The 526,187-nt window shown below is 40.6% G+C and overlaps 4 protein-coding genes and 2 pseudogenes across 58 annotated transcripts, besides 48 other annotated features; 5 read left to right on the top strand and 1 right to left on the bottom strand.

Annotated features, from left to right (window-relative positions):
* Nucleotides 33,236–33,736: an enhancer, noted in NCBI's record as "H3K4me1 hESC enhancer chr7:25098668-25099168 (GRCh37/hg19 assembly coordinates)". NCBI's record gives its function as "activates a minimal SCP1, AML or CMV promoter by ChIP-STARR-seq in naive H9 embryonic stem cells {active_cell/tissue: H9 hESC(naive)}" and the evidence as "EXISTENCE:reporter gene assay evidence [ECO:0000049][PMID:30033119]".
* Nucleotides 63,466–63,967: an enhancer, noted in NCBI's record as "H3K4me1 hESC enhancer chr7:25068437-25068938 (GRCh37/hg19 assembly coordinates)". NCBI's record gives its function as "activates a minimal SCP1, AML or CMV promoter by ChIP-STARR-seq in naive and primed H9 embryonic stem cells {active_cell/tissue: H9 hESC(naive and primed)}" and the evidence as "EXISTENCE:reporter gene assay evidence [ECO:0000049][PMID:30033119]".
* Nucleotides 110,940–296,248, top strand: OSBPL3 (oxysterol binding protein like 3). 43 transcript variants are annotated; one of them, XM_047420133.1, is made up of 25 exons: nt 174,648–174,828; nt 175,529–176,751; nt 200,164–200,408; nt 220,716–220,832; nt 220,990–221,043; nt 221,940–222,053; nt 226,548–226,715; nt 227,320–227,443; nt 229,186–229,289; nt 229,493–229,585; nt 231,016–231,172; nt 240,151–240,281; nt 243,609–243,716; nt 250,372–250,506; nt 252,002–252,095; nt 258,049–258,299; nt 260,150–260,215; nt 261,880–262,017; nt 272,547–272,610; nt 276,097–276,175; nt 277,582–277,726; nt 282,834–282,978; nt 285,883–286,009; nt 288,348–288,470; nt 292,506–296,248. In XM_047420133.1, exons 3-25 carry the CDS (start codon nt 200,313–200,315, stop codon nt 292,600–292,602), a joined length of 2,730 nt encoding a protein of 909 aa, XP_047276089.1. In that variant the 5' UTR covers nt 174,648–174,828; nt 175,529–176,751; nt 200,164–200,312; the 3' UTR covers nt 292,603–296,248. The 43 variants fall into 43 exon arrangements, 34 of the variants coding, with proteins under 34 accessions (XP_047276087.1, XP_047276090.1, XP_047276093.1 ...); XM_047420131.1 differs by lacking the exons at nt 174,648–174,828; nt 175,529–176,751 and adding an exon at nt 110,940–111,255; XM_047420129.1 differs by lacking the exons at nt 174,648–174,828; nt 175,529–176,751 and adding an exon at nt 112,607–112,899.
* Nucleotides 111,138–111,307: an enhancer, noted in NCBI's record as "active region_25762". NCBI's record gives its function as "activates an Ori minimal core promoter by ATAC-STARR-seq in GM12878 lymphoblastoid cells {active_cell/tissue: GM12878}" and the evidence as "EXISTENCE:reporter gene assay evidence [ECO:0000049][PMID:35858748]".
* Nucleotides 112,448–112,957: a silencer, noted in NCBI's record as "silent region_18022". NCBI's record gives its function as "represses an Ori minimal core promoter by ATAC-STARR-seq in GM12878 lymphoblastoid cells {active_cell/tissue: GM12878}" and the evidence as "EXISTENCE:reporter gene assay evidence [ECO:0000049][PMID:35858748]".
* Nucleotides 113,008–113,217: a silencer, noted in NCBI's record as "silent region_18021". NCBI's record gives its function as "represses an Ori minimal core promoter by ATAC-STARR-seq in GM12878 lymphoblastoid cells {active_cell/tissue: GM12878}" and the evidence as "EXISTENCE:reporter gene assay evidence [ECO:0000049][PMID:35858748]".
* Nucleotides 120,774–121,429: an enhancer, noted in NCBI's record as "H3K27ac-H3K4me1 hESC enhancer chr7:25010975-25011630 (GRCh37/hg19 assembly coordinates)". NCBI's record gives its function as "activates a minimal SCP1, AML or CMV promoter by ChIP-STARR-seq in naive H9 embryonic stem cells {active_cell/tissue: H9 hESC(naive)}" and the evidence as "EXISTENCE:reporter gene assay evidence [ECO:0000049][PMID:30033119]".
* Nucleotides 126,449–126,608: an enhancer, noted in NCBI's record as "active region_25761". NCBI's record gives its function as "activates an Ori minimal core promoter by ATAC-STARR-seq in GM12878 lymphoblastoid cells {active_cell/tissue: GM12878}" and the evidence as "EXISTENCE:reporter gene assay evidence [ECO:0000049][PMID:35858748]".
* Nucleotides 141,680–142,179: an enhancer, noted in NCBI's record as "H3K4me1 hESC enhancer chr7:24990225-24990724 (GRCh37/hg19 assembly coordinates)". NCBI's record gives its function as "activates a minimal SCP1, AML or CMV promoter by ChIP-STARR-seq in naive H9 embryonic stem cells {active_cell/tissue: H9 hESC(naive)}" and the evidence as "EXISTENCE:reporter gene assay evidence [ECO:0000049][PMID:30033119]".
* Nucleotides 177,985–178,134: an enhancer, noted in NCBI's record as "active region_25760". NCBI's record gives its function as "activates an Ori minimal core promoter by ATAC-STARR-seq in GM12878 lymphoblastoid cells {active_cell/tissue: GM12878}" and the evidence as "EXISTENCE:reporter gene assay evidence [ECO:0000049][PMID:35858748]".
* Nucleotides 181,956–182,105: an enhancer, noted in NCBI's record as "active region_25759". NCBI's record gives its function as "activates an Ori minimal core promoter by ATAC-STARR-seq in GM12878 lymphoblastoid cells {active_cell/tissue: GM12878}" and the evidence as "EXISTENCE:reporter gene assay evidence [ECO:0000049][PMID:35858748]".
* Nucleotides 186,161–186,753, top strand: SNRPCP19 (small nuclear ribonucleoprotein polypeptide C pseudogene 19; annotated as a pseudogene).
* Nucleotides 249,616–249,685: an enhancer, noted in NCBI's record as "active region_25758". NCBI's record gives its function as "activates an Ori minimal core promoter by ATAC-STARR-seq in GM12878 lymphoblastoid cells {active_cell/tissue: GM12878}" and the evidence as "EXISTENCE:reporter gene assay evidence [ECO:0000049][PMID:35858748]".
* Nucleotides 258,201–258,310: an enhancer, noted in NCBI's record as "active region_25757". NCBI's record gives its function as "activates an Ori minimal core promoter by ATAC-STARR-seq in GM12878 lymphoblastoid cells {active_cell/tissue: GM12878}" and the evidence as "EXISTENCE:reporter gene assay evidence [ECO:0000049][PMID:35858748]".
* Nucleotides 265,534–266,733: an enhancer, noted in NCBI's record as "CDK7 strongly-dependent group 2 enhancer chr7:24865671-24866870 (GRCh37/hg19 assembly coordinates)". NCBI's record gives its function as "activates an origin of replication core promoter dependent on BRD2, BRD4, P300/CBP, MED14 and CDK7 cofactors, with strong dependence on CDK7, by STARR-seq in HCT116 cells {active_cell/tissue: HCT116}" and the evidence as "EXISTENCE:reporter gene assay evidence [ECO:0000049][PMID:35650434]".
* Nucleotides 266,142–266,647: an enhancer, noted in NCBI's record as "NANOG-H3K27ac hESC enhancer chr7:24865757-24866262 (GRCh37/hg19 assembly coordinates)". NCBI's record gives its function as "activates a minimal SCP1, AML or CMV promoter by ChIP-STARR-seq in primed H9 embryonic stem cells {active_cell/tissue: H9 hESC(primed)}" and the evidence as "EXISTENCE:reporter gene assay evidence [ECO:0000049][PMID:30033119]".
* Nucleotides 290,000–290,501: an enhancer, noted in NCBI's record as "NANOG hESC enhancer chr7:24841903-24842404 (GRCh37/hg19 assembly coordinates)". NCBI's record gives its function as "activates a minimal SCP1, AML or CMV promoter by ChIP-STARR-seq in naive H9 embryonic stem cells {active_cell/tissue: H9 hESC(naive)}" and the evidence as "EXISTENCE:reporter gene assay evidence [ECO:0000049][PMID:30033119]".
* Nucleotides 297,032–297,537: an enhancer, noted in NCBI's record as "H3K27ac-H3K4me1 hESC enhancer chr7:24834867-24835372 (GRCh37/hg19 assembly coordinates)". NCBI's record gives its function as "activates a minimal SCP1, AML or CMV promoter by ChIP-STARR-seq in naive H9 embryonic stem cells {active_cell/tissue: H9 hESC(naive)}" and the evidence as "EXISTENCE:reporter gene assay evidence [ECO:0000049][PMID:30033119]".
* On the top strand, nt 297,246–394,430 carry GSDME (gasdermin E). 5 transcript variants are annotated; one of them, XM_024446670.2, is made up of 13 exons: nt 297,246–297,695; nt 308,252–308,464; nt 330,545–330,656; nt 331,346–331,454; nt 342,992–343,221; nt 348,031–348,223; nt 373,567–373,738; nt 375,411–375,531; nt 382,397–382,561; nt 384,531–384,658; nt 386,409–386,601; nt 389,952–390,025; nt 393,526–394,430. In XM_024446670.2, the coding sequence occupies exons 5-13, from the start codon at nt 343,011–343,013 to the stop codon at nt 393,757–393,759; spliced, it is 1,491 nt and encodes a 496-aa protein (XP_024302438.1). In that variant the 5' UTR covers nt 297,246–297,695; nt 308,252–308,464; nt 330,545–330,656; nt 331,346–331,454; nt 342,992–343,010; the 3' UTR covers nt 393,760–394,430. The 5 variants fall into 5 exon arrangements, with proteins under 5 accessions (XP_024302438.1, NP_004394.1, NP_001120926.1 ...); NM_004403.3 differs by lacking the exons at nt 297,246–297,695; nt 308,252–308,464; nt 330,545–330,656; nt 331,346–331,454 and adding an exon at nt 334,846–335,078; NM_001127453.2 differs by lacking the exons at nt 297,246–297,695; nt 308,252–308,464; nt 330,545–330,656; nt 331,346–331,454 and adding an exon at nt 335,321–335,389.
* Nucleotides 297,538–298,043: an enhancer, noted in NCBI's record as "H3K27ac-H3K4me1 hESC enhancer chr7:24834361-24834866 (GRCh37/hg19 assembly coordinates)". NCBI's record gives its function as "activates a minimal SCP1, AML or CMV promoter by ChIP-STARR-seq in naive H9 embryonic stem cells {active_cell/tissue: H9 hESC(naive)}" and the evidence as "EXISTENCE:reporter gene assay evidence [ECO:0000049][PMID:30033119]".
* Nucleotides 303,009–303,209: a silencer, noted in NCBI's record as "peak6442 fragment used in MPRA reporter construct". NCBI's record gives its function as "represses an SCP1 promoter by STARR-seq MPRAs in K562 erythroleukemia cells {active_cell/tissue: K562}" and the evidence as "EXISTENCE:reporter gene assay evidence [ECO:0000049][PMID:32103011]".
* On the top strand, nt 318,600–336,461 carry LOC124901820 (translation initiation factor IF-2-like). The gene is made up of 3 exons (XM_047421177.1): nt 318,600–318,767; nt 334,848–335,123; nt 335,216–336,461. Exons 1-3 carry the CDS (start codon nt 318,600–318,602, stop codon nt 335,927–335,929), a joined length of 1,158 nt encoding a protein of 385 aa, XP_047277133.1. The 3' UTR covers nt 335,930–336,461.
* Nucleotides 323,211–323,400: an enhancer, noted in NCBI's record as "active region_25756". NCBI's record gives its function as "activates an Ori minimal core promoter by ATAC-STARR-seq in GM12878 lymphoblastoid cells {active_cell/tissue: GM12878}" and the evidence as "EXISTENCE:reporter gene assay evidence [ECO:0000049][PMID:35858748]".
* Nucleotides 323,421–323,550: an enhancer, noted in NCBI's record as "active region_25755". NCBI's record gives its function as "activates an Ori minimal core promoter by ATAC-STARR-seq in GM12878 lymphoblastoid cells {active_cell/tissue: GM12878}" and the evidence as "EXISTENCE:reporter gene assay evidence [ECO:0000049][PMID:35858748]".
* Nucleotides 329,161–329,455: an enhancer, noted in NCBI's record as "tiled region #12520; K562 Activating DNase matched - State 5:Enh, and HepG2 Activating non-DNase unmatched - State 23:Low". NCBI's record gives its function as "activates a minimal TATA promoter and a strong SV40 promoter by Sharpr-MPRA in K562 cells, with weaker activity in HepG2 cells {active_cell/tissue: K562 | HepG2}" and the evidence as "EXISTENCE:reporter gene assay evidence [ECO:0000049][PMID:27701403]".
* Nucleotides 334,172–334,321: a silencer, noted in NCBI's record as "silent region_18020". NCBI's record gives its function as "represses an Ori minimal core promoter by ATAC-STARR-seq in GM12878 lymphoblastoid cells {active_cell/tissue: GM12878}" and the evidence as "EXISTENCE:reporter gene assay evidence [ECO:0000049][PMID:35858748]".
* Nucleotides 334,822–335,051: an enhancer, noted in NCBI's record as "active region_25754". NCBI's record gives its function as "activates an Ori minimal core promoter by ATAC-STARR-seq in GM12878 lymphoblastoid cells {active_cell/tissue: GM12878}" and the evidence as "EXISTENCE:reporter gene assay evidence [ECO:0000049][PMID:35858748]".
* Nucleotides 335,132–335,711: a silencer, noted in NCBI's record as "silent region_18019". NCBI's record gives its function as "represses an Ori minimal core promoter by ATAC-STARR-seq in GM12878 lymphoblastoid cells {active_cell/tissue: GM12878}" and the evidence as "EXISTENCE:reporter gene assay evidence [ECO:0000049][PMID:35858748]".
* Nucleotides 335,722–335,771: a silencer, noted in NCBI's record as "silent region_18018". NCBI's record gives its function as "represses an Ori minimal core promoter by ATAC-STARR-seq in GM12878 lymphoblastoid cells {active_cell/tissue: GM12878}" and the evidence as "EXISTENCE:reporter gene assay evidence [ECO:0000049][PMID:35858748]".
* Nucleotides 350,901–351,195: a silencer, noted in NCBI's record as "tiled region #13058; HepG2 Repressive non-DNase unmatched - State 10:DNaseD". NCBI's record gives its function as "represses a minimal TATA promoter and a strong SV40 promoter by Sharpr-MPRA in HepG2 cells {active_cell/tissue: HepG2}" and the evidence as "EXISTENCE:reporter gene assay evidence [ECO:0000049][PMID:27701403]".
* Nucleotides 364,148–364,257: an enhancer, noted in NCBI's record as "active region_25753". NCBI's record gives its function as "activates an Ori minimal core promoter by ATAC-STARR-seq in GM12878 lymphoblastoid cells {active_cell/tissue: GM12878}" and the evidence as "EXISTENCE:reporter gene assay evidence [ECO:0000049][PMID:35858748]".
* Nucleotides 365,128–365,347: an enhancer, noted in NCBI's record as "active region_25752". NCBI's record gives its function as "activates an Ori minimal core promoter by ATAC-STARR-seq in GM12878 lymphoblastoid cells {active_cell/tissue: GM12878}" and the evidence as "EXISTENCE:reporter gene assay evidence [ECO:0000049][PMID:35858748]".
* Nucleotides 365,668–366,349: an enhancer, noted in NCBI's record as "OCT4-NANOG-H3K27ac-H3K4me1 hESC enhancer chr7:24766055-24766736 (GRCh37/hg19 assembly coordinates)". NCBI's record gives its function as "activates a minimal SCP1, AML or CMV promoter by ChIP-STARR-seq in primed H9 embryonic stem cells {active_cell/tissue: H9 hESC(primed)}" and the evidence as "EXISTENCE:reporter gene assay evidence [ECO:0000049][PMID:30033119]".
* Nucleotides 366,350–367,033: an enhancer, noted in NCBI's record as "OCT4-NANOG-H3K27ac-H3K4me1 hESC enhancer chr7:24765371-24766054 (GRCh37/hg19 assembly coordinates)". NCBI's record gives its function as "activates a minimal SCP1, AML or CMV promoter by ChIP-STARR-seq in naive and primed H9 embryonic stem cells {active_cell/tissue: H9 hESC(naive and primed)}" and the evidence as "EXISTENCE:reporter gene assay evidence [ECO:0000049][PMID:30033119]".
* Nucleotides 367,718–368,401: an enhancer, noted in NCBI's record as "H3K27ac-H3K4me1 hESC enhancer chr7:24764003-24764686 (GRCh37/hg19 assembly coordinates)". NCBI's record gives its function as "activates a minimal SCP1, AML or CMV promoter by ChIP-STARR-seq in naive H9 embryonic stem cells {active_cell/tissue: H9 hESC(naive)}" and the evidence as "EXISTENCE:reporter gene assay evidence [ECO:0000049][PMID:30033119]".
* Nucleotides 372,125–372,224: an enhancer, noted in NCBI's record as "active region_25751". NCBI's record gives its function as "activates an Ori minimal core promoter by ATAC-STARR-seq in GM12878 lymphoblastoid cells {active_cell/tissue: GM12878}" and the evidence as "EXISTENCE:reporter gene assay evidence [ECO:0000049][PMID:35858748]".
* Nucleotides 373,722–373,911: an enhancer, noted in NCBI's record as "active region_25750". NCBI's record gives its function as "activates an Ori minimal core promoter by ATAC-STARR-seq in GM12878 lymphoblastoid cells {active_cell/tissue: GM12878}" and the evidence as "EXISTENCE:reporter gene assay evidence [ECO:0000049][PMID:35858748]".
* Nucleotides 374,032–374,231: an enhancer, noted in NCBI's record as "active region_25749". NCBI's record gives its function as "activates an Ori minimal core promoter by ATAC-STARR-seq in GM12878 lymphoblastoid cells {active_cell/tissue: GM12878}" and the evidence as "EXISTENCE:reporter gene assay evidence [ECO:0000049][PMID:35858748]".
* Nucleotides 374,518–375,105: an enhancer, noted in NCBI's record as "H3K4me1 hESC enhancer chr7:24757299-24757886 (GRCh37/hg19 assembly coordinates)". NCBI's record gives its function as "activates a minimal SCP1, AML or CMV promoter by ChIP-STARR-seq in primed H9 embryonic stem cells {active_cell/tissue: H9 hESC(primed)}" and the evidence as "EXISTENCE:reporter gene assay evidence [ECO:0000049][PMID:30033119]".
* Nucleotides 387,697–387,866: a silencer, noted in NCBI's record as "fragment chr7:24744538-24744707 (GRCh37/hg19 assembly coordinates)". NCBI's record gives its function as "represses an EF-1alpha promoter that drives an FKBP-Casp9 reporter gene in an ReSE screen in HepG2 liver carcinoma cells {active_cell/tissue: HepG2}" and the evidence as "EXISTENCE:reporter gene assay evidence [ECO:0000049][PMID:32094911]".
* Nucleotides 390,701–390,995: a silencer, noted in NCBI's record as "tiled region #3197; HepG2 Repressive DNase matched - State 8:EnhW, and K562 Repressive non-DNase unmatched - State 23:Low". NCBI's record gives its function as "represses a minimal TATA promoter and a strong SV40 promoter by Sharpr-MPRA in HepG2 and K562 cells {active_cell/tissue: HepG2 | K562}" and the evidence as "EXISTENCE:reporter gene assay evidence [ECO:0000049][PMID:27701403]".
* On the bottom strand, nt 398,592–519,333 carry PALS2 (protein associated with LIN7 2, MAGUK p55 family member). 9 transcript variants are annotated; one of them, NM_016447.4, is made up of 13 exons: nt 519,192–519,333; nt 472,565–472,733; nt 469,001–469,119; nt 450,917–451,069; nt 443,021–443,173; nt 442,073–442,300; nt 429,064–429,195; nt 427,098–427,197; nt 426,696–426,764; nt 424,125–424,286; nt 413,452–413,654; nt 412,265–412,393; nt 398,592–405,347 (listed from the first exon to the last, which is right to left on the bottom strand). In NM_016447.4, the coding sequence occupies exons 3-13, from the start codon at nt 469,115–469,117 to the stop codon at nt 405,171–405,173; spliced, it is 1,623 nt and encodes a 540-aa protein (NP_057531.2). In that variant the 5' UTR covers nt 469,118–469,119; nt 472,565–472,733; nt 519,192–519,333; the 3' UTR covers nt 398,592–405,170. The 9 variants fall into 9 exon arrangements, with proteins under 9 accessions (NP_057531.2, XP_011513727.1, NP_001289966.1 ...); XM_011515425.3 differs by lacking the exon at nt 472,565–472,733 and having other exon boundaries at nt 469,001–469,122; NM_001303037.2 differs by lacking the exon at nt 472,565–472,733.
* Nucleotides 406,585–407,181: an enhancer, noted in NCBI's record as "OCT4-NANOG hESC enhancer chr7:24725223-24725819 (GRCh37/hg19 assembly coordinates)". NCBI's record gives its function as "activates a minimal SCP1, AML or CMV promoter by ChIP-STARR-seq in naive H9 embryonic stem cells {active_cell/tissue: H9 hESC(naive)}" and the evidence as "EXISTENCE:reporter gene assay evidence [ECO:0000049][PMID:30033119]".
* Nucleotides 496,698–496,757: an enhancer, noted in NCBI's record as "active region_25748". NCBI's record gives its function as "activates an Ori minimal core promoter by ATAC-STARR-seq in GM12878 lymphoblastoid cells {active_cell/tissue: GM12878}" and the evidence as "EXISTENCE:reporter gene assay evidence [ECO:0000049][PMID:35858748]".
* Nucleotides 496,818–497,127: an enhancer, noted in NCBI's record as "active region_25747". NCBI's record gives its function as "activates an Ori minimal core promoter by ATAC-STARR-seq in GM12878 lymphoblastoid cells {active_cell/tissue: GM12878}" and the evidence as "EXISTENCE:reporter gene assay evidence [ECO:0000049][PMID:35858748]".
* SUMO2P14 (SUMO2 pseudogene 14) lies at nt 503,378–503,670 on the top strand (annotated as a pseudogene).
* Nucleotides 516,132–516,633: an enhancer, noted in NCBI's record as "NANOG hESC enhancer chr7:24615771-24616272 (GRCh37/hg19 assembly coordinates)". NCBI's record gives its function as "activates a minimal SCP1, AML or CMV promoter by ChIP-STARR-seq in naive H9 embryonic stem cells {active_cell/tissue: H9 hESC(naive)}" and the evidence as "EXISTENCE:reporter gene assay evidence [ECO:0000049][PMID:30033119]".
* Nucleotides 518,465–518,584: an enhancer, noted in NCBI's record as "active region_25746". NCBI's record gives its function as "activates an Ori minimal core promoter by ATAC-STARR-seq in GM12878 lymphoblastoid cells {active_cell/tissue: GM12878}" and the evidence as "EXISTENCE:reporter gene assay evidence [ECO:0000049][PMID:35858748]".
* Nucleotides 518,630–519,129: an enhancer, noted in NCBI's record as "H3K27ac hESC enhancer chr7:24613275-24613774 (GRCh37/hg19 assembly coordinates)". NCBI's record gives its function as "activates a minimal SCP1, AML or CMV promoter by ChIP-STARR-seq in primed H9 embryonic stem cells {active_cell/tissue: H9 hESC(primed)}" and the evidence as "EXISTENCE:reporter gene assay evidence [ECO:0000049][PMID:30033119]".
* Nucleotides 518,630–519,854: a biological region, named in NCBI's record as "H3K27ac hESC enhancer GRCh37_chr7:24613275-24613774".
* Nucleotides 518,635–518,684: an enhancer, noted in NCBI's record as "active region_25745". NCBI's record gives its function as "activates an Ori minimal core promoter by ATAC-STARR-seq in GM12878 lymphoblastoid cells {active_cell/tissue: GM12878}" and the evidence as "EXISTENCE:reporter gene assay evidence [ECO:0000049][PMID:35858748]".
* Nucleotides 518,785–519,854: a silencer, noted in NCBI's record as "silent region_18017". NCBI's record gives its function as "represses an Ori minimal core promoter by ATAC-STARR-seq in GM12878 lymphoblastoid cells {active_cell/tissue: GM12878}" and the evidence as "EXISTENCE:reporter gene assay evidence [ECO:0000049][PMID:35858748]".
* Nucleotides 519,995–520,094: an enhancer, noted in NCBI's record as "active region_25744". NCBI's record gives its function as "activates an Ori minimal core promoter by ATAC-STARR-seq in GM12878 lymphoblastoid cells {active_cell/tissue: GM12878}" and the evidence as "EXISTENCE:reporter gene assay evidence [ECO:0000049][PMID:35858748]".
* Nucleotides 520,115–520,184: an enhancer, noted in NCBI's record as "active region_25743". NCBI's record gives its function as "activates an Ori minimal core promoter by ATAC-STARR-seq in GM12878 lymphoblastoid cells {active_cell/tissue: GM12878}" and the evidence as "EXISTENCE:reporter gene assay evidence [ECO:0000049][PMID:35858748]".

Below are 526,187 nucleotides of genomic sequence, written 5' to 3'. Positions count from 1 at the left end.
AAAAAAAAAAGCAAGCCACATGAGCATGAATGGAAGAAGACTAAACATGGGAAGATGGTAATAGGATCTAGGTCACTGGTTTTCAAAGCACGTTCCTTGGATCAGCTTCTCTACTAAGAACTTGAATATGGTATCTCTCACCCTTCACAGCATCCCTATCGGCTGGACATCATCACCCACACTTACCAATGAGGAATGGAGGTTAGAGGGGGTAAAGTGCTCAGCGCCTGAGGTCCCTCCCAGAGTTTCTAAGTGGCAGCACCAGGGTTCAAATACAGCTCTGCTTGACTCCAAAGCTATATTTTTCCTACCAAACAAGGCTGCCTCCCAATTTTAATAGGATGTGGTAAAAATAATTTCGTAGATGGTAAAGAGCTACAGAATCGAATCCTGATTAAGTACAGCATGCTCTACTCCCCTGCTCCTGAATGCCAAGAAGCCCTAGGCACTTCCACACGTCTTATGTGTGTCACTTTCTTTGGGTTTCTATTAGCACAAGTTTAGATCACAACATTTTCAGAGCTGGTAAATCAACTGATTTGCTTGCATTTGAGCAGGAAACGTAGGCTGAGTACCTTATGGCCAATCGGTTCTCACTGCAAAAGGGCAAACCAAATTGCATCACTGGCTACACTGGAACCAGAGGAAGAAGACGACTTCAATGAAGAACTCAGACCATTGTCTGAGTGGGCTCACATGCTGGCTCCATTCAAACAAACCTGTTCTAGCACAGCTCAAATTGGCCCCTCTCTGTCCTTAGCAAAGCATAGGAGAGAGGATGTATTTCACCTTGGTAGCCACATCAGGTGACAGATTTTAATCCCCTGGGGAAAATACTCAAGATTAATGTGGCCAGTTGGGTGACAGTGCTGAATTACCTCACGCTCAGATTTCTTTCACAGATCAAGTGCTAATTAACATGATATAGACCAGTGACATATTGTAGCTATGGTAATTTCCAGGAAAAAGTCCATGCCTATGTATATACGTATATATATGTACGTTCCTACATATATATAAAAGTACATATATATAATTTTCTTTTTAAAAATTTACCCTTTTAACATTTGTTTTAAAAATTATCTTAAGCAGAATCATATGAGTTTACTAATATTATATTCTGTATTTCAGCTTTTAAAAATCCTGGGTCTTCCGTTTAACAAAATTTAACAAGATTTGCCAATCTTGCCTTTGTTCACGACCAATATTCCCCAAAGCCCCTGGTTTCACTAACACTAATTATAAATGGGCTTTTGATGGTTCAACTGTTCCCTATGGCAAGATGAAAAGGCTTCCAGAGAGAAGGCAAATCTCAGATTCTTTGTCCTTGTATCCTTTTTCTTCTCTCAGAAGTGCTTTTACCTGACATCTCAAGAGTTAGAAATTCACAATCTAGTAGAAAAAGTAACACCCACTACCAGATTAACAATTAATTCAGCACTGCCCACGGAGTGAATCACAGGATTTCCAGTAGTGCACAGAATACTCAATGGGACTTCACTGCTGGCTGTAGCTAATATAGCTGGGGAGAAGTCCAGGAACAGAATTAAGAAAAGGAAGGAAGTTTCTCTTGTGAGGACAGTCAAGCAGGTTTAATGCATCCTTAAAATTACACATTTTAAATGATTAGTATTTAAAGAGAAAATGTATATGATTCTCTCTTTCATAATTCTAAGATTTTCAGTCTTCATTTTCTTATCTGTCTCCTTTTTGATCTGTAAAAAACCACATTTTATCCAGAGAAGCCTGGGAGATGGGTCAAAGGTTTGTGCCCTGCCTCAGAAATTTTCAACATCAGCTCACAGTCACATATGTCAGCAGCTGTTGCACCTTGCACTTGAGTTAGGGGGCCGTCTTCTAAATCAGGACTTCCCTAGGGCACATGAGAAGCCAAGGGCAAGAAGAGCTCATTTTTCAGGCGTCTTTCTGATCATATTAGAAATGTTTAAAATAAGGACAGGCTCTGATATCATTAGATTTAAGGCCCGAATGTCATTTCAGTCTCAAGAGGACTCTTAAAAATAGGCCATTATATGGAGAGCACTTGCAAGGCTCCAGGGGAAAAGGTGCTCAGAGTAAAAAGGATTATGATATTTAACAGGCACATTTTGCACATTCTAAGAAGTTGGGGGCGAGGGAGAAGCATTACCAAGTCCATCATTGTGCATATATTACAGCATATAAAGGTTGCCATTGTACTTGAGTTTGAGTTTCCGTCTGTCAAGGTTACATTGACACACGTACATTTGCTATCAGGAATGTCTGGACTCCCTTGACAATGAGAAAAGAAAACACTTCTGTGCTTATGGTTGTTGGTAACAATAATGGGGTTGAAATCTGTCAAAGCTGGGGGTGAATGGTGAGGAGGGCCCTTGCACTAAGTCACATATAGTTAAGCTGTGAGTGGCGCACTTGGGAGGGTGTGTTATCCTATCCCACAAAAGAGGAGGGCTGACTTGTGTACCTAGCATTCAGCAGCTTCAGGGTCTTTTCCTGTCACTGCAATTTTCTATACGTGATCTTTAGAGTTTTCACTATTACAGCTTTTCTATCTCTAATAATGGAGCAATCTAGCTTCTTCACATTTGTGTTGATAGTGTGTTATGTGTACTTGTTCTGGCCTGATCTAGCAAATGAAGTTTGCTAGCTGTCCTCTAGCAAACACACTGAAATGCAACATTCACCTCAAGACCTTTGCTAAAGATGTTTTTCTTCCTTGAGACAAAGTGTTGCTCTGTCCCCCAGGCTAGAGTGCAGTGGTGCGATCTCTGCTCACTGCAGCCTCTGCCTCCCAGGTTCATGCTATTCTCCTGCCTCAGCCTCTCAAGTAGCTGGGATTATAGGCGTGTGCCACTATACCTGGCTATAATTTTTGTATTTTTTAGTAGAGACGGAGTTTCACCATATTGACCTGGCTGGTCTTGAACTCCTGACCTCAAGTGATGCACCCACCTCAGCCTCCCAAAGTGCTGGGATTATAGGACAGGTATGAGCCACTGCTTCTGGCCTAAAGATTTGATCAAAAAGACAGAAAGCTCTGTGACTTTGGTGAGCCTTTGAGCCTCTGTTTACTTGTGAGAATGATATTCATAATATCCACTTCTTATGGTTGTGATAACATGATAGGACTGTAGTTTGGATTATCTGGGTCTTTTTTAAAGCTAGAAAAAAAAGTCTGGCTAGGCACGGTGGCTCATGCCTATAATCCCAGTACTTTGGGAGGCCAAGGTGGGCGGATCGCCTGAGGTCAGGAGTTCAAGACCAGCCTGGCCAACATGGTAAAACCCCGTCACTACTAAAAATACAAAAATTAGCCCAGCATGGTAGCAGGCGCCTGTAATCCCAGCTACTCAGGAGGCTGAGGCAGGAGAATTGCTTGACCCTGGGAGGCGGAGGTTGCAGTGAGCTGAGGTCGCACCATTGCACTCCAGCCTGAGCGACAGAGCAAGACTCCATCTTAAAAAAAAAAAAAGAAAAAGAAAAAAAAATTCCTCTGAAAGTTCCTGGCAGTCTTTTGTCTCTAGAAGTAGAGGAGCTATCGATCCACCTTTGGAGGAGTCTTGCTTTATTTTGAAAAGAAAAAAACACCAGAAGGGACAATTTTACTTTAAAAACAGCAAATCTCCGGTATAAGTGCGTTTGTATATACAGTGATGCGCCACTTAACGATGGGAATATGTTCTGAGAAATGCATAGTTAGGTGATTTCATCATTGTATGAACATCATACAGTGTACTTACACAAACCTAGGTAGTGTAGGTTTAGTAAAGGCTACTGCACACCCAGGCTAGATGCTATAGCCTATTGCTCCTAGGCTACAAACCTGTATGGCATGGTACTCTACTGAATTCTGTAGGCAATTATAACACAACAGCAAGTATTTGTGTATCTGAACATATCCAAACATAGAAAGGGTACAGTAAAAATATGGTATTACGATCTTATGGAACCATAGTTGTATAGGTGGCTCGCCATTGGCCAAAATGTCATGCAGCATATGACTGTACTAATGCATTTAATCTTTCCAACATTTAGAATTGTTATATTTATTTGATTTAACAAGTATTTAGTTGCACTTATATGCCAGTTATTGATCTAAGTGCTTTGCAAATTTTAACCCATTCGATCTTCATAGCAACTCATATTACAGGTATGAAGTAAAATCACTTGCTCAAGGCTGCATAGCTAATAGGGAACAGGCCAGGATTCACACTCAGGTAGGCTAGCAGCAGAGCCCGTGCACTTAGCCACTCTGCCACACCCCAGACGCTCTGAGTGTAGTGTCTGCCCTGTTTACCACCATATCCTAGCCCCTAGAAAAGTAACTGGACTCTAGCAGGCACTCCAATATTGATTGAGCCTGGCTGCCTGGCACCATTCTAAAACACTTTATCCGTAACAACTAGCCTAATTGTTTTAACAACCCTGTAATACATAGCTACTGTTATTAGACTGAGCACAACATTTATCACCCTAACCAGGATATTATTAATAATCATAGTGGAAGAACAAGGGTAAGCCAGGACTGTCCCAAGCGAGCCAGGACATATACCAACCTGTATTATTATTACTGTGACTATACAGATGATGAAAGGGAAGCAAAGGGAGGTTAGTTCACTTGCCAAGATCACATATTGGTGAGTGATGGCATCAGGATTGGAAACCAGATAGTTGGACACCAGAGGCTTCAGTGGTGACCCTTCAATGGGGAAGTGAAACTTAGAGAGGTGGAGCATCTTCTTCAATGTTACACAACCAGGTAGCCCCAAATCCCGTGCTATTTCTGTTATACATACTTCCCCTTCTAAGGCATTTATACCACAGAGATCATTCATGAACCTCTTAGTCTTCCAAACCACCTTTGAAGAAAGAAGTGCTCTGAAGGAAATAAGCACTCTCCATACATGGGAATGGGTTTTGCTAAAACCTGTGGGAAAATATTCAGGCAATATTTATTACATATTAACTCACAAATATTTGGGATTTCCAGATATCTTTCTGTTATTGATTACTAGTTTAATTATCTCCTGATCAGAGAACACACTTTGTGTGATTTCAATTCTTCTCAATGTGTTGATTGTTTTATGAACCAGAAAATGGTTTATCTTGGTGAACGTTTCACGTGCACTTGAAAAGAGTGTGTGTCCTGCTAAGGTTGGGTAGAGAGTTCTAGAAATGGCAGTTAGATCCAGTTACTTGACAGTGTTGTTCAGGTGTTCTCTTTCTTTGATCAGTTTCTGTCTACTTATTCTAACAATTACTGAGAGGAGTGTTAAAGACAATTATAATTGTGAATTTGTCTCTTCTTCCTTGCTGTTTCATTGGTTTTTGCTCCTGCAATTTGAAACTCTGCTATTAGGTGTGTACACAGTTACGATTGTTATGTGGTCCTGGAGAATTCTCCTTTATCATGATGTAATCTCACTCTTAACTTGTTAAATTTTAATTTAATTTTATATTTTAGGGACAGGCTCTCGTCCTGTTGCCCAGGCTAGAATTCAGTGGTGCAATCATAGCTCACTGCAGCCTCGAGTTGGGCTCGTATGTTTCTCCCACCTCAGCCTCCCAAAGTGTTGGGAATATAGGCATGAGCCTCTGTGCCCAGTTTATAATTGGGTCTTGTTTTTCATGCAGTATGACAATATCTTTTAATTGGTATATTCAGATCATTTATATTTAATGTAATGATTGATGTGGTAGGATTTTTGTCCACAATTATTATTTTGTTATTTGTTTGTTGCTCTGTTTTTTGTTTCTCTGTTCTCCCTGTGCTGCCTTCTTCTGCGTTCTTGGAATACTTTTTGGTATTTCATTTTAATGTATCTTTTGAATTTTTGTCTATATCTCTGCATTTTTTTCTTTTAGTGATTACTCTAGGGCTTATAATTACATTTCTAAGCTTTCATAGTTTATTTAGCATAATTTTTTTTTTTTGAGACAGAGTCTTGCTCTGTTGCCCAGGCTGGAGTGCAGTGGCACGATCTTGGCTCACTGCAAGCTCCGCCTCCCAGGTTCACGCCATTCTCCTGTCTCAGCCTCCTGAGTAGCTGGGACTACAAGCACCTGCCACCACGCCCGGCTAATTTTTGTATTTTTAGTAGAGACGGGGTTTCACCGTGTTAGCCAGGATGGTCTCGATCTCCTGACCTTGTGATCCACCCGCCTCAGCCTCCCAAAGTGCTGGAATTACAGGCATGTGCCACCGTGCCCGGCCAGCATTAATATTTACAAGGCCAAGTAAAATGTAGAAGGCTTGCAATTGTATATAGACTTCTTTGAACCACCTCCCCCTAGAATTTTGTGTTATAGTTGTCACATATATTACATGCATTACATTGAAAATCCCACCACATAATTTTATAATTTTTTGTTTTCAGTAGTCATAAATATTTTAAAAGGCTTAAGAGGAAAAAATAATTATATATATACACACACATATATACATACATATACATATGTACATATACAGATTCATACATATATATAAATATATATATATAAATATATATATATGACAAAACAGACAGCTCTCATTCCTGTTACTTTGTCTTCACTCTTGAAGATACAGATTTCTCTCTGGTATTATTTCCCTTTCCCCTGAAGGACTTGCTTTAGCATTTCTTTTAGAGGAGGTCTGCTGGAGACACATTTCTTTAGTTTTCCTCCTCTTAGAATGTCTTTATTTCACCTTCATTCTGAAAAGCTATTTTTTCAGGATATAAAATCCTAAGTTGACAATTCTTTTCCCTCATCACTTAAAAAATATGTTGTGGTTCCATAGTTTCTGATGAGAATTCATGATGATTCCCCTGTGTGTAACATGTCATTTTTCTATAGCTGCTTTTCGATTTTTTTTTTTTTTTTTTTTTTGAGACAGAGTTTCACTCTTGTTGCCCAGGCTGGAGTGCACCATCTCAGCTCACTGCAGCCTCCACCTCCTGGGTTCAAGCAATTCTCCTGCCCTCAGCCTCCCGAGTAGCTGGGACTATAGGCGTGCACCACTACCCCTGGCTAATTTTCTTTTATTTTCTTTTTTTTTTTTTATTTTGAGACGGAGTCTTGCTCTGTCGCCAAGCTGGAGTGCAGTGGCATGATCTTGGCTCACTGCAACCTCTGCCTCCCAGGTTTAAGTGATCCTCCTGCCTCAGCCTCCCAAGTAGCTGGGACTACGGGCATGTGCCACTATGCCCAGCTAATTTTTGTATTTTTAGTAGAGACAGGGTTTCACCATGTTGGCCAGGATGGTCTCGATCTCTTGACCTTGTGATCCACCCACCTTGGCCTCCCAAAGTGCTGGGATTACAGGTGTGAGCCACTGCACCCAGCCCAGATTTTTTTTTTTTAATTTCAGAAATTTCATTATGGTGTGTTTAGACATGGTTTCCTTTCCATTCATTCTGTTTGGGGATGACCAAGATATTTGAATCTGTAAGTGTATGTTTTTCATCAGATTTGAGAAGTTTTCAGCCATTTTCTTTTTAATATCTTTTTCTCCCCCCAGTTTTTTAACTTCTTCTGGGATCCTAATGATAAGTATTTGACCTTTCAATAATGCCTGTATTAGTCAGTGTTCTCCAAAGAAACAGAATCAATTGAATCTATCTATCTATCTATCTATCTATCTATCTATCTATCTATCTAATCAGAGATTTAGTACAAGAATTGGCTTACATGGTTATGAAGGCTGAGAAGTCTCATGATCTGTTGTCTGCAAGCTGCAGAAGCAGGAAAGCTGGTGATGTAATTCATCTGAGTACAAAGGCCTGAGAACTAAGGGAGCCAATGGGATAAGCTCAGATCAAGTCCAAAGGCCCAAGAAGCAGCAGCAATATCTGAGGGCCAGAGAAGATGGATATCTCAGTTCAAACAGCAGTGAATCAGCCTTTCCTCAGCATTTTTGTTCTATTCATGCCCTTAATGGATTGGATGACGTTCACCCATATCGGTGAGGGTAATCTTCTTTACTCAGTCTACCGATTCAAATGTTAATCTCTTCCAGAATCACACCTTCACAAACACACCCAGAAATGTTTTAGTAACTATCTGGGCATCCATTAACTCAGTCAAGTTGACATATTGAAATTAATCATCACAGTGCATACATATCCGAGAGTCTCGGTTTATTTTTTTCAGTCTTTTTACTTTCTGCTCTTTATATTAAAACATTTTCATTGACCTATCTTTAAGTTCACTGATTCTTTTCTCCATCCTGTTATTGAGCATATTCAGTGTACTTTTTATTCCATAAATTGTAGTTTTCAGTTCTAAAATAATTGGTTTTTTCTATAGCTTCTGCATCTCCCCTGAAGAGTTCTATCTCTCGAGATAGAACTGTTTCAGGTGTGTTTGCTTTTACTTCAGATGCATGCTCGTGTAGCAGTCACATGGCTGCTTTAAAGTCGTCTTTGGGCCGGGCGCGGTGGCCTGTAATCCCAGCACTTTGGGAGGCCGAGGCGGGAGGATCACGAGGTCAGGAGATCGAGACCATCCTGGCTAACATGGTGAAACCCTGTCTCTACTGAAAATACAAAAATTTAGCCGGGTGTGGTGGCAGGTGCCTGTAGTCCCAGCTACTCCGGAGGCTGAGGCAGGAGAACGGCTGCCTGAACCCAGGACGCGGAGCTTGCAGTGAGATGGCTCTACTGAGCTCCAGCCTGGGCAACAGAGCAAGACTCCATCTCAAAAAAAAAAAAAAAAAAAAAGCGTCTTTGGGACAGGTACAGTGGCTCACGCCTGTAATCCCAGCACTTTGGGAGGCCAAGGTGGGTGGATCACCTGAGGTCAGGAGTTTGAGACCAGCCTGGCCAACATGACGAAACCCCATCTCTACTAAAAATATAAAAATTAGCTGGGCATGATGGCGGGCGCCTGTAATCCCAGCTACTTGGGAGGCTGAGGCAGGGAGAATCGCTTGAACCCAGGAGGCAGAGGTTGCAGTGAGCTGAGATCATGCCACTGCACTCCAGCGTGGGCAACAGAGCAAGGCTCTGTGTCAAAAAAAAAATAAAAATAAAAATAAAAAAATTAAGTCATCTTTGGCAATCTTGGTGTTGGCATCTATTGTCTTTTGAGAACTGGTCACATTTACCTGGTTCTGTGTCTGTCAAGTAATTTTGCTGCTAGATATTGTTAATGTTGTATTGGGTAGACTCTGAGTCCTGTTATAATCCTCTGGATTCCCGGGCAGAAATAAAAAAAAAAAAAAAGAAAAAAATCATTTGGAAATTACTTTTTTTCCTGTTCGTTTTAGCAGACAACCTAACTGGTTACTTTCAGACTTTAAGTTCTGTAGACAACGGCTTCAATGTCAGTTCAGTTTTCTAAACCTTTGTTGTACTTCTATGGGTATGTCTGATTCATCTACGACTCAGGGAGAGCCTGAGGTTTGTGCAGGTTGATGCACAGATTTGGAGAATCCGTATCTCCAATTCTCTTCTCTCTTGTTCCCTCCCACTCTCTCCACAGCCCACAGAGACCCCTCCCACTCCTTTGGTCAGAAAGATGAGTTTCCTGTGGGAATTTTAACCATCCAAGCTGCTGCTCTACCATGCAGCTTTATGATTGGAATCTCCTCTCTGGGCAAAGCTATGAAAGAAAAGAGAAAAAAATGGGAAACTCATTCCCTTACAGGTTGCTTCTTCAAGTTTTGACTCCTTTTCATAATCTGCTGCTGTTGTTTACTTTTCAGAACTTTTGGGTAGTTGCTTTTTATGTTTTGGACAGTGTCTTGTAATCAGCAGAAGAAAGAGACTGTACAGGGCTTATGGGGTGGACCAAGCCAGGATCAGAACACTCTATAAAATCTTAAAATACATTTATACTTTGACCCACTAATCCCATTTCAGGAACTCTGTCACTAAGAGAAAATCACCTGTACATAAGGATATATATATATTAATGGTTACTGCAGTATTTTTTGCAATGGCAAAATTAAATTAGAAGCAAACTGAATGATCATCAACAGGAATGGTTGAATATTCCTGCACTGTGGAATATTTTGTAGCTATTGAAATGAATGAGTTGAATCTATATCCACATGACAGATGATTGCTAGTTGTCCCTCAATATCAATTCCCCTCTTCTTACATAATATTAGATTTTTTTCCCCCAGTGAAAGACTACATTTCCTAGCCTTCCAGATATGGTTTGGATTTGCGTCCCTGCCCAAATCTCATGTCAAATTGTAATCCCCAGTGTTGGAGGAGGGGCCTGATGGGAGGTGATTGAATCATGGGGCTGACTTCCCCCTTGCTGTTCTCCTGTTAGAGTTCTCCTGAGATCTGCTTGTTTAAAAGTGTGTAGCACCTCCCCCATCTCTCTTCCTCCTGCCTCCTCCCTCTTCACCTTCTGCCATGATTGTAAGTTTCCTGAGGCCTTCTCAGCCATGCTGTACAGCCTGTGGAACGTATGCCAATTAAACCTCTATTCTTTATAAATTACCCAGTCTCAGGTAATTCTTTTTAACAATGTGAGAACGGACTAATACACTTCCTTGGCTAGGCGGTGTTATGTGACTAAGTTCCAGCCAATAGGATGTGAGTGGAAGGAATATATGCAAATTTTTGTCTTGCTCTTTTTTTTGTTGTTGCTAAGACAGATGGTCTGGCTCTGTCTCCCAGGCTGGAGTGCAGTGGCGTAATCATGGCTCACTGCAGCCTCAAACTCCTGGGCTCAGGTGATCCTCCTGCCTTGGCCTCCCAAAGTTCTGGGATTACAGGCATGAGCCAAAGTGCCCAGGCTGCCTTGCTCTTAAAGGGAAGGAGCTTGTCCTCCTTTCCATCTTTCTTCCAACTGACTGAAATGGGACATGATAGAAGGAGTTGGAGTAACTGTCTTGAATAATGAGATGGAAGCTTTTTGTTGAGCCACAATATGAAAGGACATAGGTCTCCAGCATAGTCAAACTACTATACCAGTCCTGAATCACTGATCCACATTTTCAACTGGGAGATATATAAACTTATATCTCATATAAGTTTCTGTATTTTGTTATCTCTTTAATGTAGCAACCAAATTTATATCCTAAAAAATGTATCTATTGGCCTGAAAAGACATACATGAAATATTGAGAAAAGCAAATTGCAAGTAATGTGTACATTATGATTCTATATTTGTAAATATCAAATGTAACCCATAAATATTTGTGTGTGTATATAAATGTGTATATATGTATATATATGCACACACAAATATATATACATATGTATATATGTATGTGTGTATGTATATGTATATATATACACATAAGGTTATACATCAACTATTAGCTTTGGTTACCTCAAGTGTGAAGAATGGAGAGATGTTGGAGAATATTTAATATTTGCAATTAATATATGTATTTGGATTATATCATTTATGAGCAAATATTACTTTTTTCACAGCAATCGAAGTCTTTTATTGTTTTTTAAATTAACTAATTATTTTACAAAAACTATAGAATAAACGAATGAAGTAAGATTTATTTAGGATTCCCCTGGTGCCATCTCTCCGCACTTATAAGAGTTGTGTCCAGTTAAGAAAATTTATATCCTGGCCAGGCATGGTGGCTGATGCCTGTAATCTCAGCACTTTGGGAGGCTGAGGCGGGTGGATCACCAGAGGTTAGGAATTCAAGACCAGCCTGGGCAACATGGTGAAACCCCGTCTCTACTAAAAATACAAAAATCGACTGGGAGCTGTGGTATGCACTTGTAATCCCAGCTACTTGGGAGGCTGAGGCAGGAGAATCACTTGACCCCAGGAGGCAGAGGTTGTAGTGAGCTGAGATCGAGCCACTGCACTCCAGCCTGGGTGACAGAGTGAGACTCTGTCTCAAAAAAAAAAAAAAAGAAAGAAAGAAAGATAGAAGAAAGAAAACAAAATTTATATCCCTTCTTTAGATGAAACAGGGAGAAGAAAAAGAGCCATTCCTCTGCTTGCTACTTCTTCATTGCTTTTAGCTGAAAATATTTGTGTCAAAGAGGCATAATCTGGAATGTCCCTTCCTGACTCCTTTCATGGCTAGTTTTGTTTAAGAAGCAATTCAAGCATAATTGCTAAAAACAAGTAAACTAGGTGAATGTAAATGGCTTCCAAGTTTATAAATCAAGTTTTCAATGACAATTGTTTTATAAACTATGTCTACTTAAAATTACGCCCAAAAAATTTGGGGGGGAAACTTGAAGTCTTAAAATGAAATTAAATAATAGATATTCATAAAACAATTATTTTAGTTGACAAAAATTATATATACTTATTGTGTACAACATGATGTCTTAAAATATGTATACCTTGTGGAATGGCTACATCAAGTTAATTAACATATGTATTATCTCACTTTTTTTGTGTGATGAGAACACTTAAAATCTTCTCTCAGCAATTTTCAAGAATACAATATAGTATTATTAACTATAGTAAATATGTTGTAGAATAGAGTTCTTGAACTTATTTCTCCTATCCAACTATAATTTTTTATACTACTCAGGAGGCTGAGGCAGGAGAATCACTTGAACCTGCAAAGCAGAGGTTGTAGTGAGCCGAGATCATGCCACTTCACTCCAGCCTGGACGACGGAGTGAGACTCCTTCTCAAAAAAAAAAAAAAAAAGAAAGAAAGAAAGAAAGAAAGTGATTTATGCAAGAAAGATGGCAGTACACGAGTCAACAGATGACATTGAAGATGAAACTTTGTTTGGCTCTGCCTCAGATGACTGGCAAAATAAATGTGCATTTATATGTTACATGATAAGATATTGAAGATATGTACATACCTATTTTAATGATCCTCCTCTTTAACTGAAATTTTTGATCAGCTGATCAACTGTAGATCTTGATATGTTAATAGAATATTAGTTATATTACTATAACTTAAATAGAAAATATGTTGGATATCAATCATGTATAAATATAATAAATATAAAATAATTAAATATATTAATATGAAATATTACATAATACATATGTAATATATATTATAGGTCAGACAAGAAGTTTCTTCAGTATGATGTCATTTTCTCAAGGGAAGCATTGCCAATGTCTGTGTGTACCTTCCCAGGACACAGATTACAAGATTGTTGTTACACAGAAGAGTGCTTGTGATATTTGCAATTTTCCTGTGAAAAATTTCTCTACAAATATTGTGATGCTCATTTTAAAAATACTTCTATTAGGCCAGGTGCGGAGGCTCACGTCTGTGATCCCAGCACTCTGGGTGCTGGGCGGATCACGAGATCAGGAGTTCGAGACCATCCTGGCCAACATGGTGAAACCCCGACTCTACTAAAAATACAAAAATTAGCTGGGCACGGTGGCACGAGCCTGTAATCCCAGCTACTCGGGAGGCTGAGGCAGGAGAATCGCTTGAACCCAGGAGGCGGAGGTTGCAGTGAGCCGCGATCATGCCATTGCACTCCAGCCAGGATGACAGTACAAGCCTCCGATTCAAAAAACAAACAAACACTTCTACTAAAGAAAACAATCATGCCCATCATTGTCTGCAAGAGAAATGACTGGATATCTCATTTAGCTCACATTTTCTGCCCTGAAGAAGCAATAAAAAGGAATCAAAATACTCTTCCTTTTTTGGAATAGTCACCTGCTCACACTGGCAGAGTCTCAGGAGCCTAGAGTGGGGACAGACCTCACCACCATCCTATGTGCCCAGGTTCTGGTGCTTTGGGCTATTTGGGAAATGAAGACTCGCTCCTTCAGGCAGAGGCCAGGAGCAGGGCCTGTAACATCCAGTTAATACTTGACTCTGCATTTGGTTGGAAAGAAAGGGATTGGAGCCTCCTTTCAGCCAGTCTCTGTCTCAGTCCCATTTCAACAACAATGATAACAATGATAACAACAATGACAAGAGGTTCGACCTGGAGAGAGAAAGCTTCTCCCAATTTTCACAGATCATAAAATAGAGCCTTGGGGTCAGATGGCAGTTTCAGTTTTCCACTTAGTTAATTTTATTTGTTACAGCTGTGCTTGCCTCTAAGGCAAGATTATGATTTGGAAAAAAAAATTATAACAGCAACAAAAATGTTATTATGGTTGGCTCTTGACAAGTAAGATTTTATTTTATTAGTAATTTTTGCACTGAGAGAAACTTTGGTTGACAGTTTCATTTTGTAAGATCTCCCTCTCTTAGACAGCCGTAGATTTCTTCTCCTTGATCGGAAAATCTTTAATCCAATAAACATAAAAGACACTCTGCATTATAGTCGTCGCTTGCAAAATGTTTTGTTTTCACAAACATCATATTTCACATAAAATTTTGTGAAAGATTTAGCAGAGGGAGTTCAAGGTTGCCTTAGAAAATGGCACTTCCTAAAACTGCTCCCACAAATCAGATTTTTCTTCCCCTGTTGAAATCTCTGTGGTCTTGGCATTGTGAACATCCTTCTTTAAACATCTTCCCTTGCTTCTTTTTCTTCCGTGCCTGCTTCTCTAATCACTCCAAGGGTTTTTTCACCGCCCTCTTTCTCATCCCAATCCTTAGCCATGGAAAATCCCTGAAATTCCTTTTCTTGCCTCTTAGTAATCCCCAAACCCTTCCCATCTGTCCACTCAACTCTCCTATCTAACTGATGCTTCACACATAGTAAATGCTCATCAAGTTTTGAATGAATGAATGACTGCTAAATCTCACTCAATCCCAAGCTCCAGTCCCTCTGCAACTTCACACTCAGCACATCTGACCTACACAATAGGTCCTGCTCCTCCCTACCTAGCCAGTTGGTTTTTTATCTTCCAGTTCCTGTGAAAGACAGAAATGTTCTTTGTTTTTCCTTTGTTTCGGCTTGCCCAAAGCCACACAAACTCATTAGTACCTGGCCCGGGATCTTCTGACTCCAGGTCTGGTGGGGCTCTTGGCTTCTACTTTCAATCATCCAAACTCGGAACTTTAAAGCCAGTGTTGGTTCATCTCCATTACTCCTCCCTCAGAACCATCTAGTCACCAAGGCATGGTGCTTCTGTTCTTAAAATGTCTCTCTCTTTTTTTTTTTTTTTGAGACAGAGTCTCACTCTGTCACCAGGCTGGAGTGCAGTGGCACGATCTTGGCTCACTGCAACCTCCACCTCCTGCGTTCAAGTGATTCTTCTGCCTCAGCCTCCCGAGTAGCTGGGACTACAGGCACGTGCCACCACATCTGGCTAATTTTTGTATTTTTAGTAGAGACGGAGTTTCACCATGTTGGCCAGGATTGTCTTGATCTCTTGACCTCCTGATCCACCTGCCTCAGCCTTCCAAAGTGCTGGGATTGCAGGCGTGAGCCACCACGCCTGGCCAAAATGTCTCTTATATATCTTTTCTTTCTTCTCCATCTTTCTGGCCACCACCTCCATCCAGTCCTAACACCATCCCCTGGTGACTGGCCTCCTATGACAATCTTTATCAGCGCTCTATAACTCTGGCTGTCCTTAATCCATCCTGCACACTGCCACCCTCCCTTTGCCACCTCCTTTCTCTTCAACAAATTGAGTTTTAGGCCCAAGAGAGTCTTTATAGATTAGAAAGCTCAACCCATTAATTAAGAAATGAGAAAGTGAAGGTCCCGGGAATTAAAACAACGTGTTCAGGGAGTCACACAGCTAATCATTCATTTCCTACACAAGAGCTTTCCATGGCTCCCTAGTCTCTGCTTCGTGGATGTTCAGCTCTATATTCCATTCCTTTTTTTTTTTTTTTTTTTTGAGACAGAGTCTCTCTCTGTGGCCCAGGCTGGAGTACAGTGGCGCGATCTTGGCTCACTATGACCTCCACCTCCTGGGTTTAAGCGATTCTCCTGCCTCAGCCTCCTGAGTAGCTGGGATTACAGGCATATACCACCATGCCCAGGTAATTTTTTTGTAGTTTTAGTACAGACAGGGTTTTGCCATATTAGCCAGGCTGGTTTCAAACTCCTGACCTCAAGTGATCCACCTGCCTTGGCCTCCCAAAGTGCTGGGATTACAAGCATGAGCCACGCTCCCAGCTTGTATTCCATTCCTTTTCCCTCTTCTGCCTCATTTTTTTCCCCAGAACAAGCCCACAATGGGGCAGATATAAAATTCAAAAAATCTACCCGTCTCAGTACTAGAAAAAGATTCATTTTTTGGAGAGAAAGGTGCAGGGCAAGATTCTTACTTCCAGGAGACCAGATTAAAATGGCCTGGGGAAGGGAAGAGAGAATAACTCAGAAGCCCAGGGGAGAAATGAGAAATATTCAACACAAAGGTGGAAGGTAGAAGAGACGCTGCTATCACAGGGCAGAAGAGAGGCTAGGAACCAACTTCCTGGAGCTGCTCCTGTCCTGTTCCCCATATCACACACCTCTGTGCCTTGCTTCACACAAAAAATAAGCCATTTTCCTGCAAGCTTTTGTCTTGGGCTCTGCTTCTTGGAAATTCAGACTAAGACAACCTCTCACCACAGGCCACTCATCACCTGTGAAAATCTGCAATTTAACAGTCTGAACATATATAAATTCCACAGAGGAGTGAGGGCCTAATGACTAAGGTGGACAAACAGAGGCAGAGGAAGGATTTTCCTATGAGTGGGACAGCAGTGGGCTGTCCCACCGATAAGAGTGTTTTAAAATAGCCAGGCGTGGTGGCACATGCCTGTGGTCTCAGCTACTCTGGAGGCTGAGGTGGGAGGATCACTTGAGCTCAGGAGACGGAGGTTGCAATGAGCCGAGATCGTGCCACTGCACGCTAGCCTGGGTAACAGAGAGAAACCCTCTCTCAAATTAAAAATAATTTTTGAAAAAGGGTGTTTTTGTTTACCTGGGAGACTTGAGTCACATCAGAGTGTCTAACAATGTGATTTATGGCAGGGGCTTTGGGCCACCTGGTATCTGTTCTACCTCCAGAGCGGCTGGAAAATAAAGGACAGCCTTTAGTCTATGACACACCGTCTGTGTGATCCAGCCCCAGTAAGAACTCTGGACATGAAGACTCAGGTGAGCTTCCCTGGTTGGCAATACTCCGTGTATATTTCAAACATCATTGCCAGGAAAGGTAGTGATGTCCATGACTCCACTGAGAGTAGACAACTGGGAGCTCCATGTTTGAAACTTTCTAGGTGATATGGTTTGGCTGTGACCCCACCCAAATCTCATCTTGAATCATAGCTCTCATAATCCCCACGTGTCCTGGGAAAGACCCAGTAGGAGGTAATTGAATCATGAGGGCGGGGTTTTCCCATACTGTTCTCGTGACTGTGAATAAGTCTCACGAGATCTGATGGTTTTATAAAGGGCAGTTCCCTTGCACACACTCTTTCGTGCCTCCACGTAAGACATGGCTTTGCTTCTCCTTCACCTTCCTCCATGATTGTGAGGCCTCCCCAGCCATGTGGAACCGTGAGTCCACTGAACCTCTTTTTCTTTATAAATTCCCCAGTCTCGGGTATGTCTTTATTAGGAGCATGAGAACAGACTGATACACCTGGACTCTGCCCCATGTGTCTCTTCTTTTCACTGATTCTAATCTGTATCTTTTCACCATAGTAAACCAAAACAGTGGGCATAACAGTTTTGGTGCATTCTGTGAGTGCTTCCAGTGAATTGTCAAACCCAAGGATAGTCTTGGGGACCCCCTGAACTTACAAGTGCTATCAGAATAAAAAATGATCCTCTACGCTGTCAAATAGGACAGACTAGGGAAGCCAACCTGTTGTAGGAAAAAGGGGAAGATGAGTAAACGATATTCTTCTGTCAGATCTAGTTGTACATTTCTTTCTGTGTTTGTTTCAGCTAGATGCCACCAGGCTTGTCACAGAATTCAGAGATTCGTTGTACCTATGACGAGGCCAAAGCATTAGAGATAGATCAGGGAGGTCTCTGTCCTCAATGCGTCTTCACCCCATTGTGGGGTGAAGCTGGGAATCTCTCTTAGGAAAAGGTGAGTTGGGAGGTAGGTGAGTGAAATGGACACTTGGAAGTTTTGACAACTTTTTCTCCATGTGAAAATTGTTCCTCGTTAATCAAACTTGAAAAATCTGAGTAAGCTAACAGGTTTCCTTATTAAACTCCTTTAGGCTGAGGACTCTGTCTTAGTATTTCTGCGTTCATAGCACCAAGTACAATATACAGCATAGGGTAAATTCACGGTCATTCTAATTTTTAAATTAATCATTTGGTATGTAATTTCATATAAGGTAAAAAAGAGGACTTCTGAACTTAATCTGAAAAGATGTCTCAATGTATTCTTACAAGCTCACCTTTGTTTGATGCTAATTTTAATTTTTCTGATTTGATTGAAAAAAACATTTTGAAGAAAAAAGCACCCATAATATCCTCTTATTATGAAAATTTTCTATATTATTATGTAGCCTCCATATTATCTGAAATCCCTGCTGAATATTCTGTATCGTTCATAAATATTCTGTATAGTTTGTAATCAAAGTATGCCTAAAGAAGATAACGCTGGTGCTGTGCAGAAGACAGTTTAGACAGTTGCACTGTTGATCAGGACCCAGTAATAGAGCCAGCAGACAGAAGAACCTGAGTCCTTTAGTCATCCATGGAGGAGAGCCCCACCATCCTGGAATACCCTGCTGGACTGATATAAGCATCAGAAACTCGATTTTTTTTTTTTTTTTGGCTGTTACATCTTGGTTCTGTTTATTATAGTAGTTGAATCTACTCTAATAATGCAAAAATTGATACCATGCTAGCCAGGTGTGGTGCCATGAAGAAGGGTACTGCCATAAGAAAGACCAAAAATATGTGATATCGTTCAGGTGCAGTAGCTCACGCCTGTAATCCCAACAATTCAGGAGGCCGAAGCAGGCGGATCACGAGGTCAAGAGATCGAGACCATCCTGGCCAATATGGTGAAACACCATCTCTACTAAAAATATAAAACTTAACCAGGCGTGGTGGCGGGTGCCTGTAATCTCAGCTACTTGGGAGGTCGAGGCAGGAGAATCACTTGAACCTGGGAGGCGGAGGTTGCAGTGAGCCGAGATCATGTCACTGCACTCCAGCCTGATGACAGAGCAAGACTCCATCTCAAAAAAAAAAAAAAATGTGCCATTGGCTTCACAGTTGAGCAGCAGGAAAGGAAAAAATAGTATGCTATAAATCTGAACATTCTAAAGTCTATGCTGTCAACCACACTGCAGAGCCAAAATAGGGCTTCCTGACTCACTCGCTGTGAATGGTTACAAGTGTGCTGATACTTTGATGCCCTCTGCTTTCCAAGGGAACTCAGAGTTCAAGGTGGCCAAGCTCCCCAGCCTGGCTGCCTCCAGCCAAGAGCAGCCTCGTGTTTACCACTAGTGAGCCATTTAAATACTAAATAAATATAAAGCATTTTTTTCATTCCTTTTGACTGAAAAAGAAAGCAACCTCTGTAAACTCTCTTATAAAACCACTCAGACTTTTTTCTGTCTTGAGTTATATAAATGATTAAAAACCCTAGCCAATTTCAAACTAGTTTCTTCTCCCCCTTTTTCCCCAACTTCCTAAATCAAAGACTGTCAAAGTCAGCATATATCATGAGTCTCCTGTATTAAGTAGATTACTTTTTTTTTCTGCCCTGCTTAACTATAATCACAGGTAGCATGAGAATTACAAGGAATTTCATCACTGAATTTCCTTTTCAAAAATTTACTTAAATCAAGAATTTGTGGTTACCAAGAGTGACAGTAGGAAGTGGGGTAATCCATGCTGTCTATACAAGTAGGGCATATTATTAATGCGCTTTGTTCCAAATTGTGAAAACAGGCCAGCTGGTGAAGACCCAACAACAAACTAAGGCCCAGGTGGGTCAAATTCCAAACTTGAGACATGGCTAAGACATCGATTTTTCTTGGTTCAGTTGTATATTCTCAAGGAGCTCTCATATTATACCTTTTTAAAAAGTGTATGCCTTAAAAAGGATTAAAATGGCAAACTTTGTTATGTATATTTTACCACAATTTTTAAAAAGGTATATGAGACAAGAAGCTTTACTTCTGACCTGCCTATTCCCAGATGCATAGAATATCATAGACTATCAATGTGAGAACCTTAGAGATTGCCTAGACATTTTGATTATTAAGCACTGGATATTTACTCATTTATACCTCAACTTATTTCAGGAAGTTCAAGGCAACTTAAAAGCTATATAAAATATAGTGAGACAGGCCGGGCACGGTGGCTCACGCCTGTAATCCCAGCAGAATTTTATTTTGGGAGGGCTGAGGTGGGGGGAATCACTTGAGGCCAGGAGTTCGAGACCAGCCTGGCCAACATGGTGAAACCCTGTCTCTACTAAAAATACAAAAATTAGCCGGGCATGGTGGCACATGCTTGTAATCCCAGCTACTTGGGAAGTTGAGGCAGGAGAATCACTTGAACCTGGGAGGTAGAGGTTGCAGTGAGCCGAGAACATGCCACTGCACTCCAGCCTGGGCGACAGAGCAAGACTCTGTCTCAAAAAAAAAAAAAAATATATATATATATATGTGTGTGTGTGTGTGTGTGTGTGTGTGTATAGTGTGTATATATATGTGTGTATATGTGTGTGTGTGTACATATGTGTGTGTATATATGTATATATAGTGAGGCAATATAAAATAGAAGTAGTAGGTAAGAACTTTATAATTATTTTGATACTTTCAAAAATTACCATTTTTAAAAGATAATTTTCAAAGTAGGATAGAATCACAACATAAATTCATATGTAAAAATTAAACTGTATATTAATGGGGAAACTGGTACAGAGATTGTAAGCAGTTTAAGGGAGAAGTTGAAAAACAGACATATTTACAGATCAGGAATATTGAAATGACTGTTCAGATGGAAGTAAAACTGTCCTCTTCCTCTGTGGAAGAAGGAAGCCAGTTGAACCTCTACTATACAGGACAGAATTTGCTTGTCCATAGATAAGAAGTATTCTGCGTTGCTACCAATACCAATAATCTACAATGTACAGAGTTACAAAATGGCTTCCACATACTCGAAATCAGATAACCCTCAGAGGGGTGTCCTATAGAGCCTAGACAATGCACAGTTTCCAAAGGGAAGAACAAATATTTCCCTGTATATTAAACATGCCAAGAATAAAGCTAATATAAAACTACATACCAGGTTAGAATAGGATATAATTATATTTTCACAAACACAAATCCAAACTACTGCAAATCTAGAAATTTACTCGCTCTTTTCTTCATGCTTTATTTGTATCAGAATCCAACTGGAAAATTGATTTGCAAGTCTAACCCATGAACTTTATTCGTCTTCTTTTCGTTTTGAGATAGGGTCTCACTTCCATTTCCCAGGCTGGAGTGCAGTGGTGCAATCTTGGCTCACAGTAGCCTCGACCTCCTGGGCTCAAGTGATCCTCCTGCCTCAGCCTCCCAAGTAGCTGGGACAACAGGTGCACACCACCATGCCCACCTAATTTTTTTGTATTTTTTGTAGAGATGGGATTTTGCCATGTTGCCCAGGCTGGTCTTGAACTCCTGGGCTCAAGCAATCTGCCTGCCTTAGCCTTCCAAAGTGCTGGGATTACAGGTATGAGCGACCATGCCCAGCCTATTTATCTTCTAATCCCTGTAATATTCTCATATGTATGAAAATGTTTTATTATATTATTTTGGATAATACTTCAAGAAAGAAACTTTTTTTTCAGCTGTGTGAGCTTCCTCCTCTATTATTTTGGATGTTTTCATCTATTTGTATGGTTTATTCTTTTCATTTTTTAAAATAAAGACTGAGAATATGATGTGCCTGACACTAATGGGATTGGATTAGTTGTCACATCTGGGGAATTGCAGATTTTTGAGAACCCTCTGTAGCATCAAGCTATTGTCAGAAAAGGTGAAATTTAGAGGTACCTTTAAAATTGACTGCGGCACCTCTTTTTTTTTTTTTTTTTTGAGACAGAGTCCTCACTCTGTCACCCAGGCTGTAGTGCAATGGTGCGACCTTGGCTCACTGCAACCTCCACCTCCCGGGTTCAAGCAGTTCTCCTGCCTCAGCCTCCTGAGTAGCTGGGATTACAGGCGCCCACGACCACACCCGGCTAATTTTTGTATTTTTAGTAGAGTCGGGATTTCGCCATGTTGGCCAGGCTGGTCTTGAACTCTTGACCTCAGGTTATCCACCCGCCTCGGCCTCCCAAGGTGCTGGGATTACAGGCGTGAGCCACCGCCCCCGGCCTCGACTGTGGCACCTCTTTATGGGTCTTGGGAGCGGCTATAAATTAAGAGCCAGCCAAAATCATTGGAACTGAACGTCTGCTACTGCCCATTGTTCAAAGCCATAAGGTGAGACCCTGTTGGCCAGAGTTCATTCTGACCTCCGTCTGAGTTCGTATAGCAAAAGAAATGTGTGTAACAGCACAAATCGCTCCTCGGAAAATTCAGGTCAGGGGAGAACCCAACCCTCCAGATTACCAGAAGAGCAATTCAACTCTGAAGATGAATTCAGTTTATCCTTCTGACTCAATTTAAACCCTGGGCTCACATCCAGTCCACCAGGAAAATGGTTTTTTCCCCCTCTCTGGGGACCTCCCTCCTCAGATGACTCCAAGCACCATTAGGGATGTTTATTCAGTACAAAATGGGTGGGTCCTGGATACTACTCCTGAGGGGAGAAAAAAAAGAAAAAAGAGAACAAAAAAAACCTCAGGCTGTCAGGAATTCAATTCTTTTCAGCTACTGCTGATCACTGCCACTAGGTGTCGCTATTGAAAGCTAAGTTATCCACCCGACCCTTGTCCAATTCAATTCTTTTCCTGCTGTTTTCGATTTTTTTTTTTCTTTTTTCTTTTTTAAGACGGAGTCTCACTCTGTCACCCAGGCGGAAGTGCAGTGGTGCAATCTCGGCTCACTGCAACCCCTGCCTCCCAGGTTCAAACGATTCTCCTGCCTTAGTCTCCCAAGTAGCTGGGATTACAGGCGCCCGCCACTACGCCCGGCTAATTTTTGTATTTTTAGTAGAGACGGGGTTTCACCATGTTGGCCAGGCTGGTCTTGACCTCCTGGCATTAAATGATCCACCCGCCTCAGCCTCCCAAAGTACTGGGATTACAAGTGTGAGCCACTGCGACCGGCCCATTTTCTGTTTGTTTTTTGTTTAAGGGACGGATTGAAGAAAGTAAACAATTAAATCTAAAATCCTGTCGCTAAATGTCACGATGTAATAAGGTAATAATTTACAAGAGAAACTTGGACATTTGAGTACATGCTTTGCCTGTTGTGGCCACCTACCTGCTCTAATCTCGGACCCTTACCTATAATTTTGTATATCCCAGGTTTTCATGAAGCAGATGGGGAAGATTGGGAGCACCCATGCTGGGATCCAAGATATTTGACACACTGAGTTATTTGTTCTGAAATTTTCTTTGACTGTCTTGCATCATTCCTTTTTTCAATTCTACTGACTCCTTCCCATAGGCAAGCAAAACATGCTACAATATTTCCCACTTGCAAAAGGGTCTTCCTTTGACTCTGCATCACCTGCAGTTTCTGCCTAATTTCTCGGACTCTATTCACAGAAGAGTTCAAGCGTTGACTATTCTCACTGTCCCCACATCCTCTCCTCCCATTTGCTTTCCAATCAGGCTTTTATGTCCTTTGAAAAACACTTGTTACCAGATCCAATGTTCAGTTGATCACAATCCTCATCCATATTGGTTGTCATTGCCATGGTTGGCCACATATTCCTTCCTTCTGAAACACTCTCATCTGGCTGCACGCTGCTGACTTATTTGTAGCCTCCCTGGGCTCTCTTTCTTAGTCTTGGCTGCATCCTTCTCACCCTCATGATCTCTTGCAGTGGGCGCTCCAGGTCTGGGCCAATGTCTCTAGACAGGCCACGCCCTAAGTGACCTCATCCAGCCCTGTGACTTTCTACCATCTATACACTGTGACTCCCAAATTAATGTCTCATCCCTGACCTCCCCCCCCATTCCAGCCTCCGCATTCAGCTGCCTGTTTGACATCTCTACGTGGTTGTCTAACAGGTGTCTTGAATTTACTATCAGCAATCTAACTCTTGCTTTTTCCCTCAAAACCTGTTCCTCCTTGAGTCTCACCCATTTCAGTAAATAGTGTTCCTAATTCACCCAGTTGCTCAGACCAAACACTGTGGAGCCATCTCAGACTCCTCTCAGACTCCATCCCCAAATCCAATCCAACAGCAACTCCCATTGGCTCCAGCTTCAAAATGCGTTTTTGGTTGTTATTGTTGTTTGAGACGGAGTCTCATTCTGTCACCCAGGCTGGAGTGCAGTGGTGTTATCGCGGCTCACTGCAACCTCTGCCTCCCGGGTTCAAGGGATTCTCCTGCCTCAGTCTCCTGAGTAGCTGGGATTACAAGAACACACCACCACGCCCAGCTAATTTTTGTTTTGTTTTGTTTTGTTTTGTCTTGAGTGGTTCGGTTTCTTAATTATTTTAAGCAGTTGTTTTTTGTATTAAAATACTGCAACTCATATCTTTGGCAAAGTTTCCACTTTCTTATCAGAGACAAAAGCCAGAATAATACAAAAAGTGTTCCTTTCCCCAGTTCCTCAAGCATCACGTCCAACAATTTGGCAGCTGGAAGCTGTTTTTGACAGTTGTGACTTGTATTTGGTGATATAAACAAGATTATAGAGGCACTAAATCATAAATATAGTTTCTTTTTTTTTGGTCATTACTATCATTTTACAAAATATTTAACTTCTATTTTGAACATTAAAATGTCGTCCAGCTTTTTAAAGCTACAATTAACCACCACATTTTTTACAGGACCAAAAAGTTTGTGCTTTAAAAAATGATCATTTAGAATCAATTAATTAGAATTAGGAATGCTTAATGCCTACCTTAAGTGGATACCTAATTGATTGCCCCCCCAAAAATTGTAGTCTCTTTAATGATGTTCAAGTTGCAACATTGAAGCTGCTTTGGTGGTGCTATCTAAATGATAATGTGTTTGCAAATGCCAAATGAAAACTCTTTGTTGGCAGATTGAGCTGTGTGCTGAATTAAACACAAATCAGTTTAGGCATCTTCACTTATCTTATGTCATTGGAAATTATACATAATGTAAACAGTAGAACCCGATTCGCTGATTTTTTTTCCTTAGTTTAATACAAGTGTGCCTCACTTTAAGCAAAATATACAAAATGATTTCTGAAACAGGAGTTTCCTTACTTTTTCAGTTAAAAATATTTGCTTACAGAATTTCTTTAAATAACAAGGCTTCTTTGGCCTGTTTGGAGTATTCAGATTACAGAAATTCATTTCACACACAACTTCTTTGAAATACCTACATTGCATAAAATGAGGCACACAGATACATGTGCCCATTCCATCAAGATTACCTCATTATTTTGTGGTTATTTTATATTTTTCATTTTGTCACTATTAACACTTTAGTATGCCAGGTTCATTCGCTCCCTATTTTAGTTGAGATGAGCTAGTGTTTCTAAGGAGTGTTTCATAATCTCTTGTCCCAAACTAGGTTGGTTTGGGAATCCAGTGAGAGTGACTGAAAACTGAAATTCAAGTCCTGAACATCCTTCCAGAACACAGCCTATCACCTGTGGAGATAACACACAAACTATCTCAGAGGACCCCCACCTGTGGCAGTGAAAATCATGTGAGAGTAATAGTTCAAAAGAAAAAAGTGCTGGGCACCGTGGCTCATGCCTGTAATCTCAGCACTTTGGGAGGCTGAGGTGGGAGGATCACTTGAGCCCAGGTGTTTGAGACCAGTCTGGGCAACATAGGGAGACCCCGTCTCTACAGAAAAATTGGCCAGGCATGGTGGCTCATGCCTGTAATCCCAGCACTTTGGGAGGCTGAAGTGGACAGATCAGCTGAGGTCAGAGTTTCGAGACCAGCCTGGCCAACATGGCAAAACCCCATCTCTACTAAAAAAAGCAAAAATCAGCCAGTTGTGGTGGCACACACCTGTAATCCCAGCTACTCGGGAGGCCGAGTCAGGGGAGAATTGCTTGAACCTGGGAGACTGAGGTTGCAGTGAGCTGAGATCATGCCACTGCACTCCAGCCTGGGAGACAGAGCAAGGATCCATCAAAAACACAAAAACAAAAACCTGGGCCTGGTGGCGCATGCCTGTATTCCCTGCTACTCGGGAGGCTGAGGTGGGAGGATCACGTGAGCCTGGGAGGTCTAGGCTGCAGGGGGCTGTGATCCTGCCCCTGCTCTGCAGCCTGGGCTATACAGCAAGACAAAAGAAAAAAGTTAGTGGTAACAGGATAAACTGCACAACCATATATTATTCCTTCACATTCATGAAGCAGGTCAATCTGAAGCTTGAGGATGACTTCCATTCCTCTAGGTGAATCTATCAAGAAATGCCTTGGTAGAACTAAGAGTGCCAATGGTATCAGCAAGGCCAGTCTGGTTCCCTGTGATTCATGGTAATTCTCAGTATGAATTTGACATGGTCTTCCTACACAGTGCCTATCAACACTTGCAGACACACTGTATAAGCATTTGTTACATTTACTTTTCCTTTTGTCATTAGGTCTTTTATTACAGAGGCCACTCTGCACTCCACAATCACACACTTATACAGCTCCGCCTTGCCAAGCAGTGTAGACCCTCACAGATTTTGGATAGCTATCCTTGCATCGTTCTCCACACCGTGTCCCCAGTGTTGAACTGAAGCAGCTCCTTCCACGTTCCCTGCCCGTTAATTAGCCAGGCCACTGTCCACATTGTCACAAACATTATATTAACAGAAAAACTGGCCCATGCCATATTCCATTATGAGCGATTATTTTTAATTCGATTAAATTCCAATGTTGATTGAGAGAACCTGGTAGAGATTGAATTGCTATATGTACTTTCTTAGTCTTCTTCTTCATATCATATTCTGACCATTTATCTTCTACACCTGGCTGACCTGCATGTTCCTTGTGGTGTAACTTCTACTTGGTGTTTGTGCTTAGCTTCGTTTTCCAATTTAAATTGTGAGATACATTTTTAAACCTATCTAAGAAATAGCCCTGATATTGAAATGGCTTCTGTGGAATCGGTTTGACAGATGTAAGTCTGTGATTCTTTGGCTTTGGTTTTTGTGCCTGTTACAGTTTTACACACATTCATTCAGAGGAAGACATTACCATCAATGTGTTGTTTCTTTTTTCAAATTCCAGTGTGTTTTTAAAGACCTATATTTCACTAAGCAGTGTACTTGTTGAAACTGATGCGAGTGACTTTGTTTCCACATGTGATAGAGCATCAGATACTGGAGTTTGCCAGGGATAGAATGGTTGGATTCAGGAATGTTTAGCTGACTCATTGCAGGAAGTTATCCTGTAATCCCAGCTACTCAGGAGGCTAAGGTGAGAGGATCACTTGAGCACAGGAGGCTACAGTGAGCTATGATCATACCACTCCACTCCAGCCTGGATGACAGAGCGAGACCTGCTAATGAAAGATTTATGTTCCAAAAGCCAGCTAAGCATTTGTTTGAATGAGAAGAGTTTGTGTTTCATGGCAGCTTCAAAGAGGGGGAAACATGAAGAGGAAATAAATGAAGATTATCTCGGTTTATTAAGGACATCGAAAAGGATTCTGATGAACACCCGGTGGAGAAGATGCATAGGGCAATGCTGTGGGGAGGGGCACGGAGTCTCCATCCCCTCTCTGGGCACACCACCTGCCAGTCACCTCCACATGTTCAGCTGCATCCTAATTTTTGTATTTTTAGTAGAGATGGGGTTTCGCCATGTTGGCCAGGCTGGTCTCGAACTCCTGACCTCAGGTGATCTGCCCACCTTGGCCTCCCTAAGTGCTGGGATTACGGGAGTGATTCACAGTGCCCAGCCCAAAACACGTTTTGAACAGACCTTTCTCACCACTTCCACCACAGTTCAAGTCACTAGTCTCCTTTGGTACTGCCCCCAGCTCCGACCCTGGCCACCACTCACAATCCAATCTTCACATGGCACACAGAGTCAACCTTTAACAAAGCAAATCAGAATGGGTCGCTCTCCTGCTGGGAACACTCCAGTGGCTTCCATTTCTATATCATGAAAATGACCTACACATGTCTCACTGTGGCCTGCTTAGGTCTTGTCTGACTCGGCTCCTGATTATCTCTCCTACTTTATCTTGTATGACTCTTTGACCCACTCACTTGACTCCAGCCACAGAGGCTTCCTGACTGTTCCCTGAACCACCATGGAGCCTGTCCCTAGCCACTCCCTCTGCTCAGAATTCTCTCTTCCTTCAGGGCCTGGCCCACATGTGGTCTCATCAGGAGGGCCTCCCTGACCACACTCTCTAAGGTGACATTTTTCCCTCCCCTTCCCTGCTTTATTTATCTTTTGTTTGTTTGTTTGTTTGAGATGGAGTCTCGCTCTGTCGCCCAGGCTGGAGTGCAGTGGCACAATCTCAGCTCACTGCAAGCTCCGCCTCCCGGGTTCACGCCATTCTCCTGCCTCAGCCTCTTAAGTGGCTGGGACTGCAGGTGCCCGCCACCACGCCCGGCTAATTTTTTGTAGTTTTAGTAGAGACAGGGGTTTCACCATGTTAGCCAGGATGGTCTCGATCTCCTGACCTCGTGATCCACCCGCCTTGGCCTCCCAAAGTGCAGGCATTACAGGCGTGAGCTACTGTGCCCAGCCCTGCTTTATTTATTTTTGTGGTACCCATCACCACCTGACATTAGGCTGTATGTTAACATGTTTGTTGTTTTTCTTCTGCTATAAATATATGTTTCATGAGGACAAGACTTTGATGAATGCTGTATCCCCATCACCTGACCAATAGCTGAGATATAAAGGACAGTCAGTAGGAATGAATGAATGAAAAGGCAATATTTCAGCCGGGCGCGGTGGCTCATGCCTGTAATTCCAGCACTTTGAGAGGCTGAGGCGGGCAGATCATGAGGTCAGGAGATCGAGACCATCCTGGCTAACACGGAGAAACCCCGTCTTCTACTAAAAATACAAAAACAATTAGCTGGGCGTGGTGGCGGGCGCCTATAGTCCCAGCTACTCAGGAGGCTGAGGCAGGAGAATGGCTTGAACCTGGGAGGCGGAGCTTGCAGTGAGCCAAGATTGGCCACTGCACTCTAGCCTGGGTGACAGAGCAAGACTCCGTCTCAAAAAAAAAAAAAAAAGAAAAGGCAATATTTCTTTTGGAGATAGCTGGCTGTGGCTGGAGATAGACTCTGGGAACTGGAAGTTAAGACTTCCTCAGGATATTCTGACCTGCTTTCAGTGTTGCTGTGTGTTAAACAGAGCATTACCTTGTACTGACCAGGAATTTTGTTCCTGAGCCTCTAAAGCAGCGGTCCCCAAACTTTTTGGCACCAGGAGCCGGTTTTGTGGAAGACAATTTTTCCATGGACCAGGGATGGGGGGATGGTTTCGTGATGATTCAAACACATTATGTTTATTATGCACTTTATTACTATTATTATTACACTGTAATATATAGTGAAATAATTATACAATTCACCATAATATAGAATCAGTGGAGCCCTGAGCTTGTTTTCCTGCAACTGGATGGTCCAGTCTCAGGCTGACAGTGACAGATCATCAGGCATTAGATTCTCATAAGGAGCTCGCAACCTAGATCCCTTGCATGTGCAGTTCACAATAGGGTTCATGCTCCTATGAGAATCTAATGCTGCCACTGATCTGGCAGAAGGCAGAGCTTAGGCAGTAATGTGAGCAGTGGGGAGCGGCTGTAAATACAAATGAAGCTTCGCTCGCTTGCTCACCCGCAGCTCACCTCCTGCTGTCCAGCCGGGTTCCTAACAGGCCACAGACCAATACCAGTCTGTGGTCCCAGGGCTGGGGACCTCTGGTCCAAAGCCAGCCAATCACTTTCACATATTTCCCACATACTCTCATCACCTACATGCAGATGCTTCCAACATTCTAACCTTCTCAGTCTAACACTTTCAACAATAAACCAACACCAACAGTTACAACATCATCTTACAAAAGCTTTCTCAAAAAACATCCATTAAATGTATTGCATTTAAATATTTAGTTCTTGTTACCAGCCAATTGAAAACAATTCAAAATTACTTTGTTAGAAATTCACAACAGCATTGTTATGATTTCCAAGCTCACTAGTCATTTTTCTAAACTATCACCCCAATTATTTTCAAAGCTTCCTTCCAGGGGCAAATTGATTCTTACAAGAGACTTTCCACCATTCTCCCCAGCACCCTCATGAAGCCATAATGAAATACGGGCCATCTGGTATCCTCTTTCTAGCCACTGTCAGGGCACCTGTGGTGCCCTGGGCAGAGATATCTCCACTGATAACTTGTAACCTTGTAATCTGATAAGATCTCTGCCCATCCACATAAAAAGTTTGATGACCTAGAACCACTGCTAAGATCACAGTCGCTGGTCTGCCATTGCTCTTCTACCACTATGTCACACAGAAAAGGGACTCTCTGTCCCTTGGCTCAGGGATGGGTGCTCTCGGCCAGCGCTGTAACCATCTAATGACATTATTCTTTGAGTATAAGCCCCTTTAAAGGAGTCCTTTACCCTCAAGACACCCCCTCAGGGCTGGGGGAGCTGGATGCACAAAAGGTTTCTAGCTGCACCCCAAGGAGTCCTAAGGAACCGCCCCTCCCCCAACCTATGCATCTGGAGGTTAACGGTAGAGGGATCGATCCCTTTCTCTCTTCTCACCCTAGAGCCGGATCCCATTTCCTATCTCAGGATCTGACATTCTTTGGGAGAGGGAAAACCTGCTTCTTGTTATATAACCATAAGTTGCTTTTAAGCAATAATCAAATAAGCCAGAAAACAAAGTGACAAAAAGTGCAAGCTGCCTCTCCTTGTTTAAAGAGAGAGAGTCAACCACTAACCTGCCAATTTGTAACTGTAAGGTAAGGTGGGATTCACTCAGCCAGAAGACAGACAGCAAAAATTAACTACTGAACCTGGCTTGTTCTTTTGGAAAACAAGTAAATAAAAATGTAGGTGGTTTTCAACATTTTGGATTATGCGCTAATTATCATAGTTGTTAAAAGGATAGGGGGAAAATCTCTTGGGTACAGTTTCCTGCCAGGGGGTGAGATGATATGAGGTGTGGGGAAAGGGGGTCTCCCCAGGAGAAGCATGAGTCTGAATATCAGCTAAAAGGTCAAGAAAAAAAAAAACAGTGTCACAAAATGACTTTGTGAAGGAGTTAGTGCCATTAAATGTTACTATTGCACGCTTTGTTCCTGCCTTAAGAACCTGTTCTAAGGCTTTTCTATCCACTTGTTTTGAAACCTCTGCTCGACTCCGTTAAGTTTAGCACAGCGACATTTTTTAGAAACAGAACAATTTAGGGGTGGGGGAGACTGATGCTAACAGATTTTTATGGTGGCTTATTTATGGTGCAAGCTAATCACCTAAGGCTATTTTCCTTTAGAACACTACCAGGATGACTGGTTGGTATTTAATTATTTACAAAGCTCTTTGCCATTGCTATTTGTTTTTCTTCACGGTCCCCTTATATTGATAGCTTCATATGGGATAATGTACGGGGGATAACGGATGGTTACAGCGTTGGCCTAGAGCACCCATCCCTGAGTCAAGGGACAGAGAGTTCCTTTTCTGTGTGACATAGTGGTAGAAGAACATGAAGTACATAAAGTCAGATGATATTATGTCATTATATTATTATTATACTTCTTTTCTATATCACTGTTATAGCTATTAATCTTTACAGAGAGCAATGTGACTCAAACTATAACTGAGACTTACTCCATGTCCAAAAACCCCCCTAAGAAATGGGGTATCTTCTTAAAACTACTCTCTGACAACACGGTCTAGGACACAAGACCGAAGGGTCTCATAGGATCCCCGCTGGTGCGGAGCGTGTGTTTGTGCATACACATTTGTGAGCACATGCACGTCTTCATCAACTCAAAGTCTTGAGAGAAAGAGGGAAGGGAGTCTGGAAGGTTTCGCCATTACAGGAATGTCTTTGCTGTTTGCTGAGTTGCCACTCATGGCCAGCTGGAAACGTCATCATTAATGTCTTTGACAGTCACTAACCAGCTCATTCCCCACAGACTGTGTTCTTCACAGAAATCGTCTCTCTCTGCTGTCACCTGTTCCACTAATCCACGCGGCTACTAATTGACCTAATGAGCGACTGACAACTCGTTCTCTCTGAGGTGACAGTCTCACCATTCTCCTGGTGGCCTGAGCCTTCATGGTCGGTGGCTCCCTGCCACACCACACAGCGCAGCCTCCTGGGGGCGGTGAGTGACAGTTAAGCTGTCACAGTGCTCCGGGCTGCGCGCTTGAATATTTCACAGTCTTTGCTCAGTGGGACTCAGTCTATAAAAACAAGCAGGCTAGGCATGGTGGCTCATACCTGTAATCACAACACTTTGGGAGGCAGAGGTGGGTGGATCACTTGAGGTCAGGAGTTCAAGACCAGCCTGGCCAATGTGGTGAAACCCCATCTCTACTAAAAATACAAAAAGATTAGCTGGGCATGGTGGCACACGCTTGTAGTCCCAGCTTCTCAGGAGGCTGAGGCAGGAGAATCACTTGAACCCAGGAGGCAGAGGTTGCAGTGAGCCGAGATCACACCACTGCATTCCAGCCTGGGCAATAGAGCAAGACTCCGTCTAAAAAAAAAAAAGAGGCAGTCTGAGCTTTCTCATGCCTCCTGTGTCATTCTGAGTACATTCAAGGCCATGCAGCAGACCCTTGCCTGTTGCTCTCCAAGGCCTGTGAGGGCTCCCCTTGACTGCAGTGCCTTCTGGAGCCATGGAGCCAGAAAAGGATCTTTTACTACCTGAGAAAATGACACCAATCCCTGATCCAAATCAGTGACGGGGGTGGGGCAGGCAGGGGGGCTGGGAGGTTTCTTCCCTCATGTGGCACAGTGAGACAGAGAACTTCTCTAGCAGGTGCCATGCAAGGGACAAAAAGGAGGGATAGGGACTTGGGGGCGGGGACAGCACAGCAGGGGCATGTCCTTCCTTCGTGGGAGGGATGCCGGGCATCTTTGTGCTGGTCAGTGTTTGTACCTTCTCCCTGGGTCCCCTGTGTTTGAGATGACATCCGGAGTAGACAGCATGGGTCCTCAAGGCTGACTCGGCCTCACGCATTCCAGGAGAGAGGTAGTAAGCTCTCATGCCGCCCTCCTTGGCTGGGACCCTGCTGCTAGCCCTAATGGCATCTTTTTGTGAATTAGAAAAGGCTCTGTTTCCCCAAGGCTCTAGACTGTCATCTACTGGAAAGTGGTTTTAGTAAATACACACACAATACAGCCACTAGGATGCAAATGGCACCTTGAGTATTGTGCAGTGTGGTCGGAGCAGGTGGCGGAGGGGACGATCATGAGGCCTGGCTTTGGCGACTTTGGTCAAGATGAGGCCAGGCCAGGTCCCACAGTCCTGCAGAACTAGCATAGGGGCCATGGTGGTAAAGATGTCACCTGGGGCCCAGAGTAGGTAACAGAAGTGGTGGCCTGGAGAGGGTTACGTGTGCAGGGGTCTGATGGTGGCTGGGCTCAGGACCTGGCCACAGTGTCACAGGCTTCTCTGAGGCTGTCAGCATGTCAGCAGAGGAGGAAGGAAGCTGCCTTGCATGTGACAGAGAGCACAGGTGGGGCCGACTTTGGGGGAGCAGCAGTTAGAAATGTGGATTCTGGATCAGGTGCGGTGGCTCATGCCTGTAATCCCAGCACTTTGGGAGGCTGAGGCAGGCGGATCGCCTGAGGTCAGGAGTTAGAGACCAGCCTGGCCAACGTGGTGAAACCCTGTCTCTAGTAAAAATGCAAAAATTAGCTGGGCATGGCGGTGGGTGCCTATAATCCCAGCTACTCGGGAGGCTGAGGTAGGAGAATTGCTTGAACCCAGGAAATGGAGGTTGCAGTGAGCTGAGATCATACCACTGCACTCCAGCCTGGGCAACAGAGTGAGACTCTGTCTCAGAACAAAACAAAAAAATCCAAAAACAAAATTAGTCGGGCGTGGTGGTACATGCCTGTAATCCCAGCTACTCAGGAGGCTGAGGCAGGAGAATCACTTGAACCCAGGAGGCGGAGGTTTTGTTGAGCTGAGATCACACCATTGCACTCCAGCCTGGGTGACAAGAGCGAAACTCCATCTCAAAAAAAAGAGAAAAAAAGTGGATTCTGCAGTGCAAGCAGGGAGAGCTTGTTCATTGCCCCAGAACTTGCTGGGATCAGAAGGGGTGAGGGTTAGGGGTCCCACAAGTCTGCAGGTTGGGCCTCAAGCCAGAGAAAGCCTGTTTGATTGCTGTTGCCATGGTCAGGTGTACCCTCAGGAGGACATGCTAATGCCTGGCACGCCCTTCACTGCTCATCATCATCGCCAAGCTAAAAGGGTTTGACTGCTTTTCTCCTCCTCCTCCAGAACTCTGCTACTCCCCATCTGGACCCTCTCCTCTGCCAGTGTTGCCATACTGATGTAAACAGAGGAAAGACTGGCAAGAAAATAAGAGGCAAGAGACCCCTGTTCTCCAGACCCTTCCAAGGGAGGAAGGGAAGGGAACGGTAGTTGCTGAGCTCCACTCACCTTATAATATCAGTATCTATTTCTTGAACTGTCTCTACGAGCCAGGTCCTTTATATTTCTTTACTTTTAATCCTCACAACAACCTTACAAAGTGGTTCACACAATAATAAGAATGCTCCCCAAAGGTATCTGCATTTTGATCCCCAGAACCTGTGAATATGTTACCTTACATGACAAAAGGGACTTTGCAGATACGATTAAGTGAAAGACCTTGAGATGGAAAGATTTTCTGGATTATCCAGATGGGCCCACAGTCATCACAAGTGCCCTTACAGATGAAAGTGTGAGGGGGGCCGGGCACGGTGGCTCACACCTGTAATCCCAGCACTTTGGGAGGCCAAGGCGGGTGGATCACGAGGTCAGGAGTTCAAGACCAGCCTGGCCAAGATAGTGAAACCCCGTCTCTACTAAAAGTACAAAAATTAGCTGGGCGTGTTGGCAGGTGCCTGTAATCCCAACTACTCGGGAGGCTGAGGCAGAGACTTGCTTGAACCCAGGAGGCAGAGGTTGCAGTGAGCCGAGATCGCACCACTGCCCTCCAGCTTGGAAGACAGAGTGAGACTCTGTCTTAAAAAAAAAAAAAAGAAAAAAGAAAGAAAAAGAAAATGCGAGGCAGGAGAGTCAGGGCCAGACAAAGAACTATGACCACGGAAGCAAAGGCAGAGTGATGTGTGGTGAGAAAGACTCCATCTGCCATGACTGGGTTTGAAGATGTAATGGGGGGCCATTAGCCAAGGAGTGTGGGCAGCCTCTGGAAGCCGGAGAAGGCAAGGAAATACAGAAGGAACATAGCCCCACCACCATCTTGAATTTATCCCAGAGGGACCCGTTTTGGACTTTTGAATTCTGGAACCATAAGACAATACATTCGTTTCTTTTAAGTCAACAGGCTGGTGGTAACTTGTTAGAGCATCAATAAGGAACTGATATAAGAGGTATCCTTGTCTCCATTTTATAGGCAAGAAAGTGAAAACTTGTAAATTTCTGGTAAGCCAGGATTCAAGTCTAATTGTATGTGGCTTCAAAGCCTATACCTTCCCCACACTTTATTGCTGCCTCTTTTAAATTTTTATAACTAATGTCCTTACTGAAATCATCAAATATTTAATTGCACAGCAACTACTTTAGAAAGAATCACTAATGCATACTTCTAAATATCTCTGCTTGCCACAAGTAATTTGTTGATAGAAAAGAAAATATCAGCTGAGCTTGGCCTGGAGAGCTATGAAAAGAAAACTAGAATATCCCAACTTCCCTGCAGAAGCACTTTAATCTGAGAAGACTAGTAAAACCATCACTCTTTAGCTTGCTATTCATTTGGTTAAATTAATAAATTATCCTATGTGCTTTTAATAAAGCATTGGTCATCAAAAGATGCACAACTGTCTTAATCATCAGGGAAACAGAAATTAAAGTCATAATGAAATAACACTCCACACCCACTAGAAGGGTCACAATTAAAAAGACTGGGAAAACAAATGTTAGTGAGGATGTGGAGAAAGTGGACTCTCATAAATTGTTGGTGGATTGTGAAAGAGCACAGCTACTTTGAAAAACTGTTTGGCAGTTCTTAATAAAATTAAATATGCACCTACCCTAATACCCAGAAATTTTATAGACATTTACGTATGAGAAATGAAATAGAGGTCCATAAAAAGATTTATACAAAAATGTTCCGACCAACTTTATTCGTAATAACTGATACTGGAAACAATCCAAGTGTTTATCAACAAGTAAGTGTGATGTCTATACAACGGAATACTACTCAGCAATGAAAAAGGATAATTGTTTTTAAAAAGAATGCACTACTGATAAGTGCAAAAACATGGATGAATCTTAAAATCATGTGGAGTGAAAGAAACCCAGACTGAATGGGCTATATACTGTATGATTCCACTTATATGAAGTTCTACATGGGGGCAGAAACCTTTCATGGTAGAAAGCAGGATAGTTGTTGCCTCTGGTCAGGTGGGGGAATGGGGAATGATTGCTGGGGAGTCATGGGGGAACTCTCTGGGGTGATGGAAATGTTCTATATCTCAATTAAGGTGGTAGTTACATAGGTGTATACATTTGTGAAGACTCATCAACCAGTTTGCTTAAAATCTCTGAATATAATTTGTATCTCGAGTTCTGAAAAAAGAATCAGGAATGGAAACAAAATAACAGCAACATTGAGGTCCTTCAAATAATTGGGATGTGTCAAATTAGGACTTTTGTAAGGCAGGGGAGTGGAGTGGTGGAAAGAGCACCAGGCAGGAACCAGAGGCTTCCTCGGGTCTCAGTTCCTTCACTGCCTTGGAGACATGTATGACTTTGCAGGATTTGCCTCACCTCTCTGGCTCTTGCAGGGCTTAACTGCAAAATAAATGAGTTGCATTAGATGACCTCAAAGTTTCCTTCCAGCTCTAAAACTCCATTATCTACTATTTTAAGTGGTAAATCAAATGACTTGAGAAGTTTCTAGTTGGTACAGCACTGCTTTTCCAACATGCTCTGATTCTAATCTATGATTCAATTGATACTCGGTCCCCAGTTAGCAACATAATTCTCGGAGATTGCATTTTTCTATGGGAAACTTGGATCCACTTTATCAGATAGTTTCCAGGAATACATCTTAGAGAAGAGCAAATGTGGGCTGCGTACATTGAGATTATGGGCATTTTCCATATTCAGATAGAGCAGATATGTGCATATTCATGGAGTTATGAAAGTTACTGAGAACATGCACTTTAAAAAGCTTTGGACAAAAGGGTAATATACTTCAGTAAAAATACCACTGAATGTATAGACTTTGTGACCTCGGACAAGCCACTTATGTGTTCAGATGACATATCAGTCTCCTCACCGTTTGCTTCCTCAGTGTTGTTTAAAGATGAAATGAGGTCTTGTAAAATAAGTGAACACATGTTTTAACTTGCAAAATGTTGTGCAAACATAAACGTGACTTTTTAAAATGTGATTGGGGAGAGGGATGGGCCGGGTATCTGTGAGAGGACCGTTCTACAAACTAGGTCTGGTCAGTACCAATCATTAGGAAGAAACAATCCCCTCTACAATGTTGGTGACTCAGATGCAGGAGACAATGAGAGTGAGGCTGGCTTTTTGGACACAGAGGTAATAATATTTTAGAAGGATTTCCTGGGTTGCACTGAACTCATCCAGATTTCTGCTGCTTCCTGTGATCTCTCAGCTCTGTTCCATACATTGTTCCAGCCCCACCTCATGTGCAAGGTGACTGACCTTTGATTTACCAGACCAGACTGAAAACAACTCAGGAGAGTCAAATGTCCATGACTAGGGGAGCCATGGAGGGTGCCTGGGGAAACTGATTGCATAAGACTGTGGAGGCTGCCCAGCGTGGAGCCTGCGGGTGGGTGGTGCACTCAGAGAGAGAGAGAATCCAAAGAAAGCTTTATGGCAGATGGGGGAGTGTATGTTGAAGGAAGCAGGGCCCAGGAGAAGGAGGGATGGGGAATGGCTGTCTTCCACAGAGCACTAACTCTCTGAAAAAACTGTGGCTATTTGATGGTGATGTTTCCCCACTGCTACATTCCCAAGACCTAAAACACCATTAGCCATGCAGTAGGTGTTTAATAAATAGTGGTTGAATGAACTAAATGAATGGAAAGGAAAAGAGGGTCGCAAAGGGAGTATTGGCAGTGCCCACCCACCCCTACTGTGCCCAGAGGAAGAGCATCCTGGCCCATCCATCTCTCTAGACTTGGAGGCCGGGACAGAGGAGTCAGCAGGTGATTGCCCAGATACCTAAACCGTGCAAATCATGCAGCATTAATATCCTTTTTTTTGAATATCCGAGCCCAAGAGGCATACCTGATCTTTTCCTTTCCTCTACATCCAATCAAGGAGCCCCGTCAGCAGAACCTCAAAATGTTTTTTGAGTCTTTCTGTCTTCACTGTGGTGCTTTTTTTGAGACAGAATCTCACTCTGTTGCCCAGGCTGGAGTGCAGTGGCATGATCTCAACTCACTGCAACCTCCACCTCCTGGGTTCAAGTGATTCTCCTGCCTCAACCTCCCAAGTAGCTGGGATTACAGGCACGTGGCTCCATGCCCGGCTGATTTTTTGTATTTTTAGTAGAGACGGGGTTTCACTGTGTTAGCCAGGAGGGTCTTGATCTCCTGACCTCGTGATCCACCCGCCTCGGGCTCCCACAGTGCTGGGATTACCGGCATGAGCCACCACACCTGGCCTTCACTGTGGCTTTTTAATGCAAACCCTGTCATCTCCCATTTGGACCACTTCAATGGCCTTCTAACTGCTCTACCTGCCTCCACGCTGCCTTCCCGTTCTCTCTCTATGTATCATTTATATATATATTATAAATCATTTATAGATATTTATATATCATTTAGACAGACATCTATATAATTTACATATATATTCATATATATATCATCTCTATAGTGACTCCTCTGCCTGAAATCATCCAATTGCTTCCAATTACACACAGAACAGTGTCCTAACTCTGACTGATAGCCCTTGAGGTCCTGTGAGGTCTGACCTACGTTTTTCTTCTCTACTTTGTCACCTACCACTCCGCCCTTCCCTCACTTTCCCATAACTCCGGTTTTCCCTCTTTCCTCAAACTTGCCAAAGTCTGCCTGCCTCAGGACCTTTGATCTGCTATTTCCCCAGCCCCAGCTCATGTGGAATGAATGACAAGCTTGTCCTAGTCACTCAGACAGCCTTTCCTCATGAATGTGCCTTGCCCTTGTCACCCAGTGGTCCCTATCTCCTTATCTTACTTTATTTTCTTTGTAGAACTTAATCTTAATTTGAAGATAGTTTTTTTAATTGTTGTTTATGTATTTCTTGATTCTTCTTGAGATTTGTAAATACTATTGGCTGCTGAATTCCTTGCTTCCAAATGTTGTCTGATACATAGTAAGCACTAAATAAAAATTTCTGAATGAATGCCTGCTTACCAAGTGATGTGATTCAGCCAGAGGACAGGGATGTCCTGCCTCCCTAACAGCCTCCTGCCTCCCTAACAGCTCGATTTCTCATGTAAGTAAATACATGTATGCTTGAGTTTGTATACTTCAGCATCTGTGAGTTTGGTTAATGTGAGTCTGTCCCTAAAGACGGATTCCCTTTTGGAGCACTAATAAATCAGGTATCTGAGCCTGCTCACCTTAAAGCCATATTTCACCGAGGAATGGCACCTTATGATGCCTTCCCTGGGTGAGCTCATGACCTTCAGAGCCTTACCGTGAGTGTCCTGTGGGCTTCTTTTTGGAAATTTTCAAGGAATAAGCAGAGGAGAGCTCCTGATGGGAAAATCCCCAAAAAGGAAGGATAGGCTGTGTAAGTCTTCAACAGCTCTTTTATCTTGAGCTTTTATGCTTTGTGGAATCTTTCCATTCTATCCCAACTGCCTCACCACATGGCATTCTCCTTTTTCCTATTTGGCATGACTAAGACAAGTTTACCCTCTTCTGAAGAACAAGAAAAAGGAAAACCCATTAGCTATTGAGTGCTGACTGCCAAGCACTATCAAGCACTAAGGACTCACAAATATTATCTCACTTGAAGCAATGTTTCTAAAGACTAAGGGAAATAGAATATAAACTACCTTGAATAGTCCAATATTCAACATGAGGTAACACCTTTGAGCCAAATCAGACTCTCAGCAATCAGAGACCGTACCCAGTAACAAGCATTACTGATAATTTCAAGGATACAGGTAATTGTGGGGTACAGGTGGATCCTGGACACCTTGGTCTATCAAAGCTGCTCCCTGGTCCTTTCTTGCCAAATTAGGATGTGCTCTGGCCCAGGTATTACACATGAGGCCTCTAAGCAATGCATATCATCATCACTAAAGCAAAGGAACAGCCTGGGTCATGAAACGTCTTTTTTTTTTTTTCCCATGGCCATCTTATTTATTTATTTATTTATTTTTATTTTAGTTTTTATTCTTTTGAGATGAAGTCTCACTCTGTCACCCAGGCTGGAGTGCAGTGGCACGATCTCGGCTCACTGCAACCTCTGTCTCCCAGGTTCAAGCGATTCTCCTGCCTCAGCCTCCTGAGTAGCTGGGATTATAGATACCTGCTGCCATACCCAGCTAGTTTTTGTATTTTTAGTAGAGACGTGGTTTCACTATGTTGGCCAGGCTGGTCTTGAACTCCTGATCTCAAGTGATCCACCCGCCTTGGCCTCTCAAAGTGCTGGAATTACAGGTGTGAGCCACTGCACCCGGCCTATTTATTTTTATTTCAATAGGTTTTTGGTGGACAGGTGGTGTTTGGTTACATGAATAAGTTCTTTAGCAGTGATTTCTGAGATTTCAGTGCACCTGTCACACAAGCAATGTACACCGTACCCAATGTGTAGTCTTTTATCCCTTACGCTTCTCCCACACTTTCCCCCAAGTCCCCAGAGTCTACTGCATCATTCTTATGCCTTTGCATCCTCATAGCTTAGCTCCCACTTATGAGAGACATCTCATTTTTATACTGATATATTAATAGTTACATAGTTTATTTGGCATTTTCCAATGAGCTGTGCCTTATAAACCCATAGATTCTAGGTGAATTTATCATAAGCCATCCTAGACTGACCAGGTACATTCTGCTAAAAGTTGTTGCTTTTTGTTTTTTTTGTTTTTTTTTTTTTTTGATAGATAAAAACTCTCACTAGTAAATACCGCTAGTTTCCTTTCAAGGAGGTCTGTATTAGTATGTTTAGAAAGAGATTTGATCAGATCAACTAACACACACACTTTCTCTCTTCCTCTCTTTCTAGTAGCTTCCCAGGAAGGTTAGCCAGCTACTCACTTTTTTTCTTCCTCTGAGGACTACGTTTCTGACCCTAAGAATTCCCCTAAATCAATGCAGTGCTTCTGTCTCCAAAGCCTCTCACTTTAGATTAACTCAGCCTCTGTCCAGGAAGAGCAAGCATAAATTCACAAACCTTCTCCTTAGCCAGCCTCCCACTAAGTTAATATTGGATTATCTTTCCATATAGGTGTTTTTTTTTTTGTTTTGTTTTGTTTTGTTTTTTGAGTCAGAGTCTCACTCCATCACCCAAGCTGGCATGCAGTGCTGTGATCATAGCTTACTGCAGGCTTGAACTCCCTGGGCTCAAGTGATCCTCCTGCCTCAGCCTCCCAAGTAACTGGGTTTACAGGTGTACACCAACACACCCCACTAATTTTTTTATTTTATGTAGAGATGAGGTCTTGCCGTGTTGCCCAAGCTGGTCTTGAACTCTGGGCTCAAGTTATCCTTCTGCCTTGGCCTCCCAAAGTGCCGGGATTATAGGCATGAGCCACTACACCCAGCCAGTTCTTTATTATTTAAAAAATAATTTGTCTTTCAAACAGCTTTTAATAGTAATGTTTTGTTTCTTTTGTTCCACTGACTGGCATCTACCACCACTCACCAGTGGGATTAAGGTGATATAACAGTGCTAGTACTTGGAGTCCAAATTCCATTCAAATTAAAAGCCTACCACATGCCTACTAGGTACTGAGGATGGAGGGGACATAATTCCTGCTCTCAGGGAACTCACAGTCCATTGGGCAATAACATTGTGTCTATCCCAAGTCCTCCACTGTATGGAGTCACCCTGCCTGTATTATTTAACTAAAAATGACTCGTAAAAGAGGACATAAACATAGTTATCTTCCTAATGGTGTTCTAGAACCAATTTAAAACAAGCATTTTGGTCTTTTGAACACACCAGTAAATAAGTAACAGCAATGGGATATGTTCCGTGCCACAATATAAGAACAAATATAAAACACATAGGAAGTAAATAGTAAATTCTAACTGGGGGTGTGGAAGAAGACTCAGAGGAGCGGCTGGCTAAGCTGGGTCAGAAAAAGGATAAGGCCTCTATCAAGTGAAGGAAGGGCAGTTCAGGCAGCATATTTGTATAAACACAAAATATGCGCACAAAGAAGCAAAGAATATTTAGGGACCTCTGATGGTTTCGTATGACTAAAGCATTCAGTGAAAGGGTGAGTGAATAATGGTGAGGACGGTATAATATACAAAAGGCAGCTACTGTCCTCAGCATTTTGCCAACATAAGAACTAGTCTGAGATAATTATCCTAAACAACCCAGGAGTACCCCAGGCAGGGCCAATAGTACGGTTAGGCAAGTGAGATACTTACCTCCGGTGCAAAATTTAAGGGGGTGCCAAAAGGCTTAGACGGCAAGATACATAATTATTTTAATACAAAATTTTAAATAAAAGACAGGATCAGTATTACGAAGTTTTCTTTTTGCTTCAGGGTCCAATATAGCTCAGCAAAGCACTGCTATATTTAAAATTTTGGCACTAGTTCATGATAATTTTTTGTTCTGATTTTGATATTTTAAAATATTGCATGAAAATATTCCTTATCTTTTTGACTGGGTTTTTTTGGCACCCCTGTAAAAACTCTGCACCCAAGATGAGTGCCTGGCTCATTGCACCCTAGTCCTGGCGTTGATCCTGCCAAGCCTTATTTGTTAGCATGTGTGGAAGGACAAGTGTGTCACCCTAACAAAAAGACATAGATAGGAAAGGATAAAATTCACAGCACTGGTTGCTGATGGGATATGGAGAATTAGAGAAAAGGAGTCAGTATGGCAGTTCCACAAAAAATCAGAAATAGATCTACCATACCATCCAGTAATTCCACTTCTGGGTGATATCCAAATGAATTGAAAGCAGGGCCTTGAAAATATATTTGCACATTGAAAATTCAATGAACGTGGGTCACAATAGCCAAGAGGCAGAAGCAACCCAAATGTCTCTCAATAGATAAGTGGATAAACAAAATGTGATGTATACACACAATGGAGTATTATTCAGACTTAAAAAGAAAGGGAAGCCTGTCATATGTGACAACATGGATGAACCCCGAGGACACTATATTAAGTGAAATAAGTCATCAAAAAACAATTATTGTATTATTTCACTTATATGAGGTACTTAGAGTAGACAATATTATAGAGACAGAAAGTCAAATTGTGGTTATTAAGGGCTGAGAGAAGGGGGAGAGGGGAAGTTGTTCAGTGTAGAGTTTCTATTTGGAAGAAGAAAATATTCTGGAGATCTGTTTCACAACAATGTGAATGCCCTTAACACTCCTAAGCTGCATTTTAGAATGATTGATAAAATAGCGACTCAAAGTACTATAAAACGTAAAAGGATGGTTGAGATGATAAATTTTATGTTATGGGTGGGTTTTGTTGTTGTTTTGTTTTGAGACCGAGTCTCTCTCTGTCACCCAGGCTGGAGTGCAGTGGCACCATCTCAGCTCATTACAACCTCCGTCTCCTGGGTTCAAGCGATTCTTGTGCCTCAGCCTCCCAAGTAGCTTGGATTACAGGCACACGCCACCATGCCCTGCTAATTTTTTTTTTTTTTTTGGTAGAGACGGAGTTTTGCCATGTTGGCCAGGCTGGTCTGGAACTCCTGATCTCAGATGATCTGTCCCCTTCAGCCTCCCAAAGTGCTGGGATTACAGGCATGAGCCACCACACTAGGTCTGTGTGTGGATTTAAAATTCTGTCTTGAGTGACTAGACAGTATAATACCAAAAAAACCCTCCAGTATATCTGGAGGGAAGATTGTAGGCTTAGTTTTATGCATGAGTTTGTAGTGTTGAGGGACATCTAAGCAGAGATGGGAGGTGCAGTAATGCAGTGATTAAGAGCATGGGCTCTGGAGCCAGCCTGCTGCAGTTCAGGCCTGGCTCACTCACTCACTGTCTGTGTGAGCTGGGCCTCATTTCTTCCTCTGTAAAATGGGGAAAATAAAAGCACATACGTCAAGTATTGCTATCAGGATTAATGAGACAATCCATATAAAGCATGTCATGTCATGCCTGGCCCACAGTAAGTTCTTAATAACTTTACCTATTATCATAATTTTGTGTTTAATAGGCAGTAGAAACCAGTTAGAGGTTGGAAAACGAATATAGATCTGGTATTTATTAACTGCATCATGATATGCCAATCAAGCAGCCAGACAAAGTGACACACAACTGCAGTCCCAGCTGCCTGGGAGGCTGAGGCTAGGGGATCACTTGAGCTCAGAAGTTTGAGGCTATAGTGCACTATGATCTCTCCTATGAATAGCCACTGCACACCAGCCTCAGCAGCATAGTGAGACCTTGTCTCTAAAAACAACGATACACCAGCCAAAATCAATTATGACACTGGACATTTTCATGAGCCCAAGTGTCCCTGTCATAGTTAAATACATAGTTTGTATTTCAGTTTTTGGAAGTATTGGAAACTAACTGGAGTACACTCACATCTGCCTTTGCGGATACTCAATAGTCCAGAACAATTGACCTCCTTAACCATTATTCCCATTTGAAGGACAGATGGTAACTTTCGAACAGCTTCTTCTCCCACATCTTCCCTCTGAGTTTCAGTTTCCAGGGAGAGGGACACTGAGTTTATAAAAAAGTTTGAGTTGGGGGAGGAGCCAAGATGGCCGAATAGGAACAGCTCCGGTCTACAGCTCCCAGGGTGAGCGACGCAGAAGACGGGTGATTTCTGCATTTCCATCTGAGGTACCGGGTTCATCTCACTAGGGAGCGCCAGACAGTGGGCGCAGGCCAGTGTGTGTGCGCACCGTGCGCGAGCCGAAGCAGGGCGAGGCATTGCCTCACCTGGGAAGCGCAAGGGGTCAGGGAGTTCCCTTTCCGAGTCAAAGAAAGGGGTGACGGACGCACCTGGAAAATCGGGTCACTCCCACCCGAATATTGCGCTTTTCAGACCGGCTTAAGAAACGGCGCACCACGAGACTATATCCCACACCTGGCTCAGAGGGTCCTACGCCCACGGAGTCTCGCTGATTGCTAGCACAGCAGTCTGAGATCAAACTGCAAGGCGGCAGCGAGGCTGGGGGAGGGGCGCCCGCCATTGCCCAGGCTTGCTTAGGTAAACAAAGCAGCCGGGAAGCTCGAACTGGGTGGAGCCCACCACAGCTCAAGGAGGCCTGCCTGCCTCTGTAGGCTCCACCTCTGGGGGCAGGGCACAGACAGACAAAAAGGCAGCAGTAACCTCTGCAGACCTAAATGTCCCTGTCTGACAGCTTTGAAGAGAGCAGTGGTTCTCCCAGCACCCAGCTGGAGATCTGAGAACAGGCAGACTGCCTCCTCAAGTGGGTCCCTGACTCCTGACCCCCGAGCAGCCTAACTGGGAGGCACCCCCCAGCAGGGGCACACTGACACCTCACACGGCAGGGTATTCCAACAGACCTGCAGCTGAGGGTCCTGTCTGTTAGAAGGAAAACTAACAACCAGAAAGGACATCTACACCGAAAACCCATCTGTACATCACCATCATCAAAGACCAAAAGTAGATAAAACCACAAAGATGGGGAAAAAACAGAACAGAAAAACTGGAAACTCTAAAACGCAGAGCGCCTCTCCTCCTCCAAAGGAACGCAGTTCCTCACCAGCAACAGAACAAAGCTGGATGGAGAATGATTTTGACGAGCTGAGAGAAGAAGGCTTCAGACGATCAAATTACTCTGAGCTACGGGAGGACATTCAAACCAAAGGCAAAGAAGTTGAAAACTTTGAAAAAAATTTAGAAGAATGTATAACTAGAATAACCAATACAGAGAAGTGCTTAAAGGAGCTGATGGAGCTGAAAACCAAGGCTCGAGAACTACGTGAAGAATGCAGAAGCCTCAGGAGCCGATGCGATCAACTGGAAGAAAGGGTATCAGCAATGGAAGATGAAATGAATGAAATGAAGCGAGAAGGGAAGTTTAGAGAAAAAAGAATAAAAAGAAATGAGCAAAGCCTCCAAGAAATATGGGACTATGTGAAAAGACCAAATCTACGTCTGATTGGTGTACCTGAAAGTGATGTGGAGAATGGAACCAAGTTGGAAAACACTCTGCAGGATATTATCCAGGAGAACTTCCCCAATCTAGCAAGGCAGGCCAACGTTCAGATTCAGGAAATACAGAGAATGCCACAAAGATACTCCTCGAGAAGAGCAACTCCAAGACACATAATTGTCAGATTCACCAAAGTTGAAATGAAGGAAAAAATGTTAAGGGCAGCCAGAGAGAAAGGTCGGGTTACCCTCAAAGGGAAGCCCATCAGACTAACAGCGGATCTCTCGGCAGAAACCCTACAAGCCAGAAGAGAGTGGGGGCCAATATTCAACATTCTTAAAGAAAAGAATTTTCAACCCAGAATTTCATATCCAGCCAAACTAAGCTTCATAAGTGAAGGAGAAATAAAATACTTTATAGACAAGCAAATGCTGAGAGATTTTGTCACCACCAGGCCTGCCCTAAAAGAGCTCCTGAAGGAAGCGCTAAACATGGAAAGGAACAACCGGTACCAGCCGCTGCAAAATCATGCCAAAATGTAAAGACCATCGAGACTAGGAAGAAACTGCATCAACTAATGAGGAAAATCACCAGCTAACATCATAATGACAGGATCAAATTCACACATAACAATACTAACTTTAAATATAAATGGACTAAATTCTGCAATTAAAAGACACAGACTGGCAAGTTGGATAAAGAGTCAAGACCCATCAGTGTGCTGTATTCAGGAAACCCATCTCACGTGCAGAGACACACATAGGCTCAAAATAAAAGGATGGAGGAAGATCTACCAAGCCAATGGAAAACAAAAAAAGGCAGGGGTTGCAATCCTAGTCTCTGATAAAACAGACTTTAAACCAACAAAGATCAAAAGAGACAAAGAAGGCCATTACATAATGGTAAAGGGATCAATTCAACAAGAGGAGCTAACTATCCTAAATATTTATGCACCCAATACAGGAGCACCCAGATTCATAAAGCAAGTCCTCAGTGACCTACAAAGAGACTTAGACTCCCACACATTAATAATGGGAGACTTGAACACCCCACTGTCAACATTAGACAGATCAACGAGACAGAAAGTCAACAAGGATACCCAGGAATTGAACTCAGCTCTGCACCAAGCAGACCTAATAGACATCTACAGAACTCTCCACCCCAAATCAACAGAATATACATTTTTTTCAGCACCACACCACACCTATTCCAAAATTGACCACATACTTGGAAGTAAAGCTCTCCTCAGCAAATGTAAAAGAACACAAATTATAACAAACTATCTCTCAGACCACAGTGCAATCAAACTAGAACTCAGGATTAAGAATCTCACTCAAAGCCGCTCAACTACATGGAAACTGAACAACCTGCTCCTGAATGACTACTGGGTACATAACGAAATGAAGGCAGACATAAAGATGTTCTTTGAAACCAACGAGAACAAAGACACCACATACCAGAATCTCTGGGACGCATTCAAAGCAGTGTGTAGAGGGAAATTTATAGCACTAAATGCCTACAAGAGAAAGCAGGAAAGATCCAAAATTGACACCCTAACATCACAATTAAAAGAACTAGAAAAGCAAGAGCAAACACATTCAAAAGCTAGCAGAAGGCAAGAAATAACTAAAATCAGAGCAGAACTGAAGGAAATAGAGACACAAAAAACCCTTCAAAAAATCAATGAATCCAGGAGCTGGTTTTTTGAAAGGATCAACAAAATTGATAGACCGCTAGCAAGACTAATAAAGAAAAAAAGAGAGAAGAATCAAATAGACACAATAAAAAATGATAAAGGGGATATCACCACCAATCCCACAGAAATACAAACTACCATCAGAGAATACTACAAACACCTCTACGCAAATAAACTAGAAAATCTAGAAGAAATGGATACATTCCTCGACACATACACTCTCCCAAGACTAAACCAGGAAGAAGTTGAATCTCTGAATAGACGAATAACAGGCTCTGAAATTGTGGCAATAATCAATAGTTTACCAACCAAAAAGAGTCCAGGACCAGATGGATTCACAGCCGAATTCTACCAGAGGTACATGGAGGAACTGGTACCATTCCTTCTGAAACTATTCCAATCAATAGAAAAAGAGGGAATCCTCCCTAACTCATTTTATGAGGCCAGCATCATTCTGATACCAAAGCCGGGCAGAGACACAACCAAAAAAGAGAATTTTAGACCAATATCCTTGATGAACATTGATGCAAAAATCCTCAATAAAATACTGGCAAACCGAATCCAGCAGCACATCAAAAAGCTTATCCACCATGATCAAGTGGGCTTCATCCCTGGGATGCAAGGCTGGTTCAATATACGCAAATCAATAAATGTAATCCAGCATATAAACAGAACCAAAGACAAAAACCACATGATTATCTCAATAGATGCAGAAAAAGCCTTTGACAAAATTCAACAACCCTTCATGCTAAAAACTCTCAATAAATTAGGTATTGATGGGACGTATTTCAAAATAATAAGAGCTATCTATGACAAACCCACAGCCAATATCATACTGAATGGGCAAAAACTGGAAGCATTCCCTTTGAAAACTGGCACAAGACAGGGATGCCCTCTCTCACCACTCCTATTCAACATAGTGTTGGAAGTTCTGGCCAGGGCAATCAGGCAGGAGAAGGAAATAAAGGGTATTCAATTAGGAAAAGAGGAAGTCAAATTGTCCCTGTTTGCAGACGACATGATTGTTTATCTAGAAAACCCCATCGTCTCAGCCCAAAATCTCCTTAAGCTGATAAGCAACTTCAGCAAAGTCTCAGGATACAAAATCAATGCATAAAAATCACAAGCATTCTTATACACCAACAACAGACAAACAGAGAGCCAAATCATGGGTGAACTCCCATTCACAATTGCTTCAAAGAGAATAAAATACCTAGGAATCCAACTTACAAGGGATGTGAAGGACCTCTTCAAGGAGAACTACAAACCACTGCTCAAGGAAATAAAAGAGGAGACAAACAAATGGAAGAACATTCCATGCTCATGGGTAGGAAGAATCAATATCGTGAAAATGGCCATACTGCCCAAGGTAATTTACAGATTCAATTCCATCCCCATCAAGCTACCAATGACTTTCTTCACAGAATTGGAAAAAACTACTTTAAAGTTCATATGGAACCAAAAAAGAGCCCGCATCGCCAAGTCAATCCTAAGCCAAAAGAACAAAGCTGGAGGCATCACACTACCTGACTTCAAACTATACTACAAGGCTACAGTAACCAAAACAGCATGGTACTGCTACCAAAACAGAGATATAGATCAATGGAACAGAACAGAGCCCTCAGAAATAACGCCGCATATCTACAACTATCTGATCTTTGACAAACCTGAGAAAAACAAGCAATGGGGAAAGGATTCCCTATTTAATAAATGGTGCTGGGAAAACTGGCTAGCCATATGTAGAAAGCTGAAACTGGATCCCTTCCTTACACCTTATACAAAAATCAATTCAAGATGGATTAAAGATTTAAACGTTAAACCTAAAACCATAAAAACCCTAGAAGAAAACCTAGGCATTACCATTCAGGACATAGGTGTGGGCAAGGACTTCATGTCCAAAACACCAAAAGCAATGGCAACAAAAGACAAAATTGACAAATGGGATCTAATTAAACTAAAGAGCTTCTGCACAGCAAAAGAAACTACCATCAGAGTGAACAGGCAACCTACAACATGGGAGAAAATTTTCGCAACCTACTCATCTGACAAAGGGCTAATATCCAGAATCTACAATGAACTCAGACAAATTTACAAGAAAAAAACAAACAACCCCATCAAAAAGTGGGCGAAGGACATGAACAGACACTTCTCAAAAGAAGACATTTATGCAGCCAAAAAACACATGAAGAAATGCTCATCATCACTGGCCATCAGAGAAATGCAAATCAAAACCACTATGAGATATCATCTCACACCAGTTAGAATGGCAATCATTAAAAAGTCAGGAAACAACAGGTGCTGGAGAGGATGCGGAGAAATAGGAACACTTTTACACTGTTGGTGGGACTGTAAACTAGTTCAACCATTGTGGAAGTCAGTGTGGCGATTCCTCAGGGATCTAGAACTAGAAATACCATTTGACCCAGCCATCCCATTACTGGGTATATACCCAAATGAGTATAAATCATACTGCTATAAAGACACATGCACACGTATGTTTATTGCGGCACTATTCACAATAGCAAAGACTTGGAACCAACCCAAATGTCCAACAATGATAGACTGGATTAAGAAAATGTGGCACATATACACCATGGAATACTATGCAGCCATAAAAAATGATGAGTTCATATCCTTTGTAGGGACATGGATGAAATTGGAAACCATCATTCTCAGTAAACTATCGCAAGAACAAAAAACCAAACACCGCATATTCTCACTCATAGGTGGGAATTGAACAATGAGATCACATGGACACAGGAAGGGGAATATCACACTCTGGGGACTGTGGTGGGGTGGGGGGAGGGGGGAGGGATAGCATTGGGAGATATACCTAATGCTAGATGACACATTAGTGGGTGCAGCGCACCAGCATGGCACATGTATACATATGTAACTAACCTGCACAATGTGCACATGTACCCTAAAACTTAGAGTATAATAAAAAAAAAAAAGAAAAAAAAAAAGTTTGAGTCATAGTGTTTGATACCTCTTGTTTCCATTGAAAGATCAGGGGCCACCTTAGCTAAGGTTATTAATTTCCCTATTTCTGAAGTAGTCTGTGAAGATTTACCTAGAACTTATACATCAAAATCAGCAGAAATATTCTTGGAATAGTGAATTAACAATATACCAATATATCATTTCATAAAACAATCTAATATCTCCATTATAAAATAACATAAATATAGTCATAAGAGGGTTGTTCTCCCATAGAGGTAGTCTTTTTTTTTTTTTTTTTTTTTTTTGAGACAGAGTCTCACTCTGTCACCCAGGCTGGAGTGCAGTGGCGTGAGCTCAGCTCACTGCAACCTCTGCCTCCTGGGTTTAAGCGATTCTCCTATCTCAGCCTCCAGAGTAGCTGGGATTACAAGCACATGCCACCATGTCCAGCTAATTTTTGTATTTTTAGTAGAGATGGGGTTTCACCCATCTTGGCAAGGCTGGTCTCAAACTCCTGATCTCAAGTGATCTGCCCACTTCGGCCTCCCAAAGTGCTGGGATTACAGGGGTGAGCCACCGCACCTGGCCCCATAGAGGTAGTCTGTCTAAAAATTCTTAATGATGTAGATAGTTAGAGCTAAGTTAGAAGTTACAAATACAGAAAAGGATAAGACTGGAATGAACCCACTGGTGGTGTGTTGAAATCAGATGTATCTTGATAGAAACCCATAGTTTAAAATGCATACACACACACAAAGCCATACATAGATATATAGATGTAGAAATAAATGCAGATGTGTGGGTGTATACATGGGTTAGTACACAAACATGGATTTCCTATCTCTGCTGAGACAGTCTAGGGGCAATGGCACTTCAGTAAGCAAAAAAGGATGAAGAATCAGTTGCTGTCAAGGTTGAGAGCCTTATACATCTCAGTAATTCTTGAGGTCATCATGGTATCACTTCAATAACTGTTAAAGAAATAGTGACACTGAATCATAAGGAAAAGGCTAAAATTTAGTCTACTGTCACCATTTTCTGGAGAAAGCATAAACACTTTGAGAGGCCAAGGCAGGATGATCGCTTGAGCCCAGGAATTTGAGACCAGCCTGGGCAACATGGTAAAACACATCTCTACAAGAAATATAAAAATTAGCCGGGAGTGGTGGGACATGCCTGTGGTTCCAGCTACTTGGGAGGCTGAGGTGGGAGGATTGCTTGAGCCCAGGAGGTTGAAGCTTCAGTAAGCCATGATCATGCCACTGTACTCCAGCCTGGGTGACAGAGGGAGACCCGTCTCAAAACCAATAAATAAATAAATAAATAAGCATGCATGCAAAAGCATGCAAAAGCCTGTGAGGACTGGGGACCCTACTGAGTATTGCTGCTTTAAGCCTCACATCTCACCCATCCCCCAGTGATGCCCCTCACTCCTGCATCTTCAACCTCTTCCCCTCTTCTGGCTCCTTCCCTCATGCTGCCAACATGTAGCCATGCCAGACCTGGTTCCATCAAAACTTAGCAACCAGGTCTTGGTTTCTCAATAACCATTTTCCAATGTAAGGAGCCAGGGCTTCTTGGAGAAGTGGTTTATTCCAGGGTAGGAAAAATTCAAAATGAACTTGGAACATTTTATGATGCGAAAATATAAGGAAGTGCTTGACAAAAAGATGGGGCTTGTCAAAAGAACACAAAAGCCAGTGAGAGGAGGCTCCCAGAAAGCAAAGATGAAACAATTTGAGGAACAAAGTAAATAATGATAGAATTGATTATACTCAATAAAATAAGAGTATCCATGAGTCCTTGCTAATGAAATAACTAGTTAGTTAATTGGTTAACTTTTAAAAGGAAGAGAAGGAACAATTCTTTCTTACAGAAGAATTCTAATTTAGAAATGAAGAAAAAATGAGGGAAATAGAAAGTTATCATTAGGCAAGCGATGACCATAATACTATAGTCATCACTATTGCAAGCAAAAGCCACCAATCAATGCTAAAATCTGTGGGTAAATGCTTGAGGAAAAACAGTTTATAAGCATAGTCTGAAAGTATCTAACCCGATATTAGATTAATGATGAAGAAATCCAACAGACACCATCTGAACTAAGCAATCAAGGTTAACATCATCTGGCATAAGAGACACGGGCATTATATGCCCCTGATACTGTACACCGAGAAGATTACAATATCACTTCCATGGTATTCCTCCCAAAAATAGATAACCTCAATCTAATCACTTTTAAACATCAGGCAAACCCAAAAGATGGACAATCTATAAAATCACTGACCACTACTCTTCAAAAATGTCAAGGTCATGAAAGACAAGAAAACATTAAGGAACCATCAGATTGAAAAAGACTAAGGAGACATAACCACCAAATGCAGTGTGGGATCCTGGACTAGATCTTACCACAGGAATAAGACATGAGGAGGGTAAACAGGCAGAATTCAAATACTGTGCATAATTTAGTTAATAGTGTTACACTCATGTTAATTTCTTGGTTTTTCATAATGGTACTATGGCTAGGTAAGATGTTGACATTTGGGGAAACAAGTTGAATGCTAGGTGTGAACACTCTGTGCTGTTTTTGCAACGTTGCTGTATGCTTAAATTTTGTTCAAAATAAAAAGTTTTAAAAATTCTTTTTTTTTTTTTTGAGACAGTGTTGCCCAGGCTAACGCATAGTTGCACAACTACGTTCACCACAGCCTTGACCTCCTAGGTTCCAGCAGTCCTCCCACCTCAACCTCCTGAGTAGCTGGGACTATAGGCACACACCGCTACCCCCAGCTAATTTTAAAATTTTTTGTAGAGATGGGGTCTTACTATGCTGCCAGCGCTGGTCTTGAACTCTTGGGCTCAGGCAATCCTCCTGTTTCAGCTTCCCAAAGTGCTGGGATTACAAGTGTGAGAAAAATTCTTAATAAATACAACTTCACTGGGAAAAACCCCACAACATATTTCATTGTTTATGAATTAACTCCAAACGCACTTCTGACATTTTGTTAAAATACACATTTCTCAATATATAGTTACAACCAGTATGTATATACTGGTGTTCACCTCCCCCTGGAATATAATTTCACTCATTCATCGAATAATTCATTCATTGAATATTTTAATTTTTATTTTTTATGTATTTATTTATTTTGAGATGAAAACTCACTCTGTCACCCAGGCTAGAGTGCAGTGGTGCAATCTCGGCTCACTGCCTCCCGGATTCAAGCAATTCTCCTGCCTCAGCCTCCCGGGTCACTGGGATTACAAACACATGCCACCAGGCCCAGCTCTTTTTTTTTCCTTTTTGTATTTTTGGTAGAGATGGGGTTTCACCATGTTGGTCAGGTCTCGATCTCCTGACCTCAGGTGATCCACCTGCCTCGGCCTCCCAAAGTGCTGGGATTACAGGCTTGAACCACCGTGCCTGGCCTCATTCATTGAATAATTAGTACTTGGTCTTTGCTCTTGAAAAATTTACAGTACTATGAGGATAATAAAAATGAAAAAAGAAATCAGTATAATATGATAAGCTTCATAACAGATAGATGAGCAAAGGGCTGTGGGATATAGAGAAGCTACTGTCTTTCTCTTTTTAAAATGAATTCGGAGTCTAACAAATTGTTATAATCTGCATAATTATGTATAAAGAGCATACACTCTTCCACAGTGTAATACACTGCAGCTGACAGAGCTATTCTTTAACCAGAACAGAAGCATTGGGTTTTTTAGCTCTTCTCACTTTTGGGAGACAAGAACATTTACCCAAGTTGTGCTTGGGGTCAGCAAGCAAGACCAGTAAGAGGAGGTAGAGAGACTTTCCTTTTCAGAGAGGGAAGATGACTCCCCAATTCCCACCTCTGCAATTGTACATTTGCTGTTGAGAGCCCATCGATTGCAATTTAAATCAATTAACCTAAAAGAAGGTGAGTTATGGGATGAACAGAGCTCACTTAATAAGGGGTGAGGTCAATCAGATTCTCATCAAAGAGCTCAACTAATTCATCTCATTTCTGAGATGCAGCCTCCCCGGAGAACCACCTATCACACCACTTTTCATAATTGCAGGTAATTGAATAATTGGCACAATTCATTTCCCCAGCAAGGCTTCCCTGTCAATTCTGCCCCTAGATAACCATGAGGACTGGGGACCCTACTGAGTATTACTGCTTTAAGCCTCCCATCTCACCCATCCCCCAGTGATGCCCCTCACTCCTGCATCTTCAACCTCTTCTCTTCTGGCTCCTTCCATCATGCTGCCAACATGTAGCCATGCCAGACCAATCTGGTTCAACTTTTATGTAACAAAGTTATGAGTTGTTTTTCAGTTGCCATGGACTCAGGTTGCATAACCTAAGCGTGCTCAGATGAACCAAGCATACAAGCACAGGGGGAACCTAAGTGCTTGGACAGAGGAGGGGGACTGAATTAAGATGTGAGCACCACAAGGCAGGATTCAGGATCCAATCAGATCATGCCTCATTACCCTATGCTTATAAAACCCAACCCAGCCAGCTTGGGGAGGCACTGCATCAGGAAATATCCCAGGTATTTTACTTACTTGTTGCAAGCAATAAAATCCCCTTGCTAAATCCTCCTTGGTTGTGACCATTGGGTTGATACCCACCAAGTGACCTAACCCACCCACTGTCTGGGTAACAAACATGTCCAGGTCTCTCTCCCTTACTTCCTGGGACCCATCTGGAGTTGACTCAGATCTCTTTGAACAAAAGACAGATGGCTAGGAAGACTAAAAAAATATTTTGCTCTGCCCAAAGAAATAAATAAAGGTAGTAAATAAATAAATGAACAAATAGAAACAATTCCTCCCTTGGACCTTTACCCATCTATAGCCACTTCCCTATCCATCTCCTTCCCTTCTCCAAGTCTTTGGTGCCTCAAAGTCATTGGGTCAAACACTGAGCTCATAGTTTATCTCCACACTAATGAGCAAACAACCCTCCCAAGCCACAGTTTCCTTCTATTCCATGATCTTGGTTGGTGGCTCTTCTATCACCCAAGTCACCCAAGCTAGACCCTGTATGTGGTCGTAGACACTTGCCTATCTCTTTCTTCTCATATCTCAGTGTTCATCAATTTCCACCAGTTCTACCACCGTTCTTCCAAACTCATTCTTTACCACTGACTCCCAATCCCTACTGCCATTGCCTGGACTCAGGCTTCCTCATTTTTGCCCAGACTATTGAGATAGCCGTCCCTCTGCTCTCCTTGCCCTCTCTCTTACCTGACCTTCCATCTGTCCTCCATATGTTATCCAGGTACAGCTACCTCCCCAAGCCCTGGAATGAAACATTTCAGGTTTCTCTTAGTGTGGCCTGCACAGCCTTTCTTAATCTGGCCCTTCTCCACTTCAAATCCTCGTTTTCTACCTCCATAAGAATTTTTATTGAAGGCCTCCCTCATGCTAGAAAGTGTAATAATGATAGAGGCAGAAGGCAGACAAATGTCTAGGCAGATAGGGGCAGGTGTCTGGTGAAACCCGACCTTCAAGCCAGAAATTGTCCCAAGTAAATCCTTGGACTGTATTGAGAACCTGGCTTCCCATTTGGCACACTTTCCTCTGATTAATTCGCATCCTTCACCTATTTTACATATACCTACCCTTTCCTAATTGATTTTCTCCACTGCCGTACCCACTTTTGAGTGGTATCTTCTCTTTGACCTTTTTGTCTACTGTCAAACCAATCAGCACACACTCCCTATTCTGAGTCCATAAAAAGCCCCAGGCTCAGTCATATTGGGAGAACTTTCCTGTCTTTAGGTAACAGAATCACCCCCCTAGAGTCCCCACATTTTGCTAAGAGCTTTCCTTTCACTTAATAAATTCTACTCCACTCACTCTTTGATGTCCATGTGCCTAATTCTTCCTGGTCATGAGACAAGAACCTGGACCTAGCTGAGCTAAGGAGTAAAAATACTGCATCAATGCTCTGTATTTTATGTGAGTTATTTGATTTAATATTCACAAAAGTCCTTAGGTGATGGCATTATTTTCTCATCCCTTCTCCCCTGTCCTTATAGAAAGATAATTTTTAAAGTGTGGTCAAGAATTGCATTCAATTCTTTCCAAAGGCTTGTGAGAAAAAAATAAAAATGTAAAAAGAATTTTGTTCAAATTTACACAGATTTTTTAAGTGGTAATGCTGAGACTTGAACCCAGGTGTTCTGGCATCAGGGTCTGCTTTTGACCATAAGCGCCCAACCTCCCAAGCCCCCAACCTGGACATGCACACACCAGCAAACCTGAATGGTCATGATTTGCATATACACAAAATACAGTATTATTTCCTGACTTTGCATGTGCTGTTTCCTCTCTTGGAATACACTTCTTCCACTTATTTGCCTGACGAACTCCTATTTAGCCTTCAAAACCCTGCTCTAATATCACTTCTTCTATGAAGATTTCATATTCCCCTTCTCTGTAGACCATTATCCATTTTTGTTATTACCTTTTTCCTTAAATAGATATATATTTTGCAATGCTGAAATTGTTTACTTTTCTTTCTCATCATTTGGTTAGGACACGTTAACAGTCTTATTTGTCTTATTTCCCAGCAACCGGCAAAGAGTCTGCTACACAAAAGGTACATTTTTTTTTTTTTGAGATGGAGTCTCACTGGGTCGCCCAGGCTGGAGTGCAGTGGCGCTATCTTGGCCCACTGCAAGCTCCGCCTCCCAGGTTCACGCCATTCTCCTGCCTCAGCCTCCCGAGTAGCTGGGACTACAGGTGCCCGCCACCATGCCGGGCTAATTTTTTGTATTTTTAGTAGAGACGGGGTTTCACCGCGTTAGCCAGGATGGTCTCGATCTCCTGACCTCGTGATGTGCCCGCCTTGGCCTCCCAAAGTGCTGGGATTACAGGCATGAGCCACCGCGCCCGGCCAAAAGGTACATTTTTAAAACTGTTTTTTAACTGAAAGGATCAGTTTCTATGCAGGTTTTAGTACCTTTGGGTTTTTTGGCCTTCTTCCAGGAAGTAATGTAGCAATAATATTTGACAATTTAAAAGTCAATTACATACAATAGCCCAAAGGTGTAAACAATCCAAATGTCCATCTTGGATGAATAGATAAACAAATCGTGGTGTATACAAACAATAGATTATTAGTCACCTTTAAAAAAGAATAAAAGACATGTTACAATGTGGATATACCTTGAGAACATTATATCAAGTGAAATAAGCCAAACACAAAAGGACAAATACTATATGATGACTTTTATATGAAGTACCTAGAATAGTCAAATTCAGAGACAGAAAGTTGAATGGTGATTGCCAGGGTCTTGGGGAAAGGAAGGATGGGGAGTTAGTATTTAAGGGGTAGAGAGTTTCAGTTTGAGATGATAGAAAAGTTCTGGAGATGGATGGTGATGATGGCTACACAACAGTGTGAATGTACTAATGCTGCTGAACTGTACAACTTAAAATGGTGAAAATTTTAAATTTTATGTTATGTATATTTTAACACAATTTTTAAAAATGAACATCAACAACACAAACACAGAAAAAGTATCAAGGTCAGCAAAAACAAGGAAAACCGCCACAGCCAAGAGGAGCCTAAGGAGACACAAGCACTGACTGTAACATGGTGTCCCAGTGAGATCCGGGGACAGAAAAAGGGTATCAGGGAAAAAGGAAAAGTATAGATTTTAGTTAATAATAACATATCCACACTGGTTCATTCATTGTAACAAATGTACTGTACTAAAATAGGTCTAATGTTACTAATTAATTAATGTTAGTAGGGAGAACTGAATGTGAGACATATAAGAATTCTCTGTACTATCTTCATAATTTTCTGTAAATTTAAAACATCCTAAAATTAAAAGCCTATTAAAAAAATCAATTAGATTGCCCCTTTATTAAGGGTATTCCAGTCCAATTAATCAAGAGTATGTATTTTTTAAACAAATAAGAATTTGTATTTAAAAACTCAAATTTCAAATTAATTTTATACATTGTGATCAAGAAGAGATTTAGAAATCTATCTACTCTGCAGCTTTTAGCTACTGACAGTGAATATTTCACGTAAAGGGCATAATTTAAGTGGAAAATATGGAACAGATGACTTTTATGCTGGGTCATGAAAGAGGACTCGATGCACTGACAGGGAGAAAGGACACTTCCAGGGAAAGGTAACAGCACATGCGAAGGCTTGTATGTGTGGAGGAGCTTGGTTGGCCCCGGAAGTGGGGAGCAGCTCTCTTGGCTGGAGCTTAGCATCTGTGGACTTTCAGCGGGAAGGATGGGTTTGGGCTGTTGGGTTCAGGGCCTTGGGGGGCCATGCAGAGGACCTGGATTCCATCCTAAATGCCTCTCTCATGTGTCATGCCTTTCCATCCTCTTCATCCCTGCTGCCATTGTCACAATCCAGCTCTTGCCTGTGGTACGACCACAGCTTGCTAATGGCTCTCTCCCATCTATTCTTGCTCTCCTCTGATCTGTTGTCCACACTGCAGCCTGACAGATCCTTCAGACCCCTTTCTTTAAATCTATAGCAAGCAACAGTTGAATCAGAACAAGGAACAGCAGTTACCAGGGGCCAGGGACTAACTGCAAAGAAGCAGGAGGGAATTTCTGAGTGATGTGCTGTATCTTGGCTGTGGTGGCTACTCAATGAGCCACACACTCAACAAAAGGGCATTTTACTGTTTTTAAATTATACCTCTGTGAAGTTGATTTTAAACCAACAACTTTGTTTGTCTTGGGATGAAGGCCAGTACCCTTGCTGTGACCCCATCAGGCCCTGCATGACCTGCCTCTTTCTCATGCCCCCTTCTGGAGCCCACCCCTGCGCCCTCCACACTCAGCACTCTGCCCTAGCCTTGCCAGGTTTCTTTCTGTTGTGGGACTCCACGTGCCCTGCTTCTCATCAGGAACTGTGCCTATGTGGCTCTTTCTGGCCAGGATGCTCATCCTCTCTCCGCTGTCCACTTCACCAGCTGAGTCCTGCTCATCCTGCGGGTTGCAGCTTAAATCTTAGATCCTGCAGGGGCCGTTCCTGGTTCCTCCGGCTCCTGTTGCCCCCCACTCACACTTCTGTGCAACACTGAGCACATCTGTGAGCAGCTATTCGGCATCTCTCATGCCCTCTACACAGTGTGCTTCATGAGGATTGTTTATTCACCAACTCTTCTTACTACCTAGCCCAGTGCGTGACATGGTAAGGGATTAACAAATATTTGTTGAATGCATAAACCTATTTGAGGGTTTTAAATAGATTTAAGGGAGTTGATTTGTGTGTGTGTGTGTGTGTGTGTGTGTGTGTGTGTGTGTGTGTGTGTTTAATAGAGATTCTCAGCTAAGCGGTCTGAAAATGTCTGGGGCATCTGTTTCTCACAATGACTGAGAGGTGCTATTGCCATCTAGAAGTCCAAGGCCGGGCATGCTAGATGTTCCTCAAGCCTCAAGGCAGCTTCCTTGGGAAATGCTGTTTTAGAAAAACCATGCTACCTGTGCTGGGGTACGTTTGTGCAGGATGGAGGAAGAGGAAGGGGAGGTTGAAATCAGAGTGACTGGCTAGAAAACTATGACAATCATCCAAAACCAGGAGTGGCTGGTGACAGGGGAGGAAGCCTATACTGGGTAAAATAGAAGCAGGATGAAAAGAGCCAAGGGGGCAAATTGAGGAGTATTTAGGAAATAGAACCAACAAACCTGGTGATCAATGGGATGAGAGAGTCACCCTTTGAGGAAAGAGAAGCGATGTAAACATGAAGGTGGGTGAACAGGTAGATATAAGATGTGTGGCCTTAAGCAGTTGACTTAGCCTCCATGTGTCTAGTTTCCTTCCTTGGAAAATGAGAGAATACCCACATCACAGGGCCGTTGTAAGGACTACATTAATTGAGTTCATCAACATAAAGCACTTGGAGCACTGCCTGACACATAGTAAGCACTAGATAAGTATTTGATGTTAATAGCTGTAGATATAGGAATACATAGGTACAGAGAATAGCAAGAGATATATGAAGGGAGGGAGGGATGGTGAAGAGATGGACAAATGCCTCCTAGATGTGGGAGATGAAGGTAGGAGCATGGTTCCCAGAATGTCTTTGCAAAAGCAGTCACACATTTGAGTAAATCTAGCCACACTCTCCCCCTTCTCCTCTGTCCAGTGTCCAGGATAACAGGTGCTCTTTGTTTTGTGGGACAGACCACAATGACTAATCAACACCAGACCACTGCCCCACATGAGGCAGACAGCAGGCAAAGGGCTGATGTGACAGAACTGTGCTATGGCACCCCCTGCAGATGGCCCTGTAAGGCCCATTGGGCAGAACAGTCAGAAAGGGCTCCAGCCACCTTGGTTCAGGGCACTCACAGGGACTGCCAAACAGCTTCATACTTCTCAACTCTCTCACCTTTCTTGTTCCGTAAACATTTTGTCATATGCCCACTTTCTCCATTCTGTTGTAACATTTATCCACACATGATAAATGTAGGAGTCCATGAATATTACCTAAATCAACACTGACCTGGGAATCAGACCTGTGCTCCAGTGTGGACTACGAAACTAATTGTTAAGCCTTGAGCTGGTTATTTCATCTCTCTGCCTTCAGTATTTGCATTTGTAACCACACAGGGCAATGCCTTTTTGCCTGCAGATTACGCCTGAAGCTCCGTGCAGCCCTCAAGTGCATGGGTCTTTGACTTAGCACCTGCAACCTGGGCAGTGTCTTCTCTCAAGTTTCAGTGTGAGTCATTCCTCGGCTTCCTTGAGTTTAGGCGCTCACTCCTCTATGCTCCCAGTGCACCGGCTATGTACCTGAAAGTGCATTACCCTCATAGATTTGTTCACATGTCTATCTCCCCAAAAGGCTGTAATACCTTTAATGCAGGAATTACATTTGGTAAGTTTCAGAGAACAGAATCCACTCTAACCGGTTTAAGCAGGAATGGATATTAAATGGCTTGTAGCGTCATTGGGAGGGGAAAAGAAAGACTCAAGATGAAGCTTTCAGGAACCACTCACGGAGCTACACTGCTGAACTGGGCCACTAAAGGAGAGCTGCTAAATCTTTTGGTATCAGGAAGTCTCCAGCTTGACAATTGCCCCACCATTAACACAATGAGGAATTAAATTCTTTCTACACATATCTCACAGTCAAATTCTCAAAAGGAGCTAGAGTCTGTTTAGCTCCCTCGTCTCTGTATGGATGGTATTTCTTGCACCAGGCCACTCCCTAAATTTCGGACCAATTTAGAGATTGTTTGCTCTTGGGTTAGATGCTAAGTGTGTCCAAAGAGCTTCAGCCAAAGAAAGTCAATTTCATCTGGTACAAACATGGTGAAGGGTCATTGGGGATGAGAGTGTGGCCAACACATTTCCTCCTTCCTACTGTTAAGGAGATTAATTTTCCCATTATCAATACAGTTCTTCAGTGGCGATTGGTGACAAGTCGATCATCTGGTTGGATATCAATTAAATTAAAATCTGCTCTTAACCCTAATAGTCTCTTCACCTAATGCCCGACACAGAACCACAACCGCTTTAACGAAACAGGCCAAGATCGTAGAATCTTAGGACTAGGAAGAAATTCAGGGGTCATAAAATCCAGTGCTTACCGAATACCACTTTGTAACACATAGAGAAAAATAGGACAATGTAATGAGTTTTATTTTATCTAAATGAATTCAACGTAAAGACCTGGCTTTATTCTGGGATTTTTTTTTTTGTTGTTGTTCTCCTATTTCTTCAGCGATATATAGCTTTTGTTTGTTTAGGCTTTTCTTGGCAAAATAAAAATTGGGTTTTCCTTTGGGAATCCTCTCTTCAAGTTTCCTGTTGCTTTTTGATCTTATTCTGTTCATGCCCTCAAAGGCCTATACCACAGCTTTACTGTGACCTCGTGTCACTGTTTCTTTGTCAATTTCATCCTTTATTCCCCATCACCTATCAGGACATGGACTCCAGCCTCTCAGCACACCGAATTTGTGCCTGAGTGTGTGGTAAGACCTCAAGATAAAGGTTTGTCTTCTGTGATTCTTTGTCACTGCTTCGTCCCATGTCACATCTCACAGGGAATTATTTTGACACTCTCCCCTTATAAATGAGGTCCAACTCATTTGTGAGAACTTGAGCTGTAATTTGCAGTTTGTCGTGGCATGTTTTATCTACTTTGACTCGGGTTGTTTCTCTCCGTCTTATCATTTAACAAGTACATAGTCTATTTTTACTTCTCCTAACTCTAGCTTTTATTCCACCTATCCTTCGCCTGATATATTTTCCAGGACTTCTTTTTCTGGAATGATTTCTCGTTATCTCACTTATCTTAAATCCAAACTTAGTCTTTAGGTACAAGAATCTGTGACTTTTTCTATCCATTCACAAACATTTACTTATTGATGATTTCTTTTTAGGTTGCTTCCTTGGGCCGGTGAGCTCTTGGATCCATTTCTTGCCCTCCCCCAGTTCTGCCTTATGTCACAGGGCTGTGTGACCCCATGCAGGCTGGGCTTTTCAGGGCCCTGAGTCCCTTGGTTTCCAGCTGGGTTTGTGCAATGGGAGACTGGCTAGGGGGGCGGGGAGAAGCTCAGGCTCCAGCAGCCATGTCTCTCCCCACTGGTCTCACCACTGCCAGGCAGGCCCATCAAGGTCCCAGCTCTGATGACACCACCTGTCACCCAGGTCCCCTCAGCCCAGCAGCTAGAGGGCTTCTTGGTGGTGCTCAGCTCTGGGGTGCACCCCTTACCCTAGCAACCACTTCCCTGCATTGATCTCTGCTCTGAACACTCAGAGAGCTTTCTCTTTTCCAGGTTAGACCCTGACTGACATAAAGGTAAATTCTCAGAAGTTTAATTGCTGCATCACAAACTTTAAGACTTTAAAAGGAAGGTTAAAGAGATGTCTTTATGCTTTCTTACTCTCCCCAAGGCCTTTCTTCCACCTGTAACTTTCTGAGCAAGCTCAGGGCCCTTCCCTTCTACCATCTTCTCTGTTTACACATCTCAGCCCCTGGGCATTGGAATATCTGTCTGATCACAGTTCATTTTTTAAAATGATAAACAAAGCAAAGAGGTGAGATGGAAAGTCACCACTTCCTGTGGTAATTGTTATCTAGGCTTTCAGAACACGCCTAGGCAAGTGGAAAGAATAAGCAATTATCTGCGTAATTCAAGCAAACATTGACTCCCCTTATTTGACATGAGTGGCTAGTGGAAGGAAGGGAGAAGTGGAATTAATTACTAATGCCTTTGAAATCTCAGGAATTAGCTAGGGAGTTGCTGAACTCACGACGTCATTTTTTCACGACGTCATTTTCTATCGGGAGTCTGGTGAAGGAATGGCATCTGGCTGGCCATTTCAACGATTTCACCAAGTTTTGAATTTTGGCAGGACTAAGTCAAAGAACAAAGTGACTTTTGTGGTTTCTGGAGCAGAAAGACTTAGTGACTTTGACTCAGCAAGCCAGATGAGAAGGCTCCAGGCACTGCCTCCCCAGGCATGGAGATGGCTGCCTATAAATCTGAGTTACTGCATTTTTCACTTGCATCAGACAGGGCCCTCATTAGAAACAAGGCTACCATCAAATTTGGGTCAAGGTCTGGCTTCGTGTTGTGATTTACCAAATAAAGACTATCAACTGTCTTTTTCAGGCTGCTGATTTATCTTTAGCTTTCTCTGAATTTGTGACTCTAAAAGACCGTGCTTATTTGGCAATGTAACATAATCACGAAAATAAATTGTATAGCAAGCCATTCTTTGAATGCAGACATAGGGAGGCAGCTGCGGTGGAAAGAGCCCTGATCTTGCAGTCAAGAGATCTGAGTTTGAGTCCAGACCTTACTACTCACTAGCTGAACAACCACACTCAGCCACCAAATCACAGTGAGTTTCTTATCGATTAAAATTAAGTGCTATGAAAGTGAAGAAGTTAACATGAAAGAGTAACATACAAGCACAAATTAATATTATTATTAAATTCTTCAGTTCCATTTTTTCAGTGTTGGTTATGGACTGGTGCTAACTCTCCGGCTACTTGCATCCTTTCATTAGCCCATTGTTAAAAGCAACGGATGAAATAGCAGGCGTGTCAGGGTAGCTAGTCAGGGGCTACCATTGACATGGCTACACGGGGACCAGGGTCTGAAAGCCACAGCTAAAGTAACCCTCTGTTTGATAGTCGGGTTTCAAAATTATAAACTGAGAGATCCTAGTCAGGCTCAGATGGGAGCACATCCCATTTCCTCTGCTTCCTCCCTCAGCTCGCCCTTCCTGACTTCCTGTGAGTGCCACTATTTGGACATTTTGAGGTCCTAGCAGCTCTCCTCCCATACAGCTGTGGGGACAGGCTACTCTCAGCAAGCCAGACCATCTCAGGCCGACTGGACACAGTGAGCATGAACACAGTGAACAATCTTTTAAAACAGACCCAGAAAATAACATGAAGCCAAGAACAAGGTAGATACCATTTGCAATTTAAAGTGTGATATCATAGGAACAAAAGCGTTTTGACTGTCACTGAAGCTTTGTTTTCCCAGGCCAGAAAAACTGTGAAAGAACAACTAGAAATGAATGTACACGTATTTTGTTTTGTTCTGATAAATGCTGGATCAGAGCACATTGCCTCAACTGTCTACATCCTTTCAGTCCAGAAGAATAGCCAGCAGACATCTATCTTCTCTGCAGGATGAGAAACTAAGTTTCACGGACATTCTTCAGAGGTTGTTTTCATTCCTTTTTTTTTCCCTTGAGACAGAGTCTCGCTCTGGCACCCAGGCTAGAGTGCAGTGGCACCATCTTGGCTCATTGCAACCTCCGCCTCCCAGGTTCAGGCAATTCTCATGCTTCAGCCTCCCAAGTAGCTGGGACTACAGGTGTGTGCCACCATGCCCAGCTAATTTTTGTATTTTTAATAGAGACAGGGTTTCCTCATGTTGGCCAGGCTGGTCTCGAACTCCTGGCCTCAAGTGATCCACCCACCTCAGCCTCCCAGACTGCTGAGATTACTCCAGTAGGATTTTTCTGAGTGTTCCTAGGTTTGTGATCAAATATTATAAGGCCATGAAAATGGCATTGATCTAGGCTTAATGAACTGATGAAACAAACACTTATGGATATCTTCCATATGCCAGGTGCAGTTCTAGTCAGTGCACTGAAAATACAGCAATGGATAAGAAAGGTGATCCCAGACCTCAAAGAGCTTATATTCTGGTGGGGACGGGGGGAGGTAGATAAAAAAGTATACAAATAAACATGCAATATAAATTCTAGTAGCAATAAGTTTTAGTAAAAATAAATAAATATGTAAAGCCTAGAAACTTAATATTTATAGTAAGTATACAAGAAAGAATTTAGAGACTATTTTAGATGAGGTTGTCAGGGTAGGTATCTCTGAGTGACATTAGAATTGAGACCTAAATGAGGTGAGGAAGTGGCCTCTAGGGCTGTTTGTGACAGGAGGAGCAAACTCTAATAGGATCAGCATGAGCTCCTGAGGTCGGTGTATTTGCAAAACAATGAGGCAGCCAGGGTGGCCACTCAGAGTGTGATGGAGAGAGCGCTAGGAGATGGGTCTGAACCCAGCTCCTACTGCTAAGTAGCCACAGGACTTGGCTCGATTTACTTAAATTCTAGGTGCTATGGATTTCTTGTAATTATTAAGGTTTTTGATAGCTATTAACAGAACCCAATTTTGAGCTAGGTTAACTAAAAAAGAGAATGTATAATAAGTATACAAGAATGCCTCCCAGAAAGCAAGGGCAGGAGACCATCTAGTCCTCAGGACAGAACTAGAACCAGAACTAGTGGCTAACAAGACATCACCACCACCCACAAAGCAAGACTTTCACTCTTTCTCTCACCTTTATTTCTCTCTTAATGGCATATTTCTTCTTTTCTCTCTACTGTCCAGCTTTATCTGTTCCTCTGCCAAGAGGTACCTCCTATAACATCTGAGTTGGCCCATTTAGCCCAAATGCCAGCCGTTCCCCTGTCCAGCCCCTGTTCTTGTCTCACACAAGCATGGACACAGGGCTCTGCACTCACCAAAACATAAGAGGCCCATCTGACTTTACTGAGGAGTTCGCAGGACAATGCAGGGGTTACCCTACATACTCCCAGGCAAATTCTTCAAACCCATTCTCTGCCTCCAAATCTTCCCAGCAGCACCTCTAATTAGGGTTCTTCTCTTTTGCCCCTACTCTAAATACGTCATCCAGTGTGCTCCTGGGTCACCCCCTTCTGCACCCAATTCCACCAGGCTCCTCAATCTCTCAACCCTTCCATGCAGGGGCACCAACTTTCTCCTGGCTTCTACAGCTGGATGTGAACACTCAGCATTGCCTGTCCTATCTTGGGAGTCAGCAAACAAAGATTCTCCAGACCAGGACCCAGTCTCTCAGAGGGTTAACTCACTCACAAGTTACAGTTCCAGCCCCTGCTATCACTGAACCTTGATTCCAAACTCCTGGAAGAGAATATCTGATTGGCTTACCTCATGCCATATGCACACTGGAGCAAGCTGACTCTGGTTCAGTTCACTCTGACCAGAAAGGAAGGACAGATATACCAAAGGTCACATTACATTCCTCATGAATGAAACAGAGGCAATGATACATTCCTTTCAGCAATGTTGTGCTAGCTCAACAAAATAGTATCTGATAGGGGGCATTCCACAGTAACTTGCACTCAGTGTTACTCTCCTCTTTTCAAGAAACAAACCAAAATCAATGTACACATATCACTAGCACTGCTATAAACCAACAACTGCCAAGCTGAGAATCAAATCAATAACTCAGTCTCTTTTACAACAGCTGCCAAAAAAATAGAATACCTAAGAATATACTTAACCAAGGAAATGAAAGATCTCTACAAGGAAAACTACAAAACACTGCTGAAAGAATACATAGGTGACACAAACAAATGGAAACACACCCCATGCTCATGGATTGGAGGAATCAATATGGTGAATGACCACACTGCCCAAAGCAATCTACAGATTCAATGCAATTCCCATGAAAATACCAACATTATTTTCCACGGTATTAGAAAAAACAATCCTAAAATTCATATGGAATCAAAAAAGAGCCTGAATAGCCAAAGCAATCTTAAGCAAAAAGAACAAATCTGGAAGCATCACGTTACCAGACTTCAAATTATACTACAAGGCTATAGTTGCCAAAACAGCATGGTACTGGTATAAATGTAGACACATAGACCAAAGGAACAGAATAGAGAACCCAGAAATAAAGCCAATTACTTACAACCAACTGATCTTTCACAAAAGCATACAAAAAATGTAAATTGGGGACAGGACAGCCTATTTAATAAATGGTGCTGAGAAAACTAGACAGCCACATGTAGAAGAATGAAACTGAATCTCTATCTCTCACCTTATACAAAAATCAACTCAAGATGGATCAAAAACTTAAATCTAAAACCTGAAACCATAAAAATTCTAATGGCAAACCTAGGAAAAACTATTCTGGACCTCAGCCTAGGCAAAGAATTCATGACTAAGACCCCAAAAGCAAATGCAACTAAAACAAATAAATAAATGGGACCTAATTAAACTGAAAAGCTTCTCTACAGCAAAATAAATAATCGTGAGAATAAACAGACAACCTACGGAATGGGAGAAAATATTTGCAAACCTGTGCATCCAACAAAGGACTAAAATCCAGAATCTACAAGAAGTTCAAACAAATCAGTAAGAAAAAATAAATAATCCCATCAAAAATTGGGCAAGTGACATGAATAAACATTTCTCAAAAGAAGATATACAAATGACTAACAAATATCCTCCTGCCTCAGCCCCTCAAGTAGTTGAGATTACAGATATGCACCACTACACCTGGCTAATTTTTTGTGTTTTTTTGTAGAGACGAGGTTTCGCCATGTTGCCCAAACTGGCATTTAAGTATTTAAAGCTGTATCCCCTAAATATAGTATTTGCGTACATGCATACACATAGGTATATATGAATATACTATATATTACATATATAATATGACATATAATATATATAGTTATGTAATATATAATATTGGATGGGGGCATTTCACAGTAACTTGTGAAGTAATTGCATAAGTAATTATATAGGCAGGAGCAAACAAAAATGCTCAACATCACTAAACATCAGAGAAATGCAAATTAAAACCACAGTGAGATACCACCTTACTCCTGAAAGAGTAGCCATTATTTAAAAAGTCAAAAACAGTAGATATTGGGGTGGATGTGGCACAAAAGGAACACTTATACACAGCTGATGGGAATGTAAATGACTACAACTGGTGAAAAACAGCATGATTTCTTAAACAACTAAAAGTGGATCTACCTCAATCTAGTAATCCCACTACTGGGTATCCACCCAAAGGAAAAGAAGTCACTTTATCAAAAAGACACCTGCATGCATATGTTTATTACAGCACAATTTACAATTGCAAAGATATGGAACCAAATTAAGTGCCCATTAACCAATGAGTGGATAAAGAAAATTTGTTACATATACACCATGAAATACTACTCAGCCATAAAAAAGAACAAAATAATGTCTTTTGCAGCAACTTGAATGGAGCTGAAGGCCATTATTCTAAATGAAGTAACTCAGGAATGGAAAATCAAATACCATATGTTCTCACTTACAAGCGTGAGCTGTGGGTACAAAAGAAGCATACAGAGTGATATAATGAACTTTGGAGACTCTGAAGGGGGAGGGTTGGGGGATGAGGAATAAAAAACTACATATTAGGTACAGTGTCCACTAAAATCTTAAGACTTCACCACTATGCAATTCATCCATGTAACCAAAAGCTACTTGTACCCCACAAGCTATTGAAATAAAAAAAAGTTTTAAAGAAAAAAACCAGTAAACAACCCTCAAAAATCTCTCCCTTGATTTTCCAAAATCCAGCTTTAATATGCTGCCCAGTTCTAGACCTTGTATATAAAAATTCATCTGAAAAATATAGTCTCTGTAGACATATTTAGCAAGTACAAAATATTATGACACAAAAGTGTCTAGATCTTATTCCATCTCTTGTGCCCTTTTCCCTTGTGCTGAGGAGCTCTTGGTGTCTGATAGGATTGTCTCCTTCCATCTCCTGGTCCATCTTCCCGTCTGCCCCCATTCTAGGATCCTAAACTACAGAACCCAGGAAATCCAGTGGGGAAGAACAGAGAAGCAAGGATGGGAATTGACTTTGAAAGGGGAGGGACTCTAGGCTTTGAAAGGGGAGGGACTAGAGTGAGCTATAGGGAGAGAGGCTCTTGGACAGATTTTTGTGGTGAGGGGCAAGAAGAGGAATAAGGAAAGAGCATTTGTTGTTACTATAGGCTATGCATTGGATCCTCTCTAATGATATTTGAGAGATTTGAGAGATGCCAGTAAGATTGGGATTACTTCTAATTACCTTTCACTGCTGGGATCAATCTGCGACACCCTGCTGAGACCAAGCCAGGTGAGTGCCTGGGGGAGTTAATTTGTCTGTGGGTGTGTGTATAAAACCTTTATATATAAAAAATATTAATATATTGTACATTAATATATAACAATAACATGTCATATTATATATGCAATATATAATCTATTCATATATACCTATGTGTATACATATACTATATTTAGGGAATACGGGTTTAAATACTTAAACACCAGCCTGGACAACATGGCAAAACCAAAACCCCGTCTCTACAAAAAATACAGAAAATTAGCTGGGCATAGTAGTGTGCACCTGTAATCCCAACTACTTGAGGGGCTGAGGCAGGAGGATGGCTTGAGCCCAGGAGTTCGAGGCTGCAGTGAGCTATGATTGCACCACTGCACTCCAGCCTGGGTGACAAAGTGAGACTCTGTCTCCAAAAAATAAATAAGTAAATAAGTATTTAAATTAATGAGGCGTGAGATGATTGGAATATACGACAAGACAGAACATAGTAATGTAGTGGAACTGAGTATAATAAAAAATTTAACGTATATCTGGGGGGTAGAGGCAAACCTGATTTACAAAATCTTAAACCAACTGCTGTTTTCTGGGTATGAAGCGTATTTATGAAAACTATGGAAATTCCTTTGACATTTAGACACATAATCCATTCTGTGTGAAAAGCAAGTTTCCTCAGGGGAGTTTCTAAATAATAATTTTGCTTTTCTACTGTACAAACAGGAGTCTTTATTGATGTAGCCATTCAGTATAAGAATGCCTTCCAGATCACCACTGCACCCTTTCACAAACCATCTTTGATGAAAAATTAAACAGAGACTAAGAGACTTCCTGCTTCACAGCTAATGAACAGGCAGGGACACATTCAGGAAACTTGAAGCAATTTGAAAATTTGCATCTAAACCCTTTTAAAATAAATCATGTGTACTTTTCAAAATTCTGATTATAAAAGCAATGTGTACTATTGAATATTATGTAGAAAAGAATACTATGTATAAAAGATCTAGACATATTGACATGCAAACAGCTTATTTGGGGTGTGTGTGGGGGTGTTTTGAAGCATTTCACAAAATATTAAGGAAATCCAAGGTGATAAACACAAAAGCACAGAGGCCAACAGATATGAAAATGTGAAGGGTCAGGCATGTGACAATAGGTGTTAAACAGTTTATTTGGTAGGGAAGTACTACTTGTGTAGCTATGCGACTGTTAAATTATTGTGTGTGTTAAACAAAACACTATACTAGAAGTATATAGCTCCTCTACAGTTTTCTGTAAGCAATAAATTAAAAAAAAAAACTCTGCATATGACTGTTTCCTTACATATGTATGCATGTTTATATATGCAATGTAAAATACCTAAAAAGATAAATCCATAAATTGCTATTGGTGCTTATTTTTGAGAAATCAAACCCACCATGGGGGACTGGTAAGATAAAATGTTAAAGGAGAATTTTTATATTTTGCTCTTTTTTAAATTGCTTGACTTTTACAATGGGGGTGTAGTTATATATTAATGAGTAATTTATGCTTTATAAAGATTAAGATGTAAATCATAAATTTTGTGTTAAATTTGGAAAATGAGAAGGATAGACAAAAATCACTCATAATCTTACAAACTGAGATATAACTAGTGATCAATGTCTTCATCTGCTTGGGCTGCTGTAATAAAATATCATAGACTGTGGTGTAAACAACAAGCATTTGTTTCCCACAGTTCTGGAGGCCAAGAAGTTCAAGATCAGAGTGCCAATAGGGTCTGGTTCTGGTGAAGGCTGTCTTCCAGGCTTGCAGATGGCCACCTTCTTGCTGTGGCTTTACATGGTGAAGAGAGAGAGAGAGCTTTCATCTCTTACAGGGGTACTAATTCTATCATGAGGGCTTCACCCTCAGGACCACATCTAAACTTGATTACTTTGCAAAGGCCTCACCCACTAATACCATCACGTTGGGGGTTAGAGATTCACCACAGGAATTTGCGGGAGACCCAAATGTTGAGCCCATCTGAACGATAAAAGCTTGTTGGATGAACAATCTTTCGTGGTATATTTCCTTCCAGTCTTTTTTTTTTCTAAGTGTATTTAGAATAGTTTCGATTATATTGTATGTACATAGTTTTATACACAGTTTTGTATACTGTCATAACTTCTTTCCTTATTTTATCATTATCACCTTAAGATAGAGTCATGTAGATGGAATTAGTGGGTCAAAGAACATAGACTTTATATATTTCTTTTTTTTTTTAATTTATTTTTTTATTGATAATTCTTGGGTGTTTCTCACAGAGGGGGATTTGGCAGGGTCATGGGACAATAGTGGAGGGAAGGTCAGCAGATAAACAAGTGAACAAAGGTCTCTGGTTTTCCTAGGCAGAGGACCCTGCGGCCTTCCGCAGTGTTTGTGTCCCTGATTACTTGAGATTAGGGATTGGTGATGACTCTTAACGAGCATGCTGCCTTCAAGCATCTGTTTAATAAAGCACATCTTGCACCGCCCTTAATCCATTTAACCCTGAGTGGACACAGCACATGTTTCAGAGAGCACAGGGTTGGGGGTAAGGTCACAGATCAACAGGATCCCAAGGCAGAGGAATTTTTCTTAGTGCAGAACAAAATGAAAAGTCTCCCATGTCTATTTCTTTCTACACAGACACGGCAACCATCCGATTTCTCAATCTTTTCCCCACCTTTCCCGCCTTTCTATTCCGCAAAGCCGCCATTGTCATCCTGGCCTGTTCTCAATGAGCTGTTGGGCACACCTCCCAGACGGGGCGGTGGCCGGGCAGAGGGGCTCCTCACTTCCCAGTAGGGGCGGCCGGGCAGAGGCGCCCCTCACCTCCCGGACGGGGCGGCTGGCCGGGCAGGGGGGCTGACCCCCCCACCTCCCTCCCGGACGGGGCGGCTGGCCGGGCGGGGGGCCGACCCCCCCACCTCCCTCCCGGACGGGGCGGCTGGCCGGGCAGAGGGGCTCCTCACTTCCCAGTAGGGGCGGCTGGGCAGAGGCGCCCCTCACCTCCCGGACAGGGCGGCTGGCTGGGCGGGGGGGCTGACCACCCCCCACCTCCCTCCCGGACGGGGCGGCTGGCCGGGTGGGGGGCTGACCCCCCCACCTCCCTCCCGGATGGGGCGGCTGGCCGGGCAGAGGGGCTCCTCACTTCCCAGTAGGGGCGGCTGGGCAGAGGCGCCCCTCACCTCCCGGACGGGGCGGCTGGCCAGGCAGGGGGGCCGACCCCCCCCAACCTCCCTCCCGGACGGGGCGGCTGGCCGGGCGGGGGGCCGACCACCCCACCTCCCTCCCGGACGGGGCGGCTGGCCGGGCGGGGGGCCGACCCCCCCACCTCCCTCCCGGACGGGGCGGCTGGCCGGGCAGAGGGGCTCCTCACTTCCCAGTAGGGGCGGCTGGGCAGAGGCGCCCCTCACCTCCCAGACGGGGCGGCTGGCCGGGCGGAGGGCTGACCCCCCCCCACCTCCCTCCTGGACAGGGCGGCTGGCCGGGCAGAGGGGCTCCTCACTTCCCAGTAGGGGCGGCTGGGCAGAGGCGCCCCTCACCTCCCAGACGGGGCGGCTGGCCGGGCGGAGGGCTGACCCCCTCACCTCCCTCCCGGACGGGGCGGCTGGCCAGGTGGGGGGCTGACCCCCCTACCTCCCTCCCGGACGGGGCGGCTGGCCGGGTGGGGGGGCTGACCCCCCCATCTCCCTCCCGGACGGGGTGGCTGGCCGGGCTGAGGGGCTCCTCACTTCCCAGTAGGGGCGGCCGGGCAGAGGCGCCCCTCACCTCCCGGACGGGGCGGCTGGCCGGGCGGGGGGCTGACCCCCCCACCTCCCTCCCGGACGGCACGGCTGGCCGGGCGGGGGGGCTGACCCCCCACCTCCCTCCCGGATGGGGCGGCTGGCCGGGTGGGGGGCTGACCCCCCCCCACCTCCCTCCCGGACGGGGTGGCTGCCGGGCGGAGACGCTCCTCACTTCCCAGATGGGGTGGCTGCCGGGCGGAGAGGCTCCTCACTTCTCAGACGGGGCAGCTGCCGGTCGGAGGGGCTCCTCACTTCTCAGACGGGGTGGTTGCCAGGCAGAGGGTCTCCTCACTTCTCAGACGGGGCGGCCGGGCAGAGACGCTCCTCACCTCCCAGACGGGGTCTCGGCCGGGCAGAGGCGCTCCTCACATCCCAGATGGGGCGGCGGGGCAGAGGCGCTCCCCACATCTCAGACGATGGGCGGCCGGGCAGAGACGCTCCTCACTTCCTAGATGTGATCGCGGCTGGGAAGAGGCGCTCCTCACTTCCTAGATGGGATGGCGGCCGGGCGGAGACGCTCCTCACTTTCCAGACTGGGCAGCCAGGCAGAGGGGCTCCTCACATCCCAGACGATGGGCGGCCAGGCAGAGACACTCCTCACTTCCCAGACGGGGTGGCAGCCGGGCAGAGGCTGCAAAGGCTGCAATCTCGGCACTTTGGGAGGCCAAGGCAGGCGGCTGCTCCTTGCCCTCGGGCCCCGCGGGGCCCGTCCGCTCCTCCAGCCGCTGCCTCCCGGGCGGCGCTCGCCGGCGCGGCGGCAAAGACTGAGACAGCTCCGCTGCCCGCTGAACTCCATCCTCCCGGCGGTCGGGCGGCGGCGGCTGCGGTCGGTCGCCGACTTTATATATTTCTTATGCATATTCCTAATTAGCTTTCCAAGAAGGCTGAATAAATTTACAGTTCTGCCAACAGGATATGAAAGTACTTGTTTCCTATAAAATAAGTTTTTGTTATTGATTACTATTAAATGTTTCTATATTATGAAAAATTTTGCATATTTGGGCCTAAATATTTTTTGTAACTTGTTTGCCTTATAACTATTTATAATAGCTATTAAGATTGTCCAATCATATTTTTTGTGACTTTTTTTGCATTTACTTTAGGTTTAAAAAGTCTTTTCTTATCTAGCTGTTGGAAACAATATATTTTCTTCTAATTGTTGTGGCTTTTTATTTTTATTTTGTTTTTTATTTCATTTCATTTTTCTTCTTTACATTTAGCTCTTTGATTCATGTAGGATTTATTTGGATGATATTGTAAGGCAAGAATCTAAGCTGATTTATTTTCTCCTAATACCTTTGATTAAATTTCCTTTTATTAATTGGATGATTCTTCTCTTTTTAATTGATTTATAATGTCTCCTTTATAATAAATTGAATTAGTTTATATGCTATAATTTGCTTCTTAGCTATCTATGCTGATTCTTGATTTGTATGTTAGTTCTCATTTAGAATTTAGTTTTTAAATAGGTTTTTGGTTTTTCATAGGGTTTTTGTCTGTTTGAAGTTTTGTTTGTTTATATTTTTGCTAAGCATGTTTTCCCATAATTATTTAACCTTTTCAAATATTATTTTGACTATATTAGTCTCTTTACTCTTCTGGATCAACTTTAGAATTTTTTTTTTTGAGTTACAAAAAAAGTCCCTTTGGATTTTAGACTAGGATACTTAAAGCTATGAAACAACATATGGATAACTGTTTTTTTCTTTAATATTTAGTCTTCCATACAGGAATGTATTTTTTTATATCTCTTCATTTATTCAAAGCTTACTCTCTCTCTCTCTCTCTAGATATGGAGAAACATATATATGTATATATGTTTCTCCATATCTAGAGAGAGAGAGAGAGAGAGTAAGCTATATATATGTACACACACACACACATTCCATAATAATGGAAATTTGGATACTGTTTGATTGCTGATTGGCTCTTGACCCACCCACTTGTCAAATGTCAGCAAACTGAAGTTCCAGCAGACGGCTCCTTCTTGGGTAGGGAGAAGGCATTGAGTAAGGCTCTGTATTCCCAGTATTTTCCAGCATAGACTCCCTGAATTGGATCAGTGGAATGCATGCCAACTAACGAGGAGATTTCTGGAAACTTCCCTCTGTCCTGGAGTTCTCAGCCAGCCACAGGACCCAGAATTGTCACCATTAATATTTAAGCTAGAGTGGAATTGCTACCAGTCAACATCTATTAAAATCCAAGGAGTGGATACAGATTTGAATAAAGCAGCAAGAGAATCCAAGCCACCCTGCATAGGCTTATTCCAGTCACTTTATTGATCTTGCAGTCATTCAACACGCATTTTATACCGTTGAAATCATTGAACCCCACTTACTGTGCTATGGCAGCATACTACCTATATATGGCGGTATGGTTGACTTCAAATCACTATAATGCATGGCCCTTCACTATTCCAAATATTAAATCCACAGATACAAAGAATATTCTGTATTTGGATTAGGAAGAGACAAAAATATTTACCCCTGATTGTAATTCTGATTTTCTTGCTCTGGAAAAATTATTTGGACCCTTGGGTGGTTCATGAGAGTACTCGCACAGGACTTGGCCTCATGAGCTGATGTAGGATAGCAGCCACTAGCCCTTTACTCCACAAAGGGCTCCACTGAACTCTTCACTATGCCACTCACAGCCACCTGCCATGCACATTATTTCTTCCAATATGCCAGATACAAAGGTAGGATTCCCACGCCTATGCAGCTTCAATGACAGTGTTTTGTAAAGAGGCGGCAAGTACCAGTGGGATAGGTAGTCAACTATTTTGCTCAACTTGAGGGGACTCAGGAAGACCTCTACCCCAGATATCTCCCCCTACTCAGATGCTACAGTTCTCAACACCCACTATTAGAAATTCAGTACTTTTGGGCTAAACATTCTTGTTTCTCTTTAGATGTCATTTAATATGTAAATCTAGTTTTGGAGGTGCAAACTCATTAACACCTTACTTGAAAATAGTTTCTCAAAATTAAAGAAACTGACACTATTTAGAAACGTAAACCCTGGGGGTTGGAGAAATCCTCTGAAAGGGATGTTGGGGAGGAGGAAACGGGAGAAACTGTGGAAGGCAAGTTGACTATTTTGTGATTTTGCCAGGCACAGCCTTAGATACAGAACCATGACTGATTTCATATAAACCATTATACATGTTTATTGGTGTTATTTCCAGACATTTTATACTTTTTTTTTTTTTTGATAAAGAACCTTGCTGTGTTGCCCAGGCTGGAGTGCAGTAGCGCAATCTTGGCTCACTGCAACCTCCACCTCCTGGGTTCAAGCGATTCTCCTGCCTCAGCCTCCCAAGTGGCTGGAACTACAGGTGCCTGCCACCATGCCCAGCTAATTTTTTTTGTATTTTTAGTAGAGGTGGGGTTTCACTATGTTGGCCAGGGTGGTCTTGAACTCCTGACCTTGTGATCTGCCCGCCTCGGCCTCCCAAAGTGCTGGGATTATAGGCGTGAGCCACCGTGCCCGGCCAACATTTTATACTTTAATTAACATTATTAGTACAACTTTAAAAAAATTTATCTCCCCTTTTTTTAATCGCTTCTTCACCAAGGATTTATTGGCTGCTATTGTAAATCCTTTATATTTGAGAAGACTAATGTATTAGTCAGGGTTCCCCAGAGGAACAGAACCAATTAGATGTGTGTATATATCAGGAGAAATAGATTTATTTTAAGGGATTGACTCACACAGTTATGGAGGCTAGCAAATCCCAAATCTGTAGGGTGGGCCAGCAAACTGACTCAGGAAGAGGTGATGTTGCAATTCATGTCTGAAGGCCGTCTGCTGGCAGAATTCCTTCTTATTTGGAGGCAAGCCTTCATGTTATTAAAGCCTTCAACTGATTGGATGAGGTTCACCTACATTTTGGAGGATAATGTGCTTTATTCAGAATTCACCAATTTATATGTTAATCCCACCCACAAAAACACCCTCACACATATATCCAGAATAATGTTTGGCCAGGCCAGGCACGGTGCCTCATGCCTGTAATCCCATCACTTTGGGAGGCCAAGGCAGGAGGATTGCTTGAGCCCAGTGGTTTGAGTCCAGTCTGGGCAACATAGTGAGACTCTGTCCCTTAAAAAAATAACAAATAAATAATAATGTTTGTCCAAATATCTGGGCATCGTGGCCCAGCCAAATTGACACATAAAATTAACTATTACAACAAATTTCCCAAGTCTGTCTCAAATCCTTAAATTTAATATAGTGCAGATACAATTTAAATAAAAACTCCAAAGGTTGCCTTGAGCTAGGGCTCCTGGTAAAGGCCAGACTCACTCACTGGCTAAGTAACATGATGCTGCTTGCTATCAACTCAGAACCACTTGTCTCTCTATTTGTTAGACTAGTAGTTCTCAAAGTTTTTGTTCCAGGACCTCTTCACACTCTAAAAATTATTGAGGACCCCAAAGAACATTTTTTTTGCTCATGTAGGGTAAATTCTATGATATTTACCATATTGTACCATAAAACTAATACATTTTTAAATGTTTACTAATGCATATGCAGACAACCAATAACAAAGTCAGTCAATGTTAACATAAGCAACATTTTTATGTTCAATAACTATATTTCCCAAAACAACAAAAAATACTGAGAAGAGTGACATTGTTTTACATTTTTAGAAATTTGATGCAATGTAAAGTAACTGGATTTTTATAGCTGTTTCTGCATTCAATTTGTTACCATCTATTAAAGTATATGGAAACAATCTGGCTTTGCACAAACATGAAATTGGAAAAGGAGAAGTATTTTATTAGCCTTTTTAGATCCTTGGATATTCTTCTTCTAAACCATATGTTACATACTACCAAATACCCATTGTTTATCAGCCAGTAGTCTTTTTAAGCAAAGATAATGTTCCACGGGGGAAAAAGCGAGCAAATAAAAAACACCTAGCTCAACTCACAACTCCAATACAAGTAGTCTGGAACCACAGATGTAGTCCTGGGCACAAAGGAGAGTGCGGAACAGTGGGGAGCGACTCTGAAGAGGGGAGCAGATGAAACCCAGCCCATCCTCTTTAGAGCTGACGATGAAAAAGGATGGCTGTTTAAAAGGCTTGTCATTCTGGAGGTCATCAGCACATGTCCCGTTTGGTTGATTTGGGGCCCCAGAGTGCTCTCTGAGGCCCCCTGACCATTTTGGCTTCCACCAACTGCTTTGCTCAGATTCTAAGACCTGCGCACCAGGAGCCTGACTTTCACCTTAGCTTCACCATCTGGTTTTGGGGGCTTTGTCCAAGCTCAGAGCACTACCGTGCTGGGCTCAAGCTTGTCCAGCTTCTGACCCCGGACATGTTCTCCACAACCATGTCCCTTTGAGTCTGAAGTGCTGATCCTCCCTTTGGTTGTAGAGCTTTTTATTTTTCCTTGGAATTTATGACCCAGCAATTGCAAGACATGAGCCTGTCTTTTGAATTAAAAAAAGTTCTAAAAATGGATATTTTCTCTTTTTTAAAAATCTCTCAGTGGCTAAACAAATATCTACTACATGATATCTTTGGGGATGGAGAAAAATTTGTATTTCAATAGAAACTATACACTGTCTAGGGCATATCCTTCTAAATGATCAAATGATCAAATCCTTGTTCATTGTCCTTTTTTTTTTTTTTTTTTTTGAAACAGTCTCACTCTGTCACCCAGGCTGTAGTGCAGTGGCATGATCTCAGCTCACTGCAACCTCTGCTTCATGGGTTCAATAGATTCCTGTGGCTCAGCCTCCTAAGTGTCTGGAATTAAAGGCACGCCCCGCCACCACACCCAGCTAATTTTTGTATTTTTAGTAGAGACAAGGTTTCGCCACATTGGGGAGGCTGGTTTCTAACTCCTGACCTCAAGTGATTTGTCCAACTTGGCCACCAGAAGTTCTGGGATTACAGGCATGAGCACCATGCCTGGCCTCATTGTCTTTTAGCCCTATTTATTGTCTTTGTAAGTTGTAGGTAACTGATAGATATGTAAATTCTGTCTTGCCAGTCAGTGATTTTAATTAACTTCCTCCTTATGTGGAAAAACCAGCTTTGTCTTTCTTTGCAATTATTTTGTGAGATAAACAATGTTCCTTATTGCTTAAATTGGGTTTTCTATTACTTGCAGCCAAAAGCCTCCTAAATGACATATCCCCTGTGAATCAGGGTCAGTAATACAGTGCTGCCTGTCCCCACAGGTTTATTGTGTAAAAACTCTGAAAGATGCTTGATGAAACTTATTTTAAATGATGACAGATAGTAAGTGGGAAGGATGACACATGTGTGCCCTTAGGTGGCTGGATGCTTTTTTTTTTTTTTGAGTCCAAGGATTAGAAAAGAAATTATATATACTCACTCTAGGCTTTAACATAGTTGCAGTTGTTATTTTTGATACTAACTTACAAAACCAAGTCTCACTCACATATTTACATTAAACTGGAAGTAGCCATTGGAATTCAAGGAAAAATGGTCAAGTAGAAAAGTCTTCAGTTAATGGAATATTAATAATACAGTGATCAATACTACAAGGTGTAATTTATTGCCATTGCATTTCATTGTCAGCACTTCATCTGTTGATCATTTGTTTCAGTCCTGCAGGTGGCTGAGTTTGTAGCTCACCATAGAACTGAGTGCTAGTTTCTAGCATAATACCCAAGGCCCTTCTGTCATCTTTAAGGGATGATACTTAGTTACAGTTTGGGCAAGCTTTTAGTACATATACAAGAGACCATTTATGGATTCCCTTTGTTGATTACAGTTACCATAAAACTTCTCTCCAACTATAGAAACCACCCCTGCCCCCCAATTTGCAGGCACTTGTAAATTAGAGCCTTTCTTTTTTTTTTTTCTATTTGTCTAAGCATGCCCTGAAAATTGGGTTTCCATTTAGGGTGATAAAAATGCTCTGGAGCTACATGGTTGCTATGTTTGCACAAAGTTGTGACTGTACTAAACATCACTGAATTATACATGGTTGTACATTGGCTGTACATTGTAAATGGTTAAAATGGTAACTTTAATGTATGTATATGCATTTTATCACAATAAAAAAATAGCTTGGGCTGGACTCAGTGGCTCACGCCTGTAATGCTAGCCCTTTGGGAGGCCAAGGCAGGCGGATTACCTGAGGCTGGTCAGGAGTTCAAGACCAGCCGGCCAACATGGTGAAACCCCTGTCTCTACTAAAAATACAAAAACTAGCTGTGTGTGGTGGTGTGTGCCTGTAATCCCAGCTACCCGGGAGGCTGAGGCAGGAGAATCATTGGAACCTGCGAGGTGGAGGCTGCAGTGAGCCGAGATCGTGCCGCTGCACTCCAGCCTGGGTGACAGAACGAGACTCCATCTCAAACAAACAAACAAACAAACAAAAAATTACTTGAAAAAAACTTAAAAAACCCTTTCCAATTATTTTGATGTGAAGCCAGGTTTCAGAAGATCTGCATGAGAAATGGAAGATACACCTAAGAAATAGCTAATTCTAAGAGAAGAGATTTGAGGTACCCAAGCTTGACCTAAGAATAGTCCTCCAGCTCAGAGAGGAGGGTGAGTTGTAGGCACACTTGGTTTCTGTCACCAAGCCCTTATAGGTATGAATGTTCAAGACACCTTCAATAAAAGAGCAAATATTAATTAGAAGATGCAATTCAAAATGGCCGACTGAGCGGGCATTGACTTACCCTTCCTTTCCAATCCCTTTTGACAGAATGAAAATGAAAGCTAGGAGACAAAACAAGACAAACAAAATCTAATCAGCATCAGGACAGAAGAATGGACTCAGTTGAAAATCAAATCAGAGGAAGACTGAGCTGAGGGGTTCTCCCAAAATGATGGAAAATAAGAGAAAAAAATGAGTTATGAAGGATAGATCTAAAGTTTCTAATAACTTTATCATAGGTCATCCAGAGATGTTGAAAAGGTAAAAACAATCAATAGAATATTTCTTTTCTAAATCCCATAGCTGAAGAAACAAGAGTTCAGTTTTAAAAGGGCTCACTAAGTACCTAGCAGAATTAGTGAAAAAATAACTAGTCATTGAAACATCCTACTAAAAAATCTGAACTACAAAAATAAGGAAAAAGTCCTGAAAGCTTATAGTCAGGAAAAAGGAACAGATTACCTATATTGAATCAGAATCACCAAAAATAGATTGTCAGAGAAAATGGAGTAATGCACTACCCTGCCAAAATATAAATCAAGAATGAGAAAAAAATAAAGATATTTTCAGATATGTAAGGACTTGAAAAGTTTATCCTTCACAGACTCTACATTAAGAATTACTCAAAATTGAAGGTATCAAAATGAAAAATAAATCCAGGAAAGAGAAAGACATAGGATACAAGGAAAATGAACAAAGATACTAGTAAAACTTATATTTAAGTCCAAATAATTCTTGATAATATGGATGAAAACCTTAAGGCAATTGTTAGGAATTATTCCTAAGAAAATAAAAGCCTTATGTTAAAAATAAAAACTGCTATCACAATCCACAGTAGTACTGTTCAAGAAAAATATAATGCAACCTATAAATACGGGCCATTTATGTAATTTAAAATTTTCCAGTAGCCATATTAAAAACAGTAAAAAGAAACAGGTAAAATTACTGTTAATAATGTATTTTATTTAGCCCAATATATCAGAAATATTATCATTTCAAAATATCAGTATAAGAATTATTAGCAATAGATTTTACATTTTTTTCATACTATGGTTTTGAAATCTGGTGTATATTTTATTCTTACAGCACATCTCAATGCAGTCTAGCCACATTTCAAGTGCTCCACAGCCACAAGTGTCTGGACCTATCGTACTGGACAGCACAAATAGAGTTAAGAGTTCAGATGATTTTAAGAAAATGAAGATGTAGGTGGGGAGTAAAAGCATGTAAAGAGTCTTTTCTTATTCTCAGAGTAGGCAGCAAGGTAAAAATGCTGACCAAAAAATCTTAAGAATTAATATTAACCAATATAAATATAATGTATAAATTCTAAAATACTGAAGAAAAAAGTAGAAGTCATCAAACAAAAGGCAGAAAGTGAAGACAAAATTAAAAAACCCCAGAAATCATGGCTGATATTTTAAAAATTATAGTCCGTTCAAATTTTGGAATGCTGTGCTGCAGTTAGAAAGAATGAGGTATGCTGTGTATGTGTCATAGCAGTGTTGGACAGCACCCAGTGATTCCTGCTCATTGACGTTTATGCCCTTGTGTAACTGCCTTTCCTTGAGTGTGGGCTGGACTTACTGGCTCTCTTCTTGAACAGAAGTGATGAGATGTCACTTCCATGATTAGGTCATTAAAAGGATTTGGTTTCCATCTTGAGTGTACTCTCTCTCACTCTCTTGCACTCTCTCGGATCACTTACCCTGGAGGAAGCCAGTTGCCGTGTCCCGAGACAACTCTGTGGGGAGGCCTGGGTAGCAAAGGCCTGAGGCCTGGCAACAGCCACGTGAGTGAGCTTAGGAGAAGATTCTCTCGCTCCCAGTCAAGCATTCAGATGAGACCACAGCCTCAGCCAACAGCTTGCCTGCAGTCCCATGAGAGACTTTGAGCCAGGTCACCTAAGTGAGTTATATGTGAAACTTATCCACAGAAACTGTGAGATAATGAATGTTGGTTGCTTTAAACCCCTAAGTTTTTGGGTAATTTTTCTGCAGCAATGGATAACTAATACAGTAGCTATAATTTAACATTAAGTATAAAAACTCAATTACTGTTTAATACATGTAGTAGGATCCCATATATATATATTTCTTTTTCTTTTTTTTTTTTTTTTTGAGACGGAGTCTCGCTCTGTCAACCAGGCTGGAGTGCAGTGTTGCAATCTCGGCTCACTGCAAGCTCTGCCTCCCGGGTTCATGCCATTCTTCTGCCTCAGCCTCCCAAGTAGCTGGGACTACAGGCGCCTGCCACCACGCCCAGCTCATTTTTTCATATTTTTTTAGTAGAGATGGGGTTTCACCGTGTTAGCCAGGATGGTCTCAATCTCCTGACCTCGTGATCCGCCTGCCTCAGCCTCCCAAAGTGCTGGGATTACAGGCATAAGCCACCATGCCCAGCGGTCAGATCCCATATATATTAAAAACACAAAAATAAAAATGTGTGGGAGGTAGACAGAGTAAGATTAATTGATATGTAATTATTCCTGCCTTTCCTCTCCTCCTTATCCTCCCTCTACACACTAAAGTGAGTCTTTGCTCCTCCCACCCTGCTTTTAGATACTGAATTGAGACAAAGCATATAAAAGGATGTGCCTGAAAGTAGGGAGGATTTACTGAGAGGCCAAGCTAGTCTACCCAGTACAGAGCCGAAAATTAGGGAGAAGAGAGAGGAGAAAGACAGGTACAAACTGAGGCTTGAGAAGAGTTTTGTAATTTAGCATGCGAGATCCCTAGAGCAGCTTGAAAAGTGGAGTGTGTGGTGTGAATTGGGGCACCTTTAAGGGTTTTCAAAAGGTCAGTACAGGGGTTGGAAATGCTTTTTAATGAGCATTTCATGCATAGACTATATTTCTTTAAATTTAATTTTGTTTAGAGACTGGACTATGTGGAGAATAGAATTTATTAGAGTTATGTATGTATAGAGGTAAATATTGGCACATAAAAACCTTGTAAGGAAGCAATGAAAATTGTAGTCTATGTTCTTCTTTTAGATTTGAAATTTCATTAGCAAGCGTTTATTGATAAAAATTTGAAGGAGCTGTTTCATTAAAATCTCTGTAAGATGTTGATGGCATAAGAGTCATCAATTATGACATAATTTGCACCAATAGCTATGACACAGACAGGGATGAGTGTTGGTGGCCCCAGTGGTGACATGAGACACAGCAAGAGAGGAAAATGGTGATACCACCAGTAACCAAGAGGCCTTTGCTATAAACACCTGTGAAACACCCAGAATTCATTAAAAGGAACTTTGAGGGGTGCCAAAAAGCTAGCATTTGTGTACTGTGGGAGAGTCAGAGAAATTCTGTTTCCTGACTGACTGGTGATCCAGTTTTAACCCCAGGATTGCGAAGCCTGGAGAAATAACGATGACATTTTCATAAGACTACTGGCACCCCCAATTATCCCCTAAGCAATGCTCCAAAAACTATCAGTAAATGAGGTCAGCTCCAGAGTGCAGAGAAATGGGAACTCTCAAATAGTGTGATGACAGTATAAATTGGGAAAAAAACAACTTAGTAGATGGCAGCTTGGCTTTTAAAATATCTGAAGGAAGGTAATTCTCCATCCATATTCCCATTCCTGCATTCCCTAAACATCTTAATCGTCCTTTTCCTCTGAAAGGTTGCAAACCCCCAGGGCCATTACACTCCTCTGGTGTAATAGCTATGTGTTGCGTGTCTCCCTTGTGCTGAGCATGGTGCTGGAAGCCATGGGATCCAAACATCCTGCAGTGTATGTCCCTGCCCATCAGTTCTTATAATCTGGTCAAGGAGAAAACACACACCCGATGAACAGTCACTGACAGTGTTGGGCGTATAAGACTATCTACTGACTGCCAAGGTACAGAAATACAAGTAAGGAAAAGCTTGCTTTCTTCCTTCCCTACCTCTAGCCATTTAACAAACATTTATTGAGCACTTACTATGTGCCAAGCTCTTTACTAAGTCCTGAGGAAAAAAAGTTAGCAAAAACCTTGGCATTTGAATATGGTGATATAGGTTGGGGAGACAGATGGAATGATCATACAAATAAATATGAAATTATATAAAGTGAGGAAGAAAAACAACATAGTGATTTGAAAATACATATGTATGGATGATAACATGATGTAGTAGAATAACTATGGACTTTGGAGCCTGAAAGACCTGGCTTAAATCATTATTTCTCTACCTGGGGCAAAGGGCCATTTTTGTTCTCTGGGGACACTGGGCAATGTTGAGTACAGTTTTGGTCATCTCAGTTGGAGGTTGGGTTGGGCTGGGGAGATGCTAACAACATCTATTGGGATGCTGCTAAACACCCTACAACGCATACAATGCTGCACTCCCTGACAAAAATTATCTGTCCCAAAATGTCAACAGTGCTAAGATTGAGAAACCTTGGTTTAGACCCTTGAACATGAGATTCAAGTCTAACTTGACTCCAAATTCCCCGCTCCTCTTACCAACCACCCCTTGCCTCCTACTAAGTAACCAAAAGATGATATTGCTCATCTTGCTTCTAAAATTTCCTTTACTTCCTTGAATCTGTTAGGCTAGTTCCCTGGATTTGCATCACAGTTGTCATTGCTGTGGTGTAGCAGCATGAGGTCAGACTTCAGATTTCAAGAGCCCCTGTTTCAAACTTAGTCACTTTCTATCTCTGTAGTATTGGGCAAGTCATTAGACCTCTCTGAGCCTCAGTTTCCTCAACAGTAAGATGAAAATGATGGCACATGTCAAGCATGTGGGCATAATACACCTGTAAGAAATGGCTGCTGTTACGATTATTTATAGCAGAGAATGTCATTGCCTGTAAATATGGACTCCTAGATCCAGGGAAATAGGACAGTTTGTCCAGAATTAGAACCATATCTGACATGTAAATTAGAATTTTATACTTTTGTTCATAAAATCTTTTTGAGATATGAAATAAGTGTTGTAGGTTTGAAGAGAGAAAAGCATTGGAAATACATATCTGTAAAAGAAAAAGACAGGACCTTTGGCGTTTGTGTATACAGAGCCATTGTTTTCTGTTAAAGAAATCTATCTAAGTAAGAAGCTTCCAGCTAAAGCACTTTAGCTGTAACTTTTGGCAGCAGTGGTGTTGGGACTCTTAAACACCCGGTGTTTCTGGAAAGCTGGAGTCAGGGTTTTTGTTCCTGGAAGTGACATTAGATTCTCCATTTACATCCAGTAAGTCTATTAACTACTGATTGTAATGCATCACAGCACTCTGGAGATATTTGGGCATCAATTCTATCACATTCTTTCCTCCTGGCTACCACCCTTTTTGACACTTTATCCAGATGAGCAAGTTGTTGTCAATGATCTGCGTAATTCTGATCAGCTCTGTGCAAGGAGGCCATGGAAGTGCAAGTGACCCCTCCAACTGAATGGTCAAGGGAGCCATACACCCCTCAAGCTGGAGGCTCAGAGGCATGTAAAGGATCATATTTGGACTAGTTTCTAATCCTGCTCAGCCACTCACTAGTGGTAAAACTTGAGTTCACCAACCTTTCTGAACTTCAGTCTCCTTATTTTGGTTTCCTGTGCCTGGCCCATTGTGAGTACTTTCAAAAAGTTTTAGGTATTACCACTGTGACATAAGTATTATTCTCCCCATTTTTATGTGGGAATATTGAGTGATATTCAGAAGGGTAAGCTCAAAGCCATATATTTGGTTAGTGATGCAACCAGTATCTAAACCAAAGTTTCTCTTTTTCTTTTTTTTCTTTTTTTTTTTTTTTTTTTTTTGAGACGGAGTCTCGCTCTGTCGCCCAGGCTGGAGTGCAGTGGCGCAATCTCGGCTCACTGCAAGCTCCGCCTCCCGGGTTCACGCCATTCTCCTGCCTCAGCCTCCCAAGTAGCTGGGACTACAGGCGCCCGCCACTACGCCCGGCTAATTTTTTGTATTTTTAGTAGAGACGGGGTTTCACCGTTTTAGCCGGGATGGTCTCGATCTCCTGACCTCGTGATCCGCCCGCCTCGGCCTCCCAAAGTGCTGGGATTACAGGCGTGAGCCACCGCGCCCGGCCCAAAGTTTCTCAATCTTGAAGTACTATTGACATTTTAAACTGGAATGTCTCATTAATATATTCTCATTGGTTACATGTTGAAACAACATTTTAGGAACATTGTATAAAAGAAAATATGTTTTTTAAAAATAAAACCAGGCTGGATGGGTTGGCTCATGCCTATAATCCCAGCACTTTGGGAGACTGAGGTGGATGGATAACCTGAGGTCAGGAGATCGAGACCAGCCTGGCCAACATAGTGAAACCCCCGTCTCTACTAATAATACAAAAATTAGCCGGGCATGGTGGTGCATGCCTGTAATCCCAGCTACTTGGGAGGCTGAGGCAGGAGAATTGCTTGAACCTAGGAGGCAGAGGTTGCAGTGAGCCAAGATTGCACCGTTGCACTCCAGCCTGGGTGGAAAGAGTGAAACTCCATCTCCAAAATAAATAAATAAATAAATAAAAATAAAACCAAGAACCATAGTGAATACACATACTCATTTTTATTTGACTGGGCCAAGGCCTCACTGACATGTCTTTGACAAATTTTGAGCAGCCCTAGAAAGGTTTCCACACCAGCTCCCTCAGTCCAACTACACATATGTCCCAACAAAACATCGTTTCATTCCTGAAAGAAGCCGTGTGGGTCTTGCCATGAATACACAGCCAAGGCTATAAAGAGGTCCTTGAAAGTGCATCTGCTCAGTCTGCTCTTGAGAAAGAAAGAATGAAATTTGTTAATTCAATGGGGTTAGCATGTAGACAAGCCACAGCTGGAGTGTAGAGAAGAGGTGCAGAACAGATTTAATTACAGACCTAAGATCGCTGTCCTTAGGAAATGCCTGCTTGCAAGGTTAGCCCTGGGCTGGCATCTGGGAACTCAGATGTAGGGAGGGTTCCCACAATTCCTTAACTGGTAAAAGTGGCCTGAAGTGTCTGTGCAAACAGTGTGGTTGATGCTGTACACCAGCCTTCCTCTGGAAGTCTGGTATTTTAGTATATGTTAGGCAAAGGGTGCCTATGTGACCATCCTCCAACAAAAACTCTGGGCGCTTGGCCTTCTTGGTTGGTAGATCTTCACATGTGTTGTCACATCTTGATGCTGGAGAAATCAAGTGTGTCCTGTGTGACGCCACTGGGAGAGGACTCTTAGATGCTTGTGCCTAGTTTCCTTGAGACATCACCCCAGTGTATTTTCTCTTTACTGGTTTTGCTTTGTGTTGTTTTGCTGAAATAAATCATACCCATGCAGATGACTGTACACTGAGTCCTGTGATTCCTCTTAGCAAATCCTCCAACCTGGGGATGGTCTTGGAGATCCTTGATGCAGAAGAGCAGCTGTTAGCAGAAATAAAAGACCTTTTAAGCTAAATACTTAAAAAACTTGACACTTGACATCATTGGTACTTTTAAATTATTCAAGCAATAGCACTCCAGATGGGATTACTATAGCATACAATTGAGTACATAAACAACAATTTTCTGGATTAGAAGCAGCCCAAGGCAATCAAACATGTGGTAGGTTGTTTCTACCTTTTATGTAAGACTCTCCTGAGAAAACCATGAGAGAGCTGGAAGCAGGGACTAACCAGCTGAAAATTAATTAGAAACGTTTTTCTTCCTCCTAAACTGTTAAAAGTCACTCAATCTCAGGACATAACTTACTTGGAAAATTCAAATTTCTCTTGAAGATTTAGATTCAGCCCTTCTTTACTGGAGTAACAGCTACTGAAGAAAATGTATACAAATGTTGTTATCTGAGGCTTGAATGCAGTCTCTGGAAAAAACTTTAGAGTAATATCATTTTAAAGAACAGTCCAAAGCACTTTAAGAAAGGGAAATAAAAATGAATAGTGAATAATGAGTATGCAGGAAACTGAGGATGACTGTCCTGAGGGAATTATTTACTGAATCTCTGATTTTAATGTGTGGTTCTCAGAGATTCTTTAGAATTGAGCGTTCCATCCAGCCTTGGTGTTTTAGGACTTGGAACTCTGCACCAAACCCTGGAATTGCTCAGTGTACTTTCTCACCAGTTAGATCATACTCAGAGTGCTCAGAAGGGATGCAGGAGCCAAATGGTCTGCAGTCAGATATGTTAATGGAGTAGTCCACACTTCACCCATTTCCCCTCTTCTGGTGGGGAGAGCCACATGACACAAAACATGTCAGCTACAGGCACCAAAGATAATTCTCTACTGTCCAGTTTTGGGCATAAAAAGTCCAGGATGTTTCTGATGACTCTTGTGGAGCTGGAATACATGGCTGACAGTTTTTGTGTGCCCCATTTGCTTTCTCTGGAGAACAGAGAGCTGTCTGGAGTTGCACTGGCTAGGAGGGCAGAGCGAACTGTAAGCAATGGGACCACATCGCTGAGAGTCTTAGGTATACACAGCATGACCTGGGGAAGCAGGAACTGATCAAGATAGAGGAACCATTCATGGCCTTAAAGCTGTGTGCAATCTGACATGTGTATCATACCAACAGGATGAAAGGAATTAATCAAGAAGCATGGACTCCTTATTGAAAGATTGGTTATCCAACAATCTCAATTTTCTGGAACCCAGATAAAACTTAGAAATTAAACACAAAATAGAGTCCATTCCAAGATGGCCGAATAGGAACAGCTCTGGTCTGCAGCTTCCAGTGTGATTGATGCAGAAGATGGGTGATTTCTGCATTTCCAACTGAGGTACCTGGTTCATCTCACTGGGACTGGTTGGACAGTGAGTGTAGCCCATGGACGGTGAGCCGAAGCACAGCAGGGCATCGCCTTACCTGGGAAGTGCAAGAGGTCGGGGGGGATTTCCCTTTCCTAGCCAAGGGAAGCCATGACAGACAGTACCTGGAAAAACAGGACACTTTCGCCCAAATACTGCACTTTCCCCACCGTCTTAGCAACTGGCCGACCAGGAGATTCTCTCCCATGCCTGGCTCGGCAGGTCTCATGCCCACAGAGCCTTGCTCACTGCTAGCACAGCAGTATGAGATCAACCTATGAGGCTGCAGCCTGGCAGGGAGAGGGGTGTCCGCGATTGCTGAGGCATGAGTAGGTAAACAAAGTGGCTGGGAAGCTTGAACTGGGAAGAGCCCATCGCAGCTCAGAAAGGCCTACTGCCTCTATAGACTCCGCCTCTGTGGGCAGGGCATAGCTGAACAAAAGGCAGCAGACAACTTCTGCAGACTTAAACATCCCTGTCTGACAGCTCTGAAGAGAGCAGTGGTTCTCCCAGCATGGTGTTTGAGCTCTGAGAACAGACAGACTGCCTCCTCAAGTGGGCCCCTGACCTCTGTGTAGCCTAACTGGGAGACACCTCTCAGTAGGGGCCAACAGATATCTCATACAGGCAGGTGCCCCTCTGGGACGAAGCTTCCAGAGGAAGGATCAGGCAGCAATATTTGCTGTTCTGCCATATTTGCTGTTCTGCAACCTCCACTGGTGATACCCAGGCAAACAGGGTCTGGAGTGGATCTTCAGCAAACTCCAACAGACCTGCAGCTGAGGGACCTGACTGTTAGAAGGAAAATTAACAAACAGAAAGGAAGAGCATCAACATCAACAAAAAGGACATCCACACCAAAACCCCATCTGTAGGTCACCAACATCAAAGACCAAAGGTAGATAAAACCACAAAGATGGGGAGAAACTAGAGCAGGAAAGCTGAAAATTCTAAAAACCAGAGCACCTCTTCTCCTCCAAAGGATTGTACCTCCTCACCAGCAACAGAACAAAGCTAGACAGAGAATAACTTTGACAAGTTGACAGAGGTAGGCTTCAGAAGGTTGGTAATAACAAACTTCTCCAAGCTAAAGGAGCATGTTCTAACCCATCGCAAGGAAGCTAAAAACCTTGAAAAAAGGTTAGACGAATGGCTAACTAGAATAAACAGTGTAGAGAAGACATTAAATGACCTGATGGAGCTGAAAGCCACGGCACAAGAACTTTGTGATACAGGCACAAGCTTCAATAGCCTATTCGATCAAATGGAAGAAAGGATATCAGTGATTGAAGAACAAATTAATGAAATAAAGTGGGAAGACAAGATTAGAGAAAAAAGAGTAAAAAGAAATGAACAAAGCCTCCAAGAAATATGGGACTATGCGAAAAGACCAAATCTACATTTGCTTGGTGTACCTGAAAGTGATGGGGAGAATGGAACCAAGTTAGAAAACACTCTTCAGGATATTATCCAGGAGAACTTCCCCAAACCAGCAAGGTAGGCCAACATTCAAATTAGGAAATACAGAGAACACCACAAAGATACTCCTCGAGAAGAGCAACCCCAAGACACATAATTGCCAGATTCACCAAGGTTGAAATTAAGGAAAAAGTGTTCAGGGGAGCCAGAGAGAAAGGTTGGGATACCCACAAAGGGAAGCCCATCAGACTAACAGCAGATCTCTTGGCAGAAACCCTATAAGCCAGAAGACAGTGAGGGCCAATATTCAACATTCTTAAAGAAAAGAATTTTCAACCCAGAATTTCATATCCAGCCAAACTAACCTTCATAAATGAAGGAGAAATAAAATCCTTTACAGACAAGCAAATGCTGAGAGATTTTGTCACCACCAGGCCTGCCTTACAAGAGCTCCTGAAGGAAGCACTAAACATGGAAAGAAACAACCAGTACCAGCCACTGCAAAAACATGCCAAATTGTAAAGACCATTGATGCTATGAAGAAACTGCATCAATTAACAGGCAAAATAACCAGCTAATATCATACTGACAGGATCAAATTCACACATAACAATATTAACCTTAAATGTAAATGGGCTAAATACTCCAATTAAAAGACACAGACTGGCAAATTGGATAAAGAGTCAAGACCCATCAGTGTGCTGTATTCAGGAGATCCATCTCATGTGCAGAGACACACATAAGCTAAACTAAAGGGATGGAGGAAGGTCTACCAAGCAAATGGAAAGCAAAAAAAAAGCAGGGGTTGCAATCCTAATCTCTGATAAAACAGACTTTAAACCAACAAAGATCAAAAGAGACAAAGAAGGCCATTACATAATGGTAAAGGGATCAATTCAACAAGAAGAGCTAACTATCCTAAATATATATGCACCCAATACAGGAGCACCCAGATTCATAAAGCAAATCCTTAGAGACCTACAAAAAGACTTAGACTCCCACACAATAATAATGGGAGACTTTAACACCTCACTGTCAACATTAGATCAATGAGACAGAAGGTTAACAAGGATATCCAGGACTTGAACTCAGCTCTGCACCAAGTGGACCTAATAGACATATACAGAACTCTCCACCCCAAATCAACAGAATATACATTCTTCTCAGTACCACATCACACTTATTCTAAAATTGACCACATAACTGGAAGTAAAGCACTCCTCAGCAAATGTAAAAGAACAGAAATCACAACAAACTGTCTCTCAGGCCACAGAGCAACCAAATTAGAACTCAGGATTAAGAAACTCACTCAAAGCTGCACAACTACATGGAAACTGAACAACCTGCTCCTGAATGACTTCTGTGTAAATAACGAAATATAGGCAGAAATAAAGATGTTCTTTGAAACCAATGAGAACAAAGACACAATGTACCAGAATCTCTGGAACTCATTTAAAGCAGTGTGTAGAGGGAAATTTATAGCACTAAATGCCCACAAGAGAAAGCAGGAAAGATCTAAAATTGACACCCTAACATCGCAATTAAAAGAACTAGAGAAGCAAGAGCAAACACATTGAAAAGCCAGCAGAAGGCAAGAAATAACTAAGATCAGAGTAGAACTGAAGGAGATAGAGACACAAAAAACCCTTCAAAAAATCAATGAATCCAGGAGCTGGTTTTTTGAAAAGATCAACAAAATTGATAGATTGCTAGCAAGACTAATAGAAAAGAGAGAAGAATCAAATAGACACAATAAAAAATGATAAAGGGGATATCATCACCAATTCCACAGAAATACAAACTACCATCAGAGAATACTATAAACACCTCTATGCAAATAAACTAGAAAATCTAGAAGAAATGGACAAATTCCTGGACACACACACCCTCCCAAGACTAAACCAGGAAGAAGTTGAATCTCTAAATAGACCAATAACAGGCTCTGAAATTGAGGCAATAATTAATAGCTTACCAACTAAAAAAAGCCCAGGACCATATGGATTCACAGCCGAATTCTACCAGAGGTACAAAGAGGAGCTGGTATCATTCCTTCTGAAACTAGGCCAATCAATAGAAAAAGAGGGAATCCTCCCTAACTCATTTTATGAGGCCAGCATCATCCTGTTACCAAAGCCTGGCAGAGAACCAAAAAAATAAGAGAATTTTAGACCAATATCCCTGATGAACATCAATGCAAAAATCCTCAATAAAATACTGGCAAACCGAATCCAGCAGCACATCAAAAAGCTTATCCACCATGATCAAGTGGGCTTCATCCCTGGGATGCAAGGCTGGTTCAACATATGCAAATCAATAAATGTAAAAACAGAACCAACGAAAAAAACCACATGATTATCTCAACAGATGCAGAAAACGCCTTTGACAAAATTCAACAGCGCTTCATGCTAAAAACTCCCAATAAACTAGGTATTGATGGAATGTATCTCAAAATGATAAGAGCTATTTATGACAAACCCACAGCCAATATCATACTGAATGGGCAAAAACTGGAAGCATTCCCTTTGACAACCAGCACAAGACAAGGATGCCCTTTCTCACCACTCCTATTCAATATAGTGTTGGAAGTTCTGGCCAGGGCAATCAGGCAAGAGAAAGAAATAAAGGGTATTCAATTAGGAAAAGAGGAAGTCAAACTGTCCCTGTTTGCAGGTGACATGATTGTATATTTAGAAAACCCATCGTCTCAGCCCAGAATCTCCTTAAGCTGATAAGCAACTTCAGCAAAGTCTCAGGATACAAAATCAATGTGCAAAAATCACAAGCATTCTTATACACCAATAACAGACAAACGAGAGCCAAATAATGAGTGTACTCCCATTCACAATTGCTATAAAGAGAATAAAATACCTAGGAATTCAACTTACAAGGGATGTGAAGGACGTCTGCAAGGAGAACTACAAACCACTACTCAGTGAAATAAAAGAGGACACAAACAAATGAAAGAACATTGCATGCTTATGGATAGGAAGAATCAATATTGTGAAAATGGCCATACTGCCCAAGGTAATTTATAGATTCAATGCCATCCCCATCAAGCTACCAATGACTTTCTTCACAGAATTAGAAAAAAACTACTTTAAAGTTCATATGGCACCAAAAAAGCCTGCATTGCCAAGACAATCCTAAGCCAAAAGCACAAAGCTGGAGGCATCACGCTACCTGACTTCAAACTATACTACAAGGCTACAGTAACCAAAACAGCATGGTTCTGGTACCAAAACAGATACATAGACCAATGGAACAGAACAGAGGCCTCAGAAATAACACCACACATCTACAACCATCTGATCTTTGACAAACCTGACAAAACAAGCAATGGGGAAAGGATTCCCTATTTAATAAATGGTGCTGGGAGAACTGGCTAGCCATATGTAGAAAGGTGAAACTGGATCCCTTCCTTACATCTTATACAAAAATTAACTCAAGATGGAGTAAAGACTTAAATGTTAGACCTAAAACCATAAAAACTCTAGAAGAAAACCTAGGCAATACCATTCAGGACATAGGCATGAGCAAGGACTTCATGATTAAAATACCAAAAGCAATGGCAACAGAAGCCAAAATAGATAAATGGGATCTAATTAAACTAAAGGGCTTCTGCACAGCAAAAGAAATTACCATCAGAGTGAACAGGCAACCTACAGAATGGGAGAAACTTTTTGCAATCTACCTATCTGACAAAGGGCTAATATCCAGAATCTACAAAGAACTTAAACAAATTTACAGGAAAAAAACAAACAACCCCATCAAAAAGTGGGCAAAGGATAGGAACAGACACTTCTCAAAAGAAGACATTTATGCAGCCAACAGACACATGAAAAAATGCTCATCATCACTGGTCATCAGGGAAATGCAAATCAAAACCACAATGAAATACCATCTCATGCCAGTTAGAATGGCGATCATTAAAAAGTCAGGATACAAGAGTGGCTGGAGAGGATGTGGAGAAATAGGAATGCTTTTACACAGTTGGTGGGAGGGTAAATTAGTTCAACCGTTGTGGAAGACAGTGTGGCGATTCCTCAAGGATCTAGAACTAGAAATACCATTTGACCCAGCGACCCCATTACTGGGTATATACCCAAAGGATTATAAATCATGCTACTATAAAGACATGCACGTGTATGTTTATTGTGGCACTATTCACAATAGCAAAGACTTGGAACCAACCCAAATGTTCATCAGTGATAGACTGGATTAAGAAAATGTGGCACATATACACCATGGAATACTAAGCAGCCATAAAAAAGGATGAATTCATGTCCTTTACAGGGGCTTGGATGAAGTTGGAAACCATCATTCTGAGCAAACCATCACAAGGACAGAAAACCAAGCACTGCATGTTCTCACTCACAGGTGGGAATTGAACAATGAGAACACCTGGACGCAGGGCAGGGAACATCACACACCGGGGCCTGTCAGGGGGTGAGGGGCTGGGGGAGGGATAGCATTAGGAGAAATACCTAATGTAATTGACAAGTTGATGGGTGCAGCAAACCAACATGGCTCATGTATACCTATGTAAGAAATCTGCACATTGTGCACATGTACCCTAGAAAAAGTATAATAAAAAACAACAACGACAACAACAACAAAAAAAGGTATTATTTGGAAGCCTTGCATTTTGGATATTAAAATTCTACTTTTACCCTATTTTTCAAGGTATGAGATATCTTATACTTAAGAACTTTCAGTTTATAAAATGGTATAGATAAGAGGAAATCTATACAAGTGACTTAAATGCATGAACTCTACGGGAAGATTTGCAATTACTGATAATTGTGTAATTTTAGATTGATAAATACGTTTGGAATCTAAACATTGTAGAAGCAGAGAAGACACTCTCAAGTAGACGTTCAGGGGCTGGGTGGGGTTTAATAGATAAGGAGAGATCCCATTAGGTCCTACACAGTCACATTTGAGAAAAGCACTTTATTAGGTTTTAGACTTGCCCCTCTTCTGTTAGCTTGTGTTTTTAGTTTATTGAAGTGCATCATAGAACCCAATTAAAAAGAGAATAGAGCCAAAGGAAATTCAATTCTTATTTGACAATTCATTTCTCAGAGAATGAAATCATGTCTTTTTAAGGCAGCACAGATGAAACTGGAGGCCATTATCTTAAGTGAAACAACTCAGAAACAGAAAAAAAATACCACAGGTTCTCACCTATAAGTGGAAGCTTAATAACGTGTACACAAGAACATAGAGTGTGGAATGATAGACAGTGTAGACTCAGAAAGGTGAGGCGTGGGACTTAAGTGGAGGATGAGAAATTACTTAATCGGTACAATTGTACTTTGTTCTGATGATAGATGCCCTAAAAGCCCTGACTTTACCACTACACAATATATCTATGTAACAAAATTACATCTGTATCTCAGACATTTATATAAATAAGATGAAAACATGAAATTCATGTGTAAGCATGATTTCTTATTAAAAAAATGAGACAGCAACCAATATAAGGGCCAATTAAACAAAACAGAAAATTGAAAATATAAACAAAAGCAAAAAACTAAAAAGAGAAACATCTTTCTGAAGACAGAGTAAGAAGACACCTCATAAAATTATTTAATTATTAAATTATGGGTCAGAATATATTATTTGAAAACTCTTCAGCAGTTCAAAGTAAGAAAGTATAAATTCAATAAAGTTAAACAATTTTAAGGCATTAACAACTGAGCTAAAATGTAGCCAGGTAAAATGTATAATGACACAAATGAGATGAATATATGATAATAAACAAAAAAAGCATTAAAGTACTTAACAGAGAAAACAGGATTGAGAGTAAAATAAATCAAATGAAAATGTGAAGGTCAAGTTTATAAAGTTTTCTCAAAATGTATAAGAAAATAACTAGATGAAAATACACAGATAAGATGTTACAATTTAAGAAACCAAATACAAAAATTTTAAAAACCAATCATTAACATGTTCTGCAATATTTAAAACTGAAACTATAAATTAAAAAATAATAGAAATACCAAGTCAGTTGATTAACATTGTTTTCCAAAGAATGCCATTTAAAAATTGAACTGAATCCAATCCACAAATATTTCTTTTCTTTAATCTACTGAAAACTTTTTGCTTACTTTATTTCCATTTTTTCTAATTTTGTTCATGATTTATTATTGTAACATATTTAGAAAATCGAACATATTTATAATAGGTGCTTCTTATATATCTTTGCTTCCTAACTCTAATTTTCTGTCATTTCTGGCTCCTTAAAAACACACATTTTTACAATTCTGGAAGATAATTTCCTGTTTGGGAAAATGTGTATTAATATTTTATTAGATGACAGAATTTGTTTTCATACATAGTTGAATGCAGAATTTTGCTATATTTTAAAAATGATGTTGGACATTCTTTTAATCACAATTTCCAGAGAACAGCTGTAATCTAATGAAATTTTAGGAAATCCTTATTGTGCAAGAGTACATAATAAAGCTGCTAGTTGTAAACTTTTACTTATTTTCAATATTTTCATGTATTTTTAGGACAACAAATAAAATCTTGTGTGGAAATTAAACACAAAATACTTCTTAACAGTCAGAAAGAATGTCAAAAAGTTCATATGCTTTCCTCAAAAGCGTTGCTGCTTTGGTCCTCACCTAGAGTACATTTATTCTTATTTTATGGGAAAAAAAAATCTGACTTCAGCCTCCACTAAAACTGCTGTCAGTGGACATCAGTGCCTTCCTTGAGAAAATAACGTCCTTTCACTTATGAACTAATTCTCTTGGCAGCATTTTTAATGTTGAATCCTTTCTCCCTTTCTTATGACTTTTAATCAATTAAATAATTGGATAAAGAAAATGTGGTACATATACGTCACAGAATACAAAGCTGCCATAAGAAAAGAATGAAATCATGTATTTTGCAGCAACATGGATGAAGCTGGAGGCCATTTTCCTAAGTGAACAAACTCAGAAACAGAAAATCAAATACCGCATGTCCTCACTTACGCATGGGAGCTAAACAATGAGTACACGTGGATATAAAGATGGATATAACAGACACTGGGGACTCCAAAAGGCGAGAGGGTGGCAAGGGGACAAGGGTTGAAAACTTACCTGTTGGGTAATGGTGAACCCAAAGTTCACTATTTGGGTGATGGGTATGCTAGAAGCCCAGACCTCACCATATCTCCATGTGATGTATCCGTGTAATAAGCCTGCACATATACCTCCTAAATCTACAATTTTACAAAAGAAAAATGAATCATAATTAAGGTAAAATTTTAAAAATTAGGCTAGGCACGGTGGCTCACGCCTGTAATCCCAGCACTTTGGGAGGCCGAGGCAGGCGGATTGCCTGAGGTCAGGAGTTGGAGACCAGCCTGGCCAAGATGGTGAAACCCTGTCTCTACTAAAAATACAAAAATTAGCCGGGCGTAGTGGAGCATGCCTGTAGTCCCAGCTACTCGGGAGGCTGAGGCAGGAGAATCGATTGAACCTGGGAGGCAGAGGTTGCAGTGAGCCAAGATTGCGCCACTGCACTCCAGCCTGGGTGACAGAGTGAGACTCTGTCTCAAAAAAACAAAAAAACAAACCAAAACAAACAAAAAAATAAATTACCCATTTTCAAGTGTACAGTTCAGTGGCATTTAGAACATTCACAACGTTGTGCAGTGGCCACCTCTATCTAGTTCTTAAACATTGCTGTCACTCCAGAGTAAAACCCTGAACCCATTATGCAGTTTCCCCCATTCTTAGCCCCACACAGTCACAAATCTCCACTTATCCCTATGGATTTATTTATTCTGGACGTTCTCTATAAATGAAATCATGCAGTATATGGTCTTTTGTATCTGGCTTCTTTCACTTAGCACAAAGTTCTAAGTTTTATTTTTGGGAGGTAGCATGCATCAGTACTTCATTCCATTTTATGGCTATATTTATTATTTATGTATAATGTTCCATTTTATGGATATGCAAAATTGTGTTTATTCATTCTTCACTTGATGTACATTTGAGGTGCTCCCACTTTTTTGCTGTTATGAGCGATGCTGTTGTGCACATTTGTGGGGTTCCTAACTTTTCCACCTCAGTTTTCTCATCTCTAAAACCGAGTTGGTAATGGTAATTAGCTCATGAAATTGTTAGGATTAAATGAGGCTTAAGCACTTAGAATTGTGCCCAGAACATGGGAAAGGCTCAATAAATCTTTATTATTTTCGTAATACGTAAGCACTCAAAGTATCAGAAGTTGGTTTGTGGTAGGACAAATGACTTTAAACATCTCAATTCTTGAAGTCATCATTATCTTACTTTAATAATTAATGTAAGAAATAGTGACCCTGAATTATATGTGAAAGGTTAAAATTTCAACTATGGTCAGCATTTTTGGGAGGTAAAAAGGCAGGGATAAGTATGATACCATCTTGACGGATTTCCATCAAAACCTAGCATTAGACAGGGGAAATAAATAAGGCCTTACAGAGAGTCAAATGCCTTTTTAAAAGTAATAAGCTTTTAGTTTGAAGAGGCGGCATGAAGATTAGCTCATGTTCTAAGGGACTTTGAGTGCCATATCTCAAGCAGTAGAATTATGTGACGAAAATGATAAATGAAGAAGAGCACCCTGGAACTTCTGAGCCCAGTAGATGTGAGATGTGAGTGGAAGTAGGAGGACCAGAATGGATATTTGTACAGAGGTTGGGGGATTGTCCTGGAGAGGCGACTGGCCATATGAAGAAGAAGCAACGTACCTGGCAGCCACCTTGTATGAAAAATTGATAGAAAATGGGAAGAGACCCGCAGGAGAAGGGAAGATTCAGAACAAATGTTCTAAGCTTATGTGAGGGAAGGGCAGGAATGTCACACATGGGAATTAGAGAGTTGGAAAGGGCAGGAAGGACTGCTTTGACACCTCTGTCTTCCCACACGTTTTACTTTCTATTTAGGATTAAAAGGAGATATAGCAACACTCTTGGCTGCATTCGTGAGATCTATTTCCCATTTCCCCCTTGCTGTATCAGTCACAGTGGGTTGAGGTCTCACTGACATGGTTTAGCACCCTTTGAGCAGCCCTAGAAAGGTTTCCACACCAGCTCCCTCAGTCTAACATGCATTTCCTAACGAAACGTCATTTCATTTCCTAAAAGAAGCCATGTGGGTCTTGCCATGAATACACAGCCAAGACCGTAAAGAAATACTTGAAAATGCACTTGCTCAGCCTGCTCTTGAGAAGGAAACAATGAAGTTCTTTCCTTCTTCAATGGGGCTCAAGGGGCTTGGCTTGTGGACAAGCCACACTTCGAATGTAGAAATGTGCAGAAAAAATGAATGGCAGGCCTAAGACTGCTTCCTTAGAAAGGCCTGCTTGCAAGGCTGGCCCCTGACTGGCCTCTGGGAACCTAGATGTAGGGAAGGTTCTCAAAATTCCTTAACTCATAAGAGTGGCCTGAACTGTCTGTGCAAACTGTGTGGTTTATGCTGCACACCTGCCTTCCTTCTACATTTACGAATTGAACTCCAGTTTTTTGTTTTGTTTTTCAGGTATGAACCCTATGGTCTAAATCAGTCATGGCAGAAATTTTGTCTTGCCTAATGTCTGCTTTAAGTATGAATGGGCATGGGCCCCAATTCTGACCAATGATACACAAAGGTAATTCAGCTGGGGGCTTCTAGGAGAGGTTTTTGTACTTATAGAATGTGCTCAAGGAAGGTGTATTCTTTTCTGCCTCTGGACATGAATATTTCCTGACATGATATTGATAACTGCTATGTACATCCAGACTGAGGAGAAAATCCTCATGGTAAACTTGGCAAAGCAGAGATACAGAAAGAACCTGAGTCTTTTGCTGACATGTTTGAACCACTGAATGAACCCAGGCTGAAGTCACCATATCTCCAGACTTCTTGCTGTGTGATAATACATCTTTTTTAAGTGATCTTTAATTGAATTTCTCTTATTTGGAGCTAAAGTATCCTAGCAGACAATTAAAATATAATTCCACTACCTTGTTAAGTGAATTTAGATTGTAGTGTTTTGTTGTTATTTTTGTTGTTTCATAGAGAAGAGGCTCTTGCTATGTTGCCTAGGCTAATCTGAAACTCCTGGGCTCAAGCAGTCCTCCTGCTTTGGCCTTCCAAAGTGCTGGGATCACAGGTGTGAGCCACTGCACCTGGCCTAGATTGTAGTTTTTGAACAAAATGTATTTACGCATTTGTTTAACCAACAGTTTATGGAACGTCTTTTATGTGCTATGTGAATGGAGGACATCCAAGAAGAATAAGAAAAAGAGCTTACAATTCAGAAGGGAATATAAATTCCCACATTTATATGCCCAAATATAAATAAATATACAATTGTTTACCCAAATAAATATATAATAAATATCATATGAGGCATCTGAAGTCACATGAGACACTACAACATAATGCTGGTGTTATGTAAGTTGTTTCATACCAACATTGTTCTGAGTTCATGTTATTCAGGACACAAGTGATTCCAAATCCCTGAGCAGAGCTACCTTCCTGTCTTGCTGTCCAGAATTGGGGCATAAGCCCATTCATGCTTAGAGCAGTCACTGACAAGCGAATGCCCACCATGACAGATTGAGTCTCTGGGAGTGGTGATCAGGACAGAACTTGTAAAGTTGAGGTCTTTTTGGTCTGCTTCCCCCAGTAAGAAGAGTACCCACGTGAGGTACTCCCCGGGGTTCAAGCTCCTTAAAGTGACAGTTGCTTGTGGTTCAAGCACACGCTAGCTAGCCTTCAGCTAAACACAAATGGTCAATGCAGCGAAGAATGTTCAGCCTCCCAGAGCTCAGACTCCTTCATCCTACGGAGCTATTATGATTTTCCATTTCTGTTAGTTGGGAAGAGGTTGCCCAGGTACCATCCTATTCAAGGAATACATGGTTCAGCTTACTGGATAAACAAGCAGTATTTCTGACTCTTATTGGTTCAATGTATACTTATTGTCCACTTCCTTTAGAAATGTGGCTCTATAATGTGGGAGAGGATGGGGTGAGAGCAACAGGCTCCAACATCGCCACAGCAACACCAGCTAGCACAGGCTCGAGGAGAGCAATTTTCAGAGCCATATTCATGGCACATCTTTTAACCCAGTAACTCCACTCTAGAAATTTCCCTAAGAAGGAACTAGTGGGCAAATAGATACTTCACTGTAACATGATTAAAAGAGAGATCAATTAGATTTCTTTGTGAAAGGGAGGTTTATTAAAAGTGAAATTACTAAAAAATAAATTTTTATAAGTATCTTCCTTTCCTTAAGGACCTACCTCAGCTGATCATGTTATTGCTTTCAATCCCTGTAATAAACTGTGAGGCAGCTATTAGGAATTTCATTTTTAAAATGAAGAGGCAAAAATTGAGAAAGGTTAAATTACTTGCCTAAGATGAAAGAACTACTAAATTGAAAAAATAGTACTTAAACCTAGTCTTTTTTGTATTCAAACTTCAGTTATTTCTGTTATGGTACAAGTTAAATTGATATTATACATATTTTTCAGGGCTTTTTGTAGTCTTCATGATGATCATTTGAATGAATATATAATATTGTATTGATAATCATGAAATAACAATTAGGAAAACGTATATAATATCAAATCAGAAATATAACTTAAGTGTGTATTTACTCTAAAAATACAACTACATGAAAAAATATTAGAAGGAAACATTGAACAATAAAAATAGCTTTTTTGTAGGTAGCATTATAGGCAATTTTATTCATTTTCTTTAACTTCTATTACTATTATTATTAATATTATTTTAGAGACAGGGTCTTGTTATATTGCCCAGGCTTGTGTGCAGTGGCTTTTCATAGACATGATCATAGCCCACTATAGCCTTGAGCTTCTAGGCTCAAGTGATCCTCCTACCTCAGACTCCCAAGTAGCTGGGACTACAGGTGTGTGCCACCACGCTTGTCTAACTTCTATTGTTTTTTGTTTTTGCTATTGTTTTGATGTTATTTTGTACACAGTTTCTTTTGCAAGAAATACTGGGGTAAAGCAAACACTGAAAGATCATTCTTTTGGAATCATCAGACTTTCTTCCCCATCTCATAGTCCTAGCAAGTTGCACTCACCTTGAGGAAGGAAAAAAAAAAAAAGGATTATATAGGTATTGATATGTCTCATTCTAAGCATATACTCTTCATAGACAAGTTTATTTTTGGTTACAGGAATTCAGTTTATTATCTTAACAGTCTGTAAGAACAAGAGCAAGATAGTCACAGTTTCTTCCCTGAAGTACCAATTTCATCTGAGTGTGATATTCCAATTGCTGTGGATCAGTAGGGAATTGCGTGTAAGAAATAAGCATCAGGGAACAGGGCACTTTCTTTTGATGAAACCACAGGTTAAAAAAAGTTTTTCACCTTTGTGCTAGCCTTTTTCATATCTCCACAGTGTTGTTTAACCAGCAATATACGGAATGTCTTTTATGTGCTATGTGAAAGGAGGACACCCAAGAAGAATAAGAAAAAGAGCTTATAATTTAGAAAGAAATATAAAATGGGCACCCAAATAAATATATAATAAATATAATATGAGGCATCTTAAGTCACATGAGATACCACAACATAATGCGAAAACACAATTTTCACCTTTGTGAAATACTCTCAAGAATTATCGTGAAATGACTCTTACATACAATTCCCTACTGATCCACAGCAACTGGACTATCACACTCCACAGTGTTGTGGAGTTAAGAAGAGGCTAACACAAAGGTGAAGAATTTACTTCAAGTAAAGGTAACACTATACACAGACATGGAGGATTCCTAGTTTCCATTTCTGTAAATAGGGAAAGGTCTATGTGAACCCGCCTATGGCAGGATGGAGGCAGCCAAACTAAGCCCACTTCTGCCATTTCTTTTGATACATTTGGCAGAGTTGATGTGGACATTTTAAGGAATAAGGAAATATATTGAAAAGGAAAGGGATAAAATAAAAATCAGTTAACTTATGACCTTGGCAAAATAGCAACTTTAAAGGAGGCAGCATCTTTCCGTTGTCAAGTTGCTACAAAATTATCTCTGTGACCTGAACACTAGCACATTAACTCTAATAACATCTCTGCTCACTGGGCCTGGAATGGGCATCCACCTCCCATCTCCCCAGCTCCAGCCACCATTCAAGTTTATTCTTTGGGATTCTGTTTATTCATTCAACGAATATTTGAATGCTTACTAGGTGCTAGGTATTGAGACAGGCACTGAGAGTGTGAAAGTTGTCAGAATCAAAATGGAGTCATTTGTGTTAAAAACTCTGACAAACAGAGGTGGGGAAAGCCATGAAGGGAGAGTTCCCAGGCTTGTATGCCTGATACCCAGAACTGTCCCCAAAGACTCTGCAGAAACCACAACCTTGCACAAAAAAATACCTCTGCAAGGGTGTCTACCCAGCAACTGCCTGTCCAACCTCAAACTGGCACCACCTTTGTTATTGATCCTTGAAGCCAAGGATAATTATCTCAGAAACAATTAATGTAATGCTCTTCACTTTTCCCTTAAAAGCCTTTACCTCCCTGAATACACACATAGGTGACTATGGCACACATACTCCCACTGGAATGCCCTATCCATGAATAAATATCATTTTCTTTTAGAGAGCCTCTCTGTTTGTTATTTAGGTTGGCAGGAGACTAAAAATATACATGATCTTCACGTTGTGGAGCCTACAATCCAGCTAGAAGACAGAAATTAATCAGAAAAATCACAAAAAATAAACATAATTTCAACTGTGATAGGTTCTACCAAAACAAACAACTCCTCCACACCCCTCCAAAAAACACACACAACTTAGTTTCAACCAGAGCAATGATAGGCTGAGTTGACCTGACTGTGAACGTCAAGGAGGACTTCCCAGAGGAACAGATGACTGAAGGAGGTCTGAAGGAAGTCTGCGTTAACTAAATGAAGAGAAAGGAACAGCATATTCCAGCAGAGAGTGGGGCAAGTTTGTCCCAATGCCCCATGCCTGGAAGGAACAAAGTCCTGGAAGCAGATCAATGTGGAGAAAGGGAAAGGAAGAAGGGGGAACTTGACACAGGATGAAGCTGGTTAGATGTCAGACCACGTGGAACGTTGAGAACCATGTAAGTAGTTTAGTCTTTATCCTAAGAGCAATGGGAAACTGTGGAAGATGTTCATGATCAGATTTGGGTTAAAAAAAAATCACTCTGGGCCAGGTATAGTGGCTCATGTCTGTAATCCCAGCATCTTGGGAGGCTCACGTGGGCTGACAGCTTGAGCCCTGGACTTTGAGACCAGCCTAAGCAACATGGTGAAACCCCATCTCTAGCAAAAAATGCAAAAATTAGACAGGCATGGTGGTGTGTGCCTGTAGTCTCAGCTACTCGGGAGGCTGAGGCATGAGTATTGCTTAAGCCTAGGAGTTTGAGGCTGCAGTGAGCCATGATTCTGCCTGCCACTTCACTCCAGTTTGTAGGGTGGAGTGAGACCCAGCTTCAAAAAAAAAAAAAAAAAAAAAATCACTCTGGCTTCAGAGTAGAGAAGGGCTTATAGTAAGAGCAATGGTGGCTCCTGGTCTGTTGCAATTTTCCAGGCAAGAAACGATGGTGGTTTATACTACAGTGGTGATGTTAGTGGATATGGAGATGGGAAATGAGGGGGAATTCACAAAGGTCTTCTGGGTTACTCTATAAAAAAGGAAACATACTCGAAAGCATAACACATAACGACTTTTTCTGCCAACATATTTGTTGGAGATTTGGAGGAAAATATATGGTGAATGCTGTGGCTTGGATCACTCAACTTCTAACCCAATTTCCTTCTAATATGCTTTTCTATAGTGTAGAGGCCAGAGAGATAAAATTGCATTGCAAATCCCCCGCAGTTAGATTTGCAGATGTGGTTTAGAAGGTACCAACCCAATGCACTTACATAAGACATGAATTCAGGAAAGAGGTAATAAAGGAAGAAGCAGGATTCAAAGCACACTTTTTGCTGGTGTGGCTTGTAACAGAAGGAGTAGGGTTCTGGCAATTCTGCCAAATCTTTCTGATTTGACAGGCGGCCTCCTAATGGTGGCAGGAGCTATGGCAATTGGCAGCCCAGTTTGGCAATGCCTGGCACATAAATGCTTAAAACGCATGGGCTATTATTATTACACTTAGGATATACAGCAGATAATAATATAGTATGTCTATGTGCTACAGAGACAGAAACTAAAGGATAATTAAATGCTCACCCCAAATTCTGAGGTAGTTCAGTCGTGAAGGGAATATTGTTTCATGGTTTAATAATGTGTATGACATTGGTGTCCCTAAGCCCATGTTATATTCCTTTTTACAAGTAGCCTATGCTTCACAGTATAACATGCTAACAAACCTGATTCTGTCAAATGCTTGGGAGAAAGCTAGCCTGTTGAAACCAAAGGAGGCCTGGGTGCAGTGGCTCATGCCTGTAATCCCAGTTCTTTGGGAGGCCAAGGCGGGCAGATCACTTGAGCCCTGGAGTTTGAGACTAGCCTGGGCAACATGGTGAAACCCCATCTCTACAAAAAATACAAAAGTTAGCCGGGTGTGGTTAGTGGTGGTGTGTGCCTATAGTGCCAGCTACTGGGGAGGCTGAGGCATGAGAATCACTTGAACCCAGGAGTCAGAGGTTGTGACAAACCAAGATCACACTGTGGCAAGCCAGGTCTCACTAATGCAGGCCTCCATAACAACTGTTTCAGTACTGACTGAGTGGATAATTTAAATATTAAAAGCCAGTGCCCTTATACAAAGGCTGAGGTGTAAGAAAAGCCCACCAAGAGTTTTGCCTAGGCCTTTCCTGGGACTTAAAGCACGACAAAATAATGAAGGAATTCTTAACAGGACTCATTTAGGATTAAACAAGTTTTATTGTGGGTCTGAAGAAACTCCCCAGGCTTCCACAAACAAGCTTATTGGGGGGGTTGGAAGGAACTCCCCAAACTTCCATGCTTTAGCAGGAGACAAGATAAGGGTAATCATTCCAGCACCTGGACCCATTTAGATTAAGTAAATTTACTCAGGCTCCAGAGGAAGGTCTTCAGGACTCAGACCTTAGTTACAGATTAAAAGAAGTTAATTACTTATGTGTTAGATGAATGCATACTTACATGTAGACATATAACTTAGGAAGTATATAAGCTCTGGAAAACTTTGTAATTTGGAGTTGGTCTGGCGATGATCTCCAGGCCTTCTCCCCGTACCCAGTTGCAAAAATAAAAACTCTTTTCCTCCCCAGTTCATCTGCATCTCATTATTGGGCCACGAGAAATAGCAGCCCAACACTTAGTTTGGTCTGGGAACACCACCACGGCACTCCAGCCTAGGCAACAGTGAGATCTTGTCTCAAAAAAAAAAAAACAAAAAAAGAAAAGAAAAGAAAGGAAACTAAAGGTGAGCAATCTTCCTCTAGAATGTCCCAGAAATTGTAAACAGCTGATGAAAAACAATTTAGAATTAGAATAATCTGTGACTTTTAGTTGCACTGATCGTATTGACTTAAACTAAGCAGGAAATATATCTGAACCAGGAAAACTAACAATGTTGCAACTTCCTCTACAAGGATAACTTTACTGTAATAAATACATTTTTGTTCAAAAGTTAAAAACGTTAACAAAGACATGCAGGAAATGGCTCTCTGCTCCTAATTCCCAAAATAATTTCTCTCTGCTCTGAACACATTTTTGGTACCTCTTAGGACATCTTCCATTTTTTAGCTTGTGTTGTAGTTATTTATGTCCACATCTGATCTGCCCAATATAGAAAACTACAAAAGCACTGAAGGGACACTCACTGATTCATTTTTATTCACTTTAAAGTGCTTGCTAAGAATGATCCCTTACACAAAGCAGGCAATCTATATTTAATAAAGGAATTGGTGAATTTTTGAACAATCCTTGTCAAGAATTATACTAACAGTTGTAAAAGAATGCTTACAAGGTGTTCATATGCAACTAAATACTTTGATTCATTTTTCAGATAAAAGTGAAGGAGGAAGAAGATGAGTAGGGCTGTACAGGGTGGAGAGGGTGGCAACTCTGCTTTAGACAAGTGTTTTTCCCACTTTCCATAGGCAGTAGATGTGGCAAAAAGATGGCTCTTTAAGAGGAGACTTAGCCTCTGACCATTCATAGGCTGTATGATTATGGTCAAGACACTAGCAACTTTCTGGGCCTTGCTCCGCCACCCCTTCATAAAAGAAGTTGATGAAGTGATAAACAATAGTTCCTCCTCACTTGTAATCATATCAGAAGACTGACACTATTAGGGATCTTAAAGTTCATCTAGCCCCAGAATGGCAATTCAGCATTATCTTACATGCTGATCTTGGCCTATCAGTGGCAGCTTCTCGCAGTGTTGAGAACGATTCTGAGGCTCTATTTGGACTTAGCGGATAAGGCAGCCTTGACTGCCATAATGATGTCTGCTACAAGGCGGGAGGAAAGTGGCAGCAAATAAGTCAAGATGTGTCATCCCTAATTTAGCCCAATGCCTTCTCTTCACAGGAAAAAAAATGAGACCAGAAGCTTTTGAGTCTTTTGAGTTTACCATGTGCCAGGCACTATGCAAATTGCTTTTACATTCACAATTGTATTTAATCCTTAGACAACTTTAAGAAGTTAGCATTATTATCATTCCTATTTTACAGATGAGGCTTAAGAAAACAAAATTTGCCTGAGGTTCACACCTTAGAAACCCATATCCATAAGCATTTCCCTATATCGCCTCCTGCAGGCACGTACTATGTGTTATGCCAGTGGTTCTCATCAGGGGGGATTTTGCCCTCCAGAGGACTTCTGGCAAAAGTCTGGAGATTTTTTGTTGTTACAACTGGGGAGGACAGGGTGTTCCTTGAATCTAGTAGGTGGAGGCCAGAGATGCTGCTAAATGCACAAGACAGCACCCCCCCAACCTTTACCTCCAGCAGGAAAGAATTATCTCCCTAAAATGTTAATAGAGCTGAGGTTGAGAACTCTGCACTAGACTATGCGGAAATTGTTTGCAAATGGATGATCAAACTCTTCCTGTAGTCCAGCAGCTACATAAATATCTCCATTTTACAGACAAGGAAAGGTGATTGCAGAATCAGGTGGTCATCACAAGACAGGAACTGAGGTAGTCTGATTCTAGAGGCCCTCAGTTTCCTTTACTATCAAAACATGCAAACTCAAGTAGCACCCGCTTACCTATTACCAATTTCAGAAGCTAAGACCACTGTGTCACATGTGAAAAATTCCCACTGTGGTGGGCTTGTCTCCAAAGAGAAAAATTATTTGTTCAACAGTTCAAAGAAGAGGGTCTCTAGGAACTCTTAATATGGAACCACTGGTCTTTATTAGACATTCAAATCGTTATTTTAAAATAAGACGCTGAGGAGAAAGCTGATTTTAGAACATTAACAAACTTTTTCAAGAATAATTAGCTCTGCGTGGGTTTCAACTTTTATTTTTATTTTTTCCTTTTGATTTTAGGAGCTGGAGAGCCTGGAAGTTTATTTAGGAGTAGAAGAGGAAATGAAACTATGAAAAGCCACAGTACGATTCCTCCTTTACTTGGAGACAAGGCACAATGTGAATAATTCTCTCATCCTGTCCAATTAACTGCCTCAAGTACACACACACACACACACACACACACACACACACACACACACACAGAGAGAGAGAGAGAGAGAGAGAATGTACACTCTATTATTATTTGATTAGGAAGACATTAATGAAAAAGCTCGGAACGGGATGCTAAACAACAAAGCCCTATGCAAATCACTTCCTTTCGGATTGAAGGCTTGTCTCCTACAGAAAAACCAATGCTAAAGAAACAGGCGGAGAGGCTGAAGGTGGAGAGCAAAAGAAAAAGAAAGAAAATAGCTTGAACGAGGAAAGGGACTGGCAGGAGGAGGACAGAGCAAGCCTCTCTCAGAGAGAAATTACAGAAAGACGGAAGGAGGTTTGGGAAAACCCAGTCTAAGCTGCTCCGACGGCGGGGCTGGGCGTGGGCAAGGTGCCTCCTTGGACGGTCCGCGCGCCTGCCAGACGCGTCCTTCCACTACCCGTCCAGCCACCTGGCGCTGGTCGGGCTTTGCGAGGTGGTTTAGGAACCGCGGAGTCATTCGATTTGAAATCTTCTCCAATAAGCTTCTCCGTGTGCCGACGTGGGCAGCATGACAGTGGATTTGCTCGGCAGCATCTCTGGCGCCTCCCGCCCTCGCCCGCCGCCTGCCAGATCCGAAACAGACAGTCCCAGACATTTCGCGAGGGGGATGGTTCCAGAAAGCGAAGATCTGAGCGTGGTGAATGAAATGTGAACAGAATAGCTCCGGAAAGAGTCTCAGAAACCTTGAATTGGGGTCAGTTTGGAGACTGAAAATGCGTCGAGCGCTGCAGGTGGTGGTTGGCAGGGGGATTTAACACTGTGGAGCCCTTACTCCGTCCCAGGCGCTGAGCCCAGCGAGCCACGCGCGGTGCCCAGCTCGGTGAGGTCGGTTAGTTGGGTCTTCAGGGAGGCTAAATACCCTGTATTTGCTATTCCCTTCGCCTGGAACGCTCTGTGCGAGACTGGGTGTGGCAGCTCCTTTCCCAGGCTCAGGAATCTGGGTAAAAGCCACCCTCGCCTAGAGGCCCTCAGGGTGAGCGCCCCATCACGCGCTAAACCACTTTCGAAAGTGGACTTGGCCCTCCTCTCAGTACTAACAGTCTGTCAGCCTTTTATTTTTTGCATAGATATGTATTTTCTCTTCTTTATTGTCTGTCTTTCCACAAAAAATGCAAGCCCCGTGAGTACTGGAGCCTGGTGCGCCTTTCTCACAGTTGCAAGCTCGCAACTGCTCCTGGCATATACTAGGTGCTCACTAAATGCTCATGCCCTTCCCACCCGCCACCTGCGGCACTCGACACATTTGCAGTCTGCAAACTGACCCCAAACCATCAGCTGCTTGCATTCGTCCTAGGATCAAAGAAGGCCATTGGGCTAGTGGGAAGTCAAGTCGGGTGGACTTTTCCGTCTTTCAGGGAGATTTAATAGTAACGACGGTGCTCTCCCCACCTCCTACCCCCTTGCACATAAACTGCACAGAACAAAATCACCCCGGCACGAATCTGCACGACTGCCTCTGGAGGTAGGGTCACGGTCTCCGAGCCCCGGGTCTCACACTGATGCTGTCCTTTGTCATCTCGTGCCTAGAGTGCTGCCTCCCTATGTATTTCCTCTGTTCTCGACTCCTCTGCCACAGTCTGACTTTCTCGGGAGGTCGAGTTCTCCTAGCCTGTGCGACCGCAAGGGTCCCCTGGAGCCTTCTCCGTAAACCTGCCCCTCCCGCGCTGCCCTCACTTTTTCCTCCTTCCCTGGCCCGGAAAAGCCACTAGAGGAACATTTACCGAACGCCTACCGCGCGCAGGCACCGAGCTGGGCCACCGGGAGCCCCACCCAGTGCCTCGCCGCAGGACTCGCCTCCCTCCGCCCTCCCAACCCATCCGGAATCCGGGGTCCCTAGTTCCCCCGCCGCGTCATGGAATCCGCTGGCTTCTTCCGAGGACATCGCCCCACCTCCTTCCCGAAAGGCGACTTCTGATTGGTGAGATTGTGCATCACTCTGCCGCCCTCCCGCCCCCTCGGGGCCCCGCCCCTGGGCCTCTCAGGCCCCTCCCCTGCGCTCCCGCCCTTGCGCGGCTCCTCGGGCTAATCGCCGGGCGGCGCGCGCCGAGAAGTTCTGGGCAAAGTACTCAGAACTGGCCGCGTGCTGGTGGCGCCCGCCAGCCGGCCCGGGAGAGGGGACTTGAGCGCTTCGCGGCCGGTGCGCAGCGCGGCTCCGGCCCCGCAGTCTGTCTGCAAGTGGCCATCCCCGCCCCCGACTCCTGCGGCCGGTGCGGGAGCTGTCAGCTGCACGTTGCGGGGGTACCGGAGAAGCCGGGGTTGCCTTCTCCCGGTTCTGTGCGCTAACCCCGGAGCCCGGCCCCGGGGAACTAGGGAGCGTCTCCGGCTGCACAGCGCTCAGGTGAGTGGCGGGGCGCCCGCCTAAATGGGGCCTGGGTGTCGGGGGGCCTGGCGGCGGCGCGGGCTCGGAAGGGCTGCTGTTTGCGGGGCGCCGCGGTTCTCTGCCGGACCGGGGTCTGTCCGAGTCGCCCGGGGAGGCTCCGGCCCTGGGGCAGACCCAAGCCTGGGAGCTTGGGTGCCGGCTGCAGCTCCCGGGGAAGGAGGACCCGGGTCTCACCCACCCCAGGACACCTTCCCTCGAGGGACGGCTCAGAGGATTGACCGCCAGGAGGAGCCGAGCGCAGGGGCCGCGGCGCAGGTGCGGGAGGACGCGGCGCGCGGAGCTGTCCTGGGCAGCGGGGAGGCGCTACGCCGGGGCTAGAGGCTCAGGAAGCCTGGTAAATTGGGGCGAGCGCGAAGCTTTACCACATCCGCGGGATGGGGCGCGCCGGAGAGACTGAGACAACGCTCGCGGGGCAGGCGCTCCGCTCGCCCGCCTTCCCAACCCCGGCTTGCTCAGCTCCCCGGTGCTGGGCTGGAGGCCCAGGGCACATTCCTTTCTTGTCTGAATTTACATATTCATCAGCTTTCTGGCCCCTTCTGGAATTTTTTTTTTTTGTTAGTTTCCAATTACTACTGTTCAGATCACCTTCAGGCTCACCCTAACTCTCGTCTCAGTGTCTCTCACATTGGTCCTTTCCTGGAGGCCCTGCAGCGTCTTAGTTCAGGGTCTTAGGGACTTATGCACTCTGTCTGAACGTTGTCTACAGTTGGGTTTTCCTACCTCTGTCTCTGTTTATTCCGTGGTCAGGTAAATTCTTTAAGTACTGTCATCATAAGCCAGAAACTCCCAGGCAGCCTCTTAGCGCTGCCCAGCTTCCCGGGGAGCGTTTGTGGCCTCTGGAGTCGCTGATGGGCACTGTCGCAGGTCGTCCAGATACTTCTTAAGCAGGGGCGCGCCGCCCTTCCTTCGGCAACGCAACTTGCTTGCTGCCTTCTGCACACTTGTGCTTGTCCTTCTCCGCCTCACAAGCCACCAGTCTCCTCAGTCGGGACTCTTGGAGCTGAGGGGACTGTGAAGTTGTCGGTTTCCATGTGTCTGCGTACTGCGCAGAGGTGCTTGAGACCCCCTAGGTGTTGCTCTGACCCTCAGAGTTTGAGTATTGGGATGAGGGCATTTAGAAATATTTTAAACTACAGCTGCAAAAGAGATACTTCCACAGATGGGTGAAAGCGAAGGCCTGGCTTCTCATCATCTGCACTGTACCCCGCAAGTATCATACAAGGTGAGGTCCTTGGCTAAAGGACTATACTTGGCTAAAGGAGATCAGTCAAGCAGGCCTAGGTTCTTATGCATCCAAGCTAAATGACCATCCCCTCCAGCCAAGCCACATCACCCGTTTGCTGTTGCTCATAGCACTTAAATTTCTCTCTGAAATTGTCTCTTTGGGTTATTGGGTTATCTGCCTTCCCTCATTAGGATGTAAGTACCAGGAATGCAGAGACCTTGTCTGTCTTGTTCATCACTTGATCCCCTGTGTCAAGAACACGCAGTAGGTTTGCAGTAAACATTTATAGAATGAATAAATGAAACCTTCTCTGTAAATATGAGGAATGAGGATTTCATAGCTGATTTTGATTTTCATCTTTATCCTTTTTTTACTGTTGGGAAAATTAACAAATAGCAATACTAGGAACTTTTGTACATTACCGCATTAAACTTACAGAAGTCTGTTAGCTAGGTATTTTTAACCAGATGGGAAATTGAGGGTCCAGCAGGTTAACCTGTGTTGCCAAGGTTATCCTGGCAGAACTAGGATTCCAGCCCATTTTGTCTCTATTGTGCTTGACCTCTTCGAATAAACTAAAATGTGGTTTCCACCATTAGTTAATAGGCATTTAGCTTTATTTGTATCAAAAGCTATGGCTTAGCCAAAAGATTTACTGTTTTATTATTGAGATATATTTTCAGTAATCGTTAATAGTTACATCATAAGCCAGATACTCCCAGGCTGCAGTAAGCTGTAATTTTCTTTTTTCTTTTCTTTTTTTGAGACGTAGTCTCACGCTGTCGCCCAGGCTGGAGTACAGTGGCGCGATCTCGGCTCACTGCAAACTCCGCCTCCCGGGTTCATGCCATTCTCCTGCCTCAGCCTCCCGGGTGGCTGGGACTACAGGCGCCCGTCACCACGACCGGCTAATTTTTTGTATTTTTAGTAGAGACGGGGTTTCACCGTGTTAGCCAGGGTGGTCTCGATCTCCTGACCTTGTGATCTGCCCACCTCGGCCTCCCAAAGTGCTGGGATTACAGGCGTGAGCCACCGCGCCCTGCCCGTAAGCTTAATTTTCACCGTCTTGCTGGGCATTGTTGTGAGGTTATCTCCATTTTTCAGGTGAAGAATTGGAAAACGAGGTTTAGGAACTTGCCTAAGGTCACCAGTAAATTGCTGAGCTAGATTTTTTAATAGTCTGACTTCAATTCTCGCCCCACTAATTAGATGTTAACTCATGATAGAATCCAGTGATACAAATATTAAAACCATCTGAGATTGGGCTGTAAACTTTCTGGTGCTGATATCAAGTGTCTAGATGTACTGTTTTCAGAATCCCTGAGACTCTTACTGCCATTGATTTTTGTGCTTGGGTTTATGGTTTGTGGGCCTGATAGACTGGGGACTTTTAATACAGAAGGAAAGGAAATCCTCCTTTCATCTAAATCTAAAGAGAAATCTGATTTGTTTTACCCATTGTGGTAAATGAACCCTGAACAGTAATGCTTTATACCTCTTAAAGAAAGCGCTGGAAAGCCAGCTAGTTCCTCTGTTCTCTAATGCAGAGTAGAGAGTTAGAAACTGCTACTAATTCCAAAAGCTCCTGCAGTAGGCTTTCAGTAAAACAACTACATTTCAACTCTCTACTCTTACGCTGACACTGAGGGTGAGAAGTTGGGGAAGAGTGGCATGGGTACCACCTAAGGGGCTCATGGCAAAACAGAGGATGGGGAAGGAATTAGTGATTCCTTCTTTCTTCCACTTCATTCCAGTTTGGGTGCTGGTGTAACATTTCCCCCTGCATAAGAGTCTGGATAATGCAGTTTTATTTATAATGTGCTTCTCGGCAGTACTGTATTTTCCTATTTGTTAATTCTATTTCAGTAGTACTCCAGGGAGGGTTGGAGAACCCTGCAACCTAGAATGCCTGAGGAAGAGATTGAGGTGTAGGATACCAGGGAAGATGGAAACTGTTAGGTGGAAAAAGTCTTCCATGCATAATTGAGAGTTGTTTATGGTTCTCTGCACATTCCTTTCCTGTCTAAATTTACACATTCATCAGCTTTCTGGCCCCTTCTGGAATTTTTTTTTTTTGACTTTCCAATTACTACTGTTCAGATCACCTTCAGGCTCACCCTAACTCTTGTCTCAGTGTCTCTCACATTGGTCCTTTCCTGGAGGCCCTGCAGCATCTTAGTTCAGGGTCTTAGGGACTTATGCACTCTGTCCTAACATTGTCTACAGGTGGGTTTTCCTACCTCTGTCTCTGTTTTTTCCATGGTCAGGTAAATTATTTAAGCACTGTCATTATGTTGTTAAAAATTCTTGGGTGGCTTACATAGTGAATAATAACATTAATAACAGTAGTAATAGGTGCTGAACTTGTATGTGCCGGGTGCTGTCAGAAGTTCCTGTACATGCATTATTGCATTTAATCCTCAGGGCAATATCAAAGCAGGCATTGTTATTATATCTCCAGTCTCCAGATGAGGCTAGGAAAAGTTAAGTTCACAACTGCTTTGCAACTAACATATGGTGGATCTCAGACTCAATCCCCAAGTTATTTTCTCTACTTATTTGCATATAGATTCCTTAGCCTAAAGTCACGATCCAGCAGACTGGGCTCAGCTTTGGCCTCATCCTATCATTCCCCACCCCTGTGAGCTGGTAGTCTGAGTTTTATTAATCAACAAAGCGTTTTGCCTTTGTCCATGCACTCCTGTTGCCTAGAAAGCTCTCTGTTCTCTCCGTGTGAAAACCTAAGTCTTTCAAAGCTGAACTCATAAACTGCTTTTGTCAGCATAATCTCTCTAAACCCAATTTCCCAGATCATTTGTTTTTTTAAAATATGAGAAACTTCCCAGTTCAGTTTCTGATCACAAACTCTGTTGCTGATGTCCTTCCTTCCTTCAGCACTTCTTACCTTTTATCTTCCCCTATTCCTCTCACCCTGTTGCCTCCTGTGCTAGTAATGTATTCAAACTTATTGCCTCCCTTACTAGATTTTAAATGCCTTGAAGGCAGGGTGAGTGTGTATTCCTTAGGTTTCTATTCCTCACATCACTAAACATGGTGTCCTATCTATAGTAACTGCTCAATTGAAAAAAGTATTAATTATATTTGCTTAAATTTTGTTAGAGTATTCTGTGAAAAGTTAATTGGAATGTGACATTTTGTTTTCTAGTTTTCTGATTTGTTTTGATCCACAGTATTTTATCATTTTATGATGAAACAACGAATATGCCATCATCATTTTATGATGAAGCAATAGAATATGCCATCATCATTTTATGTCGAAGTAACAGAATTCCTTGTTAAGTCCATGAAAAGCACCTGTTCTGGTTGCTCTCATCTTTGGACCAAGGAGATATTGCAAGGAGATCTCAAATTCACACATGTAGTAATCATTGTCTGTAGAATAAATATTTTGCCTATGTTATGTACTATTTTTTCATATCTACGGTAATGCTGTTACTAAAAATGTACTAAAATTGTTATGGAATTCAAATGGAATTTTTGTGAATATTTTATGGATCAATGAATATTTCACATTTTAAAGCAGATTTGAAAGACCCTTTCTGAATTGGCTCCTGCTTCCCTGTCTAGACTCATAGCTCACCACTCACCATTGAGACACAATTCACATATTATACAAGTCATCCGTTTAAAGGTACAAAATTTAATGGATTTTAGTATATTCAGAGTTGTGCAACCATCACCATAATTTTAAAACATTTATCACCCTCTAAAAAAGTTTGCACCCATTACCAGTCATTCCCCATACTGCCCGTCCATTCCCCTAATCCCCACCCACTAATTTACTTTATGCCTGTATGGATTTGCCTATTCTAGACATTTCATATAAGGGGAGTCATATAGTATGTGGCCTTTCGTGTCTGGCTTCTTTCACCTAGTATGTTGTTTTCAAGGTTAATTTCTGTTGTAGCATGTATCAGTACTTCATTCCTTTTTATTGCCTAGTAATACCCCATTGTATGTATATACCACGGTTTTATTTATCTATTTGCTAGCTGACGGGACTGGCATTTCTAAAAAAGTTTGATTCTAATGTGACCCTAATGTGTAGTCCAGAAGTTCCTTTGGGCCCTGTTCGCTGTTTTATCTTGGGGCTAGAACAGAACCTGGCACAAGATAGATGCGTAATAAACATTCAGATGACTGCAGCATTTTACTAAAAGTGTAACTCCTATTATGTTGCAGTCAGCAAAATGTGTTGTCGTTAAAAAGAGGTCCTCATAGTTGATGGTTTACCTACTGATTTGAACAAACGAACTGTTAAAAAGAGTCAAGGAACTTTGAACATGGCTGCAATGCTACAGTTTTTAGGATTTGCTTTGAAATAATCTGGGGGTGAGGAGGGAGTACAGAGGAAACAAGGCTGTCCGTGAGCTGACGATCGTTGAAACTGGGTGATGAATTCTCTATCTGTGCTGTCTGCCAGGCAGCCGTTGGTCGCATGTGGCTATTCAGCCTTTAAAATGTGGCTAGTCCTTACTGAGAAGCGCCGTAGGATAACACATACACTGAGTTTCAAAGATTTAGTATGAAAAATAATGTAAAAATACCTCAATTTTTAAACATCACGTGTTGAAATGATAATATTTTGAATATATTGTAATACTGTGTAATTAAAACTAACTTGTTTTCTTTTACTCTTTGTCTACTTAAGAAATTAAAATTACATCTATGGCTCCTATTACATTTCAGCTGGGCAGTGCAGTGCTATACTTTTGTACATGTTTGAAATTTTTCATCATAAAAAGTTTAGAAATATCAAAGTCATCTTTTTTAAAGTCTGGAGTATAATATTTTTTATAAAGGATTCCTCTGGTATGAAAGGATTGGGAAATATTGATTTTTTTCAAAGATGCTTCTTTGCAGAAGCTTGTGCAGGCAGGCTGTAGCCTTCCAATATCATTCCTGGGCTTATTTAAGCTATGTGAACATTTAAAAATTCTTTTATAATAATAAATGGAATAGCAGTGTGAAGAATTGCTTCTTTAGTTATTAATCTAAATGATTTTGTTTTGAAGTTGGTGATATATTTCCTTCATCTTGGAAAAATACAGAAGACTCACTGGTAATTTCCTTGTTCTTAGCCACATTGTTTGTACCCCTGAAATTGAATTTTCTCTGGACTTGGTTTATAACTGCCTCTACCTAAGTCTGTTGTTTGAGAGCCAGAATATGGTTGTTTCTAGATGCTCCAAGACCCCTTGAGTATGAGTGGAATATGATTCTTAGGGAATAATAATAATATTGTGTGGGTTTAAAGCCAAGAAGCAAATTTCTTTCATAAAAGTTTCTTTAGATGAAAATTATGTTGCTGTCTATATGTCTGTGTTTACTTATGAAAAAAATATCTGAGGTAATCAGCCCAGTTCTCTGAGTGGGTGTGGGCTGGATGAACAATCTTAGTGGAATTTTCATCTGTGATTTCTGAGATTGTGTGAGAGTAGATCTGAGTTAAAAAAATAGCTTAAATGTAAAGCAGAGCAGAATCAAATTGCAATGAGCAATCCAGTGTGGGATTGGCAGAGGATCTCTGACAGTTACTATAACTAAAGTTTGCTATTTTGTTTACCCTCTACAGTTAAAATACTAAAATCTTTATTTTTAGTATTGTGTGGGTCAGATACTTTCCTCAATGTAACATTTCTCCAAATATGTATTAAAATGTAGTACTTGTAAAGATTCCCACACTGGTTTCCTGTCTTGATATCAAATATTGTAATAGTTACAAGAACTTTAAAATTATAGTTTACATCTTATAAAACAAATATTTCTCCCTCCCCAAGTAATTTGTGGTGGACAGTCATCTGAAATGTTTAGAAGCTAAAGCTAATATATATATTTTAATCTACATATATGTATATATATGTGTGTGTATATTTATGTATGTATATATTTTTTAATCTCAGCAACTCTTATTAAATTTGAAGTAGATGCCTCCCTAGAATTAAAGCATGCGCTAAGATTTTTGCTCATACGTTTCACAAATATTTATTAAGCACATGCCATGTGCCAGACACCAGGCTGGGTGCAGGGGATGTGGCGATGAATTGAACAGATGTGGAACCTCCCTTCAAGGAGCTTACAGACTAGAAGGGGATATAGACATTAAAGAGTTGCAGAGAATTCATTAATTACAGTGGGGAGATGTGGCTCAAAGGGAATGAGTCTGGCTTTTAATTGGGACCCTGGAGAGAAAGGTTCCATTTTTCTGTAGGTTGTGATTCAGGTTGCTGAAGGAAGAGAAAAGAGAATGTGGCTGGGGAATCCTCAAAGGAGGATGAGATGAGCAGAGTCCTGCCCTTTTGTGTCTTTCTGCCATTGCTGGAGGCCATGTAGAACTGAGTGGGAGGAGGCCTTAACTCCTCTTTTGATTTGAGGTTTTGAATTTCTCTCTCTGATGCGACACACAGGTTTGTTTATTTGCTAATGGGAGTTGAATCCAAAGTTGAGTTTTTAACACCTTTATAGCAGAAACGCAATGATATCTAGCAACCTGTCCTCCAGCATAGCCCTGCATGTAGCTTAAAATAACTTGCTGGCTAGATTCTAGTGTAGCTTAGTTGTCTGGCATCTGAGGCAAAGTGGGTTAGGGGTATGTGAAGCCTAAAAGAATACAGGGAAGCCCACTTGGGTTTTTCTCAGGTGTAGGGCTGCTTCATGCAAATTCCTGGCATATATAGAATTAACTGAGGTTTCCTTCGGAGCTTGTTGGAGCTATTAGGGAATGGGAAACCATCCTTCCTTTGAAGGTGGAGGTAATTATGAATAACAGTGATAACAGTGGCAGCCAGTAGCTGTTGGGCGCTCTCCATGTGCCAGGCTAAGTGCTTTACTTACGCTACCTCGTTAGATCTTATCACTTAGGAAGTGGTTACTATCATTCCAGTTTATCACTGATAAAACAGAGGCTAGCGAGCAGTCACTTGCTGTTTGGTTTTTCCAACATCCCTTTACCCTTCCTGATTTCCATTTGAGAAGTCACTTCTTGCCTTTGGATATAGTCTGCTGGGACCAGAAGGAGGGGCCCCATTCCCCTCAGCTGTGGCCCTGTGAGCCAGGTCAGTCACATGCCTCTCTCTGGACTCTGGGTGTGGGAGGGTCATGGAGAGTCTGCTGCGAGATGTGTCATGGCCAGACCATCTGTGCATACAGCTTTGTTGTGGTGTAGCTTTCCATTCCACGGAGCTGTGCCCGGGCTTGCCTCTCCAGCCTCCTCTTAGTTCCTTGAACTGATTTGTTTTCTAATACATTTTCTTTGGCTTCATTTACCAAATTGTTTTCTGTTGCTTCCACCCAAAGAACCCTGGTTATCCAGGCTTAGAGAGGGCGAAGTAGTTTTCCTATGATCACGCACACAGCAAGTGGCAGAACTGGGGTACAGTCAGGTCTTTCGGCCTCTATTGCCAAGCCCTTGATTAGAGACCCCCTCTGTGTGCTGAACAGCACTGGACTGGCAGTCCGAGGATCAGAGGATGGATGTAGTTCCTGTGGTACCTGCCTCTGGGGCCTTGGGCCACTGCCTCTTTGAGCTGGACAGGGTAGACAGGATGAAATCTATACATAACTAGGTGACACCCAGTTTGAGAGGATTTTCTTGTCCATGAGACTTTTGGACACATTTTGCCCCGGTTTTCTAAAGGCTTTTACTTTGAGGTTTGAGGAACGGTCTGAAGCAGTGGTTTTCAAAGTGTGACTCCAGGAGATGTATCAGTGTCATCTAGGAACTTGTTAGCAGAACTTGGGTGGGGCCCAAACCCATGGAATTGGAAACTCTGGGGGTGGAGTCCAGAAAACTGGTTTTAACCCTTCAGGTGATTATGATGCACACTAACGTTTTAAGCCCCAGACATTTTCGTTTTATTAAAAACAATTTATTATGTACAAGGTGCTACCTAGAAGTAGGGAGCAGGCAAATGTTAATTAGCCACAGCCCCGACCTCAAAGAATATTCACTTCAGTTCGGGATATATATGTTTATAGCACTCCTCCTTCTCTCTACAATTGTGTTTTTTATATCTATCTATCTGTATCTATATCTCTATATATTGATCCATCTTTTCTCTACTTATATAAACAAGATATTAAAGTGCTATAGGAGCTCAGGAGGAGTGAGGGAGATGCTTTTGCAGAGAAGTTGAGTGTTTGAGACACATCTTGAAGGGCACATGGGATTGAGATAAAGAAAGGGATGAAGGGGCTGAGTGCGATGGCTCACGCCTATAATCCCAGCACTTTGAGAGACTGAGGCAGGCAGATCACCTGAGGTCAGGAGTTCGAGACCAGCCTGGCCGCGTGGTGAAACCAAGTCTCTACTAAAAATACAAAAATTAGCTGGGCATGATGGTGGGCACCTGTAATCTCAGCTACTCGGAGGCTGAGGCAGAAGAATCGCTTGAACCGGGGAGGTGGAGGTTGCAGTCAGCCAAGATGGTGCCACTGCACTCCCTAGACGACAAGAGCGAGACACCGTCTCAAAAAAAAAAAAAAAAAAAAAAAGAAAGGGACGAAGGGAAAGGTAGGAAGGACATTCTAGGCAGAAGTGGTAGGTTAGCTAGGATGAAACAAGGCATGACATTTTAAGAGTTGGTGGACTATCCGGTTTGATGAAGAGAAGGACTGTGTAATGGGAAAAGTAAATGGAGAGGTAGATTAGGGCCCAAGTGGTATAAGTCCTAAATCCCATAGTAACTCCAAAGACTATGCTGTAAACAGTGAACAAGGAGGTGACACGGTAAGAGCTATCTTAGCAGAAAGTGTTTTGGTGGTGACAGAGAAGGGCAGAGGCTGGGAGTATAGGCACAAAGTGATGAGACCTGAACTGGGATGGTCACAGTGAGAGGAGAAAAAAGACAAATAATATCAAAATACTGGAAAGTTAGAATGATAGCCCCTAGGAACTAGGGGTTGGGAGTAGGGTTGAGGGAGAAGGCAAAGATGATTCCACAAGGGATAATAAATGGTGTTGGTAAAATCAGGCAAAAAATAAAATAAATTCCACATGGATCAAAACTTTAAAACAAATAGAAATACAAAAAAATACAATACACTTTTAATAATAAGATGAAAAATCCTTTCTAGATAGGACACAAAATCCAGATGCTATAAAATAAAAGATTGATTTATTGATTACATATCATTTTTGCGGGGTCAATTTTTAAAAACTATGTCAAAAGGCAATCAACACATTTAGGAAAATAATTGCAATGCATATCACAAAGACCTACTTTTATCAATATATAAAGAACTCCAACAAATCAGTACGAGAAAGGCCAGTTACTGTAAAGGCAAAGAGTTTGAACACATAGTTCACGAAATGGCATACAGATGACTCATAAACATATGAAAACTTTAACTTCACTCATAAAAAGAGAAAATGCAAATGAAAACTTCATTGAGATGCTATTTTTCACCTATCGGGTTGGCAGACATCACAAAATGTGGTAACAGTGTTGGCAAAGTTTTGAAGAAACAGGTATTCATACATCGTGGATGGAAATGTAAATCGGTCCAAACTGTAGCGAGCCATTGGCAGTATCTGTCAAAATTGGAAATGCATGCACTCTTTGAATCAGCAATAACAGTCCTAAGAACTTTATCCTACAGATATGCAAAATTCACAAAATGATATATATGCAAAATTGTTTCTTGGAGTATTTGAATAAATACCAGATTGCAAGTAACTTAATTTTCATCAGTAAGTACTAATTAAAAATAATAGAGCCGTTAAAAATGAGGCAGCTCTACATTTTCTGATATGGAATGATATGTGAGATTTATTGTGAAGTTAAGAAAAAAGTGAAGTATAGAATATCCATATATAATATATATTTTATATGAAAGTATGCATATACACATGGACATATATTCATGCATATATGCACACATGGATAAAATTGGTGGGCTGAGGCTGGCGCCGTGGCTCACACCTGTAATCCTAGCACTTTGGGAGGCCGAGGTGGGCGAATCACCTGAGGTCAGGAGTTCAAGACTAGCCTGGCCAACATGGTGAAACCCTGTCTGTACTAAAAATAAAAAAATTAGCTGGGCGTGGTGGTGTGTGCCTGTAATCCCGGCTACGCAGGAGGTGGAGGCAGGAGAATCGCTGGAACCCGGGAGGCAGTGGCTGCAGTGAGCCAAGATCACGCCACTGCACTCCAGTCTGGGTGACAGAGGGAGACTCCGACTCAAAAAAAACAAAAAAACTGGTGTGCTGAAGCCAGTTTACACCGGCATGTGGGAACCAACTGTGCGTGACTTCCCAAGCCCTTGGCTGATTACTTCATGTTGGTAGTTTGAAGCCAGCCACAGTGGGAGTATTTACACCATGGAAATCAGGAAACATAACACATGAGGACATTTTTGTTTTTGTTTTTCCAGAGAGCTGGTTGATAAACATTTAATTGTACTCACTGTATATATAAAAATATAAAATATCTTTTGAAGATTATACAAGAGGTTGCTATAACATCAGACTGTCCTAGGAAGGGGTAACGGAAGGCAGGATAGGTGTGAAGTTGAAATTATACCTTTTGAATATTATTCCAAGTAAATGTATTACTCCAAGTAAATATATAAAGCAAACCAAAAAGTAACTGCAGAGTTTCAGGCGTATGTGACTGTGTTATTTATGGTGCCATTGACTACTGCTGGGGAAAATAGGAAGATGAGTAGATCTTAGAGAAAGAGAGTGCTTTTGGTTTTGAATATGCTGAGCTTGAAGTGTATGGGTGGTATCAGCACAGACATGTCCAGCAACAGTGCAAGAGAGAGGGCAGAGCTGTTGATCAGTTCTGGGAGTCAGCAGTTTAGTTAAAATTGTGACAGTTAAGGGGGCCTTTACCTATAGAACCTTTGGGGCAGGTCCCAGGAGAGAAAGGGGGAAGCCTGTAGTACCTTGGGGAAGGTAAGCCAAGAGGTAGGTAGGGGAAGGGTAACTAGTCACAAAGATTGGAGGACCATAAAATAATAATAATGGTAGTTTCTTAATGAAGTATTTGCTGGAAGTGAGACACTATTCTCTGTACTTTTTGAAAGAACATCACCTGATTTAATTCTCACAATCATTCTCTGGGGTGGGTACTTTTTCCATGATAACCGTTGAGTTGGGGAGGGTAATGTCAAAGAATAAACCAGGAGAGATCTCATGGGAAGGGTGTTAATAGAGCAGGACCTTGAAGTGTCCTGGTACAATTTCAAAAGGTAGAGAAATGGGAGAGAAGGACATTTCAGGTAGAGGGGAGTGATGAGCAAAGGTGAAAACAGTGTTATCCCTTGCAGCTGTAGGGTAAGAATTCATGGGAACCCAAGGGTGGTGCATGGCTACTTCATCCTCTGGCCATTGGAGAGCCACAGAATGTTTTGAGCAAGGGAATATGTGTTAATCAGTTCAACTGGTAGTCAAATACAAAAATTAAATGTTGTATGATTGGAAGATTTCTGTGTGTACACTGTGGGAAGGAGGGATGATAGGAAACAGGAAAAATTACCATAAAAATTTGAGATAATGTAGATGACCTGTGAATACAGATTTAGAGTGTCTGCAAACAGGCATTGTGATGGCTCATGCAAATTCAGTCTCTTAAGCTGAATTTGCCTGTGTGGCAGTGTATTGCTTATCTTATGTATTAGTCACTTAGGGGATGTTTTTCATATATTTTCCAGAAGACTGTGAATGGGGAATAAGCAAAGTGGCGGTAAATAAAAAAATGATTATTTGTTGACATAAATTTGTATGTATGTGATTTATATATGAATTTTGCCTGGGAAATAATGATCAGCCTCATGAGGCACAACAAGCCCAGCCTCTTTAGAGAGGCGTTGTGTTTGTACTAGCAGTTCTTTTACCTTATAAACATACATATACACAAACATAGTGTAAAACTCCACCCTAATTAGGTTTTCAGCTCAGTCTTTCTCTGGGCCAGTGTCTTCTTTAATTTTGTTTTGTGTGTGTGTCATTAAGGAATGATACCAATAATAGGGTGTCAAAAAGGAAAGACTTTGGCCTAAACATGGCTCAGAAAAAGGACTGCCTGGCCTTCTTCATGCACACCTGCCAATGCATCATACTTCTGACTTGTAATTCCTGTTTTTCTAGTCTTTGATCGCGTGGGGCAAAATAACATTCCAGCTTGTTTGTTACTTTGAGTTCTGCATCATTTGTTCCTTGATTAAGGGCCTGGAAGCCCCACTTGTTTGTGGCATCCAGAGGTCTTATTTTCCTGGGTGTGTGTAGCTAGGTGTAGATAGATCTTTATATTAGATGACTGCCTTTTCTGACCCACAGATAAGACACCTTTGTCTGACAGATGCTAGGGGTCAGAAGGACAGGATGTGGGAGTTTGGTTTCTTTTGTAAAATGTGCAGTGTGTGGTCTCCGCAGGTGCTGGATTTCTCTTCGCGGCTAAGAACTTCCCAGTCTGGGGAAAATACCCATGTTGTAGGAAGCGAGATCTGTGGGTCTTGCTGTAGCTAGTTAACTCAGGCTGAGGTTTAGCAAGTCATGGACCTCCCACATCCTTTTAACAGTACTGTTTCTCCTCTCTCTCAGATGACTTGTGTGAGACTTAGCCAGGTGTCAATGGATGTGAAGGGGGTTTGGAGGAAACAAGGGCAAGACAACATTCTGGCTGGACAGGGAGCCAGCTGGAGGGGTGGGGCCACATGAATGGGACACACCCTTGAGGGAAGTGGTTCTAAACCTCAGCAGTGTCAGAGTGTCCTGGAGGGACTGGTAAAACACTTGAGTTGAGTCCGTCGCAGTGGCTAATGCCTGTAATCCCAACACTTTGGGAGGCTGAGGTGGGAGGATTGCTTGAGGTTAGGAGTTCAAAACCAGCCTGGTTAGAATACTGAGACTCAGTCTCCACAAAAACAAACAAATTAATTATTTAATAAAACAGATTGCTGGGCCCCACCCCCACAGTTTCTGATTTAGTGGGTTTCTGATTTAATGGGACCTGAGATTCTACAATTCTAATAAGTTATTAGGAGATACTGACTCTGGTTCATGGACCCCTTAGCAAATCCAAGCATTGGTTCAGCAGGCAGAAGACCAAGTCTTAACCAGCCTGGAGTCCATTCTGATTCCGAGAAGAACCAGAGAATTCTGGTTATCATTAGATTGTCATAACCCCCTTATTTTATATAACACTTCCACATTTGTAAATCACTTTAATATATGTTTCTTCTCACAACAAAATAACCCTGTGAGGTAGGCAGGGGATTTATTAACCTTGTTGGACGACTAAGGAAAATAAGATTGAAGACAGATGACTGACTTACCCTAGGGGCAAAAATAGTTGAGCTCATACTTATATCTAGATTTTCTTACTGTAGATTTATTGCTCCTTCTACATTGTCTTTTTTCCTTGGAAAATACTACATTTTATTCAAATGATTTTGAGACAAAACAAAATTAGGGAGATGTAGAATCCTTTCGCTCATGCATTAACAGTAAATATTTTTTGAAGACATAATACAGAGCACATACTTATTGTTGAATAAATGAATGAATGGTTTCCATAACTTCCCTAACTACTTCTGAACTCATGCACTTTAGTGGCCCAGTAGTCTCAATTACAAATAATAAGAAAAGCACAATAATTAATTAATACAACATGCCTATTAAAAATACTTCCCAAAACATTGCCTTTAAAGCTAGTAAAAAGCTTAGAGATCATCTGCTTAGGTATTGCTCAATGTTTGTCCAACTTTACTTATTTTAATCACAGCCCCCAACACAAAACAACTTTTAAGTTTAGAATAGTTTTAGAGGTAGAGAAAAGATGTGAAGATAGTACAAAAAATTCCCATATGCCCCAAGTGGTTTTCCCATTGTCAATATCTTACCTTAGTATACTTTTGTCACAATTAATAGACCAGTACTGTTGCAGTATTAATAACTAAAATCTATACTTCATTCAGATTTCCTTAGCTTTTCCTTAGTGTCCTTTTGCCGTTCCAGGACTCCATGTGGGGTTCTACATTATCTTGGTTGCCATGTCTCCTTAGATTCCTCTTGGCTGTAATAGTTTCTCAGGCTTTCCTTGTGTTTGATGACCTCGAGAGCTTTGAGGAGTAGTGGTAAAGTATTTTGTAGAGTATGTCTCCACTGGGATTTGTCTGATGATTTTCTTGTATTGGACTGGGGTTATGGGTTTTGGGGAAGAAGATTACAGAGGTAAAATGCCATTCTCATTACATCATATCAAGAGTATATGTTAGCAGCATGATTTATAGTTTTGGTTATGTTGACCTTGCTCATCTGGTTGAGGTAGTGTTTGTCAGGCTTCTCTACCATATGGTTATTTTTTCTTCGCCTTTCCATACTATACTCTTTGGAAGTAAGTTATTATGCACAGCTCATACTTAAGGAGTGGGGAGTTACACTGCACTTCCTTGAGGGTGGTGTAGCTACATAAATTATTTGACATTCTTCTGTGAGTCGGATTTGTTTCTTCTTCTCCATTTGTTTATTCAATCAGTTTTTTTTAATCAGTGTGGATCCATTGATATTTATTATATACTTTGGATTATAATTTAGTAGTACTTTATTTTGTTTCTGAAGTTCGTCCAGCTTTAGCTATTAGGAGTGCTTTCGGTTGGCTCCTGTATCCCTTTGATGTAAGTCCATCCTTGTGGATTTTTTTTTAGCATGTCCTTTCTTTTCGGCACTACAAGGTACTCAGGCTAATCTTGTATAGTCCTTGTCCCTCCTCTAGAATCATTTTTTTGCATGGGTGATATTGGTCTTGATCCACTAAATTGATTTCATCACCCACTACATGGTTTACTACCCACGGTGAAAAACACTAATCTGTTTCCACTCCTCACATGTTAAAGATAAGAAAATAGACACCTCAAAAGGTGAAATGGTTTATCTAAGGTTACGCCTCTTTGGTAGCAAATCCCAGGCTAGGCCCAGGTCCTCTGAACTTGTAGTCCTGCCCCTTTTTTACCACTCCATGCTATGCTGGCAGATTCCACCACTCAGAGTCTGGTTCAGTGTACTCCCATCTCACCCAGGGTCCTTGTGCATAGGCAGTCAGATGCGCACTCAGCCAGATGTGCTACTGTCTGCCCTGGGCAGATGTCAGCAAAAAAGGGAAAGTGGGTTGGCCGGATTCTTGGTGGAGGCTGCCATGGTGAGTCTGTGTTGCCTGGTTGGAATGGTGTTTTGTCATGGTGAACCAATTACAGACCCACAGAGTGGCACTGCTGACATCAGCATTTTGCAGCTGTGGTTTGACCACATGACTGGCCTCTGTGTTCTGGGGAAGTTGGCAGAAGAGTGGCTTTTAGACTCCAACACCCCCTTCTTTGGTTTCTGTTCCTTTCCATGGGGGAGGATGAATTCAAGAAAGAAGTGAATTCAAGCAGCAAACCCCTCAGATTTCACTTTATCCTGTGAGCTCCTGACATCCACAAAAATAGAACTGAGCAGACAGGTTTTTAGTGCTCTAAAGGCCCAATCAACCTGGTATTAGGATCGGGTGTGAAAAATCAGTTATGCCAAGAAGCTTATTTTCCTTTGTAAGCGGAAATAATTCAGTCATCAAAAAGTTCTGAAGATGCAGGGAATAATAAGGGACAACCTTATTTCATATTCATGTCTCAGAATGTTACATTTCAAAAATATTTAAAAACTTTTTATTATAATTGAGGGTGGGCACTCTGGCTGAAGAATTATTCCTATAAAGGGTTTTAAAAGAATTCAACAATGGTGCTGTATTAGGGCATTTGTTTGCAAGTGACAGAAACTCATCCAGCATAAGGACAGTGTAAAAGAAAATTTATTGGCTTATGTTGCTAAAACGTCCAAAAGTAGTGCTAGCTTCAGGCACGGCTGGACCTAGGGGCAAGTCATGCCATTAAAGACCTGTTTCTTGCCATGTCTTAGCCTGTTTTCACATGACTTCATTCTCAAGCAGGCTTTCTCTGTGTGTCTCTTAGCTACAGGCTTGTTTCCTATATGCCTAGCAAATATTAGTTCTACAGATGATTCTTGGCTCTGGTTGTTCCCACCTGGGTCGTGTGCCTAATCCTGAACCAGCTACTGGGGCCAGAGTTGTCAGGGCTGTTACTGGCCAGGCATGGGCCAAGCGTCTCCTCTGCTCTCCTCCTCTCTCCTCCTCTCTCCTCCTCTCTCCTCCTCTCTCCTCCTCTCTCCTCTCCCCTCCCCTCCCCTCCCTTCTGCCCTCCCCTCCCCCCTCCCCTCTCCTCTCCTTTCTTTTTCTTTTTCTTTCTTTGCTGTCTTTCTTATCTTTCTTGTCTTTCTGTCTTTCTTTCTTTATTTCTGATAGAGTTTCACTCTCGTCGCCCAGGCTGGAGTGTAATGGCATGATCTTGGCTCACTGCAACCTCCGCCTCCCAGGTTCAAGCGATTCTCCTGCCTCAGCCTCCCGAGTAGCTGGGATTACAGGCATGCCCCACCATGCCTGGCTAATTTTTGTATTATTAGTAGAGATGGTGTTTCACCATGTTGGCCAGGCTGGTCTCGAACTCCTGACCTCAAGTGATCCACCCACCTCAGCCTCCCAAAATGCTGGAATTACAGGTGTGAGCCACTGAATGTCTCTTTATTAAACAACAGGAAGGTTGATGTGCTGGTACCAAAATGGGGAGTTGGTTGGGCAGACAAAAATAATGTATGTCTGTCCTTTATGATGTTGTGAACACTGAGGATAAATGCTTGATGAATGAGTAAATGGCCAGCTCGATGCTATCCATGCATTTGTTTATTTAGTCCTTTACCAAGTTATACTCATTTATTGTATGGACTTTTGAGCCCTTCTAGAGAGATCTCCTTGTTTAATGCACTATGCTGACTGCCAGTCCTTGGTGCGCCCTGTCTTAGTGTGTTCAGACTGCTATAATAAAATGCCAGAAATGGGGAAGTTTATGAACAATAGAAATTTGTATCATTCAGTTCTGGAGGCTGGGAAGTCCAATATCAAGGCACCAGCAGATCTGGTGTCTGGTGAGGGCCTGCATTATCATAGAGGGCACCTTCTAGCTGTGTCCTCTAAATGGTGGATGGGGCATGGCAGCTCTCTGGGAGCTTTTTTGTGGGAGCGCTAATGCCATACAGGAGGGCTCCATTCTTAAATCACCTCTCAAAGGCCCCATCTCTGAATACCATCACCTTGGGGGTGAGAATCTCAACATATGGTTTTTGTGGGGTACATAAACATTCAGACCATAGCAGGACCTCAGCAGATGCTTCTTCTTGTTAATTTCAAGGTTAATTTCAACTAGATGTGGCTAGATCATGGTGAGCCTCTCTCCCCTGATCCTAGTCAGATACTGGTCTAATACTAACCAGGTCAGTATTAGACAGTTTATGATTGGTTTTGGCTGAATGGTCAGCCAAAAGACCATCTTTATTAAAGACATAGATGTCCTTAATAAATCTGCTTTGCTGTTGTGGGGAAAGAAGGTATCTTCCTTTTTCCCTTCATGCCATTCTTAGCTTACATTGTTAGTGGTTAATTCTAATCCTTCCTTTTGTAAGGGGGAGAAGAATTTTTTTTAAAAAAATCATTACATGAACAAAGAATTGTTCCAGGTTTAAAAAAATTATTTCGAAGTTTAATTATTCATATCCCTTGCTGGTTTTCCTTGTTGCTACCTGCCTTTTGCAAATTTCACTGCTTATTAGAACCACTTCCCGAAGGTGGGCAAGGTAAGATCGAGGGGTGTAATTAAAACCTTGATAGCATCCTATCTTTTTTCTTATTTCTTTTTGGAGGGACTATGTACTTGGTGATACTTCTGTGCAAAACCAGTTTTGTACATTGACCAAGATGAACTGTGATGGATTATCTATGAAATTCAGTTAATTATCTTTTTGTGTTTCCTTTTACAACAGGAAGTTTAAAGTTGGCTGTGAAGTCACCCCTGGTGACTGGTGGTCACCTAGACTTCACATCTTTTTATTTTTCTTTCCTTTTGAGTTTTGTTGGGATCAAATTAAAAATGAATGAATGCCAGGTTCAGAAGAGGGTAAGTGTTTGGGCCTGTTCATCTGTCTCGGAGTGCCTGTTCTATATTTCACAGCCCAATGGAAAAGATTTTTAAAAATCTGCCTCCATTAGCACAGATAATTGAGTTTTCGATATATTGATTTTGTGTTGTCCAGCTTCCACATTTATTTCTGCTCTGCTTGACTAGCTTAGCACCATCAATTTATTTTCCTATTTTTAATCTCCAAAGTATTTGTACGTGGGTTGTGGTCAAGATTCATAAAAACCATTTTGATTAGGTTTCTCATTCATTTATATACCACACTAGCGGGGCATGCCTTTGTATTATGAGAATATTTTTAGAAGACTAATGAGGTGGAAGGATCTGTGTTTCATTTCTCTTAGTTTCCCTCTATTCAGACACCTGCAGTTGCCATTGATTACTCCTCCTGTGGTACTCTCACACTCTCTTTGTCTGTTGTGCAGTGTTATAAAATAATATTGGGAGGGAAGCTGGGTGCTGAGGCATATATCTGCATTGGAATAAATAATTGGTTTTTTTCTTAGTAGTTCAACAGAAGGTTCATTTAAGAGTAATAGCTATTTTGGTACCATTTAAGGAAATTCTTTTCTTTTATCTTTCTCTGCAATCTTTGCCTACTCTCAGTAGCTGATCTCTGTTGGTCACCTCACTTTATTCTTAATCAAAAAATTTGAATACCATTTGTGACTCATGCATTGTTTCGGAAATAGAAAATTCTTTTTTGTTCAAGTTCGGTTTTCAGTGGTAGGCTCTTTGGTCAAACCAGTCCAGGTCAGCTGGGTTTTACAAGTGGCCGATAAGCATGTCAGCATTTAGAAAAACATTTATTCCTGAATGGCATTTTAAAAGGAATATATTTTCTTTTGGAAGTTTCACCTATTGATTTATTTTAGGAACATTTTTGTTAAAGTATAATATGCCTGCAGAAAAGTATACAAAGCATCAACATATAATCTAATGAGTTTTCAGAAGATAAATAACCTGTGTAACCAGCGTCCAGAACAAGAAACAGGTGATTACCAGCTCTTCCGAAGTCGCTATCCCTACCCGCAATGGGTAATTTCCATCCTGATTTGTAACACCATCAGATTAGCTTTGCTTGTTTTTGTAACTTATGTAAATTGACTCATGTTAACGCTTTAGGTCTGTGAGAGTCACTCATATTTTGATGTGTGGTTTTTAGTTTGTTTATTCCTATTGCTGTTAGAATCGCATTGTGTTAATATGCCAAAATTTATTTATCCATTCTACTATTGATAAACATTTGTTTTTTTTTCTGTTTGGGGTTTTTATGATTAGTGCTGCTGTGAATATTCTCGTACATAACTTTTGGTGAACAAATGTGTGCGTTTTTATTGAGTATATACCAAGGAGTAGAATTGCTGGGTCACAGAGTTAACATATGTTTAGCTTCAGTTGATTCCCCCAAACAGTTTTCCAAAATGGTTGTGCCCATTTACGTTTCTTCCAGCAGTTTATGATAGTTCTAGTTGCTCTACATCTGTACTTGTTCTTTTCTTTTTTATTTTAGCCATTCTAGTGAATGTTTAAAACTTACAATTCATGGATTATAGAAAAGAAGTCTGTAATCCCCTTAATACTTTGATCTTAGTTAGGTCCTTTAGTCATTCAAGTCCCAGCCAGAATTTCAGTGTTAAAACAAACATTAAACAAAAAACTTAGAGAAAAGATGATCAGCATTTAAGTGGTGATATGGATGTCTAGGCCAAAGAACAAGTCTGCAGATCTTCACTTTATTTTATTATCCCCATCACTAGATTTACAATATTGGTTTGGAAGTTGAAAACCACATATGCAGTTAGAAATGCAGTCTTTTTAATTCAGTCTTCCATGCCACATTAATTGAGTGAATGTGCTGAATATCACAGGGAATGCTAAGATGAAGAATATAATCTGGACCTTCAAGAAGTTCATATGTGTACATGGCAGAGTGAAGTGATACTGTTATGAAGTGTTAAAAATGCTCCCTAGGCACTCTTGAGGAAGGAGTGATTAAGTCCTATGAGAGGAGTACAGGAACACTTCATAAACATTGAAATGCCTTTGAACTTGACTGTCAAGAAATTTTGTAAGTGAAGTTGGAAGTAATGGGCATTTCCCAAAATGTAGCCCATTTGGAGAATAGCAAATGGCTCAGAGTAGTTGGATCATAGAATGTGCAGAGTAATACAAAGGAAGAAAGTTAAAGGGCATGAAATAGATTTTCTTAATATTCAAAGAGAGACTATCAATCAAAAAAAGCCAAAAAACCTCATTAGAAAAAGCAATTAAAACACATGGAGATAGCATTTTTTACTATCCTATTGACTGAGATTTAACAACAGTGTTTAATAAGAGATTTATATTGATCAGCATGTGGAGAAATGGTCTTCATTTATGGCTGGCAGGAGAGTAAATTGCTCTAAACCTCTATGGAGGACAATCTGGCAATCTTTTTAAAAATTGAAAACGTGCATACTTTTTGACCCAACAATTCTCCTTTTAGAAGTGTACCTTACAAAAATGCTTATATGTGAGCAAAAGATTATGACAGTAAAAGACTGGAAATAACCTAAATGTGGGAGAATGTTAAGTAAATAATGGCTTATATAGAGAATGGGGGAGCTTCCTCCTTATTGATATGGAACAGTCTCTAAAATTTATTGTTAAATGGAAAAAAGAATGTGTAAAACAGTGTATGATGGCATTTATGCAAAAACTGGGAAATGAACATGTTTCTGATAAAACAAGTACAGAATTGATTATATTAATTGCTTCCTGAGAGAACAAGATCATGGAGGACTTGAATTCTAGTCTGTTTTTTAGGTTTTATTGAATTCATCTGAGTGCCCTCCCTCCTTTTTGGTTGCTGTTCTCACAGTAACCAAGTGAGGAAGCAGTTTTTATTTGTGTTTTACAGATGAGAAAGTTGAGACTCAGGAATTTAAGCAAAATAATTCAGTGGTTGATATTAGAGAACATTAAGTGTATTATTTAAGAAATAACTTACATTTACTATATTTTGTTAGTAAAAGGACAAAAAGCAAAACAAGTTGAAGCGTAGTGATTGGAGACATGTTTATTATCAATTTTATCTGGATCCTTACCTGAGTACCCTATTACCACCATGATCAAATTTCAGCTGTTCAACCTAGATTAAAGCTTGGTTTCATACTCTCTATCCCTAGGTGGAAACGTTGGAATTCATTACGAAAGAAGTAATTGAGGGCTTGATAAGTTTTTGCTTAATGCAACCTGAAGATTTGTTTGTTTGGGGCATTTGGAACTGTAATCCTGTTTTTTGTTTTTTGCTTTTTTAATTGACCGGAAGGCAGGCATTGGATTTGATGGTGAGGTTTTTTTTTTTTTGTCTGTTCTGCCATGTCTCTGCAAAGTGTAGATTAATGTGACTTTAATAGTATTGGCCCCCTTCTTTTAGAGTATTAAATTCCTCTCTTATTGGAAGCAATGGGCCTATTCAAGTACAGAGACTGAAACTTTCAAGAGTGGCTTAAACAGCAGTTCTACCTACTTAGTCTTATACCTGCATAGCACCAGGCAAGGCAGATAGCATGACTTATTCTAGTTATACTGATGAGCAGACAGAACTCATGCTTGTAAAGGGATGTGCCCAAAATCTTACCACTTTAATTGATGGAACAGACAATGAATAAAAAAACTAGAAATTCAGTAGAACAAAGAGAACACATTTTAAAAAGGAATTTCAACAGACTAAAAGAACTCCATGAGAAGAAATTAATAATGGTTGAAGGGTGAAAGAGTTAAAAAAGGATAAAACCTGAATTTTCTTATAAAGAAACAAAACAGTATATCTCCATTGAAAAATAAAATTTTATTAAGGTAACACAAGTATCTAAAAGACAGATGGGAAAAACCTCAAAATGCAGAAAAAGGCCTGTTTTACAAGGAAGAATACAAAGAATCAGAAGTTTGAGGTCTAACAATGAGACTAACTTTATAAACAGAAAATCTTCCTTGATAGATGTATATATGCCTCATGTGCGTAAGACAAAGGAAGATGGCCATTTGATAGTGAAGCTATGAACATGGTAATTCTACTGCTTTACTCTTCCAGTGTTTTACTCTTCAGTTCTTCGTAACAACAAATACATGGAATGGGCAGGTGGGACATAAAGCCAGAGTAGAGAAAACTAATGCAGGATTGGTTTTTAAAAATTAGCTGTATTCTTTTCTGAGTACCCTTATCCCCTAATGAATAAAACAGTTCTATCCACTGGCATCCTTTGCGCATGTGGAAATATCTCAGAACAGGGAAGGGTTGGTTAACTGGGAGCCAGTTGGCACCTTTGAGGCTGAGTCAGGGGCAGGCTTTGCCCTGGGGCAGGCTTTGCAGTATTTCAGTCACAGAGCAGTTTTATTGAAGCTTTCATGGCTAAGTGGGTTTATGCATGATGGGAATCAGCACTGCGTTCACATCCAGATGTTGACTGTGGGTCACTTTCATCCTGGGAGGAGTCAGTGAGTATTTTCCGTGGAGACTGATCCAGGACCTGATGGAAATGGGCATTTTCATTAGTGATCTAGAATATAAAGTGGAAATTATACTCTTAGGGTTTGCATAATCTCATAGCTACAAATGAGAAACTCATAGGGTTTCCTCAGCAGGACCAAGAACTAGTTTGAGTGAAAAAGATCTGAAAGATCAGTGACTAAACTGCACAGCAGTGGCTGTGCTGAAGAAGCTCAATGATTGTATGTTTTTAAAAAACATTCATTCTGTAGATATTTATTGAATGCCTACTAATGCGTCAAGCCCCCTTGTGGGTCCAGGGGATACAACAACAAACAAAGTCCCTGCCCTCATGGAGTTTGCATTATAAGCAAATAAATATGTATGTCAGGTGATAGTAAGTGCTGTGGAGAACATTAAAGCAGGGATAAGTAGGTTAGAGTGTATAGGGGACAGGGGTGCTGCTGTTTGATTTTACATAGAAATGGCCAAAGGCCTCTCTGATAAGGTGACATTTGAGCAGAAACCTGAAAAAAGAGGGGAAGCACAGACTGCACAAACATCTACTTAGAGAAAACAAGAAGTGCAAAGGCCCTGAGGCCACCCCAGTAGCCTCTCCTCCACAGAACAGCCAGGGAGAATCACTAGAATGGAAGCTCTGTGAGAGCAGGAACAACATGTATCTTGTCTACCACTGTATTCCCAGCACTGGAAAAATTCCCAGCGCATTGTAAGTGCTCAGTATATTTTTGTTGTTGGAATAGATTAATTGCTAAATGACATGGTAGCCCCCAAACTCATTATGGGAAAAGTTTGCTTTCTTCCTTGTTGGTGGGGAATTAACTGGTAAATTAACCTGCTACTGGCTTTCAGCAAATTCATGAATGATTGAACTATAACTTTATTAATTCAAAAATAATTTTTTGGAAGTCTGTTATGTGCCAGACACTGTTCAAATGTTGGTAATATGTATAGTAGTGAACAAAAGAAAATCCCTGCTTTCATGAAACTTGAGATAAGGCTAACTCCGTGGCAGAGTTGACAAATGGTCAGATACTGAGAATCAAGAGGTAACCAAGGCACATTATGGATCTTTGAGGCTGTGATTATGGAGGGCATGATCACATTTCCCTTGCCTGCCCTGTTTGCTCACCCTCTACTCCATCCTTAGATCCATTCCTTTAGTACTGTCAGCATGAACCCTTGGCCAGAAGGACCACTTATCAGACCCCATGGGATACTTTTTATGCTCTTTCCAAAAAACCTTTTCAAAGTGTCTTCCACCTTTATGATTTCTAGGTAATGTGGTTTTGTCATCATATTCCTGCTAAAAATTTCCAGGTTTGAAATTAAAGAGAGGGTCAATGCAAAACGACTTTTTGTTTGTTTAGGGTCCACATCTTTAATTCTTTTCAACGTACTGTTGGAAGAACCTAAGTTTATTTGTAGGAGATGGGGTCAGGAGGATTGCAGACTTGCCTTTTTACATCTTGGCCCCCTCTGTCCCCACACCTTTTTTTTTTCTGATTTGTGTGAGAATTGACCAGGCAGCACTGAGTAACATGGTTGGGATAGAGAGAGTGCTGTTTGTCTAAACACTTTGTTTGCAGCAGAAATGCCAAGGTTAACTGGGTCTCTCGTGGATATGATTATATGAATTGAAGCAGTGTAGATGATTCTTGGCATAAGAGTAGCTATAACAACATTCTTAATTATATAGAACTTTTAAAGCTATTTTGGTCTGATACCTTACCTTGGGACTGAAAGATTTTGACATCCTTATGGAGAAAGGATTAAAAAGTAAGCCTCTCTTGGTGCAGAGAATAAATAACTTCACGTCTAAAAATACCTTAATATGCAAAAAGAAAAAAAATTAATCCAAAGTGTTTGGACAGACTTTTCAGCACAGCCAGATGATTCCTGGTGCTCAGGAGAGTACTTTGGCTTGAGTGATTCTGTGTTTGGACATTATTGCTACTTTGTTTGCCTGCATGAAAAAGATAGTTTTGGGAGAAAGTAGAAGAGTGGAATATCATGAAAGAGGAAGGAAGGTCTTGGATGAAGAGCTTCACAGGGCCTGTTTGGAGCTGCCACTTCCAGTGTACCCAGACCCCTTTCTCTCAGTTTGTTCTAAGGTTCATCTGGTGATTGAGAAAGTGTTCCAGACTGTTGATCATCATTGTGATGATTACCATAAGGATTATTTTCTTCATGAGCTGTTTTGTCTCACATTTTGTAGCAAAAGCTATTCCTGGGATACATGCTGCCTGCTTCTAGTTCATGCCGTTGAACATTTAATGGAGAGTCAGGCATTGACCATTTATTAAATGGAGCTCCAGTTGTGCCTTGATCTAAGTGACTTGGAGTTCTATTTTCATTCATTTGTTCAGCGTTTACTGGGCACCTACTGTACCAGGATCTGAAATAGGTAGTGGATACAAATCTGCAGCTTCTGTTTAGAGTAAGCTTCCTTCCCTGTCTGAACTGTTTGATCACTGATACAATCTGACTGCTTCCTAATGTGCCTAATTCTTTTTCTGATGATCTATTTAGTTTTCATACTGAGAGTAATAATGAATGTTCAATTAATAAACTTTTATTTAAGATGATTATTCAAGTCTGATTACAATTCAGCAGATACGTAATACTTTTTTTTTTAACACAATACTTTAATAAGACACATTTAAACTCAACTTCTGAGCAGCCTTTCTGGCAGGGATAGGAAATTAGAACCTGCTGGTATAATTTTTTTTGAAAGAAACCCCAGGGAAGAGTTGCTTGGTTAGGAAAGATGGGGCTTACTCCTTGGCAGAGCTGACAAATGATGGCATATTGAGAATTGAACTATAGATGGGTTGCCAGAATAATTAAAGTGATGAAGCAAAACTACTTAAGTGAAGGCTTTAATCTTTTAAGATAGTATTATTAGCAAAAGCCCAGAGTATGTATTTATTTACCTTTTAGAGACGGGGTCTCACTCTGTCGTCCAGGCTGGAGCACAGTGGTGTGATCATGGCTCACTGCAACCTTGAAATCCTAGGCTCAAGTGACCCTCCTATCCTAGTCTCTCAAGTAGGTGGGACTACAAGCATGCACCACCATGCCTGGCTAATTTTTAGATTTTTTTGTAGAGACAGTGTCTTGCTGTGTTGCCCAGGCTGGTCTTGAACTCCTGGGCTCCAGGGATCCTACCACCTCTGCCCCCTAAAGTGCTGAGATTACAGGCATTGGCCATCCCAGAGTTATTTTAAATGAGATTGGGGAGGGGAAGCGGGGTTGATAGGGAATTGGGTAGGGAAATATTTTAAATCTGGGAACCTTGATGGTACTCTTGTTTATAGATTCAGCTGATGGTTTGCATATTGGTAGGGCAGGCCTAGAATCCTGGAAATAACCTTACCATAATCTCTATAGAGTTGATGTAATGCACAGTTAAGAATGTTGCAGGATTTTGCATGTGAATATACATATGCCTGGCATGAACCGTATTGAGATACATGATAAATTTGAGTACCTAGTCTCCAAAGGTGGCTCATATGAGCATCTTTCCATATTTATAGAGCAACATCTAAAATTTCATCCAATTTCAGGATATTCTTTAAGGGTATTACAAATAATATTTTAGACATGTTAGATTAGACCATACCTTCTGAGGTTTCTGAGGTTTCGGTTTGCTACAGGGCATTGTATTGAATGTCAGGAGACCTAGATAACCGGTATATGATTAGTGATTACATGACATTGGGCAAAACTTGAGCCTTGTGGGCCTCAGTTTCTCTGTCCTTAAAATAAAAAGTTGGACTATTTATGTTGTGCTTAGCTTCTTAATTTTTTTTCTTAATTCTGTTTAGATTACAGATCCTAACCCACATGAAATATCAGCCTATTGAGCAGAATTTTGTGCATCATTTCAGTGTCTGGGTAGTTCAAGTGCCTCCTGCCTATTGCATTCCAAGACTAAGACTTTACTCAAAGTCTGAGCTCCTTTTTTGAAGCTTGAAAGAATGGCCGGTGGGGAGGCCCCTCTACATTCATTCGTGTTCTTCCTTTTAGTTATTAGATGTTATAATCCAGTTAATAATATCCCCAAGAAGTGTTGCTGTCAACAGTACTAGAGCTCTCTACAGTCTCATTCATGTTGGAATAAAATGATTCCTTTTTATGTTTTAAAAAAAAGAAAACATTTGAGGTCTCACTGGAAGTGTTTATTCATTTGAGCTGAAAGATGTACCGTGGGTGTTGTGATTTTGGAGAGCTTCTGCAGCAGGTTTATGTCTAGAATGTTTTGTCCCTGTTTGTGTTTGTTTAGACTGAAATTAATAGTTTTTCTTGCAAGCTATGAGGATCATTAATACAGGTTTCTCCCCCGTGGTGTGTTTGTCAGCCCTTACATGGAAGAACAAAATGAAAGAATATTTCTTGTTTTAAGCTCAAAGCTTACGTCTTTACCATTAAATTGGGGAACTTGGGGGAAGAAAATCCTGTGTGTGTGGGTAGGGGGAAGGGATTTGTGTATATGCACAATAATTAAGTTTAAGTCATAAATACTAATAGTCTTCTGGCTTTTGTAAACCAGATTTCTTTCCTGGATCTAAAAGTGTTTTTATTTTTTGTGCCCACATCTGTAGTCATGGATTTGATGTATATATTTAATAACATTCAGTGATTTATTTTTCGGTTCACCTTTTTCATTTTTCCCCTTTCTTTTTACCAGAAGGAATATGAAGTTACATATAAATTCTGCATAATTGAAAAAGTGATTTTGATTTACTTTTTACTTGAGCAAGGAGTTGCTTTTACTTAAAGGCATTTTTATTTTTAAGAAATTTGAAAAAACCCCACTTAAGGATCCACTTACATTAGGCCACTAGCAAATATTTTTAGATAAGATTTTGATTGATTTCTTTCAGTCTGATTCCATAATCTCAAATTTCTTCGTTTCTTTTCTCCTACTTTCCATCCTCTTGATGCTACAATCAATAATTTGATTTGGGAGATTCTTTCTTTTTGTTGGGGCTGGTGGTGGGGAGGGAGATCGTTGTTTTGAATATTAAATGATCATTTAATGGGGCTTTGACACAATATCATATAAATGCAACTTTAATCCATTCATTCAGATTTAAGGCTTAGCTTTATATAAAATATGAAGCTTAATTTTTTTTTTCAACTCAAGTTCAGTCTCCTCTGATTTTGTAACAGACTTCTAACTGTTGAGCATTGACTTTAAACAGTCCTCTGTGGTGACTTGAGTTCCAAATTACATAACCACTTTAATTCTGCACTAATTTGTTCTGAATGACCCTCTTTCTTTCATTTCACCCTTAACATCTTTGGCTAAGAAATTTTACATGTTTTTGTTTTGTTTTGTTTTGTTTTTTGAGACGGAGTCTCACTCTGTTGCCCAGGCTGGAGTGCAGTGGCACGATCTCCGCTCACTGCAAGCTTCGCCTCTTGGGTTCGTGCCATTCTCCTGCCTCAGCCGCCCAAGTAGCTGGGACTACAGGCACCCGCCACCGCGCCTGGCTAATTTTTTGTATTTTTAGTAGAGACGGGGTTTCACCATGTTAGCCAGGATGGTTTCGATCTCCTGACCTCGTGATCCGCCCGCCTCGGCCTCCCAAAGTGCTGGGATTACAGGCGTGAGCCACCGCGCCCGGCCTACATGTTTTGTGTATTGAACTAAATAGTTTCTGTTTTTCCCTTTTGAGACCTTTGATGAGTTTAACTCTTTCTATATTTCTTGGATTTCAAGTTGTAAGCCCTAGTTATAAGGACTTAAATGAATATTGATACAGGCATTTCGATTCTCTAGAGATCTGCTTTCACCAATATGTGTGTGTGTGTGTTTGTGTGTATTTTTGTATGCACATGTCAACGTGGATGGATATTTGTTCCTGGAGCCTTAATTGCATTACTAATGTTTATTCTGGTAAAGAAAGGCAGTGTGGCAAAATGACATGTTTTCTTAGGAGCTTTTGTGCTGGCACTCCATGCTGTTATGAATACTTTTTATGACCTGGCTTATGAATCTAATCATTTATAATAGCATTTCTGTGGGGAAAACAATGGATTGCAAATTCCAAGCTGTTGACTTATAAACATATTTTTGAAGCATGAAGTATTGATAAATTGGAGACTGTTGAAATAGTCCATAAGGCCTGGGCTTAGTTTGGGGCCCATGAAAGCAGAGCCTGAAGCAAGGAGTTGGGTGCAAATAATTTATTTGGGAGGTGATCTTAGGAAGCAGCGCTGAGGGAGCGGGGAGAGAGGCAGGGAAGGAGAAAGTCAATAATAACAGAGTGTGTTATAGTTAGAGCATTTACACAGCCATCCCTGTACCCCTCTGCTTGAGGTTGTGCACTGGGCCATTTGTACTTCCGCCTTTCTGGGTCACTCTTGCCTTCAGGCTGAGTTGATGCCACCCAGCTTCAAAGAAGGCTCTGGGGACAAAAGAGACACTTATGCTGTCTTTAGTGGGAGCTGTCAGCTTGAGGCCACCCTACTCTGAACTCCCCGCCATGGCAATGGCTGAAATCAGAGGTGGGTGGAGGGAATATGACAAGGGGACATCAAGAGGATCTGCTGCCAACATCCAAAATGGATTGATTATATACAGTTCAGCTAACCTATTTCATTGAATCAAAGACTGTCAATTGTAAGATCCCCCATTAATTTATGTACCACTAAGAAAGAAAATGTCCCACTGAGGAAGGAAAATATGCTGCCAGGTAAACTATGATGGCTGTTAAATGTGAGACACACCCAATGTCAGAGATATTAAAATATGAGAAAGAGTGTGTTCCAGACTTGGTGGAACACAGTATGTGATGAATACTGTGAAGCTATGCTGTAGGTCTGTATGTCATATTATGGAAAGATGTCAGGAATACATTGTTAAATGAAAATGGCAGGTTATACAGTGTGTAAAATGTGGTTCTGTTAACGTGAATAAGCAAATTGATAAATTCTAGGTGAATTTACGCTCAACTACTAATATGAATTCTCCCCAGTGTGGTGAGATTACTCACAATGTTTTCATGGTGAGATACGCCTGGTGTGACACAGTTTACAAAGGAAAAATAAAGAAGTAGAAGTCTAGAGACATCATGATATGCAGACTCTTTTGATAAGTCATTAACATCATAAAAGCCAGATCTAAAACCTCCTCCTGGAAATTGTTTAATTAATTTCTGTTTCTGTTGACTAGGAGCAGTGTTGTTATTACGAACAACTGATTTCCTGTGATGACTCATAATTCAGCCATATACTTTGTATCCACACCTCGGAAGAGCTTGTCCTGAGGGACCTCCATCTACCCTCTCAGTTAAGATACTTCTGATGTCTTTCTTCACTCTTCATGACAGAGGGCTTAGTGAGATTAGCTGGCTTCAGTATTAGCCTAGGTAGACAAATACCAAGTAAAGATGTAGAATTAAGGATCCTGAGATTTTTAATAGATGATTTGGGAATTATTTACTCAAAGAAAAGATGGAGACATCCTCTTCCATAGAATGGATAATAGAATAGGGCTGGAAGAAGGTATTGCATTATCACCCAATCCTATACACCATCTGATTCTGTAATCTACACAACTTTGCTGATGGACATCATTTAGCCTCTGAAAGCTTTTTCAGTGACTCAGTACCATTGCATGAAACCCATTCCAGCTGTGAGCTATCAAATTGTTAGAAGGGTCTTTTTAAAAAAAAAATGAGGTAAATCTGCTTGCTTTGACTTCCACCTGTAAGCCATAGGTCTACCTTCTGAAGTATTAATAGAAAAGTTTAATTCTTTTGTATAGAAGTACTTCAGCTATTTCCTCTGAAGTAGAATAAGTCTGATGTCTTCTGTACAACAATGCTTCAAATATTTGAAAATACTTTTCTGTCTTCTCCTAAGACTTTCTTTTTAGGCTATCATTCCCAGACTTGAAACCACTTGAGAATCTTCTCTCTCTCGCTTTGTCTTCCGTAGCCAAGGGAGACCGTTTCTCTGTGATGTGTCCTTGTTGTTAGCTCCAGCTCAAGGGATTTCTATATAGGTCTGTGAGCTTGCTGTATGGTATATGATAGGTCGTCTTAGTTTGATTTTTTTATTTCTTGAAAAAGATTTAGAAATGAACATTGGATTAAAAAAATCATTCTTAAAGCTTAATCTGTGATATAATCTCTTGCATCTTTGGCACACAGTGAATGGATAGAGCTCTTTGGGGACATTATATTGTTCCCCTGTACAGTGTCAAATTACCAACACCGATCACAGAATCTGGCACATGGGTAGTATGCAATGAGTGTGTGTGTGTGTGTGTGTGTGTGTGTGTGATTTAATTGGATATGTATGTATACATATATACACATGCATATATTACTTGTGTTCAGATTATAGTTTAGTTTGTAGCATATTTCTAATGTTCAAATTTCAATAAATACTGTGCTATCTACTCAGAAATAGTGATTCCTAGATATTTTTGGCAATATTTGGCTTCCTTCTTACCCATATAGATAAGTTGTTGGTATGGTTAGGGATTAAATATTATGCTAAAAATGTTACTTTGAAATTCATTTCTTGATAGGGACTGAGGAAAGGTAGTTTCTGTGAAATAAAAATATGCAGCTTTCAGGGGTAGTCACGTGGGGAGCAAAAGCAGCAGTCAGGAGTGATGCTCTGGAGGCTTCTGGTGCCTGGGTAAAGCCAGGCTGCACACATGCTGTGAGCTGATTCCTTCTGTAGCCATTGAACTCTACCTGGAAGAGCTTTATTCAGAGAATTTCCTAGCTGTCTTTTTTTCTATGTTAATACATTTTTGGCAGGAGGATAGTGAATAGTGACATCCCACACATTTATAGGAACTCAGTTTTGCTTTTATTTTCTAAATCCTTTGTTATGGAATTATAGAAGGCTTTCTTAGAAGGGACCTTAGAATCTTAGAACCTCCATCTGTTGTTTTACTCCTTTCTACAACACCTTGACTTGACCATCATCAAGGATGGGGCACTCCTGACTTTGTTTTTAGACAGCTCTATGCCTTGCTAGAACTCAGCAGTCCAGCCTTCTGTGGTACAGATTGTTTTCTTTGTTGTACAATTTAAAGACATGAAAGCGGCAAGAATAATGAACAATAATGCTTATCCTTTTCGTTTTGAGCACAAGCCAAACAGCAAACCTTTATTGGATTCCTGATGAGTGTTGTGGGAAAGAAAAAGAGTTAAGACAGTTCTTATCCTCACAAAGCAGATGATATAGATGGAGTCAATTTCTCTCTCTCCTCACTCTCCTCTTTCTCTTTCTCCCACACATCCCTGCTACTTCAGCTCATGAATCCAAAGCATATGATAAAAAATGATGTGAGCAGAGGAGGGAGAAATGTTTGCCACATGGAGTGGATAAGATGGACCTGAGCCTGCCCTTCTTAATGGCAGGACTCTGGTGGTGTGGCCTTTTGTTGCTTAGGAGTCCAAAGTCCAAAAGCAGCTTTGTAACCCTCTTGTTAGGCTAATAATTCAGTTAAGCTTAGCGTATTCAACAAAACAAGATACTTGTACTGAGCAAAATAACAGATAATGTCTGTTACTTCCCTCTTAATGTCTCATATCTAAAATATAGTCTTCTACCTAAACACATTTTTTTAACTAATGGAAACTTACCCCTTTAAGCACTGTGGAAGTTTTAAAAACTGACCAGAAGTTCTTTCATTGATAGGTGAGGTCTGTGTACCCTTCTCTTAAATACGAGTTGGTTTGTGTCTGCTCCAACCAATAAAAGTACGGCAAAAATAACGCTATGTGACAACTTAGTAGTCTAGGTTGTAAAAGGCTGTGCAATTTCTGCTTACTTCTCTTGGGACATTAGCTCTGACCATGCTAACTGCCAAGTAGAAGTATGGCTACTCTGAGATTCTATGCTGGAGAAACCATGTGTAGGTGACCCAGCCAGCAGCCCCAGCTGAGCTCCCAGCTGAGCTCCCAGCTGACAGCCGGCATTGACTACCAGCCTTGGGAGGGAGCCACCTAGGACACCTACCCAGCTGAGCCTTCAGATGACTCTAGCCCCACCTAGCTCCAGCCCCACCTGGCATCTGATTGCCATCAAATGAGAGACCCTGAGCCAGAGCTGCCCAGCCCAGCCTTTCCTGAATTCTTCACCATTTAAATTATGAGCCAGATAAAATAGCTGCTATGTTTTGGGGTACTTTGTTACTTAACAATACTAACTGGAACAAGTACTAAGAAATAAAAATGTTTGAAATCAACTGTTTATGCATCACTCTAAAATGTATTCTCCACTGTATTCTTTCTTTGAACAGAGCCTTAACATAATTCGAACCTCTTATGAACGAACAATCAGCATCTTACCTCTTACATTGTGATTAATGTAGTTATGTCCTCAAGCTATAAAATGAGTTGCAAAGGGACTCTAGACTGCTTAGCTTTTCAGGGTCTTACGTGTACTTCTATTTTTTTCCCCTTGCTGCCAGTAATCATTTCACCGTATCAGAGTGTGCCACTTTCAACATGTTCAACCACATTTGGAATCATTGTGTTCAAATTCAGATACTGCCCTTCGTGCAGGATGTTTTCAACAAGTATTTAGTGAGTGCTTACTTTGTGTCTGGCCTTGTTCTAGGTGCTAGATGAGATGTTAAGCTTTAAGATAGCAGTGATTTTTGTCACTGATATATCTCCAATTCCTAGAATAATATCAATACCTGGTGTCACTAAGTCTATGTTGAATGAATAAATATACAGGACACTGTGTTAGGTGGTCAGAGCACATACTCATGATGGATTCTGCCATTAGAAGAGTGAATAGGATGGAGAAAGAACTGGAAACCATGTTGTGGGAGAATGAATGAATTAAATGGAGATGTTTAGCCTGGAAAAAAGAAGGGTTGATTGAAGGAGGGAAGGATTATCATGTGGAAGAGAAATGGTACTAGATTTGAAATGAAGTGTTTTTCTTTTTTATTTGTTCCTTTATTATCAAGTGATAATATTACTTAAGATAATATAGGTGGTAAACTCCACCCAAGACTTGATACTCAAGTAATCAAATTTTGAGTAGGGTTTGCCACCAAAGGACCTGGCAGTGGCGGTTTTGGTTTAAGAATGCTGCTTTCTCAAATACGAGGAAAAATCTAGTCATGGAATCTATCAGGAAAAGAAAATCAGATGTTAACTCCATTGGGCCAGAATTATTGTTTCCTGTTTTCTGGTTTCTAAAATATTTTTTGAGAATGATGTGGTTGTTCATTCATTTAAAATGTCACTATTAAAGCAAATGAGAAGGGCCTTATAGAGGAGTTATGTACTTTGCTAGATAAGAAAAATACAAATACCATATTGTGGTACAAACCTTTGGATAAAATAGCACATACAGAAGAACCTTTGACATTCCTTCTCTTTTGAAAGGGAGAGGATAATTTGGTTTATTGAGATTTTATATTCTTAAACATCACCATGGCATTTTTTTTTTTTTGGAGTCTCGCTCTTTCACCCAAGATGGAGTGCAGTGGCGCAATCTCAGCTCACTGCAACCTCCGCCTCCTGGGTTCAAGTGATTCTCCTGCCTCAGCCTCCTGAGTAGCTGGGATTACAGGTACGTGCCACCATGCCCGGCTAATTTTTTTTGTATTTTTAGTAGAGACGGGGTTTCGCCATGTTGGTTAGGATGGTCTTGAACTCCTGACCTTCCGATCTGCCTGCCTTGGCCTCCCAAAGTGCTGGGATTACAGGCGTGAGCCACCGCGCCCGGCCACCATGGCATTTTTAACACTTGGAGTTTCTTCTTAACATCACCAACTTAGTCCCAGTAATGATCAGGTAAGTTTAAAGCAAATGAGAAAATAGAAGCCTTTGCTCAAAGTCTCACAATAACTTTAGGAGGTGTTACAGCCACTATTGTAACCAGACATCTTATTTTAGAATATGAAGAATCCAGTAATCTCTTCAAGTCAAGATAACTTTTAATCTTTGGTTTCTCCCTAATAAAAATGTTTTCTTAATTTTTTTTTTTTTTTTTTTTTTACTTTAGACTGGAAAATTTTAAATTTCTTCCTTGGTTTTTCTTTGCCGATGAAAGGAAATTATTGACTACTTATAGTCTCCTGTCCATGCCAGGAAGACTGATTAAGTAAAGGATTCTTAATTCAACTATTATTGTCTCTTCCAGTTTGTGTTTAATCTGAAACATAAGTAAATTTCACAAATTGACTTATCTGGTGGAGTACAATGATAAATATCAAGATTCAAAATGGACCAACCGAAGGCATATCTATTTATGATATTTATTCTGGATAATGACATCTTCAGCAGTCCATCCAATTTAGTCATGTCATAGTGAAGATATAGTCAGCACCAGGGAACGTGAAAGCTTTTCTTAGAGTCACATTTCCATTTTAGTAAATTCCACTTGCCTGATCTGTTTCAAAATTGAATCTGTTTCTTAGCATGACTCTAATAGTATATGGGTTTCCTTGGAGATATGTAGAGATACAGAGTTATAGTGTTAACTCTGATCTTATCTAGTTTAACGGAACTCTTCTTAGAAAGGTATGCTGTTATTTCAGTCATTAAAATATCCCACCAAAGCAAATATAGAAACTATGCAGGTAAGATTTGAGGTGATAAACTTCAATTTATGAATGTGGTGCTTGACTGCTTTTTGTATTGGAATGAAATAACTAAATGAACAGACTGAAATGTTTTTTGTCCTTCCTTTAAGCCTTTAAGGTACAAGCACATATGTACAGGCTGCCTCATAGCTTCAGTATTCTTGTCTCATTCACTGTGTCATGATTTGCTGTGGTGTGACCTAGAGTATTGGGGAGTGAGAGGGTCAGATTCGTCAGCATGGATCCAGCCAGTGTACTGGGCATGGCACTGCACCAGGGCAACCATGGAAGGGACATAAATTAGTGAATTCACGAACCCCTGGGCTGCCATAGACAGGACAGACTATAGTAAGGACTTAATGATCTACAGCATAATGTGGGAAAACTTTCTGATGTTCCATTTTACCTGGGCATTTCTTCTAGCCCTGGGTTGGTGTTCTGTTTGGAGCCAGAGAGAGGATGGCCTTTGCAGGTAGGCATTGCCATAGCATCTTACCTTTGCAGAAGAAGCAATAGCACTGCTCAGCTCCTTAATTTCCAGTGTCACACAGTTGTTTGTAATGTAGTTTCTTAATCACCGTTGTGAAATCTGTACAGTGACAGGTTTTGGGCTTTTTGTGGACTTCATTTGATGGCAAAGTTTGCCCTGTCCTGCCATGAGGCTATTCATGATCGTTATCCCACTTAATAGGGATGTTCATACGTGCAAAAATATCAGTGTTTTTGACTGTGAGGTGCTGCTCTAGGCCCTGCTGGAGGTGTTATAAAATATACGACATATGTATTGTATTACCTTAAAAAAGCCATTTTGAATATTCCTAGCCTTGAAGGTTTCAGAAAAGGAACTGAAGGCTTGCACCTAACAGGAAGAAAAATGGCCATCACCATAGAAACACAGAAGCTTTCATACTTTGCATTTGTCCTAATATTTCAGGGACTCTAAATTCTCTATGGTTGAGTAGATGAGACCTGATAGCAGGATTCCCTATTCTGCTGGTGATCAGCGTGGAATGCATGGATTACCATGACAGAGAAGAGGCCCGTGAAGGATCTAAATCCAGGAAACAACAGAAGCAGTGTCTGGAAAGGCACCAGACAGACATGGCTTCAGGCACTCCTGGCTACAAGTGCACTTAGTGCCGTGGTCAGGTGTGGGGGCCCTTAGCTGTATTTAGAACTACCGTTTCATTATATTAGTTGTATAAAAGAATACCTATGTTTAGATTGACTATTTAGTAAATGTGGTTTAGTTCATTCCGTATGGTATGAAATTCATTCTTTTCAAATAGCCCGTTTGTTTTCTTATAAAGTTCTGAGGTTAAAAAAAAAAAAAGCATCTTGAGATATTGTTAAGGGAAGGCTTCTTGAGTCAGCTGGACACAACATACATTTCTGGTGGTGCCCAAAGTACTTGGAGCAGATGGGCAGCAAGCCTCACAGAACAAAGCTTTTTCTTTTCTGTTGCGTTATGTGTTACAAAGAGAGATGTGAGCAAAACACAGCCCTGAGTCCTTAGAATGACACTGAAGTGTGGATACTGGTAACTATACAGCCTGCCTGGCTTGTCTTGCATTTAGGATAAGTGGAGTAAAATGTGAGTGATAAAGGGGGAAAGGAAGGTTGAGTTGGCGCTTAGGAGGCCTTCAATACCACCACTGTATAGTTGTACTTCATTTTATACATCATTTGTTCACAAGTTTTGCATTTAGAATTCCATGCAATGATGTATTACACTTCAGATAACTAAATGTGTTATTTTATGCTAAATCAGAGAGCTCTTCTATTAGGTGTGATTATGGTCAAGTGGGAGAACAGATTGTCATTACTTGATTTTAGTGGTGGGAATACTGTCACCTATCTTACGGGATGCAGGTGCTATAAGAGCTTGAAAGCCAGTGCTCTGGGTGAAGAGGAGTCACTGCAGGTCTTTGCATAGAGAGGAGTATTCAAAGAGATGCTTTAGGAGGATTCATTTGGCAACTGTGTGTGGCATCATTTAGTGGGGAGAGCTCACTACACCTTGGAAAGCTAGGTAGGAGATATTGTAGTCAGGTAGGCGAGAGATGATAATTGCTACCTGAACCTGGCAGGGAGCAGCAGGAGTAGAAAGAGGGGAAATGTTGGGAGTAGAGACTTTAAGAAATATCCTAGATGCATTGGATTCATCTCCACTTTTCTCATTTTATTCCTCCAGGGTTTTTCTAAATTGATAAGAAGTAAGACCCAATTAGGAGGAGTTATCTGATAGTAGACTGGAATTTTTAGGATTTTCCCAGGGTTCAGGGCAACATTTCTTATACATATGTGAAAGGTCATCTACCTGAAACTATTGCTAAGGCAAATAGAATTCTCCTTAAAAGAAAGCAATGTTGGCCGGGTGCGGTGGCTCACGCCTGTAATCCCAGCACTTTGGGAGGCCAAGGCAGGTGGATCACAAGGTCAGGAGATCGAGACAATCCTGGCTAACATGGTGAAACCCCGTCTCTACTAAAAATACAAAAAATTAGCTGGACGCAGTGGCAGGAGCCTGTAGTCCCAGCTACTTGGGAGGCTGGGGCAGGAGAATGGCTTGAACCCGGGAGGCAGAGCTTGCAGTGAGCCGAGATCGCGCCAGTGCACTCCAGCCTGGGCGACAGAGCGAGACTCCGTCACACACACACAAAAAAAAAAAGAAAAAAAAGGAAGAAATGTTAAGAAGAGCGATGTGGGAAGTGTGAGCTTTGGTTTGTAGCTGTCTCCTGTTTGCCTTAGAGTTCCTGGCCTGTTGTTATCCTCTGCTGTGCTTATATTGAGGACTTACCTGACATCTTCATTCACCGTTCCTCATCTCCTTGGTTTTAGGTACCTCCCATACCACCTCAGCCGCCCGCTCCAGTGGCCAAACACTGGTGCTCTCACTTTGAGATGGTTATCTCTGAAATACCCTTTCCTCCATCACGGCCCCTGTCTTTCCCATCTGCTTTCTCTCACTAAACCTTTTCTTCAGACTCATTGTGAATTTATTCCCTGATCTGCACCCTGTTCAGCCTGTCTGGTCTTTACTCTTCCACACTCTTTACTTCTCCCCTGGTGTACCTGGGCTATATAGTCAACCCTTTTGATGATCTGTCATTGGTACCAGTAATTTCTACACCTCCTGATCTTCTATAGGATTCATTTCTTTCTCCAACTGTGTTTCAACACAACAGTCCACTTCTTCTGTCTTTGTACTCAGTTTACCACTCTGCTTATTGGCTTTCTTACAAATTTATGATTTTAATATTAACAGAAGCTTTTGATCTGAAAATATATTTTCAGATCCAAAGTTCAAACCCTTTCCCATTTTTTTTGTAGCAGCTATTTCAAACCTTTATTATGCTCTTCAAGAATATAACTTTCTTTCACAATCTCATTTGCAGCATTTGAACTTGTTTTCATTTCATCTAGAAACAGAAGTCAATAGGAAGAAATTCTCCCAACTTTATTTATTTATGTATTTATTTTTCTTTCTTTCTTTTAGTTCTGGGATACATGTGCAGAACATGCAGGTTTGTTACATAGGTATACATGTGCCATGGTGATTTGCTGCACCTGCCAACCCATCATCTAGGTTTTAAGACCTGCATGCATTAGATATTTGTCCTAATGCTCTCCCTCCTCTTTCCTCCCACCCTCCTAACTTTAGTTATAGCCCCCTGTTACTGATTTTTTCCCCCTTCTCAGTGACTGAACTGGGTCATTCCATTCTAAATCTTCACTGTCTCCCAAGGCCTCTTGATGACATTTTGGCCTGTTAATGTTTGATACTGTTGACTATTAGGGTGATTTTGGCTGCAAGTAATGGAAAACCCAAATAGAAGAAACTACATTTAAAAAGTCTAAAATTAGGGAAGTTCCAGAGTTGCTTAATTCAGTGGGTTGACTGTGTCCTCAAGGACCCAGTTTCTTTAGTCTTTTCTTCCTGCGTGTTTAATTTTTTAAAACATGCAACATGTTAACTTTTTGTTTCCCAAACTTTCCCTAGAGTTCCATTGGCCAGGATTGTTTCAGATGCACTTGCTTAAGCCAATCAATAGCAAGGGGAAATGGGATTTTACCTGATAGGTTTAGAATTGTCAGGATTTACAGCTGGGGTTGGGGAGGAGCCCAAGCTCTCCTCAAGCACATAGCTTCCTAATAGCTGAACAAAATTGGAATTCTTGTCAGCCACAAAGAAGCACAGGAGAATGGCTACTGGGCAGACAATTACCAGTAGCTTACACCTCCTCCATCCTCAGAGACCTTGGTCCTTTGGATTATGGACAGTGTTGTTCTTCCTTCTCTGAATATTCTTGATGTCTTAGTTTTCTTCATTTATCTTTTCTCTTTCTTTCTCTTAAATACTGCATTTCCTGGGATACTTACCTCACCATCTCTTCTTGCTCAGTGCTGATTCCTTGGGCTATCTTAACTGTTCCTATGATTTCATCCAATATCTCTGTGCTAAAAATTCTTTAATCTTTATTTCTACACTGATTCCTACCCCTTGCACTCTGTTTCATTTGTTCTTGTGTTCTGCATCTTAATTAATCACATCATTTACTATGTCAAATAATGTTGCCTCCCATTATATACTTTTTCCTTAATAACAATCTTTTTTTTTTTTCTTTCTTGGCCACATTAGTTTTGCTCTCAAAACACACACACACACACACACACACACACACACACACACACACACACACACACACATCAAAACAAAACCTCATTATTCAGTTTTCCTTGCAGCTAGGTATGGCCGTGTGACTAAGGTCTTGCCTGTGTATGTTATTTAGGAGTATTGTATGGGACTTCCAGGAAGCCTAAAAACAAACAAACAAACAAACAAACAACTTCAGCTGGGAGGTATACCCTTTTGCTCTTCAACTTTTCCTTCTTCTGGCCTTCAAATTTGAGTGATGACTAGAGTTTCAGAAGCCATCTTGGTCCCTAAGGAGACCTTGAAAATTGAAGCTGGGATAGAAGGATCTTTGGTCATTATAACCATGAAGCTGCCATATCAGCTTTGGAATGCCTACCTGTGGATTTTCATGTGGCAATGTAGTAGTTCAGGCTGCTATAACAAATATCATAAACCGGGTAATTTATAAACAATAGAAATGGGTTGCTTACAGTCTGGAGACTGTGAAGTCCACGATCAAGGTGCTGGCAGATTCAGTGTCTGGTGAGGGCTGCCTGCATCATAGATGATGCCTTCTTTGTGTCCTCACGTGGTGGAAGGCAAGACAGCTCTCTGGGCTCTCTTTCATAAGGGTATTAATCCCATGCAAAGGGGGAGCCCTCATGACTTGATCACCGCCCAAAGGCTCCAACTCCTAATACCATCAGGTTGGTGATTAGGTTTCAACATACCAGTTTTGGCGGGACAGAAACTTTCAGCCCATAGCAAATAAGCCCTTGTATATTTAGGCCACCATTTGGAGATAAGGAGGAAGTATCTTATCGGTTGCAGTTAAATGTAGTTCCTAACAGATATTTCTACTTTTGTTACCCAAGCAGAACACTCCATAGTTTTCTTCTCTGTCCTTCACTGTCCACATCCTAATTCATGGATTATACTTTGGAAATACCTTTCGATTCTGGAAGCATAATATAAAACCAGAACAAGAATATCGTTTCTACACTCACAAATTTGTTCAAATTAAATAGTTTGACTACACCAAGTATGGGCAAAGACATGTAAGATGGGAGCTCATGTTTTATTAATGGCAATATCATTTGGAACAACCAGCTTGGAGAATGATTTGGTAATAAGTAATTAGTTAGGTTTAAGGTGTTTCATGTTTTATGCCTGATAGCACCATAAACCTCCAGTTCTATTTCCAGATATGTAAAAGTGTGGCACATGTATTGGGACGTCTCATGTATGCTCTGTTCACTGCTGTATTGTTTGTTAGAGAAAAACATTGGAAGCAACCTAAATGTCCATGAGTAAGATGGATAAATAACTATAATGGACTCAGTAAATTAAATTCTATAAAGCAGAAAGAACTAAAACTATATGTATCCTTATGGGTAAACCTCAAGAATAATGTTGAACATAAAAGTCAAATTGGGGATTATATACAGAATGAGCCCATTCATAATAGTTAAACAATTGAAATAAAAATTTACTGATATGGTTTGGCTGTGTTCCCACCCAAAGCTGCTACAAAACTTGAATTGTAGTTCCCATAATCCCCACGTGTTGTGGGAGGGACCTGGTGGGAGAAAATTGAATTATGGGAGAGGTTCCCTCCATCCTGTTCTCATGATAATAAGTTAGTTCTCACTACATCTGATGGTTTTATAATATAAGGGCCTTTTCCCCCTTTTGCTCGGCATTTCTCCTGCCGCCATGTGAAGAAGGACATGTTTGCTTCCCCTTCTGCCATGATTGTAAGTTTCCTGAGGCTTCCCCAGCCATGCTGAACTGTGAGTCAATTAAACCTCTTTCCTTTATAAATTACCCAGTCTTGGGTATGTCTTTATTAGCAGCACAAGAATGGACTAATACAGTATCCTTTTCTATGACAACTGCTGTTGCTGCCTCTAGTCAGGACCTCATTGTTTTTCACCCGGTATATAGTTTTAAGAGCTCAATAATTTATCTTCCTATTCCATTCTCTCATTCCAACTCACTTTTGATACTGATACCAGTCTAGTCCTCTGTTTAAAAGCCTTTGAGTTTCCTACTGCATATAGGATAATGCAGGCAAACTTTTATCATGTTATTCACGATTGTTTCCAGAATCATATCCCTTCACATCTTCCCTAACTTCTACATACCTGTTCTCCAGCAGGCCCTCAAAGTATTTGTGCCTGCAGGCAGTCTCTGTGACTAGAGTGACTCTTTCCCCTATTTTCATTTTCTCTTTGCCACCTGGCAGAAGCCCAAATAGGAGGTTTCAAGGCCCACAGCTAGGGTCCTTCCTTTCTCAGAGTCATTCTGCTTTCCCACTCCTAGACAGAATTGGCTGTTTACTTCTCCATATACTCCCAGGACTTTATTCTCATTGGTGGTGTTAAGAACTTGGCCCATTGTATTGCATTGCAGTTTTGACCTTGTTAAGAGCAAGATCTTTGTCTTGTGCATGTTGAGGTCTTGGAGAACCTTTGCATAATTTTAGTACATAGTCTGTGGTCATTAAAGGTTATATTGAAAGAACGTATTCATGTTTGTGGATTGTGAGAGGAAAAGTTAGCCCTAAGTAACAGCCTGTATTCACTGTCTCAGCTTCCTTTGAAATATTCGCATATGTTCTTACTTACTCACTCAGCTTCATGGGGAAGAACTTTTCAAGTTTATCTTTTACTGGAACCAGTAACTTAAGGCCCCTTCATTATGAAGTTGATAGAGGTTGTGTTTTAGGGGAGTGATACAAAAGATGGTAGTTTTCAACCAGAAGAAATCTTAAGAATGAATTAAATGGTGATAAAAAAAAAAGATTCCTGGGGAGGGGGGAGGGATAGCTTTAGGAGATATACCTAATGCTAAATGACAAGTTAATGGGTGCAGCACACCAGCATGGCACATGTATACATATGTAACTAACCTGCACATTGTGCACATGTACCCTAAAACTTAAAGTATAATAATAAAAAAAAAAGATTCCTTCTTCGAGAATATACAGAACATACCTTTTTTTTGGTCTTTTTCTCTGCTTTATTAAAGCAACTCATACTCATTGCAAAATAGATGCCAGAATACATAAAATAGAATTTGTAGAAGAAAATTAAATATTGGTGTTCCCCCACCCCACCCCCAGGCACATAGAGACACATGTGAGAATTGAATCATTCTATAAATATTGTTTTGTAACTTTTAAAAAAACCTAATGTGCCATCAATCAATAGAACTTTTCATCATTCTTTTTAGATATAAGCATACTTTATAATCTAAATTGTATAACTGAAGTATATGGCCTAACCACCACCCAGGTCAAGATATAGACCATTTCTAGTAGTGTAAAAAGTTCCCTTGTAGTTTTCTCTGTGGTGATGGACAATTCTGTATCTTGTTTGTGGTGGCGATTACATAAATATATATGAGATAACATTTTATGGAAATATATACAATACATATATACACATACACACAAAGTGAGTACATGTAAAAATTGGTGAGTTTCTGAGTAAGTTCTGTAGCTTACCATAATCTGAGTAAACTGTGTAGCCTAATTGTAGTGTGCCAATATTAATTTCCTGTTTTTGATTGTAGTTATACATAAGATGTTACCATTGGTGGGTGCTGAGTGAAGGGTACACTGGACCACTCTGCAGTATTTTTGCAACTTCTTGTGAATATATATTTCTTCAATTAAAAAGCCTCCCTCATGCCTGTTTTATCATTTTAATGGATGTCTTATAGGTTATTATGTAGTTGTACTACAAATTATTTATCAAATTTTCTATGCATTGAGATGTTTTCCTTTCTTTACTAGTACAAACAACCTTATGATGAGCAACCTTGTACATATTTTTTGAAAGGGGGCTTAAAGGAAAAGCCACTAAAAGTTCTTGTGAGTCATTTTAAATGGCTACATACAATTTTTAAGAAAATGCATTATGTAAAATGAAACAAACCCATGCAGTAGAAATAATTAAGTCCCCCAGAAAGAAGGCATTTCAGCAAAATTATAATTTCTGGCGTTTCCATCTGCCTGTTGCCAAAAGTCCAAGGATGTTGAATCCCAAGCCAAGGAACAGAAGACATAACTGAAAATTGGCCTAATTCAAACCTGTGTCATTATATCACTTCTGAAGGGTGAAATATTTCCAGAAAAGATCCATTCAAAAGTAAGCTGTATGACAAACTCTATTTTACAGCATTTATTTAAAGGATAAAGCCGTCTAAGTAGTTATGCTGAGTTTCCTTGATATGGTTCATCCTGATTTCTAATCCGATTTTGAGAAGATCAGCTTGCATGATAGACTTCTTGAAACCCTAATGTACTTTGTGCTACTCCCTAGTGGTTGGGGGCCAAAAGATAGATATGTTTTTGATAACACATGCAGTATATGAGGGTTGTTTTCCATTTAGGCACAGCAGGTACTCTATTCTCTACCAGTAAATGAAGGTGTTTTGTTTTGTGTTGTTGACACTGTTCATTTCACTTATGTTCTATTCCCGGCTATTATTGTGTCTTTGATCTGAGGAACTCGGTTATCTGTCATTAAAGCTTAAAACTCAGACACAAGAAAGGATTATAATGAAAGGGTTATTGCTTCTGAGACATCCAGCAAAGCAGGCTTACACTTGTCAATAAGATCAGTGTTGAACATGCCATATCTGTGTAATATTTGAATAAAAATTTGTTGAGATGATTGATACTGGTGTTTTTAAAATGAGGCCTGTATTGAAGTGGTGAGATTTAATTTTTCATGTAAAAGACTGCTCCAATATGACCTTATTTTCCATCAGTTACAAGCTTGAACTCTTGGCTCCAGCTGAGAAAATTAACTTCCTATCAGATTCCTATTTTAGAGCTATTACACACATGGTCTATCTGCATTCTTAAACTTTGCTTTTCTAATGTCATCTATAAAGGTATTTATAGACTAAACTGATTTAATGCCAACAAATCTTAGTATTTGTTGTTTTACTCTATTTATGCTAAGTGGCATAGCTCTTGTGTATATATGTTTCGCTGTATATTTGACTGAAATTCCAAACTTTGATAGCAAAAGCAGATAGTAACTTTGGGAATTACCCATTGGTTTGCTTTTCTCATAACTAATTATTTAAATATCAACTTATGATCAGAACTGAGAGCATAGGCAAATACTTGCCTCAACTGGAGTTTAAGATAAATAAATGATAGAAATGCAACATTTCTTTTTTACACAAGCTTAGAGTTTTGCTCAATTACTAGTTTTTCTTGGGAATGGAAGCATAATCGGAAATATTAATGATTTAAGTGTTTTGCATGGTAGGGTGAATCTTGTTTGGGGTTTAGACTAGCTTGAGACTGTTAATAAAGTTTTCTCGATGTTTTTCTGGATTTTTTTTGTTCTCCTGATGTTGGGCATCTTTTTAAATATTCATAAACTTAACATATTGTTATGTCCATGAAATTATTCAGTAACAAATCAGAGTCCATTGAGAGAGAAAATGTTCTAAAGGGTGTATGTTGGCAAGGTTGCTTTTTACCTTCATGGGTTGGTTCTTTTTTTGACTCTAGAGCAGTGTTACTAAATTGTCAAGCTGAAATGCCTCTTATTTGACTGCCTTTTTGGGAGTTTGCAGGTGGTACTCATGATCTTTTCTCCTTTGAACACGTGTAATTGAATGTCCCTGTCCTCTTTATTCCCCATTTTAACCTTGAGCAGCGAACCCCCCTCTCAGCTGGGTCCCAGTTCTGCAGGCGTCTGCGTGCGTGGCCTGTTATTACTCTCTGAATCACTGCTGGCCTTATTAAACTATTTTGGGCAGCAGCCCTTCCATTCTCCTCCTGTGAACCGTGAAGACTGGAGTTGGTGCAGCAGCATCAGGTCCGGTGTGGAATTTGAATATGGAGGAAAGACGGTTCACTGGTTTGTAACATGGCATTCTGCCTTACAGAACAGTGGGGGTCTGTCCCCGGGGACCAGTTGGAGTCTTGAAAGTTTTTGTTTCTTTTAAAAAGTGATCTTAGAAAGATCGTTCCTGAATGCCCAACATTTCAAATGCTTGAATATAAGGCAGTTTGGTCTTTGCCCCTGTCTTAGTCCATTTGGGCTGCTCTAACAAAATAGCATAAACTGGGTGGCTTATAAACATCAGAAATTTACTTCTCGTAGTTCTGGAGGCTGGAAAATGCAAGATCGAAGTACTATTGGATTTGGTGTCTTGGGAGGCTCGTTTTTTGGTTGGTAGACAGTGCCTTTTTGCTGTGTGCTCACAGGGTGGAAGGGACAAGGCAGCTCTGTGGGGAATCTTTAAAAGGGCACTAGTCCCATTCATGAGGGCTCTGCCTTCATGACCTAATCACCTCCCAAAGACCCCACATCCCAATGCCATCAAATTGGTGACTAGGTTTTAATGTATGAATTTCAGGGGGACATCAACATTCTCACCAGAGCACCCCCTTTTCCCTTTCATTTTCTCTAGGATGTTTATGATCCTGGTTTGTGTTGGTGGTGTTCTCTTGCTCTTGCATTCTAACCTATCTCAGACCCCTGGGCGCACAGCTTGAAACTTGACCGGGGAATGCTGCAAGTACACTGGATAAAAAGGTGATCTTCAGTCCGAAATGCCTGCATTCAAATTCCAGTGATGGTGGACAAATATGACCTTGTTAAGCCTCAGTTGCCGAAGCTTTAAAGTGGGACAAATGTGCCCATTCATTTCTTATTAATTAAATAAGACATGGTTTATGGGAACTGGTTTATGGGAAAACTGACCACTGGTTTGAACCAGTCTGTAGGGAAAGCCCTCTGGCCTTTGTTAAGGAGAGATTATCATTCATCTAGTCTACATGTTTTGTTTTACAGATCAGTCACTGAGACCCAAAGGGGTTGTGTTTACGCGATGACACAGCTGTATGTGGGAGAGTGAGGATGAGAGCCCAGGTTTTCTAACTCCTAATGTTTTTCCATTAAGCCTCAGCTTCCCCATATATTGCTGGCTCAGGACCACATTTGAGACAGTATCAGTCTTGTTGATGCAAGTGTTTGTTGTTCATCAGAAAATGCTTTTTCACATGCTGTTTCATACTTCTCTTTATTTCCTTACATCCCCTTCCTTTTTTTTTTCTTTTAGGAAAGACTATATTAGTTGCCTATTACTGCTATAGCAAATTAAGTTGCTTTAAGCTTAAGTTGTTTAAATTTATGACTTAAACTAACACAATTTTATTTTCTTTCAGTTCTGGAGGTCAGAAAACTAAAATCAGGTGTCAACGGGCATTGTTCTTTTGGAGGCTTTTGTGGAGAATTCACTTCCATGCTTTTTCTGTCTTCTAGAGGCTGCTTGCATTCCTTGGCTCATGGCTTCACATCACATCTCCTTTTCTTCCTCTGTTTCCATCATCACATTGCCTTCTACATCTCCTGACGCCCTCTTATAAGGACCCTTGTGGTTAGATCAGACCTCCCAGGACAATCCAGGATAATCTCCCCATCATATCTGAGAAGTCCCTTTTGCCATATAAGGTACATTCAGTGCTTCTGGGGGTTAGAACATGGACATATTTGTGGACCATTATTCTGCCTACCACAGACAGGCACATAACTTATAACCCAGAGTTCCCAAATTATCTCTTTTCACCTATAGTTCTGAATTTTTTTCCAAATTAAATAACACTTTTCAGTCTGCTCACAAACATTTTTGTTAGCCATTCATACTCCTCCCTCTGTGCCCCACAATGAATACCTCCTTTTAGAAAAGACCTATTCTAGAAATGGAAGGAACTGACACCACCCCCTCAAATGACTGTTCAGACTTGTTGGCTTACCTTGATGTTCAGGAAGCAATGGTTGGGAAATGGATGTCTGGGAGCATCTGTCTTCCCACAGCTCACTTTTTGCCTCTGAACACGTACTTCCTGTGAGAATGTTAAATAATTTTTGGAATTAAAAAAGTCATCTTCACATTCTACCATGTATGTATTTGGCATTTGGATTGGAGAGAGGTTTGCCTACTTGTTTTTGGATATAGGTCAAGTTTCAGTGACAAAATCTCATTGATGAATTCATTTAATCAGAAATCCTTCACCTCAACCTAGGTTCTTAAACCCTTAAAGACTCCACAGAAGGCTTTCAGAGAGCCAGACCCTTTGGGACTGTGCAAAACCATATAATCATTTCTGGAAAGACTGGACCATAACTTTCATTAAATTTTTTAAGAGGTTAACCTGGAAAGGTTAATGACCAACTGAATTGATGGCTTTATTCTTCATTTCCCCCTTAGGTAAGAGGCCCTTTGAAGTACACTGCATATGTATTTTTAATATGTGATCTTTTTTTAGCTGCAACTCAGTGTCCCCCATTCCTATTGAAATAGACCTCCCACTGAAACCTGTGTCTTTTTTGCTGTCAGCAATAAAAAGTTTACTTTTTTTTTCTTGGCATATTTTGAGATATCTTTAGAACAAGAGATGGGAAACCTTTGTTAAGTGTAATCTTAATCTTGGATAGGCAGTATAAAATTTGTTTGTTTAGACAGGAATTGACAACAAAAAGTGTTGAGTTTTTCCCATGTATTCCTACAAACACCAGATGTTTTATTTGCACATTTTTTTTATTTTAGTGCATATTTCCTTGGAACTGAAAAAACTAGTTTCCTTCAGTTTTGCCATGCATTTCTGCCTCACCTTTGATCATTAGTTAATTAGAAGAATAAAGCCATCAATTCAGTTGGTCATTAACCTTTCCAGGTTAACCTCTTAAAAAATCATTAGTTACCCTTTCTTCTAACTCCTAAAGTTTTCTCATAAAGAATGTATGATATTTTCCTTCCTTTATCATTAACGATGCCTTCACCTTTACTTTACCCTTACCTTGCTCTATGAGAACCCAGAGAGGTGAAGACTAACTTTGGGGATTTGGTTGGTTTTTTTTACATTGCTAGATATACGAGGCTGAACAATAGTAAAGAGATATTGTATAAGCATACAGCAGATATCAAATGAAATCCAAAGATTTGCCAATTGATTCACTCCACAATTTAAAGCTTAGTGAGCAAAACATACATGACCAAGGATGATTACTTATGCTTTTGGAATCAGAAACGTTTTTTAAAAACAGGTACAATTTGGAATTAAACTCAGATGACTATAAACGGAATGCATTAATGTTCACATCAAAGTTCATGATTTGGCAAATTAGCTTGGAAGCAGCAGGCAAGGAGGGAGCCTTCCATTGAATGGAACTCCTTTCTTGATGAATTCTTATTCCTTAAAAAAAAAGTGTGGTATTTGGGAGAGAATTATAGCATGAAATAGAATATATTAATATACAAATTCTCTTTGAAACCTGTGGGACAGTCTGTAAAAAAAAAAGTGCTAAACTATTATGAAAGTACTGCGATATTTTTGGTAAAACTTATTGATGTTCATTTTTACTTAGTACAAGAATTTAAGCCTCATTTGGCTCAATTAACTATTTTATCAATAGGGAAGAAATGAGGTGGGATAGATGGTCTTTACGGCGTTAGCAACTATTTAATGACAAAGTTGGTGATAAAATTTACGACAACGACCCTGATCCAGCGACCTTTCAGTATACCACATTGCCTGTGTTCCTTAGAAAGAGGAAAAAGTTACACACTGAACGAAACAGATTTCAGACCTTCTAAATTAAACTACAGTGAGGCACACCTGCACACCCATCAGCATGACTAAAATGTAAAAGACTGACAATAGCAAATGTTGGCTAGGATGTGGAGCAACTAGAGCTGTCAGACATGGCTGGTGGGAGTATAAAGAGGTGCAGCTACTTTGGAGAGCAGTTTGGCAATTTCTAAAGCTAAACACGCTTACCCTCTGGCCCGTCGTACTGCTTCTTTGTATTTACCCAAGAGAAAGGCCTGTAATACAAATGTTAATAGCAGCTTGATTGTAACAAGTAAAAACTGGAAACAACTCAAATGTTCATCAGCTGGTGAACAGATAAATTGTGGTGCATTTATACAACAAAATGCTACTCAGCAGCAAAAAAGAAGGGACCACTGATATTAGCAACAACATGGCTGAAACTCAGAAACATCATATTGAGGTGAAGGAGCCATAAAAGAAAAGAGCATATTCTGTATGATTCCATTAATACAAAGTCCTAGAACAGGTAAAACCAGATGGTAGTGATAGAAATCAGAGGCATCAGGGTTAGAGTTGACTGCAAAAGGGCATGAGGGAGCTCTTTGGGTGAGGGAATGTTCTTTGAGGTGTTGATTGAAGCGATGGTTACATAGGCATATACATTTGCTCCAAACTCATCAGTCTGTACACTTAAAAGGGGTGCTGTATTCTCTTACTGCTATACAGAAATACCCTGAGACTGGGTAATTTATAAAGACAAGAGGTGGCCGGGCACGGTGGCTGATGCCTGTAATCCTAGCACTTTGGGAGGCCAAGGTGGGCAGATCACGAGGTCAGGAGATCGAGACCATCCTGGCTAACACGGTGAAACCCCGTCTCTACTAAAAAGACAAAAAAGTAGCCGGGTGTGGTGGCGGGCGCCTATAGTCCCAGCTACTCGGGAGGCTGAGGCAGGAGAATGGCGTGAACCTGGGAGGCGGAGTTTGCAGTGAGCTGAGATCGTGCTGCTGCACTCCAGCCTGGGTGACAGAGCGAGACTCCATCTCAAAAAAAAAAAAAAACAAAAAGGAAGGTTTAATTGGCTCACCATTCTCAGGCTGTACAGGACACATGGTTCGGGAGGCCTCAGGAAACTTACAATCATGGCAGAAGGCGAAGGGGGAGCAGACACATCTTTCATGGCCTGAGCAGGAGGAAGGTAGAGAGGAGGAGGTGCTACACACTTTTGAACAACAAGATCTCACAATACTCACTATCATGAGAACAGCACCAAAGGGGAAATTTATCTCCATGATCCAATCACCTCCCACCAGGCCCTACCTCCAACACTGGAGATTAAAATTTGAGCAGGGACACAGACCCAAACCGTATCAGGTGCATTTTATTGGATATAAATTATACCTCAAGAAGCATTTTTTTTCTTTACAAAAAGAGATAGGGTAGTGAGAAGCTAAGGTGTGGAACAGCAAAGCACAGTTGGTATAAAGTGTAAAATATTTTTATCATGCCATTGAATTTTCTGTAGTCCTATTTTCTCTCTCAAAATGGTAAACCTTCTGTTATTATGCCCTTACCACTTGTCTCAGAACACAGACATAACTACAAGCAAGTGTATCACGGTGAAAAAAACTGAACAATCCACCCATACACATTTTCATCAGCAAGCTTCTTCTGTGCCTGAGGATATTTTGCCAACTTAAGCAGTAATCATGGGAATCATTGAGAGCTTCAGTTATTAATTCTTCTTTAGTCACCAAAATTTTACTAGCATAACTATATATGCAAGTAAAATAATACCCCAAGAAATGCCAAGTGCTATTCTGTTCTCTAGGAGGAAGTTTAGAGGATTTGTAGACTGAGTAGCTTGGATTTATTGCCATATTCTCTGCTAAAAAGTCTAAAAATAAAAACGTTGGCATCACAGTTGGTGTTCTGAGTCATATTTTAAGGCCTGCAAGCTTGTACCTTATAAAAATGCTATTCAGAAAACTCTAAACTGCACATAAAATATATCTTCGTTTTTGTCAATTCCCCTGCTGGCTTCTTTCTTTTGGGTTTTCTTTCAGAGATATCTAGGACTAGAAGTGAAGACATACGAATCCTCTTGAAATGAGTTCCAGACATACAATGGAAGCAGCATTGCTTCTAACTGAGTCAAAGATCCCCAAGCATTTTCTCTTGTAGCATGCTTGAGGATGATTAAGTAACTCTTGGAATCCAAAGCTCACTACAAAAAAATCTATTTGAATAAAAATTCGTGATTATATCCATTCCAATTTTCTTCCATTCAACTCAAAATAATGCCAGCAGTCTGTTTCTTACAACATTGACTACATTGGTTTTATTTACATGGATGCAATTATTAGTTCATCAAGAATTTTTTGAGTACCTATCATATGACAGGTGTTTTGCTAGGCAGCAGGATATAGGAATCATAGAGACCAGGTCCTCCAGGAGCTTACAGTTCAGGTAGGAGAGAAGCATGTAAGTATCTTTATTGTAATAGTGTTGTAATATATATACAAGGTATATGCAAGGGCAGCCTGGTGCATGCCAGCCTGGGGATGTTAGGCAGAAATGGACAAGAAGGCCTCATTTGAGCTGCGACCTTATACAGTGGCCACTCTGCTGTGCCCACAGTAAGGGTGGGCATGGCTGCTACAAAGGTGTGGAGATAGTCTGTAGAGAACTGCAAGTGGATTTGTGTGGCTGGAAGGTGAAATGTCAGCTGAAAAGTGGGGGTAATTGAGCCTTGTATGTAACACAGAGACTTCCTCTTGCAAGCCAGTAGTCCTCAATCGTATGCATTTCAATCATCTGGAAAGCTTTTTTTAAAAAAATGTTTATACCTGGATCCTGGGACCATTGAATTAGAATACTCAGGTAGAGCATGTCCTGAGCATCTGTTTTTCTTTACATTGTCCATGGATGATTCTGATTTGCAGCTAGATGACCTCTTATTTGTTACAGGTAATGAATATCCACTAAAGAAACTTGATCAGGGGCATGGCATAACCCTACACGTTCAAACTGAAAACTGGAAAGCTTTGTATGAAATGGAGTCCATCTTATAAACACTACTTCTATAGGTGCCAGTAGGTCACTATCATCCCCAATTCAGTACACCTGAGGGGTAATTGTTCTAGACACAAAGAAATAGTAGGATCCAATGACCACGGCATACCTAGCCCTGTTATGGGAACTGCCTGATAGTAGCGTCTGCCTCTTCATCACACCATTGCAAAACTGAAGGCTGATAAGATTTCAATCTCTAGCTATTTAAGGATCCTTTTAATGAAACAAGATAAACTTTATATTTCTAATTCCAGTTATATCATCTTGTCTTATAGTGATCCGTGGAAACTAAAACTGCTATTCTGTTCAACCTTTTCCACATCACAAATCTGGGTGAAATAAATAAAGCTAGCCAGCCGACTTTCTTCACTCTAGCAACATTGAGGTTTAAAGGAGAAAGCTTGCTTTGAATACACCATCAGTAGGACCTATCTCTTTATTCCTGGTTTTCTCTTGTATACAATTCAGTGATTCTGTCTGCTACAGTGATAGAGAAAAGCGATGAAACGTTCCAATCAAAATAGGAACTGCTGAATGCATGTTTAGCCCTGAGAAACTAGAGAATGCTCTTGCAGAGAAGGATTTATTCCTCAGGAGTTAAACTTGAAAGGAAAGCCATCTTTGTAGAATTCCTTTGAGACATTTTAGTGCGTCTTGCCTCAAACAGGCCTGTCCACTGGCTGCTTAAAAGGAAGACAGATTTTATTATTAAATAAGAACCAGCAAGGAAAGATGGGGAAACTGTATTGGGTCTTTGAGTATTCCGGCTGGAATTGGGATATTTCTTCTTTTCTTGAAAAGACATCTGGCCACATGTATTATAGGCAGACATCACCCCCCAGTGTTCCAAAAACTCAGACAACAATAACAAAGTCAGATGTGCATGCCCGTGTCAGCCCAGAAGGCTAACCACCCACCCTCTACATGTGCTTCTGGGGTTGATGTTGAAGGGGCTGAGGGAGGTTTGTTATCACAGCGGTAGGCCTGTAAACAGTCTACCAGGATAATTTCTGTTTCAGCTGCTGGCTTTTTAAATCCAACTCTGTGCTAACATACATGGTGTTTAAAACACCTAATTCTGTGGTCATGTCATTTAGAAATCTTTAGTAACGTTTTTTGAATGTTAATTGTATGTATAGTTCCACTGGCTCTTACAAAGAGCAGAACGACATATAAAAATGATGAATTGCTATGCCTTCTCCCTTGTCTTCTTAGTGTATAAACACACAAAAAAGAAATGAAAAAGGGTAACAGCTATATATAGTTGACTCTTATTCTATCTAAAGAAGGGAAGACAAGCAGACCACCTGAGCCGGGACAAATGTGACTGCTAGGCAGAACCGTGAGCAGCTATAGGTCTAAGTATCTCAAGAATAAGGGAAACTTGTTGGGCATCTAACAGCCTTCTGATTACTGTCAGATCAGTGAGCTGCTCATACAGGCCTCAGGACAGCTGATTAAGTTGGAGATAATCAGTGTCACCCAAACACTTAAAAATGGAATTGGCTGTCTCAGAAAGTATGGGTAGCGAGTAGCCCATCAGAGTATCAGCAGCCATTAAACTCAACCTTGTACAAAGTGGGCAGGCATTGAGGAAATGTTTACTAAGTAAATGTCACCATAGCAATACCGGGAAGAAGCTTAGCCAGATGACGGCAATTCTTAGAACCAGTTCTGTGTAGGAATCCGTACTGGGTATCATAGCAATAGGAAAGTCACAAGTACAAAAGTGTATCGGAGTTAGACTCTTACTACTTTTTCGCTCTTTATTCTATTTGTTTTTTACGTAATATATCATCTTGAATATATTCTCATTATAAAAATGTTGAAAATACAGAGAACGTATAGAGGAAGAAAAAATCTCTTAGCGTTGCCACCCAAATGTGGCCTCCTATTATCTCCCTCGGTATTTTCTTGTGGTCTTTATTTTCAGTGTACATTTTTACATAGTTCTATGTACTTTTATATTCAGCATTTTTCTCTTAACCATAAATCTTTTTAGAGGTGATATTATTCACCACATGAAGTAAACGTATTTTGGTCTTAATTTGCTTAACTTTTCTTCTACTGTTGGGCATTGAGGTTGTATACACTTTTTCCTATTATAAACATTGAGTCCAAAGGTATCAATATTTTATAGAATTTTGTTAGTGATAGCCAAGTAGGTTTCCCAGATATTTTAACTTATTTATCCACAATATGTGTCAAAATTGCCAGTGCTGCTTCTCATTAGGTGTTGATATTTGAAATTGTTTTTCTAGATTTCATAAGTGAGAAATAGACTGGATCAGGTAAGAGAGGGTTGATTGGAGTGATGCAAGGGGGCAGCTCTCAGAGCCCCTGGCAGGCAGCAGGAAGCACTGCTGTGACACAGGAGGGCCTCCCACTCAGCAGACAGAGCCCCATGAAGATCTCTCTTCTCCCCACCCGGCCGCCCGCCTGCCCCACTGCAGCTCCGCATCTTCCTGGTCTCCTTTGGGTTTCTATTTGCCTGCCCCTGTCTCATTGCATGTGCGTGCTGTCTGTCTGCCTGTCTCTGTGCCTCACACTCTGTATTTCTCTGGGACTCCTGTCTGTCAATCTCTCTTATCTTTTAGTCTCTCCCTCCCTCTCTCTGCCCTGCCGTCCCATACTCATCCCTGCTTGCCCAGCTCATGGTTAAAAATAGCTGCCCTGGCAGTCCTACCCATCTACTGAGTTCAGTGGTCTTCAGAGTCTGCCTAGGTCCCTGTGTGTCTAACTTCGAAATACTTCCACGTTCTGAGGAAGGGAATCTGGTTGGCTCAGCTAGGTCAGCACAGTGGCTACCCTTTGTTGGGGTTACTCCAGTGGACAGGGAGACATGAGGCACAGACCTGGATGCTGATTCACCCTGAGAGTGGAAGAGGCTGGTTCTAGGAGCAGGTTGCTGAGGAGCAGAGACGCTCTTCTAGCTCTGACTCCCCAGTCCTGAGGAGCTCCACTCTGTAGAGAGAGGTCAACAGGCATGCTTGGGCTCCTCTGTGGGCCTAGTGATGGCCCTTTCTAGATAGATAACCTATTGTGATTGATGGAAACTATCTTCTAGGATTAGATTTGCTGTTCTGAACTGAGGAAGATTCGCTTAATTGGTTCCACCTCTGATTCTGTGTGTGTGTTGGGGCGGGGAAGTATGTAGTGGTTATAGTGTAGAGTATCTCTGATGGTCATGTTTATATGTTTTTTTCTTTTTCTTATTCTTTTCCTTTTTTTCTTCGACTGCCAAAACTGTAAGCAAACTTGCTTTTTTGTTTGTTTGCTGCATCGACCCTAAAGTAATAAGCTTGCTTTGGAATCAGAATTAGCCCTGTGGTTCTCCCTGAGAGGGTGGTCTGTCACTTTCACCAAGAGGGTGAGGGCAGCAGGGACAGGGTTGGACAGAGATCCTTGACCTGAAGCCTGAAGCAGGACTAGGGGATTACGTGCAAAGAACAGAGTTCATAGCAAGGCTGTGAAGCAGGTGGTCAGGCTAGAATGAGGTCAGACTGAGGACCAGGGCAGAGCTGGCAGGTCTGTGGAAGTCACAGGAGAACAAGAAGAGGGCATAAGGAAATGGAGGAAAGGTTAGGGAGAGCAGCCTGGCATTTTACACACTTCCCTTGGGGTTTACTGTAATGATGAATCACATAGTGCATTTTATGTATTTAATTGTTTAATGAGAAAGTCATGTTTCTAGAATCAAACTCTAAAAGCACCACAGTATCCACCGAAAACTTAATTTCCCTCCCACGCTGGTCACTCAGCCATACAATTCCCCTGAGAGGGAATTGTTCCCTGGTTGAGAATATCAAGGCACAAGGAAGCAGATTTGCTCAAGGTCACATTGCTGGTAAGGACAAGCCACCTTTCTAACACGAAAGTTTGTGCTCTCCCCAGTCCCCCTCACTGTGCCCTTCTAGGACTTTTTGTAACACAGTCCAGATAGTACAGTGCTTGTAGTTTGTATTTGTTAACCTTCTATTTTCTGTTTCTCACCTAAATAATGTCTTTTCTGAGGCCAGGCCAATCCTGTTAATCCCCGTCACACTGTATGTAAGTTACTTTACAGTATTTAAAAAGTAAATTGCATTCACAATACTAACAATGTTAGAAGTATAGAGATTCCACAAGCGTTTTTGAGGTGGCTGCTGTGTACCAGCCTCTTGGCTGGACGTGAGACATAAAGGTGGTGAAAAATTGAATCTGTATTGATCATAGATGTTGAGAAGCTGCCAAAAGTCACGAATCTACTTTTCCTAATCTACTTTTCATGTATCTTCCTTACAAAATACATTTTTGAAAAATCCAGCAATTTGGCTCTCTGTAAGAATGGAAGGTTCTTTAAAATCCCATAATGTGAACTCTTGTTTGTTTTCATTTCCAAATTAGCAGAATTGTACTGAGGTTAGAACTCTGGGATAGTACTAGGAAGCCAGGTCCTTCTCTCAGCCTTTAGAGATCCCTTGTTAAGGATTTATATGTCTCAGTGGGAGTAGGATGGGATTCCCAATGTGGACCACGCCCTGTATTTGCTCCTCAGTTTAGGGTAACTGAGAGGTACCCTAGAGGGTACACTGTTTCTACTTCCTGCTGCTGCAGCCAGGATGCTGCCACTTCTGAGCTACATTCTGGAGTTGACCTTGGAAGGCGTGTTTAGCTTTAAGTGCATTGCATAGGCCTCTCTGGGCTGGCCTGGGCACATGACCAAACGTCTATGAAAAAATGTGTTTTGAGTAGTGTCAAAGAGGTGATTTACAATTACCTTTTGGAACTCAGCCTCAAAAGTTGGGATTATCTGTGCTTGCCCTATTCATGTTGTTCTTTTGTCTGCAGACAATGCAGTTCAGGCTTTTCATTAGCCTATGTCATTCTTTGGATTCGTGATGGGTTGGTTTGTGTGAATATGGGTGTACATATGTGTATCTATTTTAGCCTACATCGTGGTATTTCTGAGAATTAGAGTTGTTGTAACTTTTTTTTTAATGTGGGCTTGAGTCACTGCTAAATGTAAAGCAAGCATATAGAGCAAAGATCAACCAATTGTTTCAGAGTTTGAAAGTCATTTTCATGTCACATCCAGATTAGGCTTTTAGTCATTCTGTAAAGATTTTCATTAGACCTTGGATTACACATAAATAAATGCTCAGAGATCTAAGCTGGTGCTGCCTCTTGGGATAGAAGAAAGCCTTTGGGATCTTAGAAGACCCCAGGTTCATTACTGGATATAATTGTCAACAACCTCTCAAGTGAGTTCTAGGATGACTAATGTGGCAGCAGGATTGACAAGTCTTATCATAATTTGTACAGGTGTTTCCATGTGTAGAAGTTGAATTTGACCTCTGACTTTTGCTGTTTAATTCTTTCATTTCCATGAGTTCACTAGATGGTATAGATTCAATAGGCTTTATATAGGCTGATCCGAAATCACAGGGTCCCATGTTGATTTTATTTGGTCATTTGTTTTCAACTGAGCTTGCTATTTTAAAGCAGTCTTGGTGGGGTTTTCATAACTTCCTTGTTGGAGTTTTCAAGGGATTTTTACATTTAGATATAATTCACATACTACAGAATTTACTCTTCTAGAATGTATGTCAGTAATATTTTTTAGTATATTCAGAGTCATGTTACCATCACCACTATCTAATGAATTTCTATCACTCAAAAAGAAACTCCATATTACTTTGTTTCCTTCTGCCTCTAGCCAGCCCCTGGCAAACATTTTTCTATTTTCTGTCTCTATAGATTTGCTTATTCTGGACATTTTATATAAATGGAATCATACAATATATGGCCTTTAAAAAATCTGTCCTCCTTCACTTAGTGTAATGTTTTACATGTTCATACATGTTGTAGCATGACTCACTATTTAATTCCTTTTTATGGCTGAAATAATATTGTGTGGATATTCTACTTTTTATTTATGTATTCAGTTAGTAGATATTTAGCTTTTTCTACTTTTTGACTATTATAAATAATGCTACTATGAACGTTCCTGAATAAGATTTCATGTAGACATACATTTTCATATGTCTGGGTTTATACCTGGGAGTGGAATTGCTGGGTCACATGGTAACTCCATGTTTAACATTTTCAGGAACTGCTAGAAGGTTTTCCAAAGTTTGCATTCCCATCAAACTGTGTAAGGTCCCAGTTTCTCCACATCCTTGATAACACTTGTTATTGTCTGTTAAGTAAATAATTTTATATAAACATTTTAGTGGTACATCATTGTGGTTTTGATTTGCATTTCCTTATGGTTAATGACATTGAGCATCTTTTCATGTGCTTATTGGCCATTTTTTGTGGCTTCTTTGGAGGAGAAATGTCTATTGTAGTTATATGCCTGTTTAAAATATTGGATTATTTGTTTTTTTATTATTGAGTTGTAAGAGTTCTTTATTCTGCATACTAGACCCATATCAGATGATTGGCAAATATTATCTCTCGTTCTGTGGATTGCCTTTTTATTTTCTTGATATTGCCCTTTGAAGTGCAAAATGTTTTAATTTTGATGAAGTCCAATTTATCACTTTTTTCCCCCTTAGTTGCTTGTGTTTTTAAGTGCCGTATATCAGAAACCACCTAATCCAAGGTCAGGAAGAGTTACCCCTATGTTTTCTTCTAAGAGTTTTATAGATTTAGCTCTTACATTTATGCCTTTGGTCCATTTTGAGTTAATTTTTGTATATAGTGTGAGGTAGGGGGCCCAACTTTATTATTTTGCATGTAGATATCAAGTTCCAGCACCAGCACCATTTGTTTTAAAGACCTTTATTTCCCCTTTGGATTATCTAGGCCGTTTTTCCAAAAATGAAGTGACCATAAGTGTGAGGGCTTAATGTCTACATTCTCAATCTTATTCCACTGATCTGTATGTCTGTCTTTATGCTAGGACACGTTGTCTTGGTGCCTGTAGCTTTGTAGTAACTTGAAATCACAAAGTGTGACTCCTCCAACTTCGAAAAGATTATTTTTTGATGTGATGCTGATGTCTGTCCTTCTCCCACACATATTTTGAGATATCTTTTCTTTGTCATTATGAAGTCATATTGGAAATGCTATTTGAAGTGGCCATGAATTCATTTTCAGATCTAAGCTCGGTATTTATATAAAAGGTGTGGATTTGGATGGAATCAGACATATTCCAAAAATTTGGCCACTGGCTCTGTTTCTTAACTATAAAATGAAACTCTACCAAATCAAAGGGTAATTCGGGGAATTAAATAATGTGACGTATGTAAGAGCATCTAGCATTGTACCTGGGAAATGTTAGTTACAAAATTTATGTCTGTTGCCTTTTCTATCCCCTTCTCATGGATGCAGAAGCTTTCTTGGTACCTTGTAATACGATTCTAAATTCTTCCTTAAAATCATTCTTCTTCCATTTAGAAAGTATTTTCTCCAGGGTCATCATAGGAATTGGAATTACTGAATTTTCTAGTCTATGCTGTGATATTTGTATAATGTTTCAGACTAAGTTCACTGCCTTATCTCCAGTGTCTAAAACTGTGCCTGACCAATGGTAAGTGATTAGTGAACATTTGTTAAGTGAGTACTAAATGTTGATCCCATTTTCTTATTTGCTTGGGTAAATATAAAGTTAATTGCTTGTACATATGTTTCTAAGTAAGCCCACATAACAGTTGTGTGAATATTTAATTATGAGGTATTTTCCACAAGATTTTCATGAGTAGTTTATCCAGCTGACTTAGTGTTTTAACTCTCTCGAGTGGCACTTCTTTCTTCCAAATACATACTTCTATCTAGATGTTTTCTCTCTGGGGTAATTCCAGACTGAAATAGGAAGGATTGAGTGTGAGTAGTAAAGTTTAAACAGCAAGTGGAGAGGAGAGTGGGATGTTGGGGATGGCACAGTTATGTGGTCATGAGAACCAAGGAGGGAAACTTAGGGAGGATAGGGTCAAGTAGGAAAGCACACTGCCAGCTTCTGAACATTGCTATGGTGTTTATGTGATGGTCAGTTTCTCATGACTCTCTTGACCTCTCAGGTCTGTACATGAAACTGTAAACAAAGAGTATCCAGGTGTCATTACTGGCTGCTGTGAGCCTGATACACACTGAGAAACAGCACCTGTGCTTGTCATTATGTGCGTCGAGGATAAGCCAACCTTTATAGGTAAGAGTGCTAGTCATTTTATGGACTCATAGGATCACTGAATTTGAAAGCTAGACAGGATCGTCAGGCTGAAGGAATCTTGGTAAATGGGTAAGTGTTGCCTCAGAGAATGGATTCCATTATCAAATAGATTTGGAATGAGTTCAACCAAGTTAACAGGTTCAGGTTTTGTTGTTGCTGCTTTTGTTGTTTAACTTCAGGGTTTCTCAGAGCCTTTAATGTGCCAACATATGTTACATGGTGTCTTTAAGAGTGAATGTTTAAGAGCAGGACTTCCCAAAGATGACTAGTCTCTGGAGTCTCCCCCTAGCCCACAGAGAGCCTTCTGGGACTAGTACTTGCCAGGGCATATTTTGCATAGTTATGGTTCAGGGTAATGCCTTTATTTCTCAGACATGAAGTCTTATTCTTTAGTCTTTTTGAGTTGCTGTTTCTAAGAAAGGTCATGTCTGCTGATACATAACATAGAAGCTGACTGTGTCTGTTCTCTAAGAACTGCCACAAAAGTGAGAGCTTAAATTAGGAGTTACAAAAAAATTGATGAAACTCCCTGTTTAAGTGTGTGTGTGTGTGTGTGTATATATATATATATGTGTGTGTATATATATATATGTTACAAATATATATATATATATATATATATATGTTACAAATATATATATATGTTACAAATATCCTATGCTCCAGGATATCAATATTTGGGTTTTTAAAATCTGTTACTTGTATTGCGCAGTCTGTATGGTGCCTGATAATCCTTGATATAGTGAACTTGAAAATTCAATTTCTGCAGATTTTGCTCTGATGCACACCCCTTAAGATGGAGAACAAGGAAGAGGCAGGAGGATGACCTATGGAAAACATGACCACTGACTTCTGCTATAGAATAAACAAAATATGGACCACTATAATGGTGCTGGGGTAGTAGATAAGCTTGTTGTCACTGGAATGCATTCTTGGAGTTCTGTGGTAGAGCAAATTGTATATAGTTACAAATATGGGTGCAGCCCCCTCTACTCCTGGGAATTCTTTTTCCTTCCCTCTCTCTACCCATATACCCATCCTTCCTTCCTTCTTCTAAGTCATCAAATAGGAGTTATTTATTTAATTTTCTAAAAAGGTTGGGGGGGGTGGAAATGGAAGACGTCTTAGTGGCTGCCAGTAAACCTGGTTTGTGTGTGTTGGTATATGTCACCATTGTGGTGTAACAGCAGCACAGCTGGGAATCCCAGCATGGGAAGTTTCCATTTACATCTCTAGTGAAAATACCCAAGCACCACGTTTTTTTCTTATCTACATTATCGGGAGGTTTCTACACTTCCCTACTAGATGATGGTGTCGGGAGGAATGATATTAGGCAGATTCTTTCACCTTAGAGCATGGCACATAATGTTTCTCCAACAGTTGAGACACAGCCAGAGAAGAGGGTCAGGGAATGAAGAAGACTGATGGAGGTATATGAGTCAGAATCTGAGGTTGGGGAGTGTTGGGGGAAATAAGAGAAACACAGATCAGGTGAACAAATGGAAAAAGAACCATGCAAGCCAGAAAGGTAATTGCTGTTTTATTTTTACTTCACTGATGTTTTCTTAATTAAAAAAAATTAGGCAAAAGAAAAAAAAGTTCAAAGGAGAAAGTAAAATATTACCCAAAAAAGCTCAAGCGGAAGATAACAAATGTTAACATTTATTTCAGCCATGCCTCTGTACATACTGTGAGAGAGGAACAGAAGGATGGGTAGATAAATGATGGGCAGAAATAATTGTGTAAGACTGAGTTCAAACAAAACATGGCTTTAAAAGTAAAACATTCAATTTGATCTTGAATTTAACAAAAGGGAAAGAAATTGTCCATCTTCTGAAAAGTAATTCTGTAGCATAAGAGTATTTGTTCTCTTAGGTTCAGAAGAGAGGTGAAAACCATCACAAGGTTGGGAGTCAGGATGGATTGAGAATAACAGGACAACATGATAAACATCGAGTGCCTTCTCCCTTTGTCCCTGCCTGGCTTTCTGATGTATGCTGCTTGTTTTATTTTTGTTTTGTTAGGCTTTATACTTTTAACACTCTGTAGCTCTAATTTCCCCTGGGTATCCCTCCACCTATTTATTCCTAATCAATGTACTGTTAACCATTGGTCTTTTTACTATGGCTTTTCATTCTTAAAAATTTAATGGGCTGGGCATGGTGGCTCACGCCTGTAATCCTAGCACTTTGGGATGCCGAGGTGGGTGGACCACTAGGTCAGAAGTTCGAGACCAGTCTGGCCAACATCATGGTGAAACCCCATCTCTACTAAAAATACAAAAATCAGCTGGGCATGATGGCAGCTGCCTGTAATTTCAGCTACTTGGGAGGCTGAAGCAGGAGAATAGCTTGAACCCAGGAGGCAGAGGCTGCAGTGAGCCAAGATTGTACCACTGCACTCCAGCCTGGGTGACAGAGTGAGACTGTCTCAAAAAAAAAAAAAAATTAATGTTTGGTGGGCAACATGGTGAATTTTTTTTTTTTAAAGAAAGGGGTTTTGGGTGCCATATTCCTTGAATTTGGAAACATTTCATGTTTGAGGATTATTATGTTTGGAAGATTATTATTTTTGAAAGACAACTTTTCTGTTGCCAAACTGTCTTCTAAAGAGGTTGTTCACATTTCTAGTCTACTAGCAATTTATGAAAATGCCCACCTTCCATGGGGGAATTTTAAAGACTTTGCCTGAAATGATAGAACTCTATTGGGTAGTGGCTGAAGTAAGTTTGAGTTGGTAAATCAGGGGTCAGATTATGGAAAAACTTACATGTTGGAGAATCAGCTATTTTCTTGGTGAGTTTCTTCTTTCTTTGACAGATTAACAACTTTCCAGCAGGCCAAATGAGAATTATTGGGTAGCTTTGTGGAGCTGTGTGGGAACCCTCTTAAAAGATTTCTCATTCTCTCTCCCTGCCCACTGTGAAAAGGCACTTGGCTGACTGATGGTAGGTTTTGGTTGCCATCTGAAGATAGTAGAAAGTGGCAAATACTTTCATCTACCAAAAAATTGGCATCTGATTTTTTTTAACTGATAACTTTTTTGGTTACGAAGTATGATCTTTTGCCTTGCCTGACAGCCTGTTGTCTTGATACTGAGCAGTCCTTATAAACCATTCCTAAACGATTTCCAGTTGAAGTTGTATGAGCTGGAGGGTCTGGTCCTTGTAGGGCAGCTCATCTCTTGTGGTGACACAGTTTGTAGTACCTGTAAGTTTACATTGGGCTTTTTACTAAAAAACCCTGCTGATCTCATGTAGAAAACCAATAGCCTGTTTCATCTTTTGTTTCATTTTATCCAGACAATAGAGGAAATGGGAAAGAAAATTGCCCAGATGTGACTTCACACACTTAAGTTTTGGCCATCTTACTTTGTGGTGACTCAGATATACACCAGCCATCGACTTTTTCAGAGGAGGTGGAGCAGGACACACCTGGAAGATTTCAGGAGGCAGAAATGTGTCTAGGTTTGCCCATTTTGTGCTACAAAAAAAAGGGAGAAAATAAGTGGTTTAGAATGGTATGGTCTAAAACTGGGCTCTCCAGTATAGCAGATGCCAGTCATCTGTGGCTATGTAAATTTCAATAATTTAAAATGAAATAAAATTTAAAATTTAGTTTCTTAGTTGCACTGGCCACATTTCATGTGCTCACTGGGGCAAGTGGCTGGAAGCTACAGTATTGGACAGCATCAAGTTCTACTGGCTAGTAGATGCTACTGGCTGGTAGAACTTGTTGCTGTCCAATACTGGCTCTGCTGTCCAATGGCTGGCTCTGGTCTGGGTGCTGATCTTTTCTTTTCCATGATCCTGTGGGGTTCATTCCAGCCTTAAGAGTTGGGCTCTTGTCTCTTCTCCCTTGTTACCTCTACTTTCAATCATTCTTCTGTTCCTATTCAGATGACAAGCTGCTTTCCATATTGCCTTGTTGGTATCCTGTTGATAACCCTCAGGGAAGCCCATTTGTGGTGGGAACTAGATCTTTGCACTGCAATATTAAAAGAACAACCCTCTGGCCAACACCCAAGAGTCTGCATGTTCTTACCAAAGGATTGAATGGTGCTTGCGATTTTGACTCTTTCGTAATGAATCTGCTCCTTAGGAAAGTTTCAATGCATATATGTAGAACTTTTACTTTACTTTAGCTCTGTTTTCCATTTCTGGGTGTATGTTTTTGATGGGATACGGTCCTTGGTCCTTGTCCTCGTCCTAGTTGTATCCCCACTGACTGACCCTGTTACCTTAGTAAGATATTTAATTTCTCTGTGGCTCAGTTACCACATGACAATGCACTCCCAATCACAGCTTCAACTATTATGAAGATAAATGCCAAATGATAAGGGAGAAATTTTGAGGTCTGGGCTGAAAGGAATGTTTCCAGGGTTTTTAAGGGGTTCATGTGTCTTTTCATCTTTGTGCCCAGTCCTAGATTCCCAGTGTCACTTTGTGATGTGTCTGTCACTATCAGACACATACCGGCCTTTGTCAGCTGATTGGCCCCCACACTAGACCGTGTCTGCTTCTTGTAAGTGACTTTATAAGGGAGTCAGGGTTTGTTGGTCAAGGAGCCCCCTTCTGAGTCTGACCTACCCAGCAGGAGTGGGATGCTCTGGTAGCAGGAGCCTGCTAGCCTGAGGGACAGGAGAAGAGAGTGTTGCTGCTGACTTACCTAGGAGACTTTTTCACCCCATGTTCTCATGCTTCCCACCTGCTGAGTCTGGAGGTCTGCCAGGGCTTCCTGCCTGGGGTTTCAGCGATCTAATGCAGTGTCACAAACAACCCCAAAACTTGGTAAATTGAGACAATGACGATGAACTGGTAGGTTAATGACAATATTTATGTATCCCTGACATCTTTAATTTGGGTGGGACTTGATGAAAAGACATAGTTTCTGCTCTACTCACTGGCAACTGGGACAGCAGGAAGGCTGGAGGCTGGGACATTTGAATCCTTGCTCAGTCACATGTCTGCGGGTTGATGCTGGTTATCGGCTGAGGTGAGGCGGTCGCCATTCTTTTCCGAATGGATCTCTCCATGTGTTCTTTCCATGTTGGCTAGCTTGAGCTTACTCACATCGTGGTGGCTGAGTTGAAGGGCAAGCACCCTGAGACAACAGGACAAGTGGAAGTTACATTGCCATTTCTAATGCAGCCTCAGAAGTCACGAAGCATCATTTCTGCCATAATTAGAAGCCACTCAAATTTGAAGGATGGGAATATAGAAGCCATCTATTGATGAAGAAGTGTCACGGTCACTTTGTTAGAGGAGCATGTGGGATGGGATGTACATTGGTATGGTCGTCTTTGAAAAATACATCTTCCACACCCAGTAATGATGAATCAGAACTGGCATCAGCTTGCTCTAAGCCATAAATAAGCCTTGACGTCTGCCTTGGGTCTGGAGACTGGGTGCTTCTCATTTTCAGGAGCTATGATTGTCATTGTTCTGTGCTGGGGCTGTTCTGTCTTTGGGTGTGAGGATGGGAGAGTTGCCTTTTGCATAGTACTCAGAGTTCTTTGATGAAAAACGGTAAGCACAGAATGGTTTATTAGAATGCCCTTAATGTGCTAAACTCCCTAAATCAATGGATGTCTGCAGTGAATCTGCAACATAGGGGAATATGCAAGGAAGATCAAGGCCCTGGTTGCTGAATTTGATTTTTAAAATTAATTTGATGGAATCCAGCTTAGAGTTTTAACACATTACTTACATCCCACATTTTGACTTACATTTTCTGATTTGTAATTCCTATGAACTATTATTTTTTGGTAACATTCTTACTAGATGTAAACTCCTAAAGAATTAGGATCTATCTTTCCACAAATTTTTAAAGTTTGATAAATGGATACTTGAGAATATTTTCTTACTTCGGAGATAAAATTTAGTAAAAACCTTCTAGTAGCTAGTGTGAAGGGGAGGGAACACAGGTTATCAATTTGATAAACAAATAACCTACTACCTACCGTGTCAATTAAGAAAAAACAAAAACAAGGATGAGACAGTCTTCAAATTGCTTTTGATCTATACACTCTACTGGAGAGAATAAAATAACCATGTCATTGTTAGCATTGGGAACAGAGGTGCTTTTAGGTTTTTCTTGCCTTTTAGCTCTAGTCTACCAGTAACCACCCCACCTTTTTAAAACCTGTTTACTCTGCCTTTTCCTTTTATGTCTCTCTTTTTTCCAGTTTGCACTAGTTTAAAAGTGTCTCAGGTTAAGTTTTTTGCAGTAATCTTTCTTTCCCCTAGAAGTGAGTAAAACTTCCTGTATCCCTTTTTCTCCCCACCTATGTTCCCTAAATTAGTGATTCTCTTACAAGGAATTATTATCGCCCCTGCAGTTTTGGAAGGATACCTCCAAAATATATCTTGGGGACTTCGATTTATAGAATTTGGTTTAAGCTTAGATTCTGAGTCCCAGGGTTATTTTTAGTTAAGTGGACAAACAAACTTGAAGTGTGTACATCTGATACATGACCCACTAGGGTATTTTGTTTCTTGTTATTTGAGAGTGTTCAGTTAGCACTTATAGAGCATTACCCATTGTTAGCTGGCTGTTTACATTTCTGAAAAGATGATAAGTTGATTTTTGTAGGAAATAGGGAAGTTTTAAAACTTCATGCTCACATTTCATAGTAACTCAATTGATAGTCTTTTTAGATAAGTAATGAAATGCTGCCTGTGGTTGCCAATTGTTAAAACTCTACCAAGCTTCCGCAAGCAGTTGTCGGTTAAGGGAGCGTAATAACACCCACTGATAAAATTCAAACCACCAGATGTTATTTTAAGTTCTTGGGTGGTGCTATCTTTTCTTACCCTTTAAACTGCTAAGTCACATCCTGCTTTGCATTTCAATTTGGTATAAATTGGATGCAGCAGACATAGGTCTGGCATAAGATGCTCAAACAAAATTAAATACCAAAATTAAAGAAGGCAGTTCTGTGGAGTAAATCTGTCATTTCTGGATGCAAGATTATGTTAGAGCAGTGGCTCAACCCTTGCTGTGTATCCAAATCACCTGGGAGTGTCTCAGGATGCCCTTGCCCTGGCCTCATCCCCAGTGTCTGGACCAGTTAGTATGAAATGGCACCAGGCTTTGGGATTTTGTAGAAGCTTCCCAGGGTGATCCTGTCACGCAGCCGGGGTTGAGAAATGTTGCAGGAGGTGCCCCTCCCGACCCAGCTCACAGCTTTGTCCTCCATGCTTCTCTCTACCTAGTCAAGCCCTATCCACATCTTCACGGCTCCCTGCAGGCCACCTCTTCCTAAGCTTTTTCTCACAACTCCAGCCCCACTGAGCTCTTCCCTTGTGACTGCCCATAGCACCTACCAGATGGCCCACCCTGGGGTGTGTTCTGGCTTGTTTCATTTGTGACATCTTATCTCCTTGATCACAGTGGTTTCCTCCTTGGATTAAGTTTCTGTCACTTAGTTTCCATCACTGAAGGGTTAGCACAGCAGTGGACACATAGTAGTTACTTTATAGGATATATACTGAATTGAGTTTTCATCAGTGTGCCTGTCTTCTTTTTGCCACCTGTCTTTCCACTGTAGCTTCCTTTATTAGCCCACATTTATTCATAAGTATTTCTTCCTTGTAAGGTGTTGAAGGACAAGTAAGAGTAGCTAAGCTGCAGAAGGAGGAGGAAAACTCAGCCCATTTCTGATTTCTCCATTCAGGAATGGAGGAGTTGTCATAGGACCTATGGACTCATCTCTCTCCATTCAGAACATTGATTCATCCTGATCTGTAGTGACTCTTGGGACCACGTGGGTGATAAATGCAACATGAAAGGGGCTGGCTTGCTGGAGAAGGTGAAAATGATTTGAAGATTGGATGTCTACCATCTATCCTATTTTGAGCATTTGGGATTATTTCAGGCCAGGGTAATACACACCTTCAAATTGAAAATAGTAGCTTTCGGCCAGCCACGGTGGCTCACACCTGTAATCTCAGCACTTTGGGAGGCCGAGGCAGGTGGATCACCTGAGGTCAGAAGTTCGAGACCAGCCTGACCAACATGGCGAAACCCCATCTCTACTAAAAAGTACAAAAATTAGCCGGGCATGGTGGTGTGTGCCTGTAATCCCAGCTACTCATGAGACTGAGGCAGAAGAATTGCTTGAACCTGGGAGGCAGAGGTTGCAGTGAGCTGAGATCTGAGCTGAGATCACGCCACTGCGCTCCAGCCTGGGCGAGAAAAGCAAGACTCTGTCTCCAAAAAAAAAAAAAAAAAAAAAAAAAGAAAGAAAAAAAAAACAGTAGCTTTCCTTATTTTGTCAAATAATGAAAAGGATTCTTACTGCCATAGGTTCCTGTTTCTGGCACAGGAAGCTGGCCAGGACAGAGGTGATTGGCAGCTTTCTGTTAAGACGTACAGAGGTGACCTAAGGTTCCTAATTTGAAGGCATGCCAGCTTCTTAGGGCCAATGTTATTTGTGCTATACCTGTGTAACTGAGAGATTCAAAAATTAGGTAACTTTAACACGATTAAAGTTTATTTCTCTCTCATGTAACTGTTCAGATATTGTTATTCCTTGGCTGGCATGGTGACACTATGGTCTTCAACCAGTGTGTCTTTCATTTCTGGGTCCAGCTATCACCACCTCCCAGCTCTCAGGAATGGGGAAAGGGCAGGGAACATGTGTATCTCTTTTTAGGACCATGACCTGGAAGACAAACAACTCTGCTCACATCTCATTGGCAGCCCTTAGTCACAAGCCCCTACCAAGCGGCAAAGAATGCTAGAAGTGAAAGCCTCTTATTAGATGCCCATGAACCACATTAAAACTCGAGAGTTCTATTATTAAAGAAGGGGAGAGTGGATATTGCTGGATAACAAGCCAAGGCATGCATGCTAACTTACCAAAATATCAGATCTATCAGTTATCACCCCGTTCACTGGTTTGGGTAAAAACACTCTAAATGTCAAAAGAAACCTCAAATGTATCATGAGTTCTGTGAAGTCATGGTAGAAAAGTAGAGAACTTGAGGGGGATGTTTGATGTCTCTACTTTTTGGGGAAAGGTAGACCATGTGCTTGAAAAGGACACGCAAAGTAACTACAGCACAGATAGTGTTGATAAGCCGAGTTTGGTTTGTGGAGCAGGCTCTTGCCATCTTTTGAGGACAAGTGTGTTTGGCAAGAGATTTGCTAACTTGTTTAAGAGAGTTGAACTGAAATTTGATGGGAAGGAAAAAACGTTAAAACTTGATTGGCTAGAGAACAACCGGCAGAGCAAAGATAAAAAGACCAATAACAGAGGAGGAGAACATCAGTAATTTCTTTTTAAAAAAGCCTGGGCAGCTGGTTGGTAAAATACCTGCAGCTCTTTGCCATTGTGCAGCTTATGAGAATGAAGCAAAATAAACTTGAAACATTAAAACTTGGATATAGATAGCATCACTGGATCTGTCTCACCACGGTTAGCGTGGTTCTCGTGACTAGAATATGATTTTAGAAGGGGATGTTTTACTGTAAAGAAGCAGTCTTGGGGAAATCTAGACCTTAATGATGAATCCCTGGGTAAAGAGGGCATGGTAGGGAAGAAAGATTGTAATAGGATCAGTATTATGGATGGCCAGATAGAGGCTATGGAGGGCGCTTTCTTCTCAGAAACTGAAACTTTAGAATGAATACCACATGTGCTGATAAAAAGGAGATTCAATCAGATAATCACCCACTGGATGTTTCATTCGGCTAACTTCTGATAAACTCTTGACTTGTTTTGCCGATCATTTAATTTTTAAGAAGACTGAAAAAATAATGCAGAGAATGATAGCTCTGGGTTTCTTTCTGAGCCAACAAGGAAGCATTAACTAGTGATAGAAAGTGGCAGGAACCAGGAAATGAAATCCCCAAAGAAGGATGCTTTGGGCATAACATCTCTATGGTACTAGAAATATTTGAAACAAGTCAGAGAAAAGAGAGAAATGATGTCTCTTGTGGCCAAAGACTTAAAATGGCAAGGAGATCTCACAAGGAAGGAATAGCTGAAATATTCTGAAATACATAAGTAATCCCAAATGATTCCAGTGAACAGTAAAGACAGAAGTCTCCTATGGGAATAAATAAATGTGCTCACACTGAGAACTCTTTCCTTGGCTCAACAAAGATTGCTACCAGTCTTTGTAAATTACTTTCCACAGAATGTAGAGGTGAATAAAATGCAGTCCCGAGTGAGATATAGACCCAACATCTAGCAGTCAGGATATGAAGAGTGAGTCAGAGTGCAGGAAACGTGACTAATACTTTCAGGTAGCGCAAAAGGAAAGCAGAGTCCAAGAGGAAACAAACGCATTTGGGGTGGGAGAGGGGTTGAGAAAAGGCTTCATGGAAAAGGCAATGCTGAAAGTGATCTTCGGAAGATGGAGGACTTTGCCACAGACGGAAGAGAGAAAGTGGGTTAGGAGGGTGCTCCATAAAGAAGGACTCACTAGGAGAAAGGGAGAGTGCAGAATACAGGGTATGTATATATGAGTTGTTAGAGATGAAGTTTGAGTGATAACAGCCAAAGTGTAACTGAGTGATGTCTGGCAAGGACTATGCTGAGTGTTTTACATGCATTATTTTAGTCAATCTTCACAAAACCCTGTGAGGTTAGTACAGTTATTCATGCCTGCTTTCACATGACGAAGCAACTCAGACATTTAGCCACAGAGTGAGAGGTAGATCCAGAGTCCAAAACCAGTGAAATGCAACTATGTAGTGGAGGGTTTTGCCTGCCAGGCCTTGCTATTTTACTTAAGCTTGTAGGCATTGGGAATTTGGAGCAGGGGAGAGCCTGGCGATAAATTGAACTAGGGAATGGATATAAGGATTGAAGTGCTGGGAGAGAAAATGTGGAGTCAGTTGCAGGGCCTAATGGTGGTCTAAAATGGATAGGTTGTTTTGAGAATAGAAGAATATAAAACACATTGGGGGGTGATGAGGTCAGTGTCAGGGAGAGAGAGAATCTACACTACTGGGGGCTCTGGGAGAGGGAGTTTGGTTGGATTAATAGAGGGTGGGTATCTTAATCAGAGTCAGGGAAGCCAGTGGCAGGTATTAATATCAGCATGAGGGAGTAATGAGCATAGGCTTGCTGTTCCAGTGATGAATCCAGGGGCCAACACCAGGCTGGGGACTGGAGTGTGGGGGTAGGGAGCAGTGTAGAGGCTTTACTAAGGTAAGGGGCCTGTAAAGATGATCAAGAGCTGAAGTGCATAGAGAGAAGTGGATGAGGGACAAAACTTTGGTGACTGCCCATGGAACTGGGAGAGAAAAGGAGACAGTAAGCAACACTTTAAAGTTAAGAGGTATCAGCACTCCTGTGTTCACAGAAGCACTGTTGATGATAGCCAAGATGTGGAAACAACCTAAATGTCCATCAACAGATGAATGTGTGAAGACACTGTGGTAGGAACAGAGTGGCCAATGGCCTGGAGAGCAACATGTCCATGTGTGATTGTGACTACTGCAATAAATACCTCACTCATGACTCTTCATCTGTGCAAAAGATACTCTACAGTGATATCTACAAAGAGAATATGAAAGACTGCTGTCAGAATGGGGTGGAAGAGCAGCTCAGAGCCTGATGGACGAAACAATGGCTGCACTTCAACAAGGAAAGGTTCCTCCTACTCCATTCTCTGCCTCTCCCCAGCAGGGGCAATGATCCCACCTCCTCGCAAGTCTCCCGGCTCCTCTTTGCCCTGGTATGATGCCTGCACCTCCTATAAGTGGCCATCCCATGATGTCAGTGATGGGTTCTCCTCCTCCTGGGATGATGCCAGTGGGACCTGCTCCTGGAATGAGGCTGCCATGGGAGGTCACATGCCAATGATGCCTAGGCCTCCAGTGATGGAACCTCCTACCTGCTCCGTGATGATGCCTGCTGAGCCCAGAATGACTCACTATGCAGATGAGGACAGGAGGGAGGCCTCTTTATATTAGTTTCCTATTACTTGTTCTGCTTCACCAGGAGATCATGGTGCTGTGACTCTGGGTGTTTTCTTTTTTTTTGAGATGGAGTCTGACCCAAGCTGGAGTTCAGTGGTACAATCTCAGCTCACAGCAACATCTGCCTCCCAGATTCAAGCAATTCTCCTGCCTCAGCCTCCCAAATAGCTGGGATTACAGGTCCCCGCCACCACACTTGGCTAACTTTTGTATTTTTAGTAGAGACAGGGTTTCAACCATGTTGGCCAGGCTGGTCTTGAACTGCTGACCTCAAGTGATCCACCCACCTCGGCCTCCCGAAGTGCTGAGATTACAGGCCTGAGCCACCACGCCTGGCCACTGGATGTTTTCTTAACAGCATGGCAAGGAAGACTTACGCCCTCTTCCTATCAAAGAGAATAGTTTTGGAGCCCACACTCATCAGTATGGAGTCATGACTCTTAGCCCTGGACGCGTGTCAGAATGTCCTACGGAGCTTATTCCACTTCAATCATGGACTCTGGGCTGGGGCCTGGGCAGCAGTGTTTTGTAAAAGCTCTTCACTAGTTTGCAGCCAGGGTTGGTAATAATTGATCTAGACTTTTCAGAAATTTCCTGTCTGTTTCTAATAATCTTCACAGAATCTACCCAATTTTCATTTTCTGATACCTATCTCACTCTCCCTCATCCGGCATAGCTTACTGTCAGGTCCCATGAAGACTGAAGTCATTCAGTCCCCTCATCTGTTTGGGCTAAATTGGTATCCAGAACCCATTTAGCAGAGCTGGGTGCACATTTCCTATCTCTTCTCTGTCGTGGGTTTCAAGTTTGTCTTCTCTGTGGTTATTTTATTCTTTCCCGTTAGTACGTCTCCTTGAAGAAAAAAGATGGAAAACAACTGGGATTGGAGCAATCCTCTTGACCCCCGATGCTTTGTGAAGAGTTTCCACACCCAGAAGCTTATCTTCTATTTGTGCATCTGGCTCTGGCTATGTGTCCACAAAGCCCTTTAGTTTTCACCACTGCTGTTTGCAAGCCTTGGGTTGCTCCTGATACCAGTCCTCCAGGCATTATTCCAGCATGGTTGTGCAACACTCCTGATTATGAGCCTGGCAGTACACTGTTCTAGTTCCTCTTAACTTTATTCACACACACACACACACACACACACACACACACACACACACACCTGTATATTATGATCAGAACACTTCACTGAAACTCTGTATCCATTAAACAATAACTGGTATTCTCCCCTCCCCCCAGCCCCTGACAGCCACCATTCTTCTTTCTGTTTCTATGAATTTGATTATTTTAAATATCTCATATAAGTGGAATCATGCCGTATTTGTCCTTCTGTGACTGGCTTATTTCACCTAGCGTAATGTCTTCCAGAGTCATCCATGTTATTGCCCATTGTAAGATTTCTTTAGTTTTTTACAGCTGAATAATACTCTGTTGTATGTACAGCTGTATGGGGTACTGGTTCGGTGATCGCCACAAATACCAAATTTCATGGATGTTCAGGTTCCTGATATAAAATGGCAAAGTATTCGCACGTAACCTATGCACATCCTCCTGTATATTTAAACTATTTCTAGATTACTTACAATACTTAACACAGTGTAAATGCTATGTAAATAGTTGCTGTACTGTGTTGTTTTAAAATCTGTATATTTTCATTGTTGTATTGTTATTGCTGGAATACTTTTGCTCTGTGGTTGGCTAAATCCACGGATGTGAAACCTGCAGATACTGCGGGCTGACTGTATATACCACATTTTCTTTTCACTGAAAGAGTTGACAGTTACATTTTAACATTTCAACTGTACTTTTTCTGTCCCACTTCTCCCCTCCAAAACTACTGTCTTTGTTAGGAAGAGGGAGTAAGTCTTCCTTGTCATGCTGTTAAGAAAACATCCAGTGGCCAGGTGCAGTGACTCACACCTGTAATCCCAGCACTCTGGGAGGCTGAGGTGGATGGATCACTTGAGGTCAGGAGTTTGAGACCAGCCTGGCCAACATGGTGAAACCCCATCTCTACTAAAAATACAAAAATCAGCCAGCTGTGGTGGCATATACCTGCAATCTCCGCTACTCGGGAGGCTGAGACATGAGAATTGCTTGAACCTGGGAGGCAGAGGTTGCAGTGAGCCGAGATCTCACCACTGCACTCCAGCCTGGGTGACAGAGTGAGAGTCTGTCTCAAAAAAAAAAAAAAAAATTGGTGGTGAGAACATGGTAGCCAGTGGGGAGGACACAGCCTGATGAAGTCAACCCTACAGCAAAACCCACTGTCCTGAGTGATGTCTGTGGTCAGGGGTCAGGGGACATGTGCCAATAGTGAGGCCCATGTGACCAGGAGGAGGGACTCAGCATTGGAGCAAAGCCCTCGGCATTCAGGTATTGAGTGTTGGCAGACACAGGGGTGGATGTGTAGCAAACAACTTTCTCTTTTTTTAAGGAAGATGTCAGACTTCTGAAAAGTCCGCTTGAGGTATTCATCAACATATCTATTTGGTGATACCCTTGTGAACAAGGTAGAAAACCAAGATCTGAGTCAATAGCATTTCTTCTGGTGAAGGATAGGGTTACATTTGCATAGAAATCATTTGGAAATTATCTTTCCCTTCTTCTCCCAATCTGCCTGCAAGTGCGCTCTCCCAGGAATCCTATCAGCTTTGAATTGTCTATCGGTGAACTTCAAAAGGCTAGTAGTAAGCAACATTGGCCACTTGGGTCTCTTGATCTCTTCCTTTCTTCACTGGCAAGTATCTTTGATATGTGGCTTTCTGATTCTGTGAGCTAGAGGCTATTATTTGTGAGTGTGAGTCCACGCTTTCCTCATTTTTCACTTGTTCTAAGGATGTCTGTGGCCATAGGAACTGTCAAGTTGAGGCTGGGAGCCACAGGGCTCACCCAGAAGATGAAATGGAAGGCATCCTAGTGTTGGAAGCCAAGTATTAGGTTGGTACACAAGTCATTGTGGTTTTTGCCAGTTAGAAAACCACCAGTACCAGAACATCTTGCCAACAGCCCAGCAGCACCTTGTCTTACTGTCTAACTTAAGAAAAAGTAATTTATTTACACATTGTCTTATTCCACGGAGTTTTTGAAGTGGCCTCCAATAATACACATACTGCACATGGAAAAAGTCCATAGTTGAGAGAATTGGAGCACAGTGACAATAGAGGGAAGCCAAGCACAGAGAAATACTCATCTCTTGCTACTGAAGATTATCAGTGGTGAGCCATCAATTTGACCCTCTGTCCATGCTAGTACCTCAGACAAAGAGGGAGGTGCTCTGTTCACAGTCTCTAAAAGCTAAGAATAAGCCAGTCGTTTAGGTGTGGCATTCAAGAGTCCTTTCTTTATTATTATTATTATTATTATTATTATTATTATTTATTTTCTCTTGTAAATGACCATAGAAGAGACATTTAAAAGAAGCCTCTGTACAGTGTAAGTTGGTGTGGCCGTTTTGAATAGCAATTTGGAATATCTAGTAAAACTAAAACTAGTCCTACCTTAAGATGCAGCAGTTCCACTTGCTTTAGAAAATTATCATCACAGCCTCATGGGGAGCAGATACAAGTTTGTTCATTGCATCAGCATCTTTAGTAGGAAAGAGTCAGAAACAACTGAACGAGGAAGTTCAAGACATAGTCATGTTGCAGGAATGGAACAGAATGTGTGTTTTTGTGTGTGCAATAATTTTCAGTGAAAATAAGCCAGTTGCAGAAAGAAGTTAAGTTTAAAAAAACCCAGAAAAATGGTGGGTATATATGTGTGGAGACCTGTGAATTTTGGATGATAGTAATATGGGTATTTGTATATATCCTTTGTGTTTTTCTGATTAAAAGAGTAAAATACCTATTGTGATGTTGTGCAGGATAGTGACCAGTACATCCTACACTACCTAACTTATAGCAATGTGATTGCCTTCTAAATGGTCTTATATGCATTAGCTCATCTAATCACCTCAACAACCCCTTTCAGGGAGATCCTTTAATTATTCCCATTTTGCAAATGAAAAATTGAGATCTAGAGAGACTAAAAACTTGCCTAAAGCAACTTAGTAAGGCTGGCCTTGAACCCGGGCAGTTTGAGTCCACAGCTTTTAGTCTTTATTATTACTGCTCTACAAAATTTCCCAGTATCGTACAGTGGGTTGGTTATTTATTTATTGGCAGCAATTATCTCATTGTAGGTCATGGTTATACTCCTAGAAGACAATGCAGGGAAAGCAGTTCTTAGTGATCAGAATAGGGTAGTTCCATTATCAGATGATATAGCTTGAGCTTGGTGCACACATTGTCTTGTCTTTTTGGATCATTTAATGGTGGCTCACAGCCCAGAAGCACCTTGTCAACCCTGGTCCTACACCAGAAATACCTGTGGAGGTTTAGGAATACCAAAGCCTGGCCCCACCAGAGATTTCAACATAATAGATCTAGGATAGGGTCTGTTTATCAGCATTTTTGAAAGTGTGTCACGTAGTTTCAGTATGCACTCAGAGTGTGAGCCACTGAATGATAAAGTCTGGACAGTACATAGTTCAAAGTTATAATGTTTGGCAAGAGCCTGGTGCATGGGTGTTTTGTGTTGAGGATCAAAGACAGGTACATATGTGTTGACTTTTATGACCAGATTGCAGCTAATGTCCTATGAAATCATGGCTCTTAATCAGGATAAGGGAATGCATCTTAGCAGGTTAGATCTGTCTTACCAACTCTCTCTCTCTTTTTTTTTTTCTGAGATGGAGTCTTGCTCTGTCACCCAGGCTGGAGTACAGTGGCGCCATCTGGGCTCACTGCAGGCTGGAGTACAGTGGCGCCATCTCAGCTCCACCTCCTGGGTTCAAGCAATTCTCCTGCCTCAGCCTCCCGAGTAGCTGGGATTACAGGCGCCTGCCACTGTGCCCGGCTAATGTTTGTATTTTTAGTAGAGACAGGGTTTCTCTATGTTGGCCAGGCTGTCTCGAACTCTTGACCTCGTGATCCGCCCGCCTCAGCCTCCCAAAGCGCTGGGATTATAAGTGTGAGCCACCACACCTGGCCATCTCTCTCTCTTTTTTTTTTTTTTTCGAGACAAGGTCTGGCTCTGTAGCCCAGGCTGGAGTGCAGTGGCAAAACCTCAGCTCACTGCAACCTCCGCCTCCCAGACTCAAGTCATCCTCCCACTTCAGCCTCCCCAGTAGCTGATACTACAGGTGTGCACTAGCACGCCTAGCTAATTTTTGTATTAGGTTCGTGCCAATGGCAAAATCCGCACTTACTTTCACACCAACCTAATATTTTTTGTAAAGATGGGGGTTTCGCCTTGTTGCCCAGGCTGGTCTTGAACTCGTGAGCTCAAGCGATCCACCTACCTTGGCCTCCCAAAGTGCTGGGATTACAGGCATGAGCCACCACGCCTGGCCAGCCAACTCTGTCTTTTAGTTTTCTGGAGAGCTGATTGAGGAATTTTGCCATGATGACAAAGCTTGGGAGTGGAGACTGGAAGCACATGTGTCTGGTACTTGCCATACCTTGATTAAGGAGTAGCTAAGCAGTGGGACAAAATCTTTCCCAGAAAAGAACTCAGGGTCTACTCTAATCCCTGACAAATGTACACTAAGTCCTCATGTATCTTCATTGATAAGTTCTTGGAAACTGTGACTTCAAGTGAAACGATATATACGAAGCTAATTTTACCGTAGGCTAATTGATAAAAACAATGGCATGTTTCCTGTGGCATATTTCTGGTCACAAAAACATCACCAAACTTCTAAATAACAAAGTTAAATAAAACAACATTACTCGAGGACCTGCTGTATACCAAAGGCCGAAAGATTCTATGCCATGGTTGTAATATTAACCTGTGGCAGTGGTTTTGGACTTGTGCATTCAGGTCACCTGGAGAACTTGTGAAAAACAGATCCCAGGGTCCCCCTCTCAGTTCCTGATTTTGTTGGTCTGTGGTAGGGTCAGAGATTTTGCATTCCTAACAAGGTCCCAGGTGATAATGATGCTGCAAGTCTTAGGGCCCCTCTTTAAAAACCACAGGACTACGATAATAAAAGAGGGTTTTAGCTTCCTACCCTCTGCCACGTCACACATACACAAATAGAAGGATTGGCTTGGAGTCAAATAAGAAAGGTTGAAAGCTACAGGCTAAGTCAGTTACGTTCTCAAACTTTAAGCAAAAATCACCCAGGGCATGTGTTAAACATGCAGATTATCAGGCCCGTCTCTAGATAGAAATTCTGATTCAACTCATCTAAAGTGGAGCAAAATCTGCATCTTAAATAAGAATCCGGAAGACTTTGAAGAAGGTGGATCTGGACACTTTGAGAAATTGTAGGTGATTGTATAGTTATGGGCATTTATAGTGGGTTGTATGCATTTGTATGCAGAAATGCTAATTAACAGACAAATTAATGTCAGGCTGCAGAGACCTCCATGCCCTTGGTGCTCTTCTCGTTACTAAATCTCCAAGTATAATTTACTTGGGTGAGTATAGATTTCATATGCCTGTGCAATCTATGTATGCCGTAACAAAGAAGTCAGCCAGTGACCATTGGTCTCCAGAAATATCTTGACATGGGTCAAAATTAACATGTGATAATTTAATAATGATTATAATGATGGTAATAATAATAGAACAGTCAAGTCCTGAATTTTAGTTAAAGGAAGTAAAGGAGTCCGCTTCAGAAAGAAGGAAGCCCAACTTCTCAGAAATCCCTATGACCTGACAGTCCCAGTAAGAACACTGAGAACTGGAAAGAGATGCAAGTTCCCCCAAAGCTAAGGCAAATCCAGCAGTATTAACAGTTGCAGTGTGGTTGAGGCCAGGAAGATTGTCATTGCCTTCTCTTCTGCTCTGTCCAGACCACACCTAGAGCTTGTCTTTAAATCTGGGCATCACTGTTAGAGAAGCACAAATTGAAGGGTGATCAAAGTTGAACATCTGGGATCACAAGGGCTCTTGATCCATGTCCCATAAGAAATGGATGATGATGACAATGCGGCTGTTTAGTCTGGAGAAGAAAAGATTTGCTGGGTGGGATGTGGGGATGGTGGTGGTTTCAGTGCAGGTTATGGTTAAAAAAAAGTTCTGTCTTGTTCTATGTAGTTACCAAGGGCAAATCTAGGAGCAGCGCATGAAATTATAGTGAGTCATTATTTCAGCTCTAAATGATGACAAACTGTCTAGAATAGATTTTTAAAAAGGTGAAATGAAGTGCCTTGTTTCTGTCACAGGAAGTGGTCAAGCAGTGATGATCTAGCCATGTTATAGAGGGAGTTCTTGCTTTGTTTAAGCCGGAGGTTGGGCTAGAATTCGTTATTAGGCTCCATGATTCTAATGACTGGTGTTATTGCGCTTGTTGTTTTGTTTACTCAGTGATGACAAATAAATGGTTCCAGCCTAAACTGACAGCCAGATACCATTGTCCAGCTTTTTGTCTCATGGAAGCCGCACGCTTCAAATATGCACCAGGTGCATTTCTGTTGCTGGATTGGGCTCTGAGCAATCTGATGTCCCCTGAAGAAGTGGATTGTGAAGGCCATGGATGGAGCAGGGAATAGAAATGGATACTCTATTGTGCCAGAGTAAGCATTTGAGTCTTTAGGCCTCTTGACTCCTGTCTTGCCAAAAGTGAGAATAAGATTTAAAAAAAAAATGGTTTGTGGAGGAATTGTTAGACTTTAAAGAAGGGACTTCTGTGGACACTGAGCCTTAGTACTCATCTCCCAGAAACTTAGTACTCCTCTCCCAGAAACAGTCAGGTATGGGTGCCTTTGGATCAGACCAGCAGTTCAGATAGTTCGGACACATGGACAGCACTTCAGAGGTCCGGGATCACCGATCGGTATCTGAAGTTGTGATTAGAACCTGCTTCCAGAAACTTCTGATGCTGAATCTCTGGTCTGTGGTGCTTAAAGCCAAATAACCAAAGCCCTGCTTTTGACCATGTAACATTTTTGAAATCAGGGTGTTTCAGAGGGTACCATTTGTAAAAAGATGCATAACTTGGATTTGAATAATTTTATTTTATTAAAGACCAGAAATAGATATCCCACTTAAAAAATTTCTAACGTTAATTCAGGACATAATTTCTTTATATATTTTACTGGGAAATTGCAAACTATTTGGAATTATATGCCATCTGGCCTTCATGAAAGTCGTTTCCAACTATGGAAGCAAAATCTGTTTCTCAAGCAAAACATGGCCAAGTGTCTGAGTGCAGACCCCCAGGCCTAATGGATTAATAAGTAGCTGTGTTATATGCCACTTTTTGCAATCTACCAGATAATGTTGCTTTTTTGGAGAGCTAGTGGTGATGAATTCTGTGGCTTTTATCTTTCTGCATTTATGTCTTCTTCCAAAGTAAGCACACTGCTTTAATGCTTTAACACTAGTCTGTTCACACTCGCATTATGGATTTTGGGAGATGTTAATATGTTGAAGGACACACATGTTTTAAGATTCTGCCATCTGGCCGGGCGCGGTGGCTCACGCCTGTAATCCCAGCACTTTGGGAGGCCGAGGCGGGCGGATCACGAGGTCAGGAGATCGAGACCATCCTGGCTAACACGGTGAAACCCCGTCTCTACTAAAAATACAAAAAATTAGCCGGGCGTGGTAGCGGGCGCCTGTAGTCCCAGCTACTCGGGAGGCTGAGGCAGGAGAATGGCGTGAACCCGGGAGGCGGAGCTTGCAGTGAGCCGAGATCGCGCCACTGCACTCCAGCCTGGGCGACAGAGCGAGACTCCGTCTCAAAAAAAAAAAAAAAAAAAAAAAGATTCTGCCATCTTTATTTGTTTGTAGTTGAAGGAGGGGTAGAGCTTCTTATCTTGTGCTGCACCTGCCACTTTCAGGAAGCCAGGAGAGAGGAGGCCATGAGCCTTTACATCTGTGGAGTGTCTATTCTATTCCAAAGCCAGACACTGTATCCTCATTTTCTTATTTAATCCTTCTAATTTTCCTTCCTTCCTTCTTGCCTGCCTGCCTGCCTGCCTTCCTTCCTCCCTCCCTCCCTCTCTTCCCTCCCTCCCTCTCTCCCTCCTTCCCTCTCATGCTGGAGTGCAGTGGTGCAATCTCAGTTCACTGCAACCTCTGCCTCCCAGGTTCAAGCAGTTCTCCTGCCTCAGCCTCCTGAGTAGCTGGGACTACAGGCATGCACCACCATGCTCGGCTAATTTTGGTATTTTTAGTAGAGATGGGGTTTTACCATGTTGGCCAGGCTGGTCTTGAACTCCTGACCTCAAGTAATCCAGTCGCGTCCACCTCCTAAATTGCTGGGATTATAGGCATGAGCCACTCCACCTGGCCAAATCCTTCTAATTTTCTGGGGTGGCTATTATTATTCCCCATTTTATACAGGAAAAAATATAAATCAGAGAGCTTAATACATTTGTCAAGGTGCACAGAGTTTGTAATAAGGAAACACCAATTCAAACCTAGGTCTGACTCCTTCCAGCACACATATATAGTATGTGATGTCACCTTTACATCTTTTCCCAAATTGTGTTATCTTTTCTAAGTGAAACCTACTAACATGAGTCTTAAAATCAGCCTTTGTTGCCAAAATACTTGACAGTGCGTTGGTCATTTATTCTTCCCCATTCTGGGTAGAAATCAGGGTTCTCTTTTCCTAGTGGAAGCCCCAGGACAGCTTATGTTTGCATGTCATGTGTCCATTTGACTTTTAACCAAAACACTAGCGTTTCACACAGTCCTGACCCATCAGCTTCTCAAAGGTGGGTGGCAGTGGTGAGAGACAATGAAGCTCATCTTAGAGGCACAAACGTCATTTTTGAACTGACACAAGTGCATCTGGTGTTTGACACGTGTTGGTTTTGGTGGCCTCTGTGATTTAGAGGAAGGAAAGGGCCATAAGTTCTCTCCTCCTCAACCTCACCACCAGGTGGTTTGTTGAAACAAAAGCAGATCCCAAACCGAATTCTGTCACACATCAAACACTGACATTAGGCAGAATGCACCAAAGTAGCCATAAAACCTGTTCCTGTAAGCTGGGGCAAGTCCTAGCTCTCCATCCTTAAGGCATGTTGACAAGTACTTGCAGGAGAGATTTACTCAGGGACAGCAATCTGCAAAAAGATCAGCTCCAGGGGACCAAGAAGCCTTTTTGGCAGGCCGTAAATGTTCTATTTTTTGATCCAGCTGATGATTATATGAGTATTTGCAAGTGTAACATTCTGTATGTGCACTTAAGATTTGTGCACTTTAGTATACCTGTTATTTCTCAGTACAAAATAAGGTGGAAATAAATGTTTGCCCTTAAATTATTCACAGTCTGTGAGCAGGGAAATTATCATATATTGTTGAAACCCATAAACCCTTTGAATTAGAGGTTTTCCATGGAAGGGTCTCCGGGTGGAGTGAAAGCACTCAGGGGTCTTTCATATGCACCATCCTGCCGAGGCCTCCTCTCTGGTGACCCCAGCCCATCCCTGTGGTGTCCCCTAGAGTGGACACAGTAGTTGCCTCCATCCAAGTGACCATCTTGGCACCTGGGATACCTTAGTCTTGGGCTACAGCTGCCTTCTTTCTTTATTCTTCCCTGTTTTAAGTAGTCATGCGTCGCTTAAGATAGGAAGCACTGTGAGAAATGTGACATCAGGCAATTTCATCGTTGTTGTGGGAACATCATAGAGTATACTTAGCAAACCTGAATAGCAGAGCCTGCTACACACCCGGTCTATGTGGTACAGCCTACTGCTCCCAGGCTACAAACCTGTACAGCATGATACTGTCCTGAATACTGCAGGCAGCAGTAACACAATGTAAGGACTTGTGTAACTAAACACAGAGAAAGTACAGTGAAAATACAGAATTATAGTCTTATGGGACCACCAGCGTATACATGGGCTGTCACTGACTGAAACCCCATGATGTGGCATGCGACTATATATCCTTCTCTTGAAATTTGACTTCCTTTACTTTTTAGGCTGCTTTTGGTGGCTTTAACCAAATTCCTGATGAGGCTAGGCAGGAAGGTTCTAGGGGATGAAATAGATATATTTCCCCGGGCAACAATCCCAAAACTCCACCTTGTGGCTGGGCATGGGAGGGGCTGCGGGTCCCCTCTCTTTCTTTCCCAGAAGGGGAAAGGAGACAGGGGTAGGGGTCACCAGGGGGTCATGCTGGCAGAGCCCTTGGCTCTAAGTGCCAACTTTGATAGCTATTGGATTTGGCCTACTAAGTCCTGGCTGTTGCCTCCCAACTGAAATTCTGCAGGACAAAGAGATAAAGATGACCCTGTATCAGCTGCCTCTAGGACAGGGTTGTGGTGTTTCTGTTTTGGTGGTTTTAGAATTCCTGTAACTTTCATTTATTGCCCACGTTTCTCTCCCTTTACATTGCACACACACCCCTCTCATCCCAGACTCTTGTAGACTCTCGTTTAACAGAACCTCAGCCTTAAAGAAAAAACAAAAGCAAAGCTTGTACACACACACACAAACACTCCGCTGGTATTCCTAATCCACTGTGGAATCTGTTGCCATAGCAGTGGATGCCCCCTCCCCGCCCCAAGCACAGACACACATTTCATCATTTGGGGCTCCCACCAGGTTTTTGATTTTTTTTTTTTCTTTCTCAAACAGCAACAGCCAACACTGCTTTTCCACAAACTATTAATATATCTTTACAGTACTCTCTTGCTACTTTTTAGATTGCATTTGCTTCTAACTTCAGGTACACCTAGTCATGCCCCCATCAGTAAGGCTAATTTTATGAAGAGGCTGGTGCTGGTTTGCTTTTAGTCTTACTTATTATTGGATCCAATACTAAATGAATAAAGAGATTTGGGGAGTTACCTAAGAGTAACATGGGAATTGAGCTCTATGGCTCTGGGCACCTTAATTTCATTTTCTGAGATTTTGTATTTCTTTTCATTGTTTTGATTCTAGCTTATTGCTTTAATGTACTCTTTTTTATTTTTGAAGAACTAAGTGTTAATGAAGGTGTAGGAAAGAGTATATGATAATTAGCCAGGTTTGATATCATAGTTAACTAGCTGGTTCCTAGACAAATATATGATACTCTTCTTTTTATAATTAGACTATGTGAACATTAATAATGGAATGGGTTGGAGATATATATATATATGTATGTATATTTTGATGTTGTTAACCTGCTTAGGAAAGCTGTAGAATTTACTTGAACTTAGTGTGTTAAATAAAGTCCTGGTTTTCTGAAGCCAAAACCAAACATGTTAGTTACTCTTAACCCAGGGCTGTGGGAGAAGCCAGTGATTCTAGGCCCACATTTCCTCTTTGAAAACTAGAAACCCCTCCATCAGGGCAAGACTCCCAAAGAGCTGCAGCCTCCACCCCCCCGTCCCCCCCGCCCCGCCGCCCGGTTTCAAGCGATTCTCCTGCCTCAGCCTCTTGAGTAGCTGGGATTACAGGCACCCACTACCGTGCCTGGCTAATTTTTGTATTTTTAGTAGAGACAGAGTTTCACCATGTTGGCCAGGCTGGTTTCGAAATCCTGACCTCAGGTAATCCTCCCACTTCGGCCTCCCAAAGCGTTAGGATTACAGGCATGAGCCACTGAGCCCAGCCTAGTTCCAGAATATTCTTATCACACCAAAAAGAAACTGTAGCCATTAAGCAGTCACTCTACTCTCCCCTCAGTAACCACTAATTATTGGCCTTCTGTCTCTATGGATTTGCCAACTCTGGATATTTCATATGGAAACATACAATGTTTATTTTTTTGTGTCTGGGTTATTTGACTTAGCCTAATGTTGTCAAGGTTCATTGATGTTATAGCATGTATCAGTACCTCATTCCCTTTAATATCTGAATAATATTCCATTGAATGTATATATGAGATTTTGTTCATCCATTCATCAGTTGATGGACATTTGGGTTCTTTCCACCTTTGACTATTGTGAATAACATTGCTATGAACATTGGTCTGCAACTTTTTGTTTGAGCACCTGTTTTCACTTCTTTTGGATCTATACCTAGGATTGGAATTACTGGATCATATGATAATTCTATGTTTAAATTTTTGAGAAATAGAACAGCTACCAAACTGTTTTCCACCACGGCTATGCCATTTTACAGTTCCACCAGCAATGTCTGAGGGTTCCAATTTCTCCATACTCTTTCCAACACTAGTTATTTCCCATTAAAAAAATTATTATAGCTATCACAGTGGATGTGAAGTAGTGTCTTACTGTGTTTTAAGATTTTTTATAGTACTGATTTTGTATGTGTCTGGACTCAAATTTTTGTATTAATGTTCTTAAGCCTGCTATATTGCAAAGCTACATGAAAAACCACCTATACAAAATTCCCTGTAAGAGAATGGTGTAAAGCTTCTTTTCCTTCTCGGCGCCTGCTATAGCTAAACATCGTGAGTCTGTAATCTGTAGTATGTTTAAGCCACTTGCAGACAATTTGTGGCAAATTAGAGATGATATCTGATGCCTCTGACCTTCTTTCTAATTTCTCTTTTTTAGGTTTTAGGGTTTCCTTTGGGCCACCCAAAATGTTTTTTAAATACTTTGGATAAGAGCTAAACCACCTGCCACTGGGGACTTCCATACTCTCGGCTCCCTTGTCATCTGATGGCATTTTGATTGTCTCGAGGCCAAGTGACTTGCTGTCCATGATGAGTGATGAGAAGAACCTTGGTGTGTCCCAAAAATTGGTATCACCTTCAAGGAGCACAAGTAGCTGCTCTTCCAAGCAAGGAAGTCGACAGGTAAAGTTTAACTCATGCAAATTTTAATATGCAAATGTAAGCCATCAAGTTTGCTGGTTAAAATGCACACATTTACTTGGGAAAGCCTACTTCTCAGTTTAAGAGCATTTACTTTTGGTTATCTCTTGACTGTATGAGGAGAGTAAATTCTGTATAATTTTAATAATGTGTGCCTACCAGGTGGGAAGAACTGCATTTGGTTCTTCGTATAATTTTATTTAATTCTTGCAACTGTCCCCCAATGTAGATTTTAACATCTTCATTTTCCCCATGAGGAAGCTGACTCAGACTGACCAGGTTACTTGCCCAAGGACACACAGCTAATAAGGAGCAAAGAAAGAAGCAAAGCTCAGTCTGTTTGGCTTCAGAGCCCACACTTTCCTTTATATCCTGCTAAGCAAAACAAAAAAACAATCAATCATTTTTCTGGTAATTATAATATCCACCCCAACTTTCTTCCCTTCATCAAACCTTTTATGGCAGCTTGTAACCACAGATTGCCCTGTTAGTAGCTTCGAGACTCACCTGCTTTATATCTATAATGGATGAGGTAACCTAATCTACAGAAAAATGGTCCAAAGAAATTAAGTAGGAGGAAGAAAGAACTGAAACAAAGGAATGAATAATTAACTCCTAAATAACTGTTGAGTAATTATATATTGTTTCTTGGTTTCCTTTCTAATAAATCTTTGTTGGCAGAATTTGCTGGTTTTAGATCAGTGGCAGTAAATGCACATTAATCATTATAATTCTTCCCCCAGCAGTTAGATGGAGAGAGAATGAGCTGTCAGAAAGCTGAATTTATGACCAAAGTGGTCTCTGAGCCTTTTCAGCACCTGCTGCTTCTGTTGGCATTTCCTTTTCCTCATGGGAAGTGCTGGCCTGAGAAATCACCCAGAGTCTTTGGTTCCAGAATTGGAAGCAGCAATTAAGCAACTCCCACCTCAGTCACGTCTACACGTTTATGACACATCATCAGGGGTCTGTCCAACTGAGCGTTGCCTGGGATAAGGAGCTTTGCCACCCATGAATCTGTGATTCCAGGAAATTAGATTTTGCCACAGACCTGACATTTGGGAAGCCCTCCAGGATCTCCCCTGAGGGGTTAAGGAGAATTTTGTCAGCACTGTCATCGGTTCCTTCTGGAATTAAAAAAAAAAAAAATAAGAAAAGACTAAAATTAGTCATTGGCTAATGCATCATGGCTCCCTGCAGTTCTGTTTTCATGAGGGTCACTGTGCTTGTCCTCTTTGTCAGCTTTCCACAGGAGTATTTTTCTCCCTAAGCCAAAACTCTGGTTGGGATTAAAACAGTATGTGGTATATCCCCTACCTGCGCCATCTTCCTTACACCTAGGGGTTGTTATGTCCTTCTTTGATAAAGGGGGAGAACATGATTCATTTAAGTAGCAGGTGGTGATTACACCATAGGAATTGGAACAGTACAATGAAATTCTCAGATCAAATACTACAGAAACTTTTTTCAGTGTGTTATTTGGAATTGATTTGGTTTTCACAAAGCTTTTTTGGAAGTTACATCATGAAGGGTAAGAGGAATGTGCTTGATGCCTCAACTTTTTTCTGACTTGGAATGCTTGGTCAATCAGTCACTCATTCATCAAATGGTCATCTTTTATATTTAGGGTCTCCTGCTTTAATATGCATACACTGTGACTTTATAAATGGAGACACTTATATTTCCTCTGTGGCAGAGAAGGTGGAGAATTTATTAAGTTTATTTTAACTTCAGCCTGAAGTTAGTTATAAAGCCCATGTTTGATTTCCAGAGGTCATTTTCTTGGTCCGTCTGCTTTCTCATCCTTCTGTCGAAGAAAGGTGTTCTGTCCCAGGGTATGCTTAGTGTTTCCATCCACGGGGTCCACCTTGGCCCCCATACCCAATCTGCCTTCACAAACTGGCCCAAGATTGTGCTTCAGTCTTTAAAGGTGCTGCAGAGGTGCAGGAACCTTTGAAGCTTTCCTCACTTAGGGCACAGCCATTTCCGATGGTCTGTCGGTTGCTAAATACAAGGATGACACTGTGTTTCCAGTCACGTCACTGAAGAGTACCAGTTAAACACTTAAAACTTCAAGATTTACATAGTAAGAAATTTAATTAGAGGAATATGAAAATATAACTAAAGATAATCTGTACAAATACCAACTTGTATTTCAAACACCAGTTTAAAGTCATTTTCAAATTGCTTTCTTTCTTTCATCTGGAGGGGATACATCTGATATTGATTTTATTGGTCATTTTTCTTAGTGCTAGTTTTTCTCATGTGCTTTGGAATTGCAGCTTAGAGCTTCATCTAGAGATTGTTTTCCATGTATTCTTTCTCTGCGCTCACCCTGACCCATCTAGGGATTTGCTGTTGCCAACTTCCTACCTCCCAGGACCCCAGTGCAGAGTCAAGTCTAATATTTGCAGCAAGGGCCTTCTGTTCCATGATGATGATGGACCCAGCACCAGGCCCCAGACAGCATAGCCCAGCGCCTGGCTGTGAGGCTGTGTCTCCCTTCTCACCTCTCCCTGGGCAAGCAGATCTTTAAAGCTCTCTTTCATTGTGGTGTGGGGGCTTCCCCCTCCACAGTTTCAGATTTCCAGTAGTGAGCCTGGCTCAGGTCCCAGCCTTTTCCTGATGACATTTTTCTCCTCATTAGCCCTCAGAAACAGGCTAATGGACACCTTTGTCTACAGTATACTTCACATTTCTATTTGGTTCTGATCCATGGAGATACTTAATCTTTTTTTTGCCACATTATTCTTTTTTTTTCAGGTTTGTTGAGCTAATAAATGACAAATGAAAGTTGTATATATTTATGGTGTATAATGTGATGTGTTGATACATGTACACTTTAGGAAGTGATTACCCATTATCAAGCTAATATACCCATCACCCCCCATAGTTATTTGTGTGTGTGTGTGTGGTAAGAACATTTAAGATCTACTTTTATAGCCAATTTCAAGTGAATAATGCAGTATTATGAACTACAGTCAGCATGGTGTTACATTAGATCCCCAGAACTTATCAGACCCTGCTAACTACCATTCCATCCTCTGTTTCTGTAAGTTTGACTTTTTTAGATTCCACATGTAAGTGAAATCATGCAGCATTTTTCTTTCTGTGCTTGGTTTATTTCACTTAACATAATGTCCTCCAGTTCATCCATGTGATTGCAAATGACAAGATGTCTTTCTTTTTTAAGGCTGAATAGTAGTCCACTGCATAAGTATATGCACCACATTTTCTTTGGAAATATTTAATCTTGTTTCTTTATCACACAGACACAAAGGAGCCCTACATGTTTATAACTTTGTATATTTTTGCCATATTTGGAGTGAGGGTGGCATTTTGTATATTTTTGCCATATTTGGAGTGAGAGTGGCAATAGGGAAGGGGCATTAAATGCATGAACTTAAAACACCATCTTAGCTGGAAGACATGGTTTTTTAAAGTCATTTTTACTTAAATTCTCATCCAGTATTGCCAGGTGACCTTGAGAGTATCTGTACTTCAGCCACACTAGTTTTCTTTCACTTTCTGGAGCTGAATTTTCTCTTGTCCTTGTTTCTTGAACTGAACTTAAACTTGAACCTGGTCTTCCTATCTCAGACCTATTCATATAAAATCTCAAGGAGCTATGTGTTTATGTAGAGATACTGTCCTACCTATATACCTATGTTAAAAGAGCTTGCTTCCTTGAAGGAGAAAATGATTGAGACCTAGGTGTTTTCATTTTTACATCTGACCTAAGACAAAATGTACAACTTAGGGCCATGAAAACCCTAGGAGGAGGGTTCTATCATCTTTTAACTTAAATACTGGGGCTCCTGAGATTTTAAAAACAATAAGCCTCACTTTGCCAGTATGAAAACAACCTGTCAATAAAATCTCTTCAAGATAATTTGAGGAGAAAGGTATGCATAGTGATTAGAACATTAACTCTCCAATCTTGGGTCCACCCATTAATTGGTTCTGTGACCTTAAACTCTCCAAACCTCAGTTTTTTCATCAATAAAATTGGAATAATAATAGTTCTTTTCTCATAGCATTGTGGTAAGGATGAAAAATAAGCACTTATTCCAGGGTCAGACTCAGGATAGGTGCTGAGTAAATATAAATGTATGTTTTTATCATTATAATTAACATTAATTTGACCTTCAAGTCTTATTTGTGAAAGTCCTGAATGCCCATAGTGAATAGTTCTAGCTTTTTTTCTCCCAGGAACTTTTACAGTATCATACGTGTATCCACTCATACCTTTTTAGTGTTGTACAAAAGCCCACTAAAATATACACTGTATATGTGAATATATACTTTTAAAATAAAAAATGCCTTACTCTACACATTAATAAAATGCTTTTGTGACGAATACAATAGAATGTTTAATAATTGGGCTACATTTGACATCTTTAGGCATAACCTATACCTAAAACAAGTGAAAAAAGTTGATGAATTCTTACCCCATCCTGCTAAGCCTTGCCCTTGCTTGGGTGGTAAATGATTTTCCCCTCTCGCCCTCTATGCCAGCATCTATCTCTTGGTAGTAGCTGCACAGAGCATTGTGTTAAGAAGGACTTTGCAGCTGAGTCTGCATTCAGGGGAAAGATTGCCGTGTTTTTAGCTGTGACTTCTGGGCATAAGGCAGGGAGAGCACAGCATGGACATTGTGTTTGTCACCCCTTAGTGATAGAGAAGAGTTAAAATCAAGAGCTCTCTGTTGCAATCTTTATATTGTGTTATTGGATGAACTTCAGGCAAGTGTAGGTTGTCTCAGTTCTCCATTCATAAAATGGAGGAAAACTCAACTCCTGCTTTTTCCTGTGGAATGCGGTAAGAGAAAATTGAGTGTTTTCAGTGGCTAAAAGACATTGACAGTCTTTGGAGAAAAGTCCTCTGTAAATTTAAGAAACTGGTATAATTACGGATGAGCTGCTTTTACTTTGGCCAGTTCTGGAAGCAGAACTCACATGACCTTGTTTCAAAAACCGTGACACTCTACAGAATTGGTTCTTTTTGAAGTAGATCACTTTTCAGATATCGTGTCTTCACCATAGAGGAATCTACTTTTCTTGTAGGAACTAAAGGGACCCTGCTTATAAGAAAAAAATAGGTTGTTGGTCCCTCCTGACTGTCTTAATCATACCCTATTATTCTAGAGTTCTAAGTGGATCTTCAGTGTTCTTCCTCATCCCAGGTTTTGGCTCCACTATTCCTTTAGCTAGAATGATCTATGAAACCCTGCTGCCCTTTTGAATTATGTCATTTCCTTAGCAAGAATTTTTATTTATTGCTTAAGCATTTAAAGTGATTTTTATAAAAACAAGATTGCTCATTGTAAATCATTTACATAGTAAATGTGAATTGCTATTCTTTAATTAACTTGTGTTTAAATAGCTGCTGATAGGTCAAATAAAATGCCTGAAAATGACCGTGGTTTGTGCAGGTCATTGGTGTCATTGTCAAATGGTTTCCTTGCAGTCCTGGGGATGAAAGGCTGATTAGAGTTGATTCATGAGAGACAAGGAACAGAGGAATGGAACAGCCCAGTTCTGCCAGGCCCCACGACAGGATTTGAGAGAAGCCTTCACAAATGTTCTGGTTTGGAACCTTGAGCTTGGCTAATACCATGCTTAACACTGCCATCGTCTTTCCTCTTTCAATTGCTTCATTGGTTAAAAAAGTATATGGTTGTTTAAGTACTGGGTCCTGTTTATACATCCTTTTATTTCTCATAGCACCTAGGACAGGGCTTTGCATGTAGAAGATACAAATCGTCGGACTGAATTTATTGAAAACCAGCGACAAATATCCTTCTATTGGGGCAGGTGAGAATGTATGGCCAGGTATACATGGAGAACATGCGGGAGCAAAAAGCCCACAGATTCTTAAGCTCTTCCACTCCAATGACAGTTGTGAGGATCTGTAATAAAATGAAGAAGGGCTTCCCCATTGATTTTATTCTGGCAAATGATGGCATCCATAAATGTTCTTCTATACCTGTGGTCTGTGAAGGAACTACTCTATTGAACGTCTGGAACAAAAGTAAAGACGCAGCTCTAGAAACTGATGCTTGTTCTCACCGGTTTTGCTTTTTGCCTGCTGGATAACCTTGCCATGTTTTTTTTAACACATTCTGGGTCTAAGCTTTTTAGCTGCGAAATTTGGATAATTTTGCTTACTTTTGAGAACTAAATGAAACAGTAAATAAGAAGCATCTAGACTAGCATAGGGGAAACATTCAGTAAGTGTAGATTAAATTAATGAATGAATAAACATGCAGTTGCTTAGTAGAAAGATTACCATTCACAAAGTCTTGTAGATACATTAAGTGGGTTAAGGAATATCTAAGTGGGAGGGAGAATTGCTATTTTAAAATGTGTAAAATATGAGTAATTGCAATTTCCTCTTGTCTTTTTCCCACTGCCCCCTTACATTTCCTTCCTAGAATTTTCAAAGTAACACATTCCAGAGGCCAGATTAGCTTGATAAAGATGACCAAGTATGCTTTGTCTTTATCAAAAGAGTCCTATAGCCTTGAGTTTTATTTCTTCAGCCAATATGTATTGAGAGCCTGTTATTAAAAGGCCCTGAGCAGGGATATACGAAGCTATGAAGGACAGGACAGCTGAACAGTTCATCATAAATAAGAAATCAACTCTGATTGGAAAGAGTATGAGTGGTAAAGAGAGCACAGCCTCTATTCAGTTTTAAAGTGTATTGTTAGCATTTGGCATAGAAGTTAGCAATAGAGAGTAAATCCTGTCAAAATAATTGACAAGTGCTTCACTCATGATTGCAGGGGTTTTGAAATGGAGAGATCTATTGCTAGGTAAGTTTCCATACAATTATGCAATTCACTCTTGTCACCCTGCTGTTTCTGGGCTGAACTACAGTGGCTTGAACTCTCCCAGGGTCACCTGATGAGAGCTTATTTATGCAGGGTATTAGATTATGCCGCACTCCAGAGAGCCCAGCCTGGCTGGGCTCAGGGCCGGAACTCATAAAACAGGTGAGTGGAATGGGGAAGAATTTGCCAAGGAGGGAAAAGTGAATTAACACTTTAATAATGTCCAGGTGTTTATCATTTCAGCTGTCTGGGTATTGAAAATGGTTAGTCCCATTTCTTTCTTTTTTTTTTTTTTTGTTTTTGAGACAGAGTCTCACTCTGTTGCCCAGGCTGAAGTGCAGTGCTGCAATCTTGGCTCACTGCAACCTCTGCCTCCTGGGTTCAAGCGATTCTCCTGCCTCAGCCTCCTGAGTAGCTGGGACTACAGGTGTGCACCTGTAGTACCACCATGCCCTCAGGTGATCCACCCCCTTCGGCCTACCAAAGTGCTGGGATTACAAGTGTGAGCCATCACACCTGGCCCCATTTATTTCTTTCAATTTCATAATGTCTTTAGAGATACTAAGATTTAGCATCTCTAAATTTATTTCAGTATTCAGTATAGGCTGAATAAACACCACAAGAAAGTCCAGTCAAGGAGGAGGGACCTTGGAAACATCGTGGTTGTCTCACACTGTTCTATGATGATCATAGAAGAGGAGAGGCAGCGAGCATGAACTCTGGAGCCAGATGGCCAGTGTTTGAATCTCCGGCTGTTTATAAGTTGTTTGATCTTGGACAAAGTTAATACCCTCTCTCTGCCTTGTTTTCTTATTAGGTGTAGGTTGCTTAGTTTGAAGAGCGCCTGTAGTAGGAAGTGCTATGTAAGTGTTTGACAAATAAACATTCGCCTTTTGTGAGCAGAGGAGTCCCGGGAGCCCTTAAGCAATGTCACAGCTGCTTCCCTGCTTCATCTTTTCAGCTGGGAGGTGGGTGGCACAGTGCAGGGGCAGGCAGCTTGGCTTGTGTCTAGGCTGCTCTCAGGAAGACTCAGCATGGGACACTCGAAGTGAAAACTCTCCGATAGCATCTTCACAGCTCATAATATCCTTTCATGCTACCCTTTGGAGTCTCAGCACAACTCAGTGGGGTCTGTAATGTTTCCCCCACTGTGGAAAGGAAATACAGCCCAAAGATATTAACTGATTTGTTTGGAGTCCCATGGCTAATAAATGGTAGGTGACCCGGCAACCAACTGTTTGGAGAGCACTGGGTTTCTTTAGATGCTAGAAGACTTCTTCAGAAGTTAATTCAAGTTCCATGCCTTATGTACAAATGGTTGTTATTTAAACAAGCCTCCCTCAGCTCACATCTTTATGAATGCAGGGCCAAGAAGAACGTGGATGATTGAAGTAGCCTTAGGATCCCTGTTTGCCTGGAGCTGTTTTTTTTTGTTGTTGCTGTTGTTGTTTGTTTGTTTGTTTTCTAGTGGACCCCACTGAGAAAAATAATTAACTATATAGTTCTTATAGTTTTCTAGATTCTCATTTTCTGGGCCTTTTACTTCTCCTCCTTACTGCTGACCTTTTAGCCACCCCTATGGTTATAACATACCTCAGAGGCAGGAAGGCTGAAGAAATAAGACTGAGCTCTCAATATATTTCCACTCTGAGTAAGTCTTATAAGACACAAACAAACATTTGATATCAGAAGAGGTTAAAGTATCAGCTCAAATGACATATTTGAGTTGTCAGGACTTCTTTGTTCCTCTCCACATCCACAAATGACAGACTGTCAGCTGCATTCCACACTCTGAAGATCACGAGAAACTGAAATCTTAAAACACTTCCAGAAAGTTGCTGAACTGTCTGTATTGTTCTGCAATCCTGGAATAATAATCACAGCAAATATATTTGGGTGAGATTTAGAAATATTACTTTGATGAAAACTGCATGGGATGCCTTAAGAAAATAAATATATTTATTCATGGTTGGCAGTGGGCACATTTAAGATACAGGAAGGCAGAACCCTGGCCCAGATGCTCTGGTTGAGAGCACAGCATAGCAGCTGTACAAGGTAATGGAATGTTCTCAAGAAGCTATTGATGCAAATGTGAACTGAGCTGACCGATTCAATAGCTCTTTCCTGGGGAGGGGAAAGTCTGCTTCAGTAATTTGATAATATTAAAATACTAAAGGTCCAGAAGTGACAGTGCAAGAAGTAGGACAGAGGCACAACAGAAGACTTCCCTAGTGTCATCTGATATCCCTCTAAAACCTACACCCTGGCCCTACCGTCAAGTTCAGCTGTGTTTTCCACTGCATCTGTTCACAAGCCCACATCACCCTAAATCACCTCCTCTCTGTTCCTACTTCAGATGAATCACATTCCTGGCACATCTTGGCCCCGTGGTCCCTGGGGCCCTGTGTAGTGAGCTGAATCATAAAAAGACATGTTCACTTCCTACTTAATTAAACTAAAAAGTTTCTGCACAGCAAAAGGAAAACAGTGAACAGACTACCTGCAAAATGGGAGAAAATATTTGCAAACTATGCTTCCAACAGGGAACTAATATCCAGAATATACAAGGAACTCAAACAGCTCAACCACAACAACAAAAAACAAATAATCTCATTAAAAAACAAGCAAAGGACATGAATAAACATTTTTCAAAAGAAGACATACAAGTGGCCAACAAGTATATGAAAAAATGTTCAACATAATCATCAGGGAAATGCAAATCAAAACCACAATGAGATATCATCTTATATAAGTCAAATGACTATTAATACAAAGACAACAACATGTTGGTGAGGATGCAGAAGAAAGGGAACTCTTTCACACTGTCAATGGGAATGTAAATTAGTACAGCCTCATCAGAAAACAGTCTGGAGATTTCCCAAAGAACTAAAGAACTACCATGTGATCTACTGGGTATCTTGCCAAAGGAAAAGAAATAAATATATCTAAAAGGTACCTGCACTCATATGTTTATTGCATCAGTATTTACAATATCAGAGATATAAAATTAACCTGTTTCCACCAATGATTGCATGGATGACGAAAATATATACACACATGGAATACTGTTGAGCCATCAAAAAGAGTGAAATCATGTATTTTGCAGCAACATGGATGGAACTGGACCAGGTCATTATCTTAAGTGAAATAAGCCAGGCACAGAAAGACAAATATCACATGTTCTCATAAGTGAGTGCTAAAAAATGTATTCAGGTGGACATAGAGAGTGGAATGATCTAGATAATGGAGACTCAGCAGGTGAGGGTGGGGGAGGGAGGAGGGGGAGAAATTAGGTAATGGACACAATGTACGTGGTGATGGATACCCTGAAAGCCCTGACTTGACCACTATGCAAACTGTGTATGTAAGAAAATTGCACAGGTACCCTATAAATATATACACTGTTTTAAAAGAAAAAGATGTATCCACATCCTAATGCTGGAAGCTGTGAATGTTACCACATTTGGAAAAAGGACCTTTACAGATGTAATTAATTTAAGGATTTGAGATGAGTAGGGCAGCTCAGATTATCCAGGTGGGCCCTAAATTCACTGACAAATGTCCTTATAAGAAACACGTTCGGGAGAAGACAGACATAGAGGAAAAGGTGATGTGATGGTGGAGAGAGAGATTGGAGTGATGCAGCTACAAGCCAAGCCATGCCATGGAATGCTGGCAGCCACCAGAGGGAGAAGCAAGGAATGAATCCCCCTGAGATCCTCCAGAGGGAGCGTGGACCTGCCAACACTTTGATTTTGGACCTCTGGCCTCCAGAACGGCTAGAGAATAAATATCTGTTTATTTAAGCCACCAAAGTTTGTGACTGCTCATCAAGTTGGCCTCAGGAATCTAAGACACCCTGCTGCTTACTGTGTGTCATTTTTTCTGGGAGTCCCAGCTCATGTGGATCTAGGCTTTGGAGATTATGCCTGTCTGAACTCCTGCAGCAGGTTTGTGTGAATCTCCCATTTGACAATTTACAAATTTTCAACCTTGTGGTATCCCTTTTATTAACATTTGTAATGTATGTTAGCTTTTTGAGATCCAGCACTTGATTTTACATCTTTGTATCTCTAGTTCCTGATAATGAGCTTTGGACCTTTAAGCAGGGACCCCCCTATTAAAAAGAAGCTCCGTTACAAACTGGACTATAACATACTTGGCACTAAAGTCATTCCTTCTTTGATTTGTAAAGTTCTCTGAGATCTTAACATTGTCACTAGGTTCTCATTATGAGAACCAGTTATTGTGTAGCACTGTGAAAATAATTCACTTCTGATTTGGATCAAGATAAAGAAGAGTTTATTGTGCTAAACTTCTGCCACCTACTCCTGTGATTCTAAGTCATGCATGTGTTGATTAGTCAGAATGTATCTCTGCTTTGATTGCAAATTTCAATTAGCTCTGAAAAAATAGTTTTGAGCACTCTGTAAGAGAGAGCACTGTTCTCAGCTGGTGCTGTCCAGCAAAGCAGTGGGTCTCCTTGAAGAGTCATGAATGCCCTGTAGTTGGCATACAAGAGTATTATATCTGAGTGCAGAGTCTGTGATTCTCTTCTGTGCTCAGACACCAAAGGGCAGGGCTCTGTGACATGTCACTGAAAGGTTTTTTTTAAATTAAAATATAATAAAGGTAAAATATTAAAACAGTCCTGGGTGATATAAAAAGGAAAAATATCTCACCTCAGGCCCCAGTCCCATTCACACAGGAGCCTGTTTTGGAGTTTTTCTCCCCTTCATACAAGGTGTGTGCTCATGAGTTGGAGTCAAAAGACCTGGGTCCTGGTCCTTAAAAGCCCCTCACTCATTTTTCGCAGCCCCAAACAAATCACTCAGCATAGATTCCTCATCTCTAAATGAAAGAGCTGGGTAAATGACTTCTTCATTCTGTGTCACACTCTGAGACTTAAATATTCCATGATGGTACAGGAAAGCCAATCATTATGGTGTACTTTGAAGGCAAGAGAAAAACTCAGAAGAGACCCTTGAGTCACTTGGGTGGACAGAGCTATCTTGTCTTTATTGACTAAGCCACAAGTGTATGGAGGGCAGAAACATGCCCCTGGAACAAAAGACAGACTTGTTCCGCTGGGGGAGAGAGTAGGGGGGTGAGAGGCAGGACTGGTAGGGGAGGGTCAGTAGGTGGCCCTGGATGGGCTCAGCTGAGTGCTAGTTTGCTTCTAGGTGATCTTATCCACAGTGGACACTCAGCTGCGAGGTTCTGCGTGGGATCTCAAGACGCAGTCTGCAAATGGGTTCTGCCTCTTAATAGTTTGTGATCTTGCACAAACTAATTTGGAGCTTCAATTTTCTCATCTGTAAAATGAGGATAATAATGCTTTCATTATAGAATCACCACAAGGTACATATATTAAAAAAATAGTAGTTGTCACTTTTATAACTATAATCACTACCACAATAGCAACTATAAAAACCCCATCACCACCCCAGTGGGCTGCATGGCCAGAGAGGAATGACATTTATGGGCTGGATGTTTTCATCTTTAATAGTCTAAGAGACCCTGCTTACCGAACAGAGCATTAGGAGGAGAGAAAAATGCATAGAAGATGCTGTTTGTAGCTTTAAGGGGCTTGATACAATTAGGGGAATATTTAACAAATATTAATGGCTTCCCAATATATCTGAGGGGCCTAAAAACATGCCAAAGTAATTGTAGCCATAAATGCTGAGTGAGTGATCAACAGCGTGGAAATAGTCATATGTACATTGAAGTGTTTTTATTAATGCTATTTTAATTATAAATCCGTCTGTGGTCAATACAGTTGGAAAGCGTTTTTCTCTTTGGAAACTCAGGATGGGAATGACCTCAGGTGGAGCCACTGACAGAGCTGGCAGCCCACAGGATTTTATCTCCTTGTTGTCAGTATCAGCTGCTGGCAAGGACTGATTTTCCTTCCCTTTCTCAAGGGTTCACCACAAAGACAGCATGAATATTCTCCCATTATCTAAGTAATGAAGGCACCAGTGTTTTTGGTCTGTGGCTAACCAAGTAGTAAGACTTGAAACATTCTGGGGCCTGAATTATCTGGATATTCACTTCCCTAGCTCTGGCCTGAGGTTGGAGAGCTACATCTGTGTGTGAAGGGAAAGAAGGGATGGTGACGGTGGCGGGTGATGACTGCTACTCCCATTTAGTCATCAGAACCCAAGTGGGAGCTTCATTGCTCAGTCTCCTGTTTTCTTTAATCTTCTCACTTAGATCCCAAAGTCAGGGATTGTACTTGAGGTTATAGAGCTAATGCAAATGCTGCTGTTTAGTATGACATGAGTTTATGATAGAAGATTTAGAAAGGATCTCATAGCTCACTTGTTCTAAACTCCCTGCCAGTCTTGGAATCTTCTCTGTGGTGCCTCTGCCAGGTGACCACCAGCCTCTGATGGAGCACTCCAGAGACTTTCATAGATCAGCCATGTTTTTGCCATTTTTCATAGCACTCATTAGATAGTAAGACAACCCATCCTTTAGGCAAAGCTGGAATCCAGGGCCTTGTAGTTCCCACCCGTTAGTCCTGGTTTTGCCTTCAGATTCTGTCAAGTCAAATCCCAATTTTTTGAGACAGCCTGGTCTCCTGGAATGTGGCTACTCAAGTTGGGCTTATGGTCCAGCAGCAGTGATAGCCTCATCTGTGCAGGTGCAGAATCTCAGGCCTCCCCCAGACCTACTGAACTTAAATCTGCATTTTTAACAAGATCTCCAAGTGATTGACATGCAAATTACAGTTTGAGAAGCACTGAGTGAGAGCTCATACACTACCTTTCTCCCAACTAATTTTTTCTTTTCTTAAAAATTGCCATTGCTATCAGGCCTGCTGGTGCTAAACAAACAAACAAAAAACCATAGCTGAGAAACATTTAACAAGAAACAACAACTCCAGTTCTCAGTGATTGAAATGTGAGTACAGTTTTGGTCTAGCATCAGTTAAAGCTGTCATTCTATTAATTGAAAATCTATTGACAAGTATTGTCAGTGTTCATAGAACAATCATAAAAGGTAATATTGATGATCGTTAGCCTTTCTTAATAGGCCGTGGAAGATCTTGAATGCCTTTAAAATCATTAAAGACACATTAAATTACATGATTTAAGGCTGGGTATTGCCTTGTGATTTTTAAAAAACTGATAAACGGATTAAGTGAGTAATCAGGACACCCGTTTTCCAACCATGCCTGATAGAGGCAACCACAAAACTTTCTTCCCCAACACTCTTGAGCTGCAAGAAGAATAAAAGTTTTAATCGTTTTCTATTTCTGACATCACTGCAAGGGTAGTGACTGAGGATTCAGCATTTGAAAGGTGCCTGTGGAAACAGCTGTGCTGGAGGGAAGTGCTTTCAATTCGTGCACTCAGCAATATGGAAATTAACTTGGCCAGCGCATGAGCATGAATAAATGCTTAGCTGCCTTTGCAATCACAAAGCAGCTTTCTATCTTTGGCACTTTTCAGACATTCAGTAAAACAGACTAAATTTAATGCCAGATGACAGCACCAGACTGTCTTCAGTGAAACTCATGCAAAAACCTTAAGAAGCCACATCCCCCAACCCCTCCCATGTTTCTCTCTCCACCTGGTATTCATGGTGACCTTTAAGCTTGACACCCCACAGGATGAGACATCAGTGCAGCCGTGTTGGGCTAAGTCAGCAGGGCCTTGATTTCCCCAAGGGCCCAAGTCTACCCTGTACTGTGTCTCAGGATATGCAGCTCAAGGTGCCTGCCCTACTCTTGGGGTCACCAGGAGATACTCCTAAGTCCTGGTTCCTTTAGCCAAGAGAAACCAACATCCCTCTTGTTTTCTGTCCTGAGTGCCAACTCACTCTAATCCAGCACACATTATTAAAGTCCCATGTCCCGAAGGTTCTGGGGGACTCTTTTGATACCCCCCTTGCTTTGCAGACTCATTCAGTAAACATTTATTTCGGCCCCTATTTCCCAGGTAGTAGGATTGTAATAAATAAGACACAGTCCCTGTCCTCACGGAACCCATGTTCTAGCTAGGGAGGCTGACAGTGCAAGGTGACTGTCATCCAGGGAGGAGGTTTGGGCCTAAATGAGAATTTACCTGGCTAAGAGGTAGATGGGGCAGGCTTTCCAAATATGAAAAAAAATGAATGGCGAAGACTTGGCAGCCTTAAAATGCACAGGCTAATTTCCCTTCCCTGTTTGGTGGGATTACAGTATAGGGAAAACAGTAGCTATCTCTGAGCAGGGTTGAAGACCTTACTTGCCTCCATCCATACTGCACTGTTTCTTAACTCCTTCCAATTGTCTCAAGGTCTTGGCCCACCACTATTCCTCTACCCAATGGGATTTACTCCTTTTTCTTCATCAGAATTTACATACTTAAACTACAGTAAAAATGCAGTATGCTATAATATGTGACAGAATGATTAAAAATGTAAGTTCTGCAGTCAGGTGGCTTCGTCACTTGGTTTTGTAACATCAGGGAAGTTATCTAATTCTCTCTTCCTCAGTTTCCACATGCAAAAAAATAAAGAATACTAATAAATCCAATCTCAAAGGTTGTGCAGGAATTAAACATGATCATGTAAGTATGGTATTTAGCACATTATCTGACATATAGAAGATGCTTAAGTGTTAGCTATTGTAGTTGCTCTATTCTTTCAACATATTTATTAATATCTACTATGCACTATTTTAAGTAGTGAACAAGACAGAAAAGGTTCCTGCTTTCATAGAGCTAGAAAGTGTTCTCCAATTATTTTATATTATTATTGCTTATATAGTTAGGTTTATGTATTATTTCAGCCGACCCCACTGGATAGTATTTCCTGAGGCACTATTCTTTTGTGTTTTAAATGGCATGCTGTACAGAATTGTGGATACAGCTTAATATCTCTTTGTAGGCCAGCTACTCAGTGCCATTTACTTGGTTTGAGAACTTATTTTCTTGGTTTGAGACCCCAACAATGAATAAACCAGGAGAAATCTCTTAGTTCCTACTAAATATATACTTAGTACTTTACTAGGATTCTAAGCAAGTTGAAAAGATGGTCACTGTGATAGCTTGGGAAAAAAAGACCAAAGCACTGGAGATAAAAATGAAAGGGAAGAAAAAAAAAAAACCTTAGAAGTTAATTAATTGCTAAATTATTTGGTAATGGACAGTAATAATAATGTAATTTACAGGAATATGTGACTGATGTGGTTTGGATAATTTAGAAATTTCATGGAAGGAGGTAGAAACCAAACTAAAATCCTGAAGAGTTCACATCGTTGGAAAAGATCAAGAGAAGATTCTGGGAGGCCAAAATATAAGTAAATCGCCAAAGTGGAAATAAAGACAACCATTTTGTCATCCTCATTTTTATATTGCATGAAGGACAGGACACAATGAGGCCCCATAAATGGTTGTTGACTTAAGCACAAGTGAGGAATTAATGGAATGGATGAGAGCCGAGGTTAGGATGGTGGCTGGGCAATAAAGAGGAAGGGAAGTAGAAAATACACATTTTGAAGATGGAACCAACAGGACTTACTTACAAGAAAATATTAAAGCCTTTACAATTTTCAAAGTGATTTCACATACACTGTGTCCTGGGCTAGTATTCTTTCTTACAACAGCACACAGAATTTGTACCAAGTTCATTAGTGGTTCTTACCCTGTCGTCCACGTAACCAATGTCCTCTTATTATGACCAGTGTTTTAGTGATTGCTTTACTCTCCTCCAAAATTTACTCTCCTATAAATTTGTATATATATAAAATTTATATATGTAAATATGTATTATGTATATGATTATATATTAAAAATTACATATATAATTTTTTTAAGAGACTGGGTCTCACTCTTTCACCCAGGCTGGAGAGTGTAGTGGTGTGCTCATAGCACTCTGTAGCCTTACACTCCTGGGCTCAAGTGTTCCTCCTGCTTCAGCCTCCCAAAATCCTGGGATTATAGGCATGAGCCACTATGTCCAAATGATATTCATTATTAATGTAACCTACTTGAATACATAATTTTGAAAATGTCAGCATCATGCTTTACTGTAATATAAAGGAAAATTCAAAGAATGTGGTTAATGTTAAAACATATATTTCAATATGTAAAAGTCCAGGCATGACTACACCAGAAGACATAATGAAGTGATCAGATATACCTATACATAGAAAGTGACAACTGCAAATGGAGAGGATACAGGTGTGCTATATTAATAACTCAAATAGCATGGCCTTCAGCAATATCGTTCTCTAAAATAGTAGGAGACACTTGGTAAAGTTCCAAAAAGAACAAAATACAGTCTTCCCTCAGTTACTCTGCACTTACATCCCAAGAGTGTATAAAAACCATGCGAAAATACTTTGATATATGTGTGAAACAGAGTTTGGTTCCATGCTCAAGTGATTTTAAGCACATTTCACTTACAGAAATGGCTAATGGCACTTTGGGAAGTCTTTGGGGTGTGGGACGGCGTTTTCATTGTGCAAGACCGAGGCATTGTGGGACATCTAACATTCCTGGCTCCCAGCCATTCCATGCCAGAGGCATCTCCCTATCATTGTCACAACCAAAAGTGGCTCCAGGATTCCACAGTGTCCCCGAGGGAGCATTTGCAACCTCACTGAGAAACACTAGGCTGGATGTTGGCCTCACAACTCATGGACGGTGACAGGGAAGTTGGCGATGAGGCAGGGGGCAGATTTGGATGTCCAGTCCAGAAAAGGAGTTGGTTGCACTGCTTTTTTAGTCAAGGAGAGTCTTCACTTTCTTAAATATTTCAAACCTGGCTTTTCCAACCTGGTAACAGTTTCAAGTTCTGACCCCAGGTGGAAGATAAAATGAAGAAAACACAATATTTTGTAGGAAAAAAAAATGCAACTCCTTTTTTTGTTTATTTATGTTAAGGGCCAACAGATGTGCTTTAATTCCCTGCCCTTCTTGGTGGGTCACTGATAGGAATGCACTCTGTCTCAGGAGGAGGAACAGTCCAGTTCTAACAGGAATTTTTGAAATAGTTCTGAGATTTAATTCTTGTTTTCCTTTAAACTTACAGGTATGATCTTATCTACTTTTTCTTCAGTTTTGTAAAGGATGCAATAACGTCTGATTCCTCTTGGTATTTGCATTGTGCACAATCGAATGTTTTGAGCAGATGTGTATGATTATTTAGTATTAGTGCTCTGCAGGTTGCTTCTGCCTGGGAGTCTTAAAACAAACAAATCAAAAGGGCTTGATCCACTTAGAGTACTTTCCAGAGGATTTTAAGTCTTGGATTTTTATTTAACAATGACGATACCCACACCCTCTTCTTTCACAATTGTGGGTGCATTGTATCTAATTTGTAAATAGTCATTTGGCTCAAAGATACTGGGCACATTTCAAATGCACGCTAATTTATGACATTCCAAGAAGATAAATCTGTTTGCAGACTTATTCCAAGACTAAGTTTATTCATTTGCCAATCAGATGCATACTATTCACAGCACAGCAGGTTAGGCATTGTGGGGAAATCAGAAATACTCCGGACCCTTTATACCCTCAAGGAGCCTGCTGTCCAGCAGGGATGATAAAACCGCATGTACATGTTATCATAAGTAAGTGGTGAACCTCCAGAAAAGTAAGATGGAGTACCTATGGAGTCTCTAAGGATGAAATGGTATTTTCCACTGGAGGAGGTGAAATTTGAGGTGGAATTTTTAACTTGACAACCTTAAAGGTTCATTAACATTTAGATGGGTAAAATGTGTTAAATTTTGTGGAATGGCTTTCTGAGCTAAAATAAATTCAAGTAAGTTTTTTTTTTTGGTGTTTTTAAGTAATAGGAAATCTGACTTCCCATCACTTAGTAGTATGCATTTATTGTCTGAGTGTAATTAAGTGACTTGGAATAATTGGTAATAATTTTGTTATGAAGAAATCTCATTCAACATTGCTACCTTCCTTAAAAAAAAAATCCTCTAATTTAAAAGCTGGATCTTTTTTCGAAGCTTTGCTTTTTTCCATTGAAGAAGTCTTTTTCACAACTCCAGATCTTGGGATACCACTGTGATATTTTAAAACTCTGGAATGTACCTTTAATTGGATTCATGGTAAAGTGCCATCAGATAGAAGGCAGACCCATCACGATCATTATGTAAAGAATTCAGTTGCTAACGTAGGAAAGGGTTCTCATTACCAGGTGGGTCCCACGTATTGAACTTGAGGACAACACAGAAACTGAGCCAGAGCCACTCAGGACCCTGTGTGGTTTCTGTGCCCTCCCTGTTAGACCACTTGTGTCCCAGGACTTGAATCTAACTGCCTCCTGCTCCCTGGTGCTGGTTCAGACTCACTGTCCATCTCCCAGTGCCCTTGGCTTCTGCCTGTACCACCTGCCTGTGGGCTGGAGATTTGACTCAAAGCAAGTTAGTCCAGGTGAAATCTTGGCTGAAGTGTCATGCTTGTCAAAACTTACTCTGTGTTGGAAATGTTTTCTGTCGGGTTTGGCTGGCAGTTACTGAGTATATGTATAAATGTAAAAATTTATCATTTTTATCAAGGCATACTCTTAAGATTCATGCATTTCATGTATATTGTACCCCAATAAAAATGTAAAAATAATAATAAAAATAAATTCTCCCAGTCACTGAAGTATTGCTACTTTTGGTTTATCTTGGGGTGATTAGCAATGATGTATTTATTTTTAAGTATTTAAAAGTAAATTTTCAGAACTTTTAGTGTTCTTCTATTTCTTTTAAAATTCTTTTTCAATTAGTTGAAATAACCTAAATAGCCAATAGTGGAAGATTAGTTGTAACAACTATTTGTAATAATTGGCCAAAGAAAGAAAAGTTTTTGAAACAAAGATGGAAAAAACAAATTTCTGGGAAAAAAGTGAAAATTCTTGTTGCAAAAATATACTTTTGATGCTTCCAGATTTCCAGTACATTTAAATACCTAGAATTTGTGGATGCTGATTTTCAACAAAATAATTATTTCAATCAAGTTGTCATATTTACTGATTTGCATTGTCTCATACTGTTCAGCCAATTCTTAAACCAACTTCCTTCCCCCAACACCACACACACACACACACACACACACACACACACACACACTCTCTTTCGGTTAAAATTCAGACTGAAGTCTAGTGCTGAACGAACAGTAATTGCATGGTAATGTCAAACTGAACAAAAATAGAACTTACAGGAAAATCTTTACATTTAGCTGTGCCTATTAAGGTTCAAACACCGAAAGAAACATTCCCTTCTAAAAAAAAAAGAGCTTTAAAAAAACCAAAATTTGATGCCACTAAATTATAGAATTAAATCTGTGAAGCCCAGGGACTGTATGGAAATTAAATTTGGATTTCTTCTCCCCAACAAACCCAGCCAGCCTCCCCATCTTGAATAAATTTACTGACAGGATGCAGTGCTTTTTACCATTATTATTTTTCAAAAAGATAGACATTTAACATGAACTCTTTTGTTGGAACAGGACAGCTGGGAAGTGGTGGAAGGACTGAGGGGGGAGATGAATTACACCCAGGAGCCACCAGTTCAGAAAGGATTTTTGCTGAAAAAGAGGAAGTGGCCCTTAAAAGGCTGGCATAAGGTAAGGTTGGTCTTGGCCTCCCCTTTATTTGCACTCACACTGCCCCACTCAGCACCTGGTTCTTAGGTACTCATATTTAATTTCTAGTTGGAATTTGAGACCAAGAAAAGGGCACCTAAATTGAATGCCTTAATTAATAATACTTTCTTCCCCACAGAGATTCTTCTATCTGGACAAAGGAATCTTGAAATATGCCAAGAGCCAAACCGATGTAAGTCTTTTTGTGGGCCCACTGTGGTATTGAAGAATCCTAAAGGGGTAACCATCAGCTCAGAGATGAGAGTGTGTATAGTTGAGGATAGCTTTTCTCGGAACTGGAAACCATAGAGGGGAAACACTTCTGTCTGAGCTCTGGGTTCCAGGCAGGCTCAGTTCTTCCACCAGGTCAAGGTGCAGGGGCTCCCGCAACACTCTCTGGGCATGCAAAAGTCTGTTCTGGTCTTAAGGTTGTGCTAAGGAGTTCCTGGGGTGGGAGAATACATCCTTGCAGCTAGATAACAGGAACAAAACATAGGGCATCCCTCCCTCTTGCACTGTGACCGAGAGATTCCGGGGAGAAGCCCCTGGGTGAAGAAGTTCCTTTTCAAATTAATCCCAGGCAGTTGGTGTGTGAAGGCTCTGTGTGTGAATGACCATTTGTCCTGTCCCTTGTAGGAGTCCTACTCTTCTCCCTTCTTCCTCTCCTGTCCTCTCTCAGCCTTCTGCTCTCACTTCTTTTATTAATACATCACTTCTAAATGAATTTAGACACCAGAAACTCATTCAGTGGGAGGTGGTACAGTTGACAGGTGAATTCACTGCCATGGGAGTCAACCCACGGTGCTTACTCTTTTGTTTCCTCACATCCTGGCTGTGTAAACTGCTTGTTACTTAACCCCTTTGTACTCCAGTTTCTTCATCTGTAAAATGGGGAGAGTACTTCCTACCTCGGAGATTCAGGAAGACAGTGCATGTCCAGCACGTAACTCAGCACTGGCTCACGCTAAGTGCTTGATGAGTCGCAGTGTTTGTGATTTTACTATCAGGGGATGTGGAAGGGTGTGTCAGGGATGTGACTACTGCTTCTAACACCATGGTCCCCAAGTGACCCTCTTGGTGCCTCTGCAGATAGAGAGAGAGAAGCTGCATGGCTGCATTGATGTCGGGCTCTCAGTGATGTCTGTAAAGAAGTCATCAAAATGCATAGACCTTGACACCGAGGAGCACATCTACCATCTGAAGGTGAGGCTGCTTCCCACTGTGCAGAGTTCACTTATGTTGGGGAAGTATCATCAGTTATTATACTATTGGTAATGCCTTTTGGGTATTCGGCCAACATGTAGAAGACCTTCATTACCAAAGTGTTTCTCATGTACAGTGTTGGTATTTGAATGGGACGTCATTGTGCAGGACTGTCAACACTGCTTGAGGGTTTAGCCTGCTGGTCGCCTCATCCCCTAGATACGAACCTGCCCCCAGTGACTGTGACAACAGTCAACAATGAAAAATTTTGTTTCCAAACCATCTCCACCCAGGCAGTAACATCTTTAGTGAAGAACCATTTACCATAGGTTAAAACGTGTTCCTGAAATATATATGTAACATTTAGGCCATGGAGCCCTGTTTTATCACTTTGGCTAATTTTATAGGAATCCCACTAAAATTCTCATATTGTAGTGAAAAATGTCAGGAATTTTTCCCCTGAAGTGTGGGTTCCCAAATAGTACTTCAAAGCTGCTTACCCTCTTGTGCTGTCTCTCCTACAGGTGGTAGAGATAGTCAAAGCATGAAGCGTGAGATCTAGATCTGGTTCAAATCTTGATGTGGCTACTCACTAGCCATTGAACTTTGGCAAGTTAATCTCTGAAAGTCTCAGTTTTTTCACCTATAACAAAATGAAAATTATTGTAATACTTATCTTGTCGGGTTGCATGTAGAAAACTTGGTATAGTGCCTGGCCCAGTGTAAACTCAGGAAGTTTAGTTATTGTATGTGCTTGTTGGATGGTACCCAAATGTTAGAAATTAATTGAGAAAGTACTAAGACTGTTTTCTTACTTGGGCAAATTACTTGAGATATTGGGAATGGGGCCTGAGGATTAGGAAAATCAAAGCATGAGATCATGAGCTCCTTGTCTTAATGTGTCCCTGTCCTCTCTATGGCATGTGTGTGGTGATTGAGCCGTGTGGGCCACATACCTGTGGTTTGTTGAATGGGCAAGACAGTCAAATCTTCACTATTTCCTAGCCTAACTGTATCTCTGGGTGTAGCTAATTGTGTAAAGCAGGGTTTCTCAGCCTCTGCACCATTGACATTGTGAGCTGGATGTTTTGGTGTGGGAGGCCGACTTTGTACAGCAGGATATTGAGCAGTGTCCCTGCCCCCTGCCCTCTCTCTAGATGCCAGTGGCATCCTTCTCCAGTTATGACAACAAAAATGTCTCCAGACATTGCCAGGTGTTCCCTAGAGGATAAAATCACCCCTGGCTGCAAATGACTGGTGTGAAGTATGGGAGGGAAAAGCCTATATCTTAAGATAAAAAAGAAATTTAAGAAAGAATACTATCGTTTTTTCTGTTTCATTGATCAGTCTCCACTAGAATAGTTTAGGTTATTTCTTCAGGTACTTCCAATGAATCTTAGTTCTGTATTTTGACATGGTCAGGAATTAATAGGTTCTTATTTACCCACTATTCTGGTTAACAAAATAAAAGTAATTATGAATTCATAATTTTTAAAGAATTAGAATACCTGAAAATATATTGAATGCTAATATTGTGATAAATGCAGTTTAATATTTCTCTGTGTGATTTGCTTTAAGTTCTGTTTGGTTTCTTGTTCATTCTTTTGAACATCGGTTATGACTCTTAGTGTAGGTAAGTGTAGTTATCTGAGCGTTCTAGTTATTAGACTCAGTCAGGCAGTTTTTAATTGTGGGCTGTTTGGTCCCATTTATTTTATAGATAAGGGATCCTGAGTAGCAGAGAGATTAAGAGGCTGCTCACCCACGGCCCTAGAACTGCTTGAGAGACTGGAACAGGACCCTGGACAGTTATTTAATAAAGTGCTCTTATTCTTCTACCTTGTTTAACTCATAGAAAAGTGAGTCCAGATGAGTGCTTGGGCACTGACTTATAACGGCCTCTGAGAAGAGATCAGAGGAAAGGATAACACAAGATTCCTGTAAAATTCCTCTTAACCACATCTGGGAAATGAAATACATTTCAAGAACACAATTTAGGGGAGACAAATAGGTGTGAGTCTGTTTGTATTGCTTCTTCCTGTAAATGACACATTAAAAAGCCCCTGCAGGTGCTTCCAGTCTTATAGGTACTTCTAATAATCAACACCAGAGCCAACCTAACAGTTCCTCAGTGAGTGATATTGCTGGCATTTATTTGCATATCCTAGCTCTCATCTCTGGCATTAGTAAAGATTTTCACAGATTGACCTGAACTTTTCATCTTGGAAGTTAACCTACTGTGCATCCTTTTGGATTATCTTAAATTACAGCTTCATAAATCTCGGTGTCCTAATATGTGGGTATCTATCATTTATCTATCATTTTTTTACCTTGAAAATATCAATACACCATCACACACAGACACACACACACACACACACACACACACACACTTTTTTTTTTTTTCTTTTTTTTGAGACGGAGTCTTGCTCCATCACCCAGGCTGGAGTGCAGTGGTGTGATCTCGGCTTATTGCAACCTCCCCCTCCCAGGTTCAAGCGATTCTCCTGCCTCAGACTCCTAAGTAGCTGAGACTACAGGCGCACACCACCACACCCAGCTAATTTTTGTATTTTTAGTAGAGACAGGGTTTCACCATGTTGGCCAGGACAGTCTCGATCTCCTGACCTCATGATCCACCCTCCTCAGCCTCCCGAAGTGCTGGGGTTACAGGCGTGAGCCACTGTGCCCAGCCAAAATTGACTTTTAAGAAATATCTATGGTATATAGGTGCTTGTTATAGTCTTTTTATATATATCACATATTTTTATAAACATTTGAAATATCTTTAAATAAAAACTACTAGTTACAGTATTCTTCATGGAAATTAGAAATCGATAATTGTTCATTTATGGAGAGATGGCTAAAGGTTTGTGAGTGTGATAGTAATAAAAGTTAGAAAAATAATACTATTGCTGTATAGTGCTTTATTTCTGAGAGTGGGAGAAATGTTTTTTTAAATAACTTTCACATTCATTAACATATTGTATTAGTTCGTTTTCACACTGCTGATAAAGACATACCCGAGACTGGGCAATTTACAAAAGAAAGAGGTTTAATAGACTTACAGTTCCACATGGCTGGGGAGGTCTCACAGTCATGGCAGAAGGCAAATAGGAGCAAGTGACATCATCTGTGGATGGTGGCAGGCAAAGAGAAAGAGTTTGTGCAGGGAAACACCACTTTATAATACCACCAGATCTTGCGAGACCCACGCACCACCACGAGAACACCATGGGAATGACTTGCCCCCATGATCCAGTTACCTCTCACTGACCAGGTCCCTCCCACAAAATGTGGGAATTCAGGATGAGATTTGGGTGGGACATGGGACACAGCCAAACCATACCACATATACTCCTCAGCAATGTATTCTTTGTTGGAGAGATGAACAAGTTTAAATATTTTAGGAAGAATTTACTAATTCATTCCAGTTCAGAAAAGATTAATCTGAAAAGTCTGAATTATAAAAGAGTTTAAAAAGAAAAATGGTGCTAATATTTTCAGTAGGGATAGAGAAGCTGGAATTAGAGAACTTGGAAATGCTTTAAGAGACAGATAAATGTAAATTTCAGTTTATTTGTTGCTTAATATAATTGGCACTGTTCTGTTTTCTTAAAAATAGCATAACAGGCCAGGTGTGGTGGCTCACGCCTGTAATCCCAGCACTTTGGGAGGCCGAGGCGGGCAGATCACCAGGTCAGGAGTTCGAGACCAGCCTGGCCAACATGGTGAAACCCCGCCTCTACTAAAGATACAAAAAATTAGCTGGGCATGATGGCGCACACCTGTAATCCCAGCTACTCGGGAGGTTGAGGCAAGAGATCGCTTGAACCTGGGAGGTGGAGGTTGCAGTGAGCCAAGGTTGGGCCATTGCACTGCAGCCTGGGCAACAAGGCAAGACTCCGTCTCAAATAAATAAATAACAGTTGGACTTACTCATAGAAAGCCAAAATACATACTTTATAAAGATCATTTTTACTCTGCATTTCTTTCTCAAACTTGTTCCCATAGACCACATCAATGTAAACAGTCAATGAGAGGCTATTTCTCCATTCCTTTTCTTTTCTTTCTTATTTATGTATTTTTTTTTGAGACAGTCTCCCTCTGCCACCCAGGCTGGAGTGCAGTGGCTCAATCTCGGTTCACTGCAGCCTCAACCTTCCAGGCCCAAGTGATCCTCCCACCTCAGCCTCCCGAGTAGCTCAGATCACAGGCGTGTGCCACCATGTCTGGCTAATTTTTTTGGTATTTTTTGTAGAGACAGGGTTTCACCAGGTTGCCCAGGGTGGTCTCGAACTCCTGGGCTCAAGTGGTCCTCCCTCCGTGGCCTTCCAAATTGCTGGAATTACAGGCATCAGCCACTGCGCCTGGCTGTTGAAATTACGTGCCAACTGAAAAAGAGGATTTTGAGAGTGGCCTCAATTTGATGAGTAATTGTTCCTTCCAGTGAATGATTCTCTTGTTTCCTTTTTTCAATCGAATATATTATAGGTCAAGTCAGAAGAAGTCTTTGATGAGTGGGTATCGAAACTTCGCCACCACAGAATGTATCGTCAGAATGAAATTGCCATGTTTCCACATGAAGTTAACCACTTTTTCTCAGGGTCCACCATCACAGACTCTTCATCTGGGGTGTTTGACTCCATTTCAAGTAGGAAGGTAATGAGTGTTTTGCCAATAATGAATCTGAGAACGGGGTGGCTTTGTTTCATGGAGTCCTGTCTTGGGAGCTGAGTCCGAAGAAGGAAAAGTTTTCGGGGACAAGCAGGGTAGGCTTGGGCTGGTATTTAATTAGTCTGTTTGCCCACTGAGTCAGAACCAAGACCAGACAAGCATCTATTAGTTGGGGCGGGGGCGGACAGTGACTGAAGAATAAGGAGGAATTTAGCATCTCTGAATGAACTAGCTTTATCCTGACTGGTTTGAGTTTGGTTTCCTTTTCTGGTTGTAAACTACAGTAGGTATGCATATAGCTATGCAGGATTGCAAAATATTTCCAAACATTTATATTATTATTTTGATGTTATTAATATTTGATAAAAGAAGAAAATTAGGTCCACCATTCAAGGCATGTCGTATCATAGCACGGTATGGCCAAGCCGGGGTGATAGCCAGAGGTCTTAGTACTTTGCTAGAAGCTTCTTCCTCATTATAGGCAGATGGTGTCCATTAGTGACTAGCCCACTCTGTTATCCTTTGTCTTAACATGTCCCCAATGGGCTCTGTTTCCATTTACAATGTGCTTTTGTCATCCGTGGAACAGCGTAGCAGTATATCAAAGCAGAATTTATTTCAAACTGGAAGCAATGTATCATTTTCTTGTGGTGGTGAGACACGAGTTCCATTATGGTTACAGTCTTCAGAGGACATGGAAAAATGCTCCAAAGGTAGAGTGACTTGAAACGTCTGCTTTCTGTTGTGGCTATTAGATGATACTGGTTTGATGTTTACACTTCAGATTCATTTGTGTCCTTCCCCTATGCTTGTCCACATTCCCTTCCATATTTTGCTTGTAAAGGTTGCACCCATCATCAACAAAAGACACTCTCCTTGCAGATCTTTGCATCTTCACCTGGCTGTACATGCAGACAGGTTTCTTCTTCTGTTCCTTCAGTATTGATGCCTGATACTGATGCCTGATTTCCACATGGGCCTATAAGTCAGTCTCCAAGGGCAGAGTCTGACACACATCCAAGAAAGATTGAGAATCATTGTGCTAGAGGTGAGGGAGTGATCAGATGGAGATCTTCACGATGTAGGTGTTCTGTACCCTGACTGCACATTAGAATCACCCAGAGGGCTTTTAAAATGCAGTAATACCCATTCCCAGTCCTCTGTCTCAAATAATCTCTTTAAATTGGTCTGAGGTAGGGCCCTGATATCACTAATTTTCCAAAGTTCCCCAAGTGATTTTGATAAGGCGCCTGCCATAAGGAAACTCAGCATTCTCAACCTTAATTAGCTAAGACTGACTTAGGGAACTAAAAACCGAAAAGATCCACAGCGGGACTGGGAGTGCTCTGATTGAATTGTCTGGGGGTGGGATTTAGGCATATATAATTTAAAAGATTTCTCCAACTGATTTGAAACTGTAGCCATGATTGAGAACCACTATTAGAGAAAGATACCAGGTGGCAGCCTTGAAAATTGCATTATCTCTTGTTGAATACAGGTAATATCACCCTTGGGACCATGTAGGCTTTACCCCTCTAATAAATATCACTCATGAACTTTACCAAGTGACAGCTTGTCAAAGCAGTCCCTGAAGCCTTGTCTCTGGAGCAGCAGCGTCCACCCGGGAACTTATCAGCAATGCACATTGTCAGGCTCAACCCAGATGTATGGAATAAAAAACTAGGGGTGGAGCCCAACGAGCTGTGGTTTAACAAGGTCTCCAGGTGGTTCTGATGATATCAAAGTGTGAGAGCCTCTAGCCTAAGGCATTTGGGCCTGTATTCTTCAGCAGAAACATCCATCAGCATTCAGTGAACAGCAAATATGGACTATCTTTTGAGTTAGCGACTGGGATCTGGTTGGAGAGTCCTCTTATGTCCTCTCAGGTCCATGTGCAAGAGGCTTATTATGGTCCTCAGGCAGGTCCATGATTGACAAAGTTTTCCTTAGAGACCAGTACAACTTTCATTTTAGTTTTATTAATGTGCATTGGGTCCTGACAAGTGGATGGTGTCAGCATATTACTACAGGATTTAAGTTGGTGATGATGATGATGATGATGGTTGATTTATTTAGTTCTTACTCTGTGCCAAACACTCTTCTAAGAACTGTGCAATATCAACTCATTTAATTCTCACAACTCTCTTGTCATGTGATGTATAATTATCCCCATCTTTCTGATGAGGAAGTTGAGGCATGCAGTTTTGCAATTTTCTCAATAGTTACAGTTCATTAAGTGGATTCAAACTGAAGCAGCCTGGTTCTCAAGATTCATGCCCTTAACCACTAGAGTCTACAGCCTTTCCTGTAAAAAAGGAAGTAAAATTTCCAACCCTTACAGATGAAAAAAAAAATCAACTACAGATAAATAAGGAAAAGTAGCTGGCATGGGGACAGCACAGTGATCCCTCTTGCTAGTGGAGCATTGTGAGCACTGTCCTCTTTTCCCCCACAGACCTGGCGCACTGTCATGCCTACCTGGTAGAAATGAGCCAGCTCCTGCAAAGCATGGACGTCCTGCATCGGACATACTCGGCACCAGCTATCAACGCCATCCAGGTGAGCCGGACTCCTCTTCTGTTGACATTCTGGCCCTCTTCTGCTTTCCTTTCTCCTCCCAGCCTTTCACTAACAGTGGGATGCTGTGGTCAGTTGCTTCAGCCAAAGTCAAGGGGATGGAGGTGGTCACTTTGCTATGCATTTATCCTTGTCGGTTTGGTGGACTTTACTGTCTGTGCTCTCTTTCCTGTTTTGAAACAAAGGGTGGATCTTTTGAAAGTCCCAAAAAGGAAAAAAGATCGCACAGGAGGTGGCGGTCCAGAGCTATTGGCAAAGATGCTAAAGGAACACTGCAGGTAACCATTGCTTCCCCTGACAGACTGGTTTCTTCATTGGCCCTGCTCTGCATGCCGTGTGCCAGCAGCTACCTTGACTCAGCTAGGAGAATAGATGAGTGAATATTCTGTAGTTGTTCTTTCCAGTGTCCTCTGTAGCGAGATGAATTGAATCACTTAGATTATCTGGGTGCTAGGATAAGCACATAATGGATCGTGGGCAAGGGAGAGAATTTTTTCTAAGGGAAAAAGGGTGTGAGGTCGCAGGGACTGCTGCCATTTCTAGGGCTTTTGGTTTCCCCACCTTCACTGTTGAGCCTGCCTGTGCTCTTCCCTGCTTGTGTTTGTGCCTTGTTTTGTGGCTGCAGTTGCTGTGTGCTGTGACCTGTGTCTTCCGCTGATGCTCCATGGATTTGTCATCCCTCTAAGCCCACAGGCCTGATTCTCTGGGCACAGGACATGGTGTAGATTCTCCTTGGCCTCTTATCTCCAAACTCCCAATCCCTCATCCAGGATTCACTGTGTCATGCTAGGAGCTTTCCCAATGCACAGCTAAGCCACAGGCCAAGATTTGCAGCTTAACTGTTGCATATTAATTGCAACAGTTTTAGAATCAACATAAATCTCAAGCTTTTGGTTAGGTCACCTGATACACTTGTGTACACTCTTTGGTTCAAAGTAGTTTATGGACTGAAGATAAGCACTTTGGAAGTAAAGAATGTTCCATGTACAAATGAAGGTCATTTGTTTTGTAGAAGCCCTAGGTGCAAAGAAAAGCATTTTAAACCTATCCATTACTAACCGCCTGGATACATGGATGATTATTGCCAGGAGGAAGGAATTGAGTATAAATGAGAAAGCCTGGCAGCTTTAGCTGTCATTTTCAACCTATAGCTTTAATGCTTCTATCATTTCCAAAAGAATATGTGATTTCTCACCCATTTTTAGCTCACAAGAAGCAAGTTTCTGTGGAAAGTGTTGTCTTGAGTTCTCATTTTTTAAAATAAGTTATCACTCAGTAGAAAGACCTACCTAGGCTGGGCGCGGTGGCTCACGCCTGTAATCCCAGCACTTTGGAAGGCTGAGGCGGGCAGAACACAAGGTCAGGAGATCGAGACCATCCTGGCTAACACGGTGAAACCCCGTCTCTACTAAAAATACAAAAAATTAGCCGGGCGTGGTGGCGGGCGCCTGTAGTCCCAGCTACTTGGGAGGCTGAGGCAGGAGAATGCTGTGAACTCGGGAGGTGGAGCTTGCAGTGAGCGGAGATTGTGCCACTGCACTCCAGCCTGGGTGGCAGAGCGAGACTCCATCCCCCCCAAAAAAAAAAAAAAAAGACCTACCTATAAAATGTTTTGTATTTGTATTACCATGTTTCAATCTTAGAATCAAGTAAATATTCTAAGCAATCTGCATCTGAAAAGAAATATCTCCCTTTGGTGTTACTTCAGGTCCCGAAACCTTTTTCTGGCCCAGTAAGACTACACTCCTCCAATCCTAATTTGTCAACACTAGATTTTGGAGAAGAGAAAAATTATTCTGATGGCTCTGAAACCTCATCAGAGTTTTCTAAAATGCAAGAAGATCTGTGTCATATTGCCCATAAAGGTAAATGAGTTTTCTTTCTTCCTAATGTGTTTGATGAAAATGTTAAGTGCATGTCTGAATGTGAGATGTCCTTAGAGAGAGTATCTTAGTTGGTTCATTTTCTGCTCTATTAAGATTTAGGGAAACCTAATCTTTATTTTATTTCCCTAGTAGTGGAGAATGTATTGGCAAGAACTTTCTTTTTAACCTTGTGGGGGAGACAATGAGAGAGAGTTAGTACTTTAAAAGCTGAGCAATTCATGTGATGTTGGTGGGAGTGTAAATTGGTAATTTTCTGGAGGGCAATATGATATTATTTTCTCACTATTTTTAAAATCTGCCTATCTAGCAATTCCACTTTGAAGAATTCATTGTAGGAATTAACTTAGAATTTATCCAAACAAAGTATCCATTTTGCATTGTCACATCAAAAATTAGAAATAGGTATTCAACATCATTAGCCATTAGGAAAATGCAGATTAAAGCCATGATGAGATATCACTACACACCTATTAGAAGAGCCAAAGTTAAAAGGAAATATAGTATCAAATGCTGGTGAAAATGCATATAAATTTAATCTGTCATACATTGCTTGTAGCTATGTAAAATGGTGTAGCCACTCTGGAAAACAGTTTGGCAGTGTTGTATAAAATTAAACATGCATTTACCATGCAACCCAACACTCATTTCTGAGCATTTGTTCCAGATAAATGAAAATTTATGTCCACACACAAATCTATACCCATGTTCAAAGCAAGTTTATTTGTATTGGCCAAAGACTGGAAACAAACTCAAGTGGTTTTCAACAGATGAATGGTTAAACAAACTGTGGTACATCCATACAATGGAATACTCCTCAGCAATACCAAGGAACAAACTATTGATATACATAGCAACTTGGATGGATCTCAGGGACGTTATGCTGACAGAAAATAACCAATCTCAAAACATTACATAGTATAGGTGTATTACTCCATTTTCATGCTGCTGATAAAGACATACCCGAAACTGGGTAATTTATAAAGAAAAAGAGGTTTAATGGACTCACAGTTCCATGTGGCTGGGGAGGCCTCACAATCATGGCAGATGACGAAAAGCATGTCTTACATGGTGGCAGGCAAGAGAGAATTAAAGCTAAGTGAAAAGGGAAACCCCTTATAAAACCATCAGATCTCATGAGACTTATTTACTACCACAAGAACAGTATTTGGGAAGCCACCCCCGTGATTCAATTATCCTTCACTGAGTCCCTCCCATAACACATGGGAATTATGGGAGCTATAATTCAAGATAAGATTTGGGTGGGGACACAGCCAAACCATATCTGTAGGGTTCCACTTACATAAATGTTTTGAAATGATATAATTATGGAGATGGAGGAAGTAAAGGGGAGTGTGATTATAAAGGGGTAGCACAAGGGATCTTGTAGTGATGAAAAATTCTGTATCCTGATTGTGGTGCTGGTTACAGGAATGTGGACATGTGATAAAATTGCATTTACTTATACCCACACACATACAAACAGATCAGTGAATGTAAATCTGGTGAAATCTGAATAAAATCTGTAGATTATACTAATGTCAACTCCCACGTTTTTATATTGTACCATAGATGTGTAAGATGTAACTACTGGGAGAAACTGGGTATAGGGTATGTGGGACTTTACTATTTTGCAATTACCTGTAAGTCAATAATGATTTCAAAATAAAAGGTTAAAAAAATAGAAATAATCTAAATGCCAAACAATAGGGGATTGAATTTTTTCAAAAACGTAATATAATAGAATACTCACTAATAATAATAATGAGAGCTACTTAACATCGAGCACATAACTGTCACGTCAGGTATTTGCTAATTACTTTACGTGCATTATTTTAATTCTAGCTGCAGCCTGCGAAGTAGGTATCATTATGATCTCTATTGCATAAATAAGAAACTTGAGACTTAGATAAAATAACAGCTTCCTGAGGGTCACATGGTTACAAAGCAGCCAGCATGAGACTTGAATTCTCACCTGTTTGACCCCAGAGTCCATAATCCTTACCTGGTATTTCTCTGCTCTTACAGATGGAGTGGCCAGCGTTATTTTTTATAGTTGTAGAAAGATGTCCTCAGCATAAAATGTAAAGTAAAAATGTAAGGTTACAAAACAATATATAGGTATGATCCTATTTCGGGCATATATAGGTATACTAAAAAGTCTGGAAGGATATATACAAACATTTAAGTGATGGAGGCTGGAGTTCTAAGTGCTTATTTATCTTTCTGCTTAACTTTTTTTTCAATTTTCATATATTATTTCTTAAAGAGAAAATGGATTTAAAATTTTTCAGTGGGAGGGCAGTGTGTAATATGGGAAGAGAGAAGATATTCCCTCTATTGCCTTCCTTTCCTACTTCGTATTTTTGTTTCGTACATTACTGATTCCTTCAGCTCTCTCTTCCCTTACCCTCTAAATTTAAAACATGTTGGATATGAGGTGGGTTATAAGGAAACCATTTCATCCTTTATACAGATTGCTACCTGGAATGCTTGTCCTAATTACCATTAGACTGTTATGAGTGTTTTGTTGTGCAGTTCATCCGTGAAATGGCAAGAGTTACCTGGCCCACCCTTAAAGGATCTTCAAAGAATTTGAAGAATTAAAATAATCAGTTGCAATTAGGGCATCTTAAGTTTTGTGGGAGGAAATTCCTATAAAACATTGTTACTTTTTAATAATACAAACTTTTAAACAATGAGAAGATAATGCCTCCCTACACAGAGGAAATGTCCTGAGTTTCACCTCCATTGAAGAAGCTGCCTCCTCAGCAGGACAAAGGTTGCCATACTGAGTGGATCCATTGATCCAGTCCTCCTGCAGAGGTCTCCACCTTGTTGAAAGTCTGTAATGGGCCCCATCCAGCAGTTCTGTCTTTCCCACTTTGTGAAAACCTGCTGGCTGCAGAGCTGCCACATACCTAGACTGGGCCAAGGTTTGTCCTGGAGAAAGGTCCAATGCACTTATTCAACAGTTGCCTGAGCCCTGTGGGCTTACAGACAACAAATTCCACAGGGAGCCTAACAAGGTGTTTCATTCCTGTGGTTTTACAGTACACTTGCAGAGAGGGAAAGATCTTCCTTTTCCTGGTTCAGGGAGTCTCTTGCACAGATTGTAATTTGGGGGCCTCAGAGAATAAAGACAGCTCTCAGGTTTGTACTAAGTCCTGTGACCTTGCATGCCTTCTCACTTCCATACATTCAAACTCGAAGCATCTTGACCTTTCTTCCTGTGTAAACCTCGTTTTGTTACTGACAGTATCTATTGTACTTTCTCGACTGCATCACTATTCTGTTGACTACAATTCCAAAGCAGCTGAACTAAAGGCAAGAATTCCAGTGATGTAACATAGTCTCTGCGACCTTCACCTTGTTAAATGCATCTGAATTCTCCTGGTTTTGTAGATCAAATGGTAGGGAACCAAAATACACCCATGCTAGTTTTAAAAGTCCTTATTCTATATTATAGACTGTGAGTTTGATTTTTATGGCATATTGTTGAACCAGTTGTTGGCTTATGTTTCTGGCTTTGTGTGGATGTTCACACACATATAAGCAGAGAATGAAATATATTGAAACCTAAAAGTCTTAAGTAATTTTTGTTGCATATATTAGCTTTTACATTTCCCAAAATATGTTTTATGGAACACTTTACCCATAAAGTACTTCTAAAAATGAAACAAAAACTTCATGATTAAAAATGTTTGGAAAACACTGCTGACTATGGTCTCCTTTGGATTTACATAAGAACAGTAAATAGTAAAGGCCCTGAGAAGTCCTGCAGCAAAAAACAACACAAAAATCTGTTGGCTTTGTTTAACTCAGTGACTTTCAATATTATTTGGGAATCTTCCCCCCTATTCCCAACAGCTATTAACATCCTGGAATTTAAGTTTCTGAGAAACATACTTTAAAAAACATTGTAAATAATAAGCCTTTTTGGAGCTCCCTCTGTACTGGCTAAGTAGGCCACCTCTGTTACTGACTAGCTGTGGAAATTTGACTTCATTTATTAACCTCTCTGGCCCTTGATAGCCTGTTAAATGTCGTATAGTAGTTGTCCTGACTCTTTTGGTTCTCAAAATCTGTAGTTATTTTCTTTGATTATTTTACACTGAATAGAAAGAGTCCCTACTATTGCTTATTGTTACAAGAAGGCTTTCTGAGAGAGTGTTCTGTTAGCAGAAACAGAAATGACCAAACTTGGTGAGGAGATTTAGGATGGCAAAGCAAGGAACAAGACAGGGCTAGGGTCAGGTGTTCTGAATGGAAGCGGATATCTGTGTTCTTTGACTTGGAAGGGAAGCAAATGATGTTTTAGGGACACTTTTCCTACAAGTGAAGGAAATCCTCATTCACAAATGTGAAAGCTACATAGAACAAAGTCAAAACTGTATTTACCTATTCTTTTCTTTCTGGATTCTTTCCCTATGTTGAGTAGTAAGTATTGAGTGGTCATTTTCTGAACCATTTTCAGCTTATGGAAGCATTGAATAAAAAGCCAAGTGTGTTACAATGATACCTCTTTCATAGATTAAAAAGCTAAAAGAGATATATGACTGAACAAAAAGCCAAGTCATTTATTGTTCATAAATTAGAATTCAGCATAAATGTGCTGAGCAATTAGATTCATAAGTAGGACCATTTAGTAAAGTTACCTAATGTATCTAAATCAATTTGGATGGAATATGGGTTAAAAAGAATTTTAAAATCATGGGCATCCTGTGAGGTTTGAAACTGCTGCAGATTACAGAAGATCAGAGTGTCCCAGATATATTAGGAATGTTAACATTTCAAAGAAAATTCACCTAAAATTTGGTTTCCAATTAAAAAGGGGGAAAAATGAGTCTCACTGTTTGTTAGGTGCTCTGTGATAGTAGGTTTTCTCATTGCTTAAAGCGCTCCTCAGATGTGCCCATCATCTACATGTACAGATGTAGAAACGTATTTTGGACAAATCCTGAATATAATTGTCCAAAATATAAATGGCAGCTGCAACTAAGTGTTAGAGGTAGAATTTAACTTCAGGCTGGCCTTATTAGAGAATTTCTTTCTCCTGTACCACATTGCTTTCTAGAGCGGTACCCATGGCATTCATAACTACTTTCTCCAAGATCTTATTCTTTCCTGATGCTGAGAAACTGCTAAAGAAGGAGCATGTTAAGAAGTAGAGCTCAGATAAATTGAGATACATTGATAGTGAGAGTATTGACTCTCACTATCCAAACATTCCATCTATTATAGTCTCACTGTACTAACTCAATAAAAGAACAGCATGGAAGCCTTAGAAACAGAAAGGTAGTGACCACCAAGAGTCACTTGTACGACGCTTATGATGTTCCATTCTGTAGATGCAACTTATGACTTCTTACAGTCAAAAACTCAACCTGTGCCTGCCTCTCATAGTCCAGGAAGGGTATCTGAGAAATGGCTAATGACAGTTTGGGAAAGAGATGAATCATCGCAGATGCCACAGTTGCCTTCCGATATTTGAACACTCAATGAAAGAGGAAATACCTCCTCTTTGACAGTGAAGAGACACTGAGGCAAATGTCTTAGCAGCAGGAAGGACTTTCTAAGTCCCAGAGCAGAATGTACCATTTTAGGAGATAGCAAGTGCTCTGACAAGCGTGGGCCAGCAGACCATTTGGCGGGGAAGCTGGAGATGTGAAGAGTTGGTCGTGTTGTGGGGTGGGTGGCTTTGGTAATCTCTGAGCATCTAAGATTTTCTGTGTGGCTTTATTTATTGTCAGGTAACCATAGATGTGATGCACTCATTTGAATCTTCTATTTTTTAAAGCTGTTTATTTGTCTCTAGTAAGCTTAGATTCATGTTAGAAATAAGTAAGAAAGCACTCCTATCACAGAGAGTGTTCCTGACTTTTGGGATCCTGTGTCTTAAACAATTAATATAAATGTGGTCTCTCATGAGCAACCTCTGATCATTGCCCTGTGTGTGGCAGATCATTAGGTGGCTGTGAATGACTATTTTAATGTCCTGAGTGGGCCCTGATAGTCATTTAAGAAATTTAGTACACAGGGATCTAGTCTTCCAAACCCTTTTTTCAGATGATTTAGGAAGCGTTTTATTCCTTACAATAAAATATAATGACTATATGAGTTTCTTTCTGCTTATCTTACACCTATTGCAATCTTGTCAGCTGTACATTTTGAACCAAATATTGTATATTCTGCCAGTTTTTAAAATTTATGTAGGACTCTTCTCATTTGGTGGAAAGCCTTGTTTTTCTGTAGGTCACCTGGAAGCCAGAGGAATTGATTTGGAAAGTGGCGGCTAGCTGAGTGCCACATTTATTTTATTTGGAGCAATAAACAAGACAGTGAGAGGTAGCTCCCCAGGGGACCCACTGAGATGGCCATGGGCATCCTGTGTGTGTGGCAGGCAGGGGAGGGGCATAGTGCCTATCTAATAGGACATAGGATGCAGTCCGTAACTGTGTGGCTTGCTGCTCTCCTCCCAAGGCTGTTCTCCTACAGCTCCATAGATTCTGGCCAACCCCTCATTCCTAGAATTTCTACCCTGTGTGCAGTTATTTACAAGCATTTTCCTGGCAAAAGAGTAAAGCATCATCTAGAGCTGCTGCCAACATTTCAAGAGACTGCAGTCACCATCACTTTCATCCTCATGTGTCTCCTTCATCGGTATCACTATGATATTGCAGTAACATTTGTTATTTATTACATACCACGCATTGTGTTATGTGCTTTACCTGCATTCCCTCTCTCATTCAATCCTCATGACAACCATTTAAAGTAAAAGTTATTATTATCCCCATTTACAAATGTGGAAACCAGGGTTCAGGCACATCATTTACTCATCCAAGGTCATGGAGTTAATAGGTGATGGAGTGGGGAAGAATCCAGGGCTGATGGTGGAGCCCCAGCTGTTGATTACTCTGTTGTCCTGCCCATTATTTTGCTCAATTAAATTGTTTAAAGCAAGGAGCTAAGTGTGTTTCATAGGCGTCGTTAGAAAATTTTAGTTCCATTTGACCCCCATCTTCTGTTGGCAGAGGCAGCACCATTGTGTGTGTTTGTGTGTGTGTGTGTGTGTGTGTGTGTGTGTGTGTGCGTGTGTGTGTGTACAAATTGTTGTGACTTTGTTAAGATGTTTCAGGTCCATCACTAAATGCCACAACCTCAGACAAGTTCAGCAACAACATATAGAGAGGTTTAGTTGTCCTCCTTGCTATTAAATGAAGTAAGTCAATAATGCCTATTTAGTTTCTGTGTTACTAAATAGCCCACTCTTGAATAACAATACCTCTAAAAATGCAGCCCTGTGGAATTCAGTAATGTGCTAGGTCATTTGAGAAGACATGTGTCTGAGTCTCTTCAGTCTTCCTGCTCTTCTAAAACAAAATATTATAAAGGAGATTGGAAAGATAATATTCAAATGTGATAGCCACGATCAGTAATTTAGATAACAGCTTCCTCATCCCTAGGAAGTAATTTGTACATGATGTGATCAAAACCTAATGAATAATGATTTGTGTGTGTGTGTGTGCTGTATGTGTTAATGTTTTTTAAAACTTCAGTTCAGGCATTGGAGGCCATAGTGGCTAAGCCCTCATTGTACCTGAGGGCTCACTAGGGAACAGAGTAGCTGAATGCCAGGGTTAGAGCTGGGGGATTCTGGGTCCTGCAGCTGGAAGGGCTAACAAGCAAGAAGGTAGACAGTAAGACTTTGTTTTGAAACAATTACAAACTTACAGAAAAGTTGCAAGAATTATACAGAGAACTTCTGTATACCCTTTACCCAAATACTTCGTTTTAAATATTTGCCACATTTATTTTATCACTCTCTACACACACACGCTTTCACTTTTTGGAACCATTTGAGAGTAGAATTCATACCTCGTGTTGTTCTTTATGGCTTTATACTTTAGTATATAAAATAGGAATACTCTGTTATATAACCACAGTATAGTAATCAAATTCAGGAAATACAGCATTGAAGCAACTTTTATCTATTCTACCTCCCATATTCAAATGCTGTCAGTTATCCCAATAATGCCTTTAGTACCATGTTGCCCCTTGAGTCAGTTTCATTGTCATTCCTCTTTTGCCTCCTTTAATTGGGAACAGTTCCTCAGCCTTTCTTTCTCTTTCGTCAAATTGACACTTTTGAATAGTATAGGCCAACTTGTAAAAATAAAATGTTTCTCATTCTGGGGTTGTCTGATGTTTGCTCATGATCAAATTCAGATTACATAGCCCTGGCTGGCATACACCAAAGGAGATGTTGTGTCTTTTTCAGCCTATTTTACCTAGAGGCACATGGTCCACCTGACTCTCACCAATAGTTAATTTTGATCACCTGATTAAGGTGCTGTCTAATTTTTCTGCTGTAGTGTTAACATTTTCCCCTGGAAAACCAATAAGCTTTGTTTTTAACCCTTTCCAGTCTTTGGGGATACAAAAACAAAACAAAACACTGATCACTGAGGATCTAGAAGCAAAGTGCAAGTGTCAAAAAATCCTGATGATAAGTCATAAAGTCATGAGACATTACAGTGGATAGGGGCCTTAGAATTGCCAGATGTGTGTGAATGGGAGTTAATTTTAATAGACTTAATTTTTTCTAGCAGTTTTAGGTCCATAGCAAAATTGAACCAAAAGTGCAGAGCTTTTATAAGCCCCCTGCTCCCATGTAGGCACCGTCCCCCCGCCATCAGCATCCCACACCAGAGTACTGCATCTCTTACAGTCAATGAACCTACGTGGACACATCATCATCCAGAGGCCTTAGTTTACATTAGCGTGTTCTACATGGCAAATGTGTTTTTTAAAAGTCAAGGTAGAATGTACATTTGCTATACTCAAAATATTCAGGGCTGTTACTTTGCTTGTTTCTTTTATAAGAGATATGTTTTTTTCTGTATTTTGTTTTTAATTATGCCTCCTTATTCCTTTTTATAATGATTCTATCTCTATAGTTTACTTCACTTTAAGGTCAGCTTTTAATATCATGTCAGCGGAGAGAGAGAAACTGAAGCAGCTGATGGAGCAGGATGCCTCCTCCTCCCCGTCTGCTCAGGTCATTGGTCTGAAGAACGCCCTGTCATCCGTAAGTTACATGTCTGCCTCCAGGAATGCCTGAGATGTGTCCAGGCTCATGAATGGTTTGTAATTTCTATTTCCATGATTATGTTGAAAATTCAGGAGAAAACCAAATTATCCAAATTATATTCTAACCTTTCATCAAATCTGCTTATTTGAAACACCAAAACTTACCTATCCAAGTCTTAATAGCTAGTATTTTATTAAGTGATACCTTCTTTAAGTTTGGTTTCCTCTGACTGATCTTAATTTTTTTGTTTCTCTAACATTTTTATTGTACGTTTTTGTGTGTATGTGTGCGTGTCTTACAGACATTTTTCTGTTAATGCTTACAAAATCTGACAGTTTGGAGGAAATTTTATGGGCATGAGACACCACAAGCTTAGCCTTACTTTCCAAATGACAGGTGGCAGAGTGAAATTTCCAATTCATGCTCTTATCTTCCCTATTGCAAAGCACTGATCCTGTTTACCACTCTTTCAAAGACATGAGAGCTATTTTGTTTGATGGGATAGTACAAGACATTTAGCTTCCCTGCCCTGCCCCCCTACTGTGGCTACAAAGAGATGAGTCACATGAAAGTGCCTGTCAGGCAATCACTATACCTTCATAGTAACAGGAAAATCACTGACAGGGTCCCAAATGATTCTCAGCCATTGTCACTCATTCTCTCTCCTTTTTTCATCAGTTTCAATTAATTCCTCAGAATAGTTAGGCTCCATTAAAGTGCCATGTCCTACCTCTATTTGAATAAAGTTATCTCGTTTTTTTTTTTTTACCCTGAATCTATCAGGAGGCTAGAGAACTTTTGAAATAGCATACTGATTTGCTTTTACTCTTTTCTTGTACTTTGGAATTCCTACTTTAGAAAGAGAAAGAGTGTGTGCACATATGAAATTGCCATCTGAAGCAATACTGAATTTTCTATTTCAGGTCAGGTAGGGGAGATAAATTTTAGGATCTTGTAACCAGAAGCCAACACAGGCATTGAGAGAACTAGAAAATGTTGATTCATATTTTCTATTTATCGTATTGCCAAGAAAAGTGATGCTCTTAATATAATGTTAGTGATAAATCCTCTGCCAGTAGCACATATAGTTGTTGTAGAATATGTAAGGAGTATTCACTGATGGACCATTACAAGTATGCTATCTTCAAAAGAAATTAAAAATAACATTGGCTTGCTCCATATATAAAGAAGAGTCTTAACGTTGTCTTAAGGTCACAGATAGAATCGCCCCCTTTTTATTGTACAAGACAGCCATACACTGGTGCCATTTTGGTTTGAGAGAAGCAGAAGCAAAGTGTTTTTGTTTTTTTTCCCTAACTTTCTTATTGTTCTCATTAAGCTAGCTTTTAGTGCATTTACAAAAGGTATCTCTGATGGGCTTCCAAGGTCCCTCTCCCCATGATCTTCCTCTCCCTGCCTCCTCCCACAGAGGCCTGGCCTCATCTTGTCAATCTGCCTGTTTGGCCACTGAGACCTATTTGGCTGTGGTATCCTAGGCCAAGGCTGTTCTCACCTTCACTAAGGAATTCATTCTCACCCATATTCACGATTTTGGAAACTTCAGATAAAACCGAATGATCCTTTCTTTCCTTTTTGGCTTGGATTCACAATTGGGGTTTAAGACTTGTTTTTTGAAAATAAAATTTTTAGAACCATATCAGAGTTATCAGAATGGGTATGTCGGTGCTGTATGCACAGTGTTGCCATGTTTTCTTCTTCTGCCTGTGGCTTACAAAGGAAAGAAAAACTAATAAAATAGCACAATTTTCAGGCTGTACTAAGATTCTAGCCTCCCTACCTCTGTCATTGGCCAGAATAAAGTTAGTGCTCCAGAGAGACTGTTATATGTGGCTGTGTGATCTTAGCTCTTGTGCAGTTTTTCTTAAGTGGTCCTCAAGGATTTTCAAATAACCCATATGCTCTGCAGGGACTGAAAAACAAAGCCAGCATCCCTGTTGGAGATCCAGGTAGAGGATTAGGCAGTACCACATCCTTCTATGCTTTCAGCAGGTCGGTCCTGCAGGCCCTGGTGGATGCAAAAGGCTCAGAGCTTCTTAGAAAAGAGTCAGAAAGACAGACATATAGGCTGAATCTGCATGCGAGCACCCGTGGAGCTGATCGTGTGAGTGTCTGGGAAGACAGTCAGGAGAACTTGTCCCCCTTCCACAGACAGACCATTGGAGAAGAGTTGGTCATGAAGTGCACAGGAGTATCAGCGTGAAGGAAACAGCTTCCTTTACCTTTCAGCCACTTTCCTCCTAGTTGAGAGGTTGAGATAAGGAATGATCCCTGCCCAGGGAAATATAAAGGAGGCCTGGGGGCATAGTCTCAGATTTGCTTTTCATCTCACATTTACCCATTCCCAGAGCCATGGTCCTTAAGCCCTTATGCAGGTAAGTGAGGCTTACTCATTTCTTTTTTGAAATAGATTGCCTTAGTCCTGAAGAATGAATAGAACAATCAATACCCATATTGGAAAAGAGTAAAATTAATCTTTCACAAAGTCCTACTTCCCAGCACACAGCACACTTTCTTTATTTCTTTTTTTTTTTTTCGTGAGACAGGGTCTCACTCTCACCCAGGCCGCAATCTCAGCTCGCTGCAACATCTGTCAGCCTCCCAGGTTCAAGCAATTCTCCCACCTCAGCCTCCCAAGTAGCTGGGACTACAGGTGTGTGCCACCATGCCCAACTAATTTTTGCATTTTTTGGTAGAGATGGGGTTTCACCATGTTGGCCAGGCTGTTCTCAAACTCCTGACCTCAAGTAATCTGCCCGCCTCCACCTCCCAAAGTGCTGGAATTACAGGTGTGAGCCACCTTGCCCGGCCTCCAGCACACTTTCTAAAATCTGATTCAATGGGTATGATAATTAAGTAACATTGAAATATGTCCAATCATAAGGGATGGGGCCAGCATATTCTTCAAAGCAGATAGAAGCCTGGATTCCTTAGGAAGGGATTTGGCCAAAGAGACTCCAGACAGTTGGGGAGGAGGAGGAGATGCTGTGGAACCACTGGTCTTAACAGAAGCCGACAGTGTCTGTGACTTCCCTCTCTGTTGCACTTACCAACCCTCCCTCCATGTCTGGAATGAGAAAAGAAAAAGAGCATCATTTCCAGAGCCCAGGTTTGTCATCTCCCAGGCATCTCAGAACCAGTATCCTCTTGGAGAGCATTCAAGGAAAAAGTCCAGAAAGTGCGCTGTCAGACCACGTCACTAAGAGTTTCATCAAGCTCTTAGAGATCGCTCCTGCAGGGCCCACTGCTGTGCTTTTCTGAAACATCCATTTATTAACAGAGCCCCACTATTTTAACATGTTCCAGGCCCTAGCACAAAACACAGATCTTAAAGAACGCTTACGCAGAATCCATGCCGAGTCTCTGCTCCTCGACTCCCCCGCTGTCGCCAAGTCGGGTGACAATCTGGCAGAGGTGGGTAGGTTTCTCGTCTGGTAATGTCTCCCCAGCTGCCGCCCGCTCCCGTGATACCATCTGTCCCATTGCACGACCTCCCTGCTTCCCCTCATGGGTGCTGTCCACCTCTCTGCCCTCCTCCTCTGGGTGCTGGCCACAGCTAGGTCATGGACTGGGGTCTCGGGCTCAAACGCTTTCTTGAGCGTATGCTGCTAATTGCATTTTTAAACTGCTTCCTTCCCCAGAACTCTCTTTTTTTTTTATATTTCTGTTTCGCTCCTAAATGTCACCCCTTTCACTAGTGGTACTGGAGTGGGAACTATAGAGAGATAAACATTTTCTCTTGTTACTACTGAAGAAACCTACGTTTCTCTGACCTGCAGTATCTTGGTTCCCTGCCAGCCTCCTTCCCCTCTAACCCTTTCTCTGTGGCTGTTCCCTTCTCCCTTTTCTGTGATTTTCTTTTTCTTTTATAGAATGCGGCTGTACACTCTGAGGGAAAAAAAATACTTCATTACAATTAAAGTGTCTCTTGGTCAGTTAAAAGTATGTTAAAAAAAAGTCTTTCTTCAAGACTAGGGATGTTTATCCAAAATAGTCTTTGCATGTTTAAAATGAGAAATTTCAGAAAAGTACAAGTAGGTTACTCAAAAAATAAGTAGGAAAGAGTAATGAAAGTAAAAACTGTTTTTAAGCTATTTTTTATATTAAATGCCTGCTTCAGATATGCTAAATTTTTATTAACAAATGAATTAGACTGAGTACACTTAAAATAAAAAATGTAAGGCAGGTAATAGACAAGAGGTGTGTGTTTATGTAAGTTTTTAAAAGAAGTTTGTAATGTTTAATCATAGTGTTTCGTCCTTCTTTTTCTGTCCTCAGAGAAAACAAACCCCTCACACACCTTCACTCCTTGGGAAGCCATTGTGCGGGGTGGTGAGGCGAGTTGAGGCTGAAGTCAGTCAGTACATGGACTGTAGGGCTCCGGGCACCGAACCCATTTGGAGACAAGATGGTGCCATGTGTGGACAGGCCCATCCACTCCCATGAGCCTCACCCTCTGTCTGGCAGAAGCTTGTGGGTCTCTTACTACTTCTGAGGCACATGCTAGTGGTTAAGTATGACATTCTTTTATAGAAGCGCTACCCACAAGAGGTCACTTTTCAGTTATGTTAGCCCAGACCTAAACTGTCACCTGCAGCATTGAGCACCTAAACATTACTTACGGCGCCTTGACCTTAGGCCTGGGCAGGCCCTCTTTTGAGTCTGCACATTGGCTAAAAACAGGACCCAGTCATGGCCAGGATCAGCCATTACTGACCAGCTGCCATGTACTATGGTATTATCTGGAGTTTGTGCATGTTTTCAGACAGTATTTACCTTTTAAATAGTATTATCACAATTTACTGATTTAACAGGTAGTTAAATACATAACGTTCATTTATGCTTTTATGAATTTATGCTTGGCATGTCTACTTGGAACTATTTGTGTTTTGGAAAGGAAACCAAAATCACAAGTCTTTTAAAATACATGTTTTTAAACTATATATTTAAAATGCATATTTTAAACTGATCTTAAAAGTAGCATACCTGAAAGCTGAAATGCTATACACTGTCCTTGAGAGGTAACAATAACATCCTTCAAATGCACACCTTCCAAAACAGCCTTCTTGAGTCTTGAATCAGTGATGCAGTTGTCACCTTATCTATTTCCTCTTTCAGAAATTTTCTGTTTCCCTTATTTTATCCCTTTTATCATGGAGTGACTCAGGCTTACTTTCCCAGCAAAGGTAAAGTTATTGTTGCCTTCAGGACATAAGTAGGAAAGTAAGTGAAAATGGCCTCCCAGACTGAAAACTTGACTCCAGTTAATTTTTTTTCGGTAACTCCCGGTTACCTCTGGTACTCTATTGGGAAATGACAGTCTCCACCAATGGGGTCAGCCCAAGGTGCTCTCCTTTTAGAACTCTCACTTTCTTTGCTCACTTCGTTTCCTTTTCTTTCTTTCTTTTTTTTTTTTTTTTTTTGAGACAGAGTCTCGCTCTGTCGCCCAGGCTGGAGTGCAGTGGCACCTTTTCGGCTCACTGCCAGCTCCGCCTCCCGGGTTCACGCCATTCTGCCTCAGCCTTCCCAGCAGCTGGGGCTACAGGCGCCTGCCACCATGCCCAGCTAATTTTTGTATTTTTAGTAGAGACAGGGTTTCACCATGTTAGCCAGGATGGTCTCGATCTCCTGACCTTGTGATCCACCCACCTCGGCCTCCCAAAGTGCTGGGATTAAAGGCATGAGCCACTGCGCCCGGCCTCGTTACCTTTTCTTTAGCCACACGTATTACCCATCTTTGGTGTTGGGCCTGGCTAATTGAATTCTAAAATGCCCACCTTTTTTAATATCAGAAATTACCCCCACAGCCTACCAAGTTCTCCTGTTTTATATTCCTGAATGTGAAGATTTAATATTATCAAGTTATCAGTTCTTTGATTATTTTAGATTCCAAATGAAAGGGCAAGTGACTTTGGGAGGTAACACCATACTACATCCAATGTCCATTTAAGAGACTAAAAAAGGCCAAAACTTTTAAAGAAAAGTCTGAAAGAGAAGGGAACTTAATTCTTTTAATGTCTGTTTGCTATATCGGCATGCATTTGAATACATTACCTCACAAAATCCTAACCATGACTCTATGAAGTAGGTGGTGATAGTTTCATTTGAGAAACAAGAGAACTAAAGCTCAGAGAGGTTAAATAACTTCCTCCAGACATACAGCTTGTAATAGACAGAGCTGAGATTTAAATTCACATCTAACGAGGCCAAAGCAATCCTTTTCTCAATAGTATACACTGCTATATAATGAAGAACGGTATGCCAAGCCAGAAAATAAAACACTCATTCAAGCTCCAGCAGTTAAAATAAGGGATGATGGGTAAGAATGGGACAGAATAACTCTCTCAAGCATAGATGTTATTTTGTATATAAAAGAAATAAAGATTATGGTTCAAAAAGGCATCAAAAGCCAATGGGAAAGGGGTGGATTATTCAATAAATTAGGTTGGCACAGCTCAAAGAAATTTATTACATTATTATAATTAATTACCATTATTTTGGAGACAGTCTTACTATGCTGCCCAGCCTGACCTTGAACTCTTGGGCTCAAGCCATCCTCCTGCTTTGGCCTCCCAAGTAGCTGGGATTATAGGCACTCACTACCCACCATGCCCTGCTGAAAGCAATTTAAAAAGAAGTTTAAATCTTCTCATTGCATGTTAAATGAATCAAAAGCAAATTCAAGTTAAATATAAAAATTCAAACTGAAAAATATTAATGTAAATATTTATCAAACTGCTAGAGTAGGGAAGATTTTCTAAATTGGGTTGCAATAGAAAAAAATTGCAAAAGGAATGTTGATTAGATCTATTTTTTTTTTTTTTTTAGGAAAAAGTGATGTGTGTCAAAACAATAAGGCAAATAATAGACTGGGAAAAATATTTTCAGTGAAATTGACAGACTGAGATAATGCTAAATCAATGATAATGTTTTTCATATGTAACCAATAAACAAATAATATCAAGTAACTTAAAACTTTAACAAGTAAATGGAAAAAGGCCATAATTCACACACACACACATACACACACACACACATACACACAAATACAGATAGGTATGGGTTTTCTTTTTTTTTTTTTTTTTTTTTTTTTTTTTTACTTATTTTGCAATATTTGTAAATTCACAGGAAAGTACAAAGAAATGCAGAGGGAGGTCCCATGCAGCCTTCATCCAGCCTCTCCCTAGAATAACATCTCTACAAGCTTGTTTTTTAAAAAGGAAAAACTATTCAGCCTAATGAAAATTAAAACAATTAGATTAGCTCAAAAGTTTTCTAAATTATGGTATGCAGTACCCTTAATGTAGAAAAAACAGAGGTTTCCTTACTTGTTGGTGTAATTAGGTAATATATATTTTGCCTTGCCTTGAAGGTTATTAATAATTCTTTGAAAAATTGATTCTGAGAAATAACATGATACAAGCAAAGACATATTTACAAACATACTAAACCATTTTCGCAAATCTGTAAACATTCTTAATTTTATTATTACTCTGTGACACTATATAATAAAATATTTATCAATTACAGTTCACTGTCTCAAAGAATTTTGAATGGTCTGGGAAAATATTAACAATATAATGGTTAGTGAATGGAGCAGACAATATGTAGACTGTTTATCCCAGTTTTTCAAAATAAAATTTGTACACAGATATTTTAATATGAAAATACCAGCAAGTTAATAGGGGCCACGTCCACTTCCACATTCATATCGACTTCAATGGGACTTGAAGTGATATTTATTTAATTTGCTTTTTTAAAATTTTCTATTTTGAATACCTATTTTTATTTTCAGAATACAGTTTAATTTTGAAAAAAAACTATCTTGCAATGTTATTTGGGCGAACTTTATAAAATTACATACATAGAGATATGAAAATAGCATGATTACAATTACTGCACAAGAAATGTGTCAGAATGCTTGTAGTGGTTGTTATAGTGTGAGCTATGAATGTTCCTTTCCCTCCCTTTTCTCTGTTTATTTAATTTAGGGGTTTCCAATCTTTTGGCTTCTCTAGGCCACATTGGAAGAAGAAGAATTGTTGTGGGCTACACATAAGATACACTAACACTAATGATAGCTGATGAGCCAGAAAAAAAAAAAATCACAAAAAAAATCTCATAATATTTTAACAAAGTTTACAAATTTGTGTTGGGCCACATTCAAAGCCATCCTGGGCCATATGTGGCGCCCGGGCTGTAGGTTGGCCACGCTTGATTTAACTTTTTGTAATGCAAACAATAGATAAGCAACCAGTCATGCATTACATATGTGAAAGGAAATTACTGAATTGAACTGACTGGGTTAATATTTTAGCAAATGAGGTCCTGAGTTGTTTAAGGCACCATGCTGTAGACTTGGGGTGCAGCAGTGCTGGTGAGTTTACAGTACATATAAGAAGATGCCAGAAAGGGCTAGGGGCTAGGAATATTATTTTCAGTGTTGGTCAGCCAGGAAATCTTTGGACCCATCAGTCTAGGAGGAGGAAGATACAGAGATGGCAGGAGTGACTAGTAATAAATTAATGAGTAGAACAAGTAAATAAATGATGAGCATCTTTTGTGGCAGGAGCACACGGAAGACACAGGACTATTCTCTTGTTTGAGTGAGTGTTGAAGCTATTCCTTACGATGTTTTCAAGCTCAATAGCTTTATGCCTGGCTCTTTTGAGGAGAGAGACCTTTTCCTTGAAGTTAACAGCTGTGATACTTATAGATTCTAAAGTGATCTCTTTGTTAGGGTAGAGAAGAGGCTTGGTTTTCAGAAGGCTACATGGGTATTAAAATGGGTAGGATTGTTAATACCTTGGGCAGATGCCTTATTTAGGAAAGGGATATCTATTTCAACAGTTTGTAGATACATATTAATAAACTGAAGCAAGCAATTTGTAAAGGGACCACTTGCCTTTTATTAATTACGAAAATCTGCTGTGGCCCTCCTGTCATAGCATCCCCTCCCTATGAGACTGAGGGGTATATCCTGAATTCAGACAATTTCTGGGCAAGATATAATCTGCCTTTTCCCCAAATTATTCTGGATGATGTGGAAGCAACTCCTTTGTTAGCCCAATAAAAAATACGAGTGGTTTTACTACTACCTGTCTACTCTGATTGAAAGAAATCAAATCATCCTGTCCTGAATCTGTTCTTTTTCCTCAAGTGCCACTTCTATGAAGCCCTCCTCAAACAAAATCTCCCTAATCAGAATCAGTCTCTCCACTTTGCCAGCACTTTGTCTATTCCACAGGCCTGGTCTGATGTGCGTTGGATGCGTTCTCTCACCATTCATTCAGTCCACAAACCTTGTCTGGTTCATTGTTATATCCTGCCATGGCCAGCTCAGGACTTAAGTCCTCCCCAGAGGGAAAGTCCAGACCCAGTGGAGTGGAGAATGGAGGGTCATGCGAGATAAGAAAACAATGATGTTCTGTTGTGTTATTTGTACAGAGGCTTATAAAGAGGACTGGGGACTTCCTTTCCTTGCAGTCATTGTAGGTGGAAAGAGACAGACAAAGAGAACTTACATCATTCATCCATGAATAGTAAATGATCTGCCACCAGGGTGCTTCTGGACCAAAACACACTGTGTATTTGTCAAGGGACACCTCAAAAGCAGCATATTGTTCCCTCAGAGAGCATAGGGGCAGAAGAAAGCTATGTTGCTCTGAACCAGCCATGCAAGGACATGAATTCAGTGCAATGCAGAGGAGATTTTAGTATAAAAAGAAACATCCAGCAGTGGTAGCGAATAAGAGGATATGATTCAGAGAGCACTGGAATTTTTCCCCTTTTAAATGGAACAAAGAGTGACCTGGACAGTTGTTTTTTGCCTTGTGATTTGTTGCATGTGTGTGAGAAGTGATAGTGCCTGTAAGTGAGGTGCCCATATTGGGGGAGAACTTTTGTGTTTTGCATGAGGCTCGCATCTCAGTGTTGGAGCTGACTTCTGCTTTGAGTTGCTTATTTGCATGGGCCTGTGACCTTGTGTATTGTACAACTAAATCATTTATTTTCTTTCTCTTGAGAATGTTTTTAAATGTATACATTTTTGGTTTTGTTCTTCAAATAGGAAAACTCCAGAGATGAAAACCGAGCTCTAGTTCATCAGCTTTCTAATGAAAGTAGACTCTCCATCACTGACTCCCTTTCTGAGTTTTTTGATGCTCAGGAAGTTCTGTTATCTCCAAGCTCTTCAGAAAACGAGGTTTGAGCAATGTTTACAGTATGGTGCCTCAAAAATCTCTCTTGTTGCTTTGCTGATTAATCTGTTCAGTAAATAATCCATCATCAGAAACACTAAACTCAGTTGCCCTTTGTAGTCATTATGTTCTGAGAGTTCTCCCATAACTCATACCCAAAAAGTATAAAATGATACTATATGTGAGAAGAAAAAGTAAAAGTAGAGAGCATTGGATATTTTCTCATTTCTGTAACTTGATATGTTAAATTTGTTATACTTTTTTTTTTTTTTAAACAGAGCCTCGCTCTGTTGTCCAGGCTGAAGTGCAGTGGTGCAATCTCAGCTCACTGCAACCTCCGGCTCCCAGGTTCAAGTGATTCTCCAGCCTCAGCCTACCAGGTAGCTGGGACTACAGGCACGTGCCACCGTGTCTGGCTAATTTTTGTGTTTTTAGTAGAGACCAGGGTTTCACCATGTTGGCCACGCTGGTCTCAAACTCGTACTCCTGACTTCAGGTGATCCGCCTGCCTCAGCCACCCAAAGTGCTGGGATTACAGGCGTGAGCCACTGTGCCTGGCCTCTTTTTTTTTTTTTTTTTTTTTTTTTTTGAGACATAGTCTCATTCTGTTGGCCAGGCTGGAGTGCAGTGGTGTGATATCTGCTCACTGCAACCTCTGCCTCCCAGGTTCAAGCAATTCTCGTACTTCAGCCTCCCAAGTATCTGGGAATACAGGCGTGCGCCCCATGCCCAGCCAATTTTTGTATTTTTAGTAGAGATGGGCTTCCGCATGTTGGCCAGGCTGACCTCGAACTCCTAGCCTCAAGTGATCCATCCGCCTCAGCCTCTCAAAGTGCTATACTTCTTTTCAAGTACAGGTTAATAGTTTTGACTTCTACCTATTTAATAATGTGTCTACTATAGAGAAGGAAATTAGCATCCCGTATATTTTTTAATCATGGAATTTGACATATTGATTTATAATATATAATTATATTTTTATGATAATATGGTTATTGTAATATTGGTTTATAGCATTATTTGTTTTAAATTGATGCATAAAAATTATCCTTTCCTGAATAAGAGTTATTATAGTTAACAGTGTGTACTAATAATGTTACCCCTTAAATACAGACTTAGTCATTTTGTTTATGTATTAATTCCCATAGAAGATACTTTTTACACAAATAGCTCAAAGACAAATTGTAACTTCTTCTACTCAAACACTAATAAATTCTAAAAATGCAGTCAGAATTAATAAGAATCTTTATAATAACAGTCTTGAGCTTGCTTGCTGTTTTCCTTGTGAGAACTAATTCGGAATGTGTAAGAATTTTAAGAACAGGTGTTTGTTGTGAACACCTCCTTGGCAGATTGGTATATGGACCTTTATGAAAACAGTACCCAAGAGTATTTGTACTGTGAGACTCAACATGTTTGATCATTTAGAGTAAGGGTTTTATGAAAATCTGGCTCTTGTTTATTCTAACTCTAATGAATGTTATTTCTTCTTTCCCATAGATTTCTGATGATGACTCATATGTCAGTGACATAAGTGATAATCTTTCCTTAGATAATCTCAGTAATGATTTAGATAATGAGAGACAGACCTTGGGTAAGATTTACATTATTTAATCTCTGAAAAGTTTGGATTTTCATACAATACTAATAAGTTGTATAGTTGACTCTTGAACAATATGGGGGTTCAAGGTGCTGATACCCCATGCAGATGAAAATCCATGTATAACTTTTGACTCCCCAAAGATGTAACTACTAACATTCGATTAACACATATTTTGTGTGTTATGTGTATTTGAGGCTGTAATCTTACAATAAAGTAAGCTAGAGGAAAGAAAATTTTATTAAAAAAATCATTAGAACAGAAAACATATTTACAATTCGTTAAGGGGATCATCATAAAGGTCATCATCCTGGTCATCTTCATGTTGAGTAGGCTGAGGAGGAGGAAGAAGAGAAGGGGTTGGTCTTGCTATCTCAAGGGTAGCAGAGGCAGAAGAAAACCTGCATACGAGTGGACTGATGCGGTTCAAACCTGTGTTGTTCAAGGGTGAGCTGTGTAGAGGACCCGCTACAAGCAAAGAGCTCTAGCAAGTAGTATGTAAGAAAACTAAGACATGGACCCCACCCCCTAGGATTTTATAATCTAGCACCCACATGTGAAAGATGTGTTAATTCAAATAAATTTGTCTGCTTATGCAAATTTTTATTTTTATAAAGTGAGTGTATGCCAATTATAGGAATATAAAAAATGTAACACATATCTTTTTTTTTTTTTTTTTTTTTTTTTTTTTTGTGAGATGGAGTCTCTTTCTGTCCCCAGGCTGGAGTACAATGGTGCAGTCTTAGCTCACTGCAGCCTCTGCCTCCCGGGTTAAAGCGATTCTCCTGCCTTAGCCTCTGGAGTAACTGGAGAATACAGGCACGCACCACCATGCCCAGCTAAGTTTTGTATTTTTCGGTGGAGACGAGGTTTCACCATATTACCCAGGCTGGTCTTGAACTCCTGACGTCAAGTGATCTACCTGCCTCTGCCTCCCAGAGTGCTGGGATTACAGGCGTGAGCCACCGTGCCTGGGCCAGATATCCCTTTTGCACTCTAATGTTCTCTCTCAGGACATGTTAGAATATGGCTTTTTGCCCTGAGATATCAGGGGGTTTTTATAATTTAGGAATGTGATAGGACTTACATAATAAAAGATATGATCCAGGTGGTCATTTAGCTTCAGAGTCTTCAAAACAACACATTTGAAAGTAACAAATGGCTATCTCTTGGACGGACCCATCAGGGTATCCTAAGATGACCCTTTATTACTGGTTGATCCCAAGATGGGAAATGATGGGCAGGAAAGATATTTCATAATGCTAGTTCGAACTGTGGAATATCTGGAGTGTCTGGCTAGCCCCCCAAACAGCTCTGATTTAGGACTTCAGTAAGCAGACTGGCCTGTTTAGGAAGGTGCCCTTAAAAAGAATCTGCCCACCTGAACAGTTCTCTGCATGGGTCCTCGTAGCATCAAGCACTTATCAGTCTTGGTACTCAGTCTGCCTTGGAGTCTCTAGGTTTGTCTGCACTATGCATTGGATACTCAAAGCACCACCTATTTTCATATCTTCACAAAGGAGAGGGACCATGCCAGGCACCTTTTTGATATTTCAATGTTCCTCAGCTCAGTGTGTATGTGTGAACGGATGAATTGTTATCTGAATGGTTAAGAGCCACCTTTTGGGGGACCGCAGTATAGGGGAAGAAAGCAGGTAATTTTACCATGCTTTGGAAGAGTATCCTTTCAGTATCACACCTGCTAGAAGTAAGATGCTCATCGTGGTTGGTATTTTGTTTGAAATGTTTCTTGGGAGATGAACCCCTTAGTGGAAAGGTCTAAGAACCAGTGGGTTTGAAGAAGAAGGCCAAAAACACTGGAGCAAGTTTGTGTGCTGCTTATTTTTCTAGAAAAACAAGGAGGCAAGTTGAAAGAGAAATGAAGAAACATCACTCCCTTGGCAAACAGCATGCACACTAAAGTGGTGCTCCCACTGTAGATGAGGAGGATTGACAAATGTGGAAGTCCTCCATTTCTTTGAGTCTATGGAGAGGGAGCCATAGGAAGCACAAAGTTAATGGAATGTTCAGAGGTCAAAGGTCAAGAGAGGACATGGTTCAGAACCTAAGTCCACAGCTGTGCTGTGTTGACACCAGCCAGGAAAAGCTTAGAGGTTAGAGCTGGTTCTGTCGTAGTTTACATTCATGTTGCGAGAATGCTAACTAACATTGCCCTTTTTTGTGTATGAAGACAGGGTCTCACTCTGTCGCCCAGGCTGGAGTGCAGTGGTGCGATCTCGGTTTACTGCAACCTCTGTCTCCTGGGTTCAAGCAATTCTCATGCCTCAGCCTCCCGAGTAGCTAGGATTACAGGCACGCACCATCATGCCCAGCTAATTTTTTGTATTTTAATAGAAACAGGGTTTCACCATGTTGGCCAGGCTGGTCTTGAACTCCTGGCCTCAAGTAATCTGCCCGCCTCAGCCTCCGAAATTGCTGGGATTATAGGCATGAGCCACCTTGCCTGGTCTACATTGCCTTTCTTGAACAAACACTGGGCAAAACCCAGTTTTCTTCTTTGTCAGTGTTTGAATACTAGAAATGTGTGTCCCCTAGTTCTTTACAGACATTCCCAGGGGTTGGGGGAGATTATATTTCTAAGCATCAATACTCTACTGAAAAGATTGGATACAGAAATAACCTTTACATTTCATATCATCATTTTGCCTGTGTTAGGACCAAGATCTTGCTACACTGTTATTCTTTGAGTTTATAGTAAACATGAGGTTTTTAGAGTGTTTCCTATTAATTTCTTCCCCACAGTGTTGCTGGGCACATATTAGGACCTGTCTCTATGCTGGGTACTTTGGGGAAGTTAAGTGTTTAAGAATACAGATTAAGGGACCAGACTTCCTTGGTTAGCCCCAGCTCTGCCACTCAGTGGTTGTGTGTTCTGGGACCAGATACTTACTTCCTCTATGCCTCATTTTCTTCATCTGTGAAATGGGGATAATAATACTGTTTACCACAAGTGGTAGTTACATAGGATAAGTAGGAATAATGCATGTGAAATGCTTAGAAGACTGCCTGTCACAGAATAAAATGCAAGATATGTGTTAGCTGTTAGTAGTATTGGTGGTGATGATGGCGGTGGAGTAGCATGCTTTCAAAATTCAGATTAGTGTAATCAAAGAAAATTTTTTGAGACTACATGAAAAATTGTTTTCAAAAATGACTACAGGCAAGGCACAGTGGCTCACACCTATAATCCCAACACTTTGGGAGGCTGAGGCAGGAGGATTGCTTTAGGCCAAGAGTTTGAGACCAGCCTGCGCAACATAGCAAGATCCTGTCTCTAAAAAAGATACAAAAACTAGCCAGGCGTGGTGTAGCATGTCTGTAGTCTGAGCTACTCAGGAGACTGAGGTGGAACAATTGTTTAGGCCCGGGAGTTCGAGGTTACAGTGAGCTATGATCATACCACCGCACTCCAGCCTGAGTGACCCTGTTGAGAAAGACCCTATCTCAATATTTAATTAATTAATTTTAAAACTGCCATTTGCAGCTACTTACCTATGTTGTATTTACCCATATTAAGCAACTAAAACAGGCTGGGCGTGGTGGCTCACGCCTGTAATCCCAGGACTTTGGGAGGCTGAGGTGGGTGGATCACTTGAGCTCAGGAATTTGAGATCAGCCTTGGCAACATAGTAAAATCTCATCTCTACAAAAATACAAAAAATTAGCCAGGCATGTTGGTGTGCATCTGTGGTCCCAGCTACTTGGGAGGCTGAGGCAGGAAGATTGCTTGAGCCGGTGAGGCAGAGGCTGCAGTGACTCCAGATTATGCCACTGTACTCCAGCCTGGGCAACAGACCAAGACTCTGTCTCAAAAAAAATTAATTTTAAAAAAGCAAAACAAATTCAGAAGTTAATTGGATGATTAGATTAACATGAGATGCACAGTGTGGCCCTGTTTTCATGTGTTTCTGTTCATCAGAGCAGCCCCTTTATTCAGTGATTGGCTTTATAATAAGTAAATGTTAAATATATATGTTTAATAAAATATATATCAACAAAGTATGTTTATTGATATATAAATAAAAATAATATGCAAGAGATTTCATTTGAAAACAGGCACAATGGAGGATAGGAATTTCAGAGCATGAAACGAAGGAAAAGATTGATAGATTGGCATACCTAAAATATGTTTCATTCATCAAAATACTCCATGGGCCAAATTTAAAGGTAAATACCAAGTGGGGATTGAATTGTAAAACAAATATAAAACAAGAGAGTATGGTGTTAATACATAAATAGGAAGGCAGACAATTCAGCAAAGAAGAAGTGCTCATGAAAGCACTCCAAACCACACAGGAAATCTTTTAAATGTAAGCTAGAACAAGGTGGTTACACTGTCCACCTGACAATTTGACAGAAATTAAAAATGAAAATGACAAGCCTGAAGAGGCCTCAGGAGATGGATGTTCACATCTGCTGCCGATAAATGGGGAAGTTGGGGGCAGCCTTTTTGAAAAGCAGTCTGATCATGTGAATCAGAAGTCTAACAACATTCAGAGTTGTTGACATAGTAATCCCGCTTCTTCATATCCTAAGAAAATAAAGATATAGGCAAAAAATATTTTACAGTCTTTAAAAATGATTTATTAAACTCTTAGGTTCAGGGGTACATGTGCAGGTTTGTTCTATAGGTAAATTGCATGTCACGGTGGTTGCTGTACAGATTATTTCATCACCAAGGTAATAAGCATAGCACCAAATAGGTAGGTTTTTGATCCTCACCCACTACCCACCCTCCACCCACTCTCCACATTCCAGTAGGCCCTGGTGTCTATGGTTCCCTTCTTTATGTTCATGTGAACTAACGTTTAGTACCCCTTTACAAGTGAGAACATGCATTTGGTTTTCTCTTCCTGTGTTAGTTTGCTTAGTTAACGGCCTCCAGCTCCATCTATGTTGCTGCAAAGGCTATGATCCCATTCTTTTTTATGGCTGCACAGTATTCCATGGTGTATATGTACCACATTTTCTTTATCTAGTCTACTGTTGATGGGCATTTAAATTGATTCCATGTCTTTGCTGTTGGGAATAGTGCTGTGATAAACATACACGTGCATGCGTCTTTATGGTAGAACAATATATATTCCTTTGGGTATATAGTCAGTAATGGGATTGCTGAGTTGAGTGGCAGTTCTGTTTTAAGTTCTTTGAGAAATTGCCAAACTGCTTTCCACAATGGCTGAGCTAATTACATTCCCGCCAGTAGTGTATAAGTATTCCCTTTTCTCTGCAGCCTCACCAGCATGTTATTTTTTGACTTTTTAGTAATTGCTATTCTGATTGGTATGAGATGATATCTCATTGTGGTTTTGATTTGCATTTCTCTAATGATTAGTGATATTGAGCAAAAACTGATGTTTTAGAAAAATTTTAAATAATATGGAAAAATACTCTGTTAGCTGAACAAGCAGAATATAAAATACGTATACAGTATGAACAACACAAATGGAGAAAACACGAAATGAAGATACTCTAATATATAAATGGCTGCTATTTTGGGGTGGTGGAGCAATGAAAAGACCATTATTTCCTTTATAGTTTTCCTGTAATAAACACAATTGTTTTACCAGAATTTAAAGTGATTTTTTAAAAAGTTTACAAGTTTTTATAAACAATAAGCAACTATAGGCATAGAAATCCAATTTCCAGTTTTATTCTAAGTGTGTATGAGCTATGAGGAACTAGGTTTTGAGGAGCAATTCAAGGTCTTCCCTGTGAATAAAGTCGATGGGTTTTAGTGTGTGTCATTTTTGGTATTTAATTGCTCAGAATTCTTTTGCCGGTTTTCTGACTTCAGCCATACTCTGAACAACTGAGTTTAATAGTAACATTGACTACTTGCTACGTAAGGTTTTATTCGTGGATTAAAAATAATAGAATAAAATGAAAAGCTTTATAGAGACAACCAGGCCTCTTTCCCTTTCAGGGCCTGTCCTTGATAGTGGTCGGGAAGCGAAGTCCCGGAGAAGAACGTGCCTGCCGGCGCCCTGCCCGAGCAGCAGTAACATCAGCCTGTGGAACATCCTGAGGAACAACATCGGGAAGGACCTGTCCAAGGTGGCCATGCCGGTGGAGCTGAACGAGCCCCTGAACACGCTGCAGAGGCTCTGCGAGGAGCTGGAGTACAGCGAGCTCCTGGACAAGGCCGCGCAGATTCCCAGCCCCCTGGAAAGGATGGTGAGGAGTCAGCCTTCCCTTGCCACTGTCCAGCCTCGGTCCCCAAGCCACGAGGCCATTCACGGGGCCCATCAGAGAGACAGCCCCTGTTCCCTCCGGTTTCATTTTGATTGTTCCGTAAACAGGTTCATTACTCAGAGCTGTCTGGCTTCCTCCGCCTGGCTGTTTCCAGTCACCTTGTGAGGATTTGGAGACGGGGTTGGGGTGCTTCTCCGTGGCACTTGGTGCCTGGGGTAGTTCTGTTCTGTGGGTTTGTGCTTCCTCTTTCTCCAGAAGCCTTCTGGCTGATTGTTCCGATGTGCCCGGCTGGAAAACATGTCTTTAGGGCTGTCTGCATGTTTATTTTTACTTCCCTGGGTGGACAGAATTTAATTTCTCGAGCTGTTTTTCTCATCCAGGGTAAGTTTCCCCTGAGAATGTTTGTGTTTATTTCTGGAATTGTCCCATCAGCTCCTAGGTTTTTGGAAAATAAAGTTCACAAGAGGAGGTTTTCACATCAGAAATATTCTTTTTTTCTCTCTCCCTCTTATTTTATAGAGTACTTAAAAAAAATCGTAGAAAAGCCTTCTCTTCCCTACTGGGCATCAGCTCCAGTCACAGCATGCTGGCTTTTAAAAGGGCTTCCAAGTATTTCTCATCTTTCCCCCATCTCATGGGTAGGGAGATTGGGAAGGGAGTACCCAAAGGGCAAGACTCTGGGCAGATCAGCCCTCTCTATGACTGTGACTAACTTTGTTCTTGAACGTGGGTGTCTGTACCGCTTTTTGCTTCCTTATATTCAGTGACCTTAGAGCAGTAAGGTCATTGTCTCTATGGGATGCTGGGACAGCAGTGTCCCCCAGATGCAGAGTCTCTCTCCTGGGCATTTGCCAATTGGCTACATTGGAATTGGAGTGCCCCCTCGGCTTCACAGACCTAGCCCTGCCGACACTCCCCATTGATAGAGGATGCTATTATTTTCTACATTCTAAGCATTCTGCAGTTCTAGCGCTCATTAAAACATCATTACTTCAATGATTTGAAGATTAAGGGGGAATCTTAACTGCTGTCTGAGAGGGATAGCCCATAGTCATTCTGCCCAGTCTCCAGGGCCTCCCCATCAAAGAGACTTTCTCTTTTTTTGAGTCAGGGTCTTTGTCACCCAGGCTGGAGTGCAGCGGTGCAGTCCTACCTCACTGCAACCTCGAACTCCTAGACTCAAGCAACCCTCCTGCCCTGGCCTCCCAAAATGCTGGGATTACAGGCATGAGTCACTGTACCTGGCCCAAGAGACTTTCTTTCTTGTTACTGATAATCAGGGTAGGAGACAAAAACAAGCTGTATTTTTTAAACTCTTCTTTGTTACTTGTCCCCAGATAATTTTTGCTGAATAAAAGGAAGGCAAATCTTCTAGAAATAGCTTCTAAGCAAGTGTTAAAAGTCAGCATTTGTGGACAGCTCTTTTCTTTAAAGGAAATGATTGGCTTTGAGGATGAAAGTTTCTTAAAGATGTTTCATGCTGTGGCAATTTAGAGACCCTTAGGATATTCAGCTGATTGATCAGTGTAATTGACCTTGAGCAGAGGTTTGAGGAGAGGCTTCTCATCCCCAACATAACCACTAAGCAGGAGTCTTATCTCATGGGTTTTGTTTACTGTCCTGCACGTCTGCTTATGCCCCTGCCTGGACTCTCCCTCATGCCACCAACCCACAGGGAGAGTGCTTCCTTCTGCCTCCCCTTCGCTCTGTCTTCCCCACAACATCATGAATGGCACTAGGTTCTTTCATCGGTTGTGTTCTATTTTACATGGTGAAGGTGATTAAGGGTTGATTCAGCATTCCATACACAGTGTGGCTGTACTGTTTCACAGGTCACCAATGTGGAGAAGCAGGAAGAGGAACAGACACCCAGGTTTCAAGAACACAGGCAGTCACAAGTAGGACTGACTTGAGTGCAGTTGATTTTTTCTTCTTCTTTTTTTTTTTTTTTTTTCTTTGAGGCAGAGTCTCTCTCTGTCGCCCAGGCTGGAGTGCAGTGGCACAATCTCGGCTCACTGCAACCTCCACCTCCCAGATTCAAGTGATTCTCCTACTTCAGCCTCCTGAGTAGCTGGGATTACAGGCGTGCGCCACCACACCCGGCTAATTTTTGTATTTTTAGTAGAGATGGGGTTTCACCATGTTGATCAGGCTGGTCTCGAACTCCTGACCTCGTGATCTGCCCACCTCGGCCTCCCAAAGTGCTGAGATTACAGGTGTGAGCTACCGTGCCTGGCCCTTCTTTTTTTTTTTTTTTTTTTGAGACAGGGTCTTGCTCTGTCACCCAGGCTGGAATGCAGTGGTGCAATCACGGCTCATTGCAGCCTCGACCTCCTGGGCTCAATCAGTCCTCCCACTTCTGCCTCCCAAGCAGCTGGGACCACAAGCATGTGCCACCACACCCAGCTATGTCTTTTGTATTTTTTTTGTAGAGAAGAGGTTTCGCCATGTTGTCCAGGCTGGTCTTGAACTCTTGGGCTCAAGCAGATCCACCTGCCTCGGTCTCCCAAAGTGCTGGGATTACAGGCGTGAGCCACTGCACCCAGCCGAGTATAGCTGATTTTTATAAGCCATCCAGCTGCTCTAGAGAATTCTATAGCATGAGGTGGTGAGGTGGTCCCTATTACAGGCAACATCAAAAATTTAGCAGAAGGTTATGTGACTAGTGGGCATTTATGAAAGGCACTCAGCTCTTCTTCAGTATAAGAAACTGCACGAAATGTGCTGGGAAGAAGAAATCTTGAGATTGTTACTACCTGACATTAGAAAGGAAAATTGGACATCCCTGCTTAGGCTTAACTGTTGTTACATACATGGAAGAAAAGACAAAGAAGGTAATGTGCCTCCCTGATGCCCTGACGGGGAATTGCTAAAGACGCCAAGACCTCACAGTAAGGGCTGCCCAGAGAGTTTGTTCACTTCGTGTTCACGTAAAGTTTTTCTTCCTTCCTCTCTTTATTTTAATTTTTTTTTTGGATGTTTCACTTTTCCTCCCAAAAAAGCAGAACTTTAAAGTCACTATATCCTGTGGCTTGTTTCCCAGGCTTAGGAAATGACTCACAGATTTTCTTTGGTCAAAATGAATGTTTTGGTTTCTATAATACCACATTTTGAATGGTTAAATTTATGATGCTGATTCCTGAGTTTTGGAGGGATTTTTTAACACTCCTTTTTTAATACTCTTTCCCCACTCCACCCCTGAAGGCTTAGCACCATATTAGGATCCTCAGATACTGTCAGGCTTAAAAGTACTGGACTCAGCTTAACAGTTTCCAGAAACAGTGTAGTCCAGTTTAGAAATGTCATCGTCTTTATAGCATCTCCCAACTTTTAGGCATCAAGATAAATGGACAGCTTTAAAACATTGGGTTAATTTGTTTTGGGGCCCAGATAAACATTATTTAAACCTACAATTTTAAACCTATGTTGTTTAAAAACAACCAAAGACAAATCTTTGGCTTTCTGAAAGAAAATCATAGAGGTTTTATTTTGTTTAGTTCTTTGTGAACAATAAAGCTCTTGGTGACACGGAAATGACAAAGTTCTTTTCTCTTGTCCTTAGGTATATGTGGCAGCCTTTGCCATATCAGCGTATGCATCTAGCTACTACCGAGCTGGAAGCAAGCCATTTAATCCGGTTCTTGGAGAAACATATGAATGTATTCGGGAGGACAAGGGCTTCCAGTTTTTTTCAGAACAGGTAGATGTACACCATTTTTTGCTTGTTGGGAGGGGTTGCTTATGTCTCCCATTAAATGTGCTTCTGAAATATTTATCTTCCACCTTTCACTGGCTTCAAAGCAGCCGAGATAATTACAGTGCTTTTCAACATAAAGGGAGGGATCGATTTCCCTTCCACTGAAGCCAAGCCACCACCCAGGGGCATAAAGTTACCACCCGTAATTCTGCACACTTGCTTGGCTACATGCATTGCCGGTGTCCTTTCTCTTTAAAATCATTAGCACAAGGAATTTTGAAAGGATGAATGTTGGCCCAAACTTCAATTTAGAGGTTTAACATTGCTCCCTAACACACTGACATCATTATTCCAGAGCATGAATGCCCCCAGCAGAGTGGGTAGCGCCAGATAAATGCGTTATTCTCAATTTTGATTTGAGAGGAATCATTCATTCATGTATTTATTCATTCACATCAATAAATTATTTCTAGAACGTATACCATGTGCCTGCCACTGTTCCAGGTGCTAGGATATTGCAGTGGGGTGGGGGGTGAGGGGTCCGGACAGGAGTCCCTGCCCTCATCTGATGGATGCACAACCTTGTACTCATGCAGCCTAAGGTTCCATCACACTCTTGCCATAGAAGTAGCATAGAGTAATACTCAGGCTTCAGACAGCCCAGGATCCGTCCTACCTCAGTTCTACCTCTTACTAGCATGATAACCCAAGGCAAGTTACATAGCTTCTCTGTGCTTTAGTTTGCTCTTGAGAGTGGAGAGGATGACAGTTATATGTACCTCACGTGGTTTTGTGATGATTCAATGAGGCACTGTCTGCAAAGCACTTGGAGCAGCATCTGAGACATGAAGATACATGTTATATGAGTGTTTGCTGTCATTATTGATGCATGCCAGCAGAGTTTATAATGGTGGAGTGTTGGGAACATCTAAAATGCTTGTCAACAGGGGATTATTTACCTAAAATAGAGTGTATACATATTGAAATTTTAAAAAAAACCTCTAAGATATGCAGAAAGAAATTTTATTAAAATTATAACAAATTTAAAAAATAAAATACACCCTCTCCCACCTTGTTAAGGTAGCAATCAAACACGTCCACTCTCTGTATATCCCTAAATCCCTAGGGACATTAGACATCATTGCTTCTGTACATTTCTCACCCCCTAGTTCTTAGAGAACTGAGGAGAAGGGGGGTGGATTGCTAAAATATTCTTTTATCTTGCTGCTCTCTTTATCAATGGATTTGCACTACAGGGAGAGGAGGGGAAGCGTGGGTTGGCTGAGAGACTTATGATGATAGTGCTTATCTTAACTGTAAATGATAAGGAGTGTTCTCTGGAACTCAAAGGAAAGTGAATATACAGTAACCCAAAGCACACTGTCAGTAGCTTGCCAGTTAGAAGCTAAAACAAGAAATTAAACATGGACTAACACTGGGGAAGTAGGGAGTTAAATCAGTAGTTAAAGGGGATAAGATAATCTGTGTGATTCAGAATTCATCTGGGTTATTTAAATACTGAACCTAAAATAGAATGAGAATAAATGAAAATATAATTTGGTTTCCATGGTATCATATGCACTCTTGTGAAAAAATAAAGGCCAAAAATAGCCTCAAACTACAGCAGACAATCAGGACAGGATGAATAGCTATAAGAAAAGAATAGTAACATGAGCTGTGTAAAGTTGAGCTTCAGTCCTCTGAGCCCTGGTGGGACAGGGCCAAATTCAAGATCTGTTTGTGTATTTCCCATGGTGGCACAGTGGGGGAGAAATCAGAGCTCCTGGGCACATGTGCACAAAGACAGAAAGAGGGTTACATAACTCAGCATTTAGTTCCATGAAATAAGCAAGAAAGAGAACTGGTTATTGTTAGTAGTTTAGAATGTGCTGGGTGTAGGATGTACAGACCTGCCTGCTTCAAATCTTAACTCCACAATTTGCTCCATGTGTGACCTTATGTAAGTTCCTTCAACTTTCTGAGCCTTCCTTTTTAAAAAAAAAAAAATCTGTAAATTAGGAATGATAATGTTTGACTAATAGGTTGTAGTAAGGCTTAAACAAAATAATACACTGATGGAAATATTCAGTAAATGGCTATTGCTCTTATATTTAGTGGGAACTTCTACGATGCCTTTTTTTTTTTTTTCTTTTTTTTTTTTTTTCAGACAGAGTCTCACTTTGTCGCCCAGGCTGGAGGGCAGTGGCACAATCTCGGCTTACTGCAACCTCTGCCTCCCAGTTCAAGTGATCCTCGCACCTCAGCCTCCCGAGTAGCTGGGACTACAGGCTTGTGCCACCATGCCCAGCTAAGTTTTGTATTTTTAATAGAGATGGCATTTCACCATATTGGCCGGGCTGGTCGCAAACTGACCTCATGGGATCCGCCCGCCTTGGCCTCCCAAAGTGCTGGGATTACAGGCATGAACCACCACGCCTGGCCTACAATGCCTTTTAATATAAAGTGTTAAGAATAGTAAGAGTTTGGAAGGCTGAGGTAGGTGAATCACTTGAGGTCAGGAGTTCGAGACAAGCCTGGCTAACATGGTGAAACCCCATCTCTACTAAGAATACAAAAAATTAGCCAGGTGTGGTGTCACATGCCTATAATCCCAGTTACTCAGGAGGCTGAGGCAGGAGAATCACTTGAACCTGGGAGGTGGAGGATGCGGTGAGCCGAGATCGCACCACTGCACTCCAGCCTGGGCAACAGAGCAAGACTCCATTTCAAAAAAAAAGGGAAAAGAATAGTAAGAGGAGTGTTGACAAGGCAGAGAGGAGGCTGAGGAATGACTTGATGAAAGAAAACTAGAAAGGCATATATCTATAATATATACTTTCTTATGTTCAAATAAGATATGCTATATCTCCACTTCTAGTACAAGTAGTTTGAAGGGGACTTGATGTCGCTGGTGAGTCTCTGACAGAAAATGGCTGTCAGGCAGCCAGGAGTTCTCACAGCTGGCTTCACCATGGTCATACCACCAGTCCTGATCATCATGGAGCTGCTTCATCTGTCTGGAATTTAGCCTGATGGCTGCAGATAGTTGGTTATTTTAATATACCTAAGAATGGATGAGTCTCTCAGGGATAAATTCACACTAAGCTTACAAGAGACTGATGTATATAAACTAGAATGCTACTAAATGCATTTACTGTGAAAAATAGACCTGCTATGGGGATCAGAAAGCATTGTCCAGTGTGACTAGGTATGATTTTCCCATAGGCAGATTACTTGGGAAGCCAATGAGAATCCTAAGTGAGCATACAGTGTGAAGATGCAGCTATGTGATTCAGTACACCAGGCAGTCCTCTGCCCTAGAAGTGGGAAGGGTGTAGGGCCAGGGCCTCCCTTTCCCTGGCCAGCAGGAGCCTATCAGCTCAGTACCCCTCTTTCCCTCTCCCAATGCTGTCTATTCTAATTTAACACATCTGAAGAGAGTGCCAGAGCATTTATTCTGTTTCCTGCTGGTACCTGGTATGGCTCTTTCTGCCTCCAGCCCAGGAGACAGTCTACCTTGATGGAGACAGCATGACTCCGCCCTTGTCCATTATGTGTCATTGATAAGCTCTCATGGCTTAGAGGTTTGTTTTCTTGTGCCTCTCTACAATGAGTACAGGTTTCTGGATGACTAGTATAATAAACTGGGCAAGCCCCCCGAATTAATATTTTTGGGTGGAATTTTTTTCTAAGGAGGATAATGATGGAAATTGTATCTCCAAGCTTAAGGACCTGGCAAGAAACAGCTTGGCTTTTCTTCTGAGTTTTCTAGACAACAGTCTGAGTTGGAAAGTGATGGCTGCCTCTCTTCCAAGCCCCTTGATTTTGTTGTCTTGTGGATTTGCTGGGCATGTGGATGTTCGAGGTGGTGAGCAGCCAGGCAAGTGGAAGTCATTGCTGCTTGAGAGTTCGACTCTGTCGAAGCTTGCCTCTCTGTATTGTTTCTCGTCTAAAAGACCCAAAACCACAACATCAAAATGATTCATGTGGTCAGAAATCAGAGAAAGCATTTCTTGTTAAAAATTTTTCTTAGAACAAGTATTAGATTTGTAGAGTGCTCCGTGCATTCATGATCTTACTTGATCTCCAAAACGGCGCTCTGTGGAAGGTGAGGCAGGGATCAGTTACAGGCGAGAAAACCAAGGCCTAGAGGATTTGAGCTTCCCGGTGCCCCTCAGCAAATGCTAGAACCCAGCCCCTCTGTTTCCATCCCTGCCTCCTTTTCCCCTTACTCTCTGTGGGGTCTCTTGTGTGGACTCAGTGACTATGCTCAGAGCTACTGGAGTACAGTATACACAAAGCAGCCCTTTGTGTATGCTGTTCGTTCTCACCATGCAAAATCTCTCCAGACTCACATAGGACTTTGTTCTCCACTCCTGTGGTAGGCAGGGGTGTGGCCTTTGTGAAAGAGGACCGATCAGGAGTGAGTCATAGACATTCCTGTCCTAGGTTCTGACCCTCTGGCTCTTCCACCTTCTCAGAGGTTTCCTTTGTGCCAAAAAATCGGTTTCAACCTTGGCTTTCTACATAAACTCACAAAAGGAAGAATTCAGAGAGGAAGGACTTCCCTTCTTTCCTTACTGTTCAGGGACTAAGTATCCTCTGGCAGGTGATTCCCTGCTTGCTGCGTCCTCCTGCTGCCTGGCAGAGCTAACACACTGGTTTTGAGCTGCATCAAGGGAATAGATGGGTCAGAAAACTTATTTCAGTTGGCTATGTTCCTTTTTTCATACCTTTGGGAAAGGTTTGGTGTTGAAAGGATATGCAATTAAGCTACAGTCTAAAAGTAGCTTTTCCTAATTACATGAAACTTTAGTTGTCCAGATCATTGTTCATTTTAACCATTTACCCACCCACCTGCATACCCTTGACAGTGTCAGAAAAGCTGAGTGCAGTTATTAAAAGTTACTAAAATGTAAGAGATTGAAATGAAGATCTTTTCTTTTGCTCTACAGGCTCAGCCTTTCTTCCTTTTCTGTTATTTATTGGAGGACTCTGAGTCCATACATTCTTGGACAGGCTTATACTTGCCACACCCATCACTTCCTCCTTGCACACTCATGTCACCTCTGCATAGTCCTTGTATCTACTAGTTAGCAGAGTTATTTATTACTGATTAAATAAGTAAAGATACTGTCAAAGGGTAAATTCTTAAAGACACTCAAAGGGTAAATTCAAGCCGTTCAAATAAAACCAGCAATAAATCAAATATGAGACAACTAAACCATTGCTTTGTGGTTTTCTCCATTTCTAGGTCAAGTCAGCACTTAATGTGTTTTTGTTTTTTAATTTTTTGCAAGAGGCCATGTGTTTATGAGATAAGTGATTCACTCTGAACATGGGAGAAGGGAAAATAATTGGCATCTGCATTCTCCCCAAAATCAGGCCAGAATTCTTGGCATCATCCTTAATAGCTCTTTCTCTCATCATTCACATCCTCTCATCAGCAAATCCTGGGGTCTCCCTTCAGAAGCCTTCCTTCTACAGCCAGCCATTTTCACTTTCTCTCCCATGTGATGCTGGTCACCTAGCTCAGGCCACTAAAATCAATGACTGGGATTATTGCAGTAGGACTCACTACTGGTCTCCTGTTTCCAGAGCCAGTTAATTCCTTATCCAGCAGCCCCAGTGACTGCTTAAAACAGAAGCAGCAGCTGCTCTAAATCCTCCACCAACTTCCCAAGTCACTTGGAATAAAATCCAAAGTCCTGGCCATGGTCCACAACGCCCTCGAAAATCTCACCCTCAGACACTTCTCCTACTTACCCCACCTCCTCATTTAGCTCTGCCAGACTGGCCTTGCTTCTTCTGCTTCATACCAAGCATTTTCCAGCCATTGGCCTTTGCTGTGTCCCCTGCCTGGGACGTGCTTCTCTCAGATATCTGCATGGTTAACTTCCGAACTTCTCTCAGCCCCACAGGTTTCCATTATTAGAGTCCTGCCCCACCACCCTGTCTGACCAGCACTCCTACTCACTGTCCCCACATCCTCATGCCCTGCTTTATTTTCCTTAACACAATTTCTACTGACAAATTATGTGCTTCTTATGTGTCGTTTGTCTTACCCACTTCCATACTAAAATATAAATTCCATCAGGGTAAGAATTTTTACCCTTGGTGACTAGGACGGTGCCTGACACATCACAGGCAATCAATAAGTACTTGATGAGTGACCTGGAAAGAATGGCCACTTGGTCCCCTCTCTGGATGACTTCTTCACCTGGCACTTGCCCTCTTTTTCGTTATTGCCCTGTATTGCTGCAGGGAAATCAGGACCTAGGAGGACTGGATAGTTATGCCTTGGAGCAGTTGCAGGGGAGAACTGATGTACTGAAGGGCTACTTTTCTAAATCTGAAAAATAAAAACTTACAAAGTACAAAAATACTGAAAATACCTCCTTTTCCTATCTGCTTCTCCCCTGACCTCTTATATAAAGTGCATTCAAAGCATAAATTAAAAATGATTAGGTCAAGGTAAAGAAAGGCCTCAGATATATAAATAAATTATAAATTACCAGAATTCTTAACTGCCAGGGGAACTGTATTGGGGCTTGTAGAAAGAAAGATAGATACATGTGTTACCATATAAATACTTGCGTAATAAAAACCATGTGTACTAATTTCTTGAATGCTTGGGCATCCTTACCAATCAAGAATTGCTCTTCTTTGATTGGAGAGGACGTGATAGGGAAGAATGCTTAAAAAAAAAGTCTAAATTGGGTTTATTCAACAGGCTAACAGACAGCATCTCCTTCCAGGGCTGGGTCAATTCAGACAAATGCATTTACTGCCCTTTTTGCCTGAATTAAAATGTAAGGAGAATACAGACTCAACCAAAATCCTGCAATAACAAAGACAGGTTAGATTCTGCTCATTATTCTCTACTCTAATAGATTTTAGAAAGATTGCCATCAACAAAGATTAAGTGATTAACTGTGAATTACCTTTTTCCATGGGCATTGAAGTTAATCAAAGCCTTTGTATAATTTTTTCAAGTTGGCCAGCATCCGCCACCACCTTTGATGCTAAGATTCGAAGAAGACATTAACAGCAGATGTTAGAATCAGAGCATTTTGAAGCCAAGAGGGATCCTCACACCTCATTTTACAAAGAAATATGCGAGACTGAGGTTGGAAAGGTCAAATTCAAAAGTTTTTTTTCTCTAAATGTCCATGAGAAGGAACCTTAATGATGTGTCCTGGCTTTGGGGAGGGACACGAGCCCTGGATCTGGAAGAGGATGACATAGGTTTGGAGTGCTACCTTTATCACTCATTAATGTTGTGGCATTGGGGAAGCTCTTTGCTGGCCAGAACCCCTATTTCCTAATTTATAAAATCAGGCTCACCAAGATACAAGGCTGCCCTAAGAACTAAGTGAAAATACACTCATTTTAGAAATCTATATTTTGATTTTTTAAATGAGTGTATTTTCACTTAGTCTCTTTTAAATGAGTATATTTTCACTTAGTCTCTGCCTAATCCACATCAGTGTATGATCCTGGACAGTTTGTATGTGTTCTTTTTTTAGTTGGCCGAGTCAGTGGAATCAGCCTTATTTCACAGATGAGGTGACAGAGGCTGAAGGGACTGAAAAGCTGTGAAGGTCATACAGCCAGCAGATGATGTTGCAGTCAGGGCCCAGGTCCATGGAACAACAAAAACCTTTCCCTCGTTCCCGGACACTAGTGCAGCACATGGCAGATGCTCCAGAAATAGGAGGAAATATACAAAATAATAAGCTATCAATGTAAATCTCCCCAGAAAGCTTTGTAAAACTCTTAAAAGCAATGTGGGCCAAATAAACCATTCCCAAAGGCCTGTGTAAGCCATAAAGAAATAAGCAAAGTTACTGATATTTGAAGGTTGAGACTTATTCAGAAAATGTGTTGAACCCATCTAAACATAATCTGCTAAACATTCATTCATTATCTAACACAATAGTTTAAAAAAATCAAGGTTGGGTTTTTATGAGATGTGTGTATACTGTAGGGGTTCTCTTGTAATTCATATGGATGTATATTTATCCCTGTTTTATGGGGTTTAAAATTATTACAGAAGAGGCGTATGGTTTTTATATACTGTGTTTACATTCGGCCATACCTGTAAAGATGCCAAATTCTTCATCAAAGCTATAGTGCTCCTCTCCCACATTGCTACATTGTTTTTGTGGGATGAATATAATCTACTTCATAATAATCCACTTTAAAATATGTTTACATTATGGGGGAGAGGAACATTTCATAGCTTTCCTTCCATTTCATAGTGGGTCATGCCAGCTGGGGTGGAGAAGTGGGGAGTGGGGATTGTCTTGAGCTGATTAATGGTTATTATTATTATAGATAGTGTCTCACTATGTTGCCCAGGCTGGTCTTGAACTCCTGGATCCTGGGCTCAAGGGATCCTTCTGCCTCAGCCTCCCAAGTAGCTGGAATTACAGGGCTATGCCACTGCACCTTGATTTTGTTTTATATGATCCCATGGTTTCAAAGCTAGCTCCGTTGTTTTCATCGAAAGACAGCTAGTGAAGAAAAGGAGAAGAATGTAGCATTTTTTAATATAAGGTATCTCCAAGTGGTAGGATTTTTTTAAAAAAGATAACTGGATATGGTGGCTCACACCTGTAATCCCAGCACTTTGGGAGGCTGAGGTGGGAAGATCACTTGAGGCCAGGAGTTCCGGACCAGTCTGGGCAACATAGCATGACCCCATCCCTACAAAAAGTGAAAAAATTAGCCGGGCGTGGTGGCACACACCTTTAGTCCCAGCAACTTGAGAGGCTGAGACAGGAGGATCACTTGAGCCCTGGAGGTCAAGGCTGTAGTGGGCTGTGATTGTGCCACTGCACTCCAGCCTGGGTGGCAGAGGGAGACCCTGTCTCAAAAAAAGAAAAAAGACAACATCAAAGGAAATCAGAGAGTTACATTATGGGATTAGGTTTCTAAGTCAGTGCTTGAAGTGAAAGTTGCCCTTGAAAATCCCACAGGCACAGAAGGGCTCACGTTCTTAGGAGGCACATGGGAACTAAGACAAACCAAAGAGCAGCAGATTTGAGTCTCCTGCTTTGTATTGCAGCTGGCGTTGGTGTTTATTGAGGAATCTGAAAGATGCCTACATGATTTACGTCTTTGTCTCTACCTTTCTTTGGCCCACACTGGTACGGCTGTAATCCCATGAGTCACATCTGGGTGTGGCGTGTGTGACCACATCCTCCCAGCCGTGCAGTCCTCCTGCTGGAGGCCTGGCATACAGAAGTAGTTTTCAAACCATGTTCCTCAGCTGAGGGTCCCAAGGAAGGTGAACAGCTGTGGATTTGTCACCCACTGCCCTCCCTTCCTCCCCACCTGTTTATCTCAAGCAAGGGCTCAGTATTCTGGGTTCTTGATAAGACGGGTCTGAAAACTGTACAGCTGCTTAAAACATTTTTTTTCTTCTTTTTGCAAAGTTTGAAAACCAGTGAGGTAAACCAAAACTGCTGGGACTTACCGCTACCTCTTCCCTGACTATTGGTGTGGCTTGGGAAATGTTACTTTATCTTTCTGGTTTCAGTCTCTTCGTTTATAAGGTGCAGGCTTTGAGCTAGATACTCTCAATGTAAGACACCTCTGTTAAGAATCAGCTACATCAGAGAACTTTCTGGAAACACCCTTGGCAGCATTACTGTGGTTTCACCAGTGCTGAATTAGAATGACAGCATATACACCTCTCAACGTTCCCTGAGTGTGACTGAGATGAGGAAATAGAGGGAGGAGCCATTTTCTCTTCAGCCTCTTCACTGCTGAATAAAATGAGTAATGACCCCTTGCCAAAGGGCACTCTCTGCTCCAGGGGATTCTCTTTTCTGGAATGAGATTACTTATTTGCTTAAGATAGTTTTATTAGACCAAAAATAAATAAAATTTCTTAACAGTTGACTAACATTTCCTCAACAATTGTGTTTACCTTTTTTTTTTTTAATAGAAACACTCTTTTTTAAAAAAATTACCTTGCATTGGTCTTCTTGTAGGTGATTTGAAAAGAGGCTGGACTTTATGATGCAGAGTTTTCAAGAGTTAAATTGGCTGAGCCCGAGGAAGAACATTTTGGGTTGCATTTAAAATACTTGTTATTTGATATCTTAATTAAAACATCTGCAGCTACTTTCAGAACAGCTAATAAGAGATGTTGACATTGGTAGCCAATGTCAGATTATATGTTATGGATGAGCAGTCCTCACATGTCTCCGTTTTTATTTTTATGTCTTTCAAAATGCGCCTCTATCCTCATCACTCGCCACCTGGCCGCCCTCCCACGGAGGCTTCTGGAGGCTTCCGTTCAAGGGCCTTCCCCTCAGCCTTGACCAATCTGAGCAAGTGGGAGCTGACTGTATCAGGAGCGCCCTCTTGAGGACACACTTGATGAGGGAAACTAAAGAAGTTTTTCCTTCAGTTCAGCATTGCACGCTGTTACATCTCAGTGCAGGGGAGAAAGAATGGATTTCATGAGACACAAAAGTTCATTCATTTTTTGTTTTTCTGTCCTTTGTTTCCATCAGGTCAGCCACCATCCGCCTATCTCTGCGTGTCATGCTGAGTCTAGAAATTTTGTTTTCTGGCAAGGTAATGTGCTAATACATTTTACTTCCATCATATTGTGTAATATGTTATCTATTTATTTTATCCAAGAATTGCTGTCAATTCTTACTGAGATCAAAAGTGGTCCTTGGATTTGGGCCTGGTTGGAAGGATCTGCGCCACCTGTTCTTGCCTCTCATCTCTCACTTAGTTTATCTGAGCCACCTCCATTTATTTCTGTAACTTTATCTTATGTAAAAATCATTTGAAATGCCTCACATATTTCAAGAGACATTAAATATTTACAGTTGTTTATCAGAGTGTAGACAGCAGAGGGGTTTTCAGCTTTTGTCAAACTTAAATTTTATTTCTGAAGTCGTGTTTTACATTGCTTACTTCTTTTCATTTTTGAGATGATTGTTCCTAAAATTTTGTTCAGTTTATATTTTGAGTTGGGGTTGGGTGGGTAAATCTTCTAAAGAATAAATAAGGCTATAGATATTTCCTAGATGGATTAATTTTGTTAATCTCTCAATTTATTAAAAAAAAGTGTACTGTAGAAGGAACATATAAGCATCCTAGGTTTTTGGACAGTGAGCACATATACATTTTAAAAATATTTTTCTCTGCTACTAGTGATATCACACGTTACCTTTACACACACAGGCACACACACACACGCAGTCTATTAAACTTTAAAAGTACGAAACAGTATACTGTAACCCCCTTCCCCAGCCACTCAGTTTCTCTCTTTGGAGGCAATCAGTATTTCCAGTTTAAAGTGACAAGTACCATGGTTTTCTTTCTTCACCTTTGCTATTAAAGTTTAAAATTAAAACTGCTCTCTCACCAAAACCCTCTGGAAATATTCTCATAAGGTTCCTAGCCTCCTAATTGGTAAATCTCACTCATGCTATAAGCACCTCTTCTTTGTTTTTTCAAAAGTTGGATTTTTTTTTTTTTTTTTTGAAATGGAGTCTCAGTCTGTTGCTAGGCTGGAGTGCAGTGGTGCGATCTCGGCTCACTGCAACCTCCGTCTCCCGTGTTCAAGTGATTCTCCTGTCTCAGCCTCCCGAGTAGCTGGGACTACAGGCATGCGCCACTATGCCCAGCTAATTTTTGTATTTTTAGTAGAGATGGGGTTTCACCATGTTGGCCAGGATGGTCTTGATCTCTTGACCTTGTGATCCGCCTGCCTCGGCCTCCCAAAATGCTGGGATTACAGGCATGAGCCACTGCGCCCAGCCAAAAGTTGGATTTTTTTTTAATGCGAGGGGTCTTCTCAAAGTAGTTTTGTGTGCTCCTGTGTTACATCCTTCCCTTCTCAGCCTTAGCATCCTTCTCCTAGGCCATACTTCCCCATCAGCCTTTTCCTGAGCAATCTACCTATTTCCATGGGCCTAGGATTCCCAAATCTTGCTTTGTAACCCAGCCTGACATTTCTCTGCCTTTTATGTAGGTTGTGTAAACCATTTCCGTTTGTTGTGATTGTAGATGTAGCTGGGCTTAAATCTGCCCTCATGATGTTTCTTTTCTGTTTGTCACATCTGTTCTTTGTTCTCCGTTTCCTCTTTCTCTGCCTTTTGGATTGAATAATTTCTATCATTCTCTTTCATCTCCCCTGTTAGCTTATTAGCTATACTTACCTGTTTTGTTTCTTGTTAAAGTTGTTACTTTAGGATTTATGTTATATATTTTTAATATCATCAAATAATATTATGCCAGTTTCATATAGTGAGATTTACAGAAGTATACTTCCATTTTCCCTTCCCAACCTCTCTACTATTTTTTCATACGTCTTCTGTATATCATAAACCATGTAGTACATTGTTAATACTTTAGCTTTAAACAGCCATCTATCTTTTTTTTCTCTTGGTAACAATTTTATGAACATATAACTTATATACCATATCATTCACCCGTGTAAAGTGTACAATTCAATGGTTTTTATTCACAGAATTGTGAATTTAATAAACTGTGCAGTTATCAGCACAGTTAATTTTAGAACATTTTCATCACTCCAAAAAGAATCCTCTTTAGCAAATATTATCCACCCCCTCTGCCACCTGCCCCATTTCTCTCAATATTCCCCAGCCTATAAATGTGCCTGTTTGGGGCATTTTATATAAATAGGATTAAACAATATGAGGCCCACTGTGCTCGCTGGTCCCAGACCCACCTCTCTCACCTGGACCCCAGCCAGGGCTCCCCACTGTCCCCCCTGCTTCAACCCTGATTTCCCTGTGATCTGTAGATCCTCAGTGCAGCAGCCAGATGGGATCCTCTTGCTGTTCTTTTTCTATTTCCTGGCTTCTCTGTTGGTACCACCATTCATTGCAAGTTAGAGAAATCTGACATTGTTCATAAATTCGTTCTTTTTCAGTCTGTATCTAACTTGTCACCTAGTTGACCTAGTGCCTATTTCTTCTTCTTTAGTATTTCTGGGCTCACTCACTTCCCCGCGTCTGTTGTCTTGGTTCCCTTCATCCCGTTTGTTATCCCCTGGGCAATTGCAGTAGCCTCTTAACTTGTCGCCTTGCTTCTCCTCTCTCCTACTCCTGTTCCATTCTCCATATGGCTTCCAATTGCCTTTGCAAGGTCCATGTCTAATCACATCAGTGGCCTGATTATTTCCACTCAGTGCACACAAACCAGACTCTTAGCCAGGCTTGGAGAGCCCATTGTTTTTCGTTTTCAGTTTTGTTTTGTTTTTTTTGGCAGAATCTCACTCCATCACCCAGGCTGGAGTGCAATGGCATGATCTTGGCTCACTGCAACCTCCACCTCTTGGGTTCCTGCCTCAGCCTCCTGAGCAGCTGGGACTACAGGCACCCACCACAACGCCCAGCTAATTTTTGTATTTTTAATAGAGAAGGGGTTTCGCCATGTTGGCTGTGCTGGTCTCGAACTCCTGATCTCAAATGATCCACCCACCTCTGCCTCCCAAAGTGCTAGGATTACAGGCATGAGCCACTGCACCTGGTTTTGTTCTCAACCTTTCTACTCTTCTCTAGATAAGACAATCTGAGACCTATAGGACAGAACCACACTATTTGACTGTGTTTTCCTATACTTCCGTCCCCTCAGACAAGCTATTTATTTGGCCTTAAATTGCTTTTTCTCTGCCCAGTGAACTCCTGCTTATTCCTCAAAGCCCCATTTAGATGGCCCTTTCTGACAAGCCTCTTCTGATGCTTTCTCCAAGCATATTCGTCACTCCTTCTTCTCAGGTTTCATTTTACCTTATAACACACTCAGTTATAGCCTGGGCCTCTCTGTGTGCTTACTACTTGTTTTCACTTCTCGCATTCATGGAAAGGACTTTATCTTATCATTTTAGTTTCCCTGATTCTGCTCCAAGGGCCCATATGGGGTTGGTACTTATATTTTATGAAAAGTTATCCTATACAATAATTGACTTGATTGTGAAGAGGTTGTACTATATAGCGATTGATCATTTATCTAGCCTAGGAACTATTTCATCTACCTACCTCTCCTGCTAAAAATGTAATATTTGGTATTTCATTTCAGATGTGAGATGGAAAAACAAATTCTGGGGCAAATCCATGGAAATTGTTCCAATTGGCACAACCCATGTGACTCTGCCAGTGTAAGTTCTTCTTCTGTGGTTAAGGAGCTTTATGGAATTTAGGGCCAAGATTTTGCTTTGGGGACAGGATGCCCACCCCCGCCCCCGGCAGTTGCATTGAGTGTGTATTTTTTCTTTTAATCTGTCTGACAGTAGGTTTAAATGTTCCTCCTTTTGGCAAGCTCACTTTTAAAAAATGTTTCTCCCTCAAATGGAAATGCCTCCTGGAGACCAAAGTTCCCTGAATAGATGCTTATTAAAAACTCATTTCCACTTCCTAACAAGATTAAGAATGGTGGTTTTAGCTGGGCGCAGTGGCTCACATCTGTAATCCCAGCACTTTGGGAGGCCAAGGCGGGCAGATTGCTTAAGTCCAGGAGTTTGAGACCAGTATGGGCAACATGACAAGACCCTGTCTCTAGAAAAAATACAAAAATTAGCCAGGCATAGTGGTGGCACGCACCTGTAGTCCCAGCTACTCAGGAGGCTGAGGTGGGAGGATCATTTGAGCCTGGGGAGGTTGAGGCTACAGTGAGCTGTGATCGTGCCACTGCACTCCAGCCTGGGTGAAGGGGTGAGACCCTATCTCAATTTTTTTAAAAAAAGTGTTTTTCCTTTATTATGCTGCTTTGCTATCAAAATCCCTTTTAAGAAAAGTATGGCCTTGATCTGATAGGGATGATTGATACTTATTTATAAAGCAAGATGCTTCTGAGCAGGGACTCTGAAACTGGACTGCCGAGATTCACCTGCTCACTCTGGCACTTACTAACAGCGAATCCCTGGGCAAGTTACTTCACCTTTCTCATCACCAGTTTCCCCATCTAGAAAAAGAGAATAATAAACCACCTACTTCCTAGGGCTATTGTGAAGATTAAACAGATAATATACATGAAACACCTAAAATAGTACTTAGCACATTGCATATGTTTTGTAAGTATCTGGTCTTATTATTAATACCATTTTCCTCGTAATTATTGAATTCCATAAGTAATATCTGAATACTTTCTCATCACAAAGGATGCAGGCAATGTATGTTTAGCAGATTGTATAAAACCTTCATCCCTTTCTCAAGCTTCCCTTTCCTAGTTCAGCAACATTAGACAAGCCCCTCTGGCTCTGAATTGCCTCCTCTGTCAAAGGAGGGAGTGGGCTGTTCCAAGAGACCACCAGCTTCTAGTGAAGCCTCTGGTAGCTTCCAGAGTGCAAAGTCTGAATGCTGTCATTCTCTGTGGCATGCATGCCTCCTTGGAGAGTGGAAGCTCCTAGAACATCCAGTGTGACATAGACACTTAGCCAGTGTTGCTTCTGTGAATAAAGAGATGAATAATGCATTGCATGACTTATTTTATAAAAGAGCAGAGTTTGTTTGCATTTGCTGCTGGCTCTTCTAGAAATTGGTACTTCTACTTTTTCCTTCTTTTTAGTTTTGGGGATCATTTTGAGTGGAACAAAGTGACCTCTTGCATCCATAACATCTTAAGCGGGCAGAGGTGGATTGAGCACTATGGAGAGATTGTCATCAAGAACCTGCATGATGATTCCTGCTACTGCAAAGTGAATTTTATAAAGGTAACTCCAGTGACTCTCTGAGCTCTGACCCTGGAAGGGCTGTGGCAGAGCCAGGGCCCCAGAGCACAGGGCATTTGAGAGATTTTTCGCCTTCACCTTTATGCCAGCAGGCAAGCAATGCCTGAGCTCCTTGGTCCCAGCTGCACCTCTGTCACCTAGACCAGGGCAATGGCCCCTCCTGGCCTCTTACTCCCCTAAGGTCTGTCCTCCATACAGCAGCCAGAGAGACCCTTTTAAAACATAAATCACTGTGCTGCAGTATGTATGCACCTTGACAGCATTATGTTGAGTGAAATAAGTCAGCCCCAAAAGGACGAATATTACATGATTCCACTTCTGCGAGATCGCCAGAGGAATCCAGTTCACAGAGAAAGAAAGCAGAATGGTGGTCGCCCGGGGCTGCAGGAGGGAGGAAGGGGGAATTAGTGTTGAATGGGTATAGAACTTCAGTTTGGGAAGATGAAAAAGTTCTAGAAATAGATAGTGGTGATGGTTGCACAGCATTGTGAATGTATTTAATGCCACTGAATGGACCCTTAGAAATAGTTAAAATGGTCAATGTTACATTAGGTATGGTTTACCAGACTTTTTTTTTTTTTAATGTCATGCTGTATCATTCCTTTGAGCAAAATCCCCCAACAGCTTCCATCTTTCTCAGAGTTGAAGCCTGCATCCTTATGGTGGCCTGTCGGGCGCTGCACAGGCTGTACTCCCCATCTCCACCCTTTCACACACATACTTGCACACTTGCAGATACACCCATATACACACACGCCACCTCGTTCCTCTCCAACCTGAACTTCTCTTTTTCCTCCCTCTTTTTCCCCACTGTCCTCTGGCCACACTGGCCTTCTTTCTCTTTCTTCATTTCCTTCTGCTTGGGCAGCTGTCCCCAGATCCTTCCATCACCAGCCCCATCCTGTCATTCACTCCCTATCCTGTCCCATTTTCTTCAGAGTTCTTATCACCGTCTGAAGTCAGCCTGCTCATCGTTGCTGTGTGTGTTTATTTTCTGCTCTCCATACCCTCCTCATCATCCTTGACTCCAGAAAAGCAAAACCTAGTCTATCTTGCTCACTTCTGTAGCCCTGATTCCTGCAATGGTGTCTGGCACACATGAGAGACTCATAAACATTCAGAGAATAAATGGAAAAATTGGCCAGAGGCAAAAAGTATGGAATGGTCTCTCATTTTAACAGCCTTGCTGGCGGCCCTCCCTGCTTTCTCTCCCTCCTAGATTCCTTCTTGCTCTTAAAAATTGTATGTAGTTAAAACAGCTTTAAAACATGACCCTCCTCAAGGAATATTGGCATTTAACAAAGATCGAAATAATAAGCAGAGAGATGAGGTTTTATTGTGGAACTTCATGCAATGCCTCTCTGCACCACCTGTAACCTATAGGGAATACTTAGGAAGAGGTGGATTGGGGTCTTTATTATAGCCTCAAACTGGATTATAGACAGACATAAAGCCCATAATGACCTTACATGTGGGACAAAATAAAAATGACCCTACCTTGAAAGCTTTGTCTAAGCTCTCTGCAAACAGAAACAAAAGGCAACCTGAAGCAGGGATATGTTACCCGTGACCCAGGTGAAAGCCACGTTGCTCTCAACATTTTCTGCAAGGAAACATGCTCCACTCCCATATCTACCACCTACCTTGTTCTCATTCACTTACATGCAGAAAATGGGTGTATAGTCATGAGAGATGAACACTGGGCATGTCTGGTGTTGAAAGAGATGCTGCAAGTGGATGCCACACTCGCCTGTGGAAGGTGACAGTGTCCCTTGGTGGCTTCCAGCAAATTCTCAGCACTGGATTTGTTGGCAGATATCTCTAAGGGAAAATCTGACACCTGCTTCAGAATAAACTTAAGAGCCCGGGTGCCATGGCTCACACCTGTAATCCCAGCACTTTGGGAGGCTGAAGCAGGAGGCTCACTTGAGGCCTGAAATTTGAGACCAGCCTGGGCAATCTGACAAGACCCTATCTCTACAACAAATTTAAAAATTAGCCAGACACGGTGGCATGCACCTGTAGTCCCAGCTGCTGGAGAGGCTGAGGCAGAAGGAGCACTTGAGCTCAGAAATTTGAGACTGCAGTGAGCTATGATTGCACCACTGCACTCTACTCTGGGGAACAGAATAAGACCCTGTATCATCAAAAAATAAATAAATCAACTTAAGAGTCTCAATAGTCTTTTTTTTCTTTTTGCTTTTCCTTCATTCTTACATGGCTGGAGAGCTCAACTTTAAATTTCTAATTCAGGTCTGAGACACTTCCGTGCCCCACCATTTTTACCACAGCCTTGAAATGCGGAAGCTGAACTACCAGAATCTGACCTGAAAATGCCATTCAACATGATTAGTTTCCAAGTATGGACTCTGTTTAAGCTGAAAATAGTACTAGGGTTTTTTGATTTATGGAGAAATGCCTTTGCCATTCTTTCATAGAGATTTTTAGGGCAGCCAGGTAATTTGAAAAACAAAAAACAAACAAAAAAAACCAACTCTAGGGTGCTAGAGCTCCCTCTGCTGGCTGCAGTGTGGAACTGTATAAAATCCTCTGGGCTGGACTGGCCTGAGCTGGGCTGGACTGGCCTGAGCTGAGCTGAACTGAGCAGAATAGAGTGCAAGGTTGCCTCGCAGACCTGGACCAATACATAGTGAGAATACCCACACTACTCGCTTGATATATAGAAACTGAACCTTTTCTTTTCTTGTTCTTGTTCTTTTTTTTTTTTTTTTTTTTGAGATGGAGTCTCAATCTCACCCACTCTGAAGTGCAGTGGTGCAATCTCAGCTCACAGCAACTTCCGCCTCCCGGGTTCAAGTGATTCTCGTGCCTCAGCCTCCCAAGTAGCTGGGATTACAGGTGCCCACTACCACAGCCAGCTAATTTTTGTATTTTTAGTAGAGATGGGGTTTCACCATGTTGGACAGGCTGGTCTCGAACTCCGGACCTCAAGTGATCCACCCACCTCGGCCTCCCAAAGTGCTGGGATTACAGGCATCAGGCACTGCACCCGTCCAAGAACTGAGCCTTCTCTTACATTGTATGTAGCAAAGGTAGAAATACAAATGTATCTTACACAAATATTAGTTGAGTTACAAACTGCAGATAGTTAACCATTCATTTTTATTAAATAACTAAAGGTATGAGTTTTTTAAAGCCAAAATCCAAGCATAAAAACAGATACATAGACCAATGGAACAGAATAGAGAGCTCAGAAGTAAATCCATGCATTTATAATTAATTGGTTTTTGACAAAGTGCCAAGAACTCACAATGGGGAAAGGACAGTCTCTTCAATAAATGGTGTTGGAAAACCTGGATATCCACATGCTGAAGAATGAAATTAGAACTTTATACTGTAGACAAAAACCAGCTCAAAAGGACTAAAGACTTACAGCAAGACCTGAAACTGTAGAACTACTCAAACAAAAACATAAGGGGAAAAGCTTCATGACGTTGGTCAGGGCAGTTATTATTTTTGGATATGACCCCAAAAGCACAGACAACAAAAGCAAACATAGACAAATGGGATTATATCAAACTAAACAGCAAAGGAAACAATCAATACAGTAAAGAAACAATCTGTAGAATAGGAGAAAATATTTGTAAACTATACATCCGATAAGAGGTTAATATAAAAAATGAATAGAGAGTTCAATAGCAAGAAAACAATCAGATTTAAAAATGAACAAAGGACCTGAAGAGATGTTTCTCAAAAGAAGACATACAAGTGGCCAATAGATATATGAGGAAAAAATGATGAACATCAGTAATCATCAGGGAAATGCAAATTGAAACCACAATGAGATATCACCTCATATCTGTTAGAATGGCTATTATCAAAAAGATGAAAAATAATGTGTTCAGGAGGATATGGAGAAGAGGAAACACACCATTTGTGGAAATGTAAATTAGCACAGCTATTATGGAAAACAGAATGGAAGTTCCTAAAAACAATTAGAAATGGAATTACCATATGATCTGCCAATCCCACTACTGGGTGTATATCCATAGGAAATGAAATCAGTATGTCAAAGAGATACCTGCATCTCCATGTTCATTGCAGCACTATTCATAATGGCCAAGATAGGGAAACAGCCTAAGTGTCCAACAATGGATGAATGGATAAAGAAAATGTGGTACATATTAACACAATGGAATATTGTTCAGCCTTTAAAAAGAAGGAAACCCTGTCATTTGTGACAACATAGATGAACCTGGAGGATAAGTGACATAAACCAGACACAGACAGATGCTACATAATCTTACTTATATTTGGAATCTAAAAGAGTTGATCTCATAGAAGCAGAGGGTGGGACAATGGTTGATATGGGTTTGCCAGGGGTGGAGGGGAGGATTGGGAAATGCTGGCCAAAGGATCCAAAATTTCAGACAGGAAGAATTAGTTCAAGAAATCTATCGTACAACATGATGACTATAATTAATAACTGTGTTGTATACTTGAAAATTGCTGAGAGAGTTTTTGTTTTTGTTTTTGTTTTGTTTTGTTTTGTTTTTGAGACGGAGCTTCACTCTTGTTGCCTAGGCTGGAGTGCAATGGCGCGACCTTGGCTTACCACATCCTCCGCCTCCCGGGTTCAAGCGATTCTCCTGCCTCAGCCTCCCGAGTAGCTGGGATTACAGGCATGCGCTACCACACCCGGCTAATTTTGTATTTTTAGTAGAGATGGAGTTTCTCCATGTTGGTCAGGCTGGTCTTGAACTCCCGACCTTAGGTGATCTGCCTGCCTTGGTCTCCAAAGTGCTGGGATTACAGGCGTGAGCCACCGTGCCCGGCCACTGAGAGAGTTAAGTGTTATCATAAGTAAGTATGTAAGGTAATACATATGTTAATCAGCTTGATTTAGCCATTCCACAATGTATACATGTTTCAAGACACTATGTTGTACATGATAAATATATAAATTTTTTATTTGTCGGTTAAAAAAACGGAACCCAGAACTAGCAAACTAATATGCAGTATGGAGCCACTCTTACAGTCCTTTCTCTAGCTTTTCCTTTTTTCTTTCCTTAATATCTGTAATAAGCTGATGCTAAAGGACTAAGCCAACAACTCATTTGAATCCTAGGCAAAATACTGGAGCACTAATGCCCATGAGATTGAAGGCACAGTGTTTGACAGGAGTGGAAAAGCGGTTCATCGGCTGTTTGGGAAATGGCATGAAAGCATCTACTGTGGCGGCGGCTCCTCTTCTGCCTGTGTATGGAGAGCAAGTGAGTGTCTGGGTTTGTGGACCCCAGGCTGTGAGTGGGTGGATGGGTGGGCATGACACAAGAAGCCACAGAGGACAGGAGTAGTGTCTGTTCAGCATCTCCAGCCTCTTCTGCTTTGAACTAGGTTAGAGGTGTAGGCCCTCTTTCCTTCATCCAGTCTTCACCTCCCTGTCATGCTTACTTACAGCAACACCTCTGCTGGGCTGCTGGGTCCCGGGTTCTTAACCCCAGAACAAGCATTGCTAATCCATGGGCACTCTCTGAGGGAATCTGGCAGTCCACATGCATAACTCTACTGGGTACTATAAAAGAGTATCAGTGAAATGCAAGAAGTCATTCTACAGCAAGGACAAAGAGGAAAGTGTTCCTGGAAAAGCAGTGACCCAGGAGACCTACAAATGTTAACTATCCCCAGGCTGACCTAACCCCAAAAGCCATCCTCATCACTCCTGTGATTCCAGAAGGGTGCTGAGCTCTTGGAGCAGATATGGGCAGAAGAGCTAGGGAACCCCAGCTTTCATCAGCATGTCCCCACCATACTTTAACATCTTATTCCATCTCCTAAGTCCGAAAATTATGTTGTTTCCAAGTCACAGTCATATTGTAAACCATTGTTCTGAGATATAACTGTTAGGATGCTTCAGGCTGGTAAAAAACCAAACAGAAAACCATTTGACTGGTGGTTTAAACCGTTAGGCTGTGTGCTATTACACAACAGTAAGTGAGTGGGGGGGGTGGCTCCAGGGTTGTTACATAGGCAATTTACCTGTGTCAAGGACACACAGATCAGTGAGGATACATTCTGCTACTCCCAGTGTGCCGTGGTGTTTCCCCTAATGAATGCAAAATGGTTGTTACCATTCAGTGTCATACCCCTGCATGACAGCATACCAAGCATGTAATGAGAGGACAAAAGAGCTTTCCTCTCTCGTGCCTCTCTTTTCTCAGGAACATTTCCTAAGATCCCGCAGCAAATGGGACTTTATATCACGTCAGCCTGCAGTGGGTTCAGACCCATCCGTGAACCAGTCACGGGCAACAGAGTAGGCAAGAGAGATTTAGATGTCTTGGATTAATCCCCAGTAAGGGCACAATGCCATTTGAACAGAATCAGTATTCTGTTAGCAAGCAAGAAAGAGAAATGATGGTCAAGTAGGCAGCCAGCAGTGGCCCTTTCAATGGGTAGCTGCCACATCTCCCACTGTTGCAGAGGTTGCCGTGAAGTTAGAATGAATTGGCACCAGTGGAAGCCTTCCTAGCTTCAGAGGCAAGCATGAGATTTTGCAAATGGCACAGTCTGTCTCCTTTGCTTAAAGTATGCATCACAGATGAGAACTGCGATCCTGTCTCAGTGTTAAAGTACCACCTTGATAAAGCAACACTGTTTAAATTTTTGTTACTGTCATTATTCCTTGACTTTATGTCTCTCTAATGGCAGTGAGCATCCCTGGCCCATCTTTAAGAAAAAGCACTATCTTCACTCCCTGGTTACTGGGGAGCTGACCAAGACACCATAGGAAACTTTGCTACTATTTTTATGCTTAGGATACACAGAGAATTAGACTAGTTACAAGGAGGACTTATGAAGATTCAAAAAATGGGTCCCAGTCGGGCATGGTGGCTCACGCCTGTAATCCCAGCACTTTGGGAAGCCAAGGCAGGCAGATTGTTTAAGGCCAGGAGTTCAAGACTGCTCTGGACAACATGGCAAAATCTCATCTCTACTAAAAATACAAAGATTAGCCAGGCATGGTGGTGTGCATCTACTGTAGTCCCAGCTACTCAGGAGGGTGAGGCATGAGAATCACTTAAACCCTGGAAGTAGAGGTTGCAGTGAGCTGAGATCGTGTCACTGTCCTCCAGCCTGGGTGGACAGAGTGAGACCCTTTCAATAAAAAAAAAGGGGGGGTCTGCAGAAGAGTTACTGGCAAGCATTTCTCTTGTTATGTGTGAAGAGCTTAGGCTGTAAGTAGATCTTAGTAGTCTACATTGGATTTATACAATATGTAAATTTGGGTATGTTTAGCTTTTTTGGAATTCCAGTTAGGGCAATGCACCTAATGTTTTAAAGATGTAAGATTGAGGAGAGGCAAGAATTGGTAAAAAGGGTAGGAATGGAAGAAAAGAATAACATTTATTAACCACTTGCTCTGTGTTCAGCACTGTTCTAGGTACTAAACAGAGTTTCAAGAGAATTTGACATCACTTAAATCAAAAACAGATTCTCTAGAGTGAGAATCAGGAAAAATGGACCCAGAGCTGATATTAGTATGTTTATTTATTGTTGTTATTATTATTATTATTATTATTTTTGAGATGGAGTTTCGCTCTTGTCGCCCAGGCTGGAATGCAGTGGCGTGATCTTGGCTCACTGCAACCTCCGCCTCCCAGGTTCAAGTCACTCTCCTGCCTCAGCCTCCCAAGTAGCTGGAATTACAGGCGCCCGAGACCATGCCTGGCTAAGTTTTGTATTTTTAGTAGAGATGGTGTTTCGCCATGTTGGCCAGGCTGGTCTCGAACTCCTGACCTCAGGTGATCCGCCTGCCTCAGCCTCCCAAAGTGCTGGGATTACAGGCATGAGCCACCACGCCCAGCCGAGCATGTTTATTTTAAAATCAAATTATTTTCATAGCTTAAGCACTACAGAAACTTCACAGCATTGTATAAATTTGCTTTCTGACCACACATAGGAGGCCACATCCCTGTAGGCAGAAGAAAAATTATAGAGAAGAAAATTTATAGAGAAATGTTCAGTGCCTGTTCATTAGTCAGAATATTTTAACAGAAATGGAAGGGAGCTGAGAGAGAAAAATTGTAGCTAGGCTGAGACGAAAAAGGTGAAGGAATTAAAATGTAACATAAGTAACATGCAAGTTAGGGGTGAATGATTTATTTTCTTCTTAGATCCTATGCCGAAAGGCTACGAGCAATACTATAGCTTCACACAGTTTGCGCTGGAATTAAATGAAATGGATCCATCATCAAAGTCTTTATTGCCACCTACTGACACTCGATTTAGGCCAGACCAGAGGTAAGGATTTTTTAAAGATTTTTCTCTCCAGAGATGTAAAACCCTTTACAAAAAGTCTTATTAACAATCCTTAGGCCACCAGAGGCACCTGAGAAAGGTGGAAAATGTCATCAGGAATTGAGAGGTGGGGATGCTTTAAACAATTGTATCACGGAGGAGATGGGGCCCAACTAGGATCCATGTGTGGCATGGCCTTTATTATCTGTAAAGCCCCATTTGCATTGAAATGCCAAAAAAGGTGTTTATTTTGAAGAGTTTTACTGCATGCAGTAATAAAGAACTTAGTGTAAAGTAAGTAAGTTAAAACCTCCAGCTCCCCGAGCCCTCAAATTTAAATGATTTTGGTGCACTGAGATCTAACTGCTGATTCTAGGTTGCTGCTCACAAGGTGTGTGATATATGGTAGGTCTTTTCATCTTTCCTGGCCTCAGTTTCCTACTCTGTAAAATGGAAATAAGAATGTCTCCCCTAAGGCCTTTCTAATTAAGACTCAAAATCTAGAAGCCCAAGGAAAGAAAAGATTGTTACATTTGGCTTTATTAAAAACAAACAACACTTTGGGAGGCCGAAGCGGGCGGATCACTTGAAGTCAGGAGTTCAAGACCAGCCTGGCCAATATGGCGAAACCCCGTCTGTACTAAAAATACAAAAATTAGCCAGGCGTGGTGGCACATGCCCGTAGTCCCAACTACTTGGGAGGCTGAGGCACGAGAATTGCTTGAACCCAAGAGGAGGAGGTTGCAGTGAGCCGAGACCACGCCATTGCTCTCCAGCCTGAGTGTCTCAGTGAGAACTCACACCCCCACAAAACAAACAAACTTAAGCCCTTCTTTATGGCAAAATAAATAAAACTATATATATAAGGTCAAAAGATAAATGACAAACGGAGAAGTCCGTATCTGCAACTCATGTCATGAATTGCCTCTAGAAATCTAGTAACAGATCAACCCATTAGAAAAAATGGACATAGGGAGGTAAATTCATTTTGCAGGGATTGAACACTGTTGTTAGCAAATGCCTAAAAGAGATGTGAAACAGTTTACGTATGTCAGCTGTAACAGTTGGTCCCAAATGGGCCCATTCCCCTAATTTATTTTAAAGAAAGCCATACATAGAATGCTTCAAGCTATCTTGCTATGCACATTATGCTTGTACTGTTTCGTGCAGTTTGTCTACTTTTTTAGGGAAGTATTTTTTGTATAAAGTCTGTTACAATTGTGTTTCTTAAATCAAGCCTAAGAATGGAGTTAATTGGAAATATACAGTATATATTAATAACGTATGTGGTGTTTAAAGAATGGCAAGCATTGTTAATTTCTGTGATGAACATTTTCAATTAAATTTATCTTAAGTTTGTGTTAAAAAAAATGGACATAGGAAAATGAACAGTCCACAAAATAGGAAATGCAGATATCCCTTAAGCATGTGAAAAGATGCTCAGCCTTAATCATAATAAGAAAAATGCAAATTTAAAAATCATGTCGACATCCCAATTTTTAACCTATCAGATTGGCAAAAATTCAGAAGTTTTATACACTTTGAGGTTATGGGAGAAAAGGGCACTCTCAGCATTGCTGATGGGAATATAAATTGGGTATGATCCCCATAAAGGGCAGTTCAGTAATATATAAATTACACACTCACCCTTTCATCCAGCAATTTCACTTCTAGAAATTTCTCCTACAGATTTTTCCTACTTACTCATGTAAAATGATGGATATACAAGGTCATTTATTGCGGCATTGTCACATTAAAATGATTCAAATGATTCAAATGTCTATCCATAGGAAATTGTCTAAATTCATATACATCCACGCAACTGGATATTATGTGGCTATTAAAAAATGAAGATGTATGTACATCCATGGAAAGATCTGTAAGATATATTGTTAAATAAAAAATAAACCAAAACCAAAAATCAAGGGATACATAGCATGCTACCATTTATATTTTTTAAACGGAGGGAGGGATAAGAATATGTGTTAATATTTGTTTATATACACATGAAGAATCTCTAGAAGGATGCAGAGGAAACTAATAAAGTGGGTTTTCTAGGGTGGGAGGGTGAAGGTGGCTGGAATTAGAGACAAGGAAGAAAGGAAGACTTTGCCCCAAATTCTTTTTTGTAGATATAATTTTTGAATTATGTAAATATCACCAATTCAAAAAAATATCTTCTCTGACTACTTCAAGATACGGATTAAACGGTTGGGGCGGGGTCTTACGTATAGGAGAGGATTTTGAATATCCAGTCGTGGACACATGCAAGTTGAGTAGTAATGATTGTTTTGTTTTCTTGAATTCATATCCTTTCATTTTTTTTTCCTCGATGCCTCAGGTTTCTAGAGGAAGGGAACTTAGAAGAAGCTGAAATACAAAAGCAGAGGATTGAACAACTGCAGAGAGAAAGGCGGCGGGTCTTAGAAGAAAATCATGTGGAGCACCAGCCTCGGTTTTTCAGGTTCGTGCCTGGATTGAGTAGGTTTTTGGTTGATAGGTGGTGCCAGCACGTTATGCTTCTGGTTTGCAGAAAGTGAACAGTACTGTCCCCAGATAAGAGCATTCTCCAGGCTTTTCCTGCTTCCACGTGGGGGTACTGCTCCTCTGTGCCAGGCCCTGTCCCCCGCACTTACCTTCAGGCTCTCCCTCTTGCTGACTTCAGACAGGACTAGGGCCTGCATTTTTGCATTCCTTGAGCTTTTCCAGTGCCCTCAGCCAGTGAGTTTGCAGAGGAGCTCCTCAGTCAGGGAGCCTGCCAGAACTGGGTCCCAGCACCAGGCCAGCTTATTAAATCCACAGCTAAGGTTGGTCACCCCCATAGGCATGTTTTACACCATGACAGAGATCATTCACGATCACTCCACAGTTAAGCAGTATGGAAATTCCAAGCAGTCTGTTTCTTGCATTGTAGAAGTTCCAGTACACTTGGGCTTACATTTACTGTTATCTTTAAAATAACTTGCCAAGAAGGTCTTGTTAAAATAGATATAATTTTTTTTTTTTCTGATACAGAGTCTCGCTCTGTCACCCAGGCTGGAGTGCAGTGGCACCATCTTGACTCACTGCAGCCTCCACCTCCTGGGTTCAAGCGATTCTCCTGCCTCAGCCTCCTAAGTAGCTGGGACTACAGGCGCGTGCCACCATGCCCGGCTAATTTTTGTATTTTTAGTAGAGACGGGGTTTCACCTTGTTGGCCAGGATGGTCTCAATCTCCTGACCTCGTGATCCACCTGCCTCAGCCTCCCAAAGTACAGGTAAGAGCCACCGTGCCCAGCCAATAGATATAAATTTTTAAAGGAGGTATGAGAGATCTTCAACCCTTCACCTCCCCATCTCCTCCTATAACTGAGTAGAAGAGAAAGCTCAAGGCAGGTGGGGGATCTGTTGAAGGACTCGGTATAATACCCTGGAATGGGGCCTGACTCTCCTCACTACCAGGCCAGGGCCTATATGATTTTAGTTTTTCTGTTTTCTTTTTTTAAAAAACTTAAATAGGTGTATGTGAAAAAGCAGCAAGTTCCTGCTCTACTCCATCTGCCCAAGTCCTTCCAGGGCCACCAGTGTCTTTTCATTGTTTTGGGATGTTTTTTGTTTGTGTTTTTGTTTGTTTTTAGTGGACAACAGAAGTACTTTTAGGATTTAGTTATTAATAACAGCAGCAGTAATAAAATCTGTATTCCAAAACATCAAAATAGTGACAAATAAGGTTTTGTCTTGAAGAATATGATGCTCTTTTCCCTAAAGTTGATGTAGATTCTACTAGATCCCTTCTGATCATTTCCACAAATTCAAGATATTAGTGATGGAAAATCAACTGGCCAAAATTTCATCCTGAAATATTCAAGCTTCATTTAAACGTTTAAAGAATAAGATGGAAATGTTACATTCTTTTTTGAAAAAGGCAAGAAATAGAAAAATGGATAGATTAACAGACTGATCAGTTGATTTACTGATCAGTTAATAGATAAACACATTACACCCTTAAGTAGGTTGGTTCTTTTTCTTCCATACATTGTCTATTTTCATTTTTTAAAAAAAGAAAAATGTACAATTATGAAGATGTTCATTACAGTACTTTTTAGGATCATTAAAAATGGTAGGTAACCAAACTGTCTCAAGGACTAGTTAAGGAGATTCACCAACTCGATCCAACATGAGGCATTAAGGATGACCTTACGAAGCCTGTGGAGCTCTGCTGGAAACACATTACCATGTAAATGCAAGATACAGAATGTGATTATGCTGTCATTGCAATCAGGAAGGAATTGTGTCTGGAATGAAAAAGGACGGAAAGCTGCTTCAGCTGGGGCGGCCATTGCTCTTTTTCTTTTTGACTGTCTGTAAAATGATCATAGTATTAGATGGGAAAATTTTTTTCAATTGGAGAAAGAGCGAGAGTTGTTCAGCAGTAGCAGTCCTCCTTGGGACTGTTCAAATTAGAAACCTGGCAAAGAGATTTTGGAGAGGAATATGGGGACTTGGATGTTGTCATTAACACTTACTGAGGAACAGCAACAAAATCACTGAAAATTCTAAGTGGAAGCTGGAGCTCAGACCAAATTGAGCCTCTTTGTTTTAAAATAGTGAACTGTCTGATACACAGATTGACTCATTTTTAAACATATAGTGTTACTGGAATAGGGAAACAAGTGTGATAAAAATCTACATTCCTGAGAGTGTAGGAAAACAGGCACACTCCACTTTTGCTTCTAAACCATATGGTAATATCAGTCAGAATCACAAATGCACATACTCTTTGACCCAGCCATGCTAATTACAGGAATTGTTAATGTAACCGTACTCACACACATACAAAATAACATGCCGAGCTAGAGTTTAGAAATAACCTAAGTACCCATCAGTGGGGTACCTATTAAGTAAATTGTGGTCCATCCATACAATGGAATATCATACAACTGTATAAAAAGAAAATGAGGAATCCCTTATTGCTAGAGTCACCAAACTTTTCCTATAAAGAGCAAATGATAAGATTGTTGGTTTTGCAGGCCATCAGGTTCAATTCATTCAGTAGCTATTATGCAGCCCCGCTGTTCAGCATTGAAAGCAGCCATAAACAGTATTTAAACAAATGGACATGGCCATGTTCCAATAAAACAGTATTTCAGAGATACGCAGAAGGCTGGATTCGACCCTTGGGCCATAGTTTGCTGACCCTTACCTTATTGTACTAATCGGAAATGATCTCCAATATGTTTCATTATGTCAAAGCTGAAAGGGTAGAACAGTGTCTGGTACAACATTATGTCAGAATGAGAGGGAATAGAGTGTGTGTTCACACACACACACACGGAATTTCCCTGAAAGAATGAAGCTGATAACATCACTACCTCTGAGGAGAAGAATCAGGAGGCTGGCAGAGAGGGGGAAGATAAAAACTTGAAGCTGTATACCCTTTTGCGCCCTTTGAATTTGGTCTGTGTCATATATTCTCTATTCAAAGAATAGAAAATCAGGACTAATCTCTCCAGACTCTTATGGCTTTCAATTACTTTTTTTTTTTTTTTTTTTTTTGAGAAGGAGTCTTGCTCTGTCTTCCAGGCTGGAGTGCAGTGCCGTGATCCTAGCTCTCTGCTGCAACCTCTGCCTTCCAGTTCCAAGCGATTCTCCTGCCTCGGCCTCTTGAGTAGCTGGGATTACGGGTGCCCGCCACCATGCCCGGCTAATTTTTGTATATTTAGTAGGCACGGAGTTTTGCCATGTTGGCCAAGCTGGTCTTGAACTCCTGACCTCGTGATGTGCCCGCTTCGGCCTCCCAAAGTACCGAGATTACAGGCGTGAGCCACCACACCCGGCCTCCTTTAAAAAAAAAAAAAAAAAGTTAACCACTTCCTATGTACAACCTGGTTGATGTGTAGCTTTTGTGCAGTCATTCCCAAGGTGCTGACAGTCATGCAAGTTATGTTTTGTATATGACAGACTCTCCCCACATCCTCCTCCTCTCAGAAGCACCACTTTTCATAGCCTCTAAGTTTGAGAAGTTAAAGTCGTGTAACAAAATGGGCCAGCGTGGTGGCTCATGCCTGTAATCCCAGCACTTTGGGAGTCCGAAGTGGGTGGATCACCTGAGGTCAGGAGTTCTAGACCAGCCTAGCCAACATGGTGAAACCCCGTCTCTACTAAAAATACAAAAATTAGTCGGGCATGGTTGCACATGGCTGTAGTCCCAGCTACTCGGGAGGCTGAGGCAGGAGAATCGATTGAACCTGGGAAGCAGAGGTTGCAGTGAGCCAAGATCATGCCACTACACTCCAGCCTGGATGACAGAGCGAGCCTCCATCTCAAAAAAAAAAAAAAAAAAAAAGTAACAAAATTATTTCTGGACATCTAATTCCCAGAATTCCCGGTCCCAACACTCTGGGACGCTGAATGCATGTGGGAATGAGGATGGGGAAAGCAGGGAGGTTAGGAAGGAAAGAGACTTGAGAATGTGACGCTGGTTTCAAGAGTCTGCAAGAAATTGTTTCTTCTTTCACAGGAAATCCGACGATGACTCTTGGGTGAGCAACGGCACCTATTTGGAACTTAGAAAAGATCTTGGTTTTTCCAAACTGGACCATCCTGTCTTATGGTGAAAAAGTAAAGAAGAAAGATAACATTAGTGTATTTCTCCTGTGCTTGCCTTCTGAAGTGGCACAAACCTGTGTTTATATATTTAAAAGATACTCTAGGATGATCACTTGTGCTTAGCTTAGCATTGTAACTCTTTAAGTCTATATTTTCCTCAGTGCGTTTCTTTACAATTTCAAATGTTACCCTGATTGTTTATATGAATGTAGAACACCTTGACATTTCTTTTTATATATAAACTATTTAATAAAAATGAAAGATTGAATGTTCATGTGTGGGTTAAAAAAAGAAGCTTTAACACTAATTTTCCAAAGGTTAGGGAAGATTCCAATTAAATTTATGCCTTATAAAATTATGTTGTAGAAAAAAAATCAACCTCTCCCAGGTGCATTAAGAAATAAGAATTCCCAGGGTTACTCACCCATGCGTAAGCTACCCAAGTTTAATTTGGTAGCTGAAATATCTTTTTGCCTCAGACAGCTCTTGAATTGCTCATACAGAACAATTCTGCTGGTGCTGGAGTCTGAAGAATATTTTCATTTGCATTTTAGTGGTTAGGGAGAGGATATAAGATTAATGGAATGTATATTTTTATATAAGACGTATACGGCACCTTCTTGAAAAGGAAGCATTTGAACTTGTTCCTCCCTATAGTTCTATTGCCTTATATGCAAAATTGTACCCTGTTGCTCAGAGAAATTATTCATAAGAGAAAAGAATTCCAATTAATTAAATATCACAATAGCATCCCAGAGAGACAGTAGGAAATTTCTCCTTAGTGAGAGCTGAGTCCTTGAGAAGTTAAGAGACTGTTTCCTGCTTCCCACCCCACCCCGTTTTTTGTCCCTCCGTTTGATCACCTCCCTGTTGAGTATGGAATGTCCCAGTTTAATATAAAACATACAGTTTATTCCACACAGCAGTTTGACTTTGTAAAAGTTTAGCAAAATAACTGATTGTTTTGGATAACTCAACATGTTTTTCTTAAATGCTGTTTTAGTATTTTCTACCTCTTAATAAGCACCATATTTTAGATCTTGTATAAAAAGTTGCCATCTGCCTTATAGACAAATGTAGAGAATTGATGTTCTTGCTTTGTGTTGTGTTCTGGTAAAGCTTTAAGTGAGTGTCTTACCCCTTTCCTATACTTTCTTGTTATCCATATCATTCTTTTGTGAGTTTTGCAGCAGTCTTGAATAATACAGATTATAACTACTGAAAGGGGAACCTTCGTCTTTTTAAATGTGTTATTTCACATTACAATAATATGTGTAGTAGTTGAATTGTGTTATCAAAGCATGTCCAACTTCTGTCCAGATGACATTAAAACCAAAGCCTAATTGTTAAGCCTCTTATTCTAAAGTCCATAGCAATGCTATGGAATATCAAGTATAATGATGTAGTAAAAAGATTTCTCCAGAAAACACTTTGAGATACTTAAAGAAATTCAGAGCATATCGAATGTTATGAATGAAGAGTAAAATAATTACAGGAAAAGAATGCATGATTTTTCATTGTCACACCAAATAACCAGTTGGACAATATTGCATTTTCAAAATGGAGAGTTATTTAAAGTGGATGTGTAGCCTTCTGGAATCTGCACGTGACTGGCATTTTAAAACAACTCATTAAATATTGGATTCATTTTATCGAGATGCCAAGATGAACACAATGTGAATATCATTTCCATTTCTAAGCAGTTGAATGACACAGTCAGATTCTTTGGTGTATGCTTTGTTCTTTCCATCTCAAGCATTTATCCAAATTCTGCTCACAGACATGAGGAAGCAGGCTGTAGATTTAAGGGCACTCAAGGGGAAAACAAATGTAGTTTCCACAGTGTGAGGATAAATGTAGAATCGTGGTAATATTGGCTGTTAAATTGGCCTGCTCCAGAGACTGGCTCAAAAAAGAAAGAAGCAACGAAAACAAAATGCACAGCCTGAATGGACGTAGCACTGTCATGTGGCATTTGGAAAATCTTTAATTATCCTAATGTTATTTCACTTGCCCTTATGCTTTATTTTAGAGTCCCAGGGACAACTGGATGAAACATTACGTCTGTAGTCATCTTATTTGAGATGGGGGTGGGAACGAATTAAAATATGATAGAGAACTATATGCAGATTTTAAAATCTAGTCAGTACTAGCATCTATAAAGGGCTTTTCTGAAATTTAAACAGCTTGGTGATGCATCCTGATATTATAAGCTTAAAACTATCTTGAGGGGGAAATGACTTCTTTTCTCCTTCTGTCCCTTTTCTCAAAAGCATCTTTCCCCCAAATGTATGTCTCTAGGACATTTTATAGTTTTAAGAGGAAGAAAACAGAAACGTGGCATCATTTGGGAAGAACCAAGGTAGAATTTAATTTTCTGGACTTTAAATCTCCTGGTTAAATAATGCTAATCACTGTACCATTTGAGTTACATGTTTTAACCTCTTTTTTTTTTCTAATTATTCCATCCAAAATTTCTGGTGAATTACACAGAAATTTTTGGAAATGGGACTTTGTGCAGGTAACCACCCTGCACTTCAGGTAATGTTCCTGTCACAGCTGTCGACTACCCCACGCTGCAGGAAATCCATTCAGAAATGAGCTAACAGTCTCCAGTGTAGCAGGAGAGCCAGTCACTTCCCTCCCCAGGCCCCAAAGCACCCCAAGGCTGGTATTCCTTGAGTCATAGGTATTAATAATAAAAGCCTCAATGCAGCTTCTCCATGTAGTTCCTCTCCTACAAGCCAGGTGGATTCTGGTCCTAACTAAAGAGATGGGAGTTCACCTGAGGGCAAGAAGTACCCAGGATGCCCAAACAGCCGCACAGGTGTCCTGTGCTTCCTGTGAGACTTCCTGGGGGAAATATACAAACTAATATATTTTTTAATGTTTACGTCATTTACACTGCTGCTTTTCTCATATTCTGCTTTTAATTACTTGTAGTAAATCATTTGTTTGGGCTTCAAGCACTGTCTTCCATCTGCATCTTCCAGATTTATCATGAGTGATCTTGTTCTACTGTTAAAGATGTCAAGCCTAAAAAGTAATAAAGTTTTTATTTGGCTGTTGAACCTTGATGTAGCCCCTACTACATACACTACAAGTTATGCCTTCTGGCTACTACAGAATCTCCGCAGACCTTTTAGTTATGAGTAGAAGCAATAAGAAGGTGTCCTTATGGTCTTAGGAATAATAGTTCCAATGTATTGGCATAATTTGTTTGAATGTCTTTATTTTGATATTAACACCGGCATAAATCTATTTTTGCTACCAGATGATAGCTATTTTCATTTGCTCTATTTTCCTCTGCATTGTACTAATCTGTTACTCAGTGTTAGTCTTCATTTTTCTGTGTTGGAAACCTGCGTCATGTAAATATCTGCAAATCATGACAGTCTAAAGTGCAAACCATTTTCAGAGACTTTGGGGAATGCAGTGATCAGAAGTGGCTAATTTATTTTATTTCTGATTATTTTATCCAGAGGGTACTTTTTTAATGGATATTTGTAAATCTTCCACTTAACCACTGAAAATTATTTTGTTTTAATCCCACCCTTCCATCCATACCTCTGCCTCCCCAAAAAGCTCCTATTAATTTGCTTATCCCCCTCATGTAGCTAGTTGAATGTGAATAAATAACATGGAAAAAAAGGCCACTTTTGTCTTTGTTTTTCCAGGTTAATGGGAAGGTTATTTGGCTGCTAAAAGGGAACAGAACAGGACCCATGCCTGAACTCTTTCAAGGAGGAACACACCAGGTTACTGGAAGTGATGGGGGTTGGAGATAAGAATACTCTGGGACACAAAACACTTGGAAACCATCGAGTCACCATACCTTTTCCCCTAACATTTCCAAGGCACGCCACAATTGTAGAACCCCCTCAGCCCTTGGAAGAGAGAACTGAGGCAACTGGAGCCCCAGACAGGACACCTCCAGCCCCAGGAGCCCCTCTGTCGATTCCAGTGTGCTATGAAAATATTACGGTTGATTCTTGAACAACACAGGGGCTAGGGGTGCCAATGCCCCATGCAGTTAAAATCCACACAGAATTTTTGACTCCCCCAGATCTTACCTACTAATAGCCCACTGTTGACCAGAAGCCTTCCCAACAACACAGATAATTAACACATCTGTTGTATCATATATGTAATATAGACTGTATTCTTATAATAAACCTAGAGAAAAGCAAATGTTACGAAGAAAAACATTAGGAAGAGAAAATACATATACTGTTATTAAGTGGAAGTGGGTCACAATAAAGGTCTTTGTCTTCATCGTCTTCACGTTAAGCAGGCTGAGGAGAAGGAAGAGGAGGGGTCGCTCTTGTTATTTCGGGGTGGCACAGGCAGGAGGAAATCTGAGTATAATTGAACCCACACAGCTCAAATCTGTGTTGTTCATAAGGGAGGAGACCACCCCTCGTATTGTCTTATGCCCAATTTCTGCCTCCAAAGGAAGAAGTAAAAACTAAAAGGCAGAAATGAAATCCACAGGCAGATAGCCGGGGGCATACCCTGGGCCTGGTAGTTAAAGATCAACCCCTGACCTAACTGCTTGTGTTATCTATAGATTCCAGACATTGTACGGGAAAGCATTGTGAAAATCCCTGTCCTGTTATGTTCCGTTCTGATACCGGTGCATGCAGCCCCCAGTCACGTACCCCTGCTTGCTCAATGGGTCACAACCCTCTCACGCAGACCCCCTTAGTTGTAAAGGGACAGGAATTGTTCACTCGGGGAGCTCGGTTTTGTAAGTCTGCCGATGCTCCTGGCAGAATAAAGCCCTTTCCTTCCTCAACTCGGTGTCTGAGGGGTTTTGTCTGCAGCTAGTCCTGCTACATTTCTTGGTTCCCTGACCTGGAAGCGAGGTGATTACCGGGCGGTGGAGGCAACTGCTTAGGAGGCTTAGGCCTGCCTTGTGGAACATCCCTGCGGGGGACTCCTGCCGGCTTTAGTGAATCCTGAGAGTGCTTTCAGCTGGGTAATTGCCCTGGTGGAACGCCTCGCCAGAGCAGCGCACGGTAGGCCCCCGCGGAGGATTAACGCAGCGGCTGAACAGCGGGAAGGAATCGGCGCTTGGAGTCCAGACATCTGGAACACGGTAAGACTGGTCTTGGAACTTGCCCACTCCATCTGAGTGGAAGCGTGGCCTGATCACCCACGGCATGCCTTTATTGGCACCTTGGTTTTGGTTTTGATTTTGACTGGATTTGCACTGTTTTGGTTTAGATTTCGGTATTGACTTCTGGATTTGAACTGTTTTGGCTTTGATTTCGGTTCTGACTTGGCTCAAATTGCTTGATGAATGAGTAACTCCTTATCCATACTTTGGTTTTAGTGTGAATTGCTGGGGGAGTGAGTGACTTTTTGCCCCTTTTTGCCTTCCCTCTTTGTGGTAAGAGTGTTGTTTTGTCTCCTGAGAGAGGAGAATGGGTAAAACACAAAGTAAGCCTACCCCATTAGGAACTATGTTAAAGAATTTCAAGAAAGGATTCAGTGGGGTCTATGGAATCGCTATGACACCTGGAAAGTTTAAGGCTCTGTGTGAGATAGATTGGCGGGCATTAGAGGTGGGATGGCCATCAGAAAGAAGCCTAGACAGGTCTCTAGTTTCAAAGGTATGGCACAAAGTAACTGGTAAATCAGGACACCCAGATCAGTTTCCATACATAGATACGTGGTTGCAGCTGGTTTTAGACCCCCCACGGTGGTTAAGAAGACAGGCAGCAGTAGTACTAGTGACAAAGGGACAGATAGCCAAGGAAGAAAGAGTAGCTCTACTCCCGCCGGTCTCTCCCCTAGGGGAAGAGGAAGGAGACAGGAGAACAGCAGCATAAGCGGCTGGCAGAGGCAAGGAAAGACCAGCAGAGAGAAAAGGGAGAGAGAGAGAGGAGAGAAAGAGAGAGAGAGGAAAGAGAGAGAGAGAAGAAAAGAGGCAAAGAGAGAAAGCAAGAGAGACAGGAAGAGACAAAGAGGAAGTCAAAGAGAAAGAGGCAGAGAGAGAGAGGAAGAGACAGAGACAGAAGGAAGTCAAAGAGAGAAAGAGAGAGATATACAAGTAGTTAAGAAAAAAACAGTGTACACTATTCCTTTAAAAGCCAAGGTAAATTTAGAACCTATAATTGATAATTAAAGGTCTTCTCCGTGATCATATAACACTCCAATACCACTTTGTTGTCAGTGTAAACAAGGGCGTAGCCCGAAAGCACTGAGACCACTGACAACCCGTAGCCTTCCTATCAAAATTCCTTAACCCAGTAACCCGTGGATGGCCCAAATACATTCAATCTGTAGTGGCAACAGCTTTGCTAACAGAAAAAAAGTAGAAAAATAACTTTTAAAGGAAACCTCACTGTGAGCACACCTCACCAGTTCAGAACTATCCTAAGTTAAAAAAAAAAAAAAAGAAAAGGGGGGTAGAATTTATGTAAAAAGAACGTTATATATTACATTCTTGTCCTAAAATAAATTAACTGGTTGTTTAAAGAAAGGGATGTTTGCAATAAGTCAGAAAGTTGAGACATGTTGAAGAATTGTCTGTGAAAGTCGTGAAACAAGAAAAAAAATGTGTGTTATAAAAAAGGAATTTATGCAAGAAATGTTGTATAATTTAAAAGTAATTAGGCCTCCTGAATGTAAAACTGTTGAAGGAACAGTTTATATGCAAAGTGTGTAAGAAAAGTAAAATATATTTTTAGTAAAAGGATTATAAGGAGGCATAAAAATGTAGATTTTTACCTACATTAAAAGGTTTTTAAAAATTTTGTTTTGAAGATTTAAGCAAGTTTTAAAATGTTAACTGTAAAGAAAATTCTGTGTATAAACATATTAGCTAAAGTTAAAGGGGTATCATCCAGTTTTTCTGTGAACTGGACATTAAAGTAAAAACACCACGGGTTTTTCTTAAAGCACTAACCTGCTCTTTTACAAAAATTATAAAAGGTTGAAGAGAGTCTATAAAAAATCTTACCTTATGGTCAGACATTAAAAATTGAATAAATATGTCTACAAAGTTTTATTAAAACTAAGTGTAACATTAATAACACACTAATATAAAGGTGAAATTTAGCTTATCTGGTATAAAAGTGATACAGGAAGCATTGTCAAATATAAAATGGTGTTTGGCTTTCTTTGGTCTAAAAACTAATAAAAATAGGTGCAAAAGGAAATTTCTCAGTAAGAAGGCACCAAGGTACTATAAAATCTGCTGCTGATGTCCCACATTTAAAACAAAAGGTCAGTTTCTTAGAAATTATATACTTGGTTTATCTTCCACTTTCCTTTCCCTCAAAACTAAAAGTCTTTTAGCACATGTACTACCCTTAGAATTTCTGGTAAACCAGCACCAGCCTGAAAATTACGTTCTTATCAAAGGGTGGAAAAAAGAAAAACTTGAGCCAGCCTGGGAAGGACCCTACCTTGCGCTGCTAACCACCGAGACTGCTGTTTGTACAGCAAAAAAGGGATGGACTCATCACACCCGAGTCAAGAAAGCACCACCTGCTCCAGAGTTGTGGGCCATAGTCCCAGGGGAAAACCCTACCAAACTAAAGCTAAGAAAAATTTAACTCTTTCATCTATTCTATTACTCTTTCTTCTTTCCTGGCTCTATTGCTGACCATCTAGTTATTAACATAACCAAGTCAATTTCGCCTCAAACTTGCATTTAATGCTTGCCTTGTTATACCTTGTGGGGACTTGCCAAGTCAAAGACAGACCTCTACTTCAGAAAAGTACCTCTCTCCCTCCTGACTCTTCTCAGACTAGGCATTAGTAAATTAGGACCATTTTATCTGAGGAGATTTCGACAAAGACCCCAGTGTTAACCAGGAGTCTTGCCCCCCAATATACAGCTTTTATGCCATAATTGGTCCAACGTTCTGTGGACCATTAAAGAGCAAGGATGGACTGCCCCAACCAGTTTTTGTAATTTCCTGAAACCATACATTCATTTTATTAGAGGATCATAGAAGTTAAAGGCTTAAAACAAACTTTGACAATTAAGACAGGATACCAAGATGCAAATGTCTGGTTGGAATGAATCAAATATACCGTTGGCATGTTAAACAAAAGCAATTGTTATGCTTGTGCACATGGCAGGCCAGAGGCCCAGATTGTCCCCTTTCCACTAAGGTAGTCCTCCAGTCGACCAGGCATGGACTTCATGGTAGCTCTTTTCCAGGATTCTACAGCCTGGAGTAATAGGTTGTGCCAAGCTGTCTCTGCTATATCCCAAAGTCCAGCACCCTGTGGGTCAGCCCCCGAGGGCCATCCAGCTTCCTTCTCCCAACACTAAGTTCACTTCGTGTCTCTCACGACAGCAAGGAAACTTAGCATTCCCTGGAGACCTGAAGGGATGCAGTGAGCTTAAGAATTTTCAAGAGTTTATCAATAAGTCAGCCCTTGTTCATCCCCGAGAGGATGTCTGGTGGTATTGTGGCGGACCTTTACTGGACACTCTGCCGAATAACTGGAGTGGCACTTGTGCTTTAGTCCAATTGGCTATCTCTTTCACCCTGGCATTTCATCAACCAGAATGAGGGCAGGTGATAGAAGAAGATGGATCCGGTTATCAGATGGAAGAATAGCCATGCCACAACTGCTAGGAGCTGCAGTCGTACTGGCTGTGCATGAGACCACCCACCTAGGCCAAGAGTCACTTGAAAAGTTGTTAGGCCAGTACTTCTACATCTTGCATCTGTCAGCCCTTGCCAAAACAGTGGCACAGCAGTGTGTCACCTCCTAGCAGCACAATGCTAGGCAAGGTCTAACTGTCCTGCCTGGCATACAGGCTTATGGAGCAGCCCCCTTTGAAGATCTCCAAGTAGACTTCACCAAGATGCCCAAACGTGGAGAGCTCATCCCTAGGTTTGGACTGCCCTTATGAATTGGCTTGGACAATGGGCTGGTGTTTGTGGCTGACTTGGTACAGAAGACAGCAAAGGTGATCAGGTGTAGATCAAGGATTAGAACATAGCCCTCTTGCAGCCACGGTGAAAAGGACCCCAGACTGTGGTCTTGACCACTCCCACAGTGGTCAAGGAATCCCAGCCTGGATCCACCACAGCCCCATGAAACCCGCAGCACCTGAGACCTGGGAGGCAAGACCAAGCCCGGAGAATCCCTGCAAAGTGACTCTGAAGAAGACGACAAGCCCTGATCCAGTCACACCTGGAAGCTGACTGGTCCATGCATGGCCAAAGCATGAGGAAACTCACCATGGGATTTATTTTCCTTAAATTTTGGACTTGTATGGTAGGGACTTAAACTGATCTTCCTCAAACTAAGGATTGTTCCCAGTGTATACATCAGGTCACTAAGGTAGGGCAAAAAGTTAAAACTGTCTTTTTGTTCTATAGTTATTATAAATGTGCTGGAACCCTAAAAGGGACTTGTTTGTATAATGCCACCCAGTACAAGGGATGTAGCCAAGAAGTGCCCAGCCTGATGTGTGTTATAACCCATCTGAGCCCCCTATGGTCACAGTGTTTAAAATAAAATTAAGAACAGTCACCTGGTGGGGTCTAAACCATACTAAAAAGAATCCATTTAGTAAATTCCCAAAGTTGCAAACCGTGTGGACCCACCTGGAGTCCCACCGGGACTGGACAGCCCCCACCAGATTATACTGGATATGTGGGCATAGAGTTTACGCCAAATTACCCAACCAGTGGGCAGGTAGTTGTGTTATTGGCACTATTAAACCATCCTTCTTCCTACTGCCCATAAAAACAGGCGAACTCCTGGGCTTCCCTGTCTATGCTTCCCGTGAAAAGAGAAGCATAGCTATAGGTAATTGGAAAGTTGATGAATGGCCCCCTGAGAGAATCATACAATACTATGAGCCTGCTACTTGGGCACAAGATGGCTCATGGGGATATGGGACCCCCATTTACATGCTCACCCAAATCATATGGTTACAAGCTGTCTTAGAAATAATCACTAATAAAACTGGCAGAGCCTTGACTATTCTGGCCCAGCAAGAAACTCAGATGAGAAATGCTATCTATCAAAATAGATTGGCTCTTGACTACTTGCTAGCAGCTGGGGGAGGGGTTACTAATTGCTGTCTACATATAGATGATCAAGGGCAAGTAGTTGAAGACATAGTTAGAGATATGACAAAACTGGCACATGTGCCCATGCAAGTATGGCATGGATTTGATTGTGGGGCCATGTTTGGAAAATGGTTCCCAGTGTTAGGAGGATTTAAAACTCTTATAATAGGAATTATAATAGTAATAGGAACCTGCTTACTACTCCCTTGTTTGCTACCTGTACTCCTTCAAATGATAAAAAACCTTCATCGCTACCTTAGTTCACCAAAATGCTTCAGCACAAGTGTACTATATGAATCACTATCGATCTGTCCTACAAGAAGACATGGGTAGTGAGAATGAAAGTGAGAACTCTCACTATTCAGTGAGATTCTCAAAGGTGGAAATAAGGGAGGCGACCACTCCTCATATTGTCTTATGCCCAATTTCTGCCTCCAAAGAAAGAAGCAGCAAAAACTAAAAGGCAGAAATGAAATCCACAGGCAGATAGCCCAGCTTGCGCCCTGGGCCTGGTAGTTAAAAATCAACTCCTGACCTAACTGCTTCTGTTATCTATAGATTCCAGACATTGTATGGAAAAGCATTGTGAAAATCCCTGTCCTGTTCTGTTCCGTTCTGATTACCGGTGCATGCAGCCCCCAGTCATGTACCCCTTGCTTGCTTAATTGATCACGACCTGCTCACGCGGACCCCCTTGTAAGCCCTTAAAAGGGACAGGAATTGCTCACTCAGGGAGCTTGGTTTTTTGAGACATAAGTCTGCCGATGCTCCCAGCCGAATAAAGCCCTTTCCTTCCTCAACTCTGTGTCTGGGGGGTTTTGTCTGTGGCTCGTCCTGCTACATTCACAGGCGTGTGTGTGTGTGTGTGTGTCCTAATGTGAAAAAGGAAAATGCTTACTACTCAAACCAACATATTCACCCTTATGAATAATTAACTCATTTCCCATACCTGAGTTGTGTCTTTTGCAATACCAGAAACACCCTTAGCACTCCCTAAAGTTCCATTTGCTTCCTTTGATATATTAATGGTGTTACACAATGCACTATATTGCAGAGTTACTGACATAAAGTCACATCTCTGCATCCCTGAAAACACTTAAAAAGAGACATCCAAAAGCAATTCACGAACCCTGATTGGATCCTGGCTTGAAAGAAAAGGAAAAACAAGCTATAAAAGACATTTGCATAACAGTTAGTGGAATTTGCATATGAACATAATGAAATTATTGCCAATTTTCCTATGCATATTGTGATATTGCCTGTTGAACTGAATCAAATCTGCCATTAAAGGAGGACTGTTTTTCAGCATTATTCAAAATAATGTGTTATGGGCACTAAAGTATATCTTTAAAGGCAGCCTCGGAATATTTTAACATGATGGTACTGAGACATCCTAAGGTGTCAGCTTTGAGAAGGCAATACAATTTGGAGGCATAAGTTCCAAGCCATTAGTTTAGAAATTGAGTCATACCAGTGAAATACCAGCATTATCACCGTTAATGTCCGTCAGTGATTAGCACATCAGGACATCACTGTCCCCTTAGATGATAGCAGTAAAGGATTTCTTTTTATGGGCTTATTAGTTGGTGCCCCTGCAGGAAACAGAATCCAACTCAGATGGTTTGAGAGACTTAAATGAAGGGACTACTTATAAGGCTGTGAGCAGGCTGAAGTCACCGAGAGATTAGCAACAGTGGGAAGTGGGTACTGCCCAGCCAGTAGCTGGAGCTCCTGAGGAGGGGACAGCCATCGGGAGCTACAGCTGTAGAGAGACATGCGGCGTCTGCCAGAAAAATTCAGCCCAGAGTAAGGAAGAACTATCCCAGGCCCTGTCTCCTCGGGGCACCACTCATCGCAGTGCCCCCTAGTGGCTGAACCCGAGAGAGCCCCAGAGCCCCAGGGTGCAGTTCTTAGGGCTCAGTCCCTGGGGCAGGGGAAGAGCCAGGGCAAATAGAAAAATAAGCCCTTTATATTCACCAGAATAGTTCATGTCTGAGTGTTTGGACGCATTTTCAGTAAGTAGATACGCATAAGAGCCTTGGAGAGGGTAGAATTTGTTCAGTGCTTTTGGCTCCCATTTATTTTACCAAAGGCAAATTATGATCAACTGTGCTTTTAAAAAACTCTTTGGCCAGTGTGGTGGCTCACACCTGTAATCCCAGCACTTTGGGAGGCCGAGGTGGGCAGGTCACAAGGCCAAGAGTTTGAGACCAACCTGGCTAACATGGTGAAACCCCGTCTCTACTAAAAATACAAAAATTAGCTGGGTGTGGTGGCACGTGCCTGTAATCCCAGCTACTCAGGAGGCTGAGGCAGGAGAATTGCTTGAACCCAGGAGGCAGAGGTTGCAGTGAGCCGAGATTGTGCCACTGCACCCCAGCCTGGGCGACAGAGCGAGACTCTGTCTCAAAAACATAAATAAATAAAAATAAACCCACAAAAAACAAAAAAAAAACCTCTTTGGTTCTCCATGATACTATTACTGTTGTAATGGCTTTAATGAGCCAAGAGCATGCTGTCTTCTTTATTAACTGCCGTAATTTAAACAAATATTAGACTAGAAAAGGTATATCGACATAAGCAGTGATTCTCAGATTTGGCTAATGTCCTGGTGGTAAGTTACACACACACCACTGCCACCACCACTACCACCAAGTCCCGGCAGGTAGTTCAGACCCAGATAGCACCATACGGTTTGTGGATCAGCATTTGATCAGCACATAGCTGGGACACCACCTTCTAATTTCATGATTATTCTAGGACCTCAAAAATGGCATGTGGTTTACAACGATGTGCTTCTTTTCATTGAGTTTCATTTATTGCTTTTGTACTGTCTTTGAAAATGAGTAGGGGCCATGTTCCCTCCTTCCCCTGTGATGCCTGTTGGATGCACATGAGAGGACGTGGCAGCCAGCGTGACTCATGGTTCCTCTCCATGCTAAGTAAGCCACAACGCTGCTGCCCAACTTAGGTCACAATGAAATTTTTGATGTGTCACAGTATCTCGTGTTTCCTCAGCCCAGAGGCATGAGACAAAGGTTGGAGAGTAGATGCCAGCAGTACTTGGCTGGTTAAGGGAACCAGAGGAGGCCAAGGAAATCATGCCCAAGGCCCTCACCTCTTTCCAGTGCCACAGATCGCATAAGCCACCACCTCCAGTGCCCCCACCACATCCAAATACAATCTTAGGGAGTAACAGTGAGGCCAGAACCCAGGGAATTAAGAGAGAGGTCATCTCTCCAAAAGCAACTGTGCATGACCACAGCCGACTGCCTACATGATCAGATTAGGCTGTTTTTTTATTGTGATGAAATATACATAAATTTGTCATTTTAACCATTTTTAAGTATGCAATTCAGTAATATTAAACACATTCACATTGCTGTGCAGCCATCACGACTGTCCACCTCCAAAACTTTTTCACCATCCCAAACTGAAACTCTGTACCCATTTAGACTAAATTTTAAACAAAGTTCGAACTTCAGTTAACTTTTTCTTGCTCACCAATATGTGAAGGGCTCGTGAGGACCAGGTCAGTCATTGACAAGATGACAGAATCTTTTTCTCACTTCTGAGTTGTAGTGTGAGTTTTGCAACCCCACTCCGAAAGCCTCACAACAACCCCATTTAGGCAATCCCCATTTGTCAGAAGCATTCACTAAGGACTGGAAGTTAAGCAACTTGACCAAACTCTCACAACTCACTGCTGATGGTGAGGGCTACGAGTGTGTCTGCATGTTTCCAAGGGCACCTCCTTGTGCTACAACACAAGATACAAGCAGAGTGATTCCAATATCCCTTTCCCTTCCAAGTTTAAATGTTTGTTCTTTAATCTTAATTCCAAAGTTTTCCTCGGGTTTTTGAAGTGGACACAGGCAACCCGGTACACAGAAAAGAACCCCAGGATGGGAATTGGGGAACTTATCTCTAGTTAGTGGGTAGACTTTGGGTAGGCCACTTACCTCTGCAAATCTCACGTGCCCCAACAGCAGATGGACAGATTATCATTAAAGCTCTATACTGCCACTCTATGATCCCCAGAATAAGTAGAAATGGTCTGCAGTCAATCAACAACTATTCGTGACCACCAGACATGTGCCAGACACAGCCCTGCCCTCACGGAGCTTACCTATAGATTGCAAGATCTGCCCTCAATTATTCTTTTCTTTTTAATCCTAAAAGTGAAATTATTTGGCCATCTGGAAGAATTATATTGGATATGTATATTGAGGGATTGTGAGACGGTAGAATCAATAGATTGCAGATAGCCATGGGGCTGAAGAATTGCTGGAGACAGAGGGCTAGAAGGAAGGAACTGGAAAGATAGGAAGTGGCAGCCTAAGACCAGTGTGCTTGACATGTTTAAAACAAGTGAATTGGCTGGGCACGGTGGCTCATGCCTGTAATCCCAGCACTTTGGGAGGCCAAGGCAGGTGGATCATGAGGTCAGGAGATCGAGACCATCCTGGCCAATGTGGTGAAACCCCATCTCTGCTAAAATACAAAAAAATTAGCCGGGCATGGTGGCATGTGCCTGTAGTCCCAGCTACTCAGGAGGCTGAGGCAGGGGAATCGCTTGAACCCATGAGGTGGAGGTTGCAGTGAGCTGAGATCGCGCCACTGCACTCCAGACTGGTGACAGAGCAAGACTCCATCTCAAAAAAACAAACAAACAAACAAAAAAGTGAATTATGGACTAAATAAATATTGAAACCCTTTTACATTAAAAGAGAGATTGTGATCATTATTTAGTTGATATTTCTTTAGTATTTTCTGGTCAGGAACTATGCTATTAGCACATTATAAAATAAATAGTGAAATTGCAACTCAAGGTACAGTGCTATATCCAAAGGATCTGCAATTTTTTTTAAGTCAGGTAGTACATATCTTAGGCTCTGCAGACCACATGGTCTCTGTTACACTGAACTCTGCTGTTATAGCCCAAAGCATCCAGAGACAATAAGTACATGAATGGGCGTAGCTGTGTTCCAACAAAAGTTTATTTTTAAAAAACAGGCATCAGGCGGGACTCAAACTGCAGACTACAGTTTGCTGACACCTACTTTACCCAAAGCACTGTCTATAGGTGCCTGTGATGGTTAATAGTGTTAACTTGATTGGATGGAAGGGTGCAAAGTATTGTCCCTGGCTGTGTCTATGAGGGTGTTGCCAGAGGAGATTAACATTTGAGTCAGTGGATTGGGAGAGGAAGACTCACCCTCAGTGTGGGTGGGCACCATCCAATCAGCTGCCAGTGAGGCTAGAAAAAGGCAGTCCGGGCGCGGTGGCTCACACCTGTAAGCCCAGCACTTTTGGAGGCCAAGGCAGGTGGATCACTTGAGGTCAGGAGTTTGAGACCAGCCTGGCCAGCATGGTGAAATGCCATCTCTACTAAAAATACAAAAATTAGCCAGCAGTGGTGGCAGGCACCTGTAGTCCCAGCTACTCGGGAGGCTGAGGCAAGAGAATTGCCGAGACTCTGTCTCAAAAAAAAAAAAAAAAAAAAGGAAGAAGAAAAAAAGCAGGGGGAAGAAGGTGGGATCAGCTGGCTTGCTAAGTCTTCCCACTCTCATCTTTCTCTCTTGCTGGATGCTTCCAGCTCTTGAACATCAGATTCCAGGTTCTGCAGCCTTTGGACTCTTGGACTTAGACCAGTGGTTTGCCGGGGGATCTCAGATCTTCAGCCACATACTGAAGTCTGCACTGTTGGCTTCCCTACTTTTGAGGCTTTGGAACTCTGACTGAGCAACTACTGGCTTCGTTGCTCCTCAGCTTGCAGGTGGCCTATCGTGGGACTTCACCTTGTGATCACGTGAGTCAGTTCTCCTTAGTAAACTCCCCTTTATATATAGCCTATTAGTTCTGTGTATGTTTTCCTATTAGTTCTGTCCCTCCGCAGAACCCTGACTAATACAGTGCCCATGGATAAGTCCTCTCTCAAGCCATCATAGAAGAAAGTCAAATTTCCAAGAAACACACACCTGAAATTCAATCAAAGTAAAGAAAGGCAAACTACTCTTTGGATCTTAGGCTCATAGAATCTTGGCAATGAGAGCATTGGAAAAGCAAACACCTTGGCCAGGCTCATCCAAAACTGTGGCTTCTCCTCCACAGAGAACGCCTGCCAGTGTCTGCTGCAGCCTCTCCATGCCTGACCTCTCCTGACCTTGCCATCCACATTTCCACTGCCTGTGGAAATCCCCTGGGGCATCTCAAACTCAACACATCCAAGGATGAAATCATCTTCCCCACGCCCAACCCATTCCTCTCTTCTCTGTCTCAGTAAATGTCACTACCACCCATAAGCTCACACAAGGAGCCTGGGAGTAATTCTAGACTCCTCCCCTCCCTAATCCCCATGTTCATGGGGACTAAGTCCTGCCCACCCTGCCTGTGAAGTTCCCCTCCCTCAGCCCCAGAACCCCTGCCTCAGGTCAGACTCTTAGAATGGAGCCCCTGTCTGCAGTCCCAACTCCCACCCATTCATACTCTTAGCTGCCACCAGAGTGATTTTTCTAAAATCAGGTCATATCATTAATCTGCTTGTAAACCTTCTCTGCTCCAAACACCTCAGCGTGATGTGTGTATAATACTGCAGTCACAAGCTTGGCCTTTGAATGAGAGAAATCACATTTGAATCTCAGCTCAGCTATTCTGAGCCTCGGTGTCCTCAGTTCTAAACTGGAGCAAACCCCCGAGGGTAGTTGTGGGGATCGCTGGTTGCTGCCATTTCTGGAGCATTCACTCCATAAATGTGCAAGACACTGTTCTAAGGCTCCCTTACTGTCCCCATTTTATACTGGAAGAAATTGAGCCCTAGGTTAGGTAACTTGCTTACAGCTACAATCTTGTACTTGATAAAGCCAGGATGTGAATGCTCTGAGCCTCTAAGCCAGCAGTTCTCAGAGTGTGGTCTTGGGAATCTCAAGACCCATGCATGAGGTATGCAAGGCCTCAACTGTTTCCATAAAAAATATTAAGACACTGTTTACCTTTTCCTCTTTCATTTTCCATGAGTGTACAGTGGAGTTTTCCAGAAGCTACATGACATGTGAGAGTACAACAGGATAATGCAGAAGCAAGTATGAGAATCCCACTGTCTTCTTTTAAGCTACACATCAATTAGATTTGCAAAAATATAAAGCAAAGCTATTCTTCCCTCTATTTTTTTGTTTTGGTGACTCTAGCTATATTTCATTAAAAATGTGTTTTTGCAAACAACCCCATCAAAAAGTGGGCAAAGGATATGAACAGACACTTCTCAAAAGAAGACATTTATGTAGCTAACATGTACATGAAAAAATACTCATCATCACTGGTCATCAGAGAAATGCAAATCAAAACCACAATGAGATACCATCTCACACCAGTTAGAATGGCAATCATTAAAAAGTCAGGAAACAACAGGTGCTGGAGAGGATGTGGAGAAACAGGAACAGTTTTACACTGTTGGTGGGACTGTAAACTAGTTCAACCATTGTGGAAGACAGTGTGGTAATTCCTCAAGGATCTAGAACTAGAAATACCATTTGACCCAGCCATCCCATTACTGGGTATATACCCAAAGGATTCTAAATCATGCTACTATAAAGACACATGCACACGTATGTTTATTGTGGCACTACTCACAATAGCAAAGACTTGGAACCAACCCAAATGTCCATCAATGATAGACTGGATTAAGAAAATGTGGCATATATACACCATGGAATACTATGCAGCCATAAATAAAGATGAATTCATGTCCTTTGTAGCGACATGGATGAAACTGGAAACCATCATTCTGAGCAAACTATCGCAAGGACAAAAAACCAAACACTGCATGTTCTCACTCATAGGTGGGAATTGAACAATGAGAACACTTGGACATAGGAAGGGGAACATCACACACCGGGGCCTGTTGTGGGGTGGGGGGAGGGGGGAGGGATAGCATTAGGAGATATACCTAACGTAAATGACGAGTTAATGGGTGCAGCACACCAACATGGCACATGTAAACATATGTAACAAACCTGCACATTATACACATGTATCCTAGAACTTAAAGTATAATAAAAAATAAATTAATTTTTAAAAGTATGTTTTTGGGCTGGGTGCTGTGGCTCATTTCTGTAATCTCAGCCATTTGGATGGCTAAAGTGGGAGGATTGCTTGAGGCCAGGAGTTTCAGACCAGCCTGGGCAACATAGCAAGACATCCTTTCTACAGAAAACAAAAAATAATTAGCTAGGTTTGGTGGCACACACCTGTAGTTCCAACTACTTGGTAGGCTGAGGTGGTTGGATTGCTTGAGCCCAGGAATTCAAGACCATAGTGAGCTATGATCAAGCCACTGAACTTCAGCCTGGACAACAGAGTGAAACCTTGTCCCCACCCCCACCCCCCAAAAGAGTGTTTTCATTAACATATAATAGGTTATTATTGATATTTTACATGAATTAATATTTTAAAATTTCTGTTTGAATTTCTAATATGATAAATATCAATAGATTTAATCCACATAAACAAACGCTCTTTGGGGTTCTTAATAGTTTTCGAAAGCATAAAGGTGCCTTAAGATCAAATAGTTTGAGAAACACAGACCTAACCAATACATACTATATGAACTGTATAGTCCTCAGCTGTACATAATATATGTAAATTGCTTATCATAGTGCCTAGTGGAGAATGAGGTGGTTTTTACTCTTTTATGAGGTGCTGTGTTGTGAATATAAATTCACCGGCCATGAGTACTGTAAGCTGCATGTCTCACGGCTTCCCCACGTGCACTTACTTCTCTTCTGTGTTAGATTGAACAACTCTCAGCCCAGATCTCCATGCCTTTGTGCATGCTGTTCCTCTTTGAGAAGTGTCTCCTCCCACATCTGCTTCCCCTTAAGACTCAGCTCCAGCACCCACACCTTCTAGACGCCTGTCTGGAGTTAGGCTGTACACCTCTCCTGCCTGTCTGTGGTCACACTGACTTGGGCAGGAGGTCATGTTGATCTCCTTGGAAAGGGACCAGAGAGGAAGATTTTGTCACTACCCATTCAGTACATCTGAGAAAGATGCGCTTTTCATGGTACATAACAATTTCCCCATCACTAGACCAATGTGTGCAAGAGCTGAAGAAACATGATGGGCCACGCCAGTGTTTCCCAAAATGGGGCCTGAGTCCCTGCGTCAAGGTCACCTGGGTACATGTTAAAATGCAGAGTCCTGGGTGAGTTAGGCCTTCTGAGGGTAGGGGCTGGAAATATGATTTTTTAAACCAAATTCTTTGAGGGAATTGGGTGATTCTTATACACACCAAACTCAGAACCAATCTTCTAGATCCTACTAGGCTCCAGAAGAGGCAGCATGCCATCTACTGGGTAGACAAAGGTCACTAAGACCCTGCTCTGCCGCTTGCGGAGTTCATGCTCTCTGGGAGAATTATACTGCATTGAGAGAGGGCGTAACCACCTGTGAATATTTACAACGCATAGAAACTTAACAAAGGGAGGAGTTAGTTCCATTTCAGGGAAGATTTCACAGAAGACATGACATTCAAGTTGCTCTGAATGGGCATTTTTCAGGCAGAGCAAGGCCACGAAGCTATCCAGGCAAGAAGGGTGTGTACAAAGCGGTAGGAGTGTGAAAATGTGTGGCACCAACAGAGAAGGGCAGAAAACAGCTCAAATCCTTTGCTTGGATGTTATGTTTCTTGGTTATGCTCAACTAAGAAACTTCCTGAATATTAATTTGGTTTTTCATCTGCTGTGTACCAGATGATAAACATGAGTTTTCTCGCCATTGGAGAGAGATTTGCACAGCCTATATTACAAATCAATAAACTGATATCCTGGTTTATACGCTGACCTTTGGCTAGGGTGTATCAATACCCCATAACTTAATCAATATATCAGGTGGCAAAATTAAGTTTCTAATATGTAACTCTAGGTCCTGGCTGTGATTTCACAAGGCGGGAACTTTGCATGGGACCTGCCAGAAGGGCCAGCCAACTTCTCGGACGTCCTGCCAGGGATGCTGGAGATGGCCTCAGCCATTTATTCATCCTCCTTCTTACTTACTTATTAGCAGAACTTTAATTCTCTTTGTATGTGGGCAGCCTTGTGCTTGAAGCAGGGCGGAGCCCCTTCCCAGCCCCAAGACCCTGATCAGGCTGAGCCTAGACAGCATTCCTGCTCCTGCCATTAGCTGCCTTCAGAATGGGCGTGGGATAAAGTTCTGGCCAATGAGATGAGGGCGAAATGTGCTGGCAGCTTTGGAAATGTTTTCCACAATCTGAGAAAGGGGCTGAAGAGAGAAGCATCTCCTTTCCAGCCTAGGGATGCTGTTGGTGTGGACTGTTTCTGCAGTCATCCTGAGGCCAAGAAGGGGCGAGCCTGAGGATGGTGCCAGGGCACTGAGGATGGCAGCGAGAGATGGTGGAAAGAGCCCAGGCTGCTGGCAATCTCTCTGAGCCTCCGAATCCACTCGCCCCAGAACTGCTCTTCCTCTGCACGTCTTGATACGTGAAATGACAGATGTATGTCTTTTCTGGTTAGGCCATTTTTAGTGGGGTTTTCTGTTTTCTTTTTTTTTCCCCTGATGAAAGCCCATTGATGGCACAACACACAGACACACACACACACACACACACACACACACACCATGTATCACTTCCCCACCCTGGGAACTGAGATAAAGGTGTAGGAATGTAGGAACAGCCATACTCCTGGGCCTCCAGAGACTCTAATACATTTATGAAACTGGAGGATTATTCAGGAACCCACCCACTTCTATCAATAAGATTAACTTTTCCTTCTCAAGAATAAGTTAATCCTCTCCACAGGGCCTGGCTGCCTCTGCCTTTGCCATTCTGCAGTTACTAACCACTTTCTTACCTGAATGTCTTTGCTCTACCTCATGGCTTCTACTCATAGCTTCTGCTGCCTAATTTCTTTCTAGATATCTTTCAGCTTCTGCATCTGACTAACCAACTTCCCGTATCTGCCTTTCAGTTATTTTAGGAAAGAGTCATAGCCTCGTATGTTAAGGCTGTTGCATCAGGCTGTCTCATCGGCTGCTGGAAGTTGGCTGCACTTGGGTCATGGGATGAGCTCCAGTCCACTCAGCTGAGGCTTAGGTGGAGGTCACATGGGACCAGCATGACAATTATCCAGGAAGACCACTTAGGAGGGAGTTGTGGGGTATGGCAGGTGTTTGAGGTTTATCTGTTCAGTACTATGGCAGCTTGCAAGATGCCCTCCAAATTTATTTTCTCCTTAATCCAAACCAACAGAGAAGCTTTGACTGGGTGCATGGTTATCCAGCTAATGACAGCATTTCCCAGATTCCTGCTAGGAGTGGCCACGTAACTGGATTCTGACTAGAAAGTCATGAGCCACAGTGGTACGTGCAGCTTCTGTGTTGGCCCTTTAAAATGAAAGAGGCCACCCCTCCGTGCTTGCCCCCCTTTCCTGCTGGCTGCCCATGGGCATAAGGATGGAAGCTGGAGCAGCTGTCTCATGCCCCAAGATGGAACCTGCATGTCGGCCAGCCAACAAGGTCGATGGGCCCTGGAACCCAACACCTGGGGCAACCAATTTGTCCCGGACTTTCCCAATTCTAGTATTGGGAAGTCCTGTGAACCAGGGACCTCCTCAGCCTTGGACAAACTGGGACAAGGGTGCAACAAAACAAAATAAAAAGTCTTCCATTTGTGATTTCTTTGTTTACTTCACACTAGCCTGTCTCTTAATACAAATACATTTGGTCTAAAGATCTTTGATGACTACTTTTTTGTTGTTGCTCAGCCTCAGGTCTGATGCTGAGGTCTGAAGCTCCCTGGCCAGGCTTCTAGGCCCCAGTGTCTGGTCTATCCATGTCTGGGTTCCAGCCTTTTGTTACAAAGGCCCCTGGGAAGGCTGAGACCTGATTGCTAGCTCTAACCTGGTCCTTCTGCTTGGATCTCTCCTTCCCTTTCTGAGTAAGAAGGGACATTTTGAAACCTATTGATAATCCATTCTAACGCCACTACAGACACACATGCACATACACAGTCTTTCTCTCTCTCTCTCTCCCTCCCCCACCATTTTCTCTCTTTCTTTGTCCCTCCATCTTTTTTTTTTCATTCCCGGCCTTTTAGAGGGAGCCTTTATGGGAAACAGATGGGAAGCTGGAGTGGATTCAAGGGCACAATATATTTGTTTTTCTTTTTTAAATCACATAATACATGTTCTTAGCAGAAAAATTGGAAAAAGAATTATGGTTTCATAAACTTTGTTTTTGCTTTTGTTTTGGAGATGGGATCTCTCTATGTTGCCCAGGCTGGCCTCAAACTCCTGGGCTCAAGCGATCCTCCTGCCTCTAACTCCTGAGTAGCTGGGACTAGGACTACAGGTGCGTGCCACTGTGCCTGGCTTTCATAAACTTTTTCAAAAAGCAAAATAAATTGCAACTACAGGACATTAGGATTTAATCTCCTTTTGTCACACCATGAGACACCACTCACATCAGAGCCTGGAAGAACACTTGAGCTAAGCTAATGATCTGGGGTTAGGTGAGGGGTGCTTCTTGGAGGCAGAGGAATTCAGGCTCAGTCTTAGGTGTGGGCTTCCTGTTCAGTGACATCACCTGCAAGGTTGGCTCCAAAATGTGCCAGTGACTTTCTGTATGTCTGCATTTTTCTAGAGGAGCTCTACTTTCAAATATCCTTTCTTCCCCTAAGAGCCATCTATAAAACCGCAAACTTCCAGTGGTTCGATTCCAAAACTTCATTTCCTACACCTCTTCTTGCATTCCAAAGCATCCCTAAAAGCCTTGGTCAGCCCATGGGTGTGGTCTCTGGTTCGGATAATATACGGGGCCAGATTATGATTGATCCATAGGCAAACTAGAGGATCGCCTATGTGGACAATTTCAGGGTGTCCAAATTATGTTGCTTGATTAAAATACTTCTCCCATTTTAGATTTTTACTGAAGAGTTCAACCCGTGTAAGGAAGCCAAGGTGTTATTTTCTATACAAGCTTCTTTCGAATTCATATATTTTTAATGGCATTTTTGTTCATTTTCTTAATCATAAAAGTAATTCGTTACTTTTAGAAATAGAGAAAATATAAACAATTATTAAAATATAATACAGTGAATATAACAATTATATTATTTATAGAACTAGAAACATTTTTAATAATTATAAGCTAAAAGGAAGAATAAACTGAAAATTTCCTGAGTTCACACCACCCCAAGAAAACACTGTTAATAGTTTGGTGCACGATTTTTTACTTTTTGGCACCATCTCTATGACTATAGGTATACACACATATAAATGAATTTCCAGTCTTTTAAGAAATGAAAGAACATAATTTGCATCCAATTTCTTCAGAAAGTAAATCACCTTTAGAGCAGGAAGTGGGAATAGTGACCTAAGAAAAAGAGAATGAGGCTGACAGAGTGCCCTTTTGATTTTCATATTACCAGGCTCATTTGCTTAATAGAACTTATACCTGCTGCAGGAAGTTTTAATTAAGGCGATCCATTAAGGATTTAATTTTAATCGAATTTTTAAATGACATAAAAACAAACTCTTGATCACATATCAAAAACCTGGTTATAAGATGAAACCTAGGATTTGCTTCAAAATAAAATAGTTGGGAGTGGGGAGCTGGGTACAGATGAAACAAGATTGCTTATATGTTGATAATTATCGAGGAGGATGGTGGACACGGGAGTTTATTACACTGATCTATCTTTTTGGTATAGGTTTGATGTTTTTCCAAAATAAAAAGTTAAAACAAGTGACAATTAAACCCAGAACTGGCTCCTGGTGACAGACACAATCTGACTCAGGTCCCTGCATCTTCTCATTTTGAAGACTTCTCTTTTCTTAGAAGTACCGCCACCACGTCCACTGTGGCCTGGACCCCAGGAGCTCTTCCATATCACAACTCCTTCTTAGCAGTGATTCTTTTTTTTTTTTTTTTTTTTTGAGATGGAGTTTCACTCTTGTTGCCTAGGCTAGAGTGCAATGGCCCGGTCTCAGGTCACTGCAACCTCTGCCTCTCAGGTTCAAGCCATTCTCCTGCCTCAGCCTTCCGAGTAGCTGGGATTACAGGCTCCCGCTACCACGCCCGGCTAATTTTTGTATTTTTAGTGGAGACGAGGTTTCACCATGTTGGTCAGGCTAGTCTCAAACTCCTGACCTCAGGCAATCAGCCCACCTCAGCCTCCGAAAGTGTTGGGATTACAGGCGTGAGCCACTGTGCCTGGCCTTTTTTTTTTTTTTTTTTTTTTTGAGATGGAATCTCACTCTGTCACCCAGGCTGGAGTGCAGTGGCATGATCTTGGCTCACTGCAACTTCCACCTCCTGGGTTCAAGTGATTCTCCCACCTCAGCCTCCCAACTAGCTGGGATTACAAGTGCCCGCCACCACGCCCAGCTAATTTTTGTATTTTGAGTATAGACGGGGTTTCACCATGTTGGCCAGGCTGGTCTCAAACTCCTGACCTCGAGCAATCCGCCCAGCTTCAGCCTCCCACCTCCTATAGTGCTGGGATTACAGGCGTGAGCCACCGCGCTGGCCCTTAGCAGAGATTCTGAGAGGCTGCTTGGGGCAGGCAGGTAGGGAAGGAGGACAGCAACCTCAAGGCGTCCCCAGCAGCTCCTTGCAAGCTTGAAGGATCATCAAATCCTGTCACTTCACACGTTTGTGTTGATTTTGCATTCCAAGCGATATGATTTTTAGGCAAATTAGTTAACATATCTGAGCTTTAGCTTCCTAATTAAACGGATATCATCACACTGATTTTATAGTACAGAAATTAGTAAAATAACATATATCAAAAAATTAACTAGCAGTGTACTGGACATAGCAAATGATCAACATCCATCACCTTCCTGTTTCCTGAGTTACTAAGAAATCTGAAAGAAGGTCTTTGCTTTCCTAGACTTACGATAGAGTTCAGAAGTTAATGTGTCCATATAATATTTTGTAACAGCATGAGAAAAATGTACCAACAGACTTGGTATTGGAATTCCTCTTGGGAAAGGAACTGTTTTTGTTGGGAAATTTAATTTGATGAAACACTGCGGGTGAAATATGACACCCCAAAGGTATGGATCACCAGAAGACAAAGAAACCACAGAGATGGCAAAATCCCAGGGCCACCTATTATGCATTATTTAGTTGCTTGTTTTGCTTCCTTGCAAACTCCATTTCCCCCAGCATTCAGAAACATCCCCCATACACACATGCCTTGTGTGGGTAGTATTTGTGTAAATGAAAGACAGGGGCTGGGTTTCACATCTGCATCAGCTCTAAAGAAAGGAAAGTGTTATGGCCGGGTGCAGTGGCTCACACCTGTAATCCCAGCCCTTTGGGAGGCCGAGTTGGGCGAATCATGAGGTCAGGAGTTCAAGACCAGCCTGACCAACATGGTGAAACCCCGTCTCTACTAAAAATACAAAAATTAGCCAGGTGTGGTGGCATGCGCCTGTAATCCCAGCTACTCAGGAAGCTGAGGCAGGAGAATTGCTTGAACCTGGGAGGCAGAGGTTGCAGTGAGCAGAGATCGTACCACCACACTCAAGCCTGGGTGACAGAGCGAGACTCCATCTTAAATAAATAAATATATAATTAATTTAAAAAAATTTTTTTTAAAAAAGGAAGGAGTTGGTAAGCATGAGTAAGTTTGCAGACCCAGGATCTTAAAGCCAGACGTGGCACAAAATTGAAGTTGTGGGAAAAGCATGAAGTATTTTGGGAGGTCCTGGGCCTTCTTCGAGGGCTTAAGGTGAAAGATGGACAGGAAGGAAGGAAGGGAGGGAGGAAGGGAGGGAGGGAGGGAAGAAGGAAGGGAGGGAGGAAGGGAGGGAGGGAGGGAGGAAGGGAGGGAGGGAGGGAAGAAGGGAGGGAGGGAGGGAGAGGGAAGACAGACCAATAAAGTGAATATGATACTGTTCATGTTAAGGAGCAAATGAGTGATGCCAACAGGAAATGACGTGGAAAGAGATGACTTCTTTGGAGCAGCCATGATGGAGTTAGAAAGGAGTTGGAGGATGAGCAGGGCCTGGGAGTCCCTCATCGCTCAGACTGTACTGATACAGGAGTCTCTCAGAAAGACAACATTTTCTCCTCCTAAAGGAAGCAGGGTAAATGTTTTTATATTCTAGATTTCACATACCTTCAAAAGACATTTGTGCATCTAAGAGACACACCTCTATGTAAACACAGGAAAATTTAAAAGAAATTGGAAATTGTGAAAAAGCAAGGATGTGGTTATGCTGGGAACTAGGAAAGATGTGGTTGCAGCATTTGAGCTTTCTGGTAACCTCAGGAAGGAGGGGTCAAGAACTTTCCATAGCAGACAAATGGAGTTAACACTAAGGCAGAAGGAAAGCACCAGATTCTAGAGAGAATTCTTTCAGGGGATGTGTTCATAGATATATTTAAGCTCCCTTACTTGACAAAACCTAAGAGGCCATGCCATCACTATTTTAGAAGACACAGGCTCTTAGAAAGGTGGGGGAGAGAGGGAGCTATACTGACAAGTTACAACATGACTGTGACTCTTAATTAGCCTTAAAAATTCGTTAGATCTGCATAATATATCTGAAGCTGAGAGTCTCCATAAAACATACAAAAATAAGAACTGATATCAAATTGGTAGATGGAAGAATATGAATTGCCATCAAATAGGAATATAATTAAAATGAATTAGTCATAAACCATACTAAAAGGAAGGCTACAAATATTTGGATTTATGATTTGCACTAAAATGTAAAAATAATAATAGTGCTTTATCCTAAGCTATGAAGTAATGTTTCTCAATGTGTTTCAAATGATGATATATATAACTTGAGATGTCTAAATCATAGAACAGAATTAAGGCCCAAATGATTTAAACAGCCATGTAAGAGCAAACACTGAATTGGATTACATACAAGGGCTTAAAGTGCCTAATGGAATTGAGTTTATAAAGAAAAGAAGATGGAAAAACATTTTTTTTATTGTCACTGACGAGTTTCCAGGAGAACAAGACAGACTTTTCAGGGATGGAGGTGAGAAGAACAAGTTTACCTGTTTTTGAGTTTTGGCTTGCATAGCCCACCTTGGGTTAAGAGCATGGTATTCTGTAACAATGCAATTCCCATTGTCTATAATCAGCAACTACTACATCTACCTCACCCCAACCCCATAGGTCCTTGAATGCTATTGGGTGTCTCATTGGCTGTAATTGCCAAGTCCATAGCAATTAGATTCTTTATCTATTAAGATCAAGTCTCATTGAACAGCCTCTTTTATAAATAAAAGATATATTAGCGCACAGAGGAAGAGGCAACCGGGCAACCAGTCAGAAAGAAATACCTTTCTAAGTTCTACAACTAGATTTCTGAAATATTACTGAACTACATGGAAATCCATCCCTATAATCCCAGCTGTCTTTGCAAAGATATAAAACCAAGTTAGTCATGGAAACTACTAGAATCTGACAAGAAATATGCCCATGAAATCAACAGCTATCATTTATTAGGCACCAAATGCATGCCAGGTACTATGCCAATGACTGAACCGAAAGTTAACTCTAACCCACAGCCACAGTTGACTGTTCATTCTTTATTTATGCATTCAACAGATATCTGTGGAGTGCCGACTCTGTGCTAGACATTGTGTGAGACACTGAGGACACAGCAGTGAGCAAAGACAGGCATGACTCTACCCTTTATGGAACCTACATAAAACAGACAGTAAACAAACACACAATCAGTTCATTAATTACAATTAAGAAAATTACTATGAGGAAAGCTATGAGAATAAATAAATGAGACCTTAAACCTGTGGGTCAAAGAATGCTGGGTAGAGAAAGAGAAGATTAAGCTGAGATGTGAAGCTAAGCAAGATGCAGCCACATGAAGAGTTGGGAACAGAAATGGCCCCTGTGGATTCAGCCCCTATGGAAGGCACTCAGCACTTCTGAGGAACTGAGGATGGGCCAGCAAGGCACCTTCCTCACAGAGTGAAGGGAGAGGTGGGCAGGGGCCAGAGGATGCAAGGACTTGGGATTCTGTATTTAGGAGCAATGGGAGAATTCCCATCCCAGGCGTGGGATACCCAAAGCTCGTGTCACCAGCTCATTCTATTTCTGCCGGCAGCCCTCATGAACAAGGGGCTGTTGCGCATGAACTGAAGACAAGGGGACTGCATCAGGTGAAGTTTTTCAAATGGGATGATAATAGCCAGGCCACGACCTCCATTCACGTCAGGGATGCTCTCAGGCTCTCCAGTGGAGCTGGAACAGGATTGACTAGGACAAGACTTAGAGATTCTTCTTAGGTGTCCCTTGCCTCCCTTCCTCTTGGCCTTTCCTTTCTTTAGAAAGGTTCCTGCAGCCAGGCAGGTACGGGAGCAGTTTTGCAGGCATCTGGGACCTTTTCACATCAAGTGAGTGTGGAGCATCCAAGTAAGCCCTCCCAGGACAGTCTTGACACTCTTTTCCAAGCTCTCTGGGGTACCCTTCTGTAACCTATAAATACCAACTAGCGGTACAATCTGTAGAAGTAGAATAGAGGCCCAAAAACTCAGGCAACTTGCTCAAGGTCACACAGCCAGTAAGTGGCAGAACCAGGATGCAAGCCTGGTTACATTCCTTCTACTGCACCAAAGGACCTATTTCAGACGGTGCCAAGCACATATTAGGGGCTCAATGAATGTGTTGAGTGAATTTTCTCTCTTTATCTTCACTCATTCACTTAACTAACATAACACAATATGATAGAATAAAACAATGTAATACAATGTAATATAAATGCTGTTTCTGCTGACTCTAAATAAACAAAAACATTAATGTGTCCACCACAAATTGAAGAGCTCATAATAATCTGACTGAAAGGTCTCCTTTCCGGGGAGGCTTTCCTTGACCACTATATCAAAAATTCCAAAAGTTGCCCCATGTAACTCTTTGGCCTTTCCTTTATTTTGTTCCTTTTAGCATTTACAGTTACCTGACATGCCTTATATTTGTTTTTTTCAAGATGTTTTCTTTATCTTTGGCTTTCTGAAGTTTCAATACGATACGCCTAGCTTTAGTTTTTTTGTCATTTATCCTGCTTGGTGTTCTCTGATATTCCTGGGTCTGTGGTTTGCTGTCTGATGTTAATTTGGGGAAATTCTGTCATTGTTGCTCTAAATATTGCTTCTGGTTCTCTCTCTCTCTCTTCTTATATTTCCATTACGCTAATGTTACACCTTTTGCAGTTGTCCCAGTTTGGGAATATTCAGTTCTTTTTTTTTTTTCAGCCTTTTTTCTTTTTGCTTTTTGGTTTTGAAGTTTCTATTGATGTATACTCAAGCTCAGAGGATTTCTTCTTTTCTCAGTGGTGTCCAGTCTACGAATGAGCCCATCAAAGGCATTCTTTATTTCTGTTACAGTATTTTTGATCTCTAGCATTTTTTGGTTCTTTCATAGAATTCTCATCTCTCTGCTTATATTACTCTTAGGTTCTTTCTGGGGTGATTTCTGGCACCAACCAGTTCTCTGATTCTGCAATTCTCTGACACCAGCTGGGCGTTCAACAATTCAATCCCATTCTGAAATCAACTCCCAGAGTTAGCATAGACCCCACAGGTGAAGAGCTGAGTCTTACAAGTTGCAAGTATCAGGTTTCCAAGTAACCCACACTTCTGTGTAACCGGGCTGCAAATGTGGCGATTCTCACGACTTTCTCCTCAGGTTCAATAATTCTCTGGAATGACTCACAGAACTCAGGAAAGGCTATACTTACTATTAACAGTTTATCATAAAGGATACAACTCAGCAACAGTCAAACAAAAGAGATGCATAGGGCAAGATATGGGTGGAGGGAGGAAGACAAAGCTTCCTGTCCTCTCCAGGCACACCCAGTACCTCAATGTGTTCACCAATGTGGAAGCTCTGTGAACCTCATCATTTAGGAGTGTTTATGGAGGTTCCATGATGTAGGCATGGTTGATTAAATCGTCAGCCATTGGTGATTGAATTCAATCTCCAGCCCCTTTTCCCTCCCTGGGGCTTGGGTGTAGGGCTGAAAGTTCCAACCCTCTAATCACATGGTTTGGTCTTTCTGGGACAAGTCCCATTCTGAAGTCATCTATGGACCCTCAGCCAAGAGCCATGTCATTAAACACCAAAAACAAACTTACCGTGCAGGAGTTCCAAGGGTTTTAGGAGCTCTGTGCCAGGAACCAGGGACATAGACCAAATCTATTTTATTATGCCAAAATTATCCATCTGTTCTTGCATGTTGTCTACTTTTCCCATATTAATTATAGTGAATTTTTAATTCCTGGGCTGATAATTTCAACATCCCTGCCATATCTGTGTCTGGTGCTGATGCTTGCTTTGTCTTTTCAGATTGCATGCGTGTGTTTTTGTTTTGTTTAGTTTTTTACTTTTCAGCATGCCTCGCAATTTTTTGTTGAAAGCTGAACATGATGTACTGAGAAAGAGGAACTGTGGAAAATAAGCTTTTAGTGATGTGGTGGAGAGGTATAGGGCTGGGGGAGGCGTTCTATAGTCCTATTAATCAGTCTTTAGTGAGCCTATGTCCTGGGCTGTGAAACTTAGTTCCCTCCCCCCATTATGTGGGGCAGAATGGCTAGAGGGGACTGGAGTTGAGTTAGGCTCTGATAAAACCCCAATCGTTTAGGCTTTGGTGAAACAGTTTCTCTTGAAGACAGGCCTCGTTAAGAACAGAATGCTCTGGCATGTTTCAAAATGGCTACGTTCCCCGCCTCCCGCTGCAAGAATGAGGGGAGTTTTTCTGATATTCCCTGTGAGAACCTGGTTAGAGCTCCTAGAGGTAAAACTCACAGAAGTGTAGAGAGTTTCTAACTCTCAGACTTGTCCACCCTGAGCTTCCAGCAGTTCATCAGTTACAGTTCAGGGTTTCCCATGCAAGCAATGGTTCCTGTGGTTTCTGCTCTGGTAAGTTGTGAGTCTCTGAATCTATGTCTGTCTCTCCAAGACAATGGTTTTTCTTGTGATCTCATTTCTCTGACAATTCTAAGAAGAGTTGTTGACTTTGAGTTTGTTCAGCTTTTTAACTTGTTAGGATAGAGCAACGACTTCCAGGTCCCTTTCAGGTTGTACCAGGAACAAGAAGTATATTTTTTGCCCATTAGAGCATGAGCTCTATGACAGCAGTCACTTAGGTCTGTTTGTGTCTGTTATTCCTGGCTGTATCTCCAGTGCCTAGGACAGTGCCAAGCACATACCAGGGGCTCAATGAATGTGTTGAGTGAATTTTCTCTCTTTATCTTCACTCATTCACTTAACTAACACAGTATGATAGAATAACACAATATAATACAATGTAATATAAATGCTGTTTCTGCTGGAACTGCTGATGAAAGCCATTTCATAAGCAAATTAATTTGGTGAACCAGATTGCTTTAAGGTGGTGCTCCCAATCTTTGTCATAGCATGGCACACATAGAAAATAAAAGCGTTCATTCAGCAACCAGCCAGAGGCTGACGTTTCAAGGGTTGACAACCTCAGTCTCTAGTTCCACTTATCACTTGTGTGCTGTACCACTTGGGAACCTCTACTTTGAGGGTAACACTTAACTTACTGGAGATAACAATCCATTTGGCTAGGCCCATTTGAATGGGTCCCAAGGACTAAAGAGAGCTTAGGGCAAGAAGGGGGAAAACGGTGTAGATAAAAGATCTAAATGACTCCTCCCCGTTGACATGCAAGGCTGTTCCCCCGTCTGGTCTCAGCTGATCTTTACAATCTCAGTTCCCTTCCCTCCGCTACACCTTACATGGCATTTCACCTGGCTCCCCTTAATGCTATTCCCTCTCCCCCTATGCTAAATCTTACCATTCTTCTATTACCTCCAGGCACAGCCCAGCAGGTGTTTCTCCGTTGTCCTAAGCAGAATCCTCTCCCCTGCACACCAGAGTTTTTGGTCCACGCACTGCAGTTGAGTTTTTTACTCCAAATTTTAAAGTTTGAGTAACCTCAGAGACCGAGTTTAACCTTTAATTTTCAGATGAAACACAAGGGATCAGAGAAGTAGAGGGACTGTGCTGACCACAAAACCAGCTGGGGGCAGCCTTGGGACATGGGTGTCCTGCCCCTCTGCTCTTTGTTCTGCTCAGTTTAATTTCTTTGCTAATGATGACACTTGATAATTTATTAATGGGTGAGAACGGATTCATTTCAGAGTCTATATGATCGGTAGCAACAACCAGATGGCCCTTAATAAAACATTAATAAAGCAAAGGCAGATGGCACTTAATAAAGTATTACACAAACATGCCCGAAAGCCATCAAAAGCATTTTTTCTGCACTTTCTAATAATGGAGAGTTATTAGACAAGATATAAAAGGGGAAATTGGCCTCTAAGCTGTGATGTAAGAAAATGTCTTTAAGTTTTCTGCAGAATTTTGGAAAATACAAAATTTTTAATTTAACTTTATCCCAGATTTCTTAGCCCTACAATGACTGGTTTGTAACAAGTTTGTAAGAAATGACAAAAACTTTAGTAGAAACAAAAAAAAAAAGGTTCTACAACTCCATTTTCCTTTGAAAATCCAGCCAAAGCCATGCTACCCAACTTTTCTCACTTTTTTAGAAAAACAGACTTCTAGAATTCATAAAAATAATGTAAAAATTCTAGATAGAGGTTTCTTTTGCAGTGATGGCGGGGGAGGGAGGAGAATGAGACTGGGCATACATATACAGAAACTTCTATTGATAGTTTTATTTTTTAACTGGGTAGTGGGTACATGTGCTCATTATGTTATTCTTATATACCCTTATATGAGACAAATATTATTTCATGATAATATTTTTTGTTGAGATGGAGTCTAACTTTGTCACCCAGGCCGGAGTGCAGTGGTGCAATCTTGGCTCACTGCAACCTCTGCCTCCCAGGTTCAAGCGATACTTCTGCCTCAGCCTCCTGAGTAGCTGGGATTATAGGTGCCCACCACCACGCCTGGCTAATTTTTGTATTTTTAGTAGAGACGGGGTTTCACAACGTTGGTCAGGCTGGTCTTGAACCCCTGACCTCAGGTGATCACCCCGCTTTGGCCTCCCAAGTTGCTGGGATGACAGGTGTGAGCCACTGTGCCTGGCCCATAATAATTTTTTAAATGTTAAAAATAACATCTCATGCCCATTTGAATGGCGATCATTAAAAAATCAGGAAACAACAGATGCTGGAGAGGATGTGGAGAAATAGGAACGCTTTTACACTGTTGGTGGGAGTGTAAATTAGGTCAACCGTTGTGGAAGACAGTGTGGCAATTCCTCAAGGATCTAGAACTAGAAATACCATTTGATTCAGCAATCCCATTACTGGGTATATACCCAAAGGATTATAAATCATTCTACCATAAGGACACATGCACACGTATGTTTACTGTGGCACTGTTCACAATAGCAAAGACTTGGAACCAACCCAAATGCCCATCAATGATAGACTGGATAAAGAAAATGTGGCACATATACACCATGGAATACTATGTAGCCATAAAAAAGGGTGAGTTCATGTCCTTTGTGGGGACATGGATGAAGCTGGAAACCATCACTCTCAGCAAACTAACACAAGAACAGAAAACCAAACACCACATGTTCTCACTCATAAGTGGGAGTTGAACAATGAGAACACATGGACACAGGGAGGGCAACGTCACACACCGGGGCCTGTCGGTGGGTGTGAGTCTAGGGGAGGGAGAGCATTAGGAGAAATGCCTAATGTAGATGATGGGTTGATGGGTGCAGCACACCACCATGACACATGTATACCTGTGTAACAAACCTGCACATCTGCACATGTACCCCAGAACTTAAAGTATAATGAATAAATAAATAAATAAATAAATAAAGTGTTGTGCAGGGTCTGGATTTTATTAAAAGCAAAATGAATGAGTATAGGCTGACTGTGAAAACAGGCAAACATGCACACACACACACACACACACACACACACACAAATAATGTAATTTAATATCATGGCCATAGAAATCACTAGACTGAACTACAGGAGTTGTTTTAGGAGTCACTAACCTAGAGAACATTTAAGAACAGAAGAAATAATCTGTTTTCAGTGAATGAATATTAATTTACCTAAAGGTAAAAATATGGACTTTGAGGTTTATGTTTAAATGTTTGATGTCTTCCCCAGATTTACCCATTAGGCAGTAATCAAAAGTTAGGGCATGGAACTCAGATCTGAGTTCAGATCCTCATATATATTGTGCCAGATTTATAGGCTGCCTCTCTAGGATTCAGTTTTTGCCATCTGTAAAATAGGGACAATAATAATTTATAGAGTTGTACAAAGATCCAATGAAATGATGTATATAAAGGATCATGCTGGACAAAAATAAGCAATCCAAAAAATGTGGGTATTATAGATATCTAACTTGGTGCTATTAAAAGAAAAACTTTAGATAAATGAACTTTAACAGAGTTTAATTGAGCAAAGAATGATTCTTGCCTCAGGCAGCTCCCAGAACCAGAATAGGTTCAGAGCAACTCTGGGGCTGCCACATGTCTGGATAACATTGAAGGACAGAAAAAGGGCAGTGACGTACAGAAAAGGGGAGTGACGTACAGAAACAGTTGGTTTGGGCACAGCTGCACAGCTGCCTTATTTCAACATTGGGTTGAGCAGTTGGCCTGTGATTGGCTGAACTGTAACCTAACACATCCAGTGAGGTTACAGTTCACTATACCCGGAGCAACCTTTAGGCTGAACTTGAAATACTAAGGAGGGAGCTTTAGGCTAAACAATTTAACAGTGCCCATTGTTCTAACTAAGCTAAAAATAGCGAAGTTGTGGAATAATTTCATATTAATTTTCTTTTTGTAAACTTTTTGTCCATTTTCGACAAGAAAGGATCCGTATCGACATTTAAAACTTAATGGGATTGTTTATTGCACTGTGACTTCTCTAGGGGCTATTTATACCTCAAGTCTATTTCTAATTCTAGAATGTAAGGCTAATCATTCCTAGAGAGGAGGTCCAGCATTACCCGGGGCCAGGCTTTTTGGTGAGCAAGGAGAGGTGAGAAATGGATTTGGGGAACTTTGAAGCATGCTTGCTCAGCCTTCTCTGTGAGGCCCTAATCAAAGGCTGGTCTTTCTATGGTATGTTTCCCCAAAACTCCCTCTGCCAAGTCAGAATTGCTGGGACCTTTTAAAGCTTTTTCAGCACGTCACTCCTCTAGTGGTTGTAAGCTTCTTAAAGGCAGGAATCCAGATTTATTCAGGTACACAGTAGGCACTCAACAGTATTTGTAAAATGGAATGGAATTCCAGGGAATCAGAAACTAATAATCATAGCTACCATTTATCAAGTATCTGCTGGTATATCTAATCACAGTAACTCAGTGAGCTAGGCGTGATTATTCCCACTTTCCAGATAAGGAAGTGGAGGTTTGGAATAGTGGTGACAGCAAGTAAGAGGCAGAGTTGGAACTCAAACGTAGCATTTGCACCAACTCCAAAATCATCAAACAGCCATGTCTTAGTTGGCTGCCCACACTGACACTGGGATTTGCTTGGTTTGGGGTGGTGTTGATTTTTTATTGTTTTTTAATATAAGAAAGTTAGCAAAAGAAGATGGATTTACTTGCAGAAAGCAAGCTGACTTGATTTCTGAAGTCCCTGTGTGCCCATTCCCACTGGATGTCTAGACTCCTTACAGAGATGGAGCCTCAGAATGAAATGACAGGTACAGTTCTTTGGGGGAGAAAAAAAGAAGCTTGAAGGTTTCAACATATAGTATTAGAAAAAAATTCCATTTCTACCAACAGTTTGAAACGAAAGCTTTCATGATATCACAGGTGCCTAAGGTGACAGAAGCTCTACTTGCAGGGTTGTTTTCTTTTCCATCATTCAGACCAAACACATTTATTACACTGGTGCTTTTAGCAATCAGTCAAGATTGAGTCAGGTGCCAGGATAATTTTCCTTGCCAAATTGCTTTTTCCATTGCAATTAGTCTTTTTAAGGACCTTACCAAACAACAAGTGTGTACACAATTCTCATACTCCCCTTCCAATTATAACTCAGCTAAGAAGTTGTATCAGTAATAAATTGTTATAGATGAAAACATCAACCACACCCACTCTATCACCAGTCTCTCCCTGTATTCTTAGATAACTCTTGGAATCAGGTGTAAGATTAAGAACGGCTCGTTTTAAAAAACAGAATGTATTATACAATCCAAAAATATGTCATTTAAATCAGTTCAGCTGTCTGGTTTACCCTAGTTGGGATTCTTTACAAAAGCTCTGGGCTTGGCCATCACCTATTTGCCCTCTAAAATTATTTTGTACAAAGCTGTGTCGGCCACTGCTCTCGAAACCCAGTTCCTTTTTTTCCGGAGCACAAAGACTACATTTTCCAGCCTGTCTTGCAATTAGGAGAGACTCTGTGACTGATTTCTGGCCAAAGGAAGGTACAGTAGGCTCCCTTTATCTGCAGTTTCACTTTTTGTGGTTTCAGTTACCCACTATCAGTCTCCATCCAAAAATATTAAATGGAAATTTCCAGAAATAAGCAATTCATAAATTTTACATTTGTGCTATTCTGAGTAGCATGATGAAATCTCATGCTGTCTTGCCCTGTCCTCTCCAATGACACAAATCATCCCTTGTCCAGCATATCCATGCTGTCTACACGCCTGCCTGCTGGTCACTTTGTGGCCATCTAGGTTATCAGATTGGCTGTCATGACATTGCAGTGTTTGAGTTGGATCACCCTTATTTTATCTAGTAATGGCCCCTCTGTGCAATAGTAATGATGCGGGCAATTGGGATATTCCAAAGAGAAGCTGTAAAGTGAGAAAGTGAAAGTTCTCAATATGGAAAGAAAAAAATTGTATGCTGAAGTTGCTAAGATCTATTTCAAGAACCAAATCTCTCTGTGAAACTAAAGAAGAGAAAAGAAATTTGTGCTAGTTTTGCTATCTCACCTCGAACTGCAAATGTTATGGCCGCTATGTGATGTAAGTGCTTGCTTAAGATGAAAAAGGCATTGAATTTGTGGTGGAAGACATGAGCAGAAACGTGTTCCAGTTGATCCTGGCTGGGTTTGGTGCCATCCTCCATTTCAGGCATCCACTGGGAGTGTTGGAATGCATCCTGTACCCGAAAGTGCCGCTCCCATAAAAATCTCCCATGAGGGAGTCTCCGGGTTCTTTCCTTATCTATCTGCCCGAGGTGTCCATGCTCAGGGCAACCTCAACAACCTGGAGCTGAGCCTCCCCCAGCCTGATTCCTGAAGGAATGAGGACTGTGGTTCTTCCTCCCCACCCACCCCACCCAAAACCTAGAAGTACCTTAGTCAGACTGTTTACCGAGTAGGAAATAAGCTACTATTGTATTTGAGCCATTATAATTTGGGACTTCATTTTAGCAGTTAGCTTACCCTAACAAGGACAGCTGATCATTGTACTTCTCATCCTCTATCCTTATTGTTTATCTGTCTGCCTTTCCCGCTATACTACAAAGCCCACAGACCTGGAGGGCATGAAGCACATTCTCGTTGGTCACCTTATATCCTCAGTACCTAATATGGCACCCAGCACCTAGTAGGTCACTAATAAATATTTGTTAAAAAGATGTTAGGTGCATGGGCTTTACTTCTCTATGCTGGGTATAGCTCACCTGGATACTGGACAATATTTAAAAATAACGATAATCAGATGAAAAAAGTTTGTATATCTCTGGATCATATTATTTTGAATATTTCTGTAAATTGGACATCTGGTGGCTGACTACTGGTATTCATCACAAATTTCCTTAATGCTGATAATAACGTATGTTTCTCCATGAACAATGGACAAACAATACAGAAGTTTTTACTAACTTTGTTTATGTAATGCCACTTTCTTTTATGGCTTTTTTTTTTTTTTTGACACACAGTTTCTGTCACCCAGGCTGGAGTACAGTGGCACGATCACAGCTCACTGCACCCTCAACTTCCCAGGCTCAGGTGATTCTCCTGCATCAGCCTCCCGAGTAGCTGGGACTACAGGTATGCACCATCACACTGGCTAATTTTTTGCATTTTTAGTACAGATGGGGTTTCACCATGTTGGCCAGGCTGCTCTCTAACTCCTGGGCTCAACTGATCTACCCACCTCAGCCTCTCAAAGTGTTGGGAATACAGACAGAAGCCACTGCGCCTATCCTGTAATGCCACTTTCTTTCATGAAAACAAGGGCGGCAGATAGAAGATGTCTGGAAATTCTTTGCTGTTTCTCCCATTGAGAGGTAGAATATACCACCCCTATCTTTGAATCTAGGCTTGTTGTGGAAATTACGTTCTGGGTGTTTAGAGATTATGTCATAAGACTTCTAGCTTCTGCCTTGTTTCTTTTTCTTGAACATTTGCTTTTGGAGCCCTGAGCCTCCACTATAAGAAGTCTGACTTCCCAAAAACCACCATGATGAAGAGGCCACATGTAGGGCTCTGGTTGATAACCCTCAAGTTCAGTCCCACCCTCAAGGCATCCCTGCCAGTGCACTAGACATGAGATGCTATGGTCTGAATGTTTGTGTTCCCCCAAAGCCATATGTTGAAACTTAATCACCAATGTGATAGTTTCAGGAGGTGGGGCCTTTGGGATGTGATTAGGTCATGAGGTGGAACCCTCATCAATGGGATTAGTGCCCTTATAAGAGACTTAGGGACTTGTTTTGTTTGTTCTTCCCTTCCACCAGGTGTGGACACATTGAGAAGTCACTATCTATGAACTAGGAAGCAGGATCTCACCAGACATCGAATCTGCTGATGCCTTCATCTTGGACTTCTCTCTCAGCCTCCAGAACTGTGAGAAATAAAGTCCTGTTGTTTATAAGCCACTCAGTCTATGGTATTTTATTACAGCAAACCGAATGGGCAAAGACATGGGTGAAGTTATCCAGGACCCTCCAAACCAGGCCATTCACCTTCACCAGCTAAATTCCACTGAGTGACCCCAGTCAGTGCACATGGAACAGAAGAGTCACTCAGCTGAGCCCTGCTCAAAGCCCTAACCTACAAAATTGTGAGATATAGTAAAGTGGTTGTTGTTTCAAGCCACTAAGTTTTGGGGTAGTTTGTTATACAGCAGTTGATAATTGGGACAGCAAATTATTTCACATTTCCTTGTTTGTCCAATAATATTTGCATTGAGACTTTTGATTTTGACAATATTGGTTGATCATTTGCTAGCTGCCAAGTAATTTCAGTTCTTCTCCTATCTGTATCCGTGCCTTGCAATTGAATAAGAGAAGGTTGGGACACCAAGAGAAACAGATTTAATTCTGGACCATATTTAACCCTCTATAAAGCTTTTTATTTTAAAGCAGTAATTAGTAATATGCATTGGCAATACAGTCTCCAGTTTAAAAAGCACTTTTGGGATTTAGGGAGGTAAATGAAATCAGTTTTAAAATATATATCAATGTATGCCAAATTTTATTTTAATTTATGTTAGTAGCTATGTTCCTCTGGGAAGCAATCAATATGGTAAAAGGCAAAATTATGCATATGTGAAAAATGTAGTCTTAATTTAAAGGCAACTTTAGCTGAAAAGTAATTAATAAAGGCAAGGAAACTAATTTTTATTGAGTGCTACTATGGGCTGAGTACTTTATATAATCTCATGACAATGTTATAAGTAATTTTTAAATGGGAAGTTATACAATTTGCCTAAAGTCACTCAGCTGGTAAGTGGTAGGCTGGATTCTACCCAAATCTGATGGATCCAAAGTCTGTTTTTCTCTCCTTTGCAGAGGTTATTAATCTGAAAGCGTCCAGGTCTCCAAATGTGGTTCTCAAGGAACTAGGAAGCAATTATGGCAGCCATGCAGAGCTGGTTTATTGGTGTATTCATTTACGAAATAAATCCCGGTAATGAGTTTTATTGACTTTTGCTGCCCTTTGCGTATTTTTCCTTAGCAAGAATCTAGGCATAGGGTAGGAAATACACGACACCCAATAGATGTGTTTCAGAAGTTCTGTAAGTTGAAACATAGTTTATATAACGAATCTTTTTGAAAGCAGATGCTGCTTACCATCATCATTAGGACCACTCCAATTGATCTCCTGTGAGATTTTCTTTCCATAGCCCTCCATTTCCTCAAAGGGGATATATCTATATGGAATAAGAAGATTGGAGTTCCACGTTTTCTTTTTATTTACTTTTTTCCAATTGGGCTAAAAGTTTCCATGTTGTATATGTTCATCTGAAATCTTCAAATAGTCTATTTAACAATAATAATAAGCACAATTATTTTTTTAAAAAAGTTATGGCTGTGCCAGAACCTTTTCATCCCCCCACCATTGGACAGGGAGAGCAGCAGACTGGGGTCAGGTGAGATCTTGAACACAAGTCATCCCTCTCTCCCAACACAGACCATGCTCCTACACTGCTTGGGTGGGGGGACCCCTACTGCACTTCTGCACTTCTTATTTTCTGTTCTGGAGAGTCTACCCTATGGTGGGTTAAAACTCAGATGGTGCTGAACAACCTGGGTTAAAATCTTGGCTCTGTCTCTTCCCAGTTGTATGAGCATTCCAGTTTGTGCCTCAATTCCCTCATTTGTAACTTGAAACCCCCAAATAGTTGTAAGGATTAAATGAGCCAATCATTGCATGTAATGTACTCAGAAGCATGCTTGGTGACAGTAGACAGAAAGTGCTACATAAATAATAGCAGCTGATATTATTACTATCTTCCTCGGGCATTTAATTAAAAGACTAGGCAGGACAAAAAAAAAAGTGACAGAATTTGAAGCCACTTAGTAACTGTTGCATCAAAAAGTTCACCCACTCTGAATTACAAGTGGTAACTATCTAGATAGAGGACTGGGGCTTTTTGGGGTGGGAACCTGATGAGTATGCTGTTTATGAGGATATTCTTAAGGTCAGTACCCTAGCGGGGGATGCAATAATCTCTGGCAACAAGCCAGAATCATCACCGTATAATTTTATAATGATAGAGAACCAATAGCATACATGAAAAGTCTCTTGACAGGGCTGGGATTCTTTCTTTCGTCCAACATCTCATCACATTAGCAAATCAGGGGCCTACCACCATGGACCATTTCGAACCACTTCTTCATCCAATAACCACTAATTGTGCACTTATTTTGCGCTGGGTACTGCAAGGATGTGTACTGCCCCACAGTCTAGGTGGAGAAACAAACAAAAGGATTCATTTCTTAATTCAACAATTATTTACTGGATAGCTACCATGTGTCAAATCCTAAACTAGGTGCTGGGCATAGGGAACAAAACAGACCAGCTGCCCTCATGCTGCTGACATTTTACAGGAGAGGATAATACATGAAATAAGAGGCACACAGTCTATCAGATGGTGGTGAGTGCAAAGAGAAAAATAAAGCAGAGGAGGAACTAGGAGGTGTTCCCGTGGGTGGGTGGGCAGCACTTTTAATTTGGATAGTCAGGAAAGGCTTTACAGTGAGGTGGATAATTGCAATCTAGAGATATGTTTAAAGCATAGCGGGGCCCAAGGGAAAGCGCTGCCGGGCTTCTCTACCTGCCCTCCCCGAACAGCCTTTAAGACAGCCACACAACTCCATACTGTGTGAGCTCTCGCAGGGCAGAAATTTCATTTTCTCTTACTCTTTGCTCTCAGCTTAGTAGAGAGCATTGCACAGTGAAGACGATACACTGACTGAAAGTGTCACTGAGCAATGGGCTCGTAACCTGAGGCACACAGAAACCAAACTGTGGCACAGGCTTTTGAGAAAAGAAAAACTTCTATTGCCAGTCAACTGGCAAGGAGACAAGAGGCAAAGCTTAAATCTGTCTTCTGGACCTGGGAGCGGGTCAGGCGTTTTTGGCATTTCTAACCAGTCCCAGGTGATGCCAATGCAGCCTTCTGCGGGGCGCGCGGTGTTCACAATTAGAAAGCTTTCCCTCTTGCACACGCCCGGGAGATTTTGGCTCTGCCTCGCTGTAACAACTTAAGTAATGGTTAATCGGTTTCAGCTGGTCCTAATGTTACAAAAAGAGCTAATATTTAAGTCAGTTCATCAGAAAGCAATGTTTGAGCACCAGCTATGCTGAGATTCCCTCGTTCAGTATTCGTTGAGCACCCAGTGTGTGAGAGCGCCTGGTTTTGCCCTCAAGGAGCTTAGAGTGGAGTTTACAGGAATGAATCACTGATTAGCGGCAGGCCTAAGTGTGGGCACTGTCGCACCACACACCCAGATACTACTCCAGGCACGGGCATTAGGGGCTCCCACAGGCTGGACAGGCCTTGGACTTTCCTGGTTGAACCGTGAGGCCGCGGTGTCAGTCCACACTCCACTGTGGGTGGCGGGTTCGGCCCCGCGAGGAGGCGCCGCTCTCAAACCCCACGGTCCCGCGCAGCGAAGAGGCGAGGCGGCCGCGGAAGGCAGGCGCAGCCCACTCTTCCCGAGAGGCCCCGACATCTCCCGGGTGAGTCCCGAAAAGCGCGCGGGGACTCCGGCTGAGCGCTGGGCCGTCAGCAACCCGGCTCCCAGAGAGTCACACGAAGGAGGGGAAGCGGCTCTCTCTGGGGCTTCTGGGAGGTCTGGCCCGGGCCCCTCCCGCAGCCTCCGGCGGCCAGTCCCGCGGCTCTGGGGCGCCCGGACCGAGCAAAGGTCCCGGCGGGCGGGCCCTCTCTCCGCCCTCCCCAAGCGCCCGCCCCCCGCCGGCCCAGCGCAGGCTCCTCCGACTCCGCCAGCGCAGGGGGCGCGGCTGCCGGGGACCCAGCAGCGGGCGCGCGGGTAAGTGCGCGGCGGGCGCGGGCTGCGGGATCCGCTCCGGGCTCCACTCCGGATCCTCTTTGGTCTGTTTGGGTGTCCCGGGCCGGGGGCAGCCGAGGCCGCGCGGCGCTTTCTCTCTGGGCCACCCTCCCCTCGCTCCTTCCTAGGGGAGACGAATCGATTGGCTGCCCGGCCGCCGGAACGGCAGGTCCCGTCGCTCCCCTCGCCTCCCGCATTCCCGGCCCGGTCCCCTCCCATCACCGCGTCCCGCCCCAACTCGCAGTCAGCATCCCCTTCCCATCCTCTCCCCGTCCCCGCTGCCACTTCCTTCCTTGGATGTTGGAAGCGCAGCTGGTATTTTCGTTCTCCCAACCCCCCAAACCCCCCCTCCCCATTCGTTCATCCTTTGTGTTCCGGTCTCTTCTCTGGGTGCTGCGGAGGCTCTCCCGGCTCGGGGGCGTGTGTGCAGGGAGGCGGACCGCGGAACAGATACGGAGTTCAGTCTCTCTGGACGGAAAAAAGTCCCCCTCCACTTTGCTCCGGTATCTAGAGAGCTCCTAGCTTGGGGAGGAGGCCAAGCCCCACTCGGTGTGCCTGGCATGCGCTGGAATGGCTCTCAAGAGCTGCCCGCGTGGCTTCCTTTGGTCTCCATTTGAGGACCTCTGACCCTTTCCAGAGCCGCTTGCCGTCTGCACCCCGAGGGGAAAGACTAGAGGGCACCTCTTAGAAAAGCGCTGGTTGTGGACTGAACACACCGACCACCCACTCCTCCAGAGTCTACTCTGTCCAGAATAGTGAATGGGATAATGAAAGGGATGGATGGCTTGCGGTCGCTGTCCTCGAGACGCAGGCAGGTGGGGCAAGTCCAAGTGGAATGAAAGGAGTGCTGTGGGGTTGGAGAAGCAGCTGAAGAGTGAAATTAATTGTCTTCACAATCTACCACCACCAAGCTCTTTTTCTAAAGGAGAAGTTGAGCCCAGACCATTAGGTAGATCTGAGAGAGAAAGGGCCCAACCCCCTAGCCACGGTCCCTTGGCTAGGTTCTTTGTTATTGTTGAGAGAGGGTCTCGCTCTGTCACCAAGGCTGGAGTGCAGTGGCACTATCCTAGCTCACTGCAGCCTTGAATTCCTGGGCTCAAGGGATCCTCCCATACACCCGTAGCTGAGACCGCAGGTGCCTGCCACCACACCGCATCTTCTCTATTCTTACCCAGACTGCCCTCTGTTACCCACTCCACTTCCCCAAAGCCTTTGGCGCCTCACTCTCCTTCTCCTTTCGAGCTCCTGCCTGTCTTATGACCATCATTGCGTTCACATACCGATTTTTATTTTAGAAAGAAATGATGAAATATTAATTTGTCTTCTCATTAAAAATGAGCTCAGGTACTGGGCTGTAGGGATAGGAAGATAAAAGATGCCACCTCTGTTCTAATTTAATAGACCCAATTGCACTTTGCTATCTAGAAAACTAAAACTAATTCAAAGTATGCTGAAATTGCTAACAATGAGACAAGTAGACAAGTACAGCCATGTTTCGTCTCCCCAGATAGAAAGGAAATGACACATGTTCCATAGCAATGATTTCTGTTTCCACCGTAACTGAGGTTTACCTTTTTCAAGGGCACTTTCTTATGTTACAGAATGAGTCATATGAGGCCCACATTAGAACAGAAAAAAAGCTGAACAGGGAGCCAGCAGAGTAGAGTGGTCAAGGGCACAGGCTTTGGAGTCAGGTGGACCTCGGGTGGAATCTTGGCTCAGCACTGATTCTCTATGTGATGTTCAATCCCCTCCAGTCAAAGACCTCCAGGAACACACTGTCAGTTCAATAAGTTGGTTTATTTCTCCTTAAAGTGAGGGACACCATGGGGAACCCTGAGATGTCTCAATAAGAGGTGTTAGAAAGGACAGAGGATTTGGGCATGTAGTAGGTGATTTGGGGAAAGAGGGCTTTGCTCTGAATTGGATGTGGTCAGGGAAGCAGGGGAAGTTCTGTGATTGAGTATCCTCGTAAATCTCGTCAAAAATGAGAGAAGGCCAGAGAGAGGCTATAGCTGTGATTGGTCAGGAAGCAGCAGTCACTCATTAGGACTGCTAATGATTGGAAGGGGGGTGGTATTTGATCATTTTTGTGCTTTGAACGTGTTCATGTTTTGTCTGTGTTCAGGCATGATTACAGAGAAGCCTTGTTTTCATGTTGATTTATCATGACAAGACTGGCCTTGCCTGATGTTGATGCTCTGTGCCATTATTCATGGTCAGCAACACCAGGGCCTGATAGTTCCAGGCCAGTTCCCTGATAGGGCTGCTTCTTTCTTTGCTGTGATCTTGGGCAAGTTACTTAACATCTTTGAACCTCAGCTTCCTCACACTGCCTACTTCAAAGAGTTATTATGAAGATTAAATAAGGAAATGTGTATAAGGCAGTAAGACCCATGCCTGGAACATAGCAGATACTCAACAAACAGTTGCTCCTCTCTTTGTCTAGAGTATTTGATGTTGAAGTTTCTTTTCTAGAACTCTTCAGGCAGAGGCCCAGGGTTCAACCAGAGCTGCTTTTAAGAAGAATCCTGAATGGAGTGTGAGAAAGAATGAGGTTTCTCTTCTAATTTAAAAACTAGATAACTCCATGACTGAATCAGTCTTAACAGGCAGTAGTGAATATAGTTATCTTCTCCTGCAGTCATTACCTTGGCAACTATTTTTAAGATTCTTTGTTCCCAGTGGCTCCAGTTGGCTGTGTGCTTTGCTAACTTTGTGTCATTGTCCTGCTTTCTTGGTGTCTGCCCCACAAGGTCTCTTGTCCAAGAGTCTGACTCAAGCTAGGATATCCTTACTGCATTTGCTTTGGCCTTTTTAGTTCTCATCTGCTTTCAGCTGGGAAGCCAGACTAAGGACTGTTTGCTAATACAACTTTTTTTTTTTTTTTTTGAGACAAAGTTTCGCTCTTGTTGCCCAGGCTGGAGTGCAATGGCAGGATCTTGGCTCACTGCAACCTCTGCCTCCCAGGTTCAAGTGATTCTCCTGCCTCAGCCTCCCGAGTAGCTGGGATTACTGCCTGCCACCATGTCTGGCTAATTTTTGTATTTTTAGTACAGACCGGGTTTCACCATGTTGGGCCAGGCTGGTTTCAAACTCCTGACCTAGGTGATCCGCCCCACCTCGGCCTCCCAAAGTGCTGGGATTACAGGCATGAGCCACCAGGCCCGGCTGCTAATATAACTTTTAAGGCTCTGTGCGAGAGTCCGTGATCTATGTAACAACTGTGAAGTGCAGTGAGTTTTTAGGCCATGAGCTATTTGAGCATGATGCCTCCTGAGGCCATTTTCATCTTCTCCCAAATTGGAGCATTGTGAAAATGTTAATCCAGAGTCTGACTTTTGGCTGAGACATGACTGTGCTTGTCTGTGTCGGGCAACTTGAGTTCTAGATCCTTCATTCATTTGGACCTGGCCATACTCTTTAATCTTTCCTGGCTGACTAGTTATCTTATGTGTTTGAGAATGATGGTGGCAGTGTATTGTCCCCTAATGCTGCATGATAAACTCTGTTGTTCCTAGCCTATATTTTGGTAGATTTATTATATCAAACATTCCTGGAAATAAAGCCAAAAAAAGCAAGAATAGAAAATGAGCAAAGGATACAGTTAAATACAGAAAGTCTTTCAACAAAATAAAAGATGCTTGATTTTATTTGTTTTAAAATAACACAACCTAAAACTAGGCTGAGATTCCATTTCTCACCTATCAGACTTGCAAAAATCCAAAAGTCTAATGATACACTGTTGCTAAGATGGATACTTTTGTACATTATTGGTCAGACTGCAGAATAGCACAACTCCTACAATTACAGATGCATTTACCCATTGTTCTAGCAATCTCTTTTCTAGGGATCTACCCTTCAGATACATTTGTTTGTTTATGAAGAGGACATCCGTATGGGGTATTTCCTGGGGACAGCTTTAATATAACACAAATTTAGAAATAACCCAAGTGGTCAGCAACATGGGACAAGTAAAATGCGCAATGATACATCTGCATAAGGGAGTATGTGGCAGAAAGCAAGATGCTGAGCAGTGTTCAGACTCCTTTTAACTACACCTCTATAAAGAAATATGAAGGAAATATGGCTGAAGGGGAGAGGAGTGAAAGGGTTGCTGGGGCCTGGGCAGGAATGGGATTTCTCAATGTGTATCCTTTACATCATTTAGATTTTTGAACCGTGTAAGTATAATTCACATGTAATAGTAATAAAGAAACCTCCAACTTTAACTTCACCAGGAGAATATTCTGAGTCCCATGATTAAAAAGTCTGAGTCTAATAAACAAAGCAATAAATAGCCACCTCCAGTTACTCTCCTTAAAGCACCCTACCCTGCCAAGAAGGCAAATTAGCTGTTTGATGTTAGATGGAAAAAAAAAAAACATGAAAAATTAATTTAGGAATTTCCTCTTTTTTACCGTCTAATCCCTGTGGGGGAGGATTGGTGTCTTTACTAAGGTTTTCCCACCCACAGCAGATGGGTTTTATTTTGTTTTTTAATGGCAAGCCTGATTTGGTTTCTACAGAAACCTGTGTGATCTGAAGGCAAGTGCGTGAGTGAACTCCCTTTCAGCTTGTCCCAGAAAAGAATTAGAAGCCATAACAGTGGAGATCCTGACAGCAGTGGTAAACTAAAGCAGTTGTTCTGTGGCTCTTTTCCTGGACTAGCAGGACGAGTTCTCACAGGCCCTCAGGGAGACCCAGTCCCATGTTTGGCAAAGTAAATCTGTTCCTTTCAAATTCCCTCTCTTGGTAACTGGCTTTTCCTTCTCATCTCCCAGCCTGCACCTGGGATACCAGCATGACACCCCAGGGAGCCTTCTTTCTTTCATCACCACCCTTCACCAAGCGAGTGTCTTTTCTATCCTTATGCCACTGACATAGTCCAGAGCGTTGTCATCTTTGTCCATCTCTAATCTTGTTCCCCTGCAGTCCCTTTGCTATTTTGCTTCTAGAAGATTTTTCTAAGGGATCATTCTGATCACAGATCCTCCAGTGGCACCTGCTTCCCTGGCTGCCCTGCAGGAGAGGCAGGACATGGATTGGGGGCCTCCCCAGCTTTGTCTCTGGCCCTTCTCCACTCTGGAATGCTGCATTCCAGTGCAAGAGTCAAGCTCAGAGCTTGACCAGTCTTTCCAGTCTGTCAAAGTGGTGGATGGCAGATCAATACAACACAATGTCTCCTGGGCCATCTCAAGCTCACTGGTAACCCATTTGCTTGGCACTGTCTTCCCCATCCCTCCATCACCTCCTGCAAATTTTGTGCTTTCATAATGGCTGCTCCTCAGCTACAGCATCCATATAGTGCTCCTTTGCCTGGCTTACTTCTACTTAGCCTACACAATGCAGCTTGGATGTCATCGACTTCAGGAGGACTTCTGTGACAGTATGCCTCTCTCCAATGAGATTTAGATGCCTTTTTCTTGGTTCTTTCCCTGGAACAATCTCTGCCAGTAGCTAACATAAAACTAAGCTGTTTATTTCTCCATCTGGCCACCAAACTAGTAGCTCATTGAGGAGAGAAATTATTTTTTGTTTCTGTATCCTAAGTGCTTCAACACAGTAGTATAGTAGGTACTCAAGAAAAATTAGTGAATGATTCAGTTGATGATTTGGTAAATAAATAAATGAGTATTCCATTGAATGCAAGATTCTTATGCATAGCATAGTGACAGATAAATTACAGATGACAGCCTGAGCATCCTTAGTCATGCTGCTTTGCAGTTCACCTTATCAGAAAGGAACTTCCTTGCATATTTTAGAATTTTTTCCTTAAATGTTCATTCCTAGTGTTAATATACAAGAACAGGGTCAGGTAGCTACTGCTTCATAATAATCTAAGAAAAGATACTGTACAAAAGAACCAGTGATCGATAAGACAAATGATTTCCCATGCCCCGAAAGAGATTCATGTTAAGGTGGATTGAGCTAAAGTCTGAGCTTATTCTCATCTCTTAAATCCTAAGAGCTGTGTGACTGTGCAACTGTGCCAAGCGCCAGGGTGCAAGCAAAAATAAAAAGCAGTTCTTGTGCATTAGAGCTTTTCATTTTGACCATGGATAGTTTGTAAAAATGTTATTTTCTTCTTTTTGTATGTGGTAACTTATTATACATGCGTGTATATATATATTGGGCTATGTGCAATTTGTGTATTGTGAATGGTTTAGAACCATTGCCTATGTTTCTCTTGGAGTACAGTATTTTAAAACTTGATTTATGAAAGTTTTTAAAAAATATGTTAAGCATTTTTGTTCCCTCTCATAAATATTACAATTATTTTCTCAGTTTGCCCTTTGTCTTTCTAAAGGCCCTTCTCATCCTGCGATTGTACAAATATTTCTCTATTTTTTCTAGTACTTTCACAGTTTCATTTTTCCTCAAAGAAACCTCTTGATTTCATTGGGAATTTGCTTTATTTATGGTATGGGAGAGGAATTCAGTTTTTTTCTTTCCAGATAGTTAGCCCATTGTTCCAACAGCATTTATTAAATAGTCTATACTGCTTCTCTTGAGTGTAATATTTTCCTTTTTATATCTTCCAATGTATCTCTTCTTTTCTCCTCCTGCTAAAGTATGACTGTGCCTTTATTTTCTGGGTTAAAAAGCCATAGCTACTTACTTTTCATTATCTGAATATGAGAAATCACACAGTGTAGAGAAAAAGCACCTTTGACCCTTCAAATAAGTAGTCATAAGTAAGCTATCTATTATGATAGTCAGTAGGTTGTTGTTCAACAAATATTCCCAGCTCTCTGCCTTTTTGAGACAAAATCTTGCACTGTCACCCAGACTGGAGTATGGTGACGTGATCATGGCTCACTGCAGTTTTGAACTCCTGGGCTCAAGCAATCCTCCCACCTCAGCCTCCCAAGTAGCTGGGACTACAGCTGTGCGCCACCACACCCAGCTAATTTTTTAATTTTTAATTTGGAGTTTTGCTATGTTGCCCAGGCTGGTCTCCAATTCCTGGACTCAAGCAATCCTCCCACCTTGGCCTCCCAAAATGCTGGGATTACAGGTGTCACCCACCATGCCCAGTCTGCCTTCTGGATTCTTGATAAAATTGTATTTTCTGGCCCTTATTGTTGGTTGAAGCCATGTGACTAGTTCTGACAAGTTATAAACGATCTGCCTTGTGTCACTTTGGGGCCAGATCATTTAATTGCTGGTGTGAGACCTTCCAAAACTCTTTCCTGTTGGATAATGATTGACAGTGTTCAAGATGCTGGCTTTCCCTTCAGTCTGGATCCCTGAATAACCATAATAAACAAAACTCTCTTGTACCCCTGTATTGTGCATGTAGTATGAGCAACAAATAAACCCTTATTGTAATAAACCACTAAGACTTAGGGATTGTTTCTGAAGCGTAACCTAGCATATCCAGACTGGTATATATATGTTCTTTCAATATCTCTATTTGAGTTCTTTATTATCAGCTAAAGTCAAACTAGAGGGTCTTCTAGGAAGAAGATATTCTTTCATGTGAACTGTTGTGAATAGGGAGAAATACAGTAATTTTAGGGAAAAAAGCCACAAAATAGTAACTTCTTATTTGATTTTAGGATAACTTTACTTTTTCAGATAATCTGGAGCTTTCAAAATGTTTGCCAAAGCAACCAGGAATTTTCTTAGAGAAGTTGATGCTGATGGTGACCTGATTGCAGTATCAAATCTGAATGACTCTGATAAGTTACAGCTTCTAAGTCTGGTGACAAAAAAGAAGAGATTCTGGTGCTGGCAGAGACCCAAGTACCAGTTTTTATCCCTCACCCTTGGCGATGTACTCATAGAAGACCAATTTCCGAGTCCAGGTATGTTTCCTTGGGTATATTCTATAATTAGTCTCGGAAAGGATGATCCTTTTTTTTTTTTTTTTTGACACAGAGTCTCTGTCGCCCATGCTGGAGTGCAGTGGCGTGATCTTGGCCCATTGCAACCTCTGCCTCCCAGGTTCAGGTGATTCTCCTGCCTCAGCCCCCTGAGTAGCTGGGATTACAGGCACCCACCACCACGCCCAGCTAATTTTTGTATTTTTAGTAGAGACAGTGTTTCACCGTGTTGGCCAGGCTGGTCTCAGACTCCTAACCTCAAGTGGTCCACCCACCTCGGTCTCCCAAAGTGCTGAGATTACACACATCAGCCACCATGCCTGGTCGATGATTCTTCTTTAATGCAAGTATTGCCTTGAGTCCAGATACTTTATAATGAATTCTCCTGTTTCTTTGCTTGTCATCTTAAAAACATATCCTTTCTTAAAATGAACAAAATTCTGCAGGCCTGACGTGACACATTATAGCTTAACCTTTTAAAAATAATTTTGCGGTATAGTATAAAAGTAAGACATGCTTACTGTACATGTTGTGGCCACTCAGCATAAGTGGGGTGGATCACCTACCCCAAATGTGGTTTGGTGTTGAACTGATGATGCCACATACCCATCAAGAAGGTGTGAAAATTTTTGTCATTCACATAATGATGCTTTCTGGGGAAAGCAGGACAGTCTCTAAAGCTGGTCCAAAAATGGCCACAGAGAAGGGGATAAGGAGATGGGCTCAGCTTTTATTGTGATTAGTGAATGGAGATGGGCATTGGTCCCTGCATGGGGGATGGGCTTATGTGGTTTGAGCTTTCACTGACACCATGGACAGAGCACCTGGAATCTCTTATCAGCTTGTCCAGATGTGCAAAAGAAAGAGAAGGAGGAGTGGGGTCTCAGAAGCTGAGAGCAGTCAGACATAAAAAATGGGGTCAGACAGATGTATTGTTACAGTACGGTATAAAATATAGAAAGGGATGAAGAAGAAAATTTAAAAATAAAAAATTCTACCATCATGTGTTAATTCCCGTTGACACTTGGTTTGTAGCCTTTTATTTCTCTGCATCTGATTTTTAATAACGAAACTGAAAATATACTGTAGGCCGGGCGTGGTGGCTCATGCCTGTAATCCCAGCACTTTGGGAGGCCGAGGCTGGTGGATTACAAGGTCAGGAGTTCAAGACCAGCCTGGCCAACATGGTGAAACCCCATCTCTACTAAAAATATAAAAATTAGCCGGGCAAGGTGGTAGGCACCTGTAATCCCAGCTACTTAAGAGGCCGAGGCAGGAGAATCGCTTGAACCCAGGCAGCAGAAGTTGCAGTGAGCCAAGATTGCACCACTGCACTCCAGCCTGGGTGATAGAGTGAGATTCCATCTCAAAAAAAAATATATATATATATATATATATATACTCTATATAATTTTTATACACTCCTTATTTTTTTACTTAACATTAAGTTTAAATAAATATTTAATTAGGTTTAAATATTTTTAAATACAATTTTCAACAAACACATAATATTCCTTTGAGTGTATGTACCCTAATTTGCTTAACCACTACAATTTAGTGCTTAATAAATAATGTTGGGGCTGGGTGCAGTGGCTTATGCCTGTAATTCCAGCACTTTGGGAGGCCGAGGTGGGCGGATCGCTTGAGCCCAGGAGTTTGAGGCTAGCCTGGGCAACGTGGCAAACCCCATCTCTACAAAAAAATAGAAAAATTAGCCAGGCATGGTGGCATACACGTGTAGTCCCAGCTACTCAAGAGGTTGAGGTGGGAGGATCGCTTGAACCCAGGGGGTTGAGGCTGAAGTCAGCCATGATTGTGCCACTGCATTCCAGCCTGGGCAACAGAGTCCCTGTCTCCAAAATAAGAAAAAAAAAATGATTAATAAGTAAGGCTGCAATGAGCATTTTTATGTGCATTTTTGTTGTAGTTTTTTAGGCAACTGCTTTAGCGTAAATTCTTAGAGAATTACTGGAGCAGAGGATGGAAACTTTTTGAACACTTGGTACTTACTCATTGCTACATTACTTTTTTGAATGTGGTGATATATGAAAATATCTTCAGCTCTTAATTATTGGACAAAATGATGTCTGAATCCTCTTTCAGCTCTAGAATTCTCTAATTTTGTGATTGCGTCTCTGTTAAAGGGGAAAAGAGGTAGAGGAGATAATTTGAGTTTACAGATAATCTTCAAACTTTCTTCCAGGAAACGATTCCAGCCAGTGCTGTCTCCAGTCAGCTCATCAGAGCTGTCACACAATAGGCAAATGAATTGATATTAATTTTACATCACCCTCCCCTTCAGGAATCTGTGTGCTTTCTGGCAGAACTTCTATCGAACGGTGAAATAACTAAATATGAAAAGGAATAAGAGGGTAAAAAATGACAAAATAGACCAGGAACTCCTGAGTAATTGGAGTTTTACCGTTCTGTGATGTGAAATGCCTCTTTTGTGGTGTCCTGAAAGATCACAAAGACTTGTGCTGGATTGGTGAGGCCAGTGGCGGTCACTGCAGGTGAAGAATCCCCGAGCATGCTCATCTGGGGTCAGAGCTCATCCTGGATTCTGTGTCCTGTTGGTGTTAGGGCGGTGACGAGAAGCGTCTTCTACTTTGTCTACTGGGTAGAGTCAGGATGCTTCACCTTTGTTATTTTTTCCCACTCGCAGCCTCACTGGCATATGTGTTGCCCAGGGCTGTGAAGGGTGTAGGGTGGTGACTGGTGTTGGCAGTCCAAGTGATGGCCTGTTGGTCCCCTCATTTCTTCCCTTCCACCAACAGCAGTTGACAGCTTGATGCAGAAGTGTGCACAAATGACATCTTCTTCGGAGGTGTGTCTAGAGTGGCTTTTCAGAACACACAGACAAATCTTGACTGTTCCTTCCTGCTGTGGATCAAGTCTTGGGGACAGGGTTTCCAGGAGTGGTAATAAGCCTAAGACCAGACCTGTGTCCTGAAGATAAAATTTCTGTCTTTGCTGTACTTTGTAGAACCTAGGACTGTCCTGTTTATTAGAAAATGATATTTCTGTGGCCTAAACACAGTGGAGAGATTGAGCCTTTGCTATGTGTGAGACTCTACCTTACATGCTTTCCATATATAAACCCGCAGCAGAACCCGTCAGGTAGCTATCATTAATTATCTCCAAATTGCTCATGAAAGTCTGAGGTTCAGGGAAATGAATGTTACCCAAATTCTCCCGGTTAGTAATATTAGAGTAGGGATAGAATCCTAACCTCTTTATCTCTGCTCTGCCCTTCTTCCCAAGGCATTGCCCAAAATGTTTGTTTTCCATGAGATATTAACAAAAAAAGTCCATGAATAGGATAAATTTTTACACCATTCTTATTTTTGGGCTGGTGGTACAGGAGATGATTCTCTGTTTTATAAATTTCAAAGGTGATTGAATGGTGATTACTTCTGATTAACCCTGGTTGAGGAGTGGGTTTTCTTGATTGCAGTGGAAGAAGTGTAGGTGAAGTATGGGTGTTGGGGCAGTGAGTGGATGGAAAGAAGCCTTTCAGACTGCCGGTGGGTTTGAATCCCCTGTGAAGGGCAGCCGGGAGCCCAGGAGAGCCTTGGGTCAGGACAATGGAAAAGGCCAAGTGTGAGGTTCCTAGTGGACTCTTAATGTCTCCTTACCAAATGGTGATGATAGAGACTATTTTTAAAATCATTATTTTTATTTGTTATTATTTTTATATTTTCTTAGAGATAAGGTGTTGCTCTGTCACCCAGGCTGGCGTGCAGTGGCATGATCATTGCTCACTTGTAACCTTATACTCCTGGGTTCAGGTGATCCTCTCACCTCAGCCTCTAGGGTAGCTGGTGTTGCCCAGGTTGGTCTTGAACTTCTGACCTCAAGGGATCCTCCTGCCTCAGCCTCCTAAATTGCTGGGATTACAAATGTGAGCCACCACACAGAGACTATTTTTAGGGTGGTTTTTGTTTGGATTACAAAAGAGAATAGTAGAAACCTGGAGATGTGAGAAGGCTGACAGTTCAGATATGAGATCAGACATTTATCATTTTAAAAAGGGCATGTCCACTGACCTTATCAGGAAGTCAGAGATAAGGAATTATATGATGAGGAATTGAATGACTGGGTAGAGGTCAGAGAGAGAATCATAAATATGGGAAGGGAATAATTTGACTGGAGATGGTAATAAGGGCCAGGGGATTGTTTTCCAAGACTGGTGGGTGGGTAGACAAGATGCCCCCAGACAGGCCTAGGTGGCCAAGGAAGGCTGTCCTCTCGCGGTGCATCCAGAATAGGGGCTGCTGTTCTCTCTCTGTTTAGTTGTCTTCTTTGTCTAGTCCCTTTCAGTCTTCACCCTGGAAAAGTACACATTTAAAATGGTCTATTGATCCACCTGGATAGTGGTTAAACAGGCGCTAACTTTATTCATTAGTCCTTTCTGTGCACCTTTCTATACGTATTGGGATTGAAAACCAATGAAAGAGAAAAGCTTCTAGTGGAGCCCTGGTCACTGGTCCACTGTGTGCCCGTGGTCCACACACACACACACACACACACACACACACACACACACACACACACACACGTGCTGCACTGGTCCACTGTGTGCCCGCGGTCCACACACACACACACACACACACACACACGTGCTGCCCTGTTTTCTTGCCCACACACACAGCATGGCTGCCGGCTTTCCATCTGAGTGCCAGCCTTCTGCTTTCCGGGGCTCTGCACAGGCTTGGAAAGCTAAATGACCCAAGACATCTTGGTGGCCTTATCATCATCGGCTTCCTCTGCTCGTCTCCTCCATTCCAGTGGTCGTGGAGTCGGACTTTGTGAAATACGAGGGCAAGTTTGCAAACCACGTGAGTGGAACCCTGGAGACTGCACTGGGGAAGGTCAAGCTGAACCTGGGGGGCAGCAGCCGCGTAGAGAGCCAGTCTTCATTTGGAACCCTGAGGAAGCAGGAGGTGGATTTGCAGCAGCTCATCAGAGACTCTGCCGAGAGGTAAGGAGACTTGTTTGGCATTTTGGATTTTGACACATCTCACATTTAAAGGTCATTCAGTTGGACCTTTGTTAAAAGGGCGACAGATTTGATCTCTGCCGATCAATAAACATGTATTGAATGCGCTTGTGTTGAAATTTCATGAGGAGCACATTCTTTAGTCTGGAATTGCTTGACTGTTCTTAGCCTGAGTGGGGGGAGACTTGGGAAGCACTTTCAAAGGATGTTACTTCAGGCAAATATGTACTTCCTTCAATCACATGATTTATAAAATGCGAACGGTAAAAATGCTCTGTCCTGCATTTTTGAATATTAACTTTAGAAGCCAGGAAGTCATGACCCCCCTCTGGCTCTATAATTTTCTGATGAAAAAAAGAAGAAAGCAAGTGAGAGGCGCGTAAAAAAGTTCAAAAATAAGAGCTCTTTTCAGTCTTTGAAGTCTTGAAGAAAACCCCACATTTATTCATTGTTTGGCTTTCGGTAAATACATCTTACCACACTATAGCTCATCATTATTCTTACCTCATATTTATTCAACATTCAAAAAATAATTGTATTGAGTGCGTCCTATGTGCCATGTACTGTTCTACATTCTGGGGAGGCTGCAGAGAGCAAAATGCCCAAATGTCTGCCTTGCATTCTAGTGAGGAGAGATACCAAACGTACAACTAAAGTAAAATGTGCAGTAGGTTGATGGGAATCGGCAGCAGTGAGAGGGGCTAGGATGTGCTAGGAATGGGGGCTACGAACTTAGAAAGTGTGGCCAGAGAAGGTGTTATGGAGAAGCTGGCATTAGGGCAAAGCTCTGCAGGAGGGCAGGGAAGGCACAGGGGCATCTGGGCAGGACGCTGTGGGCAGTGGCCAGAGTGGCCTGTGCCCAGTGAGCAAGGGGAGGGCAGGAAAGGAGAGTCGGAGGGGCTGAAAGGGGTGGGGCGCCAAGTCCCACAGGACCTTGAAGGCCACTGGAAAGGCTCACACTTACTGAGAGCCAGTGGAGGGTTTTGGGCAGGGAAGGGGCGTAATCTGATGTATTTTTTAGAAGGATCATTCTGGCTGCTGAGTTAAGAGACTGGATGGGCAGCAGCAGGGAGTTCAGTTGAGAAGTTATTGCAGTAATTCAGCGGGGATGATATTTCAGTTTGTACAGTAACATGTGCATTTTCCTGTGTAATTTTGTTGCCCTTTAGTCTTTTAAAGCAAAAATTCAAATCCAAATAAATTAAGAGAAAATTCACTTGTATTTAAGTATGGCTGGCTTATTTCATCTTTTGCAACATTTTAAAGATTATATGGAATATTAAATAAGTGCTCATTCCACAAAATTATGTTTAAAAATTAATAAAAAATACGATAAAACTCACATAGCATTAGGTGGGTGGATTTTGTACAGACATTGAGGGTGCCTGGGCAGCTGCCGTCTTCAAGTCCCAAGCCCCTCTTCAGTAACTGCCCATGCTTACTGGAACTGAAGGACCATGGCTGTGCGTTTACTGCCTACGGGCACTTTCTAGGACTCCAAGACCACACAAAGCTGTGACTCCACCAGGGGTTCCCTTTTGGTCAGATGATTTGAAGTTCTCTCTGGTAGCACCAGGTAGAAGGGACAGCTGCCTCTGTCTCTGGCAGTCATGATCTTTATTTTCCTTTCTCTACAGCTTATCTTTGCTAGAGTCCCATTTTCCTTCTCAACTGCAATTGTTGGGACACACTAGAAATGTATTTGATATTTATCTGAAATGAAAATTTAACTGGGTGTCTTACATTTTCATTTGCTAAATCTGGTGGCACTGGGGAAGGGGAAAAGGGAGGCGGGGGGTGTCCAGAGCGTCTTCTCTGCTCCCTCAGTCTCACCCAACCCTCTCTAGCTTAGATGCGCTTTGCAGTCTCGTTATTTCTATTTCAAGAAGCACAGTTTGGCAATGTCCTATAATCACATTTCTCGATATAGGTTTTTAAACACCATGATTCAGGTGTAAAAGCTCTTGCTAAAAGGAAGCATATGAGGAGGCTCACTGAGAAGAGATGGGAGAAAACATTCCGGAGAGAAAGAAGCCAGAGCCAACAGTTCTGAGTGGAGGAAGAGGGAGTGGGGGAGGGAAAGGAAAGGAGCATCCGCAGAGCACCTACTGTGTGCCAGGCACTTTATATGTAGCCTCTCCTTAACTCTGCACAGCCATCTCCTTTTACACTTAATGGCACCAAGGCTCAGGAAGGAGAAATAACTTATTCCCAGACACAGAGCTCAATTTGGATGCTGGTGCTGGGATTCAACTCAGGATTTTCTGGCTCCAAAGCTCCTGTTCTTTCCTCTAAATCATGTAAAAGTCTTAAAATGATAGCACAGAATGTTAAGGCCGAGGCATGAACCCGCGTCCCTAGGGAGGATACTTGGTGGGTGAATCATGGAATAGAAACTATCCTGAGCAGGCACATGTGCATAGCGAGGCCTGCTCTCCTGGAGGTGCCTGGACACAGGGATGAGATCACTTGGACTCGGGAGTCCTATTACTTGTAGTGGTGATGGGGGAAGGGATGCCCTGGGGAGTGGTGCCACCAGAAGCATGATAAAGAATAAATACAAGGACTAGAACCCAAAGAGGAGTTTTATCACAGAATCACCTCACCCTTGTTAGGCGGCTAGGAGGACAGGGTGAACTATAGGGGAGGGGAGGACAGGGGCGGGAAGGGAAGACTTCTGCTCTTGGCATGGAGCTCAGTAAAGCTAACATTCTTGTTACGTCATGCTGGAGTAATAAATTCTTATCCACGTTGTCTGCCTGTCTCTGGACTCCCCATAACATCATTGGGATTGATAAGGCGTTGTTGATACATGCGTGGCCTTGGGAGTGGCAGTTCGTGATGCTTAAGGACTGTACATTCCCGAGGGCTTATTTTCAGTCACTTTTATTTCAGGTCATTTAGATAAGTTGTCATCTGCAGACAAGTTATTTTAGGCCTCAAAAATCAGAATATTAGCTTTATTGTCTATGAAATGTGTGCACATATCAAAAACAAACTTTGTCCTTGAAAAAACAAGCCTGTGCTGGGCAGGAAGGCATTCCACAGAAATTAACCTTCCGGATACCTGGAGCTGACCCCTTTGAATGCAGTCTCTGTGCAGATCTTAGCATTCTTGATGGAAACTATTCTAAGATATGTCACATACTTTTTTTTTTTTAAATGGAGAATAACAAATTTATTGAGTCTTTTTCATAGTGACTCGGATAAGCTCTTTCATTTTTGTGTTTAATAAGCTTTCATTATTATTCTGTAATACGCTTTTCATTTGTCTGCCTTGTCTTCCGTGGTCAGCTGCCATTTGTCACTACCATAAGTATAAAAGCCACAGCCCACCCCACCTCTGCCACTAGCTTGTTGCTTCTAATTTCCTAGGGTCTGGTAAGTTTATTCCTGGTCAATAACTTAGGTCGACTTGGTAAGCCGTTTCTGCCCTTGGGTTCAGTTTCCCCAGCTGTAGGTGAGATAGTTGGACTAGATGATCTCTGAAGGCTTTCTCCTGGCTGAATGTCTGGAAGTGAGTGGACTCTGGAGCGCGCACACCTGTCAGCTCCCTCCCCTGAGTTCTGGGCCGCGGTCCCGGCTGTTTTCCAGAGACCATGCTGCGTTGTGCTTTCCTGGCTATTTGGGGATTGAGGAGGGTGTTACCATAAAGGCATATCCCACTTTTATTCTTCATCATATTGTAAAGGGAATTTTGGTAAAGCAGATTACATTTTTCTATGCACATACAGTAATGAGAAGTTTGGTTCTTTATTAGGAATTCCAAATTAAATAAATTATATGAAACCAGTATATTAAAGCAATGTCATGACCATGATAAATCTTCATAATTAAAATGTTTCAGAATTACACTGAATATATATATACATATATTTACGTAAATATATATACATACATTTATGGGATATATGACATTTTTTAATGAGGAATTTTTAATGGGAAAATACATCTCATGAGATGTTTTGATACAGGCATACAATGTATAATAATCACATCATGTAAAATGAGGTATCCATCACCTCAGGCATTTATCCCTTGTGTTACAAGCAATCCAATTATACAGTTTTAGTTATTTTAAAAATGTACAATTATTATTGGCTTTAGGTGTCCTAAAGTTATGCTATCACATACTAGATTTTATTCATTCTTTAGGTATCCTAAAGTTATGTTATAAAATACTAGATCTTATTCATTCTTTCTATTTTTATTGGACCCATTAACTATCCTCGCATCCCCCTACCACTCTCCCACTACCCTTCCCAGCCTCTGGTAACCATCCCTCTACTTTCTATCTCCATGAGGTCAATTGTTTTAATTTTTAGTTCAAGAAATAAATAAGAACATGTGAAGTTTATCTTTCTGTGCCTAGTTTATTTTGTTTAACATAATGACCTCCAGTTCCATCCCTGTTGTTGCAAATGACAGGATCTTATCCTTTTTTTTTTTTTGAGATGGAGTCTTGCTCTGTCACCCAGGCTGGAGTGCAGTGGTATAATCTTGGCTCACTGCAACCTCCGCCTCCCAGGGTCAAGCAGTTCTCCAGCCTCAGCTTCCCGAGTAGCTGGGATTACAGGCACCCATCACCAAACCTGGCTAATTTTTGTATTTTTAGTAGAGATGGGGTTTCACCATATTGGCCAGGCTGGTCTTGAACTCCTGACCTCGTGATCCGCCTGCCTTAGCCTCCCAAAGTGCTAGGATTATGGGCGTGAGCCACTGCGCCCAGCCCAGGATCTTACTCTTTTTTTAATGACTAAATAGTACTCTATCGTGTATATTTACCACATTTTCTTTATTCATCTATTGAGGATTAGGTTGTTTCCAAATTTTGACTATTGTGACTAGTGCTGCAATAAATGTAGGAGTGCAGATAGCTCCTCAGTATACTGATTTCCTTTCTTTTGGGTACATATCCAGCAGTTGGAATGCTGGATAGTATGGTAGCTCTATTTTTAGTTTTTTGAGGAATCTCCAAACTGTTCTTCATAGTGTAGTAATTTGCATTACATTCCCACCAACAGTGTACAGGCATTCCCTTTTTTTCCACATTCTTATCAGCAGTTTTTATTGCCTGTCTTTTGGATAAAAGCCATTTTAACCAGGGTGAGGTGATAACTCATTGTAGTTTTGATTTGCATTTCCCTGATGATCAATGATGTTGAGCACATTTTCATATGCCTGTCTGACATTTGTATGTCGTCTTTTGAGAAATGTCTATTTAGATCTTTTGCCCATTTTTAACAGGATTATTAGATTTTTTTCCCTACAGTTGTTTGAGCCCCTTTTATATTCTGGTTATTAATCTCTTGTCACATGGGTAGTGTAAAAATATTTTATCCCATTCTGTGAGTTGTCTCTTCATTTTGTTGTTTCATTGCTGTGCAGAAGTCTTTAACTTGATATGATTCCATTTGTCCATTTTTGCTTTAGTGGTTCGTGTCTGTGGGATGTTACTCAAGAAACCTTTGCCCAGTTCAATGTCCTAGAGAGTTTCCCTCGTGTTTTCTTATAGTAGTTTCATAGTTTGAGGTCTTAGATTTAAGTGTTTAATCCATTTTGATTTGGTTTTTGTATATGGTGAGAGATAGGGTCTAGTTTCATTCTTCTGCATAGGGATATACAGTTTTCTCAGCACCATTTATTGAAGAGGCTATCCTTTCCCCAATGTATGCTCTTGGCACCTTTATTGAAAATGAGTTCAACATAAATGTATGGATTTGTTTCCGGATTCTCCATCCCATTCCATTGGTCTGTATTTTTGTTTATATGCCATTACCATACTGTTTTAATGACTATAGCTCTGCAGTATAATTTGAAAGTCAGGTAATGTGATTCATCCAGCCTTGTTCCTTTTGCTCAAGGTAGCTTTGGCTATTCTGCATCTTTTGTGGTTCCACATAAATTTTAGGGTAGTTTTTTTTCTATTGCTGTGAAGAACATCATTGGTATTTTGTAGGGATTGCATTGAATCTCTACAAAGTATAGATTACTTTGAGTAGTATGGACATTTTAACAATATTTATTCTTCTGATCTGTGAATATGGAACATCTTTCCATGTTTTTTGTGTCCTCTTCAATTTCTTTCATCAGTGTTTTATAGTTTTCATTGTAGAAATTTTTCACTTCTTTGGTTAGTTTGTAGATATTTAATTTTATTTGTAGCTATTGTAAATGGGATTATTTCCTTGATTTCTTTTTCAGATTGTTCTCTGTTGCCCTATAGACATGCTACTGATTTTTGTATGTTGATTTTATATCCTACAACTTTAGTGAATTTGTTTATTGGCTTTAATAGTTTTTTGGTGGAGTCTTTAAGTTTTTCCAAATATAAGATCATGTTTTCTGCAAACAAGGATCATTTGACTTCTTCCTTTCCAATTTGAATGCCTTTATTCTTTCTCTTGTCTGATTGCCCTAGCTAGGACTTCGAGTACTATGGTGAATAACAGTGGTGAAAGTGGGCATCCTTGTTGTGTTCCAGATCCTAGAGGAAAGGCTTTCAGTTTTTCTCCATTTCAGTATGATACTAGCTGGTTGGTCTATCATATATGGCTTTTATTGTGGAACTATGTTCCTTCTATGTGCAGTTTTTTATCTTGAAGGGATGTTGAATTTTATCAGATGCTTTTTCAGCATCAGTTGAAATAATCAAATGGTTTTTGTTCTTCATTTTGTTGATATAATGTGTCACACTGATTGATTTGCATATGTTGAACCATCCTTCCATCCCTGGGATACATCTCACTTGGTCATGATAAATTATCTTTTTAATGTATTGTGGAATTCATTTTGTTAGTATTTTGTTGAGGATTTTTGCATCACTGCTTGTAGTTTTCTTTTTTTTTTTGATGTGTCTTTGTCTGGTTTTGGTATCAGGGTAATACTGGCCTTGTAAAATGAGTTTGAAAGTATTCCCTCCTTCTCTGTTTTTTGGAATAGTTTGAGTAGGATTGGTATTCATTCTTTTTTAAATGTTTGGTAACATTCAACAGTGAAGCCATCAGGTTTTTGTTGGCTTTTCTTTTCTGGGAGACTTTATTTTGGCTTTGATCCCATTACTTGTTTTTTTTGTTATTTTGGCTTTGATCCCATTTCTTCACGGTTCAATCTTGGTAGGTTTTGTGTCTAGGAATTTATTCATTTCTTCTAGGTTTTCCAATTTATTGGTGTATAGTTACTCATAGTAGCCTCTAATGATCCTTTGAATTTCTGTAGTATTAATGTAATGTCTCTTTTCTCATTTCTGATTTTATTTATTTGGGTCTTCTCTTTTTTTCTTAGTCTGGCTAAAGGTTTGTCAACTTCATTTATCTTTTTAAAAAAACAAACTTTTGTTTCATTAATCTTTTGTATTGTTTTCCTCATTTTAATTTATATCTGTTCTAATCTTTATTATTTCTTTTCTTCCACTAGCTTTGGATTTGGTTTGATCTTGATTTTCTAGTTCTTTAAGATGCATTGTTAGATTGTTTATTTGAAATTTTTCTACTTTTTTGATTTATGTACAGCTATAAACTTCCTCTTAGTACTGCTTTTGATGTACCCCATAGGTTTTGCTGTTGTGTTTCTGTTATCATTTGTTTCAATAAAATTTCAATTTTTCTTAGTGTCGTCATTGACTCACTGGTCATTCAGGAGCATGTTGTTTAATTTCCATGTATTTGCATAGTTTCACAAATTCCCCTTGTTATTGCTATATAGTTTTTTTATTCCACTGTGGTCAGAGAAGGTACTTTATATTATTTCAATTTTTTGGATGTTTTGAAACTTGTTTTGTGGCCTAACATATGGTCTATCCTTGCGAATGATCCATGTGCTGAGGAAAAGAATGTGTATTCTTCAGTTGTTGGATGAAATGTTCTGTATATATCTATTGGGTCTGTTTGGTCTGTAGTGCAGATTAAGTCTGATGTTGATTTTCTGTCTGGATGATCTGTCAAATGCTGAAAGCTAGGTGTTGATGTCTCCAGGTATTACTGCACTGGGGGCCTATCTCTTTAGCTTTAATAATATTTTCTTTATATATCTGGGTGCTCCAGTGTTGGGTACATAAATATTTACAATTGTTATATCCTCTTGCTGAATTGACCCCTTTATCATTATATAGTAACCTTCTTTGTCTCTTCTTATAGTTTTTGTCTTGAAATCGATTTTGTCTGACATAAATATAGTTACTCCTGCTGTTTTTTTGCCTGTGATTTGCATGGGCTTTTTCCATCCCTTTATTTTCAGTCTATATGTGTCTTTATAGGTGAAGGGTGTTTCTTGTAGGCAACAGATCATTTGGTCTTTTTTTGTTGTTTTTAATCCATTTAGCCAGTGTATGTCTTTTAATTGGAGAGTTTAGTTACATTCAATTATTATTGATAAGTAAGGATTTACTCCTGTCATTTTATTATTTGTTTTGTGGTCTTCTCCTCCTTCTTTCTTTTCTTCCTGTCTTCCTTTTAGTGAAGGTGACTTTCTATGGTGGTATGATTTAATTTCTTGCTTTCTATTTTTTGTGTATCTGTTGTAAGTTTTTTATTTGAGGTTACCATGAGGCTTGCAAATACCATCCCATTATTGTAACCCATTATTTTAAGCTGATAACAACTTAACACTGCTAGCATAAACAAATAAAAAGAAAATGAATACAAACTCCACGCCTTAACTTTGTCCCCCGGCTTAACTTTTTCCTTTTTTCTATTTATATCTTATTGTACAGTCTATGTCTTGAAAAGTTTTTGTAGTTTTATTTATTTATTTATTTATTTATTTATTTATTTATTTATTTATTTTTGAGATAGAGTTTTGCTGTTGTCACCCAGGCTGGAGTGCAGTGGTGCAATCTCGGCTCATCGCAACCTCTACCTCCCAGGTTCCAGTGATTCTCCTGCCTCAGCCTCCTGAGTAGTTGGGATTACAGGCGCCCACCACCACGCCCGGCTACTTTTTTGTATTTTTAGTAGAGATGTGGTTTCGCCATGTTGGGCAGTCTGGTCTCGAATTCCTGTCTTCAGGTGATACACCCACCTCGGCCTCCCAAACTGCTGGGATTACAGGCGTGAGCCACTGTGCCCGGCCCTGTAGTTACTATTTTTAATTGGTTCATCTTTTTGTCTTTCTGCTTAAGATATGAGTAGTTTACATACCACAGTGACAGTGTTATAATAGTCTGTGTTTTTTCTGTGTACTTACAAGTACATTTTGGACTTTCAGATGATTTCTTATTGCTTATTAATGTCCTTTCTGATTAAAATACTCTCTTTAGCATTTCTTGTAGGACTGATCTGGTATTGATGAAGTCCTTCAGCTTTTCTTTGAGAAAGTCTATGTTTCTCCTTCATGTTTGAAGGATAGTTTTGCTGAATATACTATTCTAGTGTAAACGTTTTTTTCCTTCAGCACTTTAGATATGTCATGCCACTCTCTCCTGGCCTTTAAAGACTTGTGCTGAAAAGTCTGCTGCCAAACATATTGGAGCTCCATTGTATGCAGTTAGTTTCTTGCTGCTTTTAGGATCCTTTCTTTATCCTTGATTTTTGGGAATTTGCTTATTAAATGCCTTGAGATAGTCTTCTTCCAGTTAAATCTGCCTGGTGTTCTGTAACCTTCTGGTACTTAGGTATTGATATCTTGTTCTAGGTTTGGGAAGTTGTCTGCTGTTACCCTTTGAATAAACTTTCTACCCCTATTTTTTCTCTCCTTCCTCTTTAAGGCCAATACCTCTTAGATTTGCTCTTTTGAAACTATTTTCTATGTCTTTTAGGTGTATTTCATTCTTTTTCATTCTTTTTTTCTTTTGTCTCCTCTGATGTATTTTCAAAAATCCTATCTTCAAGCTCACAAATTATTTCTTCTGCTTAATCAATTCTGCTATTTAAGAGACTCTGATGTGTTCTCCAGTATGTCAATTGTGTTTTTCAACTCTGGAATTTTTGTTTGAATCTTTTAAATTATTGCAATCTCTGTTAAATGTATCTGAAGGAATGCCAAATTCCTTCTCTGTGTTATCTTGAATTTCTTTGAGTTTCCTCAAAACAGCTATTTTGAATTTTCTGTTTGAAAGGTCACATATTTCTGTCTCTCCAGGATTGGTCTCTGGTGCCTAATTTAGTTTGTTTGGTGAAGTCATGTTTTCCTGGATTGTCTTGATGCTTGTGGATGTTTGTCAGTATCTGGGCTTTGAAGATTTAAGTATTTATTGCAGCCTTTGCAATCTGGGCTTGTTTATACCCATCCTTCTTAGGAAGACTTTCCAGGTATTCAAAGGTACTTGGGTGTTGTCATCCAAGTTTTTTGTCACTGCAGCTGTATCTGCATTAGAGGACACCCAAAGCCCAGTAACTGTGTGGTTCTTATAGACTTGTAGAGGTACCACCTTGGTGGTCTTGTATAAGATCTGGAAGAATTCTCTGGATCACAGGCAGAGACTCTTGTTCTCTTCCCTTACTTTCTCCAAAACAGAGTCTCTCTCTATGCTAAGCTGTCTGGACCTGGGGGAGAGGTGACACAAGCAACTGTGTGGCCACCACCACTGGGACTGCACTGGTCAGAACTGAAGCCACCACAGCTCTGGATCTTGCCTAAGGCCTGTTGTAACCACTACCTGGCTACTGCCTATGTTTGCTCAAGGCCCTAGGGCTGTATAATCAGCAGGTGGTAAAGCCAGCCAGGCTTGTGTCCTTCCCCTCAGACATGAGGTGATTTCCCTGGGGCCCCAGGTGGGTCCAGAGATGCTGTCCAGGAGTCAGGGCCTCGAGTTGGAAACCTTAGAAATCTATGTGGTGCTCTACTCTACTGTGGCTCAACTGGCACTCAAATCACAGGACAAAGTCCCTTCACTCTTCCCTCTCCTTTCCCCAGGCAGAGGACTCTCACCCATGTCCACCAGCACTACAGGCCCACAAGGAGCACTGCCAGGCCACCACCCATATTCACTTAAGGCCAGGGGCTCTTTAGTCAGCTTGTGGTGAATGCTGGCAGGTTTGAGACGCACTCTTCAGGGCAGTGGGGTCCCCTGTGGGCCTGGGTAGGTCCAGAAATGCCATCCAAGAGCCACAACCTGGAATCAGAGACTTGAAGGGCTTGCTTGGTGCTCTACCCCACTGTGCTTAGCTGGTACCCAAGCTGCAAGACAAAGTCCTCTTTTCTCTCTGCTTTTCTCAAGCAGAAGGAATCTCTCCTCATAGCCAGCACAGCTGTGAAAGTGCCGAGTCACACCTGACCACAGCTGGGTCAGCATGTCTCAGAGTCTCACCCAAGGCTCATGGCATGTATTGCCTGGTTACTGTTGCAGATCATGCAGGGCCCAGGGCTCTTTAGTCAGAAGAACAAGAATCCTGTCACAACTGCATCCTTCCCTTAAGGCAGGAGGTTACATTCTGGCTCAGGGTGTTTCTAGAAATGTCTGGCAGCTAGGGTCTGCAGTGGGGGCCTCACAACTCTGCCTGGTGCCCTATCCTACTGTGGCTGAGCTGGTATTCTGGTTACAGTACAAAGTCCTTTTTCCTCTTCCCTCTCCTCTCCTCAAGCACAAGGAAGGGATCTCTTTTGGAGCTGCATGTTGTGCTGCTTGGAGTTGGGGGAGGGTTAGATCCAGTACTCCCTTAGCCACCCTGGCTGGTGTCTCAGTAGGTTGTGTACCCACCCCCCAAATCCACTGGCTCTGAGCCCAGCACAGCTCTAGGACTTGCCTAGGAGCTGCAGTCCTTGTGGCCTAGACTGCCTTTCTAGTTTATTTAGAACACCAAAGCACTTTAGCCCATGGTGGCGAGGCTTGCCAAAACTCAGGTTCTGACCACTGGGATGGGTGATTCTCCTCTGGCTAGGGCTGGTCTACATGCTCCCTCAGTGGGCGCTGGCTGAGTTCTGCCCGGTGTTGGCAGCACTGAGTTCCATGCAAAGTCCCACAGTTGCTGTGCTCTCCCTCCTACAGCACACGGCTTCTCTCTCTCTGCCACATGGCTGCTGCCCAGAGATAGGGGAGGGGTGGTGTTGGCAATTCAAGACTGCCTTTCCTACCCTCTTCAGTGCCTCTTTCAGCAAAATGAAGTCAAAACCAGGTACTGTGATTGCTCACCTGATTTTTGGTTCTGATGAAGGTGCTTTTTTATATAGATAGTTGTTGACTTTGGTGTTCCTGTGGGGAGAACAATCACGGGAGGCTTCCATTCACCCATCTTGCTCTGCTCCTGGTCCTTTAACATTTAGGAGTTTTTCAAGGAGAAAGATTTGAGGAGCCATGTCTTTCTTGGAAAAAACAAAGTTTGAACTGGGCTTCCTTCCTACCTGATCAATTTCCCAATGGCTACCAGAGGGTTTGAAAATCATCCCATTTGTCTTTGTGCTTTACTCAGCACTGGAATCATTATTTTTAGTAAACAGTTTGTGCCTAACAATGAAGACTTCTGTCCATGTGTACTTGGAGAACATGAGTTCCCTGATTCTGGTCCTGTCGCTGATTCTCTTTTTGCTGTGTTTCTCCTTCCAGGGCAGGTGTAACTGGTCACAATAAACCGGGGCATCCCAAGGTCTGGGATGGGAGGGGCTGGCAGTACCTCTTTATGCTGGTCTCCTGGTATTGGCAGGTGGAGGTATTTTTAGGCCGAATTCAGGGTGGTAAACTTCAGGCTCATTTTAAAAATCAAAACAATTTGTGGTGGAAACAGAGGGAGGGTTTAAGGAATAACATAATAAATGCTACTATGCCACCTCCTAACCAGCTTACCCAAAGATCTTTTTCTTTAAACCAAGACACATGGGACACCTTTTCCTACCTTCACGACCCAGAATTTCTTTGATTAGCAAAATGGGATCGGTGTTACTGTGAGAACTCAATGAGAGAACATAAACAGGGCAGGTATAGTAGTGCTTGGCATGTGGCAAGTTCTCATTAGTTGTAACTGTTAGTGTTACCACTTGCAATAAGTATAGAGCCTGCCTAGCAAATCTGGCAAGCGCCAGAGCTCCCGGGGAGGGAAGGTGTGATGCAGCTTGCTGAGAGCCAGACAGGGAGCCACAGAGCTGCAGGAAGGAGGCGAAGTCCTTGGCGTTTCCACGTGCAGCATGATGTTTTGTTTGAGCTCTTGTTTTCCTCTCCCGTGGAGGAGGTAGGCACCTGCGTGGTCACCATTCTGAACTCCACCGTGGAGCGACTGACCACCTCCAGTGAAAGTCGGCGGGGCTCTGGTTCTTGCATGCAACCCGTGTTCCCCAAAATAAGTGCTGATCCAGACGTGTAGCTGGGCTACGGAGAAGTCTGCATAGCACACAGGCTGTTCTTTGTACATGTTTTGTTTGTGGCAGGAGATGTTGATTTGATTCTTAAGTAAAGGTGTATGGAGCCCTTGAGCAATGTCAGTAAGACCTTCATGGGCCTTGTCCTGCTCACCATATTCTCTATGGGAAGCAAAGCTGTGAAGCTCAAGGCCCCACGAAATCCACTCTTTTTAAAAGATGTCTTTCCTGAGACCCCCAGGCCACACTAAATTCTGTGCTATCTGAAATTCTGCCAATTTATTAATTTTTTTCTAAATTATTCTGTCTCCTGGTCTTGGTTTTAGTGAGCCCCTGAAAGCTTGTCTGACTTCTGTTGCTTCCTTTCACAGTGTAAAGGTGGCTTCCTGTAGAGAAGGGTGTGCTGGGGACCCTCCAATACTTGTTCTTGGGAGTGGTTTTAGTCTTTTTACAGAAATCACCTTGTCTGATGAGTTTCATTTTTTATTTTTTTATTTTTTTTGAGACGGAGTCTCACTCTGCTGTTGCCCAGGCTGGAGTGCAGTGGTGCGATCTCAGCTCACTGCAACCTCCGCTTCCTGGGTTCAAGCAATTCTCCCGCCTCAGCCTCCCAAGTAGCTGGGACTACAGGTGCGTGCCACCACGCCCAGCTAATTTTTGCATTTTTAGTAGAGACGGGGTTTCACCATATTGGCCAGGCTGGTCTTGAACTCCTGACCTTGTGATCTGCCCATCTCAGCCTCCCAAAGTGCTGGGATTACAGGTGTGAGCCACTGTGCCCAGCTGAGCTTTATTTTTAAAGGCAACTTCAGATCTTTTTGGAACTAGGTAGGATTTAAGTCCTAAGAAGAATCATTCAAGTACTATTTTCTTCTAAGACTGATAGGCATTATTGTATTTCTTCAAATCCAAGATGTCATCCATTGAAAGAGGCACCATTATTCTATGTACCATTGAGAAAGAACACTGCCAATTAAACTATGCCACCTATCAATTTTAAAACATCCTGATTTCTGAGATGTTAAAATGTAAAGAAAAAAATATGTGTCTCAGAACTGATGAGCTGCAGTGTCTACAGTCAGGATGGCTGGGATGAGTCAGGAGTTAGAATTCAGGTGAGCAGATGTTTGTTCCACTTGGGCTGTTCATATAGTGTTTGACACAGAGACTCAACTCATCACTGCACTTCTCATCTCTCTGAACCCTCCAGTGAGCTGGTGGGTGAGGCATGAGTCCAGTTGGTTTAGCCAGGAATCTGAATATCAGACATAGCTCCTTCTTCACCTTCTCTCCCACACCTTGTCTCTTACCAGTTGATTCTGCCTCTTAAATATCAACCTTATCTGTTCCCATTCCCCCAGTCTCATGACAGTTTCTCTGGGAAATGGTGCAGGCCTCCACCAACCATCTCTTACCTGTTCTCGTCTCTCCCCTTCCAGTTGATTCTCCACAGGGTAGCCAGTCGGATCCCCTTACTGCCCAGCCATGCCTTCTGTGCTCTCCCCTGTCCTAGGAGGATGCCCACAGGCTCCTCTGTGCAACAGAGCCATGCTTTCAATCTCTAGCCTAATCTCTCACCAGTTGCCCTCACATCCTCCAGGTCAGTCGCTGAGCTAATTTCAGTTCCTGGGATTAATACTCCAGGCTCCTTCTACCTCCAGTCCTTGTCTGATGTTCACTCCTCCTGTCTGCACAGAGGCATGAAGGACACACACAGACTCACTTCTCCTGTGTCACCCAGCCAATTCCTCAGTATTCCTTAGGTTAGACCCCACTTCCTTCAGGAGCCACATCACCCCTGGTGGCATACTAACCACGCCGTAGGGTCAAGTGTGTCGGAAGTTGCCTGCGTCTGTGTCCGTTTCCCTCCTGGAACGCCCTGCCTCCTTTGTTGTGGGGTCTGGCGCAGTGCCTTTGGCACACTGAGCCCAGTTTGCTTGAAAGGATAATTGGTTTATCTTTATTCTACAACTGAGGAGCCTGAATGTGGAAATTAATTAGTTTGCCTAGATTCAGGATTTAAAACCAAGTTCACTAAACACATGATTTTTCCGATCCAACTTCTATGCACAGAGCTTGGAAACAGACACATGTTCCAAGGGCTTTGGCGTGAAGTCACTTCTGGGCATCAGCTGCGTTTGGTTTATCATCTTCCAGGCTTGCTGCATTTCATCCACTGGTTGCAGTTAATTAATTACTCGTCTAAAGGGCTGAACATCTACAGGTTCTCAGTCATTTTTTCCTTTCTCTTTCCAGGGGTCGTCGTATGTGAGTAAGATAAGGTATTAGAGACTATAATGTGGACAGAGGCGGAGCAGCCACAGTCTGCGGGTGACTTGGTCACTTTGGCAACAATGTGCAGTGAGCATTCTGCCCCAATTTTGATTTTCCCAGCATTTTACAATCCTGAAGTCATCTACATTACAGCCAAGTGACAGAGAGAGAAAGAGCAGGGCTTATCTCACTGTGTTGGAAGTGGAGGCCCAGGGCACAGGAGTTGAGGTTTCTAGAGATTTCCTGCCCCCGGCTGTGGGCTGAGCATCTCTGATGTGTGGGAAGTTTCTGTTATGAAACGTGGTTGAAATGGGGACTGCTAGTACCTGCGGGGGAGACAGTGGGCGGCTGCTTTCGTTTCCAAGAGGATCCACTTCCTGACTCTGGGAAGCTCTCATGGGATGGAGCAGAAAGACTGCCAGTTCTTTAACAATCAAGCATGCATTAAGCGCCTTCTGTATGCAGGGCCCAGGAAGGTTCAGGAGGGAGAGGCAGATGGGCGCAGAGCTTCGAGGGTGGATGGTGCTGAGCTGCATTCTCACCCAGCCCCTTGGCTTCTGAGTTCTTCGTGCTTCTTGTTGCTTTCTGAAATAAGGATGATGGTCACTTCATATACCAGTTAGGGTGTCTGGTTGCAAAGAACATTTGTTATTATCTCACATAAGAAAACATCTCGAAGAGGGTGCGTCCCGGTTGACTGAATGGTTAACGGCAGAAGGTCAGTTCGGTGGCTCTGTGGGCCCCTGTGGCAGCCGCCATCTGTCCTGGCAGCTCAAGTTCTCTTGGTCCCTAAATGGCAGCCACATTGCAGACAAAAGGTCCAGAGGCAGAAAAGTGGCCTCTTCTTTGTGTCCCTTTTTAAGAGGGAGAAAAACTTGAGAACCCCTAACAGATTTTCCTCAGGTCTCATTGGCCAGAATTGCCCCCGATTCCTGATAAGAAAAACGGAGTGACCAAGAATGGCCGAGAGACAAATCAAGACTCATTGGCAGGGCTGGGTGCACCCTGTCTCTTCCTCCCGTTACAGCCCCCCTAGCTCCCGAACAGTGCTGGGGACGGCAGCTAGTGGCACCCCCGACTCGTAGTGTGGGAGGGTTTTGCAGCCTTCCCGGTACAGGATGCTGGGGACAGTTCCTGCAGAAGCAGCACAGATGTGGTTTGAGCGCTGCTCTCCTGCCTTCGTTGTCAAAAAGCTTACAGTCTTTGAAAAGGGTGAATGGAGCCTCCCTTGGAGGGGAAATCGGCAGATGAAGGAGGCAATGGTGTGTGTGTTCCAGGATTTTAGGGGGGCAGTTACTGAAATAAAACTCTGCCATCTCTGTAGACTGGAGGAGGTTGGTTATCAAGAGAGAAGCAGACTTTCCCACTTAATGAAATGTCACAAAGGCAAAGCCAAGGAGTTTACAGGCAATGTCTGTGGACCTAATTTTCCTACTCTACAGCTGGTGTGTGAACACACGTGTGATCCTTTGTAAACTGTAGTTTTAGCCAATAAATCAAAACCCTTGGGAGAAGTTCTGGATTTACTAAAGCCTTTATCATCAATACATATCTCTGTTTCTGTGGGTTAGTAATTCTTGCTTAATATTCCTTGAGCAGCAGGCTGGCCACCACCTTTTGGCTCTCTGTCATGTCCCCATCTCTGTTTCTGGGGAGATGTTGAAACCAGCTCTGGCAGTACTGCACCATTTCCTCAGTCTGCATTTGTACCTTTCACTTTTTGTTGTTCTTTAGAAGAGTGTAGTGGAAAAGCACACTGGTCTCAGAGTCAGAAGATGCAGTTCCTGATTTTGGCACTGCCACTAACAGGCCATGTGGTTCAGGTGGGCCTGTCACCTCTCTGGGGCACATTCTTCACTAATGAGCAGAGACACTGGGTTAGATCTAGGTGATCAGGGCCATCCCCCTCCCATGTCCAAGCAGACACTGCCACTTAATCACAGCTTTCTTCCTCCTTACTGTCTTCCAGCCCACACTCAGCCTTAGAATCCTTTTCCTACAGCCAGGCAGTAATAGCTGATGGATTAATCAAGGTGAAAATAAAGATGAACCTGAGTTTCTGCCCAGAGCTAGATAATCCCCTTGGGTCCCTTCTAGTTTTATAATTTCTCCACAGCAGACTCAACAAAAGCTCCTGCTCTGTCATGATGTCCCCTGGGGTTTGGAGAGCCTTACCAGGCTCCCCAGGGTTTCCATTGGAAACTCTTCCTCGAGGCCATTGGTTTTTTTTTTTTTTTTTTGAGACGGAGTCTCGCTCTGTCCCCCGGGCTGGAGTGCAGTGGGCGATCTCGGCTCACTGCAAGTTCCACCTCCCGGGTTAACGCCATTCTTCTGCCTCAGCCTCCCGAGTAGCCAGGACTATGCCGGGCTGATTTTTTGTATTTTTAGTAGAGACGGGGTTTCACCATATTAACCAGGATGGTCTCGATCTCCTGACCTCGTGATCCGCCCGCCTCGGCCTCCCAAAGTGCTGGGATAACAGGCGTGAGCCACCGCGCCCGGCCTACCATTGTTACTATCAAGGGTTTTTGTGTAAGAGGACCCTGCTAGTGGTGGCTGCCTTGGCCTCTTCCCTGAGAAACTTGCATCTGGCCTGGTGCCTGGAGCATAGCAGAACTCAGGTATTTGTGGAGATGAATGAAGGAGAGTTGAAGTGTGGGGTCTGCATGACAAAGCTCGCCCTCCTGTGTCTCTGCAGGAGGCATCCCCGGGACCTCCTTTATGCTTTGGTAAAGAAACCTGCTTCCCTCCTTTTGGATATTGTCAGACTTTTAAAAGTTGTCTCTGGGTTTCTCCTCTGTGAGTTTGCATTTTGGCTCTTGAAAGTCTTAGAAGCAGAGAAAATGGAAATTAAAGCTTCAGGCTGGGAGAGGAGGCGGCTTCATTAGGGCTGGGCCTGGGGAGCTGATGGATGCTGGAAGAGCTGGAGCCTCCCTTCCTGCTGGGCTGCTCTGGTCCCCAGCAACCACGCTGGGCTCTGAGCCACGCTTCCCTCCCTCCATCTCTGCCTGCCGCCTCCCAGCAGCTCCTGCCTGGTCTCCTTTTCCAGCCATCTCTCGTCCTGTATCATGTAGCTGCTGTCTTGAATGTATCCGCGTCTTGTATCCAACTCCTGTCCTGTGTCCATGGAGCCATGCTCTTAATTGCTTTGAGGGTCCACTTCCTTAAGGGAGGGGACCACCCCTCATATTGTCTTATGCCCAATTTCTGCCTCCAAAGAAAGAAAAAGTAAAAACTAAAAGGCAGAAATGAAATCCACAAGCAGACAGCCCGGCGTCACACCCTGGGCCTGGTCGTTAAAGATTGACCCCTGACCTAATCAGTTATGTTATCTATACATTACAGACACTGTATAGAAAAGCACTGTGAAAATCCCCATCCTATTTTGTTCCAATCTGATTAGCAGAGCATGCAGCCCCCAGTCACGTACCCACTGCTTGCTCAATCGATCACGACCCTCTCATGCGCACCCCCTTAGAGTTGTGAGCCCTTAAACGGGACAGGAATTGCTCACTCAAGAGCTTGGCTCTTGAGACAGGAGTCTTGCCGACGCTCCCGGCCGAATAAACCCCTTCCTTGTTTAACTTGGTATCTGAGGAGTTTTGTCTGCGGCTCGTCCTCCTACACCTGGCTGAGGGCTCCCTTATAAAGCATCCTGAAAATTCTGGCCATTTCTTTGACCACCCTGGAAAGGGGTCTTGACTTGCCTTCCCTGCCAATAGTGGAAGGAAAAAAACATTTACAGAGCCCCTGCCATCTGCTGGGTAGAGTGTGGGTCATTTAATGCAAGATCTCACTGAACGTAACCCTCATAGCAAATTCTCAGTTTACAGATGTGCAAACTAAGCTTCAGGACTGGAGCAGTAGCTCAGCTAGGAGGAGATTGAGTTAGTCTGTTTGCATTATTATAAGGAAATACCTGAGACTGGGTAATTTATACAGAAGAGAGGTTTAATTGGCTCATGGCTCTGCAGGCTGTACAGGAAGCATGGTGCCAGCATCTGCTCTTGGTGAGGCCTCCAGAAGCTTCCAGTCATGGAAAAAGGTGAAAGAGGAGCAAACATGTCACATGGCAAGAACAGGAGCAAGAAAGAGGAACAAGAGAGAGTGAGGGGGAAGGTACCACACTCTTAACCAGTGTGAACTCAGAGTGTAAACTCACTCATTACTGCAAGGCGGGCACCAAGCCTTTCATGAGGGATCCACCCCCGTGACCCAGACACCTCCCACCAGGGCCCACCTCTAGCACTGGGGATCACATTTCAACATGAAACTTAGAAGGGACAAACATTAAACCACATTGGAGCAGGGAACCGATTCCGGGATGACTCCAGGTCTTTGTGTTATATCGACCTGCCAGGTACGCGCAGAAGGGCAACCTCACAGTAGAACTGGGTGGGCGGAGTTGAGCCAAGCCCCTGAGTGAGGAGAGGGAGTTCTTCTCGACTGAGTATGCACCCCCTTCCCCTGCCTCCAGACTTGCTCCTTTGGGGCTGGCCCTTTCTGTTGAGGATATACGCCTCTGCCTCAGTGGCCTCCTGTTCTTGCTTTCACGTTGCCGCCCCCGCCAGGAAGAACAAGGAGCCTGCCCTTAGATGTGTGAAGCGGATGAAGAACCTCTGCTTGTTCATTTTCTCCTGGAAGAGCTTCTGCTCCATTTTCCCTGTCTTTGGGCATTGGCTCCTGGCTGGACTTGGGGAGAGGGTCTCATTCCAGTCCTGCCCGGGTTTATGTGATAAACCATTCATTTTATCCCCCAGCTGGGTGGATAGCACAGGGCTAGGCACCAATAAAAAGAGCAAGTACTTTGTCCTCCAGGAGCTTACAGTCTGTCCAGAAGGCCTTTTTTTAAAATACTTTTTTTTTTTTTTGGAACTGGGCAATCTATTCACATGGTTTAAATGTCAAAAGGTCAAAAGAGAAAAGGTGAAAAGCCCCTCCCCGCCATCTGGTTCCCCACCCAAGAGGCGACCACTACTAATAGTTTTCTGTGTCTCTAAAGCCATTCTGTCTGTGTTGCTCAGTGGCTCTCACAGGGCCCGAGAGGAAAGAAATCAGGACAAGTTGGGGAAGAACTGTCAAATGGCACAGGGCGGCAGCCACGAGGAGAGTGAGATGGGCTTGGGGAGAACAGGCAGGCATGGATATTCTGATAAGGATTCCCAGAGGACTTGGGTATAACTTGCTTTTCCAGCCTCCATCTACTGGTCTGGTTACATAGGCAAGATATTTACATATAGAAATGAACATAGCAATACAAGAGTTAATAGAGATGAAGATTCAATTCCTAGTACAGCCCAAGGGTGCCCTCACCCAGAAGAGGGAGACAGCAGCTATGGGTGCTATGGCCATGTGGGCCATTGTAAAAGACCTGGGCTTCACAGCTGTGTGACTTTGGTTACTACCATCAACCTCTCTAGGCTCTTTTTTTTTAAACTCTTCTGAAACCCTCAACTGAGAGTTTTAAATGTTTTGTTTCATGAACTCTATTAGCAGTTGAAGAAACCCATGGGCCTCTTTAAATGCTTATAATAAAATATATAAGGTTATACAGTAAACAAATTGCATTGAAATTTGGCTGGTTTCTGCACTAGGCGGGCACAGGGGAGCCCTGTTGCATGGTGATTTCTGTTCTGAGGAGGGCCAGAGCCAGGGTCTGGTGACCTTGAACTGTTCTGGGTCTGCACCTGAGAACACCGTCCCCAGGGGACACCAGCTCTCCCCCTGGGGCTGCTTGGGGCTTGGTGGAATTGACTGAGGGAGGAGATGGGGAAGAATTCCCTCCCGAGATTGCTTTTCAGAGAGTCAAACGAAAAATCCATTTTCCCTGATGTGTAGCTTCCCCGCTGTCCCTGTGGGGCCTCTCCTAACTGAAGATGATTAAATATTTCCAGCATTTGGTTTCCAAAAGGTGGCAGCACTGTCCTGGGAAACAGAATCCCAGTGACTTGGGTGGAAGTGTTTGCTGCTAGGTGGATGATGCCTGCAGTTTCCGGCAGCCCTGCCTTGGTTGCCCAGGGAAGGATTCCCAGTGGCCTGCATGAGCTGTGGCTGTGTGACACGTTTCTGGTCACCCGAATCCTAGCCTTGGAGACAGTCTCCGTCCCTGGGCGAGCTTCTGTTCCTGCGCTGTGGTGGGTCCGCCCCACAGAGACCTTTTGAAGGCAGCGACTCAGCAAGCGTCTCAGGACTGCCCTGTCATCGGATACAGCAGGCAGTTGCCTGCCCACCTGCGTAGATGGCTGCCCCTCTCTTTTGGTGTTTGAGGTGGGGGTTCTGGAGGGAGGTGGGCATTTTAAGCAGTGGAGTCTTGAGTAGTCTAGGCTGAGCTTTTTCTTTTCAAACAATTTCACACTGGCTAGGAGCAGTGTCCAGTGTTCAGTGGATTCTGTTTAGGGCGGGTAGGAGGGCTGTGATTTCCAATCCAGCAGAGTCACATCAGACTCCTAAAGGCGGCAGTTGTGGGGTCGTCACCAGGCGGTGATGTGTCTGACGTGCGTCTAGCTGGGAGGAGCCCATGCCTTAGTTGTGAGGGCACAGACAGACGTTCAAGAATCTGCTAGAATTTTGAGCAATAGAAGGAAGAGACCATTGGAAAGGGAACAGTTGAATGTATGTTCTGACCGGTGGTTACAATGGCTTTTATCTTTAAAGTCTTTGCCTATGGGACCAAGACATGCAATCCCTTAGGAAGATCGCATCTGCTATGCACCATTTTTTGATCCAAGCTGCAGATCCTCCATTTCCCCCATCTTCCGTGTCTTCTGTCTTTCACACGTGGATGCACAAATACATATGTACACATTCATTCAACCAATAGAGGAAAAAACCTCACAAGTTTTATTTACTCATTTATTCCAAAAATATTTCCTGAGCTCTTCCTACGTACTAGGCATTGATCCTGGCCCTGAGATATGCAGTCAACAGGAGAGCACACTCACCACCTCTGTGGGGTTTATATTCTTGATGGAGGAGGCAGGCCATGAGCAGATAAATGAATGAGCTAGAAAAATATCCTGTGGAAATGTGCTCTCCAGAGAAGTGATCTTAGGGTGTGATAGCATGATGGGGGTGCAGGGAATGCTTCCCCGAGGAGGTGACCAATGAGTCAGTGAAATGTGGCCATCAGGGAATGTGTGCCAACGCCTCGGGGTAGGCACACACCTGGCATTTTTAAGGAGTAGTAAGAAGGCTGGAAGATAAAGTCAACAGGGGGCAGGGCAGATCACATGGGGCCTCAGCCTGGGAACGCACTGGACATGGGATATAGCCATTGAAGGCTTTTAAGAAGGGAGTGATGTGGAAACGTACCTCTGATTCAATTCAGTGCCCCATAATTCCCATGCAGGGCACACACTGTGGCTTTGTTTTGTGAGCCTCATAGAGGGACACGGGAAGGTGGGCGGAGCCAGCTAGTGTTTGTGTGGCATTTAACTCTGTGCTCGGCACACCCTAATGGCTCACTGCATGCATGTCATCTAAACCCTGACGGAACCCCATGAGGAGGGGGCCCTGTTACCAACAGTTCATGCACGAGAAAACCTAGGTGCAGAGGTGGCCCTTCACTCGAGCTTGCCCAGTGGGAGGGCAGAGCTGAGATCCGAACCCCAGCCCTGCAGGCTCCAGGGTCCCTGTTTCCTGTTCCTTCCTGGAAATGGAGTCTCTCGGCAGCTTTGTGGTTGTCATCAATGTATTTTTATCACGTGTGAGACATTTTTATAATTTGAATTTCCTTAACCAGTACTAAGATTGAACCCGTTTTTCCTATGTCTTATCTATTTGTTATTGTGGTAAAATAGATGAGACACAACATTTACTGTTGTAACCATTTTTAAGTGTAAAATTCAGTGGCATTAAATACATTCACCCTGTTGTGCCGTCATCTCTACTCTGCATTTCTAGAACTTCTTCGTCACCTCAACTAGGAACTCTGCAGCCATCAGGCAGCGAAGCCCTGCAGCCCCGGTAACCTCCAATCTGCTTTCTGTCATTATGAATTTGCCTGTTCCAGATATTTCATATGAGGAACCACACAATATTGCTCATTTGTCCCTGGAGTGTGTTACTTGGCATAATGTCTTCAAGGTTCACCCATGTTGCAGCAGATGTCAGAACTTCACTTCTTTTTTTTTTTTTTTGAGACGGAGTTTCGCTCTTGTTGCCCAGGCTGGAGTGCGGTGGCACAATCTCAGCTCACCGCAACCTCCGCCTCCCGGGTTCAAGCAATTCTCCTGCCTCAGCCTGCTGAGTAGCTGGGATTACAGGCATGTGCCTGGCTAATTTTGCATTTTCAGTAGAGACGGGGTTTCTCCATGTTGGTCAGGCTGGTCTCGAACTCCCGACCTCAGGTGATCCACCTGCCTCGGCCTCCCAAAGTGCTGGGATTACAGGCATAAGCCACTGTGCCCGGCCCAACTTCATTTCTTTTTATGGCTGTATGATATCTCATTATATGACTATAACACATTTTGTTTCTCCATTCATCTGTTGATGGACACGTGAGTTGTTTCTATTCTGGGCAGGTGATTACATTGAGATGGGACTTTCCTAGCTACTCACTCCAGTTCCAGGGCTACTTTCTGAAGCCCAGAGAACCTGAGTCTGTCTAGGATGGGTGACCCAGCATGTGTGTGGTCAGGGATGGGTGCTGAGCTTTTCAAGGTAACTAACCTCTTAAAAAAAGACCAGCATGGATACCATAATTTTTCTTGTGCTGTCACCAACTCTAGTTTGGTTCTTTTCCTGTCCATTTCATAGAATCATAGTATTGAATGAGATCTCCAGAGAAGTTATTTCATCATTTGCTTCTAAGCATGAAATCATCTCCTGTAAATAAAAATTTAGTCTGTTCTTGAAAGTTTGCAGAATTTCAAGTGGCTGGGTGGGAGCCCCAAATCTCTGCTGAGTGACTCTGGATAGGCCATGCATAACCAGCCTCAGTTTCCCCATGTGTAAAAAGACATCAAACCCCTTCTAAGAGATGAAACATCTTTCCTAGACAGGTTAAGAAGTTTCCTCTTAGTTCAAATCTAATTTCCTTCTTGCTACTCATACTTTAGGCCTATTCCTTTCTCAATGAGAAGCAATTGGTCACCATTCCTCCCATCATAATCCTGTATTCCCTGGGCCATGGCTGTGACGTCTGACATCCTTCAGCTCTGATTAAATAAAAAAGTGGAGTTTCCAGGGTCTAAGGTACATGGATTGCAGTTTCCTTCCTGGTTAGTTTTCTTTTCTTTTCCTTTTTTTTTTTGAGATGGAGTCTTGCTCTGTTGCCCTGGCTGGAGCGCAATGGCATGATCTCAGCTCATTGCAAATTCCGCCTCCCAGGTTCAAGCGATTCTCGTGCCTCAGCCTCCTTAGTAGCTAGGATTACAGGTGTGTGCCACCACGCCTGGCTAATTTTTGTATTTTTGGTGGAGACAGGGTTTCACCATGTTGGCCAGGCTGGTCTCGAACTCTTGACCTCAAGTGATCTGCCTGCCTCAGCCTCCCAAAGTGCTGGGATTACAGGTGTGAGCCACCACGCCTGGCCCTGGTTGATTTTCTTTTCTTCTCCTTGACAACCGGCGCTGCTGTTTGACTGAAAGCCCCCTTCCCTCTGGCATCTAGCCTGGCCCCCAGAGGCCCGGCAGCTCTGAGGTGGCCTCAAGAGAGTTTGGTTTATGTCTTTCCAGGTGACCTGCCACCCCTTTCATCATGAGGAAATCAACAAAGCCTGGCTGTCACCTGCTCACTCCTCAGCTGCCTGCTGTGCAAGAGGAAATTCACACTACACCAATGTCCCCTGAGGCACTAAGCCACTCACATCCGTTTTTCTTTTTCAGAACAATAAATCTGAGAAACCCTGTGCTCCAGCAGGTGCTGGAAGGAAGGAATGAGGTCCTGTGCGTTTTGACACAGAAGATCACGACGATGCAGAAGTGTGTGATCTCTGAGCACATGCAGGTCGAGGAGAAGTGTGGTGGCATCGTGGGCATCCAGACCAAGACGGTGCAGGTGCGTGCAGTCGGGCTGCCCTGCGTTCATGGCTGAGCAGTCCTGGAGACCTTGGTTGGGGGCCTCTTTGGGTGGTGTCTTCATTAGTCAGGACTCTTTCCGTAGCAAGTTAACAGAAACCCAACTCACGTTGTCTTAAATGAGCAAGAGTGTATTGGCTCATGTAGCTGAAACACTTGGGGAAACTGGCTCCAGTCACTGCTGGATCCAGGCCTTGAGGATATATAGGGAGCTGCTTTCCCTGGGTTGATGCCCTCTCAGATGGGCTCTCCCTATGGTGCTGGCAGCTCCAGGCTTGCTCCTGATTTGCTGCAACTCCAGGGGTGAGGGGGGCCTAGGACTGGGTCTCACCAGACCGTCCCGGGATATGTTCATTCCTGAAGCAGGGCAGGGTTGCAGGCACTCGAATGGGCCAGGTGGGCTGGCGTCAGGTGCTCTTCCTGTGGGCGGCAGATGTTTCCCCAAGAAAAATGAACACACAGGCACTGATCAGGCCAAATGCAAAAGAATCCCTAGAGCCTCTCAGAGCTGGGGCTCTCACAGTGATTACTTGGAATTAGCTGCTGCAAATCCTTTGTGGGTTGAGTTAGGGCAGGTAAGATCTAGCTATCTCTACATAGATTCTTCTAGATTAAGTTATTGACAGTCTTACCAAGCTGATCTGTGAGCCAGTACTAAACTTCAATGGACTAGGTGGCCATCAGCCCCAAACTCTTTCTCCTCCAGCTTGCCATGGTGGCTGATATTTTCTTAGAGATTTACTTCTTGGGATGACTTTTGGCTTTTTCTAGAGGAACTCAGAAAGTTGTATTTGGAAGGAGCTGGAGGTAGAGGTCTGGGGCCAGCACTCTTACTGGGTTGGGGCTGGGTAGCAGCGAGGGAGGCGCCGATGGGAGATGGCTCAGGCCGGCCCTGCTGGTGCTCCTGCCACAGTCACTTCCTGCCAAAGTGTTGAAGCCTTTCAGAGTCAGGAGGCCAGCTGCCATTTCTCAACCCAAAGCAACACACTCTGACCAGGATCAAGTTGCTAAGAAAAGTTCTCTGATTGCCAGTGTTTGGCCAACAAATAGATTCTCATCTTCCTCTCACCAGGACATCGTGGGAAGGGGTCCTGTTTGTGAGAGTGTTTAAAGGCAGGAGCTTGGTGCCTGACTTCTTGGCATTTCCTGCCTCTCCTCCCTCCGGCCTCTTCCCACTTCCCTCTCTGTTCCTGGTTTTATCAGCACTGTGCACCATCTACAGGGGTCTGGAGTGATATGCACGGGGTAGGGGGCCCTCTCAGCTAGGTTCTCCCAGTCCAACTTGGCTACTGTTTAAGGTTTTCATTAGGATTTCAGTTGTTTCCATAACCTGTGATGGAGGGAATTGGGAGGTGATCTTACGTATCGTATGATCTTTGCACAGCACTGTAGACCTAACTTCACTGTATCCCACGCTCTATAATCTCGCTTTGATGCCACCAGGTTGGCCGTTTACTTGGGAATTTGTGTACTGATGCCAACAAGGATTGAATCCCCCCATCCCCCATGCTGGCTGGCTCCTCTGTTCCACTCGGTTCTGTGGACATTGCTCAGCATCTCTTATGTATAAGGCACGAGGCTGGCTGCAGTGGGGAACAGAGCAGCTTGGAGAGCCCGAGTGCACAGGTGGGAGTGTGCGCTTTTGCCCACAGGTGTCAGCGACGGAGGATGGGAATGTCACCAAGGACTCCAACGTGGTGCTGGAGATCCCAGCTGCCACCACCATTGCCTACGGTGTCATTGAGTTATACGTGAAACTGGACGGCCAGTTCGGTGAGTGCCACCTCCTATGGGTGCTGAGGGATCCCCAGCAGAGGATCCCTCAGCAGAGGGACTTGACTGCTTTCCAGAGGACTCGACTGCTTTGGAGACTGTGGGAAGAGAGGGAAAGAGGTCTGAAGAGCGTAGATTGTCCCAAGACATGGTCCCTGGACACATGGGCTGCACTGGGGGAGGGGTGTGGTGAGGGATGCCTGGAGCAATGCCACCCTCTCCTCCAACATTGGTGTGGGGCAAAGTTCCACCAGCACAGTAGAGGGCTGGGCTGTGTCCTCTGGGCATCAACCTGGGCTCTGCATCAGACACACTGGGCATCAACCCCGGTGCCATGATGTCCTATGAGGTCTCAGGCAAGTTGCTGAATCTTGCTGAGTCTTGGCTTCCCTGTCTCTGGAAGGTGAAGGGCATTTCTTCACAGGGCTGTGTGAAGATTTAATGAGATGAGGCCTATGAAGCGCCTGGCACAGTGGTCATTTATTAATTCCTCCACCTTTGCTATTAATAGCATTATCATCATTATTGTTACCCCACCTCCTCTCCACAAGTATGAAGCCAGACATGCTGAACTTGACTTTCCTCTGCTGATCACGAGTGTGTTCAAAGCGCAGAGACCCAGCTGTTGTCACGGAAGAAAATCCAAGCTTTGGTTCAGCGTGTCTGCTCACTTTAGGTGTTCACAGCCCCTTCCCTCCTCATGTTCCCAATGAGAAGAGGTTGTGTTCACTCATGAAAGCTGTGTGACCGCTCCTTAGGGACATGAGTGGGTAAATGTAACATAATAAATTGTGAAGTTTTTTAGGTGTGACAATGGTATTATAGTTATATTTATAAAAATGAGTCATCCTATCTTTGAGAGATGTACACTGAAACATTCACGGATGAAATGGTAATATGTCTGTGGTTTGATTCAAAAATAATATGAGTGGAGCATAAAGGGTGTGAGCATGGGCAGCTGCCGAGGGAAGGAGGCTTGGCTGAGAGGGGACAGTGGCTGAAGCTGGCTGATGGGCACACGCTGGTTCACGCTCCTCCTCTCTATTCCTGTGCAGTTTGACATTTTCTGTAACAGCAGTTTTTAAAAGGGCCGTGATAGACCACGCACATGCCTGCTGCTGCCTCCTGCTTCTCCCCCATTTGTGGAAGGCGGGTGGGGGGCAGTCTCCCGTGAGACAGCTCCTGCCCTCGCTAAGCCCACATGAGTCACTACGCCATTCAGCAGCCACTAGAGGGACTCAAACAGAATGCTCAGTGTCCTCGTGTGCTGCTGTCCACAAGCTGAAGGGTGTTGAGGATCCCTAGGAGAAACAGGCGAGGCACAGAAGGAGTGCACAGAGTCTCCCTCTCTCATTCTGCAAATGAAGAAGCCTGCATTTTAGGGCGGTGAAATGATTTATCTGAGGTGACAGAAAGAGAAAGTGTCAGTTTGAAGCAGTTGGTCAAAGAGGTCTGTCAGGGACCAAGAAATGCTGAGAATACCAGGTGTTGTGGCTTCCTTGAGGCCCGTAGTTCCAAATTTGTGTCCTCTGGGGCGTTTTCGTTATTATTGTCATCTTTCTCTTTGAAAAGACTTGTCTTCCAAAAAAAGTGCATCATGAAGAGGATCAAATTGTTCTTCTAGTCTCTGTTATCTGTATGTGGTAAGTAGGGTCACCATCTGCACTTTTGGGTTTCTAGCCCCCCTATGTCTGCCTTGGTGGTCCTGTCCAGTCTTACTGATGGCCAGTGGTGAATGTGTCACTCCCCCGCAGCTTACTGAGGTATGATTGACACACAGAAACTGTATGTTCAAGATGTACAAGTGATGATTCAATAGACATAGACATTGTGACGGGATAACTACTGAGTCAAGCTAATGAACACATCCATCACCCAGCATGGTTACCCTCTGCATGTGTGTGGTGAGGACACTTACTGTCCACCCTCTCAGCAAGTCTCAAGTAAACACTGCAGTACTATTAGCTATAATCACCATGCTAGATCCCCAGAACTTACCAGCTTACAACTGGAGGTTTGCATGCTTTGACAACATCTCCCCATTTCTCCCAGCACCTGGCAACCACCAGTCTACCCCCTGCTTCTGTGAGTTCAGCTTTTTTCAGTTCCATGTATAAGGAAGACCATGTGATATGCATCTTTTTGTGCCTGGGTCATTTCATTTAGCATCCTGTCCTCTGGGTTCATCGAGGTTGGCACAAATGGGAGACTTTCCTTCTTCTTCATGGCCAAAAAGTATTCCATTGTGTAAATACATCAATTTTCTTTATCTATTTGTCCATCAACAGACAGTTACATTATTTCCGTATCTTGGCTGTAGTGAAGGATGCGTCACTTCTGTAACGCTTTCTGAAATCTTGGCATGCACCTGAGGATGCCCAGGAGTGCTCTGCGGACCCTTCGGTGGCGGGGACCCAGGCCTGGGCTGCCACTCTAGGTGGTGGTCCCCATGCGAGCTTCCTCCTGTTTGTCCCAGGAGGTGACCAGACCCTGCCCTGACGCAGCTCTGTGGAGGTAGCCTCTCTTTCTCAGATGGGGTTTGAAAGACACACAGCCTTGTTCTGGCAGGGCTCTCCTGTTTGCATTTCAATTTCAAGGCTTTTATCTTTTCCAGCTTCCACTGTCTTTGAAAATAAACTCCTCTTTGTGCTGCTGAGAAGAGGTACCCTGGGGATATCTCGGCCTTCCCTTGGCTCGTTCTGGATCCTGGCCTAGGAGGCAGCTCCGTGGCTCCTTCCTATGGTGGCTTGGTGGTCAGGTCATCGTTCTGGGTGATTCACTGCCTGATTTTAAACCAGTTCTGCTATTTCTTTTCTTTTTTTTGCCCATCCGTTTTCTGTTGCTCTTGCTACAGAATGTTCTGGTATAGCTTCATAGACATAAACCTGCAGTGGTTGGAAGGGCCCTTGAGAAGACATGCCTGCTCTCTCTCCCTACCTTCCTGGTGGGATTGCATTTGACAGAGATCCTGGTCGTCCTTTGAAACCTCGAAGGGAGGCAGACTCCATCTGTATCCCGGCCAGGTGCTTCAGCCATGCCAGCTGCAATGAGACCCTTTCCTTCACCCACAGCTCCCCTCTCAGGAGACACTTATGCCCAATCAGAAACACCCTTTCATTCTCTTGACCTTCTGCCTTGCACTTTTATACATCTTGGCATTTGCTAGCGTCCTTCAGCACCAACTTCCAGTTGGATGCCTTGTGGGCGTGAACCTGTTTCCCACGCTGCACCTGAATCTGTGCACGTCTCCCCACTGGCCCTAACACCATCTCCCTGCTTCCCCACCTCGCTTTCCTTAAAGACAGGGCCTTGCTCTGTGACCTAGGCTGGAGTGCAGTGGCGGGATCATAGCTCACTGCAACCTTGAACTCTGGGCTCAAGCAGTCCTCCCACCTTGGCCTCCCAAGCAGCTGGGACTACAGGGGCTCTGCCACAGACTCGTAACTGGCTACTCTGATTCTTTCCTGTCTGTTCCATCCTAGCAGTGTAGCTAATGGGATTGTTTTAAAATTGACCACTTCACTCACCTGCTCAGACACCCTTCTGTGGCTCTTTGTCCCAAGAATGCAGTCTGCACCATGTCACGCCTTATGGGCCAGCCCAGCATGGGTCTCGTGCCTTCCCTCTGGTCACAGTGCCACTTGCCCCGTGATCTCACTGAGGTCTGGGGCATGGCACACCCTCTCCCACCCCCAGGCCTGCTGCGCCTCTCTCTGGGCGTGCTCTCTGCCTCTTTTGCTCCTGCCCAACCATCAGATGGCTTTTCTGGTTCTCCTTCCCTGTGACGGGGTTCAGGACATGCAGTCCTAAGATATTTTAAAGTGAAGGAATTTGAAAAGATGACAGAAGCAGGAAGGTCACTGTGACCTTCCCCTCACCCTTCTCCCTGTAGCAGGTCATAAAACCTCTGAAGGATTTTCCAACCTTCCCCTGATGCAGGTTACAGACCCTCAGGGGAGAGGCGCCGTCCCTCTGCCTGGAGGAAAGGAGCAGCCGTGTCTCCCGACACAGGACACAGAGAGGTGAAGAGACAGGCCTTGCTGAGTTCCTGGATGAATGGCCTTTCCATCATATGCTCTGCCCTGCCACATTTCTCCACCACTGTCCCTCAAACCTAGCAAAAAAGTACTCAAATTTAACTATTTTTTCACATGTTCATTTTCTTATGAAGGCTTCCATGTCATGTAAAACTGCTATTCGGTAAAGTTGCGTGCTTTTCCCTTTTTTTTTTTTTTGAGACTGAGTTTCACTCTTGTTGCCCAGGCTGGAGTACAATGGTGCGATCTTGGCTCACCACAACCTCCGCCTCCCAGGTTCAAACGATTCTCCTGCCTCAGCCTCCTGAGTAACTGGGATTACAGGTGTGCACCACTATGCCCGGCTAATTTTGTATTTTTAGTAAAGACGAGGTTTCTCCATGTTGGTCAGGCTGGTCTCAAACTCCTGACCTCAGGTGATCCGCCCGCCTCGACCTCCCAAAGTGTTAGGATTATAGGTGTGAGCCACCGTGCCTGGCCTCTCTTGTTAATCTGTCTGTTGTGATAGGGGCCTCAGCCATGAACCTAGGATGAGCAGAAGGAAAGATGTTTTTCCTCCCCTCCACCCGCTGGTCACTCTGGCCTCAGCCCTGTTCAACCGCTGTCCCCACTCTTACCACACTCATCGTCAAGGCCTGGTTGTAGTCCTTTGTATCTGTGGCTGTGAGCACGGGGCCTGGTATAGGGAATTTTAAAGATTTACATTGTTGCATATTTGCTGGCTGGCTGGCTGGGGATGGATGGATGAAAAGAATGAAGGAATTAATTGGTGGCGCCCTCAGGGAGCTATGCATGGGTGAAGGTGAGAGTGTGGTGTGTGGTTGGTGCTGTGGATTCTTAAAATGCCAGTTGGTTCCACATTATTTTGGGGACCTGGCAGGGCTTCTGGCAGAATTTGAGGCTGTGTGAATGGTCAAGGCTCCTGTCCTCAGGGAACAAAGTTATGACCTAGGTGCTGGTTCACACTCCTGCACCCCTGTGGCTAAGCGCAAAGTGTGGAGGAGTAGGGTCAGCCTGAATGCTGGTGTGGGCCAGGTGGGTAAAGCCCAGGGATCGTTTCCTTTGTCTTTAGACAGCCATTCTTCTTTTTCTTTTCCATTCTATCTTTATGAGCATCATTAATGCCCACAAGCAAATGAAAATATTTGCTAATACTCATGCCTTCTACATTTCAGCAAATACGGGGCCCTGCCACATTTTTATTCCATAGCCTTTGCTTACGTACACAAGTTAGTAAATAGAATCATAAAGAGAATGCTAATTCTTGAGCTCATTTACTGTTTCTGCTTAGCAAGGACGTAATAACTTACATTTTTATCTACACCTTAGATACCTTAGCTGGGTTCTCAAATATGGAAGTGTTTGAGAAAACATTTCTTTGCCTTTTTTTTTTTTTTTTTTGGAGACAAGGTCTTGCTCTATTGCCCAGGCTGGAGTGCAGTGGTGCGATCTTGGCTCACTGCAACCTCCGCCTCCAGGGCTTAAGGGATCCTCCTACCTTAGCCTCCAGAGCAGCTGGGATTACAGGCATGTGTGACCATGCCCAGCTCATTTTAAATTTTTTTGTAGAGACGGGGTCTCACTATGTTGCTACTCTCAAACTCCTGGGCTCAAGCAATCTGCCTGCCTCAGCCTCCCGAAGTGTTGGCATTACAGGTGTGAGCCACCATGCCCGGCCCTTTTTATTATTTAAAAAACTTTTTATCGCCTGGAGCAGTGGCTCACACCTGTAATCCCAGCACTTTGGGAGGCTGAGGTAGGTGGATCAACTTGAGGTCAGCCTGGCCAACATGGTGAAACCCCATCTTTACTAAAAATACAAAAATTAGCCAGGTGTGGTGGCAGGTGCCTGTAATCCCAGCTACTCGGGAGGGTGAGACAGGAGAATCGCTTCCAGCAAACGGAGGTTGTAGTGAGCTGAGATTACACCACTGCACTCCAGCCTGGACAACAGAGTGACTCTGTCTCAAAAAGAACAAAAACAAAACAACCAAAAACAAACCTTTTTATTATGGACATTTCCCACATGTTAAAAAGTAGAGATAATAATGTAGTGAGCTCCCATGTGCCCACCATCCAGCTTCAGTGACTAGGGCAATTCATGTTTTAGCCATAACTTCACCATCTCCTTCCTCTCCTGCTGGATTATTTTGAAGCAAATCCTAGGCATTATATTGTTTCATCTGTAAATATTTTAGTACCTTGAAATGATAAGGCTTTTGAAAAAAGACTAGCTTTGCCTTTGTAGAAACAGATTCAGAGAGAATGTATTCTTTTGTGTTTGCCATTTTTCACTCAACATGTTTGTGAAATTCATTCATATAACTGCAGACATCAGTATTTTATTTTTTATTGCTGTATATTATTCTATATATTATAGAAACATTGATTTCTTAAAAATATAATCACATAACTACTTGGCCACCTAAATATACTGGCAATACTTTTAAAATATTATCAGTGTTCAGATTTTCCTAGTTGTTTTGTGCATGTCAGGTTTCATTTGTCTGTTTAGAATCAGTTTGTTCAAATCAGGATAAAATAATATTTCCAATGTTTTAAAGATTGTGTCCAGCCTGTTCAGAGAATATATATTAGGGAGCTTTATGTAAGAACAGCCATTTCCTTATTTGTTGGAAGTGGCTGGGCTTTTGGTCAAGCAACATAATGTGTGTAGGGATCGAATTTTATGGGGAAGATGGATGGGTCTTCTGCTCCACTGAGTTACGTCTAAGATGTGCCATCAAGGCTGGGCTGACCCTGTCCAGACTTGTTGGCACACCTTAGACTCAACTTTACCTAACTTGTCCTTTTCTCCTGCACTACAGAGTTCTGCCTTCTCCGAGGGAAGCAAGGTGGCTTCGAGAACAAGAAGAGAATTGACTCTGTCTACCTGGACCCCCTGGTCTTTCGAGAGTTTGCATTCATAGACATGCCAGATGCTGCGCATGGGATATCTTCCCAGGATGGACCATTAAGTGTTTTAAAGCAAGGTATTGCCAGCAGGGCAGGAGTAGTGGGCAGTTGAGGGCCAACTGAGCCCTGTATCCCAAGAGGTGGTGTGGCCTTCAGCATCAGTGACCCCTCAGTGACTCACAGAAAACATATGAGAAGAGAGGTGATGCCGCCGAGGCCCAGTCCACTCGGCAGGACTCACCTCGGTTGGATCTTAGGGAGCCCCAGGTTGTGGGTGCTGTATTTTAGGAAGGGTGGGGAGAATGACGCTCCATGGGGTAGGGGTCGGAGACTGAAGAGTGAGGCAGTCAGGGGCTTGGCATTTTTCTTTCATTGTAAGCACAGAAGCCCTGTTGACTACTAAGAATGGCTCATCAGCCGCGAGGATGGAGAACCCGTTCTGCATCTGTTTTGTTATATTCTGGGCTTCATTGTCAAGACAAGCAATGCTTTGTCAGCCTTGCAAAATGCTCTCTTGGAGGCTCTTTATCCACATGGCATGGACTGCATGGTGCCAAAGAGGAAGAGGGGCCATGCCCAGGATGTGCCTGCAGCAATTCCTTTTGCTCCTCACAGCGTATTGTGCTTTAGAAAGCTGGTTTCTTTTGTCGGGGATGTGGGGGCGCAGCATATAGGAGGAGATGGGCAAGGAAAAGGAGAAACAAATAGGTGAGAGCTTAGCACAAAGAGCTAGGAACCGCTCCGTGTGCGCGCTGGCTTGGAGGGTAAGCACAGAAGCCCTGGTGACTACATCTGTGGAGCTTCGATGAGTCCCAAACCAGGATGCTTTTGTAGCAAAAATGTCCGTATTTGAAGAAATGACAACAAAGGCCCAATTTTAATATAAGGCTTTCCTATCTTGGCTTCCTTGAGATGGATAAGTGGGTGCAATTTTCAGCTGCCACTTGAAGGATTTTGTCATTGTGGGTTAGAACCACAGCAAAATGGCCCTGCAGCCACTGGGTAGCAGAAGGCAGTCCCGTGCTGCAGCTTCCTTCTGTCCTGCCCACAGGCCCACCCTTCGAGTTGGCCATTCTGGTCAGCAGGGGTGCAGTGGGAGCTGGGTGTGCGACTGGACCGACCAGGACAGCTTCTCTCTTCAGGCTGGGACTGGTAAAGACAGTTGTGTGTATAGCAGAGTTTTGAAATATGTTGGTTACTGATGTTCTGTGTTCCTCTGCGTGGGGCTTTATACAACTGCTAGTTGGAATCGTCCATCCTCATGGGTGGTACATTGATGTATTAGTGTGCATCCCTGCATACGAAACCTTTATCAAATCTTTAAAAATAAAATCTCCACTAGACTTAATTTACAAGAAGCTTCTGAGTATCTTAAAAACAAACAAACAAACAAAAAAACCAAAAAACAAAGAAAGGAAAAGAGATTCTAAGGGGAGAGGCCCCTAAGCATCCTGCAGAGGCAATAGCTTCGGGGACTCAGTGCTCAGCTTGAGGACTCATGAAGAAGCAAAGGATAGAGAAAGAATAGCTGTGCTTGCCATGAAAATAGGGTGCCAGCCCCTTTAAAAATGGGCATTAAATATTAAAGGATAGAAAATCTGCAATGTACTACAAGAAAGGACGTGAAAAATAATGTATTTTGGAATTTGTATGGCTCTAAAGCATTGTAAAAGCACTGACTTGTTTAGTAATTCAGCTTTGATAATTTACTTCTAGAGAAGTCATGCTAAAGAAGAATTTAAATAACTTTTCCAGAAAATAATTGATTAGACTTAATGTTTAGTGAGTCATCAGAGAAGAGTGAAGCTTGAAATACAAAACTTGGCTTCCCTCTTTCTCTCTCTCTCCTCCCTCCCTTTGGTTATTGAAAAATATGCAGGGTGGCTTGTAACTTGATGTTTATTTCTGAGTTCCATGACTGACTATGCAGCTGGGAATATCCATGAAAGAACTGATGACGATTAGGTATAAAAAGCAGGAGTTGCTGTCCGACGTCGTGAGATGTGCATCGCAGTCATGAGACTTGGGTGTGCTTTGTTTTCACAGCGACCCTGCTCCTGGAGAGGAATTTCCATCCATTTGCGGAGCTGCCTGAGCCACAACAGACAGCTTTGAGTGACATCTTCCAGGCGGTCCTATTTGATGATGAACTACTCATGGTCCTGGAACCAGTGGTGAGCCCTGAGACATCTCAAGGCAGTGTTTTCACTGGGGTTTTCTGGAACAGGGGAGGAGGCAGGATGGAATTGTGTTAAAGGTTCCCCCGCCTCCTTTTCTCCCTACAGCTGTCTCTTTTCTGACTCTTGGGTCCTGCGTTTTCTAAGTGCAGACAGGTAGCTGGCATCGGGTGGAGGGAGGTGTTAATTTCCTAGGGCTGCCTCAACAAACCTGAGGGCTTAAAAAACCAGGAATTTATTCTCTCATAGTTTTGGAGCCCAAAAGTCCAAAGTCTAGGTGTCTGCAGGGCCACACTTCCCCCAGAGGATCTAGGAGAGAATTCTGCTGCCTTGTCTCCTTCCAGCTGCGGATGGCTCCTAGTGTTCCTGGCTCATGGCAGCAGCACTCCAGCCTCTGCTCTGTCTCCATGTGGGCTTCCCCTCTGTGTGTGTGTGTGTGTCTTCTCCTTTACTGTCTGTTATAAAGACACCATCATTGGATTTAGGGCCCACCCCAATCTAGGATGATCTCATTTTGATTTCCTTACTTTAATTACATCTGCAAAGACTAAGGTCACGTTCTTAGGTTCCAGGTAACATATGTTGGTGGGCCACTACTCAGACTACTGCAAGGGGGTCGTGTGGTGGAATCTATAAAGTCAGCCTGTTCCATTTAGAACAGAGAAATAAATAGGCTTTTGCACTGTTGTGTTTTGCAGCAGAAGGATATCCTGGGGAGGTCAAGTTCCTTAACTCTTAGTTGTACAAATGGTGAGAGCCACACAAGCTGCCAACCCTCCAGCCACCCAGATTCTGTGTCCTCCCTTTCTTAAGGCTGAGGCTTTATAAACCTGATTTTGACTACAGTTTTGTTTTTTGTTCTTTTGTTTTTCTATTATATTATGCAGGGAGTTTGAATAACTGATTTAGTGCTTTATGGTTTCCAGGGAAGTGTTCATATTATTTTTCTCTCTTGAAATTAGATTGTGCCGAAAGAGCCTGGGTATCAGTGATGGAACCTGTTATTGAAACAGTCCCACAGCCCAGGACATTTGCATTCTAGAGGGTGGGGAGCTCAGCTCCAGGGAGAACAGTGTTTTAAAAAGCCCATTGACTTCTACTTCCGAAAATAACTTCTTCCAAGAGGAAAATGTCAGGCCAGCACCCTGTGGAGAGAGCCTCAGCTGCCCTGTCAAATGCTGGAGAAGCAAGCTGCCCGGCTGGTGGCGAGGGTGGGGTCAAGCTTTCAGATGATCGGATCTGGACACCAAGGCTGTGGGTGGTGCAGAATTGGCGGGGTGGTCCGAACTGGCTCTCCAGCAGGGTCGCCTCACTCCACAGCAGGCTCTGTGGGGACAGATGCAGCTGCCCAGTGCCCGGTGGGAATGTGGCCGGGGGCTGGAGCGCCTAGCTTAACGCATGAGAACCAAGACAAGACGATGCTTGAACATCGCCCTCCCCAGTTCTGTGTGTAACCACTTGTTTCTGGTCCCTGGCACTACCCAACAGACCCTGCCCTGGAAGGTTCTATGCCACAGTTCCAGCAAGTACGCCCCCAACCCTCGTGGGCCAGGTTCAGCTTACTGTCCCGTCAGTGAAATGTAGCCACCAAGGATTAGCAATTTCAGAACGTAGAGAAGAGCTGCGGGTCGTACTTTCCTCGGGGGAGTGGGAAGGGCTGGGGCTTGTGTGTACTGTGAGCGGAGGCCCCAGCTGTGGCGCTTGGTCTCCAGCTGTGTCATGACCCTTCTTCTTCCCTGCCCTACAGTGCGATGACCTGGTCAGCGGCCTCTCGCCCACAGTGGCGGTGCTGGGGGAGCTGAAGCCCCGGCAGCAGCAGGACCTTGTGGCCTTCCTGCAGCTGGTGGGGTGCAGCTTACAGGGTGGGTGTCCGGGCCCCGAGGATGCAGGCAGCAAGCAGCTGTTTATGACAGCCTACTTCTTGGTCAGTGCCCTCGCAGGTAAGGAGAAAAGAAAATGAAAGAAATGGCTGCTGCTGCTTTAAAATGCTTTGCCTACTATCTATGCTTCTGGGGACACAGAGGTGGTAACTGTGGAAGATATGGTACATACAGGTCCTTCCCTTCTGGTACAGGGAGGGTAAGAGGTGGGAGGCTGATGGGAAACCCCCCTTCGGTCTCGAGTCTGTGCCTTTCCATCCAGCACAAGCCTCCCTACTCTCCCGGAGGGCCCTTCTCCCTCCTCCCCCAGGGAAGGCCACAGTGGGTGCCCCTTTGCCTACAAAAGCAAGCATCTCCCTGACAGGCTGTGGTTCACTCCGGAGTCCCAGCAGAGCTGAGTGGCAGCAACTTTCATTTGCCAACTGCTCTCCTCCAGCATTTCAGTCCTTCTGATCTTTGCAAACTTGTTATTCCCCACCCTGCGTGCTCCTGTCTGGGGCAAGGGGGCTGTGGAGAGCATTCAACCATCCAATGTACTAGGCTGGGAGGCAGAGCTGTGGCTGGGCCCAGATGCACAGCTTCTGCACTGGTCCTGAAATGGCCTCCCAGGGGAGCAGCCATCCAGTTACTGTGGAACAATCTCTGCCACCTCTGTACCCCTCCCATCCGGAACTCGCCATGCCACAGTGCCTGTCACGAGGAAGCTGGGCTTCCTATTCCCTCTCAGAAAAGCCAGTTGTGGCAAACCAGTCCCCACAGCTTCCCTTCATGGTGACACTAGTCAGGACACATAGTTTCTGATACATTCAGGGTTCCTCCCTAGCACCACACAGAAACAGACCCAGTAATCTTCAGTTTTTAAAGAATTAATCTGAGAGAATGCCTGTCCCAACTCTATGTGCTGATAAATATATGCTCTGTCTTGTTCCAACTCATGGATAAATATAGTTTTGACTGGTAAACTGAAACAGGACATAAGACAGAGCCCTGCGGAACTCCACTAGAGACTTTCTCCCAATGTTAACATCCGGGTATTAGAGTCTTTCAGAACAGGCATTCTGTCAGGAGCTAATACACAGGCCAGAGTTCTCCGACTTGTGAGAGGTCTTTTCTTCATATACCCCATTACTTATTGCAGCATTTCTATCAATAGCCTGGATCAGTGATGCCAAGTAGGTAACACAGGGCCAGCATCATGAAAGCACCACAGTCCCCTTCTACTTGAGCCTAGACACAGCATCAAATTCTCTGCAACTGGCTGGGTGTGGTGGCCCCCATCTGTAATCCTAGCGTTTTGGGAGGGTAAGGTGGAAGGATCACTTGAGCCCAGGAGTTCAAGACCAGCCTAGGGAACATGGCAAGACCTCATCTGTACAAAAAATAAATTAGCCAGGCATGGTGGTGTGTACCTCTGTAGTCCCAGCTACTTGAGGGGCTGTGGAGGATTGCTTGAGCCCAGGAATTCAAGGATGCAGTGAACTATGGACGCCATTGCAGTCCAGCTTGGAAAAAAAAAAAAATCTCTGCAAGCTTGCACGCAGGCAGCAGGCCACGCAGTTGACACATAATGTGAGACTGACTTGCTGTTTCTGAATTGGAAACTCAGAGGTAGTGAAATCTTTAGGTGCAGCTGGCAATGTCTAAATTTTTCAACCAATCCTGCCCTTTATTTTTCTGAACTGTGATCTCATTTATATGTCAGTCCCAGTGGAGGCCAGGCTGGCATACAGCCCTTCCATTTGTGCTCTTGCTAATCCTCCGCCCTTCTGAGTTCATTTTTTTTCCTCTTAATATAATCTTCTCTCCTTAAAAACTGAGGAAAGTGCTGGAATAGAAAATGGGGTCTTCGTAGGTCCTCACACCAGTTTCTGGCTAATAGCTGTTTTCAGCACTTCAGTCCCACATGTGACCTGTCTCCTGGGAAGCTTCCTCCACTATTTTGTAACCTTAAGCAACTCCAAAGGTCTCAACTCCTTGGACTCTATTTGTAAAATAGAATTGGTACATGGAAGAGCAATCAAAATAATTTCAGTTCAAGAAACATTTAACAAGCTTATACTATGTTTTAGGCAGTGCTAGGTAAATATCAAGTCTTGGCCCTCCAGGAAATCAGAGTCAAGTAGTAAAATTAGTGGGTAAGCTCGGTAATGCAGATGCTGTTCTTTCATTTCTGTGCCCCTAGCACCTAGTGTACCACACTCAAGATAGCAGCTAAATGGGTAATATGGGACTCAGGTATTTCCAAGAATAAGAGATGAGGATGATGGTTACCTGGGTCCCAGGAGCCACCCTGGAAAGTGAAGGCAGGGCAGTAATGGCAGATGAGATGGCTGGGGACAGAGGCTCAGCTGGATACGCTAGGCCACATAGGCTTTCCGTCTTCACCTTCCTGCTTTGGGGTAAGAGACTACTTGAGAAACTGTGGATCTTCTCTTCAGACAAATGCATACACATTTGAATACCACATTAGGTTCTCTGAAAGAAGCATCCCCCTGGCTGCTGCCCCACCCCCTTAATAGCCTACACTCTCTCTTGAGAACGAGCCATGTACTCTCTGGGTCACACCTCAACAACACACTGTCTTTACAAATAAGGCTGCTAACACATGGCAGGAACAACTGAGTTCCTAACCAGTCCCTCGGCTACCTGATTCAGCACGTGACTCATTCTTTTTTGCCTTTTCAGCTCAAAGCTTGTACCCCCAAGGGACTATGGTCCTTTTAAGAACTGTATCTGTGTTTTCCCTGGGAGGTGTTTAATATCCACTTTGAATAACACTGATCTGGCATTCCCTTCCCTGGGGCTTGGCAAGGGCCCTTCTGGTGCAGCCCCTAGCCTGGCACAGCTCTGCTCCAACTTTCTGCTGTTGCTGCTCCTGGCCTCAGGCCACGCTGCACTGATAAAGCTACACTGCATTTTCCTCCCCAAAATGATTGGTGATGGGGTAGAGCCCTTTATAGTTTACACAGTATTCTGACATATGCAAAAACAAAACAACTATGGTAAATGAGGAAACTGAGGCTGAGAGAGGTGTACCTGAGGCTGCAGCCTGAATGTGTGGAGGGTCTCAAACATCACTCTTCTGTCACCAGATGGCAGGGTCTGCTTTTCCATGCTGTTTCCTTTCCTTCCCCCAGAGTCTGGGCAGTTCTTTCCATTTGGTAAATTGAATGTCAAGGAGTATCCTCTGTGGAATGCAGAGCTGGCAGCTGGGTTCCTACATCTGTTTTCTACAAGGTCTTTGCTGCCCATTTAGCACCATTCATTCACTAACTCAGCAACTGCTGAGTACCTCCCCTGCCTGGCTGGCGGGAAAGTACTAAAATATAAGTTAGGTGCCATCCAGGGGCTGGCTCTGTTCCCATGGACTTGTTTTTTTGGACTGTGACTGTGATTTTTCTCTCCTGCAGAAATGCCAGATAGCGCAGCAGCTCTGCTGGGCACTTGCTGCAAACTCCAGATCATTCCCACACTGTGCCACTTGGTAAGCAACCTCCCAGGTGGGACCTTAGAATGGATAGGAATGGGGAAATGATGAGGGGGTAGACATCCAGCAGCCGGTAAAACACCTCTAGGACTTACCACAACAGCTCTTCAAGACACATTAAGTAAGTATTGTTATTAACCCCACTTTTATACACATCCCACCCCATGGGAAGACTGAGACCCAGAGGAAAATGATTTGTCCAAATAACTTGTTAGCAGGTCCAGGACTTCATCCTTGTCTTTCGACTCCAACTCTTATACTTTTCCCATTGTTTGGAGAGAATTTTGGCCAAGGTTTGGTGTTACATTACAATAAAGGGGCCTGACACCATATTATTTGCAATGGCAGTTTTGTGCTAAGACTGGTTTGATTGAGCTCTGCAGCAGATTTGCCAGGGAGGTATCCAGGACTGATCTGTCCCAGGGAGACATAGCTTCTTTCATCCACTTTCAGGAATATCGTTAGCTTGGTGCCCCCTCTGGAAATGTCATTCTAAGAGCATGAGTTAGGTAATGATGAGCTTAGCCCTAGAGAGTCAAGATTAAGCTTTTCCTTTTTAAATTATAGATTGAGCCATTAGTAGAAAGAACCACCAACAGGTTGCCCTGAAGCCACCCTGATGGGGCAGCTAGTCTTGTGTAGCTTTTGCAGATGTTGCTCAGCCTGGGGCAGAGGAGCTGAGCACACACGGTCTGATTATTTTAAGGCCTAATTACTAAAGTCCAAGGCCAACCTGCTATGTTGGCCCAAAGGATCATCTCTCAGAGCTCTGCTGTCAGATCTGGGAAGCAGGTATTGGGGCAGACTGCCTAGACAGGACCCTGACATTTGGTATACATCTACTCTGGGAACACCGAGTAATGTGGTTGGTGCCTTTGTGCATAGCAAAGACATTAGAAGACTATGCAGCATGGCATCATTCCAAGGAGCAGATCAGGTATCACAACTGAAAGATTCCACAGGCCCAGAGGAACATGCATGCTTGTCCACTGACTGCAAAAATGGAACTACTTGAAAATGTGCCAGCATGTGTGTCCTGGGCCAGCTGAGGGTAAAGGCTGGTGGCACAGTCTGGTTATGGAAACAATACGTGCCATTATTCTAATTGTATGCAATGATGAGCAAAACAACAGCTCTGCTTTCAGATCTCAGCTCCTCTTGCAGCAACTGAGTGCTCAGCATTTACTAAGTTAGTCCTTCCCAAGTATTTACAGATTCATCAACTGCAACTGAAGCAAATAAAAAGAAAATCCTGCCAAGCCCATGTTATCTAACTGTTATCTAACCCCTTCTGTGACAAACTCACACTTAGCTGTCCTCCTCCCTGCAGATCAGCTCTAGGACATTTGTATTACCCCCAAGTTCTGCTCTGTTGGTGTTCTAAGAGCAGCAGCCAGAACACATTCGGAGTTCAGAATGGAAGGTATTCTGCTTCTGCACATTCTGCCTTTTGGCACTGCTCAACATAGTCAAAGACCTCCTTTTTCTGTAAAGACCTTCCTGGGTATCTTCACATACCTCCCCTCAGATTTGCAATAGCTCTATTTAAGACATCGAGGTGTCTGCCTCCTGAAGGAATTTGAGCGTCATGTTTCTTTAAGGGATTTACTTAAAACGGCACAAAATCCATCTGCAGCCCTGTCTTTTCTTGTCTAGTAGCCAGGGTAACTTTGAGAGGCTTTCTGAAGGGCTTTTGGGAGTACAGTGCCAGATACACTAACACATTTCCAAGAACTGGTGAAAGGGTGAGTTAGAATCAGTAGAGAATGTTAACTTCACTCCACCACCCTCTGGGTCACCGTTTCCCCCTTATACCTAGAAATGCCTGTGGGCAAAGGGGGTGGTGGATATTTAGAAAAGAAAGCCGAATGCTGCACAGCTCTCATCCACCAGGTGGTAAGGACAGGGAGCCTGCCATGCTGTTGACAGTCTCCAGCCTGCGCCAGTGGGGCTCCTCCTTAATTCACTGGGGTGTGATGCTGTGCTTAAAGAGCAGGTCTAATCTACTCTCTAAAGCACAATCAATAGTTTGCAGTCTGAGCCTAATGGTAACGTTAAGCCTGTGGTTACATTGTGTGAGTTGTATTTGGCGAATCTACAAGGTTCGTGAGGCTGATTTTGATAATAAACCCACAAGTACTTTTACATTCCAGTGAGTGCTACCCTTCAGTCTACCTGGACAAGCTGCATGACTTTCAAGATAGTCACCACTGCTCAGGAAATTTCTGGAATTTTTTCTTTTGGATTCCCTTCAGATTTCTTAAAATTCAGGCAAACTTTCTAGGCTTATTTCATTTTTAATTTAATTTAAAATTTTACTACTTACATTATTAATCAGATCTTGAATGCCTGTTTCAAAATGAAATCTACTGGTAAATTTGTAATTGCTTAAGATTTGTAAAATATTACGGGTACAGATCAAGACCCTAAAAGCAAATCAAATATTTCAAGTATGTGTTGAGCAGTGGAATTAGAGCAGCATCCAAAGTGACCTCGGTGAAGAACACATTGAGTGTCTGTGTTGTAGGCACGGCAGACAAGGTCCCTGCTCTCACGAGCAGCTTAGGGTTAAATAAGGGAAGGTGACTAAACACTATCAAGCAGATTACTTCAGATATAGTAAGTTTATGGATACAACATAATGGAGTAACATAAGGCTGAGTTCTGGGGCTGGGGGTAGCTAGATGGAAAGGGATTGGGAAAGGCCCTCAATGTGGCATTTCAGCTGACAACTGAGTGATGAGAAGGGGAGATCAACAGGGAAATTTGGAAGAAGGAATAACAAGGGAAAAGGTTCTTGAGGCAGGAAGGATAATTAAACTAAACTATGGTACCTACCTTTGAGGAGTTCATGCAAAGATATAAGAAAGTTCTAATATCTTCAGTAAAACAAAAACTAAGCATACTGCATATATGACCAAAGTACATTCTAACCTTTCTAATGTACTGGAGTTAATGGGACTAGTAGAAAGAGTTTGGAGAGTAGGGATTCAGACAGAGGACACTAGACAAATTGGATAGAATCAGGCCTGAGGTCCTGGCCTGGATCAAATATATCATGTTACACCTCAAGGGTTTTCCTGCTCTATTTGGGGAAATTTAAAAAACGACATAGTTGGCCAGGCGTGGTGGCTCATGTCTGTAATCACAGCACTTTGGGAGGCCGAGGTGGGCAGATCACCTGAGGTCAGGAATTTGAGACCAGCCTGGCCAACACGGTGAAACCCCATCTCTACTAAAAATACAAAAATTAGCTGGGCATGGTGGCGCACACCTGTACCAGCTACTCGGGAGGCTGAGGCAAAAGAATCGCTTGAACCTGGGAGCTGGAGGTTGCAGTGAGCCGAGATCACGCCACTGCACTCCAGCCTGGACGACAGAGCAAGACTCCATCTCAAAAAGTTTTTTCCCCCAGAATTACCTACAAGTGCATTACTATCCAATGTGGATTTTTTAGGACATTTTAAAAGTGAATTTGTTTAAATGTGTCATTTCAGCTTCGTGCTCTGTCTGATGATGGAGTATCTGATCTTGAAGACCCAACCTTGACTCCCCTGAAAGATACAGAAAGGTTTGGGATTGTGCAGCGCTTGTTTGCCTCAGCTGACATTAGTCTGGAGAGACTGAAGTCATCTGTGAAAGCTGTCATTCTGAAGGACTCTAAAGTCTTCCCACTGCTTCTTTGTATAACCCTGAATGGACTCTGTGCTTTAGGCAGAGAACATTCATGATGTCATATGTGAACTAGAAGTACGTGTTACTGGCCAAGGCTATTTTTCAGAACTGTTAAAGGTCATATGCACGTTAAAAGTTGACCAATGAAATGAATTTACAGAACAGTTTAAGAAGTGGTGACATTTTGCATGATGAATGACCTGACTTTTAGCCACCAGGTACTCTTTAAACAGTTTTCCTTATCAGAGGCCCTCCTGTGCTGGTGACCCAGCATCTGAGTTAGGTTCCAGCATGTAAAGAGCTGGGAGGGCGGAGAATTCTTAGCATACATTCAGACGTTTTTTCTGCACAATAATAAGTCCATCTGTCACTTGCATTCCACTTTTTGTTACATAGAAAGAGTCTGACCCTTTAATCCAAAAGGTCTTTTTACATTGTGAATGCTGTGGGAAGGCAATTTCTCTGCACACAAGAGGCTACGTTTTGGAAGTGATGTATGTTATTTGATGACTGAAAATGAACTGTAAATGCTCCTAGAGTATATTCCTCTGCTGAACAAAATTAAACTTCAAAAAAATCTAACAGTAACACACCCCTGCTTGGGACCCTAGCTATATGCATTTTATGTGACCTTGCCATGCTTCAGTGAACATACTAATTCTATGTCTAGCACATGTTGATTTCCTATGTATTCTGGGTATTCTATTAAAGGAAACTTTGAACTATGTCTATTTTGCTTTTTATTCTGTTTTGATGTCCTTCTATAAATAGCTTGGACTGGCTCCCTGTGTCCCTGATTCCATAGACAGGATCTGAGCCACTGGGGATGAGGGGTAGCAGTTGTTGGAAACATATCATACAGCACCTATTCTTTTTTCCCTGCAACATCATCCACTTATTCCCTTTCTTCCCTTCAGATTTTAATGAAGGTTAACAAGGAAGAATAAAGCAAATAACCCTTTCATCACTACTAAAAATGAGACTCTTTATGGAAATGCTTATATGTTGGGGGAGAGGCTATAAAATGGCACATGGTGGCAGCAGCTATACAGAAATAAGCCTTACATACAAACTGGAAAGGAATATGCAAAAGTGAAAGCAGTTGTGCTAAAATGGTGGCACTATACCTGCCTTTTGTCTGGTTTTCTGAAATAAGTAAAAAGAACAAACTGCAAACAGAAGGTATAATATGAATCTACTTGTGTAAAAAGATAGATAGATGTATACATGTTATCAATATTAATGGAAAATTTCATTTAAAGAGTTCACACGAAATCTAATGGTGGCTCCTTTGGGGAGAAAGAAACTTAGAGGTTGAGACAAGAGGCAGAGGAAGATTTTTTAGCTTTCTATTCCTGCTAGAATTCTGTATGTCTTATCCTCCAAATTAAAAAACAGACAAAATGAAAGACTTCAGATTGAAAGAAGCCATCCCAGCAAGCGCCGAAAGTCTGGGTTACATCAAACAGTCAGGAATCTAGCTGTTTCACAATTGTTCTAAGACCAGCCAGTTGACATGCTGGATTGTGTTTTAAGAACTAGCTATTAAAAAGGAGGTAGCTTTATGCTACTACAGTTGTTCCCAGCCTGAGGTTACTGCCAGGCATCTTAGCAGACACCTGTAGAGATGCGGGTGCAGCAAGGCTAGGTGTGCTTGCAGTGAGGTGGAATTGGGCCTCCAAAGGTTTGAAAAAGATTTAATGAGGAAGTTGGAGATATCATCTTTGGAGGTTTCTAACTAGATAGTATCTCCAACTTTCTCATTAAATCTTTTTTAAAAAGTGCCTCTATTGACATCAAGAACCATACTTGTTTTTCATAATTAGATTTGCAAACAAGTCTATTAGCTCAGGTCATCTGGAAAACAGTAAATAAAAGGAATACTTCCTAGAATAGCACAAGACAGCCCCCTTAATTCTGATATTTCCATTCATAAGAGGACCACTTCTCTTTCATAAATGGATGAAAGGAGTACCACTGACATAGCTAGTGTTGTTGGTCCATTAATGACTCCTCACAGATGTCCAAGACCTAGTCCCTGGAACCTGTATGTTATTTTACATGACAGAAAGGGACTTGGCAAATGCTTTTAAAGTTATGGACCTGACATGGACACATTATCCTGGATTATGTCGGTGGGCCCTTAAAGGAAAGAAGGCAGAAGAGGCAGTGAAGGAGACTTGGCTCAAGAAAACGTAGGAAAGGTGAGGCCAGTAGAAAGAATCTATGTGCTGGCCGGGCGCGGTGGCCTGTAATCACGCCTGTAATCCCAGCACTCTGGGAGGCTAAGGTGGGCGGACCACGAGGTCAAGAGATTGAGACCATCCTGGCCAACACAGTGAAACACCGTCTCTACTAAAAATACAAAAAAAAAAAAAAAAAAAAAAATTAGCTGGGTGTCGTGGCGCATGCCTGTAATCCCAGCTACTCAGGAGGCTAAGGTAGGAGAATCACTTGAACCGGGGAGGCAGAGGTTGCAGTGAGCCGAGATCGCGCCATTGCCCTCCAGCCTGGGCAACAAGAGCAAAACTCCGTCTCGAAAAAAAAAGAAAAAAAGAAAGAATCTACGTGCTGCTGCTGGCTCTGAAGATGGAAGGGACTAGAGCAAGAGGAGAGAGCAGTCCCTCTGACAGCCAGCAAGGAAACAAGGACCACAGTCCTATAGCTGCATGGAAATGAAGTCAGCCAACAACCTGCACAAGCCTGACACGGGTTCTTCCTCAGATCTCCAGGTAAGAACCCCAACAGGCCCCGGCCGACACCCTGATTTTAGCTTGGTGATATTTGTGTTGGACTTCAGACCTACAGAAGAGGTAATAAATTTGTGTTCTCTTAAGCTGGTAAATTTGTGGTTGTGATAGAAAACTAAGGTAGTATAAGATGGAAGAATGAAGAAGATAACATCTAATTCCTCTGGAGACATCAGAGATACACTGTACTAGCAATTTCTTAAGTATGAGGTAGGCAATCCTGGAAATTAGCTTGGGCAAGAGTTGCAAAGGGCCCTGTCTGGAAGGAGGCTTCCTGCATGCACCCAGTGCCACACCTCTGTCTCTCGTCAGCCTGGTGGGCCCAAGTCCTCTCTCACTGCAGGCTGCAGTGCTGAGCTGTGTGCCAGAATGGGTCGGTTCATTCTCTTTCTCACCAGGATTTCTTTCATTCCTGGCTAGCTGGGAAATGGTCAAGAGTATTCCATGCCATCTCAGCACAGAAGCCTTGTTTTCTTGGTCCTATATTTTAACCTTCCCCAACACTGAAATTCTTTCCTTGAGTGTGTCTTTGAAAACCACCAAATCGGACTGGGATAGAGAAAACAATGATTAGGGCTTCTGTTGTAGAGGCAAGTGATCAATTTATTTATTTAGGTGGGAAACACTAAATGACTTTAGGGGCTTTTTACAAAGACTGTTATCACTTAAAAGAAATTACCTGCAGAAGACTGAAGCTGGACCGCTTCCTTACACCATATACAAAAATCAACTCAGGATGGATTAAAGACTTATATGTAAAACCCAAAACTATAAAAACCCTGGAAGACAACCTTGGCAATACCATCTGGGACACAGGAACAGGTAAAGATTTCATGACAAAGACACACCAAAAGCAATGGCAACAAAAGCAAACATTGACAAGTGAGATCTAATTAAACTTAAGAGCTTCTCCACAGCAAAAGAAACTATAAACAGAGTAAACAGCCTACAGAATGGGAAAAAATATTTGCAAACTATGCATCTGACAAAAGTCTAATATCTAGCATCTATAAGGACCTTAAATTTACAAGAGAAACCCCCCCCACCCCCGCCGCCTTAAAAAGTGGGCAAAGGACATGAACAGATACTTCTCAAAAGAAGACGTGTGTGTGGCCAACAACCACATGTAGAATAGCTCAATATCGCTGATCATTAGAGGAATACAAATCAAAACCACAATGAGATACCATCTCACACCAGTCAGAATGGCTATTATTAAAAAGTCAAAAACTATCAGATGCTGGCATGGTTGTAGAGAAATGGGAACACTCATACCTTGTTGGTGGGAGTGTATATTAGTTCAACTATTGTGGAAAGCAGTACGGAGATTCCTCAAAGAGCTAAAAGCAGAACGACCATTTGACCCAGCAATCCCATTACTGGTTATATACCCAGAGGAATATAAATCTTCCTACCATAAAGACATGCATGCAAATGTTCACTGCAGCACTATTCACAATAGCAGACACAAATCAACCTAAATGCCCATCAATGACAGATTGGATAAAGAAAATATGAGATATATACATACACCATGGAATACCATGCAGCCATAAAAAAGAATGAGATCATGTCTTTTGCAGGAATATGGATGGAGATGGAGGCCATTATCCTTAACAAATTAACACAGGAACAGAAAACCAAATACTGCATGTTCTCACTTCTAAGTGGGAGCTAAATGATAGTATCTTATAAACACAAAGAAGGAAACAACAGACACTGGGGTCTACTGGAGTGGGGGGTGGGAGGAGGGGGAGGAGCAGAAGAGATAACTATTGGGTACCAGGTTCAGTATCTGGATGATGAAATAATATGTACAATAAACCCCTGTGACACGTGTTTACCTATGTAACAAAACCTTCACATGTGCCCCCAAACCTAAAAGTTAAAAAATGCAAACAGTTAAAAAAAATTATCAACGCTAATCAGATATCCTCCATTATTATCTCTAAACCTTAGTTCTACCTATAAATGAAACACTTTTTTCCAATAGTAAATATTTCTTTATATATACAAAAATATTTTACCAGGAGTATATAATCTCACAGATTAGACATTTCAATAATTTTTGTTTTGGACAGCACATGGAAATATGTGAAAAGATTTATAGGGACAGTTTCTGAAAAATCAATACTTAATTGTACCACAGGAAAATTTTATTTATACAACAGCAATAATGTTTCTTTTATACAGAAACTAATAATACAATTACCTGGAAAGCAGTAGCAATTAATTTTTCTTTTTAAACTTCTTAATCAGAAACTTTAAGCAGCTTGTTCAGCTTTGATTTTCAGATTGCTAACAAGCATTCTGCCCTCCATTTTTTTTTTTAAAGATTCTCTTCTACAGTTACTTCAAAAACTAGAGGTTTAAAAAAGCATGCGTCTTGTGTTCAAATAAAAGACTTACCAAAACGAACTGGCGTGGGGGGAAAAGGAAGAATAAAAAATTCCCACAGCAAGGTTTTCACATCAAATACTCACCATAGGCTCCAACAGAGCTCAACATAACATGGAGAAATTGCACTTGTTGCTGAATACTAGTGCTCATTCTTCTACAACAGAGTCCAACATATCACTTCTTTAAAAAAAAATCAGTGTTACTGAAGAGACAGGAGCCAGTCAGCAGTTCTTTTTAAAAGAGAATACAGAGACATAAGAAATATTTTTATTGTATTTCAAATACAGATGTAGCTGAGCTATGCCTGAAATCTGGTTCTACCTGAAAAGATGGAGGCATTTCTCATTTAGACCATGTTTACCAGGACAAGCTTTATGTCTTTAAAGCAATGTTACTTACACTACTGTCCACCTCTCCTATTTAAGAATAAGATGAAAACCACACATTTTAACTGGTAATGACTTCTGGTTTAATGTTGGTAATTTACAGCTGATGAGTTTTTACATCAGATGAGTATGCTTTTTTCCTGTTTTAGTTAATTAGGCTTCCTCCAAGCTCCTAGGCTACTTTGATAGGAGGAGAGCCAAATTTCATATATGACCTGTCATATTTATGTATGTTCCTTCCCCTGGCTTGCTGTTGGCTGAAGTACAATAAAGACATCTATTTCCAATTTTAAGACCTTTTTGGCTTCTGTGGTAGCAACACCACCTATTTCATAAGATTCAAAGACAGTTGCTTTACAAGCAGTAAATCACTCAATCTTCTGATTGGTGGCATTTACCTTAACTATAGATGTGTTCATTCCATTTACACTGGAGATTAGAAAACAGTAAGAGCCAGTAGGAGGGGAAAAAAAGGAAGAGAACTATCCCTTCTGATCGACTTTTGTATGTGGAGATAAGTCAAATTTATCACACCATTGCATTATCAGCCAATGACTGAGAAGCAATTACAAAGTAATAACTAAAGTGGATTAATATCTGGATTTTGAGGTTCACAAACTAAGACCTCACTGTGAATGTTTCTTTCTATAAAGAAATAGATGCCTTTTTAAATTAATGGTATGGGTAAAACAGTAGGGCTGCAGTGATTTCAGGTATGCAGTGATTTCAGGTATAAGGATAAAGTAGGACAGTTTTCGGGGGCAAAGATCAGAGTCTTCTGGTGTAACCGAGTACTGGATTGCTTGCTTACATTTTGTTTGATTTGTGAGTGGTCTGGTTGGCAGCAAGGATTTGCTAAGGGTTTGGATTTAGTATGGGATTATAAGATAAAAGGGACTTTCTGATTAGGACTAAGAGAGCAGAACAGACCTTCCACCAGCTGAAACTGTATCTTTGGGGCTATTTTAAAACTGGAAGAATTCCTGAAAAGTATTCACCATTCACTACATTACTTCAGAAACAGGTACACTTTAAAATAACTAAAAGAGAACAGATAAAGTAGCCTAATAAGGATTTTTCAGTTCACCATATCACAGCTACCACATCAGAGTTACAAATTACAAATCAGAATTTAAGGCGAAGACAAATATTAACTTAGCCTTACTTAACAAGTAGAATAGTAATGATAAAGGGAAATATAAATTTCATCGAAGATCACACAGTCAGAAGTCAGAATTAGGATCTTGGCCAGTACCCTGTCTTTACTTTTATCACTAGAGAATATTTTTTAAAAAGTACTGCAGTGTATTGCCAAAGTGGTGTGAACCATGCTTACTTTAGAAATGAGATATCATCATTCTTTCACTGTTTAGTATATTAAGGACTCATGTTCGAATCTCTGCATTTTTCAAAAACTATTCCAAGAACACAGAAGCTAGCATGATGAATTATGGGAAATATTTTAAAAAGAATATAAATTGCAAAACGTTAGAACAAAAATGCAATTTAAAAATAACCTTACCTTAAAAAAATTATAGAACTGTCATCTTCCTCAGGTATACAATATATGCTTGCATAAAAACTGACAAGATGCTCAATTATTAGTCAAATGTATTCTTAAATTTTGTGAGTATTCATTTGTACTATATACAATAATCCCATTATTTAAAAGAATGAATTTCTCCCAAAAATTCCAAATACATTACAGATGTTATTACATGAATTCTCACAGCAAACCTCTTGAAATAAGACAAGGGCAGGTATCATAATCTCAGCCTGAATCATATTAAAGATTCATTCAAAAGTTTAAATAAGAATTTCCAAAGGGGTTTCCATCCAGAACCCTGCCCTTTTTCCCTAAGAAAATTAAATTTATTATAATAATGACTACTTTCTGAGTTTCTCATATATTTTTCAGAAAGATTATCAGCTTCAAGGTGGAACCAGAGCGTTTTAAAACAATCTAAAAAAAGTTTCAGAATGTCAAAGAAATGGGAGTAATTAAAAATTTTAGAATGCTAGTTATAATTACATGAATGAATACATTCAGTTTTATATTCATACATTTTGGGAGAATTTTACATATTATACACATAGCTGTATATATATATATATATATATATATATATATATATATATACACACACACACACACATACATAATATATGGCAACTCGAACATTTAAAAAATGAACTGCTATCTATGTACATAAAACTTCAGGATTGCCTTTTTCATGTTTAGTTAAGGTTCATTACTACAAAATTATTGGCTCTCTAGCCTGTGATTTCTGGATAATGGAGTACTGTTTCAGAAGTTACAAAAGTAAAATTTAAGTAGATTATTATTTTGAGCAATTTTCAAAATTGTTATCTTTAGTTTGCCAATTCAAAATAATTTTACCTAACTCTATGGCTATCCACCTTGAAAATCAACTCCAGTCACTGGGATCATGACACTTGTTATACATAAAAATAAGTACCATTTAATAATTTTTAAACCAAGGATCATTTTTTATTGTCATTGGGATATTATGGTCAAAGCAGTTAGTATCTGGACATAATCTATAATGTCACATGGTTTTATTGCTAACTTGGGTTATTATCTAAATTTGCCTTAATAATCTATTTGTTGCTTTAAAGGAAACTTCTTAAGAACTACTATAAATTTATTGGATTCTAGAATCTAGGATTTAGGCTACTAATGCTGTAGGCATACTGGGTTTCTCTTATAATTTCTATTTCAGAAAGCTATGTTCAGCAATTGTATAGTTAGAGTTAGCCAAAATAAACAAAGTCCTGATGTATTTGACATGTGATATTACCAAATATCACACAGAAATGGAGACTGCATAATAAAGGCATGGCTGTAATGAAAGTGAAAATTCTACTTTTTAGGGCCATCACATTTATTTCACTAAGCTATGGTTAAATGACTTATCCAGGCACATCACCTCTATGGGTATTTGTACATTTGAAAATGAAAAAATATATATATAGTCTTAGGTTGTGTACAGTCATGCCCTGAGTGCTGAAATGTGGACACTGACCTATCCACAAGGAGCCCTCAGGCACATTAATACGTTGGCACATCATGTTTCCCAAAAGCACATGCATGTGTGTGTCTATTTCAACTCTTAACAATTGCTCAACACCACTCTAAACCATTTTCGCTTCCATAAAGCTAATTATCGCAGATCTTCCCAAAAGAGAAGTTCACATTTCCTTGATCACAGCTATACTCTCATTACCTAGGAAGAACCCTGGGACCTCTGGGGCTGTTTGCCCCCGCAGAGCACTGCTCATTCCTGCAGATTCATTTGGGACTTGGGTTTCAAGTTCAATGATTCTTCATTGAGATACAATGAACTTATCTAACTGTATTCTTGTTAGTACGGGCATCTAGACTGAAATGAACTAAACTGCATCATTTCATTTTATATTAGGAGAAATCTAATGTGCATTAATTAAGTAGTCAATCATGAATACCATTTATAATAGAAATAATTCCTTTAAGTATATTTTCTAAGTAATACATTTTATATCACATAAGGCTAATATACATGATGTAAAAGTCATCTATTGTACCAAGATGATTGAAATATTTTGCAGATAAACTTCTTGTGCTGCTATAATTATCCCAAAGCTGTTTAAAGAGGCTCCATGCTGCAGCATGAAAGTACATTAGAGAATACAGCACATTTCCTGAGTGAAGAACTGAAATTTCTCTTAAAATTTCAAGTGTGTGTTGAAACATTGTCATAGGGCATCACCTTGATACTGTGCTTTAATTCATGTTGCTTTGAGAAGCCAAGAATTTGGTGTAAACACATGTAGTTTGAAAGTTTCCACTGTTATTAAAATAGTATAATCCATTTTGTCACCAATTCCCTGTCCTAGGACAAGAAACGTGAATTTGTGTTCTGGCCATGAAATCTAGAATCAAAAAAAGAAAAAAAAAAAAAAAAAGAAAAACCTATAGATTTCCAACTTTAACAATATGACAACTTGGGTGTTTTGTTTTATTGTGAAAAAGATTTTAAACAATGTGTCAATACTGCCTATTGTCATATATTTTCTTTTCCTTCAAAGTCCTCCCAGCTGGCGTTCCAAATGACAACTTTGGTGAGGGAAAAAACAAATTCAGCAGCCAGGTGTCTGGCACCTAACACCAGACAAAGATGACCATCAATATTTAAACACCTAATCCTTTAAAGTGTGAATAATGTTTACATGAAAAGCTAGCAACAATACAGAATGTGGTTACCTTAATTTAATAATGAGCTGCATCTCTGAGTATGTTTTAGGAAGAATTTCTATTATCCAAGAATCCTAAAGGAAGATATTAACTGAGGTGAATGTGGGAATTTGTATAAGTCAATGCTTCTAAAGGAGAACTTCTTTCGGTAATCATTAAACAAAAAGTACACTTCTTGGCTAGGTGCAGTGGCTCATGCTTGTAATCTCAGCACTTTGGGAGGCCAAGGTGGGTGGATCACTTGAGGTCAGGAGCTCGAGACCACCCTGGCCAACATGGTGAAACCCCATCTGTACTAAAAATACAAAAATTAGCCGGACATGGTGGCACCCAACTGTAATCTCAATTACTTGGGAGGCTGAGGCACGAGAGTCGCATGAACCCAGGAGGCAGAGGTTGCAGCGGGCTGAGATCGCGCCACTGTACTCCAGCATGGGTGACAGAGAGAGACTCCATCTCAAAACAAACAAACAAAAAAACAAAGTACATTTTTTAACAGATATGTAAAAAATATACAAAACATTTTATATATATTATATAATACATAATATACATATTATATAATGTATATATTTTGTGTGTATGTATACAAAATAGCTGACAATTATTTCCCAATTTTTTAAGTTGTTCAATGGGTTTGGTTCTCAACACAACAGACAAAACAGGTACCCTAAGGATCACATCACATTTCTAAAAGCACAAAAACCTCCAACTGCAAACTTAGAGGCATCTCTAAACATCACTAAAATTTGCAGAGGCATGATACATTTGCTGACCATGTTCTAATAAAACCATTGTTTAAAGTAGTAGGTTCCTTTTGTCAGTCAAAATTTTACATGTGAAAATAAACTTTCTTCAAGTGTCATTTTGCTGTAAGGTTTTACAGGATAAGGCACTCTCTCAGTCTGCATGACCTTGCTTCCAGCCCCAGAGCTTACTGTGTACATGTTAAATTAGTTAGCATCATATCACTGCAACAAATAAAAAGAATAACCTCAAAAGAGAGTGCAAGGTATTGCTCTTCAATTTTTCAGTAAAGATAGAAATGAAGAGACAAAACTAATATAGCTGTATAAATTAGAATGGATAGCCATACATCTCCGAAATAATGAAAATACGTAAACTGATCAGACTTTTGATGTCAGATTTAGATGGTAGTAGACTAGCTATAACACTGACTTAAAATTCTGCTTTTGTAAGAAATTTATAAGAAGGAAGGTCAATAACTATATTTTCTTCTATTAAGACTAACCCTTCACTATTTGAATACTGAACTAAATGACAGCTTTACAAAACTATTTCAAGTAATATTCATTATCACAGTGAAAATATGAGACCAATGTTAGAGTGAATGATTTGAAAATTCCTTTGATGAAAAAGGCAAGGGTACTAAATCAAAACATATACAAAATGCTTCAACGCATTTCTTTATGTGATATGAATAGAAAGATTATCCATACAAAGTTAGAAAAATTAAGATAAATTATATATTAGTACACCTTCCAACCACATTTTATATAAAAATTCAGAAGTGTACTATTATTTCAATCTACACCATAAAAATGCCTGGACTTAGCAGATAATCTTCTATCTGTGATGTATTTTCTCAGTAGAAGGTTTATTTGTTGCAGTCACTTTTTAAGAGTTTAATTTTCATTGTTAACCTTACTGAATCATCAGTAAACCCAGCTGATTGGGACCCACTGTGGTTCCATTCTCAGTTTCTCTATGGCAGTTTGCAGTTTTTCAAAGGCTTTGTCTAGATTATCATTTATGATGATCAAATCAAAATAGTGGTTGTATGCTCTCTGAATCCGTGCACTTTCATCCACTGTTTTCTTCAAGTCAGAGTCCTGTTGAAGAGTTTTAAAAGGAAATGTTTGTATTACAATGCATATTTACTTGCTCAAACTCCAACTAGAAGTGAATATAATAAATAGGTTAGATATATTTCTGGTAATTCTGGTATTAATCTTCAAAATCTAATCCATATAGTGTTAAAGACAACACTGCCATCTGTTCATGTCTTATTCTTTCCAACAACACTCATGTTTACATTTATGAGTATTCTGCATCTTTTGCCTCACTTATATTAGGATAAAATTCCTAATTAAAAGACTGCTGAAAATAATCTTGGAATGAATCTACAGTAACAAAACAATTACTGCAGGTGACTGGTTTCCAGCTCCACTATATCATCCTTTTCGAAAGATTTTTATCTCATGGCCCATGTACAACATGGTACCCAATTTGCAGTGGCTGTTAAGCTCAAAGCCAAACTTGCTACCTCTCTATAAGATCAGAGAATCTTAGAAGTGTTTTTTGAAGATTAACCTTACATGCTGCCCATCCTCCACCAAAACACATACTCACATACTTTTATTTATGTTTTTGTCCAGGCACTGTTTATATTTCATAAAGTAATTTTAGTCATTTTGGAATGATGTGGGGAGTACATAAGCAATGGGTTCTACATAAGTAAAGCTTTTCGTAAGATGGTGTTTTGAATTTCACTATACCTCTACATATTCTACAAATATTTATTGAGTTCCTATTAAGGTGTCTACTATGTTTCAGAATCAGTGGGTATGACAATGAATAAGAGAGAGGGTTCCTATCCTTTAGTGGAGGAGATAAAGTGGAAATAAACATAAGAAATACCAAGTTGTGATAACTACCATGAAAGAAACAAAACAGGCACAAAGAATTTTAAGAGATCTACTTTAGATAAAGTGATTGGAAAAAGACTGAGTAGTAAATTACAGTTAAGCTGAGAACTAAATGAAAATAAGGAGGTCAGCATTCAGGCAGAGGAAACAGCAGGGCAAAATCCAGAGGAAGGAAACGACCCTGGCACGTTCAAGATACTGAAAGAAGACCAGAATGGGTGAAGGGTTGGGAAACAAGGTAAGTCATGGAGGACCCCTACGAGATGGAAAGACCTCTGTGGGCCTTGAGTGAAAATGTGGCATGACATGAGTGGAAGCAGGGAGACTGATGGCAGGAATCCAGGTCAGAGAGAAGGGTTGCCTAGGTTATGATGGTGACAGAGGAGATGAAAATGACACCAGACTGTAAATTTATTTTGGTGATAAAATAATCAGGATTAGCTTTTTACATCATCCAGGATTTGAAAAGGGAGGAAAATGAATGAGTCAAGAATTGCTCTTAGGTTTCTAACTTAGGTAAATGGGTGGCTGTGGGAGATACAGAGTTGAGGGGTAGGGAGAGCATAATTTCTGGGGGAAACAAAGTGTGCTACTTTGTAATATGGTAAGCTTAAGATGTCTGTGAGACATCCAAGTGGAGATGTACAGCAGGCGACTGGTTATGCAAATCAGAGCTCTGAGGTCTGGGCTAGCTGTATATAAATCATTAGCATAACAATGGCATGAATGTAAATGATGTTGATGGAAGCACTCAACAATGTCATTTGTGTAGAAAGTGTAGAGAGAGAAGTGGATTCACTGCCAGGCCTGAAGGACCCTAATACTTACATTTCAGCTGATACTGAGACTTCTAAATGAGTTTGAAACAGCTAAAATATCTTTGATCACAGATATGTAAACAGGCCACATTTCAACTTGAAAGCAATTCTTGCCTATTAGCAATCTGATTTGTTAAAAAAAAAAAAAAAAAAAAACCCTGTTAACAATAACGGAGTATGCCATACAGATGGAACAGGAATAAAGATTCTCTCTCTGGCTATAGAGTGGTCTCTAGGATATACTGGTATTGGAAAAATGCAGGCACATTTTGTACATAAGGTATGATTTATGTATAAAATGGGGGGGAGGAGGAGACACAGGCACACTTGCTTATACTGGAAACTAACATGGTAAAATGGCTACCAATAATGGCAGCCTATGTGGGTGGGAGGAAACAAAGTGGAGAGGGCACAGAAAAGCTGGATTCGTTTTAAGATTTATGTTGGAGCAATGAAAATGTTGTATAGAATTATACAACAAAATTTAAATTCAAATTACAGCCATTCTTAAAAATCAGAAGCAAAATAAAACAAATAAACCTGTGTTTCAAGTTGGTGGTTTAACCACACAGCAAGGAATTATTTCAGTGGCTTTAAAAGAAGATAATATCTAGTGGGTTATAAGTGGGAGGTGTACAATAAGAACACATGGTGGGATTAACACACATTGGGGCCTGTCAGGGTGGGAGCACGAGGAAGAGAGAGCATCAGGAAGAATAGCTAATGGATGTTGGGCTAAATACCTAGATGATGGGTTGATCTGTGCGGCAAACCACCACGGCACACATTCACCTATGTAACAAACCCGCACATCCTGTACATGCACCCCGGAACTTAAAACAAAAGTTGAAGGAAAAAAAAAATCTAGTGGGATATATCCTAAGAACAATAAAAGCCTGGAACTTAAAACTTTTCAATAATCATATTGTTAATACAGATATAACTCAAATTACATATGTGCTTAGTTTATTTATATTTATATACATGTAAGTTAAGAAATGATGTTATCATCAGGAACCAAGGTTTTCAGGATAAGAGGAAAAAAAGGCAAATATAAAGCCCAAGAAGAATAATGTAAAATTTCATTTGAAGCTATCAAATTGAACTAATGATGTATGTTTTCTAAAAACAAAAAATTTATTTCCTACTTCTGGTTACTGAAAAGGTCTAAAAACAATGTCCAACTAAGTTTAATGTACACCCTTACTGACTGAATTATCTTTAAATGCTATCTCCCACTAAAAGAAACAAGGGCTTCTGGATGGCTGGTTCCAGGTCTGGGCCAGGAAATGTAGAATAATCTGGAACATCTTGTCATATCAGAAAGCAAGGAATTATCAGACATTACTAGAATCATGTTAAAAAGACTCAGAAGCCAAGTTGAATAGGCTCCTACTGCTGAAGACACAACAATTTAAACATTAAAAAAGAATAACTGACCTAAATACACAGAAAGGAGGTACTTCAAGTGACTTTAAAACATAGTGATCTCCCTGGCCAACATGGTGAAACGCCATCTCTACTAAAAATACAAAAGTTAGCTGGGTGTGGTGGCGCATGCCTGTAGTCCCAGCTACTTGGGAGGCTGAGGCAGGAGAATCGCTTGAACCTGGGAGGCAGAGGTTGCAGTGAGTCGAGACTGCACCACTGCACTCCAGCCTGGCGACAGAAAAAAAAAACAAAAAAACCCCATAGTGATCTGACTGTATCTACTTAGTGGGATATACTCTAAAGACAGAAAGACCTAGGTGGGCAGTTGGGGGGACTGTTCACAGTAATGATACTAGTGGTGGTTATGTTGATATACTTATTCCCAGAATGTTGTGTTTGTACTGTAGAATAAAGCAAATGAGCAATTATTTGATATTCTAATTCTAACATTTCCAGTGTTATGAGAAGGGATATTCAGCATAAGAGAAAGGAATTAGACATATAAGATAAAATAAGTTAAATAAAAATCCTGTAATCTTGAATTTGATTGGAAAATATCAGAATAAATTCATGATATATTTTCCTTCAAATATACAAACAGAAAAGCATATATGCTAGCACTGTCCACATAAAAAGGTCTAGCAAGAAGCAGTGATCAACTATGTGACAATGGGCACTGTTAGTATTATGGTCTTAAAACACCATTTACCCTAAAAGAAACCAGAGTATCTTGGAAAAATGGCTGATTCCTGGCCTAGAACAGAAAATGTACAAGATGAGCCTGGAACATTTGTTCTACCAGATAGCAAGGAAGCTATCCAAGACTATCAGCGTCATGAAAAAAAAAAAAGGTCTCAAGGGCCAACTAGAATAAGCTCCTATTGGTCAATGATGGGACAATCTTAGCATCAATAAAAATAATCACTGCAACAGAATAAAGCACACCAGATAAGTTTGAACATACGTGCTCATGAAACTAAAAAAACAAAGCCAATCTCAGCTGGTCACCTGTTACCTCTAGAGGCTCTTGGGGAATAAACTCATTATTCTGAAAGCTGACCTACAAAGGACAGTATCAAAGATGTATCCTGCCTTTCCTGTATCAATCGTACCTCAGAATAATCAACTACTTGATGAGGAAAAGTTCTTCTTAAGAATTCTAGTTTATAAATGTAGAAGGAATGACAAATTTAGAATACTACCACCTTGCCATCCCTAAAAATATAATTTATCCAAGGCAAAGATCAATAAAGTTTGCTAAAACCAGTAGGTAAAGAGTTACTGAGGAACTTTATAGATCAGGCTAACAACTTCTGACCCCACTGATTAATCTTATGACAAAAAGCCTGACATATGCCTCATGATGTTAATAAAACAAGTACCACCTATGAATTATTCTTGCAAAAACCAACCAACCAAAAACCTGAATAACCTGAATCTGTGTCTGACCAACCTCTAGATCAACCTATCAGTTTACAGGAAATAGAAGGGATAGAGGAAAATGATACAATGGGGACAGAATGGGTAAAATCCAGACTATGGAACATGCTGTAGGATAAGTGACTTATTATTATTATTATTATTTTAACAACTAAAGTACAATGTGAAAAGAGAGGGAAGGGAGGGTGGCAGTGAGAATTTACAGATTTAAAGGGATGTCTGCTTTTAGCCAAGGTGGAATAACAGGCACCAGACTAACTCTCCCACCTAACAATTAATTTATGGACAAAATGTATCAAACAACACTTTTTAAGACACTATACATCAAGGTATTAAAAACAGATCATAGAAAGACAGAAAACAAATGAAGTGACTCTTATGATTACCCCAGCTTCCTGGCTTGAAAGAGTTTCTGGGCAGTAGGATGGGGAGAGTGAGCCCAAAGGAGCCTACAGGACTCTTGAGTTGAGGACAGAGCTGAGTCCAGGGAGACCCAGGTGGCAAGAGTTTGCAGGACGGAATGCCAGAGGGGAAGAGCAGCACAGACAGACTTTGGAGACTTGTAGAAGGTCTCCTTCCAGCATTCGGCTGAAGTACCAACCTGCACATTGGTACAACGACCTGAAGCTGAGAAAGAACCACCAGAAAGGATTAGAGGTACCCAGGAATGGTACCTATTCCCCCTTAGCCAGAACAGAAAATCTCATGACTCACAAGCCCTGTGGTAGGAGTACCAAATGGGTCTTGCCTTATTTGTGGGGATTAACTGGCCCTAAAATGAGAACTGCTTGGGTCTTACCTAACACATTTAAAAAGTGAGACCTGAAAAAAACAAACTATTTCCAAATAACTGCATCCTAGAACAAAGCTCACAATGTCTGGCATCCAAAGAAAGTTCCCAGGATTGCAAAGAAGCAGGAAGATATACTCATAATAAAGAGAAAAATCATTCAATCAAAACCAATCCAGAACTGACTCAAATGTTAGAACCTGCAAAGACATTAAACACTATGTTTCATACGTTCAGAAAGTAGAGACATGGATCAACTTGAAAAAGAACAAAGAAAACTAATACTACCTGATTTCATGGCATATAATCAAGTACAGTGAGGGGAAAAGGTGACAGTGGTAGGGGGAAGGGTGTGGGGAGCAGGTTACAAAGGAGCACAGGCGAATGTGTGGAGATGATGGACATGTTCATTATTTTGGTTGTAATGGCTTTCATGAGTACAAATATGTGGCCAAACTGATCAAGCTGTACATGTTAGGTAGGCACAGCTTATTATGTGTCAATTATACCTCAATTAAGCTGGCAAAAGATTTAGGTGACAATGAGTAAATTCAATGTGTTGATCTTGTTTGAATCCTTATTTGAACAAATCAACAGTAAAAAAAAAAAAAAAAAAATCTTGGAGAAACTCAAATATAGACTGCATGTAGATGATAGTAAGATACTGCTTATTAATTTTTGTTGTATTAATGGTATGTTTTAAATGTCTTTATCTCTTAGATATAAATACTGAAGTATTTACAGATGACATGATATCAAAGATTTGCTTCAAAATAATTCAAGGTGAGGAGGAAGTGGGGAGGGGTCTAATTAAAACAAGAAATTGCCACGATTATTGAAGCTAGGCGATCGGCATAGGGACTCATTTATTCCCTCTTTTGTATATATTTTTGAATTTCCATTAAGTAAAAAAGTAGACAGGAAAAAAAGGAAAAAACATGTAATAGAAACTAAACATCAGAACACCCCACTTTACCAATGATAAACCATATAATAAACATGCCTGTTAATGATCTCGGAGCCCAGTTACCCCACTAGTAAAATGAAGGCGTTCAATTAATACGCATATTTTAATATTGGTCCATTTCATTTTACAAAGGGGAACTAAACTTTTGATTTAAAATAAAGTGTACAATGATTTTCAAGTAAAAGAATACTGTTCCAGATCCTAACTACATCTAATTAATTTTCATTCTGTAGCACCTTATATAGCATGTTTATTTCATAAGCATAATTAGCTAAGAGTTGGCCAGGCACGGTGGCTCACGCCTGTAGTTCTAGCACTTTGGGAGGCCGAGGTGGGCAGATTGCCTGAGGTCAGGAGTTCAAGACCAGTCTGGCCAACATGGTGAAACCCCGTCTCTACTAAAAATACAAAAATTAGCCAGGCCTGGTAGCGCATGCCTGTAATCCCAGCTACTTGGGAGGCTGAGGCAGGAGAATCGCTTGAACCCGGGACGGGGAGGTTGCAACGAGCTGAGATCGCATCAATGCACTCCAGCCTGGGTGACAAAGCAAAACTCTGCCTCAAAAATAAATAAATAAAAATAAATTAGATAACAGTTAAACATGCTCAAAAGAAAAGGAAAGATTTTAGAAGGAAAATCGTATGGTTAGCTCACGGTCAGAAGCTTGGTAGTGATTCCTGCATCCACCACAGCCTTGTGCATGGCACGTAACGTCTCTAGCTCCGGAGCCGCAATAAATACCACATAGGGCATAAACTCTGATGTCCTCAATACTTTCAGTGCCTGTGTAAAAGAATAATTATAAGCCAATTTATACAATATTAGAACTAGAATTCTGCTACCCTTTAGTATATATCAAAGGCTGTTTGCACTTGTTCTATGAATTAAAGGACATAACTTAATACTTATCCCTGTTCTGTCCTTCTCATTCCATATAGTACTTTCTTAAAACAGTGATCCATTTATTTTGTTTTGAACTCAGTCTGTTCCTCTTGAACAAAGTATAAAACAATGATCCAAAAATCATCAAGAGTGATGTAAACTCTTTTTTATGTTAATTGTAGAATTCTGTTAATACTCAAAAAGTAGAAATAACCTCAATGTTGATTAATTGGAGAGTGGTTAAATGAATATATATTCATACTATATAGCAATTACAAAGAAAAAAAGCTCTACAGTAACTACCACAAAAAGATCTCCAAGGAATAGTTCTATTTAATAAAACCCCTGAAGAATCTATATAGAATTTTTCCATTTATGTAAAAAGAAACAACAAAAACAGAAAACCCATTACCTTATATATATTTGTATTTAAGGCATAGTGAAATGACTAGAAAGAGACATAAGAAACTATTAACAATTTTTATCTCTGAGTAGGGACGTGAGGTTGGGCTGAGTGTAGCGGAGTGGGAAGGGGTAGGTGACAGAAATATAGAGTGACAAAATGAATAGTGTAGAGGTGTGCATGTGTGTCAGGTAGGAGGGGGAGTGACTTTAATTTTTTATTCTTTATATTGCAGACTTGAGTTTTAAACTTAACATTTCTTAACACAAGCACTTATGCATTACTTGAACAGGTAAATAAATACATACTAAACTTCTATTGTAGATCTAATCACACAGTTTCTATTGCCACCCAAGCCTCTGTTGGCTAATTGTTCAGAGATTTATTTAACTAGCTATGTATACATAATAACATTCTCTATCACCCAAAGGTAATGGAGGGAGTCACCTTTCCACCCTGACAAAACAAACAACCCCAACCCAACAACCCCGACACACATGAAAAAAACTCCACAGAAAATAAAATATAAAACAGCTTTGGAATCCAAGCAGCTTACTTGTGGGTTGACATCCAGAATGCAAGTCCGTCCAGTTTGGACAACCTCAAGAATAGAATCAATTTTGGTTCCATAGAGATTTCCTTCATATTCCCCATGTTCCAAATACTTTCCAGCTTTAATATCTGCTTCCATCTCAGATCGTGACACAAACTTATATGCCTGGCCATCTTTTTCATCTTCCCTTGGTTTCCGTGAAGTAACTAAATAAAATAGTGTTGAGATTTTTGTACAAAGAAATTTTAGGGCATAAAAAATAGACTAAAATACATAGGGTGGCTTAACGTTTTTCCACTGGGTGCAGCAAACTGTAGGCTATGACCAGATCTGATCTGCTTCTTATTTTTGTAAATAAAGTTTTATTGGACCACAGCCATACTCATTTGTTTATGTATCATACATGGTTTCTTTCCCATTAAAATGGTGGTAGTAATTGTGACAGACTGTATGGACTGCGAAGCCTAAAACTTTACCATGTGGCCCTTTAATAGAAAAGTTTCTTGATACCTTAGGGGAATATTTTAAGAGGTAGTCCCCCAAATAAAATTTGTATCCAAAAATATGCTTCTTAAAATCACTTTGAAACTCAAAGTATATTTACCTAGCAGCAGAGCCTTCAATGAAGTTCTTAATTATGGTAAGTGTTTGAGGCATGTTGTGAGTGAGTATCTTTTCAACTGACCAGCACTCTCCTTCTCCTTAGGAATCTATTACATCTTTTCTTTCCACATTAACACTTCCTAACTGCCCCAAAACGTGAGCAAGCAAAGTTCACCTGTTCTTAGTTGTGATACCAATTTTGTAAAGTGCAGTTTTACCCACAAATTATCTATCTTTTATCTTACCTCAAAACCAACGCTTTTAGCTTCCTGTTTATTGATATTCCCAAATGTTAACTGTTCTATTTTATACTTCAGTGGTAGAGCTAGACGCCTCATTATTATTATGGTCTATTAACCTCCTCTCCTCTGACCTGACATATTATTTCTGGGAAAATGAGATTGAATAGCTCAAGTCAAAATTTAGAAGTAGGAGATCCTTTTGTCTGATATTTTACAGCTTTGAATACTTTCAGAGACATACAACCCTTTGCAAGTTGGTCTGTGCTAGGAACGGTTATTACCATTTTTTAAACTGTTGCAAATGTGTACTCTCTGACAACTTTGTTAACAACAGCTTTGAAGAAGAAAAGTAATTTTTGAGCGTGTTATTTCAAGCTTAGCCTTACTCTGGGCTTTGCTGGATCGGATATAAGAAGTATCCTGTTTCTATTAGCTAAGTAGTTGGAGAATAACTGATGGAATTATTAACTACACCAAACTAAACTAAGAAAGTAATCCGAATAAAAAGATGACAGTGTTTTGACTATTTCTAATAAGCCTAAGACATAGAAAACTTTTATAAGAACAAAATGAACTTCAAACTCATGCTCAAAAATAAGGGTCAAATGAGATCATTATGTATAATAGGACTCCTGTTTTCCCCTTGTTTTCTGGCTCAACCTTGAGAGTGGTCGTCTTAGACTACTGTGAAGAGTATTTATAAAGTATCTTTGAGAATCTTCAAGATGCTATGATGGCTTTTCATATTTAAAACTGTGTGATCTTTAAGGTTTCTGGAATTAGTCACCAAAGGTGTGTATAATAAAACTTCTCAATAAATGTAATCCAGCATATAAACAGAACCAAAGACAAAAACCACATGATTATCTCAATAGATGCAGAAAAGGCCTTTGACAAAATTCAACAGCCCTTCATGCTAAAAACTCTCAATAAATTAGGTATTGATGGGACGTATCTCAAAATAATAAGAGCTATCTATGACAAACCCACAGCCAATATCATACTGAATGGGCAAAAACTGGAAGCATTCCCTTTGAAAACTGGCACAAGACAGGGATGCCCTCTCTCACCACTCCTATTCAACATAGTGTTGGAAGTTCTGGCCAGGGCAATTAGGCAAGAGAAGGAAATAAAGGGTATTCAATTAGGAAAAGAGGAAGTCAAATTGTCCCTGTTTGCAGATGACGTGATTGTATATCTAGAAAACCCCATTGTCTCAGCCCAAAATCTCCTTAAGCTGATAAGCAACTTCAGCAAAGTCTCAGGATACAAAATCAATGCATAAAAATCACAAGCATTCTTATACACCAACAACAGACAGAGAGCCAAATCATGAGTGAACTCCCATTCACAATTGCTTCAAAGGAATAAAATACCTAGGAATCCAACTTACAAGGGATGTGAAGGACCTCTTCAAGGAGAACTACAAACCACTGCTCAACGAAATAAAAGAGGATACAAACAAATGCAAGAACATTCCATGCTCATGGGTAGGAAGAATCAATATCGTGAAAATGGCCATACTGCCCAAGGTAATTTACAGACTCAATGCCATCCCCATCAAGCTACCAATGCCTTTCTTCACAGAATTCGAAAAAACTACTTTAAAGTTCATATGGAACCAAAAGAGAGCCTGCATCACCAAGTCAATCCTAAGCCAAAAGAACAAAGCTGGAGGCATCACACTACCTGACTTCAAACTATACTACAAGGCTACAGTAACCAAAACAGCATGGGACTGGTACCAAAACAGAGATACAGATCAATGGAACAGAACAGAGCCCTCAGAAATAACGCCGCGTATCTACAACTATCTGATCTTTGACAAACCTGAGAAAAACAAGCAATGGGGAAAGGATTCCCTATTTAATAAATGGTGCTGGGACCACTGGCTAGCCATACATAGAAAGCTGAAACTGGATCCCTTCCTTACACCTTATACAAAAATCAATTCAAGATGGATTAAAGACTTAAACGTTAGACCTAAAACCATAAAAACCCTAGAAGAAAACCTAGGCGTTACCATTCAGGACACAGGCATGGGCAAGCACTTCATGTCTAAAACACCAAAAGCAATGGCAACAAAAGACAAAATTGACAAATGGGATCTAATTAAACTAAAGAGCTTCTGCACAGGAAAAGAAACTACCATCAGAGTGAACAGGCAACCTACAAAATGGGAGAAAATTTTCCCAACCTACTCATCTGACAAAGGGCTAATATCCAGAATCTACAATGAACTCAAACAAATTTACAAGAAAAAAACAAACAACCCCATCAAAAAGTGGGCGAAGGACATGGACAGACACTTATGCAGCCAAAAAACACATGAAAAAATGCTCACCATCACTGGCCATCAGAGAAATGCAAATCAAAACCACAATGAGATACCATCTCACACCAGTTAGAATGGCAATCATTAAAAAGTCAGGAAACAACAGGTGCTGGAGAGGATGTGGAGAAATAGGAACACTTTTACACTGTTGGTGGGACTGTAAACTAGTTCAACCATTCTGGAAGTCAGTGTGGCGATTCCTCAAGGATCTAGAACTAGAAATACCATTTGACCCAGCCATCCCATTACTGGGTATATACCCAAAGGACTATAAATCATGCTACTATAAAGACACATGCACACGTATGTTTATTGCGGCATTATTCATAATAGCAAAGACTTGGAACCAATCCAAATGTCCAACAATGATAGACTGGATTAAGAAAATGTGGCACATATACACCATGGAATACTATGCAGCCATAAAAAATGATGAGTTCATGTCCTTTGTAGGGACATGGATGAAATTGGAAATCATCATTCTCAGTAAACTATCGCAAGAACAAAAAACCAAACACCGCATATTCTCACTCATAGGTGGGAACTGAACAATGAGAACACATGGACACAGGAAGGGGAACATCACACTCTGGGGACTGTTGTGGGGTGGGGGGAGGGGGGAGGGATAGCACTGGGAGATATACCTAATGCTAGATGACGAGTTAATGGGTGCAGCACACCACCATGGCACATGTATACATATGTAACTAACCTGCACATTGTGCACATGTACCCTAAAACTTAAAAGTATAATAATAAGAGGGGAAAAAAAAAAACCTTAAAAAAATAAAAAAATAAAAAAACTTCTAAGGCAACTTGTAACTCCCCAAATAAATGCATAATAGGACTTGGTTCAACATTGTGAACATTAATTTTAAAAATTAATGTTTTTTCGGTGAAGTCCTACAGTGAAACCATATAGGGGAATGCGCTGCTTGAAATAAATATGTATATGCACATGTATTACCTCTACCTCCATGCTGAGGGAATCTTAATTCTTAGAGAAATGTTCTTTAGTTTACAAGTGAATTTTAACTACAATCCTATTCTCTACTAACACTTCAAAAAACAATCTACGTTGCCACATATTTAAACTGCTTTCCATTTCTAGAACAGAGAAATTAGAACATGAAGGTTTGACTACAACTGATTCCTTAGACTTCTATACTGCGCAACTACATAATGTGATTTTTTAGAAGTAATTTTTTATGATAGGCAAAATTCTCAATTTTAGCTGCTCTTCAAATAATGAAGACACAATCAACAAAGTAATACTTCATTTGTTAACTAAGCTCAAGATGTCAAGATGTCAATGTTAAATTGAAAACAGGATGCATAACATAGCCCATCTCCCTAAAATAACAATGTTTTTCTATTTTATCTTAGGATCATTTTGTAATATATAAAGAAAGTTAAATCACCTTAATTTTATAACAGAAAATTTTAGAAATTCAAAAATATATGGAAAATAAGCAATATACTCCCAAATAACCAATGGATCAAACAAGCAATCACAAGTGAAAGAAAATACTTTGAGAGGAGATGGTGCTGTTGAAGAGCACAGTTACAGACAGAGCTGACCAGGCTCTTCCAGAGTGCCAGTTGTCCAGCAGCATGTTCATTACCCTGAAGATGTATGATGGTTGAACTAAACCCATTCATTCTAAGAAAAGGTTCTGTGGAGGGCTTTAAGCCCTTGATAATTGTCTTAAAAGCTACTGATGGGAAAAAGATCAGCACTGTGGTGAGCACTGAAGAGCTGAATCATATGGCTAATTCAAACATATTAAGAGCTAACATGGATGGGCTGAAGAATAGGGACAAAATGAGTAAGAGTAAGCAGCACAGTGAAGGGCACTACATTTCTTGCTTTCCCCAACTAATGGATGAATTGCTATTTCTTCTTCGGTTTTTACTTTTGGTCACAAAGATGGGTTCCCGTTCTGCCATATTAACTGTACTCATGTAAGGTTTAAGGTCATTGTGGAGGGAAGAAGGGTTGGAACAGCACAGTTGTTGTAAGAAGCCAGTTTATTATTTTAGATCTGGCTAACTGGTCTGTGTTGCATAGTTGCATATTCGGGATTACAATTTTAAAGTCTCTGTAGCCATCTACAGAGACATGTATCATTGAACCTATTTATATATATATATAAAAAACCCACTCAAAAGTATTTTGAGATGAATGAAAACAAAAACACAGCATACCAAGAACTTTAAGATGCAACTAAGTGCTTAGAGGGAAATTTATAGCTGTGAATGCCTATGTTAAAAAAGATCTCAAATCAATAATCTAATTTCCTATCTAAAAAAACAGAGAGTAAAATAAACCCAAAGTACAAGTAGAAAGAAAATAATAAAGATTATAGCAAAAATTAGAAAGTAGAAAAAATACAGAAAATCAGCAAAGGCAAAATTTGGTTGTCCGAAAAGATCAACAAATTGACAAATCTTTACATAGACTAAGAATAAAAGAGGGAAGACCGAAATTTCTAAAATCAGAAATGAAAGAAAAAACATTACTATGAACCCTGCAGAAATCCTGAAACTGATTTTAAAAAAAATCCAAGTTGACCTATAACAAGGAAAGAGACTGAACTAATAATCAAAACTTCCCACAAAGAAAAGCCCAGGGTCAAATGGCTTCATGGGTGAATTTCATCAAACATTGAAAGAATTATAATTAATCCTTCACATACTCTTCCCAAACAATGAAAGAGGAAAGAATACTTCACAACTCATTCTATGTGCCCTGAATTACCATATCAAAGCTAGACAATGACATCACAAGTAATGAGATGTATAGACCAATATCCCTTATAAATATAGATGCAAAAATCCTTACAAATTACAAGCAACTGAATCTAGAAGTATACAAAAAAAGACGGCACATCATAACCAAATGGAATTTACCACAAAAAGACAAGGTTGGTTCAATATATAAAAATCAATGAATGCAATACATCCTATCAATAGAAGACAATAAAAAACAAAAATCATATGAACCATTAACAAAGAAAAAGCATTTGGCAAGATCTAGTACCCTTTCTTGGTAAAAAGCCAACAAAGCAGGAACAGAAGGGAACTTCTCCAATCTGATGAAAGGCATCTATGAAAAACCCACAGCTAAAATGGAAAGATTGAATGCTTTCTCCTTTCTCCTTAAGATCATGAACAAGACAAGGATGTTCACTTTTGCCACTTCTATTACACTATTACACATTACACTGCAGGTTCTAGTTGAGGAAAGTAGACAAGACAACGACATAAACAGCACCCAGATTGGAAAGAAACAAGTAAAACGATCTCTATTTGCAGATGACATGATTTTGTATATAGAAAATCCTGAGGAACCCACACAAAAAAATCATCATTAGAATCAATGAGGTCAATAAGGCTAAAAGACAAAGCCAACACACAAAAATCAGTTTATTTCTGTACACTAGCAAGGAACAATCCAAAAAGGAAATTAAGAAAATACTTTTTGCTACAGAATAAAAAAGAAAAAAATACTCAGGAATAAATGTGACAAAAGCAGCATAATATTTGTACAATGAAAACCATAAACAGCATTAAAATGAAAACCTAAATAAACAGAGAGACATCTATGCTCATAGACTGGAAGAATTAATACTGTTAATATAGCACCTGTAATCCCAGCACTTTGGGAGGCTAAGGCAGGCAGATCACCTGAGGTCAGGAGTTCGAAACCAGCCTGGCCAACATGGTGAAAGCAAGTCTCTACTAAAAATACAAAAAAAATTAGCCAGGCAGGATGGTGGGTGCCTGTAATCCCAGCTACTGGGGAGGCTGAGGCAGGAGAATGGCTTGAATCCAGGAGGTGGAGGCTGCAGTGAGCCGAGATCATGCCATTGCACTCCAGCCTGGGCAACAGAGCAAGACTCCATCTCAACAAAACAAAACAAAACAAAACAAAACAAAACAAAACAAAACAAAACAGATGGCAGTAGTCCTCAAGGCCAAGTTACTGGCATTTCTATATAAATTATAAGATAAGCTTCCAATTGCTGCAGAAAAGGTAGCTAGAATTCAATATAATCCCTCTTAAAATTCTAGCTACCTTTTCTGCAGAAACTGGAAGCTTATCTTATAATTTATATAGAAATGTCAGGAACCCAGAAGAGCCAAAACAAGCTGAAAAAGAAAGAACAAGTTGGGTTCACAATTCCTGGTTTTGAAACTTAATACAAATATACAGTAATCGAGACAATGTGGGACTGGCATAAGGACAGACATCTAGGTTAATGGAACAGAACTGAGGGTTTATAAATAAATCTTGACATTTACAATCAATTGATTTTCAAAAAGGGTGGCAAGACAATCCACTGGAGGAAAGAACTATTCTTTTTGACAAATTGTGTTGTGACAACTGGATAAGTGCAAGCAAAAGAATAAAGTTGGAACCCCCTCCTCACATTTGACACAAAAATGAACACAAAATTGATCATATAATCTGCATGTAAGAGTCAGTAGTATAAACTCTTAAAATAAAATACAGGAGTAAAATTTTGTGGCCTTGGGTTAGGGAAAGCCTTGATATGGTACCATACTTGATACGATATGAAAAGCATGAGCAACAAAAGACATATAAATTTGGACTTCATCAAAATGAAAAACTTTTGTATATCAAAGGACACCATCAAAAACACGAGAAGTCAACAAAGAATGAGAGAAAATATTAATACGTGCAAATCATATCTAACAAGGAACCTGTACCCAGAATATAATATGACCTCCTCTTACAGCTTAAGAAAAGGACAAATAACCTAACTGAAAAATGGGCAACCAGTTTGAACAGACATTCCTCCAAAGAAAATATATAAATGGCAAATATGTACATGAAAAGTTGTTTGACATGATCAGACATTAGGGAAATGCAAATGAGAACCAAAATGAGATACAACTTTACACCCACTAGGATGACTACAATCAAAAAGCCAGATGACAAATGTTGGTGAGGATGTAGAGAAACTGGAAACTTCATATGCTGCTGGGATTGTGAAGGGTATATACACAGCTGCTGTGGAAAACAGTGTGGAAGTTCTTCTAAAGGCTAAACATACAGTCATCATATAACCTACAAATTCCATTCCAAGGTATATACCCAAGAGAAACAGGCATATGTCCACACAAATACCTGTATACAAATGCTGAGTGTAGCATTATTCACAATAGCTAAAAATAAAACAGTCCAAATGTCCATCAACTGATGAATATATAAATAAAATGTGGTATAGCCATATAATAATCACTTAGCAAGGAAAAGAAAATAAGTACTGATAAATGCTACAATGCAGATGAGATCTGACATGTTAAGAAGCCAGTCACAAAACACCACATATTGTATAACTCCAGTATATAAAATGTCCAAAATAAGCAAATCTATTTTGACAGAAAGATTCATGATTGCTCCTGGCAGCAGGGGGTGAGGAAGTTGGTGGGAAATGGGTACAGAGATTCTTTTGGCGATGATGAAGACGTTGTAACAGCTTTTGAATTTTACAATCCAGAATTCTATTCTCTGCTAATTAGTCAAATAAAGGGCAGAAAATATACATTTTAAAACACAAAGATGCAGACATTACATTCCACATACAAGAGGATGTACCCCAGCAAAACAAGGTGATAAACCAAGAAAGAGAAAGAATGGGATCCAGGAACAACAGCTTCAACCCAGGATAACAACAAAGGGAACTACTCCAGTGTTAACAGCTGGGCAGCCAGAGAGACAGCATGTAGTCCTCATTGAAGCAGAAAGACAGAGGGTTCTGAGACAGAGGTCTCCAGGAAAAAAAAAAAGAACCTGACTTACTGGATAAACAAGTCTTTAGTTTAAAAAACAACAAAAAACTGTATACACATATATATATAAAATCAGGTAGTATAAAGAAAAACAGAACTCCAGAGATTCCTGGGTCACAGAAGGGGAAAGGGCTGTTCAAGAAAGTGAAATTGAACTAACTGAAAATACAGCTATCTTTATATTGGAAGGACAGTCAGGAAGTCAACAGATAAGGCCTAAACTGCATAAAGCAGGAAACAGCAGACTAAAGACATTATTAAGAAATATGGAACACAACCAAAAGAAATAGCAAAAACAATGAAAAGTGACTGTTTTTCATAAGTGAGGCAGGGGAAGAGAAGGGGTTATTTTTTTCCCCATTATATGTCTTTAAGAACTACTTGCTAAAAATATTGGGCACATATGAATTTGATAAAAGCGAAAAACTTTTTACTTCACAAGTGCAGCTTTAACATACGTTGATTACAGTGAAGTTTTTGTTCTGTTAACCACTTTAGTAGGATTTGTCTAAATTTAGTGATTTACAATGCCTGCAGTAGAATCAGAAGATTTACACTGAAGGGATTATAAGTAGCACAGGGGGGCAATGACAAGGCTATTTCCCTAACTTTTAAGAATTTTAGCAATAAGAGTACTCACTGAGAATTAAACCCAAAATATACTGGACAAAACCAGGGAAACTCTAAAATTCAATTAAAAGAGATAGGGTTAAAGTTAGCCTAGGATTTGACTCAAAATAGCTTAAAGGCATTAATATACCTAAAGGAATGCCATGTTAAAAGGGGGCTTGGTCAGAAATAGAAGCACAGCAATGGGAATGAAAGCAATGTTAGCTTATCTCCTGCTTTCTTCAAGGGAGAGAACATCTAAGTTCACAAGTAAAGATCCACGTATTTCAAAAACAAAGACAAATGTTTATTAGTCCCTACAGTCAGAGACAAATGTGTATTAGTCATTACAGTAAATCACTAACATCATCCAATTCCTTGATCTAATTCCATTCTCATCAAGCATACTTCTGACATGATTATTTAACTTTCTATGTAAATATGCAAATAGAGAAATGAATGCAAAGACCATAAAATGAGTGCTTGGTTCACTTAATGGTTATACTTCTCATCAGTACTATTTTATTCTATACATCAGACTCTGTAACCTTAATGAATGCTGCCTGCAGTAAAAGATGAATCACTCTTATGTGCTATCAAAAATCAGGTTTATGACCTTGCATGACTGAGAGCTACAAGCCAGGCCACGTAAGTTCACACAGCTGTTGCCACACTGGGTATGTCCAAGGGTCAGAAGCTTTCCCCTTTTCTTTACACTAAAATGGCTGAAAAATCCAACTTTTTAGATAGACATCAGTACAAGAAAATCCTAAATGCCTATCTTGCCACGAGTCTTAAATGTAGGCATTTAATTCTAACATTTCTGAACTGAATAGTTTAGAGAAGCACTTGCCACCAGACAGCAAGCCAACAGCACTGCAGCACTATTTCAAGACAGCTACAGAATTACTAAATTTTTCAATGTCTTTTACTTGTTCACTTTCACTGCCATAAAGAAAACTTATTTGGGAATAACAATAACTAATGATAATAATCCCCCTTTCCTCCATATGCCCATACTCTTTCCTGCCAATTGCATAGCAAGGAAAACACAGAAAACTTACATGGCACCGTAGTTCCAAATCTAGTGGGATTCAATACTATGAACCTGTTTTTCAAGCTTCTTCGGCCTACACCTTGAGCTCCTATCAATACTAATGTTTTTCTCTGGAAGGGAGGCATTTTGGCTACCTCCTCATATATCTGGATTTCATGACGATCAAATTCTAAATGAAAAAGGAAATGGGAATACAAAGTCAACTTTTATATACATGAAAGAAATCTCTGCAATTCTGTCTAGTAATGGCTTAGCTGTCTTGATAGTTAAATATCACTTGACTTGTACCCACTTAGCATAGATTTGTTTTTACAAATTTGGTAAAGTACAATAAATAATAATTATTTTATTATTGTTTTTAAGACCGGGGCTCACTGTCACCCAGGGTAGAGTATAGTGGTGCAATCTTAGCTCACTGTACCCTTGAACTCCTGGGCTCAATGAAGCCTCCCGAGTAAATGAAACCACAGGTATGAGCCATTATACCCAGCTAATTTTTAATTTTTTTTTTTGTAGAGATGGGATCTTGCTATGTTGCCCAGGCTGGTCTCAAACTGCTGGCCTCAAATGATCCTGCTGCCTCAGTCTCCCAAAGTGCTGGGATTATAGGCATGAGCCACTGTGCCTGCCCCAGTAAATTATTTTATATCTTGCTTTAAACATCTGGTTCCATCCATTTGCCCTTAAAAATTTGTCTAATCGGGCTGGGCATGGTGGCTCATGCCTGTAATCCCAGCACTTTCGCAGGCCGAGGTGGGCGAATCACGAGGTCAAGAGATTGAGACCATCCTGGCCAACATGGTGAAACCTCGTCTCTACTAAAAAAATACAAAAAATTAGCTAGGCGTGGTGGTGTGCGCCTGTAGTCCCAGCTACTCAGGGGGCTGAGGCAGGGGAATCACTTGAACCCAGGAAGCAGAGACTGCAGTAAGACGAGATTGCGCCACTGCACTCCAGCCTGGTGACAGAGCAAGACTCCGTCTCAAAAAAAAAAAAAAAAAAAAAAAAAATTTATCTAATCAAGCTAGAAAAATTCTATGTTTTATCCTTACTTATCAGAGATTCTATCCACTGAAACTTATTATCAATTTGCCAGTAAAAATCCTTTAATATAAATAATCAAATTACAAACCAGTATATATAGAAAGCATGTAGCAAATACGGAGGACAGGAGTAAACCTAGCGTGGTTGCTTAAGTAAGTTCCACAGAACAAGTGACCTTCCAATTATATAAATGAATAAATATTGTATGGCAAATCAACAATTATCAGTTTGATTAGAATTCAACATACTGACATTTACTGACAACATACATTTAAATATTAAGATTTTGAAATTTACATATAAAATAAATTTTAGATCCAACTGTTTCACTAGAAACATAACCCAAAATTATAATCTTAGTCGATGGGAAAATTACAAATTTTCTATTTTGCAAAAAAGCCTTATGGGCATATATTTTATGAATAATAGGGCCAAAGTGATGATTTGAAATATTATATTACCTGTTATTACTGTAACTCTCAATCTGTAGTAATAACACTCCTTCCTTAGCTTATTATCCTAATAGTAACTCTTTCTTTGCACAATTTCCCCACAGTAGATTAAACCAATATTAAGAGAAAGCAAGCCTACTTCTTCCTTCTATATTATTTTCTTTTATGGTGTGCTATTTAGTTTATTACCAGCATAGAGGTAGCTCTGAAGTCAAGAAAGTACTTTTAAAATTGCCAACTCCTTTGATTAAGCCTCCAGAAATTTCTGATTCATAGAGCTGTTTTTTATTTCTGTCATCCTCTGCAACTGGGAAGAATAAATATAGTAGTTTCCATTCTTTCCCTTCTTTCCTATTTATTTATTTTTAATAGCCAATGAGTAGCCAATCCAGGTCTGGGGTCTTATTTTACATTGTTTTTAAAAATCTTTTCAGCTTTACTGAGGTACAACTGACAAACAGGAATTGTATATAAAGTGTACAACTTGATGTTTTCATGAATGTGTACAATGTGAATGATTACCTCGATCAAGCTATTAAACATATCCATCACCTCATATAGTTACCATTTCTTTCTTTTTAAATATATTTCTTTCTGTATGACTAAAAGATTTAAGACAGAATTCTATTAGATCAGACTAAGATTTATTTGGTCCAGTGCTATTTTTCTAAAACTATCATGGTCAGTGTTATGGCAGGATACAGTTGCCCTAAACATAACTCTTTTAACATCTTGACAAAGGCATTCTATCCTTTAGAAATGGCACATAAATTACTATTTCAAAATTCTCTGGACAAATAGTTTCAATTATGATACTGCTTCTTGATTAAGACAAACAAAAATCTTAACCAATTTGTTTTGTGTTGTAAACTATACTCACAAAATAAAGCACATGGTAGTATATATAATGTGGGTTTTAAATAATTTATATTATATTGCACCATGTGTTCATATGTCAGCCCCTTGCAACTAGGTACTAATCTGAATTACACTCACTTAAAGCTGTATATTCAGAGTTTATGCCACACTAAATGACATATAGCTACTTCACTTGGACTTCTCAAAAAGTATTTAAAACCTACCTGCATTTCTGGTTGTGAGATACATCATCTTTTTCTTTTTTTTGCTACTTATAGTTCCACAAAAAGGTCCTGAAGGATGATAAAACAAATATAACTTAAGCAGTATATCAGAATATGAAAAAATTGCCCTATAGTATTTTACAGGGGTGGGAGAATTATCTCCCCAATGTGGCATCCTAGGAAGCAAAAGAGGGTGGAGGTGAGTTAAGCCACTGAATTTTGATACTCTACCAGCAGGTGGCAGAACGGGATCAAAAAAGATTACTTATGAGCGAGAGAAAGCAGAGGGAGGGATTCATTCTAGACATATTTTAAATAAATGCATTTGCTTATTTAGACAAAAGAGACAAAGAAAGGTGGTCACAAAGGACTGCTTGTTACTTATTGTGTCGAGCTCATCACCTGAATTGTCCCAGTCTCTTCTAACAAATGCCTTTCTCTTCTCTTCCAGGAACTGGCTTGGAATGAGACCAGCGCTTCCTCCCTCTTTTACATGGCTAGCCTAGAATCAAATTAATGAATTGTACATCTCAGTGACCAAAATTTGAGACCATATTCTATTAAGTAAGACAAGCAGTGGTCAGTCAAAAAAGTCACATTTGCTCTTAAAAACAACCTTGAGATTTAAATCCATAGCATTGTCAGTTAAGATATTTAAACAATTCAGCACTGAAGAATCAATTGGCACCTAAAATTCTTCATATCTGTCATCTGGTAGTGAAATGTGGGGACCAAAATACAAATTAAATTGCTAAAACTTCTTATTTATGATACTAAGTTAGAAAAGGAAAATGCTATTCTAAATAAGATGTATTAACAGGACATTTTATCTAGCACCCTTTAGTAAGATATTTACTGTCAACCTTAATCCTACTATGTTGGTATTTCAGGCCAAACCAAATGAAAAGGAGATACTATGTGGAATATAAAGTGTAGATTTTAATTTATGCCACCAGGAGTCTGAATATCCCAAGAGTTTGTAAGTTTAAACTAGGCGAAACTTCACCTAATGTAAAACAGCTAACTTAAAATAAGCTCCAAAGAGAAATATTTTAAAATAGTGGCTGGAGAACTGGCTGTTAGTGGTTTATCTCACAAAGTTAGTATTTCTATCCTTACAACTAGCATAGAAAATCTAGTATAACTTTAAGCACTTAAAATCCTGAAAAACAGAATTAAAGTAACCAACTATCAAAATGCAGGGAGAAACTGAGAGAATGGTGACAGGTTAGAAGAGAAAACTAAGAGATCGTATTCATAGGAAAAAGAAAAAAAATGGAAAACTGGAATAATTCAATAAAGGAAACAGCCACAGAGAGATTTTTTAAATGAGGGATCTAAAAAAAGTTCAGGGGAAACCTCTTGAAATCATGGATTCTGTTTAATTTACCCATTTCTTAGCTGTCTCAACACATAGTGCACTTATACATAATGTTTTAAGTTAAATTTAAGGACACATAAGTAAGATTGTTCTCATTCTGTGATTTGTTTCTCCTTAGAAGTAGATCTATAATTTAGAGCTAATGTGAGTTACCAACATCTCAGTTAATTTTAGAATTTGGTGCTAAGTCCTGGATCCTTTCCTCTTACTCCTTGTTCTTTAGTAAAACTCTCATTTGCTTTGATAGTTTAAGGCATTTCAGACTTCCTGACCTGTCAGTTTTTCCAGTTCTGAATATTGTGGTTGTTAGCTAACATAAACCATTACAAAAACAGACTTATTACTGCTGCTAGGGGTTTCTGAAAGCTGCATTAGGAGAAGAAAAAAGAATACCATTAAACAGATCTTCTGAAAAAAGGAGGGAAAAATACAGTGATAATACACATCTCTTTCCATATACACAGATTTTAATCCAAAACCAAACAAAACTGATAGAGTGAACCTCCATTTCCCAATATCTGAGAAGAGGGGAGCAAATAGACATTAAGACCTTAAGAAATGATGCTTTACTTGCTATGAACGAACATGAGGGAGAGGAGACAAGAGACACACTTATTTCACAGTAAAAGTCTCCTACTTAAAATAAACAAAACCCAAGTTATCTTTTGAAAAGGGATGACCCAAGTGAGTTCTTCTTGGCCAATAGCATATTTTAATGCAATTACCCATGTGAAAAAAACCAATTGGTCTAATCCCTAAACCAATGGGTTAGTGCCACAGGCTGGTTAATTCTGCACTTATTAAGTTGCAAATTCCCTCCCAATTTGATCTTATGTCCACAAAATTAGTAGCCACGAAGCAGGAGCTGTTCATGTGGGAAAAATCATTGTAACAAATGCTAATATTCTTCCTGACTATTCAGATATTGATCAGATCTAAGATTAAAATTAGAAAAGTAGCTGAGGAACTTCTGAGAAGCATACTAACCTGCCACCAATTTGGATCTTCTCTATTTACAATCTGAAGAATCTCTCCTTTGGAAAACTTCAATCCTGCTTCTTTGCAAGGTATTAGGTTGTCATTGTATGGATTATAATCAAAATGACACTTCACAAATACCTAAAACACATAGCACAATTAAAAATACTATAGTTGTATCACTTGCCACTGAATTTAAAAAATCCTTGTCAAACCACTCTGATTTAATTGTAACTGACAATGTATTTAGTACTTCAGATAATGAACTTGTCTCTCATAAATGGAAATCAAGTTATTAGAATATTAACAGATTTTGGTATCAGAAAGATAATAAAACTTCTTCTCTACTTTAATATCTAACTTTAAATCAACAAGAGTTTGATAATCATTCTATCCCACCATTCTTCCACTTTTCTTCAATCTTTTCACTTGATTTTCCAACCAACACTGCATAATTTTTAATGCAAGTAAATGCTATGATCCAATTAACATCCTGAAATATAATATAGGTAGTTGATTTAAGGTATATATTTCAGATGTATTAGAACTCTGTGAAAAGGCCCTGAAACCAAAATTAAACAATAAAAGTTGATGTTGAAGTCAGATATGAAATATATTTGGTAGCCTTAAATACTTTTTTAATCATCTTGCTCTGATTTATATGCTCATCTTAAATTTAAATGATCAACATTAAATTCATTGTAAGACAAATACTGAAGAAGTCTCGAAACTATTTTCCATTTTAAATTCATTTGTGTATACACATTTCTTTTACATTTGCATTATTAATAAAAGTATGTCAGTTAACACTGTTAGTTATGATCTCCGAAATTTGGGCTATTTTGCTTATTTGCTTTAATTTAAATTCTAATTAAATTATGCATTTTTGGTATTTGATGGAAGGTTCAGACCAATTGCTGTCTTTCTTTCTTTCTTTTTTTTTTTTTTTTTTTTTTTTTTTTCAGATGGAGTCTCACTCTTTCACCCAGGCTGGAGTGCAGTGGCGTGATCTCTGCTCACCGCAACCTCCGCCTCCCAGGTTCAAGTGATTCTCCTGCCTCAGCCTCCCAAATAGCTGAAATTACAGGCGTGTGCCACCACACCTGGCTAATTTTTGTATTTTTAGTAGAGACCAGGTTTCACCATGTTGGCCAGGCTGGTCTCGAACTCCTGATCTCAAGTCATCTGCCCACCTCAGCCTCCCAAGGTATGGGGATTACAGGCATAAGCCACTGCGCCCAGCCCAACTGCTTTCTTAAAACAGACTTGTTTTATATATATTTATAGAAATTCAAATGTTATCTTCTAAAGAATTGCCTTAGCATTAATCAGCATGTAAACTTTAATAAGAAAGTACACAATTAGTCAAAATAACAATGTTCTTTTTCTATTTGTTTATCATACTTCTGTAACCAACAAAATTCAAATAACACAAGTAGACATATTATATTATTAGTGTGGTAAAAGTATTGTGATCGATGCATACAAAATAATTTTAAAATAACGAAATCTGGGAACATGTAATAAAATCTTAGTTATTTATAATTAGATGATTTTCATAGAAAGCATTCAGAACATTTTCAACTACTCTAGAAAAGCTAAATATTAATCCTTAAATCAGTAGGTCAATAATTTTTTTCCTGATATATAATTTTAGATCTAAAAAGCAAGCATACAAACATTAAGATTGCTAAAGTGTGACAATTGGCTAACTTGATAATGTCATGCAGCTCCATGTTTTGACAACGGGAAAAAACCAAAATAATTAAATTTAACCAAAGGAAATTTAGTTGGCGGATAAGACAGAAAAATGAAGTACCAGAGAATGTTCTGGAATGACAGCATACCTGATGGGATGTGTGCTGGATGCCTCTCCATATTGATGAAACTCTAAAAATATATTTGTAATTGCATAAATAAAGCCAGACTTTTAATTTATAATAAATTAAGAAAATATAAACAAACTACTAGACCATTTTATTACTTCACTCATTTGGTAAGGCAACTACCTCCCTAATTAATTGTCCACAAAGTATAATACCTGCAAGTTATAAATGATAGAACAAAAAGTTAAAGGTATTTGAGATCAGGCAGAGAAAAAGGATTGGTATGCAAAGTTATAAAAATACCTGCATACTCCTTACTTCTCAAGAAAGATGCAGTGATTGAAGAATAGCAAGAGAATCCTGTCATCTAACCATGAATGTGATTACCATTCTTATGTGTGGAACAGAATATATTTTGTAACCATAAAGCTCAGACTTTACAAGATAGTCCAAATTTCAAATATTCATTCCTCCAACATCTGTCAAATTGTTATGGAAATGCCATTATCTGTGGAATACAAACCACATCTCTCAAAGGTAAAAGATTTATAGAACAATTTATTTTTTTTTTTTCATTAATTAAAGTAGTTTTAGAACATTACTGTTATGGTCAAAAACTCAGATTAACCTGATTTTACTTTGAACTTTGAAAATTTGTCTGAAAAATCAACCCAACCTTTGATCTAACCATTTTGTAATGACTCTAAAACCATTAAAGATATGACTAGATTTAGTATAATTATATTTTATTAAATGCAATTTAAAGTGTTGCACTTATAGGCTATGGATGTTAACTGTTCATTCATCATTAACTAAACACCACCTACTAAAATATTTCTATTTCATATTCTTATTACTAAAAAGAACTGAATGACCAAAATGATTTAAAGTACAAAGAAAAGGAAGTACAAATGGCTTTTAAGCATAGGAGATGTTCAACAACCTCACTCAGAGTAGAAATACAAATTAAAACTACTTTATAACATTTTTTCCTATCAGATTAGCAGAAATCCTTGTATTTTATAACATTCTACAAAAGAACTGTGGGTTAATAGGCATTTTCCTAATAGGCTTGTGGAAGAATGGTTCAACCTCTTGGGAGGACAATTTGGCAATAGCTGTCAAGATTACAAACGCATAAACCCTCTGACCTAGTAATCCATGTCTGGGAATGTATTCAACAGCTATGTTATGCAGATACATCCAAAATGACTTATGCACAAGACTACATCATTCCTAATAACAAAAGATTGGAAGCAACCTAATTGTTTAACAAAAAGGAACTGGTGAAACAAATGATGGTAGGTCTACATGATGTGGCACTATATATAGTCGTTAAAAAAGTGTGTGTGTGTGTGTGTTTGTCAATAGGAAGTGTATGCACCAATAAGGAAATATCCTCAAGACAGATGGTTAAGTGAAAAAAAATAAGGTTCAGAATAGCATGTGTACTATGCAACCTTTCTATGAAAAAGGAGGTGAAAGGTGAAAAAGGATATGTAATTTTTATTTACTTGCATATGAATGAAGAAATTCTGGAAAGATAAATTAATAGCAAAGTTTGTTACTGGTGGGGGGATGAGGACTAGGTTGGTAGTGGGAAGGATTCAGAGGGAGATCTCAACTGAATACATATTACATTTTTTGATTTTCAAACCATGGGAATGATTCACCTATATAAAAATTAAAATTTTAAGGTAATAAAGATAAATCACTCCCATTTGGATTCAGATGAAGTAACAAGGACCCTCCAACATGAAACAACTAAAAACTATGTTGACAAAATATGTGAAACAATGTCTTTCAAGATGTCCGAGATCAGGCAATGAAGATAGTGATCCTAAAAGATGGAAGAAACAAGATGAGCTGCACAATTGCCCCAGCTAACTGCAGAGAGGGTTTCCAGGCTGCAAATCAGGAAGGGAGAAAGGTGAAGCCTGATGGTCTCTAAGTTGAGGAGATGAACTGGGAGACCTGGGAGATCAAGGTGGTTACAGTGCATGGAATACAGTATCAGTGAGGAAAGGCTGCACAGAGAGAGAATTGTGAGGGACTCCCTCTGTTTTCAACTGAGTACTTAATCAATGCATGTGTATGAGGAAGCTACCTGCATCCTCTCTCTGTGTAGCTCTTTCCTCAATGATGGTAAAGAATCATTTGAAAGCATTACAGGGAACTATATATAGAAGTTGTATACGGTCAAGAATAGTTTCTGTTCTCACCAGGCCAAGTGGAAAAACCTTCGTAATTCACAGGAGGTGGGGTACAATACTTAGAAGGGTTATGAGCTAAACTACATCCTGCAATCATACCTAATAAACCTTAAAAAGCAAGATTTAAAAGAATCATCTGTATCCTAGAACAAAGGTTAAGAATGGTTATTACTAAAATGTCAAAAAATAACAGATGTTGGCAAAGTTGCAGAGAAAAGGGAACCGCTAGTGGACATGTAAATTAGTTCAGCCACTGTGGAAAGCACTTTGGAGATTTCTCAAAGAACTTAAAACGGAACTATCATTTGACCCAGCAATCCCATTACTGGGTACATACCCAAAGGAATATATATCATTCTACCATAAAGACACATGTACACATATGTTCATCATAGCACTTTTCACAACAGCAAAGATATGAAATCAACCTAGGCGCCCAATAATGGTGGACTGGATAAAGAAAATTTGGTACATATACATCATGGAATACTATGCAGCCATAAAAAGAATAAAATGTCCTTTAAGCAACATGGACATAGCTGGAGGCCATTATCTTAAGCCAATTAATGCAGGAACAGAAAACCAGATTATTGCATGTTCTCACTTGTAAGTGGGTGCTAAACATTGAGTACATATCGACACAAAGAGGGGAACAACAGACCCTGGGGCTTACTTGAAGGCAGAGGATAAGAGGAGGGTGAGGACTGAAAAACTACCTATCAGGTATCATGCTCACTACCTGGGTGACAAAATCATTTGTGCACTACACTCCAGAAACATGCAATTTATCCATGTAACAGACCTGTACACATACCCCTTGAACCTAGAAGTTGGAAGGGCCGGGTGCAGTGGCTCACACCTGCAATCCCAGCACTTTGGGAGGCTGACGCAGATGGATCACGAGATCAAGAGATCGAGACCATCCTGGCCAACGTGATGAAACCCTGTCTCTACTAAAAAAAAAAAAATTAGCTTGGCCTGGTGGCACGTGCCTGTAGTCCCAGCTACTTGGGAGGCTCAGGCAGGAGAATCACTTGAACCCAGGAGGTGGGGGTTGCAGTGAGCCGAGATCGTGCCACTGCACTCCAGCCTGGCAACAGAGCGAGACTCTGTCTCAAAAAAAAAAAAAAAGTTGGAAGAAAAAAAAAGAATATTTCTAATACAAAAATATCCAGCACCCAACAAGGTAAAATTTTTGATGCCTGGCAGCCAATCAAAATGGCCAAGCACGCAAAGAGGGAGGAAATAACCTATAACAAGGAGAAAAATCAATGAAGAATGACCCAGAAATGTCAAATGTGCTAGAATTAGTAGAAAAGGACATTACAGTAATTGTTTCAACTTTACATATTATATTCATGGTTCAAGAAACTATAGGAAGGATTAAGTCTATTAAACACATGCAGATATAAAAAAGACCCAATCTGAACTTCTAGAAATGAAAGCCAAAATATCTGAGATGAAAAATACCCACTAGGTGTGATTAATAGCAGATTAGACATTGCAAAAGAAAAGATTAGTAAACTTGAAAACAAAACAATAGAAAACATCCAACATGAAAAATACAGAGAAAAAAGGCTGAAATAAATGAACTAATCAGTGACCCATGGGACAACTTCAATGGGCCTAATATACATGTAACTACAGTCACCAAAGGACAGGAGAAACAGAAAAATAGAAAAAAATGTCTGAAGAAATTATTGTCAAAGTTTTTCTAAATTTGATGAAAGAAATAGTCTTTTCAACAAACTGAGCTGGAAAAATTGAATATTCATATGCAAAATATAAACTCTGATCCTTTCCTCACATCCTATATAAAAATTAACATACAGTACACGTATCATAGACTCAGAGGTACAGCATAGATAGAACTGTAAAACTTGTAGAAAACAAATTGGAGAAAATCTTCATGACCTTAGGTTATACAAGGACTTCTTAAAGCCACAAAAGGATGACTCAAAGAAAAAAAATCATAAATTGGATTTCATCAAAATTCAGAACTTCTGCTCTTTGAATGACATTGTTAAGAGAATGAAAAGACAAGATAGAGACTGGAAGAAAGTCCTGGCAAATCCCAATTCTGATGAAGCACTTGTATAATGAATACATAAAGAATACTCAAAACTAAGAAAAACAATTCAACAAAAAATGGACAAAATATTTGAAGACACTTCGCCAAAGTGCACAGAAGTATGGCAAATAAACACATAAAAACATGTTCAATATTATTAGTTATTAGGAAAATGCAAATTAAAATCACAGTGAGATACCACTACACACTATTAGAATGGCTAAAATTTTAAAGACTGACCATACCACATGTTGCCCAAAATGTAGAGTAATTGGAACTTTCATATAATGTTGGTGGAAATTTAAGTTGTTATACTAACTTTTGAAAACGGTTTAGTCATTTCTTCAAAAGTACAACATATACCTACCATATGACTCAATCCTTCAACCCCTGGTATATACTCAAGAGACTTACATGTAAATGTCCATAGCAGCTTTATTTGTAAAAGCCCCATACTGGTAACAAAAAAATGTTCATCAGCCAGGTAATGGATAAACAAACTGTGGTACAGCCATGCAATGGAATATCACTTGTCAATAAAAAGAAATGAACTATCAATATACATAACATGAATGAATCTCCAAACAACTATGCTGAGTGAGGGAAGCTAAACAAACGAATCAAACAAAATCCAAAAAAGAATACAGGTATTCCATTTATATAAAAATAAGGAAAATGCAAAATAATTTAAAGTGACAAAAAGCAGAGCAGTAGCTGCCTGGAGTCAGGGGTGGTAGAGAGAAAGGGAGTAGGAGGGAAGAATGAGAAGTGGACACAAAGAAGCTGGGAGGCCGGGAGCAATGGCTTATGCCGGTAATCCTAGCACTTTAGCAGGCTGAGGCAGGCAGATCGCTTGAGCACAGGAGTTCAAGACAGCCTAGACAATGTAGCGAAACCCTGTCTCTACAAAAAAAAAGAAAAAATACAAATATTAGCCGGGTGTGGTGGTGCATGCCTGTGGTCCCAGCTACTCAGAAGGCTGAGGTAGAAGGATTATCTGAGCCCTGGGAGGCTGAGGCTGCAGTGAGCTGTGATCATGTCACTGCACTCCAGCCTGGGTGACAGAGTGAGGCCCTGTCTCAAAAAAAAAGAGAAAGAAATGGACACAAATAAATTTCTGGGAGTGTTCATCATCTCAATTGTGTTGACTTCATGGGTATATTATGTATGTCCACATGTATCAAATTGTACACTTTATGTTATTTATATAAACTTTATCTCAAGGATATTTTTAAAAGTAAAGATAAAAACAGTAAAAGTATTGAGGAAATATTGCACAGGAATACACTATGCTTATGCAAATGACAATAATTAGTGGGAGAAAAATTAAATGGATGAAACGGCTAGAAAAACAGCTCCACCTTGACCCTGATGTTAAATCAGAAGGTGGCTAGTAATTCATTTGGGAATGTGTTGGCTAAACATGGTGCAAATGTTGCTTATTGAACCTACTTCTTAAACCATAGTTCCAGGCCCATCTGAATCTGCATTTCAGAGTGAGTGACAAGATGGTGAACAAAGTGATTATCATTGCTAAGAGATTTTCCATGACACTAGCTGAGATGATCAAGGAAGGATGCTCTTTTTCTAAAAATTTTCAGTGTACGAACTTGGTCTACTTCGTTAAATACAGATGTACACACACATTTTTGATAACAGCAAGATAACAAGAAGGTATGTTTGGTTAAAAAAGTTTTGAAGGGCAATCCACGTTCCTTTCTGATAAATACCTGAGGGCCACAAATTGAAGCCTCAGCCAAATAAAAAATTTTATTTTAAAAATCATATAAAAATTAGCCAGGCATGGTGGCACACACCTGTAGTCCCAGCTTCTTGGAAGGCTGAGGCAGGAAAATTACTTGAACCCGGGCGGTGGAGGCTGCAGTGAGCCAAGATCACGCTGCTGCAGTGAGCCAAGATCACGCCACTGCACTCCAACCTGGGTGACAGAGCTAGACTCTATCTCAAAAAAAAAAAAAAAAAAAAAAAATCTACTAACTACTAACCTAGGCCAAAATTATACTAATCATAATTCTTAAGTTTATATCACTGGTTCGTGCAAGGACTGCTTTTGTCGATTCAATTAGTTTTAATAATATAATAGACAGCTATGCACTTGCCACCTAAAACTAACATTAAAATCCTACTTGATTCTCCTGCCCTCATTCCATCCCATCCCATCATTCGGTTTCCCCAACCAAGGCACACTTCACCCTGAATCCTGGGTTCACAAACTCCTTGCTTTACATTTTGATTATAGTTCTACTGCATCTATACGTACTCTTTATATAGTTATTTTAAACGTAAAAAAATAGTATCATGCTATATGCATGTAATCTTTTGGGGTTTATATGCTTATTAACATGTTTCCAGCTGTACATACGTAAGAATTGCTCTAGGGAATTACTGCAGCTTGATATATGTGAATATTTAACTCTAAGAGACATTAAACTTTTCTCCCCAATGTGTTTATACCAATACACACTGCCACCAGCAATGTAGAAAAGATGCTGTTGATTCACAGCTATAATTTTTACCAACTTAATGGTATATCACATTATGATTTTCAATATATCTTTATATGTTTACTGAACACATGTCCCCTTTTACTTGATTTTTCTGTGTAGAGTGAAACACAATTTCAAACAGTATCCCTAGAATAACCAGGTTCCCCCCATTCATTGCATCATCTCCTTTCCACATTGAAAAACATTATCTCTGTCACATATCAAAGTAATATGTATGTGTAGGTCTCTTTCTGAGCTCTCTAAAAGTCCATTGATCATGCTGTCTCTTCCTATGCCAACATCACAATATCTTAATTCCTACATATTAATAATCAGACCCCATTCCTGCTTTTCTGATTCAAAAGTGTCTTGGCTATTCATCTTATCAAATTCCATGGAAAACCCTGTTTTGACTGGAATTCCATTAAATCTACAAGTTAATGAGTGAAAAATCAACATCTTCACAATATTGTCTTCCTGTCCATGACATGATATACCTGCTTATTTAGATCCTCTTCATAATTCCTTTGTGTAGAGGTCTTGAATTTTTTTGGTTAATTTATTCCTAGACATAAATGTGACATTCTCTGACTCTACTATAAATGATGTCATAGTTACATTTCTAGACGTTTGCTGATGACATACAGAAATGCAATTGAGTTTTGTGTCTTCATCTTATTTTCAGGTACCTTGGTAAACTCTATTATTTCTAATAAGTTGTAGTTTTGAGGGGTTTCTATGCAAAAACATGATCATATTTGTAAATAAGTTTTATTGCCTCCTTTCCAAACATTTTGCTTGTATAATTTATTTTTGTCATACTGTACTTATGGATCCTTCAAGAAAATATTAAATATAAGTGGTGCTAGTGAGCATCCTTCTCTAGTTTCTTTTTTTTTTTTTAACTAGGCAAAGGCTTTATCTTTGTTTTAAACTATTTTCTGGCTAATTAATTGCCAATAAATAACTGTATATAATCAATAATTAAAAAGCAGTGTCCAAGGGTCTTGGAATTTATAGACTTACATTTTATCATATATAAAACAAAAATTTTAAAAGCAGTTAAAATTCTTGAAATTGTATTATTTTTTAGAAGCTGAATCAATTCAGTTTGCCTCACTGTTGGAAGCTTCATCAAAATTCTGAACAAGATCACCACTTCCCCAATAGTAAGTGGTACTTTTCCATCCAGCTTCTGCCAGTTTCCTTAAGCTTGTTGACACCAAGCTGGTTTAAGACACTGGGTGGCATTTCTGTTAGCTGCTTTGTCTCAGCATGTCTGGTAATGGTCAAAGTGTTCGCTGCTAGAGATGTCTGAACACTGGGATTGTTAATGAAGATCACCATTCCTTGGTTTGCAGACATACCTCTTTAGTATCAGAGATATTGCCTATTTCTACTTTCTTTCAGGAAAACTGAAGATTTTTTTTATCATCTGTTTTAACAGATAATGTTTGCTGTATCATCTGAGGGCAGTTCCTTTTTACCAGTGCACAATTGTGCTTGAAATCTGGCAAGTTTTTCATGGTTTGTGAGGGCTTTTTCATTTTATAATGAAAACGAAAGTGGAATTTCGTGAGTGGAAATTAAACTTCGTGGGGTATTGGGGTTGGCACTAGAGGTCTCAGGCAGACCAGCTGCAAGGCCAGTTTCTGACTTTAAAGGGAAAGCTTCTAACATTAGTTAATTCAGAATAATGTTTGTTCTATTTTTTTTTTTTGTAATAAAATTAAGGCTTTTCCCTTCTGTTCCTAATTTACTAATCATTTTTTAAAAATCATTGAATTTTATCAAATTCTCCATTGAGGTTATTCTCTTTTCATCTGGTAATGTGCTTAGTTACATACATATGGATTTTCTAATATGAAACTCTCCTAGCATACCTGGGATAATAAATCTAACTTGGATATGTTGTATCATCTTTGTTATATACACAATCAAATCTGATTTGCTAATATTTTGTTGAGAATTTTTAATGTATATCCTTGAATGAAACAGTCCTGTAATATATTTTCTTATATTGTTTCTAGTTGTCCAGGTCATGTTGGTTCCAAAGAATAAGAGAGAATTCCTATCAGTTGGCCTTAATAAACAAATGGAATTACGAATAGCCCCCGGAAATCTAAGCTATAAGAAAGTTGAAGAACTTCAGAATTGGCTACTTCTAACTCACTCTGGCCCTCAAAATTTAAAACATAGATACTTATGTCCCATAGCAGATTCTGGACTTTTACCAAGCACCTGAAACGATTCTGATAAAGATCATCTACTGACTATGCTTTTGAAAAACATTACCGTGGTAGGGAAGAGTTCTTGGCTTTCATTTGCTCTTGCAGCAATCCAGAGCTGAGACTAGCTCCACAGCACTACATGGTGGAGATTTTAGTGAAAGAGTTGAAGACGCAAAATGCCCTTGCTTCCCTATAGCATCTCAGTAGGATGCCCATGGTTTGCAGATGCCCTGGTTTATGCCTATTATTCCAGCATATGAGTAATGTTCCCCTTTTCATTTAAAAAAAAAAAAGTCTCAATTTGGATGTTCTTTTGGAAGCCTTCATGTTATAGTTTCTTTACTTCTTTATGGGAGGACACGCCTCAGGCTACCTCGGACTTATAAGACTCCTCCTCTCCTACTTGAATTCATTTCCCCAGCTCTAAATGCTAAGTGAAAAGCAGAGTTTGAGAGGGTATGGAATGTGGAAAACTTATGTTTAAACAAGGCTAAATGTCCTTGCATTTCATGGTATTCAGTTAGTTCACCAGATGCAAAATCTATGTAGGAATTTGGGCCAAAGCCCTAGTTATTAATATTATAAAATTTTATTTTGCCTGTAAAAGTCTCTTATAGCCATGGTGAGCTAGAAGAATTCTGGAGTTTAGACCACAGAAGGAAAATAAGATCTTCCTACTACAACTAACACATAATAATAAATAAAATACGTAAATCCTAGATTTTACTCTTCCAGCGTACGCAGGTCCAAGATAAGGCCTCAGGCTGTCACAAATTGAAAGTTGCCAACTGAGGAATAAAGGTAGCCTGAGAGGTACTAGTGATATGAAATGTCTAAGTACTAATATCATTTATTTTTCACAATTCTTTTCCTTGAGGACCACAAAACTACCTTCATTTCAACCAAAGTTAATTACAAGCCTATCTATTTTCATAAGTTCAATTTACATGCTAATATTAATGACTAAATAATCTATCCTTACCTTTGAAAGAACAGTTTAAAATAGACATTCAATGAAATGTTATTTCAAATAACTGTATGGAAATGTAAGAACTAGACTTTTAAACTCTCATTTTAACAATATGAAATAAGATACACTGGCAGTATCTTATGTAAGAAAACTTATAATTTCATTCATACATCAAACAATAAATTTCTGGAATAAACCTAAGCATTAGAGGCATCTACTTCTACATTACTTAGGCTTGAAAACCCTCTCTTTGGTTCCAACACTCCTATCATAATTTTCAATTCTTCCTCCGCAATTTCTTTTTCTTTCTTTACGGTTCCATTTCACCACTACTGCGTCATCACCACAGCAAGTGCAGCCACTTCTTGAGCACTCATTATGTGCCAGGTGTTGCTGTGAGAGCATTACATGAATTAACTCGTTTAATCCTCATAACAATCTTTTGAGAAAACAAATTTTATCCCTAACTATATAGATGAGAAAAATGAAGCACAGAGAAGGTAAGCTGATAACTGGCAGCACTGGTATTTGAACCTAAGTGGTCATCTTAACCATTCATTAGAGCTGTTGTTCACAAATCACCTCACACCTTCAAAAATCTGCCACCTGGTTACATAATCTCATCTCTCTTCTTTTTGAATTCACTTAACATACCGAGTCTAGACAATCTCTATAACTAAAACATTTTCCCGTTCAATTACCTAGTTTACCTAAAATTAGTTTTAAAATACAGATCAAATGTGTGCAAACCAGGGGTCCAAGATTTTCTTTATACCCATCCTCTTTTCTGGCCTCATCAGTCATTTCACCCATGACACAAACACTAAGCTGGAGGTGATCTGGACTGCATTTTTATCCTCTCCCAGGGCCTAATACAATGCCTGAACATAACAGCTGTCAGAAATGTTTACTAGATTAGTAATTCAAAGACTTTATGGTTCTTCTGATACCTAGCTGTAGGTTACTATTATGCCAGGGTTCCTGGTGTTAATGAAGAAATCTACTATTTCCTTTACAATAGTAAAATAGCATTGTTTAAAAATTCAAAAATTCACCCATGACAAAATAAGCCATTTCAGAACACTCAAATCAATTTTTTCTCTTTTCTTTAGCAAAATAGTAGCAACTGATAGTTATTTCCAACACTGTGATTAAAAACATGAAAGTATTTTTAATACTACCAAAAATTTTATTACTAACCTGTTGAGGAGTAATGGTATCTCTATAACTTGGTAAGATTTTTAGGGTGACACTTCCACTAATATTTTTCAGTAATTCTTGTAATTCCTTTGGATTATTTCCAACCTCATGGCCATTGACTTCTTTAATTATATCTCCCACATGAAGTAGACCTTGTCGATCTATCATTCCCCCATGGAGGATTCGGGCAATTACCAGATCATTATTTTCAACCCTAAATGTCACACCCTATGAAAAATAAGAAACAGATTTCTCATTAATTATTAGGGAGAAATGCTTAAATATTCATGAGCATATGTAAGAAAATAATTCTAAAACTAGGTAAAATGAATCATTCTTACTTTTCCCATGTTCTCTCCTGTCTCAATATTTCACTCCCATTAAACTGTGTACTAGTATAGTTTATTACACTAGTGGATAGGATGTATCTTACAGGCTAAATGGAAACTCGAGAGAGCAGGAAAAGGTATTTGTGCATTCTGATGGACTTATTCCTGGCTTTTCCTTTTTTGCACTCACTGTTCTTATAGTCAGGATCCAGAAGTAATAATTTTACCAAGGAATAGTAAACTTCACTACTTAGAGAGTCCTAGTATGGCTTCAATTTTTAATAACAACTTCTTTTTATATTTTGATACTGTCAGTATTTCTTCAAAGGGTAGTTCATGTCTTCAAAGGGTAGGAAGAAACATAATAGTCATCTTCTGAAATTTTTTGCTACCCCTTGCCATATTTCTACTTCTAGCTCAGTTTAACTTTTCATTTTAGTTAAATTTTGCAGGCTAAACCAAGTTGAGAAAGCATCAGCTGTGTCTTTATACACAGGCCAAACAAGAATACAGTTTTCATAACATTATGAAAAGGAAAAAAAATGAAACAGAGTAGTGACTGAACCACAAATTATGTCATATTTCAGATTTAATAGGGTACTGATTTATCTGTACTCACCAGTGGTTCCCCAGCTCTTTTGTGAATACCAAGAATACGAATGGCATCTACTGGTAATAACTGATTATTGATAGAAGAATTATTCATTTCTGGGCTTGATGGAGGTGAATCATAACACTTTGATGCCACAATATCATGGGCCTCCAACAGTGACTATAAGGAGTCAAAATAGCCTGTGGTTATTTATGATATGTGGATGAAATTTGTTACTAAAAGTACTTTGTTATTTCATTATTCCAATGGAGTACTAAAAATTTCCAAGGCACATGGTATTAAATTCCCAAATATCAGGTTGATCAAATAAATATATAATTTTTAAGAGATATAAAAATATATAGTTTTATTATCATCAAACAATATTATATTCCTTCTTTGAGATATGAAGAGATATTAGTGATGCTTTTTAAAAACTGGCAAGTTCACTGGAAACTGAACCTAGGTTTCCAGTCTGGTGCAATGAAGGTACTGGGTTTTATTGCCACCACTGTCATCATATCATTCAATATTTACCATCAATCCTATTTACTAAAATACCATAAAAATTCAAATTCAAATGACATTTTTACCTAACATTGCTATGTTAGTAATATGATATACTTTTTATATGTAGAAAACGTCTGTTAAAAGATGTCCAACAGAAAATGGATAAATATTAGCATCTTATATCAGTGACAAAAAATTTTATATTACCAATAAAGGTTTTAGTTTATAAAAGGAACATTTTTTGAGCAAAAAAACAAGTCAGTAATAGTCCCGAATATAACGTATTTTTTTTACCTCCTATACTTACTATGTATGTGCTACCAGCATGGGTGGTTTTGATCTAGCTTTCTAGGAATTGCTTTTTTTTTTTCTTTTTTGAGACAGAGTCTCACTCTGTCACCTAGGCTGGAGTGCAGTGGTGTGATCTCGGCTCACTGCAACCCCCACTTCCTGGGTTCAAGTGATTCTCCTGCCTCAGCCTCCCAAGTAGCTGGGACTACAGGCGCATGCCACCATGCCCAGCTAATTTTTTGTATTTTTAGTAGAGACGGGGTTTCACCGTGTTAGCTAGGATGGTCTCGATCTCCTGACCTCATGATCCGCCCACCTCGGCCTCCCAAGGAATTTCTTAATTAATACTAAAATGTTAAATTTTTTTTCATTTCTTATCCTAAAAGAATAATTTTTAGGGCAGGCGCGGTGGCTCATGCCTGTAATACCAGCAGTTTGGGAGGCCGAGGCAGGTGGATCATGTGAGGTCAGGAGTTCAAGACTAGCCTGGCCAACATGGCAACACTCTGTCTCTACTAAAAACACAAAAAATTAGCTGGGCGTGGTGGTGTGTGCCTGTAATCCCAGCTACTCGGGAGGCTGAGGCAGGAGAACTGCTTGAACCCGGGAGGCAGAGGTTGCAGTGAGCCGAGATTGCACCATTGTACTCCAGCCTGGGCAACAAGAGTGAAACTCTGTCTCAAAAAAAAAAAAAAAAAAAAGAATAATTTTTACTGCAACTGTGCATATTCAACATAAAGATAAGTTAACATTCTTGAGGGGCTGGATAGAATTCAAGTTCAAAAACAATAAATCAAAATAGAAAGAAGCAAATATTAACAGGTTCGGGAAAAAAGCAATCAGGATAATTGGTAATTTCTGGTCATTTCATAAAACAATTTGTGAAACACTGGAGAAAAAAATTCAATAAAACAACTCATAAATCCATATGTAAGGATTCTTCCTATAAATGCTGGAAGTTGCTAACCTGCGCTGCTTAGTTTTCCACCCTATATCCTCCTTTGGCAGTTTCATTTACTCCTGTGACTTGAGCCACTACTTATGCATTGACAACTCTTAAATTTCTATCTCTAGTTCAGAAATCTCATGTGCTTCAGATTTTTATAGTAAAAATTTGCCCACAACTCGTCAAAGTCACGGCAATTTGAAAATCAAAAGTAGGGATTGTAAAAGATTAAAACACTGAATAAAAAATCCATAGATCCACAATGCTATTTAAAAAAAGACTGAAAAAACTCATTTGTTACCACTTGAAACTGCAATTTTAAACAGCTCTTCACTTTGAAACTTAGTAAAAGGAAGGATCAAGTACATTCCTGCCTCTTCAGTAGAAATGCACTAAGCAGCCCAGTTGATGAGAAGCTCTACATTATGGAAGAATACTAGCTAATAATGTAGAACAGAAAAACGTCATTTTGCAACCTCTAATGAAAATTCTGATTTACAACCCAAAAGCTAGAATAAGATGAGAAATAACAAAAATTAGAGCTGAGCTGAAGAAAACTGAGACACAAAAAACCTTCCAAAAGATCAATGAGGCTGGGCATGATATGATGGCTCACGCCTGTAATCCCAGCACTTTGGGAGGCCGAGGTGGGCAGATCACCTGAGGTCAGGAGTTCAAGACCAGCCTGGCCAACATAGTGAAACACTGTCTCTACTAAAAATACAAAAATTAGCTGGGTGTCACGGCACGTGACTGCCTAGTCCCAGCTACTTGGGAGGCTGAGGCAGGAGAATTGCTTGAACCTGGGAGGTGGAGGCTGCAGAGAACCGAGATCGTGCCACTGCACTCCAGCCTGGACAACACAGTGACTCCATCTCAAAAAAAAAAAAAAATTAATTAAATTAAATTAAAACAACAACAACAACAACAAAAAATCAGAATCCAGGAGTTGGGTTTTTGAAAAAATTAATAGACAAGCCACTAGCTAGACTAATAAAGAAGAAAAGAGAGGAGAGCCAAATAAACACAATTAGAAATGATGAAGGGAATGTTACTACTGAACCCACAGAAATAAAAACAACCATGAGAAACTACTATGAACACTTCCATGCACACAAACCAGAAAACCTAGAAGAGAGATAAATTCCTAGACATATACAACCTCCGAAGACTGAGCCAGGAATAAATTGATTCCCTGCATAGACCAATAACAACCTCCGAAATTGAATCAGTAATAAATAGTTTATCAACCAAAAAAAGCCTGGGACCTGATGGATTCACAGCTGAATGCTATCAGATGTACAAATAAGAGATGGTACCATTCCTACAGAAAAGCTATTCCAAAAAACTGAGGAGGAACTCCTCCCCAACTAATTCTATGAGGGCAGCCTCATCTTTATATCAAAACCTGGCAGAAACACAACAGAAAAAGAAAACTTTAGGCCAATATCCTTGACAAACATTAATGTCAAAATCCTCAACAAAATACTTGCAAACCAAATCAATCGGCACATCAAAAAGCTAATCCACCATGATCAAGTAGGCTTCATCCCCAGAATGCAAGGTCTGTTCAACATTTGCAAATCAATAAATGTGATTCATCACATAAACAGAACTAAAGACAAAAACTACATAATTACCTCAATAGAGCAGAAAAGGCTTCCAATAAAATTCAACAACCCTTCATGTTAAAAATTATCAATTAACTAGGTATTAAAGGAACATACCTCAAAATAATAAGAGCCATCTATGACAAACCCACAGCCAACATTATACTGAATGGGCAAAAGCTGGAAGCACTCCCCTTGAAAACCAGCACAAGACAAGGATGACTTCTCTCACCACTTCTATTCAACATAGTATTAGAAGTCCCAGCCAGAGCAATCAGGCAAGAGAAACAAATACAGGGCATCCAGATAGGATGAGAGGAAGACAAACTATTTCTGTTTGCAGATGACGTAATTCTATATATAGAAAACCCCATAGTCTCAGCCCAAAAGCTCCTCCAGCTGATAACTTCAGCCAAGGATACAAAGTCCTTTGTATCCTTCCGAATGATACAAATTTTGCAGGATACAAAATCAATGTACAAAAATCACTAGCATTCATATACACCAACAACAGCCAAAGGAAGAGCCAAATCAGAAAGGCAATCCCATTCACAATTGCCACAAAAAGAATAAATTACCTAGGAACATAGCTAACCAGGGAGGTGAAAGATTTCTACAATGAGAATTACAAAACACTGCTCAAAGAAATCAGAGAAGACACAAACAAATGGAGAAACATCCCGTGCTCATGGATAGGAAGAACCAATATTATTAAAATGGCTACACTGCCCAAAGCAATTTACAGAGTCAATGCTATTCCTATCAAACTACCAATGACATTCTTCACAGAACTAGAAAAAAATATTTTAAAATTCATATGGAACCAAAAAAGGGCCCGAATAGCCAAGGCAATCTTAAGCAAAAAGAACAAAGCTGGGGGCATCACATTACCCAACTTCAAACTATACTACAAGGCTACAGTAACCAAAACAGCATGATACTGGTACAAAAACAGGCACATAGACCAGTGGAACAGAAAAGAGAGCTTAGAAATAAGGCTGCACATCTATGACTATCTGATCTTTGACAAAGCTGACAAAAACAAACAACGGGGAAAAGACTCCCTATTCAATAAATGGTGCTGGGATAACCAGCTAGCCATATGCAGAAGATTGAAGCTCAGCCCCTTCTTTATATAGTACACAAAAATCAACTTGAGATGGATTAAAGATTTAAATGTAAAAACCCCAGAAGACAACCTGCGCAATACCATCCTGGCCATAGGAATGGTCAAAGATTTCACAACAAAGACATCAAAAGCAATCACAACAAAAGCCAATATTGACAAATGAGATCTAATTAAACTGAAGAGCTTCTGCACAGCAAAAGAAACTATCAACAGAGTAAAGAGCCTACAGAATGTGAGAAAACATTTGCAAATGATGCATCTGACAAATGTCTAGTATCCAGCATCTATAAGGACCTTAAACAAATACAAGTTCTTTGCCCATTTAAGTGGGCAAAGAACATGAACAGACACTTCTCAAAAGAAGACATACATGTGGCCAACAAGGATATGAAAAAAAGCTCAATATCACTGATCGTTAGAGAAACGCAAATCAAAACCACAATGAGACACCATCTCACACCAGTCAGAATGGCTATTATTAAAAGGTCAAAAAATACCAGATGCTGTTAAGGTTGCAGAGAAAAGGGAACACTCGTACCTTCTTGGTGGGAATGTATATTAGCTCAACCACTGTAGAAAGCAGTATGGAGATTCATCAAAGAGCTAAAAGCAGAACTACCATTTGACCCAGCAATCCCATTACTGGGTATATACCCAGAGGAATATAAATCTTCCTACCATAAAGACATGCATGCAAATGTTCATTGCAGCACTATTCACAACAGCAAAGACACAAATCAACCTAAATGCCTGTCAATGATAGATTGGATAAAGAAAATGTGATATATATATATATACACACACACACACCATGGAATACCAAAAAACCTTTCAAAAGATCAATGAGGTTGGGCAGCCATAAAAATGAGATCATGTCTTTTGTGGCAACATGAATGGAGCTGGAGGCTATTATCCTTAGCAAACTAACGCAGGAACAGAAAACCAAATAATGCATGTTCTCACTTGTAAGTGGGAGCTAAATGGTAAGAACTTATGAACAACAAGAAGGGAAAAACAGAGACTGGGGTCTACCTGAGTGGGGAGGGTGAGAGAAGGGAGAGAAACAGACAAGATAACTATTGGGTACTGGGCTTAATATCCGTGTGGTAAAATAATATGTACAACAAACCCCCATTACATGTGTTTACCTATGTAACAAACCTTTACATGTACCCCTAATCCTAAAACAAAAGTAAAAAAAAAAAAAAAAGAAAAAAGAAAATATTGATTTAGGCAAGGATTATTAACTTGTGTTCATCAGTAGGTACATGGTTGATAGAGAACAGAATTTGTATAATGTTAAGATAAAAACACAATTGATTACTTCCCAGTAATCAAAGAAAGGATTAGGCCATCACCACCTTTAATCAAAGGACCAATCTCAGCCCTGTGGTGGGCCAAAAGGTATTACACATCTTCTAATGCAGTTTAATTCATGTTGCATCGTATCACTTAAGATGTATTCTAGCTCCAAATAATCAACTTGAATCATCAACTTTTTAGATAGAACTTCTGTTTATAGGAAATAGAAGAAATAACATCAACACCACAGGGAAGTAACTAAACAAATCCGGGGGTGGAACATTCTGCAGGACAATAGCCTGGTCTTTTCAATAGGTCAATGTCATAATCAAGGGGAAAAGGTATGGTGCAACCAGCTGCCACACATGGACCTAAACTGGACACTTATATGTACAAACCACCTGTAAATAATATTGTGGTATCAAATGGAGAAGTCTGAATATGGTGTGTGTATTATATGAGATGGAAGTTCACTGAAACAGAAAATTAGAAATCAATAACTTAAAAAAAGAGTAAGTTAAAACAGTTTGTGCAAAATCTCAAATTAGTAAAAAAATTATATATGTACATTTGTGCATAGAAAAATATGGATGAATATGCGCTAAGAGTACAATAGTGATCTGGGTAGAAGAAAAGCAATGTCTTCATTTTTGTATTTTTATTTGCTGGTATTCTAAAATTTTTATATGCTACACTTCATATAATGTATGTGCTTATATATTTATTAAATTACAAATATTTACTAATAATAAGTAGCATTCCTGAAAACCTAGATGCTTCCAATGTATCACAAACCTAAGGTGGCCAGTTTCCTTAACATAAGTATGTCCAAAACATTTTCTTCTAGTGTTCCTTACCTCATTCAACAGCCATCGTTTAAGTCATAAATTGTGTTATCAACTTCCCACATCTCTCTTCTACAACTGTCATATGCAACCAATCACTATATCCTGTTGATTTTATTCATTAAAACTTGAAAGTCTTTAAATTTCTATCTATACGTACTGCCATCATAATTTCTTGCCTTGGAACTTAACCATCTCATTTCACAAACCTGACCTTTCCCTGGTTAATACCCAACCCATCCTCCTTTCCTATTCATCTCCCCCTCCACACCTAAAGTTTCCCATTGTCCTTACGATAAAGTCCAAATAACTCAGTATGCCTTTATAAGGACTCAATCAACTGGGACCTGCACAGGATATGTCTCTGAGATATGTGTCCATATTTCTTTTGTACCTAAGACACTAATTTATGTCGGAACCATCTCACTATAAACCTTCATATTTTGCAGTAACATTGTTGAAGAGTCACATAAAATCTTTGGCTGAGAAAGAGCAAAAGGCTGTTACCATTTGATTTTCAGTGCTAAGATTTGCAGGGGAAAGCAGGTGACATTTACTTTATTCTATCCCAGCACCATTCTTTTTCCACGAAAATGCAGTGTCCCAGTCATAAATCAAGTTACCATATACGGCTGGATGTATTTATCGGGGATTTCCATTCTTTTCAATGAGTTAATTTTTCTAACACCTTCCCCAATACCACACTGTCTTAATTATTATACGTTTACAAGAAATCTTTCCTGTCTTTTCTCTTCTGAAATGCATTCTTCTTTGTAAAACTGATGAACTCTTCATTGGTACAGGCCATTGCTAAAATCATACTTATTTCTGTACCTGTGGAGATTATGTTATACAATAGTTTCTATACTTCACAGCTCTCTATGTTCCATGGTCACTGACTGCACAACAATCTTGAGAAGCAATACTAAAAAGTATTGACTAAGAAACAGAATGGGAATGAGGAAGAAAAAAATCCATTATCATAGTGAGGAAAATGGCTCCAGCATGTGGTCTGACGGTGAATTAAGGTTGTTTTCTTTAATGGCACAAAGAAAAATCCATTGTGATGTATTTCTGTAACAGTGTACATTTATGTAGCATTATTGTTACATATGTCTCTTTATATATCCTCAGCATATGAGGACATTAAAATACCAAGGTTGGAATTTACATACTTACCTATTATAGCCCTAAATAATCTTTGAAGAAAACATCACCTTAAACTGGAAAGTAAAGGAGAATACTTTGGGAATACAGGGAACTTGAGAGTTGAGTGATAGGGAAAGTTACCTGGAAGTGAGGTTCTTTGAGTATACCAACCAATTCTGCCACATTTTCATCCACATTTATTAGAGGAGTGATGTCTTCAAGAATTTCATTGACTAATTCCAAGTTATTGTCACTGACAGCTTCTAGTTTGGAATCTTCTAGCCTCTCATGAGCCTGAAAAAATAAGAGTATATTAAAGTAGTAATACTTATTTGTTATTTGCACCAGACCATGGTTTATTTCTTTTTCGTAAAGTTTTAAAATATATTACTTGGAGATTTAATTCATGTAAACCAAATTTAATACTTCAACCAGAGGCAATATATAGATTTTACAGTAAGTATATCATGCAATATAATAAATCTTGGCCTCTAGTTCTATCCTGAAAGTCATGAAAAACTCATTTTTATAACTAAACCATGAAAAAACTGGACAAGTCAGCTAATTATTTACAAAACCTATTACAGTCCCTTACCACCAAGAGAATTTCCTAACGACCTCCTAGGGTCAAGGCTCAAACTCTAGATGTTATTGTTACATTTTATTAAAATAAATGATTAAGCATAATAAAAACAAGGAATAGGAATGTAATAATTATATGTTAATATTTTTTAAAATGATAAAAATAATTTTGGAAACCCCAGAATCTGGAAGCTCCTATCTTCCAATGTTGAAAATCAGTGGAAAAAAAAGTCAATTTAGAGCAAGTGGCCCTTAAACTGGATTTTAAAAGACTATATAATTTAATCAGGGAAATGATCATCTGTCTTTATAAGTAAAGTTGTTTTTTTCTTAATCTCACAATCTTTTCCACAGAAAATAGACCGTCAACCACACTGTCACAGAAAGTAAGTAATTCTTTTTTTTTTTTTTTTTTTTTTTGAGATGGAGTCTCGCACTGTTGCCCAGGCTGGAGTGCAGTGGCGCGACCTCAGCTCACTGCAAGCTCCGCCTCCCGGGTTCACGCCATTCTCCTGCCTCAGCCTCCCAAGTAGCTGGGACTACAGGTACCCGCCACCAAGCCTGGCTAATTTTTTGTATTTTTAGTAGAGACAGGGTTTCACCATGTTAGCCAGGATGGTCTTGATCTCCTGACCTCGTGATCCACCCGCCTCGGCCTCCCAAAGTGCTGGGATTACAGGCATGAGCCACCGCCCTCGGCCGAAAGTAATTCTAATCATCCTTTCATAGTAGGAGTAAAGCCGAGTGTTAAGTTCAAATTGAGAATGAACACTAAGCGGCTCCAACTTTTAAGCATTCCTTGCTTTTCTGATAAATGGTTGCTATACAATTCTGAAGACAGGAAAAGCGTAATTATCAAAATTTAATTCATAAACAAAACCATGTAAGATAGCAAATCTTATATTTTAAGATCCATTTCAAGGATTGCTAAAGAAAAATCCACATTTCAAGTGGTAACAGTATCAACTAAACTTTTTCAGATACCTAAACTATCATACTTTAGATGTTATTTTTACCATAGAGTGGATCCTTCAGAGTCCAAATAAAACATTCTAATTTTTAAAAGACAATTTTTCTTGCTTAAATCTATTTTTTCTAGGTAATTCACAGGAGTAAAATAAGTTCTTAAGTGGAAAAGAAAGCTATATATTAAGCAAGATTTTAAAGAAAGACCTTAAAAGAAGAAATTCTAAAAGTCATATGAAATACCGAGAAAGAAGAAAAAACTCTTACTAAACAAAAAGAAAAATATCAAAAGACCAAAAGTAATTGAAATAGAGGAAGAAGTTTTATGAGATTTAGATTAAAAAAATTAAACTACAGTGGCTCATGTCTGTAATCCCAGCACTTTGGGAGGCCAAGATGGGCAGATCACTTGAGCTCAGGAGTTCGAGACCAGCCTGCCCAACATGGTGAAACCCCATCTCTACTAAGAATACAAAAATTAGGCAGGCATGGTGGTGGACGCCTGTAATCCCAGTTACCCAGAAGGCTGAGGCAGGAGAATTGCTTGAACCCAGGAGGCGGAGGCTGCAGTGAGCCAAGATCATGCCACTGCACTCCAGCGTGGGTGACAGAGACTCCGTCTCAAAAAAAAAAAAAAAAAAAAAAAATTAGACTAGAAAATGCCACAAAAAATGAAAACGGGTAAATTTGTAATTTTCTGAACATATAATACAAGCCAGATAAGGATGAGAAGATGAGGACACTCAATATTTATCATAAAAGACTATCACCATTGGAAAAAAAAAAAAGAAAATAATCTACAGAATTAGTTAACTCTTATGAAATAAGCTAGAATTGCCAATTGTTTAGATAGAAATATTTGCTGGAATAAAAAGCCACTACCTGATTTAGCATCTTTAACCTTGTAATACTCCAATTCTTTTAACATAGTATAAAAAGAAAGCTTCAAAGGAAAAAAAAAGGAAGGAAAGAACCTTAACATCTATTGAAGGGCTTTTTTTTCTGCGTTGGATACTATATTCTAAGTAGTGTGTGTGTGTGTGTGTGTGTGTGTGTATTCAGCAAAGGTAGGTATATTATACTCACACTATGGACGAAGAAACTGATGCAAAAAAAGGTGAAGTGATTTGCGTGAGTTCACATTACTGGTGAATGGCAGAGTCAAGTAGTCTAACACCAAGACTTGAACTCTCATCTATTAAAGCTTACTTTACTTCATCTTTATATAGAGAGCCACTCTAACATTAAATTGCAGTTAATTATTCAATCCAATAAATGATGCATTATTCTCATTCACTTAAATGTATGACATACATCTCAGTCAGTCTAATTTAGTTGTTGCTGATTAGCATGGCTCTTCCAGTCTAGATGTGTTAATTCCATTACACCGTATCTATCCTCACAGTTATTTTATACTTCTATGGTTCAGAATACCACTCGTCCCTTTGACTTTCACTCCTTTGCTCTAAGTAAGAGCTATGAAGACCATTTATTTCTTCAGGAAAATGTTATATGATCAGCAACAGTACTTTAGACAACAGTAGTCCTTGGTTTAATTCAGGACTTTAGGAGAAGTAAAGGAACAGAAATGATCAATGACTTGAAAACTCCATTCCTTAGTATGTGTATTAACCTAATGCTTCCAAATTGGGTGAGGAGAAGTAGGAATGTGGAAAGACTAATGGCAAGGGGTTGGGGGTCAGGGGAGAGTCATGTGAGAAGGCAGAATCATGTTAGAAAAAGAACCCAAGCACATCTGAAGATTTTTTCATATCAGCCTCACAGTTTGGTTCTATGGAAGAAGAGAATCTCACTAGAAAATACAGAAATTGGCCGGGCGCGGTGGCTCACGCCTGTAATCCCAGCACTTTGGGAGGCCGAGGCGGGCGGATCACGAGGTCAGGAGATCGAGACCATCCCGGCTAAAACGGTGAAACCCCGTCTCTACTAAAAAATACAAAAAATTAGCCGGGCGTAGTGGCGGGCGCCTGTGGTCCCAGCTACTTGGGAGGCTGAGGCAGGAGAATGGCGTGAACCCGGGAGGCGGAGCTTGCAGTGAGCCGAGATCCCGCCACTGCACTCCAGCCTGGGCGACAGAGCGAGACTCCGTCTCAAAAAAAAAAAAAAAAAAAAAAAAAAGAAAATACAGAAATTGAAGGGAGAAAAAAAGGTTTTTTTAGAAACTGTAGCTATAAATATATTAACATGGAAAACCAACATACTTGGATTCAACTGGGATCAATTTTACTTTTTCTAAGAAAGCAAATGCAGGTCCACATTTATTAACATATAGCTTTTTAAGCTCTGAGATGTTGTCAAAAACTTGGAACCTCTAATTCACTTTAAGGTCAGATTTTTTTTATTAGCTTTCAAGAGGCAAGTACCAACTTAAATTTAACTAATCAAACTAAAAAAGACAAAGGAAACACACACAAAAAATAACCAGAGGAGCAAGTGAGCCACATACTATTTAAATAAATAAATCTTGTTTTCTTTTTTTAAATTAAAGAGCACTATTGCAACACTAGCATAACTCAATAAAAATATATTTCACTTGCCACAAGTGGTTGGAAGAACATTCTATGACTGGCATTGAGTATTTGCAGCTGATACAAATATGGCCTAGCCTTCTTAAATATCCAGTTCTGAGAATTTTATTCACCACTGCACCTTTGAGAAATGAACTTCAGAGAAGAAAATGTTCTTTCAGAACTTCTGGGTATTTCACTCAAGGACACTCCAACCATGCTTGCAAACAAAAGTTGTGGGCTATATCTAAAGTGACAAATATTATTTTCTAATAACAATCATATTATTGTTATGTGTAGAAACCTGGTCTTTCTAAAACACAAGGACCATATCATAAATTTTGTTTCTATCTTTTGAGAAAAGAGCTATGTATGTAGTAGTTACTTATTATTTCTTGAAAAAGCTAAGTAAATGGGAAATAAGTTTGGCTGTGATCAAGCACCACCCTCTTCTTTTATTCTAGAGACCTAAAACTCAAGATCAACACAGGCTCACTAATACTCAAAAATAAAAAAGAATTTTTGAGCAGAAAGTAGAAATGAGACAGAGAGAATGGAGAACTCAATTTCTATTTTGTTTCTGCATACATTATATCAAAAAGGATGAGCTTTGCTCTGAAAAAAAAAAAAAAAAAAAGATGAGTAAGTGTAAGTAAATCAGAATGGAATTCTCTAGTGAGTAAAGAACATATCAGAAATTGCCTAGTTAACCAAAATACAAATTCCGAGATTAGATAAGTTACATATCAAGGTACTCAGGAAACTTCTAAATAGCACTGCTGAGCTTCTCTTAGATATATCTGTAGAATCAGGAGAACCACACAGATGTCAAAAAACCAGAAAAGGGAATCTGTTAAATTTTTAAAAGAAAAAACAACATTTTAAAAGCTTGGCTTTAATAGTATTCAGAGGAAATACACAATAACCTTTTTATAACCTTTGAGTGGGAAGGATCTTTCTAACTATAACACAAAATCTGAAAGATACATACATTATTTCAAAAAAGGCCCAATAAAATTAACTTAATGAACGTTTTAAATTTCTCATCAAAAATCGACAAAGTCAAAATACAAATGACAAACTAGGGTCAAAACACAAATCATATTCAAGACAGAAAGCTAATTTCCCTACTTACGAAGGACTTCTACAAATCAATAAGAAAAAGATCAACAACTCATTAAGAGAACTGGGTGAAGAGTTTCAGCAAAGAAATTCACAGAAAGAAAAATTTAGGAACCTATCTTTAAAAATTTAATTTTATATTTCTAATTGATACATATTGTACATATTTATGGTGTACAATGTGACGTTTCAATGCATGTATATACATAGTATAATGATCAAATGGGGTAATTACCATATCCATTATTTTAAATATTTATTTCGTTGGGATGCCAACATTCACAATCTTCTCTTCTAGCTATCTTGAAATATGTATTACATAGTTATTTGCAATAGTCACCTACTGTGTATCAAATATCTCTTAAACATATGAAAAGACACACAACTTCACTCAGAAGTACAAACTAAAACTATAATGAAATCCCTTTTCTCTTTATCAGATTGGCAGAGATAAAAATTCTGATAACACATCATGCTAATGAGAATATGGGAGAAGACAGGCACTTTGACATATTTTTTCTAGTGGGAACATACACTGGTAAGCAAATTCACCATATCCACCTAAATTACAGTGATACTTTTTTTTTTTTTTTTTTTTTGAGATAGAGTTTTGCTCTTGTTGCCCAGGCTGGAGTGCAATGATGTGATCTCGGCTCACTGCAACCTCCACCTCCCGGGTTCAAGCGATTCTCCTGCCTCAGCCTCCTGAGTAGCTGGAATTACAGGCATGCGCCACCATGCCTGGCTAATTTTTGTATTTTTAGTAGAGACAGGGTTTCTCCATGTTGGTCAGGCTGGACTCGAACTCTTGACCTCAGGTGATCCGCCCGCCTCAGCCTCCCAAAGTGCTAGGATTATAGGCATGAGCCACCGCGCCTGGCCTTACAGTGATTCTTTTCAGATCTATCCTAAAAAGGTGTGTGTGTGTATGTACAAAATAACATGTAGCAAGATTACACATTACAGCATAACTTGTAAGAAAAAGGCCATCTAAATATCAGCAGGCTGACTCAAAAAACCTGACATATCCATAAAATAAAATATTATGTCACATTTACAAAGAATAAAGTTGTGACACAGGTACTGATATAAAATCTTATGCAAAAAATCAAGGTATAGGATAGCAGTATAAACCCACAACTTCCATTATATTTACTAGTGAAAGATTAGATACTTCCCCTTAAGAGCAGAAACAAGACAAAGATGTCCACTCTCATCACTTCTATTTAACATTTGTACTGGAGGTTATAGCCAGGACAATTAGGCAAGAAAAATAAAAAAGCCATTCAGGTTAAAAAGAAATAAAACTGTCTATATTCAGATGACATGACCTTGTATTTAGAAAATCCTAAGGAGTTCACTAAAAGACTATTTGAATAAAAAAATAAGTTCAGCAAGGATGCAAGATATATAAGATCAATATACAAAAATCAATTATATTTCTATACACTAGCAATGAAAAATCTGAAAATGAAATTTAAAAAACAAATCCATTCATAACAGCAGCAAAAAGAACAAAATACCTAGGAGTATAACTAACAAAACAAGTGCAAAATTTATACTCTGAAAATTATAAAACATTGTTGAAAGAAATTAAAGATTTAAATAAATGTTTATGGATTAGAAGACATCACTGTTAAGATGGCAATACTCCCCAGAACGAACTACGGATTCAATGCAATGCCTACTGGAATCCTAAGTGACATGTTTATAGAAATTGACAAACTGATTCTAAAATTCTTATAGAGTTGCAAAGGGATCCAGAACAGTGAAAACTATCCTGAAAAAGAACAAAATGGGAGTACTTACATTTCCTCATTTCAAAAAGTACTACACAAGAGTTATCAAAACATGATGCTGCCACAAGGAAAGATCTATAGATCAATGGAATAGAATTGAAAGTAAAAAAATAAAACCACATGTCAGTGGCCAACTGTTGCATGTTAAGACAAAGGTGCCCAAAACCACTCAATGGGGAAAAAATATTCCTTTCAACAAATGGTGCTGAAACACCATTTGAAAGTCCAACAAATGGACTAGAGAAGCACATGTAAAAGACAGAAGTTGGTGCCTAACGTAATATCGTATACAAAAAACTAACTTAAAATGGATCCAACACCTAAATGTAAGAGCTAAAACTATAAAGCTCTTCGGAAACACAGGGGTAAATCTTCATGACCATGGATTTAGCAAAAGATTCTTACATATAAGACCAAAATCACAAGGCAACAAAAGACAAAAAGACAACTTGGACTTCATCAAATTAAAAGCTTCTGTGCTTCAGCCGGGCGTGGTGGCTCACGACTGTAATCCCAGCACTTTAGGAGGCCGAGGCGGATGGATCACGAGGTCAGGAGATCGAGACCATACTGGCTAACACGGTGAAACCCCGTTTCTACTAAAAATACAAAAAATTAGCCGGGTGTGATGGCGGGCGCCTGTAGTCCCAGCTACTCAGGAGGCTGAAGCAGGAGAATGGCATGAACCCAGAAGGCAGAGCTTGCAGTGGGCCGAGATCGTGCCACTGCACTCCAGCCTGGGCGGCAGAGCAAGACTCCATCTCAAAAAAATAAAAATAAAAAACAAAAAACAAAAACTTCTGTGCTTCAAAAGGCACTAAGAAGAAAGTAAAAAGATAATCTATATAATGGGAGAAATATTTGCAAATGATATATCTCATAAAAGACTTGTACCCAGAATACATGAAAGACTCTCACAACTTCATAATAAAAATAAATATGACTCAATTTAAACATGGGCAAAGAATCTAAACAGATATTTCTCCAAAAAATATGTACAAATGGTCAATAAGCACATGAAAAGATGCTCAATATCATTAGTCTCCAGGGAAACACAAATCAAAACCACAATAAAATACCACTTCACACCCACTAGGACAGTTAAGAACCAAAAAATCAAATAATAACAAGTGTTGAAGATGATACAGAGATATTAGAACTCTTGTACACTACTGGTGGGAATAAAAAATGGTACAGCTACTATGGATAACAGTCCGGCAGTTCCTCAATGAAACACAGTTACCTACTTATATACACAGGAGAAATAAAAAACTACGTCTACATAAAAGTGTGTCCAAGAATGTTTATGGCAGCAATATTCATAATATAGGTTGAGTATCCCCAATCCAAAAATCTAAAATCCAAAATGCTACAAAATCTGAAACTGAGAATTTTCCTAAATTAATGATGGACACCAAACCACAGATCCACGAGACTCATAGAACACTGTGCAGGATTAAAAACCCCGAATTCTAAGTCTAGGTATATTATATTCAAACTGCAGAAAATAAAAAACAAAATACTGAAACATCGGGGTGGGGGGGGGGCAACCTTACCTGCAGAGGAGCAAGCATAAGAATTATACTGAACTCTTCAGGAAACATGCAAGCAGAGAATAGAGTGAAATCTTTAAATGTTGAAAGAAAAAAAAAAAAAAAAAAACTCCACCAACCTGGAATTACCTATCCAGTAAAGTTATCATAAAAAAGTTAAAAAAAAAAAGGACTTTTTCAACAAAAATTGAGAATATTTGTTACTACTACACCTGTCTTGCAAGAAATGTTAAAAGACATTCATCAGAAAGAAGGAAAATGGTGTAAGTGCAAAACTTGGGTTGATATAAAGACGAGTGCTAGAGAAAAAAAAGGTAAAATAAAATCTTTTATTTTTCTTATTCCTAATTGATTTAATAGATAATAGTTTTATTCACAACAATGTATTTGATTATTATAGCTTATGAATAAATGAATGGCAGCAATATTATATGGGACAGGAAACAGTGTTATTTTATAAGGTAGTTGCACTGTAAGTGGTATGATGTTATTCGAAAGTGTATTAGATTGCAAACGTATACTGCAAAATCAAGGAGAACTGCTAAAAAGTTTTTTTTTTAAAGTCTAACATGCTAAGAGAGAGAAAATTGAAATCACATACAATGTTTAGTTAAAGCAGAGAAAACAAAATGAGTGAGAGACACAAGGAAAAAAGGAAGGCAGGCAGGCAAGCAGGCAACAAATACAAAACAGTAACAGTATGAAAGACGTTAATCGAATTATATCAATAAACATGAAACATCAGTGATCTAAAGCACTTAAAAGAGACTGTTGGCTGGATGCGGTGGCTCACACCTGTAATCCTAGCATTTTGGGAGGCCGACGTGGGCAGATCACAAGGTCAGGAGATTGAGACCACCCTGGCCAACGTGGTGAAACCAGTCACTACTGAAAATACAAAAATAAGCTGGGCGTGCCTGTAATCCCAGCTACTTGAGAGGCTGAGGCAGGAGAATTGCTTGAACCAGGGAATCGGAGGTTGCAGTGAGCCAAGATGGCACCACTGCACTCCAGCCTGGCAACAGAGCAAGACTCCGTCTAAAAATAAAAAAACAAAGAGACTGTCAGAGTGAATTAAAAAAGATCGAATTACATGTTGTCTACCAGAAACTTACTTTAAATACAAAGATATAGAGAGATTAAAACTAAAGGTATGGAGAAAGGTGTATCATGCTAACATTAACTAAAGAAAACTGGAGTAGCTATATTAATTTCAGACAGGGCAGACTTCAGATCAAGAAAAATTATTGGGAACAAAGAGAGGCATTACATAACGATAAGAGTTGATTCTCTGAGATGATATAACAATCTTAGTGAATGTGTGTTTAACAAAAGAGCATTAAAATATGGGAGGTAAAATCTGACAGAACTGCAAAAAGAGATAGGTTAATCTACTATTATAGTTGAAGGTTTCAACATTCTACTAGCTGTACAGGCATAGCTCAGAGATACTGCAGGTTCTGCTCAAGATAACCACAATAAAGCAAATACTGCAACAAAGTAAGTCACACAAATTTTTTTGTTTCCCTGTGTATATAAAAGTTATGTTTACATGACAAGGTGATCTATTAAGTGTGCAACTGCAATATGTCTAAAAGACAATATACATACCTTAATTTAAAAATACTTTAAAGGTTAAAATGCTAAGGATCAGAGCCTTCACAGAGTCAAAATCTTTTTGCCTGTGTAAGGTCTTGTCTTGATGCTGATGGCTGCTGACTGATCAAGGCGGTGGTTGCTGAAGGCTTGGGTGGCTGTGGCAATTTCTTAAAATAAGACAATAATAAGGTTTGCCACATTGATGGACTCTCCTTTCATGAAAGATTTCTCCATAGCATGCAATGTTGTTTGAGAGCATTTTATCCAAGCAAAACTTTCAAAATTGGAGTCAATTCTTTCAAACTGCTCCTGCTTTATCACCTAAACTTTATGTAATATTTGTAATCCTTTGTTATCATTTCAACAATTTTCACAGCATCTTCACCAGGAATAGATTCAATCTGAAGAGACCACTTTCTTTGCTCCTCCACAAGAAGCAACTCCTTATCTGTTCAAGTTTTATCATGACATTGCAGCAATGTAGTCACATCTTCAGGTTCCACTTCTAATTCTTGTTTTCTTGTCTTCTAAAGTCAAGAAAGTGTCATCTTTCATCTAAGTGAAAGTCACTTGTCATCTAAAGTGACTTCCTCCACTGAAGTCTTGAATCCCTCAAAGTCATCCATGAGAGCTGGACTCAACTTCTCCCCAACTCATGTGAATGTTGATATTCTGACCTTCTCCCATGCATCACAAATGTTCTTAATGGCATCTAGAATAGTAAACCCTTTCTGGAAGGCTTGCAATTTACTTTATCCAGATCCATTAGAGGAATCGAAATCTATGGCAGCTGTAGTCCTATGAAATGTATTTAACTAAGACTTGAAAGTCAAAATTACCCCTTAATCCATGAGTAGAAGAGATGTTGTGTCTGCAGGAATGAAAACAACATTCCTCTCTTTGTACATTTCTGTCCGAGCTCTTGGGTGACCAAGTGTGTTGTCAATAACCAGTAGTATTTTGAAAGAAATCTTTTTTTCTGAGCAGTAAATCCCAACAGTGGGATTAAAATATGTAGCACACCATGCTGTAAACAGATGTGCTGTCAGCTAGGTTTTGTTGTTCCAGTTAGAGGGCACAGGCAGAGTAGAATTCGCATAATTCTTAAGGGCTCTAGGATCTTCAGAGTGGTAAATGAGCATTGGCTTCCACTTAAAGTCATCAGCTGCATAAGCTCCTAACCAAAGAGTCAGCCTGTCCTTTGAAGGCAGGTATTGACTTCTCTCTAGCTGTGAAAGCTCTAGATGTTCTTCCAAAACAAAGCTGCTGTGTCTGCATCGAAAATCTGTTGTTAAGTGTAGCCACTGGAATCAATGATCTCAGCTAGATCTTCTGGGTAACTTGTTGCAGCTTCTTCTTCTTTTTTTTAAAAATTATTATTATACTTTAAGTTCTGGGATAATGTACAGAACGTGCATGTTTGTTACATAAGTACAAATGTGCCATGGTGGTTTGCTGCACCCATCAACCCATCATCTACATTAGGTATTTCTCCTAATGCTATCCCCCCTCCCCTTGCCTCCCAAACCCCCGACAGGGATCGGTGTGTGATGTTCCCCTCCCTGTGTCCATATGTTCTTCATTGTTCAACTTACACCCACTTAAAAGAAAACATGCGGTGTTTGGTTTTCTGCTCCTGTGTTATTTTGCTGAAAATGATGGTTTACAGCTCTATCAATGTCCCTGCAAAGGACGTGAACTCATCATTTTTTATGGCCGCATACTATTCCATGGTGTATATGTGCCACATTTTCTTTATCCAGTCTATCATTGATGGGCATTTGGGTTGGTTCCAAGTCTTTGCTATTGTGAATAGTGCTGCAATAAACATACATGTGCATGTGTCTTTATAGTAGAATGATTTATACTCCTTTGGGTATATACCCAATAATGGATTGCTGGGTCAAATGGTATTTCTAGTTCTAGATCCTTGAGGAATTGCCACACTGTCTTCCACAATGCTTGAATTAATTTACACTCCCAGCAACAGTGTAAAAGTATTTCTATTTCTCCACATCCTCTTCAGTATCTGTTGTTTCCAGACTTTTTAATGATCACCATTCTAACTGGTGTGAGAAGGTATCTCATTGCAGTTTTGATTTGCATTTCTCTAATGACCAGTGATGATGAGCATTTTTTCATGTGTCTGCTGGCTGCATAAATGTCTTCTTTTGAGAAATGTCTGTTCATATCCTTTGCCCACTTTTTGATGGGGTTGTTTTTTTCTTGTAAATTTTTAAGTTCCTTGTAGAGTCTGGATATTAGCCCTTTGTCAGACGGATAGCTTGCAAAATTTTTCTCCCATTCTGTAGGCTGCCTGTTCACTCCGATGATAGTTTCTTTTGTTGTGCAGAAGCTCTTTAGTTAGATCCCATTTGTCAATTTTGGCTTTTGTTGCAATTGCATTTGGTGTTTTAATCATGAAGTCTGTGCTCATGCCTATGCCCTGAATGGTACTGCCTAGGTTTTCTTCTAGGGTTTTTATGGTCTTAGGTCTTACGTTTAAGTCTTTAATCTATCTTGACTTAATTTTTGTAATAAGGTGTAAGGAAGGGGTACAGTTTCAGTTTTCTGCATATGGCTAGTTTTCCCAACATCATTTATTAAATAGCGAATCCTTTCCCCATTGCTTGTTTTTGTCTGGTTTGTCAAAGACCAGATGGTTGTAGATGTGTCATGTCATTTCTGAGGCCTCTGTCCTGTTCCATTGGTCTATATATTTGTTTTTGTACCAGTACCATGGTGTTTTAGTTACTGTAGCCTTGTAGTATAGTTTGAAGTCAGGTAGCGTGATGCCTCCAGCTTTGTTCTTTTTGCTTAGGATTGTCTAGGCTATACCGGCTCTTTTTTGGTTCCATATGAAATTTAAAGTAGTTTTTTCTAACTCTGTGAAGAAAGTCAATGGTAGCTTGATGGGAATAGCATTGAGATTATATATTACTTTGGGCAGTATCACCATTTTCATGATATTGATTCTTCCTATCCATGAGCATGGAATGTTTTTCCATTTGTTTGTGTCCTTATTTCCTTGAGCAGTGGTTTGTAGTTTTCCTTGAAGAGGTCCTTCACATCCCTTGTAAGTTGTATTCCTAGGTGTTTTATTCTCTTTGTAGCAATTGTGAATGGAAGTTTACTCATGATTTGGCTCTCTTTTTGTCTATTATTGCTGTATAGGAATGCTTGGGATTTTTGCGCGCTGATTTTGTATCCTGAGACTTTGCTGAAGTTGCTTATCAGCTTAAGGAGCTTTTGGGCTGAGACAATGGGGTTTTCTAAATATGTCATCTGCAAAAAGAGATAATTTGACTTCCTCTCTTCCTATTTGAATACGCTTTATTTCCTTCTCTTGGGCCAGAACTTCCAATACTACGTTGAATAAGAGTGGTGAGAGAGTGCATCCTTGTCTTGTGCCAGTTTTCAAAGGGAATACTTCTAGCTTTTGCCCATTCAGTATGATATTGGCTGTTGGTTTGTCATAAATAGCTCTTATTTTGAGATATGTTCCATCAATACCTAGTTTATTGAGTGTTTTTAGCATGAAGAGGGGCTGAATTTTGTCAAAGGCCTTTTCTGCATCTATTAAGATAATCATGTGATTTTCATCATTGGTTCTGCTTATGTGATGGATTATATTATGCATTTGTGCATGTTGAACCTGCCTTGCATCCCAGGGATGAAGCCAACTTGATCGTGGTGGATAAGCCTTTTAATGTGCTGCTGGATTCGGTTTGCCAGTATTTTATTGAGGATTTTCACATCGATGTTCATCAGGGATATTGGCCTGAAATTTTCTTTTTTGTTGTGTCTCTGCCAGGTTTTGTTATCAGGATGATGCTGGCCTCATAAAATGAGTTAGGGAGGAGTCTCTCTTTTTCTGTTGTTTGGAATAGTTTCAGAAGGAATGGTACCAGCTCCTGTTTGTATCTCTGGTAGAATCTGGCTGTGAATCTGTCTGGTCCTGGGCTTTTTTTGGTTGGTAGGCTATTATTACTGTCTATTTCAGAACTTGTTAGTGGTCTATTCAGGGATTTGACTTCTTCCTGGTTTAGTCTTGGGAGGGTGTTATGTGTCCACGAATTACTTATCCATTTCTTTTAGATTTTCTAGTTTATTGGCAGAGAGGTGTTTATAGTATTTTCTGATGGTAGTTTATATTTCTGCGGGATCAGTGATGGTATCCCCTTTACCATTTTTTATTGTATCTATTTGATTCTTCCCTCTTTTCTTCTTTACTAGTCTGGCTAGCGGTCTATCTATTTTGCTAATCTTTTCAAAAAACCAGCTCCTGGATTCAATGATTGTTTTTTTGAAGGGTTTTTCATGTCTCTATCTCCTTCAGTTCTGCTCTGATCTTAGTTATTTCTTGTCTTCTGCTAGCTTTTGAATTTAATTGCTCTTGCTTCTCTAGTTCTTTTAATTGTGATGTTAGGGTGTTGATTTTAGATCTTTCCTGCTTTCTCCTGTGGGCATTTACTGCTATAAATTTCCCTCTAAACACTGCTTTAGCTGTGTCCCAGAGATTCTGGTACATTGTGTCTTTGATCTCATTGGTTTCAAAGTACTTATTTATTTCTGCCTTAATTTCATTATTTACCCAGTAGTCATTTAAGAGTAGGTTGTTCAGTTTCCATGTAGTTGTATGGTTTTGAGTTTCTTAACCCTGAGTTCTAATTTGATTGCACTGTGGTCTGAGAGATTCTTTGTTATGATTTCCGTTCTTTTGCATTTGCTGAGGACTGACTTCCAATTATGTGGTCCATTTTAGAATAAGTGCTATGTGGCGCTGAGAGGAATGTATATTCTGTTGATTTGGGGTGGAGAGTTCTGTAGATGTCTATTAGGTCCACTTGGTCCAAAGCTAAGTTCAAATTCTGAATATCCTTGTTAATTTTCTGTCTTGTTGAGCTGTCTAATATTGACGGTGGGGTGTTAAAATCTCCGACTATTATGGTGTGGGAGTCTAAGTCTCTGTAGGTCTCTAAGAACTTGCTTTATGAATCTGGGAGCTCCTATATTGGGTACATATATACTTAGGATAGTTAGCTCTTCTTGTTGCATTGATCCCTTTACCATTATGTAATGCCCTTGTCTTTTTTGATCTTTGTTGGTTTAACGTCTGTTTTATCAGAGATTAGGATCGCAATCCCTTTTTTTTTGCTTTACATTTGTATGGTAAATCTGCCTCCATCCATTTATTTTGAGCCTATGTGTGTCACTGCACATGAGATGTGTCTCCTGAATACAGCAGACTGGTGGGTCTTGATTCTTTATCCAATTTGCTGGTCTATGTCTTTTAATTGGGGCATTTAGCCATTTACATCTAAGGTTAATATTATGTGTGAATCTGATCCCGTCATTATAATGCTAGCTGGTTATTTTGCCCATTTTGATTATTAAAAAGGCAGTAACTGCAAAGGGGAATAAAGTGAAATGCAAAAGTATAGGGTTTACCTATATTTCTTCTTCCCTCTCTCCTTTCTTTCTGGAATACAAACTACATATATTAGATATTTTGAGTATGTTTCACATATTGTTATCTTTTTTTCATTCTTTCTTCTCTATTAGTTTTTGCTTGAGTATTTTCTAATAACCTATCTTTAAATTCACTTATTCCCTCTTCTGTTGTGTCTAGTCTTCTATCAGTGAACTAATTTCAGATACTGTATTTTTGATCCTAAAATGTTCATTTGATTATTTTTTATTCTGATTTTCTAAAAATATTTTACATGTTTTTTTCCCTTTTCTTCTACTAAAAGTACATTAATAAGTTATTTTCAAATCCTTGTGTATAAATGCTAATAAAAGAACCATTTATGGGACTGCCTCTGTTGTTTTTCTCATGATTAGTGGCCAGATATTTCTGCCTCTCTGCATATCTAGCAATGTGTGCCTCTTTTTTCCTTCTATTTGTTATACTGAGAGTGCTAGGCTGCTGTGACTTACTATTTCTTTCTTGGAAGCGGAATTCCTCCCCTATTCCTGGGATTTTTTTTAACCTATATTATAGGAATACTGAACTACCATTGTTTTTCCTTATTAAGAATCTGCCTGAATGTTGCATATTATTGGATAACTCTTTGCTTTATTTCATTTTTATCATCAAAAGAGTACAGTAGCACCTTACCTGCTCAAAAGTCATCCAACCATTGCAACTGTTAAGAATAATGAACAAGATAATCCTCTGAAAGACCAACATCAATGGCATAAAATCAGTAAATTTTTACTCCCACCAGTTTTTAAGAATAAGCATACACAAACATACACATACCCCATCACCCGGTGTTGGAGTAGGTAGAACACAGAATTTGATGATAGAACACATGGCCTAAACCTCATCTGTCTTTTGCTAGCAGAGAGACCTTAGACACAACACTTATTGACTGAGTCTTACTTTTCAATTCAAAAGTTGTTGAAAGATAAAACAGTATATTTTAAATTCATAAAGTTGTTGTGAAGACAAAACAGTGTATTTTAAAGACCTTTGCAAACTATAAACATTTGTTAGTGCATTATATAGTTTTAAAATCTATAGATCAAAAGCTATAAATTAAATAAACATGGAGATAACAGTGTAACAGCTACATGGACAATAACTGACAATCAACAGAAAAACATCAAGAAAAGAGTAAAAAACCATTTTAAAAGTACAATAAGAACCCAGGTAAACTATTTAACAGAAATTTAAATAGTTCCTACTAATTTCAACAGACCCTGGAGCTATTACTTTAAAACAGTAGGAATTAATGTTTATGACAAGTTTGAATCTGAAACAATACCCTGCACATTATTATTAAAATATAAAAATATCTAATGAACATTGGAAAGGCTATAGTAAAAAATGACTAAAATAAAAATTCCAGTTGGATGATCTGCAAATGGATTCGTTTCTACTTAAGGGCCTTTATACCATGTGATTTTAGCATAAGTAAACACGTAAATAAAATGAAGACTCTGTATCATTGGCCGGGCCTGGTGGCTTATGCCTGTAATCCCAGGAGGCCAAGGTGGGTGGATCATGTGAGGTCAGGAGTTCGAGACCAGCCTGCGCCAACATGGTGAAACCCCTCCTCTACTAAAAATACAAAAATTAGCCAGGGGTGGTGGCACACGCCTGTAGTCCCAGCTACTCGGGAGGCTGAGGCAGGAGAATCACTTGAACCCAGCAGGCAGAGGTTGCAGTGAGCTGAGATCGTGCCAGTGCACTCCAGCCTGGGAGACAAAGTGAGACTTCCTCTCAAAAAAAAAAAAAAAAAAAGAAGAATCTGCATCATTAATTCACTCTCACTAATAGAAAACCTTGTAAAAGGTATTTTTCAGAGGTCTTGGAAGAAAACAAGTAACAGACTTTGGCTAAGAAAAAAATCACAGAAGAGAGTGAAATCAACATTCTCATAGAGCAAAAACCAAAAGGAACAAGATGGCTCTATGAAGAAAAGATCAAAGAAGGCATGTGGCATAGATTCTTGAAAGCAAGAGTCATTTGGGGGAACTCTAAAGAATGGTATAGCAGGTTTGTAAAATAGGTAATACATTAAGCTTTAGCATATAATAATTATTTAATAAAAATGGTTGTAAAGTATACTTATCAATGAGTTAAAGAGATTACTCCAGAGTTGACTAGGGAAACAGACTTAAAATACCAGGCTTATGCAACAAATAACAAAATTTCAAAAAAGCACTAGATAAAGGAAGTCAAGAACTTACATGAAAAGTAGGTACACAGTCTAATGCAAAAGAAGAAAATCAGTACTTTGCCATTGTTGAAAATGGAAATAGGATCAGGATCTTTTTCACAGGCCCTGTTAAAACACAACTGTGCAGGTATGATTTCTCTAAACCTTAAAGGCATTACGCCAAAACTAAGAGTCATTTCATCCTGTATTTAAAGTCAGAGTAGAAAAGAGAAAAATGGTCTAATTTTTGCATATGTTAAGATTTCATTATGTGCTGAATGTTTTTATTTGCTAACTAAACCTAATGTATATCAACCAAATTCTAAAATAGTAATATCTGAAAATATCTCTATAAAAACTAAGTCCAAAATAATTCAGTAATCTTATGAATAAATCTATATACCTTAGCAAGTGATTTTACAATAGGATTCTCCATAATTCCCTTGAGGAAAATTAGGTCTATTTCTTCTGCTCCAGTAGACGAGGGCAGCTCCGTAAGGTTTTCCAAGACTTGCTGCATTGCTGCTGAGATAAAAGCAACATAAAAACAAACAAACAAACAAACAAACAAAAACCCTTAAATTTCAAGCCGTTATGGAGTAAGATTATTTTAATAATGCAACTAGACATTAAGAATACTCTTTGGAAAAATAACATTTTAAAAAATGAAATTGTTAAACAGTATGAGTTTCAAATTGACTTCCCAGGAATTAATAGCAGGATAGATTTTTATATGTAATTTGGACTTTATCAGACTACCTTACACATACTTACAACCTTGCACTTGCTCTGTATTTTTCAAATTTAAAAACATTACTCAAGAAAAAACAGAAAATTCAAACAGACTTATAAGAAGGAAAAAGTCTAATTTAGGAATCAGAAACTTCCCACAAGCTCAGAACCAGCCTTCACTGCTGAATTCTATCAAACAGTTAAAAAAGAATTAAAACCAATACTTCACAAACTCCTTCAAAAAAAAAAAAAAAACGGAAGAGAAGGAAACACCTTCCAACTCATTCTATGAGACCAATTACCCTGATACTAAACCCAACAACATCACACACAAAAAAATTACCACCAATCTCTCCTAGAAATACAAATGCAAAAATCTTAAACAAAATACTGAATCCAGTGACATATACAAACAATTGTACATAATGGCCAAGTTCACTTTATCCCAGGAATGAACGAGTGGTTCAACAGATAAAAACTCAACAGACTCTATTAATAAAACCAAGAACAAAACCAAATGACACTTCAGACAAAGAAAATCATTAGACAAAACCCAAAACTCTTTCATAATAAAAACATTCACCAAACTAAAAATAGAAGGGAAATTCTTCTCTCTGATAAAAGGCTTCTATGAAAAACCCACAGCTAATATCATACTTAATGGTGCTTTTACTCCTAATAAGGAAAAAAATAAGGCTGTACACTTTTGGCATTTTTATTCAACTTTGGATTAGAGGTTCTAGACAGGGCTGTTAAGCAAAAAAAAAAAAAAGAAAAAAGAAAATAAAGAAAAGGCATCCAGACTAGAAAGCAATAAGTAAAACAATTTATATTTGCAGATCATATGATTCTGTATATGGAAAATCCTAATATACAAAAATTTATTATCATTAATATGTGAGTTCACCAAGGTTTCAGTATACAAGATTAATACAAAACAACCAATATGTTGTTACACATAGTGTATTTCTATACACTGGTGACAAACAATCCAAAAATGAAATTAAGAAAACCATTCCTTTTACAGTAGCATCAAAGACAATAAAATACTGAGAAATAGATGTAACAGAAGTAGTACAAAATTTGTACAATGAAACTATAAAACATCATTGAAAGAATGAAAGAAGATCTAAATAAAGGGAATGACATCCCATGTTCATGGATCAGAGGACTTATTATTAAAATGGCAACAATTCCCAAATTAACCTACAGGTTTAATACACTCCCTATCAAAATCTGAACTGCCTTTTCTTTTTTTGTAGAAATTGACAAGCTCATTCCATTCATATGGAAACTCAAAAAAACCAGAATAGCCAAAAGAGTCTTCAAAAAGAACAACAAAGTTGGAGACCTCACACTTCTCAATTTCAAAACTTACTAAAAAGCTACAGTAATCAAGACTGTGTGGAACTAGCATATATACATACATACAACTAAACAACAGGCTAGAAACAAATCCATACATTTATGGTCAATTGATTCTGACAATGTGCCAAGACAATTCAATAAAGAAAAAAATAGTTTTTTCAACAGCTGGTGCTGGGACAACATATGTACATGTTAGAGAGTGACGCTAGACCCCTCCCCTCACTCAATATTATAATCTTAATTTTATTAGTTTTATCTCTTAGCTCATAGAATAAATCAACAGTAAATACAGAAGTCGTTTTTAATATTAACTTTTATTTTTATTAAAGTAAAATATAAACACTGTTAAAAGTCAGATTGTAGTACTAAATGGCTTATAAAATACAGTTTTCTGTTCCATGCTGCTTACCCTTCTCCCAACTTATCCTACTCCCAGAAGTAATTACTAGGAATTTAATTGTTTCTTCTAATCAGATCTGTTCGTAGTTTCTCTTCTTTCTGGATAATATGCTAATATTGCTACTTTGTGACTGACCCATTTTGGACATTATCTATTTTCTGTTAGAATACTAGAGGTTTCAGCTTTTACTTTCCCTATCTTCAGACTCTCAATTTTTAAAAACAAAATCAATAGTGTTTTTCATATGGAACTCTTAAGTTTTTTCCAAATGTTCCAACAAGCTTCTCACATTTTTACCAGTATTTTTCTAAATATTCAAATATTTTTCTAATACTCTATCAGACCTATTTCCTGTCTTCTATCCCTGATCTCCCTCACAAAGCATTCTCTTGTATGTTAACTTGGACAGGTTCATCCATGGGGGTTTCATGGATGACTGACAATTTTTGAAGGTAAAGAAGCGAACAAGAGGACAATGTGCACTTGACAAAGGAGAAGGAAAACAAGTATTGGATTAACATGAAGAAAGATGACATAAGAAGTAAAGAATATAAACTAAGCTACTTAGTAATTTTGCTTAAGGTCAACAAGTTACCTTTAAGTGGGCAGGGAACAATAGAATCAATTTTTAAAAGTACTTTTGTCCTGTGGCTATAAATGTGGTTAGCAGTACTTCCCATTATTTATTTTTCTTTCTTTTGACATTGTACATTTGTTTTTATTTTTAGCTTTTATTATGGAAAACTTCAAACATATGTGAAGAAAACAGAATAATATAATAAACCACACAATGATCAGCTCCAACAATTAGCAACTCATGGCCAATCTTGTTTCACACTCCTATATACTTTCTACCTTATATAACTTTGAAGCAAATTCCAGAAATCCTATTTCAATGTATATGTCTCAAAGATCAGCACTCCTTTTAAACAACATAACCAAAATACTGTTAGCAATAGTAACAAATTAGCAATACCTAGCAAATTAACAGTAATTCCTTAATGTTATCAAATGTTTAGTCAGTGTTCATAACGCCAGTTGTACTGAAGATTTTTAAAAAATGTACCTTCTGTATTGATTCTTGAAGTGCTTGTTTTTTTTTCAAATTGGTGTTTAAGTCAGTAGAAAAGTGAAAGAAATTGTGAAATAGATCTTTGGTTATTTTAAAGATCTTCATAAGTTGTTACTGACTCTTAATCATATGGAATTTAATCTAGAAATGGATAAACTTGACAACATCCCTTGTCCTGGCAAAGAAATCTCAAATATTATAATGCTGTCAATCATTCTCAAATTAGTTTGTATATTTGGTGGATTTATAGTCAAAATACAATACATAGTTCTTTTAAACTATATTATCCTAAAAGCATATGAAACGATAAAGAAAAACCATGTGACAAAATTATAACAAATAATGAGAGATGGGCCTAATCCCAACTTAGTACAAGTGATTCTGCAGTCTCTCACCAAAATGATGAACAATGGAATCTGAGCTGGTACCTTCTTACAGAAATCTCTCCTGCTGTTTAGCTGCTTAAAATGGAAATGGCTGTCCTTTGTTACCAAATCCCTTTCTTCTCCAAACTTCAAATAATGTACTTTCGTGATTTTTTTAAAGTAGCAAAATGATTTAGTCCTATAAAATATTAAAACATAAATCTATAATAATTATTCAGATATCGATAAACACAAGACAACTCTAGTATATGTAAAAACTTAATATATAAAATAAGAGGCTCTCTGGAATGGGAGCCTTACAAAGTTAAGATAGGAGCCAGAAAAACAGGGAAGTTTTTCCCATTTACTTAGAGATTTCGGGAAGAAAGGAGAGTCTAAACTCAAAAAGTAAGTTACCTACAAGTTCCACTCCTTCTCAATAATCACTAGAGGAGATAAACATTTTAATCAGACCCTAGATTCAATAACACATAAATGGGATTCTTTTTTCTTTCTTTTTTTTTTTTTTTTTTGAGACAGAGTCTCGCTCTGTTGCCCAGGCTGGAGTGCAGTGGCGGGATCTCGGCTCACTGCAAGCTCCGCCTCCCAGGTTCACGCCATTCTCCTGCCTCAGCCTCCCGAGTAGCTGGGACTACAGGCACCCACCACCACGGCCAGCTAATTTTTTGTATTTTTTAGTAGAGACGGGGTTTCACCGTGTTAGCCAGGATGGTCTCCATCCCCTGACCTCCTGATCCGCCCACCTCGGCCTCCCAAAGTGCTGGGATTACAGGCGTGAGCTACCGCGCCCAGCCATAAATGGGATTCTTACATGGGCTAGAGAAAAATTAATAGATTTAATCTAGACTCTTCAGTTACAAATATGAATAAACCATGAATCACCAATCACTTATGAAAACTAGCAGCATGCATTAGACTAACCAAATTCAACAAACAAAAGCATGAGCCTCCAGAGAAACAGAATTACTACCAAATAAAAAGAGAGGAAAACAAAAACAAAAACAAAGATTAAATTGTGATACACAGAAAGATCAAGCGGAAGAATACTCCCATTAAAAAAGGGCAAAGAGCAGGAAAGTATGAGTAAACTATTATGGATCACGAAAGACCAAAATTTACAAGGTAATTAAATCCAGAAACGAATAAAAGGAAAAGCAAAAGTCATCCAATCAAAAGAGATAGATTCAATCAGTAAGTCAGTAAATAGCTGGCTTTTTCAAGTGACCAATTAAATAGACAAATACTTGGCTAGTCTAATCAAAAAAAGACAAGACACGAAGAGTGATGTCAGTAAGATGGCTGACGGTAAGTGTCTGGTGCACATTCCTCCGCTTCAAGAAAGGACCACGGCAATAAATAAACAGCTAAGATTTGACTGGAGTGTTGAAGGGAGAGTGCCGAAGTACAGCAGGGAAGTGGAGAGGTACCTGTGATGACTGGGAGCCCACAAGGCCAGCGTGGAGGCATCCTGCCTCTGCCATCCCATCCTCCGAGCCTGGAATGGCCCAGAGTCAGAAGGGACTTCTCCTTGTGGGAGCGGAGGCTTGGTAGGGGAGGAAGGTAATCAGAGGAACCTCAGCAGCCTCCACTCCCACTGCAAACACATGCAATCCTTACTACAGGAGAATCCACAGTCCTTGCAAGCCCTGAGCCCAGTTTGGGGAGCTGCTGTGAATTCACACAGCTGTATTCCCCCAGACTGGGAGCACAAGATCTGCACTTACTCCCTTGTGAGCCAAGCTGCTGCAGCATGTCACCGATCACCTTGAGACCAGAACCATTTCTGAAGTACACCCTGCACTTTTCCAGCCTAGGAGTTGTTTTCATTCCACTAAGTCCACACAGGTGTCTGAATGCCACAACCCCAGCTGCACAGAGCCTGAGCACAGGATCTGCTGTGGCTCTGGTCCTGCAGAGCAAGGAAACCAATCCCTGCTGCCAGCACTTCTGGTCAAACAGTCTGGTGGACACATCCAGGGAGAACCCACCCTTGAGCCAGTCACACCACTGTATGCCCTCCCCTGAGCAGCAGAGGTCCCTGAGCAACTGAGCAGCTGACATGTCCCCATGGTGGCCGGGTAGTTGCACACCCATGTCCTGAGCCTGAAAAACAGCCTGGCAGGCTAGCCTCTGGTGAAGATGTCCTTGAACTGGCTCCACATTGGCACCTACACCCTAAGATACTCCAGGAGGCCTGAACTCAACAAACATGCCCACAGACTGGCTAAGCAGTTGTGCACCCAGCCCAGAACCTAAAAAACAGACTAGTAGGTTCTCCTCTGGCAGACATGCCCCTAGACTGGCCGAGTGGCTGCACACCACCCCTGAGAACTTGAGAAATAGCCCAGTGGCCCCAACCCAGGCATTGTGTCTCCAAGCCAGCCAAGCAGGCATGTGCCCATGCCACCAGCCAGAGTAACAGCCCCATGGCCATAATCCCAGCAAGCCAGACACCAAGTTGGTTGCCTCATCACAGCGTTCACTCATGCACCCCTGACCTGAGAAACAGCCCAGTGAGCCCACCCCTGGCAAAGCTGCACCATCGCAGCCACAAACTCTTGCAGCTTAGGCCACTGAAACACTTACAAACATCACTAAAATTGATTACTGCTGAAGAATCTGCAAAGAGACTACACAAGTGGGTCTACCTAAAAACAAAGTGAATGCACCCCACGCAACCAATACTCTAAGTTTTTTCAACAACTCCATAAAACTGGAAAAGGCAACTTTTCTACCATATGTGTAGAAATAAATCAATGTAGAGCTACATCAAACATGAAAATACAAAGAAACGTGACACTTCCAAAGGAATACAGTAATTCTCCAATAACAGATCCCAATTATTAGGAAATATACAAAATATCACAAAGAGAATTCAAAATAATAATCGTAAGGAAACAGTGAGATACAAAATAATAGATACATGATTCAACAAAATTAGGAAAAATGATTCATTGTTTGAATGAGAAATTCAAAAAGAGAGAGATATTAGAAAACAGAAATCTTAGAGCTGAAGAATTCAATGAATGAAATTAGAAGAAAATACAATGAAGAGCTTCAACAAAGGACTAGACCAGGCAGAAGAAAGAATTTCTGAACTTAGGACAGGTCTTCTGAAATAACTAAGGCAGACAAAAAGAAAAAAAGAATAATTTAAAGAATACTATTAAGTGAACAAATATTCACATTATGAGAGTTCCAGAAGAAGAAGAGAAGGGAAATATCATAGGAAATATTTAATGAGCTAGTTGTAAAAAACTTCCCAAGTCTTGGGAGATAATGGACATTCAGATCCAGGAAGCACAAAAGTCCTCGAATTGATAAAATCCAAACAGTCCTCTCTGGGGCACATTATACTCAAACTGTCAAAAGTCAAAGACAAAGAGTTCTAAAAACAGCAAAAGAAAAGCATCAAGTCATAGACGAAGAAATCAAAACATCACTACAGAGAACCACTCATCCACAAAAATAAACAATAAGAGAATGTAAGAAACAAGGGATATTTTTTAAAGAGAAAATAAAACAACAAAATGACAGGAGTAAGTCCTCACATATCAACAACACCCTTGGCTGTAAACGGATTGGATTCCCCAATTAAAAAATATAAACTGGATGAATGGATTTAAAAAACAAGAGTCAATTACATGTTGCCTACAAGAAACTCATTTCAACTGTGAAGACACACAGAGGGAAAGCAAAGAGATGAAAAAAGATATTCCATGTAAATGAAAACCAAAAGCTACACTTATTTCATTTCAGATAAAACAGACTTTAAAAGTTTTTTCAGTTATTGTAAATATAATGGCTTTCTTGATTTTTAATGTGTGTTGTTTGTATATAGAAATACTACTGATTTTTGTGTATTTATTTTGTATTCTGAAACCTTACTGAATTTACCATTTCTAAGAGTTTTTTTTGTAGAGTCTTTTAGGCTTTTCTTTATTGTAAGATCATGCCATATGTAAACAGTAACAATTTGATTTCTCCCTTTCCAATTTGGATGGCTTTTATTTCTTTCTCCTTTCTGTCACTCTTGCTGGAATTTCCAGTACTGTGCTGAATAAGACTGGTGAGAGTGGATGCTCTTGTCTTGTTCCAGTCCTTACAGGAAAAGCTCAAAGCTTTTCAGCTTTCAATGGGATATTAGCTGTGGGTTTGCCATATATGGCCATTATTTTGTTAAGGTACATTTCTTCTCTACCTAATTTATTGAGTTTTTATCAGGAAGGAATGTTGAATTTTACAAAACGCTTTTTCTGCATCTATTGAGATGATTATGTGGTTTTTATTTTTCATTCTGTTCATGAGTCACATTTATTGATTTGTGTATATTGAACCATTGCTGCATCCCTGTAATCCCACTTGATCATGTTGTATGATCTTTTTGATGTGTTGTTGGATTTGGTTTGATAATATTGTTGAGGATTTTTGCATTTATGTTCAGTAGGGATATTGGTCTGTAGTTTTCTTTTTGTGTGATGTCCTTGTCTGGTTTTGGTATCAGGGTTATTTTGGCCTTGTAGAATGAGTTTAGAAGAATTCCCTCCCCTCCAATTTTTGGAATAGTTTGAGAAGATAATTTAGTGGTGAAGCCATCCAGTCCTGGACTTTCCTTTGTTGGGAGTCTTTTTTTTTATTACTGATTCAGTCGTATCATACATTGTTGGTCTGTTCAGGTCTTCTATCTCATCTGGACTCAATCTTGGTAGGTTTTATATGTCCAGGAATTTATTATCTATTTTCTCTAGATTTTCAAATGTATTGACATATAGTTGTTCCTAATAGTCTTCAATGATCCTTGTGTTTCTGTAATATCAGTTATGACATGTTTTGTTTCTGATTTTATTTGGATTTGCTCTTTTTTTCTTGTTGATTTTATCTTTTTAAAAAACCAACTTCTTTTGTTGACTTTGTATTATTTTAGTCTTTACTTTCTGCTCTGATCCTTATTATTTTCTTCCTTTCACTACCTTTGAGTTTGGTTTGTTCTTGTTTTTCTAGTTCCTTCAGATGCATCATTAGGTTATTTGAAATCTTTCTCCTTTTTTGATGCAGGCATTTACTGCTATAAACTAGTATCTTACTACTGCTTTTGCTGTATCTCACAGGTTTTGATATATTGTGTTTCTATTTTTATTTGTTTCAAGGAATTTTTAAATTTCCTTTTAAATTTCTTCATTCATTGGTCATTCAGGATCATGTGGTTGAAATTCCATGTTTTTGTACAGTTTTATGTTTCTCTTGTTACTGGTTTCTAGTTTTATTTCATTGTGGTCAGATAAGATACTTGATATTATTTTGATTTTTAAAAATTTTTGTGACTTGTATGCCCTAACATATGGTCATAAATGTGGTTGGCAGTACTTCTCATTACTTTTCTTTCCTTTGACATTGTATGTTTGCCTTTATTTTTCCTAGAAAATGTTTCATGTGCTGACGAAAAAAATGTGTATTCTGCAGCTGTTGGGTGAAATGTTCTGTAAATGTCTGTTAGGTCTATTTGGCCTATGGTGCAGTTTAAATCTGGTATCTCGTTGATTTTCTGACTAGGTGATCTGTCCAATGCTGAGAATGGGATGCTGAAGTTTCCAACTATTATTGTATCAGGGTCTATCCTTTTAGATGTAATAATACTTCCTTTTATATCTGGTGCTCCAGGGTTGTGTGCATTTATAATTGATTTAGCCTGTTGCTTAATTTACCCTTTTACTACAATGTCCTTGTCTCTCTTCAAATAAGAAATAAAGGGCATCCAAATTGGAAAGGGAGAAGTCAAATTGTTACTATTTACATATGACATGATCTTACAATAAAGAAAAGCCTAAAAGACTACCAAAAAAACTCTTGGAACTGATAAATTTAGTCAGGTTTCAGAACACAAATACACAAAAATCAGTAGTATATCTATACACAAACAACACACATTAAAAATCAAGAAAGCTATTATATTTATAATAACTGAAAAAAAACCCTAAGAATAAATTTAACCAAGGATTTGGAGAAAAAGGAACTCTTTTACACTATTGGTGGAAATGTAAACTAGTACAGCCACAATGGAGGACAGTAGGGAGATTCCTTAAAATCTACAAATAGAACTACCACATCATCCAGCAATGCCACTACTGGGAATTTATTCAAAGTACAGGAAATCAGTGTATTAATGAGATATCTGTGCCACCCCCATGTTTACTGCAGCACTATTCATAATAGTCATCATACAGAATCAATCAAAGTGTCCAATAACAGATAAATGAATAAAGCAAATGTGGTATATATACATAATGGAATACTATTCAGCCATAAAAAGGAATAAAATCCTGTCATGTGCAGCAACCTGGATGGAACTGGAGGATATCAAGTGAAATAAATCAGGAACAGAAAGTTAAACATCACAAGTTCTCACTCTTACATGGAAGCTAAAAAAGTTGATCTTACAGAAGTAGAAAGTAGAACAGAGGTTACTAGAGGCAGGGAAGAATAGGGGGAAAGAAGGGGTAGGAAGAGATGTGATAAAGGACACAAAATTACAGCTAGATATGAGGAATAAGTTCTAGTGTTTTATAGCACCATAAGGTGACCATAGTTGACAACAGTATACATTTTCAAGCGGCTGAAGAGAGGATATTCGAATGCTCCCAACACAAATAAATGAAAAATGTTTGAGACAATGGATATGCTAATTATCCTGATCTGATCACTAAACATTGTATGTACTAAAACATCACTAAGTACCCCATAAATATGTACAATTATTAATGTGTCAATTAATTAAAAAAAGGCAAGACACAAATAACATTAGAAACGAGATGAGAAAATAACTGTAGGTATAGAGATTTTTAAATCTCTTTTAAGAATACAATGAACAACTTTATTTTAAAAATCTAGTCAAGTAGGTGATTTTCTAAGAAAATGTCAATTATCAAAGAAAGAAGTAAAAAATGAAATAGATCAAATAGAAGAAACTGAAAGATTTCCAAGGGTCCTCTCTTTAAAAAAAGGCATGAGATCTGGAGAGATTTAAGAATAAAGTCTATCAAACCTTTAAGATGGAGATAATTCATTTTTAAAACAAAACAGAAAAGACTGAAAGCTTTCCAATTTCTACATAGACTTCAAAACTTAGTTAAAAAATTATAATGTAATTTAATATAATATCATAGAATAAGGAAAAAACCCAAACTCATCTCAATGCTTAAGATATATCAGATAGAATTCAAATCCCAATTCTGATGGAAAAAACCTTACCTTAGTAAAAACAGAAGGAAATAAGAGTCATTTTATACCAGGTTCTATAGGAAGCATCACATTTAATGGAGAAATGTCAGAAGCTTTACTATTAAGTCAGGGACTAGACAAGAATGCCCACTACGATGACTACTTTTCAAACTTGTAGTTTAAGTTTTAAGTAATGTAGTAAGACATAGCATTTTAAGAAATGCAGATGATATAAGTGCATTCTCAAGAACTGCAGAAAGGTCTGAAGAAATCAGTGAAAAAATTAGTAAAGTTATTTATGAGAGTTTGGCTGACTATAAATAAGAGCAACACAGAAAAATCAACAGTTTTCCTAAATAATCGTAATAACCAAATAAGACTAAAATGTTCAGACAGATATGAAAATTATTAAAATTATGCTGAGACATTTAAAATAAATTGATTAAATGGAGAAGCCGTGTTCTGAGGTAAGAAGATCCAATAACGTAAAAATGCCAATTCTCTCCAAATTATTCTTTAAAAAAAAATGAATAAATCCTAATAGAAATCCCAAAAGCATTTTGGGTAAATTTATCCTAAAATTTACCTGAAAAAGAAAGTACGTAAAACTAGCCAACATGATTTTTTAGGAAAGCATAAATGTCAAGGAGGTACCTGCTATCAACTGTAAAAACACTGTATATTCAAATAGTGCAGTATTATCATAGGAACAGACAAATCTTCAGAGTAGTTAAATGAAACAATATACAATAAAGGTGACATTTCAAATCAGTGGGCCTAGGGTTCAGTAAAATATGTTAGATTGACTACCTGAGTTTATATTCTTTTTCTTCACAATCTCTATTAAAACAGCAGCAAAGTATTAAGGCAAAAAACCACATGAACAAAGGGAATAGCTAAAGAGAAACACTGTACAAAAATATTCAAAAGTATTTCAAAGCTTAAAAGTGGTAGGAGTAGAAACAGACACAGCAAAGAAGCAGTAAATTCTACCTCGTAAATATTTCTAGAATCTAGAATCTATCAGTTTCTTTCCATCACCCCCTAATGAGTCCTTGCCATTATCATATCGTACCCAGACTACCCCAACAGCCTGGTATCTACATATAACTTATGAGGAATTAAAATGTGATTTTATGGCTTATAAGCATTTTAATATATTGCTAGATTCAATTTGCACCACTCCCACAGCTTTAAACATACCAGTATTACCCCAGCCCTGATGCAAAACCCTCCCTGCACTTACCACCACCTATACACAACCATCTTTGCATACCTAATTCACACTCATTCTTTAAGGGCAAAATATCAATGTCCCTAACTGCCCTAATTAGGATAACTTCTCCTAAGACATACTTTCATAGTACTCTATACTTCATAATTCTGATAAACCTATATAATTAAATTTTTTGGTATTTAATGTGCAACTTCCTTTCTAAACTCTAAGTTTTATGAGTGCAGAAATCATCTTTGCATCCCCAACAACTAGGCCACATCTGGGACATCATTACTTCTTGGTGGCATAGTTTCACAGTCACAAAAATGTTACATTTTTCTGTTACCAAAATCAAGAATAGTTTTAAATGTACATATTACTATTTATAAATAAAATTGTGTAATACTTGGAAGCAGCAAAAGGTGATATTGTTTATAGAGTAGTACTCTTAAAGCTATCAACTTCCCGTGAATTGCATAACAAGGCATAAAGATAGAAGTGGCATCTTTAGTCTACTAAAATGGCAAGCTTTTACGGTAATACTTCCTGCCTATAAATGTATTTCTAGCTGTCTACAATACAGTTTATTATGTTAAGGAAATGTAATAAAAGTGTTATTTATTCGCCTATATTCTGCCCCAGAAGTTTTCTGTAACAATTGTTTTACAAAAGCATTTCTACCCAGGTTTAGAACTGTAAGTAAATGAGCTATTCTTAATATACTAGGCCGTGCCTATTTTAATATTAAAAATCCTTTTGTAACTACATTAGGTGATAGGTTCACACCCATTTAATTCAACAAACTGAATTTCCATTGAAAATATGACAGCTAAATTAAGCATTCATAAGATGTTAAAAATTACTTCTGCTCTTATATTTTACAGATAAAATAATTATTTCACCAGATCCATGTTGCATAACTTACAGTATCCATGAAATGAAAAACAAAATCTCATTCTATGCATTATTTTTAAGTATTTTCTTAAAGGAAGCACTTAAAAGTCATCTGCACTATTTCTAAGGTTTTTGCAATACAGCAGCAACATTATTTTGTAAAGTACATTTCCAAGAGATGATAAAGAAAAAAGAACTGACTGAAATTTCATTTTCTTAAGATTAAATTTTGATGCAACTATTTTCACATACTGATTTGACCATAACCAGAGTTCACTTAAAACATTAAATCAATAAAAATAATTTTCTATAAACTGACAATATGCTATCCATATCTTCCCTCTCAAACTACTATCTTGAAACTGTAATTTAGTAATATTTCATTGAATCAAAGAAAAGTAGGACTTTGCGCACAGCTAATTCCATAGGTATTTACTCACAGCTAGACGCTATGCACGTGGTTAGATGTTGAAGAAAATATATGGACAAACCATCTGTTCCCCAAAAACTCAAATTTATTAGAGTAGACCAAAATGTATAAACACATGTATGAAACTGGTGATAAGATCATCATAAAGTAATCACAGAAAAAGGTGATACAGCACAGTGGTAAAGAACCTGCATTCTACCACTTAACTAGTCCTGAAAACCCGGGTAAATTACTTACCCTCCTAAAGTGGGTTTCTTTCACCTGTTAAATGGGGGAATGACAATGGTATCTAACTCACAGGTTTGTTATTGCTAAATAATACATGGAAAACTCCTAGAACAATACTTCCTACTGCATTATTAGTATTGTGGAAATAAGGGAAAGCAGTTAACTCTTTATTTGATGGGTTTGGTGGGGTGTTAAGAACATGAGACACACGGGGACACACCACTGGAAGTATCCTAGTGGAAAAAACTAAACTGAATTCATCTTAAAAACACTGAATTTATGATCAGTATTTAAAGCCTTAAAACAAATGTAGAGCTGAATTTCCTAAACCATTCCTAGAGAAAATTCAAGCTTGGAGTCAACAACAACAACAAAGTGCAGGCACAGTGGAGGGGCAGTCATTCCAGGCCATTAAGGAATCGCATATAGAAGAGCCCACATTTTGGCCTGACTAAATACCACAAACTTCTTTCCAAAGACAGTGGGGGTTTGTTCTCTTTGGGGAGGGCTCTGAATGGGGATGTGGGAGCCTGAAAAAAAAGAGAGTAGAGGCTGAGGTAGATCTCGTTCTTTGCAAAGGACACTAGAGGAGGAGGGATGGAGGAAGGGAGATTGCCTAGGAGTGAATGCACTAAAGCAGGGTTTTTCAAACAGGAAACCACTGGCACTTAGGGAGAAAAAAATTCCTTTTTTCATCAAACGGCTGTTGTCTTCCACAGGTGTTATAACAACCAAAAGTTCCCCTTAATACATTTCCCAGTAACTCTAGGGGTGGTGCCATTTTCTTCCCTTCTGTTCTTCCACTCAAAGCCTTACCCTAATATGTCCCATATCCAGAGTACTCTTCCTTCTTAATTTAGTTATTTTAAGGGCTCCCACCTGCTCTCTGCCTATAAATCTGAAGCAGCAGTCTGCCTGAGGACAAACCCACCACTTACTCAGTGCCTGACCATGACGTCCCATTCCAGGTAGAAGGCTGGTGGGAGGAGGGGAGGAGCAGCCTACACAAATACAGAGGAAATCCTCATCAGATATAATCCTGAATCATCACCCTAGTCCTTCATTTATAAATAAAACTCAGCAATTATATCACCAGGCATTTGAAGAAAACATCAGTGACAGCGGGTAAACTAAGCAAACTAAACTGGGGGAAAAACAGATGGTGCTGAGAATAGAAGAGAATTTTAACATTTTATTTTTGTTAGCATTCTGAGAGATATGTGAGAAGCTACTGTGTTCATAAAAGAACAAGTCACTAAAAGGAAGCAAAGGAGCAACCAAAAAATAAGAAAGTTCCTGGCACTTAAAAACATTATTGTCAAATTTAAATCTAAGGTTGGCCATGCTGCCTCACACCTGTAATGCCAGCATTTCAGGAGGCTGAGGTGGGAGGATGGCTTAAGGCCAGGAATTTGAGACCAGCCTGGGCAATAGAGAAAGACCTCATCTCTACAAAAAGAAAATATAAATAAATTAGTTAGCTGGGCATGGTGGCAATGTGCCTGTAGTCCCAGATACTTGGGAGGCTGAGACAGCAGAATCACTTGAGCCAAAGAGTTCAAGGTTATAGTGAGCTGTGACTGTGCTACTAGGTAACAGCAAGACACTGTTTCTAAAATAAAAACAAAAATTAAAATTAAAATTAAAATGTAACAGCAGACTAAATGACAGAATAAAGTTGAAACTGCTAATCCAGAAAATCAAGTCAAGTTAATCTTCCAAATGCAGAACAAAGATGACAAATATGAGTAAAGTTAGAACCCAGAAGCAAATCCAACACTACCTATTAAGAGTTTCATAAGACAAGAATAGAATAAGTGTGAGAGGAAATAGTTGAAGAAGTAATAGAAGAAAATGTATTTGAGTTTAAATGACACAGAAAACTTTAGAATGAAGGGGTCTACCATGTGCAGAGCAGATGGAATGAAAATGGCCCAAATCTAGAAACACTAAGTGAAACCTCAGAATGTTTAAAACATAAAAAAATGGGGATTTCCAGAAAGAAAAATGTTAATGTAAAAGGAACAATAATCAAACCTGCATGACATTTATTACTGATAGTACTGAACAACAGGAGATAATGGAGTAGACTCCAAAGTTGTGATGAACAGTGAGTAAAAAAACCTTTACATATAACATTTAAAAAAATCCATTACAGGTTCACACATATGTATATAAATATGTGTATGTATGTGTATATAAACACACATGTATGTGGTAAAAGATGTAGTCTAATTACATTGAAATATTTAAAAATCAAAAAACAAAAACTGATCTTCTCCCCTAAAGAAGTCTCTTTCTAGCCTTTTAGACAAATTTACACAAAACTTTCAGACAAAATTGAATACATCAATTTTTATTTACATGAATGCAATTGTTTAATAAAATCTTAGTGATTTTTCCATATTGAAGCTCATTCTTTTAGAGATACCTAGTACTTCATTGTATGCATGCATCAAAATTTATCTCGTCTGTCCTCTACTGAAAGACATACAGGCTGCTTCCATTTCTGCAGTTGTAATTAGTGTGGCAATCAGCATCCAAAAACAAATACACATACACACACATATGTATATGTGTGTGTATACATACGCATACATATACATACATATATGTATATATACACACATATATATGTATATATACACACACATATATGTATATATACACACATATATGTATATATACACATACATATATACACGTGTATATATACACACACATATATACACATATATATACACATATATATCATGTGTGTGTTCAGAGAGAGAGAGAGAGAGATACACATACATTAGCAAGTAAACACTAAGAGCTAAAAGTAGAATTCCTAGATCAAAGGATACATGATTTTTCAATTGTCAGATACTGTCATACTGTCCTTTAAACAGGTTGTAGCAATGACATTTTCATTAAGAGGGCTTCATTTCATTATATGTTAGAATAATAATAATGAATTGCTTCATAAAACACTCCAGTATAAATGCTGAGGACATGTGTGGCAAAAGGAGTGATTAAATAGAGTAAAAACTAAATTCTGAATTATAATCTCATTTTCCCCAATGTAGTATTTTTAAAAAATCTAACCACACATCTATCTTCTTACCTGAAAAATATAAATGACATTGATACAACTCATAAGGTTATACAGGTTGAACATCTCTAATCCAAAAATCTGAAATGCTCCCAACTCCAAAATTTCTTGCGCACCAACAGGACACCACAAGTGGAAAATTCCACACCTGACCTCACGTGACAGGTCATAGTCAAAACTTTGTTTCATGCACAAAATTAAAAGCACTATATAAAAGTACTTTCATGCTATGTACACAAAGTGTACATGAAGCATAAATGAATTTTATGTTTAGACTTGGGTCCTCTCCCCAGACAACTTATTATGTATTTGCAAATATTCCAAAATCCAGAAAAATCCCAAATCTGAAACACTTCTGGTTCCAAGCATTTCAGATTAGGGATACTCAACCTGTATAATAAAAGTAAATAGGCCAGGAGCAGTGGCTCATTCCTATAATCCTAGAACTTTGGGAGGCTGAGGCAGGAGGATTGCTTAAGCCCAAATTCAAAACCAGTCTGGGCAACATAGCAAGACCCCATCTCAAAAAAACAAAATGAAACAAAAAAAAACCTAATTAAATGCCTACTTTACTAAAAACATAAATGCTATTCTATTTTATCTATATTCTGCAACTCATCAACCATCTCTTTCTGACTAATTTTTCAAAGTGTCAGTGAAAAACTAATCTCAACAACAAATGCTAGAATATGAAAAGCCAGAGCTCAAAATATAAAGATAGTACTTAAATTCACTTTGACATAGTATCTCAAGGCCCTCTCCTATCACCTATAAAATCATTTTCTTCTTAAAAGAACTGTGGAAGACAAATTATTTCCATTTATTGCCACAGTGTCTTGGAGTCTGTTTCCTTTTTACAATCTATGAAGGTTGTAATTAGGGTAAAGTATTTCTAGCAGAAAATACTTGATTCATAAGATGACGATTTAAAGAATTAAGAGTAATTGTTAATAAGTTTCATTCATAGTAATTCTTAACTGTAGGCATAAAGAAATCTTGTAACTTGAAATGCACCTGTTAAAGTTATTAAAAGATATTATTGAATGTGACACATACTGAAATGGCTTACTACTAGGAAAGAAATCCATGATAAAAAGCACAAACTAACATATAAGTCATGGGATTTTAAAAGATGAAATGTTCTATATAAGGAGATCATCTTTGGGTTGACAAATCCATGACTTGAGAAATGATGCCAAGCATGTTTCACCTAATAAAATCTTTTATATAAGGGTGCTTAATTTTATTTCATCAAATGGTTTTCTTTAATCTCTGTGAATTTGTATAGAAACTTCTAGGAATCCTCATGATGTTGACTTTCCATATACATAGCTGATAGCTTGGGCAATCCATTTGTTAAATTATTGTTTTATTACACAGGTATACATAAATTAATTTTGTAAAAAATTTCAGGTATTACTGGATAGAGACAAGAGCCTTTTTAACTTGGCCAGCTTTCCATCTCTGCTCTTTCCCTAGGGGTAATGCATGTTATACTTTGTTTTTATGTGTTTATAGACCTATTCTTTATGTCTTTATAGACCTATTCTTTATGTCTTTATAGACCTATTCTTACATATTTACATATTTGTATCTGTAGAAAATATGAAGATATATGCTTCATTTCTATACTTATATAAATATCTAAAACATAATGTGTTACTGTATTTATATAAGTAATATCTTACTATATCAGTGATATATGAAACTTATTTTCCCACAGAAAAATGTATTTTGGAGAACATTTCACATTAGTACATATGAAACCATGTTATTCTTTTAGTTGTTGCAGATTCATAGGATGAGTGTAGTTTATTTAGCGTCTGAGGAACATGGCAGTTGTTTCTATTTTTCCCATGTCTTCAAGAAATGCTGCAGTGAACATCCTAATGAATTTCATCATTAGAAACAATATTGCCCATATCACAATGATTTCTTTCACTTGATAACAAAGTTGTGACTATGAAAGTTTAGTAATAGTAAAATGTTGAAAATCTTTTATTACAAACATTACTCAATTTCTGATAATATTGGCATGAAGAGATTGGCAGTTCCCCTCTGCAAAAAAGCAAATATAAAACTGGACAGCATCATCAAAGGCAGTCTTTTAAGGGTGCTGAAAATTGCCCAAAGGCCGTTATAAAAATGAGGCACATTTATTCTGGCAAAACTGCTAGAGCTTGAGGTAAGAACAGTGTGACTCTGTGGCCTTCTTGCCTGGGGCTGTCCCCATGTACCTCCCCAGGGCCCCAGCTCAGTTGGTGATAACCGAAGCTTGATCAGTGCTATGGCCTAGGCGTTTGTGTCCCTCCCAGATTCATATGCTAAAACCCTAATTCCCAGTGGGATGGTATTTGGAGGTGGAGTCTTTGGGGAGGTGATTAGGGTTAGACTAGGTCATGAGGGTGGAGCCCCCATCTTGGCAGGAATGCCCTTATCAGAAGCTGAAAGGACCAGAGCTCACTGTCTCTGCCAAGTTAGGGTATAGTGTGCTTATTTCATCTTACTGAAATTCTTTTTAAGTTTTATTTTCTACCAGAATTTAGTAAAACTTTGAGATGGTTTGGGGCCACTATTACTTCAAATATTTTTTTCTGTCTCTCTCTTTCCTTTCTGTCTGAAACTCCCATTACATGTGTGTTGGAATGTTTGACATTGTCCCACATGTCTCCAAGGCTTTGTTCCCTATTCTTACAAATCTCTTTTCTTTCTCTTGTTGGAATACTTTTTATTGATCTTCACATTTTCTCTGCCATCTTAAATCTGTTGAGCCTATCCAATGAAATTTTCATTTCAAATACTGTGCTTTTCAAATCTAAAATCTCTACTTGGTTCTTTTTGAGTTTGCTTCTTTACTGAGGTTCTCTATTTATTGTGTCCTGTTAGCATCTTGTTCACATATTTTTCTTTTTTCCTTTTTTTTTTTTTTTTTTCTTTTCTTGAAAGAAACAGGGTCTTTACTGCCCAGGCTAGACTGATGTGGGTATTCACAGGTGTGATCATAGTCTTGAACTACCGGGCTCAAGTAATCCTCCCACCTCAGCCTCCTGTGTAGCTGGGACTACAGGCACATGTCACAATGCCCAGACTGTATTTTCCTTTAATTCTTTCAATATATTCTAAATAGCCAATTTGAAGTCTTCATTAAATCCAACACTGAGCCCAGTCAGAGTCCGTTTTATTGACTATTTTTCCCGATGATGACTCACATTTTCCTGGTATTTCTTTTCTTTGCCATGTCTAGCAGTTTGGGGTTGAATATGGAACCCTTAACAGTAACTCTAGATTTATTATTTTTTTTTCAGAGTTTGAGTTTTTAAATAATTGGTCTAGACTTAAACTGCAGAATCTGTTTCCCTCCAAGGTATGCTGTCAGGACATCCGTTTAATATTTTAATTCTTATTTTTACATTTTAGTCTGACTCTCTTGGGGTTGTACCTATGTCTGTAAAGCTTAATGATGGACCAATATTGTGCTCCAACAGCCATTTGAGCCAATGTTGTGGACAAATCAGCAACGGCTGTGTTCAAAAACCTCAAGCTTTTAAGACTTCACTCTCAGTGAGTTGAGCTGTGATGGACTGGGAAATGCATTCAAAGTTGCAGCCAGTTGTCAAGTCCCCATCAGCTTTCACTTTTTTCCAGGCTCTCCTGGGTCTCTATGTGGAGAGCTCATCTTAACCCTTCCATGGCTCTCTCATTTCTAGGATTTCCCTATTAAATTTCTGCTGGTCCACAATGTCAAATTAGCACAGCAGCAGGTTTTCTCTATTTGTTTCCAACCAAATCCACCACTTTTCACCAGCAAAGTCACAGGTTTAGTTTGTGTGTCTTCTCTTTCTTCCCTAGCCTGAATCAAGTCACTCCACAACTTTTGGGCAGCAAAGCTGCTGGTTTTCTCAGCTAGTCCTAAGCTCACTGTCTCAGTTAATTCAGGCTGCTATGACAAAAATATAGCCTGGGTAGCTTAAATGACAGAAATTTATTTCTCACAGGTCTGAAGGCTGGGAAGTCCAAGATCAAGGTGCTGGCTCACTTCCTGGTTTACAGAGGGATGCCTTCTTACTGTATTAGTCTGTTCCCATGCTGGTATGACCCAAGACTGGGTAATTTATGAAGAAAAGAGGTTTAATTGACTCACAGTTCCACATGGCTCCCCAGCCTCAGGAAACTTACAATCATGGTGGAAGGCACCTCTTCACAGGGCAGCAGGAAAGAGAATGAGTGGCAGCAGGGAAAATACCAGATGCTTATATAACCATCAGATCTTGTGAGAACTCATTTACTATCAAGAGAACAGGAAACCACCCTCATGATTCAATTACCTCCCACCAGGTCCCTCCCATGACATGTGGGAATTATGGGATTACAATTCAAGATGAGATTTGGGTGGGGACAGAAAGCCAAACCATATCACCCACCTTCCTCCACTACACAGAACTGAAAACTAGGGGCTTATTTTCTGGAGAGAGTAAGATAAGAGGTACCTCTCGACCAAAGACAATGAAATAATATAGAAGACAGGATTATTAAATGCTGATACAAACCCCTCCACCTGATTCTCCCTCCTGACTATCTGAAGCCTTCAGCTTGGTCTTTACTTTCCAGGCAGATGTGAAGTCTTCTTCATAGTCTACAGAATATGACCAGTCAACAAGAAAGACACAGACATGAAGATCAGGTATTACCCCCAAATAACCCAGCTACAAACTAGCTACAGTGACATTCAACATGAAATCAGAGCATCAGGTTTTTAGTCCCCCACTCTTAATGAGCTAAGAATCTTGGGATACTGGATAGCTGAGAAAAGCCTAGTAAATGAAAGAGATTAAAATAAACAAATAGGTAAAAACTACTCAGGTTGAAAAAAGAAACAGTTATAAAAATTATCAAAGAAAAAGAAGAATATCATACTCATGAAACTAGAATAAGATAGTTACAGAGGAAACAAAAGAGCTCTTAGAAAATAAAAATACAAAAGCAGAAAGAAAAAATTCAATGGAAATCATGGAAGGTAAATGTGAGGAAATACCACAAAAAGTAGAAAAGCACAGGAGTAGAAAAACAGAAGAAAATTAGAGAACCTGATTAGAGGGCATCTAAACCAGATGGGTTTTGGAAAGAAAGGAGAGACAAAATGGAGGGGAGAAAAACAATAATGAAATATTTAACATTTTCCAGAAATGAAAGATGTAAGTTGCTGGAGTACACTGAGCACCCAGCAAAACAGATGAAAATGGACTCATATTAAGATATTTTGTTGTGAAATATCAGAATACTGAGAAAAAAGAAAAAAATCACGTGTCAAGAATCAGGAATGATTCTGAATGGCTCAATGATGACATCTAAAGGTAGAAGATGATGCAATGATGCCTTTAAAAACATTTCCCCCAGGAATTCTTTACCCTGCCAAACCATCAATCAAGTGTGAGGATAGTTAAAAATAATTTTCAGACTTGCTCATAAGGTTTCACAAAATTAACCTACCACAAACACTTTTCCTCAGAAAGATTAAAAACAAAAACAAAAAAAAAGACATGCTGCTCTCAAAGCATGAAACAAGCAAAACATAAAGAGGGAGACAGAGAATACAGGATCTAGAAGGCCCAACTCAGGAAAAAGGCAAAGATAATTTCTAAGAAGATCGGTGACACGTGTACACCAGCTTCAGAAAATGAGTCCGTATTCAGCTTAGAAGGCTCCAGGAGTGACATCTTCAAGAAAATGAAGTTGACAAATCAGAATGAATGCACTGAAAGTTGATTTTGAAAACAAGCACAGATTTCGGGGTTGAATTATAGCCAAGTGGCATATACAAAAAAATGAAGCAAATAAATGAAGTCTGAGAAAATGAAAATACAGGAATAGAGAATAGCAACTACAATTTACTAGTGGATCTGCTAACAAATACTAATCTAATCAAAATTACTAATATAATTAGGGTGAAAGAACTGAGGGATTGGAAGAGTATATGATATGCATACGTGGTGAAGGAAAATGTAAAGAGCTAAATCCTCATCCTCCATAATGGTTAAAACCAAAAAAATAAGAATTAGCAACATAAGCACACCATTTACTGACATGATACCAAAACAGTCAGCTAAAAATGTTCGATGTAGTAGCCTCCTGGGAGGAAGAAACAGAAATAGAGTTGGGGAGCACCTCTAGTCTTTCATCCATATGTGCATTAATAGTTTTAATAAAAAATAAAAACCTAAAAAAAAAGTATATCTATCATGTGTAAATAGTTACTAGTTTGCATGCTGAAAAATCAAATAATTATAACCACTTTTCTAGAGTTAAAAACAGGCAAGATTTTTTCGCTTGAGGACAGAAACCTGGAGAAGACAAAGTCATCCTTAGATGACATGGTTTCTTAAATTCTTTTTTATCTATACTATGACATGAAATATATTTCAGTAAAACATTCAACTAAAACGTAAGATGTAAAAACTATAATTTAAAAACCTATAAAAAATAGTTAAATGGCTATTCTTTATATTTATAAATGTAACGATTTAACTTATACAAAATGAACTGCTTCTACTTACTGCCATGTTTATCTAGTGTCACCATAAATTTTCCTTAACTGGCACACTACCAATTCCATTCTCATAAGAAACTGGGGCTCAAAAATTATTGACCTACAATCAAACATAATTCACATTTGAATATTATATGTTATACTTAAAATAACAAACCTTTTTTCTTCTTTGTCCTTGATTCAGGGGGAAATGACATGGATCTTGTTATGTAAGATATTTTATAAGCTACTAGAATTACCTCATCAATTTGGATACAGTCATGTACCACATAACATTATTTCAGTCGACCAAAGACTACATATACAACAGTGGTTCCAAAAGATTATAATGCAGCTGAATAATTCTCTCAAGAAAATGTACAGTGAAGGGTTTAGCAGAAGTTTTTGCAGACTTCAACAAGCTGCTTAACAAGTTTGAAAACATGAACCCCAACAATGAAAGGTTTTCATTACTAGAGAGGAATGTTCATAGATCTGCTTACAAGCAAATCTATGATGAAAAACAGAAACAAACCCAAGGAAACCACCATGAACAGATTTCTGAAAAGAGTGACACCCCCGCAAGAAGATCCTCAGGCAGGTTCTTCAGGAGATTCCAGAAGAAGGCACTGTTATCATAGGAAATGATAGCTCCATGGGTGTTACTGCCCCCTGAAGACTTTCCAGTGGGACATGATGTGAAGGTAGAAGACACTGATATTGATGATCCTGACCCTGTGTAGGCCAAGGCTAATGTGTTTGCATCTTAGTTTTTAATAAAAAAGATTAAAAGGTTAAAAAAAATTAATAGAAAAAAGCTTATAGGGCTGGGTGCAGTGGCTCACACCTGTAATCCCGGCACTTTGGGAGGCTGAGGCAGGTGGACCACTTGAGGTCAGGAGTTCAAGACCAGCCTGGCCAACATGATGAAACCTCGACTCTACTAAAAATACAAAAAACAGCCAGGTGCGGTGGTGCACACCTGTAATCCCAGCTACTTGGGAGGCTGGGACGGGAAAATCACTGGAACCCAGGAGGCAGAAGTTGTAGTGAGCCCAGATCACACCACTCCACTCCAGCCTGGGTGACAGGGCAAGACTCCATAAAAAAAAAAAAAAAAAAAAGCTTATAGAAGATATTAAAAAAGAAAATATTTTTGTACAGCTGTACAATGCATTTGTATTTTAAGCTAAGTGTTATTACAAAAGAGCTGGAGTTTAGAAAGTAAAAAAGTTATAGTAAGATAAGGTTAATTTAATACTGAAGAAAAAATTTAAAAAATAAATTTCTTATAGTCTACAGTAGTGTACAATAATGTCCTAGGCCTTCACATTCACTCACCACTCACTCACCCAGAGCAACTGCCAGTTCTGCAAGCTCCATTCATGGTAAGCCACAAGTGTAAAATGTTATACAGGTTTGTAGCCTAGGAACAATAGGCCAAATAGCCCACATGTATAACAGACTATACCATCTATGTGTGTGTTAGTACAATCTATGTTTGTGTTAGTACTCTCTATGTTTGCACGATCATGAAATCGCCCAATGATGCATTTCTCAGAATGTATCCCCTTTGTTAAGTGATGCACGACTGTATTTTATTCCTGCCTCATTCAACACTCGGTGTGTTTTTTACTTTTGATTATGTATCATCCTTTAAAGTACTGGGCGAAATATTTCACAAAAGTATATACAAAGCACTGCATTAAAAATAAGCACAAAAAACATTTTTGACAGTAAAAATAAGTTGGAAACAAATTATCTTCTTCAAAGGCATAATGTCTCCCAGTCATCCCTTCTGGGCATGAATGCTCACATTAACAAGACAGAGAAACACAGACACACCATACACAGAATCCTTGCATGGAATATTAAAACATAGTCCAAATATTAGAAAACTTTGATTGTGTGTGTACACATAAAACCTTGCTCATAATAGCCTTATTTATTTAGCACAGTTTCAGAAATTTGCGAATTCCAAAGAGGTCCTAACTCAGTGAAACAGCAGATTATCCAATCTATAATGAACAGGTTATTTTAAGTTTTAACCTCACATTTCTTATATGAAAGACTTCTGGTTATAAGAAACTTAGGCAATCTGATAATTTGTTCAATGTAGTGAAAGAACACTTTAAATAGATGAAATTACAACTGAACAACAGTACTATTTTAATATGTTTTCCTCACTGCAAATTTCCCTATAGCAAGCATCAACACTATAGACAACTGGATATCCTTGTTAGCCCTTCACTTCTAACAACTAAAGACTGAGCTGGGTACGTTTTGAAAATACTGGTAATAAAATGAACTAAAAATATGAACTAAAAAGACAATAACTTGTCCTTCATAAATTTAAGTTACATGAAAATACCTGTTTCAAATGTTGTAGAACTTTTCACAAGTCCTTTTCTATAATGATAATTTTCTGCTTTAACAGAACTTCCTTTATATACTTTGGTTTGATAAAACAGCATTAATGATGTAGTTCACATTTGGACTCAGTGAAAAGATCTCCCCAGTGGCCTAGCAATAGCTTGCCTGCACACATTTCAATATAGGCAGCCCTAGGCAAATCATGAAGTAATCATCTCCCCTCACCTCTTATTTTCCACAGCTCTTTTCTCCATTCCAGGGCCTTCCTTCCTATTCTTATCCCCAAGTATTGCAATATTCTCAAATTGCCCTGGTCCTACAAAAAGAAACAAGCTCCCAAATACTGCTGCACAATCCTATTACTTGCCCCTTCTCAAGTTCTCTCATATTCTCTATTTCAAACATTTACCACACTAAATTGTCAAAAGACTACTTTGTCAGAAGAAAAAGGAAAAAAAGAGCTTATCACCTATGATTTACTGAAATTCCCTTTCACTTGCAGAATCAAATACATTACCATCATTCTTTATTCCTTGTATCTCAGGAGAAAGTATGCCCTTCCTCCTCTACAAGGCTACTACCTGTCAATGAATCAACTACTTCCCACCCACTGTGGGACCATGATCCATGGGTTATTCCTCTAAAACTTCAATATTTTTTCATTTGCTATTTCTGCATCTATAAATGTGCTAACATCTTCTCCATCCTTAAATAGTAACTTTTAAAAATCCCTATATGGAACCTCATTTCTCTTTTAAGTCACAGCCTTATCTCTCTCCTTTTCCCCACCACACTTTTCAAAGAGTAGTCTGTATTATGCGTTATCTTTCCAGTTCTCCACCCGTGCCATCTCAGCCACAGCTCTCCTCAAACTTCTTGGAAAAGATCAGGAATGACAACTGACAAACCAGTCACATACTGTCTTCATTCTATTTAAGGACAGACTATCACTGCTGATGCTATCTCTCAGGTTTTCATTCTTTTCTTGAGTGATCTCATTTATTTCTGAGGCTTCATCTAGTTTCTATATGATGATAATTTCCAAGTATTAGTTACAGCACTCACCTTTCTTCAACTGCCTTCTTTACGTTTTTCCCCAGGGAGTCCCAAAGATGGTGCCTTTAATTTACCATTTTGAAAACTACTCACTGACTCTAACCAAGCCTACTGCGACTACAGATTCTACCTCTCATTTATATTACGACATCACCAACTACCCATTCTCTGATGCTTATAATCTCAGAATCATCCAATTTTTTTCTTCTCCCTAACCTCCAGACATCTAATTCTTCTTCAAATCTTTTCATTCTACTTCATAAAAGTCTCAAAGTAATCTTCACCACAATTCCACTCTAAAAATTTCACTGTCTGGTTTAGAGTTTCTAATATTCTCTTGCCTAGACTACTTTAAAAGCCTCTTAACTGGTATACTAATCCCCAATCTCTCCCCACCACAGTCCATGCTTCCTACTATGTCCAGAAATATCCTTGTTAAAGTGTAGTGCTCACACAGGAGAAAGCTAGATATACGGAGAGTCCTTTTTTTCCTTTTTAAACAGAGCTCAAATAAATAGCACTGTTGCCAATTTACTCTCACAATGTAGTAGTCCTGCTTTGAGTAAATTTTTATTCACCCAACCACTAATTAACAAAGCAAGTCAAAACTTCATTATTTTACAAGAAAATATGTAGTATAATGAATCAAAATTGTTTGAAAATGTTTTACACACCTAATAAACATTCATAAATGTGAAATATTATAGAATCACTGAGATATTTTATCAAATGTTCTAATTTGAATCCCAAAACTATGTAATTTTAGAATAAATTTCATTGATAGGGTCTGTTTTCAAAATAATACTTTATATATATACTTACAAAAATACCTAGAATTCATAACAGATCCAATGATAAACTGGTTCTTCAATTCGGTCACAATGGAGGTGACTGAAGAAAAGCCATCTGACTCCCTTGCCCATTCACTGCTATCCCCCTACGCTAAGCCACCATCAATTCTTGCCTGTCTGCTGCAGTAGTCACTTGACCAGTTCCCTTACCTTCACTCTCGTTCTCAACAATATTCTCCCCAGAGTGGCTAGAGCCATCATTTTAAAACACAAAACAGATTTTGTTACTCTCCTGCTAAAACTACCCAAAGGCTTCCCACTGTACTTAGAAAACTAGCCACACTCTTGACCATGGCCGCTTAGCGCCTTCATGATTTGTCACCCACTGTACCTCTCTGCGTTCAACTTCTCCAACTCTTTCCCTTTGTCTGCTTGTCTCCAGTCACACTGGGCTCCTTTCTGTTTTCAAACTAGACCAGTTCATCTCCCATCTCTCATTTCCCATCTTTACCATCTTCTGTTCTCTCTCCTTGAAATGCTCTTCCCAGAGATCCACACACATACCAATATTCTCTTCATTTTGTCACAGTGTAACTATTACCTCCCCAGAAAGTAAACCCAAGCATTCAATCTAAACTACGCTACCACCCTTACATACAGTCTTGTCACTCTCCATCCTTTTAGTTTCATTTTCATCACAGTACTCATCTGAAATTATTTTTTGCTTATGTTTCCCCTCACTAAAAATTCACTCATTGTTCTGTCTCCTCTGGCACTAGGACAGTGCTTGACACACAGTAGACATTCAAATATATATATATTTATATATATTTATATATATTTATATATAGTTAATATATATTTATATATTATATATTATATATTATATATATTATATATTATATATATTAAAAATATATAATATATATTTACATATTTATATATATTTATATATATTATATATTATGTATTTTATATATTTTTTATATATTTATATATATTTTTTATATATATATAAATAGTTGATGTCTCTCAAAGCTATATCACCCAAGCTTCAGATTTGTATTTCCTTGCCTACATCTCCACAGAAAATCTCCCATGGGCACCATAAAAATGAGCATATCCAGAAATTATCATGTTACTTCCTAAATCTGGTCTTCCTCCCGTATTGCCTATCTTAATAGCAACAATGAATAGCTGTTTGATCTCCTTTATTCTATCTAATCTGTCACGAAGAACTTTTGATTTAAATCTTGGCATATTTCTCAAATACTATCCCATTTTCTCTATCTCCACTGTCACTGCCTTAGTTCACTCTCTCATCATCTCTCACCTGAATATCTAAAACCTTCTACAGGCATACCTCATTTTACTGCACTTCATTTTATTGTGCTTCACAGATACTGTTTTTAAAAAAATTGAATGTTTGTGGCAACCCCACATTGATCAAGTCTATTGAAGCCATTTTTCCAACAGCATATGCTCACTTCATGTCTTTGTGTCACATTTTTGTAATTTTCACAATATTTCAAACTTTTTCATTACTATTATGCCAGTTATGATGATCTATGATCAGTAATCTTTTTAAACTTCACAATAAATACACACATTCATGGGGTAGTATTTCGATACATATAATGTATGGTGATAGGGTCAAGGTAATTACCATATCCATCACATCTGTGCTCTTTGATGTTACTACTGTTTACTGTTTTGGGGCACCATGAATCACCCCCATATAAGACAGCTGATAAATGTATGTGTTCTGACTCGTCTACCAACTGGCCATTCCTCGTCTCCCTCTCCTCAGACCTCCTTAATCCCTGAGACATAACGATATTGAAATGAGGCTAATTAATAATTCTACAATAATCTCTAAGAGTTCAAGTGAAAGGAAGAGGAGCAAGTCTCTCACTTTAAATCAAAAGCTAGAAATGATTACATTTAATAAGGAAGGGAAGTTGAAAGCAAAGAGGCTGAAAGGCCTCTTGAGCTAAACAGCCAAGTTGTGAATGCAAAGGAAAAGTTCTTGAGGGAAATTAAAAGTGCCATTCCAGTGAATACAGGAATAAGAAAGCAAAACAGCATTATTGATGATATGGGGAAAGTTTGAGTGGTCTGGAGATCAAACCAGTCACAGCATTCTCTTAAACCAAAGCCTAATCCAGAGTAAGGCCCTAACTCCCTTCAATTCTATGAAGGCTGAGAGAGGTGAAGAGCTACTGGAAAAAAGTCTGAAACTTGCACAGGTTGTTCATGAGGTCTATGGAAAGACGTCATCTCATAACATAAAAGTGTAAGGTGAAGCAGCAAGTGCCAATGTAGAAGCTGCAAGAAGTTACCCAAAAGATCTAGCTAAGATCATTGATGAAGGTGGTGACTATGCTACACAACAGATAGATTTTCAGTGCAGACAAAATAGCCTTTTATTAGCCACATAGGATTTCATAGCTAGTGAAAAGTCAATGCTTGGCCTCAAACCTTGAAAGGACAGTCTGACTCTTTAGTTAGAGGCAAACACAGGTGGTGACTTTTAAGCTGAAGCCAATCCTCATTTACCATTCTGAAAAATCCTGTCCCATAAAAATTATGCTAAATCTACTCTAACTGTGCACTATAAATGGAACAAAACCTTGATGACAGCACTTCGGTTTACAACAAGGTTTACTGAATTTATTAAGTCCACTGTTGAGACATACTGCTCAGAAAAAAAGATTCCTTTCAAAATATTACTGCTCATTGACAACTCACCTTGTCACCCAAGAGCTCTGATAGACATGCACAGCAGATGAATGTTATTTTCATGCCTGCTAATACAACATCTGTTTTGCAGCCCATGGATTAAGGAGTAATTCTGACTTTCAAATCTTATTTAAGAAATACATCTCATAAGACGATAGCTGCCATAGATAGTGATTCCTCTGATGGATGTGGGCAAATTGAAAACCTTTTGGAAAGGATTCACCATTTATGTCATTAAGAACACTTGTGATTCATGGGAGAAGGTCAAAATATCCTTCAAAATGTTGATTCACAGGAGTCTGGAAGAAGCTGAGTCCAACTCTCATCAATGACTTTGAGGGATTCAAGACTTCAGTGGGTAAGTCACTGCAGATGTGGTGGAAAAAGTAAGGGAATGAGAATTAGAAGTGAAGCCTGAAGATGTAGGCTACAATCTCATGATAAAACTTTAACAGAAGAGGAGTTGGTTTTTACAAGTGGGCAAAAAAAGTGGTTTCTTGAGATGGAATCTACTCCTGGTGAAGATGCTGTAAATATTGCTGAAATGACAACAAAGAATTTAGAATATTACATAAGTTTAGCTGGTAAAGTAGCAGGGTTTGAAAGGATTAACTCCAATTTTGAATGAAGTTCTACTATAGATAAAATGTTCTCAAACAGCAGCACATATTACCAATAAATCTTTCATGAAAAAAGAGTCTACCAATGTGGCAAACTTTATATCTGTCTTATTTTAAGAAATTACCACAGCCACTCCAACCTTCAACAACCACCACCCTGATCAGTCAGCAGCCATCAGCATCAAGGTAAGACCCTCCACCAGCAAAAGACTTCAACTCTCTGAAGGCTCTGATGATTACTAGCATTTTTAAGCTTTAAAGTATTTTTAAATCAAGGTATGTACATTTTTTAGTCATAATGCTATTGTATACTTAATAATCTACAGTGTAGTGTAATCATACTTTTACATGCACTGGGAAATAAAAAAATTTGTGTGATTTGCTTCATTGTGATATGTGTTTTATTGTAGCGGTCCAGAACTGAACCCGTGATATCTCTGAGGTATGCCTGTATTTATTTTCCTTACTTCATCTATACCCAATACCAAAGCAGTGTGAGCTTTCCAAAATACAAATATGACCATGTTTCTCCCCTGGCTAAAATCATCCAATAGTTTCCCATCACCTACAGAATCAAAATTCCTTAATACAGCATAAGGGCCTTCACATCCTCCTCTGTTAGCTGGCCAGTCCAAACGTCCCCACTTGCCTCTCCTTACAGGGGCCCTTTTATTCCAACCACTCTGGACCATTTGCCATTCCATAGATTCATTGCTTCATACTGCTGTAAATTCATCTTAATTGTCTCAAATGAAGCCTTCCCTGACCCAACCTAGCAGATTTACAATATACAGCACTTACCACATTATACAGTACAGTTGATTCTCATTATTCTGTGTTTGCGAATTTGCCTACTTGCTAAAATTTACTTTTAATCCAATAATCGATACTTACAGAGCTTTTGTGGTCATTAGTGGATATGCAGAGTGGTGAAAAATTTGAGTCACCCAACATTGCACAGTCCCAGCTGAGGTGGAAGAAAGCAACACTCTGCTTTCTTGTTTCGGCTCTCATACTAAAAACAAGTATCCTTTTCATAGTTTATTTTGTGCCACTTTTTTTTTTGCATTTTTCTGTTGTTTGTGATTTCACAAAATGGTCCCCAATCATAGCACTGAAGTGCTATCTAGTGTTTCTTTATCATGAAAAGGCTCTGGTGTGCTTTACAGAAAAATGTACATATTAGACAAGCTTTGTTCAGGCATAAGATATGGTAAGCTTGGCTATGAGTACAATGTTAATGAATCAATAATATATAATAAAGTATCTTTAAAGAGAAATACAGATAAAAAAGGCTATATATTGACCAGTTGATGAACATACTGTGACTAAAGGCTTGCAGGAACCTAACCCTGCATTTCCCCTAGAAGCAACACGGCTCAGCATTTGATAATTCTGCATTTGCAGAGACTTTATACACCATAACTATCTTGAATAATGAGAACTATTTTAATTTACATGTCTATCTCTAACACAAAATTAGTGGGTTCACTGAGGATATGGCATTTTATTTATTTTTGTACTCTAATTCTTAGTATTACTCCAGACACATCACATTTAATAAATACTCATTGGATGAAATTTTAAAATTCTGGCTTCTCATCATTGTAATGTGATTTGCTTTATATAGCTAGACTTTATGGTAAGAGCCCACGTATGTCAAGCTACACACTGCCCCCTATCTCAGTGAGGCCTTGCTCAACTGCATAATGGTCTGAATGTCATCCTCCATTCCTGACCCTGTCCCTCTTTTACAGCCAAAGACTATGCTTTTTAAATTCAAACTTAAAATGACAGTTAAATGGAAAGGTATTTACATTGATTTTTCCTAAGGTCAGTTGGTCCTAATAGACATAGTATACCTCAAAACTATTAGACACACTTCCAGTTAAAGTGGAAGACTGAACACACATGCCTATGTTCCCTCCCTCCTGAGGTCCCACTGAAATGACAAAACAGGTATGTAATTTTAAAAAAGAATAAAACAGCACTAATACTGGAGGGGAGGTGAGACAAAAATAAAAGAGAAAGAGATTAGCAAACCAGAAGTTTAGGAACTGCTTAGAAGTTAGAAAACAGATAAGAAAGGCTTGCTGGTTTGGCAAAGAAGGTACCCTTGAAAATCTGAAAATAATTCTCTCACAAAACATCTAAAAATGCAAAATAAAATACTGAAAACATCCCCTCAAAAAAAAAAAAAAAGTCCCCAAGAATATCCCTGTGAGCCAATATGAAGGGGAAAAAACAAACTAGTAAGTAGGTACTGAAGTTATGACTGCCCTGGGGTGTTTAGGATTTCAGTAACCAGGAGTTCAGAAGCTGCCATTTAGGCCCTGGCCTGTTCAAGATGAAAAATGCAACTTAGACCTTCCCACATGAAGCTGAGACCTTATAGGACTAACCCCTACTTTGTAAGAGTAGTCTAATAAAAACATGCCTGTTGGCCAAGGAAGACAATAAGGAAGTTGGCCTGTCTCAGATTGGACTCCATATTAGCAGAAAAAAATATCACCTGAGAATTAGTAATCACAGCCTACTCTCAAGGATTCAGGGTTCCAAATATACCTACCTGCCTAGTTCAGAACACCCCAAGCAGAGAAACTACGAAGTGGTCTTGGGTCAGTGGCTTCCACAGGTGCCAAAGAAAAGCCTTGGCAAACCTTGGAAAGAATGTGTCCTCTAACTGGGCTGCACAGAATTTCCTCCAATAAAACCCAGCGAAGCAAGAGCACACAATTCAAAAATCATCAAACAGTAACAAAAAGACAGGTAGCTGAAAACACAAGAAAGTAAGACTATCAGGAAAGAAAGCAGGTAAGATTGAAAAATCTTATCATCTAAGACTTTAGAAGTAAGCACAGTTCCTCCCAAGTGGACTTTCTCTGGGCCTCCCTCAAGAAGTCTGTGCGCACTTAAATATTCTTTTATACTAGAGTCAATACTTACTGTGTGAAATTGAAAACATAAACATATGCTTTCTAAGATGTATGTTTTTTAAAATTAGCATACCACCTCTCCCCAGTGAGCATTTGGAAATGTACTAGGCCATTTTTGATTGTCTCAGTAACTGTGGTAGAAAACCAAATATTAAGGGACACTAAACACTGAGTAGTGTTCAGGTCAGGACAATCCTGCATTGCAAAGTATAGTACTGCCAAAAATGCCAGTCATGAATTGAGAACCACTTTACTAATATAACTAAATCTGAAACTACTAACCATGATTAACTCTATGAAGTAAGAGTAGGGATAGAAACCTTTAACTTTCATGGTACATTCATTCTTCCATGCTGATTTTAACTTTGCATGTCATGTAGCATTAATAATTTTAAAAGCTTAATTAAAAATAAATTGATCATAAATAAGTAATGGGATGAGAGAACTATGTTACTCATTAACCAACATAAATTCCTCCCTCCAGGTACACTAGCTTGTTCAGAGCATTAACAATACAGAAATGCATTTGACTGCCCTGAAATTTCTACACTCAGAAAAGTAGTCTCTTCACACACTTAAATATTTCTTAGGTAAAATATCTCCAGAATTAAAACAGGCTTACTTACTAATGCTGGTTGTGTGCACATACATGAGGTACCTGAAACTTCTTTCGAGAAGCAGCAGCTGCAACAGTAATGCTTTCCATGGCTGACAAAAAGCCCAAGAAAGGAGTCAAGACCCAAAAAAATAACCATATAGAGTTGCAGTGGTGGGGTGGAATGGTTCAGTGGTACAGCTCCAGAGTATATCACTTAGCAAACTAATGAGAGCCTATTGTTAACAACTGATCTATCAATGAGGCAACTTGGTTTTGGATGTGATGGGAGGCCAATTAATGAAACACCTGTACAGGTGAAAATGGAAGATGAAGATATAATTGATGTGTATACAAAGCAGACAGGAAGTATCTACTAAAAGAAGATCTGCACTTACTTGAGAACTTTGCCTCCCAAATTTTCCAAACACACACACACACACAAAATTTGGATCTACAAATCATATCCTGACCACTACAGTAAAGAAATACTTTTGCTTTCCATCTCTTTTTATTGTACAGTGTAGTTGTTATACATAGGCAGACTGGAATTATATTTTATATTAAATGGCCAATATGTTTACATCAACATCAAATGGAGGTGGGATAAGGACAAAATAAACTGTTTTTCTAAAAACACACCCCTTTCTCAATTATGATACATTCATTCAACTTTTATCTTCATATTATGATGAATTATTTTGCTCTGCTTAACCAAAACAATAAAGCCAAATAGAAGTTCTTGCAAACCTTGTTTCATTCTAGAATTTCAGTGTTTTCCATTTAGTGCTATAAACCATTATAAAGTCTTTTTGTATGTAGCTGTTATACGTATGGCAATCTTTATCTGTAAGCAAGAATAAAATCATTCTAAAAGAACTCCAAGATAGTTTTTCCCTTAAGGGTCTTGTTGTTCAAACTTTTTATATACTAAAAAATCAGAAGAGGTTCAAACAGTATATGAAAAAAATCTGGACTCAAGAACTAGCTCAACCCAGACCTGGGACTTGAAGCACATGAAAATGCTGTAAAAGAGAATACCTAAATACATCATCAGAGGCCCTCAATTATTTAAAAATAGAGTGATGCCTCAAGAGATAAACTGGTAAAACAGAAAAATAAACTTAGCAGAAAAAAGCAACCCTAAATGAAGATGGGTAGAAATATTTAGAAATATTTGTCTAATTGAAATGTCTAAGATATACCCTTAAGATAAGAACACAATGAAACAAAGAGTAAGAATCTATATGGTATTGTAAGCTGTTGGTAGGATGATATCTGGTCAAGCCTAGAAGAAAAGGAAGTAAAAAAAATTGACCTATGTCTCCAAACATGTCCAGGGAAGAACCTGCCTACTCTACATTCCAGGGTTTTTCAATCTTCGCACTGCTGTCAGTTGGCGCCAGATAATTCTTTGTTGTGGGGTCTGTCCCAATGAATTGCTTAGTAACAACCCTGGCCTCTACCCACTAGATGTCAGTAGCACCCCACCCCAGGTGTGACAACCAAAGATGGCTTCAAATATTACCAAATGTCCCTTAGGGGGCAAAACTGCACCCTTAGAGAATCACTGGTGTATTCTAAATAACAAATAGATCAAACTGTATTAGCTCGGTGCTATTTCTGGCATCAGAATCACTCCACTTTTCTTGCTCACCTACTAAATGTTTCATAATATTCTGGCTTTCTAGAGACAGTATGGTCATGGTTGTAAGATGTATTTGCTATAGTGTTCTTTTATGAAATTGAAAAGAAGATGTCAGAGAGGAAGACTCAGACAAAAGTAAAGTGAAACTTTCTGATAAGAATCAAGCCACGTACTTTCCACACTTCCCCACAAAACTTAGCATGGTGGCTCATGCCTGTAATCCCAGCACTATGGGAGGCCAAGAAGGGAGGATGGCTTGAGACCAGGAGTTCTGAGACCAGGCTGGGCAACACAGTGAGACCTGGACTCTAAAAACATTAAAAAAAAAAAAAAAAAATTAGCTGGGCATAGTGGTGTGGACCTGTAGTCTCACCTACTTGGGAGGATCACTAGAGCCCAGAAATTTAAGGTTGCAGTGAGCTACAATCAGGCCACTGTACTCGACTGGGTGACAGAGGGATATGCTGTCTAAAAAAATTTTTTAAATTAAAAATAACATATTCCTTACTATTAGTATCTTTATTTTCTCAGTTCCTCTAATTTAATAATAATAATTTAATAATTTAAAAGTTCCTCTGCTCTTTCCCCTCCCCTATATGACAGTACCCACACTCATCCATCGTCATTCCAGTTAACGTCCTTCGTCCTTCCAATGTTTTTAACAGTATATAATGCAGGGATAAATGACAAATTAATAGCGAAGTAGGTAGTCTCTAAAGAACTTTTCCATCCTTTAGTATTAACTTAGTCAAATATGAGAACAACTTGCTCAAATCTAGGGGCCATAACAACTTATTTAAAAATAAAAATAACCAAAAAACAAAAAACAAAAAAAAAATCCTTTAAACAAGACCAGGGTTTATTTTGGGGAAAATACTAGAATTTGGGGGGCAGGGCGGGCGGGGAATTTCCAAACTCTGAAAATCCAGAGACTGCCTTTGCCTCGGAATTCCTTGAAAACCTCAAGACGCCCTATGTCATTTGGTTTGTCATGGTGAATTTGCAATGTCCTTATATTTATCTTTTACTCTCCCTTCCCTCTGCCACCACTGTCTTTCAGGCTCTCCTTAATTCACTTTTAAATTATTACCACAAGCCTCTTCTACCATTCTCTTCTTCACTGTAATCTACTAGGCGTAAGACTATCACACCAATCATGTTAAAAAATCATTTTAATGACCAGATTGCATTAGAAAAACATGATTTTCTATCATCTGGGTATGTTTAAATTTCTCTTCTTAATATCTAGCTTTCCATCTATTCAACCTAATGCACTCTTATTCCTTAATATAAACTCTCTGTTCTAACCACATTGATCATTTTACTTCCTATATGCACAACCACATATCTAATTCTCACCTAAATGCCTTCACTCTTGTTACTCATCCCATCTAAGGACTACTTTTTTTCCTTGGTTATTCCATACTTACCCAGCTTATGACCTATTTCTTGCTTACGCAGAATCAAAATTTTAGAGCTAAAATGAGTCCCTGAACTCATCTCAAAATTAACTCAATCAAGTAGCAAATAAGTAGCAAGTCTCTCCCCACAGGTGAACATTTCTTCTTCTGAATTCTCTCAGAACTTACAGTCTGCCACACATGATAAAATAAAGCAGTATTTTATTTTATGGCTAAATAAAATATATGGCTAAATAAAATTAAATATGGCTAAACTTTGTTTTCCCCTAACATCTTCAATTAAAAAAAAAAATAGCAAAGCCTATGTTCATGGATGATGCCTGACTGGGGGAATACAAAGAAACTGCTTCTTCCCTCAAATAAACTATATAATCTTTTTATTTGTGTAATACCAGTATATACATATATAAACAGACTTGCTTTCAGTGAAAATTTCCCTGGAGAGTAACAAATTCTAAGTTGCTCTTTTTGGAGATAATTTGCAAAAGAGGGAACTCCAAGTTTGGATGATAAAAGAGAAGGGAACTAGATAGATGGCAGAGTAGGAGTAGAAGATATTAGTGGTGCACACTCTTAGAAGAGATAACAGAGGCAGGTGGCGGGCGCCTGGAGTCCCAGCTACTTGGGAGGCTGAGGCAGGAGAATGGCATGAACCCAGGAGGCGGAGCTTGTAGTGAGCCGAGATCTCGGCACTGCAGTCCAGCCTGGGAAACAGTGTGAGACTCCGTCTCAAAAAAATAAATAAATAAATAAATGTGCAGTCTTCAATCTAGAATTGCAGTGTGTTGGAAAGGAGGGGATGGAGATGAGAATAAGGACAGACAGAGCCAAGTCAGTGTTCCATTCTGATGAGTACTGGCATGAAATTATCAAGGGTGGAAACAAACTATAAATACCGACTTGGCTATATAGCAAGCTGAGCGAGTTAAATAAAGGTTACTAAAAGCATTTTTTTTTAATCTCAAACATCCAAGTTATGCTATCTCTAGGACAGAAGTTGGAATCAATAACTTTTAAGTGAACATAAGAAAGGATCTGAATATACCTAGGAATCCAACTTACAAGGGATGTGAAGGACCTCTTCAAGGAGAACTACAAACCACTGCTCAACGAAATAAAAGAGGATACAAACAAATGCAAGAACATTCCACGCTCATAGGTAGGAAGAATCAATATCGTCAAAATGGCCATACTGCCCAAGGTAATTTACAGATTCAATGCCATCCCCATCAAGCTACCAATGACTTTCTTCACAGAATTGGAAAAAACTACTTTAAAGTTCATATGGAACCAAAAAAGAGCCCACATTGCCAAGGTAATCCTAAGCCAAAAGAACAAAGCTGGAGGCATCACACTACCTGACTTCAAACTATACTACAAGGCTACAGTAACCAAAACAGCATGGGACTGGTACCAAAACAGAGATATAGATCAATGGAACAGAACAGAGCCCTCAGAAATAATGCCACATATCTACAACTATCTGATCTTTGACAAACCTGAGAAAAACAAGCAATGGGGAAAGGATTCCCTATTTAATAAATGGTGCTGGGACCACTGGCTAGCCATACGTAGAAAGCTGAAACTGGATCCCTTCCTTACACCTTATACAAAAATTAATTCAAGATGGATTAAAGACTTAAACGTTAGACCTAAAACTATAAAAACCCCAGAAGAAAACCTAGGCATTACCATTCAGGACATAGGCATGGGCAAGCACTTCATGTCTAAAACACCAAAAGCAATGGCAACAAAAGACAAAATTGACAAATGGGATCTAATTAAACTAAAGAGCTTCTGCACAGCAAAATAAACTACCATCAGAGTGAACAGGCAACCTACAAAATGGGAGAAAATTTTCCCAACCTACTCATCTGACAAAGGGCTAATATCCAGAATCTACAATGAACTCAAACAAATTTACAAGAAAAAAACAAACAACCCCATCAAAAAGTGGGCGAAGGACATGAACAGACACTTCTCAAAAGAAGACATTTATGCAGCCAAAAAACACATGAAAAAATGCTCATCATCACTGGCCATCAGAGAAAGGCAAATCAAAACCACAATGAGATACCATCTCACACCAGTTAGAATGGCAATCATTAAAAAGTCAGGAAACAACAGGTGCTGGAGAGGATGTGGAGAAATAGGAACACTTTTACACTGTTGGTGGGACTGTAAACTAGTTCAACCATTGTGGAAGTCAGTGTGGCGATTCCTCAGGGATCTAGAACTAGAAATACCATTTGACCCAGCCATCCCATTACTGGGTATATACCCAAAGGACTATAAATCATGCTGCTATAAAGACACATGCACACGTATGTTTATTGCGGCATTATTCATAATAGCAAAGACTTGGAACCAACCCAAATGTCCAACAATGATAGACTGGATTAAGAAAATGTGGCACATATACACCATGGAATACTATGCAGCCATAAAAAATGATGAGTTCATGTCCTTTGTAGGGACATGGATGAAATTGGAAATCATCATTCTCAGTAAACTATCGTGAGAACAAAAAACCAAACACCGCATATTCTCACTCATAGGTGGGAACTGAACAATGAGATCACATGGACACAGGAAGGGGAATATCACACTCTGGGGACTGTGGTGGGGTCGGGGGAGAGGGGAGGGATAGCATTGGGAGATATACCTAATGCTAGATGACAAGTTAGTGGGTGCAGCACACCAGCATGGCACATGTATACATATGTAACTAACCTGCACAATGTGCACATGTACCCTAAAACTTAAAGTATAATAAAAAAAAAAATTAAATAAATATTTAGCATGGGAAAAAAAAAAAAAGAAAGGATCTGAATAAGATATCCTCAAAAATGCCTCCTAGGATTTATAACCACTTTATTTGGGGGCAGGGGACCTTATTGAAAGTCGTGAAAAGTTTCTTTCAAGAAAGTAATGGTGAATGGAAACTAATTGTATAGTATCTGGTATTTCCAAATTGAATAGCATAAAATGATAATCTAACATTTTAATTGGGTGAATAGTAAAACTTTATAAAGATCATTAAATTCCTTCACGGAAAATTTCTCTACCTAGTTGTTTTCAAGAGCTTAATGCTAAGGATTGGTTGGTGATGGCAAACTGAGACTACTTTGTCTCACAAGATAGTCCAACCTTTTAAAAATAGGGCTTACATTTTTTTTTACTGACCTCCATTCCAAAAGATTACTAGCTAAAAAATAAAAAACATTTAAATTGATTTGTATAAAAATATGAATGATTTCCAGGCACGGTGGCTCACGCTTGTAATCCCAGCACTTTGGGAGGCCAAGGCAGGCAGATCACGAGGTCAGGAGTTCAGGACCATCCTGGCCAACATGGTGAAACCCTCTCTACTAAAAATACAAAAATTAGCTGGGCGTGGTGGCACACATCTGTAATCCCAGCCACTCAGGAAGCTGAGGCAGGAGAATCACTTGAATCCGGGAGGCAGAGGTTGCAGTGAGCCGAGATCACGCCACTGCACTCTAGCAGCCTGGGTGACAGAGCAAGACTCTGTCTCAAAAAAAAAAAAAAAAAAAAAAAAAAGCATGACTATCATTTCAAAAATAAGCAACTTTAATAAATTAAACTTCTTTACTCAATTATCTGAGTTTCTTATATCAAAGCTCTTTATAAGAAACCCAATTATTGGAGTTTCTTATACCTTCTAGCTCCTTATACAAGGATAGAAGATAGAAGGATATTAAAAGAGGAATAAAAAAAGCAAATAATTTTTTATTTATGTAACTAAAGTTAGGTTTTCCATATAACATTTTATTATGTGCATATAGACATACATATTCTAGTAAATAAAAAGAAGACAAATCCACTCAAAGATAGCCACATTCAAACTTCAAATAATATTTATTACAGTTAATGAAAAAAAAATCAATGTTTCTTTTAGAAAAGTAACGCAAGCACTAAGCTGGTAATACCAATAAAGTATTTATAGTAATATTCTATAGATTATTTATAAACTCTGCCATTACAGAACTAAAACAAAATGTTCTGAAACATTCAAGAATTTGTAAACAACTGACATTAGCCCTCACCATATCACCAGATTGGATGCTGTTCAAATGAGCTGCGACTAGAATTAGTATTCCCAATTCCTTAGCAAGCCATTATTACAAAATAGGATTTCATTTTCTTTATATGCATCATATGCTGTATTTGATACAAGATGATGGGAGTTATATTCTTTATATGAAAATCAGTTGATGCTTTGGGAAGACCCCAAAAAAGCAAGTGACAAAACAACAAAACAAAATGATAAACTGCTGTAAAATTAAGGGTAAAACAAGTATAAACAATTGAGGAGTCATAAAACATTAGAAATCTAGATCTTATATGCAGACTGCTTCACAAACTTTTAAGTTCTCACTCCAAAGCTGGTAATCAGTGATAATGCATTGGCTTATATAAGAATGATGACCCAGAGTTCCTGGCAAAAGACACATACTTAAAGAAAAGACTGACACATGAATGTAGATTTTTAAGTAATATATTATTTAAGATATGTGTCAATCGTTTATGACTCTTCACTTAAATCACTTTCAGTCAGCCAAAACTACCACCCGTTCTGATCAAATCAGATTAAAGGCTTTTACTCGTAATAGAGGCATCAAAATTTTTTCTGGATACCCCAAAAAAGCTATTGGCAATAGTTGCCTTTAGAATAACGTTTCTCGGCTTCATCACTACTGACATTTTGGGCTGGATGACTCCTTGTTGAGGGGGGCTGCCCTGTGCACTGTTTGCAGCATCCCTGACCTATACCTTATACATAGTAGTAGCAACACCTTCCCAGTTGTGACAGCCAAATATTCCTGGAGATTGTTCAGCAAAATCATCCCTGATTGAGAAATACTGACTTAGAAAGTGATGAAGATGGGACAAAAAGACTTATCAACTCCTCCTCCCTTTTCTGAACTATTTAAATTACCATTATGGTAGGCTGAATAATAGTCTCCCCCTCCACAAGATATCTATGTCTTAATTCCTGACACCTATGAATGTCACCGCATTTGGAAAGTTTCACAGGTGTGATTAAAGATCTTGTGATGGGGAGGTTATTCCAGAGAGCACTAAATGCCTTCACAAGTGTCCTTCACAGAGGGAGATTTCCCTTTCTCTCTGACACACACACACACACACACACACACACACACACACACACACACACGTGGGGAAATGAAAGACACAGAGCTGAAAGATTTCAAATGCCAGCCTTGAAGACTGCAGTGTGTAGCCGCAAGCCAAGGAATGCCAGAAGCCACCAGAAACTGGAAAAGGCAACAAGTAAGTTCTCCCTTAGATTCTTTGGAGGAAAAATGTCCCTGTTGACACCTTGATTTTGGCCCAATTATACTGATTTCAAATGTCTGGCCTTCAGAATCGTAAGAGAATACATTTATTTATAAGCCACTAAGTCTGTGGCAATTTGTCACAGCAGTCACAGAAAACTAATACAATCATAAAAAGATTTTAGTGACTTAAAAAACATAATTTTAAAATCTGCAACAAGCAGATGAGATAATGTGTGGAGAGCATTTAACATAGACCTTGAAACATGGTGGTATCTATAATATTATCAAATGTTTACATCAGCATTAACTATGACTAAACGCCAACCTCTTGATAGCAAGAAGAAAAAACAAGGAAGCTCAACTAGTAAAACTGGGTATATTTGTTCAAGGCTCATGTGAACGAAAACACATAAATCATCTACTCATGTGATGAGTGTACTTGCCAGTTGTATAAGCACTGTGTTATAATTTGTTCTGTACTGAAAAGATAAATTATGGATGAGGCCACCTAATGATGGCTTCCTTGGAGAACCATGCCTGAATATTCATTAGTAGAAAAGAAACAAGAAGGCAGAGGAGGGAAGAGTATGCAAGAGAGTAAAGCAATGGGGATCAATGAGGTATGTGCAGAAGTATTGACCTGGTGAGAGACCAAGTTCCAGCATTAGAGTTACCTAAATTATATACAACCTCAAAAGCTTTGTTGAATGATTTCATTATTAAAATGGAATATTCCACAGGATGTATTATTTTACACTCAAATGGTGGCTCCTGGGGATTTTAACAATATAAACATGCTCCTGCCCCATACCAGACCTACTAAATTAGAATCCTTTAGCGTAGGATAGCTCCAAAGGATTCTGATGCCCACTTAGGTAAAGAATCCCTGCCAGAGTCACTTCATGGTAAAAATGACCTACAGAACAAAATATAAAGTATTTATCCTTGAAATATGCATTTAAGTAAATCAGCTTAGTATTTTCCTAAGTTAAAACTTCTCCCAACATGTACCCCTCTGAGTTCCACCACAGAATTTCTCTAAACGAATCCCTCACCTTTCACTTTTCCTTTCCTAAGCATATGGCCCCCAGTCTGCTCAGAGAATCATTTTCCCCACACTTTCTCATACATTTTTCTTTAAAAGTCCCACATATCTCCAGCTGCCCTATTCTATCTTTTAAAAATATTAATCCTACCCAACTAATATCTAATAATATCCTACAGAACAAAGCAACTATGAAAAAGTTCCATTAATATGCTATACAATAAACCAAGATTTATAAAAAATTGCTCTATTGCCTATTCTAATAAATATTCTAAGTAGATTTATCAAATGAAATTGAAAATCACTTTTTATAAAAGATTTCTTCCAAAAACATAAGAATTATGAACTGGGTCTATAAAAAGGTGATAAGCTAAGCTCCTTCAATTAAATCTTTACTTAGTGCTACTAAGTAGGTAACAAAGTGCTGGGCTGTGTGAAGGATACAAAGTATCGGAAAATCTCGGTGATTTATAAACAACTTTACCAGTACTGGGGTAGAAGAAAGGGGAATGGAGAAGATGGAAAGGGGTAACTAAATACCACTCAAAAGGTATCTCTTTTTGGGGGAGGAAGCCTGCTGTTTCAGTTTGTTTATGACTTTAGCCAAAAACAAAGCAATGCAAGTTAGTGTTCAAATAAGTTGTGCATTAACTTTTTACCCTTTCACAAACATCTGTATCAATTAAGGCATATTTCCAGCCTTTTCTATTTACCTTAATGCTCTTCAGAAATTTCAACCACATCAGATTTTGATTTGTGTTTCCACCAACAATGTGAAAGCCCCTGTTAACTAATAGCCTCTTCAAAAGTATTATCAAACATTTTCCATCTGTCAGTAGGTGAAACAGTATCTCATAGTTTTTATTTATAATATTTGTATTATGTGTGAGGTTGAATACCTTTACAGATGCTTACAAAACACTTGCATTTCCTTTTCTGAGAATTACTCTGTTCATGATCTTTGCCCACTTGATGGTTGGTCTTTTCCTAATTGGTTAGTAGGTACTTTATATAAAGGAAGTTAGACTCTTATTTATCATACAAATTGCAAATATTTCTACCAGTTCCTCCATTATCATGCTATTTTTATTTTACTTCCTTTTTGTATATATTTTATCTTCCTCAATCAAACTGCAAATCATGCCCATGAAAGATATCACATTTCTTTTCTATATCTCCAGGAAGAGTGCTTTTCAGATACTTCAGATTTCAAGATCAAATTTAAAAAGAGGAGAGACGAGTGTTTTGCAGCAGATGAATAAGTATGAACATTAATTATCACAGGGGCACCTACTTGGATTGTCTGTTTAATCCCATTACATGTGGTTACAGCAAGTACAACCAAGTTCTAATAATGAGATATAGTTTATTGAACAGGGAAGAACTAGATGAACCTTTCTCCAGTTTCCCAGGCTGGTATCATGAAAACTCAGAAGCTACTGGTGGCCATATTTTCCACTAAGAGGACTAGAAGTGGTCCTCTGCAGCAAGAGAAGGAATGAAGCAAACGCACAGAGAAGAAGAGAGAAACGATATGATGTGCCCTGCAGGCACTGGAGTCCCAGTCCTTGCATTCCACTGGACATTGGCTGCATTTGAACGATAAATTCCCTTTATAACAACTAGAATGGATTTCTATTACTTATGGCCAAAAGAGGCCTGTTTACCATACTACTATCATTTTATAAAGGAGCATTTGAACACCGAAACCTCAGAAAGAACATGACCTCAGATTTTTTAAAAGGATGATTTATTTAATGACAGCTATGTGCCAGGAACAGGTCTAAGTCCTTGAAATATAGTGTTAATCAAAAGAGACAAGATCAGCAGGGTGTGGTGGTTCATGCTTATGATCCCAGTGCTTTGAGGCACTGAGGCGAGAGAATCCCTTGAGATCAGGAGTTTGAGAGCAGCCTGGGCAACACACACAGCAAGACTCCATTTCTACAGAATTTTTTTTTTTTAATTAGCTCGGCATGGTAGTTGTTGCCTATAGTCCTAGCTACCAGGAGGCTGAGGTGGGAGGATCACTTGAGCCTAGGAGTTCCAGGCTGCAGTGAGCCGTGATCACACACACCACTGCACTCCAGCCTGGGGTGACCGAGTGAGATTCTATCTCAAAAACAAAAACAAAAAGAGACAAGATCATTGATATCACGGGGCTTATATTCTAGTGAGTATGGAGATTATAAAATAATATAAAAACATAATTTCAGATACTGATAAATGGTTTGAAGAAATTTTTAAGTAAAAAAGGTAATGGGATTGAGGGGGATGAGGCTAGTGTCATTCTGGAAGGATGGTTAGGTAGCAATGCTTGTCTGAAAAGATGATATTTGAACTACAACATGAAATGATGAAAAGTAGTCACTCATGTAATGATTTAGGAAGAGTTCCCAACAGAGTGAACATAGTGCAAAAGCCCTAAGTTAGGAGCAAGCCATGGCATTGATGAGGAACAAAATGAAGGGCAATGTAGATGAAATATAGCAAAAAGTGGAGGAAGAGGGTAAAGAAATGATAGATTTAAGAGGAAAAGATGTAAATTGGTGAAGGAGGGATTAAATCATGTACAAAACTAGCAAGCAGTAGAAAGGATCTGAAAATAACTTGAGCTTTATGAAATATTCATTATATTGTCTTTAATTCTCATTTTGCCTTGTATCAGTGATAACTCTGACAGATAGGCTTTTAGAAACTTCCATTCCCAAGTACTTAACACAATCCTAAAGTTAGCCAGAGATGAATATATTCCTAAGCAGAAAGTATCTCTTCTAGTACACTATATTAAAAAAAAAAAAAAAGGAAAAAAGGAAAAAAGAATTTTCGGATGAAAGCAAAGTCATCTTAAAGGAAAGAAGGAAAATAACCTAGGATGAAGGAAAAATAGAAACTAATTTTGTTCTGTTCATTACTCTGTGAATATACTTACTATGATAAAGATTATAGAAAGGTCTTTGAATTAGTCTATCATAATTAAGGAAGGTCATAAAACTTAAGTTCTTTCTAAACTACTATAAACGTAGCAGCCTCTGTTTACTGAGTTCATTATTATTGAATTGGACATTAACAAGGTTAAATACTGTCAGAAAAGAAAAAGTAGAAACCAGGCTTTTGACTTTATTACACCTGGTAATAATGGTCACAGCTTAATGGTTAACAAAGTTGTGGGCTTTAATCTTATCTATATGACTATGATAAAGGAAGAACTTCCCCTCTGCGGTGAAATGAACACTAAAATTAGCTACATGGGATGCTTCAATATCTTCTCCTCCAAAAGCTTTTTATAAGAGGAGACCAATTTGTTTAAAGGGTTTGGATATAGATACACTTCACAGAAGAGTGATGATCTTTCCAGATCCTTCCAGACAACTAATATCTGTGTACTCTAAGCAAGCAATTAAACCTACACTGCTTCTAAGATTAATGCAAGTAAAGTCGGATCTTTGAAAGCTATAATGTATTCAGGAATCTTATCTTTCATTATGTTAGAGGCATACTTAGACCACTTAACAGTAGACTGTTAATAACACAGTCTATAAAGAATGATACTTTGTAAGCATGCTGTGAGTTAAAGAAAGAAAAGTCATTAAACACCTTGATTGAGACTTGCTTCAGAGTGCATCCTCCTCAGCACACTACCCAGCAGTTTGACAAAGTGCCCAGGATTAGCAGCCAATGTATGTAAAGAAGGAATATGGTCAAGCCCAATTGTAAAGTCTCCCCCCAGTGGTCAGATACAAGTAACAGAAAAGGAGGAAAATCATTGCAGCTTCTGTGAGACTGAACAGGAAGACTAAACAAAACTGGTCCCTACAACAAAAAAATAAAATCTTTAATTCAATACTAGCACCATATCAGGAAAGAGATCTCTTGTGCTTATCTGCTCTTATATTTATAAATGTGAAGACTACTTTTCTAAAGAACCTACAGTTAAAACAAAACTAGCATAATTTTTCTCCGCCTAAGTTTTAAGGAATAACTGACATATTCCCAAACAGTTCAGTATTTATCAAATGGGTAAGTGTTCATTCTTCCTGAAATAAACATCAGCACATCACTTACATGGTTAACTATACTTACCTGAAGTAGAGTTCTGATTTAAAAAAAAAAAATCTAGTCACTCATCAAGTGAATCACTCTGGAAGGAAAAATTATTAACTATTATATACCTAATGTGAATTTTACAAGATACTCTTTTTCAAAAGTCACCTAGCAATAGGTAATTTATATTAGAGTGATGTCAAAAGTATAAATGCGTCCTCTTACCTCTTTTAATTTTATTTTCTGGCTGTTTTTTTACAATTAGCCTTTGACTAGCACTAATCCTGTATTATTTGTAACTCTCTCAGCAATAATATGATGCTACTCCATTTTTACAAAGCTCAGATGTCAAAAATATGAAAGACATTTAATTAAAATATCTGTTTTATTCTGCTAATCCATTATTAAGTAGTAAAGCATGTAAAGGGATAGTAAATATTCAAACAAGCAACTTCAATTTTAAAACAACTTTTTAAAAAGATAACACATAGAGTCACAGTTATGTCTTCTTGGTTATCTCAAGCTAAAAAGAGGGGGAGTGGGGAGAGAAAGAGAGAAGCAGGCTATGTAGTGCTCTGGAACAATTTCAGCCTAAAATGAGACTCAGAAGCAAACTGCTCCCTCAAATGTTTAAAAATATGATTCATTTTTAAAAATCCAACAGTTGGCCTAAAGAAAAAAAAAGATTCTGTCTTATATAGAGCTACTAGACTTGCTTAAACACCTTAATTTTTCCAGTGTTGATTTAACCTAGAATGCAAAATAATTCATTTTGACATTCCAGATGTCAAGAATTCGGTGGCATCAGTAAGGACACATACACACCTCTTTCATAAAGATGGTGTGCAGTCTCCATAGGACAAAATTGAGCAATTAAAAGTGTTACCATTTGTGTATTATGTAACCGTAGTCCAGAATGAAGGAAACATGGACCTTAAAGAGTAACACATCGTGCAAACACGCATTTAAACACCTATTTAAATATATGATAGATTTAAGGTACAAATGACCTCAAAATGACACAACCCACAAAAGTTCTTTGTTTACTGTTAACAAGGCCTCAGAAGACATAACTATAATCAGGCCTACTACCCACTACCCTATCATTGCACAGTAGATGCCTACAATAAGCAATATTACTTGAGGTCCGTTGCTATACCTATATACGGAAACTATATACCGCATTACTAAAAATGTTACTTCGCCTGGTATATTCGACCAACATAAGTTTACAAATGATTTGCAAAATTTCACGGGAAGAAATGGCTGCTAAATCATACTCCAATTGAAACGCATTTTAACGCACCCCAAACGTTCTCAGCTACACTACAAGACCACTTGTAATATACTTGAAGCACAAAGTAAAATTCCAACACTCTCCAAAGGCGTAGGAAAGAATAAAACGTGGCTAGCCTGACCTTACCCGGCTGTTTATAAGTAATGCGGAGAATTTTCTGAGCTTCCCCGGCAGTCTTCAATTCTCTCCCTCGCTTCACCCCCACCCCCTACACAGATGCACACCCAACTGATGGAAGTTTAACAAATGTAATCTCGAGCTGCAATCCCAGAAACTGGTAGGATTGAGAATAAACTCCCAGTAAAGTGTTAAAAAGTCCTTCTGCAAAAAAACATCTACCAACCAATCCACATCCTGTCACCACACGGTCGGATACCTCAATCGACTCCCCTGCTGACCCTCCACCCAGCCAAAATAAAAAAGCCCCAGCACCTATTTGGTTTCAGACAAACGTACCGAGAATCCGCGAGCACGATCTCAGCAGCGAACGCCCCCGCGGCAGCCTGTGCTCGGCCCACAGCCACTTTGGCCAAACAACTGGAGTCTCGTACCTCGGAAGTAGCGGCGGTAGTTGGAGAAAGCCTCCTCCCCTACCAACTCCGAGCTCGGGAGAGAACCGGGAGCCGGCGGAATCACCCCCTCTCGGGACAGACCCCGGAGGTGTCAGTCACAGCAACGCCGCCCCCAGGCCGGCTCTCCATTCAGGCTCCACCGCGACTCCCGCCGCAGAGGTGTAGGCACCCAAGCCCCGCGCCCGAAGGGGCCCCGCGCGTCTGCGGCCCTAGCCCCAGTCGGGGCCGCGCCGGGGAGCGCGTGGGGAGCGGCGGCAAGCAGCATGGGCCAGACACGTTGCCGAGCTCCGGCCCGCCCAGCCGCCCGCAGCCAGAGAGGCAGGAGCCCGGCCGAGCGCCCCTTCCGCGCGGGCCGGGCTGGGGGCGGCCAGCAGCCTCCCCGACCGCGGCGCCGCCGCCGCCGCCTGCCGGTCCCTCTTCCCCGCGCCCGCCGAAGCCCAGGTGCCGAGGGGGGCGGGGCGGGCCAGGGTCCCCGCGTGGCGCGCCGCGCCGAGCAACAGGGCGCCCCCGGCCGGCCCGGCGCGCGGCGCGACCGTTACCCGAGCGGCGTGGGGGTCCAGTTAACTCACCGGCTCGCACCTCAGCCGCCTCCGCGCCGCCGCTGCCGCCGCTCCCGGTCGCTCCCCGCCGCCGCTGCTCTCCCTCAGCCACAGGCGCCGCCGAGCAGCCCCATCTGCAAACTCGTGGCTCGTAGTTGAGAACTGGAAATGCGTCTCTCACTGCCCTCCGCCTCCCTCTCTCTCCTCCCCCTCCCTCGCTCCCCACTCTGCCCCAGCTCCGGTCGCCCCCGCCGCTGCCTCCGCGCGCGCAGCCAGCCGCGCCTCAGCCGCCCTCCTCCTCCTCCTCCTCCTCCTCCTCCTCCTCCAGCCGCCGCCGCCGCCGCCGCTTGGGCGCGCTCCCAGCCGGCCTCGCGCGTGCGCCGGACGTCGGGGAGCGCGCGCTCGGGCGCGAGGAGGTGCCACCGCCTCCGGAAAGCCGGGCCCCGCCCCTCCCGCCGCGGCTGGGCGCCCAGGTGGAGCCCCCTCCCAGCTTCTGAGCGCCCAGACTGACTGCGCTCTGCGCCCGGCCGGCTCGCTTCAGGGGTCCCGGACCTGCGCCCGCGAGAGAGGGCTGGTCGGACCCAGTCCCCGCCGGGTCTCCTGGGCCGAAGTCGCAGCTGTCTGTCAGCATTTACGGGTGGGCAAGATACTCCTCGGGGCATAAAACAGGCTCCGCCCTGACCTTTCTGAGAGTTTTACATTCAAGAACCCAGTCGTGGGGCACAAAAGAGAAATGGAACGAGAAGAAAAGCCTCTGGAAAAATCTCCCCCTCCCCCTTCACAGACTCCACTGGATCTGATGTGTATTTGGCAGGTTCTACGGCGCTGACTGTGTCCTTCATTAATTTTTTCCCAAAGGCCCGACCGGGCAGTGTGATTCACACCCGAGGAAATGCATGGACACTGGCTCTTTTCATAGCACCGAGGCTCCCGTGGAACTCCCTGGGTCGGCTTTGCCAGACACTCCCTGGACACAGTTGTTCAGCTCCTCCCCAGCACCTGGGCTTCCCAGACCTCAAAAGGGTGGGGTTGGGGAGGGCATGCCATCCTTTCAGCCTGGACTCTGCGTAGAGCTTGGTGAACTGTGATGAGTGTCCGGATGTGTAGATGACACATTTTGACAGAAGTGCAGATTTAATTTTTCAGTTGAAAGGAACTGAGCAATGCACTGCAGCAGAGACTTCTGGCTAGAAAAACATAGCAAGGCAGCCAGAGAACTTCCGATCCCCTTAAAAGAGCTCTGTGAACCCTCAGACCTGTGACAGGCGGCTTTTGGAAAAACTATTGTGTTCTTCCTAAAATTGAAGAATGTAATTTACATTTTACAAAATGCTTACTGCAATCTTTTCAAACCATGAACGTAGAAAGTGCAAGTCAAACTTTACGTGTGAGGAGTGTTATGAGGTGGCCTCCTCTGTGCAGCCTTTCCTGGCTTCTCTTGGGCACCTTGCACAAACCAGACCATTAATAAGTGTTTGCAGAATAAATGCGTGCATCATGGCCCTTTGGATTCAGAGATGAAGTTATAAGTTGTATTGTCTCCTCTCTTTGTGAATGTGGCAGGCATGGAAGGGAGAGAGAAAATACTATTGATGAGATGTATTAAGAAGGTCCAGTGTCCAAAACAGTGATTTTTGTGTTTATCCTCAACCAAGCATCAAAGATTAATTTACTTTTCCATTAGGATCATTAATTTTGCAAACCAACATGCAGGGGGGCCTTGTACAGTGTTAATTTAGAACCTTCTTTCCTGGAACCACAAACCCAGGCAAAGGTAATTGGAAGCATTTAAGGAGACTCAAACGTGCCCAGGGCACAGAGTAGCTTTGGGCCCCCTGTAGTCAGGATGGCTGGATGAAATGAAGTGGAGTGGGCTCGGAGCCCAAGGCAGAGACAAAGCGGAAGGATGGGGTTTGTCTTCTCGGGGTGTCAGCAAGACCTTTCAGGTCCTTCTTGCTGCCCCAGGCCCACTTGCTTCTCACAGGACACCCATGGGTCCTCCCTGCTGTACCCTACCCAGGCTTGTGAACTCTTTTCCCTTCTGACTCTTAACCTTAACACATCCCCTTGGACCCAGCCACTTAGTTACTTGCCCTGAGCTTCTCTGGGGTTGGGGTGGGAGGTAGGGTATGAATGTCATTTCCAGATATGTTAGTGATCCTTAATAGTGCACTTTTATTTCCTCAAGGGTCTTCTGGAAACAATGTCCTAACCTACTCTACCCCTGCTCCCTGCAAGTAGAATGATGTTAACTGAGGAAGTTTTAGGGAGGGAGGGTTTGGGGTAGGCTCTGCCCCTCAAATTACATGCAGACCTACCTGACTTAAAGCTGGCACCACTCCTGGCCAACTGCTTTATCTCTGCATCTACCAGAGACCCAGCATTTGGGAGCAGGAATACAGGAACAATTATCTTTCATTTGCAGTTCCAAGTCTGTGCTCTAAGTAATGACAGCAGCTATCAGATGGAGGCTTATCACTGCCGTAAGACTCAGCTTCATTCTTAGAGTCAGAAAAATGATTTTGCTCCAATAACTGTCTTTGATTGCTCCCCTTCAGAAAGCTCTTGCCGGTGAAGTTCCTCTCTCAGTGTCAGATGAGTATTGTATCAAATACTCATATACAGTTATAAAAGGAAACACTATTTCCTTTTATAAATGATATTCCCATTTTATAACATTCTGCCCTTCCTCTAAACTTTAAAGGTGGGACATGCCAGGATAAATTTAAAGTGTTCTCAGTTAAACATTGGAACTCCCATCATTGGTTCCCAACTCAGCTTTCTGAGAGGTCATCATACTGAGACACCACCATCCATTTCCCATACCGGTTACAAATTCTTCATTCCAAGAAAGGGGAATGATATGATTGAGAATGATGGTGGATCTTTCTCTTCAGTGTCCTTAATAGTCTGACTTTTCATTTCCTTCAAGGTTACTCTAAAGGGATCATAATTTTACCACAGCCCAGTATCTCCCAACGGTAATTCAATTTAAAATTTGAATTTTGATTCTTAATTCAGGAGCATCCATCACTCAATTTTGTTTCCTCCTTCAAATGTAAACAACATACACTTTTAATGTGATTACATTTTCTTTTCTCTTCTGACCTGCTTTGCTCCTACAGAAATTGAGAATTTTGCTAATAGCCCCGAATTTTAGCAAAAGCAAATCCTGTGTACTTGTTTTTCAACTAATCCATCATAGTAAAAGCAGTGACACTCCTGGAGGATAGCTTTATTTAAAAATGCAACTGGCATGCATCACAAAGTCCAACCAAGTTTTCCTTCAGAATACTTTATTTAGCTTCACTCCTTTTATCTCTGCTCACAAAGCTAGGTCAGATTCCAATTTCCAGCCTCCTTGCTAACCTTTCTAATTCTAGCCTCTCTCTTGCTTCCTTGCAATTTATCCTATACTCAGAGCAGTGCTTCTTAATTTTTGGCTCTTTATTGAAATCACCCAGAGAACTTTAAGAAACAAAACAAAGCACTGATGCTTTGATGCCATCCCAGACTTAATTGCTCTGGAGCACAGCCTGGGTGCCAGGATTTTTTCAGAGCTCTCCAGATAACTCTAATACGCAGCCAGAGTTAAGAACTATGGAAATGAATCATCTTCCAAACAACATTTATACCAAATCTTCACAACAGTGGGGTAGCTCCAAATTACCTCGAGTAATCAAATTAAAATTCCTAATCCTGTGCTTTAAGACTCTTTGCCAATTGACTAGAATAGTCCCCTTTCAAAACAGCTTAAATTTATCTCCTTCCTAAAGCTTCTCCAGATTAGTCTCACCTGGCTGCCTGAAGATCACCGTTCCCAGCTCTGAGCATCCCGACTGGCACTGGTTTACAAACCGCTGGACCTCAGTTGATTGTGTACATTATTGTTTTAATCTTGCTTTCATAGATATTTGTCAGAGGCTTTTCTTATAATCTAAATCTTTCCAAAAGTCCCACTGGGTCAACTGTCTCAAACAGAAATGTCTTAGCAGAACTTTCTCCTCTAAACTAGCTGTCTGAAAAAACATTTCCTGATACGATGGCAGTTCTTTTTTTTTTTTTAATCATCACAATTAAAGCCAAACATTATAAGAACTTGAGTTTTGGGGTTGTTTGGTTTTTCCTTAAAAAAGAAAACTATATATCTCAGCATATCTCCTTGACTTTTCTTACCATTATTTGTTTATTTTAGGCATTGGAATTGGGCTTCCACACCCACTTCTCTGCTGAAACTACTATTTCCATCACAATTAACATTTTCATTCATGTGTTCATCCATTCAGTCACTCATTTACTAGTGAAGCATAATGAAAATAAAAAAATTAACAATATCAAGTAGTCCCTACCTAATGGCGAAGAATAATAAGCAAAATATTACATAATAAGTGCTATGCCAGGTGTCTTAATAGTATATGACAGAATTAGTGGGGAAGGTCTTTGCTTAGTGTTCATGCCATTGAACTTCTCTGCAGTGTTTGAGGAGGTTAATCTCTCGTACTCTCACTCTCTAAACCTCTCTTTTCCTTTAACTTCTCTGATACCATACCACCTGGGAGCTCTTTCGACCTCTCTGACTGTTCCATCTCTGACCCTTACTTTGCTGTGTTATCTCCTCCTACTTCCTAAAGAAAAATGTTCCACTAAGAATGAAATAAATTTTTGAGGAGAAACTTAAAAAGAGCAGATAGTACTGTTTATCTTGAGAATCCCAGGGATCCTTAGGACTCTAGCACCAATGCTTCCACATCTGTATCTATTCTCCCTTGAGGCATATTTTCAACTCGCTGTTGAAAATTTCCATCTAGATAAGCTATTCACGGGGTTGCTCCTGCTGGTTTTTCTGGCACCTTCCTTTCCTTTACCTCCTTTTACCATCTCCTGAACAAACACATACTCAAATCCCTTGCAGCCCACTTTCTCAAAATTATAGGAATGGATTCTCTTGTTTATTTGCTTTAGTCCTACAGAGTCTCCTAACTCATCTCCCTGCCTCAGGGCCTCCTTGCCCTGACTGCCAGGTGCCAGTCATTTTATCCCTGTCTCCTTACTGCCTACGGGACCCCATTTACAAGGTCATTCACAATGACAGTCAAAGCTTCCCTGTTTGGATATTCTAGTTAGTCATATCTTGTATCTTTATGTTTCTACCCCTGTTTTTGCCTTCTGCCATCTCTGCTGGCCAAAATCCAAGCATGTGTGCTCATCTCACACCCTCCTTTTCCATGAAACCCTTTCTGCCTCACCTCAAACAGAGGTACAGTAGTCCCCCAGTCCCCCCTTATTCATGGTTTCACTTTCCAAGGTTTCAGTTTTCCTCAGTACAGTATGATAAGATATTTTGAGAAAGAGAGACACTATGTTCACGTAACTTTTATGAAGGTATATTGTTATAATTGTTCTATTTTATTATTAGTTATTGTTAATCTCTTAACGTGCCTAATGTATAAATTAAAAACTTTATCATAGGTATGTATGTCTACAAACCATAGTACATATATATATATATATATATATATATATAAAATATGTACAGTGCAGTACTATCCATGGTTTCAGGTATTCACTGGGGGGCTTGGAATGGATGCCCTCTTGGATAAGAAGGGACTAGTGTAATTGCTCTCCTTTGAACTCCTGTAGCACTTTAATTGCATCTTATGGCTCCTTTCCTATTCTGCTTCATAAAAGCATCATTTATGTTTTCAAATATTTATCTTTGCATTCTTTTTACCGCCACTCAGCCCCATCCCCTTCTTTCTTGCAGGTAAAATCCAGGGTGATGTGTACAGGAATGCCTGTAGCACTTGGCATAGTACTGCACATAGTAGCTGCTCATTTATTGAAACAGATAAACCTGTTAGTTGGTAGACTTCTAAAATTAAATAAAATTAAGTGAAAAATGTTGCTAATTACAATTGAACACTTGTTCCAGAATATGCAAGTTACAGATGAAAAGCTCTTAGAAAGACAATCAGATTTCAAGCAGTGACCTTAATTGAGCTTGACTTTATCTCACCAGGAGCCAGCATCTATATGTAATTAACCCTTTTAGATACTCATTTAAAATCGGCCTCTAAATTCTACCTCTCCCATTATATATATGAACTGAAAAAAAAATCCTTCTACTCAAGTATCAAAAAGAAGATTAAAAAGACATAGGAAAACAGGAAAAACCTTTCTTAAAAATTTGTAAAAATATATAGTGTCAGTATAGTGTGTACCTTTCCCCATTGAAAACACAGACAGGCACGAAGTCCTGGAGGGCAGTGGAGGTCTTCTGGAAGAATCTTCTGGCATGACAGGCAAAAAGGGTGTCAATGGTGATTAAACATAAAAACAAAGGGTCAAACTGTGAGGCCGATGCTCCTCCAAAGGACTGAGGAGAAGTCGTGAGGGTAAGAGCAAGTCATTAAGATGCATAGTAGGCTCTTAAGACATTTTTGGTAAATAAATGAATGAAAGATGGATAGGATAAGGGACGTGGAAGCAATGATGGAAGTCGGGGTGTATGTGTATGAGTCGGGGCAGCCATGGCAAGCTGTTTTGGCTGTTAACAATCTGGGAAGTTAATGGCCCATTTTAAAGCAATGCCATCTTCATGCTAGGAAGTACAGGGCATTTAGTTTTTCCTTAAAATATCAGCTGTTTATAAATATGAAAGACCAAGTCTTTTTAAAAAATCCTGCTTTGGTAATAATAGCGAATGACAACTATCTATTGAGCTCATGCCTGTGTGGCAGACACTGGTGTATAACCTTCATATGGAGCATCCCATGGGGATCATTACTATTACTCCCATTTTTCAGATGAGAAAACAAGTGAAGAGGAGTTAATGGCTCAGGCTTCAGAACCAGGAAGTGTTTAAAGAAGCTCTGCTGCAAAACTCCTGCTCATTCCCACACTTCATACACAGAGTGCTTTGTAACTTTCAGGTCAATTCAACTGGAATGAATTATAGTACGAGTTACTACAATTAGAGGTTCTCTGTAGCATGTTATTTAACTCAGATTCACCACCACGATCTAC

This window comes from Homo sapiens, chromosome 7, assembly GCF_000001405.40.
Source record: "Homo sapiens chromosome 7, GRCh38.p14 Primary Assembly".
In the NCBI taxonomy this organism is placed as follows: domain Eukaryota; kingdom Metazoa; phylum Chordata; class Mammalia; order Primates; family Hominidae; genus Homo; species Homo sapiens.
Note: the sequence above shows the minus strand (reverse complement) of the source record. Positions and strands in the feature narration are given on the sequence as shown.

What these genes read in the sequence shown, in the direction of transcription:
- LOC124901820 (XM_047421177.1), top strand. Translation starts at nt 318,600, where the DNA reads ATGCCAACAGGAAATGACGTGGAAAGAGATGACTTCTTTGGAGCAGCC. An exon ending in CTCCTCCTAAAGGAAGCAGG is followed by an intron (nt 318,768 to 334,847) that starts GTAAATGTTTTT and finishes CCACACACCCAG; the next exon opens with ATACTACTCCAGGCACGGGC. An exon ending in CTCCGGCTGAGCGCTGGGCC is followed by an intron (nt 335,124 to 335,215) that starts GTCAGCAACCCG and finishes CCCCTCCCGCAG; the next exon opens with CCTCCGGCGGCCAGTCCCGC.
- OSBPL3 (XM_047420131.1), top strand. Translation starts at nt 200,313, where the DNA reads ATGATGAGTGATGAGAAGAACCTTGGTGTGTCCCAAAAATTGGTATCA. An exon ending in GTGTCATATTGCCCATAAAG is followed by an intron (nt 231,173 to 240,150) that starts GTAAATGAGTTT and finishes CTATCTCTATAG; the next exon opens with TTTACTTCACTTTAAGGTCA. An exon ending in CGATTTAGGCCAGACCAGAG is followed by an intron (nt 286,010 to 288,347) that starts GTAAGGATTTTT and finishes TCGATGCCTCAG; the next exon opens with GTTTCTAGAGGAAGGGAACT.
- GSDME (XM_024446670.2), top strand. Translation starts at nt 343,011, where the DNA reads ATGTTTGCCAAAGCAACCAGGAATTTTCTTAGAGAAGTTGATGCTGAT. An exon ending in AGACCAATTTCCGAGTCCAG is followed by an intron (nt 343,222 to 348,030) that starts GTATGTTTCCTT and finishes CCTCCATTCCAG; the next exon opens with TGGTCGTGGAGTCGGACTTT. An exon ending in CTTGGTCAGTGCCCTCGCAG is followed by an intron (nt 386,602 to 389,951) that starts GTAAGGAGAAAA and finishes TCTCTCCTGCAG; the next exon opens with AAATGCCAGATAGCGCAGCA.
- PALS2 (NM_016447.4), bottom strand. Translation starts at nt 469,117, where the DNA reads ATGCAGCAAGTCTTGGAAAACCTTACGGAGCTGCCCTCGTCTACTGGA. An exon ending in ATTTGGAACTACGGTGCCAT is followed by an intron (nt 413,655 to 424,124) that starts GTAAGTTTTCTG and finishes TATTTTATTTAG; the next exon opens with TTACTTCACGGAAACCAAGG. An exon ending in TTCTGGATGTCAACCCACAA is followed by an intron (nt 412,394 to 413,451) that starts GTAAGCTGCTTG and finishes TCTTTTACACAG; the next exon opens with GCACTGAAAGTATTGAGGAC.